The following is a 451,371-nucleotide window of genomic DNA, read 5'->3' as shown; positions in this document are numbered from 1 at the left end:
CCTGGGCGCATTTTAACGAGGGCTGTGCGCTGTAACCGCAGTGGAGACGTTGTACAGTCAGATTGTAAAGGCCCCCCTCTCACTGCCCCTCCTGCAGGCTGCACTTCTGTGCTTCCCCTCCTCCCGGGCTGCCTGTTAAATCAGGCCTCGGAGCTGACAGAGCTCTGAGAGGAGCTGCCTTCCTCCAGAGCTGCTCGCTTGGACTTGCACAAGTGTATTAAAATCGCCTGCGTTTGTCACACTCTCTCCTGTTTTGCATTGCATACTCTTTTGTATTGGTTGCTAACTGAGGTCAAGTCACCTTTTCAGGTATTTCTGCGCTGCTGATGAAAAGTGCCGCCTTGTAGAGTTCTGTTCTGGTAGGGGACTTAAATAGTAGGGGCGTATGTGTGTGTGTGTGCGACCACATATGGTAGGCTGATTAATAGCCCCCTAAAGCCATCCTTGTCCTAATTTCTGGACACCTGTGAATATGTTACTTTATGTGGTAAAATGGACTTTACAGATATGATTAGGTTAAGGATTTTGAGATGAGTGCGATGGACAGAAGGTGTCCCCTGAAAATTCATATATTGAAATCCTAGCCCCCAAGTTGATGGTGTTAGGAGCTGGGGCCTTTGGGAAGTGATTAGGTCAGGAGGGCGGAGCCCTCGTGAGTGGGATTAGTGTCCCTATAAAGGAGGGCTGAGAGAGAGCCCTCACCCCTTCTGCCATGTGAGGACACAGAGAGAAGACGGCAGTTCATGAGCTAAGAAGTGGGCTGTCACAAGACACTGAGTCTGCCAGCATCGTGATCTTGGATGTCTAACCCCCAGAACCGTGAGAAATCAATTTCTTTTGCTTATAAACCACCCAGTAGGTGGCGTTTTGTTATAGCAGCCCAAATGGACTAAAACAGGGAGATTATCCAGGTGAGCCCATTGTAATCACAAGGGTCCTTGTAGGAGGGAGGCAGGAGATCAGAGTCAGAGTAGGAGATGTGACGATGGAAGTAAGAGGTTGCAGTGACGCCAGGAGGGGGCCTGAGCCAAGGAGTGCAGGCAGCCTCTAGAAACAGGAAGACGCAAGGGAACAGATGTTCCCTGAAGCTTCCAGAAGGAACATCCGGCCCTGTGGAGATCCAATTTTGGATTTCTGACTTCCAGAACTGCAACAGGATAAATGGATCTTTTGAGCCGCTGTTGGTAGGGCAGCCATAGGGAGCGAATTCCCCTCCTCTCCCAGGAAGCTTTCCCAGGGAATGGCTGCTGGTGGCTGCAGGGGCAGCCTGGGATCTGGGCATTTGAGAGGCCTCGCTGCAGAGGGGGTGGGGGAGCATGAGCTCAGGGCTCATCATGGCACATTGACAGAGATTCAGGAGGCTGGACCCACTCTTGCAGTGAAGTACCGCTCTTTGTTTTATATTTTGTACGGTACCTACACTTTTCATCGCTCAAGGTATCTGACATTGTCGACTTCAACGAGTGCTGTGGGCAAAATGCCACAAAACACTGTTTTCCCTTAAAAACATGGTTGAAAGTATATATCCATTAGAGTTTGTGTAAACACTCCAGTGAACAAGGCAGGAACATGATCGGGACAACCATCCCATGTTCTGAGCATTTGTAACAGTCCAGGCTGGTGTCCATGATCTGCATTGCAGGCTGCAACCCCCGGGACCACACTGGTCACCCAAGGCAGCCACCTGGCCCATCAAGGCATTCCCACCTCTGGGTAGAGCCCCTCCCCCTATAGCCAGCCATAGCTCTGTCTCTCTGGAGACTGAGATGAAGAACCAGCATCCCCAGGACTCCTTTCCAAACACTCATGACGAAAGTCCTACTCCAGAACCTCGGGGACCGTGATGCTGCGGTGCCTCTTGGTGAAGAGGAGGAGCCGGCATTCAGAGTGGACCTGGGCCACTGCTGGCTCTGCTGGCGTCAGGAGCCCCAGCACAACCCCTTAGGAGGGCACTAAAAGTCCTAAAAGCCTTCCCATCTTTTGACCCAGTAATTCCATTCTAGGCATTGGCCCGAGGAAGTAATCCAAAAGCAGAAAAAGCCCTGGCACAAAAATATCCATTGTGTTAGGTATAATAGAACCTGGAAGCAACCTCTTGCTCAGTAGCAGGGGAATGGCTAACTAAATTACTGTTCATTTACTTACAGGAACATTACCCAGCAATTAAGCTTGATCATTATGCATATTTTGTAGAACCATGAACGCACTTATTAAATTAAGTGAAACAAACAACATTCAAATTGTGTAATTCAATGACTACAATTCTGAAAAAGACAAATATATGGGAGGAGACCAGAAGTAAATAAATAAAAATTGAGTATAACATTTGTGTCAGGCTGGTAGGATTTTGAGTGAATTTCCCTCTTTTTTTTAAACACCTTCATTTATGTGGTTTATATAGTGTCTTCATGGGAATACAAAGGTCTCTTTCTCGTTTTTTGTGGGTTTTTTTTTTTTTTTTTTGGTGAGGAAGAATGGCCCTGAGCTAACATCTCTTGCCAATCTTCTTTTTGCTTGAGAAAGATTGTTGCTCAGCTAACATCTGTGGCAGTCTTCCTCTATTTCGTATGTGGGACGCTGCCACAGCATGGCTTGATGAATGGTGCATAGGTCCACCTCCAGGATCTGAATCTGCGAACCCTGGGCTATGGAAGCAGAGCACATGAACTTAACCACTACACCACTGGGCCAGCCCTGCAAAGGTCTCCTTTACAAAACTGACCCTTAACTTGGATAAATAATTTTAATGCTGCTACTCGCTAGAGAAATAAATATGGAGATGCATAAGGCTTCCCTGGACAGATTATTTAAAAAACAGGCAATCCAAATCATGTTTCAAAAGCCTTTCTAAATTCCAAGAAGACAAACAAAATCATTTGGAACTAAATGGTGGCTATTGGAGATAATATCGTAGTTTAATAGAAAATCCATGTGCTATACATCCGGGACATTCAGAGCTGTTCAGTGAAATTCTGAACAGACATCTCTAGGAAAATACAGCCTGCTACACAGCAGTCCCCAGATATCCTACAGGGAAAAGCAGACACTACCTCCATCTGAAGGGCCTGGGGAACACCCCCCAGGAGCGTTGTTGCAGGTCACGATGAAGACAGAGGATGCAGAGGCCCCATGCAGTGAGATGAAGAAAGATTCAAAGATTTCCATCCTCACCATTATTTCCTAATATTGTTCTGGAAGTTCTGGCTAACTCAATAAGGCACGCACCAGAAATAGAAGATGGTTATTAGAAAGGATGAGGCAACAAGACCATTACATAATGAGACAATGCGATCAGCTCCCTAGAATATGCAAGAGGCAACTGAAAACTGCAACAGGGAATAAAAGAGATGAATAGAGAGACTTGACTAAAGGGAAAATCAACAAGTATATTTTCCATACCAACAACAACCCATTAGACATCATCAAGAAACTCTTTTCACAATAGACGGAAAAGAAACACATGTAAAATACTTAAATAACCTTAACAGCAAATAAGCATGATCTGGGAAAAGAAAACTACAAACTTTAGATCTCTCCAAATACGCATGTCTGGATCAGGACAGAGTGCAAAGACAGCATCTGCTGCTAGAAGCCCACGACCTGTGAAGGGACCAGCCAAGGACCTGAGCCCTAGAAAGGCCAGATGTCTCGGAGGGCCCTGGGATGTCAGGTGGGGAACAGGTTAAAATACACACACACACACACACACACACACACACACACAAACACACCCATCACTGCTGTATTGTTTTCAGCAACAACAGCCCGGAAGCCATGTAGGTCTCCACCCACAGGGCCCTGGGGAAAGACACAATGGGGTGTCAGCAAGTGACTCTGGGCTACTGCTCAGGAGAATGAACAGACGCACACCTCCTGGCATGGGAAAGTGTCCATTGTATATCATAGAATGGAAAAGTTAGTGGCAAGATAGCATGAATAGGAGAGTGGCGTTGGTGTAAAAATAGTCTGTAGATAGAGATCAGTTTACGAACTATTAGAAAATACTTAGAAGCATATTGTATTAGTTTGCTAGGGTTGCCAAAATAAAGCGCTATAAATGGAGTGGCTTAAAAAAAGAAATGTACTGTTTCTCAGCTCTGGAGGCTGGAAGCCCGAGATCAAGGTGTCGGCAGGGGTGGTTCCTTCAGAGGCTGGGGGAGAATCCATTCCAGGCCTCTCTCCTTGGCTGATAACATGGCTGTCTTCTTTCTGTGTCTCGAGGGACCTTCTCCTCATGTGTGCGTCTGCCTCCAAATGTGCCCCTTTTATAAGGACACCAATCCTACTGGATTAGGGCCACCCTAATGACCTCACTTTAACTTGATTATCTCTGTAAAGACCCTATCTCCAAATAAAGTCACATTATGAGATTCTGCGGGTTAGGACTTCAACATGAATTTGGAAAGGACACAATTCAACCCATAACACAGATACACCAATTGCGCACAGGTGCCCTGGGTGATGGGATGGCTGCGGGTGGAAACAGGGTCTTTTCACTTCATAGAACCCTGCACAGTTTTGATGGGGGGTGAGGGAAGAAGTCTAGAACCTTGTTCAAAACACTGCCCATCAAGTGCCGAGAGGAGGGTGGGAGCTGCACTGGGCAAAAGGGCCCCCGGGCTGGCCTCTCTCCCTCCTCTTCCAGACACAGAAGCCACGTGGGAGCCCTGGCTGTGAGTGGTGGGAGCTGCAACATCACTGGGCTGGAGGCCCCTGGGCCCCCAATAAGGTGGGGGAGTTGGCTGCACAGCAGCCCCTGGTCTCCTATGGGCATCTCAGACAGACCTCTGGAAGTGGTCTGGGATGCTAAGGGTCTGAGACCTGGGCAGTCCTGGGAGAGGCAGCCTTGCCCGCATCTCCTGCCACTTGGTATCTACTCACAGGGCCTTACCCTGACCATGGCCATCGAGCCGGATTCCACTCTGAACGGCCTCCTCCTGCACCGCCCTGCGCTAGTGAACCGTGGGAGGGGGGCGTGGGGACTGCAGAAGGCTAACTCGCTCGGAGGGGGAGGGCAGGCCCGCTGGGTAGGGCTCGGTCCACGACATTTCCTGACCTCTGCCCCCGGGGGAAGCCGCCCACCCCCAGTTCCACCGCACGTGGGTCGCCTCTCCAGGGGCACATGGAGGCGCCGGGCCAGGAGGGGTGTCTTTCTATCCGGCACCCGGGCTAGGTGCCTGCTCGCCAGGGCAGCCCGTAGGGGACACGGAGATGCGCCCGGTCCCAGGCCACCGCCTCTACCCGAGCGAGGCAGACGCGGGGCGATGCGGAAGGTGGGCGCAGGGTGGCGCCCTTTATCCGCGCTGCCTCCCGACGCCCCGATCGGGCCTTAGACCCGGCCTGGCTGCTAGGGTCCAGCCCTTCGGGAGCCTCCTGGCTCAGCGCGGCCCGGAGGGACTGCAGACGCCGTCCTCCCCTAGGGCACGGGAGGCGCGGTCACAGGGCTGCAGGGACCCGGGCTGTGCGCTTACTCCAGACTAAGGGACACTGGGGCCCGGGGCTACTGGGGGCTAGGGGACACGGGACGCAGGTTTCCGGGGGCGTGGTTACACGAGGCGCGGGACCCCAAAGCGTTCGGTCACTCGCGGCTCCGTGGGGACACCGCCCGGCCGCGGATCCCGCGAGGCCGCCTTCTCGGGCGCCCTCCAGACTGTGCGTGCAGGGGCCTCGTCCGGGGTCCACACAGGGGGTGGCCCTGGCGCCGCAGTTTTGCAAAGCCCCGCAGGTCAGGCCGCCTAGGTGGGAACCGCACTCGGGCAGTGGGCTGCGGGCCGTGGCTCCCAGGGTGCGCCCGCGCCTGTCCCGCGGGGCACACAGCTTCGCCCAGACCGCTGTCCCCGGATCCCCCGTCCCCGCCCTGGCCTGAGGGCTTTGACTGCGTCCCCGTGGCCCTGGCAGCTGACAGTGCCTGGCCTCCGAGGGAGCCTGAGGAGCTGGCTGCAGGGCAGCGCCAGCCGGCAGGGGGCATCTCAGAGGAGGCGTGGAGGGGCAAAGCCTCAAGTGCGAGATTGCAAAGGAGTTTAGATTCCAGATGGACTGTATGCACATCTAAATGTGAAAGTAAAGCAATAAGCTTTTAGAAGAACTCACAGAATACTTTCCTCAGAGGAGGCAAAGCTTCCTTAAAGAAAACACAAAAAGCATTAACCACAAAGAACAAAAAGAATACTTCAGACCACATTAAAATTTAGAATTTCTCTTCATCAAATGACACCATTAAGACAGTAAGAAAGACAAGCCATAGAGTGGAAGAAGATATTTGCAAAGCATACATCCCACAAAGGATTCACATGCAGAACCTATGAAGACTATAAATCAACAAGAAAAGGCAGAAATTCCCCTAGAAAAACCAGTCAAAGTCCTGGACAGGCTCTGCACCAACGGGATGATCCAAATGACAGGAAGCACACGAAACCTGCCGCTCCTCACTGGGCATCAGGGAAAGGCCAATAGAAACCACAGTGTGACATCTCTTCACACCCATCAGAATGGCTAAAATGAAAAGGGTGGGAAATACGAAGTGATACCAAGGATGTGGAGCAGCTGCGACTCTCATACACTGCAGATGGGAGTGAAGAGTGGGACATCGAAAACAGGTGGCATCTCCAGAGTTGAACAAATGCTCACCATACAACCCAGCAATTCCACTCTTAGGTGTATACACATACAGTCACCAAAAAAAAAAAAAAAAAAAAAGGTGCTTATCATTCCATCCTATGTTCTGGAAATCTATTCGTGTTGATATATAGAGACCCATAGTATTCATTTCATTTTCTTTTTTCAAAGATTTTATTTTTCTTTTTTCTCCCCAAAGCCCCCCCGAGACATAGTTGTATATTTTCAACTGTGGGTCCCTCTAGTTGTGGCATGTGGGACACCGCCTCAGCATGGCCTGACGAGCGGTGCTGTGTCCGCACCCAGGATCCGAACTGGTGAAACCCTGGACCGCCGAAGTGGAGCGTGCGAACTTAACCACCTCACCACGGGGCCAGCCCCTCATTTTATTTTATTGAGAAAGATTAGCCCTGAGCTAACTACTGCCAATCCTCCTCTTTTTGCTGAGGAAGACCAGCCCTGAGCTAACATCCATGCCCATCTTCCTCTACTTTATATGCGGGACGCCCACCACAGCATGGCTTTTGCCAAGCGGTGCCATGTCCACACCCGGCGCCATGTCCACACCCGGCATCCGAACCAGTGAACCCCGGGCTGCCAAGAAGTAGAACGTGCGCACTTAACCGCTGCGCCACTGGGCAGGACCCATAGTATTCATTTTAATAGGTGCATATGTTATTCCTTCGTAAGAATATTTCACAATTGTTTATCTAGTTTCCTATTGCGGGACATTTGGGTTGATTCCAGTTATTTGTCAATACAAACAGTGCTGCAGTGAACACTCTGGTAACAGCACCTGGAGCACAGGTAAGGAGTTTCTCCAAGGCCTGCCCCCCGATTTGAAATTTGCCCGCGGTGGAGTTGACACGTTTTCAGCTTTGCCAGAATTGCCAAATTGGTCTTCCAAGTGGTCTTACTCCTCAACATGCCTACGCGCAGCATATGAGAGCTTGCATTTTCCTCTAATCTCCTGGCATTGACAGACTTGGTGATTTTTGCAATGTGATGGGTGTGAAATGGTCTCTCACCGTGTTTTAATTTGTATTTCCCTGAATGGTGAGTTTGTGCATCTCTTCTCATGTCTGTTGGCCATTCAGAGTTTTCCTTCTGGGAATGGCCTCTTCATATCCTTTGCCCATTTTTCTATTGAGTTGTTTCTTCCTTGTTGATCTGTAGACGTTATTTATACATTCTGGAACAAATCCTGTGTCTAATACATAAGATATATTACACATGATGCAAAGTCTTCTCCTGGTCAGTGGCTTGTTAATGCTTTATTTATTTACTTATTTTTTTTGTCATACAGAGGTTTTCAATGTTGACATTGTCAAATTCATCAATCTTTTTTGTGATGAGTTGGGCTTTTTCACTAAGAACTCCTCTTCCTTGAGATCATAAAAGACATTCTCCTATATTTTTTCTAATAGTTTTACAAATGTTAGCATTTGAATATTTAATCCTTTAATTCAACTGGCGTTTACTTTGGGGTATGGTGGTAGGTAAGACTCTAATTGCAGTTTTTCTATACAGAAAACCAGTTTTATTCCAATGGCGTTTTACTGAGCTGTCAGTTCTTTCCCTACCGAAGTGTAATGTCATGTCAACCATATGTCAAGTTCCCAAATGCGTTTGTACCTGTCTCTGGACTCTAGCATGTCCCATTGAGCTATTTCTCTGTCCTTCCACCAATACCACCCTGTCCTCATTATTGTAGTTTTATAAGAGATCTTGATCACTGGTAGTAGAATCCCCTTTTGTCATCCTTTTTTTTTCCTTCCAGAAATGCCATAGCTGTTCTAAGATCTTTACTCTTCCAGATGAATTTTAGGATCAGTTTTTCTAGTTTGTTTTGTGTTTTTATTGGATTTGAATTGAATCACATACCTGATCTTGACTTAAGAAAATGGTTGAATTTTTTTCGGAAAAATGGTTTTCTACTCCAGGGTAGATCCAGGTTTTGGGGTCTAAGGCTTGATATACAGATGGAGGGCCCACTTTAAGAAGGACTGTACTCAATTATGTAAAGTTAGCATACAGAGAATACTCAAGGGGCCGGCCCCGTGGCGGAGTTGTTAAGTTTGCATGCTCTGCTTTGGTGGCCCAGGGTTTCACCAGTTCGAATCCTGGGCACAGACATTGCACCACTCAACAGGCCATGTTGAGGCGGCGTCCCACATGCCACAGCTAGAAGGACCCACAACTAAAAATATACAACTATGTACCAGGGAGCTTTGAGGAGAAAAAGGAAAAACAAATAAATAAAAAAATAAATAAAGAATACACAGAGATGAAAGTGAATATTTATTTACAGTGAGAAAATAAATAATAAATTCTACAAATATAACAAAACCCAGAAAAATATGATCACATAATAATATTTATATTTAATAGGTAATATCATATATGTAATATGATATAAAATAAAATTGCAAGTATATATAATATGTGACAACTTTTTCTATTTTTTTCATGTTTGTGGTATTTGCAATTTACTTTCTCATTCTAAATAATATTTACTTTCATCCCTAACTTTGTAGTCATAATTAAGGAGACTTCTTCTTAAAAAGGCCCTCTCAACTATATAACAGACCTCTCCAAAGGTTTCTGTAGCCATTGTGGCAGGCAGAATAGGGCCCCCCACCACCATCACCAAGATGTCCATATCCTGATCCCTGGAACATAGGACTATGTTACCTCACATGGCGAAAGGGACTCTGCGTATGTGATTAAGTGAAAGATTTTGAAATGAGGAGATTATCCTGTATTGTCTGGTGGGCCCTAAATGTAATCACATGGGTCCTTATAAGAAGGAGGCAGGAGAGTCAAAGTCAGACTGAGAGAGATGTGATGGTGGAAGCAGAGGTCAGAGGGAGAAAGAGAGAGTGATTTGAAGATGCTATGCTGCTGGTTTTGAAGATGGAGGAAGGGGCCACAAGCCAAGAGATACAGACGGCCTCTGGAAGCTGAAGAAGGCAAGGAGACTGACTTTCCCCTGAAGCTGCCAGAGGGAATGCAGCATTGCCCATGCGCACTTCGATTCTAGACCTCTGACCTCCAGAACTGTAAGAGAATAAGTGTGTGTTATTTTAAGACACCAGGCTTGTGGTCATCTGTTACAGCAGCACGAGCGGATGAATACAGCCTTGTGTCCGTGTGTACATCTGGCACGAGTTCTTACACAAGCAGGATCATGTGCTACATAAGCTCAGCAGCTTGCTTTTTTCGCGCTAACAACAGGTCCTTCAGGTCTTTTCTATGTGCACATGCCGAGCCACCTCGCTGCATTGAAGGCTGGCATGGGCAGTGATGCTCACAAACATTCCTCTGCAGCCCCACGTCCCAGCCTCCTGCAGGTAGGTGGGGCCATGTGCCTAGTTACGGCTAACGGGCAGTGGGCAGAAGTGACGTGGCTACCTCTGGTTTAGACAGAAGGGAGAGGGAGTTAGCAGTTCGGTTTAGTCTTCCTGGCCTAAGACTCACTCAGCCCCAGAGGGTCTCTCGGGGGAAGATATGCAGAGCAGAGGAGGACAGTGACGGACAACGTTAGTTGCCTCCGCCAACATCCGACCTTCTCTTCCTTCTGAATAATGAAACCTTGATTTCTAGCTGGCAAATTATTTGGTCTCCCTTGACTGTAGGCGTGGGCTTGTGTCTAAGTTCTGGGTGGGAGGGTGACTTAGATGGAAGGAGGCACCCTCTGTCCTCTCCCACTCAGGCTTTCCTAAGTGAATCAGAGAAGCGCTCATTTGAGAGTCCAGAAGATACTCTTTATCCATCACTTGGCTTAATTGAGGTGGTGGTGGGGAGGCCCCTTCCTTGTCAACATTCCAGTGGTTCCCCTGTACCAGAACCCTCCACCCACACCCACAGCCGCCTAAGCCCAGCCCGCCTAATACACAGCTGCCTTGCATACTGTTCTGTGCATGCTCAATTACTCCATAACATTAGCTGGTAGAGGGAGGAGGGTGGAGTTTCCAGGGGTTCAGAGGACTGGGCATGTGTATTGAAGGGCCCACAGTCACATGCAAACCCCGACACGCTCCTCTCTGGACCAGGCAGAGAATCCACACGCTATTCCCATTGTCCTGTCTTTGGTTCTGCTTTCCATGCATCCATGTGGTTCCGGTCAAGATTCTCTGGTAGCAGCATACAGTAACCCACTCAAAGTTGCTTTCAAACCTAGCGTCTCATAACTGGGGGCAGGTCGGGCAGCAAGGGTCAGGATTCTAGAAGGCCTTCAGGAATGGAAGTTTTGGGGGGCCTGTGTGGTCTCTCGCAGCCCTGCCTCTCTATCACTCCCTCCCTCTCCATGAGGCTCCCTCTGCCTGTGTGAAGCCTGGCATTGTCTCCCTGTTCCCATGACCATCCACACGACTGGTGGGCACTGGGTCCTGAGACAGAATGTGTCAGCCAGGAGCGGGCTTATCCATCCACCCAATTTATTAAGCTTGTACCATGTGCCAGACTCTGTGCTAGGCTTTACACCCATATTGATAAAAAGACAAGGTAGGCCCCTGCTCTCGATTAAAGCATTGGGGGCCAGGCAGCTTCCGTGCTTAGGATCCAGGCAGCCCTTGACGGGAATCACAGAGAACCAGAATGGGCTGCATAAAAAATTATTGGTTCAGAGGGGCCTCCTTACCCACCATTACATGATTAGATTGGAAAGCAAAAGTCAGCTGCTGTGGTTACCGAACCAACATGGTTTCCCTCCTGGCGAGTTAAATCAGACTCTCCACCAGAAGTAAGTTGTTTTGCAAGGTAAAGTATATTTGCGGCAAATAGGAGACCATGAGGAATCATTTCCAGAGTCATGGCGTCCCCGGACAAAGGGAAGCAGGGACATTTATTTGGGATGGGGAATGAATATGCAAAAGGGAGAAATGGGTATCCGCTTGCGCAGACTCGGTTGGAAAACATGCTTCCACATACTCTGCAGGTGATGGTAATAAGGCCTAAGCTCCTGCCAGAGAGATCTTAGCATTAAAAATAAGGCAAAGGTCATAGGTGTAGCTCTCATGGTGAGGCTTGGTCTGGTTCAGGGTGGTTGGTGGTTGCATCTCCTTAACATAACAAAGGGAAAAAGAACAATTTGGAAAAGCACTTAAAATATCCAGACCCACCCTTGAGTTCCTCGTGGGTAACTAGTCGGTGACCGTATGAAAATAACCTCTGAAGAATAGCCCACTTATAAAATGTGCATCCTTTGTGCCTTTTAAAAATAAATAGGGCAAGTGGCATGAGTGAAAATGGAGTAAGGAACATTAAAATTCCGTCCTTTCTAAAAAGCAGCAAAAAATTGGCCAAAACTGTCAGAGCCAACTTTTTGGACCTCTGGAAATTAACCAAAGACTTGTAGCAACTCAGGAAGTGCTTGTCAAAAGGAGCAGCTGGATCTCAGGAAGAAGAGAAAGAACTCGTGGGTGTCAGCTTACTCCGGCCGGCTGTATCCCCTGCTCCCCAGCCTAGCAGTAGTCTGAATACACAAACAGACAATGGCCAGAACACATATAAAAAGAGAACTCTGACCCCAAACCTGTAGCAGCCAACCCAGGACACTAACCCCTTGTTGACTATACACAACTCAGGGAGCCAGCCTGCTGTCTACTAGTCAGATTTGTTGGGAGGCAGATTGCTATCTCTAGTAACAATCCAGGAAGCTAACCAATTCCTTCTGTAACAGTCTGCCCCAAATGGCCAGGACTGGATTAATAACTGACAGCTTCCCTAATTTTTGTGCCCATTTCCAGTTTAGGACCGACCAGAGAAAGCCAAACATACTAACCAGTCACAGGGGATGCCCTCTTCTAGGTTGCCCACCCACGGCTTCCCCAGGTCCCTAGGCTCCCATCAGGGCACACCGGATCCCCCTCTGTCCGCCACACAGCTCTCCCCTCCTCTGCCTGCCTGCGAGTCTTTGCCAAAACTCAAGTGATGGTGGCCAGTTCCCTTGCTGTAGCCAGCTCTGAATAGACAGCCTTTGCTCTTCTCATTTGGTTGGTCTTTGCTATTTCCACAAAAATAACAGCCCGATCCAGGCAGGAAGAAGAGCAGACCTCGTTCACAAAGAACTGTTATTATTTAATCTGTCTGGTAAACTCCTTGAAGGACCAGCTAAGGCTTCTCTTTATTTCATCTGACTTGGAACTCACCCAGAGCTGAAGCCAGTATGTAGGGGAAAGTCACTATGTTTGCGGAAAATGTCTACATGCAAATGTTTTAGCTGTTGCTGCCTAAGACAACAGGTAACAGTTTGGACAAGCAATACAGTAACCAAAATGCTTTCTTCCTTTTATTGGCGAATGGTATTAGAAACCAACCTCTGGGTACTAAGTATGCTCACTGCTACTGGGCTGTTGTTTCTTTCCGGCCCTCTTAACTGACAGGAGAATAACATCTGTGTTTACACCTTGTCACATATCTAAACTGTAACATGTATCTGTTACTATTTCTATATGTAGCCATTTGTATCTCTATTAAACGAAGCCTGAGTCCATGCTGACATCTAGTCTATCACCACATGGATAATTCTAGGTTCCTCTTCTTGCTTATATATAAACGCCCATTCCAACAGTGACAAATGTGGCTTCCACTATCTGCCACCCATTTACCTGATTGTTCTATTCCACTATCTGCGTATGGCAGTCAGAACTGTTAGCTCGTATCCCCGGCAAACAGCTTCATCAACTGGAGCTCAGTGCTTATGTGCAGTTCCTTTGGCCTTTGGTCTTACTGAGGCCGCTAGTTTCCAAAGTTGCTTAGGTCAGCACCTTGTCCTCCACTCCATTCAGTGAGGTGGCTTCATGAGTTTGTAATAGAGTTAGATTTTCTTGTCACAGTCTGCGTTTCTTCCTGCGATCCCACAGCCTCTTCAATGGTAACATCTATGGGAAAGCTGTGGACTTTGGGATAGTAACCTGTGTCCTGCAATCTTGCTGTAAACCGTTCCTTGTTCCAGGAGTCTTTTTGTCAATTCTTTGGGGTTTTTTATATAGACAATCATATTTTAAAGACATATACCTTTATATTGTAAGATAAAATTATATAAGTATATATTATATATGTTGTAGTATTACAGTATATAATGCAATATAATATTATATTCACATAATATAATTTTGTTATATATTTTATAATTATAATATTATATATATGTGTGTGTGTATATATCTCAAGGCAAAGATCTTAGCTATTTACCCATATTATTACCATTTCTGGTGTTCTTCATTCCTTTGTGTAGATCCACTTGTCCAACTGGTATAATTTTTAATCTTCCTTTCATTTCTTATAGCACGGGTGTGCTGATGATGAATTATTTCCATTTTTGTATATCTGAAAACATGTTTATTTTGCCTTCATTTTGAAGATATTTTCTCTGGGTACAAAATTCTAGGTTGACAGTGTTTTCTTTCTGTATTTTAAAGATGTTGCTCCACAGTCTTCTCATTTGCATTGTTTCTTTTTTTCTTTTTTTTAAGGTATGCTTTTTTTTTGTGAGAAAGATTGTCCCTAAGCTAACATCTGATGCCAATCTTCCTCTTTTTCTTTTTCTTTTCTCCCCAAAGCCCCAGTACATAGTTGTATATCCTGGTTGTAGGTCCTTCTACTTCTTCCGTGTGGGATGCCATCACAGCACGGCTTGATGAGTGGTGTGTAGGTCTGCGCCTAGGATTTGAACCCGTGAAACCTGGGCCGTTGAAGTGGAGTGTGAAGACTTAACTGCTACGCCACTGGGCCAGCGCCATTGTTTCTGTTGAGAAATTTGCCTTCGTCCCTATCTTTGTTTCTCTGTATGTAGCATGTCTTCTTTTCTCTGGCTGCTTTTAAGATTTTCTTTTTATCACTTGTTTCTTATAACTGGAATTTGTAGAGATGCATGGATCTGTGGGTTTATAATCAAATTTGGAAACATTTTGGCCATTATTTCTTCAGGTATTTTTTCTGTCCTCTAGTCTCTCTGCTGGGAGTCCAGTTACGCATATATTAGGTTGCTTAAAGTTGTCTCACAGCTCACTGATGTTCATTTAAAAAAAAATTCTCTTTTCTCTCTGTTTCATTTTGAATAGTTTCTCTTATGTCTTCAAGTTCACTAATCTTTTATTCTGCAATGTCAAATTTGCCATCAGTCCCATCCAGTATATTTCTCACCTCCCACACTGTAATTTACATCTTTAGAAGTTTGATTTGCATCTTTTAAAATATCTTCTATGTCGTTACTTCCCTTTTTGAACATATGGGATCAGTTATCCATCAGTCTGTGTTCACTCAGGATATAGAAAATGCACAGTGATTTAAACAGGGAAGTTTGGTATAAAGGATTATTAGAATCTGATAAAAGAGTCATTATAAAATATAATAAAGCTCTGTATGGTACCCTGGGACTGCGGGAGAGGGCCTGATGGAGGACAAACTTGGAAAGGGGACCCCTCCCCAAAGCTGGGCTTTGGTCCTCGTTGGAGAAGTTGTAGGTGCAGCCCACTGGATGGCAGAGAAGTCTGCTGGTTTATCCTGGCTGGAGTTGCTCTGCGGTCACTGGGGTAGCAGGCAGCCATCCTCCAGAGGTCGGGCTGGGAATGGACCATCAGCTACCAATGCCCGGGCACACAGGCATGCAGAGGGAGTGGGGCCTGGTGGCAGTCCTCCAGGCTGCAGGTGCATTCAGGTGAGCCGCAGTCAGTGGCCAGGTGAGCGGATGAGCGGAAGGAATCCAGGTGCTGGTGCAGGCAGGAGGCCTGGAGCATGTGGTGTCTGTGTCAGAGGGACCACAGGAAAGTTATCACCAGTCAGGCTGCAAGGCTGTTGAGGGTCCATGTGTGCTGGGCATGTGCTGGGGGCAGAGTGCCACCACATGTCCTCACACTCCCCCCACTGACCCAACATTCCCACTGGCAACAGGACGCAGTAAGAGAGCCCTTCCTCTCAGATGTCCTTCCAGCACCCTCTACTGCAGAAGCTTAATGCTGTTCTCGCTGCGCGGGGGGAGGGCTTAGAGGAACACACTCCATGACCACAGAGCTCGTATTCAAGGGGGAATTTGGAGCCGAGAGGTGATAAACTGATTACTGGCATCAGTTCTCCTCACTTTCTAAAGATTCTTGTCTACTAATTCTGACATCTGCATCCACTCCCCATCAGTTTCCATTGATTGGCTTTTGTCCTCATTTGGGGTCATATTTTCCTATTTCTTTGCACACTGGCTAATTTTCGCTTGGATGCCCAACATTGTGAGTTTTACCTTGTCCACTGGTGCCTATTCTTCACTCCTGTAAATATCCTTGAGCTTTGTTCCAGGATGCAGTGACGTCACTCGGTAACAGTTTGATTCTTTTGGGTCTTGCTTTTAAGATTTGTTAGGTTCTGGGGCTGGCCCCGTTGCTGAGTGGTTATGTTCATGCACTCTGCTTCAGTGGCCCAGGGTTTTGTCAGTTCGGATCCTGGGCATGCACATGGCACCACTCATCAAACCACGCTGAGGTGGCATCCCACATAGCAGAGCCAGAAGGGTCTACACCTAGAATATACAGCTATGTACTGGTGCTTTGAGGAGGAGAAGAAGAAGAAGGAAAAAAAACCAAAAACAGAAGATTGGCAACAGATCTTAGCTCAGGTGCCAATCTTTCACAAAAAAAGATTTGTTAGGTTGGACCAGAGCAGTGCTTAGTTTAGGACTAATTATTTCTACTACTGAGCAAACCCCCCTGCGGACTGGACCCCATGTCCCATGAGTCATAAAGTTTTCCCGTTTGGCTGGTAGAAACAGGAACTATTCCCAGGTGAGCTCCAGGCACTGCTCCCTCCATCCTTTTGGCTGTTTCACCCTCAGGTAGTTTCCTTACACACATGTGCAGAGCAGTGCTTTGCTGAACGCTCCGGAGATGTCCGAAGCTCTCTCTGTGCAGCCCTCGCGTCTCCAGGTCTCTGTTCTTACAACTCCAGATGGCTGGGTCTGCCTGGACCCTCAGCTCTGTCTCTTCAACTCAAGGGGTCCAGCAGCCTCTCTCCTGTGCTGCAGCCTGGAAACTCTCTCCAGGCAGAGCTGGGGCGATCGTAGAGCTCGCCTCCTTGTTACCCACCTGCCGGATGGTGTGTCGTCTGGTGTGCAGTGTCTTGAAAACTATTGCTTCGTGAATTTTGTCTGGGTTTATTTATTGTTGTTCCAGGCAGCCATGTAAATCTGGTCCCTGTTACTACATCTCCTGAGATGCCCAACAAACATCCAAATGGAAATGTTGAGAAGACAGACATGCACCTGTGGAGTTCGAGGCAGAAGTCCAGGATGGAGGAATAAATATGGGAGTCTACAACGAATAGATGGTACTCAGATCCATGAGAGCAGCTGAGATCGCCGTGGAGTGAGTGTGGACTGAGAAGAGCACCAAGGACTCAGCCCTGGGTCACTTCACAGTGTCGACGGTGGTGAGATGAGGAGGGTCAAGTGAGATGATGTGAGAATCGACCGCGGGGTTTGGGAACAGGGAGGCCGCTGGCCTCCTCGCAGGGACTACTTCAGCAGAGTGGTGGGAATGACAGCCTGCCTGGCGTGGCTTCAAGAGAAAGCAGGAGGAAAGATGTTGGAGAGATCCAGTTTAGAGAACGCTTCCAAGGAATTTTGCTCTGCAGGAGAGTGGATGGAGAAATGGGGTGACCGAGGGAGACATGGGGGTGTCAAAAGAGGGTTCTTTCAAAGGTGGGAGGTTTTGGAGTTTATTTGTCGGCTCTCAGAAATCATCCCGTTAGAGAGGAAACATTGATGATGCCAGAGAGAGAGGATCATTGCTTACGGGATGTCCTTGACGTGAGGGTGGAGCTTTAAATAGGAGCACGGCCAGCTCATCCACACTGATGGGGCAAGGCAGGCCACGTGGCACATGCAGATGCACACGTGTGGGCACGTGGAAGCTCCATTCTGTTTGTCAGTGACACAGGCAGCCAGCCATCAGCCGAGAAGGAGGAGGAGGAGGCGTTGGACATTGAGAAGAAAAAAGGTGTGGAATAATCAGTCCTGTGTGAGGTGACGTGGGGAGCACGGAGAGGAGTGGGACTGAAGAGTTCCAGAGCACCCGAGAGCAGGCTGGTCCCCTGAGCGGGCCCTGGGCTGCACAAAGGGTCCTCCTCGGCATCACGGGTTTCGTAGGTTGGACATGTGATGAGACAGGCTCTTTTGAGCACACACTCATTTCCTCTAAGGCCAGGGCTCAAGGAATTGAGTCCTCTGGCTCCTCACCATCCTGAAAATGAACCCAGGCCTCCAGGGCGGGGCTTCCAGCAGCTCCCCGGCCGCTGCCAAGTGCCTCAGAGAGCGTAGAGGTCCTTGCTCCTTGCTCTGTCAGAGTTCCCTGAGGGACCCTTCCCTTTCTTCCTCAAAAGTAGGAGAGGAACCAAATGGACAGAGACCAAGGACTGGGGGGGTCAGAGCCAGGGGGAGGGAATCTGCCGGGGAGGGGACATGGTGGCGGCCAGCAGCGTCTCTGCCTCCCCGGGTCAAAGGTGACCACACAAAAGCCATGTAAAGACAGGACTCCATCTGAGCAAATTTAGAATGGAAATTTTGCTTGGAAAATTGAGGGCCAGGTTTGGTGTGCTTTTTTTTTTTTTTTTACTGAGCCTGTTTCCATTTGGCATCGCACATGTCAAAGAAAATGTTAAAGGTGGCAGAATATCATGGTAGAAGGGAATGCAGATCAGGCACCATAAATCCAAGAAACTACTGGATCCCCCCATGTAATGACAGGCTCTGTGTAGGAGCAAGTTCCTGTGGCTGAGAAGATGCACCATGAGAGTGAACCCAGGCACTGTAGAGTGTAGAGAAATCAGAGGGGGCCACACGCCCCCCGGGGGGTCAGTGTCCCCCAGGCTTCCGTGCCAGGCAGACCTCGCCATCCCAGCTCGGCCTTCAGTTCACCAGGGTCTAACCCTCTCCAAGCCACCGTTTTTCATCTGTAAGTTGGGAATTATAATAGTACCCGCCTTAGAGGATTGTTGGGAGAAGCAAGTGGGGGTGAAATATGCAAAACGTGGCAAGCGCTCAATGAATAGATGGCGTTGTCATTATGGATTATAAGAACTAACCATGGGGCCGGCCCTGAGTGGTGAATTTGCTTGCTCCGCTTCGGCGGCCCAGGGTTTCGCAGGTCTGGATCCTGGGCGTGGACATGGCACCACTCATCAAGCCATGCTGAGGCAGTGTCCCACATACCACAACCAGAAGGACCCACAACTAGAATATACAGCTATGTACTGGGGGGTTTTGGGGAGAAGAAGAAGAAGAAGAAGAAGAAAGATTGGCAACCGATGTTAGTTCAGGTGCCAATCTTTAAAAAAAAAAAGAACTAACCATGACATAAGATAAATGGTTGCCATTCTGAAATTCTGCACCTCCTACATTTATTATTAATTGGAAAGCAGTCTTGGGCTGTGCCAAAGACGTCTTGGAATTAATTTGACTGTTTGGGTTGTTCCCATAATACGTAATTGAGACATTGCAACTGAGATGTATTGTGGGGGTGGGCTGTCCCCACCCATGTGACAGCTGTGACAATCATTGCTCTAGAAGGATCAGGATTCTTATTTGAGGCTCCAGCTGACTTTGATGCTCCGTTTCTAGAGACCCACCAGCAGTGTGAGAAAATAATCTCCCAGAAGCTGTGAGTTTTGGACTGCCTTGGGTAAAAACAGTTAAAAGTTCCAGTGAAAATATTTCAGGCTTTCTGGATGTGTTTGAGGAACAGAAAAGTCGAGGAATGGCTGGGAGAGGGTGTAGTGTAAAGTAAACTCAGCTGCACAGACATATGGTCCGCTGGCGGGACTGGAGTCAGACCAGATATTAATCCTCAGTGACGCAATGCTCTGAAAAAGCTTCTCATCCACAGATGTGATTCAGGGCTGGCATGGACAGTTGTGCAGGTGTGCACTGCACAACCCAGGGCCACCATTAATATCATCCATAATGGCATATGGCAAAAAAACTTTGGCGAGGGGGCAGCCTTTTGGCCTTGCCATGTCAAATGCCTTTTGCCTTTCTGGGCCAGCCACTGTGAATCTGAGAACCTGCCAGAGCACATGCCCTGCAAGGTTTCCCTGATCCTGGTGGTGTGGCACCCCACAACTCTTCCCCAAGGGCCCTGCCCACAGCAGCTCCAAAATCTCCTCATAGAGGGCTGTGGCAGACAGACCCTAGGGTGGCTCCCAAGTTTATCCCTTGTAATACATAATCCCCTCCCTTTGAGTGTAGGTGGGACCTGTTACTTGCTTATAACCCATAAAATATGGCAAAGGTGATGAGATGTCACTCCCATGACTACACGATGTATCTGTATAAAGCTCCATCTACTAGCACACACTAGAGATCCTCCTTGCTGGCTTGAAGGAGTGAGGAGCATGTTGCGGAAGTTCACCCAGCAAGGAACTACCAGCGAGGGACAGCTAGTTCAACCAGAAAGGAGCCCAGCGAGGACCTGAGGGCGCCTCCAGTTGACAACCAGCAAAATGCAGTGCTCAGTCCTCAGTGGAAAGAGGATGGATTCTGCCAACAACCTGAATGAGCCTGGAAGCAGGTCCATCCCCAGGTGGGTCTCCAGATGAGAGTGCAGCCCGGCCAACCCCTGGATTGCAGCCTTGCGAGACCCGGCTGTCTCAGAGGACCCAGCGAGGCCACGTCTGGACTTCTGTGTTGTTTTAAACTGCTGAGTTTGGGGTATTTGCTGCACGGAGATAGATAACCAATACAGAGGGTCTTGGGAGCACAGTTCAATTGTAAGGGGAAAATTGGGGAGAGAAATAGGGAAGAGATTTGTTTTCAGGGGGTGGATGTGCTATTTTGTGTCCAGCTATGTGTTTATTTGGGGTGACTTGGGGGTGCTGATGGAATTATGATAGGTAAAGTCCTGATGGGTCACCCTGGGACTCAGCCACTAGACCCAGGAGCCTGGAGGAGGAGGAGGCAGGGCTGGAACCTGGCTTGTGGAAGAGGATATTTGCTTGGAACATTCTAGTATAATTTGTTGTTGTTGTTAATGCCATCGAGTCAATCTGACTCCTCAAAACCCTGTGTACAGCAGTGTGGAACCCTGCCTCATTTTTTTTGCTCCATCCTCTCACCTTCCAGTGCGGTATCAGACAGGGCTCTGCTGCTATTCATAGGGTTTTCCTGGCCAATTTTTTCGGAAGTGGGTGGCCAGGTCCTTCTTAGTCTGTCTTAGTCTGGAAGCTCTGCTGAAACCTGTCTGCCATGGGTGACCCTGCTGGTGTTTGAAATCCTGGTGGCACAGCTTTCGAATGCCAGCAACACACAGCTGCTCAGTATGACATCTGACAGGTGTGCCCTGACGGGGACATGAACCCAGGCCCACGGGGGGAGAGCACCAGATCCCAACCACTAGACCACCAGGGCTGGCTGTCCTCTGTGTACCTAAGTATAAATTAAAGTTTGGAGAACTATATGCCAAAACGTATGTTAAAAATTACCTGAATGGTAAGAATTCAGTTTTGCAAAAATTTTGTGACCTTGATTTTCTTCAGTGACAGAAGTTATTTTTAAATAGCATTTGGCATGGCAATAAGAAACAGGGGGAGACTGCTAACACATCAAAGGTCTAACAATAGGGGATTGGCTGATGAAGCTGTAGCTCCCTGAGTTAGCAATTACAATGAATCAATTCAATAAATACTTTTTGAGTACCTTCCACGTGCAGGGCACTGTTCTAAGCCCTAGGACGTTCTTTGGCTATTCTGCGCTATACACGTGAAGACTTTTTCCGTGAAAGAGAAGGAGAGTGGGAGGAGAGAGAAGTAAGGACAGACGCTGGCGGGGCAGGTGGCTGGCGCCCTAGCGAGAGCAGACGGGGGTCCCTCCGCAGCCGCTGACTCGCGTGCGCCCCTAGCGGACGGCCGAGCGCCCGGTGCCGGGTTTCTTCCCTTGTCCGCCAGCCCCGCCCCTCCGCGCAGCCCTGCCTGAGCTGCACCCCAGGTTTCTTTCCAGAGCCCCTTGCCCTCCAGCGAGCCAAGTCGGGACCCAGCCGGTGGCAGCCAAGTGTCCCCCAGGCCGACGAGGGGACAGGAAAGGCGCCCCAGGCAAAGGGAGCAGCCTGGGTGGGTTCCTGTCCCGCCTTTTCCCTGACCCATAAAATCATTTCTAGCTGTGCGGACCTTGTGCTGGGCCAGGACTTGAAAACTAGAAAGCAGTTATCTTTCTAAAATCACAAGGAAGGAGACTCTGAACTAAGAAAGGCCCCCTTCCAGACATAGCGACAGGAATTCACCGTTCTACGGGTACCCGTTTTGGAAATCCTCTTTTCTTTTTAATCGAAAATTTGGGGATTGAGAAGAAAGAAGGGCAAAAGGGGATGGTTCTTGCAGTTTCTTCTCCCAGCTGTCCTTGAACCTGATTGGCCGTGGAGAACGCACCTCCTGGGGCTGCAGCAGCCTGGACCGGGGTTCCCCCGAGTTGGTCTCCATCCCATGGTTTCCCAAAGAGGCCCGTCATGAGGCTGCTGTCTTGGGGCAGAGGAGGCCCAGGAGGGCTTGGGCTGGGGGGTCACACGTCCTTCCGAGGGAAGGCCCCTTGGACTTATGACCTGCGCAGTTGCAAACACCCTGAATGCACACACAGCTGGAGGCCGCCGCCTCACCCTCCTTGGAGCCCCAGTTCCTGACTGTTCTCCACTCTCCTGCACCGCGGGAGGCAGCACAGGTGAGTGAGAGAACTGGGGGTCTGGGAGTTCTTCAAACCCTGCCTCCAGCACCCACACTCGGGGACGCCTGGGCATGTACTCTTGCCTCGCTGTGCCTCAGTCTCCATATCCACAAAATGGACACGACCTCCCAGGCTGATGACGGCCAGGAGAGCAGAGCTAAGTCAAGTCAGGCTCCCTTAGTAGGGGCTCGCTCGATATACTTGGTTCTTTCTTGGCTTCCCCCCCAGGCCTGGCCCACTGCAGGTGGCTGGCTGGCATCTCTTGCCCTCGGGAAACGGGCCCAGGCTGCCCTCCCTCCCCCTCCCTTCCCACTGCGCCCAGCAGGCTGATTCTGTGGGCATCTCTCTTCAACACTCCCTAACAATCTTCCTCTTTTCCCTGCTCTCCTGATGGATGACCCGGTTAACGCAAGAAAAATATGTTTCTCTTTTTCTACCTCTTTCCTTAGCCTTCATTTCTGGACCAAAAAAGGAAGAAAAAAAGAAAAACTATCGTGCGGGGAACACGGGTATCAGGGAAGAGAAGAACTGCCCATTTTTCCCAAAACCAGACAAAGGGAAAGTCTGTGCTAGCGGCTGCCCATGCCCTTGAAGGCGCCAGCTCCAGGGCCCTCTTAGGAACTGCCACCCAGATCTCCCCCCACACCTGCAGCCTTGCCCTCTGCCATGAAGAATGTGCCATGCATCTTAAGGCAGATTTTTTTTCAATCTTGTGATGTTTCTGCTGCCTTCCCACAATGCTGTCTTCGACTGATTTTCACGGTGAATTACAACCCTTTATTTTGGTTACAGCTTAGATTGGCTGCTGTGGGCCAGCTGGAAAAGCCCACTGCCGCCTGAGTGGCAGCTCGAGGGCTGGGGGAGGTGGGCTCTTAGAGCTGCCTTGTGCTCCCCTCCAATTCATGTGCTGAAGTCCTAACCCCAGTTCCTCAGAATGTGACTGATTTTGGAGACAGGGTCTTTAAAGAGGTGATTAAGGTGAAATGAGGTCATGGAGGTGGCCTTAATTCCATATGACTGGTGTTATTAGAACAGGAGATGAGGACCCAGACACACAGAGAGCAATGACCCTGTAAGGACACATGGAGAAGATGGCCATTAGTAAGTTAAGGAGAGAGGACTCAGAAGGAACCAGTCCTAATGGCACCTTCATCTTTGACTTCCAGCTTCTAGAATTATGAGAAAATAAATTTCTGGGGCTGGCCTGGTGGCACAGTGGTTAAGTTCTCACGTTCTGCTTTGGTGGCCTGGGGTTCGCCAATTTGGAATCCCAGGTGCAGACATGGCACCACTTGGCAAAAGCCATGCTGTGGTAGGTGTCCCACATGTAAAGTAGAGGAGGATGGGCATGCATGTTAGCTCAGGGCCAGTCTTCCTCAGCAAAAGGAGGAGGATTGGCAGCAGAGGTTAGCTCAGGGCTAATCTTCCTCAAAAAAAAAAAAAAAAAAAAGAAGAATAAGAAAATAAATTTCTGTTGTTCAAGCCCCCCAGTCTGTGGGACTTTCTTATGGCAGCCCGAGCTGACGAATGTGGCTCTGCTCCGCGCTGACGGGGATGGGCCCTGGGAGTGGGAGAGAGTTATTGTGATCGTCATGGTTCTCCTCTCTTCGACTCACCTCCCGCCCTCGGTGCCATGGAGCTGGGACCACACTGAGAAACAGATGCCCAAGCACATGCATTCGTGCATCCTTGAAGCCAACAGGGTCCCAGATGCTTCGTGAAAATGCATCATCCTGGCCAAACTAAAGAGCATTTATGATGTGTCGGGCACAGTGCTGAGGGCTTGCTTCACAACTGCCTAGAGTACCTACGGCCACCCCTTTACAGGTGAGGAGTGGAGCAGCTCGCCCCCCTCATTTTCAATGGGCAGAGCTAGGATGCGTTTCCATCCCAGGCAGTTTGGTGCCATAGGCTATAGGCTAAAGCTTGTTTTTCTTTTTTAATGTGGTACTGTTTCTTGTAAGGAGAGGGTGCTGGGGTGAGAGTCTGAGTGACCTCCTCGTGTGACCTTGGGCAGTCTTGGGCAGGCGCTGGGGTGTAGGTGCCATCAGGATGGAAAGCAGTTACCGAGTGCCATTACCGCTGACCTCCCGGTGCCCCTGCCTGTCTCCCGCCCCGGAAGACAGTCAGGGAACAGACTGCCCCCACCTCCCGGGAGCATGTCTGTTGGGAACGGGACTCAGTTGAGGGGAGGGCACCTGGACGGCCCTCCCCAGCCCAGGGATGGCGGCTGGGGTGGGGTTAGGAGGGAGGGATGACTTCGAGGGCGTATAGCAAACTGTTCTTCAAGCTGCCCTCGGTCCGGTTGCTCCCTGTGGCACATTTACGTAACCCGAGCAAAGATGGGCAACCTCATGGCCCATCTCCGCACAGTCCCATGAATAAGAAGCCAAAGTCAGAGCCAAGTTCACCTCCAAAAATGGCCTTGAAAAGTACTGTAGATCTTTCCCAAATTTGTTCTACGAGGAACCAAGGGGCAGCTGTGTTCACAAAAGAGAAAAGTGTCTAAACACCTCTTTCTTGTCACTCTCTCAAAGCCCCAGCCCCCTGCGTGTTCTCCTCCCACATCCCACCTCCACCCCGCCTCCGAACATGTGGATCCCCTGGCAGGCAGCCTGCTCTCTGGAGCTCAGACACCACCCTTGGGATGGGGCCGACGACAGACACGAGGCCATCCTTTCCAGGCACATAAAATTGTCAGAGAGACGAAGAAGCTGTTTAAAGTCACACAGCTGGAGAGGGATTCAGTGAGACCCCAGCAAGCTTGAGTCTAGCACTGGGACTCCTAACAAGGGCACTGAATGGCCTTCCGTTACCGGGAAGTGACGTTCCAGCAATTGTGATATGACGGCTAGATCCAAACTGTGGTGTGCTGTTACTGTTTCCATGAGTCACATTATATGATCATCTCCAAGTTTGATATGGCCTGTGGAATGTGTTTACACACTCACACACACCCTTACACTCACACACATACACACACTCATCCCCCCAAGTTAAGATCATCTCACTTTCCTATTTTGTAATCTGCTTTTTCCAATTAACTCTATACTGTGAGGAAAATTTCCCCGGTACTTAATTTTAGGAAACTTTTCCCCCGTCACCTGGATTTCATCTAATCTAATCTGACTGGTTTCCTCTAACGTGGGCACTGAAGATGTTTCCACTCGTTTGCTCGGATAAATAACTCTGGCTGAAACTCATCCCACACATCTCTAACTATACCCTTAGGGTAAATTCCTATGGGGGGGGCACAACTGGGAATAAACATTTTAAGACTTTTGGTACCTATTTCTAGCTTGTCCTCCATGAAGACCATACTGATTTTCGTTTGTGATGAACGAGAGGAAATTTCGTTTCCAGGGGACTCAGGATTTTCTCCAGAAGGAATGCCACATTCCGGGTCTCGGTCTTACTCAACATTCTGCTGGGTCCCAGTTCGCGCAGTTCCAGGCTGCTGCATCCTCCCGGGCTGTGTCTCCCCCAGGAATGTGCTTTCTGTGAAGATTCTCTCAATTCAGAGCTGCTTCTTGGCTTGCAGGAAGCCCTGGTTCAGAGCACTGTTGCCCCGGGGAGCTCATTAATAGGAGCAACTTTGGGAACAATCCATACTTGGCCGACTCGCTCCCAAGTCCTTTTCCCTTGTATTTTTGGTTCTTTGACTTCTAACCGATTTTTTTTCTATGGATTTCCATAGCAAAGCTTTGGAGAAGGGGCCATTTCTCTAGCTCCAGACACTCATAAAGCTGGTCAATCTTGTTTTTCAAATTACAACTGTCATCAGCTTCCCCAGCCAGCTTGGCGGAAATCTCAGCCTCTCTCCGTGGGCCTCCGGGTCCCTGGACTGTCCCAGAGGCCGAAGGATGGCTGCTCCCCTCCAGCCCCAGGGTCCCGCCTGCTCAGCAGGGCATTCTCAGTGGAAAACAGGGAGGGCGATTGTTTGTGAGGGGTTTGCAATCCACCACTGCCCATCCTTTACTTCCCAGGGAGCCCCAGGGAAAGACTCAGGAGGACAGGCCCTGCAGCTCCCGCCCTCTCCCCGACGGCACCGCACAGTGCAGGCCTGAGGGGTTCCACAGCCCCTAAGCTGATCCCAGCCTGCACTGGCTGCGCTGGCCCCAGTGCCCCTGGCATCGTTCCGTGTGACCCTGGCAGGTGCTCATTCTGCAACAGCATGGAGTCAGATGCCTACTGCCTCTCTGGCTCCCTGCCTGCACCTCCTCAGAGGACAGACCTCTCAGAATAGTGATTCCAAAAACAGTTCTCAAGGCATCTTAGAGACTCATTTTCCTTTAAAAGTCGACTGTCTACTTGATAACCCTCAGTGAGATCAGCGGGGAGAGGCCCCCGCAGCCCAGGGATGCAGGATGGAAGCGGCTGAGAGTGGCTGATGCCCAGGCTGAGGACCAGGGCCTTCCTGTTGTTTTCAGCACCTGGTTTGTGGTAACTTGTGGAAGGCAGCCCAGGAAACCAAGATGAGAGTCATTTGTTTTTATTTAAATGTTTGTTTATAATAAAGTCTCAATCATACTAAGAACACCAAAATTCGGCTTTGATTTTTAAATTTTTATTAAGCACCTTCCTTGCTGGCCTTTAGTTCTTTGCCCTCAGCCCCGTGACATGCAAATTCTTGACCACGAACCCAGACTGGACGGAAAGCACCCCGGTCAGGGCAGAGCTTTGCCTCCGCTGTCCCAGCTGAGACTGGCCTCGCCCGCTGCCCAGAGTGACCTGACGAGGAACAGGGACGCCTGAATGCCCTCTGGGTCCTCCCAAACCTTCACAGCAGAACTGTATCACTCAAAGGAAATTTCCAGACCAGGTGCACATACACGCAAATCTACTCACAAACATACATTCCAAAGGCAAGTCTAAATGTTTAAAAATTATTCAAATAGAGAAGATGTGCAAAACCTAAATGCCCATGGACAGGGGAAGGGATAACCCACGGCTGGGCTACCCGTACAGTGGAATAGTCTTCAGCCTTAAAAAAGAAGGAAATCTTGCAATATGCGACAACATGGATGAATCTTGAGGACATTATACTCAACAAAAAAAAAATACTTAAATATCATCGATCGCTCTTTTCTCTCCCATTAGCATGGATAATTTTAAAGTAGTACCATTGTTCAGTGTTTGCGCCATCTGTAAGGCATTTTAATAATCACAGCTACTTTGGAGCGCACAGCGTGTGCCTGGCTCTGAGCTCTGCTGGATGGTTCCTGAGAGGATGGTTCCGTGAGGACGTGCTTTGCAGACCTCTGACCTCGGGGAGTAGAGCTGTTCCAGGGCCCCAGCTGCTGGCTCTGAAACCCATCGTGGCTTTGTCACAAGGGCTGCTCTCCCCTGCTCTCCAGTCAGCTGGCTTTGGCGCAGGGACACCCATGGCTTTGCTGAACCTTCTTAGAGCACACGTTGGCCTAGGACCTTCACTACCAGGCTTCCCTCCCCATCTTCTGGATGAGGAGCTGGAGGCACAGAGTGGTGGGGCTGGTGGGGAGGACAGTGAGGAAGATGGGCCCTGAGCTAACATCTGTGCCCATCTTCCTCTATTTTTATATGTGGGACGCCGCCACAGCATGGCTTGATGAGAGGTGCTAGGTCCACGCCCAGGATCCAAACCAGCGAACCCTGGGCTGCCAAAGTGGAGTGTATGAACTTTACCACTATGCCATCAGGCCAGCCCCTTCCATCAGGTTTTATCACAATTATTTCTTCACAGGCTGTGATGACAGGAAACACACTTTTGAAGGTTTTAAAATAGGCACACAGTTGTTTTTCCAGAATGCCCAACATTCTGAACTTGGTGAAATCATTCAGATTAGGTCTTTTAGATGAGAGTGCTCTGAAAACACATTCTTCCGCATAAAACTATCCTCTGACTTGCAGGGACCAGTTCCCCTCGGTCTGTGGTCTGTTTCCTTTTAACGTGACAAGGGGCATGAGGGGCTACATGCTGAGATGTGAAAAACGAGGGGCCTGCTGTCCTGCAAAAGGGTACTTCTGTCAATCAAAACTGGAGAATCTTATTAACCTGTGGTCAGGGGGACAGCAGAAGTGAGCAGCCACTTAGCAAAGACGGGAGGTGGGAGGGGACGCGTTTCCACCAAGTGTGGCCCACCCCACCTTGGCCACAGCAATGCTGAAGCGTGGTTAATCCACAATAAGGTGACCCAAACCCGGAGGGACAACTCCTATTTGAATGTTACTGTGTTTGCACACACACGTACCACAGACACACATCACAGATACGCGCACCACACACACACACACACCACACACCGCAGGCCAGCCAAGCACGTGGGAAGACGAGGGCCTTGTCCTTGAAGAGGCCACAGCTCTACACCTGGTTCTTGAAGGAGTCCTTGCTCAGCCCTGGGTGAGGCTCTGGGCCCTGCAGACCCGCGTGGGGCCCTGACCACCTGTGGGGGCCCCGGGGATGATGGGGCTGCCCTGGGAGTCTGGGGCCCAGGTCCCTGCCACAGTGGGTGGTCTCGGGCAGCAGGGCTCAGTGAAACTTCCTCCGGAGCAGCCCGGGAGGAGCAGGGCCCAAAGGTCCGTGAGGCCGGTGCCTCCAGCAAAGGCATGTGTGTGAATTCCAGGAGTAATTTTCCGCGAGGTCAGGCCGGCTGTCCTCTCACCTGTGGGCCTGTCACCCTTGCTCTCGGATAACGTCCTCTAGCCCACAGTACCTGCTCCCTGCCACCTCCTGCCCCTGAAACCTCACTTGTCCCCGAGACCCATAGACACCCACGTCCTCAGCCAGAAGCTCTTCCTGCACCTGTTTCTTTCTAGAACCTCAACCTAACCCCTGTACTTACCTGCTTCCTTGGGAGAAGGGGTGCGAATGGAGACAAGCCCCTGCTTCCTGCCAGCTTTCACGTGAAGGCAGAGGAAGCAGGCACCCAGCATGGCAGCCTGGCCAGCCCCTCCCCGAGGTCCTGAGCTGTGGACACCGGGATTCCTGTGGTTTTCGCAGGCGATCACCCGCCGTTAGCATGTTAGCATGCTCTGGGTCCTTCCACAAGGCACGGCCACACTGTAGCTGGGGGTTCCATGGTTCAGCATAGAAGTTCGAGAAGCCGCATCAGGGGAACTGCTCGTGTCTCTTTAGGGCGGTGATGCCTCTGCAGACTGGGGGCCTGCCCGTGACGGCGCACCCTTGCAGGGACGGCAGGAGGAGGCTGCGGGAGCCCCACTCCTGTCTCACCAGGGGAGGCTGCCCGGGGTCTCGCCTGCTCAGCCTGGCGGGGTGGTGGGTGACCCCACGGGGCTGTGATCTGCTAATGCTGACTAGTCCAGAAGGTAATGGCGTGGGGCCTCTGGCCTGCAGGGCAGAGGGAGAAGCTGATGCTCAGTGGTCCTGAGAAGGGGCAGGTGCTGGGCCAGGAGGCCCTGGAGGGTGGAGCAGGCTGGGGGCTGCAGGGACCTCAGAGGAGACATCTGAACCCAGAGAACATCTTGGAGGGACAATGCAGGAACTCCCTTTGGGGCGTCCAGAACCTTCTGGAAGCCCAGCGATAAGCAAGGGCTTGGGAAGAATCGTGAATGGGGGAGCAACAGCAGCCTGGAGGGGTACACTGATATGCAGAGGAAATAGCCAGCAAAACCCAGGGGGACAGAATGGAGGTGGGTGCCTGACCCTGAGCGCTGTCGAGGCATCTTCTGGGAAGGGCCTCAGTAAAAACCGAGCAAACCTGGGCTTGTCATGTCTGTGAACCACTGTCCCCTGAGCCAGTGGTTCTAAACACTGTGGAGGGGTGGGGTGGGGGCCTCAGAATCCCCCGGGAGCACCTTCAGTGCACACACGGTGCCTCACCACCTCGGGGGCCCTTGCCACCATCATCCCCCATCCAAGGTCCCTGTGATGGCAGCTCCTGTCAGAGAAAGACGGATCTGAAGGGGTCAGTGTTACACCACCCTTCTGCTCCCAAGGATCCAGACCCAGCAATGACGACACTTCCCAAATCCAGGACATCTTTTTAATCACAATCTACTTATCCACAGTCTGGCCAGAGGGTAGAACAAAGCTGAGGGTCGTTTATCAACACATTGGGAGACAGAGCTCGGACCCTGCCCCAGAAATAATGGCGCTTATCCCCCTGCTCCCTCCTGGCCCCTGGGGTCCCCTTTCTAGGGTTGCTTCCAGCTCCTGCCATGGGTCTTCCAGGTTAACGCCCGCGCCACCATCACTCCACAATCCTGTTAGCTCTTCTCGGGCAGAAGAAGAGGGATTTGGGGCCTGGTCTGATGTGAGGCCCAGGATGCTGTCACGGGGCCAGGCCCATGGCTCCCCCCCCCGACCCTCCCTGCCTGCCCTGCAGCCTCGGTGCATGGGCAGCCCCGAGGCCACCCGCTTACACGATGCCCTCGGGGCACTTGCTCCTCCAGACCACCAGCACCGTCACAAGCAGGGTCACCAGGATGGGCACCACGATGAAGGGGCAGAGGACGCTGCTGGGCGGGTCCCGCACGGCCCTGCCGGAGACGGAGCAGTTTCTGAAGTAGCGCTGGTGGATCGCTACGAAGAGCTTGTCCACCACCGCATTGGGCCAGAAGCAGAACACTTTTTTCGCCACGTGGCTGGTGCACTCTGTGAGCTCCCTGTAGCTCCTGCAGACAGAAAAGCAGGTCGTCAGTCCCTGGGTGGGCAGTGCCCCCTCCCCCACCCCGGCAGAATCCGAGCTGGGGGCTCTCCACTGCATTCCCCACTGTGATGAGCGCCTCCCAGAAGCCCAGGCCCTGGGGCTGCGACTGACCCTGGCTCTAGGAGACGAAATTCCTGGATGGCTCCCGTGGGGGCTCCCCAGATGTCCTGCATGTGCCCAGACCCCAGAAGGCAAGCTGGAGGTAAGGAACATCCCCGGCTGCTTCCGAGATTCCAGGGGCTGGGACACCACTCCAAGGATGGACTAGAAGGTAGACCAGCCGGCCGTCTTCAGCCTGGGGCAACAAGCCTTGGGAGTGGGCAAGCCAATAGCCTCTGGAGCCCCTTGCTGTCCCCATCACCCCACGCATGCCCCCTCAGCCTGGAAGCTCCCCGAGGTGTCCACAGGACTTGCTGTGAGGCCCCCACCCAAGCCCCCAACTTCCCACCCTCCTGGGGTTTCCTAGCAGGACCATCAGCTGCCATCGTTCCCAGTCACATCTTTATTTTGCTTATTGAGGGTAAGCACCACGAGGACATGGATTTTGTCTGTTTCGTTTGTCTGTAATCCCAGCACCTAGAAGAATACTTGGCACATGGCAAGCACCAGCAAATTGTTTTTCCTTGTTTTTTTAATTGTGGTAAAATATAAATAACATAAAATGTACCGTTTTAACGATTTTTAAGGGTACAGTTCAGTGGCGTTAAATCCATTCACATTGTTGTGCAGCCATCACCACTAACCATCCCCGTAACTTTTTCATCTTCCCAAACCCAAACTCTGTCCCCATTAAACACTCCCCCCCCCCCCCGTTCCTCCCTCCTCCCTGCCCCTGGCACCCGCCATCCTACACTCTGTCTCTATGAATCTGACCTCTCTACAAGTGGGATCATGGGCTATTTGTCCTTTTGTGTCTGGCTTTTATTTCACTCGGCGTGATGTCTTCTAGGTTCATCCGTGTTGTAGCATGTGTCAGAATTTCCTTCCTTTTGAAGGCTGAATACTATTCTGTTGTTCGTACACACTTCATTTCGTTTATCCATTCATCGATGGACACTTGGGTTCTTCCACATTTTAGCGATGGTGACCAATGCTGCTGCTAGGGACATGGCTGTGCAGATATCTGTCCGAGTCTCTGCTTTCAATTCTTTTGGGTAGACACCCAGCAGCAGAATTGCTGGATTGTATGGTAATTCTATGTGTAAATTTTTGAGCAAATTATTTTTTAACAAATGAAGATTCAACATTGGGGGAAATTAAAATATATTTTCGAGAAGGTGAGTCACTTCTGCTTCTGATTAGGATGGAGAAAGCTGCAGAGTGTTGCTCTCACATGAACAGCAAAAAAAGCTGAAGAAACTACAAAATCATACATTTTCTTGAGTCCGTCAGAGAGCCGAGATTGAGAGACAACAAAGTGACATGAGTTTCAAGGAGGAGCAGCACAGGGACTGTCTCACATGGGGCGGAGCATGGGAACAAGACGCACCACCATACCAGAGGCGAGAAGAACTCAGCTAAATAATAACAAACTGTCACAGGCCAAGTGTGGGCTGGAGGGTCCATCTGGAATTGCTGGGGCCCCCAATGCACTGGCAGCTCCCTGACTTGCCACTCTTTCCCATGAGGCTCCAGCAGGCACTCGTGAGAAAGACCATGGGCAGGCAGGGGATCAGGCAGGAAACACCACACATTTCCCAAGTCCTTCTTGAGTAAGAAGCAACAGCCTTGGGCCCCTGGAGGATGAGCAGTGGCTGCAGCTGAACAGGCCTGAAGCATCTCCCACTTTCCCAGACCCTTTCTCCTGAGAAGCAAAGCCTTAAACTGCTGAGGGCAGGACAGCACAGCCTGTCAGCCCCAGGGCACAAGATAGACACACTATGGCTTGGAGAAGGATGGTTAAAAGACTCTTTTCCCTGGGGAGAGCAGCAGGAAATTATCCTGGGCCTAGGATTCTGCACAATACCAAACAGAGGTCTCCTGCCAATGAGGGAGGGCAGGAATCTCCCACCCAAGACCCCACAGCTACAGGGCAGAGTTTGGCTGCCACAGGGTGGAGGAACAGGAATGCTGAGGCCAAGGGCATGGGGCCTGTCTAAGCTGAGGCTGGACCAGGACACAGGGAACTCCTCCCCATGTCCCCAATATGAACCTGGCCTAGAATAACAAGCAATGGCAGTCCACTGCTGGGAGAAGGTGGAGAAAGACCCACTCTGTGGCACAGGTGTGCACGGTGGCTCACCACACTGGGGAACACTCTCTAGCTCCCACCCTGAGCACAAGGCAATGGCAGCCCATTGCTGGAGCCACTGGAGGCCTGTGGTGCTCTGAAGGTAATCACAGCAACAACAAATCCCCAACCCAGTTCGGCTTCTGACAAGATTGACTCAGATTCCACATTAACGGACAGAAGACAGAAGAGGCTTACCCACTTCCGGATGGAAATATGATTACCTCTGTCTCTTCTGTTCTACACCTGCATGTTCAGCATTTAATTAAAAAATTATGAATCTTCCATTCAAAAGCAACAACAACAAGAAATTAAAAAAAAAAAAAATCAAGATTGTCAAGAGATAAAGCAATCAACAGAATCAGACTCAGAGATGACCCAGAGGTTGTAATTATCGCACAGGGACTTGAAAAAGATCAATATGATAATGGGACCAGGTGAGAAGGTAGACAATACGCACAAACAGATAGAGAATGCCAACAGAGAGATGGAAAGTGTAAGAAAGTCAAAGAGAAATGCTAGAAATTTTTTTTAAAAAACCCCACAGTATTAGAGAGAATTCCTTTGACGGGTCAGCTGACTTGACATCTGAGGGAAGAATTAGTGAACTTGAAGACAGGTCAGTAGAAATTACCCAAATTGAAACACAAAGAGAAAAAACACACAGCATCCAAGAGCTGTGGCACATTAATAAACTATCAATGATATCAACTCCAACTTGTAATTTGAGTTTTAGAAGAAAGAGAGAGGATGGAGCAGAAGAAATATCTGAAGACATAACGGCTGAGAATTTTCCAAAAATAAGGAGACATCAAATCACAAATCTAAGAAGGCCAGAGAATCCCAAAGAGGACCAAAACCAAAGCAATAGCAACAACAAACAACCAACCACATAGACACATCAAAATTAAACTTCTGAAACCCAAGATTAGAAAAAAAAAAATCCCTGAAACAAAATCTTGGAGTCATTCATAGAAAAAAGACACCTGCAGAGGAATGACGAGTTACAGCAGACTTCTTACCTGAGACCATGTGAGCCAGAAGACAATGGGGTGACAGTCTTGGTGGGTGTGATGGAGGAACGCCTGTCTGGCCAGAATCCTACGCCCATCAAAAATAGCTTTCAAATATGAGGTTAAAATAAAGACCTTTTCAGAAAAAAAAGAAGCTGGAGAATGCATTGCCAGCAGACGTGTGCAACAAGAAATATTAAAATTCTTCAGTCAAAAGAACATAGCAGAAAGAATTTTGGACCCACACAAAGAAATGAAGAGCTCCATAAAGAGTAAAAATGAAGACAGGGAAAGATTAGGGCTTCTCCAGCACCCAACACCCCTCCACCCCAGCCCCATCGTATGGTCTCAAAACCACCAGCTCAGGGTTCTTTCTGACCTAGCTGCCCTCTGGATCATTACCGAGGGTGCACAAGGCCTCCTGGAGTCCATGTGAGTGGGCCAAGTGCATGAGGCACAAGGAGGGAGGGAGGGGGCTGAGGCAGCAGAGAGTGTGTGGGACCTGTGCCCTCTCAGGTGCCCGGATTTCCTAAGTGAATGAGGACTCATGTTTCAAGGAGAAAACAGAATGGAAAAGGCCACAGGCGGTCATGACAAGCTGGGCCTCATTGTGAGGAAAAATGCATCCATGTCTATCATGTGCTTGGCACCTGATAAGTGCTAAAGATGTCAAGTATTGTTAAACACCAAAGTCCAGACTTTTGAGCTAGTTATTGATCAGCTACAGGGCTACATGTTGCAAACACTGGTTTGAATGATTGTCTTCTCCCCTGTCTCAGGCCCCACAAACCCAAGGGTTGTTGCTGGTGTTCTGTAGACCCAGTGAAGACAGTTGATCCTAAATGCCGTCCACCATCCTCTGTGCCTGAGGAGTGGAGCTGGGATGTCCTTAGAAGGAGGTGTTGCCATCTCTGGGCTGGCTAACCATGGGATGGGTGGATGGGAAGGAGCCCAGGATTCAGGGAACTGTGACACCGAAGGAGACCCCACCCTGAGGCCACACTGAGGCTGAGCCCATAGCGGGCTATTCTGGGATCAGGCACGCTCTCCTTGAAATGTTATCCTTCCAGTCTGCAAAGCCACCCCCGTCTAAAAATATTTCAAATGTGCAGTCGGCTGCCCGCTTCATCCTGTTTATTTATACAGAAGTGACAGCTGAAACTTTCAATAAATACTTTGAGCTCTCTCAGCAGGGATGTGATAACAGAATTCCCCTCAGAGAACAGACATTCTTTGTTCCAAAGAGCACAGTACTGACGGAAGGGCCCAAAATAATCACGAAAAAATATTCTTGCTTTAACCCCCTATTTTCAGTTCTCATGTAACGGAATAATTATCCTTTTTTGGCTAGGGTGTTCTATTCTGGTGAACTTTGCTTGGAACGCTCTGAACAGCATAGTGGGAATTTCAATATGTCTGAGCCCCAAGTCAAGGCTCCTGTCACCATGATTCACGGTTGTTTGTCTGTTGACAGGAAGGCGCCCACTGATGCCGCAGCCGAGTTGTCTCTTCTGGGGACACCTGTGGTTGCTGCTGTCCTCCAGTTAGCCCGGACTGGCCCGGATGTGGAATATCTGAGCCAGGGCCCTGGCATCCTACAGAACTGGGTTCAAACCCCAGCTCCTCTTATCCTGAGTGATCCCGGGGACCTCACCTCACTTATCCAAGCCTTGGTCTCCTTATATTCAAATGAAGAGCCAGGTATCCACCTGACAGGGTTACTGGGAGATCAAGTTGAATGAGGTCAAGGGCCTGACATACAGCAGGGGCCCAATAAGTGGACACCTCACCCCCCCTCCCCGACAACTGGTGTGCGGGTCCTAATGTATACATTTCTTGTTCTATTAACTCAAGCAAAAGTTGACCAGGTGATGTCTAAGCCCTCAAAAGTCTGAGGAGGAGCCACTGTTGGATTTTGGTTGGCTTTCTCTGCACCGGTATTTGGCTCCATCTACCTGGGAGACAATTCACAACCTAGTGGCTTCCCAGCTTTCAATACTTGCTGGGCACAGGAGAGGCGGCACCACCCGGCGTCCTGGCAGTCAGTGCAGGAGAAGGTGGAGGTGACCCATCCAAGGGTGGTTTGAGGAGCCTGTCAAAGTACCAGACTGATAGGGGCGTTCAGATAGATGGGGAGGAGTGTGGGTGGGTGCAAGTCACAGAGAAGGCTACCCATGATGCTTTTGGCGAAATAGTTCTTCTGGAAATACAAATGAATAAGAAGCATCTGAAAAAAACGTTTGCCCTTACCGTTAAAGAAAAAAAAGCAAACATTCAAACAAAACCCATTTTTAAAACGAGAATACTCCATGCTGGTGAGGGTAGAGTGAAATGGGCAGGGGCTCATTTCATTACTAATAGAAGATAAACTGGTAAAATTGTTCTGAAAAGCAATTTGGCAATATGTATCAATAACCTCAAAATCATGGATGCACTGTGGCCCAGTAATTCTATTTCTGGGACTTATCCTAAGTTAATAATGTAAAATGTAGACAAAAGTAACGTAAGAAGATGTTCATTGCAAATTTATAATTATGAAAAACAGGGAAAAATAGGACAGTGATGAAAGAAACTGCTTATCAGAGCCTCTGTTGGGGAGCTATTAAAATGATACATAGGAAGAAATTTTTAAGATGTAGGAAAATATTTATGTTGCAATGTTGAACAAAAGAAGAAGAGTGTGAGCCCAAATGATAGAAGCAAGGTGGTTTCAGCATAAAACGGTCCAAGCAGGAGGGGAACGCACCAGACTGTTAAGACGGCTTTTCACCACCAGAGGGCAGTGATAGGAAGGACTTTCATTCCCTTAGCTCTGCTTTTTTGAGGCTTTTCCAAGTTTTCTACAGCGAGCATACATTATTTTTATAATTATATTTTTTAAAAGCTTATTTGTGAGAAAAGCCTGTAGGAAACTGGACGTCTATGTCACCGCGTTTGCAGCCACCGGCGCTCATTTCTTCCTCTCTGTGACGGGAGGGGGCCTTCTGTCCGGGGGACGCTTATGTGCTTGCTATTCTAACGATCCCGAGCAGGTGGGAGGAGTGTTGGGGGCGGCGGCAGACCGCTCTTGGCCAGGGGCCCACGCCCAGGGTTCACAGAGCGGCCCTGGCCCCAGCCCTGCCTCCCCTGACCCGAGGAGCCCTGTCCCCGGGGACGCTGCCCCTCTTTGAGCGCGCTGCCAGCACGCCACATTTCTGCCTCTCCTTAACTTAACTTCTGCCCAGAGCTGGGCGGGGGAAATCCTGCCCCAGGGGCGGGGCAGTGTCCCCCACCACCGGGACGCCCCCCTTGCGCTGGCACTCTGCTTCCCCGCATAGCAGGTTCTCCCCTGGCCATGCCAGGCATGGCAAGGACCTCTGGGACCCCCCTCCCAGGACCTGGGGGGCACTTGGCTGGCAGCCCTGCTCCAGGTGGCAATGCCGGGGGCTGGGACCCTCCAACAGATGTCACGCAGGAGTGCAGTGGCACACCTGGAAGGCGGGCAGGGCCTGGGACGTCCAGCCACCCCCCTCCCCCGTTCCTGATGCCCCCAGGGCCCGGGCGGGCCGGCCGGCGGCTTCCCTCCACCCCACCGCTCTCGCTCTCGGCTGGAGCTGGGCTGGGTCGGTCTCTCAGGTCTCTATTGCTTGGTGCGTAGAACGCACATCACCGTGGTCCTCGCATGGATGCTGGGGGCTTGGATACCCGGTTCCCAAGGGGCGCCGGGACCCGGGGGCAGGAGGGCCCTATGGGTCGGTGGGCGCAGGGGTGGGCTCCGAGGGCAGAACCCCACTTTGCGTCCTCTGCTGCCAGCTCCAGCCAGCCCCTCGGCTCCTACTCGTGACCCATGACCTCCTTATTGGAAGGGCGAGGCCACCAGATGGCGCCCCCTCCCCGGAGACCTTCCCTCCCTGGTCTCCTGCCTTCGGGTCCCCGTTTCCTCCGCGCCCCACCTCGGCCCTCGCAGCCAGCCCCCCAGGACCTCCCTGCAGGCTCCCGAGCCTTCTCTCTCCCTCGGCAGCCTGGTGCGACCTCGCCCGCCGCTGGAGGGGCCCTGCACCCTGCAGCGCTCCTTCCCCCCTAGACCAGCGACTGCAACGTGACACCTGTGACACGTCCGCTTCCATCGGAAGCTTGGTCCTGTCCACATCCGGCTGCCAACACACCTGACTCCCAGTGCCCCACCCCAGTCCCATCCCCCACGCCGGGGAAGCCTTGCGCAATCCCTGAGTTGTCACGGATTCCTCCCATTTCCGGGGGTTCCCCTCCCCTCCTGCAGCCATGTCACTGTGACCAGGAATAGGCAGAAGTGACCGGTCTCTGTGGGTTATAGCAACTCACATTTCTAATACCAGCTCCCACTCATCTGTACTGAAAATGGGCCAGGGGCCTTGGCACCTCTGCACCCTTTCTCCTTTCCCCACCCAGCTTAGTCAGGGGCGGCCATCCAACCTCTCCCCTGCTTTCCTCTCCTCTGCACGGTGGGTCCAGCCCATCATTGGCTTTCCTGGCCACAGCTCTGCCTTTCCCCTAGCCCAGTGTCCACATCTTTGCACCCTTGCAATGCTCCCTTGTTCTGGATTCAAAAGTCCTCACAAGGCCCTCACTCTCAACCATATCCCCTCCCTCTCACTGGCCACATTCTAACCGTACTGGCCTATGTTTCTGCCTCAGGACTTCTGCACATGCTGCTCTTTCTACTTGGAAGGCTCTTAACCCCATCTTCACAAGGCCAACCTCTGCTCATCCCTCAAACATCACTTCGGCCTCATTTGGCTCCCCAGTAAAGCAGGGTTTTCCTTCATAGATGTGTCTCTCTGTGCACCTGTACTGTAATCCATCAGATTATTCACTCACTGTTGGTTTCAACAACTAGATTGCAAACACCATGAGGGCAGGGACAGTGTAAGAAGAAAAGAAAATCCCACTTGCCCTGTTCACAGCGGTCACCTTGAAGGCAAAGTGAAACAAAAGCGGGGGCGGGACAGAAACAGGAGGAGAGCAGGGAAGGTCGTCTTAGCAGACACAGCACACAGCCCAGTGCAAAGGCAGTCAGTGGGCAAAGAGGGCCATGCCACCCTGAGAAGGTGCGAGGAGAGCTCCATGGCGCAGAGAGCCTACAGCTGTGAGCAACATGACAGAATCCACAACACCTTCACGTGGGAGACCTGAACACACCTCTCCAGGTTAAGTAGCGAAAAACTGGGATAAAAATGAAAAATAAAGTTAATAAACCTGATTCGGTGACCATATGACCAAGTTTCTAGTCTACAGAGAATCAACGATCCTCTTAAACGTCCCTGGGTCCTATTTAGGCAGCAGAGAAAAACGCGACAAAATTTTAAGTCAACATTCTTTGACTACAATATTAAAAACTAGAAGTTAATAAGAAAAGCATAAATTTTTTAAAAACTGAATCTCTAGAAATGGAAGTTCACTCATAATTTTGGGATTAAATAAGAATTTAAAAATTCAATTATAGGCTATTAAGAAATCAGTAATGGCAATACTACCTGTAAAATTTAACGGAATAGAGCCAAAACAGAATTCTGAGAAAAATCCACCATTGTAAATTATCTTATTACTAAACAAAAAGAAATGAAAATAAATGAACGAAGTATCCCAATCAAGACATTTTTAAAAAGAACAACAAAATAAATCTCTTCAAGGGGCAAATAATTTAAATCCATTAATACTTATTAAAAGCTAATATTTACTGATACTTTTAAAAACAGGAATACGAATAAGTAAATTCAATAGCTAATTCTTTAGAAAAATAGCAACAATGGAATGACGCATTCCTGGATAGTCTAACCTAGGAAAAAAGCAGAGAAAACACAGGTATACAAAACCACAGACAGGAGAAGATTAGAAAAAGTATGAGATTAACATGCAAAAAAGTACGTTAAAAATTGGAGAATCCTCGACGGATTGGGATGGTTTTTGGGAAACTATAAACTATCAAATATTGATCTAAAAAGTAGAAAATCTGAGAAGAAAACCAGAAAATGTTATTAAAAAATTCCTTTCACCAAAGCTGCTAGACCCAGGCAGTTCTTTCAAATTCTTAAGATCATAGAAAAAGATGTCAAGCTTCCCACTTCTTTTTAAAAAGCTAACAAAACCTGGATCCCAACCCCGTAAGACGGCAAGCCCACGCGCCTCGGAGCTCGCACGCACACAGCCACAGACGTCCTTTACTTTCGCTTATAAACAGACACAGACGCAAAACACCAGCCAGTTTAAGCCAGCCGTACAGAACGCTGGAAAACGGGTTTCTGTCAGGAATGCTTTCAACCTGTCCTTATAAAATCACACTCCAATATGTCAAAGGAAAACAACCTAAGATCATTTCAGTACATGCTGAGAAGGCATTTGATAAAATTCAACATTTGTTTCTGATTTTAAAAAACCTCAATCTTGTAAACCCCTCAGAGGTTCTTTTCTTAATGTGATAAAAATCTCTCAGATCCATAGCAAACATCGCATTTATCCTCGGAACCCTAGAGGCATTTCCGTCGCAGGCAGGAATCCGTTGGCTGGACCTTCAGGTGGTCAGCTCCGCCTTCTCCCCTGTGGTTTCCGCTGTTGGTGTCGGGGTTCCCACCAAGGCTTCATAAATAGTCACAGTGGAAGCTTTCCAAAGCAGGGAGGGGGTGGCCACTCACCGGGCTACTTCCTCTGGTGACAGAAAGCTGTGCCGTGGCCTGGCCCGGCCTGCGTGAGGCTCCGAGTGAGCGCACCAGGCCAGCTCATCTCTCCAAAGGGCCCCCGACCACCCAGGAGGGGCCGAGCGGCCTGCACTGCGATAACCAAGCGCACGGGGTTCGCTTTTCCCACAGACCACAGGCCCACGCGCCCGTGAGCCAGGGCGGCTGCCTCCTTGCCTGGAGGCAGCGCAGGACAAGGCGTCTGTCGTTGTCCTTGACGCTATGGGGAACGTATAAGGAAGTCTTGTGAATTGTTTGATTAAAAACACATCAGTTCAGTATGCTGCTGTCAGCCTGGGAATGGGTGCGGGGTCGGGGGGACCTGAGTGAGCTGTGTGCCTGGATCTCACTCCATGTGGCTCCTTGCACCCCTGGGACTTGCAGCGGGAGTGGCGGGAACATGGACGCTGCACAATGAAACCCTCTGTAATCATGGGGGTCAGACAGATCCAATCAAACTGGGACAGTCAGCTGGGACCGAGCGGTGGGAGTTGCTGTGCATTTTTGCTGGCCCAGGGCGGACCCACCGGAGAGTGTCGATGGGGTAAGGTGAGCACTGTGTGCAAATGCACACTTTCAGATGAATTTTTCCAAGTTTCCCACTACGCTTTATCTCTTTAAGTGGTAGAACAGGGACTTCTGACTTCTCGGCAAACCCATTTTCCCAGGGAGCACAGGGGACTGCCAGCTCCATCCCCGTCCAAGAAATGAGAGCATTGTGCACGCTCTATGAGGATTCCACTAACAAATAACCCAGACAACACAACCGGCTTCATGGAAACCTCACTGACTGGCCGAGGCCAATTCCATCTCAGTCTTCCTCACCAGCTCCCCGGCTAAGCTGTACCTTCCTGGCCACTGGGCTCTTACTTAGCTAGGTGGGCGAACGCCCTTCTCTTAGGAAATAAAGACTATGAATAAAGCAGACAACAAAGACCCTTGGGAGGGTTCCAGCTAAGAAGAGGAAGTGAGCCGATTTTTTTCACTGCTGGGTAGGAGGCAACGCTGGCATGCCATCCGGGAGATGCATCGGCTGATAACTAGCAGAAGTGAGGGGTCAGGGGAGACCCAGGAACCCCGCCACCCTTGGACTGTGGGAAACAGACACGGGACACATCCTCTGCGGCCCCATTCCCGCCATTCCTCCCCCTCCCCAACCCGCTGGGTCTTTGGCTTTGAACTTCTCCCCTCGTGTCTCTCTTGTTCTGGCCCAAAGCCAGCCCAGCTTTCCTATCCCCCGAGACACTCTACAAAGGAAAATTGTAAGATAGGGTTCTGGGGTCAATCAAGCTTGGGAGACGCTGCACAGAGGGGCATTCCCCGCTCACACAGCACAGACAAGGCCCTGGGCGGGGGCTCAGTGCTCCCAAAGGCCCTTCCCCCACATCCTCACTCCCTCTGGAACCCGGCCATCCACCCCCCACCCAACAGTGTCCTGCAGACACGGGGAGACTTGGCTTCCCGAGTCTTATGCCATCTCCTTTCACGTCCTCGTCTCCATCTGCCTCTCAGGAGCACCTAGGAAGGACCTGCCCTGTGGCCCCTCGCGCAGGGATGGATTTCAGGGTTCCTCTTCTGGAGAGAAGCAGCTTCTCCCACCCCGGCTTGTACAGTAGGGGGTGGCGAGGCCCATGGCTCTCCTCTTGAAACCCTCCCAGCCTGCTGCCCCCAGCCCCTGGCCTGCGGGCATCTGCTTCCTCCAACTCAGTCCTCGGGCCTGGCACTTTTGGATATGTCCCCCTGCTGCCTCCTCTGGGCCTGCCAGTGCTCCCACTTAGTACCCGCCCCATCCCTCTTCACCCTCTTGTGGCTGTCCATTTGCTGTCTGTCTTCCTCCCTGGACTGTGACCTTGGGGAGGGGAGGGCATGCCCCCTTGGTTCCCTGCTACCCCCGGCCCCTGTGCAGACACACAGGGCTCAGTGCACCATCGTGAATGAATGACCAGGGTGACATGCCTGCCACCCAGGGCCCACCAGAGGGTGCCACTTGGAGCCCTTGTTCCCCAAGCCTGGGGCCAGGAGGGCGGGTGGTGGAGGTCACGGCTCCTTCTAGCCAGGGCTGACCTGGAGCCCCTGGGGACAGAGAGCCCTGGGGATATCAGGGGGTCCTGCCTAGATACGGGATCTGCGGTGGGGAGTCCCAAGGCCCCCTGTACACACCCTGCTCAGAAGCACAGGTGCCCAGTCTGTACATTCAGAGCTATAAGTGTCCACCGCCGGCCCCTACAACCTGCCTCTCGGACCCCATAATGGGGAGGCACACTTTGGTGGCGGAGAGGGGGACGCCCTGAGCAGATGCTTCAGCTCTGCACCCAGACCGGTTGGGCCCACCTGGAAGCAACATGCAGAGGCCACCTGAAGGCTGGGCTGCGCACGGGGCCGTGCAGGGCCCTGTGTGGAATGCGGAAGGGCACCCCTTCCTCCAGGTAGGGTGTGCAGCTCAGCCAGCAGGGCACAAGCTGGATTTCAGCCTCCACCTCAGCCAGCTGCCCTGGGAGAACACAGCCTGCCAAGCTGCTGTGTGTCCTTCGGCAAAAGACTCAGGGTCTGTGAGCTGCGGTATCTCCATCTGGGAAGACTGGCCCCAGGGCTGAGATGGAAACCAAGGAGCCAATGCATACGAGGGGATGGTCCCTACTCCCCCATCCCCACAGGGGAAGGCCCGACTAAGGTGACTGCTATCAAGTGAGGGGACACTTGTGTTTACCGTGTTTCCAGAAGATCTGAACAGAGTTTAGTGGACCATACAGAGCTTTGCCACCACACTGACCAGCTCCTTGCCAGCCCCCAGGCTTCCTTGGCTGGGCCCAGCCTGCAGAGAAATACCCACGATGGAGGAGCAGGAAGGCCTGGGAGGGGGTCAGGGGGCTGGGGGCACCGCACTGGGAGATCGGACTCTAGGGACCCAAGGCTGCAGAGATGCAGCGGGAGGCTGGCACCCCGACGGGGTGGACAGAGCTCACCACCCACCTCTCCAGCCACCTGGCTGCAGTTGGGGCTGGGCAGTCTGTCCATAAGCAGTTCGCTCCTGCTGGGAGCATGCGATGCTGGGAGCTGGGGACAGGTCAGGTCCAGTCTGGGTGCCCCTGGGTGATGGACACCCGGTAACTAAGAGGGCCACCTGGGAGCCATTCGGGGAGCTGTGGGCATGCAGAACAGGGACCTTCTTAGGCTGAGGTAGATGCCAACATGCCCCCCTTGCAGCCAGCTGTGGCCTCTGGGGGCAACACTGCATACCCCCATGACGGTTAATGGCCTGGCCCTCTGCTGTTCAAGGGGCAAGACACAATAACACCTAATTACACAGTAGGGTTACTCCTCACAACAGCTCAAGGGTCGGGGTCCTATCCTCTCCCTACAGACGACGGAGCTAGGGAGGTGACCGTGCCAGTGATCCGAGGTGGCAGTGAGGTAGGTGGCCCAGGGGTCTGACTTGGGGTCTGCTTGGCTCCTCCACATAGGTCGCTGCTTCCCCTGCTCCCCCCAGAAGCCCCTCTCGGGGAGGGGGTGTCCTGGACACCACGTGCCCCTCCTGCCTCCTCCGCCTCCCTCCACTGCTCCTGTTTTATTGGATCCGCTCCGAGTGGGAGGCAATCTGGGCAGCTCCGCCCAAGGAGGAAGCGAGGTTCCTAAGTCCGTTCCTGGCTCCATGTGCAGCCCTGTCTGGTGCCAGACACAGACCCTGGAGCTGCTCAGCCGGGCTCTCCGTGGAGGGGGCCCACCGGGCGGGCAGGGACAGTGTCTCCTCTGAGAACAGGCCTGCGCAGAAACCAGGCTCCTGGGCTCCACAGCTCACGGAGACGAAGCCGCGGTTTCAAAGTTCAGCGGGCATCTTCCCAGGGCCCAGCGGGTTGGGGGTGTCTGCACCGGAGGTGATCCCAGCTCCTGGGGGGCTGAGAACTCAGGGAAACGTGGCTGATCCTGGAACCGTGTCCACTGTGGCCTCGCTGCAACCCCCAGGAGGATCTCCTGGGACCCCCGTGCTGACACCCAGGTCTAGGGAGGCAAAGTTGCCGGCTGGCCACACCCAGCCTGGCCGGGCCCCAGGACTCCCACCCTGGCAGGGACACGGGTGCGCACACGTGCTTGAGTCCCAGGATTAGGCATGACAGCCGGGGCGCTATATTTGGACACTAACACCCTGGGGACGTTATCCCTGTGAAGCAACGCTCGCGGCTGGAAGGAAGGGCTTTTCCCTCTCATCCACCCTCGGTCCCACTGTCAGGCCTGCCAACTTGCTGCCTTCGTCCAGGTGGCCCCCTCCATCTGCGTCCCTCTTGCTCCAGTCCTACCCGGTTTGGAGCTCAGGGCACCACTGAGTGTGGGAGGAAGGGGAGGGTGTGGAACATTCTATTCCATGGAACACTGCGGGTGGGGCTTTGAGCACTGAGCTTCCCGGCTTTCACCTTTAAAATGGGTGCAGTGGTTCCTGGCTCACAGCAAGGGGGTATGAGTCCCCACGCGCAATAGGAGGCAGTCACAGCAAGGCTGAGAAGGCCCCTCCGAGGTGACCACTACCCTTCCTATGGGCACCCGCCATCACTGACCGCACAGCTGTGGGCGAGCCGCCGCCGTGGACTGAGAGCCCAGCCAGGGCAGGCACCATTTCTCCATCTCCCCGGAACCCGGCCCCGAGTGCGTACAGCTGAGGGAAGGAACAAGTGCTCGGCTTCTTGTCTCCCTCCCAACTCGATGGAGCCCCGAGACCTGCCAGGAGGTGAGACACAGACGTGGAACCTATGCCAGCACAGCCTGGCACAGGAAGAGCCGTCAGGATATGCTAGAAGGGGCCCCTCGTGCACTGTCGGATGTGCAGGTAGCTGGCTACAGAGAGAAGACCCTTCCTGGGCCTGCTTCATTGAATGAGCCCAGCCAGGGAGCCCAGCACACCACCCCGAGGTCGGGACCCGGATTAGGAGCTGCCAAGGGGCCTGAAGTGACAACCAGGAAACCGAGGCAGACACTCTGCTGGTGTCCACTGTTCCCGCAGGAAGCCTGCCCTCAGGCCTGGTGACAGGGCCATTCCCGGAGGGGCGACTCCCTCCCTGGGATGGGCAGGAGTGACTCAAGGTTAAAGCCTGGGTCTGTCTCCAGGTGTGCAGAAGGCAGGGAGGCCCGCCCCAGCTCTGGCTTGGCTCTCTACGCTGTGTAGGATGGTCTTGGCAGGATGGAGGAGTAGGGTCTGGAGCTTCCTGCCGGCCCAGGTTCAGGCCCCTCCTCTGCCCTCCCCATCAGTTTCTTGGTCCATAAAGACACTCCCCAGGCAGCCTGGTGTGTAGTGGCATCAGGGTGGGCCATGCTGGCATGGTGGGCAGCCTGAATCCCCCAGGGTCCCGTGAAGGTGACCTCTGGGCAGGGTGGCACTATCCCAGGTCAGCTCACTATGCCACCAGGAGAGGGGACAGTGGCTGTGGCTTCTCTGTGCCCTGATAGCTTCTTGTTCTGTCCTCACCCTGGGCAGAAGGCCTCACCCACTGGCATAGTGGTCTTGTGCCAGGTTCCCAAGGGGTGGCCCTGACAGCCGGTGGAGGGTTGGAGCTGGGGGCCGATCCCCACCTACTGATGGGGCTCCCCCCGCCGGGAGTGTGATAGCCTCCTCAGCAGCTGGACCATCAGCCCAGCGCCTGCTAAGTCCTCAGCAAACAGCTGCTGAGCCTATTAAATATCTGGTTCTGGACCTCTTCATGGGACCAAGGTGCCCTCATCTAACTTTTTAAAGGAGAAGGAACATTGCCAAGATGCAGGCAGGAGAAGGCCACCCCTGGCCCCAGGCCTGATGACACTTTGTCTCTCCTTCCTGCGAACACGTTCCCATCAGGAGGTGAGGCCACCGCCACCCCCAGCAAGGGAAAAGCTTCCAGGCAGCCACGGGGGCTTCGCCGGGATCAAAACCATCCTGGGACACCAGCCTGGACCATGGAGCAGCCCCAGTGCATCAGGAGGATGAGGACACAGAGAAATAAGTGTTGCAGGGGCTCTGAAGAGCCTCAGACCCTCCTGGCTTCCGGGAGGGCTCTCCCATCCCCTCCCCAACCTGCCCCTGGGCCAACTGGAAAGGAGTCTCTCCCTGGTGTTAACTGTCAGCCCACATCCCCAGTGGTGCTGGCTGCCCAGGGTCTGAGAATGTGTGTCTTGAGAGCTGCACAAAGGGCCCCCCACAGGCAGACCCCACGCAGTCATAGGGGCTCCGGGCCACATCCTGCCTGCCCCGTGCCTTTGCTGTCCCTTCCTGGTCCCCTGGTTCTCGTAACCTGCAAGTAACCACGACGGAAAGAGGGAGGTCATACTGAAAAAACAAATCAAAACCACTTCTGCCTTCTCTGATGACATAACACAAACCCAGAGACAAGGGAACAGCAGCCATGTAAACTTCGGAAAATGCGGTTGCTCACCGTAGATCCATTACCCTGCCAAGCTGTCGCTCAGGCACAAAGGCAGCCAAGATCTCCTTAGAAATTTCTGAATTCTGAGAATGTATGAATCACACGGCTTATTTCTAGGATCCACTTCAAACTGTCGCCTGGATTGAAAAGATCCATGTAAAAGGGGATGATGATGTTAAAAATAATAAGACACTCTTGAGCGAACAGCCTATTTGCAAAGATAAGTAACCGAGAGACCTCTCAGACCAAGGGTTATGACTGATAGAAGTCAGAACAGGGCAGTGTAAAAATGAAACCAAAACAGAGGCCAGAAAGGAAGAAGTATGTTTTAGAACATTAATTGAAATCAATGAGGAAATGGAGGGAGGGGGAGAGAGGGAGGAAAGGATGGAAGAAGGGAGGGAAGGAGGAGGCCGGAGAGAGAGAGAGAGAGACTGCTGTTCCTGCGTCGAGGGGAGGGCGAAGTCCGTGGTTTGACCATGTAAGAAAATCAATACAGGAATAAGAACAACTGTGTTTCACATTTCACGGCTGGCTTAGTGAGAAGCAGCTTGCCAATATTTCAGCCTCATTTTAAAGAGAAAAGATAACACATCACGTTTCAACAATGGGGAGAAAAGAAAAAAAAAGCAGCGTAGAAAGATGAAAATCAAGACAAGAAATAGAGTGCCTGAAAATAGAGCAAAAAAGGACAAATACGATGTGATGTAATTTCCTTGGTTACAAGGCTCGTCTCTCTCCAGATGAAAAGATAAAATCCAGCAATAAGCTGTTTGCAAGAGAGAGAGTTAAAACAGAATTATATCAGAAGACTAAAAAGAATTATGAGTAGACTTCAAGTCGTTGAAATACTGGGATTTCAATGTTCATGTGAGGCGAAGAGCAATTTAAAGCAAAAACTATTCAATGAGTTAACGAGAGATACAATGATATTTCGTGGTTGATAACAGCAGCAAAGTAACATGGAATTCAAATGCTATAAAAACAGAGCAAACTATATACATAAGAACCTGCTAGAAAAATAAGATAGAAACAATAACAATACGATCAGAATTGAAGAATCTAATACTCCCTTATTAAGTACACAAAAAATTCAGAAACACAGAAAGGAGCTCAATAGCACAACAATGCAGACTAAATGGTTGTTTTGGTGGGAATTAAGGAGAATAAATGGAACAAGCTTCATTTCCAAGAATTCATGGTATGTTCACAGAAGGGCATCATATATTAGATCACAAAGAAAATATCAGCAAAAACACTGCAAAAGCAGACATTATTCACTCTATGTCCTCTCACCGCAGCAACAGAAGGGGAGACTAAGAATCAAAGGGAAATAAAACAGGAGAATTAACGTTTCCTTTCCTGACGAAAAACTGAAGAAGAAAAGCAAGAAGGCAGTAACTGTCTATAAGAAGATACAACGAAAAAATAGACATGTCGAAATCTCCAGAAAGTGGTGAAGAAGGTCCTTAGGGAGAAATAGCACAGCTTTAAATGCCTTTATTGTGATAAAAAAAAAAAAGGTGAGAAACGATGAACTAAGCATCTAAATTGTATCTTCGGAAAGAAGCAAATATTTTTTAAAACAGGAAAAAAGAGGGAAAAGTGACTGATAAAAGTTAAAGCCAAAAATTTTAAAAAGGCATTACTATGTAAAGCCTAGTATATTCTCTAAAGACTATAAAAATGGGCATGATTAATGAAAAAGCGGCCTCATTTCCCTTTGATGAATCTAAAAGAAAAAAGGAGGAGAAAAACATACAGGTAAAACAAAACTTGGATAGAATATTAAACATCTAAAGGAATACAATGCATCCTTATGTTTTAGTGATAAATCTGAAGGATATAGACCAAATACACGTAACCGAACTACAAACATTAAACAAGAAATAGAAAGCCAAAATGAATCAATAGTGGAGGAAAAAACTGGAGAAAGAAATCTCCCAGACCATCTAGATCTGATGGTTTTGGTGATGAATTCATTCAAACTTCTTAAGAACAAATAATTCTTAAGTCACATAAATTATTTCCCACCCTTGACTCCAACATCATCGAGTGCATGTATTCTGTTAGGCGAATGTGACTCTAATCCTAAAACCTGATTAAGGAAACTCATACAGAGGAAAATCAGGAACTGTCAGTGAAGCAAATCCTATTAAACCCATTTTCCTGGGGAGGAAAGAGAGTTTAAGTAGTGATGGACTCAGCAGGCTTCAGGCCTGGGTGGGTCCCTCTCAGAGCCCCATGCCTGGGCTCTCCCTCAACCGTCCATGACGGTTTCTGTACTAATTGCTACAAGGCAGAACCCAACAGCCCTGCCCAAGATTGACTGATTGACGATCGGCCATCTCAATTAGAATCTCAATATGACTTTTTATGGAATTTGACAAAAATGATTCTTAGGTTCTCTAGGAAAAATAGGCAGAAAATACACGAAAGAAAGCAAAATATAGTGTGAAATATAATGAAAATAAACACACTAAGAAGGAGGAAGTCTTCTACGTCACGGAAAATATTATAAAGCTGTGGTCATTTAAATAGTATAGTATGGCCCCAAAACCTAAGTAAAAATTAGTTGAAATAGGCTCTAATGCATACAAGAATGTATTATGTGTTAAATTAAGCATAACCAAACAATGAAGGTAGGAAATAGTATTTAACAAATTATATAAGGATAATTGAGGTAGGAAGGACATAAATTTTAATTTGTGTCTCAGAGTAACTACCCACTGTGTTAAGAAGATAAATGTTATTTCCAAACACAGGACAACTAAATAGAAACAGAACATAATATTGTGGCCATATGATTCTCTTGCAATTGCGACAATTGGATTTGTGGAACAGATAAGAGTATGCCAAAATCACAGACCTCTGAGGCGTGACTTGGGGCATGTGTGTTAACTAAGCCTAATTAACTAAAACATGGAAAACAGACATCACCAAAATAAACACAAATGAGATATGAAGAGAAAATATTTAGAACAAAATGACAGATTGCTAATCTCTACCATGTTCAAGAGTTTGTAAAAGAAGGTTAAAAATCCCCCCAATGACTCAAAAGATAAGTAGCAAATCGTATGGTCAGATAATTTGCGCTTGAGAAAAAACAAGTTGCCAACAACTATAGGAGAACAGCTTCCAAACAGCCAAAGAGGGCGAATGAGAAAAAAAAGAGGAAATCTCATTGAAACTTGCAAAAATAAAATCTTTACAAACTCAATACTCGGGAACCCATGAGGACATAAATATTTTTGTACATTGCTGGTACAATAAATTAGCGAAATTCTTTAAAAGGGTGATTGGGCAAAACCTATCCAGATTCATAGAATGTTCATGGCACATGAGGCCATAAGCCCACTTGCAAGAATTCTCAACAAAGAAATTAGTCAAAGAAACAAGTAAGGCTATATGCACAAAAGTGCTTACAGCCAGCCCCGGGGGCCTAGTGGTTAAGTTTGGCGAGCTCCACTTTGGTGGCCTGGGTTTGCTTCCCAGGCTCGGAACCACACCACTCATCTGTCAGTAGCCATGCTGTGGCTTAACTGTATTAATTTCCTATTAAAAAAAAACCATTGCTTATAAACAGCATCATTTATAATAGCGAAAACCTGGGCACAGCTCCACATAAGCAGGACTGGGAAAATCAGGACACGTTAATTTGGCCTTCCTGCCTTTGAGCTTGGCTGCCTCCACCCTGCTCTGGCCGTGAGGGTAAACTCACCGTCTCTTGCTCCTCAAGAGGAGTGTATTTTTAAGAAAGTGGGTTCTCCATTTTTTAACTGAGACAAGCAGCTGGGAGAAGAGGGAACGGAGACCTAAGACGTGCCCGTCTCAGAGTGTGTCCCACAGGGCACCCTGTGCATAAGTCTCCGGGCTTAAGTCCCCTAAGGTACTTGGGGGGAAAGGTGTCCTAAAAATATGCATGGGGAGGTGGGCTGCTGTGCTCTGCCAGAGCCCCCCTAGGTCCCCACAGTGGACCGAGTGTCCCTGGCCCCGTGTATCCCCAGGAAATGCTCACCAACTGAATGCCTGATGGATGGATGGATCCTGGGAGATCATATAACTGGGCTTTCGGGAGCTATTGGGGCAGGATGAGTCCTGGGGTGAATGTCAGCATCAGGAAGGGACATCTGCTATGATCCTCCACCTGGGAGCCCCTACCACACACCAGCCACAACACGCCAGGGCACAGCTTCATCATTGTCACCATCTTTCCCACCATGCACGGCCTGCCTCCTCCAGTGTGGACAGCCCCTGGAGCTGCGTGGGACGAGGCTTGGTGAAGCTCTGTGTGAGCAAGCCTGGCTTGCCTCCCTGGACAGCAAACTCCCATCTGCACAGCTTGGATGGTTCTGGGGTTTTCTGGGCCATGGAGAAGGCGGGGTCATAGCAGTGTGTCCAAGGGGGAGGCGGGGGAGGGAGGTGTGGTGGAGCGAGCCTCTATCACCAGGATGAATTCCACCTGCCTGCTCTTCTGCTCAGCCAGGATCTGCTCAGTGTCACTCCACTTCTGACCTTTTACATTCTGACACACAGGCCTGATTTCATCACCAAAACTGAGGACATTGCGAAACAGGACATCAGTTTTTCACTTGATGGAAAAAGATGTCATAGCAGGCTCGGCACCACGGCCCAGCACTCAGTTTCTGCCATGTCTGAGGAAGCATCTGTTCCCTCTCCGGGGGCCAGAAAGATGTGGGCACTGGAGTGAACAGGAAGCTGAGACGATGCAGCGGCCCCTGGGTGTGGAAAGTGAAGGCCAGGAGAGCTTCCCCAGGCTTCCCCCGACCACAAGGGATCCTCAGCCAGCGGCCTCTGCGGCCACATTTCTCTGGAAGCTTTCCGAGACAGGAAATAGGGTTCCTCACTCCCTTCCTCCAAGCCCCACAGCCCAAGAAGCGGGCATCAACAGACCCTCTGGGGACCAGCATCAGAACTGCCATGGAGCAGGCACACCGAGTCCAGGTGACCCTCGGCTGAAGTGCTGTGCTGCCCATGATGGCCTCCCACACCCCAACTGAAGACAACTCCTCTGGCTGGTGGGACACAGCAAGACAGGTACCTTCTGGTGGGGTGATGATGTAGCTGGGATGGGGTGGGGCTGTGAGCCACGATCTGAGGACCTCTGATTGTCCCTATGACTCCTCTTCTCCTGCATCTGCCCACTGCAGGGCTGGCTCTGGGTACACGGTGGAGGAAAGTGGATTTCCAGACCTTTCCCTCCCATCCCCTCCTCTTCTGTGAGCACAGATCTGGGTGCCCAGAGCCCAGGAAGCACCTTCATTCCTTTGCCAGCATGTCCTGCCCCACGTCACTCATCCCATCCCCAGCCCTTGATCTGCTCCCCCATGTGGCTGAGCTCCTGAGCCAGGGCAGAGGGGCCTGGATGGCCTTTGCCTTGCTGCCCTCATGGCAACCCCTGCTCACAGATGGCCCCCGTTGTTGGTGCTGTGGGGTTGTGGTGGTGCATGCAGTACACTTCTCCCCCGGGAGCAGCCGGCATTCCCACAGCCTCTCTGACACACCAGCTAGGTGGGGGTGTCAGGAAGCTGCCTTTGAGAGGGTGGGGGAAAAGGGTACCCCTTTTCTCTGCCCATCAGCAACGCCTGAGTCCCATGATGCCTCCCTGGCACAGCCTAGGCCTAACAAACAACAGGGGTGGCTGCCGAGAGCTCTGGGCCCAGCTCAGTCTTCCTGCCTCTGCTGACAACCAGCAAGAGAAGCATCTCGGGCCCCTCCACAGACACACACCCAGAAGACTCGAGTGGAAGGTGAAAGGAGGCCGCAGACAGGAAGGCTCTGGAAGGACGAGATGTCCTCACCACCCCCACACACACCCACCCTCACCCCAGCTACTGAAAGGCTGTGCCTGCATCTTCCCCGCAGGGCTGGAGCCCCCGAGCTGAGGTCTGGGCCAGGGAGCAGGAGTGATGTCCTCGGTGGAACCAGCCTGGCTTCACAGGCCACCTGGATGGTTTTCCTGGCACGGCCCCTCCTGGAAGGCCCCGAGGGATCAAGGGTTGGCCACCTGATTTCTGTGCACTTGGGCTTGAGGGTGTGAGGGTGGGCTCTGAGATATTTGAAGGATTCCCCCAACCAGGGCGGGCAGAGGGGTGTGGGAGTGGGCATCTGTGCCAGTCCTCCAGACAAGAAGGCAGCCCAAGCACTCGTGGGTAGGGGCAACTCCCAGGGCAGATGCCTCACTGAGCAAACCCACGTGGGTACTGGAGCTGGCTCTGAAAGCACAGGTGGGCGGGACTCCCATGCAACGTATCTCAGCCGGGCAGGGGGCCTCCATGTGCATGGTCCATCCTGAGACCTGGGCGAGATGGGCTGAGCACAGCAGGAACCCCAGGCAGGATGCCACCCATGGCCCCAGAGAGACCTCTGTAGTTAAGAAGGATGCCTCCTCTCAGTTCCTGTTGGAATTCAAAACAAAAGCAGCTGTTGCAACCTGCTGCTGAGTTCTGAAGAATTTCCTGACTTGACTCTTCTAAGGGGACACACAAGGGCAGCTCTTTGTTCCTCCAGCAGAGGGGAATTGCAGTCGGCCAGGGAAAGAGCCCGCAGGGCCTCAACGCGCCAGCCTGAGTCAGCAGACATGGGGACTGGAGCTTTGGGCCTGGGGCTCAGGACTGAAGTCTGCACCATGGCAGGCACTCTGGACATTTCTTCTGTGTCCTTCACTTAACATGTTGGGCTGTGCCCCCTCCCGGGGCAGGAGACCCCTCCTCCTAATTGGGATGTTCCTCGGGCCAGGCTGGAGGGCTCTTCATGGCCCTGCAGGGGGTCAGCATGGCAGAGAGGGATCCCCAGGGAGGCAGGCCATGGGGACCTGGGACCCTCAGACCCAGGACTGTGTAACTGAAGCTGCTGTGAGCCGAGACGGACATGGGCAGCATTTACAAATCTGGAAGTTTTGGGGCAGGGAGGAGGGGTGCCTTGTCTGATCCGAAGGTAAGGCTGGGGGTCTCTTGGGGGCCGCTGGACTCTGATGACTGGGCCCAGGGTGACGCCTCAGAGCCTGCAGGGAGGGGGACAGCAGAGGTGACTCCTGATCTCCTAAATCTACCCAGCATTTCTTGTCTTGGGGAGAAAACCCAATAATTGGTCACTTTAAACCAACCATTTTCTAATTGAGTTCCGCATGTTCCAGATTCTTCTTGTTTGTTCTGTTCTTTCTCCCCTTTCCCAAGACCCACAAAGGTCTCTGGAAATGAGAGTTTCTAATGACACATTTTCCCATGTCCTCTATAGCTCCCCAAATTAGATTATATTCCCATTTAGTACTAAATTATGTTAAATTTCCACTAGCAAAACAAGGCTGCGGTTTAATGAGCTGGCCCCTGGGACACGGTGGACTTGGCCCGGTTCACAGAGGGAACCCACCCTGCAGGGACCTGGGGCAGGGACGGCTCAGACACCTGCCAGATCTGAGGCACCCCAAGTGTTCTCAAAGGAGAAAGGGCTCAGGAGTAACCCCGAGCCATTCTCCCAGCAGAGGAGCGGGGGGTCCCCGTCCAGGACTGTGAAACGCACAACCACGCTGGGCAGCTACAGCGTCGGGGTCAACTCTAACTATTACAAGCCTTGAAATGCAAAACCAAAGCAGGCCCACAGTCCCACGGCAGGTCGCTCAAGAATGTCCACTGTTCTCTTGTTGCAACCAGGCCTGAATGCATTTGTCAGTCCTTTGCTTTCGCTTGAGAAATTTCTGCCTGTGAGCAACGATGCACAGTGCTGCTGAGAAGCAATCACTTTGGAAATAACCCGACGCTTCCATCCAATGCCCTAAGTGGAGCAGGGCTCGCGCAGGCCCTCCTCTCTGCTGGTTTGATGTGGGAGGTAGAACTGGGAGCCTGGGAACCAGAGAGCCAGCGGCACCAGCAGACCCCTAGGTGCCCGCGTCTCCCCATCTATTCCTGAGTATGCGTCTGATGGAAGGCTGGCTGGCTCACGTGTGTCCGTGTCATTTAGTGGGAAGGTGAGTCTCCTCTGATGTGCAGCTGTTTTAAACTGGAGTCTTCTCTGATTTCAGAGGAGAGTCCAGAGGCTTCCCTCGGCCATGTGTCCCAGCCTCTGGGACAGCCATGACCTCAGGCAGCAGGCACTGGGCAGCTCTGGCTGCAGATGCTCTGGCCTTCAGAGCATCCCGCTCTCAGCCTCAGCCTGGTCTTGGACGCCAGACCCCAAGAACTGCTAAGTTCTGCTTGCTGGGCTGCTGTCTTCACCCTACTGACAAGCCTTAGCTGCACTTGGCTTGGGGAGGCGTCTTTCCCAGCGCCTGTGCCCTTTGTCACATACCTGCCTCGCTCTCAGTCCTCCAGCCCCAGCCAGGAGAATTCCCTGAGCCAGCTGGCTCCCTGGCTCTCTGTCTGTCCATCCTCCACCTTGGGGGCCTGCTCCCCCTGGGACACTGTGCTCTGTCATGGTGACAGCCCTCCCGCCTACACACGCCTGGCTGCTCCATCCCTCACTGTGCCTATCCTTCTCACTGGGTCCCTCCTCTCTTCTCCTTTCACCTAGTCATTTAGACCAGCCTGTTCACCCCAAGACCCCCCGTACCCCCAGACCTTCTTTGCTGCAGGAGACTCTGGAAAGTCCACCCTAGGCTTGAGAACCAAGTTGGGATCTCAATGCAAATAGACCTCACCAGGCCCATTGGACGCTGGCAGGGGCTGAGATGGCCACTAAAAGCCAGCATCCACCTCCCAGAGAGCCATGTTATATAAAGACAGGGCATCCCCACACCTCCCCTGTGAATCAGGAGGGAGCCATCTCGGGCCCTTGAGGAGCGCCAGGAGCTGGGATTTTGGACTCACACAGGCCTTCCTAGCTGCGACCCTGGGCAGATAAAGTGGGGGTTACAACAGTTCTCCTGCCTCCTGAGATGGCTCCTTACTTAAATGATTACTTAAGTGAAATGTTACGTGCTTAGCACAAAGCCCAGCACACAGTAAGTGCTCAATAAATGCTAGCTATAATAAACTCTTCTTGGAACAAGGTCAGTGATCATTGGGTGAACATTCCGTAGGTGGTGGGGACCCACTAATGGTGTCAGAGGAGACGTTAACGTTGTAGATGCAGGTACTACGAGGAAGGTTTGAAAAAGGGATGATTTATAAAGGTATGGGCCAAGTGCATAGGGACACTCAGCACAGGCCAAAGGTGGCATCTCAAATCACTAGGGCGAAGATGGGCTCGTTAATAGAGAGGACAACTGGACAGCTCACCTGGGAAAAGGTGACGTTTGCTTCCCAGCTCACATCTCACTCCAGAATAAACTCCAGATGGACGGGGATTCAGATGTGGCCACGGAAACCATACCAGCTCGAGAAGAAGACATGGGTGGATTCCTCCTGAACCTTGGTGTAGAGAAAGCCTCTCCAACTACGACTCAAATCCAGAGGGGATAACAGATGGACGCATGTGGCTACAGGCAAAATAATTATACGGCAGCAAAAACACCGAAAACAAAGCCAGCAGACAACTGACAAACGGGGGGAAAATATCTAACATACATCACAGGCAAGGGCCTAATGTCTCCTCCAACGTATAAAGAACTCTTAAAAAAGGATCAGAAACCTGATAGAAGATGGAAAAGTCACAAGCAAACGGTTCTCCAAAAAGATGTAAGAATGGCTCTTAGACAAAAGATGTCAGATTCACTCATAACTAGGGAAATGCGCGTGAACACACCACTGGGACACCTTTCTCCTTTATCAGACGGGGAGAATTCCAACGTCCGACCACACGGTCTGTGGGCGAGGCTGGGGGGACATGGGGCTCCCCGACGCCCTACTGGCGGGGATGCAGGCGGGTGCCCTTCTGGAGGGAGACTGGCAGTGCTTCACAAAACGACCTGTGCTCTGACCTTGACCTGGCAGTCCCACTTCCATCCACCCCAGAGATACAGCTGCAACAACGCAAAATGCATACGCACAAGGTCATCCATCTAACTCTATCTGAAATTGGAAAATACTGGAAAAACCCAAGTGCCTTCATAGGAAAGTGGTCAAAAAACCATGCAGAGTGGAGTATTCGCAGCTGGGAAGATGGAGGAGGAAGCTGTTGACGCCCTGGGAGGGACTGATTTCCAGGATATACTGTGAACTGGAAAAAAAGGGAAAACAAAGTACAAAAAGAATATCTGCAGCATCCTGCCCTTCATGTAAGAAAGACGAGGAGATGAGAAAGAGAATACACACAGCTGCTCATTTGTGCAAAAGAAATACAAGAAGGAAAATCCAGAAACCAATGAGATTGGTTACCCACGGGGGGAGGGCGGGCATGGGGTGAAAAGAATGGGAGAAGTGGGAAGGGGTGGCGGGGATGAGGGAGTGTAGCTCTGACTTTCAGGATCACACTGTGATGGTCAGCTGTCCGCGTCCATCTGCCAGGCTAGAGTCCTCAGGTATTCAACCAAACGCGAATCTGGGTGTTGCTGTGGGTGTTTTGGAGACGTGGTTCCCATCCACACTCCACTGGCTTTAAGTAAAGGAGATGAAGCTTGATAATGTGGGCGGGGCCTCATCCTGCCAGTTGAAAGGTCTTAAGAGCAAGTTCAGAAATCCTGCCTGGAGGCTGTAGCATATGGCTTCTGCCCAGGAGTCTCCAGCCTGCCCTACAGATTTGGACTTGCCAGATCCCACCAGTGCGTAAGCCAATTCTGTGAAATAAATATCATTATATGTAGCATTTCCGGAGGTCAAAGTCAAAGAGGAATTCACCCACAATTTCTTCTGGCGTTTGCATGGTCTCACGGGTTATGTCTAAATCCCTGGTGTGAATATATATGTGTGTGTGCACACAGTCATGCACTGCATAACGACATTTTGGTCAATGATGGACCGCATTTACGATGGTGGTCCCATGAGATTAGTACCCTGTAGCCTAGGTGTGTAGTATGCCACACCATCTAGGTTTAAGTACATCGTGATGTTCACACAATGACAAAATCGCCTAGAGATGCATTTCTCAGAAGGTATCCCCGTTGTTAAGCGACACACGACTGTACATACATCTTGCCTTCTAAACATCACTGTTTAATAAAAGGAACCAGGTCTCCTTGGAGAAATGGCCGATTCCAGGCCTGGGCCAAAAATGTACAAGATGAGCATGGAACATCTCGTGGCACCAGAAAGTAGGAAAGTGCTCAAAGAAGGATGCGGGCAGGTCAAAAAGACACAAAAGCCAGTTGAAGGCACTCTAATGGCCAAAGCTGGGACAATTTAAGGCCCCTTGTGACTACATTGGACCCACCCAGATCATCTGGGAACATCTCTCCATCTCAAGGTCACCTAGTTAGCAACCTTGGTTTCATCTGCAATTCACTTCCCCTCTGCCCGCTATGTAACACATACCCAGGTTCCAGGATCAGGACGTGGCCATCTCTAGGGGCCCAGATTCTGCTGGCCCCAGACTCTGGGGGGCTGGCAGGCCTAGCTGACTTGCTGAGATGCCGTTATGATGAGGACTTTTGCTTCTTGCTCCCTCAATTATCTCGACTTTCTTTTTAAATAAAAGAAATTTCCTAGCAACCTCAGTCCCCGCCCCCTGCTTTCTATTTCCAGCCGTGTCACCAGGCAGCCCTGATGACTCAAACCCTCTGTGGCCCCCCCCCCCCCGAGTGGTAACTACTCCTGTGCGCGCTCTGGGCACAGTCGGAAGCCAGCTGTGGTGACTGCCACTCCTAGTGACATGTCACCACTGCTTCTTTCAGAACGCTGCTGCGTTACCCTGCCGTCTCCTGCGAGGCCACCGGTTTGGGATCCTCTACACAAACCCACAATCGCTTACACAGAGCAGGTGGGGAGAGTGTTTATCTCCAGGGAGCCCCGCCGTGTCTTCCCTGGATCCGAATAACATGAAATCTTTAATTTTAAACACAAATCACTCAGCTGAGGGACAAGGCCAATGAGCCTGGAGAACAGGCTGTGCTGATTGCTAACAACCTGCCCACGCTCGAGTTCTTGCTCAGGATTAATTTCTCAGCCTGGAAGATGAGACCCTGCAGGCTGAGCAGCGGCAGAGAAGGACGAGGGTCAGGAGGCCGCCTCTCCCCTTTCCCGCCCCGGGCCCTGGAGGGAGCACCCACTCGGGCTGGACTCCAGGAGAGGGAAGCGAGCAGTACTGACGTGCCCAGCTCCTGTGTGTGGTAAACTGAGGCGCAGGTCTTTGTGGGAGGGACGTTGTAGCCCCCGTGGTGGCCGTACACCCTGTGGACCATGTGTACTTGGCAGGGTCAGCCGCCAGCCTGTGATCTCAGCATTTTTGGGGTATTTCCCATTCTCTTTACATGCCCACTGGAGCCCCCAGACGCCCCGGTGCACTGAAGCAGAAACACAGACTAGAGGATGGATGGCATGTGTTCGGACCCCTGTTCCAGAAGCCCGAGGCACCCGGGCCCTGGTGGGCAGAACCCTCAACCCCACCCAGGGGTGCCTGGGGCCTGAGAGGCTGAGGGAGGCAGCGGATGAGCCCCTGGTGGGAAGAAGGGCATTTTGGCAGAAGGACTGAGTCACGAAGGGGAAGGGGCTCAGGGCCAGCTATTCTCCATGGGGCACCCCTCCAGTGACAGCCTGGCCCATGGTTCCAGGAAGCTCTGGGCCCAGAACAGAGTGGGAGTGGGAAGGACAGCCTTGGCTTGACTACAGGGACTGAGGGAATAAGCAGGAGATCGCTGCAAGCTGGGGCTCCTGTCACAGAGACACGGCCACCCAGAGCCCACTGGGCACTAGGCTGTGCTGTCGTCTGTCCCCCAGACACCTGCACTTGGATGGGCCACAGGCATCTCAGACTGGACACGGCCCAGAGGGAATACTCCCTCTCCTGCCCCCACAGGGCCCCCCGAGGTACCAGGCCCCACTGGCCACCTTGGCCCCAGGTCATCGCAGACACCGCCTCCTCCCACCCCTTCGCTGTCCACACACATCTGTCACTGGCACCCTCCTTTGTCCTCAGTCTGTCCCCTGCCATGGCCACATCCTGTCGCCATGTACTGCAGTGAAGAACCCCTCACTGTGGCCTCCAGTGGAATCCTCTTACCAGGCCCTGTGGCCCCAAGCCCCCCACAGCTACATCCCTCCCATCAGGGGACACTTGGGACTCACCCGATGGTCTTGCCCCAGTCACACCACAGCGTCTTCCCGATGGCCTCCATGTCCACCTTGAACTGGGCGAGGCAGGACTCCTGGAGGAGGGTGCTGTAGTCCGCGTCCTGGCAGGCGGTGGCCAGGAAGAGGTGATGCACTGCAATGACAGGGCCCAGGGACTGTCACCCTCTGGCCTCGCGGGGGTCCCTGCCCGCCCTCCCCTGCTCAACCTACAGGGTGAGGGCTCCCGTCCCAGGGCCCTTGCGGAGGCCCACGTCCACTGGTCTGAATAGTTACCAGTTATCAACCAAGCTGACAAACCGTTCCATGGAATGTGTTCTACCCTCCCACCTTGATAAATAGACGAGATCAAAGATGATTGGTCAGGCAGTGCATCGCACAAATCAAAATTCACTCATTTACCCCGAGCCCACGACTGCATCTGGTGGAGGCTGGGCAGGGGTAGCTTCCCCCCAGGGCCCCCCACCCACTAGGCCTCCTCTTCCTCTTGAGGCTGAACGTCCACTTTCTCCGCCTCTCTAACGGGAGGCTGCGGGGTGAGGGTGCTCCTTCGCATTTGCTGTCCAGGGTCTGGCTGATGGTCCACCTTCTGCCCCCCAGCACCTGCCCAGCACCCCCCTACCAGCACAGCCCTTCCAAATTCCTGGAAGGAGCCTGGAGCTGGGAAGCCTGGGCTGTCCTGGGAATTCCAGGACTCCTTGTTGGGCGTCACGGACACATGTGGACACCCTTGTGACCCTTACCGTCCTCAGGCCTGAGGAGCCCACAGGGCAGTGGGTAGAATGGACACCCAAGGAGAGACCAGCAGCCCTCGGGGCAGGGAGATTGGGTGGGGGGTTCTGGAGTCCCTGTCTCCAGAAAATGGCTAGAGAGGGGTGTGTACTCGAGAGGGCCGGCCCCTTGGCCCTGAGGACTCCTGCCCCTCTGCCTCTGTCTTCTGTAAAATGCAGAGGAACTGGGACTCCAGCCCCTATGACATGCGGGCGCTGCCTAAGGCTCTTCACATGCTCCGCTACCTTGGAGGTGGGTCCTATTGTGATCATCAACTTCCAGATGGGGAAACTGAGGATTCAGGGCTCAGACATGGCCTGAGGTCCCAGCACCAGAAGAGATGGAGGCTAGACTGAACTCGCCTCGCCTCCCTTGGCCCTGCACTCAGCCAGCTCCTGGGCCTGCGAGGCCCAGGACAGGGAGGGAAGCTGAGAAGAACAGCAGAGGGCAGACCTGAGGGAGGGGGCAAGTGAGAAAGGGCTGGGGGAGAGGGAGGTGTCACAGAGCAGGGTGATGACAGGGGGCCGTGAAGCACCATTTCAAAGTGCAACTCCAGGGTGCTTAATGACTAATTACTAGATATGTGGGTGAGTAGGTGGGTGGGTAGATAGATGGATAAATGGGTGGGTGGGCAGATGGATCAATGGATGGGTGGGTGTATGGAAGCATGGGTGAGTGGGTAAGTGGATGGCTGGCTGGATGGATAGACGGATGGGTAGGTGGCAGATGGCTGGCTGGATGGGTGGGCAGGATGAATGGGTGGGTGGATGGATGGTTGGGGAGATAGATGGATGGTGGGTGGGTGGATGATGGGTAGATGGATGGATGGATGGATGGGTAGATGGATAGATGGATGGATGGATGGATGGGTAGATGGATAGATGGACGGGTGGATGGGTAGATGGTTGGATGGATGGATGGACGGGTGGATGGGTAGATGGGTAGATGGATGGATGGACGGGTGGATGGGTAGATGGGTAGATGGATGGATGGACGGGTGGATGGGTAGATGGGTAGATGGATGGATGGACGGGTGGGTGGATGGATGGGTGGATGAATAGATAGGTGGGTGGACAGTTAGGGTGGTGGATGGGTGGGTGGATGAATGAATCCCACACACTGCACACCAGGGCTCTGACGTGGTTCTCTAGAATGGAGTGCTGATGGGATGCTGAAGCCCTGGATGGGGCAGAGGTAAGGACCGGCTCACAGAGCAAGGTATGTTGAATCAGGAGGGGAACAGGCAAAGACTAGCCTTGGTTACAGGTAACCAAGCTGACTGGCTGCCTTAAAGAAAAGTTAAAGACAGACACTGGGCACCTGGAGGCACCCATAGAGGGCCAGGAGTGTGGGTCGGGCACAGAGGCCACCCGCAGGAAGCCAAGAACATGGGCAGTGCGGCCCTAAAGTCACCCCCAGGTACGCTCTGCCTGTGCCCCTCCCTGGGTCCCAGGAGAGGGTGCTGGTATGAGGCTGCCCACCCCTGGCCAGGACCTGTGCTCCTGGAAGGTGGGCCAGGATGTCACGAAGCAGACAAGAGCTGTCCCCTCAAAGCAGTGGTAGCTCTCAGGAAGGGACAGGTGGCTGGTGACAAACGAGCAACCACACACTGTGCCCGCGCAAGTCAGAGACTCAGGGTTGGGGAGGACTGGTCAGAGGGCATCAAGAAGCCCAAGACATCTCACGAGTCCTCTCTGATATCCTGGGGGGGTCCGGGCAAGAGATACAATGTGGGAACCCCAAGTGGTGGCTGGCGGGCTTTCAGGGGACCATCCTGTTCCACATTCTTCTCGAGCATTTCTGTGAGGACCCTCAGGCCTCTGAATTCCACCAGAAGGTGAGACGGGCGTGGGCGGGCTAACTCATTCATTTCACTAATTTAGATGACAGATTCCAGGCTGCACACATCTTGACAGGGCAGGCCAAAGCCAGCAAAGTGACATTTCATAGCTATGGAAGTACAACCCTGTGTTTAGTTAAAAACAAAAAGCCAAACAAAACACACAACGAACCCCACGGGCAGGTGGAGTAGAGGTGAGGCCCAGCAGCAGGAGTTTGAAAAAAGCCTCGGACCCTGACCTGACTGCAGGCTGAGCTGCAGCCATCCTGTGCCCACCGCCCTGCAGGGTGCCCCATGGGCAGGGCCATCCACCAGGGCAGGGCATCCTGGACACTGGGTGAAGACAGCGAGGACTCCTGGGAGTTTTAGCTTGAGAAGCTGGGGAGTAATGGTGGGTGGGGGGCGGGCAGAGATGAAAGGCTGGCAAGTGGGAAAATGCCTCGGAGTTGCTCCAGAGGAGAGGAGCAAGCAAGGCTGTCTCTCCCTGGATGCCCTGGGAAGGAGCCTGCCCCTGTTGCAGTGTGGGGCCCCGGGAAGCCGCTGGTCCCTTATCTCCAGGCTGCACCTGCCTCTGGGAGAACTGAGGGGGCAGACATCCCTCTGGCTCTTGGGGGGGACTCTCAGGGGGCTGGGGAGCGAAACCCAGTCCCTGCTCCCAGGAACCCCTGTACCCATCTGAGTTCATGCCACTTCCCAAAAGCCCAGGTGTGTCCCCTGCAGGGTCCACCAGGGCATGGTGAGTGCACCCCGAGGACCGGCCATGGGCGACTCTATCATGCAGGCTTCGTCTGCCCACTGTCGGGCAGGCTTGGGGAAGGGGCTGCTCCCACACCTGCCGCATCAGGACGCCCCTAAGAAAGCCCACCTGCCACAGACAAGTGAAGCGCCAGGGACTCGGGGTGGCTCAGGAGGGCTCAGACGCCAGCCCATGGAAGGGATTCCAGCCACCCATCCAGCCTCATTCTGAGGGTCGTCCCTCCATTCATCCCCACCTCCCCCCCATTGCTCCAGCACCCATCCTGCCTTCCCATCCAGAATGCCTCAGCAAACCCCAGCCCCAATGCACCTGTCCTCCTCCAAGGCCACTGCCCACCCCTCTGCCCCCAGCCCACTTCCCCAGGGCCTCCTTTAGCGCAGGTAGGATGTTTCTTTCTTTCCTGGGAAGCGTTTGGGCTGCCCTGTCCTCTCACTCCTCTCTGACTCATGTGCATGTCCTCCCTGGCCCCCTGCCACAATGTACATCAATATTTGTCAAATGAACGAACAAGGGAACGAGACGGCGACTCCCAGCTTTATCAGCGGACATTCTGCCTGGGAGCGAAGCTAGGGTGCCTTGGACTGTCCCAGGTCAGGAAGCACGGTAGGCCCCCTCCTGTTCTGGAAGGGTTTGTTTTAGGGCAAACGAAGACAAATGTGCATCTCAGTTGGGGTTCCCGGCTGCATGCAATAGAAACCCACTTGGGCTGACGTGAGGGCTGGGGGAATCTGTTACAGGGACGCTGGGTGGCTCCCAAGGCCCCAGAGGGTCAAGGAAGCAGGGGCTGCCCAATCGTCCAGCAGAGCCAGATGCTGCCTCCTCTGGTGGGGGTCCCCAACGGGGGGAGTGCTGGTGCTGGGGGACAGAAGGAGTGCCACCGGCCCTTCCACCTGGCCAGACTGAGCTCTGAGGAGGAAGGCCGCAGTCCACAATTCCTCCTGTTACGGTGTCCCTCCCTGGTGTATTCGGGTCAGTCTCTTCCTACTGTCCTCTGGGCTACAGAAAGCAGCCACCTGCCCCCACTCTGCTGGCTTGGGCCCTCAGCGGCCAACTTGCCCTGCAGCATCAGAGATCACACTAGGGCACGGCCAGCTCTAGCTCCCACTGTCTGTACAAGCCCTGGCCTGGGCGGGCTGCAGGGCTTGCCCCTGGGCTGGCTCTGGGCTGCATCTCTCACCTCTCTCTGAGCCCCTTCTGCCTCCCAAAGGCGGGACCTGTGAGGCCAGGCCCCACTGACCCCCTGTTCCACGGGGACACAGCCCCCCACTGCCCTTTCTTTCCTGCCCTGGGGGAGCCCGGAGCCACGGCCGCTCTCTCTGCCGGTTCCTACAGCTGGGACGAGGCCGGGCAAGCTGTTCGGGCAGAACTGCAAACCAGCTTCATTTTTCAGGTACAGGAGAACCACACTGACCTTTTCCGTAAACGAGCCTGATGTGGTTTCTCTCACTGGAAAGAGAGGCAACTTTACAGTTTCAAAACTAAATGAAGTTGCCCAAAGTTTTAACACCAGCTGTTTGGGGCCAAACGGGTTCCATTTCGGTGTTGACTGCAAATTCACTCACTCACAGCTGTGTCGTTCAGAGGCCGTGCGCGGAGGCCGCGGGCAGACGGCACTCCCTCCTCGGCGTGTCAGGACAGGACCCTGCCTGGCCCTGGGCAGCATTTAGGAACTCCGTGTTCCTTCGGGGGGGTGGGGGTACTCAGAGAAACGGCCCCCGTTCTCCACAGCAGGAAAACACCGCTGAAATGAGGACATGTGGCAGCCACACGAAGGCAGAAAGGATCCCTCAGGCAAAGTGACGGGGACCAGACAGACCGCGCAGCTGAGCTCCCCAGGGGGACTCCCGGGCTCTGCCATCGGGGCCGCAGGGCAGCTGCCTTGAGACCCTTGGCATTGGGGTTTTCTAACTAAGTAGAGATGAGGGGCCTGGAGAGATGAGGGGCCCGGAGTGTGACCCTGAGGGTCTCATTTTACACCACCCTAGCTCTGTGCCTGCCCATCCTGCTGCTTCTTTCATGTTTGCAGAGAGAACCGTGGAGCCGGAGTGGTCCTCCCGGAGCTGCGGTGGGGGCGGCTGGGGTGATGGGTGTGGGATGAGCCGGGGAAAGGAGGGAGCTGGGGGCTAAAATTGGAGCCCCCCTGCGGTGCTGTGAGCTGGGGCAGGGGCAGCCCGAGAGCCTCCAGGGACCCCACGGCAGAGGAGGCCTCGGGGGCTTGGGTGGGCCTCTTCACCTTTCAGCTGCAGTTTATTGATCTGAGAAATGGGAACCTCCCGCGCCAGGTGGGCCAACAGGACTGGTTTCCAGCGGATGCATGCCCAGAAGTGATCCCACCTCAAAATGAGCAGCCCATCCCAGCAGGGCTTCCAATGCCAGCCACTCTTAGCAACTCACCGCACACTCGGGGCCTGGACCCCGGGGGCCGGCAGGGGCGATGGGGAGGGATGGGAGAGGCAGCAGGAGGGTGGTGACAGAGGGCTCAGGACACTTCTGGAGGTGATGGGTACATATGCTCACCGAGTCCACATGGGTGGACGTGTCAGAATCTTTCAAACTGTACACTTGAAATATATTCAGTTATTCCATGTCAATTTTATCTCAATAAAGCTGTTTAAAAATAATAAGTGGGGTAAGACAGCCCTGATGGCCTACTGGTTAAAGTTTGGTGCACTCCGTTTCAGCAGCCCGGGTTTGGTTCCTGGGCGTGGAACCACACCACTTGCGTATCAGTAACCCCGGTGTGTCAGCAGCTCATACAGAAGAACCAGAAGGACTTACAACTAGGATATACGACTATGTCCTGGGGCTTGAGGGAGGGGAAAAAAAAGAGGAAGATTGACAACAGATGTTAGCTCAGGGCCACTCTTTCCCAGCAAAAAAAAAAAAAAAAAAGTGGGAAGGAAACATCAAGAGTGGGTTATCTCTGAGGGGTGTGATTATGGATAATCTATTTTCTGCCTTCTGCTCTTCTACAGTTTCCATAGGTTAAAAAAAGGCCCATATAATTTATAAAATATTATCTCTGTATTCCGTCCAGATCTCCCAATTTTTCCCACCGGAAAAATCCCTGCTCTGCAGGTTCTTGCTGCAGCTGTGAATCATCTGCTCAGCCAGCCGGAGCCAGCAGAGTAAAAACCACCCACTTCCAGGACTCCCTCGGTTACAGCCACAGGGGAGCCAAATCCCCAAGAAGCTACATGCTGGGCCTGTCACGGAGTGCCCCAGAGAATGACGGAAACAGAACTTGGTTTGAACATGTTGCCCTCAGTCCTCCTCAGCCTATTCTGAAAAAAGAAAACAAGACCCAAAACAACGACAAGCTGAAAAAACAAACACTGTGTGTGTCCAAGTAGAAACTCCTACTCAACCCTCAAGGCCCAATGAACCATCACCTCCTCTGCCCTGCACAGCACACACCTCTCTCTGACTGTGGGTGTCGTGCTACATTGTAACTACAGGGAGGAACCCTTCATGTGGCAGACCCTGGGATCTCTGAGCCTGTGCTTTGTCCATACGCAGCGCCTGCTTTCAGCACCCGCTCCCACCACCCTCAAGTCTGGTTCTCCTGAACCGGGCCCTTGGGTCACCACTCCATCCTCGGCAGGCTGGAGGGCCCCGTGCCAGTCTCTGCGCGGCTGCTGTGGTCTGTTCCGGCATCCTGCACGTGGCTCCCTGGGTGGCTCCCTGGGCGTCTCCCGCTGCCGCGCTTCCCTCTGGCTCACACTGAATCATCTAGTGTGAAAGCCCCTTGGCTGCCCCGGAGCTTTTCCCTCTCTCTGTCTCTGTTCCATCTAAAGCCCCCTCTCTTCAGGAGGCCAGCTGGTCCCGCCCACCCCCAAGAAGCTCTCCATTGCTGGCAAGAGGAATTCCCACCCACCGCCACCTTGGGGCAGCCAGTCAAGGGCTGGGAGAGAACCAGAAAGTCCTCCCGGCCCGTGGGTCCTTTCGCGTCCCGAACAGCAGCTTGCACCAGCGCAGCCTTCACCAAGCAGATTCTGATCCTCCCGGTCAGCCTGCAGTTCCAGCCTACTGTCCCCTCGCTGTGACTCAGAGATGCTGCTCCCCTCCTCCCTGCCCCTCCTTGAAGTGCCTGCTCTGTGCTGGATGGGGGGACCTGGTCATGCGCCCCCGAATCCGTGAGAAAATGAGATGCAAAATCAGGTAAAAAGCTAAGTGATGCAGAATAACATCCAAAGGTGGAAAGCGGAGTCAGGCAACTGTGAGGCTATGAAAAGCCACAGTATCATCCCCGACAAAGCTAAACTCCACCTGAAGAGCAACGATGGCACCTCACACCCACCACGACGGCTACCCTCAGAAAACCAGAGACAATGTTGGGGAGGAAGTGGGGAAACTGGAACTCTCGTGCACTGTTGGTGGGGACATAAGACAGTGCAGCTGCCGTGGAAAACAGTATGGCGGGTCCTCAAAATATTAAACAGAATTACCATACGTTCCCGCAATTCCTCTGCTGGGTGCATATCGAAAAAATTGAGGAGCCAGCCCTGTGGACGAGTGGTTGAGTTCACACACTCCGCTTCAGCGGCCCAGGGTTTTGCTGGTTTGGATCCTGGGTGTGGTCATGGCACCGCTCATTAGGCCATGCTGAGGCAGCGTCCCACATGCCACAACCAGAGGGACCTACAACTAGAATATACAACTATGTACTGGGGGGCTTTGAGGAGAAGAAGAAAAAAAAAGAAGTTTGACAACAGATGTTAGCACAGGTGCCAATCTTAGGGGAAAAAAAATTGAAAGCAGGATCTCAAAGAGATATTTGTTACACACACATTCATAGCAGCATCGTTCACAGTAGCCAAAAGGTGGAAACAACCCAGGTGTCCATCAACAGAGGAATGGATAAACAAAATGTGGGATATCCATACAAGGGAATATTATTCAGCTTTAAAAAAGAGGGCAATCCTGTCATATGCCACAACACGGATGAACCTTGAGGACATTAAGCGAAATAAGGCAGTCACAAAAAGACAAATACTATATAATTCCACTTATATGTATCCAGAGGAGTCCAAATCACAGAGACAGGATGTAGAATGGCGGGGGCTGCGGGCTCGGGGAGGGGGAATGATGAGTTCGTGTTTAATGGGTAGAGTTTCGGTTTGGGACAATGAGAAAGTTCTGGAGATGGATGGTGCTGATGGTTGTACAGCAATGTGAACGTACTTAATGCCACAGAACTGTGTATTTAAAATAGTCAAGATGGTAAATTTTATGTTCTGTGTATTTTGTCACAATTAAAAATAAAAAAGCAATGGCTGGGACAAAGAAGGTTGGGCTACAAGAACTCACTGTGTGGATGTGACGGGCAGGGATTACATGTGTGGATTCCCTATTGTCGCTCCCGGCACAGAGACGACAGGAACTCCACCACAGAGAACCGACGGGTTCACAGAAGCAGAGTGGGGTTTTCACACAGGGCTCACAGCTCCTGACAGAGCTGGAGACTAAAATCAATGAGGCTACGGAGGACCCAGCAGCTTAATTTAATGTGACATCTAGAATCGACACACAAAAACTCCACACTCTTCTCACGGGTTTATGGGCCATTTACAAAAGGAAAATTTGGCAAGACCGAGAAGGAAGCCTTAACACACACTCAGTTGTGGTGATTCCTGACCTGCTCTGTGACCACGGCATAGAAAAGTAGCCGTGAGTGTTGGACATGAAACCAAGAAGCCTGAGCCTTTGGGATTTTTTTAAAACTTGCTTCCAGATAACTCATGTGTTAAAGAAGAAATAAAAACCACACACCCAGAAAATCTAGGAAATATCAACGGTGGTCACGAGGCAGAAAAAACTCAGGAGATGCGGCCAGGCTGCCAAGCAGAGGATTGACTGGGCAGGCTTCATTCCTCAACAAGAAAGAACAAAAACAAATGGATTAGGCTTTCAAGGAGAAAGAACTGGTTCTTTGATTGGAGAGGAGATGTGGGGGGAGACTAACCACAGAAATAAACCACTGTCCAGTCCTGATCAAGAAATAACATGAAAATACCAACTCACCAGAGAAAGGGCAGATGCCCAGAGATACAGAGAGGATTAGAAAAATAAGATAATTATCTATAGAATTATACGTTGGGTAAAATGGACAAGTTCACAGCAAGATATGGAACAACATCATTGCTATAAGAAATGCAAAACCCAAGGTGACTGACAGCCATGAAAGACACTGGAAAGGTCCTCAGTTCTCTCCAGTGCCCCAGAGGGCCCCCACTGGATGGTTCTGCAGAAAACGAAGACCCTGCAGCTCTTGGAGGAACTGATCACTCGCACCATCCCAACTGTCTTGGCCCAGACAGAAAGAAAGTTCACACACCTCTTTTGGGAAGAAAAATGCCCAATGCTGCTAATAAAACCCACCAAAGGAAGTGCAGAACAATCTTGCTTAGGAATAAAGGAGTGAAACGCAAAATAAACAGCAGTCAGCAGACTCCTGGGTCTCCATGGGCGCCTAGGGAGCCTCCATTCGTGGCAGGAACGCAGCAAGACTCACAGACCTCCTCTCTACTGAGTCACCAGCCACCAGCACCCACGGCCTGCCAGCCACGGAGGGGATGCACAACTCACAACTCGCACATGCGCCCACGGCCCGCCAGCCACGGAGGGGATGCACAACTCACAACTCGCACATGCGCCCACGGCCCGCCAGCCACGGAGGAGATGCACAACTCACAACTCGCACATACTGCCACAGGTGACACCAAATGAGTCTCCCTTAACATCATAAAAACTTCTTTTACACATGGCAAGAAGACTCACTCTCTCTCTCCCACCCCCAGCAAAAATAAAGTAGACCATTATCTTACACCAGACGCAAAAATTAATTCAAAATGGATTAAATACTTGAAGGTAAGACCTGAAACCATAAAACTTCTAGAAGAAAACATAGGCAATACGCTCTTCAACATCGGTCTTAGCAGCATCTTTTCAAATACCAAGTCTGACCAGGCAAGGGAAACAATAGAAAAAATAAACAAATGGGACTACATCAAACTAAAAAGCTTCTACACAGCAAAGGAAACAATCAACAAAACAAAAAGACAACCTAACAATTGGGAGAAGATATTTGCAAACCATATATCAGCTAAGGGGTTAATATCTAAAATATATAAAGAACTCATACATCTCAACAACAAAAAAACTAACAACCCAATTAAAAAATGGGCAAAAGATCTGAACAGCCATTTCTCCAAAGAAGATATACAGATGGCCAATAGACACATGAAAAGATGGTCAGGTTAAGTTTGCACGCTCCGCTTCGGTGGCCGGGGATTTCCCCAGTTTAGATCCTGGGTGCGGACATGGCACCGCTCATCAAGCCATGCTGAGGCGGCGTCCCACATGCCACAACTAGAAGAACCCACAACTAAAATATACAACTACCTACTGGGGGGACTGGGGGAGAAAAAGCAGAAAAAAAAAGATTGGCAACGGTCGTTAGCTCAGGTGCCAATCTAAAAAAAAAAAAGATGGTCAACATCACTAATTACTAGGGAAATGCAAATCAAAACTACAATGAGATATCACTTCACTCCAGTCAGAATGGCTATAATTAACAAGACAGGAAATAACAAGTGTTGGAGAGGATGTAGAGAGAAGGGAACCCTCGTACACTGCTGGTGGGAGTGCGAACTGGTCCAGCCACTATGAAGACAGTATGGAGATTCCTCAAAAAATTAAGAATAGAACTACCATTTGATCCAGGTATTTCACTGCTGGGTATTTATCCAAAGAACTTGAAAACATGAATGCTTAAAGATACACGCACATAGATCGCAGCATTATTCACAACAGCCAAGTCTTGGAAGCATCCTAGGTGCCCATGAAGGGACGAATGGATAAAGGAGACGTGGTACATATGCACAACGGAATACTACTCGGCCATAAGAAATGATGAAATCCGGCCATTTGCGACAACATGGATAGATCTTGAGGGTATTATGCTAAGTGAAATAAGTCAGAGGGAGAAAGCCAAATATCATATGATCTTACTCATAAGTAGAAGATAAAAACGACAACAACAAGCAAACACATTGACACAGAGATTAGACTAGTGTTACCAGAGGGTTCCAGAGGGGAAGTGGGGAGGGAAGAGGGCACATGTGTATGGTGATGCATTGTAATTAATCTTTGGGTGGTGAACATGATGTCATCTACATAGGAATCGAAATGTAATGAGGTGCATCTGAAATTTATATAGTATTATAAACCAGTGTTACCTGAATTAAAAAAAACAAGAACTTAAAAAGCTTCTTGCCCCCAGGAGCAGGCCTGAAGGCTTAAGGCATAGCTGCCCTCAGCTGGGAGCCAAGGGAGGCGGCTGCTGCCACTTCCCTGCTCAGCAGAGTCCCCTCCAACCTGGCTGAAACAGGGAACAAAATGAGGAGTCCAAACTGGGAGGCGGTGGGAAGACGCCCCTTCCTTACAGATGGTCTAACATCGACCTGAAAAAGCCACAGGGGAGAAGGGGAACAAAGCAAGAAGCAAGCACTGCTGGAGCCCGAGTACCGGAGACAGCGCATCCCAACACACACGAAAAAGGAGCCTCCTTACATTCCAGCAACGACGGGGCAGAAGATAAATGGGGGAAGTATCCTATTCATAGCAGCAGCCCCAAACCCCCGAGATTCCTAGAAACTGAACAAGGACTCTGCAGGGGGAATGGAACCCCCGCGGGAGGGGTGGAGGGACAGACTGCTCTTTCTTGGACAGGTGCTCTTGCTATTAATCCTCCCTGGTCAATCAATAAATCAGCGCAATTACCATGCAAATCCCAGTAGATATTTAGTGAGAAAATCAGGACACATTCCAGATGAATCAAAGATCTGCCTGTTTAAAACCGTGGCACGGCGGAGGAACCCCCAAGGGCACGCTCTCTGGCGGACCTCTTGGCATCCCTTCTCAGGGTGCGTTCACTGCCGCCTCTTCCACGCATGACCCCACTCATCTGCCTTCCCTCCTCACCACCCCACGAATGCTACCACTGTCAGAGTGCCCAGTGGCACCCAGCGGCCACGTCTCCGTCACTGTCTCTCTGGGGCCTTGGCCTCCCCTCCCAGCCTCTGTGGAGAGCCTGCGCCCCATCTCTATCCACGGCCATCCCTTCCATCTGAGGATCTCACACTGTCCCGACACTGACATCACCCCAAACGTCCCTCCCAGCTATACCTCTCCTCTGTGTCCCGGACTTGATTGGACACCTGCCTACCTGCCTTTGTCCCTGAGTGTCCAAGGGGACATCTAACCCAGTGTGGCTGCTGTGGATGGGCCTGCCAGATTTAGCAAACAGAATACAGGACGCCCTGTTAAATTTGAGTGTCAAACAATTTTTTTTAGTATAAGTATGTCACAAATATGGCATGGGACATGTTTACGCTAAAACAATTTGTCGTTTACCTAAAATTTGAAGTGTTTTATCTGGAAGCTGTGGAGCGCCGGCTCCCGGGACACGGCTCCGCCAGGGGCCTGGCTGGGCTTGCCTCCTCCTGCCCCCTCGCATCCTTCATCTCCACCCCTGGAACTCTCTGGAGTCTCTGCACTCCCTCCGTCTCACTCCGCTGCCCTCGCCCACACCCCCATCTCTCACCTGCTCTCCTGCCTCCACTCCATGCCTCCAGCCCCACTCTGTGCAGGAGCCCAGGGCTCTTTCAGACCAGACATTCCATCTCATGGCCCCGTTTAACATCCTCCAGGGTCCCCCTTTGCCTTTGAAATGAAATCTGACGTGCTTACCTTGGCCCAGAGGATCGGGTCCCCCTCCAGCACAAGCCTTGGCTCAAAGACTCCTTCCCCCCGATGCTTCAGTCACAAAGGTTTCCAGAAAGTTCCTTTGCCCAACTGTCCTTGTGCTCTTCCCAAACTCCTTGGGGCTCACTCAGGACCAGGGCCGCCACCTCCAGCTCTACTCCCACGGCTCATTTCCTTCCGTGTAAATAGCACCTTTTCTATATGTCGTTTACATGGAACAGGGATCCCCAGCCTGGGCACCCCGGACATTTTGTGCTGGACCATTCTTTGTGTGGGGGGCTGTCCTGGGCAGCCTCCAGCAGTAGGCTGCCTAGCAGCATCCTTGGCTTCTAGACCCCCTCTTCCAGTCACGATGCTATATGACGCACCTGTGTCATGTGACAGGTAGAAGTTATCAGGCAAAGTTTAGTGCTTTTCCCAATGCTCCCATATCTGTCCACCCACCCAGCTGGCAGCCATCTTTCCCCTCACAAATGGACCCACGGAATCTTCTAGAGGCAATAAGGCAAATGGTTGTTAGTGTCACCACTGCTGTTTGAGTGCCTATGCTTTCTAGACTTCTTCCCCCGTGATGTGGGGTTTTGCTGTGGGATACATGGACTGCTTTTCTTCCAGTGGACAACCGGCCAGATTACGTGACAGTATGGCAAGCATTACGACCCCTTCATTTGCTCAGGTGCCCTCCCAGGTGAAGTCTGGCTCAGGAGAGTCCTTCCTGGTGAGCCTCTCAGGTGGGGTATGGAGCCCTGGGGAGTGTGGGTGGCTGCACCCCAGCCCCTATGAGTGAGCCGGCCCAGCTCACTCTGCTTCCCTGCCCCCTTGGTTTCCAGCAAATTCATTTAACTCAGGAGCTGTTGACAGGAGGCACCCAGAGGTGGGCTGACCTGTAGTCCAAGCATGACACATACAGGGGGGCAATGCCAATGTGGTGTGACGAGAGCTCTGAGGGGGACGTGCAGGGGGCACAGCAGAGGGTCACACTCCAGTGGTGGTGGTTGGGGGTGACCAGGGAAGGCTTCCTGGAGGCCCGGCAGTCAGCTGGGAGAGGGGGGAGGTGCTGGCCCGCGGGGCCTGTGGGACTGGAGGGCAGAGAGCAGAGGGCAGAGTGGACATGGGCCAGGTGGGAGGGGAGGCCGGCTGGGGTTTCTTGTCTCTGGTCCCACAGACTCCACCATGGGAACTCCTCGCGGGAGGGAGGTAGTGACTGAAGAGGAAAATAAAGGCGACACTGTGAGGCCTAATGAGGAACAAAGTAAGAAAGGCTCGGCTGTGATGCTCAGGCCCACGGGTCCCCAGACCCCCTGCCGAGTCTGGGCGGGTGCGTCTCCGTGGACCCTGCTCCTACAAAGCTGCTTAGAATCCATGTTTTAAACGATGATTGAAGTGATGGCTTTCAATGTCAAAGAAAATACTGAAATAAAAGTCTGAGGGAAAAAAAATCTTTTCCCCAGACAACAATAACTTCATTATGTTAACATAAATAAGGTCTTGTTGAGGTTGGGAGCCCTCCTATGGCCATGGTGTTGACACAACCCTCCTCAGTAAGAACAAACGAGTTCTCTAGAAACATCACCAGCCCCAAGGTCATCCTGTCCTGGAGGCAGGGAGGGCTGGTGACGAGGACATCCCTCTAGGGGCTCTGTGTGTGTTAGCGGGGAATGGGAGCCCAAGGGCGCCTCTGGTATGGTGGGCTGGGGACAGGGCAGAGGTGATGCATGGCCTTGTCTCTCCATTTGTCAAGAAGAACCTGAAGTGCAGAGGCAGGCGGCCCAGGGCCCAGAGGAGGTGCTCAAGCCACAGCAGCACCCATCTCCCCTTCATCCCCTTCCCAGAGCCTGCACGTCTTCTCAGCTGTAGCATCTCCTCCTTCAGGAGGCCTTCCCTCAGTCCCCAGTGGAACAAGAGGCTCTTGTGCAGGGTTCCCATGGCCCCCAGGTGTGCCCTTCTCAGAGCCCACTGAGCATCTGCCACCCATCAGGCACCGTCCTGCAAGGGACACACTCAGCTTAAACGTGATGGGTTCACAGGGTTGAAAAGTCCACCCCACTGGCTGGATCCAGGGGCAGGAAAGGTGTCAGGAGAGCTCTGTCTGTCTGTCTGTGTTGTCATGGACAGACACTCCCCTCCCCTCGTGGCTCACAGGATGGGATCTGGCAGCCCAAAGCTCAGCTCCAGCCCAGAGGAAAGAGTTTCCCCCCACAGCTCCAGAAGAAAAAGGATCGCTCAGCCTGCGTCCTGTGCCCTCCCGGGGACAGTCCTCGTGGGCAGGCCTGGGTCAGTGCCTCTGAGGGGAGAGCCCACCATGCCAGGTGGATCTCAGGAAAGATGGGCTCGCGGCCAAAGAAGGGGCCCTGGGAGCCAAACCCGTGGGGTTCTACTCTCGGAGGCTCTGTATTTTCACTGAAATTTATACCACAAGTGGCATCCACACTACATACTCTGCCAGAAGCCAGTTTTAGCTAAGTAGAAGCTGTGGGATTGGCTCATTCTGGGGGAAATAAAATCAGGAGGAACAAACTTTTTCCAATTAGCTATTTCTCTTAAGTAAGAATTCTACCTAAACCATTTCCTTGAAGTGTCATTCACCCCCACTTCCAATGTGGATATAAACGTTTCTCAACAGCCCTGACCTGGGACTGACGATATGTACACTGACCGGCACATACTGACGGAAGGGAGACAAAAATCCAGAAATTTCTCCCAGCAGCTAAATATACAGAGTAAACAAACACACTGAGTTGATTAGCAAATAAGACTCCTTCAGATCTGGACTCCAGGATTAGAACAGCCTCCAGATTTAAAAAAAATGACAATCTGAAGTGGTCACTTATATTGCATTTCCCGTGATGTCCCAGTCGGTTCCAAACCGTTACACTTGTATTTAAAGAAAGTTCTCTGTTTCAATAAATATAGCAGCCTTGCAAGAAAACCCCCAACCCCCCCAGCATGATGCCAGGGAAGGCGCGTGCTTCCCAGGACAGATGACAGGTGAGTTCATGCAAGTCAGCCTCGGCACTCCTGGGCGAAGGTGGGCTCATAAAAACAGGAGCTCACAAGGCAGTCATCGTAGAATAACCCCGGGTCTGCTGGAAACCTCCTTCTTTTCTGATTGATGACAAACTTTTCACGGCTATATACAAAACTTTTAAAAGGCATGTGGTCGCATCAGAGTCTTCTCTAGACAGAAGACCATACATGAAGCCTGGAGCAGAAAGAAATCATATGAATAGCGAGATTTTAATAACTGCATGCAGGTCGAATAAGAAAAAGAGCTTGATTGTAAAGCTGTTGCAGATGACTTCTTGAACCTATGGCCTAGCATACTTAAAAAAAGAAAACAAGGAAATTCCACATTGCCGTTTTGGGTAGCAAAATCTTCACCACCAGGGAGATCTGGCTAATGCTGCAACTTGGGAAGAAAAGGCTTTTTGCTCTGTAATTCTACTAATTACTGCTGGGCTCCAATGACATTAATTTACTGATAACTTCATAAAGTTGTGTTTATTTTTCCAAGATACAACACTAGCCAGACCACTCAGAATCATGCCAAGATTACAGGACTTCGGACTTCTAGTAGAGGATGTATTGCTTTCCTGGTAAATAAGGAAGGTCTTTATATATGATCGTGACATAGCGTTTTGCTTACACAAGCTTTAGAGGGTGCAGCTTCTAGATACCAGGAAAGAGCCTTTATTTGTTTATTTATGGTAAAAAAAAAATGACATAACCCAGCTCTCTGTCTTGCTAAGAGAGAAATGTTCATTTCTTAGGAAACCAAAACAGTAAGTTCCATGTCAAGCCAAAGGGATCTAAACACAAAAGAAGAGAATAATATCATAAGATCTTGCTTTTCACATAACTTCAGCCAAAACCCTTAAGCGGCAAGATCAGTTTTCAGATTGTATTAGACTGAAGCAGATGCCAAGGGTTTATGCAGATCGACACTTGTTGGCGAGGTCTAGGAACAGGGAGACCTGGAACCGCACAGCTCCTGTGCAGCCCTCAGTACCCCCCAACCCCCCAGCGGCTGGGCCATCTCCAGGACAAGCCACATTGCCCCAAGCTTCTCCAGCTACAAAAACCGTGCGATGGTCACCCCATCACCATCAGCGCCAGCACCGAGGGGGACCTGTGCAGCAGCTGCTTCTGACCAACATCACCTGTTCTGGGGAAAGGCCACAAGTACCAGTGATAGCTGGGGGTCCTCCCAGGACCACCCGATTATTCCACTTCAGTGCCCTAGTGTCTATTAAAAGGTAACTAAACACACAAAGTGAATCCAATAGCTAAAGCGGTCTAGAAATGCTTCCTAGCATTTTATGAAACGTTGTGGAAAGGGAAGTAAAAACAATTTCTTGCCAACTTTTGCTCAGTGTTGTGCACGTTCCTGTCACCATGCGGTTTCAGTTTTAGGGTTTTATGAAAACACTGTGGACAGGGAAGTGAAGACAAGTTTTTCCTAAACTTTGCTAAGTCTTGTGCTCATTCCTGTGACCACTGGGTTTAGGTTTATAATCTCTCTCAAAACCGAAAGCCGAGCATGCTCTGCCACCTCACCAGCAGGCCCTCTTTGAATTTTTATTAGCCAGAAGTGCCAAGTCAACAGGCAAACAAGAAAAGCTGTGAGAATGTCCCAAAGAAGGACGGCTGGCCTCATGTTTGCAAAGGACATCCTAGGGAAGATTTATTTGCAAATAAGCAACTGCTGTGACAAGGAGTCAGATTTTCAGTTTTAACTTATTTCTAGATAAATGGGCCGTGGTTCTGATTCCCAAATACTCAGTCTGCAAGGCGCCGGCTCCCACTCTTGGCCATCACAGCTCCGAGCTCCAGGACACAGAGGTACCGGGAGGGGGGAGCCGGCGCGTCCTATTTTCCCTCCTGAAAACAAGTGAGTTCCCGGGTGCGCGGGAGACAGTTGCTCCTTGCCTTTCAAAACTCCCTGGCCCCCGCGATGTCCCCGAAGCCGCCCCTTTCCCCGGTCGGGGGCGCAGCCCTGCGCGGACCCCCGCGCGCGCGCCCGTGTCCCCTGCGCCTCGGGGCCTCCCGCCCAGCCAGGGCTGCGGCGCCCGCCGCTCCGACGACCCCGCCAGCTGGTCGCGGGCCCCGCGCGGGACAGGCGCCCGTCTCCCCTCGGGACCGCCCGGCGGGGAGTCGGGACCCCGGCCCTACTCACCCAGGAGCAGCCAGAGGCCGCGCCGCGGGAGGCCGCGCAGGTCCTGGGCCATGGCGCGCGCTGCCGAGCCGAGTCCGCCCGCGCCGAGGACTGAGCCCGCTGCGGCGCCGGGGGCGGGAGCTGGGGAGGCGGCGGCCGGCCCCCTGCGGCGCCCGGGGGCGGAGGGGGGCGCTGGGACCGCGCGGGAGGGCCGGCGGCAGGGAACCGGGCGGCCAGCACCTGCGGGCCGGGGCGCCGGGACGGGTGGAAGCGGCCGACAGCGACCCGACCCTCCCGCAAGTGGCCCGGACGGCGCGGAGCGAGCGCGGGCCGGGAAGGGCTGCACCGAGGGCGGGCGGCGCGGCGGCTCAGGGCCCTGCCGGCAGGACGCACTCTCGGGCGCCCGCACAGGCGCTGCGCTCCTGCAACGTTAGCCGAACGGACGGACAGTTTCAACTAGGGATGATGTCCCAGACCAGGCGCCTCGGCCTCGACCCGAGCGCCAGCCCCGCCTCTCCCCAGGTTCTGGCCGCTCCCGCCTGGGGTGGGAAGCAGGGTCTGTTCTGCAAAAGACAAAGACCACCTTCTGCATCTAGCTCTCCCTCAAGGTGCGGCCACTGGGGATACCGCGGGGACAAAACCAGCCGTGGCGCCGGGGAGACTCAGTAACGTAACGCAAAAAGGACCCACAGGTACAGTGAGAAACTGGAGTCAATGCCGAGGACCTGCAGGGTGGGGAACGGCTTGCCCGCAGGCAAAGGGGCAAGGCAGGCACGCACAGAAGTCCTAGGGGCCGGGGAAACAGGGCTCTCTGGGGGGACTGGGAGGTGCCCCTATGGACTTGCTGCCAGGATGGGTGGTGAGAGGCAGGGAGGCTGGCAGGAGGTTGCGAGGGGCTCAGATATAGTTCTAACCCGAACTTACACAGAAAGAGGACAGCTTAGACCTGCCTTGGGAGGTGGTCACTCCGGAGCCTGCGTGAAGAACTGAGGGAGGAAAGGATGAGAAGCTTGGGTGTATTCGTTTAGAGAGCGATTAGACAAGGGCTCCCTGAGGGGACACACGAGCCCCGGGGCAGAGCAGGCTTCCCCAGGCACAGGTCTGACGGGGAGACAAAGTCGGGAGGCACGAGTCCAGGGCAGCTGAGCTGTCCTCAGCCCTCAAAGCCCTACTGGGGCTGGATTTCACCCTGCGGTGGTTCCTTCTTGTAACGTCCTATTCCAAGAAGAACACTGAGCAACTGCGTAAATTTGTGCTCAGGCCCATGAACCAACCACTGCCCTCGAGAGGGCGAAGAACCACTACCCTGAGTGCAATGGTCACATCTCCTTTGTGGCTGAAAAGGACACTGCATAGTGCGCAATCTGTGGTCAACCCGTATGGACTGAATGAACATTTCTCTCTGCCAAATGAAAGGCAAGAGAGCCACCTGCTGTCAGTGTGGCGAACAGGAGGCAGCTGACAGCCAGGGGGCCATCCATCTACTTTCTGAACGCAGGCTGGGAGGATGGCACAGCTCTCTGTTAGCTCCTCTTTCTGAACCTTAGGAAGACCCCGCCTTGGGCGGCCTGGCCTCACACTTTGTTCCTTTGACAGTCATTTGAGCGCCTCCTATGGGCAAGACTGTGCTAGGTAAACAGTGCAGGTCCTGCCCTCCAGCTCGTGAATCTAGTGGGGCAAACTCCAAAGATCTCAGTGACAACATGAATGCCAGACAAAGGAACCACACACGGCGGGTGTGGGACCCCTGCCTCAGCTGTGGTGGAAGCAGTCTTGAGGGCTGCATGGGAGAGGAGTGCTCGAGGGGACTGCGGGCCAGAGCTAAGGGCCAGTGGCCAGGGACCATGCCACGTGGGAATGGCACAGTTGGGGGGCTGAGTGAGGCCCCAGCCGAGCCCTGGGACAGGTCCGCTGGGAGTCCTGTATGAGGCAGTCACCAGTGAGGGAGAAGAGCGTGTCTCTCTGTGCTCTCAGACTCGCCCTCCACTCGCAGACCAAGCCACTCTTTCCACTCTAGGCTGGTGCACCTCTCTGCATCTTCGAGTTGGGCCCTGTGTTCATCACCTGAAGGACTTGGGACTCCTGTGTGTTCAGCCCCAGGCTCAGGAGGAGCCAGTGTTTGCACCATTTCCTCTTTGAAGCTCAACTGCAGCAGAGGCGAGGCTGCGGCAGGGGAAGCCCTTGCCATTCCTCCTTTCCATTTTCTCACACAGCCCCTAAGAGACACATGTACCTACTAAGACAAAGTGTATTTCTCAAGTTCATGTGCTTTGGAAGTTCATAATTTGGGGGGAATGCCAAAGTGGGGGGTATACACTGGGTTTTCCCTCCTGATGGTTTTCAGCCCTGCACCTTGGGTCTGGGAGAGAGGCCCAGTAATTACTATGGGTCTCCCTTCCGCAAAAGGTGGGAAAGTGGGGCAGATCCTCAACACTTGCCCCTACGGCTATGACACATATCTCGAGTGGACAACCTCACCCTGGCTAGATTCTGCCCGCTGTATCTGTATTTCTAGCCAGCGATAGTAGCATGGAAGATCATTCCTCTCCCCAGACCCCTCCATCTAGATGGACATTAGGTTAAATGATGGATGAGGTGAGAAAATGGCAGATGCTTTACTGCACGCACAGCAGGGTTAAAGACACAATCTAGACAGGTCAACACTACTAAAAATTCAAACATAGGAAGACTTCTGCTTCCAGCCATGATGAAGTAACAGGACTGGATTTACCCTCCTCCCTTAAACTAAAAAACTGGACAAAACAGATGAAACAAGAGTTGTCACCCTGGACCACAGGCGGTGCAGGACAGGGAGCCCTGAGAGCAGGGAAGCAGGTGAGGTGAGCCTTCTGCCTGCAGCTTCCAGACCACAGCGTAGGTAGGGAACCAGAGGGCAGGGTCTCCCAGGGTCGAGGAGACAGAGCTGGGAGCCCAGAGCAGCCACAGCAGCCGGAGTTGGCAGGGCTGCAGAGAACTGGAGGAGGAGCTGCACAGAGAAGAGCTGCAGAGCGTCCCCGTGAGTCGCAGCACACTCACCAGGACACCAGCGGGGGCGGGGAGAAGAGCCACCAGAAAGGAGCAGGCTGGAGCAACCCCTAAGAGTTCACACAGGGCCAGGAATAGCTCCAGTTCCCACCACCTGTAGTGGAGAAACTTTGAGCTAAGCTGATGTCAGAGAGATCAGTAGAAGGGTGCTGCCTCTGGAGTTGGGAAAAGTTATGAAGGCTGCCCAACAAAGCGGAAAAGCGACAACTGACAAGATCAAATGATTTCCAAGTAACTACTACATCTCAGGACAAAAGACAACTAACACAACTTCAAGTGGCCTAATATATGTGTAATTGGAGTCCTGGCACACAGAAACATGTGAACGACTGTGTAAAAACTGTTCTATAACCTATAAAGAATATTATTAAACTCCAAGCATAGGAATCATGAAGAAAAAAAGACCAAGACAACTCATAATCAAATTGCTCAAAACCAGTAAGAAAGAGGAAATCTTAAAGGCTGCCAGAGAAAAAGATACATTATGTAGAGAGGAACAAAGATAAAGGTGACAGGAGTGTTCTCATGGAAACAACGCAAACCAGACAACGATGGAGCAACATCTTTAAGCACGGAAAGAAAAAACCAATCACATGTTCGGTAGACACTTTTTCAATAATTTGCTGATTCACAGGGGAAGATCTTGCTGGTGTCCTCACCACCAGGCTGGCAATTTAGAGGTTAAACTTGAGGCATGATGGCTGATGAATTAGAGGTTCCCAAGATACCATGTCTATAAGCAGTAGCAACTCGGGTCTGCAGTTTGTTTGCATAGGACAATTGTGGGATAAACACTGAACAGAAGCAGCAGTCCCTCAGGGGCACTCAGCTTCACGAGCTTCAGCTCAGTCCCCACGGGGCACTGCCATCCCAGCCCAAACACTCGGTACCTGGCAGTGGCTGAGGACAACAACAACCGGCTGCACATCTTCCTAGTTCCCAAAATGCCCTCTCCAAAGTCAAACAAAGACAAGAAGCAGAAAGTAAATTCTACATAAAACTATGCCGTCAGCATCACTTGGAGAATTTTATGACTGCAAATTAAGGGAGTCAAAGAGGAAAATCACCGGAGTCCAGCACGTGATCTCTCCCCTTCACCCCACCCGCAGCCAGCCCATCTGAGCGGTGAGCAAAGGAGGACTGGGAGAGACGGTGGGGCTGAAGACGGGGGCTGCGAGGCGGCCTAAGGGTGAGGTGGCACAGTACCAGAAGGGTTAAACCTTAACATCCTAGATATGGAAATAATTCTAAACCCTCCCAATGCTATGAAAATTAATGACAGTCGAGTCTATCCAGAGCTAGTGCACAACACCAGATGAGATGAGATGTCACACGTATGAACTGAAGACCCTCCCTGCTCTGTGAGACTCTGGCACAAGTGTCTAACACAACCACATGGAGGGGATCGAGGATAAAAGGCGTAACCTGCGTAAGTTTAGAAACTAATATTCCGACTGCACACTCTAAGGCTGAAGACGAGAAGAACCGGCCACCACTGCTGTCCTCTGGTTAGTAAATCCGTCTCTCTCCGGGGTATGGGTTACAATGCTGTGATGACCCTACGTGCACACGAGGATACAACAAACACATGGAGGTGTGTCTGAAGGCAGGGATTAACAGACACATATTTCCCAGCTCTGTCTGCTCCAGCTCCAACAACAATGAGCATATCTGCTGACCAGACCTTGGTTTCCAAATAGTACTTTCCAATAAAAGGAATCAGAGCTTGTTGGAGAAGTGCTTGATTCCAGGGCTGGGCAGGGAATCTACGAGATGAGGCTAAAATATCCTGTGGTGCCAGAAAATAAGTACTTGAAAAAGGATGGCAATTTTCAAAGATACAGAACCCAACCTGCACAAGCTCCTAATGGCTAACGCTGGAATAATGCAAGTGACAAAATAAGCAATGACAGTCTTGTTATTATAACTCACAGAACAAGATAAACATCAACGAGTCTATGCTGATATAAATAATTGAATACATAAACCAGGGGGAAGAGACAGCTTTTCCTAACAGGAAACTTCTAAGTAGTCATTGTAGAAGGAATGAAGAGATATACAAAATCATCATTAGAAAAACACCACAAGAAAAGCAGTTTCAGGCAAGATTTCTGATGGATGCTAAAACCAGTGAGCAAAAGTTTTAAGACAAACAGATACTGCATACTTATCCAAGATCTCCCTCAATTACAAGGGAAAAACAGTAAGTTTACATTACAGTGGTGAAACCCGGCAGAGGTCACGGTAACCAAGCGATGAAGGAGAACATCGCCTGTAAGGCATGTATGTGCCCCCCACACAGTGTACTGAGGGCACAGTGTACCGAGGGCACAGTGTACTGAGGGCACAGTGTACTGAGGACCCAGCACTTCTGTGGCGCTCATCCAAACCGCATATCGTCAACATAATCAGGAGAAAACAGCTGATACACTGAAATCAAAAGGTATTCTACAGAACAGCTAATCAGTACTCATCAAAAATGTCAAGGTCATGAAAGACAAGAAAATAGAAGCTGTCACAGACTGGAGAGGATGAAGAAAACAGTAACTAAATGCAGTGTGGGCACTGGACTGGATCCTAGAACACAAGAAGAACGCTGGGGGAAACTGGTGAAATCTGAGTAAGATCTGTGATTAGGAGGACTGCACCCATGTTAATTTCCTGGCTTTGATAATTTTGCTATGGTTACGTAAATTGTTAACATTAGGGGAAGCTGAATGTAGAGCATATATCAACTCTCTATTTTTGCAACTTTTCTGCAAGTCTAAAATTCTTGCTAAATAAAAAACAGCTGTATACCAAATAATCTGAACACTGCCGCCCGTGTGCCTATTTCCCAGAAGTTCTTAGTGAACACTGTAACCACTCCTAATTATTCAGGATAGTGTGTATGTGCGTGTGTGTGTGTGTACCAGAGAATCAGAGAGAGAGGGAGAGAGAAGGCAGAAGCCTCTTGATCCGGCTATACCTGAAGTCATTTCTGCAGCTGTCAATTATGTAAGTTAATGTTCCCTTTTTTGTGCTTTGGCTAGTTTGAGTTGTGCTTCTATTGTTTGTAATCAAGTGTCCCTAACATACTAATTTCTGGCCTACTTCATCCTAAGGAATATTGAGGCAGTTATAGACATTCACAGAAGAGAAAAACAAATCAAAACAGTAGAATGAAAGTAGAACAGCAGGACACTCCAACAAGTCCGGGCGCAGTCACTGCACAGAGACGCATCCCTGCACACTGCCTGACGACAGCGCTGGCAGCAGCTGCGAACCCTGACTGAACGCTCCCAGCTCCCAACAAGTCCTCAGGTAAATGCTTTATTTTACCCCATGCTTACGAGGGCAGGTCCTCCTCTTATCTCCATTTCACACACCAGACAATGGAGGCCCAGGGAGGTGATGGAACCTGTCCACGGCTAAACAAGCCAGCAAAGTTGGAGCAGGAATCTGAACCCAGAGAAGCTGGCTTCAGAGCATGCCTTCTTAAACAGTGCACTATGAGAGATGAACCCCAAGCTCAGGGCTCGCTCCTGGCAGTTAAAGCAAAGTCGTTTACAGCAATCGATGCCCATTATATAAATAATAATGACATTCCCTGATCTGTCAGGAGAATATTACTATCAACCTTAACGATCATGATATTATTAAGATGTAAGTTCTATGCAAACACTGGTAGCTGAGGGTTTATATAACACTCATGGCTCACGCAGAACTGTTTCTTCCCTAAGAGTCAGAATTCAGGCAAAGACATGCAAAACCTGTAAACAATCTTACATTGTTCCTGATACTTTTCTAGAGATAACAATTATAGCTTTGTAATTGCTGGTGTAACACATTACCACAAACTTGGTGGCTTAAGCAATACAAATTCATTACCTTATGCTTCTGGAAGGCAGGAGTCTGACACAGGTTCCACGAGGCTAAAATCAAGATGTTGGCGGGGCTGCATTCCTTCTGGTGGCACTAGGGGACAGTCTGTTTCCCTGCCTGTTCCAGCTTCCGGAGGCCACCTGCAGTCCTTAGCTTGGGCCCCTTCCTCCATCCTCAAGGCCAGCAGCAGCAGCAGGCGGAGTCCTCCCTGAAATGCCATTTCTCCGGTTCTCTCTTCTGCCCCCCAGATACTCCAGGATCATTGACTGACTCCAGCTCAGCTGATTTAGCAACCGTACTTGCTTCTGCAACCTTAATTCCCTTTGCCACGTGACCCACTCACAGGTTTGGGGCATGAGGACAGGACGGTTTGGAGGGCCATTATTCTGCCAATCCCAAGAGCTAACACTCATTAAACATTTTACTACGTGCCAGGAAGACACTTGATAATAAATATAATTATCAATAGTGAAAAAGCAGCAAAGTCAATCCATCCAAACACTGGTTGGATAACCATTTCTTTAAAAAGAAACTAACCTGTTGTGTTGAGCTTCTCAGTTATGCGTTCTCTCCTTTGACTAGAACTAACATGGGCACTGGCAGAGCCAATGGGAATTTTTAGTCTCACATTTTTTGTGACAGTCTCAGAGTTTTCACAACATTCTAGGTCTCTGGTTATTGCCAAACATAATCACCTGTATATCATAGTTGGTATAGCTAAAGTGCTCCTTAGTGTCTCAATAATACTGTATGAAAGAAAAATAATTTTGAGCAATAATGTATTATCTGAAACTTTGCTAGTTGAAGATATCTGGAAACTTGGAATAATTTGACTAGTACTTTAAGATTCTATAAGAATTTTATATAATTAACTAATGTCAAATTAGAGACTTTAGGGACTAAGATAAATACTGATTTTTCACTTGCAGTTCCAAAAGATTCATGAATTACTCCAGCTTGTATATTTACCTCGGGAAGCTTAATGACAGCAATGAATTTACTGGTCATGGCTGGAAGCCTTTTGATCTACAAGAGTTGCCTGATTTTTACCTTCAGTTTTTGGAGAGGACATCTTTATTTCAAAATAGTTGAAAGTTATCGTTTCAAATGATCCTTTCTATATTTTCCCCAAGGAATGCAGTAATTTCGTCTCTATGTATTCTAAAAGCGAATTCTACTTCATCAAATCCTTTTAGAAACAAAGGACCAGAAGTATGGTTCTTATTGCTGCTAGCATGTTGAAAATAATGTCTAGTCCATGTTTTAACTTTATTCAGTGCTAACTCTGACTGTAGCCTTTTAATATAAATAACCATATGATTTAGCATATAGGAAAAAATCTCCCTAATTCTAGGATTCTACTAACTCAATGTATGGCCGAAACCAATGATTCTCAAGTTTCATTTAATAGAGTTCTTTTAAATTATTTTTTTACATTCTGGAACCCAATTCCTGGTAGACATTTGGGATGGATCTGGTAATAATTGGAGACAAATTAATATGTAAAATAAAACCAAAAAGCCTATAAAAGAGGAAAATTCTGAAATCCAGCAGTTTGATGTGCAGCCTCACCATCTGTGTAGATTCCACATAAACACTGGTAAGTTAAGTTACACTTGGAAAATGCCCTCAAACCTGCAGAAAGTATTAAATTTACAGTGGAACTATAGATTCTGCCTTTATTAAATATAAATACATCAAATATAAATGTTAAATGGGTAACTTTTAATCAAGTGATACCAACCAAATATTGAATGCTCTAAACATTTTAAACATTTGAAGAAGAAAACGCATATTTAAATGTTCATCTTACTATTAGTAAAACTGCAACTTTAAACAGTATGTTACTTTTAAAAAGTAAGAAATTAAAGAAATTTATATGTTAGCAGATAAGGCATAAAATTGGGCTTTGCAAATTGTTCCTATTTACATGCTAACCCAATATAACAGAACTTATTACAAAACAAACTTAAGCAATATGGTGACCACTTAAATTTCAGCACTTTACCAAAGCATGCATGGGTTCCCTGTTCCTAGTGAAAACAAGGAAAATACATCTAAATGTTCTATAACGAAATCAGAAAAATGCATTAAATGTATCACAGCAGTAATTTAACTATCTTGAAAACTTCAAAATATACACGTCGCAAAATGTTGTGCATCTATGGATTCAGTCTATCTGTTATCCTACGGTTCAATATAAGACTCTTAAAGACAACTGAAAACTGAAACTAAGACAAGAACTTCAAGTAAATTACATTTTTCATGTATGGAAATCATTTAATGAACTCTGAAACAATAAGAAACCTTCTTTTGGTCAGTATTTTTAAAAACTAATTTAACAAAGACTTTTTAAAGGGACATGGCCATTTATTCTGATCCAAAATACATAGCTTGAAGTCTCTAAGTCACAAGTTTGAAATAGAAAGTTTATAAACATTACAATTATCTTTTAATTTTATATAGAGAAGATCTTAATATTGTAGAAACAATAGTTGCTGGATTTTAAAGGAGGACTATAAGGTACAATATTATAAACAGCTAGATCCATTTATTGAGCCTAATTACATCATCGTGCTATTACCACAATTTTTTCCTAAGTGCTGTAGAACATTCTCTGTAGGAGGGAACACACGTTCTCCAAGGAAATTCTGTAGGTCAAGAAAAGAAGGGAGAAATCAACAGTAAAGAGTGGTGATTATGCTGAATCCAATATTACAGAAAGGTATACAGTTAGTTATCACTATACTCTACTACTAAACCAATCATTGACACTAAACTCATTTATCACAAATGAGTATCATATATACTCATTTACCATTGAATTCTGTCCCTCGACTAGGCCTAACACTAAACTCTATGACTAGATCAATAGCAGAAATAGGCCACAGGGATTATATATACAGAAAACTATTCAGATTCTATTTTAACAGAGAAAACTGGATTGTCATAGTGGTAAAAACGTGGCAGCGTCTTGAACAGAAAATCACTGAAGTGAGATGTTCGAGTGACTTCATTCACTATGAGGGACCTCGGCTAGTGTCACAAAGGCAGACTCACAAACACTGATTTACTAATGAATATCTATGACACGAAAATTATTATTTTTAAGACAAACGGGACCGTGGGAAATAAATCTGAAAAGGAAATCCTAACACACATCCTTGAGGAAGTTCTGTATTCATGTGAAATGCCCTCACCAAAGCTGCCCTGGTTAAGTACGGCCCCTCCCCAGTTTTCCTCTGGCCCATTGCTCTGCTTTATCTTCATTGTTGAATTCGTCACTATTTGAAATTAGCTTGTTGATTTATTTCCTTCTCCTCTCTGGAATGCAGGCACCTTGAAGCAAGAATTTGATCTTTTCACTGCTGAGTTCTGAGCACCTAGAAGGTCACCTCTGTGGTTAGGGGGTGTGTGGGTATGTGAGAAGGGACACAGAGAAGCTTTCTGAGGTGCCAGAAACCTTATGTACCTTGACCTGGTATACAGACCTGGGCATAGTTACGTAAAAATTCACTAACCTGTATAGTTTGGTTTAGGAGGATGAAGAATGAGGAAAGCACTTAACTGATTATTTGGGAACTAACTTGGGGATTATCAGGATTAGGCTGAATAGATTACTGGGGGTAGAAACAAGATGACAGTTAGGAAGATGGCTAAGAAAGTAAACATAATGCAGTCTATTTAAATGAGTGGCTGCAAAGATGAAAAGAAAAAAAAGGAAGAAAGCAGGAAATGGTATTTAGAGCTGACAATCTGGGCGCTAGCTGTGCTCAGTGTCACTAGGTTGTTGCTACTTCTAAGTATTTTCAGTGGATAGAGCTAAAAATATGTATTTTTGAAGAACAGAATCATGAATTTATATTTCCAATTAAAATGTAATAGTACAGGATTCTGAAATTCAACTATTGACTTTTTACCTGTATCTTTTTTCTTGTACAACAAAGATCCTGGTTCCTAACATTAACATAATTATTCTCTCTATATAAAAGTTTCAAAATAATTATATTACTTTAGACAATTACATACAGTTATGATATTTTTAGAGCTCTAGTTGTTCTCAGAATATATATCTATAAGATGTATACTCAAATGCTATTTTAATATAGCTGAAATAATTCCTTTTAGCTCGTTACATGACCAATTCAATATACAACTGGTTTCATTAATTTTATATGTGCATATGTAAAGCACTGATGTTTCCAAAGTCTCAACTAAGAGACAAGTTTCCTTTCTATCCCTACCCCCACCCTCTGCACATAATCATTTTATCAGCTTCTCTTCCAGAGTTTCTTCTCACAAATATAAACAAACACACATGTATATTAATATTTTCTGCCTTCTTACCCAAAGACAGCAGATTATATATATTATCTCCTTTGCTTTAGTCACTTAACAATAGCTACTGAAGACTGCCCCATCAGTGTACAGATCTTTCTTATTCTCTTATGACGGCACAATAACTAATATGTAGATGTTTCCAATCTTTTGCAATTACAAACAATGCCACAAAAACAAACTTGTGCCTAAGTCATTTTGTATTTGCCAGTGTATCTAGACACAGACTGGTGAGGTGTGATTTCTGGGTCAAAGAGCAAATGCATATGCAATTTTTATAGACACTGATGAATTTCATTTGCATTGGTTGTACCAACAGCAATGTATTAGAATGCCTGTCAGCGTGATAGTGAGAATTTCTTTTCATGTGGATATCTAATTAATCCAGCATTTTTTATTTTTAAAAATACATTTTTAATTTTGTGTGTGTCCATCTTCCTCTATTTTGTGTGGGATGCTGACACAGCGTGGCTTGATGAGTGGTGTGCAGATCTGTGCCCAGGATCTGAGCCTGTGAACCCCGGGCCACCAAAGTGGAGCATGTGAACTTAACCACTGTGCCACTGGGTCGGCCCCTCAGCATCATTCAGTGAAAAGACTGTTCTATTCTCTGCTGCTTTGCAATGATACCTTTGTCCTAATCAAGTGAATAAAGACTCATAACATTGTTTCTGCATTCTCTTTTTGATTCTTTTGATCTATTTGTCTATCCTTGTGCCAATATCATACCATCTTCCTGTCACTTTACACGCATCTTAATTTGTGATAAAGTCAGTCTTTCTACCTTATTTTTATTAAAAAAAATCTTGGCTAGGGGCTGGCCCCATGGCCGAGTGGTTAAGTTCGCGCTCTCGCGCTGCAGGCGGCCCAGTGTTTCGTTGGTTCAAATCCTGGGTGCCAACATGGCACTGCTCATCAAACCACGCTGAGGCAGAGTCCCACATGCCACAACTAGAAGGATCCACAATGAAGAATATACAACCATGTACCGAGGAGCTTTGGAGAGAAAAAGGAAAAAAATAAAATCTTAAAAAAAAAAAGTCTTGGCTATTCTTGATCTTTTTTTTTTTTTTTTTTTTTTTAAAGATTTTATTTTTTTTCCTTTTTCTCCCCAAAGCCCCCCGGTACATAGTTGTGTATTCTTCGTTGTGGGTTCTTCTAGTTGTGGCATGTGGGACGCTGCCTCAGCGTGGTCTGATGAGCAGTGCCATGTCCGCGCCCAGAATTCGAACCACCGAAACACTGGGCCGCCTGCAGCGGAGCGCGCAAACTTAACCACTCGGCCACGGGGCCAGCCCCTATTCTTGATCTTTTATATTTCCACATAACTTTGAGAATCTGCTTGCCAAGTTCCATAGAAATATCCTGTTGGGATTTTCCTAAGACGGCACTGAGTGCTTGGATAGCACGGGGAAAAAACCTCTTTACACTATTGAGTCTTTAATCTACAGAGGCCATATCCCTCAAATTGAGAATTAGAATCCCTCATCATTTAGGATTTCTTTAATTTCTCTCCATGTTTTGTAGTTTTCAGATAGAGGTCTTAAATATCTTTTTTTAGACATACTCCTAAGTATTTGATATTTTTAATGCTACTAAAAATATCTTTAAAAAATAATTTTTCTAACATTATGGACAGCATGTAGAACAGTAATTGATTTTTGTGTACTGTCTTTGCTGATAAGCAACCATTTTAATTCTAATAGTTTATGTGTAGAATCCTCAGAATTTTCAATGTACAAAATTAGATTACCTAGGGATAATGAAGTTTGTATTTCTTATTTATTTTATTTTATATTTATTTCATTATTAATAGTGAACTAAATACAGAATGTTTATTTAATTTTATATCATTTTAAATTTAATATTCTTTTTATTTGAAAAGAAAATGAAATCTATAGCTTAAAATTTTTAAGTAACATTTAAATATAAAAGATATGACTGACTTACCTCTTATTGCTTCTTTTATTCGTAACTGGAAGCAGACCTTTTCAAAACAGATGAAGTCATTTCCACAATAGTATTAATAGATAAGCCATTCAGAAAACCTTTATGATTTATTCTTACTTCCTGAAGAGCATCTATAATATGGTCTCTATGCAAAAGGAAAACACACATGAGCATTTGTCCCTTCCAGAGTAATGCATTCCAAATATGGCTAAGTTACGGAATTGAACTTTTTCCACTTTTTACGTGTTTTTACATAGAAATTTTATAACCCCATTCCCCTGAGAACAGGAACAAGACAAGGATCCCCACCATCACTACTCTTATGCAACATAGTACTGGAGGTTTTGGCCAGAGCAATTAGGCAAGAGGAAGGAATAAAAGAAATCCAAATAGGGAGTGAAGAAGTGAAACTCTTGCTGTGTTCAGGCAACATGATCTTATATATAGAAAACCCTAAATAATCCATCGGAAAACTAATAGAAATAATTAACAACTACAGTAAAGTTGCAGGGTACAGAATCAACTTACAAAAATCAGTTGCTTTTCTATACTCCAATAACGAACTTACAGAAAGAGGACTCAAGAATACAATTCCGTTTGCAATCACAACTAAAAGAATAAAGTACCTAGGAATAAATTTAACCAAGGAGGTGAAGGACTTATATGATGAAAACTGTAAGACATTACTGAGAGAAATTGATAATGACATAGAGATGGAAAGAGATTCCTTGCTCATGGATTAGAAGAACAAACATAGTTAAAATGTCCATACTCCCCAAAGCAATCTACAGATTCAATGCAATCCCTATCAGAATCCCAGTGACACTCTTCAGCGAAATAGAGCAAAGAATCCTAAAATTCATTTGGGGAAACCAAAGACCCCGAATTGCTAAGGCAATCCTGAGAACAAAGAACAAAGCTGGAGGCATCACAATCCCTGACTGCAAAATGTACTACAAAGCCATAGTGACCAAACGACATGGTACTGTTACAAAAACACGCAGACAGATCAATGGAACAGAGCTGAAAGCCCAGAAATAAAACTGCACATCTACGGACAGTTAATCTTCAACAAAGGTGCCAAGAACATACAACAGAGAAAAGGCAGTCTCTTCAATAAATGGTGTCGGGAAAACTGGACAGCCGCATGCAAAAGAATGAAGGTGGACCACTATCTCACGCCGTACACAAAATAAACTCAAAACGGATCAAAGACTTGAAGATACGTCCTGAAACTATAAAACTCCTGGAAGATAATAAGATAATATCGGTAATACACTCTTTGACATAGAACCTTTTTAAAAAGGATCTTTTCAAATACCATGTCCTCTCAGACAAGTGAAACAAAAGAAAAAATAAACCAGTGGGAATTCATCAACTAAAGAGCTTCTATGAGGCAAAAGAAACTAGAATCAAAACAAAGAGACAACCCACCAATTGGGAGAAAATATTTGCAAATAATATATCTGACAAGGGGTTAATCTCCATAATATATATGGAACTCACACAACTGAACAATAAAAAAACAAACAACCCGATCAAAAAATGGGCAGAAATGAACAGACATTTTTTCCAAAGAAGATATACAGATGGCCAACAAACACATGGAAAGATGTTCAACATCACTGATCATCAGGGAAATGCAAATGAAAACTACACTAAGTACAACCTTACACCTGTTAAAATGGCTATAATCACTAAGACGAAAAATAACAAATGTTGGAGAGGGTGTGGAGAGAAGGGAACCCTCATACCCTGCTGGTGGGAATGCAAACTGGTGCAGCCATTATGGAAAACAGTATGGAGATTCCTCAAAAAACTAAAAATGGAACTACCATATGACCCAGCTATCTCACTACTGGGTATCTACCCAAACAATTTGAAATCAACAATCCAAAGTAACATATGCATCCCTATGTTCACTGCAGCACTATTCACAATAGCCAAGATATGGAAGCAACCCAAGTGCCCATTAACCAATAAAGATAAAGAAGATGTGGTATATATATATATACAATGGAATACTGCTCAGCCATAAAAAGACAAATTCATCCCACTTGCAATAACATGGAAGGACCTGGAGGGAATTATGCTAAGTGAAATAAGCCAGTCTGAGAAAGACACACCAGATGATTTCACTCCTATGTGGAATATAAATAAGTACATGGACAAAACAGTTCAGTGATTATCAGGGGAAGGGGGCTTGGGGGTGGGCACAGGGGGTGAAGGGGAGCACTTATGTGGTGACAGTCAAGAAATAATATACAACTGAAATCTCACATCGATGTAAACTAATATGAACTCAATAAAAAAAATTTACAACCAGTTGTAATCATTACCTGCTAATTTCTGGATGGAGTTCAGCCAGTCTCTTCATGATCTTGGTAAAGCTACTCAGGTTCAATGTATTTGGAGGTATGAATCGAATAGGTGTATCAGGTAATAATTTAGTAGATTCAACCTGTGTACAATTCTTCTTAACACCCTAAATAAGCATTTAAAAAATCTTCTTAAAATCAGTAACCGTTACATACAGACAATTCAGCTTATTCAATTAAAATAAATTTTAATATTACAAGTCGTAAAATCAAAATTCCTAAGAAATTTATTTTGATTGGGGATTATTTCTATCAAGTAGATTTACTTGAGCTGTGTTCAGGGCCATATATTAAAAGAATGACAAACATGTTTTCTTATCGTAGTGATAAACTACATGAGGCTATGTCTAAATCAGCCTTTCTCAACCGGGATTCCTCATCTTAACCACAGAACACAGAAAATGATGTTAACCCTTTTCTCAATTTCCCCAAGATAGGACACAACTTGTCCCAATCTAGACGCACAGGAGAGATGTCAGTAATTCATTACACACAATAAATCTGCTAGGCTTAGGGCAAGAAGACTTAATTAATTCTCTTGTCCAACCTGACAGAGAAAGGCTGGTCTACGTGGTAATTATAAATATTGCACATCTTATTTACTAAATATGTAATGAACACAAACTCTATGTCCAGACCTGTACCACATGCTGTGGGGGGAGGGGGAAACTAGTGATATCAAATAGAACCCCCCCACTTAGGGGTCTTATGATCCAAATGAAGAGACAAATTAAAATGATCAACTAACAGGGCAAATTACTGTGAGCGAGGCAAGGAGGCTATACGGTGTATGAAACCACTGTCAGGTCCGCCGAAGCGCAGCAAGGGAGCGCTGAGACTGCAGAGCCTAGACCAAGGGTCCAGCAGGTCTGCCACACCACAATATTACACGTTGTACTTATTTGCTTATTGCCTTTTCTCCTTCACTAGATTTAAACCCTACAAGAGCACAGATTTTTGTCTGTTTTGTTCCTTGCTGCTATCCCAGTGCCTAGAATAGTGTACACAGTTGGTAAGCAATAACTGTTTGTTGAATAAATAAAAGTTTGGGATACAATAGTTTCAGTGATAGTTGAAACCACAGAGAGGATGAGATTTCCAAGAAAGAGCCAAATTACTGGTAAACAACGATAATAGCTACTATTCATTGAGTACACTTGCTGTGCCAGGCACTGTCCTAAGAATTTTTCTGCAGTAAACTCCTTTAAACCTGACAACATTTGCAGGTGGGAAATGTTACTCCCACGGTAAGAATGGGAGCTCAGACAGAGCTTAGGTCCCTCGCCTATCACGGGGAGCAGGTGGCAGAGCACGTTAGGAATGTGCTGCTCTGAGTCTTCACTATTCTGCCTCTCATCGTAGCCAGTAAGTATTTTCTAAATGAATGAATAAATGTTGAGAATCTGAGAAAAAGAAAGGTGGCAGGAAATTGCTGTAAAGGTAGGAGCCCTCGAGAGTACAGTGTAACCAAGATGGTAACAGGGGCCTCCCTGTCCCCACATGCTAAGACAGCGTACTCCTACCCTAGCCCACGGCGCCCTGTTTACACCACATAACCTTCCCTCTGCCAACTCCATGGCCCCCTGTCCCCACTCACTGGACCAAGAGCGCTGTCACCTGAACTAACGAACGTCAGTATCACAGGTTAGGGGGTTGGCCCCATGGCGTAATGGTTAAGTTCAGCACACTCCACTTCAGTGGCCCTGACTTGGGGGTTTGGATCCTGGGTGCGGACCTATACCACTTGTCTGCCATGCTGTGGCGGTGACCCACATATAAAGTGGAGGAAGACTGGCACAGATGTTAATTCAGGGCTAATCTTCCTCAGCAAAAAATAAAATAAAATAAAATAAAAAAGAGGCTGGATCAGTCAGATTCCATGTCTAAAGAACGAGGAATTGGAACAGGGAGAAAATGAGTTAGTCAAATGATGACAAGAGCATGAACTGAAAAATACTGTAGTGTAAGAATTAAGCAAAATAAAGCCAAATGGAGGAAGAGAGAAATCATGAGCAGACAGACAAAGTCAGTGTGGAGAGAGAAGCAGAACAGAGCATACAGGGATGCAGAGGCAAGAAACCCCATGTACCCCATGAGAGAGGAGGGAAGGAGCCACAGTTGCTAAACTCCAGTTCATGCCTCCACGTAGCCCAAGTGTACTTGCTTCCTTCCTTCCTACTCTGGATTGACGTTAGGTACCAAAAACCCACCCTAAACATGAAGTGTCACTGAGCTGAAAGGGATAGAGTTTCAAGAAAGGGATGACCAGCTTCAAATAGGCCAAGTGGTCAAAAAGAAGGTAGATGGGGAAAGACCACAAAAAGTCACTAGTGACAACAGAAAGAGCAGTTTAAGTAAAGTTTTAGAGATTGAAGTCAGATTATTAGGAGGAAGAAGAAAACAAAGAAATCAAGAGATGGGATATAAACGACCTGTTTGGGAAGTTTGGCAGTAAAAACAGAGAACAAATAAGGATCATAACTTCAAAAGAATGAGAAGTCAAGTGAAAATCTTGTCAGGATTAGGAAGAGTTGTGAGACCATGAGTAGAGAGAAAGGTCTGCGAGTGATGGTGTCACTAACGGTGCAGAAGAGGGATGGGTAATTCCAGGAATTAGGAAAGGATGGGACAAAGGACGCAGGCAGAAGAGAACTCTTTATCTTATCCAACAAGTATGCATTCTTTCATCCATTTATTAAAAAAGGACTTTCTCTTATCTGTGGATTCAAAATAATCCCAGTAAAAATCCAAGTAGGATATTTTTGCAGATATTGACAAGCTGAATTATAAAATTTATACAGAAAGGCAAAGAGACTAGTATAGCCAAAACAATTTTGAAAAAGAATAAAGTTGGAGGACTTATTCTACCAGATTTCAAGACTTACTATAAAGCTACAACAATGAAGATAGTGTCGTATTGGTGGAAAGATAGACAAACAGATCAATGGAAGAGAATAGACAGTCTAGAAATAGACCCACACAAATAAAGTTGATTGATTTTTGATGAAGGTGCAAAAATTCAATGGAGATAGGACAGTCTTTTCAATAATGGTGCTGGAACAATTCCATATGCAAAATGAAACACCAACAACAAAAAAACTCACCTCAATTCATACCTCACACATTAGATAAAAATTAACTCAAAATCTCTATGACCGGGGCAGGCCGGGTGGTGCAGTGGTTAAGTTCGTGCACTCCGCTTCAGCAGCCTGAGGTTCGCAAATTCAGATCCCAGGCACAGACCTAGCACTGCTCATTAAGCCACGCTGTGGCAGCATCCCACATAAAGTAGAGGAAGATTGCCACAGATGTGAGCTCAGCAACAATTTTCCTCAAGCAAAAAGAAGATTGGCAACAGACGTTAGCTCAGGACCAATCTTCCTCACACACACACACAAAAGTAAAAAAGAAAAAGAAAAGAAAATCTTTGTGACCATGGGTTATGCAAAGATTTCTTTTTTTTGTTTTGGTGAGGAAGATTCACCCTGAGCTAACATCTGTTGCCAATCCTCTTCTTATTTTTGCTTGAGGAAAATTAACCTTGAACTAACATCCATGCCAATCGTCCTCTACTTTGTATGTGGGATGCCTCCACAGCATAGCTGATGAGTGGAGAAGGTCCATGCCCGGGATCTGAACCCACGAACATGGGCCGCCAAAGCAGAGCGCAGGGAACTTCAACCACTCAGCCATGGGGCTGACCCCACGCAAAGATATCTTAGATATGACACTAAAAGCACAAGTTAAAAAAAAACTGATAAATTGTACTTGATCAAAATAAAAACTCCTGCTCTGAGAAGGACACTACTACAAGAATGAAAAGACAAATTACAGGCTAGAAAAAAGTATTTGCAAATCACCTATCTATCTGATAAAAGGACTTATATTCAGAATACAGTTATCTACCACATAATGATGTTTTGCTCTACGATGGACTGCATAGACGACGCTGCTCCCATAAGATCAGCATCACATAGCCCACGTATGTAGCAGGCTCTACCATATAGGTTTGTGTAAGCACACTCTATGATGTGTGCACAACGATGAAATCACCTAACAACACGTTTCTCAGAACACATCTCTGTCATTAAGTGATGCGTGATACTATGAAAAACTCAAGTCTCAATAATAAAACAAACAACCCAATAAAAATGGTCAAAATATGAACAGAAATGAACTGCTGATACATGCCACAACATGGTTCAATCTCAAATGCATTAAGCTAAGTGAAAGAAACCAGACTAATAAGGCTGCATACTATTCCATTTATATGACATTCTGGAAAAGAGAACAGGAAACAGAGCAGAGCACAAGAGAATGTTTCCACAGGAATGATGGAACTGCTTTGTATCTTGACTGTGGTGGGGGTTACATGCCAATATGCATTTGTCTAAACTCAAGGACGCCAAAAAGAGTGAATTTTACTGTATGTAAATATTAAAAAATCTGTGGAATGCCTACAGGATGCCATACAGTGGAGAGATAAGAGTGAACAAGGCAACTTCATCACTTTCCACACGGTGCTTAAAATATCAAGGGGGTAAAATGAGAGCATAGATGATAAAATGACGACATTTTATGGTTTTAACAATTATGAGATAAGGTTAGCTGTGAAAAATAGAATGATGCAAGTGTAATTAGCTGCTTATAGAGTAGTGCTGTGCAAAAATAAAGAGACAAAAAGACTGCAAAGCTTCGGCAAAGAGGCCCGTTAAAGAGAAGTGAGTTCCTCCGCAGCCAGGTCTACAAAGATGTGCGTTTTCCTCCAGGAGCAACTGGAGTTGTACAAAAGCACGTTAAGGTGGACCCAAGGTTAAAAACGATTCTGATTAACGTTCTTATTCCCACTTCAGGATTGCTGATTCCAGAGTTATTTGTTACACCAAGCTACTTATTGCAACATGGCATACACAAAGACCATTTAAAGGATCAATCAAGAAAACTAACCTTTTGGTCAAAAGGGAAAAACTCACTGTCGTGCTCAGATCCCAACTGCCTTGGCCTAGTTCTGTGCAATCTAGAAATGCAGGAAGCTGAGGTGATTTCTTTGCTGGTGCTTTTCTCCAAATTATTCAAGCTAACTCTATTTCCATTTTGGGAGGACAGTGGTGATGTATATTCTCCAGGAGTTTTAACAAGCCGCACATTTACTGCTTTTCCATTTATTTCTACCCCATTCATTTCTTTCACAGCCATCTTTGCATCACTGTTTTTTTTAAAAGCAAGAGATGCATATCTAAAATATAAAAACAGAAAACCAACAGGTTCTTTGTTAACGACTTTAAATTGTCTCAAACTTCATTTTGTAATTAGTGGCTGAAAAATATCTTTCCTAAGAATAACTACTCTTAAAAATAAAAAGCTATTATACTTACCTTAGGATTAGGAAGAATATTTATCTAAGATAACTAAATAAAAAGCAAATCAAACATAGGACATAAAAGACAGTAAGCATTTCTTATGAATTATCTCCTAATTAACTTTATATTAAAACAATGTAGAGCATTTGCAAAGCTGACATACAACAGAGTCGCACAGATTAGCGGCCTTGGGACAAAGAGCTATCCATACTAAAAAATTAAAATTAATCCCTACATACAAACATAACCTCCAGGTGGATCAAAGGCTTAAACGTGAAAGGCAAAATTTAAAAACATTTAGCAGAATATATAAGAGAATATCCTCACGACTTTGTAGAGGAAAAAATATGTAGACCAAAAAAAGAGCTGGAAAAGCTAACCAGAATTTGAACCATATAATTGAGAAAGTTGGGCAAGAGCGAGCCTTCCGAAGGTGCCAGCCCTATCCTAGAAAGGGTATATGCATACCAAATCTGAAGAGCAGCTGTTTTCAAAGGAGGGGATTACAGATAAATTTTTATAACCTCCTTGTATTTTTGTACTTAATTGTATTTTCTAAATTTCCATACAGAATGTATAATACATCAAGTATTATACAAAAAAAACCCACAAAGTTTTTTTTTTAAAGGATTCGACAAGACACTAAAAGAGTTTTTACATCAAGTAATACTGTTAGGATTACAACACTACTTCAATATAATGAAATTTATTGGCAACATATCAATACATCAAATAAAAAAAGCATATGATCATAAGTGACTCCACTTAGGGCAAAATTAAACACTTACTTTTAATAAATTTCAACCCCAACTACAAATAAGATCCTTTCTTAATTGATAAAGATTTTCAAATCTGAAATAAACACTTATCATTTTTAGTGATAAAACAGTAAAGGCATTTCCATTAAGCTATCACCATTATTATTTGATACTTTTGAATGTTCTGACAATGTCACAAAACAGAAAGTAGCAACATATATATTGGAATGACTATTTGTAGATGACATAGCTATCTACCTAAAACATATGAAAGCATCCACCAAAGAGTTCTTAAAATAAAAAATAATAAAATTAAATACGATTTTCTGAGCCCTATTGCGTGCCAGACCTTATTCCTGCTGCTTTAATTAACTAATAATAGCTCCATGGCAATGCTGCGAAGGTGCTATTAGTACCCTCACGTCACAGAGGAAGAGCCCGAGCTGCAGAAAGGTTAAGTAACGTGTCCAGATTTATTCATCAAGTTACTGAGGGAGCTGGGAAGTGAACCCAGGCCGTCTAGCTGTTGAACACATTCTCTTAACTAAAGCACTCTACTGCCCCCATGAAACGGTATGAAACAAGATAAAGTGCACAAACCCAATAACTCTGCTCTACACCATTAACAGCAAGTTAAAAAGTCTAATGAAAGAAAGATCTGCTCGAGAACAGCACCGATGAATGACTGCAGCTATGTGTCGACGTGTGTCCCTCTCCCAGGCTGGAAAACTCCTGTGGGGATGGCCCTGCCTCTGTCCCCACCGTGGCTGACGTCCAGTACAGAAGCTCTGGCACAGAGCAGACACCCAGTAAATACAAATTTATTGAATTTGGGAAACATACCTGTAATTAGTAGAAGAATCATAAATTGATATTTCAGAGACTTGGTATTTCTGGAAATGAGACCTTAAATCAGCCTAAAAGGAGAGAAATAAAAGTTTATTAAAGGTAGAAAAAACAACAAAGAATCAAAATATGAACATTTAATAGATATGAAAATGAAGCTCAAAAATAGATCCTGGCATACCTCAGATACCGAAGGACAGAGACCACCAACGTGTATCAAATAACCCTTATCTCTTCGTAAGGGCTCACTATTCTTCATGTCTGCTTGTGGAGAAAAATAACGTACAACAGAAGATGACCATTTTTCTATCGATATTTTTAAGAGAAAATTGTTAAATATTTCATTCTTTCATTATCACAAAGTTTATTATAAAGTAATCAGCAAATATCAGCACTAGACTGAAGACCAAGAGTCTGGCGGATAGTTTTCATATTCCTGCACCTTAATCATATATCTTAAAAATAAAGAGGTTGGATTGGTTGTTGTTAGGTCTCTTGTAGCTCAAAAACAGATCGATAACTTCTAACCAGAGCAATCAATTACATCATAACTAAGCAAAGTGTCTTCCATTTATCTCTGGCTCTGAGAAGCGCTCCCTAAGACGCTGCTTCACGCAGGGTCCTAACCCCGCCAGTCCACGCTGGCTAGGGCTCTCCTCACACAATTCCCTTTGCTGGGGAAACGTCACACCAGAAAGCCTTTCAATCAGACAGATATCAGTAGCAGGTGTATAGCTGTGGCGATGGTAACGGCACGTAAGAAAAAAGTAGGGGATAAATATCTTGATTTAGATAGCACTATTTTGGAAACCACAAATATTAGGATTACAGATACATTTTTTTCTCGCTTCACTCTTTAAAAAATTGACCTCCAAATGGCTCATTTTCTCATTTTTTATATTTATAAAGAAAAATCACAAAGAGGAATAAAATATTCAGTTCTCCAAAAGAACACAGACGACAGTAAGCACTATTTTACACGTGAGCTGGGTTAGGATTTCTTAGCAAACTGTTAAGAACCAACCTAGTGTAAACTTCGGATCGCCTCTGTCTTGCTCTGCTTGATTTTCTTGTGTTCCTGAGAAGTCAGCTCCAGTCAGGTTCTCCTTGGCGTCAAACCAGTCTTCACTTACTTCTCGACAATTTTTGCAATCTGAGAAATTGAACACAAGTTGCTATGAGTCATGTATTATGTTAACCCTCTGAGAAATTATCTAAAAAGCTTCTCAGAACGAATCAGCATGATGACAATTACTAGTTTTGTATATAAATATAAAAATAAATATTAGCAAAATCAGAGAACCAAGCATAAAGATTCTGACAAGCAATTTTCAGCAGTTCCTGAAAAACAAGTACTTTTCCGTCTGAGTGGTCTGCCTCCCAGTTTTCCTTTAATTAACACTGATTCCTGGTTTACTCAAAGCCTTACATCTCTGATTTTTAAATTATACTCTATTGAAAGAGAGACGTGTTACTTTTATACAGAGACTAACAGTAAAAATCTTTACAAAGGGCTTTAAGCAGTGCCGCAGCTCTTTACTTCACTAAAAATGGAATCACTGCTTCAGAGCCAGGAGACACACTCCCCATCACCAAACAGGCAGACTATATGGATCTGGAATGAGGATAATCTCTTTTCATAGAGACAAAACAAATAAAACAAACCAAAATTACACACAATTTATAGAGAGAAGAACTGGACAGAAGAAAGAATTTTCAGATTGGAAAACAGGAATTTGAAGAATAAAATTCTGTATTATTATTTGGCATCATCAGATATATGAAGTAACTTTAAAGATGTCAGGGGCTGGCCCGGTGGCGCAGCGGTTAAGTTCGCACGTTCAGCTTCTCAGTGGCCCGGGGTTCGCCGGTTCGGATCCCAGGTGCAGACATGGCACTGCTTGACAAGCCATGCTGTGGTAGGCGTCCCACGTATGAAGTAGAGAAAGATGGGCATGGATGTTAGCTCAGGGCCAGGCTTCCTCAGCGAAAAGAGGAGGATTGGCAGTAGTTAGCTCAGGGCTAATCTTCCTCAAAATAAATAAATAAATAAAGATGTCAGTAGGTGTAATAAGAATGTACTTAACATTCATAATCAGAATGATGTCCTTCAGTCAATTAAAAATATTTATTTTCATTTAATGAGTGGGAACTAAGGATATTTAAACCACATTATTTGTTTTCTGGCAATGACACAGGACAATTCCTTTTTTTTTTTTGGTGAGAAACATTGTCCGTGAGCTAACATCTGTGCTAATCATCCTTTGTGTTTTTGTTTTCTTTTTTTTTTTGAGGAAGATTAGCCCTGAGCTAACTACTGCCAATCCTCCTCTTTTTGCTGAGGAAGACTGGTCCTGAGCTAACATCCATGCCCATCTTCCTCTACTTTATACGTGGGACACCTACCACAGCATGGCTCTTGCCAAGTGGTGCCATGTCTGCACCCGGCATCCAAACCAGCAAACCCTGGACCACCAAGAAGCAGAACATGCAAACCTAACTGCTGCACCACTGGGCCAGGCCATTTTTTTTTTTTTTTTTAAAAGATTGGCACCTGAACTAACATCTGTTGCCAATCTTCCTTTTTTTCTTTTCCTCTCCCCAAAACTACTCAGTACATAGTTGCATATTCTAGTTGTAGGGCCTTCTGGTTCTGCTATGTGGGACCCCATCTCAGTGTGGCTTAATGAATGGTACCAGGTCTGTGCCCAGGATCTGAACCAGTAAAACCCTGGGCCACCTAAGTGGAGCATGCAAACTTAACCACTCGGCCACGGGGCTGGCCCCCCTCCTCTATTTTTCGTATGTGGGACGCCACCACAGCATGGGTTGATGAGTAGTGCATAGGTCTGTGCCCGGGATCCAAACCTGCAAACCCTGGGCCACCAAAGCGGAGTGTGCAAACTTACCCACTATGCCACTGGGCCAGCTCCAACAGTACATTTTATACTGACCTTTATCGTCAAGTTTCAGGTGACTAAAGTCTACGTTTACATCACTGCTTTTTAAACCATCTTCTTTGGGTGATGTATCTTGTTTAGGATGACTATTGTCAGATAATAAAGACATCTGAAGATTAATAAAAACAACAACAATAATCAGGACCAATGGATAATGCACTCTGATGATGTGGTGGGCTCTCTACTGGCATTATTTAGACCCCACAACAATGAAGGCTATCAGAGCAAAATCATCATCAACCCGGATTTACAGGCAAGCAAACTGAATCTAAGCAACTTATTTTATGTCTGTCACACAGTTAATAAGAATGAGGACATGGACCCAGCCTGTGTATAGTGACTATATGATAACACTACCATTATTTAGCATACACATACTAGAAGTATTTGGGATGATTTCTGGAGGTATACATATTATAATTTCTCCTATTAACATTTAACAGTTATATATTTAATTTAACAGGTGCTTATGTATACCTTTTATTTATGGGAAGTAACATCTGTTTCCCACGTTACTCTTTGCACATAAATTTATTTAAAAAGGAGAGTCATTTAAAGAAAAGTACAGAGCAAATAACATAGGTACTATATGGCTATGGAAAATTGTGAAGATAGTATATAAGTAGCTGAAATTTAGATACACTACACTATACTGGCTTTCAAGCATAACCTGCTAATTTGATGAGATAGGGATTAAAATGCAATCCCAAATTAAAATAGATAGTGTTTTAGAACCAAAACTAAGACTATAAAAATTATGTTATAGCTGCATATTGTACTTTAAAAAATAATTTATTGTTCTCCCCAAATAAACAGGTTGTACCGTTGCTACAATTACAATGATGAAAAAAATCCCTCCAGAATATTATATATCATTAAATGGACAAGCTGTTTAAGCAAACTATGTAACAAATTTGAGGATATAAAAATACAGTTTTAGATCTGTTAATTCTTTGCGGATAATTGAGGTTTTTTTTAAAGAGCAGAACAATGGAATAAATAAGTTGCTAATTACTTTTAATCATTTATGTTAACAGAAAGGAACATAAATCAATCCAGCATTTCACTTTCAGCTTTGGATTGCATCTTATTATTTAAGACAACCCAAATAACATAACTTGGGGGTTAAGACCTAAGTCAGAAAGTAGAAATAAACTTTGGCTCTCCTACTCCATTGCCTCCCTTGATAATGGAATATAATCTATGTTTCTATATCAGTTCACAATTTGCAGGGTGCTGTTACATAGACCGTCACCTGAGAAGCATGTACTTGGGGGAACAGGAGAGATCAAGAAAACCTACGACCGGCATTTAAAAACTATTTTCATCTGTTCAGTAAAGGAGGAATTAAAACTTTGCCCCATCTAAAACGAATGGGCTATCACTTTACTCTATCTTTTGAGACAAAGATATAACATATTAGTTTTAACCACACTGGATCAACACGATGGTGGCCGTTAAGTCACAGTTTGCCTGAGACATTCAGGTTTACACACCTACTGTCATGGTAAATTATCAACATCACTACCTTTCATTCTCAAAAATCTCCTGATTTGATGATAAACTATATGGGCACCCTACTCAACATATGACAGCTGTTTGATCAGGACATTGTGTCCCTTCTAGTCAGTTACATCCCTCAAATGGTAGAACACAAAGCAAGCCAGTTGAGTGAAAAGTAGGACGTGAGAGCTTCTGGAAATTATAGTTTACTTTGCTTAAGCCATAAAATCAAAGATTTACACTAATGAACTACTTTTAAAAAATCTCACTTGAGGGAGTGTCTTTTTTAGGCTCGAAGAAACATCAACATCATGTGTACTTTGATTGTCTAATTCAGAATCTGCTCCTAAAAGACTAAACAGATAAAACATTTCATTAAAGAATTTATCAATGTTCTGAATAAGAAACAAAAACAGAAAACAAAGTTAATTGAATATGCAATTTTTAAGATCTAATGAATTCTAAATTAGATGAAACCATAACTTACACATGTGATTCTTCTGTCTTTAGCTGGAAAGAGAGATAAGGGAAGAAAAATCTTTTGTTTAAAATGCTTTCTGTCTAAATGAAGTAAAAAATTTATTCCTAAAACATAAATACATACCCTGGAAATAAAAGTAGAGAAGGTAGATAATAATTTTGATTCTAATGACAGTGGGGGCAGCTCTTCCAGTGGGACACCCTTGTTTAGTTTTTCTTTTAAACTCACGTATCTAACTTTTAACTCTCCCAGAACAGACAGCAGTGCTGATCCTAATTCCGTCTGAGTAGAATTGCTTGATAAATTCCTGTTCAAAAGTTAAGTTCACAAAACTAAATTATTTAGGCCCAAGTCATCCATTTAACACTAATACCATATTACATCCTTAGTTCTAACTACCAGATCTTTAAAATTTTTCTTTCAAATGTTTAGTCAAAGAAAATGAACCACAGAAGATGTATTTTTCTAGGGGCAATATGAGCAACCCTCACTATATAAGCCAGAGAGAATGTGGTAGAATGTCATACAAAACCTCTGACTTCAGCCATACTTGGACTTTATAAGAAATATCAAATCTACCTGTTCTCTGGACTCGTCATCCTACCACGCACTGTTGCCTCTGCATGAAATTCAAACGCACCGCTTCTCAAGAGCCCATCACCCCGAGGCCAGCCAACACGCCCAGTTACGTCTACCCCTCATTTTGCCCTTCACAAATGAAAATGAGAGAACTTTTCTAGAACAAATTTAAAGCTAGTGATAAATTTCTAAGAAGATACAGATTTAAAATTAACAATCACTATTTAATCCTTCCCTATTTTCCGTTACGAGTTTGTAAATATCTCTGCAGTGGCGGTGACACATTTGATAGTGAACATTTAAAAGGTGCAACTCTGCTTTGACGGCTCTCTGCATTATTTTCTGACAGCACTTTGATGGAAAATTCTTCTCCATTTCTTCAGGAAGTTGAGTTTCCCTTTAAAATAAAAGATTGCATTAGGTAAGATTTCAAATATTTTTCTGTGTTAATGGCGTGCCTCTAGAAACAGATTTTAAATTTCTTACATTTCTCTGTCAAGTTCAAGTCAATTTTTACTAAAGAAAGGCTGTAGGAACACACTACAGCTGCAGAAAACAAGGATGTCAAGAGCCAAGGCTAGATGTCCTCTTCCCAGAAGTCAAGGAAGCAAACAATTCTCAAATTCATATGTTCTTTTACCACAAAAGGATTCCAAAGTAAAGTACCGACTTTATTGATCCATAATCAACACATTTTCAACCTAAATCAAGCTTGCTTAATATTTTTTCCAGTTATAAGCATTCTGGATGGAAACTGTTCTTAAATGTGCTATCTTTTTAATAAACAATAGACATAATTTACGTTTTTCTTGGTAATTAAGGGTCATTATTGTAAGTCAATATTTTGCTGTGTTATTACATCAAACAGCCCCAAATCACCACATTTTTCGAATGATAATAGTCCCAGAAGTTCTCCCCTGGCTGCCAGTTGCTACTGCTAGCTGCTCTCAACACTTCTGCCTCTGGAAACCCACTTCCTACTCACTTTCCTGAGACTGGATACTGGGTCAAACACATTAGGAAACGAAGAACGAACGGAGGAAAAAGTAAACGACCTCAGAACATGAGAACTAAGTCGGCTTCTCAGAGGCTTCCCTTTTACTCCCCTCTCCCCCCCTCCTGGTTCTCCATTGGGTTCTGAATTATAAGGGTATCTAATAAATGCAAAGTAAATTACACAATGAATTCAAACCAAGATTGAAATACCCCAGTGAAAGTAGCTATTTACTTCTTCAAATATTTGACATTTTCCAAAGGTGCCATTTTGTTTTGGCCTACCAGGGATCAGATGAAAGAAAACGGAGTAATTAAATCCGTGTGGATTTGGGTTGGATAAATAAAGATGCCGTGAGTTTCTGAAGGAATTATTGACACTGAAAGCTCAGTAAGCAGAAAGCTTTAATATTTTGTTATCCTAATATTTATCTGTTTGAAGGCAAATGGCTGAAGCAGACGATCTCTTAAAAGTAGCTTTTAGCTATTATTCCATATGGTTAAGGACCCTACAAAAAAGCAAATTCCTGGGGCAGGTCCGATGGCATAGTGGTTAACTTGGGCAGTCCAGAGTTCGTGAGCTTAGGCGTGGACCTACACACTGCTCATCAAGCCATTGTGTGGCCATGACTCACATACAAAATAGAGGAAGATTGCCACAGATGGTCACTCAGGGACAATCTTCCTCAGCAAAAAGAGGAAGATTGGCAATGGGGCCAATCTTCCTCACCAAAAAAACCCACAGTAAATTACTATTTTCATTTTTTCCCCATTTGTATCTGCAAGCTTGTACATCTGACTTACCTCTCAGGATGTTTCTTTAAGTCTATGATATCAAATGTTTTTCTTAATTCCAGGGAATCCTGAAAATATGATTTAAAATCAGATTAGAAATATATGACAAACAATACACATTGTATCTGGAGATCCAAACTAGTAAAATGTAAAACCCAATTTCGAATTGACTTTGTGGCAAGAGCTGAAGGACAGAGCTGGTAACGCTCGATCCACCTCTTCCCTTCACCTGGCACTTCCTCATGAAAGCCTCAAGAACCGCTGCCAGAACTCAATGAACCAAAACACTTACATTAGCATACACTGTCTCTTTATAAAGTCAAACAAGATTTTCTTACTAATCATATTGGTTTTACCTTATTTAGGAAATTTCCATTAGGTTTTAAACTGTCAACCAAGAGAGATTTTCCCAATGGTCCTTTTGTCACTGCCATCCCCGTATCTTCATTATCTTGACTGTATGACCAGTCGGTATTACAAGCCACACTTCTTTGCTTCTCCCGTTGCCATTCACCAGGCCGTGTTTTATTCATCATTGTTATCTCTGTGTTGCTTGATGTAGACACTACAGAAGACCTTGCACTCGTCGCCCTGCTGGTGGTGAAGCAAGCCCTGAAATCGGTGCTAACGTCCACTGTCTGATTAACTGTCATCATGCAACTCGCTGCACCTGTCACCGACTCAGGACATGTTCCTTCCACATCGTGAAAGCATGTTTCATTCGTGGTACTGCCACTAGCACCTTGCAGGGAGCTACTGTCTTCTGTTGCATGGTTATTTCTGACTGCGATCCTGGGGAGAGGCACAGAACAACCTGAGGCTGCGTTAGGAGTGTTTTGTAGGCTTTTATAAAGTGAGTATCCAGAGGCAGAAATTACAGAATCATCAAAAACAGAGGCCCAGGAAGTTTGACAATCTTTCCAAGGTTGCAGTAATGTGTCTAAGGCTTTGTCCTGTGGTAATGTGCTAGGATTTTCAATGTGTTGTAACATTTTGTTCTCAACAATTGCATTTCCACAAAAATCTTTACTTTCAGTCATTTGAGATTTCATTTTGCCACCATAAATTTTAGTTTTTAATGCTTTCTGAGGGTTCAAGAAACCACTCTCCGACTGAGGTTCCCGGTTTTCAAGAGGACTCCTCCTTCGTGCAATTTCCTCAGATACTGTGCGGTACATTAAGCTGGTCTCTTCCTCCTGACACTTTCCATGCTTTGGTTTATGATATTCTCCTAACATAACAGAAGTCAGAAACTTGGAGACAGGAGGTGAATCTTCTTGTCCATAGACATCAACTGAATCTACAGAGATGCTAGAACTACTTTCTAACGTAACATGATTCTCTTCCAGACTGCTGGCACATTTCGCTTCACAACCTGGATTTCTCAACCTCACATCTCCGAGGTCGGACCTGTGTAACGTTTCTGCTTGGCCAGGAGATAAATGGTCACTCGCACATTCTCGTTCATCCGCACTGAGATACTCCTGCTGTGAATCTTCATCTGTACGGTATGTTTGCACATCTTCAGCAGTCTCTTTAGAATCATCATCTGAAATCGTGTAGATTCTTTCCAAGCCAATAATTTTATTACCTTGATATTCCAAGATATCAAAAAACACCTCCTCTCCTTTCTGAATTTCAGAATCTAATTCTGATTTTAAACGAATACGACATTCATTCTTCAGTTTTGACTCTGAATAATGTATAGAGTAGGTTTCATTCAAGAAAGCATAATCAGCACTGTCTTCAGACTCACTCGACTGAGAGTGAGTACTCTCTCTGTCAGAATCGGGACTTGCAGTACAAGATGGTGCCAATAAATCTATTTTGTCAAGATCGCTGATTTCTTTGTCATTAGCTCTTTGTTCTAGCACCAAGGAATCCCAGTTCTCATCAAGAATAGTCAAGTTGGCTTCATTATAACCCTTGGAAGATAGTAACAAATTTTCTCTCTTAGGATTAGAAGGCTCATCTGATTAAAAAAAAATAAAGGATAAAATGTTAACAGCAGCAACATTACAGAATCTAAACACTAGAAAAGACCTTAGATGTGATCTGGTCCAAGTTCTTCCCAATGTAGGAATACTTTTCACATTATCCATGACAAATATCCCTCATGGTTGCTGCTATGGAGTGAATTTTGTCCCCCTCAAAACCCATATGTTCAAGCCCTAACTCCCAATGTAATTAGATATGGGGCCTTTGGGAGGTAATCAGGGCTGGATGAGGTCATGAGGGTGGGGCCCTTAAGACGGGATTAAGGGCCTCAAGACGGGGTAAGTGACAGAGAGCTTGCTCTCTCTTTCTCTCTACTATGTGAGGATACTGCAAGAAGGCAGCCATTTATACGCCAGGAAGAGAGCCCTTAACAAAACCCAACTATGCTAGTACCCTGACTTGGACTTCCAGCCTCCAGAACTATGAAAAAATAAGTATCGGTTATTTAAGCTATGGTATTTTGTTATAGTAGCCCCAGCTGACTAAGATAGTAGCCAAGATTCTTCTTGAAGTCTTTCAACAGCAAGGAGTTTACTGTTTATAAGGCAGCCACTCCATGTGTAGTGTTTGAGTGCCTCCTATCCCAGCCTTAGGCATCAGAGAAACAAAGGAAAGAAGACATGGGTGCTGCACCCAAATACTTGTGGCTTTCCTAAGGGTCACAGATGAGAAAAGCACACATAAATGTGACACAGTTACAGAGTGCTGACAGAGTTGTGTTGATGAGCAGGCAAATGCTTGAGAAGAAAGGAGAAGTAGACTTCAGAGGAAGCTTTACATTTAAAAAATATTTTGAAACAACATAGATAGTTATCTTAGGCAAATCAAACAGCACGAACAAAGTTAGCCGTGTGAAAGAAGGTGGCATTTTCAGGAAATTGTAAACCAAGTTGTGGAGTGAAATAGTTCCATGTGAATGACAGAAGCTGTGAGCAGAAAGAGGCCTTCCAGGGTGAGCTAAGGAGTGTGGTTCTTACTCTAAGGCAACAGACGACGACTGAAAGCTCTTAAAAGGGCGGTCAAGGAACGAGGTCGAGTTCAGACGCCTCTGGCCCAGTGAGAACGCAGACAGACCAAGAGTGCAGGAGTGGAGTGGAGAGGAAGACATCAGTACAAAAGTTCCACAACTGACAAGACTTGGTGGTCAATGACGAGTGGTAGATGGAGAGGAAGAATAGTGGCTTTCAAATATTTTTTGACTAAGAACACATTTTATATCAAGATACAGTTCACATACATACATGTGTGCGTATAAGTGAAACAAAAATTTTACAAAACAGCAGCTACTCCAACTATGTCCAATGTATTTTGGTATTTTCTAGTCTATTTTATTTTATTTAAAAAAAAAGCTGATCACAATCAGCTGAACTGATTTCCTGACTCACCAATTGGCCACCACCTCCTTAAACATCGCTCTAAGATAATGCTAAGGTCTACACTGGGTAGCGCAGTTGAATGGGAATATTCAGAGCTGCAGAGAGACGGACTTCATGAAGAAGAGTTGATTTAGAAGATGAAGAAGAAAAGCAGCGGAGGAGGGAGAAAATAACGAGTTCAGTTCCAGGCAAGTGGAGTGGGAGGTTAGCGATAATACACTCAGATTCGAGCGTCTAATAAGCTGTTATAAATATGAGATTGCAGCTAAGGAGAGCAGTGTTCACTTCAATTACAAATTCATGGGTTGACTGTGTTTCTCTTAGAGATTTGTATAGGAGTTCATTATATATTCCAGATATTAATTCTTTGTTTTCTGTATTTATAAGTGACTTTTTCCTAGTTTGTTGCTTATCTTTTAACTTTTTTTTTAAACTGATGCCCATCATTCTGAAATTCATCACATCATGTTTTCTTTTTTTTCCAGGTATGCTTTTTGGTGAGGAAGATTGGCCCTGAGCTACAATCTGTTGCCAATCTTCCTCTCCGCCCCCACCCCCCCGCCAAAGTATAGTCGTATATCCTAGTTGTACAACCTTCTAGTTCTTCTGTGTGGGATGCTGCCACAGCACGGCTTGATGAGCAGTGCCTAGGTCCCTACCCAGGATCTGGACCAGCGAACCCCAGGCTGCTGAAGCGGAGCAGGCAAACTTAACCACCTGGCGACGAGGCTGGACCCTTAATTTTTTATAATATCTTGTCATACCACAGTTAAGATTATTTATTTAAATGGATCAGTCTTTTCTTATGACTGGGTTTTGTCTCTCTGGCCTTCCCTACCACATGATTATAAAGGTATTCTACTATAATGTATTCTAATTCTGTGTGTGCATGTGCGTAATACTTAGCCTTTGTACACTATGCAGAATTAATTTTTCTAACATGAGGTAGGAATCTAACAATTTTTTTCCAAAATGGATGGTCAATTGTCCTAATACCATTTGCTGAATAATCCAGTTTCCCTTCTGACTTGAAATAGCATTTTTTATCATATCCTAAATTCCTCTTAATAGTTAAAACCACATATATTCATAAGCACATAAAAGTTTAGTCATTTTGCTTTATATGCTCTTGTTATTTCTTATTTTCTACCACCACAGAAAACAAATCTCAGATTTGTGTTAAGACAAAACATATACAATTTGGGTAGCAGAGGTCAACCTGCCCACTTTCCACTTATTACCCCAAAGGCAAGTGTGCCTGTCAGCAGTCCTGAAAGCCCGGCTGGACAGAAACCCCTTTTCCAGTCCACCTCCTCTTCCCTATCTTTCATTTCCCTGAGACGTCCTGTGCAGGCTGCCCATTCTCACCAAAAATCACCTGAGTGAGTCTGCCAAGTTACAAACATGCTGACTCCTACAACCTTACGGGGAGGAGAACCTAAGGAGTAGCAGCACTGGAGGGGAAGTAGCTAGCCCAATTATGTTAGTGTCTCTCTCCACCCAGAAGAAAACCAACTGGCCTGGCCCTCACCTTCCTGCATGTATCGTCCATCATTGCGGTAGCCTGTACCAGAAGCTGTCTCCATCACTGCAGTGGTCTGCATCCTCAAAGATCTATATTCTACAAGAGGTATAAAGATTCAACTATTATTATACTCAGCATTATATTTAAAAAACTATCAGAAAAACAAGAATTTGACAAAGTGACAACTATACTCAAAGATTCTAATATAAGAAGGCTAATAAACAAAACTGATAAACATTTAAGTAACTTTTTTAAAAGCATGAATTGACAGCTACATAAAAGACTGTACTATTTAAACAGGCAAGACCTATTCTTTTAAAATTTCCAAGGAACATTTAAAAAAAAAAACGTATTAGGACAACAAAAAAGTCTTAACATAAAGAATAGAGTACTAAGGGCTACACTGTGACCCTATTTATGTCAAACCTGAATCAAAAATGTTTCCAAAACAAACTGCAGACATATTAAAAACCAATGACAGGGTGTATCTATACGATGGAATATCTTTCAGCAATAAAAAGGAACAATCTACTGACACATGTAACCTTGTGGATTAATCTCAAAAACATTATGCTGAATGAAAGAAGCCAGACGAGAGATCACATATTGTATGATTCCATTTAAATGAAATATACAGAAAAAGCAAATTTATAGAGACAGAAGGTACAGAAGTGGCTGCCTGGGGTGGGGGACGTGAAGAGGGGTTAACTGTAAACGGGCCTAAGGGATCTTACTGGAGGGATTAAAATGTCCTGAAACTGTTTTATGATGTGATGGTTGCACCACTTGACAAAGTTACTAAAATTACTGAATTGTACATTTGAAATGAGTAAAATATACCTCAATAAAGCTGGTTAAAAAAACTTACTGGCAATGGCTCTTTCACCCCAGTTGCTACATGAGGAAGCCCAAGTTAGTCGCTTGTAGGAAAACCAAGGCACCCTAAAGGACACATGAGTGACCCCAGAGGAGACCAGCAGAAGCAATGTCCAGCTAACCCACAACATCATCTTCAGTCTTCTGGCCCTAGTTATCCTCACTGTCCATAGCCCTAAAAACCTGGGCATCTTCAGTGGAATTCTGGTGACCAGGTATTACAAATGTTCCTGATGAGTTTGAAAAAAACCAAGAGATTTTTTTCTAATTCTTAATGAACTATTACAGTCAATGATCCTGAAGGAATCATCTAAATTCACTCACCCTGTTCTGCGATGAAAAGACATTACAAAGCAGAAGTCAGAGCTCACTCCCTAGAGATGGCCTGTCTAGTTCTGAATCCTGACTTAGACGCTCAGTAAACAGTGTGAACTTCGACAACTGAAAACAATTAATGACAATAGGAACATGGACTTTTAAAATCTATGGGACCTGGCCAAATTTATAACCAAAAGAAGTCATAGCTTTAGATGCTTATTATTAAGTAAAACTAAAATAAATGAATTAATAAGCAGCCAATTCAAGAATCTAGGAAAAAACTAGAGTCTTTAAATCAAAAAAGTTGAGAGTAAAATTAGTTAAAACAAAAGCAGAAATGACCAATTTAAAAAACAGTAAAAATGATAACTAAAACCAGAGCTAGTCTCTGAAAAAATGAGTTAAAGTAGATAAATATCAGACAAATCTCACTAAGAAAGACAGTACTGAAACAAAAGTTAGTAATGATAAAAGGAGAAGTTTAACAAGAGATAAAAAGCTACTTAAAAAATTTAGATTGCTATGTACACTTCTGATGGGTAATTTGAAAATTTAACCAAAATAGGCAATTTTCTAGGAAAATAGTTTAAAAAAAAACCCATATAGATAAAGCTGAACGGAGAACCAACCAAAGAAAAAATTGAAAAGGTCATCAAAGATCTACCCTATCAAGCCTACTAAATTCTTACTTGATCCATATAAGCAGAAAAATTATAGATCAAGTGAACAGAACTCTAGCCTGAATCATGGAGTCATGGCCCCTCAATCAATTCCCAGACTGGTGTTATACTAGTTTACAGACCCAGAACGCCTTGAATGAAGGGGAGGCTGAGTCCTCTTGAGGAAGGGCCCCAAATGCACTAATGGAAATTTATGTTAATCTTTTGTCTATCCTTCCCCCAAGGGACCCACAGCCTTTTACCAGGGTAACAGTACACTTGGGAAAAGGAAATAATCAGACCTTTCAGGGACTACTGCACAATGACTCTGAACTCTGAATGATTTTAGGAGACCTAAAACGTCACTGTGGCCCTCCAGTCAGCATAGGGGCTTATGGAGGTCAGGTGATCGATGGAATTTCAGCTCAGATCCATCTCACAGTGGGTCCAGTGGGTCCCTGAACCCATCCTGTGGTTATGCCCCCAGTTCCAGAATGCATAATTGGAAAGACATACTTAGCAGGTGGCAGAATCCACATTGGTCCCCTGACCTGGTGAGTAAGGGCTATTATGGTGGGAAAGGCCAAGCGGAAGCCATCAGAATTGCCTCTATATAGAAAAATGGTAAGTGAAAAGCAATATCACACCCCTGGAGGGAATGCAGAGATTGGTGCCACCACCAAGGACCTGAAAGATGCAGGGGTGGTGATTCCCACCACATCCCCATTCAGCTCACCTACTGGCTTGTGCAGAAGACAGATGGATCTGGGAGAATGACAGTGGATTATAATAAGTGTAACGAGGTGGTGACTCCAACTGCAGCTGCTCTATCAGGTGTGGTTTCACTGCTTGAGCAAATTAACACATCCCCTGGTACCTGGCAGGCAGCTTTTGATCTGGCAAACGCCCTTTTCTCCATACCTGTCCATAAGGCCCACCAGAGGCAGATGGCTTTCAGCTGGCAAGGTCAGCAATACACCTTCACTGTCCTACCTCGGGTATATCAACTCTCCAGTCCTACGTCATAATTTAGTTTGCAGGGATCTTGATCACCTTTTGCTTCCATAAGATATCACACTGGTCAATTACATCGATGACGTCACGCTGATTGGACCTAGAGTGAGAAGCAGCAACTACTCTAGACTTATTGGTAAGACATTTGTGTGTTAGAGGGTGGGAAATAAGTCCGACTAAAATTCAGGGTTCTTGTACCTCAGTGAAATTTCTAGGAGTCCATGGTGTGGAGCATGGTGAGACATCCCTTCTAAGGTAAAAAATAAGTTGTTGAATCTGGCCCTTCCTACAACCAAGAAAGAAGCACAAAGCCTAGTGGGCCTCTTTGGATTTTGGAGGCAACACACTCTTCATCTGGTTGTGTTACTTTGGCCCATTTAACCCAAAAAGCGATGGTTGAGAGCGGGGCCCAGAACAAGGGAAGGCTCTGCAGCAGGTCCAGGCTGCTATGCAAGCTGCTCTGCCACTTGGTCCACGTGACCCAGCAGATCCAAGCGTTTGAAGTGTCTGTGGCAGAAAGGGACGCTGTTTGGAGTCTTTGGCAGGCCCCTATAGGCAAATCGCAGTGCAGGCCTTTAGGATTCTGGCACAAAGCCCTGCCATTGTCTGAAGATAACTACTCTCCTTTTGAGAAACAGATCTTGGCCTGCTACTGGGCCTTAGCAGAGACTGAATGCTTGACCATGGACCACCAAGTTATCATGCAACCTGAGCTGCCCATTATGAACCGGATGTTATCTGACTCATAAAGCCATCAAGTTAGGCATGCACAACAACATTCCATCATCAAATGGATCTCGTATTTGGGCCCTGAAGGCACAAATAAGTTACATGAAGAAGTGGTCCCCGTTCCTGTTACTCTGCCTTCTCTCTCCCACACTGCACCTCTGGACTCATGGGGAGTTCCTTATGATCAGTTGACAGAGGAGGAGAAGTCTCGGGCCTGGTTTACAGATGGTTCTGTGTGATATGCAGGCACTATGTGAAAGTGGACAGCTGCAGCATTACCTGCCCCTCTCTGGGCCATCCCTGAAGGACAGTGGTGAAGAGAAATCCTCCAGTGGGCAGAACTTCGGGCAGTGCACCTGGTTGTTGACTTTGCTTGGAAGAAGAAATGGTCAGACGTGTGATTATACACCAGTTAATGGGCTGTAGCCAGTGTTTGGCTGGACGGTTAGGAACTTGGAAGGAATGGGATTGGAAAATTGGTAACAAAGAAATTTGGGCAAGGAGTATGTGGGTAGACCTCTCCAAATGGGCATAACATGTGAAAATATTTGTGTCCTAATGTGAACCTTCACCAAAAGCTGTCAGCAGAGGAGGATTTTAATAATCAAGTGGATAGGATGATCCATTCTGTCGATACCTATCAGCTTCTTCTTTCCCCAGCCACCCTGTCATCGCCCAATGGACTCCTGCACAAAGGTTCCATGGTGGCAGGTACGGAAGTTACGCATGCACTCAGCAGCATGGACTTCCACTCACCAAGGCCAGTCTGGCAAACTGCCAGCAGCAGAGACTAACGTTGAGTCCCCGATATGGCACCATTCCCCAGGGTGATCAGACAATTACCTGGTGGCAGGTTGATTACATTGTACCACTTCCATCATGGAAAGGGCAGTGTTTTTTCCTCAGTGGAATAGATTCTCACTCTGGATACAAATTTGCCTTCATTGCATGCAATGCTTCTGCCCAAGCCACTAGGGAATGCTTTATCCACTGTCATGGTATTCAGCACAGTGTTATTTCTGATGAAGGAACTCACTTCACAGCAAAAAAAGTGGGACAATGGGCCCATACTCAAGGAGTTCATTGTCTTACCATGTTCCCCACATCCTGAAGCAGTTGGTTTGATAGAACAGTAGATGGCCTTTCGAAGACTCAGTTACAATGCCAGCTAGGTGACAATACCTGCCAGGGCTGGGGCAAGGTTCTCCAGAAGGCTGCATATGCTCTAAATCAGCATCCAACATATAGAGCTGTTCCGAGAGCCAAACTTCATGGGTCCAGGAATCAAGGTGGAGAAATGGGAGTCACACCACTCAATATCACCCCCAGTAATCTACTAGCAAAATTTTTGCTTCCTGTTCCCACAATATTGTGCTCTGCTGGCCTCAAGGTCTTAGTTCCTGAGGGAGAAATGCTTCCACCAGGAGACATGACGCCACTGAACTAGAAGTTCAGACTGCCACATGGTCACTTTGGCTCCTCATGTCTCTGAATCAACAGGCAAAGAAGGGAATTACAGTGTCAGCTGGGGTTACTGATCCTGACTACCAAGGGGAAACTATACTACTACTCTGCAGTGGGGGTAAGAAAGAGCGTCTTTGGCATACAGGAGATTCCTTAGGGAGTCTTTCAGTATTACCATGCCCTGTGGTTTAGGCAAATGGGAAACTACAAAAACCCAATCCAGTCAGCACTACACTAACGGACCAGACCCTTCAGGAACAAAGGTCTGGGTCACTCCATCAGGTAAAGAGCCATTACCAGCCAAAGTGCTTACTGAAGGCAAAGGGAGTACACAATGGGCAGGAGAAGAAGGTAGTTATAAATATCACTGAAATGTAATGTAATAAATGTAATTAAATGTAATGGGAGATGTAAGAGACTTTTATATTGAAGACTACAAAACATCGATAAGAGAAATTGAAGAGAAACTAAATAAGCGGAGAGATATACTATGTTCATGAATTGAGACAATATTGTTAAGATCTGTTCTCTACAAATTAAGCTATAGATTCAACACAATTTCAATCAAAATTGCAGAGGAATTTTTGGTAGAAGTTGACAAGCTAATAGTAAATTTATATGGAAATGCAATGAACCTAAAATAGCCAAAACAATCTAGAACAAAGTTGGATGACATATATTTCAAGACTTATTATAAAGCTACGGTATTGGCAGTTTAGTATGTTAGACTAATAGATTAAGGAACAAATTCTGAGAGTCAGAAAGAGAGTCACTTGATTTTAGAGAAAGGCACTAATTCAACTCAACATGGAAAGGAAGGTCTAAGGCATATTCAACAAATGGTGCTGGCAGTAGATTTTTGCAACGAGGAAAAAAAATGCCCGGACCCCTACCTCACATAATACACAATAACAAACGTGAGATGGCTCATATTTCTGAATGTGAAAAACAAACTTATAAGTTTCTCAAAGAAAACAGGAGAATAAATTCATGACTTTGGGGTAGGCAAAGATTTCTTAAACAGAACACAAAAGGTGTTAATAAAAAAGTTGTTAATTTGAACTTCAGCAAAATTTTAAAACTTCTGGTCATCAAAAGGGTATTAAAAAATGAAAAGACATGCCAAACACTAGGAGAAAATATTCACAACTTATATATCCAACAGAGCACTCTTATCTACATTATGTAAAGAACTCACACATAGAATTCTTTTTTAAAGACAATCTAATCAAAAAGGAAGAAAACACTTGGACATTTGCTTCACATACACAGAACACAGGCACGTGAACTGCTCTTAAGTGTATGAGAAAGTGTTCAACATCACTAGTGGTCAGGGAGATGAACGCTTAAACTACCAAGACACCACTTCATGCTCACTAGAATGCCCCCCTTCCAAAAAAAAGACTGATAACACCAAATATTGGTGAGGATGTGGACAAACAGGAAGTCATACATTGCTAGAGAAAATACAGATTGTTTATTTTGGAAAACTGGCAGCTTCTAATGATGTTAAACATATACCTACCCTATTACCAAGAAATTACATTCCAGTTTCAGGAAAGAACTCCTTTCTCTAGAGAAACATTCTTTAGTATTTTATTCAATAATGATTGAACCTCTATTTGTTAAGTCATATACTAAGGGTTCAGGACATAGGAATGATCAAAGACACACAACAACTAAGCAATTTCCAAAAGTGGGGTAGGACGATGGGGAGGGAACACATACATCTTATTAGAGTACCTTTTCTCAAACTTGCCTGATATAAGGGTCACTTGGGACACTCCTTAAAAATACATTCTACAGCCCAATTTGGGGCTCAGCAACAAGAGCCTAGGAAATTTCTATAATTCAGAGCTTTGGGGAAAGACAAGGTGCTATGGGAAATATGAAAGGACCTAATCTAATCTAAGGGTTAGGGAAGGCCTTCCTAAAGAAGTGTCATTTAACCTGAGATATGAAAGATAAGCAAGTAGGAATTAGGTATACTATTGATTATTCTATCAATTTAGTATTGATTTTGACATAAAGGATATAATGTCATACACACAAAATTCATTTGGAGTTTTTATTTTATTTTCTTTGTGAGGAAGACTGTCCCTGAGCTAACGTTGGTGCCCATCTTCCTCTATTTTGTATATGGGATGCTGCCACAGCGTGGCTTGATGAGTGATGTGTAGGTCCATGCCTGGGATCTAAAACTGCAAACCCAGGCCGCCAAAATGGAGCGTGCAAACTTAACCACTACGCCACCGGCTGGCCCCTGCATTTGGAGTTTTTAAAACTGAGAGTTGTATTTAAAAAGCAAAATTCTAACTGAGTAAGAGAAACATAACCTATATCTACTTCGAGTTGCACAGATAATTAAGTAGACAATAATATAGCAGAGCTGCACTGAAAAAGGTAAGGGAAAGCTTATAAAAAAGTGACATCTAAATTAAATCATGATGCTCACATAGGGGCTAACCAGACTAAGGAGCAGGGAAGGAGAAAGAGCATCTTAAGTTAAGATGACAAATACGGGATGGCCACCAAGCAAGTGAAGGGTAAGGAGAGGAGACAGGGTACTAGACTTGTTGCATCTAAAGGTGAGCTCACTATCATTGGTGGCACACTCACTGAACAAGGTTCTAGGAGGAGGAATACTTTTCTGTCTTTTATATTATTTTACTTTTGGGTAGGAAGCAATGGAGCTGATGAGTTCATTTTTATATATAAGTTCTAAGTGCCTATAACACACACAAATTGAAATTGATACACAGATGTGCAGCTTAGACATTTTCTGGACTTGAAATACTCAACCTCCAATGTAATGTTTCATACTTTTTTTTTTTAGCTAATGACAGAAAAAATTTGGCCAAATACCAACAGCTCGATAGCCGGCTAGTGGTTGTTAACCTCTGTCGTTATGGACTTTCTGAAGATTAGATAATAGTCACAGACTCACTTCCCTGAGAAAATGCACATACACACACATATAATTTAAAGGATTTATGGACTTCTTTACCACATTGAAAAACTGTAAGTTAATAACTCCCAGCTTAAGTGATTTTATTTAAGGCAGTAAAGATCCTACCCTAGGAATACCAGGTAAATGTTTAAAATAAAGAGGAAGATGAAAAGAAAGCTAGTTTATCAAAATAATTGACATTAGAATACTCAATTCTATTGTGGCTTTCCTACTTTTTGGACTCAGTGGTTTTCCTACTTTTTGGACTCAGGAACTCTCCAGAGTCTTAGAAAACAGTGAGAACCCCAAGGAGCATTTGTTTATGTGGGTGATATCTATTAAGACCTATCATATTAGACTAAAATAGAAAATTTAGGGCCAGCCTAGTGGCACAGTGGTTGAGTTCGCATGTTCCACTTCGGCAGCCCAGGGTTCACCGGTTAGGATCCCAGGTGCGGACATGGCACCGTTTGGCACGCCATACTGTGGTAGGCGTCTCACATATAAAGTAGAGGAAGATGGGCACAGATGTTAGCTCTGGGCCAGTCTTCCTCAAAAAAAAAGAAAAAAGAAAACAAAATTTAAAAATATTTATTAATTTATTCATAAATAATAATAAACCCATTACCTAAGTAACATTTTAAATTTAAAACGTATATTTTCAAAAAAATTAGTAAGAAGAACATTCGTAATTTGCAAATCTCTTTAATATCTGTCTTAGTAAGCTGGATTCTCACTCTTATCTGATTCTGCATTCAAACCTGCATTCAATGTGTTGCAAGCTTCGTTCTTAAATATGAACAGACGCTCAAGGTCCAAGACTTTGGCAAGAGGAAAAATTTTAGTGTAACAAAAACACTTGCAAATCATATATCTGATAAGGGTCTATTACTCAGAATATACAAAGAACTCTTACAATTCAACAACAAAAAGACAAACAACCCAATTTTAAAAATGAGCAAAGGGGGGCCGGCCCTGTGGCAGAGGGGTTAATGTTCTGTGCTCTCCACTTGTGTGGCCCAGGTTCACAGGTTCAGATCTCCTGTGCGGACCTACTCCACTCATTGGCCATGCTGTGGCAGCGTCCCACATACAAAATAGAGGAAGACTGGCACAGATGCTAGCTTAGGGACAATCTTCCTCAGAAAAAAACAAAGAGCAAAGGACTTGAACAACCATTTCTCCAAAGAAGATATGCAAATGGCCGATAAACACATGAAAAGACTCTTAATATGGCCTTATTCATTAGGGAAATGAAATCAATACCACAATGAGATACCACTTTACACCCACTAGGATGGCTATAAAAAACAAAAAACAAACAGAAACAGAAAATGCGTTGGCAAGGATATGGAGAAATCGGAACCCTCATACACTGCTGGTGGGAATGTAAAATGGTGCAGCCTGGCAGTTCCCCACAAATTTAGAAAATGACCACGTGATCCAGCAATTCCACTCTTAGGTATATACCCATCGTTATTCCGTCCTCCCAGTTTTCAGTTACCAAACGATTCCCTCCTGGGTTTTCGATCCCAGAACCAAGCCAGAAACCACAGAACTCTCCCTCCACACCTCCCTCATCCCCACCAGGTCTCGTCCATTTTAACCCCCGAGTCATCTTGATCAGAGAGCACTGACTCCCACACGGATCAGGCAGTAACTTCCTAGCTGGGCAGAATCATCTTCCCGAAATGCAAATATCAGTTCACCCCAGCGCTTAAAACTCAGCAACACTGTCCTTATTCTCTGGATAAAGATCAAAACCTTAGGACGCCCTATAAGACCCCCCAAGGGCCCGGACTCTGCGTTACCCTTGGCACCACGCGTCTTCCGGATCAAACGAGCCGGGCCACGTGCGTTCTCGCTGCCTGCCGCCCTCCCCGCCCCCAACCACCTCGAACTTCTTCCAGACCTTCAGATCTCACCCTTAATACCCGTTTTTAGGGAAACCTCCCCGGCCCTTCGCACTAGATCTGGAACCTCTGTCGGTCTGGAAACCAGCCCACACTTCCGCCACCCGTCACGCGTGTTTGGGTCAGTGATTAACGTCCATTGTCCATTTGTCGCTCTAGGCTGTCCCGGCTGCCTGGATCCCATGCCCGCCCGCGGTGGAGGCCCCATAAACACCTGTCACAACGACAAACACGAGTGACGTCCACTTTGCACCGGACGAGCTTTGGGGGTGCAAGTCCGCCTCAGCCCCGGTGACCCGAACGTAAAGGCGCCAAATTGGGGGGGTTCTGGAACCCCAAGGCGACCTGACGGATGCGCAAGCCCCGGGGCCACGGCAGCCCTCCCCACCCCAACCCCACAGCCTCCACCCCGGACTCGCCGGCCGAACCCTCGCGGGCCTCCTCCACCCACGCGGCCCTCCGGACGGCCCTCGCCACCGGGACTCACCACAGCCAGGCTTCGCTGCCGCGTCCCCTCAAGCCCTGGCCTGCGCCCCGCCGGCCCGCAGCCACGCCCGTCGCACCTTGGAGCCGCACTGTCACCGCCGCCACCACGCGCGACGCTCCGGATGCGGCCGCCGCCTCTGAGCCAGCAGCGCTCCGCGTGCAGCCGCGGGGCCTGTCGGGTAACGGCCACCCGCGGCCCGCCCCCTTCCTGGCGGGGCGCTCCCATTGGTCGGCGCCAACAGGGGCGACGCCGTGATTGGCCCGGCTTGCGGGCGCGAAAGCGGGAACGAGGTCGCTGGCTGTGGTTTGCACCCGCCGGGGGCGGGAGAGGAGCTCCGGGCTGGGGCGGGGTGCGCAGCGCCGTCCCGGGGAGCCTTTCCCAACGGCGCGGCCATGCACAGCCAGCGGAGGAAAAGGTGGGTGGCGCTGCCCCTGCGGGCAGAGGCCAGAGTGCCCCCTGGTCTGGGCGCAGCGGCCGGACAACCATGCCTGGCCATCCTGCGCAGGCCGTTTCCACCCCCAAGTGTCCCCTCTTCGTGGCTGCCACCACGTGTCCTCCTTGGGACAGTCCTTTAACATAGCGTTAGCAGGGCCGAGGCTTGGGGGAGAGGGTGAGGCATTTATTTGCTCCGGGTGCAAAATTTAAGGGAGTCCCCAAAAACTCAGTCAAGATAAATCATATTTCATGCAGTCGTTTAAGAGCATCAAAAGTAACGAAAAATCCAAAATGAACAAAATATCTCAATCAGTACTCCGCATTTTCCCTTTTGCCTCAGCTCTGTTATGGCTCCACTAGGCACTGTTATCCTGTCTTTAAAATCTTGATTTTTTTGCATTAATTTTGACTTTTTAAAAAGCATTTTGTTAAAATTGTTGTTGTTTAAAATCGTCTAAGATTGCACTAAAATCTTAGTTTTTTGTCACCGCCTCCTGACATCCCACCAGCCCTGAGGCAGTGGGATCCTCACTTCTCCTGGTCAGGGTTCACTCTGTGTGTGCGTGTGTGTACCTTCTCTGCCCGGCCTTGTCTGGACTTAAATTGATTTGGGGTTTATGTTGTTTCGATGTGAAGTTTTACCTTTTTGTGAAATCTGTCGATCTCTTTGTGATTTATCACCGTGATTTTACCCCATTCCGAGTTTAGAATAATGGTATTTACACACTAATTTTTACTTGCATTTTATGATCAGACTTTTTACACTTAATTTATTGCTTCTAACTTTTAAATATTTTCACATTATTAAAGTTACATGTGTTTCATGTAGAAAGTGCAGAAAAACGTAAAGAAGAAAATAGAAATCCCCTATAATCCTGCTTCTCGCAGAGCCTCCCTTTGCATATTTTGGGGGAGCTGCATAGACAGAGATATACTTGAGATGTTGTCCCCGGTGGTCTTTGATGCCCTTAGGCGTTGTTTACCTCTCTGTTCAGGAATTGTGAACATTTTTTATTCCGCAAACTCCTGCTGAGGTCCTGCTGTGCATCAGGCAGGCGATGGAGTACAAAGCTGAAAGCAGCTCCTCTCCGGGAACGTACAGTCCAGCGGATGCTTGGGGAGTTAATGAACGTCCTCATTAGGGGCTGAAATGTGCGGAATCGACTGAGGTTGGCAGGAGTGGGGCACAGTTGTAGAGCCGCCCGGAGGGCGTGGAAGCCATACCCTGGGAATCCTCGGGGAACGCAGCGGGAGGACATGGCAGAGCATAGGGGCGGGCCCCCCTTGTGAGGGAGGCTGCCCGTCGCCTCCCAGGGACCTGTCTGTCCTTGCGTGTCTGGTGTTTTCGCTGTAAACATCTTTCTTGCATGCATTTTCGCTGTGTGACTAATTGGCCGTAAGGCACTTTTGCCGTAAAAGATTAAAAAAAGTTACGTGTGCAGTATTGCCACGAACTACATACACACATTTTAAATGTATTAGAAATGTATTTTCCAACCAAGTCTTTTTAATTTTGTGATTCACTTTTTCATGTTTCCTATGTCCTTTTAAATTAATATCCCTCTTCAATTTTTTTATTATTTTATCTCTTATGGCAAAATTGCCTTATGGCTAATTAGTTGTGCAGCAAAAATGTTTATAGTAAAGATGTCTACAGCAAAGGCACTTGCAGCAAAATTACCTAGAACCCTGTCCTTATACCTTTGTAAATATCTGTAACACCTTACTCACTGCCCCCCACACTTTTATCAAAATTATCTAAACTAGTTGTAATGTTTTTTTTAACTTCCAGATGACTGTTAGAAAAATTTTTGTGAGATTACCCCCCAAAAAACTCAAAGTGACTTTCGTAAGAAATTATTAAATCTATAAATTCAGAAGAAAGTTACACCTTTATGATGTTTATTCTTACTTTACCTGTGTGTGGTTTTTCATGTCTTACATCTCTTAGCAGAATGTATAGATTCCCTAACACAGTCTTCTATTTCTTAGGGTTATTACTATTGTTTTGGTTTCAGAGGGAGTTTCTTCACTATTATGAATGAGATTCCCCCATAATATGATCTAAATCTAACTAGTCAGTGTTGATATACAGGAAAGCTATTGATTTCTGTACATTGATAACATCCTAATATTTTAAGGAACTTATACTCTCATTAAATTCTATAGTTTTGCAATTGAGGACAAATAATACTTATTACGCCTCTTTTCCAATATTTATAGCTTATTACTATTCCGTGTTTTATTGTACTGTCTAAACAGTACTAACTAGGCATCTTTGTTTTCTTCTTGATTTAAACGAAAATGCTTCTATTTGCTGTTTTACTATAGAATGTGATGTTACCTGTTTGAGATAGTATTTTTAATGATCTTTAGGAGCTATCCTTCTATTCCTCAGTCTGAGTTTTATCCTTAGGAAATCTTCTTGGGTCCCAATGAGAGGATCAAATGGTTTTTCTTAATTGACCTATTAATAGCTTCTCTAATAGGAAGCAATCTACATACCCTACATTATTGTGTTGAATTAGTCTTTCACTATGTTGTAGAATCTGACTTTTTGATTTTATTTGTGATTTTCCATCTGTGTTGATAAATAAGATAGAGCTGCAGCAGACGGTGGACTATGGAAACTGTATTCTGCGCTCTGCCCCGGTTCTCATAAACACTTTGATGAGTTTGGTCAAAAACATCTGGAAGGCTGTGATCAAAGTCAGTAACACAACAAGTATATTATTCTCATTTACAGAAATTGAGAATCAGTCCTGTTAGTCTCCTTTTGAAAATGGGGAAAATTAACTATCTTCATAAATTTGGATAACCAGCCCCTGGGAGAGTAGACTGTAGGGCTCTGAAAGAAAGGAAAATGGTGGAACAAGGAAATTTTGATGAAGAAGAGGATGAGGAGAGAGTAGTTCAATGAATTAAACTGTGGTTTTGCTAATGGGCTTGTAATGTGGTGACCACACCTGAAGACCCATAGTCGAGCCTTGAACACCCAAATCTGCAACTCCCAGAAGCTTCTATGGTGGGAGAAGAATGGAATCTCACTCTCTGGACTGTGAAGGGTCAAGATATTGAAGAGCGTAGTGGGGAGGGATGCTGGGGTGCATCTGGAGGCAGGTTTGGGAGCAGGGGACTCAGGCTAGGAACCCACATGCTGTGCCTCGCCTTGTGGCTAGAACAGTATTTCCTAAATTATGCTCTAAAGAGCCCTGATGCCAGAAGGCTCTATGAAAAAACAGAGTCCACAATCAAAGAGTTTGGGAAAACGGCACCTAGTCCTTTTCTCTCTTAAGAAATCCCAATGACATTCACATGTAAATGCTTCTCAACAAGCAAACCCAGTGACTGTTTAGCTAAGTGTTACCAAAGAATATTTGTTTATAGAATTCTTCTTGCTCAGAGTCCTTACTAACCTTCCTAGGAATTAGTGGTTCATGAAAACACACTCTGGGAGTCATAGTAATAGCGGTGGTTACAATAATGAAGAAGCAACACGAGCCACCGTTTCTTGAGTGCTATACAGCAGACACTGTGAGAAGCATCACGCCGCCGGTGCTGGACTAGACAGAGCTGCCCCCTGACCTCACAGCAGAGCAGAGTGCGCATGAGGAGAGCCAGAATCATGTTGCTCTGGTTCTAAAACAGGGCCCTCCATTCCATAGTTGTGTCCCTTTAGGCAAGTTGCCTAATTTTTCTCTGCCTCAGTTTCCTTACCTATTAAATGGAGGTGGTAAAGGAACCCACCTCCATGGGTTATTGCAAAGATTAAATATAATTATAGATGTGGAGGAGGTAGTGGCATAATTATGTTTTTTAAAAAAGTTCAGTCTAATGGATCGGAGGAGTGAAGAAGACTGGAACAGAGGAGACCGGGGAAGCGTAGGTTGCCAGTGATGATGGGCTGGCCCAGAGGGATAGCGATGGTGATGGGGAAAAGGATGGACTTCTGAGATCTTTCATAAGTAGAATTGATAGAGCCATGTGCTTGAGATGAGTGTAGAGGGGGGTGAGGAAGAGGAAAGGGTCAACAATAACACCTGGGCTTCTGACCGGGTTGGCCCCACTAAGCATGGTTTTAAGATAATGTGGTTGAGGGGCTGGCCCCATGGTGCAGTGGTTAAGTGCGCACGTTCTTCAGCGGCCCAGGGTTCACTGGTTCGGATCCCGGGTGCGGACATGGCACCGCTTGGCAAGCCATGCTGTGGTAGGCGTCCCACACATAAAGTAGAGGAAGATGGGCATGGATGTTAGCTCAAGGCCAGTCTTCCTCAGCAAAAAGAGGAGAATTGGTAGCAGATGTTAGCTCAGGGCTAATCTTCCTCAAAAGAAAAAAAAAAACCCACACTTAGTAAAATCATGGTGGGTGAATAACGATTGCTCTTAGTAGCTACAAAATTCCAGGCTGGCTGAGGCAGGCTGAGAATATCCAAGTAGGAAGATCCAAGCAGGCCAGAGCAGTGAAGCAGAGGCGGCCTTGCCCTTGGGCCGCATGCCCGTAGTTGGGGGTGACCACACGGGAGAAGCTCAAGCTGCGGAAAGTTTCAGGGCACCCGAATTGGGAGTAGGGCTATGATTTGTTCAGAGCCGCAGAGAGCCAGACATGGGTGCTGTCTGCAGAAGGCAGAGCTCAGTGGGCCTCCGCAAGTGCCCATGGTGGCAGAGGTGGGACAGAGGCTAGTGGAGAGGAATAAACACAAACCCAAAGAACACTCCTCCTTCATTCTCCTGGCTGCCCACATCTAAATCCGGGCGAGGAACCTCTGGGGATTTAGAGAATGTTAAGATAAAACTTTGACCCAAGTCTGTGGTGTTCTTGTTATTATGCCACCCAAAGGGACAGGCAATTGCATAGGGAGACAAACCCAGCCACGGGCAGTGCCACTCCACTCAGGACGAGCAGAGCCTGCTTAGTATTCATTGTGCTTGAGGACCGGGTAGGAGCCATCTGGCAAGTGGTGATGGGGGCTATATATTCCAGCAGAGAGGTGAAAGGAGCAAGCGAGGGGAGGTGGGGACCGGCCATGCACAGAGATACACACCAGTTTGTGGACAGGAAGTGGCACCTAGGGGTGTGGCAGCAAGTGTGGGGCTGGGGCTTGGGACAACTGTCTAGTCGCTGAGAGCCTGGGAGCTGGGTGGGGATGGAGTCCTGGAGGCTCCTGGGCACAGGGCAGAGCTCCCAACCACTGAGCTGGGCTCCTCTAAGTCCCCAAGTATCCTCCATGCCAGAGGGGATCAGGTGTTCCCGACCTGTGGCTGCAGGTGTAGGGAGCCAGGCAGGTCAGTAGACAGCAGCTCTGTCACCTTCAGAAACCCAGATAGGCACATGCACATATGTGCCTCCTCCCATCTGGGCCACTTGGAGAAACACACCCAATGCTTGTGCCCAAGTTTGAAAATTTGAAACTGGCCGGCTCCACCCGGCACTTCTCTACCCCATGTTCCGCACTGCCTTCTGTGGCTGAGCGTGTGGTCTTTCTCTTCCTTAGGAACACAGCCTCCTTAAGGTGGGCATTCATCTTATATTTCCCGAGAGCTCAATGCTGCACAAAGCAGAAATCTGCATTTACTAAATAATAACATAAATTTAAAAACATATGAACAGTAACTTTCAATCCTTTAGCTTACATTTTGGATCATTAAACTAGGAAATCTAAAACACAATGGAGAATAATATCTCCTTGCAATTCTGAACTGCATTTGATTTTTGTTACCTATTTATATTACCCATTTAAGATGTCTTTTGAGTGGGTTGCTCTGTGTCCTAAATGCTATTTCATTTGTAAAATTAAAAACAATTAGTGGGAAACATACAGTAGGAATGCTGGTCCAGGTTGAAGTTTCAACCACCACCTCTTTTATTCTTCCAATCTTCTGATTCAGGTTAGAGCAGTGGTTCTCAATGGGGTAGGGTGGAAGCTTTTGCACCCCCCCCCCCCCCACCAACTCACCCCCATGGACATTTGACAATGTCTGGAGACATTTTTGGTTGTCATGACTCAGGGTGGGGTCTACTGGCATCTACGGGTAAAGGCCTGGTACGCCGCTCAGTGACACACAGGACAGCCACCTAGCTACCCAGAAGGAGGGGCCCAGGATGTCGGTAGCGTGAGGTTGAGCAATGCTGGGTTACAGGGATGAAAAACACCCAAAACAAATTCTAATAGCTACATCCACAGGAAAGGTTTATTCTATGAAATAAATTTAAAAATCGTGTTTCATCTTCCTCTGATTCCTACGTGCGTGTAACATGGATTTGCTGTGTCTATAAGGATTAGCGTGAGAGGTAGGACTAAGGGTTTGGTTTATTCAGAGCCACCTATTTGGGAAACAGCATCTTCCCAGGGCTGGAAGACAAGCGTGAATCGTCTTTGCAGCCTCCACCCACCAGCTCTGACACTCGGGGGCCAGTTAACTTCCCTGGGCTCCGGTTTTCTCATCTATAACCTCATAGAATTTTCAAGAAAATTAAATGAGTGAAAATACATAAAAGCACCTAATTGCCAGGCATGTCTAAGTGCCATATAAGCGTTTGCCATTCGTAATATTATTTAAGAGCTATACGTACGGATGTTTTACTTGTTAAACATGCTTGTATTAAGATGTCTTGGAAGAAACCTTAAGGATAAGACAAGGAAGCGAACATCTCTCCTTGGCCGGCTTGCCCAGTGTGGTCAGAAGGTGGTGCTGGGTCCTTCAGCTGTTCTTTAGTCCTCCTTGTTCACATGGCGCCCGTGATGTGCAACTTGGGTCACCTAGTGGTGTCCACGCTCCAGCAAAGTTTGCTCCGGGTCCTGGCCCATGTTTCCTGCCTGCTGGTGTCAGCCCCCGTCTGCCCCCCACAGTGGGCGGTGGCCCCAAGCCCTCCAATGAGGTCCCTTCCTTGGGCACTCTCCCCAGCTCCAGGACATTCTTTACAGTTCTCTTTCATCCTTTCTTAGCAGCTAATCCCGTTACAGGTTAATTGTCCTCTGTATTACGTTTTCCCTGTTCAAATCACGGGGTGGTTTCTGTTTTCAGACTGGACCCTGACTGATACATGGCATTCTTGAAAGAACTCGGAACACAATGCTCACTAAGTAGAATCTTTTGAAACCAATCCTCCTACAGCTCTTAGGTAAATATACAAACCACACTGCTGTGGAGAGTTGGAGCTTTTATGGGCTCAATACAGAGTGGGTTTCTGTATAAAAACACGGGTCTTGAATATGCAACAGCTATTGTGGGTCTGTGGGCACTGGCGTGTGGTTAGTGGTGGATGATTCTGTCTGTGGAGTACTCAAGAAGATCTGAACCACAAACTGTTCCCGGCACGAGGAGACGTGAACTACCTAAGGAAACGTTGCCTTGCGTATCCTGGATCCCGACAGTGCCGGGGGATGAACCCTTGTGACCTGTAGCATTATGTTGGGAGCACTTTCTTAATTATATACATGCAACTCAAGTCCCCTAAACGAGCATTCCCCAAGTGCCAGCATGAGGTATAGTCTTGGATGATACTGTCTTGCTTTGCACTTGCTAATATTCTGAACAGCTGGCCTGCTTAACCAGCCTTAATAGAGACACAACATATACAAGGAGTAACTAAAAGTCAGCAAGAAGCCAAACTTTTTAAAAACATTTTTTTTTAGGAAGATTAGCCCTGAGCTAACATCTGACAGCAAGCCTCTTCTTTTTGCTAAGGAAGACTGGCCCTGAGCTAACATCCGTGCCCATCTTCTTCTACTTTCTATGTGGGATGCCTGCCACAGCATGGCTTGACAAGTGGTGTGTAGGTCTGCACCCAGGATCTGAACCAGTGAACTGGGCTACTGAAGTGGAACATGCAAACTTAACTGCTGTGCCACTGGGCTGGCCCTAAATTTTTTCTACTTTTGTCCTTGAAGATCTCATAGTTGTCTCTGCTCTGGTCTGTAACTTCTCCAGTTTACTTTTTATTCTAAGAGTGCTGATTCTTCTAAGTACACTGTTCTTATCCACTGTAAATGCACCTTTTTTTTAAACAAGGAGAGAAAAATGAATTGATTTGATATGTTTAAAAAATAAAAAGATAACCCAAAAGATACAGAGCAATTAATATGAAGTCAGTTAAATAAAGACCTTCTTTCTCAGTGGGAAAAAAAAATAAAAACCACATTGCTAAAGTCTTTTAACATTTCATTTTTTTAATTTTTCTAATAGTACATTCTTTAAAAGAAGTTAACAACTTCAATTCCAAATATAAGGATTAAATAATGCAAATGAAAAGCTGTCATTTTCAGTGAAGCTGTTGCCTAATTATCCTGGAAAAAAAGTATTCTTATGATTGAACTGATGCAAAAATCCCTTAGAAAAGCTTCATTTGTTGCCTGGAAAGAGTCTTCTTAAGGTCACTTTTACTTCCAGACCATCCTCTTGTTTCTAGTGAGAGAGTTTTGCTTGGTAATGGCTTGTGGTTCCACAGTGTTTTGTGTGTGAAAAGCATGGACTAAGAGATACTACTGAAGTCGCTCAAATTGTAGATTCTGCCAGGAAAGGAAGTCCCAACGCTGTAACATTTCCCCTTAATTTTCAGCAAGACACATGAAAAGAAAACTCAAGTCCCACTTTAATCTTTACTTTGATCACCATTTTAAATGGCATTAAGAGGCTGCTGTGCCATTGGAGACAGGGCTCCCACGGGCCCAGTGTGCTTATTAAATCACCTGCAGGTTTGGAGAGATGGCCCCAGCCTGGGGTCGGGGTCTGCAGACAGAGGCATCTGGTGGCTGCTGGGGCTCCCATGGTTGAGCCAGCTCGGGAGCACGAGGGAGCCGAGTGCTCACTGGGATGTTCTCGCAGAAGCAGGGGAAGCAGCAGCTTCCAGAACAGGAACAGAGAAAAGCCTAGGAAACAATGCTCCCCATTCACCAGTCGGGTTCCCGCTCAGAGCTGGTGTTCACTGCTGGGACATAAGCGCACTCCGGTTTGCTTTCATTTTTTCCAGACGCTTCACTAAGTGGCCGTTGCTTACTTCAAGCTCTTCTGTTTTGTCCAGTGCAGAGCGAAGCTGGAAACAAAGAGGAAAGGCAGCTTTGAGGAAGTTGTTCCCTCCAAACGTCACAGGATCGCCAAGATTCCAACCTTACTGAAAATTGCAATTAGAACCTGGACCCCCACTGAGATCCTAAGAATACACCCATATCTGTGTGTGTATACAGATAGTGCTTAATTTAAAAAGTAACCCAAGGTGGGAGATTCCAGCCTCATGAGTAACAAGGGAACCTTCCTCTTCTGAAACAACTAGACCCTGGACATGGTGCAATCTTGGGGATCCTGATGGTCCCAAAAGGTAAGTGAGGCAAGCAAAGAAAGAAACAAAAGCTGAGCAGGGAACAGCTGCAGGAGGTGGTCCCCATAGCCCTGGGAAGCTGGGAGCAAGGTTTCTGCAGCCAGAAACCAAAGCAGGAATGCCTGAGGCCAAGATGGTCACACCTGGGGGCCAGGGCCACAGAGCCTGGGAGTCAGGGCTGAAGCCACATCAGCAGGGAGCTGCCTGGACCAGCAGGCAGTCAGGCAGAGCACAGGTGCCCGAAGGTAGGGATACAACAGCCAGGTGAGTGTGGAGACATGCATCACTAGAAGAGAGTCTGCAGCTCTGCTTCCAATCCAAAACCCTCAAGGAGGGTGGTTGGGGTCCTGGGACCAGGTGAACGCCCCTGCCCTGCTTCTCCCCAGCAGAGGCCGAAGCAAATGCAAACCCTCTTTGCAAGAAATTTCCCCAAATCAGGCCTGGAGTATTCCTACAAATTCAAATCAAGCATAACCTTGCAAAACACTGAACACATGAAACCATTTAAGTCAAGGGAAGCAATAAACCACAGAATTAGACCCGAATATGTTTCAGTTTTCAGATGTGGAAAATAGAACAGCAGTGTATGAAATCTTTAAAGAAATAGGGATACAATTAACAGAGAGGCATGCAGGACCACACAACAAGAAACTACCAGGAACGAATAGACTTTAAAAAAAAAAAAGGAGGTGAACTGGAAGATCTGTGCAAAAACTGTACATTATGCAACTGAGAGAGGTAAGAAGATGGGAAATAGAAAAGACAGGTGGTTAGGAAATGTGGAGGCTGCCCGGAGAAGGTCTGACACCCTCTGATTAGAGTCCCAGAGGGAAAGTGGAGAGACTGAGAAGAGGACTTACTCAAGGAGATCATGGCTGAAAATTTTCCAAAACTGATTTAGAAAAAAGACTTCCCAGATCCAAGAAACACAACACATCCCAAGCAGAATAAATAGCAAGAGAGCCACATATAACACAGTGGAGTGAAACTGTATAGAAACAGAGAGAAAGAGAACTTGAGAGAAGCTAGAGAGGAAAATAAGATCCCCAACAAAGGGCCCATAGTCAGAGGGACAGACTTCATGGGGGAAGCCAGAAGATGGAGGCAGAATTGCTACAATCACCAAGAGGAACGACCAACAGGGATTGTGCCCTAAGCTCTTAAGTGGCCAAACTAGGATGTCCTCCGTGGTCTGAGCACGGCCCTTCAGGGTGGTTGGGATGATCTCACAATGAACAATCCAGGGCGGATCTCCTGGTGGTAAATCCTCCCTCTTCTCTCCCAGCTAGAATATCATTACCCGTTCTTCTCCTAGAAATAGCCTAGAACGTTTACCTCTCTTTGGAGTTTCCTTTTTTCAGCCTTAAGTTCATCTTCTATTTTTTCTGCATTTTCAGCAGCCGATTTATAACGGGATACCTGACTCTCTAACCTTATTACCTAAAAGGAAGGGAAAACCATACGTATAAACGGATAGGCCTGTTTTCTTTCTCCAATGGCTTTATCATATTTGAGACCAAAGGGTATGATTTAGTAAAATGGGAGACTACACCATGCAAATAATGATAACCTAGCATTTTTGACTAGTATACAGGGGCCAGCCAAGCAGCTATTTGTTCAATATTTTTGAGCAATGCGATACTGATACCTAGTGGAGACTTATTTCCTCTCGGACCCTAGTTCCCATGGTGCTGATGCCCTTGCTGCCACCTCTCCCCTCTGTGGGACTATTCTGCTGGCAAGGAGGTAGGTCAAAGCAGAGCGATGCTGGTAAGGCAAATGTCCCACCAGGACCTCAGCTCCAGTCTAATCTCTCCCCGGGTCGGTGGGACAGGGAGAGGGAGCAGGAGAGGGAGGGGGAGAGGCAAGGAACTCACAGAGAGGAGTGAAAGGAGGAGGCTTTGGGATGGCATCCACAGCCAGGGCCTGCAGTCATGGACAGGAGCAGCCAAGGCCTGCCCGAGACTGTCACTCTGCCGCAATCAACGGCACGCTTCATAACTCATCACTTTCTAGTTGTGCGGTTCTCATTTTTTATTTTGTAAAAATTCCAAAAAGTCCCAGCCATGTTTACCCACAGCTGAAGGGGAAAGTACCTGTTTTATCTCTCCCTTTGATTAGGACACAATTTGCCCCGAATTTGCCTCGCATGCTAGAGGCACAAGCACCCCAAATTTAGGAACCAGAGAGAGCCAACCTGGCAAGAAGAGAGAGAGGGAAAATGCAGGCAAGAGGGACATCCTTAGACAAACTATTTTTAATTAACTAAACTATTATTTTTAAGAAACAAAATTTTTAAAAACTGCCTAGCCACATTAGCTACTTTCTACAACGAACCATTGTTTATAAAGGATTAGTATCGATGATAACAGCCCAAATCCTAATAATGACCTTTCCTTCCGTATTTTCTCTCTTTGTAGGACACACACTGAGGACCTTTCTGGTTCTAAAAAAATCTCTGCTGCTTTTTATCCTCAGCCTTACAGGGGTGAGTTCTAGCAAAGAAAACTTCAGTTAATCATCAGTTCAGCTACCCATTGTTGTTTACAAGTGTGCACGTACATTTTGTTCTAATGCAGTTATCTCTTGCTCAGATTTTGCAAGTTTAAATTTGAGGTCGCTGATCTGTCTGTTGGCATCCCCTAAAGGTTGAAAGAGAAGGAAAATTTGTTAAGCTTGTGGGCTTTTAAAATGTTAAAACAATAGTTCCTGGGAACCAAGCCCTTACTTTGTAATCCTCTCGGAAATCTGTACGTCCTGGCCTGTCGACCCACAACTCACCCAGGCTAGCATAGGAGAAGGCGCTCTCTCCCCATGGACCCAGGCTGGCAAAGCACCCAGGGGAGAGAGTGCCTATGAGCAGAGAAGACAAAGAAGTGGTGGGGTTAGGGGAAAGGGAGGAGAGAGACTGGGCATAATTTTATTTCCCTAAACCTTTTTCTAGTTTTCTAGCATATAAAAATACCTTCCAATTTTCCCATACAATCAGCAGATCAAAAGATGGCTATATCCAGCATAGCAGATGTGGTTTCTCGCAGGGCGTCATGTGGTGGTACCTTGGTGCCCATTCTGTGGCACCCGTTCTCTTTCTTAGGCTCAGACAGAAACACCCTTGCTCTGCCCACCTGCCCATCCTTGTTCTATACCACAAAGAAACCTCTTTGCGCTTTTGTACTCAAGGGCTTTTGGGGGGACATGGGGAACACTGGGCATTCTTTGCCACGATTGGTTTCCTCCTCCCGCACAAGTACAATAAAAACAGCACATGGGAAGGAGTTTACTTATGCACAAAGATTGACATTTACTCTGTAGATCCATCACATGCATATCTGTTCCGTTTTCTAAGACACCATCTTCGGGGCGCAGATGGTCCAGCTTGTCATTCTTCTGCCTCTCTTCCAGCTGCCTTTTGAGTTTCTTAATCTGGAAACACCCACCAACAAAGTATGTTAATTTCTCTGTTCTAAATGAGTTTGAAAAGCTGAGCTTAGAGCCCATCAGAAAGGGAGCAGCGTGTAAAGGATAAAACCAAGCTCCTGTCATTACAATGGGATGTTGCTTGCAATTATTTCGCGTGTCTCTAGAGTGCCAGAGACAGGGGTTACATAATAAACCACAAGAAAAATGTTGTAGAAGGTTACAATCTACTCTACAATCCACCAGGAAGATAGGGAGCCTCTCTCCTTTAACAAAGAAACCCACCCAAGTAAATGACAAACCTTCCCACCATTAGTACTTACTCTTCTCTGAAAGTAACAGTATAATGGACAAAAATGGAATTATATTTACCATATCAGGCATGAATTATTTTGTAAGTCTGGCTGAAAAGTTATCGCTAAGGTTGAAATTCCTCTTGTATTCAGGAGGAGATTGTGCATAAAATAGTTTGAATGTTTAAGAGTTAGCAAGTCAGTGTGTTATGAACCTTGCTTTCTTTACTAAGGAGCCAGGAAGGGCCATTTGGAGCCTTCCAGACACAAAAGGACTGTAATGGGGTTCCCAGCAGAGCCCTGTGCTCCCTCAGAGAACCCGATCAAGTCCAGGTTTGCCAGTGCAGGGAGCTGGCCTTGACGCAGCTTTCCTCTCTCCATGGGAGAGAGACACGTGTAGTTGGAACTGCAGTCAACAGCCACGACTGTAGAATTTTTTGGTGTATAACGGGGAGTCTCCCAGCCCTTTTCCTGTTAACCTTCAATCTCTGTGGACTCGTTGGAAGTCCCGACACACACTGAGACAAGCAGAGCAGGCCCCCAAGCACATACAACCATTGGTGCATGCTGCTTTAAGAAAATAAGCACAGAATTGCCATGGATACTGTTTGTAAAAGGTCGCAGGAACTTCAAAAGAATCCTCCCACCACAATTTGGTACCTTCCCCCATTTTGAGAGAAATCTTCAATGGAATTGTAAAAAGTAAGGCAAATACCTTTGATTAGGACTTGTGAGGGAAAATGGGAAGAATTGATTTCCCTTCCAAAGTGACTGTGGAATGATTTAATAACAGCCCTGCATGCAAGAAAGACCAAATAGGACAACTGTTTAGTATTTCTTGAGGTAGAAAAGTGTGAGGGACCACAGTTGAAACGACTTTGATCAGCTAAAACGAAGAAATTATCTTCCGGAAACGGGTGCTGATCACTGAGAGATTACAAAGCTGACTTTGACAGGCCAGTAGAAGCAAGAGGAGTGATGTCTGGAATGACTCCAACTTCCTTGCCTCTCAATGGTTAATCCAGGCCTTCTACATAAATATTTAAGTAGCAAATCATGGAGAGTGTAGCAAATTCAGTTCCATGGCCTTGAGTCTTTGAGACATCCTCTCCAAACGTCATGTGACTTCTGATTTTCTACTTCGATAAAAATATTAAGAGTGCCAGTTGGCTTGATAGTCCTTTACAGGCATGATGTGTTAGGGGTGTCTCGATGAAGCAAGAAGTAAGGAAGGGAAAGTTCATGGTTTCTGGTGCCCAGTTAGGGAACTCATAAAAGTAATAAAAAGATTGTTACCTGTTCCAATAAGCATTCCCGTTCATCAACAAGCTTTTTCAACCTAATATCTAAAGAAATCAGAAAGATACAGGTTGAGGTGAATCCGTGGACCGCACCTTTCAGCAAATTGCTTAAGTGAAGGATGAGCATTCAGGTTAGTGAATCTGAAGATGGAGGTATTATACACGTACCACAGTGAATGAGGCCACACACAGGACTGGGGAGGAACTCAGCCAATGGAGGTTGAGTTGCGTCAACCTCCACAACATGCTTGTCTCGTCAGGGGCAGCATCCGGCTGCATGCAACAGGCTAATCTTCTACTTTGGGTTAGCATGCAAGAGTTCTAGGGCCAAACCACACTGCAACACAAGATCTCACAGGCTTCATGGTTTAACATCATTAGCAAGGTACAGACACGCTGAGCATCATGATTAAATATCACCAGTATTTGCACTAGCCTTGACTTTCCAAGTTCACATGCCAGAAGTATTTCTCTTTCTCATTTCTCTCCTAGACTCACCAGTGTCAGAGTTTTGACTATATTTTTACAAATCATAAGTCTGCTAACAACACATCGCTAACTCACTTATCAAGAGTGGTTATTCGTTCGAGGAAGAATACGGTCAATAGCTTACTTAGGTTTCTGTCATTCCTCCCACCCCAGATATATAAGTTTGCACCCCTTCGCTCTGAAAGGGTGTTGACTAATAACAATCTTCAGAGTACAGAGAGGGGTTAGAGGTTTGGGCAAAACTCGACACCAGTTTTAAGGCAAAACCAGGATGACGTGATGGTGACAGAGATGCTAATGTGTACTGTGCCCCCTCTCTGTTGCAGCCCTGTCCTAGCAGCTTGTGCCATCACCCACAAAGCCCCATGGGTGGCACTGTGACTACATTCCTCTTCTACAGATAAGGACCCGAGGCCCAGCATGATTAAGTAGCTACATCCCTAACCACTGCACTCCACTCTTTTTCCAGATCTAAACTCAGACCTCTGAGTTGGACCCGGACTCCTGGCCCGAGGCTCTCATTCCTGAGGGGACAGTGCTCTCACACTGCCCAGGTTTTGATTCGCCATGGGAAACGGAAATAATTCATATAAAACGCACCTTTGTTTTCCTTTAAAAAAATCATCTCTCCCCATTCTAATCCAGGTTACACGGTTTCTCTAATTGTTTTTCCAAACACCCTAAATTGTTATTTTGAAAAGCACAATAACAAAATAAATGAAACCAGAAAATGTTAAGCATAATATAAATTTATGATATTTATGAGTTACATTTTAATTTACATACAAATTGCTTCTGACAGATGCTTTACTCTTTCTCTTCCATAAACCCACCCAACACTGAAACAAAACTTTTTTGTAGTTATAAACCCAGCTCTTTTATTCAATATGGCTTTTCACTTTATTTTATATATTTTATATTCCTATATACAAAAACGACAGGCATCATAAGAAACATCGAGTTTCCCAGAAAGTGAACTTGAAGCTCATATATCTATTGCACAATTTTATCATATACTTTTTCTATTAAAAGACTTCAAATAGTCTAGATAGCAAGTAAAAAAAAAAAATGTTAAAAAGTAATAATAGGGCTAGCCAAAAAAAAATAAGGGTAATCTGACCTTTAGTCTTAGGTGAGAACAAGAAAAATCAAGAGAGAAGTGGAACTTTTAAGGAAGGTAAATTTTAAAGCAGAATTGGAGAAGAAAGTTAAAACTGAATAGTTTTAAGAAAATGGAAAAAAGAGGGGCGAGCCCCATGGCCGAGTGGTTGAGTTCACACGCTCCGCTTCGGCAGCCCAGGGTTTCTCTGGTTTGGATCCGGGGTGCGGACCTAGCACCACTCATCAGGCCATGCTGAGAGCGCGTCCCACACAGCACAACCAGAAGGACCTCCAACTAGAATATACAACTATGTACTGGGGGGTTTAGGGAGAAGAAGAAGAAGAAAAAAAAAGATTGGCAACAGATGCTAACTCAGGTGCCAATGGAAAAAAGAAAGAAGCAAATTTATTTGATATGAAGAAAATGAGTACTCCTTTTTTATAGCTTTAAAAATCAAGTCTAACTTGTCGAGTGAATAGTGATACATCATTGATATACTTATTAAAATACTTAACAAGAGCATCACAAACTCCCATATTTCCTAAGCAGCACTGCTCTTCATTGGTCTATAACACTCAATTTATAAATAGACAAACTATTCATTTAAAGACCATAGTTGCAGTTTTTACAAAGAAGGCCTCAAAGAAAATGAAGCCACAATGTCTCAAATTTAGAATTTTCCTTTATACTGGGAAGTTAAAATGAGTCAGTGACTAAAGTTATTTTAGTAATATTGTTAAAGAATTACATTGTTTAAAATCTGGTTTTTCTATATTAAATTCCAACAAATTTTCTGGTCTGCATTTTAGAGAGAGTGAGGCGAGCAGAAAGAGGTAAGGCCTTACAGACCGTCCCTGGGGCAGCACTGGAAAGAAGCATGGGAATTCTCTGAGCTCCTGGTCTCCTCGGTCTGCACGTTGTCACCGGGATGACAGCAAGGTCAGCCACCAGCATCAGCCACAGTCATTAAGCACATCTTTTTAGTGCTTTACCTGGGTCTGATCCTCGCCACAACTCTAAAAGGCAGGTTCTAACCCCATTTTTTTCAGAGAGCAAAATGAGGTGCAGTGAGGGTAAGTAGCTTGCTCATAATAACAAACTATCAAGAGTATAATTTTCCTCCTGTGAGTTAATGTCAGCCATCATGGGCCTCCGGTCTCTTCTCCCTATTGCAGAGCAAAGTCACCATCCCCCGCGTATTGGCAAAGACAAAGAGGGGGACACTGAGGTCTCTCACTAAGTACAGTTCTTTACTCCCTCCTCTAAGTAAGTTCGATTATAATTCACGTGGACAGTTTCGACCCTCGCTGGGACCAGCCTCCCATCACAGGATAGCAGCTCCTTCCTGCAAAAGGTAGAACAGGGACGGGTTGCTAAAGGCGATTCTTTTTCTCCAATTACACGGCCCAAGAGGTCTGTACAGATGGGAACTCTTTCCCGACATCAGCCGCCGCCGGCTTCAGTTCAGCTGAACAGCTGAAGCCATTCAATCTCGAAAACTCTGTGAGTCTTTGATGTGAGAGGGGCAGTGGATAGGGTGTAAGGGCAAGAGCGAAAGGGGTTTTCTTCTGAAAGACGAAGTTTTCTCTCTCTATGACCATAACGCTGAATAAGTACATATTCTGAACGCAACACACACACAAACACTCCTTCCTCTCCTCTTGGAGCCTGGACACTTAGAACGAATCTTACTGTTGTTTCGATGGCCGTGGTGGCATGCTGTACAAGGAGACTATTAACAGAAGACAGCAAACCCAAACTGTAAATCCACAAAAGGAGCATTCCAGGCTCCTAGTGACAGTGGAAACTTAAATATTCAGGTCATTAGGTTTTCCGTTAAATGGAAATACTAAACATTATAGCAAGTGGTCAACGCATCTCATTCTTAAAATCTCTTTCAAACACTTAACTGCTTCCTAACCTTTATATGTTTATCAAATAACATCATTCAAAATTCTAACTTTCCCTATTTTCTACATACATGCATTATTATACTTCATTATACTTTTGAAGGAAGATTTACGTTTTACATACAGTAAGCATGTTCTGGTTTGTGGCTGAAAACCATCCCAGCTTTTTGATTTAAGGTGTCAGTAGTCAGTGTTTCTCTCTGTTCTATATTATGGTGAAACCTCAGTGGTCCAGGTGCCTCTGGGGATGTGGCTGACAGGTAATCTTTCAATTGTTTTCTGAGTCTGAATCTTTTGACATTGAACCTTCCAAATTGCCTTATACACTTCCATGCCTTCTTAAACTGAATATGCCTACGGCAACCATTTCTTGATAATTTAAGGCCCTTCATGTGAGCAACAATTACTGTGCTGAGCTGTAATGTCATTTTGCCCTTGGAGCAGAGTAATTGTTCCCAATGAAGGCGCTTAGATTATCAAGGAATGGTTTGGCTCTTCAGAATCCTCATTTTCTTCTACATTTTTTGCTCACTTCCTGATTCTCAGCTGTCCACTCCCACTACAAGCTGAGCCCTGTCTGCTTGTTCCCTAGTACAGTGCCTTCCATATACAAAGTGATCAAAAATGTTTATTAATTACACAAATGAGTGAATAATTGAGATTCTGGATGGCTGACTTGAGGGATGAGAAGTAGACCATAATGTCCTAAAATGTGCTGTTGAATAACATGGGAAAGGAAAGAACTTAAAATGGTTTGATGATTTCACCATTTAGTGAGTTTGGTTGCTGAATCACTTCCCCAGAGGCCTTTAGAAGTAGGAAAGAGGGCTGTTTCCCCATGTGCATTCCAGTGTGAATGCAGCTTTGCTAAAGTTAGAGACGTCAACTAAAACCTGTGCAAGTCCTCTGCAGCCCTTGAATTTGAATCTCTAGCAAGCCTCATATTTCTCTATTTATAGGGCAAGAATGGAGAGGATTTGTCAGTCTCATTATCCTCTATTTTAGGACACTTACACAGAAATAGTCATGTTTATTTGCCATTTTCATTATACTCTCCAAAACCCTCTAAGTATTGGCATGTGGAACAGAGCAACAGCATGGAGATCCTTCTTAATGGGCTCCTCATGAGAACCACCGATCACAGGAGATGCTGTGAGGGAAGATGTTCTCAATTCTTCCAAGGGTGGTCCAACACTAGCCTGGGTCTAGACGCCGGGAGAGAAGTTCACTCATTACTGGCAAAGGGCATAAGGTGTGAGTCCTTCTCAGAACCCCAAATGGGAATGAGCAACCCAGAAGCAGGCAGCACTTTAAAGATGATATTAGGTATAGCAGTAGCCACAGTCAGAATTCAACTGGCCCAAAGAGTGGAATCACAGGCTGTGAAATTACAAAATGTTTTTATTTCAATTACATAATAACACTTATTATGTTTGCCTCAAATTTTATTGAGGTTTTGGTCTTTTTTGCACTCAATGATATCTTGTAACAGTAATATGAATTCATGTACTCTCATAAATTGTCAACAGCATTCATAACGTACATTTCCTTGTCATTTTAGTCTTTGACAATTATTTTTTTGATTTAACTTCACAATTACTTTTTAATTGCTTCTTTATATAAAGAATATATATTTCCTTCAGAAAGATCAAAACAAGAATTTTCCGATAAGAATATATGGAGAAACAACAAACAAAAATATTTATACCAAAATACCCAAAGGGAGTCAACTATTTAAAATATCCTGTTACAGTCTAATTAGCCGTTTGCATAAGAACATGAACCTTTTGAATTGCTCTTCTGAACAAGGAGTAGACAAATAAAGAAATCATTTTAAGGTTAAAAAAATGAATTTTAGGTATGATTCTCCCCACCCAAATACTCCAGTGGGAAATGCCATTTCAATGTATGTCTCTTCCAGGAAAAAATTAAAATCTTTGTATAAAATGACTTTGGTGCATAACCACCATGAAGTGAAGTCAAAATCTACAAAATAAGTTGAGGAACTGTCAACAATGAGATCCAAAAATATTGGTTTAAGACAGAATACTTCCATGAGGTAAAGGCACGTAAGACCTCGCTAATATGATTCATTATTGTCCTAAGGTGCAAATCTTATCACTCAGCACCCTATATGCTAGTTGGTCATTTATCTCCTTTTAAAATAAAATACCATACGAGTTATAAAGTACATATCAAAATCAAATATGAAAGTACATAAATTTGACTGAGACAAATTAAATTATGCTCATCATGTGGAAATAGAATGCTATTTGGTCATTTTAAGTAGATGCGACGTATTTGCTCAGGAACATCCGCATTCATATCAGTTAAAGGCAAAGGCTAAATATTTTTCTTTGATTTCAGGCAGGAATCTAAACAGTGTACATTATTGTTTGATACTACTGGAATGCTCTCGATTAGAACTTACACTGATAACAAATGTGTCTTCCTAATCTGGGTGATAACTTACTGATGAAATATAAATCTACAAGTAACAGGCTATAACTTAAAGTAGGTATCTAATTCGGTGGTTGATTGTCATATGGTGCATCTATATCCATCTAGAACATTTTCTGCATCTCACCAGTGGAGATAACAGACAAGGGTCTTTACAGTTGGACTTACTGTGCAGGCTTGGCCCCTCTCTAGAACTTTGCCTTACAAGCAAGCCTCAACTTATGACAAGGAGCAGTCTTCTTTGCTTTTGCCCTTCTCATTTCTGCCTCTTATCTCTTCTCCGATTTCTGAATCTGGCAACTCTCCTGCCAGTGCCAACTCATCGTTTTCTAGACTATTGCTATCTGAAATCTTCCCGACTATCTGACTTGGATATTCTGACATTACATGCCCCTCTGTACTTTCTGTTTGAGAGGCATCATTAATGTCATTTGAGGGACTTTCATTTTCGAGCAGGGCGCTGTCGGACGCTTCTTCCTTCTCTGGTTCTGGAGGATGGCTTTGAGTGGCGCCATCTGCTTTAGCATCATCTTTTATAACACTTTCATCTAATTCTTTATCACTAGTGTCTGGTGATTGAATTGTATCATCTTCAAAATTTAATGTGTCTCCATCAGCTATTACTTTCCCTGCTTTAGTGTTTACATCGTAATCTTCTTGGTTAAGGTTTCCATCCGACTCAATTTTAGGATTTTCTGGACAATCCACATTTTCACTGTTTCCTGCTACAGTTTTCTGTTCTGGATTTTTACTGACCTCATTTTGTGCTTCTACAACTGGTTTTTCGTCAGTAAATTTGACCTGCTCTTCTTCCTTAACTTCACGTAAATCTGGATTCTGAAATGTTAACTCTTTCTTAACGTCTTTAAGGGTTTCTACAGGGGCTGGTGATTTTTTCTTCTTATTTTTCTTTTTCTTGTTCTTTGTCTTCTTCTGTGATGAATCCAATGCTTCCCCCTGTTGGTCACTCTTTTCTTCATCGGCTTCTTTCATATCTAGGGGTTCTCTTTCGGCATCTACCATACGTGGACCTGTTGCTTGCTGAGCACTGTCTTCGGCTGCTGGAGAAGACGGGATGGTTTGGACTTCCATCTGGATTGGTTTCTCACCCCTCAATTCCCTTCCGTCATCTTCTTCTTCATTGTTCTCCCCACCTACTTCTGCGTACTGACTTGGGATTTCCTTGGGCTCAGCCACTTCCTGGTTGGTGAGTTCTTTCTCTAAATCATGCCCTGTGCTTGGGTCCAACTCTTTGGGGGCATCTACCACACATTTTTCATCATGACTCTCGGTGTCATTGCTGTCCCTTGGAGGACTCGAGGCTACTGTGCCCACTCGCTCCTCAAATCCAGTTAGCCCTGCCTCTATCACACCCTCTGTGGGGCTCCCATTCTGCTCCCCAGTGTCTGTACCGCTCACCCTTTCAACTTCAGATATTTGCAAAGGAGCAGATTCCTGAGATGGTTTTACGCTAACATCTCCCAAGTTGGTTTTAAAGTCTTCTTGTTTTTCTTCTTCCTGTTTTTCTGCAGATTCTTTACTTTGGTTTTCGATATCCAAGGTATTACAGCCATCCTGCCCAATCACAGGCCCTGGGATTTCACTATCTAAATCACTCCAACATTTGGACTCCTCAACGGATGCTTCCGTCCTATCATCTGGCCTGTTTAGGACCTCGTTTGACTCTACCTGCTCTGTATTTTCAAGGAAGGAAGCATTCTCTAGAATTTGGCTTTGAACCTGTTCCTCATCGGTAGCATTTGCTAACGTTCCTAGGGAGGGGGCACTGTCTTCAGAGGGTTTCTGGTCCTCAGCATTTTCACCAGGATGTAACACCTCTGTGTCCACATAATCCTTTATTGGGTCCTCTTTGTGCTGTTCTTGCTCAGTATTCTGCAAGATTTCTCTTTTCCCCACATTCTCCACAATTTCATTTTTCACCTCCACTTCATTGGCTCTTCCTAAAAGACCATTGAGAAAATTGAAGGGACCCCATGATGTGGTGACCAGTTAACATATAATTACAATGTAAACACATGTCCTCACTCCCACCCGACCCCATTCCTAAAGACAGAGAGAGTCATCAAAGAATCACACGGAACAGAAGCCTTTCTCAGTTCTGTGCGGCAAAGCAGCCACTGCATTAGCAAACGTTTGATCAGCGGAGGCCGCCGCCACCATCGCAAAGGCAAGAGCGGCTGCTGGTGCCATTTTGTGTGAAATGATTTTCAAAGGTGAAGTTAAGTTTTAACAAATAGAAAGAGCTCTGGACCAGGCAGCCAAACAATCAAAAATGATGGGTTTAAGAAGGACTTGAGGTTCCTGTTCCCCATTCTCATTTCCCAACGCATATCTCGACAACTCATACTTTTTCAGTCGTCAAGCTGCACTGCGTATCACCCAGCCCCAAAAGGTGCTTTCAAGTAATTGTTTAAAGGAACATCCAGTTCATCTTAAGAAACTTAGCCTCAAGGTCAACCTCAAGGATGATACTTCTGAAATAGCTCATCTAAGGAAAAAAGAAACTTACTCTCCACCACCTAATCAGTCTTCCTGAGAAAACAGCCTGTGCCCTAAAGACCTGGGCTCCATTCCCTAAGGTAATGTGGAGAGTTCCAGCAGGAGGCACATGCTTAAGATCAAGATGACCACCTAATTAATAATAAGTTATTCATCAGTTAAAGAATTATGAATTAAAGAACATGTTACTGCTTTGGAATGAACAGTCATATTTTAGATTCTCCAAACAAAAAAGTCAAAGCTTGATAGTTCTAGAACTCAATGGTCTCCATAGTGGGGTGCACTTACCCCAGGGAAAATGGAGAAACTAGCAGCATGTCTATTTAAAGCTAACTTTACTTCACCTTTTAAAAATTTTATTAGTGCATATGTTTTATAATGTACATTTTATAGTAACGAGATAGTATATGTATGTAAATTAAAAATAAACATATATATTGAGAAGTTACCACAATCCTTTACAGATAAGGATATGTGATCCAAAACATTAGGAGACCACTTACAAAATGATATTTCTGGTTCTTTAAGCATTCATTTCACAACAGTTACTGAAGATTTAGAAAATGTATATTTGAACAAAAGCAGCACGATCAAATTCTTAGCTGCCCAGGTAGCTAATATAAAGGTATGGTGGAAATTCGTTTATCTTCTTTCAGCAACTTTTACACAATTAAAAGACCTGTCTTCCTTTAATGGTCATAAAGATAGGGAAGCGCCTCCCTAGGAAGCAAGTCCTGAGAAGCTAGGGCCTACAGGTTTCCACATTTGCATAAATAAAAAGAAATAAAAAGAAAGTTTCCAAATGGACATCAAAGTCATGGGCCCTGACCGTATTCCAGCCTCACTGTGAAGAGCTGGAAGATGACTGGAACCAGGGGCAAGTGAGCTCTTATTCGCAGGCTGCAACTTCAGGCTGCACAACACATTCTGAAGGTTTATCCCAAAGCCAAATATTATGACAAATATTAATGAGTGAATCTTTTCAGATATTTGCAAATTGCGCCAAAGACTCCTACAATCTTTTGGATTTTCCAATTTATATTCTTTCAGAAGCAAAAGTTTGACATACAAAGGAACATCCCCCTGTCAAAAGGACAGGCACAGACTCTCCTTGGTAAGGAACACCCTCCACCCGCACCACGCTCCCCACCCACGGCTACCTGCCAAGACATACTCTGTCACAGGCCCCAATCTGCTGTCCACAGACACCTCATACCCTCAAAACTCTTAACGGTGTGTAGGATGTGCAATGTTGGCTTGTAAACATGGTCAACTAACCTACTTTACAGCCCCTGTCATTCTGATCTTTTTTGACAATTCTGTAATGGAATAAGTTAAAAAGCCGTACGTGGCACATATCTGAGCAAAACTAAACAGCACTGTCGAAACTGTCACTTAATTTGAGACTATTTTCCTTGCATTCACAGTCTCACTTAGTAGCTTTGAGAAGCAAAAGAAACGTGTTCTTAAGCCATCGGTGGTGAGCACTGAACAGAGATGCAGGCCAGACAACACACATGGGTGATCACATCGTTTGGGAAGGAGATTCCCATGAAGTGACAGAACAAATGGCATGCTGTGTGATTGTTAATTGATCAGTGATGAGTACTCCAATTCTAATAATGCATGGAAGGTGACCCAGTGCTGACTGGAAGACGGAAAGAGGAAAACAAGACTGGAAGAGGAAAACAAGGACTTACCTAGGGTCCCATCCCCTGTCGCCTTGAGGGCGTTCAACTCTTCTTTTGTCATCTTGGTGGGACCTTGGGCTCCAACATTATTGAGAGTGTCTGAAGTCTCTCCATTGGTAGCTATTTCTGAATTTAGGATTATTCCATGTTTCTGGGAATAAAAACAGGCTCATCGTAATACTCACTGAGTGATATCAGGTTAGACTCTATTTTATTAATAATAATAATAATAATAATAATAATAATAATAGCAATAAAAAAACTATTTCTCCTGAAGTAGAGGAAAATCCTACAGAGTCAAAGAAGTGTCAGGCACCACACTGGTCAGTATTCCATCAAAACACACAAATCTAAGATGACTTCCTCCATGGGTTACTTCTTTCTTACATGTTCCAATCCATGTCTTAATGTACTGGTGACAAGACGCTTTCAACAGGCATCCTTTCTAACTGGAGGTAATGGCCTGTGGGCTGCCCCAAAGTGGAACATCAAGTAAATCACTGTAAAGTGACCTTTACTTTTCAAACCCTGGTTGTATTCTTTAAAAAGAGAGACCCATATAGAGAAAGAAGTATGTATGTGTCCTGAAAGGAATGAAGGAAACTTATGTTACAGAAGGAATAAAGAAGTGGCTAGAATGTTTGGCATATTCAAAAGAAATATAATTCACACTCACTACATAGTGAAACATTTTAAAACAGCTACATTTCACGACTCCAGGATCCCTACCTTATCATCGGTCACTCACTCACTGCCCCCGGCCGCTCACAGGTCTTTCTCTTGTGCTTGGAGACTTCTCCAATGCTGGATGCACGGCCTCAGTGAGGAGCAGCTTTAGGAACCTGAGCCCTAAGCCTGTTCCCTCTGGTTTACTGCTCTGGCCTTGACCCCTGAACAGAAGAGGTGGCCGAACTTGATATGTTTCCATTCACAATGCAGGAATTTGCCATGGCCATACCCTCTCTCAACACTGCCTCCTACAGTGCTGACAGCCTACCCACAGCTCTGGCTCCCACTGCTGCCCGTTGGTTTTTTTTTTTTACTCAGTGTCCAGCAAGCAGCTGAACATCCCTTGACATGGCCCAGACAGGACATGGAACTTTCCTACAATCCAGTGGATCTCAAAGTCTAATTACTATGAGCCTCACCCATGTTCAGCCAGAGAAGTCCTTAAATTTGAGCAATGTCCTAGAGAATTTATTAATGAATATGAGAAAAAATTTAAACAGTATATCAAAAAATTCTTGGAAATCAGAGTTGATTTCAAGGTCAGATATGCTTGTAAAGATCTAAAGGCGATGGGCATATACCCCATTGAATCTATATTTACTTCATATGTCCCATTGGTGTCAGTTAACCTAAGATTCGAATTTATTGACAGAACTAAAATCAGTGACGTAAAATTAATTAACGCGAGCATACACACATATCCATTCTTGGGAATCCCAGAATTTGCTGTTGTCAACTGGATTTTATTTTTAAACTATATTTTGGCTTCCTACCTTGAATTCCTCTTTCAGCGTGACTATTTCTTCTCTAAGATCATCTCGTTCACTCCTTATGGAATCAAAGAACTCTTTCTGCCTCTCTAATGCCTGAGTGTGTGGCAGAGCAAAGAGAGAGAGGAGATTCGCACGGGTAAGCAGGTGACTTAAGAAGCAGGAATAAGGAGGACCTTCTACACATAAAACACAGACAGGCTTAAGGCATTAGATAGAATCTGCTTAAAGATACAAACAAAATGCAAGTAACAAGCTTTTCACTAAGTTTATGCCAGCCAAGAAACATGACTCTTCATGCTCCCTGCAAGACGGTCACATTTTGAAGGCACCGGAGGCCACGTGGCTTGCATCATTTTCTAGCTTAGTTGGTGGTTTCACAGCACTGTGTTAAAAAAGTAACAGAAGCGACACGCCCACTGAGATGTGGGATAAATAAAGAATAAGAGGAAATGCTTGAGAACCCCCAAGTGACAACTATTTTAGCAATTTAGACTACTTTTCTATATTGATTCTCAGTGTTTGTTGTCACAGATAAACATAAAGTGGTCCTAAAGCACACACGCACACGCTCACAAAATCCTAAATAAGTGTGGATGAGCATATCAACGTGAAAACAAGGTGCAGCTTCGAGATGTAAATGGACAATGATGGGCAAGAACATCTGGAGATCTTTATCAGAGCCATGCAGTACAAGTCACAATGTCTTGGAAGCCACTGGTCATTACGGAGCATAGCAGTTCCTTTACGTGGGTTCCTTTCTTCCTCCTCCTCACCCCTAAATACAGGTGGGCTGCCTCTTCCTGTGGAGGGAGAGGGTCTGAGGCCTCCCCTGGGAGATTTCAAGGTGGGGATACGGGGGACATAGCACCCGCCACTTTGTAGCTTCCTCAAACCTCTTTGAGAAGAAGACTAAGGCAACACCAGGCAGGAATTCCAAGAGGTTTGGGTCTCCACACACCACACCCACCCCAGTACCTCCCTTCCTCACTCCTCATATCTCAGTGTGCCGCCGGCCCACTCACAGCGGGCAGAGAGCCCGTCAATGCTGACAAAATGCGAATCTGCACATTGAAAGTCAACTTCCAATTCAGAGTTAATATTCACTTGGGTAAGTGGGCGTCTTCACAGTGTGATTAGTTTTGTGTCACATGGGGGTTGCATGCATGCTCACACAAGCGTTTCTGCAAATTCAAGATGCTGAAAGCACTCAATCCGCTAAGCAGACTGCCCGTTTGAACAGATTTTCAAAGACTTGGAAGGCCTACCCCTATCTTTTTGTCTTTCCACTCTATTGTTTCCTGAAGATCAGAAATCTCCCTGATATAACTTGCCTGTTTCTGCTGTAGCTGTCGGATTTCCTGAAGAATAGGAACAGATAGAAAGCAAGCAGATAAAGGGTTAAACAGGAAGAAACTCTAGATAGTCTGGGAGCTCTGACAGTCAGTGAGCCAACAAACACATGTGCGGGAACCAGCACGACTGCATCTCCTTGATCCTGAGTCCTCTCTTGGCGTGTTAGGACTCTTTCCTTGTCCTTCCTCCCCAGCTTCAAGAAACGTTCGAAGAAAACTTGCTTGAGTGAAATTCTTACTTGGAGGTACTAACGTTCTGATTAAGTTAAAAAGTTTAAAAATCAACCCTGAATTAGTTTCCTATTGCCACTGCAACTAATTACCACAAATTCAGTGGCCTAAAACAACACAAATTCTCCTCTCACAGTTCTGGAGCTTAGAAGTCCAGTCTTAGGCACTAAGATCAAGGTGTAGGCAGGCCTGTGTTCCCTTCGGGAAGCTGTGGGGGAGAATCTATTTCCTTCCCTTTTTTAGCTTCTAGAGGCCGCCCACATTCCTCGGCTTATGGCCCCTTCCTCCATGGCCTCTGCTTCCGTGGTCACATCTACTTCTGCCTTTGACTTTCCTGCTTCCCTCTTATAAGGACCTTTGTGATCACAATGGGCCCACTCGGATAATCTAGGATGATTCCCCATCACAAGGTCCTTAATCACATCTGCAAAGTCCCTTCTGCTGTGTAAGGTAACACAGTCACAGGTTCTGGGATCAGGACAGGGGCGTCTTCAGTGGCTATTATTCTGTCTACCACATCTCCCTAAACAAACACAAAAGCATCAATGAATGAGGATCTTCACTAACGGAAGGGACTGTTTTCTTAAGCGAGGCATGGAGAATTAGCCTAAATTCTCAATTTTCAAGAAAACTGGTGACTTCAGTAAGGAACCAACCAAATGCTCCTAAATCACAAAAGACAAAGAAAAAGAGGAAAAAGCAATCTACCTCCAGCATTTCTTCTCTTTGTTTCAGGGCCTCTTTCACTTCAGCAAACTGAAATTGCAGTATACTGTGGGCATGCTTCTCCCTTTCAAATTCCTATAAAAGGAAAAGAGTACTAAGGTTGTAGCAGAATCACATTTTTCTGTCATTCTTGTAACTGTTCCCATGATTTACATTTGCCTTGTAACAAATTACCTTTTACCATATCATTACAATTTTCAAGGCCTTTTTAACAGCACAAACCCATTTCTCTGGACTTTCTAGAAGATGCCCCTATGATTTACTATAAATTTAACCCGAGGAGTTGATACAACCAACAAGTGTTTCTTGATTTCTCTCTAAGCAAGCAAGGAAGGGTCCCTCTCCAGGATGCCTGGGGTAGTAAAGAGGGCTGTCTGTTCTCAGGGTCTGAAGGAGGCAGCTTTGCGAAGGATTTATCCTTTGGGATGACAAGGGGGATAAATATGGTCTCCTTTGGCAAGCTTATTTCATGAACAGTGGATGGCCAACTCTATACTCCAGGGACAACACAGAAAAGGTGGGGGAAGTAAAGCACTTGCCAACACAAAGCTGCTCCCCTAGGCCGTCCCTCCCCTCTGTGAGACTCACTCCAGCCACCCATCACCACAGCTCTTCTGGTCTCCCGCTCAGCTCTGTCCCAGCAGCGCAGTCCCTAATGATGGTTTGGTACCCAACTAACTGCCAGCAGTGTAGGAGACAGCAAGGTACACCTTCCCTAGATCCGTTAGCTGACTTATTTTAGAAGAGATTTGACCTTAGCTCCTCACCCTAGCATCCACCGTCTGCTCACCCACTTTCTGAAGTTTGGGGGTGACTGGTATTCTCCTAGCTGTGACAAGGACCTCCCTGTTGGGTTTTGCTTGGCCCATGGCCCCAGCTTGGGACAACATTCCAGCATCATTTAACCTCTCTGGAATTAGATTTGGAGGTCCTTGGTCTACTTACTGATGCCCAAATGAGGACATTCTAGGAGTATGTAGAATGCATTACAGCGCCCTCCCACCCAAGCGCAGTTCAGGATATGCTCTCTGCTCCTATATCCCAACAGGACATCGGGTCTCATGAAAACCTTCTCCTTTGTTTCAGAGTTCAGCTATCAGGAACTTCATGGATAAAATTCTTTAGCTTCTCACTTAATTCTACAGCAGTCAAAGAAGGAGGCTTTTGAGTGTTCATGGTACCTTGGTTTTAACCCTCGGGATTTAGAGGATAGAGCCAGTTTGTTTGTTTTTTTAAAGATAATGACACTCACAAATTAAATTTTCTATTTATCTCAGCAACTCTGAAAAGTTGGACAATACTCTAGGGTTTGGTAAACCAACTAATTCCTAAAACTATGAAAACCAAGTACTCCTTGCTCTGGATCTCACAATGAAGATCTAAGCCCAGGGTTCACCTAATCAGGCTACTGTCATTCATTTCAACGCACGCTCATGCTTTTTGCTGATACCATAACTTAACACATTAATTCCAGTGCTTCTTAACGAAAGCCCAAATATGACTCTCCCCCCTCTGAGCTTCATGAAGGTGTTTAATTCTTAAATGGAGTAATTGTGTCTTCTCCCAAGAAGCATAAAATAAATGAATATACGTTTCTTAAAATCTTTGATATGTGCAATTGACTGTTTCTTTATGGTATTAAGAGATAGGAAAATAAAAATCAGGAAATGTAGATTAACGGGAAAATCTTGGAGCATGCAATCCTGCCTTCTTTAAGCACGCCAGCTCTTTCGCAGGCATGTGTTTTCAGGGTCATGACTTGACTTTACATGCAAAACATAAATGTTCTCCGAAAAACAGTCTCTAGTTTATGTATGGAAATTGTGCATATCAATATTTCAAGTCCCTCAGCAAAGAGCATGGGGTTCTTATTTTCAGATGTTTCAGCTTCCTGGACAAGTGGAGAACCATTGTTTAAAAAAAAACCCATTATATGCATATACATATACACACACACACACACACCCCCCATCTTCATCATATATGTATATACCATATACCAAATATATCTATTTACATACAGTCATGTGCTGTATAACAACATTTTGGTCAATGATGGACCACACATACAACAGTGGCCCCATAAGATTAGTACCATATAGCCCAGGTAGGTAGCAGGCTATACCATGTAGGTGTGTGTAAGTGCACTCCGTGATTTCCACACAAGGATGAAATCACCTAATGACACATTTCTCAGAACGTGACCCCATCGTTATGCAGTGCACGACTATATATGCTAACATTCTCATGTATACTATTTATATATGTCCTACCATTCTTATATATACCATTTACCTGTATATTCTACCATTCTTTCTCATCCTAAAGCTTACTTTGTTTTTCTCTTCATACTGTCGCCTAGATTCAGCCAGCTGTTCTTCGAGCTCCAGCATCATATCTTTCAGGGTGTCAACCTGGTACATGAAGTTTGTCTTCTCGTTGTCTAGCTGAGCATTAGACACCATGGCCTTCTTATACTTCTCTTCCACTTCCGCTAGCGAGTCCTGCAGGAACAAGGTCAGAATTTTGAAACAGTAGGAAGAAAACAAAAACAAAGATTAGCTTGGTACTCTTAAACAGACAAAATTCAGCCCTAAATTTAGACTTTATTTCTTAGAGCAAATGAATGAGAACTGGAAACAGACAGCAATTTCAAATGCAGAGAAATATCCCCTTTTCGATTTGATCAAATTCTCATCCCTCAGAAAATTAGTTAATAACTGTGTCTGGGGATGAAAACGATTCATGTGGTCACCAGGACAAGGGAGACACACGGACGGAAAGGGTTCTGTCACAGAGGCCGTGGAGTCCTCGCCGCATGATTCAGTGGCCCACTGGAGTGGGCTGGGCTGTTCAACAAGTTTCTGAAGTAGTCACTCAAGATATGTGGCCAGACCTGGGAAAGTGCCAGCGCGTGGTGGCTCAAAGAACAGAAACGCCTGCCACAAGCCGCCGACTACCCCCATCTGGGCTTATGAACCAGGAAAGGATGAAGTGGAATTTCAGATTTACGACTCATAGGGCAACCCAACAAGGTACACAGGCCTCACTGGGTAGGTCCTGGGAAGACAAAGGTCATTCCTCTGAAAGGACAGCTGGGGGAAAGAGGCCTGCAAAATAAACACGACCCTCTGGGGCACACAGCCTCGCAGGCCAGGCAACAGAGCACAGTAGCATTTAGATCCCAAAATAGACATCAGGGGCGGGCGTCTCCAGGAGAACAGAGAGCAGAATCCTGGGGGTAAACTACTCCCAGCTAAAGAAACCACCCCACTGCTTGGTTAGGTGTGGCAGGTGTCATGGGGAGGCTTCACAGAGACCAGTGCTGGTCTCGCCCACACCTGCAAACAGGGTAACAACGTTAGGTGGAACCAGTGATTCCTGGGCTGTTCACTGGCTCCCTTTTCACATGAGTTGAAGGCCAGAGTCATAAGTCCCCCCTCCCTTTTTTTTAAAGATTGGTGCCTGAGCTAACATCTGTTGCCAATCTTCTTTTTTTTTCCTTCTTCTTCTCCCCCGCAAAGCCCCCCAGTACGTAGTTGTATATTCTAGTTGTGAGTGCCTCTGGTTGTGCTATGTGGGACCACGCCTCAGCATGGCCTGATGAGTGGTGCCGTGTCTGCACTCAGGATCCGAACCAGTGAAACCCTGGGCCACTGAAGCAGAGCATGCGAACTCAACCACTCTGCCATGGGGCCGGCCCCAATTTTCCCCCTTTTTAAAGAGAGGTGACAAATACGAAAGTGATTAAGTAGTCATGTTAGAACAAAAATATCCCCTATTTAGTGCCCCTGTGACACTGAGCTCAGACCACTGTTCAGGTACTTTCCGGAGAGCTGAAAAGGAAGTACCAGCTTTACCATCTATTGCTAGATCCACAATCTGCCATAAGCTGCCTAATGAAGACAGAGAACACAGTCTCTGACTATTCACCTTACCTTCAAGGAATGTGACAACTAAATTTCCTGGCTGGCACAACGCGGTAATTCCACATTCTAAAAGTAGCGTGTAGTTACTCAAATAAATCCGAGACGAAGCACATTCAGACGTTGCTTCAACTAGTAAAATTTTACAGGATGCAAATAGTTTGGATGTTTCAAAAGCATAGCAATAAGGACTGCCTTATTGGTAGGCGTCAGATATTTTGAGAAGCAAATTAAGCGTGGCATCGTTTGTACGTAACTACTACGGAAAGTGAAGAAAACGAAAAATCCTTCTGCAAGTGGATGGTAAGCTTCTGTGTGAAATGGGAAACTGGTTTTCAGCCGGGGGAGGGATGGCAAGTACAAGACGTGCACCAGGAAATATGTTAGTATCTTTTCTATGGAGGAATTAAAGTTTTCAAGTCTTGGTTCAAAAGCTGTGTTTGGGAAAACGATGCACACACACCACACACGCCGATGCTAGTTAGTGTTCCTGCCATTGTGAGTTCTTCTACAGGCTGGAGCCTCTTTTGAGTAAGCATGCAGTTTTAAGCTCTTCTTTTGGAATTTTTAAAGTTAAGTTGGGTTAATATCACAAACCCACACTTCTGCAAACTGGTACCTTCATCTCTTTCAATCCCTGCATGTATTTGCCTTCTACATCCTGAATCTGGTCCTTTAACTCATTCAGTTCCTGGGAGAAACGGCAAAAAAGGCAAATGACATCAAGGGAGGAAAACCTGACCGAGACCACAAAGAAAGGGAGGCGAGGCTCTCAATCGTTTCTAATTCTGGGTAGTTCCCCTAATTTGGGTAGTCCGAGCAGAAATTTTCCTTTTCTTTTTTTAAGTGTTAAAAGAAATTAAAATAAATTTCAATATTACAAAGATTAAACTTTAGGCGTATCTCGTGATATTTTCACACAATTTTAATAAAATGCAGGTGCACCTCCTATGATATTTTTGCACAATTTTATAAAACAAGGCCAAAGAGCTTCCGAAAATGGGACAAGTTCTTTGACTCCTATTTAATAGATCGTCCAAGCTCTGTGAGTTCCAACTCTGTGCAAGATGCAGAGGATACTAAAGATGAAATCAGCCAAGAGTTGTCCCTGCGTTTACGGGGCTCCAGGTCTCTGCTTTGCCTGTCTTGTTCACCACCACATTCCTGGTGCCTGGTGCCTGGCGTGAGCTAGACTCTTAGTAAATGCTCGTCGAACAAATGATGGCGCTCACAACCTAAGAGCAGAGATGAACTTTGACTGCAGCAAACTCTGCTTCGATGTAGTAAAGGAATAAACAAAGAGCGGCCAAAAAATTGTTCTTCTAAAGCACAGGAGTCAGAAGGCACCCTCAAGGGAACCCAGTCCAACCCCCGGCTCACGCTTACATCCCTTCTCTGACCCCCCTGGCAAATGGTCATCCAGCTGTCCAGACACCACTGGCAGCCGGTTCCCCTCTTAACCAGTTTTATTTACTAGAAAGCTCTTCCCTAGAGGAAGCCAGATCTGATCTTCAAGTTCCTCCCTCTGGCCTTGGCTCTGCTCTCCAGGACACAAATTCTAGGAACTGAACTTCCCTTCGCATCGATGCAACGTGCCCGGTGACTTTTAACAAACTCTACTGCATTTCTCTCTCACACGCAGAGAGTGCTCCCAAGCGCCCGGCCCCACGCTGAGTGTTAAGGATGTAACAGAGAATAAAGCCTACGTTCCAGTAGGAGAAGAACTAAAACACAATGATGGTTTATCTACTAAAGGCACCTTCTGCATACCACAAATAGAGAGGAACGGTGCATTCTAGGCAGAGAGCAGGGAGCTCCCAGGGTAAGGTGGTGGGAAAATACTCAGTGTCATTGGGAGCAGAGAGTAATCCGGGGTCCAACAGTTTCCAAAAAATCTAGACTGAATGCCTATGCACGCTGGATGTGCAGAGGGCTGGCACCTCGTGTGGCATGGCATGGCGAGGCTCTCATCAAGGTGTGCCTGCAGAGTGAGGGAGCGCAGAGGGCGCATGGGCGCAGAGGTCTGCCCTGCTGGGGTGGGGCAGTCAGGGATGGCTTCCTGCAGGAGACCATAACTGAGTTGGGTATTGGTGTTATTAGAACATCACATGCGTGGGAGGTAGGAGAGATTGGGACCAAGAAGAAAGATCTGGAATTTTACAAATTAAATCTTGTTTTACTTGAAGATTGATTTTCCTAAAGCTTCCTCTAAGTCGTAAGTGAGTCTTACCTTGATTTCCCTAATGGATGCCTCCGTGTCTATGGAGATGGAAGTGTCCCCACTTCCCCGCCGGGAGGAAGTCCCACCCAGGGAGGCCAGTGTGGCTGCAGACAGGCTGGGCAGGCTACGAGACCCCTAGAATGTTGGAAAGATCAAAAGAGATTTCAGACAAAACCCAAAGTACTTGTAAGTCTACGATTATGGTGCCTTTACTTGAATTCAGTTTCCAAATTAGAAAATTTTCAGTGGGCTTACAGAAAGCAGTAAAGAGAGGCTCACCTTGAGGGGCCTCATGGATGCTTGGGAACTTGTCTGGATCAACCTTAAGCTCCATGTCAAGCCCATCATAAATTCCTTCACTGCTGCAGTACGTAACAAACTGAGAGTGACTCCTGGGGACCCCCCGAAGGATGTGACGCCTGCTGGTGGGCCACACACTAGTCCTGTTCACTCACTGGTGAACATTTTTTTTAAAGATCAAGCAACATATTTTCTTGTCAGTTTCATCCATACATTTTGGGACCCTTGTGGTTTATAAATGACACAATATAAAGCCTTAGAAAAATTTCTTACCTTCTCGGTGAAATCCTTTTCTCCTCTCTCTTCAACCTGGAGAGGAAAATGGACAAATGTTAAATACTTAAAAGCATTAAATGGATAATCTGGATTTAGGGGGTAGACAATAATAAAATAAAACTTTGTCTTCCTTTGTAATTTAAGAACTACTTTGCCAAGGAGAATCTCTGATATGTTCTGCCAGGCAGTGCAGACACAGAAACAGCCGCGGGTAGCTCAGGGTGCCAGGCTGAACTTTGCTGGTTTTTCAACTTTTACAGTTTCCATGGGAACACGATGACATCTAAACAAAGCACACACTGATCACAGAAAGATCCATAATGAGGGATTTGTCAATGAATCAAACTCGAATAGGTTTACTTTAGAGATTTTTACAGTTCTTTGTGTAGGTCTCAGTGTGGGAGCGGACGACAAGCCCCAAATTTGTTTACCCACTGCAATTACTAGGATTAGAGAGTGAGACTATGCTCAGCCTTCTGGAGGCTGCAAAATGCAACCACAGAGAGTTTTAATTTCGACTGTCACTCAACTTGTTCTCCAGAGCAAGAGAAAGCAGCGGAGCCGATGACAACTTCTCCCATTTCTCCCGAGTAACTGAGTCAATGTGAAAATTCTGGTCGAAACATCTTGGGAGAGATGCCCAGACATCCTGGGAGCTGGTCGGCAGGGGAAGATACAAAAGAATTTGCCAGGTGGAAAGTGGGACCCCAAGAATTTGGCTTTTCACATCTTTCCTATTAGGACGTGCCTCTGAGATGCCCTCCTCTCCTGCCCTCAGGTAGGAGCCTCGAGGGGACCCACAGCAGTATGTGGAGCCCCAAGAGGGTGCATAAGTGTTGACTCCAAGGGAGATTCCTGCACTGTGAGGGTGTCTCGGGTCAACAGGCCACGGCTGGCATTGGTTATACTTCTTTCTTCGCTCAGCATCCAACAAATGCCAACTTTCTTTTTCTTTTTTTTTCTTTTTCCTTTTTTTTGGCACATTGAGAGCTCCCTTCCACAAGCCCACTGGGAAGGTCACAGAGGATGAGCAAACCTTGTGCTCAGCTGTGTCTCCAAACTCTCTGGGGGAAGCTGACGACTCCATCACGTGTCCAGTCCTACTGCCTGTAGCTCAGAAGTTCTTAGATTTGATCACCAGGGAGCCCACTGCAGATGCACGTGATTAGTACAGATCCCATCTTTGACTCAGCAGACCTAATCGGGGACCTGGGACTCTGCAGTTCCCCTTCTGTGCTTATGCCACAGACGGTCCCGACTGCAGGTTGGGGAATCCTGATGGAGCTGCGTCCCAGGCCACGGCAGAGCGGCTCGCGAATGTGTTAACTGCCCACAGTGACGTCAGCGCATGGGACAGCACCACGGTGCAGGTGCTAAGCACCTGGTCAGGACACCGTAAAGGCAGTGATCTCCTGTAAAGATGACCATTTCCTGTCTTGGGCCCACAGTGGGCCCAAGAAAAAATTAAGTTCTCAAGGAAAGTTTTGGCCAATCTACGCTTAACTATCGTTTCCAATCTCTGTTTTCCCCTATGAGGGTAAATGCCGCTTTGTCAATTTTCTGAATTACAAGGGACTCCTGACTTTGTCAGCCTTCCTGAAATGTGTACTTGGAGCCCCTTGGAAGTGACACAGCAGCAGGATGGTGTTGAGGTCCCCCTGGCTCCCACTAGATGGCAGCCTGAGTGGAGCTGAGTGGGGCAGGCCCAGAGCTCCATGGCCAGGCAGCCGCACCCACTTTAGTAAAGCACCCCTGACATCCCCTAAACAAAGGAAAAGATAAGTAAAACAGACAGGGTGTTTAATTTTGACATAAAGAACAGCACTTTGTCTCCGAAAATAAGATACAAAGAAACTGAGTAGACGAAAGGATTTTTAAACACTGTCGCGGCTGCTGCACGGGGTAGACAGGGAGCAGAGCGAGACGCAGGGGTGCCGTCGGCTGCCCGTGCTCCAAGTCGCTCCAGCCCACACTAGCATGGGAGCTGGGACAAGCCACATGACCTCTGTGAACATCGGTCTCTTCATCTGTGAAAGGTCCACAGCCCCACATATCTTGCAGCCTATTAGCTTTATTACTCTCAGTTTCTGAGCAATAGTCAACATTTTGGGTCAATGTGAAAACTTCATACTATGAAATATGTCCACCAGTATTTCGTGGCCACAAGTGAATGTATACAAAGACATCTTTTAAAATCGACTGGAAATAGCCCCTTCTAAAAAATTTCTGTGAAACTGTAAATGACGGCAGCTCTTCCTTTCAAAAGCAGATGCTTAAAGTAGCCCATGAAATATTTTATTAATTCCAACCTTCTAACGTCGTGTCAAAATGAATTTACTACGTAGCCTCGCTTAAACATAATGTCAGGTAAGGTTTAAAATTCCAGGTTTTCCATATCACCATCTGGCTTGCCCACCTTCCTGGGGAAGAATACAGTATGGGGGTACTAAGATACCCTAGCAGAAGGACCAGGGACAAAGAAAGGTTTTCCTCATGGTGTCCCCAACCTCCAGGCAGGAAATCCCAGCTCCCAGATGAGAAAGGGGATCACAGACGCAATGCCATCGCATGGTCCCTTTCAAGAAACAAACTGACAGGAGCGAACATTGCTCAGGGAACACCCATTTTAAGGGGAATTTCCCTTCACATATAAACAGCAGCGGAGTCTACCAGTAGAGTGGAAATTTTTGGTTTTAAATCCAATAATACTGACGTTATCCTGAATGACTTGCCCTTGAACTCTTGCATTCATAACTCAAGACCCGTTTTTCCATCTGGCCCCTTTTCATATCCCATAAACACGAGTCTCTACAGTCTTTTGTTTTTCTAGCTCAAATGGGCCAGACGTACCAATTCATTGCTCATGTTTGTCTGAATACACTCAGGGAACGTGAGCCCGGGCTCCACGGAGGACATTCCTGATGGATGTTTCAGAATGAGGCAGCTTTACTGGACTCCCAGCGGGGTTCTGAGGCCTCACCAGGTGGGGCCCACTGCTTGGGCGTGCTTCAGGCCTGGATTTCAAACCTCCCAGTTCCAATTTTCTGGAAGCTTCCTGCGTCTCCCCCTTGGAGCCCATCCTGCTGAGTTTTATATTGCATGTATGTGTGCCTGCTTGATGAGTGTCTGTCTCCCCGAGTCTGTGCGTCCATGAGGGCTGGCACAGGTCTGTTCGCTCACCGCTGTAGCCTTATGCCTAGAACATTCTAGGTATTCAATAAACACTGGCTGAATGAACCAACCACAACTTCCTCGAGGAGAAGATCCTGGACATGTTGGAGAAGAAAATACAGTTCATCTGTAGAATGGGAAAAATGAGGAGGACGTGGAACAGTACATGTCCTTCTGAGATGGGGCAGCATCCTCTCCTCTTTGCCACGATGCTGGGAGGACCAAGGGCCGGGGCAAACTTCATGTCTTTGGATGCTGAGACAACTTTATTTTCTTAAAGTGGGACAAGCTATCATTTCCTTCATTCTGGTTACTTTGCTCTTTAATAGTCTCCCCTCCCGCCACTCCTGGGACATTAGCCTTCCTTCTATACCAAGAGCCTTCCAGGGCTGCCCCTTCCCAGGAGACCCCTGACCCCGTCCTCACTCATACTGCCCCCTGGATCTGTATTCCTGATGGAGCAGCAGACCACAGGGCACTTCCCAGAGCCACAGTGCACTGTAGCAACGCCTCATCCCCCCAGGACTCCCCCTCAGCGAGGAGACACAAGCTAACAATGCCTGACCTTTTCGTTGGTTTTGTTTTTTAAGGGTGTCATTACCCCCTCTTTCCAGGGGAGCCCAAGAAGTCTGCGTGCCTGGCCAGATGTCCCCAGCCAGGAATGAGAGGCCAGGCTGGGAGGGTCACTTGTCCCATTGCCTGGGCCCCACTGCTCCCTCCTTCCCTCTATTTTCTGCTCCCCAGAAAACAGAAATGGTGCAGATTCCATGTAGGAGACCGCGAGTTTTGGAAATCCCGGAACAGAGGGCCAGCTTGGGTCTGTCTTCTCGACTCTCTGCAGATACAGAGATGCTGACTGTGTTCCGTCCTTGAGAGGACCAACAGCCAATGTGACTGAGTCCCCTGGGGAACTGCCCTGCACGTTCCAGAGATGTCTCTGTGGTTCTAAGGACCACACACTGAGGTATCCTCAGCTTCGAGGTCCCCAACCCGTGTGAGGTGACTGGAAGGGGTGGGAGGACGACCCACCCCACACAGTCTGCAGGATGCTGACCTTCGCTCACCAAATGTGCCAACCGCACAACAATCAATCGACCTTTGAAAATGAGCAGGTGACTCAGGGAAGAAAAAAGATTAAACAGATTATCTGATTAGAATGAACTGAAAAACCAGCTCAATCCAGTCCTTGTCAGTCTTGCGTCCTCAGAAATCTTCAGTCCACCTTCCACTCGGAACTTAGAGTGAAACAACCTGCAACATAGTTATAAGTCTCCTCAGCTATACAGTCAGAGAACCAAAAAGAGAGCGAGCTTTACTAAGAACTGGAAGGGCCCCAGAGCTCCTCCACCCATTGCTTTTTTCCCACGATGGCACCTGGCAGGAAAGTGGCAGCCCCTGCCCCAGCTCCCGAGGACAAGGGGCCCAGACAGTTATAAAGAGACCACCCACCTCTCGTCACCAGGCCCCAGGGAGTCACGGTCAATACTCGCCTCTCTGTTTATGATCATCTACTAAAACCATTTCATGTGAGTAAATATTTTACACATTTAGAAAGTGTATGACAAAGAAATTTGTAGCTGATTTTAATCTCTTCTTTCAAAGTAACTAGACTGAGCCCTGTGACTTTGTAACTTCATCATCACACTGGAATAAACCACGGATGTCAAATAATCAGGGGATTGAAATCCCATGATCCACCTGGGCCCCACCAGGCAGAGGTACCCAGGGGGTTTAGGATTCTTAGAAAGTAAAGCCAGACCTGCCTTCTGTCAACTGTGAATACTTTTATTTTTTTCCAAAAAGTGAGCGTGAGAGAGTATTACGCATAAGGAGCAGTGACTCTCCATTAGACTTATCGTGGAAAATTTTGATTCCTAATAGTCGTCAGGTTCCACAGAGATTGGCTTATGTATACACTGCTACCACAGAGCATGACATACTCGGAAAGAGACGAACTTAAAGGAAGGCACGCCCTTGTGGGCCAGCCAGGTTTGCTGACCTCAGTGAGCAGGAATTCCTCAGTTCACCGATAATGCCCGCCAGTCACTTACGTAATAGCCGTAGGAAGACACCTGCCAGATTTTAAGAACTGAAGTGACGTGATATTGAACAGGGGAAGAGCTTACTATGCCTGCTTGATTGGTTCTGGGCAGAGCGACAAGCATCTGGGGTTTTTGGGGTGTCTGCCACCACACGTTTCACGCACACACTTGAGCTTGTGGAGGATGTGGCTTCTCCTATTCCCCTCACCGCTGGTCTCCAAGGGGGCGGGGGGCTCAAATGGCTGTGAGGGTGGGCGGGCGCACTGAATGTGTAAAGGTGGTGTCTGCGGCTTCCAGAGAGGGGGTTAGTCTTCATTTCCCCAGAGAAACAGGCTCTCTCGTTCTAACACCCCACCTTTGGATCTCTCTTTTGTTTTCTCCCTCTCAATGAGAAACGAAGGAGAAATGACGACATGGTGGAGAGGAACATTTCTCTACTACCAGGAAAACCCCCGTGCAAGCCCAGTGATGAAGGGCTCTGGCCTTGGCCTTGGAGTCAGGCAAAGCAGGGCGTGGGAGGACGGAGGCCGCCTGACCCAGCCATACGGGCTCATTTCCAGGTATCCCTCTCTTCCCTGGAAGAAGCCTTATCTGCATTTGGTATGAAAACGCACAGCTTTAAAAGACTGTATCTAATTTACAAAACAAAGAAATCATCAGCATGCAACTAGGTGCATCTGTGTGGGCGAGAGATTTCAGCTCCACAGACTTCTCCGATTACCAGGGGCTCCTCCTAAATTTTGGACATCAACGTGACTGACTGTGGTGATGTGCAAGTAAGAACCACATTCAAGCTTTTCTGCGACTAGAGCAGAGAAAAGAGGTCAGCTTTGCCCATCTTTGCTTCCTTCGACCCAGGGATTATGGAGGAGGGCGCCACTGGCCTTTGGTGTGGAGGTCCTCCGTGGCGCAGGGCTGGCATGCACACGGCATAGCACACAGCCCCTGGCTCCTGCCCACTGAACGCCCCTTTTCCTGATCACTGCGCCAGCCCCCCCATTCCCAAATGTCCCCCAGGCAGAACTGCCCTGCTAAACCCTTATAAACATTGTATAGTAGCCCCATATAAAGCATCAGGTGAGGAGAAACTGTCTAAAATTCCAAAGATCCCAGGAAAAATACCTAATAATGACACTTAAAGGATGGGGACTGGTAACAGGGCCCCTTATTTTCTGAAGCCAACTTGGGTCATTTCATGCTGAGTGACAAAGAGGAGTGCAGTTTTGTAGTTTCACAGATACCGAACAATTTTAGAATCAATGGGATAGTGAGGGAGGAGCAGAGCTGGGAATGCCATGGCACGGACAGGACCACATTTTATTCTAGAAACTGTCTAGGTCCAACACCAGGACCACATGTTATAAACAAAATGTTAAAAGTCAATCCTTCAAATTTTTAAATCATAAAAAAGATACATCAATGCACATGGCTACACCCCCCACCCCCACTGTCCAAGGCTTTCCTCCTCCAGGAAGACCCCCATCTCCAAGCACAGTGAACAATTTCTTACATGGTCCTTTAGATACTAGCCATGCAATAGCAACATTCTAAATTTGGAAGCATTTTTCCCAATTCTGTCTTTACTTAGACCTGAAATGAATGTGGGCAAAGACTTCCTACTTTATTCCATGTTGAGGCTTTTGAGGTGGAGGGATCCTTTCACGGGACAGAGAAGCAAAGCAGATGAGGGGAGAAGGAGGAAGGAATGAAGCAGAATGGGAGGAAGAGCAGGAGGCGCACTCACCACTGGGCTGGCCCGTGCCGAGCTGGCTCTGGAGGAGGCGCGGGAGCTGGAGTTGAGGTGGCCGCTGTGCTCCGAGGGCTGCCCACACAGCCCGCCGCCGGGACACGCAGAGAGAAACAAAGGAACAGGGTCAGCAGAGACGCAAGGAGAACAGAGGCCACCGGGCAAGTGCCCCAGTTAGTGGTGGAGGTTAGCCACACGCGATGCACGATGCAGAAAGGAAAGAGAGGTTAGTGTGGAGAGCAGACTTCCCTCGGAGAAGAGGGCTGTGTCTTTCACAGCTTCAAATAAATGCCCACTAAGATAAAAATTAATCATAATATCAAGAGAACACAGAATTCTTGGTTAGCAAGAAGAAAGTAACACAAAGCATCCGTTCAACTGGGGTGTGGAGTCACGCCTAGTTCATGCACAGAAAACCACCCAGCGATGTGGAAATGACCGTTTTCGAGAACGTGAGCTGCAGTCCAGCAGAAACTGAAGATCGGACAGGGGCTTGGCTTTTGGACAATAGAAAAGTTTGTTCCCCTACTATCTCTCCAAGTAAAAACAAGATAAGATTTAGAGTTAACACAAAATCAGGCATGGCTTTTTTTTAAGGACCACATTACCTTCTATCTGGTTGCCTGGATGTATGTATGTGTCCATCCATCTATCTAAACTTTCTGTCTTCCCATAAAGGAAAACACTAGCAACGAATTTATCCAGTAGCTACGCCCTCTTCACCCTGACTTGTACTCGCATTTGTTCTAGCCTTAGATACCTTCTCATGTTTTGTTAAAAAAAATCTCATTTTCCTCTTGAGCTAGGCAGGGTGGGCGGGGAGGCAGGATTCGAACCCTGGTTAGGATCACAGGCATCGAGCATTCTGCGCCATGGCCTGAGGAGGATCTTGTGCACAGCCCTGCGGCAAGCCCCTGCCGACACCCCACAGCACGCCAGGGCACTGTTCTCTCCACTGCCCGTCCAGCCCCACTGGGAGACTGCAGGCCTTACAGGAGCAAATTAGAGGAGCCACAGAACTCCAGGGTTGCCTGGGATCTCAGCTTAAATACCATCTCCTAGTTCACCTGTCTTTCCAACAGAATGTAATTCCCCTGAGGGCAGGATCTGTGTCTGTTTTTTTCCCTGCTGACACCCCCAGAGAAGGCCTGGCACACAGTGTGCACTCAAGAAATACTTGTTGAATGAATAATTGCAAGTTTAGTAGCTTTGGTCAAGATGAGCAAGTTCCCCAGACACATCCTACCTATACTCATTCCCCTGTTCAATAAACATGGTGTACTTACACTTAGTTGCAAGATGTTTCAGATGCACAGGTAATATGGCTGTACGTCCACCATATGTACGATGTTGTCACATACGACACATCCAAGAAACCTACCAGTTATCACTAGCTCCACCTTTTAGCTTTGTTCAAAATAAAGGAAAACACTTAATGTCAGCACTTTAAGGCAAATGAATTTCTCCTTTGGGTTTACTGATACAAGACAGGAAAACTTCATCTTGTAAACAAATCCTACGGTATTCTACGTCATTCACGTCCTGGTTTATGGTTCAGAGATATGTCGGATGGTTGTTAATAGAGCTTATTTCTGACCAAGCTTGCCCCACTCCCTAGTCAGAAACTGCTCTCAAATCATCTGACTTCACTTGATCATTCAGAAAAGGTTTAAAGTCTGTATCACGTGGTCCACGTGCCACCTGTGGAGTTGCTGATGTTTGGGAGTCTGCGTGGCTAACGTGGGGCTGATGTAAGTTAGAAAGATCTGCGTTGGAGTTCAGGCGCCATCTCTTCTTGGCCACGAGACCTTGGAAAAGCTACTTAGTCATCTGTGATATGGAAGGAAGGACACCAACCACACAGAGGGGCTGAGGGTTATGCAAGAGAATGCACATTGGGTTTTTCTCCCTTGCTTTCACTTTCTGCTAGAAACAACTTTCATGGCTCCTGGATCAGAAGCACTGGTGTTGATGACCGCTTCCCGGCATGTCAAAACAACTAAGGTCACTTCACACACAGCCACATGTCCTTCCAACAACACGCACACAGCTTAATAAGGGCAAGGAAGGTACAAAGTAGAAAGATTTTCAAGCGAAAGGGTTATACTTTAAAAAACTACTCATTTAATCTCATGTAAGCATTTAATTGTAATTAAGTCATTTAATTGTAAACACAGACTGTGTCTGATGCTAACTTCTTGGGAGAATGGAGATGGGGACAATTCTTCCCAAGTGGGATCAGGACTGTCCCCTGCAGGCTTGGGGTCAGCCTGGAGGCTGCAGCACTCCCAGCTCAGACAGGAGGGGGACCCTGAGCTGCAGCCTCCTCAAAACGGCTGTGTGTTTGTCAGTGGCCACAACGACTAACCGGACACAGAGCCTGGGGAGGCTCTCCCCGAGCCACATTCCTGAGCGTGGGGAACCCGGTATCCACCTGGAGAGTGATCGAGAGGCTGGAGGAGGGAGATGAGGAAAGGAGGGGGGGCTTGGTGAACCTCCCCTCCCACTCAGCCTGCTGACTGGCCACCCACAGCCAAGCTGACGCCCACATCTCTCTTCCCCGGGATTTTACCCCAGTTCCTCCAATTTAATTCAACAAATGCACAGTGAGCTCCTTCTGGATGGGAGTGCACTGTTAGGTGCAGAAAAAATTTCTTTTTCTTCTCTTTTATTTCTTCTGCATGGCTTGATACCAGAGACATGTGGCCCTATTTTAGGCATTTGTGCTTCCAGGCCAAGAAGTTTCATTTCCTTAACTCAGCTGAAGCCATCCTCCCAGGTGATTCCCATGGGAGGCTGAAAGCACAGAAATAGCTGCGACACAAAAGAGCAATCGGCAATGCCAGGGACTGGCTTCCGCAGGCCAAGAATCAGCCTTTCTAAAAAAATCAGCCGAGGAGACACACCTCCTGTCCGACATTAGAAGTTCTACTTTAGTCACCAGAAAACTACCTAGTGCTTGGGAAAAGTCTCAATCTCTCCAGAAATTAGTACGCTGTCTCTTTTCTGATAAAAGAAAATCATTTAGTTGCATTTTATCCATCATATATAGATGAGAGCTATTGCACCCATCAGGCATGGTTTATGAGTTTTTTAATGGCCTACAAAAACATATAAGAACTGGGAAAAATACTTAATATAGTGGTCCTTATGCAATATAAAATTAATAAATGTTTAACTAGATAGCAACAGAAATGAATACTATGTCACTTATTAGATTTAATATTCATAAAAATTACATTCTAGAGGCAGGCCATGTGGGTGTGGTGGTGAAGTTCAGTGACCTCCACTTTGGTGGCCCAGGTTCATGGGTTTGGATCCCGGGCAGGGACCTACACCACTCGTCAGCCATGCTGTGGTGGCAACCCACATATAAAGTAGAGGAATATTGGCACAGATGTTAGCTCAGGGGTAATCTTCCTCAGCTCAAAAGAAAAAAAAATTACATTCTACAGGAAACTGCAGACTGGGTAACTCTGTAAAAAGCACTTCCAAGTATTTCTTAGTAAACCATGCTATTTCACATGGGGCTTGGGTGCATTTTTACAGGATTGTGGAGGAGCCTTTGGATACAGAAGCATCTTCACTGAGAAGTGCTGATTAGGGCTGATGAGCAGTTCCAACTGGTCCTCAAGATAGGCAATTAGCTTCCCCACTTCCACAGACTGGTCCATTTTTCTATTCTGTTTACCTCATTCATTCATTCATTCATTCACTCAGTTTTTTCATTCAACAAGTATTTCTTGGGCCACTACTATACCTTTATTGCCATAGAAGAGTCTATCATTTCAAAGCCTTTGAAAAGGTGGAAAGACAACAAAATACAAAAAGGAAATGACATAAGTGTGATATTTGGAGTCTTTAAATTTGCTCATTTCCCCGATGATTCAGAGGTGAAAATAATCTGCGGCCTGTCGAATTCCCTTTTTCCTCTCTTTATTATTTTAAGACCATGTCACTACTCGTTCATACTGTCAGCACGTCACAGGGAAAAAGCCAATGAAACTGCATCAAGGTTAGTCGTCGCCCTTTGACCTCCGTGTACATTGATGAGAGAGGACACTAAACTAACAACCAAAGCTTCCTGATTGACAGAATCTATGACCCTTATTACAATGGAAAATGGAAATGAGACCATATTTCCTCCCTATCACTCTGGTCAGTTATCTCCCAGGGCTGGAACTATGCGCAGCGAGCACATGCAGTCATGCAGCAGACGTGAGAACCCTCAGAAAGCGCCTTACAGCGTAGGAGCCACAGGCACTGCCCCGCCGAGCCCCGCCGAGGCTGCTCTCGTCCAATACAGACGCCTGCGACAGAAACAGACTGTCAGGATGGGGCGCCCTTCCTCTCTCCATGAGCACCCGGAAGACACTAAAACATGAGCTAAGGAAGACTGACACATGCCAGGAACAAGGCCTGAAAAACATCAGGATGGACGACGTGCAGGAAAGGTTCAAGACCCCCCTTCACGGGCGAAGGGCTGTGGAGCAGAACAGGGCGGTGCAAAAATCGGGGGGAGAGAGGTTTCAGTTGCTGTCACTCGGCATGCAATGTAATCTCCAATAGATCCTTTAAGTGTATGACTCTGAACAAGATTCCTTGCCAACTAACAACTTGTCAATCCAGATTTCAAACAAGCAGATAATGCACATATCTTGAATTTTGTCATGGCATCCTCATACTTGATTTTTAGAACATTACTCTAATAGCAAAAGTGACTTTGGAATAAAATAGGAAGATAATTATAGTCCAATATTTCATAATTCTTTAAAAATTGCTAACTAGAAAAGAGAAATATTTGCTTAACTTGAAAACTCTATGTAATTAGTCACGGATGGTCAACAAGAGTCTATAACACGGTGGATGGTGGTGTCAAACTTTGCCCAGCTCAAAGGAACTTTAATTTTCCCTGTTTCCCCCTGAGGACCCAGCTGGCTCGCTCAGCCAGTTATGCATCTAATTCATGTGTGCAATCGGATGGAAATTCAGAAACATTAACAATACAGTATAGCTACTTTGAATAAGTTTCCTGCACGGCATAAGTACCTTGTATTTAAAACTGGAAATTTCCAAAGTGACATAGTACACTGGATTAATACCTGTTAAGGTTACCAAAGCAATAAAAAGCCATCATTCTTTCTGCCAAGAGATTAAGGAAATGTTGCCATGTTCCGTTTCTGCCTAATGATCCTATGCAAACACGTGTCTTCTTCAGCTCTTGTCAGCTGTCGGGATAAATAAAACCCAGATCTGGCCAAAGGGTGAGAGACACCATGGCACGCGTAAGCTCCACGTAAAAGGGTAATTCACTCCCAGCAGGGCTGCAAACAGGTACCGCCACGTTCCCAGAGCAGGTGCGCGGCTGGAGGAGTGCGCATGCGCGGGTGGGGCGGGAGCCGTGGCGTGCGGGGGCGGAGGGAAAGTGCAGGAAGCCGGGAGAAAAGAACAGGACGTCGGTGGGGTGAGGGGGGATGGGGTGCAGGGGCACACGCACGCACCCGGTAACTCCCCGCCGGCCGGGCAGCACTGTACACATAGGAGGGCTGGAGGAAGAAAGCAAATAGCAGGTTTTAAAAGCCTTGAAAAAACAGCAACAAGGTAACAGTAACAAGGTAATCATGATTTCAGTTATCATGACAGCCAAATGACTGCACAACAGTTAGAAGAAAAAAAGTCGAGGTAGGCATGGGTGTTTCTAGTAAATCTGACAGATGCAAATCCAAATTTACAAGAAAGATGAGAGGGTTTTTAACTTTAAAATAGCAAACTTCCTAAGCATCTTTGAAATACGACTATTTTCTAGTCATGCCTTTTCAGGCATTCCTGGAAGAAAGGCCTGGGGAGTGAGAGAGAATGGTGACAAGGTGAACACCACTAAGAAAAGCAGCGAAACCCAGTGCTCAGCATCCAGGGTTAACAACACTCGGGGTGTTAATACACACATTTCCACACACAAAGAGGGCGGCTCATGAGTGTGTTTATTTCTATCAAGGCATCCCCCTGACAGTCTTCAGGATACAGACGAAGCTGGAAGACTGCTCCTGTGGGCCAGGGCGGGCACTTCCCTGTAACAGGGGAATCCACACCCAAATCAGTGCCCGTGTTGGGATGTGCTGGAACACCAAGGCCGCTCTCCGGTGTGGCCGGAGACTGAGCTCCAGAACACTGTCATGACTCATTCACAGGAGAGGCCACGGAAAGCCCACAGCACAGGGCCACCGGGCCAGTCGGAGACTGTGCGTGACCAGGGGTGAATCACTCAGCAACACGGGGAGATGACAATTCAACCTCCACGATATGATCTGGACTTGGAGCTCTGACACCGATCTCCCTGTATGAGAATAGGACTCGTATGCTGACAGCTAAAAGGCCAAGCAGTTCGGGCCGGACCGCAGGCCGACCTTGTAAAAACAGGATACAGAGGGGAGAGCAAGCCAAGGAAACGACGTCGTTCTCCCCGCTTCTCAAAGACGGAGGAGTCAGATTCTGCACAAAAGCCTTCCAAATTGCTTCCTGGACACATTTACAAGAGAAAAACGTGTTTTTAAAAAATAAATGAAACCCCAAATGGGGAACAATTGCTGGAAAAGGAGGAGAGACCCAAGAGACCAATTTTTGGACTCGCGCTTTCAAAAACATGCATTTAATAGAGCCCCCCTTGTCCTAAATTTCTTTTGTCTAGATAAGGGCCTAAATTATTTTTGATAATGTTTTAAAAGGTGGAGAAGAGTCTTAGCAAGTTGGTCAAGCCAGTGGAAACACCTGCTGAGCTTTGCTCCCTGGATTTCATATAGGAGAGGTTGAAATATCCACATACGTGTAATCAGTGATTAAGGTGATAAACAGAAGGGAAGAGAAGGAGGGAAAAGAGATGTGAAGAGGACAGACCCGGTTTCCATTCTGGGCAGACAAGGGTTTGGGAGCAAGGCCACCACTCGGAAGCCCGAGGCTGGAGCAGGAGAGTCTCTGTAATCAGAGAGAATGAGCAGAGGGGGTGGAGACTCACAGCTTCATTCCGTCCCAGAAGCACAGCGGGCCCGAAATTCACACAAAACTACCTTTTACAGCAGAACTGGTTAAGGGCGTGCACTTGCGGGGGAGGGAGAATGGAGAATGATCGGAACGGAAGAAAGACAGTCCAATTAATTGACAAAATTATGGCAGGGAACCAAATCAGGACTTTTGAGTCTACACACGGGCAAAAATAGATCTCCTTAATTTTAATCGACAGGAAGCCCATAGGTGTGATTTGAAGGTCTTTGCCAATTCGAGTTCTAGTTTTGAAAGTCTGGTGGGAAAAACTCAAAACCAAGAATTTGCAGAGATATCAACCTCTGTTTCATGTAATAAAATGTTTCAGTGGAGGTGGTCTCTGACTTGGCCTCCTTGGTCAGCGACGTATTTACATGATGCATATGCATTCAGGATTCATTTCATAGCAGACACAATAAACTCAGTGGTATAATTCTGAGACCAAAGGTCTATACAACATTTCTGGGGAATGCTACTGTATAAATTAATAGTTTCCCCAGTAAAATGTTTTACAAAGATTACAGGGTCCTACCCATCACACAAGAACAGGACAGTCCTTAGAGATGAAGGAGTTCCATTCAAGCAACTTGATGGCACCTTAAGATGGTCCGCCTTTCCCTCAAGGTCCCATAACCTGTGCCGATCATTCCTATGCCGTGAACAAGCTACCCCCAAATGACCCGAGGGGCAGGCAAGTGGAGTTCTGGGGTGGACGGGGAGAAACTTTCTAATCTTTAACACAAATATTGAAACTTGTTCCAGGGGTTGAGAGAGCACCCTGTGTAGAAGCCACTTTATCAACCCTGTCTGGGACACAGAAAGCACAAAGGGAGCCATGTGAGAGAAAACTCCCACAGCCACTGTGGACCCTGTGCCACCAAGGCCAGGGTTTGCTTGTGACAAACCTAGAGACTGGGGAAGTTATTTAGAAGAGTCTTCAATACTACCTACTACCTTGAGACCTTTCCATTATTAGATGTAAATGAAATTTAAAAAGTTGATGTGTTGCACAGCAACAGACATGACACCTACAGAGCACAATCATTACCAGGGAGATTCTGAGGGTGGGTGTCAGGCAGCCCAACGGTGGGGACACATGGCCTCAGTGAAGATCTGATATTTTATGTTTTGAATGGGTCAGCTCTGATTTTGAGTTTAACACTTTGCATGTGGGTTATTTCTCTTAAATGAATTTGAGTCAAATATATGCTGAACTTGGGTGAATAATTCATATCCATGTAGTATTAGATATCAAGATCACCATATTCTACCTTAGAGCATGTATCTCAGCTTATAAAGTAGGGAGGAAGTAAAGTGCCCTGAATGACAGACCTTTTTGCAATAGCAAGATTTTCCCTTGAATTAAGAAAACACCCACAATGCACAAAAATTCAAGGTGTTAAAACCCACCAATACTTTGGTGCTTACAGACGATCTTATATTCAGTCAAAACTCACCTGCTAGGGGCAGGAAAGGATGGAGTGTTTATTACTACTGGGGGGCTGGGATGGAGTGTTTATTACTTGGAAAGTGGGCTACCGGGCTGGAGACAGTGATGGAGCTGCTGGCAGTGGAGCCCTCCTGGGGCAGGATGGGAGAGTGGGAGGGGGATGAGGCGCGGCAGGTGAGGAAGAAGAAGGGACCAGGAGTTGGACTGCTGTGGCTCTACCTGGTTAGTGTCTATTTACTCCTTTTTCTTTTTTTCCTATTTATTCTGTAAGGTTCAGTGCACATCTTTTGTGATGACACTTCCTGGCAAGATTAGCTTCTCCCTAATGTCCTATTTACAGTGCACTAGTGGATCTGGTAGGTGGGTCTTCTGTTCTAGAAGTGAATACTTCCAGAGTGCCTATCTCACCGGCTTATCTCTGTGATCTTCCTACCTAAACGACTTCCCTAATGTTTGCTGAGTGAATATGAACCTTATCCAGGACAAACAAGCCTCACCTATCAGGGCTCTTAAATCACTTAGAAATAGCTGCCTATCAAAATTGACGCATGTTCTTAAAGGATGGGAAGGAACTCATTCCCAGTCTAGTCCATCCCTGAGAAGTTGCCACAAAGTTTGCATCTACCCTACAAAGGACTTCTGCTTTCAGAAGTCCCAAGGAAAGCATTTCAAGGCTTTCTTATTTTTTTTTCTTTTTGATCAATTCTAACTACAAAATAGCAATATAAATACTCCCTTTCATTGTACCCAGCTGAATACCACAATTCATATTCAAACATTTGAATATAAATTCAAATACTAGACTGTGGGTTAAGTCAATTAAATAGATGATGTTAATTACTGCTGAAAAATGGACTTTCACATCTATCCAAATGAAAATTCGTGAACTAGACATTAAAAGAGAAAAGAGAACTGAATCCACACAAACAAGATTGCATGCTACAAAACCTGCAGTTTCTGAAGACAGGGTGTGAAAGATTTAAATGGAAACCAACCAACTTCTCCTCTCTGGATGATGACAAAGTGGAGATTCTGCCGTCACCGCTGTAGCTGGAATTCTGAGCACCAAAGAAGACACCGTAAGTGATGTGCACTTCTTTACTATCCCCAAAGCACCACCTGTCCCGGTCAAAAGGCAGATATAAAATTTCACAACCAAACCAACATTAGTACTCAGGAACGCCAATGGAGCTCAAGAATCGAGACGCTCTGCTACAGTAGCAGCAATTCTTAACAGCTAGAGGCTCTCAGCTCTGTTTCACATTTCAGTGTTTCTGTCTGCGTGATGTCATGTGGTTTAACTGTTACTGTTTCTCAGTTTCGCATCTCTAAAATTATTTGAAACTACTCACTCCATCTCATGATGGACCCTCTATAACCTCCTAGTCTGGACTTTCAGTATTAATACCTTCTTAGCTAACTGAAGTTCTGTTGATTGCAAAATTTTCAATCTGTCGTCAGGCCAGCACACCTGAGGGCTCCAGCTCAGCCCTGAAGCTCCAGGGAGGCGAGGGGAGCCTGACAGAGCTGCCGTCCATTCCAGCTAAGAAGCGTTATCCACAGAATGCAATGTCCGGCAGCCGTCTTTATGGTGTCCTAATATATACTTTATAAAGATCAGAGCCAACCGAGAATCTGGGTGGGGAGGGAGTGTGTGTGAACATTTCTCATGAAGACATAAGATGGTGATCAAAATGATCGAGCCATCCTCGCCTCTGAATACTCTCTGTCCCCTTAGAAAGGAAACAGTTCCAAACCCTTATCATCAGCCTGGTCATTTTATTCCTTCCCATCCAGTCTTTTCTCCAAGCTCACCCTCATACTGTCCCTGGAGTTTTCAGCTCTGGGGTCTTCCTATACAAGATGCTGCGTTATGTAGGTTACTGGGTTCTTCACTCATTGTGTGTCCTGATTCTTTATTACATCAATTGTATATCCAGTTTCACACTCTGAGGAACAGTCTTCTCAGCAGGTTCTTTCGTATTTGATTTCTAGAGGAGCTACTTAAATCTTAACTAAATTGTAAGGCACACTTCTGCTTTAACCTAAAAATCTAAGATTAAAATATGTGGCTACATGTATAACACAGAGCTTGATGTCACCATGTACTGTCACAAACATGTTGGAAACTCCATGTGTGGGATATTCTAGAGAAGAATGCAATGTTGGGTAGAAGGGAGACTAAAGAACGTCTGAAGTAACTTCCAAGTTTAAACTGTGATTCTTTGTGATCACTTATGGTGAAACGACACATTTATGGTAAAAAGCTGCAAACTAGTCAATCAAACCCCGACAAGCAGTCTGGGGCCATCAGACACTTTTGCCCTATTGTGCCAGCACTAAATAGTCTGCGGGAATGCTGAGCACAGGAAGCAAAAGTGTCAGCATCCCACGAGGACAGAATGGCATGCTGCTTGCTTCTGTCCCCGGAGCGCCGAATTACCTTAAAGAAAAACATAACAGAACTGGAGACAGTCCAAAGGATGTGAATGTGAAAAGCAACATAAATAGGAAGGCACAGCCTTTAAAGTGGGAGGAGTTTTTAGTCCGAGATGAGAAAAGCTTACACAAAATAGAAGTGTATGCGATCCTTAATAGGGACAAGAGGGTAAAAAGCGGATCAGCCAGTTTCAGAAAGCTCAGGTGGGGATGGGGTACCCTTTGAAGCCTGAAAATATAATTTAAGTGTATATATGATGTATCTCGATATAATTAAGATAAATTAAAAGAAATACTATTTTACACACCCAGTAAAATTTATTACTACAGGGAAAAAAATGAAACAAATGTAAGAACAGGAAGCTTTGGGGAAATTTGTAACAGATCTGCTGAAGGTCATGAAATTTAATTAAAATGTGTCCGGTTGAATCTCTGAGATCTCCAAAGACCTCCTCGATAAAGCCATGGCCTTCTCCTACCTCTGCCTCTCCTGCTGGGGGTCCCTTTCCTCTCCCGTCTCACTAGGGAGATGACTCTGCTCCTCGTCTGCCCCCCACCCCCGAACTGGGAGCATTCCAAGCATCAACATTCAGGAAAACACAGGCTCTAGTACACGTGTCTTTAAAATGACAAATGAGAGATGTGGAAGACCATGATAATGTCGAATTTAAGCATACTTAAAAGCTGAGTATATTTAATATACATGTTGTACACATACAGCTAGGGCTGTACAATAACGAAAGAGCTAATCTTTAATTCTCGATCCTTTTAACCTCAGAGATTCTTATATCCATCTCGCACACTAACACTTAGAATGTTGGGAGACTAACACTCCAAGAATGTTTACTTGTTGAAAACACTAGCTTTCCTTCTACCATGCACTAGAAAAAAAAAAAGAGACCCACTATAATGCAGCAAACAGTAAAGAAGCTACATTTAGCAATATTTTTTAAAAAAGCTTTGTAGCAACCTGTTTGAATTCTGCGCCGTGCAAATTTTTTCTATACTAACCCTGCCAGATCTTCTATTCAGGGACTGTGATCCATATAATTCTCCATCATAACCATTTGTCTGTGTCAATGAAGAAAAGAAGAAAAACTGACATTAGTGTACAAATGAAGACACAGGTACAGATCACCAAGGAGGAATTGGCTGGGTGTAAACCGAGCTTTCCTAGTGGAGCAGGTGAACGATAAGCCCAGGACAGCACAAATCCCAGCATGCCCCCAGATGCTTCTGATCTGCTCCACCACATCTCAGGAGCAGTCAGCACAGGCAGGTGACTCAAATCAGTCCTCCCAGTGTTACTCATGACTACACGGCACTCTAGGACTTAAGGCAATGCCAGGTCCCCGTGGAGCGAAGCCTGTGGGCCTGGGAGCAGTTGTTCCCTTGGCAGCTTCCTCGCTTCCGGTTTTTTGGTAGTTGTGCGGAAATCCTAGCTTTCCTGAAGCCTGAATGCGAGGCAACGGGTAATGACTCAGCCTGAGTCAATTCGTTTCCAGCTCTTGGTCCAGGGTGAGTACTTGACAATTATGGCCCATTATGAAGCTGGATTCAGAAGATTCAGAAATAGCCTCTATGCAATCTACAATTAAATGCAAAAGTTCATCCCGGAAAAAAACGTTCATCATGGGGGTAGATCCTCTATATTAGTTTTTCATTCATCCAGTCTTCCTACTTTATTTTTCAAAATGAAATATGAGGACATGATTTCATAATTTGTCTCCAGAGAAAACAGAATGAGTGAGTTCGGCGTGTCTCCCTTCTCTTCTCTACTCCCAGCCCGAGCTTCCTTAAGCCAAAGCTCGGCCTTTCTAGAACTGCTCTCTTTCCTCTGTAAGGAGATTTCTGCTGATTCAAGATAAGAGCTGTCAAGCAATGGAGAAACAACCAGCTCTTGTGATAGAAAATGGAGGGGCAGTCCATACAGCGGGTGAAAATGGAAAGAGCTGCCAGGAGATGGTGGACAAGAGTCCAGATTCCAAATAGAAGCTCTGTCATGTCACCTTCAGCAAGTTGTTTAATCCACTGGAACCTCCACTTCCTCAGCTGTGAATATGTGCATAGTAATATCTACTTTATTATACATATTACATGTAATATGTATAATAAAGGGGGGGAGGGTTGGGAGAGCGAATGCACTCTCTCATTTATCATCGTTGCTCTTCTGGCCTTCCATGAAAACGCAGGAAAAACTCTTCCTTCGAAGGCTCTCTGGAACATCCACAACAACCCTCTTCTGTTGTAATGCAAGTCTGTCGTAAGGAATATATTCCTAAAACATGCTCCCAAGTCGACAGGGTCTTGTTGATAACCTCTCTACAGTGACAGGACTTTAGCCTTCCTAAAGAACACCCCCAACTTCCTCCTCGTGGGCGGTGGTTAGGTGGTGATTTGGATGGATGGAGCTGTTCTTATGTGGCACAATGCGATAAGGAGAGTTGAAAATTAACTGTAACAACATTAGAATAAAAAGTCCACAGACAGAATATCTTCATCTTAACTCAGGTCTCTGAGGTTCAACTAGCTTTGCTGTACAGAATTTTTTTCCAGTACTCCTTACTGTGCAGACCACCACATCATGGTCACCTGGTGTGACCATGGGCCCCAACCTAGGAAATCAGAATACCTAGGGGCCAAGAAATATGCATTTTAATAAATTCTCCAGATGAACCTTACATACAGTAACATTGAGAAGCACCTGCTAAAAGAGAACAAAATAAAGAAGACATTCACAAACTCGCATCTCCTAAAAGAGGGTAAATAAGAGACAAGAATAAACGCTCTATCAAAACCAATTACTCTAATGGTAACTTGCGATTAGTCAGAATGCCAGCAACTTCCACGCAGGGCTGTTAGAGCAGCAATGAACTTCACATGTGACCAGGCAAAAGTCAATTGTTAACATTTTATTAATAACGTTAGATTATTTTTCTACTGAGTCAAAAGACAGGTCACCTTCAAGGGCATTAGAGAGGGGAAACCAAGTAAGAGGCAAAATCGTAACTCTCAAGTGCAATACTTAATGCTCTCAATTTAGTTTTAAAACAGAATGAAAACTGAAAATCAAAACGAAATCCAGAAAATGTTCCTGACTATTGTGAACACATACATTCATTCATTCCACTAGGGACTGGCCCTGAGATATAATTTACTTTGAGTTTAAAACAAAAAGGCTAAAAATCTAGAAGCATGCTGCCAATACATGGAATTACTTAAAGAATGGAAAAGCTGCTGGAATTAGAGTCATACAAATGCTCTCATCCACCAGTGTCCGTGTGGAAGTGCTCCAGGAGATCCTGTGAGGAGCACTTTCTGAATCTAATTACATGTCCTTGTACTCCCCACTGTCCACAGTAGGTCTACTTCTCGCCAGTGGCTCAGCCTGAGACTGGGCTGGAATGCCGTCTCCTTTGCTCCATCCTCTCTGTTAAGTGCAGAACGGCAGCCCCACCAGGAGGCTCAGAGTCAAGTGTGCTACACAGCTGTATGGCACTGTTATCATCTTAAAGGTAAAACTACATTTTGAAAACAGGATTTGATGGGGCCCGCCCGGTGGCTCAGTGGTTAAGTTCGCACGTTCCGCTTCTCAGCGGCCCAGGGTTCGCTGGTTCAGATCCTGGGTGTGGACATGGCACTGCTTGGCAAAAGCCGTGCTGTGGTAGGCGTCCCATGTATAAAGCAGAGGAAGATGGGCATGGATGTTAGCTCAGGGCTAGTCTTCCTCAGTAAAAAGAGGAGGATTGGCAGTAGTTAGCTCAGGGCTAATCTTCCTCAAAAAAAAAAAAAAAATTATAGAAACAGGATTTGCTAAATAATTTCGAAACACGATGGAATGAATGAAACACCAGATGCTTTCAGAGAAAGTCCTAAAAGTGAAGCAGTGTAGAACATGTTGTAAGAACGTCAGCACTGAATCACTTTGATGCTGACTGTCCTTTCTGGTGAGACAACATTTTTCTTCTTGGAAGTGTAGTTTACGCTTACAGGGTTTCAGAAAGCCTAGATGGATGTAAGAAGGGAAATTCCAAATTCAAACCTAAAGCCTTCGTTTTTGTTACTAGAACTGGGGTCTTTCTCAAAGAGCACAGATTGGACATTTAGCTTGAATGGATACATACTGGAAAATTATGAATTTTTCATTTTTAGATAAAATGACTTTAAATTTAATTTTTTAAAGAAAATGCAGAGGCATTGGGAATTCTGGATCTGATTTGAGTTCCCTGAAAGCAAGACATTATCTTTCTCCATCTTGGTGTCCGCAGCTGCTAGCACAGTGCGTGGCAAATGGCTGGAGCTCCAAGACCACCTGGTGAGCGAGGGAACTCATGGGTTCCAGAGCCCGACCACCAGGATCAGAGCTGCCCCAGGAGGCTCTGCACGTGCCCCTGTCCCCCCGGTAAACTGATGATGGTATATGTGTCTTCTCAGACCACAATGGACTTGGACAAACACCCACGATTAGTGGAAACACCACAGGTTATTATCTGTCACACAACACTGTTAGGACCACACGGCAAAGTCTGTCCGACCATCTCACCCAGGCGTAGGGACCCCCACACTCCAAGTCAGGCTGCGACTGTCAGTCAGGATGGAAGAGGAAAACATCAGAAAAGAGAACTGCCAAAAATCAATCAAAGAGCTCAGTAAAACGTGACAAAACGTAAAACAAAAAACAGGCAATCTTGAAAATCTTCACAGAATTGCATTTTTTTCATGCCTAGGATCTCGCGTACTTACAAAAGGAATTCCACGGGAGGGCTGGCCGCTGAAAAACCCAATAACATTAAATAAAACCTCTATGGCAAAGGCTGCCCTGACCCATGGACTCCGAAGCAGTCTGAGAAATCTTATTTCCTCCTCTACACAATCCATTCTATTTACGTTAGGCAAAAGGTGAACAGATACATCACTGTCAGTTTTGACAAGGAAAATTAAAAGCTTATATCCAACTCTAGATTTTCTGAAAAGAATATCCATATGAACGCTGGAAAAGTAAAACTGCACCCTTTCAAAAGGGTTTACCATCATTGTCAGTTGAATGAAGGTCTTGTGTTTTGGAAAAGTCAAGCAATAAAAGATAGGATCCTATATTAGGACTTTGCAAACTAAAGATTTCAGAATATTGAAATATATAAAAATGGCACGAATCCATCCCCTATCATAGAGAAGGGGTGAGATGAGAGCCTTTCAGCAGAGCAGAGGGTCCCCATGCTGCTCCACTGCCTGGCCCAACCAGGAGAGGCAGGAGCTTCTAGGTCCTCAAGGGTTGGGGGTCCCGGGCTGGTGCTGTTACAAAGAACGTGGCCCCGAGTAGCCCTCTTAACTGCTCCGAACTTGTTCTGCGCCTATAAAAGTTATGAGGTTTGACTCTTATCTCCAGGATCCAAGTTTCAAGGTCTGTGGTTTTTAGAGAGAGTTATTTCTTTAGATCAAGTACGTCATGGAACAGAGCACCAACCACGTGGCTAAAAATGACAATCCCACGCATGGTCGATTTTCCACTTTCTCCCTCTCTCCTATCTAACATCCTAATTGGAGACTTCTTCCATCAAATTTTATGCCTTAAAACAAATATGCTTGATATGTTGGCAAAGAATGGTGTCCAGCAAGGACGTTTAACTCACTTCTGGTTAAAATCATTGAAAATGAACTGAATGCTATAAATACCCTAACCCTCGCTCATATTGCAATACTTTTGAACTCTTTGGGTTCAAGAAACCTTCTGAGCATCTTCAGGAAGTGACAAATTCTTTTCCCCAAAAAAGGCAAGTACACACAAAATCCGCATACATTTTCAGGAGGATCATAGATCTGAAAGTGATATTTTGATAGATTTGGATTCTGTCTTCAGTTTCTCTCCTATTCTCTCTTGAGCGCGTATTAATCAAGGTTTGCTCTCACCATTTCCATCAAAAGTTTCTTTGTCAAGGTCACGATGTCCTTCACGACGCTAAGGCCCATGGTCAGTCCTCAGTCCTACACACAGTGACCACACCCCTCCTCCCTGAGACAGCATCGCCTTCACTTGGTTTCACGGACGCAAGCTTCCCTTGGGCCTGCTCAACAGCTGTCACCTCTGTGCCTTGTTCACGCAGCCTGCACACTGAGTTTTGCATTTCTAATGTTTTGGTTACATAAATCTTACTTCCTCTAGCTGAATCATGTCAGAGGGTCTATGAGGAAGCTACAACAGTATGGCTAAAGAGAAAGCTTCAAGTCGCAAGGAAGCTCTCTAACTGACTTGACATTTGAAACATAACTTTCTGGCAAAACACTGTGGATCTGCTTTTGGCACTGCAAGGACAATGACAATGACTGCTTTATAGCACAATAACAATGTATCACCTTCATGGTTTATTGGTATAAACAGCCAAATTAAATGCACATTTAGTGTGTAAATAAGAAGTCTATCGTGATATTATGATTTAACTGTCATGCTGATTAAAAACAAGCCTTCTGCTCTATACAGTAAAATGGAGTGGCTGCTTTGAGACATTATTACAAGTAGTGAGATGTAATTTTAACTTTGCGGTAAACTAAACTGACAGGCTCAGATTAATTTACTGACTTAAAGCACTAAGCAATAGTATAAAACACAGTTTCTCTACTTCACTTCCCACAGCATGCAATTTCTTCAAGTACAATTACGAAGAGTTTTGGAATGTTTAGGGAAAAATACGTATTTGTGTTTATCAAGCATCAAGCTGTCAGTGATGAAGAGATGGCATTACAGTTGGCGAAAGGAAAGGCTCCTGAAGATGAGAGACTGGGTCTTATGGAGTCAATCGGCTCCAAGTTTCCAGCAGGCAATCTGCAGCAGCTTTCAAGGACCTATGCAAAAACATCACTGAATAATAATTAACCAAAATTGAAGTCTGATCCGGCAGCACGTATGCAAATAGGTGTGAGGACTTAAGGACAGAAGGAGCCGTCACACTGCCTGCATCACACTACCACTGCAGGGACCACTTATCAGGCTGTGGCAGCTGTGTGAGGTGAACAACGAGATCAAAAAGTATGACTTCCACTCCTGGGAGAAAGACACAACAAAAGTGCCTGTGCTCATTAATCACCTCTCTACAACAACAGAGAGACATCCCACGACCGATTAGATTTTAAATAAGCATCTTGTGAATTAGATATTGACTATAAGATGACAAAGATAATGAACAAGACATTTGAATGCAGGGATGAAAAAGCAAAGAACTTCGACAATAAAATGGACCATGCAAACTCAATCATTCTGGTTACTGACCCTCAGGCTTCCACGACTACCCACTGACATGCGTTCATCTTCATCAGAAGCCTAGTAAAAGAAAGGATGAAAACAACCATGAAGTGATAAGACACATAAAGAAACCAATGCCCAGCTCTCAGAGGGATGTGGCTGATACGACACCACAGTAGTGGGGAGCATCAGGCACCTCCGAGGGTCTCAGTGGACCTGAGCCGAGGTCTTCCCCAAATGGGCTTTGTTTGTGCACCTCTGCTTACAGAGGACTGTTTCTCAATAATAAGGCTTTAAATTAATTGCATTAAAGTGGTGCTACCTACTTGGCCGGTAATCTACAAATTCCTAGTCTCAATGCATATTACTCTGTAAATTATTCGTGGGTATTCGACAGCAAAAAAGCACTCAAACTGTCATGAATATATTAACAGTTAGAAATTTCTCAAGCACTCTCCCCTCACCAAGGTTAGGTCAAAATGCTAAAAGCTGAGTTCACAGGCTTTGTTTAGCTAATAATATCAGTATTAGTTAATTTCTTTCATAAACAACAAGATATACATAGATGTCATTCAGATATAGATATAATTTATGTATTTCAGCCACTAAAGCTACAAATGAGACTCCAATCAAAATGCCTTGGTAATGAATGAACACAGTACTAACCGACGTGTTCCTTCTGGATCTACGCGAGTAGCGCTCACTGTCTTCCTACCGAAGCAACAGAGGGAACAGTATAAAAAGGTTAGAAACAGACACAGGAGAAGCCTTACATAGTCTAGCTGTGATGCAATACAGTATTTCTGGTATAAATGTCAAATAAATATTTGCTTTGCTTTCATTAAAAGGCTTCAATTAAACCACTGGGGGAAATGTTTTCTTCTGGGGGGAAGGACACTGAAGCACACAAATAATTGGCATATTTCATTTTGGCTTTAAAGTACGTGTTGGGGAAGAAGTTGGGTCTTCATTTTTTTCTAACCTCTATAAGGTGGTCCCTTTATGTCAATCTACTTTTTTTCTTAGAATCAGAATCACCTTACTCTAGTCTCTTTGGGAGTCAGAAGATAAATCATTCCCATAAAAAGCCAGTAAGGCTGTTGCCCTATCTACTATATTTTGGGCATTCTAAGACACACACAGTTTTTCACATTTGACATCTCTGAAGTTGCGGTATATCTTATAATCAAAGTTGCTCACATTATAATTAGCAGCATTTTTTTCTTTCTTAGTGGTAGATAAAATAATGACACATCTTTTAACTGTGTCTTAAGACTTGATCAAAATACATCTGCCTGGGCCATAAGCCTAAAATGATGGTTTACACGTAATAAAGCCTGACGTTTACCATTTTTTTCCAGTATAGAAGTGTGTGCTCTTTATATTTCAAGAACTATTCTCTTTCATATTGTACACAGGTATGTGAGGTGTGAAGAGGTAATTTTACATTTTCTTAAATTATTTTATGTAGAAGGGACATTTAATACGACATTTCCATACTGGCCAAGCTCTCAAATGCTAAAAGGACGTGATGATATCCAAGACGCCAGTCAATAAGGTGTCAAGGCCAGAAAGAGGTGGAATGAACTCAGGTGGACGAATTAATGAGAGAAAGAGCGAAGCCATGTTCTCTCGGGACCAGTGGGGAGAAAGCCAAATGCTCCCCCTTCTAGATCCTCTCAATGTGGGGCATCATTTCCTCCCTAGAGGGTCATAAGGTCACAGGTATCACGAGGGGCGAGCCAGCCCTCAATTGACTTAAGAGGACAGAGGAGTTGTTCTAGGAAACGAGTGGAGAACATAAAGGAATTTCTCACCAAAGAACAGGGGTTTCAGTGGGCAGGGCAGACAAGGTGAGGAGGGGACCACAGCAAAGGCGGACAGAGCCAGCAGCTGCTGAACAGACCAGACAGCAATGCCTGGCTAGGACTGTTTCTGACCAGGCTTCATACGGGATGTAGATAATCAGGCCAGATGCAGAAGTCCCCGGAAGAAAATCTCTCAGTATTAAATTAGGATGCAACAGGAATCGATCAACGTAATTAAACTGTATAAGAATCCAATTATAAACCATTTAAGTTTCTTAAAATAGTATTCCAGGCCTACCATCCACTGCTCGATGTCACCCCATTTTGTATCCAGCCCGTAATATTTCTATAGACGGAAGGGAAAGAAAATTAGGCAAGAAGTGAAACGGTAGGTAACTGCATAAGGAGCTGTTCCGACATGCATTTCTAAATTGCTACCCAAGCCACATGGTTAGCGGAACATGCTGAGGCCAAGCAGCTAATAACAGCTCCGGGCTCTGCAGAGGCAGCCGCCGCCAAAGCAGCCTGTAAGAGACCCTCCCTGCCCCACTCCCTCCCAGACAAGCAAAAGGAGCCCAGGAAAGAGCATTCCTGGGGCGAGGGTCGGGGTGGGGGGGGACCTCGGTAGAGACCAGGAATTGCACCTAGCCCAGCAGCATTGCAAGCCTGTCAGGGAAGCTGTGCATGCCTTCAGAGCAAATGCACCAAGGCAATAAGACACAGCTTAAGAGAAGCAAAAGCTGAGAGCCATTCCTGTGCCGCTACAATAGGAATGTGAAAACCTAGAGGCCAGGGGGAGCGACTGGATTTCTGCTACACTTGCTCCAGCTATCTGATAGCTGTGCTAAATTTAGGTCCATGAGAATCTATGTACTTGGCATGTCTTTGTAGCATGCCACAGAGGGAAAGAGGACCGAGTAGCCTGCAGAAGAGGTCCTTGCACAGGGGGAAAAAAACTGATGTTCCCCAGTTATGTGTGGCGTTTCTTTAGCTAACGCCTGCACGCTTTCACCTCGCTTGTCGAAATGACAATGGTCCAAGTTGGAATTGGAAAGGCAGATTCAGAATGGCTATTCCTGTTATTTTAGTAATTCCAAAGTTGGGTGGGAACCCAGGTATAGTCTCAAATAGTGGAGTTCTGCTTGTTTTTTCTCCCTTTCCCTCAATTTCCAATAAGAAAAGCAAGCAACAAGCAAGCAAACCTCCGTATCATATAACACAGATGTGATTCTCCCCTTTGCACATTAAAATCTTACAATCAGAGGGAAAAAACTTTGTGTGAAAAGTACAAGACAATTTGTGAGATGGTTTTAAACGCCCAAAACACGCGGCTGCTACGTTCAGTTTAGTTTCAGTTTATTCTGGAGGGTGGACAGGTTTGAAATTATCCGGCTCTCCGACGGTCTTGCCTCTTTCTCTTAGAGATGGCAGTAAGTAGAAAATTAGAAGAGGAAAAATTAGGAAGAATTTAACAACGTTAAAAAATTTAGCCAATGCAGAACTGAAATACCAAAAGTATGCGAGTCAGATCTTTTTCTGGAAGTTACTTTCCTCAGAATATAAACTGAGAAAAGAAAGAAAAGCCGCATTTCCGCAAGTCACAGTTTTAACTTCAATTTATGTGAAATGCAACAGCTTAAAGCTATTTTGCATTCAATTAATGTTAGCCCCACTCTGTCAAATTTCAGATTTTTCACCTGTAAAATGTGATGCCATCAACTCTCCTTTATCTCATGGCTTAATTTCAAAGGTAGAAAGAAAATATGTTTTAGAAAAGGAAGGGAGCCTAAATAAACTCACGCAAAAATTTAAATTCCAAAAGAAGTCTATTTTTCTATTTTTCTATTTTTTTTCAGTTTCTCTATTTTTCTTTTTGCCAATTCTATATACCAAGTACTGCACACGATTGCTCTTTTCGTGAGATCAGTATTGAAAATCTTCCATCTAGTTCACGGGTGGCCTTACTAATAGCCGCTGTAACTCGAGCTACATTTTCATGTCATCTATGGAGGAGCGCACCCCGAGAAACAGTAGGTGCAGTTTACTGGTAGTTCTGATGTTAGCTAGCAGGCCAGCACAGCAAACTCCAGAAGCATACAATGGTTGAGATGTAAACTACTATGATTAGCGGGTGAGTCATGCAGAGGGAAGTGAGAGCCAGAAGAATGCAAAGGTGCTCCACTTTCAGAAATAGCTTCGATTCCACAGAAGAGAAACCATTACGCAAAACAGCCCAGGGGCTGGGAGGGAGCATTTACCACCTCCTTTTCCTTTTCACAAATCTTAGCGACTAGAAAAGCCTTCCCTTTCTTGGACCCATCTTTGTTATAAAAATGTGTATCAATGTTTTCCCAGTGAGGGCTTCCTCAGCTCCCTCTAGTTTTACTTTGTATACAAATCAGCATTCTGACAAAGTTCTGACAATGTGTCCCTGGTGAGCTAGCAAAAAGACAAGACTAGTGATGTAGGACTAGAAACAAAAGAACCGAAGTGGAAATTCCCAGACAGAGTCCCCTGTCTGGGTTTTGGACAGTTACATCCTCCTGCATCACAGCGAGGGTTCCCAGCCTCGTCAGCCCTGCCTTCCGCCTGTGAAATTCTGACCCAGCCTCTACAAGCATGGGTCGGATCCAGCTTCAACATATGTTTCGATACTTGGACCCTCCAAAAACTAACAAAGTACAAACAGATTCTGGTACCTACTTCACTGATTTCTTTACACTCTTGGGGATAGCAGTTGTACGGAGTGAGCGCCGGCAGGAAGGAAAGGCAATTTGGAATGGTCGCCAGTAAAGGAATCCAATGATAGAATTTTAAATTTACAGAGACTGTTTAAAGGCCCTGCATGTTTTAATCTCTGAAACGGTCACCTTATTTTGATTTTCTTAGCTGCTCTAAAAGAAAAATATAGTTTTTCTTTATCTATAAACGAAATAGATTTATAAAAAGCAACTAGGGCAGATGTCATAAGTCATAAACTGAATTCATTTATGGGAAAGACCATTGTGTACACATTCTATAAATTCTCAGGGAACTCGCTCACTCCTTCCTACATTACTTTTGAATCAGGAGACACTGACTTGGCTGTTTTTCTCTTTATTTGCTGTGGCCGGCCTGCTCAATGTATTTATTTCTAAACCTCAGCTGCTTCTACATAATAACTAGGAAACAGAGATGCATGTTAACCGAATATGAGGGACACAGCACAGGTCTACTTTAAGCTATTAGATTTTGCTGTTCTATCATCATTCTCTTTTCTACTCAGATATTTAAATAATATGCAATAATCTCTTAATGAATGGTAATTTGCATTGATATTTTAAAGGTTTTCTAAGAAAATTATATGGAAGGACAATATTTCTCTTTAAATATCTGATTTCAAAAGGTTTCCCAAATTCTGAAATGTGATTTTATTTTGTCTTAGAGTTCATTTTTTTCTCAAAGAAACAATTTTCTAATTTCTTGAGAAAAATGGAGATGGGAAAGCATTTAATACTTGGTAATGTGTCTGCCGGACAGCCGCTTTTTGTGGGAGGAGAAGTAGGGAAGGAAGCATTCTTGTGCAAGCCAATTCATAAACAAAGCAGTAAAAGCAGCAGTAAGAACTTCGCTGTCACGAGAGGCGTTATTTCTGAAAGGTGACCAGGTCTTGGCAAGGGAAAAACAGTACATGCAAATTAGAAAACAAAGACGGAAGTGCCTACCTTTTGAACCTGATAGATCTAGAGAGAAGGGCAAAAGAAACAGAGAAAGAAATATAAAATCCAATTACAGAAGTAGAAACATCAGAAAGAAAGGTTCTGTAAGCACCTTGAAATATGCATAAAAGCCATATTGGAAAAAAAAAACAACACTGGTAAAATATGAATTAAAAAAATTTTTTTGAAGTCTCATTGAAATAGTAATTTTATAACTGATTTTACATTCTATTTTAGATATATTGGTAAAACATGGGCATACCCACATGAATCTCTATAAAAATCCTGCTGCTTTCTAACGCAGAGTTTTGTACACCTTCTACCATTAATGGGAAAGAGATCTTCATCCTCAATTTAAAATTTCTTTTCACAGTGATAAAAGTTAAACAAAAAAGTACAGAAATTTAATTGGAAAGTCAACTGGTCAAATTCACAAACAGTGAAGAAAGAGGCTTCCACGTTCTGATTCATGCAGATACGAACAGAATACCAGTAAAATTCCAGCTAAACAGAGTAATCACTAAAATGTAACTGAAACATTTTTTTTTAAGATTTTATTTTTCCTTTTTTCTCCTCAAAGCCCCCCGGTACATAGTTGTGTATTTTTAGTTGTGAGTCCTTCTAGTTGTGGCATGTGGGACACCGCCTCAGCAGGGCTTGATAAACAGTGCCATGTCCGCGCCCAGGATTCGAACTGGCGAGACCCTGAGCCGCTGAAGTGGAGCGCGTGAACTTATCCACTCGGCCATGGGGCCGGCCCCTGAAATATTTTTTTAAAAAGCTTATGATCACACACTGACATATCAGTTTGCTTCACAGGTTCTCCTAATTTTGCAGTGATCGCTAGGTAAGATTATCTACTCCATTCATTCATTCATTCAACAAAACATTGACCGACTCAGGCATTGTTCAAGATGCTGCCAAAACTATAAGATTGGAAACTTGGTGTTTCTAGCCTTATATGAGTGAGCACAGGTGACTGTAGTCAACATTATCACTATATTAAAACAGGACCTCCAGCAAAAATGTTTATCAAGTCAGTAGCTACAAAAGAGATGCACCCTGGTCATCGTATCACCTGATCATCGTATCACCATTTTTTCCCCCATTAGTGCAGGTTCTCATGCGAAGCAAAAGGCCCACTTGGATTTCCCAAAGAATATCTACATATTCATCTTCCCTAATAAATCCATCAAAAAGGAGCTCATGATCATTTTAAACGGCTCCAAAAGCACAGCTAACGTTGTCAGTCCTCCTCATCTGCACAGATGAAGAGAACCGCTATGGAGAGTGCAACGGGCTGTCACAGAGGGCTGGGGCTGGCTGGGCAGTCTGGAAAGATCCGCAGCCAGTTCACGGGCCCCCATGTCCTCAGGGTCTGCTGGGGCTTGATGACAGGCCCATATTCCTCAAACACTGGTGTCTCTTTGCTCACCTCTCCTCCCTCTGCACTCTCCATGCTGGCCTTGGAGGATCCCAAGCACCAGTGTGGCTTCAACCACAATCTGCTTCTGAAACCCTCCAGATGGTGTCACCAGCTTCCTGCTCTCCCGAGCCCCCAAGGATGGTCACTGCTCTCCAGACATCCACAGGCTCCGTCCACCTTCAGCCCATCTGACCTCCTTCTCAAGGAAACCCTCGGCCCTGCTCAGAAACACCTGTGTAGAGGTGGGACGGCTTGCCAAGAGATGCAAACAGGGATCACGTTTCTCAATTATTACACCAAAATATCAACCCTCCTGGTTAAACACTGGTCTTCCAAAGCAGATTCATTTCCACTTAATCAACAACTTAAAATGCCAGTGCCCCAGGCTATCAGATTGTATAACCTCAAATTGTGTTACCAGTTCTAATAATAGTCAGGTCCAGAGATGTGATATGCAAAGGAGAGGCTCAGAGAGGTGCTGTCTGTACACCTCCCTAGATCCTTAAAGCGTGTCCCAAACCTGCAGTTCGGACCGTGTTAGCCTGTCTCACTCATCTCTCTAGATGTATACACAAATGCTCCTGCACACACACGTGCACAGATGTGTACACTCCCCCACCCCTGGACTTGGGTCAAATGAAGAAACAGCTGGATGAACATCAGTTATGGCTTCCGTGTTCTCTGCAAAAGTCTGGCTAACAAAATGGCCTATTTTGTGTTTATTATACTGTGCCTCGAATTCAGCACCAATAAAAAAAACTTGTTTTTCAAGATATGCTTCCAGTTGTAAAGTGATTGGGATCATGTGGATTATTCTGTTTCCCCCTTGGCTGTGTGTGTCAGCATGCTCACAGCCAACTGCAGTCCCTGGTTAACATACTGACTGTGCCCTTTGTGTGTGTTTGTTTTTGTTCTTGACTTTGTATTTGATTTTGAGGCAGAGGCTGTCGTAGGAAGAATGCAAGCTTTGCAGTGTTTTTAGATCTAGATTTGAACCTTGGCTCCGCCATTTTCTTAGCTTTGGGGAAAACGGTCTCATCTCTCTAAGGTCATTTTCCACACCTGTAAATAAAACTCAGAGTAATAAAATATACACCTACTTTGTTTAAAAACTTTTGAATCCCTTTTCTGAAGAAGCAGACATAAACTTTAAATAGACAGTAATGCTCTCATGTTTCAAAGACCCTAAGTTTATGATGGCAAAATTGTCGTTTGTGTAAGTCAGTGCTGCTGGTCGAACCAGATCAACATAAACTGCAGGGCAGAGCCAGAGTGTCTCCCTCCACACTTCACCCCTCCTCGGTCTGGCTGTCATCTCCCAAGGATGGCTTCCTGCCCATCCTGCCTTCTCCCACTTGTGGCTCCTTCCTTCAGTGTCCCCACTTGCTGTGTCATCAGAGTTAGCTTCTCTGCTTTCTCCCTAAGACACACCAGGTTGTCACTCCACATCCTGATAATTCACAGCATGGGTGCTGGTCACCAGGCATGTGACCTGACCCCAAGGGAGAGTCTGAGATCAGTAGAGAAGACAGCTTCCCTGTGTCACTGCCTGTCGGAGGAGTGTGAGCACAGACGGACGAATGACCCACACGGGATAAATTAGAAAGGTGACGGGTACCTCAGGTACTTCCTCACGAGCGAAGCCAAGCGCTCCTCCTGGTCTTCTCACAGCTTAAACCCCACTCGACGGGGAGACTTTGCCCCCACGTCTGAACGCGCCTCTGCTGTGTAGCCGAAGGCTGAGGGGACCCAAATTCCCACACTATTTTCATGAAGACATTTCATGGAACTTGAATAGGACAGAACATTTGATGCCTGTGAACCACTTAAATGCCTTTATAGTAAACGTGAAACATACTGTTAGAATGAAGAATTTCAAAATTCTAACGCCATCTACTAACCAGACGGCACTTGGGTGTGTGACTGAGAGAGGCAACTGTGGCATTTTTAATCAGATTTCCCAGGTTTTAATTGGATTTTCTCTGCAGATCCTGAGCTCCTTGGCAGGCCCTGACCACCTGAGGTCAGGCCGTGCCACACAAGAGCTGGGCTCTGCCAGCGCACAGGCCCGGGTTCAAATCTCGGCTCTACCACCCAGCTGCCTCTCGACCAGATGGGTTCTCTAACTCTTCGGGGCCCCCCTGTCCTGTATGTCCAGGGGGGGCTTCCAGGACCTCAAAGGGCTACTGTGAGGGGCGGTTGGGACCCTCCACACATCTTACTACCCCCTGCCGCGACACCCACCCCCATTTTACAATACCAAAACTAAACGGCCAAACTTAAAGTTTCCCATCTTTGGGTACCAAATGCATTTTTGCTGCCTGAAATATTGCAAGTGAAATGCAGTTCAGCAACAGATTACTCTTGGGCTGTAGAATGAAAATGGAACAGAAGAGGACTTCCTTTGACTCAAAGGGAGAAGGGCATGCTTGCCTTTTAAAGGAGATCATTCAAATAGATGGTTTCTTGGCTTAATTCTTCCTAGCGTTTCTTTTCTTTTCTTTTCTTTTGAGGAAGATTAGCCCTGAGCTAACTATTGCCAATCCTCTTCTTTTTGCTGAGGAAGACTGGCCTTGAGCTAACATCCATGCCCATCTTCCTCTACTTTATACGTGGGACGCCTACCACAGCATGGCTTTTTGCCAAGCACTGCCATGTCCGCACCCGGGATCCAAACTGGCCAAACCCGGGCCACGGAAGTGGAACGTGGGAACTTAACCACTGCACCACCGGGCGGCCCCTTAGCTTTTATTTTCTAAATCAAGAACTTTTGCAAAGAACTTTGTGGGTGATAAGCTGCTTATATTATCATCTAAATATTTAAATCAATTCTATCCATAATTAAGGATAGAACATATTTTATCTAAATGTATACTTTGGAAGATAGAAAAGCTTGTAAAGACTATATAACTCATTTTCAACTTGATTTTGTAGAAATTTTACATTTGTATTTGTGGTGAAAGTGACTTTCTCTTAGACTTGAGAAATATGATAAAACGATTACTCATACCACCATGAAAATCAAAGGTGGGGCCCCTTAAAGATTCACTGTCATCTTTTTCCTGAGCCTGTTGGTTCAGCTCCCATGGCAGAGCTGAGAGAACAGCCACAGGCCACCAGAAATTCTTACTAACAGGGGAGGAGGGGGGCGTGGTGTTGACATTCAATCAACTGTGGCAAAACCTGGCAGAGCAGCAAAATATTTGGGAAAATTCTTCTTACAACTCTTTTATGACCTTAATATAAAAAAGCCTGGAGGACTGCTGGAGAACCAGGCAAGCCGATTAGAACCAATGAGCCACTAAGAGGGTGGGCGGCTCCTGGCGCTGGAGAATGAAGCAACCAAGTGCCACAAACTGTGACGCATCCCGAGAAATCATGGCCCACTGCCCACTGCGTGACGACCTTAACATCCCACTGCCACACTGGCTTCTAAAGCAGAGCGGAGGGGGCCAGCGGTGTCCTGCACACAGTGGGCTTGCAAGTATCTACTGAAAGAACAATATTCTAAAGAGACATTGACACCAGGCAGTTTGAAAAAGCAATTTGTCATTTAAAATACCTATTGTTAAAAACCAGTTCAGGCTAAAAGAAGTATTCCATTAGGCGGCCTCCAACCATTACTATTTATACCAGCATCTGAGTGCACAGAAGCTGCTTGGTGTCAGGATGGCTCCTAAAGCATGGGGGACATTGTCTCAGACAGGTATGTGACAAAGTTCTACAAAACAAGATCTATTCCTTTTCTCCACCTCCCACTCTAAGTACTTCTGTCTGGAGACTTTCCTGAATGTGCGTCTTTGAATCATCTTCAATAATCACTCCTGGCCAGGGATATGCTGAGGTTTATGGCCGGTGTTAATCAGGTTCCCATCCCCATTAGAGCCGAACCTCGCCCGTAACCAACATAATGGGGAGGGAGGCACTTCATGTTAACCCTCAGGCCTTACCCCAAGTTCCAGTTCAATTGTACAGTGCAAATAATTAAAATGAAAATTCAGGAGTCTATTTCCAATTTTAAATCAATAAATCCAATTCTAGGGGGGGAAGGCACTGAGAAAATGCTAAATCCGTGCTTCTCTGAGTAAATTAGGAGGAAAAAAGCACAGAAAATTACTGAATTAAAAGGACTAAATTAATTCTAGAGGCAAATACCATAAAAACGAAACTTACTTACAACTGTATTTGTATTTCCAACAATGAGGGAGAAGCGGTGAGGGACTTCCAAATATTTGTTTAGTCTCTATTTACATGTAAACACACGACAAGTGACACCTAAAATATGGTGGGAGCGTGGCAGCTGCTCATGTGCTCGAGCCACTTCCCAAAGACTGCTGGAGCACGGTGTGGCCTTTCTCTCAGGAACAACGTCCCCTCCTGTCCCCATCACCATCATCAGGACTGCGGTATGACTTTCCTAACCAACGTCCTGGGTTTGAGTTTCTAGTAATCTCCAGCCCATTCTTCAAACCATGCCAAAAAGTGTCCTCCCCCAGTTCAAATCTGGCCATGCCCCTCCCCCTCTCAGACATTTCCATGCCGAGTGACAAACTCTGCAGGCAGGAAATGACAATGAGTGTCTCCGGCTGGTGGCCAGAGGCCACCCCCTACAGGGAATGCAGTGGAATCTGCAATGGTTTTAAGAGAAATTGGAAACCCAGAGTTTTAGCTGAAATCTCACAAGTTTTAAAACATTGGCTCGACTTTTAAAACGTGGCCATGTGACCCAAACAAGACCCTGGGTATGAAAATCAGCCCTGGGGTGGGGGATGCAGCTGGCTACATCTCTGCAACACACTAAATTCAGATCTTCTGAATGAGAACAGCCCTTCGGTGGGGTCTGGTGCGGACGCTCCCTCAGGGCACGGCCCACAGGAGAACAGAGAATCGAGACCCACTGCATTTGCCATGTAGACTTCAAGGTCATGGAAAAGCTCACAGCTCTAACAGCAAGTTCAGGAGCCCTCATGCTGTCCACGTGACTTCTGGCTCCAGCTCAAGACGATGAAAATAAGTAGCAAACAGCATTAACAGGTGTGTAAACACAGCACTATCCATTTTCCCAGGGGGGCAATCTCTTCTCTGGCTATTTCACCCGCGGCGTGTATTCTGGTCTCTGTGTCACATTCAGACTTTAGGCATCATGAAAGCTGTTAAAAACCATAAAGCCGCAGGGGAAATATTTTTAAACAAAATAATCTGGTTAGTTTTAGAGCATCATAACCTGTTCTTCTGTCATGTTTTAATTCAGAGGATCAGGATTCTTGCTCGACAGTTAGACCTCGAAGTTGAGCCAGCACATCTCGGCTCCTTTGAGCCAGAAAGCTGGGCTGGGAAGATGTGTGCAGCGAGCGGCTGTGTGCAGGGGGTTCACCTCGGGACCCCACAGGTGGAGTCTGGAACAGGCACGCCTGATATGCGTGCTATGCGCACTCCCTGGCCTGACCTTGAACAAGAGTCCCGGGCATGAGTGTGTTCCGGTGCCGAGCAACGTCAAGCGGACAGGTGCCCTGCATGTGCACACTCCACCTAAAATAAAACCGTCTGTGAAAAGGACCGACGGGGAAGTCTGAGCGTTACCTCCTTCTGCTGCCGCTCCAGCTCCTTCATTCGGATCTCTCGAGCCTCGGCCCGGGCCGCACGCTTCGCCGCCAGCCTGGCCTCCGCCTGAAACAGACCCGGAAATTTTATTAGGAGGCAGACCAGCAGCTCCTGTCAAGGACACAGTCAACAGCGATGCTGTTGCAAGACAATCCTGTTCAGAATTTAATAAAGACACAGCAAGGCATCACAGACTCACAAGAGTTAAAAGGGTCATCAGGAATGACACTGGGAATAGTCAGAGTAATAATGATTGCTCCTGTTTATCAGTCCCCTACTAAATGCCAAGTGCGCACTATTCTACAGGTTTTTAATATATTATGCCATGTACTCCTTGCAACAGCCCTATTAGGGTGATACTGTTACCATCTCCAGTTTATAGATAAGGGAGCTAAGACACAGAGAGGGTAAGTAACTTGCCCAAGGTCACACAGCCAGTCAGTGGCAGGGCTGGGCAATCTGCCTTCCTCTGGAGCTACAACAGACTAATGCATGGAGCAAGAGCATTAGAGCTGGACACGACTGCAGGTCAATGGTTCAAACGCTCCCTTTACAGAGCAGGAAGTGGAGACCCCTAGAGGCTGTCAGATCCGTCTGAGGGCGGGGCTGCGGTCTGACCCTGCTTTCCAGAATTCCTGTCCAGTCACGTCTCACTACAGCCTGCTGCCTCAGCTTCCCCTCCAACAGTGTGGGGAAGCCCATCTTTTCTCAAGACATGGTGGAACGGTGCCAGCTGTCAGAAGAGTTACATTAAAAAAAAACTGGGGACCAGCCCCATGGTGTAATGGTTGTTTGCATGCTCTGCTTCAGCGGCCTGGGGTTCGTGGGTTCAGATCCTGGGTGTGGACCTGCACACTGCTCATCAAGCCATGCTGTGGTGGCATCCCAGGTACAAAATAGAGGAAGATTGGCAGAGATGTTAGCTCAGTCACAATCTTCCTCACCAAACAACAACAACAAATTTGCCTCCATTTCACCATCCGACAACCTGTAGCTGCTTAGCTATATTCTACTTCAGAACATTTAAAAAGCCTGATCAGGGCCAACCAATGCCGTCCAACCTGGCACTTGAACACTGATCCACATTTTACAAACCTCAGATTTTCACTGTTCCAGGCAGACCACAGCACAGGGAGGTCAATGGTGCAGTGTACCCAGACTCAGGTCTTCTGGGTCCAACAAATCCCACCTTCTTTCCACTTAATGTTTTGGGGGAATATACTTGTAATTCTTCCAACAACAGTTCTGTAGACACGGTTTTCAGACTGCTCCCTAATCATCTTAAAACAGAGCCATCGGAGATGGCCAGACTGCTTGTGGAGTGGTCGTAGGGCCAGTAGTGAGGTGGCCAAGTGTCCCGTCGTCCAGCTTCTCCCCAAGGGTGGGCACCCTGCCCCGTAGCCTCAGGTCTAGACGGTGGGTCCTGGCATCAAGGACGTCCACCTCCCCCCTCATGACTGTATTGCACTGAATTACAAAATCATCATCTTTCTCAATTCTAATCTAAGTTGAAAAGCGACCAGAGCTGCTCTGTCAGAGGTTGGCTGGCTGGTGTCCTCACGAGGAATTTATTCTATAACTTGGCTGGTTCACGTGGTTCCTTCATCCACCCAAGCCCAGGTCTCTCAGATCAAGGGTATCAAAAATCACAAGTGAATCAGGACTTTGAGACCTCATTACCACTTTCAACATTCTAAACCATGTTACACTGTGAAGGGCCCCTCAGGGTCTATAAAAAGATCTGGCAGAGCTGGAGGGGAGGGCGGGAGGGGCTGGGAGAAGGTTCATTAAACTGACACCCGCCCACACTGAGTTCCTACAGCCCCGACCGGCCAGCAAGAGGACGGCGTTCCCAGCGAGCGCAGCCTGACTCCAGGCCCTTCCTGGGGGCGGCATGGGCTCCATGCCTGCTGGCCTCGTGTCCAAGATCAGGCAGCTGAAACCCATCAGCCTGGAGGGGGGGACAGGAAGAGGGGTTGGGAAAAGAGAAGGGAGGGCGCAGAGGAGGAAGAAGGGGAGGAGAGGAGGAGAATGTAAGGAGGAGGAAAGGGGTTGGAAGAAGGAAGGGGCTTCGAGAGGGGCAGACGGGGGAAGAGTGTGGCAGGAGGAATTCTAGGGTGGTCCCCAAGGTCCCGCCCCTGGTGTACATGATTCCCATAATCCCTTCCCCTGGTGTGTGGGCAGAACTGTGAGTGGAATGGATGTCACTCCCATGCTTGGGTTACATTATAGGGCAAAGAGAAATGCACAAATAATTAAGGTCACTCATCAGTTGACTTAGAATTAATCAAAAGATAGATTATTCTGGGTGGGCCTGACCTAATCAGGCGAGCCCTGTAAAAGAGAGTCTAGAAGTCCGAGAGACTCCGCTGGCCTTGAAAAAGCAAGCAGCCATGTGTGAGAGGGCCTGTGATGGGCCACAGGACAAGGAACGTGGGCAGCCTCTAAGAGCTGAGACCTGGCTGATGGCCCACAGGAAAATGGGACCGCAGTCCTCCAACAGCAAGGAGCTGAATTCTGCCCATAACTGTGTGACCTTGGAAGAGGACCTTGAGCTCTGGAAAGCACAAAGCTGGGCTGACACCTTGACTGCAGCCTCGTGAGACCCTGAGCAGAGGACCCACCTAGGCTGTGGCCTGACTCTGAGCCACAGAAACTAAGATGACAGATGGATGCTGTTTGAAGCTGCTAAGTTTGTGGATACTTGTTATGCAGCAACAGATAATTAAGATATAAGGAGGTGAGGTCTGAGGGCTTCCTGCTCTCACAGTGTGAATGTCTCTGTGACCAGAGGGGAGTCACCCCCTGCCCAGCCTGCCCATCAAGCCCCCACCCTACTGTGGTCCAGCTCTGCTTGGGATTGGAGCAAAGATCCTGGAAGAGACCACCTATGTGAGCGGGTAGTCCTTGCCACCTGGGAGGGCCTCCCCACCAGATGGGCAGGCCTCCAAAATAACGTCCCATCAGACCCCCTACTCTTGGGGGCCTCCCTCCCCCCAGGAAAGTGCTCCTGTCACAGCCGACCCTCCCCTCTGCTCCTCTCATCCAGCGCAGTACATCTGTCCTGTCCTTGAGTACAATGGCACCAACAGACTAAAAACCAATCAGCCCCGATTTGAGGGACCTGGGCTTGGGTTGATAAACGAACCACACAATCGAACCAAGTTATGGAATAAATTCCTTACGAGGAGACCAGGCAGCCAACCTCGAAGACAGATCAACTGTGGACAATCTCCACCTTAGATTAGAATTTAGGAAGGAGATAAATTTGCAATTCAATGCAATTCCAAATCCGGACAATGGCCACCTCTGAGGCACCTACATGGCTTAGGATGCTCTGGTGACTGACACGAGGAAAGCAAGATGCTCCTGAAACAGGAAGTGATCCCCATCAGGCCTGCTTCTGGGAATCTGGCTAACTGAGCACCAACGGATGTCTGGGCAACGTTAAATTGGTACAGAACCTGCGCACAGCCAACTCTGTGGGCACAAAATACTATCAGCAGATGCCTGACAACACAATTCATCCTCAAACCCTGACACTTGCCAAGAACACGCAACACAGAGCATAACAGATACCCATCACTCAAATGCCCACCATGGAGTCACCAGAGAAAACACCAGAGAGGTCAAGTCATCAAATGAACAAAAATTACAAAACAGCTACGGTCGCCGTGGTGATAGACAAACATGAGTTCATCTCCCCCCAGCATCACGCGGGAGGCCCAGCCCTGCCCGCCCGTTCCTGTCTAGGCGGTGGTCCCAGGGGTCTGGCGCCTCAGGCCGGTCTTCTGTGCAGCAGGACAAATCCATCACGACAGACGCTTCTGTAAAATAGAAACTCCCGTGCTTGGGGTTGGAGCCACATCAGTGTTGGAGAATTTCCAGTCGCTGACTTTCGCTCTCTGAATTTCGCTGTAGGGCACGGCAGCTTACTGGCCATCACAAGCCCAGGCCACCAGCCTGGGGCCACACTAGACAGCCGGGGAAGGACTTTCAAGGTGTGGTTTGGGTCCCCAGTCCCAGGGGCTGCAGACAGAGCAATCGGTGACCGTGGACCAGTGACCAATGCTACAGAGGGGTAAGTAAAATGTGCTGGGAGCTGCTCAGAGGAGGAGTTAACCCGATCCGGATGTCAAGGGGCTTCCCGGAGGACACGCGCCTTAAGTCAAACCCTCAAGAGCCACGAGGAGAGAACTGGGGCAGGGTGTGTGGCGGCAAGGGGCATGTGACCCAGCGGCGAAGTCCCCAGGCCTGGGGAGCAGGCCCGAGCTCTCAGCCCTGTGTCTGGAACCTTCTCTCGAAGGAAGGCAGCACCACTGAAGGGTTTGAAGAAGGAACACGGTGGGGGCTGACTTCGCTTTAGAAATGCCACCTGGCTGAAATGTGGGAGCAGGTGTAGGGGTGGGGAGGGTGGTATGAAACCCAGGAAGTGAGCAGAGGCTGCTTCTGGGCAAGCGAGCGTATGAACATGAACGGGAGGCGCTGGCAGAACTGAACACAAAGGATGAAGCAGAGCAGTGAGGCCAGAGGACTACAGGGAGCTCAGGAGCCCAAGGTCCCAGAGGCCCAGGTGGTCCCAGAAGCCAGAGAACTTGGCGAAGAACCCCTCCCACCTGGTCACCACCCAGGTGCTCGTGAACGCAGGATGGTACCCAAAATTGAACACACCCACGAGTGCTGCTTATGGACGCCTGTCTACCCCCAAGGCCTGGGTGGGCTTCAGAGTTGGGGCATGCCTCCCCATTAATCCTCTCAAGCTCCCAATCTCAAGGTCAAATGGAAGGGATGGAGAGAAGTAAACGGATTTATGGAATTTAGGATACAAAGCATACACTGCACAGGGCTTGAAAAAGAGGTTTAGAAAACAAGACTGTGCACCCCTCTGTCAGTTCATCATCCTTGGCTCCGGTTGGAGGTCGTTGGATCCTTCGTTAATTGACTCAGCACCAAGCTTGTCCACTGGGATCTCGGGCACTGGGTTCACACCGCAGCGGCTCCGATCCCTACGGCTTGTTGGTGCGGCCTCACCGGGTCCCGGGCAGCTCCCTCCCCTTCCCTCAGGAGCCAGCAGGGAAAGGCAAGGGCAAACCCTCAGCCTAGCTCAGCTCATCCCCTCAACGGGTTCCAGAACGGGCAGAGCTCTGGACCTGAATTCTTCCTCCTCTGTCCAATACCATCTTTGCTGAGATCCATACTAAAATACTGAAGGATGAAATGACGTGATCTCGCTTAGATTTGCCTGAAAATAACCTGGATCAAGGAGCCGGTGGGGTCTAAGAGGATGTCAGCTGATAGCTGTTGGGGCCACTGGTGGGACGTGGGGCTCTCACGGTGTGCCCCCTACCCCCCCAGCAGCATCACCTGGGACCTGTTCGAGATGCAGAGTCTCAGGCCCCACCCAGAACCACTGAGTGAGAAACTTTGGGGTGGACCGGGCCATCTGGGCTTCAACACGCCCGCTAGGGGTGCTGGTGCTCACGCAAGTTGGGGGACCTCTGCTTTCTGTTATCCCATCCACGTTTGGGTTGTTTGACATTTTTCATAATAAATAGCAAAAATTTTTAAAGGAAGGAAGGAAGAGGTGGGGGTGGGGAGGCAGAGCCAGAGAGACAGACAGAGAGAGACAGAGAGGGAGGAAGGAAATGAGGGAGCCCCAAACCCATGCTCACTGCTGCCAGAAGATGGCTGTGGTTCTGCTGCTAAAACCCGCCGCAGGGCTGCCCTCCAGCCCATCCAGGGCCCTCCCTGTACCCCTGCTGCCACCCCTGGTTCCCAGTGCCGCCCTCTGGGTCAGGGAGGAGGGGAGGAAGGCGCTGACCTAGCCAGGCCTCTCTGACGAGATCCAGGCTCCCTGGCTTTTCTCAGGAACGCCCAGAATGCTGGTGGGGAATGCCAGAGTTCCAGCTCCCCTGACAGGGGACACAGCCTCACCCTCCCCCACAAGGACCCCACCGTCCTGGCCTGGAATCCCAGGGAGGTGTACAGACATGGGGTTTTAAAGCAAGGCACCCTTCGACGGTGGAGAAGGTTGGGAAGAGAAGACTCCATTTATGACTAAGTTGGTTCACAATAATTCTAAAAAGCTGAACCCCAGACTCCAAAGTCCCACTTGTACATTTTATTTTACCCTAGATCAACATGACAGCACTCTGATACTGAGCTGATACATATGGAGATGAGAGATACTAAAAGTACACTAAGAAGCACAAGTCTGACTCCCGGGGCCTCCTAAACAAATGATTAAAAACAGCCAGGGACCCCTACAGTGTTGCAGAGGCCAGGGGACAGAGGGCCACAGCCAGGGGCCTGGCCACAGGGCACACAGGCTGGCTGGGGCAACAGACAGCCAAAGTGATGCTTCTCCCACTGAAAGGTCCTCTTTGAAGGCACAGACCCGGCCAGGCTGGAGAGCTGTGTGCAGAAGTCGTGGGCAACAGCAGGAGTGACTTCAGTGACAGGTCTCTGCCTGTGCCAAGAGCTTCGTGGGCTCTGGTTTTAGATGGGACCACAGAGCAGAGGCAGTTCCACCAGAGCAGGACACAAGAGCAGCGGGATCAACAGTCAGATACGGCCCCGTTCTACCACGGACCTGCATAGGCCTCCTGCTCGGAGCACCAGAAATTCCAGGCTGTAGCCAGACAGACATCCAAAGATAAGGGCTGGAACTGAGGGACAGCCAACTTGGGCTGATGGTTGAGGCCAGGCAGAGCTAGAAAGAGAATTCATTCACTGGGACAGGAGAAAGCCCTTGGTGGAGGCTCACAGAGCTGAGAGCCCTCGGGGCATGCTCTGCCCTGGCTCCATCGTTACCTGACGTCCTGCCTACGTCCTGCCTACCTGCCTACGTCCTGCCTATGGTTGGGGGTTTTGTGAGCAGCAGGAGACACTGCCGGAGGGTGGGGCAGCCACACACCATCCCCAGTACCCTGCACCCCAATTCCAGTGATGTCCAGGGGCTGGAAGAGCAATAATTCTATCTGTATCCTGTTTAACTACTTGAGGTTCCCAGGTGATGCTCTTCAAAGAACAGAAACTGACACTGGAGGAACAGAAGTCCTGCCTGCCTGGAAGGGACAGAAGGTGCCACAGGAGGCAGACCGATCGCTTTCTAAAAGCCCCACACTACCTCAGGGAATCCTGGCTGGCTGTCCATTTCCTGGGCTTCGAAGCTTTGCTGCAAAGAGAGGCGCAGAACAAGACAAATTCTTAGTCTGCTTTTAAACTCTGCAGTTACACCCAGGGGGTCCAGAATTCTACATGGAAGCCGGAAGGGGTTTATGAGCCACAACTCCAGGGCGATTCTTAGGAAATGGGACTGAGACCCCTTTGTCAAGTCATTCATCTGGGCTGAGAAAGCCCTGTGGTCTGGAGAAGCACCAGAATGACAGCTCAGGCGGGTGTGGACATTCTAGAAGAGTTGCGTGGGAAGATACTGTCACCACACATTAAGAATGACGTCTGTGTCAAGGGGGAGAGGACTGGGCTGTGGACATGTGTGAGGGACCCCAGTGACTGCCACCTCCCTGTCTGCTCCCATCCATGTAAAGTGGAAATGATGCCACACGGGGCTGTTCAGAGAGACAAGCAATTTGTCGGCTGTGCAGCATTCCACAAACAGGAGGAAGTTTTAGCATGAATTACACGCCTTCATTTTGGCCTCCAGGTGTTAGAATCAAGCAGAATTGAAAAACTGGTAGCATTTGTTTTTCAGGACACGTGATATGTTTTAACTATAGTTTATAACTTTTGGGGAAAAGCTTAGGCACATATTTAAAGTTCACTCATGTGAATGTAATAGGAATACTAGGCAGCTGAAGCCTGAAGGGGTGACAAAGAACCAGTTTTGTTTAGAAACAAGCAGGGGCCTCTGTCCTGCCTGATAAGTCCCCGAATGATGAAGGAATGCAGCTCCTGACGGGGCAGGCTTGGAATCTCGGATTCACTGGAGGACACACACACAGGCCCGTGTGAAAGGGCCTTATGATACACTGCACGTTTCCAGTCTGGAGTAGACGGTGGTCGGTGCAGAGGACGACGAGGCCGTGACACAGCGTCTCCTTCCCATCTTGCTTTTGCTACAGGAAGTGGCAACGGCCACCAACTTTTGTTTTCTATGTAAACCTCCAACCCCTCATATGCAGTACATTCTAAAAATAGTTTGCTATTCAAAGCAACCAAGTGGAATGAGCGAGGCATTCTCCTGCAGCGGCACGAACAGGCCCACGCCACCTCTGCACCCTGCATCCGGAGCCCCCGGGTCCCTCGGCTGCCACATGCATTTTAGTCCAGTCTCAAAAGAAATGCTCATCTTCCCAAAAACCTTGCTTGTGCAATTACAGTAAGTTCCTCCAACGAGCGGCCTACTCTGTGGCCACGCCTGTAATTATGAATGCCATGGAGGGGAAGACGCCTTGGAGTGACAGTTGTCAATGGGGGGAGTGCCAATTCTCTAGAGAGCATTTTGGGAATGCTGGCAGGGGGGTTGGGATGTCACAGTGATCGCAGTGGGGACTAATGGCCTTTAGGAGGCTGTGCGTGGCATACCAACCACCCTGCATTCAGACAGGCCTGCATAATGAAGAACTTTCCCATTGACTTTTCAGGCAGATAGAAAAACCACTTGATAACTTTCAGATCTATAAACTTATAAACAAACTCAAAATACGTTTTGCGCAGTTTTAACGTACACTCAATATGCCAGGAATGCAAACGGCGTGGAAATTGAGGGAAAATTATACTTGGGTTTGTTCAAAACTTTCCCAAAAGTTAGTGACCATTTTAAATGTCACATCACTGACAGCAACATAATGAGTGATGTCTGGGTCCCAGGACAACACCGCTGCATCAGCCTATGTCTGCAGCTGTCATGCTGGGCCCAGGTCTGCGCACGCATCTGACCTCTGTATCTGTCTTCTGCAACACTGAGACTTGGGCATTTCTAGACCGAAACTGATATTCTGTTACTGCAACTTACCTTCATTTTATTTCCTTCTAATGGTACAGTTAAAACATTATATTGACTTGAAATTACGTGTGCTGGTAGATTTTACCACCCATGAATTTCATCTCAGGTTAGTAACGAGGATGGAGGATGTTAAACTCTTGTTATAAAAAAGGGACGTTGGGTCTGAAGGGCCTTGAACCAAAGCTTTAAAACTTCGGAGTGGAACAGGTGGGTTGAACCTCCCCACGGCACAGCCACAGACTCAGGGCACAGGTCTGGAGGGGGCGGGGGGCAAGTGCTTAAGCCACAAAATAAACAAGACGCACCTTATCATTTTACTTGAAGATTTGGAGGACACAAAAGTAAACACTAAAGTCTAGCTGGTATTTAAAACATCAAGTTTCCATCAAAATCAACTCTGATGAGTTATGGAGTAGACTGTAAAATTACTGTGGAATTTTAGGATAAAACGACAGCCTTCAAAGAAGCCTGTACACCTTGCAAAGATGCTCGCGGCTGGACCCGTGGGCCCCGAGGAGCTGGCCCCCTATCTTCTCCTCTTGGGGGACCTAAAAGAATAGCCCAAGAGGCAATGGGTACCAACTCTGCCTAGACTGTCCACAGAGCTCTCTTTCCCCGTTTTACTACTGGAAATCTCCTGACTTTGCTTTTCAGAACGATAAACCTCTTAAAAGTGCCCCACATACCAATACGAATAATAAACATATCAATCAGGAAGCAAATTACTCATGTTACTTTATGGAGAGCAACGACTAACAACCTTTACCTATTCAAACTGCACACCACAAACTTCGGCTTAGCAACCACACACACTGATGCTCATAAATAAAGATGCTGCACAGTATCCTCTATGCAAATACATTTCTCCTCTGGCTGTTAACCCATTTCTAATTTCTGTCTGAGACGAGTGAATGTTCCCACTGCCTTCAAGAGCTCCAATGTGGTGGAATTACAAAGAAGAGCATGACGGCCACAAATAAGCATGTGTGTGACTACAGGTGAGAACGGCTGGCCTCACCTGTGCAGCTCTTCAGGTGACAGGTCCCTCCAGCCAACGCATCTGGGCTCCACTCCCTTCACCTTACCAGCTCCATGCAGGGTCTTCCCTGAAAACCCCACACCCTTAAGATGTCACAAAATGCTGAAATTGTTCCTTCTCAGAATAAGGCAGGACACTCCAGCTGCACCAGGGCATCCCTGTATTAGGCAGCACACAACTAGTGACACCTTTTCCTATATTCCTCCTAGAACCAGCTAGGCAGGAAACTGAAGCCAGCACTTCTATCCTCAGCGAGCTTGTCTGTTTGGATGGGGTGGGGCAGGAGCTACACAAAACAGAAAAAGACGTACATCCCAGTAGATCCTGGTGCACGCTGACACATGAAACAGATAAAAAGTTCACATGGTACAAAACCCAGAAAAACAGAAACGGCTGCAGCTCTTTCATTTCTACTATTCTCTTCCTTATTTAGAAAAATAAAGTCCAGTGAATGTTCTTTGGTCTGAAAACTACCAGAAATAGAAAGGAAATGTTCAAGAAAATGAAGACTTCTCAGTATGTATTCGGGGAGCAAGGACTTGTGTCCTAAGAGGCTGCCTTAGGAACAAGAAATCCTTTAGCCCTGATCCTGGGGTTGTGAGGCCCGGGCTGCGAAGAGGAGCTGGCAGCAGGTGACCGTCCGCCAGACTCTGTCGGAAGCAATGTGCACAGTGGTGACAGTCAGCAGCACCAGCTCCGAGGCTGTTGGCCTGGGTCTGAACTGGCCCCGGTGCCTGTGGGCTGTGTGGACTTGGGAAAGTCCCCTGGCCTTTCTGAGCCTCAGCTTCCTCTTCATCTGTAAGGCAGAGATTACCAAACTACCTCTTGGGGTTATGACAAGCGTTAGGGAAAGACTTCTGCAGAAAACGCAGGGCTGACAGCAGGCGCTGGAAATGTTACCTGCTGTTACTACTCACACAGCATCGTCTCTAACAGCTGCAGACCCAGCAGTGTGGATTCAGCACAGATTAAGTCTAAAAGCCCCAAGGGAAGGCAAGTGCGCTGAGGCACCAATGAGGAGAAAGTGCACTGGGGCAATTTCAGAGGAGAGAGGTGGAGGCTGGGGTGACAGCCCACACCCGAAGCCCACGCACGCCTTATTTCTCTTCTGCAGGGAAAATCACACACCCACCTGCCACAGATAAAAGGGGCTGAGGATCCAACAACGTTGGTTTGATAAGCTCCATCACACAGACATATAGATGAAACGTTTGGGTTAAAATTTAAAGTAAACCCTCACTATAGTTTAAATTACTTAAATTGTTACTTTTCTACTACAAAGTAGTTGCATTCAGAGTCAAGGCAAAACTACTTACGAATGGGCTTTAAAGTTGTCAAGTTACAGTGAAGGAGAAAACCTCTTGGAACTCTGGCCCTCCCTCAAATGAATGAATGAGTCTCAGAATACACAGTTGTGTTGTTGGGGGTGTGTGTGTGTGTGTGTGTGTGTGTGTGTTTGTGTGTGTGTGTGTGTGTGTGTGGTTTGTTTTGGAGTCTGGCTGGGGGGAGGGGATTTCAGCAGCGGTCTGCAATCAAACAGATGGCAACTTTGAATTATTAAATCTTGGATGTAGTCAACATTACGCTTTGTTTAACTTCGGAGAAAGAAGTTAATTGACTTAATTTTATCTAGATAGTCTGAATAACGAAAGTTCTAGGCAACCCATCCCATGAAAATAAGCTTCTTTATTTAAAAACAAACAAACAAACTAGAATTTGGGTGGCCCAGAGTAAAAACAGGAAGGTCATAAAAATTCCTCTTCTCCCTCCCCCATGTCTAACATATAGTGAAATGTAACAGGCTTATGTCAATAGCAGGTTAGTAATTCGAACCTCATGGCCTCTGGGGCTCCAAGATCAAGACTCTTAAATTTGAACAGATATTTTGGAAACACTGGCATATGAGTAACTAGTCATAAACAATTCCTTCGCTGAGTCACACAGTCCGATTTTTCCGGGATAAGAAATGCCTCCTGAACATTGCCTTTTGAGGAGCAAACACATTATACCAACACCTCGCCTCCTAATTCTGCAGAAACTAGATAAGAACCTCATCTGAATCAGGTGATACTCCAATCGACTTTGCCTGAAAACAGTTTTACAACTATAAATAACACGATTTCCTGTGCTCAGTGTAATGGCAGTTAGACAGCAGGGTTTTAAAAAAAATTTGTAAGGACGCTTCCGCTATGCGATATTAGTTCAGGCTAAACAGAAACTAACTCGCAAAGAAAAAGGGAAATTTGGTCTCCATCTTTGCCCTATTGGGAACTTTTAATACAATGAAAAAGACCTCATTTACTGTTTTTATATCTTAACTACCCGGGGAAATGATCCATTGAAAACAAACCATATGATTCCAGTGCTCAGCATCTCAGACTGAGGCCAGAAGGAACAGCCACTTTAGACGGACTGCTCCCACCACACTGTCAACGCTCCTGCTTGCCAAGACCTGGGGACCTTGGCACGGGTCCCGACAATGAGGTGGGTGTCCACATTCTACCCTGACAGCCTCTCTCAGGATGGGACTGGTCGTTTGTAAGTGCTGATCAGTATGCGGAAACGGACTAGAGGTGACACAACCCGTCACAAACACGGGGAAGTTACAAAAGTTAAAGAAACATGTGGTTTCTGCACTGTTCTCTCATATGGCTCCAGGGCGGGTGCTGACCCTGTGTAAGGTTGTATAAGGAGCCAGGAGTCCTGCTCAGATCGTGCTTTTTCCTTTGCTAGGTGAGGTGGAGCTTGGTGAATCAGCCCCATCCTGCCAAACCCTGTGGCCCTAGCCCTCCTTCTCCCCCGGAGACCCCTGTTCCCAGGACACAGAGCCATTAATGCAGAACACAAACTGGCACAAACCAGTTTGAAATGCCCACCAGTCTCCAGCTAGAACACTGTATGGCTCTGGGTGGCTGCTGGGTGACTGCCTTCTAAGGCACCCCCACCTGTGCCCGCCCTACTGGTCACTCAGCATGTTTCCTTTTCAACGAACCGTTAACCTCATAAAACAGGGACCCAGTTTTACTTCTGTTCCTCATGTCCCACTCTAAAAAAGTTTTTGCTACTATTTACTAAAAAAAAAAAAACCCAAAAAACTCCTGCAGGTTCACAGTTTCTTATCAGAAACCCCTGGGACTAAACGTCTTTCAGAGTTCGACATTTTCAGATTTTAGAAGGCTGATAAGATGCAAGCACTATATACCGTGTAACAACCCAGAGTAACAGCTCTTAACCAAGTACATCAACACAGAAATTAACAGAGTACCTTGCAGAGAAATGTTATGACTATTCATGCTAGAAGGGATAAAGACTGAAAAGAGCCACCCACCAGCCAGGGCAGGTCTCACTGCCAGATGAATTCTGCAACAAACTTACAAAATAACAGCTGTTCGGAGTTTACTGGATCCTGGAAGTAGGGGTAAGGGATGGTGGGCCTGCAATCTCTGAGCACCTTCTCAATCAGAACGCCTTCCGGACTCTCCTCTCTTCTATTTCCAGCAGCATCTCAACCAGACTCAATCCACCAGTTAAGTTAGGGTTAAGGAGACATTGTGGTCGGGGCCTTATCGCGCCAAGTGTTAATTCTACTCATTCCTCTGATGGTCCGTGCCTCTTTTCCTCACATCCTTGTGCCTCTTTTCCTCACATCCTTGTTCTCCACGGTCACTCTTTTCTTCCTCAAGGACTCCCTGCCCAGCAGTTCCCTCTCCTGAGCTCGAATCCTGCCTGGGATCCACATCACCCTGTTCTTGCCATCTATGGTTACCTAGGCCGCTCCTCGGGAACACCAGCTTCTCTCATTCCCAGCCTCCCTTCTTCCCAGGGCCCTTCCCTCATGCTGATTCAAAGATCTCTCTGTAGGTTCCCTGGGCCCCTAGAAACCAACTAGGCGAAGGGATAGAAACCAGCTCCAAAGGTCTGGCCCACTTTACGTGAGGTCATCAAAGAAGCAAACTAAAATGGACATTAAAAAAACCACCTGACAGCCCTCAGCAACGAGGAACTCTCAAGTGTGCGTTCATCAGAATCTATTTCTATACCCCTCTCTGGTTTACCAAGAAGCTCCCCCAAGGTCAGGGCAATCTTACTCATCCTGAATCTTCCATAACCATCCAGTAGATGATTAATTCCTAGCTGGTGAAGGCATGATTATGCTGGGTTCACACTTTCATCAGGGTACCTACAGAGACCGCATAAAACGGAAATCCAGGGTTTCTCTCTCTCTGTAGCACTAACTTCCTAACGTGCTTCTTTTCCAAACTACACCCTTTCACTTCTAGATATTTCCACTCACATCAACCACAAGCTGCACGAAAATGGGTTATATTACAAATCTTCTCCACTTCACCCCTGCCCAATTTTAACGCCAAATCACCCCCACATCCGTGGTCCCAATCCTGGTTATTGACCTGAACAACTGCGAAATTCCACGGATGGAGGATCCTGTCCAGACCCGGAGACCCCAGAAGACCAGCCCAAGTGGATTTGGGGACCGGGGTCCTTTAGGGAGCTGGAGAAATCGGGTTCAGCCCCACTGGTCCTAAGGTCCAGGGCAGGATGAGCGCTCCAAACCACCCCAAACACTGCTGGCGCCAGCCTCAGGGCGAGGGCACCCGCTCTGGACACCAGTTTCTAGGTGCTGTATTTTGTAAAGTACCAAACTAGCAGGTCTCAGTGAAACCAGACCACTCGCGGGTCTCAGACCCTGGCTCGATCCACGGCCGACTCACCAGCTGGGCAGAGCCAGACAAAAGACCGTCACTAGAGGCAGAGGGAAGCGACCAGGTTCGTCCTGGGGAGGGGCGTCGTCCAGTGAAAAGTGCCTTCCAGCGCGCAAGAGGGGAGAGCGCACACCAGCAGCGCACGGAACAGAGAGCAGGGCCCGCTCCCACCCGCACATCCTCGCGCCGCGACGTTCACTGAAGGGGGTCCCCTGCCAGGCGCCCACCCACACCTCACCAGGCACAGACGACTGTGGCGGTAGGTGCCCACTGCCCTTGGCTTTAAAACATCAACAAAAACCAAACTTTCCAGGGAGAACCGAAAGTTTCGCAAATGTGTTTTCCTCTTACCAGTCGCTGAGCTTCTGGGCTCAGGCAGTCTATTTCCTTGTTCTGCGTGGCCGCAGGGTTGGTCATCCTGCCGGCTCCGAGTCCACCTTCTCACACACCAGGAAAGACACTCGGTCAACGCCGGCTCCTCGGATCCGCGGCGGACGAGCGCTCAGCGCAGCCGCATCCCCAGCGCCGCGGGGTTACTGTCGGCGGAGCCAGACCCGCGCGGCGGAACGGGAACTCGCCCTTCCCGAGGCAGGGCGCGCCTCCGCGGTTCCCGGGCTCGGGCGCGGCCGCAGGGGCGGGGCGCAGGTGGCCGGGGCCGGCCCGCCAGGGCAGAGGCACCCGGGATTGAGGAGCCGGGCTGGCCCCGCGCCCCGCCCCCGAGGGTCCCGCCCCGCCCCCCGCTCCCCGCCCGCCCTCCACCCGTGGGGTCCCGCCGCGTCCCCCGCGCGCCCCCCATAGCCCCGCTCCCCGCGCGCGCCCCTCCCCGCCCCCCAGCTGCGCGGTTATCAGTCACTACGCACCCCCCTCCGGCTCCCACCGGAAAGGCGGTGGGGAGAAAATACCCCGCCGGCCCCGCCCTGGCCGGCCGCCCGCGGTGGGGAACGACGGCGAGTTGAGAGACCGTGGGAAGAGGGGCTAGAAGGGTGGAGCCCCAGGCGGGCAGGGGTCCGCTGGGGGCGGGGCCTGGGTGGGGGAGGTGCTGCGGAAGAATAGTCGGCCGGGGGAGGGGCCTCTGAGGGTCTGCGCGGGGGCGGGGTCCTCCGGGGCGGGGCCTGCGCGGTGCTGGGCGGGGCGGACGGCCTGGCCCGGCACCGCCCTCTGCCCCCAGCGCAGTCCGCGCCCTGCTCCCGCGGGCTCCCGCCCGGCGATGTCCTCCAACCTCAGGCCAACTGAGCTCGGGCCGCGGCGACCTCCGCCCGCGCACAGCAGCACCTGCCGGCCACCCCGAGAAGGGGCGGGCTCCCAGGACGACCAGGCTGCGCGGCCCGCGCTGGGGAGAACGAGCATCCGAGGGCCGGGCGCGTCCCCCGCGGGCCTCCCCCTCTGCAAGCCGGGCGCAGCAAAGAACCAGGGTGCCGGCGGTTCGGCGTGGGTCAGGGGTCTCAGAGCCGGGGGGCTGCACCGTCCGGGGGCCGGCCGGGAGGACGTGCGAGGCAGGGGCCGAGCCGAGGTCCCCGCCGGGCGCCGCGTGGGGTCGGCGCGGAGAGTCGTGCTCGCGGAGAGCACACGCCTCCTCCAGCAGCGGGACACGCGGCGCTCTTTCCTTAAAAGTCCCACGGGCAAGGCAACGAGACGTTTCCTGACCTCGCCAGGCCGGGACGGAAGCGACGGGAAGGAAGCGACGCGCATTTTCATCAGAACGTCAATCTGTCCTGGGCAAGCCGGGTGCCTGCGGCGCCTGGAACCTTCCTGCGCCCCCTCCTCTTATCCTGTGTCGAGGCTGCCCGGGCCCCCTCCTGCCCAGGCCCCCTCCTGCCCAGGCCCTGGAGACACATTTTTGCAGGCCCTTCTCAGAAAGACCACCTCCCCGCCTCAAAACGGGAACCTCCCACAGAGTTCCTTGGCCTCTTTCCTTGCTAAGGGTTCCCGAGTCTTGGGAGACCAGAGATTCACATTTAAATGTTAACAATCCCCAGTTTCTCACTCTCTGCCCCCGTAACCTAATTCTCGGTAACATGTGAGCGCATGGCCTGTGTGCGCTCACCTTCCACCTTCCGGGCACCCGGGGCCCCTGAGGAGGGGGCTCGGGAAGGAAGGGGTTGTCCCGAGGGCGGGTGGCAGAGAAGAGGTTCCGAGGGGCAGGAAGACCTGACCCAGGAGAGGATGGAAGCGACGGAGGAGAGAGGCTGAGTAAAGCCTGGAGTGGCCGCTGTGGGAGAAAGTCAGCGGGTTTCAACTTTAAGGTGAGCACAGCGCCGAGTTTGATGGACAGCCGCGTTAGCGTCGCAAAAATAACTTTCAAAGAGATTGAGATGCCTACCGTGGAATAACTTGATTTTTTGCTATAATACATTTGTTAGTGTATGACAATTCTTGATTCTATAAAGTTAAGTGATTTGGAGAAAATGACTTTAAACTGTTGTACACGAACACGTATGGGACTTGAGGAATTGATCATGGAAAGCAATTATAATTTTAGTAGTAGTAACAACTTCACAGGTGAGAAGGATCGCCAATTAGTAAAACAGCCTTCTTCAAGACATCAGTTTGAATATTCCCATCTAGATAGGCAAATTCTAGAGCTACCTGCCTCCCCAAACCCTGGGACCACACACCCCAGAGCAGGGTAGGGAACAGGCTTCGTTTGGCGTGTGCCTGTCACAGGGCAATGCTTGAAGACATCTGCATTCTCCCCACCCCCCAGGCCACCATCCAATCAGCTAGTTATCAGCTTCAGGAAAACCACCTAGAGAGGACGTGGAGTAAGTGGGCTCTAGAATTCAGCCACCGGGTTCAATTTCTGGCTCTGCCACTTACTGTGGGATCGTGAGCAAGTTAGCTGCTGTGTCTGGGTCTCATCTGAAACAAGCCCATGATAAGGATGGTGCCCACGGGGCAGAGGAGGGCCAGAGGCACTAACACGCAGGCCCCGCTGAGCACAGGGGGCTGAACTGCCTTGCTAGGCAGATGAAAATGCACGCCGCCCCTGTCTTGCTGCCTCTCAGCCCACTCTCTTCCCTCTGCTGCCGGAGAGCCCCCACCCAGGGCGCCCAGGCCTTCCTGTCCTCCTCCACAGCAGGAAGGAAGCTGGGTAACATCGGGTTAAAATGGCCAAGCCGGGGGGGATGACCCAGAGAGACTGGGGGCAGCCCCAGGAAAGAGAATAAACCCACAGACCCCCACCACAGCTGTGGGAGGGGCCGGCTGCAGAAGTCGTGGGTGGCAGGATGCTGTCATGGAGTGAGAAGCAACTAGCTAATCTTAGTCCCAGGAAGAAACTAACAAGACCAGCAATAAAATAATAATAGTAAGTGAGTGCACCAGAGGTTTCTTATCCCACTAAGTAGCAGCATATTAGAGAAAACTGAGGTTCTGACATCCCAGACGGCAGGCTGCTACATTCTGGCGTGTGCTTCCCCTGGCCTGTTCTGCTAGGTGGCTGAGCCTCAGACCCCTCCCAGCTGTGGGGCGGATGTCAAAGTCTGTATTGTAAGTGGAGTGCTGAATTCACACTTCTCGGTGGTGTTGTTTAGCTCCTGAGCCCTCAAGAATAAAGTGTGAAGGGTCTAGTTGCCTTCTGTTCATTAAATAGCTCTCTAAGGAAAAGGGCCCCTCATGGACAACCCGTCCAAGGCAGGCCTTGTTTGTTTGTTTGTTTGTTTGTTTTTAACTCATAGCAAGGCCGCTTATGAGGATGATTAATGAATGACAGGAACCTACAGACTTGGCACTAGGAACGTCCACTAAGAAGTCAGATGAAGGGCTGTGGCTGTGAAAAGTGACCTTTTGTAGAGTGGGAAACGTGGAGGCCCACCAGGTTTCCATGCCAGCTCTCAAGGCCGCTTGGCAGAGTAATAGAAACCCTTTACCTTGACAGAGACAAAACTAAAACCACTAAGAGTATCAGCCGAGAAGAAATCAGACAGGAAGCCCCAGGCTTCCATCCTCAGGAAGGTTAGGGAAGAAACCCAGGGCGCCTTCGAATGGTCTGAGCCACGTGGAAGGGTGGCCATGCATCTGGACTGCACCAGCGTGCGCTCAGGGTCTTCATGCAAAGAGTGTGAGGTCAGTGACACAGGTTCAGTTTTCCCCTTCTATTGCTCAGGATGGACTTCTAACAGGTTGCCTCTGAAATTCTGGCCCTTTCCAGGCTGCCGGGCAGTTAATGACCTGCAAACACACAGTCACTATTTAAGCCCAGGCATTCTGCACTGAGAAGGCACTTGGAGATTGGTGGAAGCTCTGACTGTCTCGCGCATTCCTAAAAGCCACCGCGCGTGTGGTCCTCTGTGCCCTCTTGACAAAAATGAAATGCCCGAAATCTGAAAAGCCATTCTCTGATGTAAAATAAGATTGTATTCAGGAACTTAATTTCTCAAGGGACTCCCGAGAAAAGCAGAAAAAGGTCTAATTTTGTTCTAGGAACATGAGAGTCATAGCTAACCAAGCAAATGCCAGAATGGATAACCAATTTGGGGCCACACCTAGACTCAGTTTACTGGTCGCCATGGCGCCGGTCTGTTGCTAGGGTCACCAGCTTCGCCTCCTGCTGTGGTTTGGTTCTAAGTGTTAGAGCTGCGGAGACAAACCCAGAGACCGCAGCACAGAGCAGGGGCCGGACGGGCGAGAGCAGTGGCTCTGGGATAACTGGCATGAAACCATTCTTCTCAATCACAGCTGTAACATCTGTTTTCCATGAACACGAATCACTAGCCACATTGCTGATAGGAAAATCAACATGTCTAGATTACTTCTACAAACCATGAGCTTTTATTTATGTTACTGCCTTATATGGATCCTTTTGACTAATATGGAAAAACACTTCCTATTATAAAGGTGGTTCATGAAGTGATTATCCAGATTTACACAGCACTTTTCAGTTTACAAAAGTACTTTATGCACACCCTGAGGCCCACAAAAGTTGTATAACTTGTCCAGACACACGGTGGAAGAGCCAGGCTTTTTACCCAAGTCCCCACTACAAGTCTGAGCTCTTAGCATCCAGTGTACTGCCTGACAGCCACCCAGGGGTCCTCACTGGGAACAGGCATTCAACAGACAGGCTCTGGGAATGTCCTTAGCTGTTTCCTGGACTTAGCCTAGACCAGTAACAACATCCCCCACTCCAGGGGTGCTGGCAAAGCAGTGCAAGCACCCAGGTCAATGCCGTAGCTGGCTCTCTCAGTAAGACCTGGGGCATTGGTAGGAGCATCAAATGGGGGAGCCAGACCTACTCTGCTGTCTGCAGAGAAAGCTATCCCCACAGTCAGCTGGCCTAGCTCTGGCCCACAGTGAACTTGGCCCACGGGTCAGGATCCTGACTGCCTCCGGTGGACAGAAGCATCTAGGAGAGAGAATGGCTGGAAAGCAACAGTGAGCAGTTATGAGCTCCTGTTTACTAAGCTCTCACCCTGTGCTGGGGGGTCGTACTTCATTCCCATATCTGCCTATCACCCAGTACTCACTCTCCCCTCCCCTCCCCTCAGACTCTGAGCAGGCTCTTTCATAATGGGAGCATGTTCTCACCTCGGAACACAGTGGGCACACTCCTAATAAAATGAGGACTTTGACAGGTTATCATTAACTCGCAGTGATCTTAAGTATTTTATATTTTTGTAGCAATTGGGAATAGAAACTCTCTTTTAAAAATGGTGTGTCCTTAGGAATTTTTTGTTTTGTTTTTGCATATAACTACCTAGTACCCAGTGACTCAAAGTGATTCATGATCCACACTTCTTTTTTATCTAATAGATTAAAAAAAAATCCCTTTGGATTTTCTCTGGAAGGTGACGAGTTTGAGTTTTGGTTGGGCTGAGTTTTAAGCGAGGGCAGAAAGCCTTGGTGGAGGTGTCCAACAGCAGTAGGCAGCAGAAGGGTCAATTGGTTCAAGGTGATGATAAAGTTGGTGGCATGCATCTAAAAGAGGCTGGAGGAAGGAATCTTAGGACTCCTACATGTAATGAATAAGAGGTCGGGAAAGAACAAGCCAAGACAGACAACATGTGGTTAGAGAAACAGAAAGTAGAGGCGTCTCCTGGAAGCCATCATTCTCGAAAGTTCCCAGAAGGCCGGTGTGAATGTGGGTCTTAAACGAGGCAGATGGAGTGAAGAGAACAGAGTCGAGAAAGCCTTTACTTTGCAACTAGAAAAACATTGGTTATTGCATGCTGTGTTAAAATAATACAATTAAACATTTTCGACAATTTGTTCATGTAGAAGAAATGGTAGGTTGCAGCCTGGGAGGAAGGCAGGGTCAGGGCAGAGTTTTGGGTGGAGGGAAGATTTGCTCATTTGTCCCCCTGTTTTTAAGTATGGGAGAGACTTGAGCCAGTTCAGAGGGTGAAAGGTGGGAGTCAAAGGGGAGTGAGAAAAAATGGAGTAGGATGGGGAAGAGAGACAGACCAATGACTAGGGGACAAGATGAGCAGGGGGGCCGGTCGGGGTGGGGTGGGGAGCATATGGGCTTTCAAAATTTGGCCTGATTCTGGGCTAAATGGGTATGAGAAAACCAAAGTGGCCAGGAGAGGGCAGATAACATGAAGCACAGTCCAGGAGCAGGGACCGTGGACCACGGCGCTTAGGGAGGATGGAGAACAGGAGGAACAGAAATTCAAGGACCTGCCCCAGAGCTGCCTCTGGCCCAGCCAGGAGGATGCTGTGATCAGTCCCTGAGCACAGAGCCCTTCCACAGAGCTCCAGAAAACCCAGCAATGCCGGCGCAGGGTAAAATCTGACCCACATTTAAAATCATTTCTAATTTATTTTACTCTGGAATTAAGTCCCTCTCCAGAAATGTCCAGGAATAAGTCCATAGCAATCCTGAAAAAAAAAATGTATCCATTTTCCAATCCATTCCCCAAAACTGGTGATTGTAAGGCCAGACCAGGGATCTGAGAGGTCACAGAACAGCTCCCACACATCGTAACCAAGGAAATGGCCACAAACACTGCCGATGAAGCATCTCTCAGGAAAACCACTTCTGTTTTTCATGAACACAACGCACTGCAAATATCAACCGATTATTTTCTTAAAACATTGAGACCAAAACAACTAAAATCCATTGTGTATTTCTCAGCCATATAGGAATAAATTCTGAAAAATCCCCTGAAGTCAATTCTAATGCAAAGAAAAAAAAGTCTCTACATGCTTTCAGAATAGTCCCTTTAAAATGCTTTTGTTCGGAATAGATAGTGACACGGGAAAATAAGCTTTACTCAGCAATTGATTTCACTAGCGGGCAGAACATCCCCCTGATAAGAAATAAATAAAATGCTTCAATGTATACTTAGGAATAGAAAATGATTAAAAATAAACCAAAGCAGTATTTTTTCCAGATACCCACCCATTTATTTGGCTTTGGCCTCAGTAATCCTGCCTACGAGTTTAACATTCTAGCAAAGATAGAATATTCCTAACAGTCAGAGCCAGGAAACAAATCTGGACCCTGTTAGCTGAAATCCAGAAAAATCTATCAGGCTACCCATGTGATTGACAGATGACATTCACAGAAAGGAAGTGTGGGGGACACAGGACTTTATAAATGGAATTTAAATAGTACTCATATCAAACAGGGAAATTTCAGGGCACTTATGAATTCAAAGGTTTAAAAAGCAGGCACTTCTGCGAAACAGTGTGAGTTGAAGACGAGCTGACTTAAGGAAAAGACAAAAACATCAGAAGTGAGCAACCTTCCAACCTAAGGGACAGACATTCAGGATGCTCAAACAGCATCCCTAAGATAATCTAAGAAAAAGAATTTCCTGAAAGGAACAGAAGCCCTGTAACCCCCGTCAGCACGGCCCGAAACCCTAAGGGATGAGGCTTCGCCTCTGCTCTGTGGCCCCGAAACAGAGTTCAAAGAAAAGCCGTCAACTCCTAGACTCCAGAGCAGTGCCGGATTACAAGCAACCTCTTTATCACCAATTTGTATGCACTGGTTATCTTTACAAAAGATTTTCACATAGGATAGAAAAGGCTTACCTTCGAAGAATGAAGATTTTAGATGAACTTCAAGGGCAGTTTAAGGAAGAGCCAAGAACAGCAGTGGGAGAGACATGTTTGGCACAAGAGTGGAAATTCTGGAATAACTGGAGATGAAATAGCCACTCCTGACCACGTCATCTCCGAGTACCAGCAAAGAGGTCAATTAAAGGCACCTTTATACCTGACGCCTCACGGGGCAGCTTCAACCTGCCTTTGATTAATGGGAGGGTGTGGCATCTGAAGACCACTGGACGTTCTCCAATGCTGCTCTGACAAGGGGCTTGATTTCAGCTGCTCAGATGATACTCAAGGCCCGTCCTCTTATCCTCACGTCAGTGGACACATCCATCCGTATGAAATGTGGGATTAGACTCTATGGGGAAACTGTAATATAAATACAGAGCAGGGTTTCTTAACCTCAGCACTACTGACATTTTGGGTCAAATAATTCTTTGTCTGGCGGCTGTCCTGTGCATCAAAGGATGCTTAAGAGCATCTCTGGTCTCTACACACTTAGATGCCAGGAGCACTCTCTACCTTAGTTGTGACAACCCAAAATGTCTCCAGACATTGCCAAATGTCCCCTGGGAGGCAACATGGCCCCAGGGTTGAGAACCTCTGATCTGGAGGGACTTGTACCTTCATCCAAGGCGCCCACATCGTAGAAGCACATTCACTTATCAACTTACACCGAGAAGCCACGCCCCAGCATAGCTAAACACGCACAGAAGTAATGGTCAAGACAGAAATATTTCAACACATCCTCTAACATCGGTGGCCCTCTTTCCTCATCAAGAACTCCAAAGCGGGGCTAGTTATCGTTGTCAGGAAGAGCAAAAAAACTCAGCACTGCACACCATGTGGGGGCCACAGGGCGGGGGTTCAAGGCTGAGATTTCAGAGGTAGCGTGGTCACGCCAAAACCGAAGGTGTGATCTCGAAAGTGGGCTGGAAGAAACAACACTGCAAGTGAGACGGTCAAAGAGCTGAGGTTTGCGTCTCGGCACCTCTGGGAAGGCCCCGTGCAAAAAGAGTCAGTGCTGGAGAGTGAGGGCTGCTGGCATCGCAGCCTCCTGCACAGTCTGCACAGAGTGCCGGGGATCCTGCAGAAAGCCCTCAGATGTCCAGCGCAGAGGCGTGGGAGAAAACCTGGTTGGAATCCCTGCTCTGCTGCTTATTAGTTCATAGTTTCCAACGACCCCTGTGCCCTCTTCCAGCTTCCTGTGTAAGATGGGAGACTGGACGGCAGACAGCAGCAGGACCCCAGCCTGTCACGAAGTGTCATTGCCGAGAACTGACAGCACAGTCTGTCTGTTCTTCTAAAGTCCACACATTACTTTTCCTGCAAGATAAGGGACTCCAGAATTACAGTTCTCGTACAGATTTCAAGAAGCCACAGGTAGAATCTCAATGTCACTTAACCGGCCTGGCCTGGAGTTAAAGCTTTAATCAGCATTTTGGGCTGCTCCAGGAGCTTTGGCCCTCTTTCCGGCAGCTGCCCCCCTTCAAGCCCTGAATTTTGGCATTGCTTCATTGCTATTCCCAAAGCCAGGCTTTTGGTATTCTTGCTTCTTAGACAAGTATCTTATGACCACCACTAGGTAAAAATGCACGCATATAGACAAAGACTGGAAGGAAACACAATAAACAAAACAGTTGCTCTATTTAAGTGACGGAATCATGGGAATTTTATTGCTTTTCAGAATACTTTTAGGTAAGGTTAGAAGGCTGGGTTTTTTTTTGTTTGTTTGTTTTAAACAATACTCAGGTTAAGAAATTTGAACTTTACTCAGGAAGCAGTGAAGGACTCACTGGAAGTATTTGACTAACGAGGTAAGATTTTGTTTGAACAAAGAACTTGTCGGCTACAAAAAAAAAAAAGTTGAAAATCACCTTCAATACTCTTCCAAAAACTTCTTGGCTGGTCTCACTATTTATTTTTCCAGATTAATTTTAGAGTCCACTTGTTAAACTTTAAACCAACCTTGTCCCCTAAGCTGGGGTTTTATTTGAATTGCATTCTATTGATAAGTTATTTAGGGATGGATGAATATATTTCAACATTGAGTCTTCTCATTCAGAAACCAAGTCTCTCTCTGTCCATTTTTAAATCTGAGATGTCCTTCAGTACATTGTTATAGTTGTCTTCATACAGGTCCTGCATATTTCTTTATTCCTAAATGCTATTTGGAATGAGATCTTATCTTTTTTTCTGTTATTAAAAAAGTCATTATTGTGGGATATGAGAATGTGATGGGTTTTGTTTCTATTATTACAAATGATTTCAGTTTTAGATTGATTTTTCAGATTAGACATATACATAATCTGCAAGTAGTTACAGATTTCATCCATCAGTAGTTACATTGCTGATTTCTTTATCCTGTCTGAACATCAGAACTCCCATCGTCAATGTTACAGCAGCTCTGGTATACCCGGCTGTTCTTAAATTGGATGCTCTATAATTAGGGAGACAAGAAAGGTGGCAACTTTGTGCATTAGTGCTTGCACTGTAATAACACAGGACAGGACTCACAGGAGGCTTGTTACAATTTAAATAGCATTAAAATTGCCTACAAAGTAAACAGAGACTCTGTTCTCAGTCACCTGGTAGGGCATCTGAAGGGAAACAAATTACAAGTCTCAGAACAAGACAGTCTTGTAAAGGCTACGATCCAATCTGACCAATAAAAGATAAATGGACAAAGCGACTTGGAGAAGAAATAGTCCTGAAGTCAGTGAAAAGTTAATTACTATTGTTAGTGTTAGAATACAATTGTCTTCTGCAGGGAGAGGCACCGTGCAGGCAGGATGCTGAGCTCAGATTTTAGGGCCAACATGGCTGGACTGAAGCCTAAAACTTGCTGTTGGCCTTGAGCAAGTTGCATAAGCTCTCTCTGTGCCTCGGTTTCCTCATCTATAAAATAGGAGTAATAATGGTACCTAGTTCATGGGGTTTATAAGGATTAAATGAGTTATTATTCTTAATCAGTATTTGAATAATGAAATGCTAACTGTAAGTATAGAGGAGATTTTGGTCTATATAATGCACAATGTTACAAAATTGTTCAAGGAGCATTTAATCGAAATCTGATGTATCCAGTCACCGTTTGCAAAGGGATGTGGGAGTTAACTTTTGTCCCAGATTACTGGCCTCTCCCTATCTGCCTTCCTGCCCCCCACAGTGGGCTTCTATCTCAGCCTCTATGTCTGCCGCTCAGAACAGCACAGCCTGCACTGGATATCCTCCTGCAGGGGAATATATAAGTTTGTGAAACCCATAGAACCGAAATATCTTTTTTTGTAACTTATTTTTTTATTGATGTCATAATAGTTTATAACATTGTGAAATTTAAGTTGTACATTATTATTTGCCAGTCACCATATATATGTGTTCCTTTACCCCTTATGTCCACCCCCCCAGCCCCCTTTCCCTCTGGTAACCACTAATCTGTTATCTTTGTCCTTGTATTTGTTTATCTTTCACATATGAGTGAAATCTTATGGTGTTTGTCTTTCTCCATCTGGCTTATCTCACTTATCTCGCCCATAATACCCTCAAGGTCCATCCATGTTGTTGCAAATGGGACGATTTTGTCTTTTTTATGGCTGAGTAGTATTCCATTGTATATGTACACTACATCTTCTTTATCCAATCATCAGTTGATGGGCACTTGGGTTGCTTCCACGTCTTGGCTATTGTGAATAATGCTGCAGTGAACATAGGGGTGCATAAGTCTCTTTCAATTGTTGATTTCAAGTTCTTTGGATAAATACCCAGTAGTGGTAAAGCTGGGTTGTATGGTATTTTGATTTTTAGTTTTTTGAGGAATCTCCATACTGTTTTCTGTAGTGGCTGCACCAGTTTGCATTCCCACCAGCAGTGTATGAGGGTTCCCTTCTCTCCACACCCTCTCCAACATTTGTTGTTTTTTGTCTTGGTAATTATAGCCATTCTGACAGGTGTAAGGTGATATCTCATTGTAGTTTTGATTTGCGTTTCCGTGATGATTAGTGATGTTGAGCATCTTTTCATGTGCCTGTTGGCCATCCATATATCTTCTTTGGAAAAACATCTGTTCATATCTTCTGCCCATTTTTTTCAGTCAGGTTGTTTGTATTTTTGTTGTTGAGTTGTATGGGTTCTTTATATATTTTGTAGAACCGAAATATCAACTGGAATTCTAAGTCATGAGGCTCTTTTCTATCACAAGAGGACTGAATTTTGTGACAGTTACTCCCTCTCAGGCAGCCAGACACTTCCTAGTTGAGACTTATGATCTAGATGGCTGGACTTGAACTTCTTGAGCCGGATAAGGAGACATGACTGCATCTCCAAAGAACGGCATTAGGCAATAGAAGCCATGAACTTCTCTTTTTTGGTGAAGAGACTTTCCTATGGCATAGATTTTTGAAAAAGAAGAAATTATCTGCCCACAGAGAGGCAACTAAGAGTATTAAAAAGGCAAAAATACGCACAGTTTTCAGCTCTAATATTCTATGATTATTTAAAAGCTATGTCCTATGTTTAGAATAGAATATAATTGAACCATCTCTATCTTTTAGCATCCTTATCTCAGGAAGAAGGCAAAGGGATGTAAGCAGTGAGGAACAGGAGAAATCTGAGAGAAACAGGCAGGCTTGGGCGGGGTGGTCGAACCCCAACAGCTGCCTCCTGGTGGCCACAGGTGAGCAATTTCACAGAGCCTGGGCGGGAGGTTTCATGTTGGCTTAATAATATCAGATAACATAATGATAAAAAGGGACTTTAGCACCCATTTAATCATATGTTAGTCCACGTTAAAATTTCTAATTCATATTTAATACAAAATCCAATTTACTCTTTTACAAGTGGAAGCAACCCAAGTGTCCACTGGTAGATGAATGGATAAACACAAGGTGGTATATCCATACAATGGAATATTATTGGGCCTTTCTTTTAATTCTGATACATGCTACAACATGGGCAAAACCTTGAAAACATTATGCAAAGTAAAATGAGCCAGACACAAAGGACAAATATTGTATGATCCCAGTCACAGGAGATGCCTAGAATTGTCAAATTCACAGAGACAGAAAGTAGAAAAGTGGTTGCCAGGGGCTGGGGGAGAGGAATGGGGAGTTAGTGTTTAATGGGGACAGAGTTTCAATTTGAGAAGATGGAAAGAGCTATGAAGATGGATGGTGGTGTTGGTTGCACAATACTGTGAATGTACTTAATGCCACTGAATTACACACTTAGAAATCATTAGGATGGCAGATTTTCTGTTACATGTATTTTACCATGATTTTTTTTAAATGGTAATTTTTTAAAAATCCAAATTTACTCTTTTGTTTATGCAATACCACAGAACGAGAAAGAGGAAAGTCAGGGCAGAGTTTTCCCCAGAAAACAGAAGTCAGACCGTGTGAGTTCCAGCAGTCTCTACATGAAATTGGCCACACAAAAGATTAGGAAATCTGCGTGGAAAGGAATCTTCAGAGAATGCGACCAGGGCACATCTCTGTTTTAAAACCATCTTCCTACCACAAGCTTGTCTCTACATTCAAAATTCATGGAAATGGAAAGACTGAAGTCATCATGTCCCTACATGAATTTTCGGATATCATCAGAAAAATAAGAACAATGAGGACTGGCAAGATGGCATCCTATGTTGATGGGTGCTAATTTAATTTAAAAAAATGAGGAAAGGAGGGCAGGCAGGCATCAGGCAAATACTGCTTACACTGAGTATGTACATTTAAGCCATTTTACCGTGACCTTGTATTGGAAAAGGAAGAGACAATAGTAAAAATTTATGTTAAATGCAGAGGGACAAAGTAGAATGGTGGGCACCAGGGGTTGGGGGAGGGGAGGCTGGGGAGCTAGTGTTCAGTGGGGACAGACTTTCAGTTTAGGAAAATGGAAAAGTTCTGGAGATGGATGGTGGTGATGGTTGCACAACAACGTGAGTGTGCTTAATGCCACTCAACTGGACACCTACAAATGGTTACACCATAAATTTTATGTTATGCATGTTTTACCACAATAAAAAAATAATGTATGTTAAAAGCTTTATATCATAAGAAAATAGCCAAGTCAATCTTGGGATATCTACCTTACGGCATCCTGTCCAGCTATAAAAATGGTGTTTATGATAAGTTTGTAATGGAATGCAAAATGCTTATGACAGTGTTGAGTGCACACACGTGGGTACATACAACCCCCAATAATGTCTATGCAAAAATAAACAACAACAAAGACCCTGAGGAAATACATCAAAATAGAGCCACGTTTGTCTTTAGGTTATCATGAGGATACAGATAACTTTTTGTTTCCTTCTGGTTTTCTGACATTGTCTCTATGAGCATGTATTATTTTTAAAGGGGGGAGCATAACTCAAAGTTCATTTTCCTCCATAACTTTATTTAAAAGGAAAGGAAGGAAGAACAGAAAGAAAAACCTCTGTGTTTTGTGTTCCCAGCTGCTTTTAAACCTAACCCAGGAAAGTGCGATTCATTAGGCTGGCTGCCCCTCTGTGCACTGCATGCCCTAGGCAGGCTGGGGAAGCTGGTGGCCATGCTCAGAATAATATTTTTAAGTGCTTAAAACAAAGTATACACGGTTACAAAGGAACTGGGTTCTTCTGAAATACATTATCAAAATATATTTTTAAATCGTGATACAGTGTACCAACCAGAGTCCAGTCAGGAGAAAAGAAAGTACACCAGTTATGTTAATGGAACTAATTTAACACAGGGACCCAACGAGTAGGTGCTGGATGGCTGAGAAGGCAAAGGAGGATCAAGTAACACAGAGGTAATAATTTTGGGAACAGCGAGGGCTGGGGGAGCAAAGGGCTGGGTTATTGCACCCCAAAGGCTCTGGCGGGGGGTGAGACCTCTGAGCAGGGGGCTTCAGAATCTCTGACAGGGCTCCACGACGGTGGTTTCTGAGAGAGAGCGTGAAAACACCAGAAACGGAACCAGCTGCGGCTGCCGGGGTGAGGAGCAGTTGCTGGGTGATGCTCGCAGAAACAGGAAGCCCACAGGGAGCAGCGGGTTCTGTCTCCTTCTTCCGGCCCCAGGGGCTCCCTCTAGCGCCCGTCAGCAGAGCCGAGGGGAGATGAGGTGTGCAGAGCCCCAAGGGAGGACTCCGAGCCGAGCGGCAACAGCTTAATAACCAGCCCGTGTCTGGCTTCCTTACGATGCATCAAAGGGCAGGAGCTGACATCTCCCTAATATCGACATAGTGATGTGCATTGTCCCCAGCTGTCTGCAGCCACTATAAGGTGACCCGAAAATAGCTGGGATTTCTATTGGTGACAAAGTCACATACTTCTAACAGTACTGAAGTTTTTGGCCTACATTCATAATTGGAGGTAATGCTTCTCTTTTTTCCTATCTAGTTTCAGGGATCTCTTGAAATCTAACCAAGGCCCTTGGGGGATTTGTGGACCAAAGGTTAAGAATCCTTCTGAGTCTGTCAAGATGTCAACTACAGTTCTTCGTTTTCCTTAAGTTTTGCTTTAAAAAGTCACATGATTGATCATTGACAACAGGGTTTTTTTTATGCTTTGAAAGAGAAAATAATACTCATGCAAATTCATGCTTTTGTGCATCTCATTTAAATGATACTATCCAACCCTCTTGCAAATAATAAATAGTAAGTTTTGCATTTTACTGATTATATTATACCTACTTCTGAAAGCCACAGAAAATAAGGGAAGAGAATACACAACTGCGCTTACATCCTCGCCTCACACTCATGGGGGGTATCATAGGATTCCTGGGTGGTCTCAGCGCTCTCTCCCATAATGCCTCTTGCTCCCTGGGCTCTATTGGGTCCACCACTTTGACCATGCCCCGCTGTCCCTGAGCACCAGATCTACATTTCTAATCCCGACTTCTCCAAGCTTCAGCCCACCCACCAGCTGGACATCTCTACCTGGATCTCCCAAAGGCATCTCAAACTGGACAAATCTGAAATGGAACCCCTGTTGCCCCCTGGAGGCTTTCTCCCGCATCTCCTCTCCCGTGGGGGCACTGCCAACCAGCGCCTCCTAAGGCTTTATTTAACGTCTCTGTGCCCCAGTTCGCTCATTTGTAAAGGAGAGGCAATAACAGTAACAACCTTACAGAGTTGTTGTGTAGACTGAATGAGACAATCCTTGCAGGTGCGCAGCACAGAGCCTTGATATCAGTCAACGCCCGCACACGCCCAGCTGTGGGCACTCAGACAACCTTCTCCCCCACTTCCCACTTGAGTTCATCAAGTCCTCTTCCTCTCTTAATATACTTCATGCCTCCCATCGCCACTGCCTTATATCAGGGCGCAGTGCGTGTCCTCAGAATTATCCCAAACCGTCTCCTCCCATTCTGCTACCAGTGCGATCTCATTAATTCAGTCATTCATTCAATCAACAAACATGGATTGAGGGCCTAGCACGTGTCAGATACCAGCCAACTGCTGATAGAACAATAACCAAGGGGGCAGTCGGACTGTCCAGAGGGAAGACTGATGTTAAGTAATTGCACAAATAAGTAATTAGTTGTAATTGTGATCAGGGCCATGACATTAAATAGAAGTAACCCCACACCATGCCAGGTGGGGAATGCAGACAGAAAACACAGCTCTGTGTCTTCCGAGGAAATGAGATGTGAGTACGAGGGGGTGGGGGGGGAAGGTAAGCCCTCTTTATGAAACCTTTGAAAGGCCTCCCTTTGAGAGTGGGGTACAGTCCAAACGCGTCTAGGGGTCTACAAGCTGCTCGACATGTGGCCCCAGCACTCTGCTTTCCCTTTCATCTCACAGACCGGCGACGTGATAGTCTGTTACGCCCCCTGGTGGTGACTTCGAACCTTTGAGAGTGAATCCCCACGTTTCTTTTTCTCACTAAAACGATGTATAAAAATTTAACAGTGTTTCTAACAGAAGAGGGCCCAACCCTCGGCTGAAGAACTTCATTAACAAGCTAATCTATGTCCGAGTTTTATTTAATACAGAAACAAGATCCCTCATGTATGTCTCCTAGACGGAATACACATGCATCGATAGGTCTACTCTTGAGCCAAAAGGTCTGAACACTTCCACCGCATCGTAAAGAATTTCATCGCGCTCTATGAAAAACTGAAGAATTGCACCCATTTATTAAAGACGCTGAAAGCCAGTATTTTGGGGCTTATCTACAGCAATACTTGAAAGTACAAGAATCTCATGGAGAGATTTTGTTCACAGCTTCAAGCTAAGGGAAATATTTTAAAATACACATCATCCATTTTTAGATATGTGTAAGATCTCATTTCAATATATGACAAGGTAGTCATTCTCTTAGAATAACCAGAATAATAAACTGAATTTAAAACAAACTTAAACTTAGGTCAATATTGTGTTAAGGGCGAGATAAAATCTGTGTTCTTTGCAGGAAATCCTCTGCTTTCCATTTTGGACAAGTGATACGGTCATGAAGGATACCTAAGAATTTTTTAATCTTTATACTCAATTTTTAATTTTTCAAATATTAAATTCTCATCAAATAGAAAAGTCTAACTCTCTTGTGTAAGAACCACGTTTTCCATCTCCTTTGTAAGAAGCTTTACATGGTCGACTGTATTTAAAAAGTCACTAACAAAACCAGAAATCAAGGCTGTGACCCTCCCTCTGTAAAAAGGGTCCATGAGTGACCACAGGTCCTGAGACTAAGACGGCGTCCTGTGTGCTTCCATAGAATTCTAGAAACTATGAGGGCTTACTGCAATATCATTCGTATCATTTAGTGAGAGATGTAGAAATCAAAATGAGGAAAAGAAACTCTTGACCTAGTGAAGAGTAAAAAAAACATTAAGAAATATGCTGCCGGACCGGTCGGTTACGTCACTTAAATGTAATTTATTTACTTAGAGAGGTCGTCTAAGATATTTTAAAAGGAAAACACGCACACGCACGCATGCACACACGCATGCACGCACACATGTTAAGCCAGGACACTAGACTAAGGAGCTGTGGTGGGCCCCAGCCCCTGGCCAGCTTCTCTCAAGGGGGACACGAGCAAGGAGCTGGTGCACAGCTCAGAGAAGCCCCTGAGCCCTCGCCCTCGGCCTCTGCCCCACTCCTGCCCTGCCCCACCCACCTCTTCCTATCGCATTTCTCTTTAGCCGTTGCTAGAACACAAAAGACTCAAAACAAATTTTGTCATTGTAATGGTTCACCTCTGCTTGGAAAGTGTCTGACTGAAGTGTCCAACAGCACCTGTGAGCCAGCCAGAGAGAATCTATCCCGTGCCGCCCTGGGTTTCTGACGTGTGATGAACAAATTAGCTTTTGTGGGACCGTGGGCTGTGCCTGGATTTGTTTGCATAGGTTGAGATTGAGAGCCTTAACTGACTTGAAAAGCCTCTGGCTCTCAGAGTGGCACCTCTGAGGCAGCTTAGAACCACCCACGACCGCTGGCAGGATACCTGTGCAGTGCAGGTTGCCACACGGGTCCACAGCTGACATGCAAGCTGATGCAAGTTCACTGCTCATCACTGGAAAAGGGAAGGACTGGTGTTGCAGCAACAACCACCACCTGACCGGAAGGGGTTCCCTAAGTTCATCCCTAGCTCCTTTTTGGATGTAACAGACTGGCTGTCCCTCTGTCTGAAGATGCTGTAGGTCCCTTCAGATAAAACAAGAGGGTTGGAGCGGACCCTTCAAAGGTGAGGACTTGGGCGCCCCCCACAGCCATGAGGAGCACCCCCACCGTGTGCTGTGCTCACCATCTCTGCTGGACTCTCAAGAGAAACATTTCCACGTGAGGTGAATGACAAAGACAAGAGCTGACGCTGTGTGCCAGACGGCTTCTGAATACCTGACATGCTTCATTTTGTTTATTTCTCCCAACAGCCCTATCAACAGGAAAGATCACAGTTTCTGAGTGAGGACAAGGAAACTGAGGCACAGACAGGGGAAGCCACTGGCCAAGGTCCCGCACCTAGCGTGCAGTGGAGCCAGCCCTGAGCCCAGGCTGCGGGATCGCATGAACGTTGTCCCAGAGCCCTCCCAGACATTCACTGATTCTGACTGTGCAGACGCGCTGTTGGAGCTCATGTGTTTTATCTCACTTAAGCCTCGACAGCCTTGCAAGGTCGGTATTATTATTCCCATGGCACCACTGTGTAAACTGAGGCTTGTGGTTGAGTAATACACTCAAGTTGACGTAGGATTTAGACCCACAGGTCAGCTGTGCTGGACTCTCTGTCGTCCTGACTCTAGCCTACCCCATGCCCGGCCTCCATCGGACAAATGCTTTTCCCTCCTTTCTTAAAACCACAGCTGGAAGGGGCCCCCAAACATGATCTGGCCTGGTCACAGCTCCCAGCAGGAGACCTCATCATTCCAGTCTTAACGAGTGACCTGTCCAGGCCATACGGCCAAGCAGACATGCCGAGGTGTCAGGGGGAAGACTTCCCAGAACAGAGTGACCTCCATTTCAAACAATACCACTCTCCGCCCAGCCAGCTGTGTTAAAATGGCAGCAAATAGCGTTACTGGGGACATTGCAGACTTTTTCCTCTCTGTGAAAAACCCAATTTACAAATCATCCCGAGAGAATGCGTTACTTTTTCTCTTTTACAATTATAACCATCTACCGCCATTTGTCAGATGTCCAAGGACACAGGAAAACCTACTCCTCCCAGCTGGTTTTCGTTAAATGATTTGCTGTCTAATACTCAGATCTGTCCAGACTCTCCTGATTTTCTGCCAGAAGTTGACTCAAGCTGGCTCTCGAGGCAGTGATGTGCGATGCTTTGTGTCCGGTGCACACATCGAACACATGGGCGGGAATTAAGAAGACCTGGTGGGCTTCTGTTCATCAGCGACTGTTTCCTAGGAAACAGTGGGATGGAACAGCCAGTCCGTGTTTAACGAGACCATGTTATTTTTAAAGAGAGGAGTGTGTTTATGCTTTCACTCAAGGTGGAGTCATCATTTTGGTCCTAATGAAATCCAGCTTTCAGCTCCCAGTCATCTACTCCACATACGGTGATGGCTTCCACATCTTATAAGATAAAGCCCCGTGGAGAATCTATTTTAGTTCTCGAGTACCTGGTTCGGCAAATTTCTTTTAGGCAATGAGGAAGATGTTCAACTCTTTAATCTCAACTGAGAAAAAATATTTGCAACAGCTATGAAATGGGTTAATAAGTAATCTACAAATCACCAAAAAAAGAAATACTGACGCTCCAAGACGTGTTTTGACAATTAGAAAAAGAACTTCAAAAAACTAAGCATCGAAGAGCTACTAGTTTTTAGCTATCAAATTTAGAAAGGCTAAGAACAATGACAGTACTTAATCCTGTGGTGGGAAAACCACTGTCAGACAACACAGAGGCGGGCGTAAGCTGATACAACGTTTCAGGAAAGCAGTTTGGCAACAAGCATCAGGGTCCTCACACGTTTATACTTTTTAAATTGATATGTGCACTTCTAATATTCTAATTTAAGGAAATAATTTGAAGCATAAGAAATTATTTACTCAAAGCTATTCACTGCAATGTTATTCATAACTGTAAACAAATAAAGACAAAAACCTATAAACAACAACCCAACAATAGGAAACCAGAGACAGCCTCAATGCTATATCCTGTGGCCATTAAAATGGTCTTCAGGGGCCGGCCCGACAGCCGAGTGGCCCGATGGCTGAATGGTTAAGTCTGTGAACTCCGGTTCGGCGGCCCAGGGTTTTGCAGGTTTGGATCCAGGGTGCGGACATGGCACTGCTCATCAGGCCATGCTGAGGCGGCGTCCCACATAATAGAGCCAGAAGGACTTACAACTAGAGTATACAACTACGTACTGGCGGGCTTTGGGGAGAAGAAGAAGAAAAGAAAAGAAAAAAAGATTGGCAACAGATGTTAGCTCAGGTGCCAATCTTTAAAAAAAAACAACTGTTCTTCAGACCATTTGATACAAATGTCGTGCTTCTTTCTTTCCTTAAAAAGAGAATTAAAAAAATGCAGTATTTCCAAATATACAATTGAGACTATGTTCCCAAACGTCCCTAGATTAAAGAATGGAGGGGAATAAAACTAAATGTTAGCAGGTCTTATGCTTGGTCACAGTATGGGGCATAGTTTTTACTTTCTATTATTGCCTGAATTTTCCTTATTATTTTCTACAATAAACATGCATTACAGTTAATATAATAAACATTTCCATTCCTCAACAATAATTACCTTTGTTGGTAATTTCTTCATTTATTCAACAAAAAAAAAATTGTTGCAAGCCAAACTTCAGGATAAACGCTGCATGGATAATATGGTCCTACTCAGCCCGGGGAAGTTATGGAGGGCTTCCTGGAGGAAGGGGAAACTGAGTCTGGAAGGATGGAAAGTGATGGTTGGAGTGCAAGATGCCATGGGAGCGAGACAGGAGATGGTGGGGGGAGGTTGGTGCTAAGAGGCTTCTGGTGCAATCATAAAAGTTTTAAATTTATCCTGGAAGCTACCGAGAATCATTAAGGATGATAAAGAGGGAATCGTGGCATGAGGTTTGGGTTTCCTGGGATCCCTGGGACACCAAGATGAAGACAGATTTGAGGTGGGGTCAGTCTGGGAAGCAGACAGAATAGGAGGCTATGGAGGTGTGCGTGAGGTGTATGAGGTGAGGTGACCGGCCTCAGGCAAGCTGTGGGAGGAAATTAGGGATGGTTCTGGCTCAGGCAGCTCTGAGGAGCTGGGACATGAGACACAGGAGGGGCCCGGGCTGGTTGAGAGATGAAGATGCTCAGTGTTGGGGGGTCAGGGGACATCAAGTCAGCAGGCAGCGTTCAAAGGAGGAGTCAGGGCAGGACATGGAGAAGTTGTGGGGAGTTAAAGCCATGCGTGTGGCTGCAAGTGCACAGAGAACGGCCTGTAACACGACAAAGGAAAAAGACCGAGAGCAAAAAGCATCATGTATGGAGCAAAGAGCGGGAACAGAGGCCGGGGAGACGGGGAACCGGGGAGGCGGTGTCAGGAAGCCGAGTGGGGGCACTGGCCAGTCCGTGTCAGGAACACGGCTTCCACTCAGCATCTGCTTAGGTCCTTTCATTTCGGTGTCCTAAATGGGTACCGTGGACACCACACAACAGATCCTGTTGGATGAATGAATGAAAACGTGCTCCAAGTTTGATGTCAAGAAGACATCTTCTCTTCCCTCGGTGTGGCCTCGGCTGCACGATCCAGGGCTTGCTTGTGCCCCTTGGCCCCCCCAGCCCATCCCTCCCCTCCCCAGCCTCTCCCACCCCTCAAGGGCTCCCCTACCTTCAGGAAGAGATAAAAATCCCAGTGCCCCAGAAGAGGGGCAAGAAGAGTAGAATACCGATCAGTAGGGACCACCTAATAACTTTAAAAGAAATCCAGAAACAGTAATAATGGCTACGCATAGCTCTCACTGCTTCACTGCATTTGTCCGTGTCCCATTTACGGACAACCGATGTGCTCCATTTAGGGGAACGGAGCCCCACTCCAGAGCTTGCCGCCTACCTGGATTGTCTTATTTAATTCCTACAACAAAGCCATGAATTAGAGCCATTTTTCAAGCCAGGACATTGAGGCACAAAAGGCAAAAATAATCTCCCCAAGTCGTGTGGCTGGCCGGGGGTGCGGCCGGGACCTGGGGCACCTCCACGGGGAAGGCTGCGGGCTCCTGGGCCTTTGGAACCAAAGATACTCGGGGGGAGGGGTCACTGGAGCAGGATGGAAGGTGCCATGGAAACTCCTAGCATTTACCATCCAGGGACTGTCAGAGGTGGTCCTGCGAATCCAGCGGCAAGGAAGAACCTTCCCCAAGGGATGTTTGTGCGGCCTGCAGTTTGAGCTCCTCCTGCAATAGAGAATGCCCCTCCATGTGTGCTGCAGGGGCTTCTGTCTGCTCCCCGAGCCGACTCAGCCAGGCTCGAGGATGTCTAATAATCGCCTCAAAGCACACAACATCGTTTTGATGTAGCGTCCAGTTTTAACACTAATCAACCTGGTAAAGAGCATATATTTGTTTTATTTTTGTAGTACCTTTTGGCAGCTTGATGGCATGACACGAGTTACTCAGAATAAATCCCCAATTTTAAATATTGTGCTGATGATAAATAAGGCATCAAAGGAAGATATTTTGGCTTGTAGCTGCCTCTGGGAACCCACCCATTCTCATGTGAAGAATGGATTCCAACCCCAGCTCTCTAATAAAGACCCGTGAGAAAAGTCAAGCTCCCTATGTTTTGCAGATTACAGACTACCTCATTTATACACACTTTGTCCAAAATTTTTCAGGCTCTTAAATTAAAATTATTTTAAAATATAAAAACATCAGGAGAACAATTCACTGCCGTAAATAAGAAAATTAGCATTTCTTTCTTTTTTTTCCAAGCTGAATTACTATTGTATTTTGCCTTACCATTTATATGAAACCCTTAGATTTTAGTTTTGTTAACTTCAAAAACCATAAGTAGTTTATTCCATAATAAAAAAATGCCCCATTAATTAAGACAATAAAGAGCTTATTTAAATGCTTCGTGAATAATTAAAATTGTAAGTAATCTTTAAGATATGTGAGAAACTTGAAAATCTTTCAGAGTCGGCACAGTGCAACGGGCCAATGACGAGCCTGAAGTCATTTATTAGCTTCCAGAGAAAACTCTACACTCAATTTTATGAATGGAAATTCTTGGCTGTCATGAAATTCTGCCGTGTAATGGGAAACTAAATTAAGGCGGCATGAAAATCAGTATGCTCCAAAAGTCTTCACAAATGCTCATATCCTTTGAACCTAGCGACATTTCCCGAGACAACCAGAGATGCCTGCAAAGAGGATTAAGCACGGATGTTCTTCCCCACATCACTTTTAGCAGAGGAAATAGGAGCTTAAGTAACTTGTGGTAAATATAAGATAGAATACTATGCAGGCATTGGGTAGGAAAAGGACATTTAGAATGATTATTTTAAAAATGACATTTGCTCAAAATTTTAAAATTCAGACAGAAAAGTTCAGAGAAGACAGTGAAAAGGCACTTCCAGAGACCAGACCCTCACACCTTCAAAACCAAGCCCATTAAATTTTTGAGCAGCATTACTTTCCAGAAAGTTCCTTTTTATGTAGAATAAAGCCCTGCCTCCTTGGAGCTTTTGCCCTTATATGGACTACAACTAGTTTCTTCCAAAGGTGGTTTTCACGCGCCTGAACACACTGCCTCATCCCCGGACCCCTGCCCTCGGCACGCCTGCTCCTACAAGAGCGTCCACTAGTGGAGGGACGCCCGAGCCTGGCGTCCGGTGTGCATGGTGTCCAACGCCGGCTCCACCACTTTCCAGCCTGTGGCCTCCCAGTCTCTCTGTGCTTTTCCCCCTGACCACACCTACTTCATAGCACCGTTGGGAAGATGAAAGTAGAAGGCCCGGGATGTAACAAGTTCTCAGTTAACTCCAGGCAGGGTTTTTAACAAGGCTTTTAGCTCCTGGAACAGCCTTCTTGCCTTGAAGTGATCCTGGCTGGGATGGTGGGTCTACGGATGCCATGGGAGATGCTGTTCAAAGCAGCAAACCAAGGTGAGGACCAAGGTGCTTTCAGAGCTTGGTGAGGACCACTTGCAGCGAACACTGTACCCGGACCTGGAAATCAGCAGCGGAATGGAGAACGGACAGGCAGCCATCAGCTCGAGCCTCGGGCAGGCCCGACAGCAGGCACAGGTGCGAAGGGAGGCACGCTGGAGGGAAAGCCACGGGTCTCTGCCACAAACCCAACCCCCGATCTTGGGCCCCTCGGTCTCCATCTGGCCCACTGCAGTTCCTGTGCACCGTGGTGCTCCTTCCACCTCACGACTTCCCTGAAGCTGCTCAGGCTGAGGCCCCCAGGGACCTCCTGGCTGCAAGGCTCCAGCGACATTCTTTCACTTGTATCCCTCTGGGTCTTTCCGCGGCGTGAGACACTGCCCTTTTCCGCCCTGGTCTGGGTGACTCTCCTCTGCTCCACGCTCCTGATGTGCACCGGGTAAATCTTCTGCTCACCTTCTTCGTCCATCCGAGGCCCCCGGCGCTCCACCCTCAGCACCCTGCTCTCCCCATCTCCTTAGGAGATCTCATGGACCCACATGGCTTGGACCATCCTTGAACACGGATGACTCCCCTCTCTCCCCTCTGGTCCAGGCCAACATATCTGGATGCTTACTAGACCTTTCCGTCTGGGCACTCCTCAGCCAGCTCAGACACAACACTTCCAGAATGGAACTTAATTCTTCTCTGTTCCCCACTCCACCCTGCCGACCCACTGGCTCCCCAGTCTCGATAAATGGTACCATGACACTGCACCAACCTCCCGCAAGCATCGTCCTTGGAAGCCTGGATGTCAGGCTGTACTCCTCTTTCCCTCCTTGTCCCACACAACAGCCACAATCTTTATCAGTTATTTTGAAAAGCCCCAAATGCTAGTCATTTTAGTTAAGCCAGTTCCAGTTGTTAACGCTAACCAATGCACTTAGATTCAGAGAAAATAGGTTTCACTATAAATAGCCGGATTGAGGATGGGCAGCAAACTGTCCTAGTTATAAGGTATTATTAATGGATTTTGCTGCAGAACAAACAGGTATTTCAGGTCAGTTTACGGCATATCGTTACACATCTTCAAGTCTCGAGAGAAAGGAAAAAAAAAATACCTTTAGTAGTTGGACCTGAAAAAAATGGCTTTCCTTATCTTGTCTAAGGGCACATGGCGCACACCACACATTTTAAGCCTGAAGGACAAAATTATACATGTGACCCTTAAGAACACTACTGGGTTGAGTATTGTCCTCCGAAAATTCATGTCCACCCAGAACCTGTGAATACGACCTTATTTGGAAATGGGCTCTTTACAGATGCAATCAAGCTAAGATGAGGTCATAGTGGATTAGGGTGGGCCCTCATCCAATGACTGGGGTTCTAATAAGAAGAGAGAAATGTGGACACAGAGACAGAGACACAGACACACGGGGAGAACGCTGTGGGAGGATGGAGGCAGAGATGGGAGGCACGTGTCTACAAGCCAAGAAACGCCAAAGGTTTTGGGCCACCACCAGCTGCTGGAGAGAGGAAAGGAACAGATGCTTCCTCAGAGACTCCAGGAGGAACCAACCCTGCTGACATCTTGATTTTGGACTTCCGGCTTCCGGAACAGTGAGAGAATAAATTTATGTTGTTTCATGCCACCCAGTTTGTGGTAATTTGTTATGGCAGCCTCAGGACATTGATACATACACACTGTCATATGTCACCTTGGGCATACACAGCCTTTGGCCAAGTTTTACATTTTGCCTGAGAATCTTGGCGACACCTATTCTGGGAACTTTTAGGTACTTGGGTCAGAAGGGCCTTTGCCATGCAGCTGGGGCACACAACTGCAGATGGTGGCCCCAGAAAACAGAAAAATGTGGCCCTCTTTCTTTCTGGAGCTGTCCCCACGCAGACACACTGAATTTGTGCTCACCTCCGTGTGCCGCACCTGGGACACCACCTTCCTCCTGGAATGGACTCGTGAACTTAGACGGCTCCATAATGACAATAGCTTCACTTTAAAATTCCATCACAGGGTCGAGGTATCTTCATCACTCTTCTGCTTCTGCCCAAGAGGATCAACAGTGAGGACAAAGACAGTCCCCCGGATGAGAATAGAGATGCCCATAAAGCAACATGCCCTGGGCAGGGACGGCAGGTGGATCAGGGGCTGAGATCAAGACAGAGGGGTAAGAAAGACTGAGCGCCAGCCATGTCCCACATCGAACTCAGGTCTCGCAGGAGAGAGGGAATGCTGGGGAGGGCAGCCCAGCCAGCCTCAGGGCTTTGGGGAACAAACGCTTTTGCTGCCTGGGAGTGCCAGGGAACCTGTCCTCTGAGGAGTGGAGGGGTGGAGACGTCTGGGCAGGCTCACGTGAGGTCCCATCTCCATGATGAGTCGGCCCGTTGTGTCCCCCAGAACTAGCAGCAGCCAGGGAAAGTCAACCCTCCATCAGACAGGAGAATCATGGGGGCCCAAGGACAACCTGGCCACTGGAGCGGCTTCTGTCCAGGGCCCCCAAGGCCCCTGCAGACGGCCCCATATACTTCGCTTTTGGTTCACAGCCCTGATGAGGCCCCAGCTGCAGCAAGGCCCCCCTGCAGCCCAGCCCAGGAAGCCGGGGGAGAGGGCCAAGCAGGTCCTCGGGCCCAGGGACCGCCTGCCTTCCAAGCAAGGCTGGCTCAGCTGTCACGTTTCCATAAGAAGTGTTGTGGGAGGGAGGGTCCAGCATCCGTTCTCCTTCTGATGCTCTTGTTGGGGGGGTTCTGTAGGTCTTTCTCCTCTCTGCAGGAGAGGTTTGCACAATCGTGCCTAGGTTCCCTGAGAGTGCCTGTACAAATGCCCCCGCAGGCAGCCGCCCCATGCCCTGCCACTCGTGGGAGAGGCAAAGGTTAACCAGAGCACTGTGATCCATGGGGATGCTTGGAGCCAGCCCTCGGGCCTCAGAAGTGATGGAGGTTTGAGGGTTTCCGGAACCTGAATGCATCCCTCTTCCTCGGCTCCCCACCCCCACCCTCCACCTACTCCCACCCACGACTTTCTTCGAGGACTTCGTGCTTTTCTGGATCACGAGGGTGCTCCATCCAGGCCGTGCAAGCCCGAGCTGGCTTGTCCAGGCCGCAGGACTCTTCCAGATGCAGCTCCAGCCCGCTCCGCTGCATAGGCCCTCCCCATCACGCAGGCAGGCGTCTCCTGCATCCTCAACACTTGGAACAGACATTGCTCACGCAGTCACCGCAGCAACGAGCTGCTCTGTCACGGCCAGTCTCCCTTCACTGCCCTGATGCTCGACTCAGAGCTTGATCCCGGCCAGGCTCCCCCACTGGAGTTCACGGTCGAATGGCAGCAGGTGCCCTGGGCTTCTTGCTCCTTCCCAGGTCTAGTGCACTGTCTTACCGTCTGGAGGACCTACTGGACTGACTTGTGAATGACCGGAGCTTGCCCAGAGCTCAGTGAGCAAAATCAGCAGACCTGCTCCTCAGTGCTCACAGGGCGGCAATGCACGGCCCTAATTCTATGGAGGCATTGCTCCAGAGGGGCTGCTGGGTCTGTTTTCCTAAAGAAGACTGACTCCCCTTGATACCAGGATGCCAGGGCAGTGCCTGGGCTGGGGTGCAGTGGGGAGCGTCCAACCCTACAGCCAGGAGCTGGAGTCTGGCTTGGAGGAAGATGGGGGGGTGGTCTCTCTTGGGAGTGGCCTTGCTTTCTCTTGCCTATTCTTCTCTTACATTGTTGGTTTTAATGTCTTCTTAGAGTTCTTTTTATACCAGGAGAATTGGCCTTTGTGATACAAGCTGCAAATATTTTCTCTGTTGGCTGACTGTCTTTTGACCTTTGTAATGCTGGCTTTTGCCATAATGAATACGTCCATGTTTATGTAAGAGAAATGTAAAGATCTTTTCTTTTTTAACTTCTCAGTTTTGTGTCTTACTTGGAAAGGCTTCCCAATATTATTTTTAAAAATCCTCTCATTATTTCTTCTTGTAATTGGATGGTTTCTTTTTTTTATATTTAAACTTTTGATTTTCTTGTCATTTATTTTGATGTAAGTTGTCAAGCATTAACTGACTTGATTTTATTCCATAGGGTTTGCCATCTGTCCCCACACTATTATTTAATACTTTATCTTTTCCCATTGGTTTGAAATGCTCTGCCACTGGTTTGAAATGGTTTCCCATACATAAAACTTCCTTTTTTTTTATTTGGATGTATTTCTGGATTTTTTATTTTGTACTATAGATCTGTCTGCTCCTGAGATGTGGTAGTACCATACTGTTTTATTCATACAGATTTACAATGTGTTTACTATCTTAAGGCTAATCCCGCCCTTATTAATATTACTTTTTTTGGAATTTCCTGGTTACTATTGCTTGTTAATTTTTCCATATAAATTTTCGAATCAGGTGCTCTAGTACCAAAAGAAATCCTTTTGCTATTTGTACTGGGCCTTGCATTGTGTAGATTAACCTAGTGGGGAGGCTTCGTGTTTTTACAACGTTAAGTTGTCTTCTCCAAGAACATGATACGTTTTTCTCGCTGTTGAAATCTTCGGTGTCTCTAAGCAGTGTTTTAAAGATTCCTTCCTATAAACTGTACTCGTGTTAACCTCTTTCCCTGGTATTTTATGTATCACTTTGCAGCTATTAGAAATGGGGCCTTTCCTTCCATCTATCTTCTAATTGGTTATTGCACAAATATATGGAGGCTACTGACTTTTGCCCCCTACTTTATGCCCCGCCGCCTGCCTGAGTTCTGGCATTGTCTGTAATAGTTTTCCCGTGCTTCCGTTGGCTACAGCTCTTCCATGCTTGTCTTAATCTCAGTCCTACAGTTCACTGGGTGCAAAGCTCACTACTAGTCCTCTGGTGTAGTTTTTCACTTATCTCTTGGTTCAACACCAGGGCTCCTGATTTAATTCCCGTGGGGCGCGGCCGGGGCACAGGGATTTCTAGACGATCTGCAGGCGATTCCACGGAGCAACGCTACACGGAAGACACTGTCCGCAACAGTTTATTCAAGGCGGGCTTACGGGAGTGACGCTTCTGAATTCTCGCATTTTTAAGATGGAATTTCATTACCTTACATATCCTTTCAGAGAAATTCTATGCATATATAAACAAATAGAACTCTTTTTCTCCTTCACGTTCGAATGACAGTTTGGGGTATGCGGTTCTTGGTCACATTTCCTTTCCTCAGCTCTGTTGGCATTGCTCCAACTGTCTTTGACTTTGAATGTTGCCATGGAGACGTCCGAGGCTGGCGAGAACATTTTCCCCCTTAGAAGTGACTTGATCTTTTTTGCTTTAACTTCCCAAGGAAATCTTTATTATGGCTGTCTAGACACTTTACTAGACTATGTCTCAGGATTGACTGATGACTATGTTTTCTGGGGCACAGTGGAGATTTAAATCTTCTTTTCTTTCTGGAATGTTTTATTAATTTATGTTTCGATACACAGTCCTCCCTTGGTATCCTCGGGGCATTGGTTCCAGGAACCCCCTTGGATGCCAAAGTCCGAGGACGCTCAAGTCCCTGATATGTATAAAATGGCGTAGTACCGTGAATACAGTCAGCCCTCTGTATCCACGGGTTCCACATCTGCAGATTCAACTGAGGATCTCAACTATATCCATTGTGTTCCATTTATTGTGGTTTCCTTCGTTGGAGACTCCAATTTTGCATATGTTGGATCTCCTTGGCCTGTCTTATTAATCACAACAGCATCTAGAAATGCTTAAAAAGTACAAGTATGGGGTCAGGCCTGGTGGCCTAGTGGTTAACTTCAGTGTGCTCCACATCAGCGGCCTGGGTTTGGTTCCTGGACATGGACCTATACCACTCTGTTAGTGGTCATGCTGTGCTGGTGGCTCACATACTAAAAAATAGAGGAAGATTGACATGGATGTTAGCTCAGGGCGAGGCTTCCTCAGCAAAAAAAAAATAAATAAATAAAGTACAAGTATGTACAGACGCAAGGCATATTTATTTTTATTCTTTGGGCTTACTTCTTCAAAGTGAAATGCATGCTCTTCTACTCATGTTTTTCCTCCTTTTTTAAGCTTCTATTTTTATTTGTACTGTACAAGGAATTAATTTTTATTGTGGGAGTGCATGTATAATGTATGAATAAGTAACCACACGTGTCAGATGGATCTGAAATCTGCTGCTCTGTCCCAGAGAATGCTTGGTGTGCGTACAGGAGCACAGGGCACCATGGCCTTGAGAGTCCAAGGCCCACAGCCAGGAACCACTGCTTTCAAAATCTAGCCAAAGTCTTGCATATATAGATGCTCGATACAGATTAGTTGATTTATTGACCCCAGAAGGTATTTTAATAGATATAATAAACCATATACTTCAACTTGGCCAAGAAGGGGCACAAATGCAACTTGAGTAGATCTATTCAACCATCTTGAAATCCAGGCCTCATCCCTGCCCAGTGGACTAGCTATTACCTTTTCTTTAATTTTTCTTACTCTAACCCTTAATCGCATAAGAAAGAAGCCTAAAATTCAAATAACCAAAAAGGAGTTATATAGGTAGCACTGATTTGCTTGGGCAATTTTTGTTTCGATTTGGATTTATTTAGTTTTTTAATACATAATACAAATTGCCACCAAAAATCAACCTTTTTTTTTTTTCATTTAAAAGGCTTCATATGTAATTCCTACCAGGTAGGTCTCCCTTTCCCACCACTTCGCCAACCCAGACACACAAATTGCAGATCCAGGGAGTCGAGGTCAAAACTGAAATGAAAGAAAATATCAACAACCTCAATAAAAAAACCCAATCGTTTATTGCAGGAATAAGTCTCAGACTGAGAACCAATAACTTACATTTCAGAAAATAAGAAGAGACCAGAAAGAGATGTCTACCCTCTTTGTGGAATGACAGTCTTTTCCCACAATCTAATGAGAAAAAGTAGTCTTTCTCTTCTTTTGTCTTTTATTATTTCAATCGAAGGTTTGGAGATTTTTCGATATAAAAAGATACAAAGATACCTTTGGATATTTTTTCTTTTGTTCACATGATTGGATTTCTATCAACACTGACCTGCTGTGTTTTTTTCTGCAGCAAATACACAGAACTGTTTTTGGTTAAATCATATCACAGAGTTAAGAAGATGCACCAGACATAAGCAATCACAACACAGGGGAGCATACCAGCTTCCAGCGATGTGGTAGATACAGCCAACTTGCGCCATGTGCTTTCTCATTCGAAGGTGGCGGATTTGTAGCTAACACAGGAATTAGCAGGAATGTCCTTTAGCACTCAACAATGTAAGATTCTAGAATCATCTATGTTGCCACCAGGAATTCAGTTTCCTAGAAAAACCGTGAACATTCGTCTTCCTTTCAAACACAAAAATCTTCTCCATTAAAATGGGAGTGATGCTGAGGTGGCCTGGAGAGTCTTCTCAGAGGAAAAACAAACTAAAACCAATGTAACCTCTTGCTATGCAATTGTGATTTCAAAAAATTATTTTTGATTGCTATGCCCTGGAATAGTAGTTCCTAAATCGATCTGTGCACAAGATGCCCAAGCCCTACCCCAGTCTTGTCTGCAGCTTGGAGCCCCCCCGCCCCCCCGCAGAGCAGCCCTCCGAGACGGGGGGGGGGGGGGGGGGAAGCATCTCAAAGCCACCACGTGCTACTCTTCAATTCAGTGACTCACACTATAAAATAATAACTAACATTTAAAAATGCTTATGTGCCAGACACACTTGACATTTAAAAAACACTGAAAACCAACTAAATACCTAGGAAACGTTGAAATCATGTGGATAACAACTCAATCCACTATTCGGGCCAACACAGTTTGATCTAAACTAACTTCCTTCTAGATTCAGATTTTCCTTCCATCATGAGTCACAGTCATTCATCAATTCCCTAAAAATGTCAGGTTGCTTTTATTACGAATGTGTGAATTATCTGCTCACTGAACAGACAGGCCTTGTGGAAGCTAAAGAACCACGGAATTGTAAGAACTTCCTCACTGAAGCATTTAAATAATAAGAAGGGGGCATCGGGCCTGAGGTAATGAACTCAGCCCTGCCCCTGCAAGCGATCAGGAGACGTGGGCGCAAGACAGAGCCCCGACATGAATTCGTTGCATAACCTTGGGCAAGTCATGGGGCCCTCCGAGCCTCGTTTTTCAAATAAAGGAAATGGAATAGAGATAAAAAATCTCTTAAACCCCTTCCAGCTCTACATTATTATGATCATTCGATTTAACGCCATTAATCCAGGAGAGCATTTAGCAACTGACCCTGTTTGATCTGAGCAGACAGCTCAGTGATGCTCTTTCACATGTACCTTTTATAGACTCAGACCCCTGGTGGGAACAGCTGCTCTCCATCCAGTCACCAAGTGGCCTGAATGCCTCCCCACTAATAAACACCACCGGGTCGGCACACCCTCTTGCATCCACGGGCCGAGTGACAGAATGGAAAAAAGGATGAGGCGATGAATGGCTCCAAAACAAAAAGCCGGACTCAGAGCTATTTGCAGACAGACAGTGTCTCAGGAAAGCTTGAGCCCTCCGGCCGGCAGGCCTGTGGTGCTGAGCTCTGATCTGCTGAGCCAGCTGCTGCTTCTCGGGCAGATGCTGTGGCCGGGCGGAAATGGGAGCACTGAGCCTGTCCGAGGGACAGGTGGGGCGTGGAGAAGCCAGGACTCATCCTCCAAATCTCCTTGAGGGCTGCCCATTCCAACGACCAGCAAATGGGGCTGGCAGTGGAGCAAGCCTATCGTTGGGGGAGTTGCTTTGATGGCCCCCAACTTCAGGGAAGTCTTAATCCAGGGGATGCAGAACTAGAGAGGAGACTCACTGGGCCACTTAGGGAGTCACCGCTGATGAGGTCACCACGTCCAGATTAGAACGCATTCCAGTTCTAAAACCGCGAAGGGATCGAACAGACGGTGCAGATACAGAGGCGCAGCTCACTCCTGTGACCACGCTCCTCCTTCCCTGTGAAATGGGACAGCGGACAGGGCACCTCCGTATAAGGGACAAGCAGGGACTACAGGGAAGCACGAACATTTGTGTGTCTCTGTGTGTTTTAACAGCTTTACCGAGGTGTAATTACTCTATGAAATTCATCTGCTTTCAGCGTACAATTCAAGTCAAGGATGTTTAGTAAATTTACAGAGCGGAGCAGCCATCAGCACCATCTAATTTTAGAACATTTCCATCACCCCAATGGTATCCGTTGTATATAATCTGTTTGGTATGGCCTGTTCTGGCCTGGCCTCAAAGTTACACTGTATCAAGAGTGCACTGGATGTTTTGCTGTCTCCAAGGTCACTGTGGAGAAGCAGCCAAAAGCAAACGCTTCCTCTCCTTAACTTTATAACTTTTTTTTTTTTTGAGAAAGATTAGCCCTGAGCTAACATCTGCCGCCAATCCTCCTCTTTTTGCTGAGGAAGACTGGCCCTGAGCTACCATCTGTGCCCATCTTCCTCTACTTTATATGTGGGATGCTTACCACAGCATGGCTTGACAAGTGGTGCCATGTCTGCACCTGGGATCCGAACTGGCGAACGCCGGGCCACCGAAGCAGAATGTGCGCACTTAACCGCTGAATCACCAGGCTGGCCCCCAACTTTATAACATTTTTTCTATACAGCTAAACTCATTCACAGAATGACTGCCCCATTTTCTCTTTTTTAAACTTCTTTCTGGTCCCCACATTCCCATCCCTCCCTCCTCTCTGGCACATATCTCCTATTACCCACTTGCCTCATTAGCCAACCTTACCTCAATTTCCCTCTCTCCCCCCACCATTGATTTTGTGGTAAAATATGCATAACATAAAACGTACCATTTTAACCATTTTTAGGTGTACAGTCGTGGCATTAAGTACATTCACGTTGTTGTGCAGCCATCACCAACGGTCCATCTCCGGAACTTTTTCATCTTCCCAAACTGAAACTCTGTCCCCATTAAACACTACCTCTCCATTCTTCCCTTCTCCTGGCAACCGCCATTCTACGTTCTGCCTCTGATTCTGTCTACTCTAGGGAGCTCATGTGAGTGGGATCATATGGTATTTGTCTTCTTGGCTTATTTCACTTAGCATAATATCTTCAAGATTTATTCATGTTGTGGCATGTGACAGGATTTCCTCCTTTTTAAAGGCTGAATAATATTCCATTGTGTGGATATTCCACATTTTCTTTATCCATTCATCTGTCTATGGGCACTTGGGTTGTTTCCACCTTTCGGCTATTGGCAATAACACTGCTGTGAATACGGGTGTACAAATATCTGTTCTGGATCCTGATTTCAGTTCTTTTGGGTATAGGCCCATAAGCGGAATTGCTGGATCATACGGTACTCTATGTTTAACCTTTTGGGGAGTCCCCTTCTCTCTGGAACCCACTCCAATCCAGTGTACGCTCCCACTATGCCACTGAACCAGCTCTCATGAAGGAGACTTCCGAATCCAATGGCCACCTCTCAGCCCCAACCGTCTCTGGCCCACGGGTCTTACCTGACACAGGTGATCCCTTCCTTCTTTAAGTACTTTCCTCAGTGGGCATCTGGGACAGCCCTCAGCCTGCCCTCCTCGTTCCTCACCTTTGTGACCTCTCAACACTGCCCTTGTTCCCTTGGTGACCTGATCTAGTCTCGTGCCATCAATACATTGGCAACTCCCAAATTTGTATCCCCAGCCCAGATCCCGCTCTCGAATTCCAGACTCATATTCAACCACGTCTTTTACTTCTCCCCTTGGCAGTCTGATAGGAATTTCAGATGTCACGTGTGCGAAACTCAACTCCCGACTCCCTGATTTTCCCAGTCTTCCCCATCTCAGAAAGTGGGAGCTCCATTTCTTTCTCGACGGACAAGTTTACAATGGACGGATCTGTTGTCACCACCTGCACCCACTGATCACCAAAAGCGGGCCCACGCCCGAGGACCTCCCGATGCGACACAGTAGGACGCACACAGCACCGCCTCCGAGGGAAAGGTGCGCCAGAATCTGGAGAAGCCACTTGAGTTGGGCTGCCCCATGCACACCAGACACACATGGCGGCTGAGCAGGTGAACAACCAAGAGAAGAGCTGCCAGCGCAAGATCCACCCTGGACTTCAAAGCTTAGTGGGATAAAAAGAATGTAAAGTAGCTCACTAATAGTTTCTATAGGGATTACATGTTGAAATGATATTATTTCAGCTATATTGGGCAACATCAAATATATTATGAAAATGAGTTTCACCTATTTCTTTTTACTTTTTTTTAATGTGGCTAAAGTAACATTACGGATGTGACTCACGTTACGTTTCTATTGGACAGCACCCGTTCGAGAGCTAACTTTCATTCACAGGAGGTACAGAAGAGAGAGGAACAGGCCAAATGACACGAGAAGGAAGCAACAGCTAAATCTGGACGGTAGGACAGGCCAGTGGTGGCGTGACCTGGCTTCCAGAATAACACGGTGGGCAGCGAGGGCTCCACGGATTAAAAAAGACTCAGGAGGCAGAATCCCAACCATCACGTGTGGACTTGTGTGGATCCTGTTCCAAAGAAAGCAATGGGAAAATGTTATTTTTGAGATTATTAGGAAAATTTTATTATGTTTGGGTATTAGATGATACCAACGAGTTAATGTCAATTTTGCCAAGTATGAGAGCGTTGTGGTTATATAGGAAAATGTTCCTTTGCAAAGTCATGCGTGCTGAAGTGTGTAAGAGTGAAGTGACGTAGCATCTGGAATTTGCTTACAGTGAGCAAAGGGAAAAAGAGAGCTGGATGACACAAGTATGCAAAATCTTGTCAATCTAGGTGATGGATGTACGGGTGTTCATTGTGTCAGTCTCCCTCATTTGGGTATGTTTGAAATGTTTTATATAAAATTCATTTTTAAAAACCTCCAACTTAAAGAGTCTGATAAACACTGCAGAAATTAACTTTCCTGTACACCTTGGGGACTATGAATTAGCTTCTGAATTCCCCTAATCAGAAGTCCACACTTTGAAGTGACCCGTGAGCATTTCAGAGGAGCATGTGGGGGACAGGGAGCAGAGATGTCAAGAGAGGCAACTGGGTTTTTCCCCTAAAACCGACATTTACTCAACTCCCAGACTAGCTTGTGTCAAACCTCAACATCTACTCTTCTGGTCGCTCAGGGCAAAACCCCTGGGTCATCTTCGGTGTCTCTCTCCTACCCCATATCTGACCTGTCAGCAAACCCTGTGGGCCCTACGTGCAGAAGGCATGTGGAATCTGACCACTGCTCACCAGCCCCACTGCTCCATTCTGGTCCAGCGACCATCATCTTTTCCTCCAGGTCACTCACCTGCATCCAGTCTGGTCCCCTGCTTCTGTCCTCACCCTCTCCAGTCTGCTTCTCATGCAGAGCCAGCCTCATTCAGGCAGTTGATGGCCATTCATACAGGAGTTAAGTCTGAAGGGTGTGCTCTGTGGCTGTGCAGTGCACAACCTGCACAGCCATCCTTGGCAGTCCTGCACATGGCACCATGAAGAATACTCTTAAAACACAGGCCAGAGAAGGCCAGCCTTCCATGAGAGCTGTCCAACAGCCTGCTCATCTCACTGGGAGGAAAAGCTCAAGGCTTATGGTGGCCTTAAGGCCCCAAAGATCTAGCCTCCAACTCTCTCTTTCCTTGGGTTCACTCTGCTCAGCCACACAGCCTCCCTGTTCAGGCCTGCTTCCATCCTGCAGCCTTTGCACCTGCTGTTCCCTCTGCCTGGAACATCACCCTATCAGGCAGCCCTGCCCTGACTTTCCCTCCTCTCACCTCTCCCTCTGCTTTTCTGCTCAGCACTTTTCAACACCTGGCATGTCACAGAGCTGCCTGTTCACGAGTTTATCTTTAGGGTGACAGGGGGCAGGGACTTTGTCTTGAGCACTGCTGTGTCCTGGCACAGAGGACACGAGCCGTACAAATCCCAAGGGATGGATGAATATTTGAAAGGCAGGTTGTCAAGATAAGGACCACATCCTATCTTCCTCTGGCCCCAGCACACTAGTGCCCGAGGGGGCTAATCAGAGATTCATTTGTTGACTCAGAGAATGAATGAATGAATGAATGAATGAAGAGGTAAATGAACAAAAAGACAGCCCAGGGTGGATGAGGCCCGAGTGATGCTGGCCCCCGTGGCTGTTCTGAAGGAGCGAGAGAGGAGGCAATGATCAGAGGAATAAAATGGACACTTAAGAATGTCAAGGCCCTTCGCAGTCTGCATCGACAGCAACCTGAAACACACCAGCTTCTTTTTAGAAAATAAAATCTAAAAATACACTGAGAATGCCCTCAGGTTGACCCATAATTGCATCTACATAACCATGTTCTTAGCTGATGAGAGCTAATTAAATTGTGCTCATTCTGTGCGGGGAGAGGGACCTGCTCTGGGGCCAGACTGCACGCTGCCAGCTCTGAGCTAAGCGGCAGGTGCTCCCAGCCCGCAGCCCCAACTCTCCCTCCTGCTCCCACAGAAGCCACGGGGCCCCGCAGTCGCAACGCTGACCACGGAAGAGAAGCAAGGAACAGAGGCCGCCTCTCAGTTTTCAGTCACAGCCACTTTGAGAACTCCCCTTGGGGCATCGAGAACAGGGTAACTGACACTTCTCACTGTAATAGCATAATAGCCAGGAGGGAGAAAGAGAAAAATCCTGAAAAGATGCGAGTCTTTTGGGAATTTGAGAAAACGAGGTAAGAGGTAATAAACCGCTTAATTTCAGTTCCTTCCTGCAGAACCCTGCCATCACTTCCTGCTCTGAGGGAACCCTCTCCAGATAATGATGCATGCTCCTGTTCCTCCCAGGTCTACACTGCTGAGGCTGCAATGAACACTCCGGACCCTTGAAAACAACATAGCTTGGACATGTTGCCATGTGATTTCAGAAGAAAACAATCCCTAAAATGGGGAAAGAGGAGCATGACGGTGTCCGAGGAGTCAGCAGGTGCTGGGAAGACGTGGCGGGCAGCCATAGCCATTTCTAGTCTCCCGCATTCTTAAAACCCCGGTGCTGCATGGGACATCCGGGGAGAGGGTCGAGGCTCAAGGCTGGCCTCCAGCCACAGCTGGTCGAGAAGCACTAAGTCATTCAAATATAACTTGAACACGGGGACAAAATGAGGGTAATACTGGAACCCAAATAAAGAAAGCAGAACAGAGCAGAAGGACCAGTGTGTTTACGCACTGTCTCCATTTGAGGTTTCCATCCTGCTGTAGTCAGAAGCAGCACTCAGCAATTCAGGATATCAAAGAAAGGAATAAGTTCTTCCCCCAGGTTCTGGAAAAATCAACAAGAAGATGTGGCTCCTACTTCAAGAACAGTCTGGAATGCAGTCTCGCCAGCAGCCCCAACTTCTCGTGAAAATACTCATGAAGGCTTAAAAAAGGCAAAACCAGATCCCATCTCAGCCAAGACGCAACCGAAGGCCAGGATCTGGGAGGGCCCCGGCTCCCTAAAGCTGGCTGAGGGCACTAAAAGCCAGTCCTGCTGCTTCCCCTCCTGGTGCATCCTGGTGCTGCCGAAGGAACCAGAATGTGCTCGGAACCAGGGCCGCCATGCCTGGCCGTGCAGCGCCTAGGCCCTGGGACCAACGGGGTGAAACCCAGCGCCTGCTCCCCACCGCAGCCACACACCCTGGGGGGCTGCCCCATCTAAAGGAAAGGGCCCCTTCTCCTGTCCCAGCCCTACGCCTGTGGGGGGGGGTGTCTTCCTGTCTTTTCTGCTTTTGCACAAAGGCCCCCACATTGGCCACAGGAGGCAGTCCAGCACCTGCCATCTGTGCCCGGAGCCATGTGCCACTTCAGGGCAGATGTGTTAAGAGCCAGTGAGCAAGTCGCTGTGGTCTCTGCCCACTGCTGTGACGACAGTGGGAGCCCTTGAGCAGGGAGTCACTACTGGCCAGCGTCCCTGTGAGATGACAGTGAGCCGAGGCCCCTCAGACCTGTGATGGGCATCTACTGCGGGCCAGAGGGGAACTTTGCCTTTTTAGACCTCGGAGACTGGGGACATTTGTTACCACATCACAACCCGACCTGTGCTGATGACACAAGGGTTTCAAATATTAACACGAAAGCAAAGAGACCTCAAAGTGAAAAAAGTCAAACGTGGAGAAGGAGTCCTAGCTCGGTAGGTTTACAATAAAGCTATGATTGTCAGGAACCGTTACGAACTGGGCATTTCATTAAACGTATACAGCAACGCTACTGGAAATGAAGGAAAAACCAACCGATCAAGAAGGCAAGTCATTTCTCCTTTCCATGACTGTTTCTTCACTGTTGATACGGGAACGACAGTATCTATCTGTCTTCGTCTGCTCGGCTGCTATAACAAGATGCTGCAGACTGGGCATAAACGACTTATACAACAGTTCTGAGGGACAGAAGTCCAAGATCCAGGTGCCAGCAAGTGTGGTTTACGATGAGGGTTCTCCTCCTGGCTTTCGATGGCCGCCATCTTGCTGTGTGCTCACATGGCTTTTTCTTTGCGTGCACATGGGGAGGGAGGGCCCTCTGGTGTCTCTTCTTATGAGGACACCAATCCTTCTGGGTCAGGGTCTCACTTTTATGACCTCATTTAACCTTAGTTTCTTCCTTAGAGACCCTCTCTCCAAATACAACCACACTGGATGATAAGTTTTCAACACGTGAATTCTGGGGGGGGACACCGACGTTCAGCCCGTACACTACCTTACAGCATCACCGTGAAGATTTAACGAGTTAACCAAAGGGCAATAACCACCCAGTAAATGTTAACTGCCGCCGCCACTCCCTCTGCTGCTGTTATCCTGATCTCGTCATCAAGCATGGCCACGATGCATAATCAATCCAGGGAAAAGAAAAAACAGTCACGGAATCCCAGGAGTGAAGATCCGTAATTCCGAAGACTCCCCAGAATCCGGGGCACACTGCCTCGTGGCGACTTAGTGCTGACCTCTTCTAGGGAAAGGTTTATAATTCTCTGCAATTTAGACATTTCATCTTCAATGGTCTGGTCTGCATTTTCTTTGATCTTTCTCACATTCTATCCCTCACTGTTATTGAAGACAATTTCTAAGAGACAGATACTGTATTTTCCCTTTTTTCCTTTAGATTTTTCCCTCAAGTCTTTCCTCACTTTAGCAGTAGAAAGCAGGAAACAAAATTAGCAAAAAATTATTCGGCTGAAGAGCAGTTGCTTAGGTCTGCCTCGGAAAGCAAGCTCTGACTAACTCAAGGGGACGGTTGCTGCTGCTGACTTCTTATCCACGGCCCGTACCAAAAAGCATGTCCAAGCCAAACTCGTGCTTTTAAAAATTGAGATCTCATCTCAAACGGAGGCGATAAATGACTCAATTTGAAAAGGGACGACGAGTTAAGACGAAGAAAGTCACTATTCTTTCTATTCATCATTTAAGACCATCATTCAAATAATGATCCACTATTTGGCTTCTCCTCACCCCCTCCAAAAAAAGAAGAAGTCAACAGAATTATCTTCCCAAGCGTATCTCCTTTCCGCTGGGGAGCACGGCCTCTCCTGGCTGCACCACGGAGAAAGCCAGAGGATGGAGATGCTGCTTAGAGCGTGTCTCTTTGTGCTGTGGCTCCGGTGGGAAGGTGAAGCAGGAGGATTGGGTGTGGGCTTAGGAAGGCGTTGGAGCGTTCACGTCCCCAGCAGTGAGCAGAAAACTCCAGAGTATTAGGGGGACCCAGAGACCCAGCTCGTGTCCCCATAGTGAGGAGAAAGAGCAAAGGCCATGACGCTGGGCCAAGAAGAGGCCACTATCGGTGCCACAATATACACAAGGGCTTCCCAATCCTTGCACTCAAGTTCACTGGTTACACCAAATAACTCACATTTGTTATTCACGCTTAAAACAGAATTACTTATCCACTGAGGAACTTTAGGTTGGCATAGGATATTTGCACAGCCTTAAAGCAATGGTTTTGACCTAAGACCACACATTCTTTGATACCCTTCCTTCCAGGCTGTGGAACAGAAAAGTCCCCTCCCATGACGTGGCCTGGACTGAGTGACTTGCTTCCAGAGGACAGAATACAGAAAGAGAGAAATCGGAGGTTTACAGTGGACAAACCTGGCAGACCCCCTCTCAGGCCAGAGGTCAAGGTCAACAGCATCAGTGATAAATCATGTTGACATCATGTGCCCCCGATGTCATTTGAACAGAAGGGCACTTCACCTCTGTGAATTCTTCCCCCATATCCATAACCTCAGTCTAACCAGACAAATCCAAATGGAGGACCATTCTACAGAATACATGGCTGACACTCCTCAAAAATGCCCAGGTCATGAAAGACAAGGAAAGACCGAGAAACCATCCCAGATTGGAGTAGACACAGGCAACATCAGGACAAAACGCAATGTGGGATCCTGGAATGGATCCTAGAACAGAAACAAGGCATTAGTCGAAAGACTGGGGAATCTGTGTAAAGTCTGTAGTTTAGCTAACCAAAAAACAAAATTGTTTGGAACAGGTTATGTCTTCTCTTAATGATCCACCTAGCTAAGCTGACGGTTTCACAAGGCACATCTCCAACACTGTATCATGTTTATTTCCATCTGCACGCCCTCTAACCTGCTCTAACACGCCATCACCAGCACCATTCTCCTCCCAATGATTCCAGTTACTCCTGGTGTGCTCATGGCTTTTTGGAACCAGGGTTAAGGTCAGGCAAAGACAGCTATTTATTGCACCTGGCGGGGTATATGAGTACACCTAAATTCCTCCAGTCCAAACCCTGCTCCCCAACAGGGAGGCTGCACAGACAGTGTTCTACCCGAGTTACTTCAGCCCCTGGTAGAGTGCCATCAACCTTCGCAAAGCTTTCCTGGACATAATAAATGCCTTTTTAGGGAACGCGAGCTCATTGCACTGGCAGCGTGTGGTGCAACCGGATCGCCCACAGGCTGCCCAATGAAGTCAAAGTCCCATCAGTAGGATTGTTCAAAGATTTTTTCCAAGTGCATACATCTCAAAAAAAGTCAATGGAGAAACACAAGGGAGAAAAAGTCATAAAAACGAAGAGTTGGAAAGAGGAAAGAGTTGTAAGAGTGGCTGGGAAGGAATTGAGAGTTTCCTGTTTATTTCTCCTTCTATTCTATGACATGAAGCGGGACAAAGCTGCTAACCAAGCTGGCCCAGGTGAGGTGGAAGCAAACGGTACATTTCAGAGAATCAACACCTTGCCAAATTAGTTCCTGCAGGCAACAGGTTTCTGGTAAATCTTCATTTACACATAAGTGACCACTGAAAATCTTTTAAAATCTTGTTCTTGTTTCAAAAGAATCTGAACTTTCAAATGTTACTGTGAAGTAGGGCTAATTCCATTCGTTCGTTCATTCATCCATCCATCCATCCATCCATCCATTAATCCTTTCATTTGTTCACGCACTCCCTCCCTCCCTGAACGTCTGCTGTGCCAGGAGACTGACCCTCGGGGCTGGAGGCCACAGCCAGGCTCTTACTGGGGACAGAGGGAAGCCTGTGAGAAGGGGCAGCTCCTCCACCACCAGTCTCACTCAGCCTGGAGGTTATGACAACATTCATACTTGCTACTGCAGCCGGCCATTCACTCCTCGGGCATTTGAGCAGGAGAAATGTGTCCTACTCTAACCAGGGATTTCAGTGTAAATGCCATTCTTCACCTCTATGGTCAGATTCACTAACAGCATCAATGGATCCAAGGCATGGCTTCTCAACCTTTGGTGTGCATCATAGTCCCCTGGCGGGGTCTTACAGCACTTCTCTCTTTCCTGTGTTCTGCAGACCGCACACAGGATCAGACTGTAGGAAACCTGAGGCACAAAGAGATGACAGTGAAGCCTGGAGGAGACTGGGGAGGCCTCTTGCTGGCCCCCAAGGTCGCCCCTTACAAGCCTGGGCCAGTGAGGATCTGTGGTCATCATGGTGATGGCGGCTCCAGTCCATTTCTTCCCCACCTCCACGTGGACCTGAAAGGACCTGGGTCCTCAAAGGCCGGAGAAGAACCACGTGTGGACAACTTCTGGGCCATGGCTCCTGCACCGTCCCACCACACCTCTACCTCCCACCTTTCCCGAGGGACACACGGGGCTTCCTCCTCCAATTTTAGAGGAAAGTAGCATCACCGTCAAAAAGACAGAGAGAGAGCCCTGCATGAGGAAAATGCATGACTACTGGGGCCATGAGCATACCGCCCCAAGTTCAGAAGGAGCTACGAACCAGCCCGGAACATCTAGGTGTTAAGAATTTATCTTAAACTTTTCTGACAATAATACCACCGCCATCTTACATTTGCAAAGCCCTTTAGGGTTTGTGTGCATTATCTCAAATGTTTTCTCATCTGGGCCTCACGTGAACTCTGTGAGACAGGTGGGTGGGTATTATCCCTCTTTCCAGCTAGGGAGGCCAAAGCTGAGTAGGCCTTGCCCCTGGGTAAATTCCCCCCCAACCACACCCTCCCAGTAAGGCAGCCTGGAGCCTGGAGTAGAGCCTGGAGCTGGAGCTTGGAGTCTGGAGCCAGAACCTGGAGCCCAGACCTAGAGCCAGAACCTGGAGCTGGAGCCTGGAGCCAGAATCTGGAGCCTGGTGCCTGGATCCAGAACCTGGAGCCTGGAGCTAGAGCCAGAACCTAGAACTGGAGCTTAGAGCCTGGAGCCTGGAGCCAGAACCTGGAGCTGAAGCCTGGAGACTAGGATGGGAGCCAGGCCTCTCTCAGTCTAGATCTCTTTTAATGTGGGCAACAGGCAGGTGGCCACTGTACACATGTGGTCTGTGGCCAGAACTATCCCCTACTTGGTTTTAGAGGGTGCATGTGAGATCTCGATGCTCTGATGAACGGTGGAGCTCCCCAGCCTAAGCATCCTGTTTGTACCCCATCCTCCAGTCCTCACAAGCAAGCATTATCACCTCCACTTTAGGGTGGGAACACCGAGGCTCAGAGAGGCCATGTGGCTTGTCTGAGGTGGCCACGCCAAAAAATGGTGACACTGGGCCTCAGACCCAGGTCTTCCGACTCAGGGTCTCTGTGTGGCACTTAATTCCTAGGTTTCCTATATTTTCTTAAGGGTGTGCAAAACATCTCTGATCGCAAGAATTAGGAGGGAATTTTATTTCACTGGTCTCACAATTTCCCACAATGCCATCCACTGGACTAAAAGTTTCATATCATGCCAAGAGAAACCCAAAGCAACTAACGCAGACCCGGCCTTGGTGGCAGAGTTCAGTGTGACACGTGGGGACCACTGTGGTTTCTGGGTGGGGCTGGCCTCTTGCTGATCAATTCTGATGAAGTTATCAATATGAGGACAGAACAATTTCATCACTTGATCTATTCTGAAAACTGATGAGGGTGTCAGGATTTCGAATTTTTCAATGAAACCCACTCTACATAATTCATGCATGAATTTAGACAAAGGCAGTCTAAACTACTTGGAAGAAAAATACCAAATTCAAAGGTTTTCATATTAATAGGAAGATATTAGTCACCACCAAACTGCAGAGGGATTCCCATTGATGCTTCAACCTGCATTCATTCGACAGGCGGTTCTTGGTGACTCCTGTCTGCCAGGTACGGGAGTCCCCTAGTGACAGGGCCAGGCACAGCCTGCAGAGGACACATGATCCTTTAGGGAGAAGAGAGCCGATGAAGGAAATAGCGACCCAGCTGACAAGTGTGACGAGAGGAGCTGGGGACACTTGGGAAGATGCACATCTCAGACCTGGGGTGGAGACAGGCAGGGAGTGAGCTTCCCACAGGAAGTGACCTGCAGGAGGAGAGAGAGAGGCCAGGTGAGGCTGGAGGGAAGCAGGCACTCACGGGGGAGGCCCAGACCTTGGCAAGTGATGGGCATCATCTCAAGACTCCTCCCAATCATTACGTCTTCATTCTTCAAATGAGGAATTGAAGCTTCAAGACAGTGAAGGACCATGTCCCAGATCCTGTTAGTGGTAGAGCTGGGCCCACCCTTCATGTCTACTGAAGAAATGAATTATCCATCAGTAAACACGGAAAGGGCCTAAGAAAAGCAGCATGGCCGCACCTAAAACGATGCAGATGACGTCCTCTAAAGGGCCAGGCACATCCTTATTTGACATGATTAAAAATTTTAAAAAGTTGGATACAAAACTGTATAAACAAACAGAATTAATTTTAACTATACAATACATAGAGAGAGCCAGCTCTGGTGGTCTAGTGGTTAAGATTTTTTTGTGTGTGTTCCATTTATTTTTTATTATTTATATTTTTTAGGAAGACTAGCCCTGAGCTAACATCTGCCACCAATTCTCCTCACTTTTTGCTGAGGAAGACTGGCCCTGAGCTAACATCCGTGCCCATCTTCCTCTACTTTATACGTGGGACACCTGCCACAGCATGGCTTGATGAGCAGTGTGTAGGTTCTTACTTGGGATCCGAACCAGCAAACCGTGGGCCACCTAAGCAGAGCGTGCGAACTTAACCACTGTGCCACCGGGCAGGCCCCTAGGGGTTAAGATTCGGTGCTCTCACTCCCACGGCCTGGGTTCATTCCCAGTCAGAGAACCACATCACCCATCTGTCGGTCGTCACACTGTGGCAGCTGTGTGTTGCTGTGATGCTGAAAGCTATGCCACTGGGACTTCAAATACCAGCAGGGCCCCCCATGGTGGACAGGTTTCAGCAGAGCTTCCAGACTAGATAGAATAGGAAGAAGGACCTGGCCACCCACTTCCTAAAAAATTGGCCAGGAAAACCTTATGAACAGCAGAAGAGCATTGTCTGATACAGCAGCAGAAGGTGACAGGATGGTGCAAAAAGGCCAGGAAGGGTCTGTCCACAGGGTCGCTAGGAGACGGAATCGACTTGACAGCATTAACAACAAATACAACATGTGGTGTATATTGTACATTATGCTTTTTAACCTGTTACACTATCTATATTAAATCATATTTAAAAACCAAGCAATTGGACAGCACAGAGTACAACCTGCTAAACTACAAGGCAATCCTCCCACTATATCCTGTATTCAGTATAATTTATTAACTGCCATGTTCTATTCAGGGAAAGTTGGAAAAGATGTTTAGGAAAGAAAATACAGTCTTGTGCCACACAACGTTTAGTCACTGATGCACCACACAGACGACAGTGGTCCCACGAGACTAGTACCGTGTAGCAGGCTGTACCACCTAGGTTTGTGTAAGTGCACTCTCTGATGTTCACACAACGATGAAATCACTTAACGATGCATTTCTCAGAACATGTCCCAGTCGTTAAGCGACTAATGACTGTATGTTAAAACTGACATGATTCACAAAAACGAAAATCCAAGTAAAAAGATTTATTAAACCAAAAGGAACTCTAAAGCTGAATTTTCAATTAAGGAGAGGGATATTGTGTGTGTGCATTTTTCTTTGCAAATTGTGCATAAAAACAGAAGCCAGACATCTAAACCATGGAGGAGAATATGGCAGAACACAGAACATTAACACGGTCCATAGTTACTTGCGGTGTCCTCTCTGCAGGCTGAGGGTGACTCGCATGCCTTCGGGCCCAGGAATCAGGGAAGAGAGGCCCAGGGCGGAGTAAGGGGGTAGCCATGGGGACCCAGCGATTCCACATTCTCTCCCTGGGAACAGGATGATGGAGCGATGGGGGCTGCGCATCACTTTCAAAGAGCTGGTGAACCGTAAGGAAAGGAACCTGTCCTGCTGAGTGCAGCCAAGACTCGGGAACACAGCAGAGACCCCGCCCAGGACCACTGTCTGGTGATCTATTGGACGAGTTCAGCAATGAATGACAAAAGCAACGAGCCTTCTACGAGATACGGGGACCATTTTACTCCTATGGAAATGTGCTTTCACTGGTCTTTTTGTTGTCCAACACCCAGGCCCCTTCTGATGTGGGGTACCTCCCTAGGGATCTGGAGTATTAATGGGCCTCCAGCACCTCCGCCACTGGTGAGGCTGAAGGTGGGGGTCTTCCGGCAGCACACCAGAGAGTGACCAGGTGATGCAGGCAGGTGCGCTCGCAGAACGTCCGGCCACAGAGGCTCCTGGCTCATACTGAACAATGCGGTGGCTTGAGCTCCCTGCCTTTGGGGGCCTTCAAGTGGGACAGAAGCATCAGCCTGGACCTGGCCTCTGATTGGCCTGATGCTTCTCCCAGGTGATGGACGCCCCTATGGAAATGCCATCTTCAGGGTCGCCGGAGGATGGAGGGGTGGTAGGTGGAAGCGTCTAGTTCCACATCCAGGCAGCGCCCAGCAGCATCTTCTCCCTCCTCAGTCTCTTGCCAACTCCCCGTGTGAAGCCGGAGGGCAGTGTGCATACTTGACGCCCACTGGCTTGGAATGCCAACCCTGTGGCCACTCGACTTGTGGGCAGTGCCGGCTCTCAGCAGCTCTCACAGCAGTGGCACATGAACACCACCAGCCAGCCCTGCTATTCCTGGAGCACGCCTCAGCAGTCTGGCCTGGGCTTCTTCCTGGACAGAAAGACAAGCCTCTGTTGCACCCAGCACAGACGGCTTTCCTGCCTCACTGCTCTGCGGCCCAACTGAGTCAGACCCCACACTGACCAGGCTTGCCTCCAGCACACTCAGGATCAGCGGGAAAAGGGTGTCTTCCAGGGGCAGAAAGGAGCCACTCTGCCCTGCAGGATGTCACTCAAAAGGCCACTTCTCACCAGCCCCACCTTCACGCCAACCTATCTTCCATAGAGGCAGTAAGATGTCACTGTTGTACCTGTAATTCAAGGTCCGTTCCATCATCGCCACTATGTCCCCCACCTGCCATCAACTCAAGCATGCCCCTGGAACACTACAAGGTGCAACCAAATTTGCAGCCGATAGCCCAACTTCCTGAGTCAGCTACTCCCAACACTGCTCCACCTCAGCTTTCCAGGGTATGCAGGCCCCTCCAAATTTCCAGGAGGTTTAAATGGAGAAACTCCAAGGAGAATGTGGTTTGGCCAGCTCGTGCTTTCTGCCCTCCTGGAGTGCAGCCATATGCACTGATAAGAGCTGAGAGGAAAGGATCCAGATTTCTGTAGCTAAGGCGAGCGGTTCAGAGCCCAAGGTACCAACCTGGCACAAGGGCCGTTTTGCCCCAGGGGGCATTTGTCAATGTCTGGAGACATTTTTGGTTGTTGCTCCTAGGTAGAAGCCAAGAATGCTGTTAAATGTCCTACAATGGACAAGATGGCTCCCACATCAGAGAATTATCCAGTCCAATGTCAATAGTGCCGAGGCTGAAAAACCTGACATAAAAGTAAGAGGAAAAAGTTGAGAAACCAAAATGAAGAGTTGGGACACGGTGTGGCCACCACCTCATTGCAACTCGTGCGGCCAATTCACTCCAGAGCTGGCTCCAGACACAGGTTAAAAATAGGCAGGTAATTTAGTCGCTTCTGAGAGGTCAGATAAGCCCAAAGATAAACAGTGCAGGACAAGGCCTGGGTGAAGTGGCCCATTATCTCTAGTAAGCTAACCAACAGCGTGACACCAAGGCTTGGCCACCTGACAACGAAGCAGCTCGAAAAATCTGATGGCATCTTACCGCTGATTCTTAAATTCAAGACCAAGAAGCAAAAATAGCCGTACAAACAGAGGGTCCTGTCCATCTCAGTGCTCAATTGTACACACGCTCTGAACTCGAGGAAGGCCCTCAGGGTTCCGACCCTAAAGATGCTCATGCATTGAAAGCAGCAGCGTCAGGGCCGTCACTCTGAGTTCATTTGACCAGACCCAAGCGCTGTCTGTGTCCCCCTCACGCACAGAAGATTGTCGTTCCTGTGTTTTCTCAGATCTTTCCTACAGATCGCTCTCTTTTCTCTTTACCCTCTGCCCCCATCTCAGCCCTCACCTTAGGAGGGAGCGTTTCACCCGGCCACTGGGTCCATGATTCCTGGGCACATCCTGGCCGGTCGAGCGGCACTGTTGTGTCTTTCTAGAGATGAAGACAGTCACCAGAAGGCAGAAAACTGCTTCAGCACCCACCAGACACCAGGCAGCCTGCTCTGCATTTCCCGGGCACAGCTCACTACTACAACCATACAGTTCCTCTTCCACAGACAAAGGAAAGGATGGATACGTTAAATCGCCTGTGGTCACACAACTTAAAAAGGCTGACCTGCTCCTTCCGCTACCCCGCACGTTCTTCCCATGTTCTGGCCTGCAGCCAGTCCTGTCCACCTGCGTCATCATTTCACTCTTCTACGCCCAGTCTTGAGTGACATACAGCCCACGGGACTCAGTGCCTATTCTGCATTATAGCACATACTTCTATGACAGCATATTTCAACGCAGAATAAATCACTGCTCTAAAGCTTTTCTGTCCAATATGGTAGCCACCAGTCATAGGCAGCTGTTCAAATTTAAATGAATTAAAATTAAATAATATTTAAAAGGCACTTCCTCAGTTGCTCTAGCCACATTTCAAGTGCTCAGTGGCTACACAGGCTAGTGGCTACCATAACACATGGCACAGAGATAGAGTATTTACATCGCAGATATAAAGATATATTGGGGGTCATTTAAAACAATCTCTTAGGGCATCCAGAGTGGAATCATATTATTTGTTCAATCAACATGGAAATTCCATCCCTTTGAGTGTCAACCTGGAGAACTCCAGAACTCCACATCTTCCATATGCCCAAGGGATGTCATAAAAGAAGGTAAAAAATAAAAGAAATCAAGGATAAGGGTGGAAAAAATTGATAAACTTACGTGATGAAGGTTAAAAGCATAATGAGCAACTTTGGACCTCCTGGCTTTTTCATGTTTAAATATTATCATGACCACTATGTGATTTTTCATTCACTCCCCCAAGCCAAGAAGCGGGTGGAAACATTGCAATATGATCCGCCAGCATGGGCCCCGAATGGTTCTGGCTCTGACATACTTGCTGATCTGAGAATTTACCCCTTGCCAAGACCATATCACATTCTGCCGACCTAAACTCTCCAGGTATTTTATATTTGTTTTATGGAAAATATATCTCAGATCTTAGAGAACTTTCCAAACAAATAAATGAATTATCCTTGATGCCTGAAGCTATGAAAATCTTATTTTTTTTTTATAACTCTCTTCATTTGCTCATCTAATTTGACATTTATTCCACTCACAGTAAAAGAAAATCATAACGACCAGTTCTCTTGTTTGGGCTGAATGGGCATGAGAGGTTAACTATTCTTCCTTGGTAAAAGTCTCAGATTAATTTTCAACTTTCTTCTCAATCCCTACGCCCTCCTTAATCAAAAATAAGACTCCATCTACAGGCACCAAATTAGAGAAGTTTGGCTTGTCAGCATTAAGCAATATTTCCTCCCAGTGCTGACACTGTGGTCAAGGGCACTAGCCTTGAAGATGGGGGACTGGAGTTCAGATCCAGACTGTGTGCCTGTGCCCCAAGGAATTACTTAACGTCTGGGGCTCACACTTCAGCCTCCCCATTGCACGCCAGGTAGTCTCCTGGTCTCATCTTAAGGCATCTCCCCTCCTGGCTTCTGCTCAGATTGTTCTCACAGCTTTTAGCACCTCATTCTCACATCTGAACGGATGGCCAAGGATCACCACACATGTGGGAAAAGGTCCAAGATGAAAGGTGGAAGCCAAAACAGACAAAAGACAAAAAACCCCAGACCATCATGCAGGGAACAAAAGAAAAGTTCAGGAAAAAACCAAAAGCGAAAATGAATATCTTCAGAATGATAAGAAAAGGTATTGCGTTAGCCAATCAAGAGAGGATGCTATAGGGGCCGGCCCCGTGGCCGAGTGGTTAAGTTCTGTGCTCCTCTTTGGCGGTCCAGGGTTTTGCTAGTTCGGATCCTGGGTGTGGACCTAGCACCACTCATCAAGTCACTCTGAGGTGGCATCCCACATCGCAGAGCCAGAAGGACCTACAATTAGAATATGCAACTATGTACTGGGGGGCTTTTGGGAGAAGAAGAAAAAAAAAGAAGAAGATTGGCAACAGATGTTAGCTCAGGGCCAATCTTTAAAAGAAAACAGAAAGATGAACAACCGAAAAAACTGAACAATTAACTATAGAACAGATAAGTTTAGTAGAAGGAGTGGAAGATGAAGTTGAGTAATCTCCCATTAAGCATCACCAAGAAACAAAAAGCCAGAAAATAAGAAGGAAAAGGAAGTTATTCTCCACAACAGGAGTTCTGGTAAAAGAAGAGAGAAAGTGGTGGGATGGAAAAAATTCGAGACAATCTCCCAGAATTTTAGGATACAAATTTCCAGATGGAATGAACCCAGTGAATGCTCAATAAATGGAAAAAAAACAAACTCCAAAACACTGAGAATCAAGAGAAGATCCTAAAAGCTTCCGGAGAATAAAGCAGATATCATACAGGATACTGCAAATATACGAAGCATCAAAATTCTCAAAGCAAACTTGAAAGCTAGAATAAAATGGAAAAAAAAATACCTTAAAAATTGAGGTAGAAAATAGTTTTTAATTTTACTTTTTTTGACATTTATTAGTTTATTTTATTGAATAGATAATACAGTAAGATGGTTCAAACATCAAAAGAGTATGAAAAATTATACTCGACAAATCTGCTTCCATTTATATCCCACAGCCCTTGTACTGTGCATTCTGCCAGTGGTACTTTATACAAATGCAGGCAAATTACAGCCTTTCTCCCATAACAGGCAGTATGCTGTTTTCACTCTGGGCATGTTGCTTTTGTCACTTAACAATACATGCTGGAAATAATTTGAAAGAATACATGGAAATTTCTGTCATTCTTTGGAAAATTATTTTTAACCTAGAACTCTGTACTCAGCCAAACTATCAATCAAGTATGAGGACAGAACAAAGACATTTTCAGACATGCAAAATTCAAGACAAGTTCCCAGAATTTTAGGATACAAATTGCGAGATTGAGTGAAAAGGCATTCTCTGTCAGAAAGCTACTGAAGGATGTGTTCCAGCAAAATGAGATATTAGTCCAAGAAAGAAGACAACAGAGAATTCAGCAAATAGGGATCCAGCAACAATAACAATAGAAAAGAGACAAAAGGAATTCTCAGCATGGTGGCACAGGAAATGACAGCTGTAATAAATCCTGAGAGCCCCCAGGGCAGACTGGCTCTAGGGGACAGAGGCCTCAAGGGGGCAGCTCTCCAGGGGGCAATAAAACAGAATTAAGAGATTATCTGATTTGTTTAATCATATAGAAAATAGTATTGTGAAAATAGTACTGTTGTAAAGTTTGTAAAGGATTAGCTATGATAGATATGTAGACAGATGAGCAGTTGGGAAAAAAAGGAAATAATTATCTCCAGAAAAAGCAGAAAGTTGTGCAAGCAAAGAAATAAATAGTAGAGGACATTCCTCGGCTCTTCAGCTACATCATCACCACTAGCACTTCCTCTGTGTCAGTCATCGTTCTGAGGTCTTTTCATGCAATATCTCACTTACCCTCAGAAGCTCCCTGTGAGAACTGTCCTCTCAGGAATTTCCCATCTTACGTATGGGGAAACTGAGGCACAAAGTCGCTAAGGAACTTGTCCTAGGTTGTGGAATAAGCAGCAGGATCAGGATTTGAAGCCAGGAAATCTGACTCTCACATACACACCTTCTACCAGTCTGTTGTTCCAACAGCGACGGTCTAACCTGAAACTATAATGTAACTGTGGCGTGAAGACGAGCACGAAGAAAAGGGGGTGAGGGCCCAGGCTGGACCCACAGATACCAAGTCCTCGTCCTCTGAACCAGGAAGCCAACAGATAGCATCCCAAACTGAAAAATCAATAAATAGTGCACACGTGCATCACTTATAAACATGGAGATACTTCTCCAGATTGTTGAGAGTCTTGTAAGGCCATTAACAACTTGCCTTTTAATGAGTGACATGAGAAGCCACTGGAGAGTTTTAATCAGCGAAGTGACATGATCTGACATATTTTAAAAGGATCACCCAGCTGCCATGTGGAGAATGGCCCGAGAATATGGGACAAGGGTAAAAACATATTTAGTTTAATTAAACAAAAATTAATTTTTAAAACATGAAAGAATGAAAAAGGGAGAAAAGAGACATAAGCAGGCAGTGAATATGCGACTCTCCCATGAAATGTTATGCCTGATGGCTCAGAGGTCAGCTGGGGACAGTAGTCCCAGAGATGGGAATAAGTCTGCTTGACTGCAGGACACTGCCTGGAATAGGGCCTTGGATGGGGCCAAGAAACGGATCCAGGAAACCGCCTGGACGATGAACTAACAGCTCTTAGTTACTAGATGACCTTAGGTGAGTCACTTAGCATCTCTGAGCCGGTCTCTCTCTGTCCAACAGATATTCTAAACTTTTCTGATGGGAGATAGTTAGTCTAACTATGGAGTGAAGCTTCCGGGAGGACCTGGCATCCTGCAGACCTTAAAAGCAACCTCAGCCCCCACCTCTCCCCTTTCCTCTTCTGTACCCTGACAAGGCTCTCGGGTGACAGGCTCAACCAGAATCCGAGTTCTCTGATTTCCATCCTAATGTGAAACCTCTTCATGTCGTCCACATACAGATCACAGCCCTAACCAGGAAACCAAGGAATCACTAAGGATTCAGCCAGAAAAGGGAGTGGGAGACAGCTGGCTCTCTGATAGAAATAGCTGTGGGGTGGGGCCCACAAGCCATCAGAGACCAAGGAGACCGTCCACAGCTGAGTTTCTGCTTCCCTCTCCAACCAGAACCATCTTGTCCAGAGTCATGGAGACAGCCCAAGGTCAAGGTCACGGTGCTTACAATTCCCGAGACAGCTCAGACTTCATGATAAAAACCTGCCTGGAACACTTGTCTTGTCACATTCCTAATGCTCGATGATGAAACACCAAGACATGTGTGTCTGTCTTAGGAAGACCGCCAGGGAATGGCCCCGTTACCCCGCGGTGGGTGTGTTAGGATTTGGGGCAGGACAGCTCTTCCTTCTGAACGGTCTGCACACTGCCCCGTGCTTAATGCCCCTCACTTCTTCCCATCCCCTGGAAGGAGGGGGCATGTCACTGCCCTCAGACACAAACCACTGGCAACACTGGGTGACACATCCAGTCCGTGTCCAGTTGGTTCTTACCTGCTGGCCGGCCGCAGAAAAGCAAATTCATTGGGAAAACAGGCACGAAGGTGAGGGTTAAATGAAGTGAAAAAGAGCACGTGCACCCAACCCCCAGCATGGCCCTCGAATGGCCTTGAGGATGAGGAGAAAAGGGAACAAGGTCCCTCAAGACAGGCTGATCTGTGAGGGCTATTAGGGAAGGGCAGAAGGGAAATAGCAAATGAAAGGGGGCCTTAAGATGGGAATGTCCCATACTTAGGGGACTACCCAGAAAGAGGGACGGGAGCTGTCCTAAGTTGGGGTCCCGCAAAGCAGAGCCTAGGCAGAGGTCTGGATGCGAGTGATATACAAAGGGAGCACTGCCAGCAGAAGGGGTGGGGGAGCGGCAGGGGGAAGGCAAGGAGGTGGGCTCAGCTGTTGCATGTGCACTGCACCACAGCGCTGCTTCCACCTTGAGGCAAGGCCAGTGTCGGGGGCAGGGGGTGCTTTTTGTATCCTCACATCCCTCCGTCAAGAACTGCAAGCTGCCCTACAAAGTGACTCCTATGTGGCCGTGCGTGCTTCTCTAGCAGAGGGGGCCGCCATGAGCCCAGAACAGTCAGCACTCGATGGTCAGGGAGTCAACTCCCACCAATAGGGGGGATCTGGGTGGGTATCACTGGCGCCCCCATGGGGATCATGTGCCCAGAGGAGCAGCGTCCCAGTGGGACCATCCTGGAGAAAAGGCCATGAAATAGCCATCGGGGAGGGCTGCAAGTGACAAGGGAATCTGACCAGCACCTGCAGCCATAGAGGGGATGACAAGCTCACGGCCACTGGTAGGGGCCCTGCAAGTTCATTTCCAATGTGGCGTGCACGTGGGACTTTGTGTGGGGAAAGGCATTCTCCGTTGGAGAGGAGTAGTTGGACCTGCTTCGGGCGCTGTGAGAGCCACATCACTGCACTCAGTGGCAGAACGCTGAATGAGAGATTTGGGATGCTACCAAAAATCAGCAGCAGAATGTTAAACGCGGTAGGAGAGAAAACTGTCTGTGCTTTCAAAACACCTCTCCTGGGGACGTGAGAGACATGACTCCTGCCGACAGTGGGATGAGCTTCCCCAAGTGCCGACTGGACCTCTTCCCTGACAACGTCTTGCCTGGATGCCACCTCTGACAAGATAGTGAGATTGTAACAAGCGACTGGTGCTAATGCATCTACAGCGCTTCAAAGTTACAACTCCATTTACTGTAAGCTCAAGTCATAATGTAACTGCAGGGATTTCAATGTATTATTTCTACTGTTGACGTCACTGCTTCTTGCTCCCACCCAGGAACACCCAAACCTCTCCGCAAGGGGAGCAGGGCCCTGGACCCCTGCTCGTCCCCCGCTGTAGGCTCCCTGGCCTGGGATTGGGCCTCATCATTCCACCTAGAATTCTCCACTTATCCTCTGGAGTGCACATTCCAGGATGCCTGACCCGAGGCCACCAGACTCCCTCCCCTTTCTTCACTGCTCCTGTTTTCATTCAGGCCTCCCCATCACCCTAAGCGCTTGGGGGCGGCCAACTCCCCCCATTTCTAGGATAAGCCTGATGGCTCATGGGATAGGACCCCCTCTCCCCACCCTGCCACAGGGACTGGTGTCGGCTGCTGAGTCAACCACCCTGCTCGCAGAGCTCGGCTCAGGAGCAGCCAGGGGGACGTGTGGAAGTTTGTCGGGGAAGACGCTTCTAGCTTGCAGGAGAGAGCTACTGGAAGAGGATGGGTGTGGGCTCACGAGGGGCACCCTGGGAACACAGCAGCCAGTCTGGCAGAAGCGAGCCAGCCTGAGGATGAGGCCACCTACGGAGGACGCTGTGGAGAAAAGGGGCTAGCACACTGGCGAGGCTGGCCAGGAATCCCTCGTCCAGCCAATGTATTTCCCCTTGTGGAGGCCAGTCCGGGTCAGGGTTTCTATCCCTTCAAGAATAATTCAAAATGCCACTTCCTCCAGGAAGCTGCCTCTGATTGCCATTCCTAGTCCCATCAATAAGTCGTAACTCTCTCATTTGCAAACCTCCAGGGTACAATATCCATGCCCTTTTAATATCAGATCTCTTCCTGTCTTCTATTATTCTTACTGATCTGCAGGTCACACCCGTTTCTGACCCAACTCCTGGAGAGCAGATCCTTTTCAGGTCCATCCCTGAAACACAGGGGTTTGGAGAGCATGGCAGGTATCTGCTGAGTCAATGGGCAAATAAGAAAGTCCTGAACTGAAGACAGTTTCGTGAATTTTTATAAGAACTTTCAGGAACTTGACAGTGAATAGATATTTGCCATTTGAACAGAGATCCTAATTTTCACAGTCCGGAAATAGAATTCAATTTGCAGTAAAACATAAAAAGAGGCACCTCTCCCTCCAGCAGTGTAGACAGGTGCCACTCAGCACTTGTAACGACCAAATCTAGGGCTGGCGTGACTGGGAGGACGTGTGTGGGGGTGGCTCTGTGTACCATTCTCACTTTCTTTCATCTTGACAGCCAAGGGGAATTTCTTTCTTCCAAATTTAGAGATGAGAAAACAGAGGCTCCGAGGGGGTGAGTAACTCACGTCCCTGGGACGGCACAGTCATTGAGGAGCTGTGTCCAGTTTCACCGTCCAGGTCTGACTCTCAAGTCTGAATTTGTCACCGCCAACTGCATCTCCCTGGCTGGGAGGCAGGACCGTGGGTTCCCGGGTGCTCAGGACCTCAAGGCTGTCAACCCAGGGAGCATCTCCAGGCTTTCCTTTCAATCTGTTTTTGTAAAGCCCAGCAGATACCAGGTAGACTTTGGGAACTCTCCTTCTTTTCCTTCCTTTGTCTGTAACCATGGACGGAAAGACAAGGTCCCCGGATCACCAGCACCCACTGGCCTCCCAGACACACTCAGTTGCTCTTATGGTCAAATACACACATGAATGACCGTCTTCACAGGGGTGGGAATGATATTCAAGCTTCTCCATTTAGCAAATGTCTACATTCAGCCAAATGTACTTTAAGTGCCTTGTACTTCTTTTGTTTATTAATTAATGCAACAGACACTTGGGAGCATCTACTATGTGCCTGGCTCTGTGTTGATCTCTGGGGAGACAAAAGTGAGTAAGACACTGCCTGCCTGAGTGTCACCTTCCACAGGGGGACAGACAGGTGAACAAGTAATGCCATAGGCAGCAAGAGGCAGAGAAGCAGAGTGGAGCAGGGAGAATTCTGTGGGGGGTGACGCCAGAGGTCTCACACAGGACACAAATCCACAGCGGGCTTTAAGGGATGAATAGGAGTTTTCCTGGAAAGCCCTTGTCTTTCTCATACAAAGAAAAACAAATCTTTACTCATTCAATATTCAACCAATACTGATTGACAGCCATGTGTCCATAAAAGCAAAATGGGGTATTTACAAGTAAAAACACCTAAGAACTGGTTCTAGAGCAGGACCTCAATAAACAGCTGACTAATGCAACCAGACACCACAGCCTAAATCACCTGGAAGTTTTTCCACGCGAGAATGAAGGTCTGTGGACGAACTCTCCATTGCACGCCACCACCAGGAAGGGAGTGTGTGAGCAGGGTGGCACTGCGTCTGCACATGCATTCTTTCCAGTTAGCACACACGGTCCCCGGTTCAAAAGGTACAAAAGGGTCTATCGGGGAAAATCAAGCTTCCTTTGTCCACCCCGGGCCCAAGGAATCGGCTCCCCTTCCCAAGTCAGCTGCTGTTACCCATCTGCTGTGCATCTTTCAAGATGTCACCGGTTTGTTCAAGCTGAAGGTTGAATCCTTGTGGGAGAAAAATCCTTGTCCAGATACGCACCCGGCGCTCCCTTAATTTGCTGCACTCAAAGTTCACGCCAGCCGTTCTAATCAACTCTGCCCGGGAAACTTTGATGAAACCCTCTCCGCGCGCCTGGACTCGTTTTCAGGCTTGGCCCAGAAACAAGATTTACAGTGACCCCGAGTGCATGCCCGAGCTGCACCTTGAGTGACAATCGACGACAAATGGTCACCCACGCGAGCCGGGCCATTTCGCCAGGGCCATGTGGCCTCTGGGGACGGTCCCCGGGCCTCCAGGGTCGGGCCTACACCACCCTCACGATGCGGCACAACAAAAGGGCGCTCGCCCCCCACCCGGCCCGGCCTGGAGCCACCTGGCGCCCGGGGGCGGCGCCCCAACTCCCTCGCCTAGGGGGCAGCGGCCAAAGGAAGCCGGGGCTTGGGGGAGGGTCAGTGTCGCCGGCCCGTCCCCGGGGCTGGAGCACCGGCGCCAGGCCCGCCAAGACCCCCGCCGGGCCCGCGCCCCGGCGGACGGACGGACGGACAGACGGACAGAGCGCCGCCCGCCAGCGGCCCCGCGCCCGGCCCGCCCCCCACATAACGGGCCGCCGGCGCTCACCTCGCGCGCGATCTGGTTGAGCGCATCGTCCTCCGCAGTCAGGCGCTCCCGGGTGGGGAGCCGCTTGCGCCCCGAGCCCTGGGTGCCCATGGCCGCCCGCCGCCGCCGCCGCTCGCGCCCCTCTCGGCCCGGCCCGGCCCGCTCCGCCCCTCCCTCCGCCGCGACGTCATGGCGTCAGCGGGCGCGGGCCGGGGACGCGGGGGGGACAGGGGCTGGGGCCCGGGGACACGCCGCGGTGGGGCACAGGGACACCAGGGCGCCGGGGACCCGCGGGGACGCCAGGAGTCGGGGACTTGGGGGGCACAGAGACGCCGGGGGGACCATGAGCATGGAGACCGCAGGAGATTTGGGATGGCTGGGGGGTCGGGAGCGCGGGGATGCGGGGAGGATGGGGATGGGGGCGCGGCTGGAGACAGGGGGCGAGGGACGGCGGAGGGTTCAGAGGCGCCGAGAGGCCCAGGGCGGGAGATGCCTGGGTCGGCGGAGGCCGGGGGGGCACTGGAGGCTGAACCCCGCTGGTAACCTGAACCGGCTACCCCAGGGCGATGGGTACCGGTGGAGCCCGGAGGGCACTGGAGGCTGGACCCCGCTGGTAACCTGGACCGGCTACCCCAGGGCGATGGGTACCGGTGGAGCCCAGACCTCCGCGGGGGCCGCGGGAAGGCCCTCAGGGATTGGGTTGCAGAGATGGGTTTACGTGGAGGGCTGGCTGCAAGGACGTGATTCAGACCCGTGCCCCCACCCAGTTGGGGTGGAGGAGTCACAGATAGGGGGGACATCTAGGCTCTGGGGTCAAGCCGATGGGCATTCAGATGCGGCTGGGTGACCGCTGAAGCGTGTGACCTTGGTCAGCCTCCTGAGCCTTACAGCACGTCCAGAATCATCGTGTTGGTGTAGGCATTTCCTTCTTCACATGCATGTTCTCTGTGACTTGTCACTTCACTCCTGTGTCCCCAGTTTCTAGGAAATGGCCTGACACATTGGCTGCTCTCCATAAATAGTCATTGAAAAAGAAATGAATTTACCTGAGCTTTGCCTTCCACACTCTGAAGGTGGATTTAAAAATAAATTGGAGAATCAGATAAGGTTTACAAAGCTGTTGCCTTCTTGTCCAGGGCGATGACTCCCAGAGACTGTTAGCTGTCGATATTAGAGAAGAGGAAAGTCAGTGGCAGAAGCTCTGGGTCCAAAAGTTATTGGTGCGTTTGGTGCATGGGAAAAGAGGCCTTTAACGTGGCTGGGGAAGAATGGGAGGGAGGGGCTGTACTGAAGTCACCTGTGATTTTTTTCCCTAGAGAGGAGGACAGTTGACATTTTGGTATATTTTTTTAAAAAAATTTTTTTAAAGATTGGCACCTGGGGTAACAACTGTTGCCGATCTCTTTTTTTTTTTTTTCCCTGCTTTATCTCCCCAAACCCCCCCTGCACACAGTTGCATATCCTAGTTGCAGGTCCTTCTAGTTGTGGGTCATTTGGTATATTTCTAACCAAGTTGATGTGACCAGGTTGGTTTGGTTCGTAGGTAGTAATCTGGAAGCTGGATGGAGGAGGAAACAGCCAGGGGACCCTGCGGTGGCAGGGAAAAGTTGGAGGTTTGTTGCAAGGAAAAGACAGTGAGGGGAGTGACACAGGAGAGAGGATCTGGTGCCATTGCTCAGGACACCCGAGAAGATTTCAGTGGGGTGGGTGGACAGGGCAGGCGTATTAAGCCTCTGACCTTCTTCCTGACTGTGTTCTCAGAGTTTGCGTACACCTGGCACACTGTAGGCACTGAGGAACTCTCTGTTGATTGAATCTCCTACGCCATATTACACCACTTAGGACTCCATACGCCTCAGGTGACATAATCCTGATTGGAGGAAACCCTCTCTTGCTCTGCCCTCAGCCTTGCTGGAGGTGGCTTACCACTCCCCTAGCCCATGCTGCATTGTGATGACTCTGTGTCTTTGCTCAGGCTGGTTCCCATCATTTGACTCCTTCATCCACCCACATCTGCTACCTGGCAGGTGCTGTGCTGGAGGCTGGCATAACTGTAAAGGACACAGACGCAGACACTGCTCTCTTAGAACTTACTTGAGATGCGTGGAACTCCTCATCCACAGCCACGTCCAAGCTCCAACATCTTTCTGGAAGAAGGCATCCGAGCTTCTCCAGGCTGCCCCTTTTGTCCTCACTGTTCTTCATCAGAATTTTGAACTACTTTTTATTCTAGCACTTAACTTTTTCCATGATGATCTGTTGACGTGAGGAGGGCAGAAACGGACCGTGTCTTGCTCATCTTTCACCCTCACTGGGAATTGAATGTGCCGCTGCTCCAATCATAATGACGGCGTATGGCTGAATGGGGGAATGAGTCCAGTTCCTGACCCTCCTCCTCACTGTCCCAGCTGGGTTTTGTCCAGAGACGGAGACTTACCACCTCAAGGGCTGGCCAGAGGTGTTTCTGAATAGATCCAGTCCCTAGACAGTGTTGTCCAACACTGGGGTGAATTCCATCTCATGTCTCTCCCCCATCATCTGCCATCTCCTGGGAAAGAGCCACTTCTCAGAAATCATCAGAGCCAAAATTGCCGGTCCTCAGATGGGTCCATGATGTCATGACCTCCCGGTGCTCCCTCCTGCTCTGGCAATGTGCTTTCAGACTGGCTGCTTCTCACTGTAGAATCAGTTCTTGCCTTTAAATGAAATACTATTACCTGCTTTGTTAGGGTGGGGGCAGTCCACACAAAGAGATATTTCAGGGCTTGACACACAGGCAATTGATAAATGGCCCCTCCAGCTCTTGTCCCCAAAGGCTTGGGTCTGGAATGAATGGTGGGCAGCAGCTCCTGTTGGGGCATGGGGGAGAGAGGCAGGGACATTAGGCAGTGTTGTGGGTCTCCTCTGTTCTTGGGGTGCTCCTTGGAGGGAGATAGAAACCTACAAGACTCCATCCATCAGGCTGAACTTGGGGTCACCAAGAAACTGTGGCTTTCTTTCCACCCTGGACCCTTGGCGGCTCCTGCAGGGTAGTCCATGAGCCTGTTTCTACCTAGAAGACTGTGCTTCTCCATGATTACCCCTAGCATGACCTAACCCCCTCCCGCATAGCCCTTTTCCTGTTCCAGATAATTATACCACCCGTGAGGGGTTATTTCAGAGCAGGAGATAGAGAAAATGCATCACAGGTCTGATGTTCAGGGTGAGGGAATCAACACTTTCATCTCCAAGCCTGGTACCAAAGCCCCTCACAAAGATTCAGATGCCACCCTCAGGAAGGGTCCAGGAGGAAGTGGAGGCAGCCAGGACAACCTTGAGCAAGGGCACCACACATTGGGCTGCATGTGCAATTTCCATCCCCAGCACAGTTCCCCTTTGTTGGGGACCTCATTAGGGAAGCCTGTGGGCTGGCTGGGGAAAGAAGTTAATGAGCATCACTGGAGGAGGCATCCAGTCCGCAGGGTGACTCAGACCTTCTCTGACGGGGCCCTCTGAAGGGTGGTCACATGGGCTATGAGAGTGACTCATTGAGAAAGCCTTCTGCCTGGTTCTGCCCCAAATGTCCCTCATTCGTCTTCCAGCCTTGCTCTTCCAATGAACAGAGGGTGGGAAGCACTAACTCGGATTACAGCTGGAGAAAAGCTGGGGGGAATTACAGCCCCTCACAGGGCTGGCTCCAAAGACAGTGGGTAGAACGCAGAACGGAAATCATGCCCAGAAGAGGGACTGGCTGAGGTCAGGATCTGTACCAAGCTGGGGAGATTAATGGTTTGTCTCCAATTGCCTGGGGAGTTTGTCAGGTTCCTCTTTCAGTAGCTCATACACAGTACATCTAAAGTAGAAAGTTGGACTGATCCCCCGCCGCAACCTAGTTTTGCCATTCAAAATACTTCTTTTCTCCCAGGACACCACCATTTCCAATTACTTTTTCGTGTCTCTTAGAGTTAAAACTTTGGAGTCGTCTTAGACTCATCTCTCTCCTCTAAGCCTAAATTTATCTTTTCCTTCAACTCTGTCTGAGCATTTCTATCACCCTCCTGCATGTTTGCTGACACCACAATGGTCTATACTTGGTTCACCTTAAGACATCTGTGCATTACTTGCAGTAAATTGCCTCTGGACTTGGGGGTCTCCAGAGTGGGGTGCATGGGACAATCCATTGGGGTGCACAAAGAACCTACTAGAACTTCCATGAATATGCATTTTAAAGTAAAAATAAGAATGTTATAAAACAAATATTAATATTAGATATATAATCTCACTTTAAGTGGTCACATGTCATGTGACAATGTTACACAAGGTATTCCCAGGGGCCAGTAGTGGCATTCTCTCCCTTTAGAACATTTTCAGAATATTTTGATGTATTTGCACAAACAAGGTTAAATGGATTTATAGATTACATAATCTAGTTTAACTAAAACTCCAAGAGCAGACAAACGATTTCAAAGAATTCAAAAGATTCTTGAAAAGATAATTCCCCCAAACCACCAAACAAGAAAATGAGAGATGTGTTTCTTACTTCAAAGAGAAGCTCTTCACTGGCTTCAATAAAAGGTTGTTAGATATGGTAAGAACAGTTAGCAATCATCAAAACAATTTGAAACACGAATTTACATTTCCTATCATTAGTGATTAACCTCATTTTAAGTGGATATTGTGCCTTGATAGATTAACTGATGATGATAGCTTATGAACATAATTTATACATAAATAAATATATAAATATTTGGAGGGTATTTAAAAATATTTAGTGATTGAGTCCATGATAAAAAAAAAAAGTCTGGATTCTAGACCAGTGATTCTTAAATTTAGGGGGATTGTGAAGTTCTTTGAGAATCTGATGAAAGCAGGATTCCTCTTCCAGGAAAAAAAAAGAGAGACATACAAACAGGAAATTTGAGTACAATTTTAAAGGGTGATGCTTTGAAATTCATCCATGGGCCATTTGATTCCCATTCTATACTGTCCCCATTCAAGTCTTTCTACCTACCAAAGCCAGAATAATCTTCCAAAATATACTTTCATCAAGTCACACACTGCAAACTTCAGGACGCCTCCATAGCGGTGATTGTAGCGGTTCTGGAGAGCAATAGGTGTGAAATGTGTCACTGGTAATTCATGATTAGCGAGACTTAAAATGCTGAAGTCTGTGAAATTATATGCTATAAGTGTTATCACCATAATAATTTCATCCTCCTTCAGTGCTACTCAGTGGCAAGAATTTTGCACAAGCAAGGTGCCTTGGTAGGAGGATGTCATACTCAGGATAATTACATGCCGTATGTGTCTCCAGGGAGAAAAGCTAAGGGTGGCTGTCCTCCTGCACACAGTGCCAGCTCCATGGCCAACCCCTTCAAGCGGCTCTCTCAGGAGAGCATTCCTGAGATCCGGGGCCAAGATTGCCTTTTCATCCCCAGGAGAGCCTTGTTCAGGGTCCTGGACCCATGGTTGCTTAGAAAATGTTTGTAGCTTGACTGAATAAAGAGCCCTTTCCTAAGATGCTCTACATAATAGGATGTGGAGACTGATTTTCTTTTTATTCGCAGAAGAGAAGTGCTGCAAATACTTATTGACTAGCAATGGAATCCATTTTCTCCTTGCATGAGATTTAGTAACTATTAATTCAATTGGTTTTAAAAACAAGTGTCAGAGAACTTTTAGCTTCTAGCAATGGAGATGAAGCTTATATCAAACTAAGCTTCCTGCCAATAACAACTACAAACCTCAAACAAAATATGAAAAATAGCCATTTGCAGGCACTGGAGAATAATCAAAGGCAGATACAGACTGGAGTGGATACAACCTTTGAAGTAAGGGAAGTAAAAGTGGTGATGTCTACTTCCCCAGAGGACATTCTCCAGTCTTCAAGGCACACTAGGACTAGGACTCAAGACTTATGGGACCAAGGGGTTAGATGTTAGGGTCTGGGGCTGCAAGTACAGCTGGAAATTTAGTGAGGAAATCCCACAAAAGGAGGATGCATAGAGCACTGAGCCTTAGGATCTGCATACTAACTTATCCAGTATCCATGGCTGAGTCCTGAATGATGTATATGTGGGGTGAGACTCCAAGAAACCAAGAGCTGGAAGCCTGAAAGAGTGGAGTAGAGATTTCAGTAGCTGCATAGTGCTGGGGAGATAAAGTTAGGAATTCAAGTCCAACCAAGTTAGAGGAGCTTGGCAAACACCTTGAGTCTTTCACTGAAAACCCACAAGGACCAAGCCTTAACAGTAAGATCACATTTGAGGACTAAAGGCATTGATGAGAAAATCAAAGTAGACACACCATATCAAAGCCTAGAACCAGGTCTCAACAAATCAAGGTGATATGCAGGATCAAAGTAATTTAACTCTCTGCTAGAACCAAATTTAACACTCTCCAAAAGAAGATAATAGAATCGAGTCTCTGAAATGTATTGCCCATGATGTCCAGTATACAATAAAGAATTACTAGACATAAGAAGAATCAAGAAAATGAGACTCATAGTCAAGAGGAAAAATAATCAACTGGAAGATTCCCAGGTGACCCCAATGTTGAAATTAGCAGACGAAAAGTATAAAATAAACTGTGAGAATGAGGGAAGTAACAGATGAAGAAATAGGGAATTTCAGGAGAGATTTGAGAAGTCTAAAAAATGAACTAAATGGAAACTGTAGAACAGAAAAGTACAATATTTGCAATTAAAAATTCATTGATAGTATTAACAGCAGATTGGATAATGTAGAAGAAAAGATCAGTGAACTTGAGGAATGGTCAATAAAATTACCCAAATGAAGGGGAGGGAGGAAAAACATTAAAATAAAAAAACAAAGATTCCAGGGATTCAGGCTACCACAGTGGTCCACTGATTTTTGACAAGGCACCAAGATAATTCAATGGAGAAAGGAAAGTCATTTTTTATAGTATATGGAGCTGGAACAAGTGGATATCTATAGAGAAAATAAAGTTTGATCTTTACCTCATACCATTAACAATAATTAAATCCTAATAGATTTTAGACTTAAAAGTGAAAACTGTAAAATTTCTAGAAGACCATGCAGGAGACTATCTTTGAGACCTTGGAGCAGGCAAGGTGCTCAACACCCTTATTATGAGGGATATGCAAAACAAAACTAAGATAAGATACCACGTCACACCCATTGGAATGTTTACAATTGGGGAGACTGACAAGACCAAATGTGGGCGAGGATGTTGACCCAGTGGAACGCTCCTCCACTGCTGGTGGGAGTGTAAAATTGTGCAGCCACTGTGGAATGCTGTTGGGAGTTTCTTAAAAGCATAACCTATCTTGTGATCCAGTCACTCAACTCCTAGGTATTTACCCAGGAGAAATGAGAACGTATCTATAAAAAGACATATACAAGAATGTTCATAATAGCCCAAAGCTAAAAGCAACCCAATGTCATCAACAGGTGAGTAGATAAGCAAAGTGCAATTCTAGATGTAATACTATGAGGCAATAAAAACAAACCCTTTAGACAGGCAACAGCTCAGATGAATCTCCAAAACCTTATGTTGAGTGAAGGAAGCCAGGCACGAAAACATGTATACCAAATGATTCCATCTATGTGAAAATCTAGAACAGTCAACACTAAGCTATGGTGATAGAAATCAGAATAGTGGTTGCCTTTGAAGGTGAGCAGGTTGATTACAAAGTGGCATAAGGAAACTTTTTGGGGGTGATGGAAATGTTCCATATCTTCAGTGAGTTGGGTGCTACTTGGACCAACCATCCCAGTTTATCCAAGGGGCTTCCTGAGATGTGGGACTTTCAGTTTTAAAACAGGGATAGTCCCAGGAAAACTGGAACCAGTCGGTAACCTACATTACTTGCATGTACACATTTGTTAAAACTCAAATAATTTTTGTATGCACATCTACATGCATGTATAAGTGCGTACACACTTAAAATGTGTGTATCCTATCACGTGCAAATTATACTTCAATAAAAAAAAGAGTATTGGGGCCAGTCAGGTGGTGTAGTGGTTAAGTTCGTGCACTCTGCTTCTGTGGCCAAGGGTTCACGGGTTTGGATCCTGGGCGCAGACCTACACACCGCTCATCAAGCCGTGCTGTGGTGGCATCCCACATACAAAATAGAGGAATACTGACACAGATGTTAGCTCAGCAACAATCTTCCTCAAGCAAAAAGAGGAAGATTGGCAACAGATGTTAGCTCAGGGCCAACCTTCTTCACCAAAAAAAAGAAAAAAAGAGTATTAAAAAAAATGACGGTGGGAAAACAACCAAACCAATGTAAACATAAGCAAGCAATGGAAGAGCGCATTTGCCCTTTAGGCATCAAATTAAACTCATGGCTTTAATGTAACGACTTTTGAAAGGACCATAACTTAAGAGGCTGCCTAACACATCACTTACTACACTTCACTTCCTCCGGGATGTGGAGATGCTGGATAAACAGATGCTCTGACGGGATATTTGGTGTTCAGCATATTTGACACCCATCTGCTGGGAGAGTTTAGGAGGTTGGAGTAGTTCCATCTATTTCCCTCTACCGTTTGCTGTGCGCGCTCAGATACCCACGGCGCGCTGTTTTCCTGCAGAAGGGCCACGGGGAACTTCGGGACGTGAAGATAAGCAGGAGATTCGCCCACAGTCCAGGCCGGCTCATTGTGCCTGTTGTGAAAGGCATCATGAAGCTGACTTCTTTTATTCTTTGTGCCACTTAATCACATTTCCTGTGGTCCTTTCTCCCTGTATGCTTTTCTACACCCGTGGTCCTTGAGCATCGCTAACCTGGAGGGCAGAGCCGGGGTCTTCCGGGCTCTGATTGGGTTTGCCCTGTTCTCCATCCGGTACCATGCGCACGGGTGATCTTAAGTCATAGGCTGGTTCCTTTGCGGTCTTTAGCAGTTCACACACATCCGTACATCCGGTGAGGCACTTTGCATAGGAAGTCACTGTGCATCTCCACTCCTGACATGTACCAGTCGGCCAAGGCAGCCACCCCTTGAGGAATCACTGTATTTAAGAGCGAAACACCATCCTTATCAATCACTCAACCCCAATCCTCCAAAGCAGAAATTGAGCGCAGCTGTCTCAGATCTTTTTCATTATTATGGGAAGATGCTTGCCGCATTTTTGGCAGTGGCTTTTGAAAGCACTCTGTGTTCTCAATTTGCCAGTTTTTAAATAGCACACACATTTCACCAAGTTTTTATTCTGCTGAATAATGCTCTGAAGACTTTCTCGTAAGAACACCCCTGGGACCTTCTCTATGTTAAGACGGCACCGAGCAATTGAAAACATTCTGCAGGCGCCTGAGCTCTGCCTAGTTTAACTCTCAGCCATAGCAGCGCTCCAGGGATCTGGGCCAAGACTGAGCACTGGGTGCCAGCATGCAACCTATTTTAGGAGCATAATAGAAAAGTAATTTGCCACTCACTCTTTTGCATCCTGTGCTCAAGTTGAATTCTTTATATCCGCATCCCCAGACAAAGAATGGTTTATAAAATTTGCTACAAGCAGTTTAGAAAACTCAGCTTGGCACTCAAGCAGAACAAAGATTATATGGTTTTTTTCCCTAGGAAACATTTTCTTCCTCAGAGTAAAATGTAGTCACAAGGCAAGATAGGATCGTTGGAACCATCAAAGGAAATAACAGCCCTGTGAAGTGCCGGGCAGAGTCCAGCACACTGTAAATGCACCACAGGGCACCTGCTGTATGCAGTGTGTGGCAGAGGAGAGACGAGGATGAGCGAGACCCACTTCCTGTCTTCAGTGGGTCTCAAGGCGGCAAAGGGAGTGATGAGTCAAGGACATAACCGCTCCGCTCCAGTGGAGCATCTTGCTGGGAAAATCAGGAAGGAACACTTACTTTCTGCATGGAAATGATTTATTCCCACAGGAAGAAGCTGTAGCAGAGGAGAGCCCAGGCAGGGAAGCCAGGAACCACAGCCTGACCTTTATATGGGCCTCTGGGCCCACAATTCCAATTCCTTAAGGGCCAGGTGTTAAAGTGGGAAGGGTATTGGAACATTTTGGCACCCCAAAATAGCCCTTTTGGCATGAGGATTATTGGGAGAAACAGCAAACACAGGAAAAGCTCAGAAAACAGAGCAGAAGTTGCCCTTTTGTAAGCGAAATTTACCTGTATAAAGGATGTCTCCGTATGAAGGGTATCTCCTTTCTGTACCAGGATGAGAAGAGGCTTGCAAGTCACAGGAACTCTTACAGTGCAGAAGGCACCACTTAAGTCTGTGGAACAGCCTTACCCTTGTTCACCGAGCTTTTCCTGGGAACCTCCCATCACTGGCTCCCCCACCTTTCTGTCTTTTGCCTTTAGCTGAAGATGGTATTTAAGCTGGTGGCTTAGACCACCTGGGGAGTTACTCAGTTTTCCCTGGGTCTCCCAGGTAGACAGGAGGTAGGCGTTAATAAACTTCTGTTTGCTTTTCTCTTGTTGCTCTATTATTACAGGGGTCTCAGCTAAGAACTCGGAGGGGTAGAGGGAAAATTATTTTTTCTCCCCTACAACCGTCTCTGTCCTCTCCAGGAATCCCAGTCCTGTCACTCTAAGGAGGGGACTCAGGATCCTTGCTCAGTGCCAGACATTAGCTCTTGACCAAAGCCGCTGGCTGTCCTGGTGGGGACAAGAATAAGACACTGCCCCCAAGGAGAAGGAGGGCCTCTGGCCTTGGGGAGGAGAGAGGGGGTGGGATGGGCCAGGGAAGATCCCAGGAAAGAGGGACGGGCCTCCAGAACAAGCCCAGATAAGGGACAAAGACCTGTCAGTGCCCGGCTGAGAGAGGAGAACAAAGAAGAGAACATCCTGGCCGCACATCCCTGGGTATGCTTGCGTGCACACTCGTGTGTGCATGCTCCTGTGTGTGTGCATGTGCGTGTGTAGGGCCCATCATTAACTTTCTGCTTCCCAATCTTGGGCAAGACCTTGCTTTTGTCTTTCTCAGTGTTTGACGAATGGATTGTGGGGAAAACCATCAAAATGCAGTATACTCAAATTATCTCAGTTCCTAAAGGAAAAGTGTCTTTCATTCATTCATTCATTCCTTCACAGAGCCTTTTAATTCTGTGCTTCAGGTGGGGAGCCTGACTTTTTTGTTTTTGTTTTTTCATTTACCCACCACTCCTCTGGGAACAAGGGCAAGCGGCGTCCTCCTTTGGCAGAGTCCATGGTTAAGCGGTCTTGTCGGGCATACATGGAAGACCTGTTTCTCCCTCTCGATTATAGCATTTCTTGTGCTTATTACGGCTTCCACAGCTGCCGTCCTGGCATAAAGAATCTTCTGCTGGGGAATCTTACCCAAGCCTCTGCTCCCGGTTCTTCCTCCCGGGAAGGCATCTTCCACATCCTGTGTGTTCTGGGCGGGATAACCGACAACTCAGGCCACAGTCCTTAGGGAGAAGAATCCTTCACAGCAAACCTGGAGAGGAAGGGAAACAAATGGAAGGAGATGAGATATCTGCCTTCACTTGCCTGACTTTGAAATCAGCATTTCTTCCAGTGCGTCCCCTGCATTTCTGGGTGTGGGGTGTGGGCGCCGAGTGCTTCTCATGGTTCTAACTCCCAGGGTCTTACCCGTGTACTGTCATTGCAACATTTATTGTATCTCCAGTGTGAATAATTTAATGTTTATATTTTTATTTAACTTGATTATACGATTATTTAACTTTGTGAAGTTTTCTTTGGCCTGCTCAATACACGGTAAGCTCCCTGAGGGCATTTCTACATGGCCCCATGGATTTCTGGCAAGTTTCTGCGGGCATGAGAAGGTTTTTGATAAATACTTAAGGAGGGATAGGTAAATTTTGAGATCTATTGTGCGAGACAAATGAGGTGCCCTCTCCATGCTGTGTTGGTCAGACTGCTCCTGGGAGTTTAGTCTAGTTCTGGGAGTAAATTTAAGTGGGACACCGACAACGTGTCCAGAAGGGCAGCTGCAGGGGTTAGGTGACGTGAGGAAGCTGAGCAGAGTGGACCATTAGGCTTATGGGGGCCGGGTGGCACACATGGGTGCAGGTCACCAATGCAGTGGGAGGAAGGACTCTCTCAGCGTTAGCCCCTAAGGGATGAATGGGACACCTGGGCAGGCACAGAGAGCCTGGGGAAGGGACAGCTGTCAGAGAGAGCCTGGAGGAGGGGATGATATCTGGTCAGGAGATTTCCCCTTTCGTGCATTTCCTGACCACTAGTTCCAGGGCATCTAACAGGTGGTTCATGAAAATCCGTCTAGGCTCCAGTAGATTTGGGAAATGCTGGTTTAAACAGAGTGGAACAGGTTGCACCACTGCGGACTTCTTGGGGTCTTCCATATGCAAATGTGCATTGACTCTCCAAGAAGGGGTTGCCGGGAATGGTCATCCCCAGTGCATCTGGCCCTAGAATCCTTGTCCTGGAAACACATCACACAGGTCTAGAATTCACAGAGCCTGGTTAGGAGATAACAAAATGCAGGGTCTGCCTGACAAGACGTTGGCGAAGGGTCCTTCCAGTGGTAAGAGTGACTCAGCCACTGAACTGCGTGCCCCACTTGGAGGTTCCTGTGGCTGTCTTAGTCTGTTTAGGCTGCTATAACAGAATACTATAGACTGGGGGGTTTATAAACAACGGAAACATTTCTCACAGTTTGGGGGCTGGGAAGTCCAAGGTTAAGGCACTGGCAGATTTGGTGTCTGGTGGAAGCCCACTTCCTGGTTCACAGATGGCATCTTGCTGTGTCCTGACATGGCGGAGGGGGCGGCAGAGCTCTCTGGGGTCTCCTTTATAAGGGCACTAATCCCATTCATGAGGCTCCACCATTATGACCTATTCACCCCAAAGGCCCCACCTCCTGATACCATCACCTTGGGGGTTAGGTTTCAACATGTGAATTTTGCAGGAACACAAACATTCAGTCTACAACAGCGGCTTTCTGAGCAGCCACAGGCATCTTCCCTCTCCCGAATTAGAATGCATTTTAGGTACATTTGCTCTGATAAGTTGAAACAATGTAAGACCAGATCGGTTGTGGTGTTCTGGAGTTTGTAAGCCATGCATGGCCGTTTAATGATACTTAGTAAAGTAACAGCCATCCCTCTGCAAGGTAGCTGGCCTGCTCCTGAGGACTCCTTTCTGCTCAGAGTTTCTTCCTTCCCCCGACCCCCATCCACCTCCTCCAGCTTCTCAACAGTTGACGGGCCATGGTGACGGTACGTGAATTAGGGATGGAGGTGGAGTGACTGACAGCCAGGCAGGGCTAGTCCCTTGTCAATAAGAGACCTGTGGGCTGCTGTGAGCACAGAGCAGCAGACAAGAGATGCAGAGATGCAGAGAGGACCTCCTGGGGGGTGACAGCTCTTCACTGACTGGTTCTAGGCCCGCTGCCCTTGGCTTTCACGAGCAACCTCAGTCGATGTCTAATAAAATCCTTTTTACTCCAGTTAGCTTGACTTGGTTTTGGTAACTTGCAGCCAAAAGAATGTTTTCAAAATACGCTGTTGATTGTGGCCACTCCGGGCTCTGTGCTTGGTCTCGTGCACACTGCTCTTCTAGTACTCATGACCTCCCGTGGCATAGGCCCAGCTTTATTCATCTTTTACAGATGGAGGAACTGAGGCTCAGGGAGGTCAGTGACCTGCCCCGGGTCACACAAAAAACAAAGGGCAGAGCGAGCTCCAAACCCAAGTCTGTCAGACACCAAGGCCATCCCCCGAGCCTCTCTCTGTCCTTGCCTACCTGCACTTGCCTCTCTGCAGTCAGGGAGGGTGAGGCAGGGGTCAGGTGGGTCCTAGATCGGCATCTACAGGGAGCAGGTGTAAGGGGTTCCACTGCTAGGGTGCGAGGTGAGAGCCCCATTGCTCCAAGGGGTCACCCAGACCGTATCCTATTGGCAGAGGGGGTGGAGGGAGCTGGGAGGCAGCGAGGAGCCTGCACAGTGGGTGGGTGGGGAGATGATCCCCAGGAGAGGGCCCCCCTGGTGCCTGGTGCTTCCCTCACCCTTGGGGCTTTGTGGCACCAGCTCAGCCCTCTCCTTCCCCGGCTGCAGCTTCCCTAGCCCCTGCCCAGCCAGCAGGGGCAAAGCCCCACAGTGTCTGTTCTTCAGCTGTAAGGAGGGGTGGTTGTTTCACTGTCGGGGGATTCTGGCCACACAGCAGATCTCATGGGAGCTGGACTGAAGCGAGTCAGCACCTGCTTCCGCTCTGGGGACCAAACGATAATCCGCCACCTCTCTAGAGTGGCATTGCTGTCACAACTCCACTGTCCTTTTGCTCCTTCTTTCTGTCTGCCTTCTTGGTTTCTGCTCTTGTGGCCAAATGCTTAACCAGAGAATGTAATTGTCCTAGTTAGTCATTTGGAACAAACAAGTGGCATAGCGAGAGTGCATTTGTGTTACAACCACTGTCTCTGTTGGGTAAACTTTGTGCACAGCGCCCGTCAGCTGGGGCCTGGGGGGTGGGGGGAGTCTAACTGGGGCCAGCATCATCAGCCTGTGACCTGTGCTGTCACGTGGGGCCGTGCTCAGAGGACGCCGGGCTTGGTCTGATGTTCTGTGTTGGCCTATTATCCTCCCAAAGGGCGCGGATTTGGTTAAGTTCTGTATTAGTTTCTTGGAGCTGATGTAACAAATGACCGCAGAACGGGTGGTTTGAAACGACAGAAATTTATCATCTCACAGTTGTGGAGGCCTGGAAATCAAGGTGTCGGCAGCGCTGGCTCCTTCTGGCAGCACTGAGGGAGAATCTGTTCTGTGCCCCTCTCCAGCTTCTGGTGGTTGCGGGCAACCCTTGGCGTTCCTTGGACACGAATTTTGGGGAACCCTCTTCAACCCAGTACAAGCGCCTAGAGTCTAAAGGCATGCTCTTGGTTCAGGAACCCCCAGAGGCCCAAGCCTGGGGCAAACGCCCAATCTGCTTTTCATGCGGGAGACAGCTCTACACAAAAGCACGTTGGCTGGCTGTCTCATGAATATTATGACCCAAGGTGTTATGGGTTGAATTGTGTCCCTTCCAGAATTCGTATTTTGGAGTCCTAAGCCCCAGTGTCTCAGCATGTGACCGTATTTGGAGACAGGGTCTTTACAGAGGTAATCAAGTTAGAGTGAGCTTGTTACGGTGGGTCCTAATCCAATGTGACAGGTTAGGGTTAGGGTGAGGGCTAGGGCTAGGGTTAGGGTTAGGCCTAGGGTTAGGGTTAAGGTTAGGGCTAGGGCTAGGGTTAGGGTTAGTCTTAGGCTGAGGGCGAGCGTGTCTGTGAGGGTGAGGGTAAGGGTTAGTGTTAGGTTTCGACTTCGGGTTAGGGCTGGGGTTTTGGTTAGGGTGAGGGTGCTGTTCTGGGTTTCGGTTATGGTTAGGGGCCTTTGTAGGTTTAGTGTTAGGGCTTATGAAAAGACGAAGTAGGGACACAGACACACCCTCTCAGTGAGAACTCCCTGTTAATTTGGAAGCAGAGGTGGAACTGATGCTCTATGAACCAAACAATGCCAAAGATTGCAGCAAACCTCCAGAAGCAGGAGAGTGGCCTCCCCCAGATTCTCCTTCACAGCCTCGGAAGGAACCAGCCCTGCTGACACCTGGATCTTGGACTTGCAGCCTCCAGAACAGTGAGGCAACAAATTTGCCTTCTTGAAGCCACCTAGTCCCTGGTGTTTGTTTCAGCAGCACTGGTAAACTAATACACAAGGGTTGGGAGGGGGAAAGCCCTCTTTCTCCACTGTTTATGGGAGAGGGCTTTTCCACGTGCCTGGATCTTCCTTTGGTCCTGCCTGGCTCCCTCTGAACCGTGAACATCTTGGTTGAGTCCCCTCCCCTCTCCCCTACACTTACCCTGGGGAGAACGCGAGCACAGCAGCCTGCGGCCTCTTCCTTTGGTTGCTCCACCCAAGGCTCTCAGGAGTGGAAGGTGGCCCCTCCAAGGAGCCTCCAGGTTTGGGAGGGTGGGGGGTGGTTGCTGGAGTGGGTCTCTTCCAGAGCCTCTTTCTTAGGGAGGTCAATCAAGGAATCGCAACAAAGGCTGAGGAACCATGAAAAAGGAAAAGGAAGGGAAACCTAACAGCCTGGGCTCAGATGCCCCTCAGATTTAAGTATCTCGGGTCTCTGATGTTTATTTGAACCGAGCTGAATTCCGGCCAGCTCCCCCCACCTTCCTGTGCTCTCGGCTTTGAGTTTGCACAAGGGCTCCTTGTGTGTGCCATGGCGGACTGGGCACAAGGGTGAGTCACTGTACTGTCAGATGAAGTATAGCTAGAAGCCACCGCTGAACTAAAGGACTGAGTCATTTCCTCGAATCTCCCCTCTGGGTTCTAGGTGCTTTCGGAGTGTGAGACCACAGCTGAGTCAAAGGCTGCATTGTTCTCTAGCTCGTTGATACATAGTTGCAGCTTGCCCTTGAGCACGTTCACATGTAGTGGCAGTTTGCCCCCCAGAAAACTCTGCTGCTGGACTTTCTCAGTAGCAGTTTCTGGAAGTGTCTCTGCTCCTTTGCCAAACGGTGGGTATTGAGATTCTTTGCTGATCTGATCTCTGTGTTGTTGAATCAGCATCTGTATACACTGGTGAGGTCAGAGATTTTTGCTTGTGCTTACTGCACATTTATGGTTCATTTTTAGTGAATTGCCTGGTTGTGAGCTTTGTTCATTTTTCAAGGATGGGTCAGCATTTTTGTAGATGAAAGATTTTTTGAGGGGGGAAGGTTAGCCCTGGGCTAACATCCACTGCCAATCCTCCTCTTTTTTTGCTAAGGAAGACTGGCCCTGAGCTAACATCCGTGCCCGTCTTCCTCTACTTTATATGTGGGACGACTGCCATAGCATGGCTTGATAAGTGGTGCATAGGTCTGCAACCAGGATCTGAACAAGTGAACCTCGAGCCACTGAAGTGGAGCCTGCGAACTTAACCACTGTGCCACCTGGCCGGCCCCTATAGATGAAAGATTTTAAAGCAACATCTATAATGCAGTTATTTCCTCCGGGTTTTGTGTGTATTGTGGTTTTGCGTGTGCAGTTTTTATTGTTAGACAGGTGGACTTAGTTTGCAGGTAGGCATTATTTCCCTTTATGGTTTGGCTTCTGCATTTGAGTGTTTTGTGTAGTGGTTAAGAAAGATGTGGATTTGAATCCTGGTTCAACAGCTGCATAACGTTGGGGGATGCGCTTAATGTCTTGGAGCCCCAAATTTTCTCACTGATAAAATGGGGACATCCATATCTACCTGCCCCTGGTTGTTGTGAAGACCCATCGTTGTGATTTATATAAACACTGAGCACGGTGCCTAGGAAGCACTTAGTAAACAATATCTTTCCTATTCCCTTATTTTAAGTCAACAAGTGTAGTTGCAGCTCATCAGCTACCCTTTAGGTACCTTGAGAAATAGAAGAAAATTTCAAGACCCAGGTCCTGTCCTTGAAGGAAAGAAAAGAGGAAAACTAACTTGTCAGGGAGCTTGCTCTGGAGCGAGGTGACCAGCGATGCTGGAAGGAAGTATTAGAGTAGGTTGTTGGAGGAATTAATCAGATGAAGGTCCCAAGAACCATTAAGACGTTGCCCAAGTAAATGATGCAGCAGAGGTGGGGGCCCAGGTCTGTCTGATCCCAAACCCTGTGCATCTCTAGTTGCATTCTGTTGCTGATGATTTTGGAGAGAAAAGGCACACTTTGGTATGTGACTGCTCTTTCTTAGCTTGAATACTGCAGTTCCCGAGGGCTTTTATGCCAGTAGGGGACAGTGGCGTGCAGCTGCATGTCAGCCAAGTCTAATCCAAGGAAGCTGGGGGATGAGAGCTCCCCAGATGGAGAGTGACCCGGAGGAGAGATCCTGGGGGTAGTTGGCCAAGGTCAAGCTGGTCAAGATAGGTGGTCAAGGCCAGTGACAACAGCCAAGGCTAGGAGGACCAGGAGTGTACTATGCGTAAGGCAGGTTAGCCCAGTAGATTTGGGAATAGGCTTTGGGACCAGGTCAGAGGACAGTGGTCAGGCCTCAGGTCGTGCAAGGTCTGTGAGTGCCAGACCCAGGACTCCAGCAACAATGAGCTTTGGAAAGACTGAAGTTCTTCTGAAACATTACTGCTTAAATGATGATGACGCATGCCAGACTATTTTCCTTTATTGTCGTTAATTTTCACAATAACCTTAAAAACTAAGTAATAATATCTTCTCTTTAACAAAGGGGAAACTGAGGTTGAGAGATGAGATCGCCTGACCAAGGTCATGGCCAGGAAGTGTTGGACCTTGGGTTCAACCTGTCTGACCTCTGACCCAGGCTCTTTATCCTGGAGCTGGCTGCCTCTTTGCAGGGTCAGAGGGTAGATGAGAAATAATCCCCAAGGGATGAAAGATAAGCAGATGGCCTGGCTGGATTGGGGAGGGAAAAGGGAGAGCAAATCTCCATTCCTGAAAAACGTGCTTTTACCATCGGAACTTTTCAACCTTTCTGGGGACTTGGAGTGAACTGAAGCCAGAGTAAGGGAAGAGGACCTTTGGCATGTGACTCCCTTCCAAACACTGGCGGTAGAGGAGGTGGAGAGAAGTGGACGGCTTTGGGAAATCTGCCAAGGAACAATGGGGAGGACGTGGCGGTGGGTTGAGTGCAGGCATTGGGGACGAGGATGACTCCCAGTATTCTGACCTGGGTCGTTGGGTGAGTCTTTTTCTGGAAGGAGGAAGCTTGGGGGATGAGCACATCTGGGCAGGAAGAGCCAGCGTGTGGTTTGTAGCATGTTGAATCTGAAGCCTCGATGGGACGACTTAGTGGAGACGTCAAGTGGCCTGGCTGATCGTGCAGGGTCCATGTTATTGCTGCTCCATCTGCTTGTCCGTGCCCCTGACGAGCTGTTCCCATCCCTGCTCATGCTGGGGGGTGACCATAGCCTCCAGTCCTGCCATCTCTGTCCCTTCTGCTGCTGCCTCTTGCAGGGTGAGCTCCAGTTGGGGGGGTGGGGGGGATAACCCACTGCTCTGTGCTCACTGTCCTCCCATAGATGGATGAAGGTGAGTCAGAGCGGAAAGGGACCAGTGTTGGATGTTAGGGAACCATCCTGGAGTAAGCAGTCAGCCCTGTAACCATGGGAGATGAGATGGAGGGTTCTAGCTGCCTGTCCATCAGGGTGAGGAATTGTCCCCAGAGCTGCAGCTGTTGCTAGAGCGCGGATCAGTCTGCAACTCAGAGGCTAGTCCTGATTTCCAACATGGGAGTGAACACAAACCCGTCACTTATTTCAGAAGACTTACGGATCAGAGAGTAAAATGTACCGTGTAGGAGCCTGTGTATGGGGGCAACCCCCTACTTATAAATAGATGTTGAACCTATACCAACCCCAGGGCCCCACATGGCCCGAGCGTGGCTTGGTTTTACCTTTAAAGAAACACAACCCAACAGCTAAAGGTAATTTAAAAAGTGATTCGTTGCTGTCGTAGGTTGTGCTCAAAGCATTTATTTATAAGTGGTGAACTTCAAAGTTAAAGCATGTTATCCCGCTAGACCAGAAGTGAGGTCTAGGTTCTCAGGCCAGGCTCCAACAGGCCATGCTGTGTAGATAGATTGTTATCGGTTTTATCAGGCATCTTAATGAAATGGTAACTCACACTGAGTTAAATTCAGTCGGGTTAGGCGCAGTGTCAACTGCATGATGTTTAGTCTCTGATCTGGGAACATATCCAGCTCCTTCATTTATGGGATCTCCCTGTCTCTCCAACCACACTGTGCACCAACAGCTTCTTCTTGGCTGCGAGGGGCCTGGTGCACTTGGGGGGGGGGGGCGTGGTTTGCTTTGGGAGGGTGGACCCAGCACAGAGGCCGCTGGGGCCCTGGAAGTGGGCTTGGGGCTACTTGGGCAGGGAATTCTGAGGTCTCAGGGTCTGGGAGTGTGATCTAGAAATGGGAGGTGGGCTGTGAACTCCTCACCCATGAGAGGGACATGGCGGGAAGCTGGCCAGCAGAGCGCCCTCTGGGGTGTGGCTCACAGGATGGGGCTGCGGATGAAATCAGACCCCCCCAAGTCAAAGCTTAGCATGGAGCCTGGCACACAGTAGGTACTCAATAAAAGGTAGCTACTTTGCTTTTGCTATATTTCTAGTCTTGATGGAATTGGTTGAGACCTCTCCACCCTCACATTCTGGGCACCCCTTGCAGACTCCACCCTCGCTGACAGTGTCCCCAAGTGCCCCCACAGCATGCTGATCCAGGCCCCCACAGGGTACTCATACTGCTTCTGGGGCTCAGAATGCCCTGTTCGTCTTGGCTGTTGGGCAAGTTTCTTGTCCATCTGTCTGTCTGTCCGCGGGCCAACATTTCCTCCTGGGAGGAGCCTCGCTGACCCTCCCCTTCCATCTGGCCACGTGAGCTGCCTCTTCTGTACGTGTCCTCTGCCCTGTTAGGACCTGCACGGCCCTGGGCCGGCCCCCGGCGCCTCGGCAGGACTTTGCTCCCCCGTGACCTGCCCAGCCTGGCGGGTTTCCATGCACCAAACGGATTGTTGAGCTGAGGAATTTAGCTCAGTGTTCAGAAACCCCTGCTGGAATTTTCCATTGAGATAAGCAAGGGTGAAGGTTTCGAGGGCTGGCGACCATCCTGCTTATCTCAAAGGCCTTAGGAGATAAGAACATTCTGGAAGATCTACACCTCAGATAACCATCATGCTCTGAGTTTGCTCCTTAACGACCACTCTGTAAGGAAGCCCCTCTTCGCCACAGATCCCCAGGGCGAGGTCACCAGCCACGTCTACCACAAAGGAGATGCATTAACAATCTGAGCCACACTGGGGGTCTCTTCACACAGGGCCAGGGGCCGTGGGTCTGGGCGGGCAGTTGACCATGTCTGCTACAAGCCCTGATAACTGCTTTGAAAATCTCAGAGCTGTTTATGCAGCAGTCGGGGAGGTGTTCACCAAGCGACCCCAGGAGGCAGATGAGAGGAAAGTTGCAAAAGGCCGGTGTCGGTGGAAAGGAACCCACGGGAACGAGTTGCCTCAGGGAGCAGAGTCCTCCGTCACTATGGACATTTGAGCGGAAGCTGAAGAATCAGTTGGCAGGGGTGTTGCAGAGATTCTGCAGACCCTGGGTGGGTGTTCAGACCTGATAATCCCCAGGGGCCCTTCTGGTTCCAAAATTCAGTAATTTTGCTTTTCTTTCCAAAGGGGAACCTGTGCACATCAGTGTGCATGTCTGGATGTGCAGCCTGATGGAGTGGCGTGGCGGAAATTCTCCCTGTTAATGCTAATACAGGAAAGTTGATAAAATGCCAAGAGAGAAAGTTAAAAGTTGGTACACCTACATAAAAATAACACTAATTATGGTCACCTAAGTAAATTGCTTACGTAATGTTTTTGCCTAATTTCCACCACAAGCAATGATGATCCTGGTGTGCCTCTTCCCACGTCTCAGTGGGGTTGTGGTCCCAATGTCTGTGTTCTAAGACTCCATCCTCCCACCAGGAGGGTGGTTTGTGCCTGAGCCCTGACTCCACACATCCGCAGGGTATTCATCTTCTGATTTAAATGTGAGGGCGCCAGGGCCCCCCTCATGGTACGTGGCTCTTGGTGGTAGGTGGTATCACAGAGGCCAGAGGTGAAGGGAGGTTTGGGGCCACCTGGCCCAACCCACTTACCTTGGAGGTGAGGGAGCAGATGTCTGGAAGGGGAATGACTTGCCGAGGTCCCTGTGGGAGGATCCTGCAGGTTGCAGGGAAAAGACCCACCCAGATTACGGGCTGTGCTGTGCAACCCCAGGACCAGAGAAGTGATCAGCCCCCAGGCACTGCTGAGTGTCTGAGTTCCAGCCTCTCAGGGTGCCCCTGGGGTTGACGAGGTGGGAAGGGGTCAGGCTGTTTGGGGTGGTTCCTCGCCATCCGCCAGCGGGGTGCTGATAGGCAATTTCCCTTTGTATCACCTGGGTGGGGCGTGCTCTCCCTGTGCGTGCCTCAGCTCAGGCACTAGGGTAGGCAGAATTCTAGATGGCCTCCAAGATTCCCATCCCCTGTTGTCCACACCCTGTATAATTCCTCCCCTTGAATGTGCCCAGGGCTGTGGATACGATGGACGATGGACGTCACTCCTGAGATTGGGTTACTTTATATGGCAAAGGCAGAAGGGGTTTCTGCAGATGTAACTAAGGTCCCGCATCAGTTGATTACGAGATAATGAAAAGGGGGATGGTGTCTGGTGGGCCTGACTTAATCAGGCGAGCCCAGGAAAAGAGAGTCCAGAAATCAGGGCTCTGCTGCTGGCTTTGGAAAAGCAAGTAGCCATGTGTGAGAGGCTCTGTGAGGGGACCACATGACAAGGAACTGCAGGTGGCCTCTAAGAGCTGAGAGTGGACCTGGCTGACAGCCAGCAGGAAACAGAACCTCAGTCCTACAAAAACAAGGAGCTGAATTCTGCCAAAATCACATGAGCTTGGAGTACATGTCAGTCTCCAGAAAGGATGGAGCCTGGCTGACACCTTGACTTCAGCCTGTGAGACCCTGAGAGCAGAGGACCCAGTAAGTTATACCCACACTCCTGACCCACAGAGACTGAGACGATAAATGTGTGTTGTTGTAAGTCTCTGTGTTTGTGGACTTTTGTCACACACAGGTGGATACCTACACAAGCCCTGAGCCCCTGTCCACTCAGGGGTTGCTGGAGGTGCTGTGTTGGTCCCCCTCAGGGGCTGTGGCAGGAGCGCTGTAAACTTGGGGCTCTTTCCTCTGAGCTCCTGGAGCAGCATGCCCTCACCCTGCAGTCCTGAGGGTTCTGGGGCCACAAGTCCCAGAATTCTTAATGTAGTTTTATTTCATATTAATTATCTAGACCTTCTGCAGGAGCCCTCTTCCACTGGGAAATTGAGGGGAGTGGGGTGTGGATCCTAAACTTCAGTCCGTCCCTGTGAACTTGCTGTCCTGCAGTGATGGACAGGACTCAGGGAAGTGTCCTGGCTTTCAGACGCCTTCGTTTTCCTGCTCCTGCTCCTCTCTGAGATGGATGCTGGAGACCTGGGTGGGGAGTGTGGCTGGTGACCTCATGGCACTGTGAGGAGGGGATGTTTGAGACTGGCTTCCCCTTTGGAGTATCCAGAAGAGCTCACACTGAAGAGCCCAGTAGGGACCTGGCACAGATGTCCCCTCCAACGTAAGACCCTAATAACCCTCAGTGTGTGTGGAAACCACAGGGATGACTGAGCTTGTCTCCCAGCTGCCTGCGGGGACGGGAGCCCCCACTGAAGTCAAGGTGAGTTATGAGAACATAAAGAAGGCTAGCTTCTTGTGCACTGACTCTGCGGACTGACGTTCATGGCCCATGAATTTCTACCTTCCTCAGCAACCGGCCAACGCCCCTCCCCAGCATGCTTGGAGACTCCAAAAATCTTATCTTGAAGAGGCTATTTCGTCGCCACTGAGCCAGGAAATTCCTTGACCAGAGTTGCGTGAGGAATCAGGGAGGCCCAGGAGGAAGTCCGCTCCCCTCAGTCCTGCACCCGGACCCTCCCACACCCGAGGAAGCGAGGAGGCACACAATCGGGTTGGAGGGTGACAAAGCTGGGAGAGAGCCTTAGAGAAACACAGCCCCTAGACCCCAGGTGGCATCCAGCCAGGATCCAGTCATCTGACCCTGGACCAGCCCAGCCCAGCCTGTGCCTGGGGCAGATGCAGGGCCCCGCGAGAGCTGGCTCCCAGCTGCCCCTGGAAGGAATGCATTCATTTGACAGAAATACTTCCTTCTCTTCTGGGCTGTTAGTTTCAAGGGCAGCAAAGATCCATAGAGCTCCCAGGAAGGAGCAAGGGAAATCTTTGGCATTGAAATGAGACCTGTGACAAAGCTGAGAAACCCAGCGGGAGCTGTGGGACAGCAACCACTGGACAGGAGTGCACTTCCGGCCGGGCGCCCAGGTGCTCCTGGAGCACCGCTTAACAGTCCTTCCTGCCCTGCCCCAGGGGACCACGTGACCACCGTGCACCATGCACCTTGCCCTGAGACCTGGTGGGAGGAGGTTTGACCTGGGGGCGGAGGGCTGGGCACCGTCTTGGCCAGGGGCTGCTGCTTCTTACCTGTTTTCTCCACCTGTCCCGACTGCCGTGGCCACCGCCCCAGCCTGTCTGTGGAGGGAAGCAAAGTTTTCCCAGGCCAGAAGGAGGGAGAAAGGAGACAGGGAGCTGCCCTGCGGGACCCAGAATGCCCAGCAGTCAGGATCCCTGGAAGTGAGCAGGCCTGGGGAACACGTGAGTCCTTGCTTAAACTTCCGTGCACTTTGCAGAGTGTGTGTGTGTGCATGTGTGTTTGTGTCTGTGTGTATCTGCATGTGTCTGTGTGTGTTTGTGTGTTTGTGTCTGTGTGTATTTTTTGTGAGTGTCTGTGTGTGTCTTTGTGTGTTTGCACGAGTGTCTGTGTGTGTGCCCTCATGCACACAAAAGGGCACAGTGAGAGGCCAGGAGTTTGTTCTATGTGGCCCGAGGTGGCCTTGTTTGGATCCTGATTTCTTGCTAGGTAGGTCAGGCTCCCAGAGGGAGATTCCTATTTAAATAGTGGCCTTCGGGAAAATTCCAGTTAAAAGCCTTATACATGAACCGCTGGTAATGAAGCATCATTTGGGGAGTCACTTTGAGGGACGCATTTCAAAGGGATCAAGATGCTCCGTTCATGCAGGCTGACATTTGAGCAAACAGCTGCGCAGTATCTCGGTGCTCCCTACACCCGGGCGAGGGACATCAGGACAATGGACTCAGCAAACCGACCCTTCCCTGGAAACTCCCCTCCTTACAAAAAAAAAGGCTAGTTTGGATTTGCAATCGTTTTTCCCTTTGGTGACAGGGAGATGAGCTTGTGAGAAATGGAGAAGCCCCAAATCACGATGCGTGGAGAGGGTCTCCAGAACCCTCAGCACGAATACCGCGTCCCTGAGAACACCTTTGTGTTCAGAAAGACTTCAGACAACCCCATCTTGATCGAAGTCTAGAGGCGGCTCAGGTGTCACGTTTTCAATTTGCTCTCTGAACAGAAGGCGCCAAGCTCTGATTATCGACAGCTTACAACGTGTAATCATGCAAAAAGTTATACACGAAAATGCTTCCTGCAGTCTGACTTATTACAGAAAGAAGATGAAAGCCAAGCAAAAAGCCAGCAACAGCAAAATGATTCAGCAAGTTGCCATAGTTGTAGGAACGTTACATGGTTGTTAAACATATATGTGTTGAATGTGTATATAGCATATATAGTGATGTGGAAAACTGCCTTTGATATAATGTGAAGATTTTTTTTTTAAAGGTAGCATACGTAGTTTTATGTTAAAACTATGGTTGGTTTGTTTTTAAGATTCATAAAAAAAAAAAAAAAAACTAGAAGAAAGTAGGCAAAGTACCTGCCCTGGTTGTAGTAAGGGTGTCGGCTTATGGATAATTTGAGTTTTTTCATATGGACAATGACGTGTTTACATTTATGGTAGAATAATATCTTTAAACAAAGAGATGTATCATTGTCAAAGGAATAAGATGCTGGTTTGTGTTGTCACAGTAATGACACATTCATTCGTATTCCACCTATTTTTTTAATTCAGACATGTTTTGGGCTAAAGATTTTCTTGACTTAAGAGTTTTATTAATCTGGGTGAATAAATGGCAAAGAAAACTTGAAGGGATGTCTCCAAATACTTGCCAAAGCATTGCTGTAGGTGTGTGAGAACTTTCTTTCTTTGTAAGATTACGGCACAGATCAATGGAATAATTCTTCTAAGCACGTGCCTTCAGTACTTCCAGCGAGAAACAAGGTATTAGCTTGGGGTGGCACAGAAAGCTCGGAAATTGCATTCTTAAAAGTGTTCCTTTTTTCTGGCTTAATTGAGATATAGTTGACATATAGCATTGTGTAAGTTTAAAGTGTATCACATGTTGATTTGATACATTTATATGTTGCAAAATGATTGCCACCATAGTGTTAGCTAACGCCTCCGTCCTGTCATATAATTACCATTTCTTTTTTGTGGTGAGAACATTTAAGATCTACTGTCTAGGCAATTTTCAAGCATCCAATACAGTATTATTTCCTAGAATCACCATGCTGTGCATTAGATCTCCAGAACTTGCTCATCTGTTATCACTGGAAATCTGTACCCCTTGACCAATATCTCCTCATTTTCCCCACCCCACACACCCTGGAAACCATCACTGTATTCTGTTTCTCTGAGTTCGGCAAAAAAAAAAAAAAAAAAAAAAAAGCGTAATTTATAAGTTAGAGCTTATGTTGTTTTGATCAATGAGTCCAGGCCGGCGGCTGCCAGGACAGGCTTATTGTACCGCTGTTCTTAATGTGGGAGTTCGTCATGCCGCTCTCTGTAAGTGGCTGAAATCATGCTCGCCCCCACTGGATCCAGTGTGAACATGAAGGCAGCCTGCTCTGGCTTTGAATTCTGTGTCTTTGTTTTAGAAAAGATTTTGGGCCTCTCTGTGAGAGGGGGATGACACCAGGGCCCTGGAGGCTCCTTGCTCAGCTTCCACAGAAGGCTCTGTGCAGCCCAAGAGTGCAGGGGTCCAGGAGCATCCCACTCTGCTCCTCTGTGAAGGTGGCCAGCCCCTTAGGCTCGGTCAGTCCCACCCCCGCAGCCTCATCTGAGTTCCTGTGCAGGGTGGCCTTAAAGAATGTAACTTACAGCTTTTCTCGGCCACTCGGGGCTGAGCGGCCAGTTCGAAGGCGCTCTCAGTGCCTGCTGGAGGCCCTTCTGTTCTTTCTTTACTCAGTTACTCAGATTCACTGCTGCCTGGGGTTTGACTGGCTGTGCAAACCACATGGTGGAAACAGCATGTCTGCCCAGTCATGCCTTCTTGCTAAGCTCTTCCCATGTGTGTTCATGAGATATTGATATTGATGAGCAACTACTGTGTGCTCAATGAGTACTCTCCTTGCTCTTGTGAGAGGTTACAGCCCAGCAAGAGAGATCAGTCATTAAAAAATAATGCTACGAATTAAGGGAGAGTCAACAACCGAGATAACGTCAACCAAGAAGAGGAACAGGGAGCTGTGGGCCCCATGATGGCAGAGACTTTTGTCTGTTTTATCAGCTGCTATTTATGGGGACTGGACACGTGATCAGGGGTATGGGCGGCAGCTGCGAGACCAGACAGGCGGCTGAGGAGGGAGAGAGATCCGCATCAACCTCAACAGAGGGAAGCGAGCCGATCTGGCAGCTTCACCAGAAGGGAAAGCCCGTGGTTTATTTGACGATGGAGCTGACGGGCCGTCTCTGGAAATAGCCGCACTTTGCGACACCATCTTTTTATTATCCTTTCTGAGGCTTCCTTCAGAACTCTGGGCTCTGATTTGCCACTTGGCCGGCAGAGTTGAATGGCTAGGCTGTAAATTCTAATCCTGGAGGGCCAGCTGGCTTTTCCTGTGCTTTCCCGTTTGTCCATGTTGTTTATTTTACTATGCCTTCGAGCTCAGTTTTCTGCCAGCGGGTCAGAAATCTGTGGAGGAATTGCTTTGAGTTCTTGCATGGGTAGACAGGTTCTGGAGAGGAGAGTGGTCCCTCTAGGACCCTCACCTGGGTGCCGGGTCTGTGAACTGAGAAGGCCTGGGCTGCTGTCTGGAGCGTGTTGCTCCTAGAGCCACCCCCCAACCCCCAACCCGACCCAGCTGACTCTCAGGGAGATCCTGCTCTCTCTCAAGTCACTCATGTCCTGCCGCAGGCTCCAAGAAATTGTCCTCTGTTGGGGCAAATATTTGAAAACACTGATTTTTTTTTTTTGTGAGAAAGATTGGCCCTGAGCTAATGTCTACTGCCAATCTTCCTCTTTTTGCTTCAGGAAGACTGTCTCTGAATTAACATCTGTACTGGTCTTCCTCTATTTTATGTTGGATGCCGCCATGACTTGATGAGGTGTGTGGGTCTGTGCCCGGGATCCGAACCCTTGAACCCTTGGCTGCTGAAGCAAAGCATGTGAACTTAACTACTTAACTCCTACACCACCGGGCTGGCCCCTGAAACACTGATTTTTGGTGGGTCATTTGCCCTTCCTCTGTGTTTCCACAGTACCCCGTGTTTCACTTCATTCGTTCATCCCTCAGGTATTTATTAAGCACCTACTATGTGAGAGGCGCTTTTCCCAGCCCTGAAGAAAACAGATAAAATCACAGCAGCGTTGGTTCTCAGCCTTGGCAGATCATGAAATAACCTGAGCAGCTTTAAAAAAACATGGGTGGAAAATTTAAAACTTTGTCTTCCTATTCCTTCTCTGCAACACGTCCACTGCCACCACTAAGCGTCATAGTTGATGGCAAAACTCGAGGGTCTCCGGTATAAGACGGGGCTCCAGACACACTTTCCAACAACCACCAGCTCTGCTGAGTTGCACCCCTTTTCCCCAAGGAGTGGAAGAGCCCGGGAGCCCTTCTCTGCCAGACCTTGTCGCTCTCCAGTCACTTTCTGTTTGGAACAGTCTCGTTGGTGTCTAGTCCTCAGTCCTGTTTGTTTGGAGACTTTGATCCCAAACTTGCTTCTTTTCCTCTTGTGCCCACAGGGCAGACCAGAGCTGGCTGCGGCTGCTCTTCCAAATCCATTCGCTTCCTCCCTTCCCACCCAACCCTTGAGGGGCCACCCTCTCGAGGAGGGAGAGGAGACTCTGCTCATAGGACTGGCTTTCCCCGTGGTGGGTTTGGATATTTTTTAGGGGAAGTTTCTCTCTCTAGAAGCAGTCTAGATAATAAACTAACGCAAAGTGAAAACCTTAGGATGCCACTGTTTTGCAGCCCCCTAATGAAATAGTCAAGCAAGGAGTGGTCTTCAATGACCACTAACATCGCAAAGAGCCCACTGGACAGTATTCAGCTCCTGGGGAAATGCACACCACGTTCACGAAGCACACTTGCTGAAAGATAGCCTGTGTCTGAGCAGATTCCTGTGCTGAGCCACCAGGCTATAGAAAATGCAAAGTTCACAGGAACATATTCAGTGACAACACATGGATGCAATCAACAAAATCTACTTGCCCAAACTGCAGGACGATCTGACTTCTTTGAGAAATAAATTGCAAAGAAAAAAAGAATATATGTATATATATTGGGATTTGCAGATGAAACAATAGGGTGTCTGGGATTTGCTTCAAAGTAACCTTTGATGGGGGTAGGGTTTGGGGGTGTGGGTTTCTGTCTTGTGGGGAAAGAATGTTGGCCACAGCAGATTATTGTGGAAATGGATGACGGATGCATGAGGTCCATCGGAATGACCTCCATTCTCTCTGTTGTGGTATGTGCCTGAAATTGTCTATAATGAAAAAATATGCAGGGTTTGCCCAAATTTGTTTTGATCACAGAGCTATTTTTCTCCAGGGCTTATCACTGTGGGTTTTGAGACTTTAGATACAATGAGAAGGGGTAAAATGTTTTGAGATCCTTGAAACACCAAGTTTTTTTAGATAGTTGTTTCTGGAACATCAACCTTTTTTTGGTATTTTGTTTGAAACACTGACTTTAATCCATAAACCAAAACCTGAGAGAGCATTTTATCTGCCAGGTGCTTCAGATACTTTGTGGAATAAGTAATAGATTTTTAAACAGTGAGAATTAGTGGAATGAGGACAATAAGCCAATGTGACAAGTAGCACGCAATCATTATTTGTCAGAGTGTGCAGCGTTAATTATGCTGTGGCCCCTGCTGGGCACCATTGACACACTTTCCAAGCCTACACAGCATCATTCCTCACAACAGCCCTACCATGCAGCTATTGTTCACCCCGCTCTAGAGATGAGAAGATGGGGTGCAGAGTGGAGCGGGGTGTCAACCCAGGCATCTCGGACTTGGTGCTCTGTTCCGCTCAAGGCTGTACTGCATTGGACCAGGGAAACAGCGTCCTTGGTGGTGACTTGCTAAGATTCTTTGGCATCAGACATTCAACCTCCTTCAAATGCTGTCTCTTTGCAGGGCATGGCACAGGTGGCTGGGGCCTCCTGCCCTCGGGCTGCTCCGGGCCAGCCCTTTGTGTTCAAGCTGGTCCTCCTGGGAAGTGGCTCTGTGGGCAAGTCCAGCTTGGCTCTCCGGTATGTGAAGAATGACTTCAGGAGTACCCTGCCTACCGTGGGATGTAAGTGATGGCACAGGGTGCCCTTTGTCAATCTCCAAGCTGAGAAGCTGGGGCTGTGGACCATGTGTGGGGCACATGGGGACGAGGCCGCTTGGGAATTTCCCAGCTCTCCTGGAGCATCAGGCTGCGCCCAGCAGGTGCAGTGAGGGGTTTCTGTCCATCTGCATCAGGCAAACATGCAGAACCCGGCACGGTCAGGTTTCAGCTCAGCCGGAGTCCTCAGGGGTGCTGATTCAGGGTCAGGGTCGCTGGCCCCAGAAGGGTTGGGTGTGTGAGGGATTATGCCCATGGGAGGGCAAGCCCCTAAGGCCCCCCAGGCTCTGCCACTCAGCCACTTAGACCAGCTGCATCTCACCCTGCCCGGTCGCCCTCCTGCTGACACCACTTTCCTGGATTGTTTATCTAAGAGCAGCTCCCTTTCTGCCTGGCCTCAGTTTACCAGCCTGGTAGGGGTTGAGGGGGGCAGAGGAAGGGGTGGTGGTGGGAGGGGCAGACCCGCTCACTGCGCTTCTTAAAGGGGCTGACACGGCATGGCTCTCAGAGGTCTTCGGAGCATCTGCTGGGCTGTCAGCCTCCACATCCTGCCTGGGGGTGAAAATCCCGTTTCCCACCTGAAATACAGAAACCTAAGCCATTTTTATGCCAATCCTTCTGGGAGGCAACCGGCATGGTGGAAAGACACCTCACTTGGAGTCAGAGCTTCTGTTTCAAATTTGGACTCTGCTACTGATAAGCCTTTAGTTTCCCTGAGTCCACTCATTCATTCACTCACTCACTCATTCATTCTTTCACTCATTCATTCATTTACTCACGCATTCATTTATTCACTCATTCACTCACTCACTCACTCATTCATTCATTCATTCACTCACTCATTCATTCTTTCACTCATTCATTCATTCGCTCACTCATTTAGCAAGCGTCTGCTGGGCATGGCCTCTGTCCTAGGCCTGTGTCAGGTGTAGAGGATTCTAAACAAGCTAAACAGACACATCAGACATAGAAACAACACAAAATGCTACTTGGGATCCTCGATCTTCTCAGGAAGATGGTTCCTAAGAACCCCGAGGGATACAGGGGGCCGAGGGGATCTGTCAGGGTCAGGCCCCCAGAACTGGTGGCGGGAGAGGCAGAAGGAGGGGTGAGGGGCTGGCTCCAGGACGGGAACTCAGGGAGAGCTAGTGAAGACTAAGGATTCAGTCTGGCTGAGAGGGGCACAGTGTAACCTTCTCCATCCTCAGGAAGATCGACACCACTCACCCACACTATCGGACTGGGCTTAAAAAACCAAAACAGAAGGGGCCGCTCTCTGCTTTGGTGGCCCGGGTTTTGCGGGTTCAGATCCCAGGTGTGGACCTACACCACTCGTCAGCCGTGCTGTGGGGGCGTCCCACATACAACATGGAGGAAGACTGACACAGATGTTAGCTTGGGGAGAATCCTGCTCAAGCCGAAACAAAAACGAAAGCAAAAGAAAAACGCAGCAAAGTCCTGAGTCTGGCCTCAGGGGGCTTCAGTTGAGAGCAGAGACCACAGAAGGGGGCCTGGCCAGGCTGGGGTATCGAGGGCTGTGCACTGGGTATGTACCCGGCTGACTGGGATCCAAGATGATGGAGAGAGATGGCAGGTACCAGACCAGGCGGCTCGGTCAGGGTTGGTCTTACAACAAGATGTGGGAGGAGAAGCTATGGCTCACAGGGCCCTGCCTGTTTCTGCCTGTTTAGTGGGAACACAGCCACTCCCGGCATTTGCATATCCTCATCGGCTGCTTTCTCTCTGTAAGTGGTCACCACAGTCATGGTATGTCCCTTGAAGACTGAAATATTTGCTATAGGGCCCTTTACCAAAAAAGTCTGGGATTCTTGTTCTAACTGAGTCTGTGAGAGAGAGCCGGCACCCAAGAGGTGGTGGGCAGCCACCAGTGGGCTCCTGGGAGAGGAGAGGCCAGAGAGGGTGATGTGGAGACTCATTTAGCTCAGCCTAATCGACCTGCACGTCCGCACGTGCTGGGCCCACCTTGGGGGCGGGAGGGGGCCCAGATGCCCAGCGCCATGCTGAGCCGGGGGGACAGTGCTGGCGTTGTGTATTCACAGAGCAGGGGAAAGGGAAGCTCAGACAAGTTTGCTCGCTTTCCCGAGCAAGAAGCCTGCGGGCTTAGCTCTTCCCAGTTGCTGCAGCTCATGGAAGGCGGGGGGCAAGTCCCCGCCACCCCCGCCCGCTGGGTCCTTCCATTCCAGCAAGTCAGGGGCCAGGCGTCCCCTCCCCAGGCTGCCCAAGTTGCCGGCACTCTCTTCAGGGGCTGCATGGGGGTCAAGAGGATGGACAGACCTGGGCCCAAGTTGGATGGGGGGGTCTTTGCTGGGGGAGCAGGTCTGGGTGTGCCCTCTCCTCTCCTGGTCCTCTGCCCTCCTGGGCCCCCTCCCCCAGGCCCAGGCTTATCATCTCTCCAAACCTGCTCCACAGGCTGGCTCTGCCTCTGCCCTGGGGCTGGTGCCTTTTCCCCTCTCTGGTGGCTGGGACTGGGAAGGGAGGGTATGGTGGCAAAGGCAACCGATTACATTAGATGTGGCCCCAGCCCTCAGGCTGAGGGCAGCAATTCTTCTTTGTTCCATCAGCCACAGCCCTTGCGGCCAGCACTGATGTACCCAGTGCCTACTGTGTGTGCCGGCAACTGTGCTGAGCGTTGGGGACGCAGAGGGGATGAGCCCTCCTCTGCTTCTAGGAGCTGAATCCCCTGTGGGAGGGACGGCCTCCGCCGCTTACATCCCAGGGTCTACACCCCACGCTTACCTGGGACATGATTACAACCTTTGGAGTGGGTATTTTTAGCATCATTACAGAAATAAGTAAAAAAATAATATTACTTATTTCACTTATTATAAAGTCGACACAAAATAACCAATAGCCAGTCTATAGATAAGAGAAATACGTGGAGTTTACTATGAGCCAGAGTGAGGATTATAACCTGGGAAGGACTTAGAAAGCGTTCTGGAGAAGCATGGGTTTCAGTGCAGTCTTATATCTTTTTAGAACAAAGAACATACATTAAACACACTCAGGACACATTTTCGTCAAAGTTTCAACAAGGTGTTTAGTTGCAAATTTAGGTCAACTTGACCATGATGTCAGGCAAGGGAGTAATCTGGGTGTTACCAATAGGATGTGGGAGGGAAAGCATGCCTTCTTACCTTGAGAGGGTGACTCCTTACTTTAGTGGTTAAGCAGGTGTACAGCGTATGTTTGATAGGCCATAAGTTCAAGCCAAATCAGTTTTGAGCCCGAATAGCTACCCATATACCTTACTATGTGAAAATCTCTTGTCAATGACATGATATTTATTAGTATTACGTTATTTTATTAATTATTTTTCTATTGCAATTATTATGTTTTTTATAAAAGTGGATATTTCCGCTTTTCTGATGAGGAAATGGAACATGATCATTCCTTTAATTTATGTGAAGGCAGTCTGTGTTGTCCAAAACCCCTCTGAAGGCAGACACTTCTGTTTCTTTGTTTCGCGCACGCCCTTGGCTTTATCAAGAGAACACGCTCTTGTTCACTGTGGGGGTGAGCGGGGGAGCAAGGCCTCCGCGTGGGATGGGGGTATGCACCTCCTCCTCGTGGGGGAGCTGGGAAACAGAGGCCTGCAGGAAACTCTCAGTAAATATGAGCCAACGAATGGAGGACAGAGGCCACGGGCAAGTGGCTTCTTCTCTCATCTCGATGTTTTTATCTCTGAAATGGGATGGGACCACCTTCCTACGGTGGGCCCTCCTGGAAGACTGACTTGAGGGCATCTTGAGCTGTGCATTACTGCAGGGGAGGAAGACATTTCCTCTACCCTCTGGGTCCTTCTGGCTGGGCTACACATTTAACTGACATGAGACAGAATAACAGGAGAAAATTAAACAAAGCTTTGTAACATGTATACATGGGAGACACTCAGGAAAGCTGAGTAACTTGCCAAAATGGCAGAGGTTCTCATCTTAAATATCATCTTCAGCTAAAGACAAAGGAGGACATTGGGGGCGGGGAGTCAGTTATGGGAGATGACCAGAAAAAGCACAGTAAACAAGAGTCAGGTTATCATGCAGATTTAAGTCCTTGCCTTCCACATTGATAAGAGTTTCTAGAGACAAGGTCATCTCCCTCTTCCTGGTACAGAGAGGGTGATATCTTTATAGATGGAGATTTCCCCTACAAATGTAAATGTCTCTTACTAAGGGTAACTTCTACTTGGTTTTCAGAGCTTCTCTCCTGCCTGCAGTTTCTTTAAAGTAACCAGCCCAAAATAATCCTCAAGCCAAAGAGGCACATCTTGGGGTGGCGTGTGACAATTTAACGTCGTCACAGTCCTTGTGTGTTGCTCCCCTTCTGCCAACAACCGCCCCACACACCTGAGGGCTGGGGTAGGATGGGGCCTGGTATGTCCATGTGGTGCCACCTCGGGGCAGGCCAGATTCAAGATACTCCAGCCTTCAGGAGGACGATAGATCCCTGGGCTCCCTCCAGAGGGTCTGGATCTGTTGGTGAGCGTGTGGGGTGGCCCCGCAGTGGAGAGTTACATTAGCACTGGGCACGGACCCGGACAGTGTTCCAGCCATCCCCAGGCAAGACCCCGTCCATGTGGAGGAAGCCGGATCTGGAGCCCTAACTGTGACAGACGGACTCACGAACCAGAAGCAGAGCCAGAGTGAGCATCCCAGGTGGGCACAGCCTCCTGGGGGCTTGGCCTGCTGGGAGGAGACCAGAAAAACCCTGCAACTCCCACCACTCCCAGCCACCATGGCTTCCAGTCCTGCCACAGGAGGGGACCTGGCAGGGTAGGTGGGCAGCTCCAAAGAGTGACCACTGTGGGCAGGGGACTTGGACCACCAAGAGCTCCTGAAGGCCCCTGGGCTCCCACAGACCCCACATCCTTGAATCCCAACTGGCTACAAGACAGGACTTCTGGCCCATTTCCCTGTGCCCGCACTTTGTTGGTGACATCTTTTGGAGGGACAGTGACATCTAGTGCTCATGTGCATATTTACTAGCAGAAGCCAAAACGAATCCTGGACCCACTGGGCCTGGCGTGGGAAGGAAAAGGCACTGTCACAGTCAGCCTGGCCACATCTCACGTCCCTTCGAAACTGAACTTTGCTGAGGCCCCAAGAAGAAGTTATCCGTTTCGTATTCCCTTCAACCAGCGATCGGCTTATAACTTTTACAGAAAAGACGAATCCTACAAAGAGGGCCTAAATGAGCAGAATCAGCAGTTTCTCTAACTTAAAAGGTAAAAAAGCAAAACCACTTTTATCATGTTAACCTTGAGTAGAGACACTTTTTAATTTGGGGCAATAAAACAGAAGCTGGAGAGCAGCCCCAGTTAATTCTTACGTCATTCATTGCCCACTAGGGGTTTATTCAGCTCTCCAAGTGGGAAGCACTCCAGCTGCCAGAAGCCCCCGGAGAGAGAACAGAGCTGAGCTCTCCGTAGTTCAGAGGCTGGAACGAGGGCAGGAAGTGTCCCCCCGTCACTGGGGCACCTGTGCTGAGGTCTGCGATGGGATCAGGAAAGGAAGGAGGCCTGCTTTGTGTCGTGATGGGGGCCACTCTATAAAATGGAGGCCAGGTGGTCCCAGTTCAGACGATAGTCCGATAAAATTGTGCCCATGTGTTATCTCCAACAGCGTATTCTAGAAATGTGAAAAATTCCTGGTTCTTGGCCTGATCCGGCCCCCACACCCCACCTTGTTGCCAATATGATTTCAGGCAAAATCTCCAAGTCTGTCTGGATTTCTTGGAAGTTTGGTTTTTGACCGATTTTTGGCATTAGCTGGGAAGATGTCAAAACATGGTCTGTGGCGTCCTGAAGAAGGAAGATAACAAATGTGGGCTCTTTTTCCGGGTTGGAGCCAAGGAGTCCATGGGGCCGGGGGTGGAAGATTGCTTCGGAGACCCTTCCAGGGCCACCTGAGGGTCTCGTGTTTCTCTCTGAGAAGGACAAGTTTCTGCCATCTGTAAATATGCGGTCACTCGCGTCTCGTCAGTGCTTGAGCTGAGAACCCTGCACTCCTTGGACATTTGGGGGGATTTTACATCCATTTAAAGTCAACCACCAGCCACCATTTTCAAAGTGGAAAAGGAAAACATCAGAAGCTAAGATTGCTAAATGGAGGAGGCAAACCTGAGTTTTACGTCCATGTGTCACCTGGCAGTGACAATTTCTAGGATCCAGCCGAGACCAAACTCAGAAACGTGACTCGACAGGATGGAAAACAGACAGAGGATGTGGACAACAGGTTGATGTTCCTGGACGGTGAGTCAGGAGAGCAGAGAGAGGGCGGCAGAGGGACAGAAGCCTCATGTCCCAGACTCCGTGCTTCCTCTTTTCTAATGGGTTTGACAACCGCCCCGGGAAGAGAGCACCACTGGCTCCGGGTAAAGAGGAGGAAACTGAGATGTAGCAGGTTTAAGCAAGCGGACAAAGTTCACGCAGCTGATGGACCTTTGTCCAACACCCGTGCACGGCCTTCAAACTCACGTCATCGTCAGTCCTGATGCAGCACCTGTTACGTGAAGTGGCTTATGTTCCATCCTGACAGTGGCCCCATGTGAGCCAGGAGCCATCAGTCCTCCTGTTGAGATAAAGACTGCAGCTTTGTGTGACCGAGTGTCAGAGTCTGTTCCAGCCGCCGTGACAAAACACCACTGACTGGATGCCTTGAACAACAGAGACTTATTCTCACCATTCTGAGGCTGGAAGTGCAAAACCAAGATGCTGGCAAGGGAGGTTTCCCTCTGAGGCTTCTTCTCTTGGCTTGTGGGTAGCTGCCATCACGCTGTGTACTCACCTGTCTTCTTCTTTGTGCTTGCAAAGAGAGGGGGCGGGGGGGGGGGGGTAGGTGAGAGAGACAGAGACACAGACAGAGAAAGAGAGAGAGAGAAAGAGGAAGTCTGTGTCTTTTCTTATAAGGGCACTGACCTCATCTTGAAGACCCCACCCTCGACCTCATCTACTCTAATCATCTCCCAAAGGCCTCACCTCCTCATACCACCACTTTGGGGGTTAGGATCTCAACGTACGAGTTTTGGGGGGAAGTTGACCTGACTTCAAGTTCATGGACATGTAGGAAAATGCAGATGTGCAGGCGGAGAACCCCAGTGGGGCCTTCTGTTTAGGAGCCATCCCAGCCTAGATTCTCATGAGAGAGAATCATGGTCTTGCCTGCTCTGTGCTAAAAACGGCAGCCCAGCCCCATCCCTTCTTCTCCCACTGTAGTGGGTTGAATCGTGTCCCCCAGAAGATGTATCTGCATCCTAACGCCAGGGCCTGTGAATGTAGGCTGATTTGGAAATAGGGTCTTTAGAGGTGTAATTAGTTAAGGATATTGAGATGAGGTCATCCTGGATTTTGAGTGGGCCCCGAATCCGACCACTGGTGTCCTTATAAGAACAGGAGAGAATGCAGAGACACAGAGGGGAAGGCCACATGAAGACAGAGGCAGAGATGGCAGTGATGCGTCTAGAAGCCCAGGAACATCCACGGGTGTTCCGCTGGACAGGAAGCCACCACCTTCCAGGGAGGTCTTTTCTCAGCCTCCCTGACCATGGGCGACAGGAAGCCTGTGGCTGGCGGTCCCTCTGAGCAGTTGGCTGAGCCCGGGGCTCGTGCTGGCCCAGGCTGAGCGGTGGACAAAGGCCCCAGCCTCTGGGTGAAGCTCTGTCCGGCTCTGTTTCAGGTGCGTTCTTCACAAAGGTGGTGGATCTGGGTGCTGCGTCTCTGAAGTTGGAGATCTGGGACACGGCCGGCCAGGAGAAATACCACAGCGTCTGCCACCTCTACTTCAGGGGAGCCAATGCTGCGCTTTTGGTGTATGACATCACCAGGAAGGTGAGGCTTGCCGCGGGCATGTCCCCACCCTCCTCCGCAAGCCGTCTGCCCTGCGTCCTCCCAGGCGCAGGGACGCTGTCATCTGAAGGTGTCAGGGGACTGGTCTGTGCTGGTGCTTATGGTAAACCCCCAACAAGCAGTAGAGAACACTGCAGTGAAAGTTGGTCACTTCCTCCAGGAAGCCCTCCCTGACAACCCCTCCTTCTCCTGCATGGTGGGGTTTGGGTTCCTCTGTGGTCCTCCCAGAACATCCCACACAGAGTACCACTATCAGTTGCTCACGATTCCTTGAGTGCGGCTGAGTTGGTGAGAGGGTGTCACAGACAAGGGGCAGACGTGGCCCCTGGCTGCACGTCCCTACACAGAGCATCATCCAGGCAGATGGTAAACACAAGTGAGCAGATACTTGGAGCAGGAGAAGGGAAGGGTGGGGTTCTGTGGGAGTTGATGGGAGGGGTACCAAACCCAGCTGGGGGTACATTGTGGAAGGGCTTCCTACAGGAAGGTTCTGGCTAAGACATGGGGGAAAAGCAGGGATTAGCACTATTAGGGCAGGGGGGCAGGTCAGCAGGAGGAGAAGAGAGTTCTGGTAGGAAAGCAGAGCGTGGTGGAATTAGGGAGGGTGGGTGAAATGTGCGCAGCCACTGCGGCACTGAAAGCAGACCAGCCTGGTGAGCTTTGCTGCAGGGAGGGGAGAAGGGCCACGGGGGGCCGGGTAGGAGCCCCCGATACCTGGTCTGCAGGGTGCTGCAGCTAGGGGCATGGTTTGGGGTGATAGCCACTCCCCCAAACTCTCCTGCACAGAGGGATCCTTGAGGGCATCCAGGAGTGGAGGTCTGACTGGAGCATCCCACAGCCTCTGCCTCCCGGGCCCTGTCAGTGGGAAAAGAGGTGCCACGAGGCCCAGGCCACCCGAAGCAGGAAAAAGATCCGGCTGCGCCTCCTCAGGGGAGCAGAGCAGCCTGTGGGGGTCTGTCGTATGGTCAATGGGGTCTTGAGACATTTTACACAGTGTGGCATTGACACCTGCTCTTTCTTCCCTCTGGGAGAGCTGGTGAGACCGCCCAAGTGTTTTGTCTGGCCTGATGTTTTTTTCTTTCTTAGGATTCCTTCGACATGGTTCAGCAGTGGCTGAAGGACCTGGAGAAGGAGTTCCACCCAGGAGAGATTGTGGTGATGCTGGTCGGCAACAAGACGGACCTCGGCGAGGAGCGGGAGGTGACGTTTGAGGTAGGACTGGAGACTGGTCATGTGTCCCCCCAGAGGAGAAGGGAGTGACCCCAAAACACACACATCCACTTGCACGCACACCCATGCACACACACCACACAGATGAACACATCACACCCACCCATACACATATGCACACACACACAGCCACATACCCACACATCTGCGTGTATGCATGCACACCCACACAACCTGCCTACATATGTGTGTGCATGCATGCACCACACACATACTCATGCTCACACACACCCATACCCATACACACACAGTCACACACCCACACACGTGTGTACATGCACCCCCCACACACACGCATTGACAGACACTCCCACGCACTTCCCATGTTAGTTTCCCTTTTGGCCAAAGATTTCTGGTTGTTCCTGGAAGGGTCGGACCCGGAGATGGTCGCTGTCCAGGGTGGGGAGAGCTGTGAGCAGCAGGCAGGCTGCCCTCCTGCGAGCTGGCCGAGGGGGGACCAGCCTGGTGTCACGCAGGGAATGGGCAGGTGCCCTGGCCAGGTCCCGGGGGTCACGAGGAAACCAGGATCCCTCCATCCCACTTCAAGAAATGTGAGTTTTTGGATCTTTTTCTTTGTGTTCAGTGAATTATTGAAGAAGGGGCAAAAGAATAAATCCAAATTTCTATGCTAGGAACTGAGCAAGGGATTAAAAAATGAAAAAAGTTGCAGTTCTGTAAAATGACCAATGGAAGACTAAGTGCAATGGAGAGATGTGTGCACAGTCTGTGCAATCCCAGAGATCTAGTGGGGTGTGTGTGTGTAGGAGTGTGTGCATAGGAAGTGTGCGTGTATAGATGGTGTTTACATGTGTATAGGAGGGTGTGCAGATGTGTGAGTGTGTGTAGAGGAGGTGTGTGTGTAAGAGAGTGTAGGAGGTGTGTGTATAAGAGAGTGTAGGAGGTGTGTGTATAAGAGAGTGTGTATGTAGGAGGTGTGTGTGTGTGTGTAGGGGTGTGTGTATAAGAGTGTGTAGGAGGTGTGTGTGTGTGTAGGAGGTGTGTGTGTAGGAGGTGTGTGTGTAAGAGAGTGTAGGAGGTGTGTGTGTGTGTGTGTATAAGAGTGTGTAGGAGGTGTGTGTGTGTGTGTAGGAGGTGTGTGTATAAGAGAGTGTGTAAGAGGTGTGTGTGTGTGGGAGGTGTGTGTATAAGAGAGTGTGTAGGAGGTATGTGTGTGTGTGTAGGAGGTGTGTGTGTAGGAGGTGTGTGTGTGTGTGTAGAGGAGGTGTGTGTATAAGAGTGTGTAGGAGGTGTGTGTGTGTGTAGAGGAGGTGTGTGTATAAGAGAGTGTAGGAGGTGTGTGTGTGTGTGTAGAGGAGGTGTGTGTATAAGAGAGTGTGTATGTAGGAGGTATGTGTGTCTGTGTGTGTATAGGTGATATGTGTGTGTGTGGGGGGTGTGTGCCTAGGAGGGTGTGTAAGGGTGTGTGTGTGTGTGTAGGTGTATGTATATGGGAGTGTGTGTGTGTATATTGGAGGTGTGTGTATAGGAGAGTGTGTGTTTATAGGTGTGTGTGTAGGGGTGGTGTTTGTGTGTGTATGGGAGGGTGTGTAGGAGTGTGTGTATATAGGTGGTGTGTGTGTAAGGGGTGTGTGTGTGTGTGTAGGGGTGTGTGTGTGTGTGTAGGGGTGTGTGTGTGTGTAGGGTGTGTGTGGAGAAGGTGTGTGTATAAGAGTGTGTAGAAGGTGTGCATGCGTAGGAGGTGTGTGTGTGTAGGAGGTGTGTGTATAAGAGTGTGTAGGAGGTGTGTGTGTAGGAGGGGTGTGTGTGTGTAGGAGGTGTGTGTATAAGAGTGTGTAGGAGGTGTGTGTGTAGGAGGGGTGTGTGTGTGTGGGAGGTGTGTGTATAAGAGAGTGTAGGAGGTGTCTGTGTCTGTGTGTGTATAGGTGATATGTGTGTGTGTGTGTGGGGTGTGTGCCTAGGAGGGTGTGTAAGGGTGTGTGTGTGTGTGTAGGTGTATGTATATGGGAGTGTGTGTGTGTATATTGGAGGTGTGTGTATAAGAGAGTGTGTGTTTATAGGTGTGTGTGTAGGGGTGGTGTTTGTGTGTGTATGGGAGGGTGTGTAGGAGTGTGTGTATATAGGTGGTGTGTGTGTAAGGGGTGTGTGTGTGTGTAGGGTGTGTGTGTGTAGGGTGTGTGTGGAGAAGGTGTGTGTATAAGAGTGTGTAGAAGGTGTGCATGCGTAGGAGGTGTGTGTATAAGAGAGTGTAGGAGGTGTGTGTGTGTAGGAGGTGTGTGTATAAGAGAGTGTGTAAGAGGTGTGTGTGTGTGCGGGAGGTGTGTGTATAAGAGTGTGTAGGAGGTGTGTGTGTGTGTGTAGGAGGTGTGTGTATAAGAGTGTGTAGGAGGTGTGTGTGTGTTTGTATAGGGGTGTGTGTATAAGAGAGTGTGTAAGAGGTGTGTGTGTGTGCGGGAGGTGTGTGTATAAGAGAGTGTAGGAGGTGTGTGTGTGTGTGTAGGAGGTGTGTGTATAAGAGTGTGTAGGAGGGTGTGTGTAGGAGGTGTGTGTGTGTAGGAGGTGTGTGTGTGTAGGAGGTGTGTGTGTGCGTAGGAGGTGTGTGTATAAGAGAGTGTAGGAGGTGTGTGTGTGGGGGGGAGGTGTGTGTATAAGAGTGTGTAGGAGGTGTGTGTGTGTGTAGGAGGTGTGTGGGTGGATTTAGGAAAGACTTTAGGAGGGGACAAAGGAAGGAAGGGCAGGAGAGGGACAGGCAGGTGGGCTGCAGGGCGGGCTCCCGGGAGGAGGGGGAGAAGGCCGTGTGAGAGGCTTTGGGCTCAGAGGCAGAGATCCTGGCATGTGGGGTTACGGAAAGGGGGGCTCTGGAGGCAACAGCCGTCCCTGGAGGGTTTGGGGAGCTGGGGGTGGGAGTGATGGGTGATCTAGAACGAGCACTGGAGGCAAGGTAAGGGTGAGCAGGGAGACAGGGGCCTGGGCAGGCTGCCCAGCTCAGGGGGCACGAGGGGCCTTGGGCAGCGGCAACCCCTGCCTCTGCTGTCCCGGCACCCCGCCCTGGGCCGAGCCTGCCTGCCTGCAGAAGTGACACCCTGTGGCTTGGACCACATGGAAGGCCACCCTGGGGTCTGAGCTGTAGACCCCGTGGGCCCCAGGCCACCACCCTGGCCTCTTCATCCTGCGCTCCCACTCAGCACGGCCAGGGCCTGGGTGGTCAGGGGGACAACGTGCTGCCGCCACCAGCATCCCAGCCCCAGGGAGAATCGCACAGGGGGTCTTGGCTGGGGAAGAGGTGAGGCTGACCTGCAGCCAGGCATTTCTCAAATTAATTTTTGGCACTTCTTTTTAAAATAATTTCAGAATTACAGGAAATATTGCAAAAACAGTACAAAAAGTTCCCGTATGCCCTTCTCCCCGCTTTCCCAAGTGTTACCCTCTTATGTAAGCACAGGACAAGGATCAAAGCAGGAAACGAACACTCACTGGCCATCAAGAGAGATCCCTCAAGCCAGCTCCGATGACCTTTTATGTCCTTTCTACCCGCCCCCGTCATTCTTTGAGCTCTTCCTTCCTCGCTGGCTCACCAAGCTGGTCCAGGCTCATCTTGTACTTTTCTCTGCCCCCGCCCTGGAATCAGTCATTTTCTCAAGGAGCCCTGATTCCCGTTATTGGGGAATGAATCTACAAGCCCAGATCTGAGCGCTGGATATGCTCATTCCACAGAAGGGAGGTGACCATGAGCCCCGTCCTGGGGGACCTCAAGGAGACAAACTGGTAGGGGGAGGACTGAGGGCCTGCAGTTTAGGGAGTAGAGGCCCATGGGACCTGAGAACTTTTAAAGTGACCCCACCTGGAATCCCCAAGCTAGTGGGGCAAAGGGCATATTTGGGTTTCATTCACGTGACTCAGATATATGCTACTTGAAGTCTCCAGGTCTCTGAGCTGTACCAGGTCCCTTTGTCTTTCAAAATACAAATAGTAATGTCCACATCTCACAGAGGACGGGAAGCCCAGGGGCTCCCCTGGGGACTTGCAGGTCCTTGGGTCTCCCAGCCCCCTTTACTCCATATCCAGCATCGCCTAATTCCCCGTCTCACTCAACTTTGCCTCTGTGGCTGTCGTCATCTCTCCTTCTTAGGCCAACCCAACAGGCCACCAGCTACTTGATTCCACCAGCAACTCAGCAGCAAAATTGTATAGACCAAACAGTGTTTCTCTACCTGGAGGGGTGCCCTGGGGTGACATTGTAGCCCAGCCCAGCAAACAAAATAGAAAATGAGACCACTCTGTGTTGGCCCTTTCCTCCACTTGACCTTCTCCCTGGGGCCCCAGCCTCCCCAGACTCTGGGTTCTCTCCCCTTTTTTGCTGCCAACGTCCTCCCTGGCCTGCCCTTCCCCCACCCTCCCACCCTGCCCACCCACCTCCCTGTGTCTCCCTCCTACAGAGCAGCTCAGCTCTCCGTCTCCCACCCAAAGCTGCCACCTTGCAGCCCTGCCCCCGAGGTGCCACCCGTGCCAGGTCTGCAGCTCTCAGCGCTCTTTGGCAGTTTGTCCTTCCCTGGAAGTGTCCAATTCTTCAGCAGGTCTCCCTTCCCGCTCAGGAACCAGGAGGGACCTCCATGCGGGTTTTCCCTTCGCTCCTCTGAGTTAGGTCACACCCTGCCTGTGGGTGGATGCTGCATCCCCAGTTGTCGGTTGGTCTGTCTTCAATAGCATCTTCCCTGCCTGCCACCTTTAAGACGAGGGCCATGTAAGCAGCTGCAGAAAAGTGTCGGGTGGGGACGTCCCAGGGACACACCAGGGGCTGATGCAAGAGGAAGAGCTGACGCAGGGCCCAGGTGGAGGGCGCCTCCCCCAGGGGAGAGAGGGACCCACTTCCTTGGGGGGGATGCAGAAGACAGAGAAGTGGGATGAAGATTTCAGAGGAACTTGGGGGGAGGGCAGAGGGAACCCAGGGAGGCAGCATCAGTGTGGGTCCTTGAGGTGTGCTGGGGAGCCCACGGTGGAGCCATCATTGGAAATGGCGGCCAGTGGGAGGAGGCGGGGGTTTGCAGACTAGGTGAGCACGGAGCCGTGGCCGAGGGCTGCCGCAGGTCGCTGGGTGTGGGGATGGGAGGAGCAGTGGGGGATGGGAAGTAGGGGAGAGGGGAGTGTGGAAGCTCAATGGGAGGAGCGGGGCTTGGTGGGTGGGCGAGGGGGGAGGGGACACCTTTTGTTGAGGCCGTGGGCGTGGCCAGGTGTCATGCAGGATGGGAGCATCGCTCCTCCTTCTTGGGGAGTCTGGGAGGCTCAGGGGAGCTGCCTGCAGGGGAGGCCCCCAGGTCCTCATTCACCCCTGAGTCGTGGGCGCCACCTTGGCTTTTCTGTGGCTCCTTCTCCCCTTCGCCTCACATGGCAGCCCTGGTGTTTTCACACTCACCCTTGCTCTGTGACAGCCGTCACTCCACGAAGGCCTCACCTGTGTGGGAAGGGAGGAGACCCCAGGGAGGGTCCTGGTGGATGCCCCTAGGGGCCTCTCCGACCCTTCCCTCCAGGTTTCCTCGGCTCTGGCTTGGTTTCTTTGCTCGAGTGGCAGAGCCCACAGTTGCCTGAGACTCATGGGGGAGGGAGCCAAGGACACTGGCCTTCTCAGACTCCTCTGGGAGAGGAGGCCCCTTGAGGCGGAGCTGGGCTCCAGAAGAGCCCCTTCCAGCCAGCACTCCCTGTCCACCCCCTCCTCCCTGGTCCTGGAGGCCAAGAAGCAGAAGTTGAGGACCTAGGTTCTCCACAGGCTGCGGCTGTTTCTCGAGTCTTACTGTCAGCAAACAGCTGGTCAATTAGGTCTCCACAAAGCTGGAAACAAAACAGCACCCCCAAAGCTCAAATGGGAGCGTGAGGCACGAGTGGCTACTGGACACTTGAAGAGAAAGAAAAAAACGAAGGCGCCGCAGTGTTCTTAGGAAACTTTGCAAATCACGTGGGATTTCGTGGCTGTTTCCTTCAGGAGGGGAAGGAGTTTGCAGAGAGCAAGAGGCTGCTGTTCATGGAAACATCGGCCAGGCTGAACCACCAGGTGACCGAGGTCTTCAGCGCAGTCGGTGAGTGACAGGCCCCCAGGGGAGCCGGGGTGGGGGCCCACCACTGGACCTTCTCCATCGGGTCTTCTTTTCCGGGTCCTGGGACCCAACAGAACGTCTCTAGGGGCTGGAGGGGGGACAGGGGAGTCAAGGGCCTGTGTTTCACGGCTCTGGGTAAATTTTTGGCAATCGGGTCCCTGGGACTGCCTGGTGTGTGCTGGGCAGTGGGGGGACTTCCCTCCGCAAACGACCCTCCTTCTGTGATCACAGCCCGAGAGCTGCTGCAGAGAGAAGAGAGGAAGGAGGGCCAGACCCAGCGGAGAGATGCTCGGCTGGCTCTGAACGAGAGGCCCGCGGGACAGGCCAAGTGCTGTGCGCGCTAGGAGCAGCCACTGCAGGAGGGGCTGTGGGCAGGACGCCCCCAGGTCCAGCCCCGGCTGGTCCTCAGGGTGGGCCGCTGCCTGCTCCGTGTTGACGGTGGCACTAATTTTCATTCACCCTTGATGCTGCCTTGTTCCTGAGTCCTAGAGGTGACCTGAAGCGGGTATCCCGGAGAGCAGCCACTTCCCAAAGCTGACAGGAGTCATTCAGGAGAGGATCCCGTGCCACACGGCTCCCAGAGGATGTCAGCCCCGTCTCCCCAGACACCCACATACCGATTGATTCCTGGATACTCGGGCCACGTGGGCCTGCCGCTGCCTGGATTGCTGTCCCCTCAGCTGCCTGGCCATCAGTTACAGAGGAATGAAATGGGTTAGAAGGGAGACAAGGAGCAGAAAGATACTTGGATCACTGTCGTGGATCACTGTGGTGGCTGGACAGTCACCTTACACCTGCTGTTGGGCAGGGGCTGCCTGGTGGCCGGGCCCACCTGCTCCTGGGAGGTGGGAGAGGAGGGAGCAGGCCCAGATGGAGGCAGCAGTGTCTGGAAGAAATGGAGCAGCCGTGGGGGGCTGGGTCCATCTCCTCCGGATCTCAGTGAGTGGCCCCCAGGAATGACAGCATCTGCCAACGAGCAGCCAGGGGCCCTCTTCTGGCTGTAAATTTGATGACCCGATGCTTGTGCCCAGTGAGCGTGAGGATTCAGACTTTTGACCTGAGGTATAAGTGGTACTCTCTATGCGTTTTTCTCCAAAAGTTAAACCGCTTTCTGTAATCTGGTCTTTGGTGAGTTGGCAAGGTGGGGTTTGTTATGGCGCATATTCTAGGGGGACTCATGGTGAGTAAGTCAGGATGTAGGCCCATGTGGCAGGCTGTGACTACACTGGGCATGGGCCATCTCTCTGCTGGTGACACGTCATGTATTCACCTCATTGCTGTGGCCTTTACAGAGGCCCAGATGGTCACTCTGGAAGGTGAGCCCTAGTGGCAAGGTGAAGGTATTTCAAAGGCTATTTTTGGGGGGTTAGTGTTGATTTTCATCCTTGCTTCTGGGACTCTGATAAGCAGATCTGAAATTTTAAATCATAAGACACTTTTATCCATCTGAAAAGGGCGGCTCCAGGACATTGACTATAAGGATGGACAGAAGGACAAATGCATAGCATCCTTTTCCCTTGACTCTGAACTTCCTGACAGACCAAAAGGGTGCTCCAGCGTTCCGAGGGGCTCCTTCCGTCTTCTCCTCCAGGCTTGCTCTCTGCTTTTGTTCAACCTACATGGGAACATCATCCCAGCCCCTGGGCCTGGAACTTGGGTGCAGCTCAGCCGACGAGGAGCCCTGGCAGCGTATGGACCAGGGCATGGACACCAGGCATTGGCCAGGATCCATCTCAGTGAGGTCACGTCAGCATGGCCTGTCCCCACCCAAGGTCACAGCTCCCCTCGAGGAGGCCTCCCCTTCCAGGATCTGGCCGTGGCTCCCTCCCTCGTGTCAGTCCTGGGGCTGCCATGCTCTAACCACACCTTGGCAGGCGTTATCCTCGCTGGGGGGAGTTGGGTCCCTGGCAGATCCAGCTTCTGTTCCGGGAAGATGGAAACAGCCCATGTGTCCCACGGATCCAGACTTTCCTGATGCTTCTCTTGAAAGAAACTTCTCCTGTGATCTTTCTAAACAAAAGCAGATTTCACAAGCCTCTTCCCTGTGATGATCTTCGAGAAAAGCTAAAGGATAAATAAAAATAGCTGCCGAGACAGCCTGCTCCCTTGATGTCACTCACACTTTTTCTTAGACAATGTCGTAGGTGAAACCTGGCAGCTTGTGGCTGCGTGTGTTGCACTTTCTGAATGCAGTGAAGTTGGACGGTTTTCCATATGATTATTCCCTCGTAGATGAAGTATGTGAGGTGTGAGTCCCTGGTGTGCCAGGCTGCATCCTCAGGGCTGCGGACCCCTCTGCACCAACCAGGAGAGATGGACCCACCTTGGAGGCGGCGGGAGGCCCAGGCTGCTCTGGCCACTAGATGGCGCTCCAGCCTCGTGTAAGGCAAACCCAGCACTCCCAGGTCCTGCAAATGTTAGTTCTGCAAAAGGCAAGGCTTTCAGAGGTATTTCTGATGAGTGGGTGGATGAAATAGGAAGTGGGAAATAACGATGATGTTCGCAGGATGTCTGTATCTCTTTGCCTATTTCCCTCCTGTCTTGTCAAGCTGGTATCACTGTGCTAGAATTTATTATTAAACCATATCCTCGGATGCATTCCAAGGCATCCTTTCACGGCGCCCCAGACTGGACGGGGTGCGATGTGGTCCCGCAGCCAGGGTTCCCTATTGCCCGGGATGTGATGGCCCCTTCCCCTCTTCTCCTCTCCCACGAAGCAGGTGAGGCTCAACCCTGCATTGGAATCACCTGGGAGCTTCTGCAAGCACCATCTCCGCGCCCAGAGAGGGTCTGATTAAATCTGTCTGCAGTCCGGCTCGGGCCCTGGGAGTTTTGAGCCCCCCTAGGTGAACCTAATATTCAGGCCAGGCGGAGAACCGCCGAGGGCAGAGGTTCTGTCTGTCCTTCTGAGGGATGCCCCGTGCATGGTACAGTGTCTTGGCCATGCCAGGTGCTCACCCAAGCAAGAGGATACAATTTTTTTCCCCCCAGAGATCTAAAATGGCAGGCTTTTGTAGAAACAGCCCCCACCATAACCGACAGATGTTTATGGAAGGCTATCTCTGTGACAGAGCTTCACCCCCCTTATCTCAGCCCCTTCCGGGAACATGTGGTGGGGGGGTGGGGGCAGGGGGCGTGGAGCACGCAGAGAGATGAGCGATGGGCTGGCAGGCACGTGGCAGATACTCTTCAGGATAAAGGGTTCCTGGACTGCGCTGGCCCCGGGTCCTGGGGGAGGCCAGTCTGGGAGCCCACAGTCCTGCCCACTGCCTGGGAAGCTGCTCTGGCCCTTCTCAGCCTGAATGTGGACTTGAGTCCTATCCTGAGCTGGGGTGTGTGTGTGTGTGTGCTTGTGTGTGTGCACATAGTGGAGGCAGGAGGCACGGAGCCATTGATAAGCGGCATCTCAGGGTAACCCTGCTGACCTGCCTGTGACTGAGAGCTTTCCCATTCTTCTGTTTCAGTTGAACGTGTTCCCTCCGGCTCCCCTGGAAGAGACCCCTTTGCCCAGAGGGGCTGACTCAGAGACCCATTCTTCTTTTAAAATTTGTTCCCTTCTTGGGGCTTCCACTGGCCAAATTTAAAACAATTTGAGTATCCAAAATTATTTGTAAGATGTTAGACAAAAAGAAAATAAAAGAGGAAAGAAAAAGAAAGGAGAGAAATATCTCCTTTGGAAGAATCCGGCTAATAAATGCAGAATTAGAGAATCAGCGTTGCGTGACAATGCAACAATGTAACATTCGCTCCTGTAACAATCTGCTCAGTAACCATCGCTCCCAGCAAGGCTCTTCAGTGGGGGCTTACACCACTGGTTGAGAGCTCTTTCGGAATCAGGCTCTTGCCTCGGGGCTGGGGCATCTGCAGATGGCATGGTTAAAACCCCTCACAATGGAGAGATCCTCCTCAACCACGTGGTCAGATGCGGTGTCTGTCAGAGAGAGACTGGGGGACCCACTACCAGATATGATGTCCTAGGAGGGACACAGCGTTTGTGTGCACAGTGAGCAACCGAATCCAGTGAAGGCCCCAGATCTACCCCTCAGGTTACAGGAAATACGAGGACAGAACAGGTGATCGCACCATGGGGCAACAATCGACAAATCGCATGTGTGGATCATTCTAAAAGATAACGTGGCTGAGTGGTTAAGTTCGAGGCTTGCGGGCTCCACTTCGGGGGCCCAGGGATTTCGCCAGTTTGGATCCTGGTTATGGACCCAGCACCGCTCATCAAGCCATGCTGGGGTGGCATCCCACATAGCACAACTAGAAGGAATTTCAACTAGAATATACAACTAGGTACTGGGGGGCTCTTGGGAGAAGAAGAAAAAAAAGAAGAAGATTGGCAACAGATGTTAGCTCAGGGCCAATCTTTAAAAAAAAAAAGACAACATGTCTGGGATTTCGTAAAAGTCAGTGTTGCCACAAAATAAGATCAGGGACCAAAGAGAAAGAATTAACTGCAGCTGTGAATTTAGATTGGCGCCTGGTTTAAAAAAAAAGGCACAACTGAGACTTTCTTGCTGTATTGAGGATTTTTGAATATGGACTAAAAACTAGATGATGTGAGGGAATTATTACAGTTTTTAGGCATGATGATGATTTTGTGGGTATGTAGGAGACTGTCCTGATTTTGTTGGTGAGTATTTGGGTTGTTTCCAGCTTTTTGGCTATTGTGAATTGTGAGGCTATGAACATTCCTGTGCAAGTCTTTGTCTGAACTCCCGTTCTCGGTGCTGTGGGCTACACACCCAGGAGTGGGTGGACCATATAGTTGCTTGATGTTTACCTTTTTGAAAAACCGCCAAACTCCTTTCCTGGCCTGTGGGCTCTTCCAGGCCTGGCCTGGCACCTGCCTGGCCTTGGAGCAGGCCTGGCCCCTCTCCTGTTCCCACAGGCTCATTCCACCCCGGGGAGGTGCTGACAGTGGCAAGGGCTCTCTCCTGGGAGGAGACTGGCCCTCTACCCTCCCCTGACCTCCTTGTGGCTGGGGAGGTGGGGGAGCCCTGTGTGCACCTCATCTGGGTGGTCTGGGTGGGCTCTGCCTACCCTCACTGGCCGGTGAGCTGCGGACGCTCCTTCCTTGGGGTCCTTTGGGCCCGCTCTGGGTCCTGGCCACCAGGCCTCCTGAGCGTGGTTGGACAGCAGGAGTCCTGCGCTCACAGTGGGCTTCTGAGACCCTGCAAGCAGGGTGCAGGCAGAGGCCCTAGCTTCGAATCTGGATATCACTGGTTAAACCTGTGCCCCCCGCGCTGGACTGAGAGAGGGCCTTGGGGAAGCGGGTTTACACCCCACGCTGGCCGGTGAGCAGGTGCTGCGCCCACCCGAGCTCAGAAACTTTATGTCCCAGGGTGTTCAGATGAGGAAACTGAGGCTCAGAAAAGTAAGGGCTGGGCTCAGTTGCCCCGTTAGTGGTGGTGTGTCCCCTGACACCACAGCAATTACACCTGAGGCAGGACACAGAGACATTCCCATGCAGTTAGAATCAGGGGCGAGAGGGACGTGATGTGGGGTGGAAGCCCTCCAGATTCAGGTCTTCTTGCTGTGGATTGGAGACAAACAACCCACGGTTCTTTTTCTCTCCTAGAACCAACAAGGGAGGCAGAAGGACTGGGGCTGAGAGAGGGGCTGGTCAGACCGAGGGGCAGTGCTGCCCTCCTCTGGGGGCTTCCCGCAGGACACAGGGTGATGCGCAGCATCCCTGGCCTCGTTCAGTGTGCAACCTGGGTGACCATTCAAGACAGCTTGGGTGGAGGGCGCTACAGGCTGCAGGTGACCAGGGACGGTCCCAGTTCCCTTACTCAGTGCTACGTAAGTCACGGCAAGTCATGGATCCCGTGGGCTGCTGGGCTCTGAGTGTCCTTCCAAGCTCACATCCCACGAGGGCAAAGCACCTCCTGCTTTGTCACCACACAGACGCATCTAAACAAGACCAGCTGCTTTTATTAGGATGGAAGGGAAAGTAGCCCGTGGAGGAGAGAGTGGATGGAGGGGGGAAGGATGCTGGAGTTTTCTTCCATGAGCTGGGCTGTCACTCATCCTGGGAGGACTCAGCGCCTCCTTCCAAGAGGAGGCAGACCTGCCGGTGCCTGAGGCTTGGCTGCAGCCCCAGGGCTGCTCCCCTCCTGCCGAAGCGGCCCACTGGTCGGATTCTGCGGCCCATGTACCAGGCAGGATCGATGTCAGGGGCTGGAAAGGAAAGAGCAAGAACAGTGTATAGATATGCCCTCCCTGGCGTGTGCGCCGTGTGCTCCCGCAGGCTGCAGGGTCCAGCACACACGCTCAACTCACTGCTTCCCCATCACCCAGGCCGTGCTGGGACCCACCTGCAAAGCAGGGGACATACAGAGGGTTTGATGGGGCCATCTGTGGGTGATGGGCTGGCTTTGGGAAACAGGAATTCGAACTCACTCCAGGACCAACTCGCCCCACCCTCCCCACCCTGGTTCCCGTGGGGAAAGCCAGTTCGTTCTGCCAGGCCGCCCTGGTGGAGAGAAGTGAACCCTTCACCTGTGTGCTGGGCAGGGGCACTGGGGAGCAGGTGACAGGGCCACTCAGGGGAGAGGCCTGGTGAACAGGAGGCCAACCACCCAGAGCTGGGGCACTTAGCGAGACGGTGGCCCAGGTTTGGAGGAGGTCACGTTCCACCCATGGCACCTGGGACTGGAGGGGCGGAGGAGGGAGAGGGAGGCTGATGTCCGGGGTCTGGACACTCACTGCGGATCTCCATGGAGTGCTGGTGGGCTCGGCTCGCAGCCCCCTGAAGGGCCAGGCCCAGCAGCAGCAGGCACAGGAGCCAGGCTCGTGTTGCCTTCATCCCCCTGGCTCCTTGCGGATGCCCTGCTGGAGGTGGGGTTCCACACGGAGGGCGCGGCCTGGGGCAGAGGGGCAGGAGCAACGTGAAGCCCACGTGAGGGTGTGTACTCACAAAGCTGGGAGCCTTGGAGAATGCGAACACTGTGTGGGAGTGTATGTGCACGTGTGCATGAGTGTGAGCATCACACGTGAGTATATGTGTGTATGTGTGTGCACTGTGTACGAGAGGGTATATGTGTGCATGCGTGTGTGTGTGCACCTGTGTGCATGAGAGAGCGTGTGTGTATGTATGACAGTGTGTGAGTGTACGAGATGTGTGGGTACGTGTATGTGCACTTGTGTACGTTGAGTGTGTGTGCATGTGGTTACATGCTTGTGCATGTGCATTGTGTGTTTGTGTGCATGTGTATGTGTGTGTGCATGCAGCCACACTCCAGTGTGCATTCCTGTGCTCTGTGTTGGGGTGGAAATGAGCAAGGAAGTAAAAAGCTAGGTTTTTGCAGGATCCCCCGGCCTCCCTGGGACCCCGTGCTCTCCTCCATGTGGCGAGAATTAAATGAGGCGACCGTGTACAGCTCAGCCTCTGGTGGGCTCAGACATCAGAAGGGACCTGGGAGGCATATGAGCTATGGATGTAGAGAGGTGGGCTGTCTTGGAACAGCCTCAGGCTGCCTGGCTGTCTATGTTAGGGAACCAGGAGGTGTGGGAGGCCTCTATACTGCTGTGTGTGCTGCACACCCAGACAGGAAGGGCAGAGACGAGCAGGTTTGAGGGGAGCTGGCCCTGAGGAGCCCAGGGTTGCTGCAGAGGTGAAGGGGGTGCCTTGCCAGGGAGCTGGGGGTGCCGAAACCCCCATGGGCTGGGACCCTGGTGCAGGGTTCTTTCCCTCACTCTGCCCAGGGCCTGCTGATTTCCAGTTTCATCCTGCCCCCATGCCCGCACTGGAGGACATCAGCTGACAGCCAGGCATTGTAGACGGGTCAGCATTCTCCAACCTTACCAAGAGCACTCGCTCTCCCTATGACCCCCAGATCTGATCTGCCGGGTCTTCAAGATAAACCTGGAACATGTGGGACCTGCTCTCACACAGCAGGACAACCTCACTACAGATGGTGTGGGGAGAGGGGGCTGTGGGCAACAGAGGTACCCAGGACATCCACTTTTCACCTGGCCAGAGTGAGGTGCTAATGTGCCCAAACAGCATCCATCTGGCAGAGCCGGCAACTCCTCCCGCAGGCGCCCCCACCTCATGGGGCTGGCTGCCCCCGCAAGTGCCCTGACCTGTGGCACTTCAGGAGCCCTCTCTGGGTTTCAGGGTTTCAGGGAGGACCACTCTGCCTACCTTGACTTTCCAGCCTGTCTCTGAGCCCCACGGAAAGTGCTCTCCATCTGAGGAGTTTAAAATGCCTACCCCTCTCCCTTCTGGGGACTTGTTGGGGTGTCACACAAGGGGTGAGGTGGGGGACCCCGACTTGGAGGAAATGGAGGTGCCACCACGAAAGCAGAGTAATGAAGAGATGCATCCAAATGGGCAGAGACCCCTCGCTGGGCGGAGGGCGTCTTAGGAGAACGTTAGTGGCGCCTGGCTCCTGATCCCCAAGGACCTGCTGCCCCACGAGTTGGAGGTTTTTGCTGTCTGCCCGGTGGGATCCCTGGTCTGCATTCCCAGTGGAGTTGCAGAGTAGCCTTCGCCATGGACGTGCTTGAGCATCGGGGCCCTGGGCTGGCCGGGCACAAACCCTGGGGTGGCTGCCCCTGCCTGTCCTGCCCAGAGCTGGCCCTGGCTGCTGGAGAGCAGGCACGACCTTAGGAGAAGCCCGCCGCATGCCCCACGCCCCACGCCGAGAGAGAGAGAGAGAAGATTTACAGAGAAGGAGGGCAGAGGAACAGACTCCCGCGCCCTGCAGCGCCTGCCTCGAGGGCTACTCACCGCGATTCCCCACGAGGGTGGCGAGCACGCTGTGCAGTGGCCGCAGCGGTGACCCAGAAGGGAGCCAGCTCACCTCCTTTTATAGATGGAGGAGCAAGCAGCCCGCCTCCCGGATGCCCCCTCATCCCTCACCTCGCCCGCCTCCCTCGCAGGAGACAATCATTGTCTTTTTTCTCTTCTTTTTTTAAAAAACTCTCATCAGTGGCGTAATTTTTCCCTTGCTGGGTTATATAATTTCATTTGGACCGAGTGACTTTAAAACACATTAGCCTGCCTTCTTCACGCTGGCCTTTGGGAGGACTGCAAAGTCAGGCGCCACCGGTCCACGGAGCATGGAGCTGCCAGTGCCGAAAGGGGCCCCTGAGGCCGCTGCTCCCCACTCCTCCTGTAAATCGGGTTTCCAGTGGAAGGAAGTCACCCCAACTGTTCCATCTCTTCGTGATGCTTCTCAGACCCTGCTCCATCCTCCACCTGGCTTTCCATCGTTGCATCCTTTATGCAAACCACTTTCCACTTTTGTCCTGTTTCTACAACTTAAAAAATATTTTTTCTAGGCTTTGACAGTCTTCATAATTAATGTTCAAGATAAAAAAGTGTATTATCATAAAACAAATGCGTGTACTTTTACTATAAAATAAACAATAAACAAGTTTGTTTTATGATAAAAGCCATTTATACAATACATTTGGACAGAGTTTAGTGCATACAGAAAAGAAGGAAAAAAAGCATGTGTAATGCCAAAAAAGCCAATCATTTTTCACACGTGACATATTTGCTTCTAGTGGGTTCCCCATGTATTTTCTGGGTAGAGTCATCATATTTACACACTTTGAATCTCTTTCTTCTCATTTAACCGTCGTGGCCTCAAGCTGTTAAAAAATTTGTTTATTTGTGCCATTTTAACCAATTACACAATATTCTCCCATTTAACCCGGACCTAAGACTCTAAGTCATTCTGAATAATTAGGGGTTATATTCAAGTGCCTCTGAGCATAATCTTACAGAACCTGTCCTGGGAGAAGAGAGTTTGTGGGTTGCTCCCCACCGATGGGAGCAGAGGGGCAACTCGGCGTTTCATGTGCCTCCGTCAGACTTCTAGAAGCTTCGAGCAGTACCTCCCCTTCAGTGGATCGATCACACACGCTTCTCCCTTCTCCTGCAGCTGCCGGTTCCTGGTGATGAAGTTTCGTGGCCGAGGGCTCCCTGGGGGGAGGGGGGTGCTGATGAAGGGGGAGTGTAAGAGCATGGGGGATGGCGGCCGGGTGCCGGGCTCTCACTGGGCTGCAGGCGAGGGTCGCTGGGGAGCTTGCAACATTCCTAGTGCCTGGGGCCCCCTTGGGTGGGTGGATTCCATCAGGATTCCTGGGGGTAGCTCAGGGTCAGGGCTGGTCGAAAGCTCCCAGGTGGTCCTTACGAACAGTGGTGATGGTGATGGACATCTGCTGTCACGAGGTGTGCTCCTGTGTTGGAGGCGGGTCCTCTGGGCGGTCCTCAGGGATGTGTGCCTAGTACCACGGCTGCCTGGGGCAACAGAAACCATGGGACTGCGGGAGCTGGAGGCAGCCTCCTGGGACTCACTGTTGGAGCATGCGTGTGCTCACTTGCGTGTGTGCACATGTGCATGTGTGTGTGTGTGTGTGTGTGTGTAGGAGGGATAGCGAATCCCCCCCTTTCAGCAAAGTATCTTCAGCACAGCGTGGTGTTGGTGCCTTGCCACTTTGGGGGCCCAATGATGGGGGGATGTAGCAGTCAGGGTGGGAGGTGGCACAGGCATTGTGGAATCACTCATCCCCTCCACCCACCCAGTGTAGAAGCTGAGACCTCAGTGCTGCCAAGAGAAGGAAAATAATGCCCCCTCGCCCCTCCACCCCCAATAGCGTCTGGCAGCGCCCATTGGAGGATCGTGCTTAAAGATCACTTGGTTCCAGCCAGCCTGCTGAATGCCGAGCGCTGGGTATCAGACACCAAGCTCATGCAAATTCTATTCCACCTCTGGGGATGGGTTATTGGGCCTCCAGTAATACCGGTTCTTCCACACAGTGCTGCTGGGAAGCGAAAGTCCCTGGAACTCACTGAATTACGGCTTGATATAAAATTGCGGTGGAACTGCGACACTCTAACCTGTGGTGGGCTTGAGGCCTCATGAGTCCCGGGAGAGACAAGGTGGGAAACTGTGCTCTCCCCAGCAACCCGAGGGGAGCTGGGCGTCCTCGGAGATCTGGGTGCTGGACCGTAATCTGTCGGACGCTAGAATATCTGAGCAGAGCCACCTGTGCTGCCCACTCAAAGCTCGATTCTAACCATGAAGGATCTTTGAGGGATCTGTGCATCCAGCTCCTCATAAAGCTTTCTCTCTTTTCCCTGATGAAGACAGTTGGAGGATAAACCTTAGGAGAAATGTTTTAACTCCTGTCTCTGATATCCACCTGGAGGCATAATAAAACCATTGACTTATTTATTTTTTTCCCCAGATTAGCCCTAAGGTAACATCTGCTGCCAATCCTTTTCGTTTTTTTCCTTATCGCTTCTCTTGCTCTTTGGTTGGAACAGGTGTTCAGCTTGGTGTGTGCGAAAGTCGTTGGTCCCTGACCTGCCTGCATTCAGCGCCCAGTAAAGATGTCTCTGGAATGGCCATCTGCTGGAAAAAGGAACTCCAGGGAGCAGGCCTGGTCACTTAGTGGTTAAGTTCTCACGCTCTGCTTCAGCGACCCCGGAGTACATGGGTTCAGATCCCCCTTGCGGACCTATGCACTGCCCGTCAAGCCATGCTGTGCCAGCATCCCACATACAAAATAGAGAAAGATTGGCCCAGATGTTAGCTCTAGGGCAGTCTTCTTCACACACACGCAAAAGGAAAAGAATTCTTCAAATAATGGAATTTATAAATAATATTGGGAATGATAAGAAAAACTTCCCTCTGATGCCATGGGGAGCAAGAAACACAGCTGTCAGTGTGGGTTCCTGTGTCTCCTGAAGACGCAGGGGGTCCTGTCTCCCAGTGACAATCCCAGTTGGGATTCGAACCTTAGTTTTGGGTGAGAGATTGGAGAGCAACTCAGGGCGTGTCCTACTCAGCAAGGGCAGGAAACGCCTGTGGGGTCAGCCCTGGGGACGCAGGCTTGACTCTTGTCTCTGTTGCCTGTGTGATTCCAAAGGACGCGGCCCCCCCAACCCAGGGGAGTGCAGCCTCGGGGCTCTGTCTGTGAGCTCCCAGCATCACCCGTGGAAAAGCCAGTGGTGAGTGGGTGGTTTGACAGCGCTTTGAAATTATAACTGCTACAGCCACAGTGAGCATCCCTCACTCTGCCTGGTGAACACGGTCCTCCTCATGCCTTAGGCTGTCCATGGGCCATTGCCTCTCTGAGACGGTCACTCGTGCTCGAGACCCGGATGCTCTCTTGCTCCTCCTCTGGGACACTCATATCCCAATCATGGATTGCGTGGCTGTTATTTGTCAGCACGTCTGCCATCTCTTGGAAGATAGGGAGAGAGCTGGGCCACCACCAGATGCTTGAGCCTTATCTGTGTCTGGAACACAGCAGGCGCTTGGGGATGCCCATCCACATGGGCCCTGGGCAGAGGCCCCTCTGGTGGCCAGAACAGTCGGCGTGAGCAGGGGCCCAAGGGGTGCCCGGAACACGCCACCTAACCTTTCCCTTCCTCCCAGTCATTCTTGGTCCTTTGCATATAAATGTTTACATGTGTGAGCAGATACATCATTCAAATTCTAATTTTTATATTATCTTAGTTGTTTTTCCATTTCTTTGTTCAATAGCATCCACGAACATGGCAAAAAGCGTCGTCTGGTCCACTCCTGCCTAAACCCCTGTAGCTTATAACAGGAGCTGAAAAGACACGGACCCAGCTGCCCTGAGACACAGCCTGAGGGTCATCGTGAAGAATTCCTGAGGCCACGCCAAGGCTCGTGAGAAGCAAGCTGCAGTCAAGTAGCAATGTCCGCTCAGGAGAGGGCACGGGGAGTAGCATTGGCAGTTTACTGGACATACCTCATATGGCATAAAAAAATACTGTCTTTGGAATTCCTACAGCTCTGAATTTGAATTCTGGCTTCATGCATACTTGGATGGGCAAGTCATGTGACTTTTTGAAATTTCCATTTTTTCATGCGTAAGACAAGCTGAGGACGCCTACCTCGCAGGGCTGTCGTGTGAATTAGTGATAAGGATGCCTTTACTGGCTTGGGGTCCAAATATGGTCACTTCTCTAGTTTTTCCAATGAAACTCTTCTGTGCCCACCAGTCTGGATCATTCGGGAGGCTTCCCACATCCCAGAAAAACCAAGAGCCCTGGGGCTCGCTCAGTCTAAAACAGTCACTCCTGCTTCCCAGGGTCAGGTGGGAGGGAAGTGCACGGCCGTGGCTGCGGCCACTGGATGTCCCTGCTGAAAACCAGCAGTCTCATGGCTGCATGTCCATTGCTGGGGTGGTGCCCTGGCTGCTGCGGACCCCACAGTGCAGCTGCCTCATGCTCAGGCTCCCAAATGACTGCTCAGTGAGGTCACACGCACAGCTGCTGTTCCTGAAGCCTTTCCACTGTGTCCAGGCAGGCTGGGCCCTGGGCGTCCAGTCATGGCCCCTCACTGCACTGGCACCAGTCTGCGCCTCCCCCATTGCCCTCCCTCAACTGGCAGCACTGGAGGTTCATCTGCACAGAGTGGGTGCTCTGGCCTTGAGTGGGGCAGTGAGCGCCAAGTCTCCTGCTACTGGGCAAAGTCAGACAAGCAACCCGAGAGAGCTCTCCATGAAGGTGGGGGCCGGGAGGACAAGAGGCGGCATGACAGTGCCCCTGGGATTGGCCAGGAAGGGAGGCTCCCCTGGCACTCAGGAGGGAAGCGTGTGCCCGGGGCCAGGCTGCAGAGGGAATCCCGGGCTCTCTGCAGAGGCTGGAGGAGCAGGGCGTGCACCCGAGAGCAGGGGGTGCCCGTCATCCTTGCTCCATATTCTCTTTTAGAGTCTTGGATGGGGGGTTCCACTGATCGATTTCTGTTAACAAATGTAACAGATTTCCTAATTTAATTATAGTGAGTTGAATGTTGGCTCCCCAAATCCTACATCCATGTCCCAACTCCTGGAACCCGTGAATGGGACCTCATTTGGGAAAACGGTGTTTGCACATGTAACTAAGCTAAGGATCTGAAGAGGAGGAGATTCTCCTGGATAATCCAGACGGGTCCTAAGTCCAATGACGAGTGTCCTCATAAGAGAAAGGCAGAGGGACACTTGAGACAGACAAAGAGGCTAAGACGCAGAGAAGAGAAGGCCGTGAAGACGGGGCAGAGATGGGAGGGATGCAGCCAAGGAAGGCTGGGGACACCCGAAACCGGAAGAGGTGAAGGACAGATTCCCTCCTGGGGCTTCTGGAGGGAGTGCAGCCCTGCTGCCCGACACCTTGATTTTGGACTTCTGGCCTCCGACACTGTGAGACACCAAGTTTCTGTTGTTTTAAGTGGCCCACTTTGTAGTAATTTATTAGCGCAGCCAGGGTGGCCATTGGGGGCTTAGAGCTGCGCATGCCCTGTCCCAAGATATGACGAGTTCAGCTTTTGTCTAGATGGTGAGTTCATGATGTGCTGGCTCCTTTCACCAAACCAAACCCAGAGAAATCATGGAACAAAATCACGAATGATCCCAAAGTGCGAGGAGGCCTGTGGGGAGGCGGAGGGCTGCCCGGGATGGAATGCTTGGGGCCGTGGTGACGCTGGCCCGTGGGAGAGGCTGGCCGGGTGGCCTGGAGGAGACAAAGCAAAGGAACATTTTTAGTTCTTCTGTCACTCTGGCTGACCACTGCCTGGAGACAGTCCTCGCCAGCCCCTGATGCACAAGTCAGGGGCAAAGGCTGGGACCAGGGGCCAGCAAACTTTTTCCATAAAGGACCAGATAGCAAATATTCAACTCTGTAAATATTGGACTCCATGATATCCAATACAGTAAGTGTTCAATTCAACCACAGACAACAAGGAAATATGCGGGTGTGGCCAGATTTGCTGACGCTGGCTGGACCGCCAGGGAAGGCTACAGCAGGGGCTTTAGAGAAAACAGGTGGCTGAGCTGCTGTGGACATCTGGATGTCGTCCTTCAGACAGAAAGGATCCCAGGTGTGTGTGTGGGGGGGGTTGGGTGGGCAGCCTCCTCTCGAGGTCCCCAGGGTCTTGAAGGTGGAAGCGAAGGGGCTTGGCATGGTGTTTGTGGTGACCCTCCTACTGACTATCCATGGACAGTCAGAGCAGCCACTGATCCCAGGGGACACAAGTTCAGAAGTCACAAGGATGACGTCAAGAGAAAAACAATGCACTGGATCACATGTGACATGGGAAACAAAGGCACGGAACCAATGCAATAAGATACGGCTGCAAAATAAGCATGAAGATACTGAAAGGGATGAGAGAAGGGAGGAAGCACGTGAAACGAGATCTGGACATATGGAAAATAACCAAGTGGACAGGACATCTTCGGCATAAAAACGCATTTCACATGAGGAACACACCAGCTGACGAAATGGGAGAGTAGAGGCGTGGAAATGGGGGGGGGGCGTTCTGCACACATACATGGAGTGCAGAGGGGCCAGGGATAGGACTTAGGGGTGAAAGACAGGGGTAAAAAATGAGTCCAAGCCTTTGCCCGAACCCCTGGAAGGACGGGGCTGACGTTAGCGGGGTAACAGCGTTTGCGGGTTAGAGTCCAGTTGGACAGGGTTACTGTGGGAGGCTGGAGGAGGAGGCGCTGGTATGTGGTGTGGGACTCGGGGTGTCTGGGCTGCACTTCCAGCCCGTGGGTGCCTAAAGCCATAGGACTCGATGGGGACAGACAGGAGGTTCAACATCAAGGGGGCTGGGAGAGGCAGAGGAAACAGCGCAGGAGGCTGGGAAGGAGAATTCCTATCTTCAGCGTCCTGTCAAGTACCCACAAGATTAGTACAGATCACTGAGCCTCGCACACTGCTGGGCCCCTCTATAGTGCTGGTGAGTGAATGACTGACTGACTGACTGACTGAATGAATGAATGAGTGTGTGCTCTGACTGTAACTGGCACTGAGAGACAGCTCAGAGACCCCTGAGAAGGTGCATTCTGCAAGAGGAGCCAGTACATTCAGAAGTTGGAAGTTCTCTGTGCCCCAGTGAGTAGCGGAGCTAAATGGCCACCGAGGTTCTGGGACCCAAGGACAAGTTGTCCTATTATATTAACATTCAGGGACAGGCTCAGGGCCAGCCAGGACTGTCTCTTCAACTCTTAGGAACTCTGTTGACTTTAATATACTTTGTGAATAAGGAGAGGGGGTGCATAAAAAAAGAAATTGATCCCCTTTCATTTCCAGGAATCGTTGAATGGTTTTTTAGCACTGAATGAGGAGCTGCGTATTTTAACCAGCTTCTGTGCTCAGAAGGAGTATCAGATCCGTCTTCTCCACAAAGCCCAGCTCGACCTGAAGCCTTGTCATTGGGATCAACTCCGAGGCGGGTTTCTGAGACGCTGCATCTGCGCCTGGAGCGGCCATGCGCCAGCCCGTTGACGACCTGAGCTTCGTGGGGACTGTGAGGTTTCGGGCTCAACGCCAGTGGAAAGCTGCGGGTGTAGGGTCTACACAACTGTGGGATGGGGCTCTGCCAACAGTCAGGTCAGAAGAAAGCGTCATTATCAGAGGCCCTTGGGCATCATTTCTCCATCATCTTCTTTTGGTCACCATTTCAAGTGAACACAAACACCAAGAGATTTGAGAGAGAAAAGTTAAAGCTGACCCCAAAGTCCCTTTGGAAAGTATCAGAGGATTGGCAAAGGAGCTTCTGGTTCCAGGGGAGGCGGCCCCATACTCAGCATGGGCTGAAACATAATTGGAGGATGAAATGAAGGAGTCCCTGTGAAGGACACAGCCATGCTCAGTGAGGGGGAGATGCCATTACTGCTCCTGTGTTCAAAGGCAGCTCTGGAGGGTCCCGGGGGGCTGCCCTTGAAACTGGATGAGTCACGCAGACACCCAGAAATAACTCTGAATCCTAGACTGTCCCAGGTGGAGGAGAAGTTGGAGCTCATCTACGGAACTGATGGCAAGTGGCTGGCAATTATTGGCAATAATTGGTCCTGGCCCTCTGTCCTACTGGATCCACCGTAGTGAGAGGTACTGCCAAGTGGATCCCAGTCTTCCACCCGCCCATCTAGAGCTCCATCCACTGCCTTTCCCATCAGGTCCTCTGCACCTGCATCTGGGCATTGATCCACTGCTCACTTGCCACCATGTGTATGCTCTGCCCTTGACCACAGTGTAGTCTCTCCTGGTCTGTGAACCACAGGTGAACTCACAAACTGGTGTGTGCGTGGGGCGGGGGTTGCGGGGTCTATCCCTCCTTCATTTTTCAGCTGGTCATGAGTTCAGCCACTTGTCTGGATGCCCAATTTCCTTCTCCAATCACACCCGCACAGAAACACACACATCTACCCACGCTCCGATATACATAGTCAAGAATATAGAGACAGCAGGTACCATACTGAGTCATCCCTTTTCTGTTCCATTCATGAAAGCAACAGAAGAAAGCCAGCAGGGAAAGGGGTAAAAGTCCACATTGAAAAAGTTCTTCTGCGTGTCCTTCAAAAAGTTTAAACAATACCCTCCTAAAGGAAGGACCTATCGGCTTGGATGTTTCTCACGGATCAGAGCAGGCTGGCAGGAGAGGCCTTGGAAGTTGCCAGTGAACGTGGGGAGCAGCTGAAGGTCTGAGGACCGCTGTCATTTCGCAGCCAGGGCTCCATTACGGATGGGGATTCTCCTCGCTTCTCCACTGGACAGTTTGCAGTGGAAAGCGGAGGGCAGGTGGAGGGGTGCCATGGTCGTGGTGCAGGGAAAGAAAGGCCGGGGCTGCTCTGTCACGCTGTCCTGTTCTGACGAACGTCCCCCTTTAGGGCTGGTGGGTCATCACAGGTTTCTGTGAAGCATAAACACACATGCACACACAAGTGTGCATAGGTGGGTATGCACACAGATACACATACACACACACCGGCGTGCACAGAGGAACATACAAACACACAGGTGTGCACATGGGTAGACACGAACTTAGATGTATGGGTGTGCACACAGAAACACAAATGGGCACGTACAAACACAGACGAGTGCTCACAACGACACACACATACACAGGAGGCCACCCACACACATGTGGACGTGTTGGTCAGAAGGCACTGGTCAACCCCCTGGGGGGTTTTACTCAACCTCTCTCTGCCTCTGTTTCCCCAGCTATGAATTTGGGTCAGTGACACTGGCCCCCGTCAGCAGAGTCTGGATGGAAAGTATTGGACAATTTAAAGCTCTGAAACACAAGGAGGAATATTATGACCTGACAGCATTTATTTCCTCAAGTCCCCATTGGCAATTTCTTATTAATCGTCATCATTGGTCTGCTGTTGGAGATGGCCACACTCTGGCCACCGTCCAGATGGCCTCTTTCCGGGCTAAGGAGGGCCGTGTGGGGCGTCTCTGTCCCCCACCATTTCCCCTTACACATAGGTCCCCTCGTTTGTGGTGGCCTCACGATGGCTGTGTGGAATCCACGTGCCCCAGCTCCCTCTCTGTCACATGCAGCCATGAATGGTCTTATCCCTGTTTGTGTGCGTCTCTATTGTGAGATACTTTGATGTCCTTTTTAAAAATGGGGTTTATGGAAAGAATAAAGTGAACGCTCAGTCTTCCTGTACAGCCAATCCTCTGCTCAGACTCTCGTAACTGGTACGAAGGTGGCAGTGGCCAGGAGGCCAAGCGCTGGCGGGATGTGGGTGTGGGGAGCTGTGGGGTCAGGGGTGTTGGGACCTTGATCGTGGCCATGGAGCACCGAGTCATCATGCCCATCCCCAGAACATGGGAATGACTTGTGGTCCTTAGAGGTCAGCCTTTTTGAGCTGCCACCGCGCTGTGTTTTGCGAGGTGGCACTGCGTGGGAAAATCTGTTGCTTTCCACAGGCGCCTGTGCTGCTGGAAACACGAGGGTCTGTGGTGTCAGATGCACTTCTGCGGGGACCGAGGCCGCCACCATGCCTGGGGCAGCCTGATGCTTCCTGGGGTTTGGCAGGAGCCCAAGAAGCTCATTCTGCAGAGACCCCTCTCCTGTGGAGGACAGGGGACAGCCTTGACCCTGGCATCCACAGATGTGGTTTGGCTGGATCACCGTTATAGTGCTGGGTGGGCTGGTGGGAGAGCATCCTCACCGTCTCACAGACTGTCACACCTCTGAGGGTCCTCACTGTCTCACGGGCTGTCCCTCCCCCGAGCATCCTCACTGTCTCATGGACTGTCCCTCCCATCAGTGTCCTCACCATCTCATGGGCTGTCCCCCCCGGAGCATCCTCACTGTCTCCTGGACTGTCCCCCCCCGAGCATCCTCGTGTCTCATAGGCTGTCTGTCCCCTGAGCCTCCTCACTGTGTCATGGACTGTCCCCTCCCCGAGATCCACCCCCGGCTGAGCAGACACCCGTCATTGGTACACTCTGGTACCCTGAAGAAATGTTTTTGACTTTTGTTTACACCTTTGCCAAGTTCACTTTCTTACTTTCCCCAGTTTCTTGACTCTGAACCCTCACTAGCTATGTCCGTCTCATGGTCACGAGGTCTGAAGCCCCCTCGGGAAGGACACGCAGCTCACCGCGAAGCTGTGCCGGGTGGCGCCCCTCCTGCCGTTGGGGTTTCTCAGGGTCAGGGATCCGCGGTACACCGACTTCCGGTCCAAGGGGGCGTCGTCTTTGCCTATGGGGAGAGGGAAGGGGGTGCGTATTAATCCCGATCTTACCCCGAGCCAGTGTCTCCACCTCCTGAGAAATGTAAGAAGCAGCACAAAGGGCCGTCTCCCTTTCTGAGAAGTTTTCACAGCCTAGACTGTCTTTAACAAAGCATTTACGTTTTAGCAGTCGTGCAAATGAACAGGTCAGTCCGACTCTCTCTCCTCTGCTTTGGAGCGGCCGTTAAACTCCTGCCTCACTGCGGCCCCAGAGGCACTCCGATGGGCAAATCCAAAGCAACAGGAAATCCATCACTACTGTCGGTCGGTGTGGATCGGCTCCTTTCCTTTAGTTCCAGGACGTGACAACGGGCTGAGGGGTCTTTGGACTGTGACCGTCAGAATGGAGGGTCTCTCCTCAGGGCTTTGGATGTGAACTTGGGGCATCTGGCCTCAAATCCTAGTCAACTGTGTTCATGGTCAAGGTGAGCAAACTGCAAAGGGTAAGGCAGAAGCAGCCTTTTCTGTGCTTTGTGGATCTCAGGCCAGCCCTGCCTGACACACGGCGCCTGCTCCCGGGGCTGTGACACAGGGCACCTGCTCCAGGGGTGTGACACATAGCGCCTGCTCCTGAGGGTGTGCTGGAGCACATCTCCTTTCTTCCCAACTCTGCATTCAGTGACATCACAGGGGTGTCTTCAAACCAGCCATAGAGAAAGTTATTTGCACCACGGAAATTGGCAAATGCCACAAATCAGGGCTTTGTGGTTTTTTTTTTGAGAGCTGGCTGGCCAGCCTCCCGTCGTCTCTCGCTTCATTTTAGGCAGGGTATGTTCTGCCTGGCCTTGCTGTCTGTCCCTGCTCCAGGACCAACTCCGCTGAGGGAATTGCTAAACCAGGGATCACAACCACCGAGCAGTGAGGACACACGTGGCCCTTCCCTGCTTCCCTGCTTCACTGGAGGGGTGTGTGAGGACCTGCCCGCGTGGGGCTGACCTCTGGCAGACCCGGGGAGAGACTGCCTCGGCCCCCCTGAGGCTGGTCAGGGGGCAGGAGAGACAGGTGATGGGCTGGAGGTCTCGGCCGTGCTGTTTGGACCCTGAAATGCCCATGAGCTCAGGGGTCTGGCGGTGAAGTACTGGCCTCGGACTGGACAAAACCAGTCGGAGAGCAGCTGGAGGAGCCCACCCTTGCTCTCTTGCTGTAAACACGAGCCTCCTTGTGGACTTTAGCCACGAGACCTGCAGGAAACTCCCCTCTGGGGTCAGCATGTGGTACTCCACAAGTCCCCACTGCCCCTCAGCAGGAGGTCTCTCTGGCAAAGCCGCCCACCTAGTTGATGGCTCTGGACCAGGGATTCCCCTCAAAGGGCCTCGGGCACCAGCTCTGTCCCTGGACCGACCTGCACGTGTGCTGGGAGCTCTGGGGTGCGGAGAGGGCGCTGGCATGGAGGAGCGTGGAAACGGGGATGTGCAAAGACGAACCACGTGCCCAGAGGAGGGGGGGGTGACCTCCAGGGGGAGGCGTAGTGCTTGGCCTGGCAGGACTTTAAGAGGCAGAGGTGGGTGGGAAAGGGAGCGAGGTGCGTTCAGGACAGAAAGTGCGGCCCAGGCCAAGGTACAGAGGCCTGTGGTCGCCTGGAGCACTCTGAAATCAAAGTCTGCGCCAGAAATGCGTGTTGTCCGATGGGAAGGAAAGAGCACCCATGGGCAGGTGGACCAGGAGGCAGGTGGGCTCCGGTGTGTGGCAAACAGTGCAAGTCTATGCTAAGAAATCCCACTTGCTTCTTCAAGAAATTGGGAGCCAACGATTGTTTGTGAGCAGAGGAGGGATGTGAAGAGAGCTCCCTGTTGGGTCCCTGGCTGTGGTGGAGTTGGAATGAGGGGGTGATGAGGACAAAGCTCGGACGCAAGGATAACAGCAGACACCACGATGGCGTAAGGGCCTGAACTAGTTCAACGGTGGAGAGACTGACTCTGAACTGGGAATGCGGCCCCTTCCCTCTGGTGACCTGCGGCCGGCCTGCAAGGTGAGCAGTGGACCAGCACAAATGCCCCGACAGCCCGGCCTTGTGCTGTGGAGGTAGCCGGGCCTTACACCCTGTCCGTCTAGGACAAGGTTGATATCCTTGTCACCATCAAGGAAGGCTCGATCATGTTCTGTGCTTTGTGTAAGAAGGTTGGGAGCTGTGCACCGTATTTGGACAACTTACATGGAAAAATAGGGAAAATGCACCCCAAACCCCACCACTTTTGGGTGCCTACAGCAGCAAAGTCCTGTCATCTGGGACGCCGATTGCTGGAACGGTCCCTGAGGGTGGCTGGGGAGGCACCGGGAGTGAGGATGTCAGGGGCATAAGGTGCTGCATCCCACAGATTACACATGTAGAAATACAGAGCCCTGACTGGCCATTTGCACGCCCCTGAGCTCATCTCCCGGCCGTGCGGGTGAGGGAAGCAGCCGACTCTTACCTTGACTTTTGGGGGAATTACTGAACTTCTTCTTCAGCAGAAAGGGTACAGCCACGACCTGGAAGAGAGATGTCTCTGGGCTTCAGCACATGGTTGTAATTTTTAGGAACACTGGGAGCTGATTTGGGACTTCTCATTCTTCTAGATTCTAACTAATCAGGTCAACCATCTTCCATTCTTTGGCACTATCTGAACTTTAACAATATTAAAATGCGTGTTATCAATCAATTAAACACCAAATGCCAGAATACAAAAGAGAAGCTTAGCTTTCAGAGAACTGCCGACTTTGGGTGGTACAGCGGAGAGAGGACACATTTCAGCCCGGCAGACGTGGGTTCAAATCCTAACGCCACCCCCTCCTATCAGGACACGGAGGGTTTCCATATCCTCTCCGAACTCAGGCTCCTCATCTGGAAAATGGGCCAGAAGCCCCCTTACAGGGATGTTGGAAGATTAATTGTACCTAACACAATTTCCAGCTCCCCCCGGCCGTTGGTCCCCACGCCGTCCTTCCTTCTCCCTTTTCTATTAACTACTTCTCTACGCTGGGATCATTCATTCTCTTCTGCCTGGCTCCTTTTGTGGGCTGTACCTGGACGCCAGCTGCTGGGCCTCCCGGGACAAGTCAGGGAGCACCATGGCCTCAAGGAGAGGGTGGGAGGTCCGATCAGCAGACCCCTCTGTCACTTACGGTCTGTGCGATCTTGATCAGGCACACCTATCTCCCTGAGTCTCAGTTTGTCATCAGTGCAACAGGGTTAATATCAGTGCCTGTTTACCAGGTTTTATAAAAATCAAATGGAGGGGTGGGGGAAAAATACTGTTTTTAACTGTAAAGAGCTATCTAACATTGTTCTGATCAGCAAAAGTGGTGAGATGTTTGTTACGGCTCCTGGGGGACATCAGGAAGGATGTGGAGTAGAAGCCACTCATTCTGGGGCCCTGGGAACGGCACCAACAACCCCACCCCCAACCACGCCACCTTCACCCAGATCTCACTCCCTCCAGGCCGGCTCTTTCCCTGTGCCACCACAGCTGTTAGTGCTGCCACCATCTTCCTGATTGGCAGGCTGTGAAGGTTTCTGCCCACACCTCCCCACATTCCCGTGCCATTTTGTGCACATTAGCTCCAGATGCTTTCACAGCCACAGCCAGCACCTGAGTCTCCTAGCTGGAGGCCTGTCCCGAGGCCGCTGGAGCCTGCTGTGCCTGCACAGGGAAGAGTAGAAGAGCCTGGAAATGTATGTTGTTGGTGACTGCTGGGCGTGGAGGGGTAAATGCACCAGCTACCTGGCGCCTGAACAGGATGACTCCTCGGTGACACACTGTCTCCAGAGATCTGTGTCACCCTGAGCCAGTTACCCTGCACGGGGTTTGCTGAGGTCGGATGCTTGCCTGCCTCCCTCCCTCTCTGCCCACTTTCCCACTCTCCTGCTGGGTTTTCCTGAGTTTTCCCAGCAAACTCTTCGGCACCATCCGTCGTCTCAGTGTGCGCCTCGGAGGATCCCAACCTGCGGGACTCGCCAAGTTCCCACCTCTCCACGGACCTGTCGTGCTTCTGGAAAAGCTGTGCGCCTGCTACTCTTTGTCCAGCCTCTGGAGGTTGGATGGAACAACACGTACCTTGACCTCTTCCAATGGGTCTGCATTTGGATCCTTAGGACTCTGGCCAGTTTTCCCAACAAGCCGGGGAAGAAATATCTGGAGGACAAGGAGGAAGCCTGCATATTATTACTGCCTCGTTCGATCTCCAGCCACAGGATGCACCAGCAGCACATCAGGATGGACGTTCTCTTTAAATACTTGGTCAGGAATGCTGGGAAGGCATGTTAGCCCTCCCCAAACACCCCTCCAACGCTCTCCAGGGCTGCCATGCTTAGCAAATTGAACTCCAGAAAGCCCAGTTAGCTCCGAATTTCAGATAAATGACAAATAATCTTTTAGTGTAACTTCGTCCCAAATGTTGCACGAGATATTCTTAGACTAGGAAATTACTTGTCGCTAATCCGAAATTCAAATTTAACTGGGCGTCCTCTATTTTACCTGGCAACCCTATCTGGGAGTCCCCCTGGAGCATCTTTCATTTTTCTGCCCAATTTCCTTACACAGCTGATTTCATCTGCAGATCCCGACTTGAGTCAGGAGAGAAGGACGTTGGGCTCAGATCTCTGTGGTCGGGGCAGACCCCTTCCCATGACTTTCCCCAGCCATCTACTCTAGTCACACCCGTCTTAGCCACACATGGCTGCTTATCGAGCCTGCCAACATGAGGTGTTATCACTCAGGTTTCTTTTTTTTTTGCATGGAATGATTCACCCTGGGCTAATATATGCTGCCAATCTTCCTCCTTTTGTTTTTTCCTCCTCAAAGCCCCAGTGCCTGGTTGTGTATCCTAGTTGTGAGTTCCAGTTCTTCTATGTAGGCTGCCACCACAGCATGGCTACTGACAGACGGGTGGTGTGGTTCCACACCCGGGAAACAAACCCAGGCCACCAAAGGGGTGAGCGCCAAACTTTAACCACCAGGCCATCAGGTGGCTTCTTTTGGACTTTACTGTGTATGCATGTGTGCACGTGGGTGTGTTTCAAATTCTCACAGTAGGAGCAGAGGGTCCCCTCATAAAGTGCCTTTTTCAGTTAGAAACCACCACAAGTTCACTGATCGGCTTTTAGGAAACCAAGACTGCAGTTCCAGGAGAAAGGAGGCGGCCGGCCCAGGGCCCCTGGTTTCAGGCCCTCAGGGCAGCCTTGCGCTCCTGGCTGGGTCTCGGGGCACAACCTCCCCTGGTCTGTGGCCCCACCACTCACCGGGAGGTTGGACTTCCTCCGCGGCTTTCCCGAGGGCCTGACCGTGAGCCCTGCTGCCTGCAAGGCTGCGATCCTGGACTCAATATCCGAAACCTAGGGGAACAACAGATAGACAGGTGTCACCCGATGTGCCATCTCAAAGTCACAGGATGGAAAGAGCAGCTGCCCCGGTTCACCCATTTTCTTATGTTTTCCCTTAAGACTGGGGTCCCAACCAGACGTGCTTCCTGGGGGTCTCATTTTCATTCATCTTCCATGGCTGTCGGGGAGGGGGCTGGGTATGCCTTGAAGGTCACCCCCAGGCTGGAGGAGAGGGGGCTGTATTCATTTTCTGGAGGTGCATGGAAGTCTGGCTCCCATCAGGGATGGAAGAAGGGGTAGTGACTAGGAGAGAGTTGGAGGAGGAAGCTTGTGGAAACAAGCTAGGTCCCATCACCCTGCTCAGATCCCTCCAATGGCTCCCTGAATTCTCCAATGGCTCTTGGGGCTCTCTGGAATCTGCCCTCCTCTCAGACCTGCCTCCCACACTCTCCCCTGGACTTCTTCTGCTCCAGTTTCAGAGTTTCACTGCTGATTCCTGAACATGCCAAGTTCTGCACCACCCCAGGGCCTTTGCATGTGCTGCCTCCTCATAACGTCCCTTCCTGACCACCTTGTCTAAGCAGCCCACTCTGAACTCCCTCCTAGGTTACCCTCACTTCCTGTCTTCACAGCTCTCTTCATGAACTGAAATGATCTCCTTGGTCTTTGGTTTGCTGTCTATCTCCTCCCACTAAAAATGTAAGCTCCAGGAAGGTAGGGCTCAGGCTAAGACATCCACATCTATTGTGTCCTACATAAGGCCTGCCATATTCCAGGAGTTTGAAAATTGTTTGCCAGGCAAGACGGAATACATGAATGCAGAGTCTTCAGGCTGGCTCACTCCCTGGCACATGCATGGCTCTGGGCACAGGTCCCTCCCTCCTTGAGGATGGATGGGCACTTGCTGATGAGCTGAGGAACGAGAGCGGGCAGTGAGTGCTGGCCCTCCCGCAGTCTTAAGGGCAGACCGTGTCTTCTCTGTGGGCCCCCGGGGGGAGGGCGGAGCAGATTCCTCTCCTTGGCTGTCCCTGGGAGGCCCTGGCTCTGTCCTTTGACCCTGGTCCACTGTTAACACAGCCCTCACCGAAACTGAAGCCCTGAACCCAGGCTGGGGCTCATAAGGTGACCCTTGGCTCAGAGCCTATTCCCGGGCCCTCGGGCTTTCTAAACTCTAAACCTGTTTCTGGAGAAGCCCCTCCCCATGGGACAGCATCTTTCTCCAGTAGCTGAAAACTGTGTCTGCTCCTCACCAAGGCAAAGGGGAAAAGGGCAGGGGTGGGGATGGGGTGGGAACAGGCGACTCCCCCAGAGCCCCTAGGCTCCCACCCTGGAGCCAAGGGCATGGGCTGTCTGAGAGCCTTTCAGGGGACCGTCCACTGTTGCCAAACCTTCGGGGCCCACCACTGTCTATCCTGGGGAACCACCTGCTCCCTGGGGCGCCTGGGGCTACCTCACTCTCTGCCTGCTGGACCTCGGAGGCCGTCACGGCCACTCTGTCCTCCAGCTCTGACAGCTCCTCGTCCGTGGTCCTGCTGGGCTGCACGGGGTCCTGAGGGCCCCAGGGGGTTGTTTCCTGGCTGTACGTTTGTCCTGCAGCTGCGCACACCTGGGAAAGGGAAGCACGGAAGGTGACCGCCAGCAGGAGACGCGGCGCTCTCTCCAATGTGGGTCCCAGCCTCACGATGCTCTTTTCTCTGAACTCCTGGAGCTAGTCGGCTGGCTGGTCAGCCACCGTGTGGGTCTCGTTGAGGCCTGTCAGTGTCCACGGGGGTTGGCTGCCTGCCCCGGGGCGGGCTGGTGACCCAGTTACAAACCGCTGGCCAGGGCGACTGTTGATCCCCGGCCCTACCTCTGCCTGTGTCCTGCTGAGACTGCTCGGTGGCCTCACCTCTGTGGCCGCCCATGGGAGGTCCTCAGTGGATGTGCTCCCCTCCAGCTCTGCCCCTTCATCCTTGCCCTCCTCCTCCTCGGACGAGGTCCCCTGGTCACTGACGTGGCTGGTCAACTCCTCCAGCTTTCTCTTTAGGGTCACCTCTTCTATGTCGGCGTCTGTGGGCTCGCTGGCAGCTAGACCCTGAAATGAGTGGATCTGCCTTTAGCTGGGCATCTGCAAGCAGCGCACTCAGAGGCAGGACTCTGGGAGGCGTCCTGTCCCCGAGCACACCCGACGCTCCTGCTGGAGCTGCGGCCTCCATCCATTCTCCACATGAGCTTGCCCAAAGTGCCTGTGCTGGGGCCGGTCTCGGCCACAGAGAACCAGCTCTGCAGGCTGGGCCATCCTGGTGATCCTGACCACACCCGGGGCTCTCAAGATCCACCATTTTTGAACAAGACCTTGAGCTTTCCTTATTGGACATTCTTATAATGGGAGGACAATTCTTCCCTCTGCCTGTAAATCGGGTCCCCAAGCATTTCCTAGAGTTCTAGCACCTCTAAGGTGCCAAACCAGGACCACAGGCCCTGGACTGTTTGCATCTGGCCAGTTGGGTCTGACGGGGTGTTGACGGCTCAGGTCTCCGAGTTCTCTCCGCCCTATCCCGGTGTTGAGACTGAAGCACACCACGGCCCAGTGACCTCAGCCCCTCCTAGAAATGCTGCACCACCTGCGGTCTCTGGGGTGTGCCCTGAACTTGCATAATGACAATGGCATTCAGGGCCACCGCTCACCGTGTGTCCACGCACGCCAGGCACTGTGCCCATGGTCTCTCGCATGAATGAGCCTCATGTTGGCTTTGCACCAGGGCTGACGCTCCTAGACACTGGCTCGAAGCAGACTGAGAACCACCCACAGAAACAATGTATTTGTGACTTTTGGAAAACCGTAGACAAAGTTGTGAGAACACAGCGGTGATGTCCTCCATGACACAGCGGGAGACATGCTTCACCACAGATCCCTGCTCGAATCTAGAGCCATGAGATTTTGTCTCCCTGGGGGAACTTGTCCCCTGGTCTTAGACAAGGGTTAGATTAATTTAAAGTCTATTTATTGGCCTTGGTTAGTAACAAACTCAGAGCAAAAGTGAGAGCTCATCTCTGGCAAGTCTCCCAGGCCAGATGGGAGCTCTTTTCCAGTGTTGTATTCTTTCATCATAATTTTTGTAGGTGGTATCATAACTTCAGCTGGAGTTGGAGCATAAACAGGGGCTGGAAAGCAGGGAATGAACAGACAAGAAAACACCTGCTAGGGGCTAGGAGTCCCTCCTGTATTCCGGGCTGTTACCCTTATTCCTCGGGCTGGGGGCGCAGGCATGGAGCCCCTAATTCCTCCGCCCAGGGTCACTCATTAAGAAGCAGAGCAGGCATGCACTGTGGTCAGCTCCAGTGGCCATGCCCTTTCCACACTCCGGCCAGCAGTTCACTGGGCAGCTATGTCTGCTGTGGACACAAGCCTATGTGAAGGAATTTAGCGCATTGGCTCTAAGAACTGACCAGAACTTACGCGATAAAAACAGAAAAATTATCCCAATCGCCTTTTACAGCCAAAACAATGTTACAGTGGGTGATGAGATGAAAACATCCCCCAACACAGCTGAGGGCAGTTCCATCCTTGAAAGCTCACTCAGGCCCCAAATCCTGGCGTCACCTGCCTCCTCTCTCTCTCGTCCTGAATGCTCATTCCTGTTGGCTCTGCCTTGAAAAGGTCCACACATGCCAGCTCGCATTACGTCCGCTGCCCGGCATGGTTCACTCTCCACCTTCTGCATCCTGGACATCCCAACAGCCTCCTACTTGTCTTCCCTGTTTCCACAGCCTCTTCTCAGTATAAAAGGCAGAGCGATTCTCGACAGTCCGCCAGTAACAGCTCTCCTCACTCAGGCCTCCCCATCCCTCCCAGAGAAACAGGCAGAGCCCCAGCAGTGGCCTCAGAGGGGTCTGGTCTCCTCCCCTCCCGCCACCCCGCCTCCTGCCTGCCGGTCCCACCTCACTGTACAAGTGCACCCCCTCCGCCTGGGGCGCTCCATCCCAGCGCCGAGGGACCGCTCCTGCACCTCCCCAGCTCTGTGTGGGGATGCGCCTCTCAGTGAGGTACCCCTCACCCTGCCCCACTCATCCCCCGTCCTCGATTTTTTTTCTCTACCTTCCTCCACTTCTGGCCTACGATTGGGTGCTTACTGCCTGGAGACTGGGAGGCGAGCCCCCTGAGGCCATGTGTCCTGTCTGTGTCCTTCACTGCTGTCCTCCCAGCCCGGAAACCAGCGCCTGGCATGAGGAAGCACCTGGACGTCTGCTGGCTCCTCCCAGGTGACAGATCACGCGTCAACTTAATAACAGAGCGACCGAGACAGAGAGTCCACTCATTCGTCTGTTCATTCATTCACTCATTCGTTGCCTTTCAAGGCTTCCTCTGGCCCACAAGGCAGAGTTTAGAGTGGAGGTGAGGGCTCCACTAGGACTCCCCCACGAGAACGTGAAGCCCTCCTCATCACCCCTTTCTTTCACCCCGTTGATGCTGCAGCGCTGATGGAAGGAGAGGCTTCACCACCAGGAAGCTACTCACACCCATGGTCCCGTTGGACCAGCTTCCGTCCCCCTCGGCCCCCGAGTGCTCCTGGCAAGTGGATGGCAGTGTTCACCATCACTGAATTTTTTATGTGAATGAACCTAAGACAGACCCCCAGGCCTCACAGAAAGGAAGCCCAGGGCCCCGCTGGGGAGAGCTGATAAGGAAGCCACACATTTATCTGGGAAGCTCCTCTACGAGATCCCAATTTTCTGATGAGGCTCAGAAATTGAATCTCCTCAGAGGCCCTGACAGGCGGAGAGAATCATGGTGACGTTCAGTGGGCACGTTCTCTTGGGTATGATGGGAACAAAATTTTCTCCCAGAGCAAGTGGGACTGAGAAACTGCGGAGTCCCTGGGAGAAATGGGAGCCTGAGGGGTGGAGTGGAGACCAATGACTGTTGTTAGAAGCAGGTATTGTCTCTACCTTGTAAGTAAATAAATTCACGCGTGCAGACGCACGCACACATGTCCAACACGTATGTATGTATACAAACATATGATAACGTGTATGTGTGACAGCAACTGGCCAGCATGACAGGATACAGCCGGGGAGACCAAGCCATCCAGGGTTGAGCCCTAAAAGTCCTATGTCCTTGGAACCCCTTGATCCTGGGCAAACTGGGATGTTGATCACCGTGGTGATGCTGGAGGGGGAAGCCCACTACCCCATGGTGGAGAACCTTACTGTGCCCAAGGCTTCTTGGGGGTCCAGACCCTGCCTGGTCCTGGACGGGGCAGATGACCCCAGTCGGGATGTGCGGCAGAAACCTGCCCGGCTCTCTGAGCACCACACATGAAGCTTGAATTTACAATCTGGGAAACCTCCAGACATTCTTCCCTGCAAAGCCGGTGTGGGTGCCTCAACCCTCCTGACGAAGGGGCTTGGGAGCCCTTTCTCCCTGCCTGGCTGGGACCTGCCTGGCCCTGGGCATTACCTTGGCCTCGGGAGGCACGACTATGTTCTCCAGGTGGGTCAGCAGGCGTTCCACGGCTAACATGCGCTCATTCAGCTCAAAGATCTGCAGCAGAGGGAGAGAAACAGTGGGGGGAGGACGCAGCCCCCTCCCACCAGCAGGACCTGCACCCGCCACCTCAGAAGCTCCAAGTTCCCAAGCAGTGGAAGGAAAGGTAAGGCCACTGTCCATGACGTAACCTGGGAAGGGTGACCGTGAAGCCCACTTTCCATCACCAAGGGTCTGGAACACCAAGCAGAAGCTGGGAGAAGTACCAGAAGGGGGGGTTTGGGGGGTGGATGAATAAAGCGGGAGAGGTGACAAATTCAGCCAGACGAGGAAGCTGATCTGAAAGGCCTATGACGTGTCATTACTGTGGGGCAGCTATTGTCACTGCCATCGTGATCGGCACAGGAAGGCATGAATTAAGCCACGTTGATCAAACTAAAAGTCATTAGCTGGCGGGAGCCTTGGATCATTGTGGGCCAGGAAGCATGCCAGGTGACGACCGAAAGTCACTCAAGGTACAACTTCCTGCCCATCCCTTGAGTCACCAGACTCTTGAGTCACCAGAGTCTATCAGCTCCCAGACTGGGACATGAGAAAATCAATTCTTCAGTTTTCTTCCAAGCCCAGCAGATGCCTCTCTCCTGCCATTATGTCGTTTGCGGCTCACCTTGTTTTAAAAGGGAGATGGCACGTGCAGGGCGCTAAGATGCTCTTGCATTGTCTGGTAGATAATTAGTTTGATCTTCACAGTGCCAAGGGCCTTGAGTGGGCAAATCTGCCTGAAGAAGGACATAAACTGAGAAACGTCAACACGAGGGTTCGGGTGGGGAGTGGCTCTCGGCCCTCGCCTTGAGTGGCTGCTGGTAATTGAGGTCTGCTGTGGTCACACCCGGCGTCCACAGAGGCAGCGATCAATACCTCCAGGAAGAGAGGTCCCCAGACAGCGTTTGTGTCCCCGAGGGGCACCTTGTGCGTAGGACATGTGCCACTTCAGACTTGGAGACGAAGAGCCTGACCCGACCAGTGCTCTACACCGTCCTTGTGAAATGTCACCTCCAGAGTAAAAAGGAAAGAAAAACCTCCCACGATGGGAACCTGGGACATTCTCTTCTGGGGTAGGAGGAGGGGCAGGAACTGGGTGCAGCAAGAAGCCAAGGAGAGGCCAGCAGGCATGGGGCCGGGAGGTGAGCTAGGGGCTCAGTGCTGCTGTGTGGCTGCAGCAGGCTCTCTGCCTCCAAGGCAGCAGGGACCCGATAGATATTACATGACCCTGGTTTTCCACCCTTTCTTGAGAGCCGCTGGCCTCTTTCAGACACCTGCATGGAACACCTGCTTCTTAGGTGCTCATAAGCAGCCCTCACAAAGCTGGTTGTGCCCTTCCCCCTTCTCCCTAACGGGCCACCTGCTCTGGCAGCGGCGTCTGACCCGGTGTGAGCTCCGACGGACGGTCAGGATTACCACGTTAACTCAGACATGACCGACGTAAACTCGGTATGGAGTCCAGGTGCTCTCAATGCGTAGGCAACATAACCAAAACTTACAATTTGCAAACACAATGCAGACACAGGCCATGGGTTAAAATGAACGGCTGTCACTTGGCACCGGTGAGCCTCTTATGGGGAAACCAAGTCAGTGTCTGCAGCCTGAGAACAGCATGGATGGCCTTGCAGCAGCTCTTGGGAGTGGAGGTCTCACCCCCCCACCACGGGGGTCAGAGGTGCATGCCAGTGCTCGGCTCCCTGTCACCCTCCTCGATCTCAGACCCAAGGAAGCGTCCTTCGTACCGCATGCTGTGCTGTCTTGGGCCTTCTCTTGGCAGGAGCCATTCTTTACAGAAAGTCTTTCCCAAATATCCTCATCAGAAAGCCCTAACCATGAGTGGAAATGCAGAGAGGGGCCACAGTTAACAGGAGGGCCATCCAGATGCACCCCAATAAAACGTTACTCTGGAGAACTCTCGGCCCCCAGGGATGGCCGTGAGTCCTGGGCTCAGAAGCACTGCTCTGTGGGGTGGGTAGATGCATGGGTGCCTCCCGGACCCTGCAGTGGCCCCTTCATGGAGACCCTTTAGGATCTGCCCGGGGCTTTCCCTGACGCAGGGAGCACTGCTGCATTCGGAGGCTGCTCTTTACACCGCCCAGTTCCCTTTACATAAAGACGCAGGGGACCCGTTCCAGGTGAAATGTTCGTCTAAGTAAATAAATTTACTAGAAATAAATAAAGAAAGAGAATTCCAGAGACAAGACACAAAGATGAAATAGAGGTTCATTCAAAGAGGCATAAAGGAAGACACTGGTACCAGGAGAGCCCAATCCGGGGTACAGATTTTCCTGAAAGTTATCGAAGTTGCTAAATTGAAAACTTACTGAAAATAGACAATTTGATTCTCGTTTTTGTCCCACAGTCTTCTGACTGGGGAACTTGGAGCTCCTCTGCTTGCTGTGGTTCTGCCACCCGGGGAGGGCTCTATCCTGGGGTGGGCTCCAACCTGACCACACTGGGGAAGTCTCCATCCTGGGGAGGCTCCATCCTGACCACACTGGCTCTCCACCACTGTCCTCCAGCCCCCTTAGAGGTCAGGCCAGTCACTCCCTGGTCTGAATCAAAGGGCACTTCCTTGCATCAGCATCTTCCTCGCTAGGAGGGTAACTGACTTGTGCTTCTTTCAGAGATGGAGGTCGGGTGCAGGAGGAACTTCCAGCCCCAGGTCGTGGGATGCTTCTAGGTGACATTACAGGAAAGAGTCAGCTGTGCCTGAGGGCACTGACTCTGGAGAGGAGAGATGCCGAGTTTAAAAGCTGCATGTTTTGGCCCCACTGACAGTTTTGCCCAATTTTAGAACAAAAAATTTACTCTATTCCCCAAAAAGCCATGCAAAGAAAGACTCCTTCAAAGTGTTGTGCTCATTTTCGGCCGACGAGACTGAGGTTGGGAGGGCCCTAACATCTTGTGCGTGAGCGTGGACTGAGGAGAGGCCCACGCCCGCCTCCTTCCCCACCCGCGAAGGTCCAGCCCTTGCAGACAGTGTTAGAACAGATCCGCTGGCGCGCAGGCAGTGGGTGGCAGAGCGCTCCAGGAAGGCCCGGCCTGCTGGGAGGTGCTACATGTTGCTCGATGTCCCTGGGCAGCGCTGGTCTAGCGACTCCACAATTGAGCCCGAGGTCCTGGAAACAGTTGCTTGCAGAACCAGGCAACGCTCCTCCCAGGTCATCTCCGTACAGAGAGAGGGTAAGGGGTGCGGATGGCCCAAGACCCTTGCAGAAGAGCCCCTCCCAGCTCTGGCCCCCTCGCCTGCCCCTCTGGTCCCCTGCTCCTCGTGTCTGGGGCTTGAATGGCAACCACCACAACCACACGTGCACCATCCATCTGCCTTTCCTGAATGTGTTCAATGCTTGGTTAGTCTTTCCACCTGACAGCCCAGAACTCAGCCTATGGGTTCCCCAAAGGGAAGCTCCACAGATGCATCCTCCACCCAAATCTCCCAGGAGGTGGTCCCAGGAGGAGCTCTGGGCCATATGTCAGTGTGCAGACGAAGCTGGACCTGCATCAATCCTGGTTCCTGAAAATGTGCCAGAGACCAACCTTGGCACAGCCACGGTTCTGGATCCATCCAGAGCAGGGTCCACTCGCCCTCCTCCTGGTGTTGTACCTCCAGACTCATCAGCTATGAAACGGCCCCAACCCAGCGATTCCATCCACAGGCGTCAAGGTCCCATCAGACTTCCGTGAGACTGTGTTCACCGAGTGATCACGATGTTCTCGTCTAAAACATCACTGCCCTTCCCCCAGGAAAAGGCGCTTACGCAAATTTAAATCAATTGTGAACAGCATCACGGCTTAAATTCAATGAAGGGAACCTGTGGTACTCAAGGGAACCTTGTGATGCGTTATTTCATAAATCAGTGTTTACAGCGTGCATGATTCTCACTACCGTAACAGGCATTAAACATTCTAAGTTGAAATTTCTTAAAACCCATATAAAGCCGGATAAGGGTATAAAATAACTGATAGATTATTCCCTCTTTTGTAAAAGGCATAATACTTGACAGAGTATAAAATATCTATTTTCACCAAAAGGAATGAAGTATTGATTATAGGCTATAATATGGATAAGCCTCAAAAACATATACTGAGTGAAAGAAGCCAGATGCAAAAGGTCACATATGGTACGATTCCATTTATATGAAAAGTCCAGAATGGGCAAATCCACAGACGGAGGTGGTAGGTGGTTGCCAGGGGCTGGGGGGAGGTTGGGAGCAAATGCCTAATGAGTATGGTTTTCCTTTAGGGTGACAGAGATGTTTTGGAACCAGACAGATGTGATGGTTGCACAGCACTGTGAACGTACTCAATGTGACTGAACTGTTCACTTTAAAATGGTTAATTTTAGGTTATGTGAATTTTGCTTCCATAGAAAAATGTGCATTTTGATGACAGCTCCTATCTCCGTTAAGTAGGTGTGTGCAATCCCATAGTTTTAAAATATGGAAAGATTTAACTTTTCTTTTACGACCTGGTGTTAAGGTAAGAAGGTTCCACCCAAAGAAGCCACAAGGATGCATTCTTCCAGGCCCCCTTACCTGGCTCTCAGACGGAGTCCGGCCCCTGCGTGTGGACCTGTGGGAGGCCCCCCTGTGAGCTCGGACGCTCTCTTCATCGGAGGTGTCCACATCGGCCAGGTACTGGGATGGGAGCTGCCGATTCTCGGTGACGTTCGCCCCTTCGGAGGAAGAGCACGTTTGAATTATCGGAGTGAAACGCTGAAAGCCAACGGATGTGTTGTTTCCAATGAAAACAAAATGAGAGATCAAAGAAAATGAAGACGTGATTGTATTCCTCTGATGTTGTGGGGCTGTGATCCTTCATCAAAATAAGAATGGAGCCAAGTCCAGTCCCCACGCAGGGAGCTTCAGGAGACAGGGGCCCCAGCACCCCCTACGGGGCTTGAAGAGTTGACAGCCATGTTGGCAAAGCAAAGGGAATGTAATTATGCCACACAGAATCCCACATGCGTGGAGTGTGGCAAACGTGGGTCCCGGCAAGTTTCCATGAGTGGAGGTGACTTTTGGAAGTCTTTCCACATTGGTCACTCTGGGTTGTTTTCGTGCCAGACCAATGATGTACAGACTTTCCTGGGTACAGCTCATCAATGGTGTGGCCTGAAATGCTTGTTCTGGGGCTCCAATGGGGAGAAAACCCACTTAACCACGTCCTCACCAAGAGCTGCCCACCCACTGCTCCAGCTGGCCTGGGTGGCACCACACACAGCCACGTGGGGAGATGGGGGAAGGCGGAGCTCAGGGTTGATCATCACGCGGAAGGTACCACACAAGATCCCCCACCACAAAGTCACGTGTGCACAGGCCTTCTCTGTCCTGGATATGCAGGAGGCCGCATCGGCACGGTGAATTCTGTCAACAACCTGAAGGAGCCTTGGAGACAGCCCAAGCCCAGATGCGAGTCTGGCCCTGGTGCCCCTTTGTTTCCAGCCTGGGGGCCCCTGTGCTGAGGGCACAATTAAGCTGGGCCTGGACCCCTGTTGAGATAATAAACATGTGTTGCTCTAAGCCTCTAAGTTTGTGATAACTCATGACGCAGCAATAGTTACCAGATACAACCGCCTCACTTAACGTCTACAGCCACGTGATGAGTTAGGCGTCAACCCCTCTTTACCGTGAGGAAACTGAGGCACGGTGGTTAAGTGGTTTGTTTGATCAAGTAGCATACGGTATTTTGTGAAATCTCAGACCTTGCAGGTTGTACGACTCGCTATCGAGAAAGCGACAATGCTGCCAATCAAACTCCGACACACTCCTCTCTCACACGTTTGCTGTGAGATGCTCCCGGTTTAAAAGAGGAGGTGAAAAATGTCTCAGAACCAGTGCAAGAGGGCAGTTAGCTGGTCAGCAGAGCTAGACTTGAAACTCAGAACCGCTGTCTCCTGAGCGCCTTTTCTCAGCACAGTATGGTCTCTCTTGGCCTCTCCCTCCCTCCTGCTGCCCGGGTCACGTGCTCAGGTGACTAGGGTTCATGGGAGGAAATGAGTGTGTCCATGTCTGGATCCAACGACTTGGTCAATGCAGATTCATTTACTCCTTGTTTAGTGGGGAAGTAAAGCCCCATCTCCCTCCCAAAATGCCTCCAGGATCCTAATTGGCATGTGGATCATGAGATTATGGTCCCCCTAATATAATGAATAGGGAAAATGGAAAGCGGACCGATTTCCTGGCAGATGGTGTCTTAACCACATTTTTGAGGCAGCTGGCCCCACTCTGTGGCCACGTGGGAGCACATTAGTGGGAAGGCTAAGCTGCTGCCGTGACCTCACTTGCTCCTCCATCAGTAGGGTGCCTGAACTCCCGAACCTGGCGTGCACATTCCCACAGGGCACAGGAGAAGACAGCAATTGGAGGTTTCATTACGGAGCAAACTGTCTGACAACAAAAAAAGTGAGCAAATCTGGGTTCCCAGCAGTTACAGGCCTCCCGATTCACAGCTGGGAGCCGATGCTGGGCCACCTGCACCACTGGTCCCCAGGTTTGGAGCTGTCCTGTCCCCATCAGGATGGTTGGTCCAGTGACTGTGGGTCCTAGTAATTTCAGGGAAACTTGCGTGTCCCTACCCCACACCTAAAAGGTGGCCGTGAGCTGTGCAGCCAGTTCAGGCCTCAGTGCTCGTACTTCCCCAGGGAGAGCAGGTGTCAACAGCATTTGCCAGGACTGCACCACCGCGCAACCACATGGAAGGAAGGGGCTCCTGTCAATCAGCCAGTGTGTCTGCACAAACCAGGGTGGCGGGACAGGCTTTTCAGCGACCCCTGCCCCCATGCAGAGCCCCCCTGGAAGACCATGGCCAAGGGCACCTACCAGGCATGGCAGCGATTCCTAGGGCCTTCGTGTAGGACTCTCCAGGCAGGCAGAGCTCAGCGAGGGCATCCTGTCCGGCAAACGAGAGGCTGTCTGTCTGCTTGTCTGGACGGAGGTGGTACCCAGAGGCACTGGCGTCAGTCTCCTCCTGGACCACGGCCTCCTGGGAGGTGGCCTCATCTATGCAGGGCTCACCTGTGAGGACCTGAGCACACAGAGCCTGTCAGCCACAGGAGGTATTACTACGAGGGGGCAGCTCCTTGGCACGTGGGTCTTTCCAGCCCAAGTCTTGAGAGTTTCCAGGCGTCATTTGACTGATCGAACACTAGACACCCATCCGCCCTGGCCCCTTGCAACTCAGTTCTCTTTAATTTCAAAAATCATGCCGAAAGCATTTCTTGCCTATTCTGCATCGTCTCCATGGGAGGCTGGGGTTCCCCATACCCCAGCCACGCATTGCATAAGGAGCCTGAAAAGCTTCTGACAGCCTCGGGGCCTCAGATCCACCCAGAGACAAAGCCTTGAGGAAGTGAGTGGGGAAGTTATTTTTTTGGGGGGGAGTGCATTGTTCTAATCGTGTGCACCCTGACAATCCTTGGAGGCCAGAGAGGCGAGACTGGGTTGGGGTAGGGCTCCCTGGGGACCCCTTGGCTGCAACCCTGGCACCTCTCCTCCACCTTTCCTCTGTGGCAGAGGGTCCCATCTATTGTGCCTTTGTCCCCAAGGAAACGAGACACTGAGGGCTTCTGGACGCCACAAGCCCCAGCTCCTTTCTAGGTTGGCTGTGCTGGGAGCACTGGGGGCAAGAAGGAAGCAGTCCCCGGGCCCCAGAGGCCATCAGAAATGGAAACTGCAGGTGGCAGGCTTGCAGCTGGAGCAGGACCCATGGCCCCAAGACCTCTTGGGTTCTGGCTCCCTGCCCTGTCATTCCCTCCCCCCACAGGGGTCTGCAGATCAGCCTGGGCAGACCTAACTCTGCCCTAGCTCTGGCCCCAGGCGACACCCAGAGTTCAGTTGTCCTGCCAAAGGTGGTTGTTGCTCTGGGTCTTGTGCCCAAGCTGCCCTTTGCTACATGCCAGTGTCCATGTGTGCCAGGCATGGCCTCTCCTCCTGCAAGTGATCCTGTGAAGTGGGGATAGTCACCCCTTTTTCCAGACGAGAGGATGGAGCCTCTTAGAGGTTCCCCAGACCAAGGTCACACAGCTAAGGAGTAGAGCGACCACGTGGCCTGGCTCTCCTGCATGGCCTCTGTGGATGCTGTATGGCTGGCGGCCTCTTCCACTAGAAAGGCTATCCTAGTGTGGGCCATAAAGTGTATATGACCCCTACTAATAAGACAGAGGTCCAGGCACGTGGCAGGTCCTGTCTGGCTCCAGCATGGACACAGCTCCTCTGCTACGTCCTCCTGAGTCACGGGGCTTCTGCCTTACTTCTCTGACAAGCACCCACCCTGAAGACCCTGGGGTCCTGACTCATTTTGCCCAGGCTTGGTTCCTGCCCTGGGCCCCACTTCTCCAAGCTGCCAACCCAGCCTCTCCAGAGACTGGAGAGTGGGACGTTTCTTGGGAGGATGCGAAGTTTCTGTATCCTGTGCCCCCCACCCCAGCCACGGCCCTGTCCACTGTGCTTTATCGCTTGTTACGACCTCATGGCCATCAGACCGCTCCCCAGAGCACTGTCCCTTACCTGGGGCCTGAACACCCGTTGCTCAGGTCATCTCAGGACAGACAGAAATGGGGGCCCACTGACCTGCAGGCTGTCTGTGGCCGCTGGGACTGAGGACAGGTGTGGAGGGTGACTGAAAGACGGAGTGGAGTCGTCAGAGTCTGTCTCGAAGTCCAGGCCGTGAATGGGGAGGAGACGCTTTTTCTTATCAGGTGCAGACATGGGCAAGAGGAGGAGAGTCAGGTCAGCCTGACAGAGAGGACCAGATGCCCCTCACCCCTGGGCAGCGGGGTGGGCGCCTCTGTGGGCACATCCACCTCCTGCACTATAGACAAACCCGAAGGAGCCCCGAGCTGGCACTGAGGGGTGGCCCAGAGCCCATCCCATCTGTCACAAAATCTGCATCCCTGTCCCTCTGAGATGAGCAGAAGGAAACACACTCAGCCTCTGATGGGCATACGCCTGCTCACAAGTGCTGAGGACACAGGCCTGGCGGCTGCAGCCTTGGGGGCAGGCAGGTTTCTTGATGGGGAGGTGCTTCTCACCCTTGACCTTGAGAGGTGGGGCTTAGGTAAATGAGGGGACCCTCGATGGAGGGAGGCAGAGGTGGGCGAGAGCTCTCCAGAGCTCCATGCTCTTTAGATACAAGATTAGAGGTTAAGTTCTAAATCCCTCCCTCATTATAATGATTTTGATTCCTTAAAAGTATTGTGTAGGGAATGTTCCAGACACTGGGTAGTATTCTGTAAGCTCACTAAATGGCATGGATACAATTTTCTCACAAAAAGATGCTTTATGTTGCCCATCAAGCAGCAGGCAGACCTGGCCAGTGTTGAATCTCACAGTCCCATCGCTCTCCAAGTGTCTCAATCTAAACTCACCATCTCCTGCCTCACCTCTCCCCTCCAACCTGCTCCCCTTCCGTCATCCCACCCAGAAACCCTGGGGGTCCCCTTGCTTGTGTTTATCACCAAAAATACGTTAAAATAGAAACAAACACCAATAAAAATGTGGCTTATCACTGGCTACAAAGAAAAGCAAAAAAGTTTGCAGAGGTGAGCCTGAGGGGGATTACTCCCCTGAGAGATGTCAAGGCCACGTCCTCAGGACACCAGTGTCCACTGGGCTCCCTGCCTGCCCTCACGACCTGTGTGCCGCCGGGACTGATGGTCCATGCAGGCTTCTCTGCAGGCTGTGCCCGCTCCACAGCTTGCTTTGGGGTTGCTTATGGTGAGACCATACTCTGAGAGCACGCTCCTGTTTGGATCTCAGAGACCGTTTGGGCGTGGCGGGGGAGGCGGAGTCTTTGTGCCAGAGGAGTCATGGAGAGCACTGAGCTTTTCAGGAAGTCAGAGTATGAGGCTTCTCCAGCTGTGGGGAGCGCTGGGGGTGGCTGCGGGAAGACTTACTTTGCTGCCAAGGGGCTGGGCCTGGGCAGCTGTGTCCAGTTCTCCATCCTCATCCGTCTGCTCATTGCTGTCTCCGCTTCTCTCTCCAGGGCTTCGCGCAGGCCCACCTGCAACAGACGCCTGCATGACTCCACCCAGGGAGAGAAAGACTGGGGGCAAACTATCTGTCCATCCATCCACCCACCCAACCCTCCATCTACCCTCCCACTCATCTACGACCCATCCATCCTCCATCTATCTTCCATCTACCCATGCATCTGTCTATCCATCCATCCATCCATTTGTCCATTCTCCATCCACCTATTCATCCATCCACTCACCTACCACCCATCCATCCTCCATCCATCTACCCATCCATCTGTCTATCCATCCATCTATCCATTCATCCATTCTCCATCCACCCATTCATCCATCTATCCATCCATCTACTCACCTACCACCCATCCATCCTCCATCTATCCATCCACCCCACCCACTCATCCATCCATCCATCCACTGTGAAACATCCAGGCAAGGCCCTCTGCTGGCCTTTCAAAGACCTACCCAAGCATCAGTTAGAACTGGTCCAAATCATAGCAGAAAACTAGTACTCTGCATCAGTTTTAGCAGTGGCCACACCTGCAGCCATTCACCCTAGATTTACCAACTGTTTCCTGGGCAATCTGAAGACACTGGGGGTGTGGTGGGTGAAGGAGGCCCAGAGCGAAGTCATGTTTCCCCAAACAAACCACTTCACGGGCAGTCTCATTTCATCTGCTTATCAGCAGGCCTGGCCTCAGGCACAGATGGGAGGGAGGAGAGGCTCAGCCCCAGGGCCCCTTCTTTCCCTGAGCGCCCAGGCCTGTCTTTCCCCACACTCTTCTTGTCTTTCCTCCCATTCACAGTGGCCTGGTCTGTGTCCTGCTCCTTAAGGTCATGGCAGAGAGAGAGCCTGTAAACGAATTCTGGGGTTTTAGAGCTAGAAGCCCAGTGCATCAGCCTCCTTCCATCAGGGGCCACGAGGGGACCCCTGGCACTGCGGGAGCTCCTGTCCCCTGGGGCCGGTCCCAGCTCTTGCCGCCCATGCACCCCTCCCCCTGTCCCTTGCCCCTCACTCCCTGCATCTTCAGGTGGGGGGAGGTCTCGAGGGTGAACAAGCAGGACATTTATCGCATCTGAGGGTGCCCTGGAGGCTGACAGGGGAAACAGGACCACCTGCACCTCGCCAAGTTCCAGCTCCTGTCTCAGCTCCTGACCCACCGTGACCCTCTGCTCCGTGATGTGGGGCCAGGACCCTGCCAACCAACCCCGTTTCTGCTGGCCTGTTGCTCCCTCCAGGCTCTGCCCAGAGCAGGCGGGAGTGGGAGAAAGAGGAGAAGAACATGTGCCTTCCTGTGCTTCTCGCTTCCTGCTCCTGTCAGCACCCCCTCTCTCCGAGGGCCCCTCACCTTGACACCTGGTCCAGCCTCATCGTGCCCGCTCTCCACCCCCAGACATGAGCACCAGCCAGCTGGTGCCCCCTCTTCGTTGGACTCTGACAACAGACCTGGTAATTATTATTATTATTTTCTTTGGTGAGGAAGATCGGCTCTGAGCTAACATCTGTCGCCAATCTTCCTCTTTTTGCCTGAGGAAGAGTGTTGCTGAGCTAACATCTGAGCCTATCCTCTGCCATTTTGTATGTGGGTTGTGGCCGCAGCATGGCTTGCTGAGTGGTGCTAGGTCTGTGCCCGGATCTGGACCAGTGAACCTGGGTGGCAGAAGCAGAGCACGTGAACTAAACCAGTAGCCACGGGGTGGCCCCTTGGTAGTTATTTTTATTCTTTCTGGACATTGACGGTCTTGAGGAAACTCACACCAAACCAGTGGACAGAAGGCACTGAGATGTGAACTCTGTCTGCACCCGGGGAACCTGGAAAGGGGTTTCCAGAGGCCTGGGGGAGTGGGACTGTGTGTGTAGGGTGTCCTTGTCCCCACCATTGAATATGAACAGCGAAGGCCCCCAGGAGCTCTGTGACCCTTTCGGTCATCAGCTCTTTATGTCTCTCCCTCCACTTGGGACAAGGGTTTGAGCAGTATGAGCCCATCTATGAAGACCAAGTCATGCTTAAAAGAAGCCTGAAGGATTTCCCATGTTCCTGACAGGAACAGAGATTTCTTGACTACTGTTGAGAGGCAGTTGGAAACCAAAATGAAACCATTTGAGCCTGAACGACTTACTGTTGATGTCGGGCGAGCCGTGCGCTCTGTCAGGCAAACCTACAACCAGAGAAAAGGAGCTGAGAAGATCTTCCCGTCGGACACCTGTGCGCTTAGGCACTGGGCTCCTCGCCCCCCCAGACCCTCCCCCCCACCGCGCGTGCTTAGGGGAGGGGCTCCTCGCTTCCCTCTCTTCCCACCCCCCCGCCCCGCGCCCACTTAGGGATTCGGCTCCTTGCTCCCCCAAGGGCCCCCCAACGTGCTTAGGGACGGGGCTCCTTGATCCCACCCCCCCCCACCGAGGGCCCCCCACAGTGCCTGCCTATCCTGTTAGGAGGCCTTGGGAAAACACCCCCATTGCTCTGAAGGCTCACTCAGAAGACCCCCCGGTGGCCCCCTACCAGCTGCACATGGCCCTGGCTGTGGCAGGTTGCAAAACACTAACTTTAATCATTTCTTTCCTTTTCATTCTTTAATTTGAATACTTTCTTTTTAAAGGCACACCTCTCCCAGCTTTCGTGCTCCTTGCGCCCTTCCCCTCCTTGTGCACTGTGTGGTATTGACAGGCCCCCCCACAGGAAGAACGCAGCCCTTGGGCATCACCCTGGGGACCTGAGACTCTCCTCACCGAGCCCGGGCGGCAGCTGGGAGTCTGGGTTCCCGTGGCCCAACAGCGCCACCTCCTGGCCCTCGGTGGTGACAATTTTGAAATTGGCAGGTTCAGGGTGGTGGTGGTTCCAGCAGCAATGGGCCCTGCCTGGGCATCAGAATCCCCACCACCCTTTTTATATAACACGGATTCCTGGGCCACCGCGGTCTCTAGAGATCAGCATCTCCCAGGGCGAGGCCCAGGTCCTCGGAGGTTCTGATATGGCCTGCGGTTTCCCGCCATCAGCCGGGCTGCCTTGGGGTTGAGATTCTCAGAGGCTTCGCCATGCGGCTTTGCCAGAGCCCCCTGTGGTTCCCGCCCCTGAGCCCTGTGGAAGGGGCTGGACCAAGCTCCCTCTGCCATAGGAAGACCCTCGGTGGCTCCTGGCTGGTTCAGTGGACGTGGGATTTACTGATGGGCTCCAGCCCGAGACAAAGAAATCAGCCACAAAGAATCAGCCTGGGGAGGAGGTGGGAAGACCCCTCCCCCCCCACCAAGGACAGAGTGATGGTACCTCCCTGTCCCCGGGGCACTCCCATCACATCTGTTGTCTCAGCATGTTATCAGCAGGGCTACTTTTACTCGTAAAAATGTCCTGGTTTGATGACTGATCCTATGTTCTCCCTCCCAAGAAGGCCCACACCCTGTGTTCTGCGGTTCCAGGTGCTAAAAGCCATCACAGGGCAGGGTGCCCCTCGGCGGTCTCTGTCCTGCATTCAACAATGTGCTCAGATGCCTCAGAAACACCTGCACCATGGCCATCGGGAGCTCAAACGCTCTGGGGGTGGCCATGCCCAACTTCTGCTCCTGCCTATCAACCTGGGGCTGTAAGGGACACAAGACACAAACAAGGTGCCTCCCCAGAAGGCCTGGGGGAGATGCCTGGGCTGGGCACGGTGAGGGCATCCCCAGTACAAGAAGCAGAGCATCGGCTCTGGACGTGCAGGAGCTGTAGCCCGGGAGGCACTTGCCCCCATCCTCCAAATGGAGACACTCATGATACTGAGATCCCAGGCACCAGCCCAGCAAGGTGTCCCACCCAAAGCTTGGCCAGGCTTGATGGCAGAACCTGGGGCTCAAGTGGCAGGGACAAGGTGTGCCTTCCCCACAAACACTGCTCAATGATCTCCTATAAAGTTCAGGGGAAACTGGCAAACTCAGGCATTCTCCCATCCTTCCCCTGAAATGACCTCTGTCTAAATAGCACGAAGGTAGACAGTAAAGGTGAACTCATGTTTAGCATAAGACAACGGTCTGGATTTCAAGTTCATCACGAAATAAATAGTTGAATTCAAAATACTAAAACAAACGATTGAGTTACAATCAATTTCTCTAAGTCTTGAGGATGATCAGACTCATGGGAAATGTTTGTTGAAAAGAGAGTCTGGGCCCCAAATCCCACGCCCCGGGAGGAAGGGCCTGGAAAACGTGGGCTATTAATCAGAGTCTGGTTATTTGATGAGCCACCCAGTTTGAGACCCTTGGCTATGCGTTTTCAACCTGCTATGGAGCTCTGGAAAAAATACGATTTCAAAAAGTGGGGGTGTCAACCACACGCAGGACTTCCCAGGGGGCCAGGCCAGGCCAGGGGGTGTCTAGAAGTTCACACCTCACACGAAAAGCAGCCAACCTCATATGAAACGCCAGAAACAGGGACTGACAGACAGGTGCTCACACCACATTCCAAAGGAATCTGCTTGGTCCTGAAACATTAGCATGCCTGGGAACAAAAATAGCCCCCTGGACACTGGACAGAGAGGCCCTCGCCCTCCCGGCCGGCCGCGCCTTACCCTGCAGCCGCCCGCAGAGGGATCGGATCACCTTGGCGCTCCCGAACCGCTTGAAGCGGGCTCTCACGTGCCCGTAGTACCACTCTAGCGAGCCGATCTTCACGACTCTGCAGAGAGACGGAGCCCAGAGCTGGGGGCGGCCCTGCCACACACACCCACGTGCCCACCCTTCTTCAGCCAGCCCCACCAAAGGGACACACTGGGCCCCAAAACCAGCAGGGTCACTTGACCTCTGGGCCTGGCTCACCTGGCCAGGTGGCAGGGGTCGCAGAGCCAGCCCTGCTCCTCTGGATGGGCGTGGCTGCAGGCCTTGCAGATGAAGAGGTGGCAGTCCACACATTGCCTCTTGGGCATCACCAGGAGCCGGTAGGGCTGCAGGCAACGGGCACAGTGGGTCTCATTTAGGTGGGCGGTGTCCGAAAGCAGCTCCCTCTGGGAACTTTCCCTCTTAATCTTGCCCTTCAACCCCCTTAGGAAAAGATCAGAAACAAGAAATATGTTGGACACCTTGTTTTTTTTTTGAGGAAGATTAGCCCTGAGCTAACATCCACTACCAATCCCCTTCTTTTTGCTGAAGAAGACTGGCCCTGAGCTAACATCCCTATCCACGCCCATCTTCCTCTACTTTATATGTGCGATGCCTGCCACAGCATGGCTTGATAAGTGCGTACATCCAGGCCCAGCATCCAAACCAGTGAACCCCAGGCCACCGAAGCAGAGTGTGTGGACTTAACCACTGTGCCACCTGGTCAGCCTCTGGACATCTTGTTTTTACAGTTGGTTTTAAATGTGTGTGCGCACACACACAGGAACTCTCCCATATGCAGGAAACAGTGACCCAAAGTGGGGTAAAGACTCACAGGCAGCCCTTACTATTTGCAACGCCAATCCCACTCTCTCCCTAGGGGGAAGACCAATAAGTTGGGCTCAAACATGAGCAATTTGGGTAAGCTGGAGTTGAAATACTCTATTTCTTTTTTTTTTAAGGAAGATTAGACCTGAGCTAACATCTGCTGCCAATCCTCCTCTTTTTTTGCTGAGGAAGACTGGCCCTGAGCAAACATCCATGCCCATCTTCCTCCACTTTATATGTGGGATGCCTACCACAGCATGGCTTGACAAGTGGTGCCATATCTACACCCGGGATCCGAACCAGTGAACCCTGGGCTGCTGAAGTGGAACGTGTGCACTTAACCGCTGCGCCACTGGGCTGGCCCATGAAATACACTATTTTTATAGACATGAAATTGCATTTAAACATTTCTGTGACTACTGACAATTTTACATTTTCCAGTCTGCACGCCCACGACTTTGATTCATGGCCAAAGGACAACGAACCATGAAGGTTCAGAAACACAGAGTGGGGCAGTTACTGCCATTGCCTGCACAACCTCATGTAACTCAAAATCATGGAAAGAGGATGGACTGAGGTTCTGAAGCCCAAGTTCTTTCCCCAGCTCTGAGCCTGAACCCTGAGTTTTTCGGATGCAGAACTCAAAGCTCGGAGACTGTGCCAGGCTCTCTCTTTAGCTGGATGGCGTGGACCTGTAGACAACCTTCCCTGGATGGGGTGAAGTTGGTGGCTCTCAGAAGCCCAGCAGGAAGCAGGCGAGGTGGAGCCCTGGGTGTGCAGCCTGATTGGGCCACATGGTTATCTAGAGCCAATCTATTGCCCAGTCTAATTTTTTAAGAGGAGGTAAAAGAAGAAAGAAAAATCCAAGTGGTTCATGAGCTGGTCAGAGCAGCAGCAGAGGTCACAGAGAATGCAGAGGAAAGGCTCATTCAGAAGGTGGGCAAGGCAGAAGCTCCTTTCTGTGAGGCCCTGGCCAGCTACACCCATTCTGCCACACTGGCCTGAGTTAATGGCCCTGAGCTGAGGACAACACCTGGTAAGTGGAGGTCGGATTGGCGTCCCATTGAGAAAGCTGACGGATCACTGCACCCTCCCTAGAGGGGTCACACAGGGTCCTAAGGGCAAAACCAGATGATATTCCCTCAGTGAGCAGTTCTGGGTCTCCTCCAGCAGTGGAGCAGGTTGACCTGCTCCCCAGGTTTGTCCCGTGGAGAATGGCTGCAGTGGTGTGGCTTGGCGAGTGTCCAGAGCAGGAATGACCCAGAGCCCAGAAGTCCCAGGAAAACCACCGTTCCCCCAGACCACGGGGTTTTTGGTAGCAGAGCTTCCTGGTGAGCCCGCCAACTGCACTGATTGGAAAGCCCACCCCCAGATAAGGAACACGTTCCCTTTGTTTTGGGTTTCAGAGAATGTCTGCCAAACATAATATTTTTAGTTTTAGATGAGATCAAATTCATCCATTCTTAGTGACATAATTAGACAGACACTAGGAGCCATTGTCTTCTGAGAACTCTGCACCTGTGGTTTCTGATGGGGACACCCCAGAGCATGGTGGAGGCTGAGGACAATGGAGCGATTCCAAGCAGCTTTGGGAGACTGCTCTGGTTTACAGCAGCCTTGACTGCAGTTCACTGACTCCCCTCTCCCATCTATTGATTAAAACACTCTTGAAGACAGACACAAAAATAAGACTCCTGTCTCAGATTTGAAAACCAAGAAAGGATGGCCAAGTGGTGATAAGAATCTAGGGGAATATTGGCATCCATTGACTACAGTTTAGATAAAGCTGCATGGATGAGGTCAAGTCTTTGCTCCAAACAGAGGAGCACCAGGCACCTGGAGCCAGGTGGGAAGGCTCTGGTCTCCTCCATTTCCACTCTTGCTGTATCTGCATCAGCCAGAAGACCTAGAGGCCGCTCCTTCACTGGGCAGGGCCTTGTCCAGCCTCTCTCCCAGTGAGTGCTTCTTATTCTCTATCCAGGCAGAGCTGTACCCTCAGGGCCCAGCTCAGCAGGAAGAAAGATGAGGACGTGTGGAGGCACACTGCATCCCAGAATGTGAAGTCCTCTTAAATAAGAGCCCAGAAGAGTCCTGGGGTGGTGGCTGGAGAGTGACAAAATTCAGGTGCTGAATTTGGGGAAAGGATAATTATATTTTGCTTCAGATTCTTTAAAACATAACTTCTCTTCTTCATAGATGGAGAACGGGAAGGAAGGGAAAAGGAGACTCCGTGTTGCTCCAGCAGAGTAACACCACATGATGCCTGCCAGCCACAGGGCACATCAACCAAATGGGGAGGAAGTGAGTGGGGCCAGAGCAATGCACACGCCCTGCTTAGTGCAAACACTGGGTTGACCAGATGTCTGTCCACTACACATACATCAATAGGCAAAAGGTCATCATGCAGCTACAAGTTAAAGTCACCTTCAGGAATAAAAGGCCCCCTGAATGTGATTTACTACCAGAAACAGAAGAAGACTTGAAACAAGTCTGTTTGGTGTGCTAAGTGGGGCATAAGAGAGAGGGGCAAGAGACGAAGGCTGAGATGGAAGGACTCAGGCTATGTTCATTGACGTGGAGAAGAGCTGGCTAAAGTAAAGACGGAAAGAACTCAAAATCGACAACGAGGAGGGAAATGGGCAGAATTGCACTGCAGCATATTTAGTCCAATGATTTAGAATAGTGGTTCTCAACATGTGGTCCAGAGGTTCCTATGACCCTTGAAGAAAGTCCACAAGGTCAAAACGATTTTCATAATGATACTACGATGGTATTTGTCTTTTTTGCTTTTTGACACCTGCAGTGATGATGCAAAAGCAATGACGGCAAAACTACTAGGGCCTTAGCAGATCAAGGCAGAGGAACAAACTATACCAGTAGCCATTCTCTTTTTTGTCACAAAGGAAGAGTAAAGAAGAGGAGCTTGTCTTTGATGAAGTATGTCCTCGATTAAAGGTATGTCCTCGATTAAAGGTATGTCCTTGACGAAACAGGAAAAATTACTCACCTTATCCAACCTTGACCCCTGGGTACCTGCCTTCTTAATATTCTGTGAGCTGAAATGAGACGTGCACTGTGTATTGAAGGACCACAGATGTCCTGATGAAAGGAGCCAGGCAATTGCTTGAATTCCAATCCGAACTAGAAACTTTTTCCAGGAAACATCATTTTTACTTGAAAGAACAGCTGAGAGAGAAACTATTCTGCCTGGGGCATTTGCCCAACATTTTCTCAAAAGTGAACAAAGTGAGCCCGTCACTTCAGGAAGATAAGTGACAATATTTGTTGCCAATCACAAAACTCAAGCTTTCAAGCACAAAGAAGAACGTTGGAAAACTTACATCTGCCGCCACGAGCTTGACAGTTTCCATCACTTAAAGGTTTCTCATGAGATCAGTGAGGATGGTCATGAGTGTGATTTTGTTGGTTATATATAATGAAATGTGTCGACATTTGGGAAGTCTGCATACGGTGTTACAAAATCAGGCATGGATAAAAGGTCCACTCTAAGTGCAAGACAGGCCAATGGATTTTAATGGAACAAGGGAGGAAACGTTCACTGATACGGTTTCAGATTCCAAGAGTGTTGGGGAGAGCCCAGGACACCAGGGGTTGGTGGCTCATCCCTCCAGGGCCGGTGCGTGTGCTCTCTATCACTTGTGTTGGGCGTTGGGTGGATCTCTACAAATCTTAGACCAAGCCCTAGCAGGACGGTATGATGTGCTGAGAGGGCCAGGGGACGAGTGGGGTCTTGGGGTTGGTATCAAGAGGCCTCCGCATGTAGGGTAGATGGCTGGGATCAGGACCTCAGTGGCAGATGCCAGCCACTCCCAACGCCCGTCAGGAACATTTGCATATGAGCGATGGTCCGCATCCCAGAAGCAGACCCAACCCTCTGCTCTGCATCAGAGAACAGCAAGGAGCCAGTGGACAGTGTGTGCAGTCAAGACCCCACCAACTCTGGTCACAGTGAGCGCCATGAGCCCCTCTCCCATCACCCACTGCTGACCTGGATGGGTCACGCTGGAAGAGAAGACTAAGCCAAGAAAGGAGACCGTAAGCGAGCAGAGTCTGGGATAGGGACATCGACAAGCTTAAGCTTTCTTGCTGCTCAATGGGTGGAGACTCTTGAGTAAGATCAGAGAGGTAATCAATGAACTATTTTTCTTTGCACAGCTTGGGTGTGAGTGAGTTTGAACCCTGCCACAGTAGCACGATCACCACGGGAATAGGTGAAACCTCTCCCAACCAGGAAAAGGAAGGGAGCTGGATCTTCAGACTAGAAGGGGTTGCTGGATTGTGGGCCCCATGCACACAACTGACGGACACAACTGCTCAGCTACAAGGATGCAGTAATGTCCCTGCCAGCATGAGCAGACAGAGCAGGCTGCGTGGGCTGGAACACAAGCCTGGCATGCGGCTTGTTTGCAAGACCGAGAGCTAGAAGCAATGGGGCAGCTTCGTGTTGCTGCTGTAACACATTTGCACAAATTCAGCGGCTTAAAAACGACATCAACTTATTATACATGGTTCTGGAGGTCAGATGTCTGACACGGGTCTCTCAGGGCCGAAATCAAGGTGTCAGCAGAACTGTGATCGTTCCCGGAGGCTCTGGGGGAGAAACCTTGGTTCCCTGACCTTCTCCAGCTTCTTAGAGGGCACCTGTATTTGCTGGCTCACAGCCCCTCCCTCCATCTTCAGAGCCAGCAATGGCGGGCTGAGTCCTTTTCAGGCTGAATTACTGTGGCTCTCAGTTTCTCCTGCCCTCCCCTTCCTTCCACTTAGCAGGCCTCTGTGATCACATGGGCCCCACGTCCACGCCTTTTGATTAGCCAGCTGATAGTGTCATTGCATCTGCAACCTTAATCCCCCTTTGCCACATAATCTAACATCCTCATGGATTTGGGAGATCAGGATGTGAACATCTTTGGGAGTGTATTATTCTGCCAGAGTTCTGAGGGGAAAGTGTGTGAGTGGAGATCTCACTCCCAGCCGAGTAAAACAGAGATCCCGAATGTAAAATCCACACCCCATGCCATTCCTAGCAAAGCAACATGAGGATGTACTCCAGAGGACCGAAGAATGAATCCCAAGTAGGACTCTAAGAATGGGGTGCTGCAGCGCGAAAGAACTGGAGTCACAAAATGAAGAGACAAAATTATTAAAGTTATGACAACCAAACTAAACATAGCTGTCAGAGATAATTGCTGAATGCACTGATAATTGAAGAGCAATTACCTGGATCTAAGCCCTGATTATACAAATCAGGAATTATAGTGAGGGAAATAGAAACTTGCTAACGTTCTTTGAAGTCCTCTGAAGAGAATGACCGCAGGATGATAAACACGATAAAGAAGAAATATGTGGTGATGTATGAACGGCAGGCCCCTGGTGGAGATAGCCTCATAGGAATCTCGTGAGTGATCTTAGACCAGAGTTGATCTCCGGGTCCTGCCTTGGCAGCTGACTTCCTGGCTCAGCCCCTGGTTTTTCAGCCCTAAAGTTGTCCGTCTGCAGTGCCAGTGGTCCAGCTAGGGGTGACTTCAAATTCCCTATTATTATTAATTTTTAAAGCAAGCCATGTTTGCCCATGTCTCACGCTGGGAGATCTTTCACAGATTTTTCTCAGGAATTCTGGTCTGTTTGCGGAGACTGCAAATCCACACCACCACCTGTTTGTCTTTCTGGGGAAGGTTCGCAGGCCTAATATTTGATTTTCAGGCTGTGCCCTTTCAAACAGGGTGTTCTGTTTAGGTAAGCTTCAGTCCTCACCCAAGGGCGTGAGTCAGCCGCCTCCTGCTCCGCCTTCTCATTCTCCCGGGGTTTTAGGAATACCCAAGAATTTCCACCATAAACACACTGGGAGGCCATCTCAATCAACACAGGAAGCCATGGGCTAAAAGGACTTCAAATGAGCATAAGAGAAGACAATATGCAAATCAGCAATGATGCTGATTCTAGAATGCTGAGGCTCGATTCGATTCTTTTCCACGCCATACACAGGTCGCTCGGGTCCGGGATGGTGGGCGACCACAGAAGTTCTGGGCTCTTCCCCAGAGGGAGGGAGGTAAGAAGCTGGACTATTAACTGGATGTTCCTCCAAGAAGATTTACTTGGTGCGCCTTTGTATTTACGTGACATTAAAAAATAATGTGACTGTATTTTCTCTACTTAAGACCTTTTTAACACCCAAGTAAAACGAATTAATATAGAACACTGAGAAGATAAAGAGAAGTGAAAATACAAAACAGTAAAAAGAATCCCCCGACCACCTCCCACATATCCCCATGTTAACAACCACTGAATGATCTTCGTGGCTTGGAAGTCTGCCTCATACTCAGAGTCCTCACTCCTAAATGGGGACAATAATAGGAGCCACATTTTGAGGGTATCTGAGGATTAATGATGGAACACAGACAAAGCTCCAAGTGGTGTCACCTGTGTGCATTCAAAGATAGCTGTTGAACCTTTCTGTGGTCAGAACTGTGCTGGGTGCTGGTGACACAGTAGCAAACAAAAAGAGAGCCCTCGCTGGGCTTGGATACGGGCAGGGGACAGATACTAAACAAGTACATAACTCACATGATATCAGACGAGTGCTGAGGACTATGGAGGCAGATCAAGCAGGCTAAGCAAAAGAGGCAGTGTCAGGGGAGTGGTGGTCATTTTAGAAAAGGCAATCCGGGAAGGCTTCTCTGAGGAGGTGACATCTGAGCAGGCACGTGAGCCATGTGAAGAAGGGAGCAACGGGGAGACCTGGCGGAAAGGCGATTCCTGGGGGCCTTGGGGAATAAAGACAACAAGGCAGTGAGGGTGGAGGGAAATGAGCTCCTGTGGTGTCCAGCAGCAAGATGGCGAGGGGTGAACGGGGATGGCTGTATGGATGGTGAACAGTGGACGGATTTGAGATTTATTTTGATGGTGGAGACAACGGGGTTAGCTGATGTATGACACATGGAGTAAGGAGGGGAGACGACTGTGATTCCTGGGAACTTGACATCAGCAAGCAGGCCGCTTCCGAGATGGAGCCTGGGGGTGTTGGAGGTGGAGGAGGAATCCAGACTTCTGTTTTAGACAAGCTGGGTGAGAGATGCTGACCAGACCTCCTGTGAGGTGTGGAGCAGCCATCTGTGTACGTGCGTCAGAATTTCAGAGGGTAGTTCTCAGCTGAAGGCATAAATTTGGAACTTGTTGTCTAGACCAATATGGTAGCCACCAGCCACTGGGCACATGGGACGATTTAAGTTTAAGTTAACTAAAATTAAATAAAATGAAAAATTGGGTTCCCAAGTCGCCTTAGCCACATTTCAAATACTCAACAGCTATGGGGAGTGCGTGGCTGCCATATTGGAGAGCGCGCATATAGAACATTTCCATCATTCTGTTGGGCAGCGCTGGTCTAGAAGGCATTTAAAACCACGGTGCTGGTTGAGATCATTTGGGGAGGTGTGCGCACAGAGAAGAGGGCTGAGGCAGGGGCCCTGGACCCTCCAAATGCCAATATTGAAGGAGTCAGGAGGATCCAGCCAAGGAAACAGAGACGGGGCTGGACTCCAAGACATGAGTGTGTGAGTCACACGGAGAAAAGGCTCAAGGAATGCAGAGCCTCTGTTATTACCATTATTAGACTTTTCCATGTACTTTTTAAAAAGGGAAATGGGCTAAATCCATACATTTCCATAACCTGCTTTTCCCAGTGAATGTCTTGTGAACTGTTCATAAAAATTTATTGCATTATTTTTAATGCGTGCAGGGGAATCCATTGTTGAAGTCACAGTTAAATTTGGTATTTAACCAAAGCTTGTAATTTTGGACGTTCGAGTCTTTCTAGGATGACTTTGAGCAGAGGGCTTGCTTCAAAGGGTGAGCACACTTTTAAAGCTTTTGCTACACTGTGCCAGCTTGGCCTCTGGTAAAGGTTGAATTACTTTATCCCTCTCTTCAGCTGTGAATTTCCCTGCACCCTTTAACCAGGCTGAATATTGGGATTCTCATTCATCTTTGGAAATACGTGAAAAATTTTTCCTTTAGTTAGTTTGAATTTCTATTATTACTCTTTTAGTTATTTTTTTTTTTGTGTTTATTGGTTATGTGCATTTCTTACTTGGTGAATTTCCTGCTCATATCCTTTTCCTATTTAAACATTGGGATTTTCACGTTTTTCTAATTTGGAAAATATTTATTTTTCTGATTTTAAGGAGCTCTTTATATATCACGGATATGACTCTTCGCCATTTCTGTTAAGATTGTTTCTTCTAACTTTTTAAAAGCCAAAAATTTTCTCTTTAAATTCAGATGGACATATTTATTTAGTCAATACTTATCTATATTTTCTGTTGTGATTTCTTTCTGTGCTATCATATGTAGGCATTCCTATTCAAGATTATATACATATTTACCTATATTCTCTTCCAGTAATTTTCATAGTTTCATGTCTTACATTTTTAATATAACAATTAAAAATTTGAGGTCAGCTCCCTCCCCCCGCCATGGTCAATGGTCCCAACGCTTAGTTTTAACTATCCTTCCCTTTCCTACCGAGATGAAATGTTACCCTCATTGTACTAGAAATTGTTATATATACTTGCTGTATTTTAGGCCTGTCCGTGTTGTCTCATGGATCATCTACATCTGTGAAAGGACCACATTGTTTTAATTAACCAAGCATTAAAATATATCTTTTTATTATCTTATTGGACCAAGGTCCTCCTTATTCTTCTTAAACTGTTCACATCTTTGTTTTTCATACCATTTTCTCATGTTGCCCCGAATGCCTTGGGAATTTGACTGGGACTACAGCTCGCCAATTCCTCAGGAGCCAACATCTTTGCAGCGTGACGTTCTTCCCATCAAGACTGTATAGCATCACTTGCTACTTATTCACAGTTTTGGTATGTCACTCAGTAATATTTTGTACTGTTCTTCACATGGTTCTTGCACATTTCTTGCATGTATATTTCTAGGTACCTCATATTTTTATTATAAATAGGATTTTTCTATATATTTTCTAATCAGTTATTTTTGACGTCTAAAAAGGGGACATTGATTATCTTTTACATTCTTTTGTAATTAGCCAGACTACTAACCTCTCTTTTTCTTGCTTTTCCAGATAACTACCTTGGGTTTTCTTCATCTGCAGATAGTAGTCTTGGCTCTCTCTGTCCATAAGTAAACTCTTTATGTTGCTCGCTTCTCTAAGCACATTGGCTGTCACTTCTGGGACAACGATAAACTGATTGTGATAAGTGGTGACAATAGAAATCCATTTCTTGTTTCTAACATTATATATCATGATGACTATTTTGGGTTTGTTAAAATCATATTAAAAAGGTATTCTTTTATTTCGATTTTATTAATTAAAAAAATGATCAGAAATAGCATGCCTCCAAACACCCTTCTATAGTGTTGAGATAATCCTAAATTTGTCTCTTTAGCCAGTGCTGTCCAATCACGTTCTGTGATGGCAGACATGTTCTATATCTGCCTGTCCAGTATGGCAGCCACTACCACATGCATGGCTATTTGAAAACTTGAAATGTGGCTAATGAGACTGAGGAATTGAATTTTAAATAGTATCTAATTAATTTAAATAGCCACATGTGGCTGGTGGCTTCCATAATGGACAGAACATCTTCAGGTGTATTAGTATGGTGATCTAACTGGGCTGTATTTTTAGTTCTTTATCTTTGTCAATACAGAAGGTTTCAGGGTTAAGCTAACGAACGTTCTTTCCGGTATAAGCACTCTAAATGGCACAAGAATTCTTTGTTCTGTGGGCATCTGAAGACCTGTCTGTGAAAGCATCTGGCCCCAGACCCTGTGGGAAGACACATCTTTGGCAATTTGTTGCATTAACGGGCCAGAAGGAAAAGAAGGAGCCTTCAGAGTCACTGCAGAGGAAAGGCAGGAGGGTGTTGAAAAGGAACACCAAGGACAGACACGGTGCGGGGGCAGGGAGGAGAGCAGGGTCCCAGGTCAGGAAGAACAGGGCTGAGAGAGGCTACTGACCGGGCCCCTAGGAGGGGCTGCCAGAACAGTCCAGTGGAATGTGAGGTGGACATAAAAGGAGCAAGATGTGCCAGCATTCAGCAGGACGGGGTTAGGGACAGACAAAAGGCTTTCTGAGGATTTTTTGTTTTGTTTGTTTTTTGTTTTAATATGGTGATTGATTATATTGACATTCCAAGTTGGAGCCAGTAGAGAAAGAGGGAATAAGTGGGGCAGCGATCTGTTCCAGGAGTGGGGGGCAGAGAGGAAAGAGTCTAGAGCACAGGTGGAGGGCCCCGAGAAGGAAGGAAGGGTGGGCATGGACACGGACTACAGGTGGGGGGCCAGGGGAAGCAGGAAAGGGTGGGCATGGACACAGGTGAGGGACAGGACGGGAGGCAGGCTGTGGCTGGTGGCCTTGAGCTTCTCTGTGAGGAAGCGGGGAGCTCACCGCTGGGAGCGGCTGGTCAGGTCAGTGGTCGGGAAGGGAGTGAAGGCTTGGAAGAGCTACTGCAGGAACAGGAGCTCGGGAACTGGCGGAGAGGAAGGGGCGGGGCTGCAGGGCAGTGCTGTGGGCCAGGATAGACCGGAGACCCCCAGCCCACAAGGGCGCAGGACTAGCCTCCTCCAGCGAGGTCCTCGGAGGAGAGCAGGGAGGATGATCAGGCAGATCCAGCGTGGGGGCCAGAAGGGCAGCTGTGCTGAACGGCAGCCAGAGAGCATCTGGGGGAGGGGACATGGAGCCTAGAAAAGGGGCCTTCAGAGTCATCACAGGGCCATGGGACCTGGGGAAGGTCACGGACCAGGGGGATGCTAATGGACCGGGACCACAGTGAGGCCACAGGCTCTAGAGGTCCTGGTAAGGACAAAATGTAGATTAAGAAGGGAGTTTGGGAGCTGGAAGGATAGGAGACCAAGGGGAGAGTGTGGGATTTGATCAGAAGAGGAGAAGTTCTGAGGAAACTCAGCTGAGTGGGCACCTCGGTGAGCAAATGAGCACAGGCGGGACTGAGGGTCTCAGAGAGGTGGCTGGGGGCTGGGGGCCTTGCCCACCAGCTCAGTGTAGGAGTGGGCATGGGGGAGCTAGGGGCCTTGTACACCTTCTCACTGTGAACGTGGCGTGGCCTTGTGCAGACAAGTGTGGGCAAGAATGAGGGGCCTTTCCTGACACCCCCAACTCCCCATTGAGTGCCAGCTGGTTCTCCACCTGTGTGCTAAGGTGACAAGACCACAGGGAAGGGACCCACTGTCAAGCTCTGCAGAATGACTGACCTATTAAACCAAAGTGCTCAGCCGCCCCGGGCTGAGCTGACTCTGAGAAGATGCGCTCCTGAAGAGGGCAGTCCCCTCCCCTGGCCCTCCGCTCCAGGTCCTCCCTGGGGTGGCTTCACTTTGAAAACCACCCACCACCTCCATGCTGACCCCAGGGCTGCTCACATGTGGTCCTGACCACCGGCACGGACTCCCCGCTCCTCCGTGGGCACACAGTTTGGCTGATGTTATCCAAGAGAACTGAATCCCAAAGGAGAGGAAAGGAATTAAAGACAGCAGCAGCTGTAAGAGGCAGCTGCCTTCCTCAGCTGTCTTCTGGTCTCAGTAGCTGGTTTCTTGCACCACATGCTGGTATGACCTCTCAGGAGCCTCACCTGGCCTCCCTCCCACCTGGCTCCCTTCCCCCGTGGCTCCCTTCCAGGGCCATCATCATCCAACCCCCATGGGAGCCCTCGAGGTTGTTCCTGGCTTGCAGGACAGCGAAAGCCAATTCTGCTGGAGCATCAGTCGAAGTGGAGGAACCCCTCTGAGCAAAAGCTCCTTGTCCAGCACCCAGGGAAGGCTCCCAGCTCCACGCCTGCGCCAGACAGTGGACTGAGCACAAGGAGGGCCCTTCTCTCACACAGTATCTGCCACCTTCTAAGACTCAAAGTTCATCCACAGCAAGACACATGCCCTCATTATAGCCCCCTGCCAGGACTCTAGGAAGTGGGTATTAAGCCCAATCTACCCTAAAGCACCTTTCTGACGCCAACGTCGTTAACATCCTGATTCTGTACATCTCTGAGTTTTTGATTCCTCGGAGCACACCAATGGGAAGCCAGGAAAAACATCACGCCCTGTACAGTAAACACCCCGCTCCCACGTCCCTGGCGGCACATGCCAACTTCAGGGAGAGATTAACATCTGCCTGGGGCTGAATCAAAGGCAAGTGGCCCCTCTTCCTTCTCGGTGAATTTCCAAAACAGCCTGCAAGAAGAGGCCTTCGGATGCTCTCTCTAGGTCACACCTGCCACCCAGGAGCTGGAGCCCCAAGGAAATTCCTTCTCACCAGTTCAGGTGGAAGCCCTCTATGACGTGAATGCTGCAGCAACCCTGTTCCCTGGAATAAACACGCATTCTTTTGGGAATGCCTCATGAGGAGGCTCAAGACATTCGGACAGCAGGCTCCAGTCTCTGCCTTGCACAACTGGGATGGCCTCTGTCTTCCCCACGGGGGTTCTGAATGTCTTCAGCACTGGGATCAGCCCGGGTCAGGCCTGGCTTTAGTGTCCTGGGGACAGTCTACTGGTCATGCAGGGGTTGGGGAAACCAGTCTCACAGCCACAGGGCCTTCCATCCTCTGGAAGATCAGGGATCTGTGCCAGCTCATTTGTCATGCGCTTTGACAGAGGAGAAACCAAAGGTACACTGGTCTGACAGTGCGGGAGAAGGTGCTGGAGTCTTTGCCCAGGCCCTGCCCGCATACCCTCTGTAGCATTGATGCTCTTATTTGGGGAGAAATACTGAGCAGCAATGCATCTAAAACATATTTCTGTTAACTTTGTAAATCTTATAAGAAATACATTTTTTTGTCAGATTGTTTTCAAATTGGGATATTTGGTGCATTGGCTGTGCATTGGTGCATTTGGTGCACTGGCAAATTTGCTTCTGGAGAATCGACCTCAGGCCACACACTGTGTCCCCTTGATGCATACTCAGGATTGGAACGTTCTTTCCAAATAAGGAACGTGTTTCTTGGTTTCACAATTTTTTCCCCCATTAACTTTGTTTTATCGATGACCTTGGAGGTTTTTCGAGCTGGGCCATCCATTTGGCATCCCTTTGGAGTACGTCAAACACATCACAACTCAATTGAACAATTCCTGACCTGCTAGGGTTGTTATGGCCCCCACTGACGGGTCACTTGAGGACCAGCCTCTCCATGCAGCCTACTGCTCATGCACAGATTAGAGAATGGGGAACTGGGAGCATGTATGAGGACCCCAGGATGATCGTGGAGAAACCTGGGGACGTGCTGCAGAGAATGGGACACGGAGGCGGCAGGAAGTGGATGACAGCGTATGCTGAAATTGCTTAAATGTGTCATTTAACCAATTTCAGATTAACACTGATAAGAGATTAGGGAGGAGGTTTACTACTTTCAAACAGACTGCTGGCACTTCAGCCAACTTGCTCTGTAGAACCAATTTGGTGTCAAGAACACGGTCTCTATTCTAAGCTCATCTCAGCTGTGCCCTTTCTCAGTCTCAGCATCCCATCTGAGCAGAACCCAACCCTGCAGGCTCTGAACTCACAGTGCTCTTGGCGCCCACCCTCGGACCTTGAGGGGACATGCCTGGGCCCTCTGGCTCCCTGGGGGGTCATGGGGGACCCTGGGGAAAAGGCTTCTCACAGGCAGAAGCAGCTCTGTCTTTTGGTGCATATTTAACCAGTAGCACCATGAACAAGACACAACCATCAAGAAGGATAAGAAACCCCAAAAGCCTTCCATAGCCCCCCTGCTGTTTACACGACACTTTACCTCCAAATGCATCAACAGGTAGACCATGCTTGCACAGCGAGAACCCATCACAGTGATGCTCTTTGGGCTTCAGTGCTCTCGACTCAGCATCACTTCGATATGGACTTTCCACACCACCACCGCTCCCCGTGCTGACGTTTCCAGTGACGATATGATGCTCTATTGTATTAATGCTCCCCATACAACTTCCTTCCGTCTGAGAGGCACTGGGGGTATTTAATAGCCCCCTGAGCACACGGCCGGCCAGAGAAACACAGCAGAGCAGGCTGAGAAACACAGCAGAGCAGGCCAATCCCTCTGCTCACATCCCCCACCCCAGCCCCTTCTGAGCAGATGGCCTGGGCCACTTCTGAATGAGGAGGTTACCCTGACCGTGACCGTGACCACAGGCTTTGCACAGGAGAGGGGCCTCACAATCTGTACCCTTTCCCAACAGTACTTAGAGGTGACCTGGGCGTGTCTCCTCTTCGCAACGTGAAATGATTAAGGGCGTATGAAAATAACGGATGGCGGTTGTCCAAAGGGAGTCCCTCACAGGCAAGAAACACAGGATTTTCTGTGAAACCTACTTCTGCTAAGTCTGGATGGAAGGAGGGGCCGACCACCTCCAGGGTTCCTAGGGAAGAGAGAGCCTGCGTGGGATCGGCCCAGATCGCCCCTCCCTCTGCTCCCTGGACAGCTGGGTTCCCCTCCCTTCCAATTCATCTGGGTTTCTATATATACACAGAATGGGAAGATCCAAGCTGCCATTTAAAACAAAAGCCCACAACAGCAGGGCCACCTGGAGACATGATATGATCCATCCTCTGGGAAGAAGTTTCCCCCAAGAGGAGAGACCAGGCTGGCTTTGTTGCTGAGAGCACGTGGCCCTCCATCCTGGGCAGAGCCTGGAGGCCAAGGCCAGGCAGGGGGAGCTGCTCTGGGTCACGAAGTGAGAGAACACTGGCATTTTCATAGACAGAGTGGGAAAGACAGAGGGAGGGACCCCAGAACGTGGTGAAGTGGGGCCATCAGAGGTAGAGAGAGTGGGGAGATGTGCAGGGCGGGGGGACTGAGTCTCTGAGAGGAGACAGGGCAGGCAGCTCTGGTTGTCTGCCGCTGGCTGTGGCCCCTGCTCAGCACTTGGAAGTGGGTCAAGGGCTGCTGTGGGCTCCAGTCTTGGGGTTGCCTGCGGGTGAGTTAGAGCACGGCAATTGCCAAAGGCTAGTGGGGTGAAAACGGCTTCATGAGGAAAATCCAGGGGGTCACCTGTGTCCCAAGGCAGAATGGAGAGAGAGGGGTTGCAGAGAGAGGCAGAGGGAGCTGCAGGGGCACTGACCCAGACTCCCTCCCGCTAACAGCGGGGGCGCCTGGCTGGACTCTACTTATTTCACTTAAGGATTTGTCATGGACTCTGCTCCATGTTGGGACCCAGAGCCTCCTCATTGCTGCTCCTCCTCTGTCTCTTTGGGGCCCAGTCTTTCTCTATCTGCATTGCCTCTCGTCGTGATCTCCTCCAGTCCTATGGCTTTAAATACTGGGGTCAGCTGAATAATGCTCCCCTACCCCCAAATATGTCTACGCTTTCGTTCCCAGAATCTGTGAATATGTCACCTCACATGGCAAAAGGGACTTTGCAGATGTGATTAAGTTGAGAATCTTGAGATGGGAAGCAGTCCTGCATTATCTGAGTGGGCCCAGTGGGGTCACAAGTCCCCTGCTAAGGGAAGAAGGAGGGCAGGGGGTCAAAGAGAAAAGAAGTTGTGATGATGGAGCAGAGGCGAGAGAGAGAGATTGGAAGATGCTATGCTGATAATGGCATTGAAGATGGAGGAAGGGGCCAGGGCCCAAGGAATGGAGGCAGCCTCCAGAGGCTGGAAAGGGCAAGGGAACACCTCATCCCCTGGAGCCCCTAGAAGGAAGGCAGCCCCACTGACACCTAGTTTTAGGACTTATGACCTCCAGAGCTGTGAGAGAGAGATTTGTGTGTTTTAAGACACTAAATTTGTTGTAATTATAGCAGCCCTAGGAAGCTAATACAAATGTCATCTGTATGGTGAACACTCCCATGATCACATCTCTTTGGAGCTCAGCCCAGTGCGTGTGGAGTCCACTTGACGTCTACTAGGCAACTGAACTTCAACATGTCTGAACTGTTTCCTGGTTTCCCCCAAACCTGCTCTCCCCACACCTTCCCCAAGCAAGGTGATGACAGCTCCAAGCTCCCAGTTACTCAGGCCACCACTCTGGAGTCACCCTTGATGCCTCCCATACTCAAGACCCCACATCCAACCTGTGGGCGAGTTTGCCGGCTCTCCCTTCAGAGCTCATCCGACCACGTCTCAGCAGAAGTCAGGTCTTGTTATTCCCCAGCCCAAGGTTGGAGAGACTCAGAGAAAGGCCTGAGTTCTGTGAAGGTCCCCCAGGCCCCCAGGCCCTGCACCCGACTACGTCTCTGACGTCTTCTCGTGCTCTACCTGGAGCACCTTGTCAGGCATCTGCTTGGTACTTATCTCACTTCCTCCAGTCTTTGCTCAAAGGTCTCCTACTCAGTAGGCCTAGCAATCCACCAAAGACACCAAGGAAGGCTCATAAGGGAGCCCAGTGGATAAGGAACGCTCGTGGTTTGGGGGCAGGACTCTGCAAGGTAGATGGCGGAGTAAATAATGCCAGTGGGTCTTAGCTTAGTCCATGTGGACGGTGGTGCAAGCTGGCGCTGGGGCATTCCACGGTGAGGACGGGGTGCCAGCCAACACTATTGGGAATGAAGGTGGAAAGCCCGCCTTTATCCTAAAACCCCTGGATCCCAACCTTCTGGGTGTTTCAGAATGGCATCCGGCCTTTCCCTATTTATCACCTTTAGCTCTTTCATTCTCACAATGTTGTGGCCTAAGTACCACCTCACCTAGGAGATGATGTCACCCCAGAAGCTGGATCAAACTGAAATAAAACTACTCAGGGAGCACCTGCGTATCTGGTTGGAAAGTCAGATCCCCTTCTTTTAATTATGAGGAAACTGAGGGCAGAAAGTAGAACATTTCCCAGCACCTGGTGGTTTATCCCCCTAGAAAGCACCCCAAGGTGACAACCCTTCAGAGGACATGGGAGGACCCCAGGCCCACGGGCTGAGCCACACACTCACTCTAGTCTTTCCTCTTCCTTCCTTCTAAGGTCAAAGTCCCGTTGGACCACTTCCCAGACGTGCTTGGCCTCCTCGTCCGTGAGCTGGGAAAGATCCAGTTTTTTCCCCATCTCTGCTTCTCGTCAGGGTTGCACCTGGAATGTCACAGGATCACAGTTGTCAGCCCAGGAAGCCCTTGGATGTTGGCTCATCCACAAAGGAAGAGACAATACAGAAAGCATCGAATTCTGGGGCAATTTGTACCTGGGGTAAATGGGTTTCTTAAACAGTTTCTTAAACAAATGCATGTCTGGAAACTTATGTAGTTTAAATAAATGAACCCATGTGTATAATTCCCACATCTTAATTTTAAAAGGGATCTACTCCCCATTCTCTGGAACTCACACACTTAGCCATGGGGCCCCTTATTCTCCTTCCATTGTGAAATAAATGTCAGTGATGCCAGTATGCTCCTTTCCCCTCTGCTAGGGTCACGCTTTCTGTGGGACCCTCAGGGTGTGTTCCTGGAGAAATGCTCCATTGATTGGGCTTCTTGCCTTACAACTCCTGGGGGACAGAACAGCGCTGTTGCTACACCCACACATGGGCACCGAGGCTGGGCCGGGATTCTGCTGGGATGACGGGTTCCTCTGTGGGTAACTATCTTCTCTGAGGACTGAAATCTGAATTCTCAGGAGCATCAGAGAAGGGGGCCAGTCTGTCTATTCTCACTTGGAATTCTCCAAGCCAACCCAAAGACTCAATTTGGCTTCTGAATTCTGCGGAGCATCTCTCCTTCAGTGCTGCCAACCATTCGAAAGTGTCCACCGTGGAAATGTTAACAAAACTTGCTCTGTGCTAGAAAGGTACCTCGATTTTGTCACACAACAGGTTAATTACGGAAAGCGACACTTTCTGAGGAGCACTCAGATATCATCTAAAATGAAAATTCCCATAGAGATCTCATGATTGTCAACTAAAATGTTCCCTGGTTTGTGCCTTAAAATTGGTGAAAAATAACTTCTTAAATTTTTTGCGCTGACCCTTCAGCATTTCCGCCCTCGAGCACGGCGCAGACGGTGAACCATCACGAAGAGGTCATTCTGATGGGCCAGCATCATTCAGACTATTTTCATCTACAGTGGAATGTAGACTCTGGACAAGAAAACATTAAAACAAAACTGATTCTTGATGCTCCCCCTAGAGCACATCATTTTTGGTTTTTAAAAAATTAGAACAAAAAGTTATTTGATGGATGACTGGGGTTTATTTATTTATTTTTTTAACATTTTTGAAAAAAATATTGTATCATAAGAAGCGTGTTCATGGAAATTCTATTTTCAGAACAGATGAGAGCCGTGACCATCAGCTGAGTCGCTACCATTCTCTCTCCCCTCCTAAGGAGAAGTCACAATTCCAGCCTTGTTTCAAGAACCTTGTTGTGAGAGGTGAGGGAGAAAAGCCAAACAGAAGGAAAAAGTGTACGCTTCTTATCATGCAAGCTTCGCTCTCTTCGAGCGTGGTCAGGACTCATAAGTGGATGGATGAAAAAGTCACTGGAGGGTTAGAGCTGTCACCCTGGAGGCTGCTCGATTCACACACAGAGGACATCTGTGTCCCATCCCGTGGCCCCATTTTAAGGCTGTTTCTTCTCTTTGATGCTTCTTCCTAATAAGGATGGCAACTTGGTTTCCCAGCTCACATCGCAAAGACAATGGAGGCCCGGGAACGAGGTGCATGCTGGACCAGGGAGGGTCCAGGCACCTCTCACAAGGGTGGTGCCTGCCAGGACGGGGGTGGGATGGGAAGGAGGCCAGGCAGAAACATGCTGAGACATGAACGGAGAGGCCAGCATGCAGGGAGGGGGCAGCCCACACACCTCCACAGGAACCTCGCATCATGGCTTAGCACCATCTTGTAGGTTCCAATGACGACCCAGAGTGATTGAGGAAAGTGATACATGTTCACTCTGCTCTGTTTAGTAAAACCAGTAAAGATGAAATATAGACTTGAAAACACGCATCCCACATAGCTAAACCAAGGACACGCTATTGGTACTTCATGGGTTAGACGTTACCTGAAAAATTTTACGCTAGCGTATTTTTAGTTGCATCCCAACATCCGGGTGAGCAGGAGATGCAGGGAGAGGAGGGGAGGGATAGCGATTCCAAATTTCAGATACAGCCTGGTAGGGGGGCGTGCCACGCCACAGGGAGGTGATGCTTCGGGGAGGGGAGCGTGTTCCCGGGACAGCCAGGGATTGAGAACCAATGGTCCACGACGTGGGTCTTTGTCTACTGTGACCAAATATTCCCATTTAGTGCATTAATGAAATGCAGAGGCTTAAAGCTTTTTAAAAACTATCTTTAATCCAATGGAGAACATGTTTGACTTCAGCATTTAAAATGCACTGATCAAACGTCACTGGCATGTTGTGGATGTATTGCTAGCATCCTCTCTGGCTTGCCTCGGGCTGGTACACTGATGGGGGCACTTGGAGTGTGGTGAAGGGGCAGCCCCTCTGCCAGGCACAGCCACACCGTGGGGCCCGTGTGGATCCATGGAAGGGACAGCCTTTCAGCCACAGTCACCTCCTCTCTATCACTTCCTGTTTCGCTTCCTCACTGAGACCCCAATCTCCTGGGTGCCCCTCCACTCCCGACAGTCAAGGAGGAACATGGGAGCATAGGACATGCTGGATCCACCAAGGGTGTAGGGCCATTTTGGTGCCTGCCCTGGCCTGGGGGAACCTCCCAGGGTGGGTGTGTTGGGGAGGGCAGACTCCACCACACTCTGTCTGTTCCTGGCTTCATTTCACTGTAGATAACTCCTAGTCACAAGGTTCCTGAACAAAACACTTTCAATTTGAGCCCGTTCCACTGCTCAGATTTAATCACATTTTTAATCTTCGAGACTGTGAGCCTTCCGTGATCATTGAATAGTTAGGAGGGAGAAAAGAGAGGGTGATCCGGAGGTTAACGAGTTGCAAAGAGACAGTAGAACTGGTTTTTGTAAAATGGGCATCCTGGACGCAGACCAGTGAATTTCAGTGGTGTGGTGTCCTTGTCTGTCAAAGATTTGAGTTCATATTTTGGCTAAATTAAAGGGAAATCTGGGTGGTGGTTCATCCTACACGAAACTTGGCTTGATCACCTTTGGGGCCAGCTGTCCCCTGAGCCTGGGATATGAGTGATCGCCTGCCTGAGCAAATAAAACTGGCAGGCAGTTCCAAGTTCCTCATTAAATGCCCGCAAACAATGGCAGGCATACTCTCTGACTCAGAGTCAAGGCGTGTGGCCTGTTCTTGCTGACAAAGGCACAGGCACATTCTGGAGGGAAGGCGGAGGTGCCAACTTGGGGGCCCTCTGTGTTAACTCTTTCTGGCTTTCTCCCAGTGCTGCCCTCAGAGCTGGCCTGTGTGGTTACTTCTGTGGGCAGGGCCTTTCGCCCATTGATAGGAACCAAACCCGAGCCCTCGTCAGCTGCAAAATGAGCAGTTTCCACCCGAAAGCCCCCTCCCCCACGCAGGTGCACCTGGCACACCTGGGGTACAGCCGTGAAGCTCTGCGGCTTGCCCACCTCCCGAGGTTCTCTCTGCCCTCCCAGCTCTCTCATCGATATGCGGACATTGGTTCTGCATTTACAGCTGAAGCCTCAGCACAGGTCTCCACAGCGAGGACAGTCCCAGGGTGAGGCTGCAGGACCAGGATGGGGCTGGGAGGGAGCAGCTGGCTTCCCGTCCCACTTCAGGTCCCGGCCAACCCTCGGACAAGTTTCCTCTGCTCTGGGTCTCAGTCACACTTTCCCACATGTGCCACAGACAAGGGTTGGGCCCCATGACCTCTCTGGCCCTCCTCTGCCCTGCAAGATGCCAGGGGGTTAGAATTAAAGGTGTGGGGGATGGGTTGGGTGGGGGGACATATGGTGGGGTGTAGGGAGAGAGGTTGCTTCTGAAAAGAACAAGACAGTCGGCCCTAGAAGGCTGACCCGATCACATGAGCTGGGGCACACAGGAGCAGTTCCCACACTGCCATCCAAGGGTACCAAAGACATTTTTCCCACGAGCCTACAGAGCTCTGGAACCCCTCCACCCCCACTAGACCCAGTCAACTGGTTTTAGTTTTTCAGTCACTAACGCCTAAATCAGGAAGTCCACGGACTCCCCACCTGGGTGCTGCCATTGTCCCCACCCAAGTGTGCAACGTGGCTGCTCAGCTGCCCACGGTTGGCCAGCCTGGCCTCTCTCTGGGGCTTCACGGCCATGGGCAGGGGCAGTGCTGGCCTTTGGGGCTAGTGGGCTGGTGGCGGCCTCACCTCCCCCCATTATCATTCCAACGTCTCTGAAAGATATTCAAATAGGATTTAAGAAAACACTACACCCCGTAAAAAAAGAGAGAAAATGTAGAGGCCCCAACCCACCTGGAACTGAAGTGGGTTTGTCAATATTTGGCGAAGGTCTAAGCTTGTGAAACCTTGGGGATTTATAAGGAGAGTTCGCTCAAGTGGGGACCTGGGTCAGCGCCCAGTGTTCCATGCCCATCCTCGGACCCTTCCCACTTCCCTACAACAGGGTGGGAGGGCCAGGACGGGGGCTGTCCCGGAGCATAAGATGATTCCAATAAAGGTGGGGCTTTTGGACGCCCAGAAAAAGGCCAGGACTCTCCTTCTGCGCCAAGACATCATCCCAGTTCTGTACCCCAAGATGGGCACGGCAGCCCAGGAGGGAGTCCTTCCCCTAACAGACTTGGGTCCCTGGGTGTCCAGCCTGAGTGAGTCTCTCCCACGTCCGCAGCCTCGGCCTCACCTGCACGCAGTCTCACAATAGAGCTTCTGATAAAAATAGCTATTTTCCTCAAAATGGGCTTCCCGAGGACCCAGACCAGTCTGATCCAAGTACTCAGGCGAGGTCTGAGGTTTGGGGTCCAGAGGGCTGGGCGCGCCCCCCTAACCCGCCTGGACCGAGGCCTGGGGGTTCCTGGGGGCGTTTTCACACCAGTGGAGCTGCACACATCACCGCGGACGCTCCCTGAGCCTGGGTTCCCTGACGTGGGCACCACTGGGGCCCCGCCATTCCCACTTCTCCCCGCACTCACCGACTCCTCTCTGGGGGCGTGCCGGCCCTGGTCCGGACCCCTAGGCTGCAATCTCCCGTCCTGGGAGGGAAAGAAAAGCGACGAGGCAAGGCGTCGGGTCAGGGCGCACTGGGGCGAGGCAGGGCGCAGGGCGCACAGGAGCCAGGGAGGGCGCTGGGCGTAGGGCGCACGGCGGCTGGGGCTACAGACCTGCCTCGGCCGGGGAGCAACCCAGGGCAGCCCGCCCGGGTCACGTGGGCCGCGCCCCGCCCCGCCCAGCTCCGGGAGCACTAGGCACCTCCGGATTCCGCCCGGCGGAGGGAGGAGCGGGCACCCGGAGCGCCCGCGCAGGAGTCGACCCTGCAGAGGGGCGTCCCTCGCTTCTCGCCCTCAGCCAGCTTCGGGGAGAAAGTGGAGACGGGGAGGGGAGGGTTGAGCCCACACCTGGTAAGCCGCGCGAGTTTGCGGCGACTTTGCCGGGATGATGCAGACGCCCAGGTCCTGCCCTCAGCGCGATGGGACCCGCTTGCCTGAACGCACCCTGAGAGTGCGCGGTACCTCGTTTAATTCCCATCCCAAGCCTGCGGGGAGAACGCTATTTACTCTGGCTTTACAGAGGGGTAAACTGATGCTCAGAAAAAGAGCCTTACCCAAAGCCACCCATTAATAAGTGCGAATGCCAACTGGTAAGTGGGACTTTGGGCCCAGGGTTTCCTCGCGCAGATCCCACGCCCTCCCCGCCTTCCATCCTGCCTGGCATCAGGACGCGGCTGGCCTGGGAAGCCCACAGCACCAGTAGCCCCGCTGCGGGGAGGGCACCGAGGCCTTGTCCACCGAGAAGAGTCCTACAGGTCACACAGCCAGGGCTCTCAGCCGGGTCAAGACCCGCGCAGGCGGGGCGGGGGCGGATGCGAGAACACGGTGCCGGGGAAACCTCCTGGGAGCTGCGCCACTGCCGCGCTCTCCTCGCCCGGACTCACCTCTTCAAATCCAGCCGATCCCAACGCAGCCACTGGCTCCCGCCCACCGGGCCTGCTTGTCCTTCTGAATTCCCAGGGACATTAAGAAACTCACCATCTCCCCTCTCTCTTCCGAGCTCGGCGCCTCTGAGCAGTCTCCCCTTCTCCCTCTCACTTATTAAAAAACGATCAAACAGAAAGTACATTCTTTCCCCCAGAAACTGCTTTTGAAACTCAGTTTCCGTATCTGCAAAATGGGGGTAGGAATATAAAAAAATACGTAAATAACCCAGGCTAGTAAGTGAAGAGACAGTACTATCTCCATATTACGGAAGAGGAACTAAACCTTATAGGATCATTGTGATGTCACATTAGATAACTTGTAAGGAGCTTTCAACAGCCACACTACGCCACCCAGGGTAAAGCCTTTGGTAGCCTCGTGGGCCCACAGATGCCCTGTAGGTGAACTGGGTGTTTCAGGCCCCTGGGCCACATTGGGATAGCTGCTCTCACAAACACCATCAACTGCTGTGTGCAAACCCTGGAAATGCGTGCAAGTGACACAAATCACTTTCCACAACCCATATGATCTGGTTCTTATGATTTTCATTTCTTTAGCATATACTTTACAATTGCTTGTAAAATTAGTAAATCCCTTGAAAGTTGGTATCAGGGCCATAAATTCCTTAAGGGCAGAAGATTTTTTAAAAGTTTTTGTTTTGTTTTGTTTTTGGTGAGGAAGATTGACTCTGAGCTAACATCTGTGCCAGTCTTCCTCTGTTTTATGTGGGACGCTGCCACAGCATGGCTTGATGAGCAGTGGATTTGAACTCTTGAACCTCAAGCGCAAAGCACATGAACTTAACCACTATGCCACCGGGCCAGCCCCTTTAAAAGTTTTTTATGCTTTAGCGCTAATTTATTTCAACTAGCGTTTTTTAAAAAAATATATAAAACTGATATGGTGATACACGATAAAGATATATGGTAAAGAAGATAGAGTATAAAATGAAGAGTTAAATTCTCTCTTATTCCTACCCTAACTCCACTCCAAAGGTAATCATTATTAACGGTGTCTTGTGTATTCTTCCCAAATTATTGTGTGTGTGTGGTAAGCATGGGGGTCTCTGGATCCAGCTGCAAGAGTTGGATTCCCACCTGGGTGTATTATCCACTAGCTGTGTTATCCTGGGCATGTTACTTAGTGTCCCTCAGGCTCAATTCTCTCTTCCACATGGTGGGGATAGTAAGAGGATCTACGGAATAGGGTTGGTCTGAATTGATGTGTATATACAGCCCTTGGGTGAGACCTGCCACGTGGTGAGTGCCCAGTGAATATTAACTACTATTAGTATAGACCCCCATTCATTCTTTTCAAGGGCTGCAGAGCATCCACGCACGAGAGTACCATCGCTATTTTACCACTCTTCTATTGATGGACAGTTAACTTTTAATTTTTTGCTATTTCAAATATTTCTGCCATAAATATGTTGTAGATAATACTTAATTTCAATGGCATAAACGTATACCAATATATCTTATTGTAAGTATTAAACACACTTATACCAATATATCTGTAGAATAAAAATCCTAAAATAGCAATTGCTGAGTCAAAGGATGTATGCAATTTTTAAAAGAAAATTCTAGAATGAAAAAAATTTTAAATCGTTGAAACAATCTCAAAATTGCAGAGATTTGCAAGTACGGTACAAAGAACTCCTCCCTCCCATTTTTGAGGCAGCTGCTGACAGGATGCTTTAGTGTGTGTTTTATATCAACAAGGACAGTCCTGTACCAAACTGCCCAAGCGTCAAAATGGGTAAATGATACGTTGCTGACATCCGAACTTGGGAACCCTTTCAGATTTTGCCAGTTGCCTCAATAATATTCTTTATTGCAAAAGGATCCAGTTCAGAATATCTTGATGTCTTAATTCAGCTACTTAGGGGGACCTTGGAAAGGAGACAGTAGGAGGAGGGGAGAGGTAAGCAGTGGGGCTTGGTGGCCCCTGGCCAGGATCTGGGGTCTTGGTTGTTTCTCTTCACCTTGACATTCTTGGCTTGCCTGGGCCTTACCTTTGGGACCCTGGTCCCTCCTACCTCCCCATCTCCTCAGGGCTCCCGGGGTGGCCCTTGGTGGTACCCTCTGGTTCCCTAACTTTTTGTCCTTGCTCCTGTGACCGTCCCTCCTTGTTCGCTTGCTTGGGGCTGGCTTTCTCTTTCTCAAGACTATTTGGTTCAGTCCTGTCCCATACAGATGAGGAAACTGATGCCCAGAGAGGGGGTGGCATTTACCCAAGGTCACACAGAGTTGGAGGCAGCTTACCTCTCTAACAGTGCACCTCTCTCTCAGCCATCATGGACCTTTGAGAAGCCTGGTTGGTGGGTGGACACCAGAGGGCAGTAGAGAGCCCCTTCCCACCTCCTTGTCTTTACCAAGGCTGCCTGGAGACTCCTCCTTTGCTGAGATTTAGGGGCCTATGTGACAAGGAGGGAAGGATCACTGTCTTGATCATGCCAGCGGGAAGGGAAAGTCACCACGGAAGACAGGCCTCAGGGGGGTCTTTTAGTCTCACAGTTTGGGAGTCCCCCATCTCCACGGGTAGCTGGGCAGGCAAGTCCCACTGCCTGCTGGGCTTGGACCTACCTCATCTCTGCTCATCAAGAGGGGGTCCCAGGGGAGGGGAGATCCCTGGCCCACCAGGGAGCATCCTACAGGGTCTGGAAGTGCCAGCTTCCTCCTCCATGGCAGAGTCCAGGTTAGTGCAGACAGGCCTGCTGTCCCCTGTCCATCGCCCCTCCAGGGTCCTCTAGCTCACTGGCAGGCAGCAGTTAAAACCCATCCCTCATGCTCCCCTGTCTAAATCCTCTGGGCCAATTTGGCCTCTGGCCAACCACAGCATCTGGATTTTTGGGACGAACATCCAAGAAGTTGAGCACAGGCAAAATACTGCCCCCAGCCTAACCGTGTCCAGAAGACGATCTGTAAATTATGAGAAAATATGTTTTCATAGACGCTGAATGAATTTTCTTTTTCTTTCATGAATCTGGAAAATTGGGAAAAAAAATCCCATTTTGGGGAGCGTTCTCCTGGCTTTGTGATTGTTCCGATGGGCGGGGAATCATAGGTTATGTAAGACAGGCCGGGGAGCCTTGGAGGAGCTGTCACCTGACCCTGCTTCCTGCCAGCTCCTCAGCGCCCAGGGCCATGTGACTGTCCTGCAGACAGCGGAGGTCACACTAACCCTGGAGCTGAATTTCTCCTGGGGGGTCAGGACCTCTGTGAGCCATCTGTCTGCCCGTCTCCCAATCTCATCCCCCCGCCTCCCCTTGCTCTCCGAGCTCCAGCACTCCTTCTTTCCTTTTTTGAAACTTTTGATTGAGGTCACATTGGCTTATAACACTGTATAGATTTCAGGTGCACATCATTATATTTTGACTTCTGTATAGACTGCATCGTGTTCGCCACCCAAAGTCTAGTTGCCATCCATCACTGTATCTGGCACTTTTTCTAGATGGCGTCCCCTCCCTCACTTGTGCGAGTCCAACTCTATTTGGATCTCAGCTCAACTGTCCCTCTTCTCAGAAAAGCACCTCCCCACCGCCCTGCCCTCCCCCCCACCGGATCCCGCTATTTCCTGCGCGTTCTCCCAGAAGCATCCTCATGTTCATCTCCTGCATCTGTGTGACGGCCTCATGAACGCCTTTGACTACCCCCCCCCCCCCCCCGAGCTCAGGGAGCTCAGGGGCTGTGTGGTTCACTCTGATGCCCCTGCTGCCTTCCACGGTGCTTGGCACATAGTAGGCCTTCCATAATGATGGTTGAATACACACTGTTCAAGAATCATAATTATGTGTTTTGATGATGCCCTTGATTTTTAACTTGGACGGACAGGCATTTTCCAAACAGAGCTCTGCTCCCACTTCCTAGTCTTTCTGGGGAAGAAAGGTCCATTGGGAAGAGGGCTGGTAAGAAGGGGGACTCCAGGCTGGGCGAGGGAGAGCTTCATCGCCCCCATGGAGAGCTCTGCTGCTTCCGAGACCGTCATTCTGCTCTGGCTTTCACACACCATCGGCCCTTCCTGTGATTTGAGACACAGACCCCCAACTCAACTCAGCCTCCTCCTCACCTTGAGCTTGTCTGAGACCATCCTTGCTCTCTCTCCTGGGAAGAATGTGTCAGAGGGCCAGAAACAGGCCCGTCTACTCCAAGCTCATCACAATGTCGTTTGCTGTCCCAACCCCACGTTCAAGGGCTCAGAAATGTAAGATTCGCAAACTCTCTTCGGCAAGGTCCTTTCCCCTCCTCTGAGTGCAGAAGGAATTCGATCTTGATAAGTGCTTAGAAGGAGCTCTAATTAGCCAGAGAGGCCAGCCAAGAAGAGGGAGAAATCTCCTGAGGAATGAACCCCTTGACTTGAAAACCATCAGACCACTCAGACTTCCGGGGCTCTGGAAGCATTGGTTCATGTGAAGCATGGGCCAGGGGGCACTTGTCCTTCCCAAATTAGCTTAATTAGGAGCTTTTGCTAACAAGGATTCAGGAACTGAGAAGGAATGGTTCAAACCTAAGGGAAAGGATTCAGGCAATAAAGTTTTATGCTCTACTCTCAGAAGACCCACTTCTGGAAACCTCTGTCGTGTGTTTATGAAGGGGAGGAGCATGAAGAGAACTGGTCCTCACTGAAGACCTACTGTGTGCTGAGCAAGCACTGTCCGCGTGCCTGACTTATGATATCTATTGTGTTGAATGCCTGACCTATACATATCAATTGGGTTGGGTGCCTGATCTATACAATATCTCTTTTGTTGGGTGCCTGACCTACACAGTATCTATTGTGTTGGGTGCTTGACCTATACAGTATCTCTTTTGTTGGGTGCTTGACCTACACAGTATCTATTGTGTTGGGTGCCTGACCTATATAGTATCTATTGTGTTGGGTGCCTGACCTAGGCAGTATCTATTGTGTTGGGTGCTTGACCTATACAGTATCTATTATGTTGGGGGCCTGACCTATACAATATCAACTGCATTGGGTGCCTGACCTATATAGTATCTATTGTGTTGGGTGCCTGACCTAGGCAGTATCTGTTGTGTTGGGTGCCTGATCTATGCAGTATCCATTGTGTTGGGTGCCTGATCTAGGCAGTATCTATTGTGTTGGGTGCCTGATCTAGGCAGTATCTATTGTATTGGATGCCTGACCTAGGCAGTATCAACTGAGTTGTGCAGGTCAGGAAGTGGAGGCACTTGCCCAAGGTGACACAGGTAGAGAGGCGAGATCAGATTCAAATCCAGGTCTGAGTGTCTCAAAGCTGGGACTTTAATCATGCCCAGGGTCAGGCGCCTTAGCAGAGGGACCAGCTCAGTTGGCGCCAACACAGCAGAGGCAGAACAGCTGTGAAGAGAGAGCTAGAAACTCAAAACCAGAGTCCCCCTGGTGGTTACCTGCCAGGGTGAACAGCAGCCCAGTCAGCCCTGAGTGCATCCCACCCCACATGGGGGGGGGGTGGTGGTTGTCCCCCACCCCCACCTTCTCAAATCACAACAGTCAGATCAGGCATCGTGGTGACAATTCTTTCCACCCCTCCTTCATCCGATAATTCACAGAATGACCTAATTTCGGTTTCAACAGCATAAATTGGACTTCGTATTTCACATTAAACTCTTGTGCAGTGCTCCTGACTGTTGGCAGCGTGGCTAACGACCTTCCCCGTGGTGAAGCTTGTCACAAGATCTCTCGTCTGAGCTGCTGCCACCCTCTCCCTCTCAGGTCGGTCTGATGTCAGTACAGGGCTTGGAGGTCAGTGCCAACTGGAAACCGACCCAGAACCAGGAGGAAGATTCCTATAGTGCCTCACCCGGTCCTCTCCCCACCCCATGGCCAGACCCGAAAGCCCACTGCCAGAAGGAAACGTACCCACAGCCGCATCCTACCCCTCGTCCTCACCCTCATCCTTGTCCCACCCTTACACTTACCTCATCTTCACGTTAACTATCCAGTTCCCCACTCCCTTGCCACCACCTGACCCCAAATGCAGTTAAAATGTCCAGCCCCATCTCCCACGGCTTTCTGACCCCACAAACCCAAACGGACACTCTTGTTTCCTGGAGCACCACATATGCCTTCAATTTGGGGTGGAAACATTATGTCAAATGTTGCTTTTGTGCCTTTGATTTCTCTCCTCCACGTATCCAAAGTTAACTGGCTCAAACCCCACCTGCTCAGGAGGCTGGGCTAGGTCGCTGACTTTGAAATCAGCTTTGAAAATGTATTTTGGGGTTCTGAGGATGCTTGATTAGAATTTTCAGATGTTTAAAGTTATTTAAAAACTGCAATAAAGACCCAATCCGTGCTTGGGGACTGGAATGGCATTCAGCTTTCTCTCCTCAGGGCATGCGGTGGAAGCCAAGAGGCCACCATGGGAACCTTTAAAGAAATTTGCATCTCCTGCCACCTTAGGGCTGATGATCAGATCCAGAATATAATTGGAAGGGTGCCAGTCCACAGGAAATACGGGCTGCCCAGTTAAATTTGAATTTTAGATAAACAGTGAAGAGTGGTTTTGTTTTTTAGTATATGTATGTTCTAAATATTTGACAGGGCATACTTATTTATGCTGAAATACTGTTTGTTGCTTATTTGAAATTCATGTTTAACTGGGCATCTTGTATTGACGTTGGCAAACGCATGCCTGGAGCTACGAAGGGAACACCCTGAGGAGGTTTTCCATGCTGAAGTCAGGGCCTTGCGGGGGAAGTGGTGGAATCCTGTGACCTGGGATGGGGACATTTGGGCGGATGAGTCTAAGCTTGAACACCTAGAATCCTCATAACCTTCTGGGCACGGAGGAGTGGCTCTTCCCGCTTCCCAGAGGTGCTGGTGCCTGGTGCTGGGGTGGGTGTCTTACCATAGGGTGCTTGTTCTCCTCAAGGTCTGTCCTCATCTCTCCCCATTTCCTCTGGGCCAGTGGCTAGGGCCAGACCTCAGCAAAGCCCAAATGGGAAAATAAAGTTCCTGCTCTGGGACTAAATGGCACCTTCCATGACGTAACTGCAGGTCCTGGCTAGTACGTAACAGCAGGCAACAGGGGGAGAGTGTGGGAATAGAGCTTGGAGATGGTGAATTGAGTTCATTGACTTGGGAGAGCTCTCCATGTCTCAGGACTTGACCTTCCTGGCAAGGACACTTGGAGACTGTCCAGATGCACTCCTGAGAGGGCTCTGCAAAGCTTGGGCATGATGCAAATGCGATGTAGATGCTGCAGTTGCCTTGCTGGAGCACTGAGTGAGAGCTTGGAGGGCTTAGGAAAGTAGGAGGGTGAGAGTGGCTTTATATGTAGGATGGAAGACTCTGCCCCGAGGACACGTCCCTCACCAAGGCTCCCAACTGATGGGGGGGCGCCTGCGTCCTTGGGCAGCTCAATGCTGGCTGTGCTCTGAGTCAGGGTTGACAGTAGATTATGCCTTGGGACTGCACTCCCTAGGGTCAAAGGGGATGCTGGAGTTCTGAAATAGCAGAGTTCAGTGGAGGCGTTCAACTTTCAGGGGCAACGTGGACAAAACTGCCATCATGGCAGAAGATCTGGAAAGGCGACCAGGTCCCCTTTGTCCACAGAGGGATGGCTAATAGACATGGCATTCCTTGGGGCTTAGAAGACCAGCATCCAACCAGGGCATTGCTTGATTGATATATGCAGAAGAACTCAGGAACCTGTGACCAGGAGGCTGATAGCAGATGCTGTAATGAAATATCACAATTGCTCACCCAGTCTCCAGATCTTAAACCAGAGCCCATGGACCAAAGGAGGTATCGGGTCCTCTTGTGGACAGACCTTACATTGTCACTACAATATATACCAGAAATATCCCACATTCCTCCCCCAAAGGGGCCCATGGCTGTTTAGCAGAGAAACTGCATCCTGGGGAAAGGGAAATACTCCAGCTTTGGAGGGTGGTTAGATATGGGTTCTGAGCAGACACCCATCAGGGGAGCCACCACCCCATCATCAGAAAAGAGGATCCGAAGCAGTTAGCTTTTATACGGGAAGGAGAGCAGGACACATTTTATCTGCTGTCCCAGAGCTTTCTGAGCTCTGATTCCCGTCACAGTAAATCCTCAGGAACCCTGAGTGTGCTTGCTCAACATCTGATGAGATTTTCCTAATTAGAGCTGGTGCACTGGGAGTGACGAGGATCCTGGCTGCCCCAGGGAAGACATAAGTGCATCAGAAGCTGGAAGAAAATCCTACAAAGATTCAGGGGTGTGCAACTTAGGCAAAGTTTTTAGGGGGTCTAATGATCTAGAGGATGCTGGAATAGACCCTCTCAGGTAAAGGCAAGTGATGAACTTTGCAGGCCCTAGCACAGAGACAAGAGAGCCAGCACACACGAGACTCTGGATTTCGAAGGCCGTATATGACTCACTTGGGAATACTGCTCCAATCCACTTAGCAAGTGATTCGGAAGGCTGACAGGTTTGAGTGGGGCCCAGAGCATGGGGGAGTTCTGCAGGAGGCCCAGGCATCAATGCGAGCATCTCTGATTGGTCTGGGAGCTGGAGGGAAGAAGATGGGAAGACTGGAGACAGAGAGGCTCGCGTGTGGATCTTGGCAGTGGGTGCCACGTGTGAATCTTGGACCTCATGTCAATGCTCCCCAGAGGCCGTCTACTGCAGGAGGGATGCTGAACACATGGGTGTCCTGGGGGACATCCTCTGGAGGTCAGTCTCTGTCCTTGGTCACCTGGATGTTTACTTCATGGGTCCAACGGCATAGGTTCCCTCTCACCAAGGCTGATCTAGCTGCTTCTGTTGCTGAGTATCTGGCAGATGCTGAGTCCCTTATCTGGAGCCATCCCCTGAGAAGACCAACCAGCCCCTTGGAACTGGTGTGTCTTTTGGGGTATTTAGTGGGAGTTGGCGAGACATAGGTTGGAATGGATGATTAAAAAGGACTTAGGATTTTTGATTCTGGAATAAGATGCTAGACCCACTTTCCCTTGCTCCTCTATTCTAAAAACAATTAAGTACCCTGGGAATTATTCAACAGACAATGATAAAAGGACTCCGAAAGTTGGGTGGGAGAAGGTGGACTGGCCGGAAAACTCAGGCCTGGAGGAACGATGTTCTCTGGATTTTCTTTTTATCTCCCACATGTCCCTGGACTGGATGCCAGGGAGACCTGCAACCAGAACCAGCAACAGGCATAGAGTTAAGAAAAAAAAAACTAGAAAAGCCAACTTCCTCCGGCCCAAGGACTGGGGAGGGGGAACCCCAACAGAGACTAAGGGAAGAGCCCCACCCCCAGCAGATGTCTGATCCCTGTGCTGCAGCGACAGCACCAAGGCTCCAGGCCACCCCAGCCCCCTCCACACCTAGGCCCCAGGGCGGTCCCAATTGCCCCCAGCAGCAGCAAAGTCATTTGTCTCCCTACCCTCCACCCGGTGGCATAAGGAGACCCAGGCCCAGTGGCTTCTGGCCCCTCCCTGAGAAGCTCACTCAGTGATGGCAGGTGGCCCGGGGGAGTGTCTTCTGGCCCTGCAGACAGCACCAGCAAGGACTGAGTGGGAGCCTCAGCAGCAGTGGAAGAATGAAGCAGACCTGAAAGATATGACACGGGCTCAGACAACTGAAAATCGATGCCATCAAATGCCTCGACAATCAATTACAGTCATTGATTTATAAAACATTAATACTGAGAATCAGGAGGCCAGGATGCTACTCACCAGCTGTGTGATCCTGGAGAAGAATTTCAACCTTACCAAACCTCAATTTCTCTGTCTGAAAGGGGGAAAAAAAATGTTTCATCTGGCAGGTAAGGTGAGTCATACAACAGCACATGGGAACATGCTGTTGGTTGCCCGGCCAACCACTGTGTGTCTTCTCGTGTACTTGTAGGACTCACTTTCATGGAGAGAAGAAAAGCATCTGGCTAAGAATATGATGCTTCCCAGACTCCCTTGCCACTAGGATGAACCACACGACATACTTTCGGACAGTGAAGATGAGGGGGTAGAAGTTCCTGGGGAGAGCATCCCTTCCAGAACAAAACAGGCAACCTCACTGGGGGAAAGCCCTGTGTGTCTTGTTCTTCCCATTCTTCCTGCCTGGAACTTGGACGTGAGGTCTGGAGCCACGGCAGGTATTTGGCAACCAAGAGGAGACAGGCAAGAGGTCAGAACCCAATATGCTCAGGATGCCAGGGTAGAAGGATGAACCTGGTACCCTGATGGTATGGCTGAGCTGTGCCCTGGGCTGACAGTCACCTTCTGAACTCTTCGTTATGGTGGAAAATCAAACACCCATGTACTTAGGCCAGTGTCAGTTGGGTTTTCTGAGCTTGTAGCTGATGTGTTTATAACTGATTTAACGAAGAAGATGAGGAGGAGAGTGGGAGCAACAATTTATTCAGTGCCAGGTACTGTTCTAAGGGATTTCCACGTTCAGTCCCATTTAATCCTACAGCCACCCATGGGGTAGGTACCAGTACTGTGCCCATTTCAGAGAGGACTAAATAGAGGTGTGGGTGCTTGTCTAAGACACACAGTAAGTATGAAGTGGAGCAGGAACGCATAAACCCCGCCTGCCTGGGGCTGGCTCAATAAACGTTAGCGGTTAATATTTTCTTTCTTGTTATTACGGCTCCATTAGTGGATTTTTGTGGGTTTGTGTGGAAACCCTTTGGCCAGTGCTCATCACACTGGCACTTCCTCCTTCCCATCCTCTCCTTCTTTCTTGCCTCCTTCCTGCATCTTGACTGTGCATCTACCTTTTGGGGATACAGCAAGGGGTGAAGGTCTGAGGCATCCTCCAGGGCTGATCCTTGATATCCCAGGACTGACCAACGCCAGGTCCCTCGGGACAGCCTGTCCTGGATGTCGGCCTGGGAAAGAGCAGAGTGGGCCCTGTCTGGCAGACGCTGGCCCAGGCTCTTACCCTGCGCAGCCTCAGTTCCCCCACATTTAACCCGGTGACACATTCCTGTGCTCTGATGTCTGAGCTCAGACGGCATGGGGTGAGCCTTTGGGAAAGTGCCGTGAAATGCTAATGTCTCTGTGCATCTCGAATGACGAATGAGATTTGCATCTCACCCTCTCACTAGTCCTCCCTCTCTGACTCCCCCTAAATCTAGCCCTCTCCCCCATCCCCCATCTGGGCCTGGCTGGGGCCTCAAAGGCTTTCTGTTTGTGGCCAAAGAGCTTAACTCAGATGCATAATTAAAGGCAGGAATGTGGTTTCTGCTGGAGGGTGAGCCCCCCACAAGCATGCAGGCCCCCTCCCGCTGCAGTCCGTCCCCCGGGGTGGGGCTGATTGTGGCCCCTCAGGAGGAGCCAGGCTGCAGCAAAGAATCCCAGAATTCTGGCCCTCAGCTCTCCAACCCTTCTCTGTGGACCCTCAGGGGCCGCGGGACATTTACACCTCCTTGGAACGGGAGTGCCAGCTTCACACCCTTTTACTAGGGAACCCTCAGCAAAAATCCTACAATTATGGTGAATCTGAGGCGACTAGGACCCTTAAGGCCAGAACCCTGGGGATATTAGGTAACCCCGCCCTTATGTCCTTCCCCAGCCGTGTGATCAGAAGAAAACCAGACCAAGCCATAAAGAAGTTATGGAGATCCAGCCCTGGGTGTCTCCAGCCAAGAGTTTTTATCTACAGTAGTTACTTGAATGTTTTTTTTAAATATCAAGTTAAAAAACCCCTCATCTCTTAGTGCCCCTGCCTGGTTTGTTGGTGGCCCAAGGCCGCGGGTGCTGGGCCCCTGGGGAAGTCAGCTCACAGCAGGGACGTGCAGGCAGCTGCAGCCAGCACATGGTCTCACTTGATTTCCTGCTCCTGGAGTCCCTCTGGGGGGGTCCGTGGGCCTTCACAGGGTGGGGGTGGTGGGAATGCCGGGATTTCCATCCATCCCCACATACAGGGTCAGGATCCCTGGCCCGGTGTCCCTTGCAGCCCCAAGACCTCAAGGTCTGCAGAGGCCTCCAGGGACCCACCCACAGCCGCCTGGGGCTCTCCACCCAGGGCTGCCCCCTCTCCCCCACCACCTCCAACTGGCAGCTACTGCTTAAAGACTGGAGCTCCCAGCAACTCCCTTTCTGGCCTGAACCACCTGCGGAGGCCCTGCCCCCGGCCTCCCCTTGGGACAGATGGGAGGGGGCATCCGTTCCAGCCACAGCTGCAGGGCAGGGGGCTGTGGGTGGGTGGGCCGGGAGGGCTGAGTGGGCGAGGGGGCCAGGCAGTCTTTCTCACTCTCAGGAGGCAGATGGGTGGGACCTGGGTCTGCCTTTCCCAGGGAACAATGGGAAGCTGGCGGTCTCTGTTGGCGGTTTAGTCATGTCATGGGTTGTGTGGGTTCTGGCACAGGGCCGGCCGCTGGGGCTGTGGGAGCATGTGTCCTGTGTTCCAGGCAATCGAGTGAGGGCTCTGCAGAGAAGAGAGAAACTTTCTCATTGTGCATTTGCACTCAGCACCTACTGCCTGAGGGGGCTTCCCTGGTGGGAGGGTGTCCTCTCGTGACTGTCACTTGATGTAAGTATCCACAGCAGGGGGGCGCCTGGGCGGCTCTGGGACCTCTGCCCCATGCGCTGGGTTTTGTTCCATTTGGTCCCACCCGGCAGGACTTGGTAACCTAAGGGGTCCCAGCCCCAGAACAAAGCCCACACTCTTATCCTGGCCTCACGGGGACTCCGGGCTGTGTACCCCACAGGCTTCCCTGAGTGACTCCCGGCCAGCTAGAGTCTGGGTGGGAATCAGCTGGAAGGATTTTTGCCCAGAGACTCTGACAAAGGTGTGGGCAGAGTTAGGGGAGCCAACAAGGGAGGCTGACTTGCCCCAAGAGCTGACCACAGTGGAAGCCATTGCCCCCTTAGGCCTTAAGGGGCAGATGAGGGCGTGGATTCTAGAGCATGGAGCTGAAGAACTGAAGAGAGGCTGTGCCACCAGCACTGGGGGGCGTGGCAGAGCCAGCGCCACTGCAGGCAGGCAGGGAGGGAGGGGGGTGAGGACCAGGGCCTCTCTGCCTGCTCTCCAGGCCCCAGCTGATGCCCCACACTGGCTGAGCCCACAGGGAAGCCAGAGGCAGGGTCTCAGTTGATGCAGGCCGTAGAGTTCAGTGTCTGGGACCCAGAGCAGTGTGGACGGTCCGAGAGGGTCTCCAGGGGGGAAATTTAGGCCCTGCATGCTCAGACCCCGGCTTTGCCCTGCTATCCGTGGGTGCAGGGCCCCTTCTGCATCCCTCTGGCCATCCCTTTGGGCATTGGAGTGCAGCCGATGGCGGCCATGCAGTAGCTCCCCTCCGAGCCCGACGACCCTGCTGGCCTCTGGCTGTCCAGCCGCTCCCCTGGGGCTCCTGGGAGAGCTTCCTTCTCAGCCAGGGCGCACTCAGCCCCAGTTCTTTAAAGACAGGACGCCCACCCCTGTGCCCCCGCCGCCCCGCCCCGCAGCTGCGGGAGACCCCAGTGCAACCAGTTCGTTCCCGCTGCCCTTTGATGCCCTCTACTGGCCAGAGCGGGTTACTGCGGCTGGCTCCTGGGGAGACGCGGGGGACCCTGGGGACCAGGATCACGCTCACTCAGGAAGACCACGACAGGGGGCCCAGGCCTTAACGCCAGCCCCACAGCAGACCTCTGTCTGATAAACGTGTCCGTCCGCCCTGGAGCCCGCGGGGCGTCCACGCAGCCCTCTTCACCCCCACCGCGAGGAGCTTGGGTGGCTGTAAGGCTGCCATCTGATCGCCGTTAGTTTGGGAGGCACCTCTAATCACAGATGTCTCCCCAGCAGACCTAAGCGGCGTGCTGCAGCGCTTTAATGTTTATATCCTTTTGCTTAATGGCTTGCCACGTCTTTAGGTGTCTGGTTTCAACTTGCTGGTCTTTGGAATCTTATAGCGTCTACGCTCGATTTCGCAGGCCGGATGATTTCAGACGTCTGGATGCTCGAGTCAGCAGTGGGGCTGCCAACACCTCCCTCGCGTCAAATCCGGAATGGACGGTTGCCAGCCCGGGAAGCACTCCTCTCTCGGGAGCGTCCCAAGTCAGGCGGCAATAGCCCATCGGGTGTATCCGTGGGTCCCTGTGCACGACTCAGAGCACGGTGCCCGTAGGCCCACGGAGCCAGCTCTGTCCCCAGCCCCGCCCAGCTTCAGGCGCTGCCCTCACCCTCTCCAACTTTCAGACAAGGGTGCTGGGAAACTGAGCAGAGGCTTCCTTGTTGAGAGGGGTTTGTTCCTGAAGACTAGAAAAAGATGGTAGAATTCTGTGTTATGCATCTCCTTTTAGATCTTAAGAGAAGGTTTTCTAGTACTCGAACGTTTACTTGTTTAATTCAGTTTCTTTCCTTTGGTCCTATGAGTGTTGATCAAAGCTAAGGACTCCTTGTTTCTGGCTGTTCTGAAGATTTCCATCATTGTCTCAGGCGTACTGAGTCAAGGAGACATCACTAGTATGGATTTCCCTCCCCACTCTCCTCCTTCCTCCCTTCCCTCCTTCCTGCCTTCCTGCCCTCCCTCCTTCCTTCCCTCCCTCCCTCCCTCCCTTCCTTTCTTTCCATTTACTCCTCATATTCGTCTGCTTGGGCCGCCATAACAAAACACCACAGACTGGGCGGCTTAAACAACAAAAATGTATTTTCTCACCGTTTTCAAAGCTAGAAGTCCAAGATCAAGGTTCCCCTCAATTTGGTTTCTGGGGAGGACTTTCTTGCTGGCTTGTGGACGGCCGCCTTCTCACTGTGTCCTCACATGGCCTTTCCTTGGTGTGTGTGTGTGTGTGTGTGTGTAGAGAGAGAGATCTGTGGTCCCTCTCTCTTCTTATAAGGACGTCAAACCTGTCGGTTCAAGGCCCCACCCTAATGACTGCCTTAAACTTTATATACCTCCTTGTAAGACCCATCTCCAAATGCTGTCACACTGGGAGCTGGGGCTCAACATATGAATTTTGGGGGGGGACACATTCAGCCTACAACACTACTCATTTTTATAAGACAAGAATAAAACACGACATTCAAATAATTGCCCCTCTTCCCAACTCTCCAGGTGAAAATGTCAAAGCTGCAGTTGCTGTCAGCTGAGACAGGCAGTGTGGCACTTGAGAATCTGAATTGCTAGGGAGCGGCCGCTGTATGAGAATCTGGACTCTCAGTAAAGGCAATATGACACCAATGCAAAATGTAGGCCACGGGCAGCCAGCTCGGAGTCAGTTCTGGGCCCCTGTCTTGGTCTGTGTCCCCCAGAAGCAGGTCCTGAACATATTTAATGCAAATAATTTCTTTTCGGAGGCCACTCCAGGGAAGCACCTGTAAGGGAGTGGGGAAGTAAGGTGGGGAATTGAGGTTATCAAGACAGTTACTGCCATGGGGAATTGGAGCCCCTGCCAACTGGGAGATGGGGAGGTGAGGGACAACGTGCCTCAGAGTTATCCCGGCCTGGGTTAGGAAGCTGAGATGGTATCCACCAGCTCTCTGTCTATCACTGACTGTGGCTCCCACCCTCAGGAAAGATGCCTCAGGCACAGAGTCTTGGGGTTACCAATAAGTAGCCTCCGGAAATGGCACCACATAGAGACAAACGCAGTAATGACAGCAGCCCTCCTGTGCCCCTGGGGTTGGTCCAGCCCACTATTGGGCCTCTCCTGACTCTTCCTGCCCTGTGTGCCAGATCTCCAGTGCCCTGTGACTAGACCTCTACCCCCAACCCCACCCACCTGTGGGAGGTGGGACCCTTGCTGAGCCTTTCCCATCCCCCTCGGCTCTGCCCAAGGATTGGCCCCTGTCCCTTGTTCTCTAGCAGTGGCTGGGCTCAGGACCATCTATGCTGCTTTCTTGACTCTCACTTGTGTCCCAGAGCTGGCAGGATCTTCAAAGGATGTGAGGGAAGTCACACAGAAAGTCAGTTCAAATTATTTCGTTTTCTTGAAAAAGAGTGGGTTATGATGTTAAAGTCACTGTGTAGCTGCAGTAATCAAGACTGTATGGTGGTGGCCGAGGGATAGACACATAGGTCAAGGGAACAAAATGGAGAACCCAGAAATAGATCCACGCAAATATGCCCGACTGATATTTGACAAACATGCAAGCGAAGGGAGGATGGCCTTTTCAACAAGTGGTGTTGGAGCGACTGGACATCCGTGGGCAAAGAAACGAACCCTGACCTAAATCTCACACATTATACAAAGATCAACGGAAAACAGAGCACAGATTTAATGTAAGATGTAAAACCACTGAACTTTTAGGAGAAAAAAAACCATGGGAGAAAATATTTTAAGACCAAAGGCTAAGTGAAGAGTTTTTTGTCTGACTTGACACTGAAAGCACTGTCCATAAAAGAAAAAATGAATAAAGTGGACTGCATCGAAACTAACATCTCTTGCTCTGTGAAAGATTCTGTTAAGAGGATGGAAAGACAAGCTACCCACTGGGAGAACATATTTGCAAACCACATGTCCAACAGAGGATTAGCATCTAGTGTATATAAAGAACTCTTAAAACTCAACAGTGGGAAAAAAAAAAACCCCAAACAATCCAATTAGAAAATGGGCTAAAGGCATGAATGGACATTTCACCAAAGAGGATACACAGAGGGCAAATAAGCACATGAAAAGATGTTAGACATCATTGGTCATTAGGCAAATGCAAAGGAAAACCACAATGAGATATCATTATCCATCTGTAAGAAGGGCTAAAACAAAAAATAGCCATAACACCAAATGCTGGTGAGGATGAGGAGAAACTAGATCATTCACAGTTGCTGGTAGAAAAATAAGGTGCTGCAGCCCCTCTGGAAAAGAGGATGGCATTTTCCTACAAAAGTCGACATGCCCTTATCATTCCACCTGCAATTGTACCATTGGGCATTTATTCCAGAAATTTGAAAACTTATGTTCACATGAAAACCTGTGTCCAAATGCGATAGAAGCTTTATTTTATTAGCCCTAAACTGGGAATAACTCAATGTCCTTCAATGGGTGGAAGGGTAAACGGTGTTGCTTCTGTATCTTGAAATGCTTCTTAGCAATAAAGGGAACAAACCATTGGTACAGGCAGCAACTTGCATGGCTCTCAAGGGGATCGTGCTGCATGAAAAAAGTCAGTCTCAAAGGTCACACATAGCATGGTTCCATTTATATAGCATTCTGGAAGTAACATATCTATAGAGGCGCAGAACAGATTAGTGGTTGCCAGGGGCGAGGGAGCGGAGAGGGAGGGAGGTGTCTGTGCCTATAAAGTGTAGCACGAGGGGTGTAGTGACGGAGCTGTTCTGTATCTTTACTGTGGCAGTGGTCACGTGAATCTACACACGCGATAAAATTGCATAGAAATACACACACACGCACAGACACACACACACACACCAGTGCATATAAAACTGGTAAAATCTGAATAATGCTGAGTGAAGGAAGCCAGACAAAAAGTATGTGTAGAATATGGTTCCATTTACATGAAATCCGGAGTAGACAAATCTAATTTAGTTTAGGTAAGTTGCTGTCTGGAGCTGAGGGCCCCTTTTGGGGTGACAGAAAGTTCCATGTCTTCATTGACGCGTGGCTATAGGGTTGTATGCATTCATTGAAACTCATCGAAATGCATACTTAATGTACATAGATGGACACATTTATCAAAACCAGTTGAAATGTACATTTAAAACGAATACATTTCTCTGTATGTAAATGATATCTGATGAAAAAGAATAGGTTTTCCTGAATCTGAGCATCAGAATTTTGGTCCAGTGGCTAGAGCTGGTCACAGACGTCAATTTTAGTTTCCCATGTTCCAATCGACAGCTGGATGAGATTTATGTCTTAAAATATCTCTCTGCATTGTGCAGATAATTTGACTCATGCCAGCTGGGCCGTAACCATCCCATCCACTGGGACTCATGGGATTCATCATTTATTTAAAAGTGTCCGTGGAGAAGAGCCTTTGGCCCTGGGACTACATATTATCACTTTCTTGGGGTTAGGCCACCATTCTTGTTGGGTTTTCAACTCAAGCGGAGGTCCTTCAGGATGAAATCAAGATGTCATTGAGACAATTTTTACAAAAGAGTAGGTTGCTGTTGTGGATATGGTGGTGCACCACTTGGATCTCCCTTCAAGAAAGAACTTGCTGGAAAGTTGGAGGAGAGAGTTTGCTGGCAGCTTCTGGCTTCAGCACCTTTAGGATCCATTCTGATGTGTGGGCCAAGGCTGCTCCTTGTCTGCAGCTCCAGACAAGTGCTGGGCACTGTGGGGGATTAGAGCCTGTCCATTTCTACCCAGTGCAGGACCCTCTAAGGGCTGGCCCATGCGTTCTCAGCAGACCACCGCGACCTGGGGCTCTCTGCTCCTTCTCCCACTACCTAAGTCACGATCCGAGGCTTTCTCCTACACCTGCTCCCTCTCCTCCTTCTTTCACAGGCATTTTCCACAAGTATTTGCACATCTATCTCTGCCATGGCCTGTGCCTCTGGAAGACTGCAAGTCACATACTTGCTAACCTCTTGTTTCAGCCAGGGTCCAAACCAAGACCACAGAAGCCATGCTGGTGTTTTCAAATAAAGGACTCATGCAGGGAAGTGTTTCCACAGATGGTGGAAGGAAGTAAGAAGCTAAATACAGAATAATAAGGCCATTAAGACATCAGTGAGAGCAGGAAGTCACTCCCCCATCTAGGCCTTGAGGGACAATGGGAGGAGGAGGAGGAGGTTTTGCTGGAGCCCAGCATCTCAGGCCGCCTGGTGGATGCTGGAGTCATTTCAGGCCTGTCAGGTAGGAGCTGGGACCCCAGAGGGATGGACTGGTGGGTCTCTTGTAGTCAAGTTGGGGGCCACCTAAAACAGAGACAGAGAAGTTGAAGTACCCTGACTTCTCCCATGCCTGTCCCCCTCCACCAGTGGCTGTCGTTGTCTGAACCCACCCAGAAGCTAGAAGACAGTGGGGCCTGGGAATTATTTTCCCTTCAATACAGTGCAGAGGAAGGAAAAGGCTATGACTCTGAATGAAAACAGACAAATGACCAGGACACCTTCCAAAACCTCATGGCTGATAACTTACCAGAAACCCCATACGACTCCATGTAGATGGGTGGATGGAGGGATGGATAGATGGACTGATTTGGGATAAAGCAAATGCAGTGAAATATTAATGGCAGAATCTAGGTGGTGGAGATATGGGTATTCATTGTGAGAGTCTTTCAACTTTGCTGTATGTTTGAACATGTTCATAACAAAATATTGTCTAAAAAGATACTCTCTTTAAGTAAAATTTTCATCTTCTAGTAGGGAGAGGCAGGTAAATTTCTGGCACAACCATTTCCCCCTGGAACGTGGTTACACAGCCCTTTCTTTCTTCTTGCTGAGAAAACAATGAGGAGTGGTGTAACCCCCAGAGCCTGCAGCATTCGAGGTCTCTCTGCCACCTCAGTGGGGCCAGAGGTTGTATGCTCATGGGCAGGCTTCAGTCCATGCCATGCCATGTGTGGCTCTCCCACTGTTTTACAACTTTTGAGTTAGTTACTCTCATTTAAAAATCTGAAAGATTCTTATAAAAATCCTGAATGCCCAACTTTTCTCTGAAAGCAGAGGATCCGACAACAGTTGAATGAAGTTGAGCCAGTTGCATCGTGCCTTCTCTAGTTTGCCACGGCCTCCACTGCTCCCTATCGTACCATACCTGGCCCACTTTACTCACTCTGATTTCCTGCCTTGTCCCTGAAAACATCTGCTTCTAGGACCCTAGATTCGTTAGAACATTTCTCTTTATAATGAGCACTCTACAGCTATCCCTTTAAGGCCACATTCCTTACGCTGCATTAATCCACAAAGCCCCTTTGTGACTTGCCATATCCATGTGCCACCTCTATTTGCTTAAAATTTTTAAATGGATTCTTTTGAAGTAAAGGCCTGTTTTATACGTTTCCTAAGTAGTAATCCCCATAAAACCAACAGTTTGGTGTACTCAGCAGGTTTTTTCTATCACAAAAGAAAACACGCTTATCCCTAAAGTCTCAGAGATCATCTCTTGCGTTCTGATGGCACATGCGCCTCATCCCAGGCAACACTGATTTGATTATGCTAAGGCAGGTTGCCAGAGAGACTGACTCTCCCTCATTAACTTGGTCCTCTCTCTCCCCAGCAGTGCCTTTCCTGAGTTACACTTTAACCACCCGAGGCCGTTTATTCTCCGTGAGCCCAGGCTGCCTTTCATGGGAATCTGAAACTGAGAGAATGTGGAATGGCCTCCTTTCCAAGAGCTGCTTGGTTCTCACCCGTCTTGAGTCCTGCTTGTTCAGGGCCTCTTGGATGTCAGTATATCCCCAGTTTGCTTAAGTTCCCTCAAGTTCATCCTGAAGAACCTTAGCAGTTCAAACTGTAAGTCACCAGGGATGGGTGTGTGGTGTGAGGTAGGATCCTGACAGAGAGACAGACAGGGGCTAGGGAAAGGAGGGGTCCGCTTTGCCACACTCAGGATCTGTCAGTGTCATTGACTGACCATTAACGATTTCCCCTTTCAGTTAACCTAATAACTTGTAGAAATCGTCATGTTGTTCCATCATAGTTGGAAATGGGAATAACAACATCGGCAGCAAGAATACTACCCATGTTTACCGAGTGCTTACCGTGAGCCTGGCACACACGTGGTCTAATTTAATGGTCGGACAACGCCGGGAGGGAGCTACTATGACTTTGGCCCCTTTACAGATGAGGAAAGTGACATTCAGAGAGGTTAAGTAACATGACTAATGTCCCACAGCTGGTAAGTGATGGAGTCAGTGCTTGAATCCAGGTCCATTTGACACCCATGTCCACACTCTTGACCACGTGCTGTTTCCAGGCGTTTGATGCTGAGTCACTTCATGTCCTTTTGGTGAGTTAAGCCCAGTCCCTTCCACCTTCACTTATAGGTCAAGTGGCTTTGTTGTTCTTGGATTTCTCTCATTTCTCCACCTTTGTGCTAATGTGGCACCCTGAATTGGGCACGGTGTTGTGAAAAGACTACACAAATCAACTTGCCCGATGTGGTCAATTTGCCTCCCACAATGATACTGTGTGTTCTCCTGCTTAACTAGGTGGGAACCAGCAGGGTCACACAAGCAGCCTCCACCCTTGAGAGGAATGAATTCCTCTCTATTCCAGCCAACACCACAAAATACTCTGGAAAGAAGACCAGAGGTTGGTGTTCAGATGTTACTAAGCCCTCATCTGCTGTGGCTTATTAATGCCCATCGAGTCTCAGAGTTGGGAGGGCCTGTGCATGGTGTGGTCTACACACCCAGCCAGGAGCAAGCAAGAAGCAGGGCAGGCCACACAGTCCAACAGTAGAGGCTGTCCCAGTTTACACACCCACCTGCAATGAATGGGAGTCTCTGCTTGTGTCCGCCGACATGGGGTACCATCCTCTAAAGGAAATAGATGATGGAGCAGAGATGGTTAAGGCTAATGGAAAAGACAACCACCCCTCAACATTTCCAAGTCTCCCGTGTAGTAAAGTTGGGGGTCATAGGAGTAATTCTGGCCAATGAAATGTGAGTAGAAGCCATGTGTCACTTCTGAGCAGAGGCATTTAAAGTCACTATCCTTCCTCCAGCTCTCTCTTTCTCTTCTCCTCTGCCATGATGACTTTGGAGACCACAAATTGCAAATGATGTTAGCTACAAGATGGAGAAGAGCTGCTGACCTGCTGAGGACTACGGCTTGAATGAGTGTGGCAGCTAGTCTTCAAAGACAGCCCCAGTAAATCACACCTCCTACTATTCATACCTGTTTTGGTCTTTTTGGGGTGCTATAACAAAATATCATGGACTGGGTGGCTTATAAGCAGCACATAGTTATTTCTCACAGTTCTGGAGGCTGGGAAGTCCAAGATCAAGGCTCTGACAGATCCAGTGTTTGGTGAGAGATTCCTGGTTCATAGAAGGCTGTCTTTTCACTGTGTCCTCACATGGTAGAAGGAGCAAGGGAGCTCTATGGGGTCCCTTTTATAAGGGCACTAATCTCATCCATGACGGCTCCACCCTCATGACCTAATCACCTCTCAAAGGCCCCACGATCCAATACTATCATGTTGAGGGTTAGACATTCAGTCCAGAGCGACATCCTTGTATAATGTTGAATCTGGGCTGGACCTGTGACTCCCCAGATCCAACAGAATGTAGCAGAATTGATGCTGTGCCAGTTGTGGACCCAAGCCCTAAGAAGGCTTGGAAGCTGATGCTTTCCCACTTGGGGAGCCCTAAGATGCCACATAAGAAACTCTAGCTACCCTGCTGAACTTACCAAGTAGAGAGGCAGATGCCCTGGGACTACATGGAGAGAAAGGTGCTCAGCTATCTCAGGGTTCCAGCTGAGTCCAGCATTCTGGCCATCCCTCCTAAGGGGCCACACACACATCTGAGTGAATCTGAGTGAGCCATGTTGGAAGTTCCAGCCCAGTTGAGGCCCTGGATGACTGCATCCCCAGCCAACATCATATGGAGAAGAACTGCCCAGCTGAACACAGTCAAGCCCCAGAATCGTGAGTGATAATAGAACAGTTGCTGTTTTGAGCTACTAAATCTTGGAATGGTTTGCGCACAGCAATAGATAAACCAACGTAGTGAGAGAGGAGACACGTTGGCCACCATGACTTGGGGGTTTGTCTGTTGGAGCAGCTATTGTTGACTTCCCGACTGTAACAGATGGTAGTGCAATAGACCAGTCAAGAGATAGCAGGGCCTGAAGTCAGGCAAAGGCATAAAGACAGGGAGGGGATGCAGAAACAATGCCGCTCATCCTCATTACCTCATTGGTTACATGGGAAGAATGAGAAAAGTGACAGTCACTCTGATAGTTCAAGCCTTTGACTGAGAGGGTGGGCATGGTTCTCAGGATGGGGGAGAGAGACCCAGGAGGAGGAGCAGACCTGCTCGGGGAAGGAAACAAGAAAAAGAGGGCTTTCTGGTTTTGGATTGAAGGTGCTAATGGGACCTCAGTAGGAGAATAACCATCAGGCATAGTGAACTTGATTTTGCTGCTCAGATAAGAGACCAAGGCTGGAAATGAAAGCTGACCTCATGGGAGAATGATACCCAAGGGGAGGTAGAGAGAAAGGGAGAACCAGGCTGAGGGATACTCACAGGGATTGTCTCCACAGAAATGGTACCCAAGGGGCCAGCAGTCAGGGAAGGAGACTCAGGAAGAGCTGGCACAGAAGTGATTCCTCAGAGCTGGGGGTCAGAGAGTTTCAATTGCTGAGTGGGAGTCAATGTCATCAAAGCTTGTGGCAGTGCTCAGGGGCAGGGGGTCCTCAGAGGAGGGTGCCAGACTCAAGCCAGAGGGAATGGTGAGTGAAAAGAAGGCAGAATGCGTTTGATCTTCATATATTCATTCATCCTTCTGTCCATCGCTCTGTCTCTCCATCCATCCACTCATCCATCCACCTATCTACCCATCTACCGACCCACTTACCCACCCATCCATCCACCTACTTATCCATCCATCCATCCATCCATCCGTCTACACATCCATCTATCCACGTACTCATATTTGCATCTATCCACATCCATCCATCCATCCACCTACTCATCCATCCATCCATCCATCCAATCCTCGTTAGAGTCTACCCTGGGCCTGACACGGGGATCATGTTAGGGTAAAATAGACATGGTCCTGCCCTTTGTTGGAGACCCTTAGTGAACACTGTCAAACACCGAGATGCTCAGATTTTGTGAGCAGGTTCTTTCCTGCATGTGAAAGGTTACAGTGAAGATTACAACCACCATTTGTGAAGCTCTTGTTTGGGGTCAAGCCCTACAACTTGTTCTCTACTTGCTTTCTGCCACTTAATCCTCCCAACAACAACAACACGATAAGGAGGGAGGGTTCAGAGCGAGGCGGCCGAGGCTAAGAGAGATTACTGATCTTGTCAGAGCTTGAGGTGGTGCTGGGATGCACATCCAAGGCCAGTGACCACCCACCAAGTCTCGCTGCCCCCACTCATGTACCTGGGGACATGGAAACCTGTCACCCAGCCCTCCCCACCTCCACCCCTGCCAGGAGAGAGGGGTTTCCTTGTCCAGCTCTGGACTTCAGAATTTTATTTTCTTCCAGAAGCAACACTAGAGATGATGTTGAGGGGAACCGGAAAAGTGAAAACAGTAATGTACTTCCACACATCCTCAGAGGCAGAGACAGCTCCGGGTTACCTTTATGACCAATGAGCAGAGTCTCTATGGGAAAATACATCTCTGGCTCCAGCCAACTGACTTGGAAACGCAATTCTGGAACCCAGCCTGTGTCTAAATCAGGGACTGTCTGTAACTGGACAAATTGTTTATTTTGAACGTGGACCCGACTGGACTTTCCTTTCCTCACTCTGGTGCCTTCTCTTACTCCCTTTTTTCTTTTCTTTATGCTGTGCAAAGACCCCGGGCTTCCTGTTCTAGCTAATTGGCAAAAGTCACGTTGTCCCTTAGCAGCGTATACATTTCTGTAAATACCCCCAAGAGATTTACTTCATCACTACGGAAAATGTAATTCTGTTTTCCTGAGTGACGGGATGTGTTTATGCAGGGGCTCCAGTGGGCTCCAGGCCTGGCCAGATGGGTCCTGATGCACTCAATGTAACATGAGGAGCTGAGCTCTCAGGCCCTCCCTCAGCTACGTGACTCTCTGTCTTGACAGGCGTGCAGCTGTGTGACGTGCACACGCCGAGCTGTACATACAGGACACAGGTTCTGCTCCTTGGAAGCCTCAGGTGGCGTGTAAGATTGAGGGGGGCTCCCTGGAGTTGCGGTTTGGCCCTCCCAGGCCAATGTGAGCCACGCCTATTTTAGCAATGCCACTCACCCAGGTGGGCCAGGTTTCCCGCTAACCTGTCTCTGCATTCGGCACCTCTATTTCCTGTGTCGAATGGCTGGACGAGCTGGGGACTCTGCATTTTCCAGCTGATACTTCTGCACACGTGACTGTTAGCACGGCTGGTGATGGAGGGAAGGAAAATCAGTTATTTCAGAAACTGGTGGTATTTTGAGAATAACATTTGATGAATAGCTTCATGGGCTCCGCAAGCCAATGGGCTGGAGCAGGGATGGCAAATAGCAACACACTTACCGCATCCCCTATTTATTCTACCAGTGACAGACATGACTAAGCAATCAGGATGCTCTCTCTCTCCCTGGGCTTGGACACAGCCATGATCAATTAGCAATGCCTGTCTCTGAGGGCACGGGGAAGGAAGTACACTGATACTTGCTTTCTGGGCTGGAGGGTGTTGATGTGTAATTTAGTTATTGTATGGAATTTACCTATACCTCCTTTACTGACAACAGTTTGTTAGTATGTACAGAGCATCTTCATTTGGGATTCTTCAGAAGCAGCACCTGAGATGAGAATTGGACTGCAAGTCATCTCTCTGGGAGGTGGTCTGGGAGGAGCCGGTCGGGCAGTGGGACAGTGAGACAGGGTATGTGAATGCACAGGTTCCCACTGTGGGCCACCCAGCCTCTTGGGGACTGCTTCCAGAGTAGTCCCTCTCTAGTGGCCAGGAAATAGGGTATTAATTCTTCATCTCCAGCCGGGTTGTTGATGGAGGGCTGCTCAGGGGTCGTCAGCCTCCCAACACTTTTGTCCTGCCCCGTGTGGGGGGACAGTTCATGTTCTTGTGTCCAGAGAGAGCCCTCAGGCTGAAGCCACAGAGCTGGGGGTGGGCTGTGAGGGAGGGGCACAGATGGTGTGCTCCAGAAGAACAATGCTGACAGTGTCCTGTGGGCAGAGAGTGCCCGATCTGGATCGGAGGGTCTGGGTTCACACTCCTGCTTTGCCGGGCAACACTGGACACGCCACCCACTCCTCTGGCAGCTCTCCTTCCTGCCCTGTTAACTCGAGGGGTTTCTGCGAGAATCAAATGAGATAATGGCTGTGAAAATGCTTTGTAATGTGAAAGATCTCTGTAAAAGTCTGTGGGAAGATGATTTTGGGCTGCCTGCATCCCTTCCTGGTTGACTTGTCACCCATGGAAGTCCAGGGAACTGCTAATTATGATGCCCCACTTCCCACCTAGCCAAGCTGGGCCAACGAGTGTCCTGTCCTCCCGGCCACCATGCATGACTCAAGCAGGGCCAATCTGAGTTTCCCTTGGGATTGACATGTGGGCCTGGGAGATAGAAGACCTCAGGTCCCTAGCATAGGAGGCTGTAAGCCTGGGATTGCTGGTGGTCACTGTGCCAAGCAGAGCTGCAAGGTGGAGAGAGACCCCTGATGACCCTTGAGTCTTGGATCCAGTTGACACCAAAACCCATGCCATTCTTGAACTTTCCCATTAGGGGAGTCTTTGTGATTTAATCCATTGGAACCAGGGTTTCTGTGACTGGCAGCGGGAACCTCCCAACTCAGGATGGAGACATTTGCAAGTGACGATGACCTGGCTGGGTTTAATTTGAAGCCACTGAAGGATTTCAAAGTAGCCACTGCCCGACTGACCAGCGTCAGAAGTCAGGACAGGGAGGGGTCCTATGTTAGTTGTATTTGCCCGAGGTACAGTGTGTGGGGGGGTTGCTTTGCAAGGTGTCTGCTAGGACCCTCCCCCCCAGCCCAGTACCCAGTGGGGCTGGTATCTGTGAGCCCTGCCCCTGGACTCCCCCAGGGCCCCTGCTTGGCTCCTTGCCCTGCAGTGCCTCAGGGCTGCTCGGGATTGCTGGTCTCTGTGATTCATGCCCAGCCCTCGAGGAACTAGTAGGAATGAGTGACTTCATTGCAAACTGGTGACTTCATAGGCAACCTCTCCCAGGGGGCGCATTGACAGCTTCTTGGTAAAATCTGGAATTCTCGTACTTTTCCCTCAAATAGCCTGGGTTGGGGAGGACAGGGAACAAGCAGTCCTGAGGTCAAGGGTCTGGGCGTGGTGGGCTGGGCGCAACCTCTCTGATGCCTCGTCATTCATCCTAAAGTGCATTTAAAATTTGCTGTCTATTAATAATCTACTGCCATTTCACTTATAAAATATTGTTTTCAGTGACCTTAGTCTGCTCCCCCCATCTTTGAGTTCAGTAACACTCCAGGGTGATCGTCGAGGTTGAGCCTGTGATGTCTCACCCCGCCTTGTCCTGCTGGGGGACGAGGACCCTACTGCCACAAACAGGGCCACGTGAAAGGATTGAGAAGTTGGGGCGGGGCTGGGCTTCTCAGATCCCACAGATGTCTCCCTCCTCAGATGACCTGCTGCCTCCCCGACTCGCCAGTCCTGTACCTTTCCCTTCTCTTCCCGCAGCCTGATGTGTGTCCCTTCTTCTCTCAGAAAACACACTCCCCCCGGGGCAGCCTCAGGCACCAGCATCTCTCCGGGACCTTCCTGGTCTTCTAACCAATATGACCGTGCCTCCTGCACCACGTCCCCATAGCATTTGGGTTCTGACTTGAGCCCTACCTGAGTTCCCCTTGCCTGCAGAGGCGTTGCACCGTGGCCTTGCCGCCTTTGGGGCCGAAGGCTGTGTGATGATGCGGTCATCTCTGTCAGCAGCGCAGAGCGGTCCTCCTGACGCATGATAGGGACTCACTAAGTAGTGCCTGAGCTGACTCCCTGCAGGGCCACCTCCCTACCTCCACCTGGGGCCGGTTTTCCTTCGTGAGCACAAGATGAGGCAGTTTGAAAAGGCTCAGCAGCGCAGCAAGTGGGCTGTAGGGGACTGAATCTTCCTGAGTGACACCAGCGGGACCCGGGGCTGCTCGGGGAAGATGGAATCTGCCCCCACTCAGCACGTAAAGGAACAGGGAAGGGGTGGGGGTGGCGCGGTCACTGAGCGTCACAGAGATGTTTCTCAGCTGCTGTTCATTTGCAGGCTGGACCAAAGAGGAAATGGACCCCGGCTGCAGCGGGAGGGGTTCTGGGTTAAAAGTGAGGGAGCTGCGGCTGCTTCACAGACAGATGCTGGAAGGGGCTCTTTGGGGACCTAAGGATGTGGACTCCAGAGAGAGGGCTCAGGAGCTCCAGAGCCGGTTGACATCGGAGCTCACGGCAGGGAACCTGTGCCTGACAGTACACGGAAGTCACAGATGTCCCCTCCCTGTCCTCCTGACGTGCCTGTCACCAGACCAGCAGTAGGTCTTGCCTGGTGAAGGGGTGATGAGGCCAGGTCATGCTTGTTTGGTCCATCTAGGCTGGGCCCCTTAGGGTTACATAGGACTTGTGTGTGTCCCTGCAGAGCTGCTGTGTGTCCTTGCAGTGGCCGGCTGAGGCTGGATGGTGGCAGAAAAAGGGTTTCCAGACTGCTAAGGCTAACTTCAGCCCTAGGGGGCCCTGGGGACTTGGCCTTTTCTTCCATAGGCATGCTAAGGTGCACCCATCCCACTGGCCAGCGCTGAGCTGAGCGCGCCTCTTCTTACTCATTTAACACGCTCAACAGCTCCACGAGCTGATTATGAACATGAACACAACCACGCCCAACTGATTACTGACAAAGATGCAAAAGCCACGCAGTGGGGGGAAGGACTGTGTTTCCATCAAATGGCCCTGGAGCAAGTGGATGTCCGTGGACAGAAAATGAAACCTCAACCCATCCTCACACCTTCTACAAAATGCAACTCAAAACAGATCCCGGACTTCAATGTAAAACATAAAACCACGACCCTCTTAGAAAAGACAGAGGAGAAAATCTTCCAGACCTAGGACTGGGGGAAGAGTTCTTAGATTTGGGATCAGAAAGCATGAACCATAAAAGGAAAAATCATCAAATTGGACCTCGTCAAAATTAAAAACTTTTGCTCTGTGGAAGACCATGTGAAGAAGATGAAAAGACAAGATACAGACAGGGAGGAAAAGTCTGCAAAGGACAGACCTGACCAAGGACTGGGATTACAACAAATGAAGACGTCTCAGGGGGGAACAGCAGCAGAGCGATGGCCCCAGAGACGCGGTCTGTCGGGTGCTGCACTGTCCAGTAGAAGTTTCTGCAGTGAAGGAAACGTTTGTTGGCGCTGTCCAGTATGGTAGCCATAGCCACGTGAGCCTCCCCTCCCTGGCGACTGGGATGGGTCTAAGGGTGGATGCCTGACCCAGGGGCTTGGCCTGAGACCTGAGCCCGGCCGCCAGAGCTCACCCCACACGCCCAGGGACTTTTGAACTGGAGCTGAGAGAGATACTCTGTCCTACTTCTCAGTGACACTAAGACAGTGCGAGCCAGAGGCTGGGGGACACTGGCTGCAGCCGTGTGCAGCAGGTGCATTAGAGAGCCTGAGGCTGACGCATGGGGAGAAAGGCGGGGTCGGTCCTGCCTGCCTCCAGTGCACCCCGTGTGAATGCGTGGGAGTAGGGGGGCGGCCTGGCTGAGTGGACTAATGCTCCATGCTGAGTCCATCACCGTGCACAGTTGGGGAGGACGAAGGGCTAGCTTAGGGTGGGGAGGAATGTGTCCGGGCATTGAGGAGGTGCTCAGCCCCTGCTTGGTTTCAGCTCACTCTCTGACGTCAGCTTCATCACCCCTCTCAGAAATAAGAACGGGGCCTCCTGACAGGTCATTATGTCGGCCCCTGCCACCTCCTCTGTCTGTTCCCTGGTCAAGCTGATGCCTTTTCCAGGCCACGACACCTGCTTGAAGAGATGTTTTAGGCAGAAATGTGTTGACTACACGTGTGGTATGAAAACGGCCTGAGTGGGTTTCACTCTTGGATTTAAACAGGTAGACGTCATCCACTGGAGACCGGGACTTGGACGGTCGCTGTTGCTTCACAGCACCAGAACTGTCCACAGCTGTAACTCCTCATGGGCCTGGTCTGGGATGGTCCTGCCTCCCTGCCGCTGTCCTTGCGCTGGCTGGTTCCCCAACCCTGGGCAGTCACAGCGATCCCACTGGAACAGAGTCAGCTCTGTGCTTCCCCTGCCACGAGGCTTCTCCTCTCACTCAGTAATGGCTGGGCCTTCAAGGGCCCCTGAGTTCTGGCTCCCTTTCCTGACCCCTCCTTCTAGAACTTTCCATGTCATTATTCCAGTCAGGCCCCCTGGACTTCTCACAGTCCTTACGGTAGTCTGGCTCACCTTGGAGTGGAGCCTGCCCTCCCCTGTTTCCCAGGGCATCACCGAGCAGCGTCTGACATGGACAGTGTCCTCGATACATGGATATACGTGTGAGGGACAAGTGGTCAAACTGAGGGCTGTGCTCCTGATACCACAGGGCCGTTTTTGGCACGAGGAGAGTTGACTTGACTGGCATTGGAAAGGAGGCGGTGGGGGTTGTGCGCTCCTGGCCCGAGGGCTCTGAGGAGCCTCTGATGCCCTGACCAGTGATATTCCACACTGGCCGTGGCTGGTGTCCCTTATGGGACAAAGTGGCAGTGGCAGGGGAATCCACAGAAGTGATGGGCTTGGCCTCATCTGTAAACCAGCCACCCTGCTCCCCGCTTCCTTCCCAGCTGCCTTCTGCGAACACGAGCATTGTGAGCCTGACTCCCTGCTCCCAGGGGGCTGTTTCAGCTCAGCCTGTGCCAAACAGGAAGCACTCGGGTTTCCTGAAAATGCCTTTTTTTTTTTTTAATCTTTGACAAAAGTGCTAACTTAGAGGATGTGGATGTTGGAAAACTGGGATGAGACGTCAAGGATTGCATGGAAACCAGTGGCGTACAGGGTCTTTCTCTGGGATCACGTATGGCAGGGTCTGGCGTGTTCCTTAATTGAGGTCTAAACAGGAGGATGGAACCAACGTGCAAACGCCGTCCTGGAGGAGAGAGAAGGAGAGAGAGGGAGGGAGGAAGGGGGTGAAGGGAGGAGGGGGAGAGGGGGAGGCTTCGAGAGGGCGCTGTCCTGGCAGGTCAAGGCGGTGACCCGACCCTGCTCTCCCCGCTGGAACTCCGAGGGTCCCACAGATCAGACTTGCCCACATCCTGTCACGCTGGGAAGGGAGATAAGAAGGAACAGTTGAATAAATACAGCTTCCCACTCAAAAATTGGCCTCAGACATATCACGTTATTCCAATTTGTTTTTTAAGTACAAAGATAATCTCCCCATCTTGGCATTCCGAAGGGGAATTTTATTTTCCTTCTCTTCTGGGTGTTCTCTTCAAGCCTGGCAAAAGTCTGCTCAGTTCAGGGACAAGAAGGACCACATGAGCGCGGAACCTTCCAGATGTGGGGGTGGGGCCTGGCTGCCCTTCCTCCCCCTCATCCCATCTGGGCCTGGGCCTGGCCTGGCCTCCTTGTCACTGTGCCGCCCAGGCCTGGGTGGGCCCTAGGAGTGCTGCTGCACACTCACACCCCATGGGTCCAAGCCACCTCAATTCTGTGCCGGCCCATTGGCTTGCAATGGGATAGAATCAATATAACTCTGCATCCGGGCCTCCTGTACCTGCCCCCACCCCCATTTTCTCAAGCAGACCCTCCTGAGGGCAGGCTGGAAATAAAATACTGTAATGAAATGGCCCCTTTGCCAGCCCAGAGAATCTCCTGCCCACCCCCGTCTTGGGAATCCTTCCTGGAGGGATGTGAGCATCCTGAGTCTCTTGTCCAGCCCCTCCCTAAGGAGAGGACCCCCAGAGGTCACAGCCCTATGACTCCTTCTCCCTGAGGGACCTGGAAGAGTGCCCCGCTAGGAGCAGCTGGGGACCCTCTCTCCTGCAGGCAGAGTTCTCCCTGGGCCCATCCTGCCTGCCCGGCCATCCCGAGAGACCTGCTCTGTCCAGGTGGACCAAGGGCTTGTAGGCCTTGAAACCTCACTCAGCTTCATCACCTGCGCAGGCCGACGGCCAGGGGACGGTGAGGCTCAGATGCACAGGGAAAGCTGGATGACGGGAGGGAGAGCTGCCCCTTGAGAAGCTGAGGTGCAGGGGAGGACTGGGGACCCTACTCGTGCTGTGCCAGCCAGCCAGAGCTCCCCGAGGTGGGGGTTGGAGGAAGGGGGGTTTTGTGTCTGCTTACTGCCTGTCTCCCCGCTTGGATGCCACCTGGGGGTCAGGGATCTTCTCTGACTTGTTCACCTCTGTGTCCTCAGGGCTGAGAAATGCTCAAGACTCATCAAAAAATGAACGTCCCAGCGCCTGGAGTCACAAAGCCCGGCCACACTAAAAGAAAGACGTGTGGATTAAAGAAAAATCTCTTGGAACCTCCAGGCGTGGGCTGGAATTTGACACTGCCTCCTGCCATTCTAGACTCTAGTCTCTCTCTTGAACTTTTGGGCCTCCATTTGCTCATTGGGAAAATGGGGGAACAATTGGCGATGGGGCAGACATTGTTGAGGGCGTCCGTGGAGGGAATAAATGGGAACGCAGCCCAACGGCCTGGGTAAACGTGCTTATTTGCATTTCGCCCAGAAAGCTGTAGCAGGGCTGTGTCTTAGAGGGGCACACTGTCATACATCATCGTCCGGTCGCCCAGGGCTGCTGCCATTTCTTGGTGGAAAAGATGGTGAACGTGCACGCGCTGCTGAGGGAGCCAGGACATAGCTCTGAGGAGACACCTGGGAGAGGTCCACAAAGCCCACAAGCAAGCCAGGATGCACAAGGAGGAAGGGCGACGGCTGGCGGAGGCAGGCCAGGGTCCAGGCGAATCCAGGTCCAGGAGAACCTGCTCTGCCTCCCAATTTTTTTTTCTCCCCAAAGCCCCAGTATATAGTTGTATATCCTAGTTGTAGGTCATTCCAGTTCCTCTATGTGGGATACCACCACAGCATGGCTTGATGAATGAATGGTACTAGGTCCGTGCCCAGGATCTGAACCAGTGAACCCCAGGCCACTGAAGCAGAGTGTGCAAACTTAACTACTTGGCCATGGGGCTGGCCCAGCAATTTCTTTTTTCTTTTCCTTTTTTTTTTGCTTAGGAAGATTAGCCCTGAGCTAACATCTGTGTCAATCTTCCTGTGCTTTATATGTGGGTTGCTGCCATAATGTGGCTGATGAGTGGTGTAAGTCCATGCCCAGGATCCAAACCCTCGAACCCAGACCACCAAAGCAGAGCATGGGAATTTAACCACTATGCCACTGGGCCAGCCCTCTGCCTCCCATTTTGAAATGAAAAGTCATACAAATAACCGGTCATTCACTTCCAAGCATAACTTGCTCTCTTGCTTAGTAATCCGGGTTTTCCCCCAGGTCCCTTGCATTTTAAGCACTCTATGTCCCCTCTGGAATAATGAATATACTAAAGCGTCATGAAAAAAATCTTTGAACTTTGTTAGAGTTAGTAACATATGCATTTGGATTTTTTTTTCTTAGTTGAAAAAAATAAAGCCTGTTCTTGAAACCCATAATGAAATGCTGTCTTCAAATGAAGCACTCTCAGAGGCTACTTCTGATTATAGTGGGTTCAGGTTTTTCTAATTATTCTGCTCCAAATATTTATCTTTACATTTTGCCCTAATGTGAAGAGGGCTCTGTTTATTATGAGGCAAAACAGTATTATGTGTGGGGTTGAGCATTCCTCGATACCCGAGGGAATCGATGCACATTGATATTATGCTTTCATCTATACAAATTCTATATCGTTAGCCAAAAATAAGTCTGCGTGGCTTGACATCAAATCTCTTTTTCCTCTTCCTTGATGAAGAAATGCTTTTATTTGAAAAGCCTAAAAAAGGCATAAAAATAATACCACGTGTAGTTTTGCATATCACAAGCCCTCTGCTGAGAAGAATAAAATTGAGAGCATCCTGGCGCTACGGGTTACAATGGCTAAACTCACCACAAAGGCAGAAGGCGATTTTAGTTTTTAATACAAATAAATGATTTTTTGTGATGACAATCAAGAAAAAAATCCGAATATTTGTGACTCTAATTTGATGAGTTAAACTTCCAAAGTTTCAAAATCGCTGCTTCAATTAAAAGCTGAGATGTCCCTCCATGTATTCTTTCCTTCCGCTAATATTTGAGGACCTACGAAGCGTCTGGCCCGTGTGTCAGGGGCCGGAGATTGATACCACAGATGAAGGGGCTGACATCCTGGTGGAGGAGAAAGCTCCCGAACAAGGAGGCAAATTACTTCAAGAAGGTGCTTTCCGATAGTGATAAGTGCTCTGAGGTGAAGTGCTAGCAGTTGGGCTGGGGGCTCCCTGTTATGGGGGGTTCTCACTCACTAAGGGCACACTTCCCATGGGATGCTCCAAGGCAGCTACTGAGGGCGTGGGTCCTTCCGGCGAGCCATGGGACCCCCTCCAATAGGAGACTTTGGCATGAAGACTTCTGCTGGCCTGGCCAAAACTTCCTTGGAACTGCATTGGAGTCCCAGGCATTTCCTTCTCCTTCCCCTTTCACCGATGTCAGACCAGCATCTAGGTCTGCAGGCTCGTCCCACCGCTCCCTGCCCCCTCCCTTTGTCCTCCTGCACGGGCATCCCGCGGTGACTGTTTTGCACATCTAATCTCTTCTTGGCCTCAGCGTCCTGAAAGGGCGGCACCATCAGAGCTTGTTAGAATAAAATACGAGTGTCTTGTGGCAGGGACATAAAAACAATCCTCGGCTGCAGAACATCTGACTGTTCTCCCTTTCCAAAGTTTACTCATGGAGGTTGCTCAATGCTGCTCCCATGTTGCATCTTATTGTCAAACTGACACCTTAACAGAAACAAGTTCTGTTCTTTTCTCTCCCCTCTTTCCCCCTCTCTTCCAGCGGAGAACCCGGTCCTGGCTAAGCTTGCCTCACTCTGCTTCCTATTTGCTTCCACCTGGGTATTTTCTCTGCAGGCTGCCAGGCTCCCTACCCTTGCCCCTGAACACCTTTGCTCCATTCAGTTGCCTGTGCAACATTGTAACAACCAAGCCCAAAGGAACATCTGTGGAAATCCGAAGTGGAGAATCAAGGCTGGGCGTTGCTCAATATGTGGAAAAAATGCAGCGCTTTCTTCTCCAGAGAATGCCATCCACATGACGATTAGTCTATCAGCATTGCTGAGGCCCTGGGAGGACAGGGGCTGGGGTTGCTGCTGGGGATCTGCCCGTCCTGCCCCCTGAACTCTTCCCAGCTGTGAGTTACCCCACACAGACATCACCCCCTGAACTCTTCCCAGCTGTGAGTTACCCCACACAGACATCACGCCTTCACCTGTGTGAGGCTCCTCCATTTTGCCATGCCAGGGTAAGGGTGGCCGTGGTCCAGGGCCATGCAGGAGGCGGCAAGTGCAATGAGCAAGAGACTGGGTGCACAGGGAGCTTCTGGGAAATCTGGGGGCCAGCAGGAACTGCAGCAGCCCGGGGGGACCCTGGGTGAACCCCACCCAGTTCCCACCTAGCGACACCTACCCAAGCCATGAGGCTTTTGTATGTCCACCCACCACTCACTAGCTCTTTCGTTCATTGCTGCCAAGACAAGTCCTGAGAGAGGACACCCAGGGAGCACCCACAGCTCTCATTACTGCTGAGTGATGCTGAGGGTCTGCACTTAGCAGCCATTCGTGATTATACCAGTGCCCCAGACTGAAACGAGCCCCACTCAGGGAGGGAGGCTGCTGTGCAGAAACACCATCCTCGCCTGGCGAGGGTGGAGCCGCCCACTGCAGGGGGTCTGCGCCTCCCAGCACTGAAAAATCCTCTCCCTTCTAGGGGTCCACAGCCACTCCCATACCATAACACAGATTTTTCTCTGGGAAAAAGAAAAAGCCCAGTTGTTGGTGCTGGTGTGTGAAATGGAGACGTTGAGGAGGGTTAAGAAATTGATAGTCCAGAAACAAGTCCTAAGTGGTTTTATGAATCACTTTCATCCTGAATGCATTCATTATGGATCTGATGGCGCCACTCAAATGCTTGCCTGAGCCGTATTTTGTGGGATGGAATGAACTGTACACTGTATGATTACGCATATAATTAAATGCAAATTTGGGGCTTTGGAAAAGTACCAGGACGCAAGCTCTTTGAACGCCGAGGGTCTAATGCGCTTAACTTCTTATGTATGTGAATCTTCTCTCTGCCAGGACTGACCGTGGGTCCCTTGACCTGAGGGATTACTGTCTGCATCTCTTCATGCCCACATGCTGCCTGACTTGGTGCTGAGTATTTAGTAGGCGTTTAATAAATGTTTGTGATTAATTCAGAAGCTACATAAGCCTTGATGCTTGCTCTGCCCTCGTTGGTCCAATGGTGTGTCGGGAGAGACAAAACGTACCCCCCGAAGATGATCTAGGAGCACCTGGAAAACACCATGATAATCACTTGAAAGACACCATGTTTCCCCAAAGGATGACCTGTCCCCAGTCGTCAGATTTTCTTCCCACCCACTGGCCCTAGTTCCTCCCAACCCTTCTCCCCTGGAGCCCCTGGTTCCCCCAAGGCTGGTGCACATGTTGGGACGTGTGGGATGGAGACAGAGCCAAGTGCTGGTGTCCCTGGTCCCTTTGGTCTGTCCTCCCAGGCCCTGTCTCTGGGTGGGTATTGAGGTCTCCACTAGACACAGTCCCTTCTTCCGCTGGTGCAGCCCTGTCCTGTGGACACTGGTCAATTTGACCACACTACCACATCTGGCTGGAGACCTGGAGGAGTCAGAATGGTTCTACCATCTCTGGAGTCCCCAAGGTGCCCCAGCCAAGCTGCTTTTCTAGGAGAAGTGGGGTGATGCCTCTTCTTCGACTGTGGTACTTATGCTTCATCAATCAATGGCTGACTGGTGACCCACGGGGTGTGGTGAACAGGCCAGAGGCAGGAGGTAAGGCTTGAGGTGCGGGCGGCACAGAGGCAGGCGGGAGGAGAGCGAGGGGACCTGCGTGGAGAGAACGTGTCCTGGAACTGCAGAGGGAGCCAGGCTGAACGACTGTTTTAGGAGTTTCCTGGGAGTTCTGACTGCTCTGTTTTGAGCAATTCGGAGAGACACAGCAGTGAACGTTTCCGCTGCTTCCAGTGATGTCTGGACAGCTGAGGCATTTCTTTGGAGGCGACTGTGTGTGGAACGGGGCGCACGAGTCTCCTGATCTCGTTTCAGAGCCAGAAGGGAGACGACTGACTGCTCAGGGTGAAGCCAAGAGCAGGGTCAAGAGGAGGGAGGGAGGAAGCAACGAGAAGAGAGAAAAATTTGTAAGCGTCACCTCCGCAGCTTTAGAAATATAAATAATATGACTTGTTTATTTCCAGACCAAGATTTGAGATGACTTCTGATAACCGTGCTTGAAGCATGCTAGTTCAAGGCTTCCAGCTCCAGATGGTGGAAACCATGCGTCCTTGTCCCCTCTCCAGCCTGCAGCCCCATTGAAAGACAGTAAAGGGATTGCTAAAAGTTACAGCTCACAAAAATAAAGGAATAGGAGGGGACCCTTCAGAAGATGAGAGATTTCAACAAATTTGGAGGGTTGTGGAGGAGCCTTGTGTGGACCTTGCAGAGGGGCAGCACCGAGGTAGAGTGTCAGCCGTGTGGAGCCTAGAGCCGTCAGGGTGCCCAGTGTGGAGAAGGCTGTGGACCTGAAACGGGGTGGGTAAGTGGAAGTGCACCAGCCAAGTCTCCCCTCCCTGGAATACCTGGCGTTTAAACATTGCTCCTCTTCCCAGACCATCCTACCTCCTCCTGCGAATTCAACCAACCAACCAACCAAAGGTTCTGCTCTAAAGAAATTCAGTGAGTTGTTTTGGGAGGGCTGAAGCTGCCATGGCCTTGGCTGGATACCCCAGAACCAAGCCCTGGCAGTTTGACATTTATTGACCACTCCCCTGAACCTTGTTCCTGGGGTCCCGACTTACTGTTTGCTCCAGCCTGATCAAGTAAGGTGAGGTCCACCAGCGGTCAGCCCCTTCCCCAAGCAGATTCTATTGCCCTGCTCCAATGAATGAGCACACAACAAGGAACTGCCAGACATTTGAGAAAAGCTGGCAATGTGAAGGAGAAGAGCAAAGAAAGACGCCCAAAAATAAAATGCAGAAAAAAAGAGCATTCAGAGATGAATGTGGCAGCCATGGAGGCCATCCCCTCGGATCTCCCTCCCAGAAATTCTGCAGCTTGCTGTCAGCTCTGTTGGGGAGCCCTCAGGCTCTACCCTGCCTTCAAGCTGAGGCCATGTGCTTCACTGGCATCCCCCAGCCAAGGACTGAGAATGGCTGTGGTACAAGGCTTACAGTTTCTGGCCAGTGTGGGACTCCTCTAAAGGTGTTCTCTGCAGCAGAGCCTCCTGATGGCCTATGAGACACATGGCAGTCTTGGGCTTCTCCTGCCCAGTCCTCCTTCCTTCCTCATGTCTTTTCACAGGAGCCAGAGCTGCATCACTGTATGAATGCTCTTCCTGCCTCCTTCTGTCCCTTTTCCCCTTTATTTTTCACAGGTGTGATGCCCAATAAATCTCTTGCATGTCTGTATTTGCTTTTGCTTAGCAGAGGACCCAAGAAGTGAGTTTAGGGACTGGATTGCCCACAGCCTGGCTGGCAAGGAGGACCCCATCCCAAGTGGTATGTGGGCTGTGGGTAGTCCCTGGCACAAGATGGTGGCCCAGATGCCAACAATATTAATGGTGGTGACTTGGAACAATGTCCCAGTGAAGGGGATGCCTGACTAATGTGATTATACAGTCTATTGAAAATATGGAGGCAACAGTGCACTAGGAGGACCACAGAAATGACTGGTTGTTACTGCACTGCATTCGGTACTGCATGCAGTTCCCGAATATACCATTGGGATCGATGTATTTGGCAGTGGTGTAACCCCCGTGGTGGATCTTTGGAGTAAGAGCTATTGTAATGGGAAGACTGAGTGGAGACTTCAGAAACTCCTCCTCCCTTCTCCAGCCAAGACAGTGAATCAAAAACATCACGTTCTGGAAGGGTGGTGGCTTGGCACCATCAGTACCACCCTTGAAGATTTTAAGAATGCAAGGTTGGTGGTCCCTCTTGTATCTCTGTTTAGGACTCACCAAGTCATATAGCTGGGTGTGCCCAGGGCTGTCCATTCTAACATGGGATGGATCCTGAGCAGAACCAGGGGACACGAGTAAGATGCATTAGCAAATGGTCCAGACCCCCATGTCACTCACCACAGTAGGACCAGTGCCTCCCCCAGCTGGCATCTCATCTGCTATGAACTGCTGAAGCACGAGGAAGAAGCCAAGCTTTACAGATGAGTGAGCTTGGCATTAGAGGCAAGCTGGAAACGCTCCTGCTCCCTTTGGTTTCAATCGTCATAGGCTTTATTGCTGGCAACTCTCATTCACTTCTAACTCCGTCTTCACGCCTGCTTTGCAGATGACCCAACTGACACAATAAAAGAAGAAGACGAACAAAACAAAACAGCATGAACAAGAAAACGTAAAAAGAAATAAAATAAAAACTCAAACCCAAACCCAGATTCATCAGCGTCTCCAATGAATTTTTTTAAAAAAGATAATTCATTCACGAAACGTGAACAGAAGCTATGAGAACAGAATAGTCTCAGCAAGAAGGTCCTGTGAGGTTAAAATTACAGGAAAAAATTCAATACAAGTGTTACAAGTAGAAGAAATCTGTGAGAAAATAGTATAAAATATGAAGAAACAGAGATTACGAGAGAAAAGCCGCAGAGGATCAGCCCAAGAGCTCCGATGGCTGACCAGTAGTAGTTTCAGGAACTACTGTTGGGGACAGTGCCTTCTGCCCCCGATGGACTCCGCTGGTGTGACCTCCTGCTTCTCACTGCCTCTCTCCTCACTCTATTCCTGGGATGTGCAGTGACTTTCCTGATTGGTATATCTGGGAAGGTTTCTGGGCTGGACAGCTCCATCTTTCTTCTTCTGGGAGGGTGAATTGCCCACAGGGAACACATTTTCGGCTCTGTCTCAATGTCAGGAGGTCTATGGTGGTCCCACATCACTGTGATTGGGTGGGCAAGTTGGCCAAGTTCTGTAGCTGTCACATTCGGTTTCTGCCATGAGACACATCTTTCAGCTTGGCCTCCACCAGCAACACAGGAGACGTTGCTGACCTTCCTTCTGGCACTCCTGCATCTCATTTCCCAGTTTATTCCTAGTTCGTCCTCCTCTGGTTCAAGAAGTTAACAGGTAAGAACAGGTGCAATGGCGAAAAGACATTCTCAAATAGAAAAACGGGGAAAAAAGATGTGCCACAAAGAAAGGACTATCAGACTGGCAGCAGACTTCTCAGCAGCAGCATAGGATGCTGGAAGACAATGGAGCAAAGTCTTCAAAGTTCCACAGGAAAATGATTTTCATCCCAGGATTCTACACCCAGTTCAGTTACTGCTGAAGCATGAGGGAATCACAAAGGCATCGTCACGCATCGAAGACCTCAGGACGTTTACCTCCCACGCACCTTTCCCAGGGAAGTTATTGGAGGACAAACTCCCAAAGGAGGAGAGACTAAAGAAGGAGGCAGACCCGGATTCTAGGAGACAGTGCATTCAATCGCAAGGGAGTGTCGTCTTTGTGAAGGATGATGCCGGTGGAGAAGCAGCAGCCCTGGGCTCAGGCTGGAGGAAGAGGCTCTGAGAGGTCCATGAGAAAGGAGGAGATGGTAGGGGAGGGAACAATCGAGATTCTGGAGAGTCTCAAAGAGATAGTAAAGCAATTGGTAGAGCGTGGAAAGGACCCACATGCAGAATTTCTTTTCAATGGGATCATTGGCCTTCTAGAGGGAGCAGTGTAATCCTGGCACATTACTCAGCTGTGTAGTGAAATGTTTACATTTGTGTGTGGGTTTAACTTTTAGTTTAAACTTTTGGATACTTTTCTCAATGTGGAAACATCATCAAGTGTAAGTGTTACCAATTTTTTTTAACAATAAAATAAGAGTGATGATTCGTCACACAGCATGGGGAGGAGGGGGATGGAGAGAAGGAGCAGAGGAAGATGAGCACATCAGCATCCTCTCACACTCGGGGTTCAAGAGTCACCCCAAGGGTTAAGGGTGGTTGTCAGGCCCTTCAATCTGTTGACTCAAGTCCTTCAATGCTGGGATTTTTCTTGTGTTATTTCTTTCATAGTTTCCCTTCTTCATTTTGACACTCCTGGGATAGATCAATTCTTCAGTGGTCTTATCTTTGTTCCTTCATTATAAATTCCTTTTATTTTTGTTCTACTTTCTTGGATATTTTGTCAAATTTGTTTCCTATCACTTTTTAAAAAATTCTCAGCCTCATATTTTTAACTACCAAGTGGTCATTAGTATTGTGTTTAAAAAAATTTTTGTAGAGAGTATGCTTGCTTTAAGAATACATTATTTTATCCTGTTCTCTGAGGTTTCAAATCCAGTTTCTTTGAAGGTTTATTCTGCCCTCTTTATTGTTTGCTTTAACTCAGAGTTCTTTTTTTCCTACATTTATTGATTTCCTTTGGTCTTTGACTTTTATGTCAGGCATATATTTAAATTTGGGGGGCTGGCCAGGTGGTGTAGTGGTTAAGTTTGCGCTCTGCTTTGGCGGCCTGGGGTTCACCAGTTTGGATCCTGGGCACGGACCTACACACTGCTCATCAAGCCACGGTGTGGTGGCATCCCACACGGAAGAAGTAGAAGCACTTACAACTAGGATAGACAACTATGTACTCGGGGGCTTTGGGGAGGAAAAAAAGAGGAAGATTGGCAACAGATGTTAGCTCAGGGTGGATCTTCCTCACCAAAAAACAAGCATACTTTAAATCTCACAATGCTGGTGGGAGTTCCCTGTGTGGGGTGACTGTGGGCCCCACTACAGAGTGACCTGGAGGTAAGTAGCTTGTGCCTGCGGGACCCCTACTGTCAGTCTCTGCGGCTGACCTTCTAACCCCTCATGTGAGCTCATGTCCTCACTGGGTAAGGGGCCCATGAGACCCCTTCGAATGGCAGCTCCCTCTACTAGTTTCCCGTGGCTGCTCTAATAAATCGCCACAAACCTGGGGGCTTAAAACAACAGGAATTTATTTCCACACAGTTCTGGAGGCCGGAAGTCTGAAATCAAGCAGTCAGCAGGGCTCTGCTCCTTCCAGAGGCCCCAGGGCAGGGTTCTTCCTTGCCTCTTCCAGCTTCTGGTGGCTCCAGCTCTTCCTTGGTTTGTGGCTGCATCCCTCCGCTCTCTACCTCCGTTTTTCTCTCCTTCTCCCCGTGTCTTCTCTCTTGGATCTCTTAGAAGGGCACTGTTCACTGCCTTTAGGGCCCACCCAGGTCATCCAGGATGTTCTCATCTCAAAATCCTTAACTTAATTACATCTTAAATTACATTTAGAAAAGATCCTTTTCTAAATAAGGTCATATTTTGGGGTTCCAGGCGTAAGAGCATGAACGAATGTTTAGGGAGGCGCCATTCCACCCACTACATTTCCTAAAATCCTGACAGGTCCTCTTTTCCAACCCAAATCCCTATCGAATGAGTTCTCTGCAGAGTCTTGCAGAAGGAGACCAGGAACGCAGCCACCTGCTTGGATCTCCAGGGGGCCACTCGCTGTGCAACACTGAAAGGAGGGGTAATAAACTGTGCGAAGGGCAGGCGTCTCGTAATTATGATTCATTTAGCAGATGTTTATATTCCGCATGGCGCAGAGAGTACAGAGGCAGACCGGCTTCTCCTGGGGGTACATCTATGGCTTCCTTTAGATGATGCTGGTGCCTGCATCCTTCTCCAGGCTCAAAGACCCTGGGCTGGACCTTGACATTAGCCTTGCTCCCTCCAGGGCTGGCCCTCCTCGGGGGTTGACCAGTTGTCTGGCCATCAAGCAATGCTTTGATATCCCCGTGAACTACTCCTTAAACACCCAGCTCCTGGAGATGAAGCGTGAATTCATTGCCCTTCCAAGGTGGGCATTCCAACAGAGCAGAGCCTTGCTCTGGAGAAGGGGCCGGCGTGATAATTTTAGGCAGCGTGGCAAGTCAGAAAAGGTCATTTTAGGGAAGTAAGGACTCCTTAAATTATAGTAATAAAAATACACACGAACGCTTAAAAAGGATGATAAAAATAAAAGAGCAGAAACAGGATAAAGAAAGGCGGGGGGAAGTGTACCAGAAACACGGCATTATTCCTCAGAAGTGCTGACATTTTCTGTTTGGGGCCTGTTGCCTAGTGAAATTCCACAACTGGAGCGTCATTCCTGCTGCATCTAGGATTTCCAGAAACCTCATGAGAGCAAAGGCTTCTACTATTTTAATATATGGGTCAATGGAAAACAGTTGGAAATCTGGTAGTTGGTTCAAACTTTACTGGCCAGGCCCCTGTTTGAATAGAGACATTTATAATTTAGTTAATGCTTTATTAAATTATCCCGAGAGGCGGTTAGAAAATTTGTCAGGATTTTTTTGGGCGTGGGAGGAGTGGAGGAATCAGAAACGGGGAGCTGGGAGGGAGCTGGGAGACCGCTGGCCCACGCCCTCCCCTGCTGGTGAGGAGCCGAGGCCAGGGGCTCAGTGGCAGAACTGAGATCTGTCCTCAGGTCTTACGACTCCAGCCATCCCCTATCTGACACAGAGGTCCCGACTGGAGGCCTGGGGGACGTGTTTTCTTTCAAGGAAATTTGATCTAACATTTGAAAATTCAGATTTCACACAAAAAGTGTGAAAGCTTCTCTTGAAACACCAGAAGCTCTGGCTGCTCCGGGCTGGCATCCCTGCTGGACAGGAAGATGTTCTCTTTAGGCCCCACAGTTTCCACCTCACCTTAGCCACTAGGAACTGTAGAAGCGGGGTGGGAGAAGGTTCTGGGCGGGGGGGGGGGGGGGCCAGAGAGAGGGAGGCCAGCATCTAGGAACCCCAAACCTGTCTCTGGAAGATATGTTCATGCCTATATACATACATACACACACACATATACCTATATATAACTATATATGTGTGTGTGTATGAATATGTGTGTTAATCTCTATCTCTCTATCTCTCATCTATCTTGCCGTCTAGCCATCTATCTATTATCTATATTGCTATCTTTCTAGTTGTCTATATATCAACTCTCTCTTTCTATCACCTATCTAGCTGTTTGTCATCTATCTAGCTAGCTATCTAGCTGTCTAACCATCTATCTATCATCTGTCTAGTCATCTTTCCAGTTGTCTGTCTATCTGCCTATCTGTCTATCTATCTATCTATCTACTCTCTCTATCTATTTTATCTAGCTAGCTAGTTAGCTGTCTAGCCATCCATCTATCATCTATCTAGCTATCTTTCTAGTTGTCTGTCTATCTATCTATCTATCTATCTATCATCTATCTATCAGGCAGGTATAACTGATATAACTGGAGCTGTCCTGGGAGGCTGGGCTCTGACATATGGACCCCCTTAGGGGTGACAAAAGCAGAAGCTGATCTCTTTAACCTGCCTCCAACGTGCCACATAGAACCTACGAGGAAGGAAGGACATGGCCAGCTCCGTGCAGCTAGGCCTCAGCCTGAATCCTTCAGGCTTCCTGAAAGCTATAGATATTTCAGTCAGCATTCCTAGAGAGGAAACATGCCAGTAAAGACTGTTTAGAACTGGTTTCTGAGACACTACAGACTATATTTAATTAAATGATAAATTAATATAGTAACATAGAATAGTGTATATAATTATATAATAGAATATCACAATTGATCATTTATATCCTGAATTTTTTTCCTAAGGCAATCGAGATTCCTTACTATACACACGCACATCCCTTTATAGAAGGTAATTAAAATAAAAGAAAAGGAGAGATCAGCTGGAAAAAGTGTTACAAGCTCAAGAGAGATAAATATATTTTTGAAAATTAGTTATAGATGGAACGAATCACGTGGCTGCTTCTGAGAAAAAATTCTTGTCTTGAAGAGCCAGTCTGTAGGAAATGGTCTCAGTGGTACCTTTTTGCAGGTTGGCCCCGAGGATGCTGAGAACGTGGTAAAGAAGGCATTTCACGGGCCAGGCTAATGGAGTTGAAGGAGGCGGCTTTCTGCCCGTTCAATTCGAGGTGAAGACGGGCTTAGAGACGGGAGAGCCAGAGCCATCCCTCACTGCAGAAGGTGCCTCCGGGATCACGTGACCGCAGAAGGCTTGAAGAGTCAGCAGAGCGTATAGCTTCTCACGTAGATTCCTCTTATCAGTCTGGGATAGTGAAAGAGATTTTTAAAGACTGTACGTTTCATCACGTCACGCCACGATCATGGCAGCGTTCATGGAATAACAGATGTTAACGTTTCGCCGTCAACCTCGTTTGGTTTTGGTTCCATCCCTCTTTCTGATGCGTTTTGGCAAAATGACTTATAAAAACACATTCCTTCTCCTATAATAGGATTGTCAGGAGGATGGATTGTTCCTTAAAGGAAGAGGTGTGAGCTTCCCTGGAGGAAAGCACTCTACATCGCGGAGACCGTGATCACACGGAAATCTGAAATCACCAGAACTGCCCACGTGGAAAGGGATTTGTGAAGTCGGGAAGTTCTTTCTCTTCTGCTGATCTCTCTGACCAGGGGCAGGGGCAGCCCTGGTCTGAGGGCGCAGAAGAGCTCTCCCCGAATAAGAAGAGCTCCCCATCCCTTCCTCTCTTCTCTCTCCTTCCCTCCCTCTCTCCTCTAAGTCTGCTGTAGTATTTTTATTTAAATAACATCACGACAAGCCCATAGCATACTGTTCCAATCATTGTAGACATTACTAACTTAAAAAAGATGTATGACAAGAATAATCCAAGTTATAGACTCACTTTTTACAAAATCTTTTCCTGTTTTACTGTATTTTAAGCTCTGCTGGGGCTGGAGCCATGTTTGCTCTGTCGTGTCATCAGCTTCCAGCCTATGCTGGCAGATAGCAAATGCCCCGTATACACTTAAGGATTAGTGATGTATCGTTCTGATGCACCCCCGTGAAGCCTCCTCTCTAGGATCCCTTTTGGGAATGATCTCATCAGCTGTGTTCCCCGAGGACGCCAGCTCTCATCACTCCTTCCGGGGGCCTACGAAAGGAGGGAGTGCAGCATGCCAGCGGGACACCACCCTCCTTGGGATGTCAGTCCTGGGATCTTGGGGGGGAAAGCAGTTCCTGCCTTTGTCCAGCTCCTTCTCACCCAGCAAAGACAGCCTCGGAGGGTCCTAACAGGATGAGGGAGGGCACAGAGGGAAGCTTCTAGAAGACACTCTGAAGTCTTTGGAATCATTGTTAGGTTCTAATGGCCTGATAGAGACAACTTTTGAGGCCTGGTCCCATGTGTAGGGCATCATTTATTATCTTCTTGAGTGATGTGTGAAGGCAGAAGGCATGGGGATGGAGAGCCAGCAGGCCCGGGAGCATCCACAGGGGCTGTGAGAAGCTCCGAGTGTGGCCGGTGCCGCAGCATTGACCATTATGGGCATCATGAGCCACTTTGGCCAGTTCCAGCTTGTCACCCACTGCGACTGTCACCTCCCTTCATGTTCTAGCCACACAGAAACACTTGCACATCTCTGCACCCGCTGTGCAGTTCCAGGGCCCACCCCTCTGTTCTCACTGTCCCCTCTGCTTGGGATGCCCTTCTCCCCCACTGCCTCCCCATTTGGAAAACTCCTATACATCCTTCCACACCCAGTTCAGGCCTCTTCTCCTCCAGGAAGGCTTTCATGACGCCACCATCCTGGGTGCTTGTCAAGGATGCACGTCCACACAAGCGACTGAATCAGACACCCAAGGGTGGGGGGTGGTGTTGCAGGAGAGCCAGCATTTTTAATAAGCTGCCAGGTGATTTTTGCCATGCAGCCAGGTTTAGAATTTCTGCTCTGCTAAAAGGCCACGCCCATTGATATATTTATTTTTGGGGTAAGCTTCATCAGTTCTTCAAACTTTCTCCCTGGAGATGAACTTTCTAAATCAACCTCAGATACTGGGTAAGACACCCCAAATGAATATGCCCAGCATGAAAACCAGGTCCTTGGCTGGTTTGACTACGATGGTCTGTGGGAGGATGAATGGATGGGCCTCGGGCATCTGACATGTGGCTCAGAGAAGGCCACCCGCACACTGCAGAGTGAAAAACAACTGACATCTCAAACCTGGCTTTCTGTAGGCCAGGGCTTGTCCCAACCCCTCATGTGTGTTAAGGCACATACATGATCCACACAGCACCCGTATGGGCAAGTATTCCCATTATCTCTACTTGACAGAGGAGGAAATGGAGACTGGGACAGGTTAAGGACCTGGTCTCAGGGGACTTGGGGCAGTGGGATTTGATGCAGACATTCTGGCTCACACCTGTTTTAGGTCTGGCTCCCTGGGAGAAGAGCCTGAGATGATTCTCCTGCAAATGACTGATCAGGGGGTGCCCCAGGAGACACGTGTAAGGGAGGGAGGGCGGGAGGGAAGCGGGAGAGGACGGGACGAAGAGAAGCCGCAGTGGGTTCAGTGACATGCAGCTTTGCCGGCTCTCACGGTCGCTCCAGAGCATGCGTTGAACCTGTAGCACTTTGCACCTCTGCCTTCATCAGTTGTGGGCTTTGGGCCTCCCCTCGGGAGGGGGACACAACTTTCCGGCACTTCTGGGCAGGTGGCTCCCATTGATCAAGGACAATCTTGCAGAGAAAGCTGCAGGTGAGAGCTTTTATCAGCTGCACCAGCAGCCACTGGGCGATGGGATCCCCTGACTGGAAAAAGGGGTCCCAGGGGCTGGGTGGGGAGCCCACCAGTGTGGCTGTAACAGCCTGTATCCCTAAGCACTACACAGAAGTGTAACCCATCCTGACAGGTCTAAGGCTGGCCAGGGCAGTTCTTGAAAGGGCAGTGCTTCTGGAGTTTCTCCTGGGTTCCAGCATCTTGACGATGGCAGCCACCCATAGGTCTGATCACCAGGCATCTTGCTACAGCTATCTGGACAGGATCCTTTCCTTGGGAATTAGGTGACAGAAGGATGTCTTGAGAATATGCAAGTCCTTCCTGTGTGCTGAGAACCACATACATCTGTCTGGGTTTTGTATCTCTAGCCCCTAGTGGGTCCTGGCAGGTGAAAGCGCTGAGGGACGGCTTGGTTGTATGAATGAACGAAGGAGGGAAGGAGGCAATGATGCCACCCGCTTTGTTGCCACCAGGTTCCTGGCTATCCACTACAGGGAAGACCAAGGCTTCGATTCCACTCCTTCACAGGCTTGCAGCCCACCCACCACCTCTCCCAGAATTTGGCTGGCAGATTGGCTGTACGTGCTGTGCGTCGCTTCGAGTGTTCAGTGTGTTTCCTCAGGACGCAGCTGCTGCTGTGTGGAGGAGAAGCGACAGGGCAGTTCTGGCCTCCCCAGCCACTGCTCAGGGCTGGAGAGGTGAGCCGAGGAGAGGGTGCGGTGGGGGCCCACTGGCATCGTCACGGTTACTGTTTACAGCATCTTGGCCGTTGCAGCCAGTGGAAAAAGGACTTCATCGTTGCTTATAAACCATGAATCAGTGGCCGCCCTTGCTAACGGCTTCCTCGGTGAATATCCCATTCACTTTGACCCTGGAGGGAGGGCTGAGGTGGCAGCTGAAACGGGTGTGCCTGTGCCAGTCCCTGTGAATGGCTGCCTGCCTGGCAGTCGTCTGCTCCTCTCTGGATGCCTCATCGACCCCAACTCAGCGTTCAGCCCCTCCCGGTCTGGGGCTGCGGTGGGCGGGCAGGAGGTGAGCTGGCTCTCCCTTGCTTGCTTCCATCCTTACTCACTGCCAAGTCATCTTCCGGGGGTGCGTCCCCACCCACCTGCCAACGTCTCCCAGTCCTGGGTGGCCCACCTTCCTCCCTGCCTCTCCCAGCTCTATCCGCCGTCCTTCCCTGGGCTGTTCATCTTCCCCTGCAGGCCCGTTTGTCAGCAGGGTGCTGGCTGTGGCGAGGGGAAAGCCAACATCAGATGCACAGAAATGACAACACGGGAGTTGAGCACAAACCCACTGGCAGCCCCTTGGCAGGTGGGGTTCACCGTGTTGAATGCGAAGGATGGCTGTACAGAGGAAGTGATTGTCAAAGGTGTTCTGGGCAGAGAAGAAGGGAGAGGGCATTCCAAGCAGAGAGAATGGTACCAGTGGCTGTGAAATGCCAAGGCCCTTCCCCTGTTCGACCCGCCAGAACGTCCTGTGTCCTTCAGAACTCTCCCACTTTTACACCTTTCACCAACCCCGGTGACAACCCCGTGAGACCAGAAAGATGGGAGAATGATTTGATTCCCATTTTACCAGAGAGATAACTGGAGCTCGGATGGGGTCACTGGCTCAGAGTCCCATAGCTGGGCAGTGGGGAGCCGTGTCTACACTCCGAGCCCTCTCGTTCAAGCCACAGGTGGTGCCATCACCCTGTGCACCCCCGCTCACCTATTAACTGCTTGGTCAACACACAGGATCTGTGCTCTGTTCTGTTCCATTCTCCTCCTCCATTGCCCTCGGCTCTAAGTAACCACTTCTAAGTTCTTTTTGTTTCTATAGATTTGTGTATTCAGACATTGCATATCAATGGAATCATACAATATGTGGTCTTTTCTGATTGGCTTCTTTCACTTAGCATAGTATTTTTAAGGTTCATAAATGCTGTAGCATTTCGTTCATTTCTAACGCTGAATAAATATTCCATTGCATCTCCATGCCACATTTTATTTATTCACTCATCAGTTGGTAGACAATTGAGTTGTTTCCACTTTTGGGGTATTATGAATAATGCCACTATGAACATTTTGTGCAAGTTTTTGTGTGGATGTATGTTTCTATTTCTCTTTGGTGTAGACCCAGGAGTGGAATCGCTGGCTCATATGATACCTCTATGCATAACCTTTTGAGGAACTGCCAGACCGTTTTCCAAAGGATTCACCAAAATGGAGATTTTCCGTTCTCACTAGTAGTGTATGAGGGTTCCGCTTTCTCCACATTCTCACCAGTATCTCTTATCATCTAAGGTATCCTAGTGCATGAGAAGTGGTATCTCATTGTGGTTTTGATTTGCATTTCCCTGCTGGCTGACGCTGTTGAGCATCATTTCAGACACTTATTGGCCATTTGTTTATCTTCTTTGGAGAAATACTTGTTCAGATACTTGGCCCACTTTGAAAATATTGGATTGTCTTTTTTATTATTGAATTGTAAGAGTTCATTTTGTGTTCTAGATACAAATCCACTATCAGATATGTGATTTGAAAATATTTCCTCCCATTCTGTGGGATGTTTTTTTCACCTTCTTAAAGGTGCCTTTTGAAGCACAATAATTTTAAAATTTGATGAAGTCTTATTTATCTATTTTTTCTTTTGTTGCTGGTTTTGTTGGAGTCATATCTAAGAAACCATTACCTAATCCAAGATTGTGAAGATTTACACCTAGTTTTTTTCCAAGACTTTTTTTTTTAGCTCTTATATTTAGGTCTTTGATTCATTTTGAGTTAATTTTTGTATATGATAGATATGATGTGAGATAGGGGTCAATTTAATTCTTTTGGATGTGGATATCCAGTCGTCCCAACACCAATGATAGAAAAGACTGTCCTTTTCCCTTGGAATTGTTTTGGCATCTTTGTTGAAAATCAGCTGAATATAAATGTAGGAGTGTATTTCTGGACCCTGTTCTATTCCACCAATCTATATTTCCATCCTTATGCAAGTTCCATACCATCTTGATTTCTGGTGCTTTGTAGTAAGTTTTGAGATCAGGAAGAGTGAGTCCTCCAGCTTTGCACTACTTTTTCAAGATTATTTCAGCTCTTCTGGGTCCGTTGCAAATCTGTATGCATTTTGGAATCAGCTGCAGAAGTCAGCCAAGATTCTGATAGCGATTGCACTGAATCTGTAGGTCAGTTTGGGGGGTAGTGCCACCTTAACAATATTGTCTTCCAATCCTTGAACATGGGATGTCTACCCATTTACTTAATTCTTTTTTCTTTCAAGAATGTTTTGTAGTTTTCAGAGTATAAATTTTGCACTGCTTTTGTTAAATTTATTTCTAAGCATTTTATTCTTTTGATGCTATTGTTGATTGGGATTTTCTACTTAGATAATGTCATCTGTGAACAAAGTTTTATTTCTTCCATCTCAATCTATCTTTCATTTCCCTTTCTTGTCTTATTAGACTAGCTATGACTTCCAGTGTGATGTTGAATAAGAATGGTGAGAGAGGACATCCTTACATTGTTCTGATCTCAGTGGCAGTGTCCAGTTTCTCACCACTAATTGTGATGTTAGCAGTAGATTTTTTTGTAGTTTCCCTCTATTCTTAGTTTGCTGAGACTTTTTATCATAAGTGGATGTTGGATTCTGTTGCATATTTTCTCTGCATCAATTTATATGATCATATGATTTTTCTTCTTTGGTCTATCAATTTTCAAATGTTGAACAAGCTTGCATTTCTGAAATAAATTGCACTTGATTATAGTGTATAATTCTTTTTATGTGTCATTGGATTCAATCCACTAATATTTTGCTGGGGATTTTTGCATCTGTGTTCATGAGAGATATTGGTCTCTAGTTTACCTTTCTTGTAATGTCTAGTTTTGGTATTAGGGTCAAGCTGGCCTAATAGAATGAGTTCCAAAGTATTCCCTCTGCTTCTATATTCTGGAAAAGATTATGGAGAATTGGCATCATTTCTTCCTCAAATGTTTGGTAGCATTCACCAGTAAAACTACCTGGGACTGGTTCTTTCTTTTTTGGAAAGATGTTCACTATTGAATCCATTTCCTTAATAGATGCAGGCCTATCAGGTGACTTGTTCTTCCTTTTATCAGTTTCGGTAGTTTGTGTTTTTCAAGGAATTGGTCCATTTCATCTAAGGTATCAAATTGTGGACATGGAGTTGTTCACAGCATTCCTTCATTATTCTTTTAACATCCATAGGATCAGTACTGATGACACCTCTTTCACTTCTGATAGTGATAATTTGTGTATTCTCTCTCTCTCTTTCCTGGTTAGCTCAGCTATAAGTTTATCAATTTTATTGATCTTTTCAAAGATTCAGCTTTTGTTTTGATTTCCTGTATTGCTTTCTTTTTTCAATTTCATCAATTTCTGCTCTAATTTTTATTATTTGTTTTCTTTTGTACGTAAGGAGAAAATTAAGTTGCTCTTTCTCTAGTTTTCCAAAGTGGAAACAGATTATTAATTTTAGATTTTTCTTCTTTTCTAATACATGCATTTAGTGCTATAGATTTCCCTCTAAGTGCTGTTTTTCATTGCATCACACAAGTTTTTATAAATTTTATTTTCATTTAACTCAAAATATTTTAAATTTCTCTTGATACTTCTTTCATTCATCTGTTATTTAGAAGTGTGCTTAATCTCTAAATATTTGGAGATTTTGTAGCTATTTTTCTGTTATGTATTTACAGTTTAATTCTGCAGTTTGGATGATTTCTATTCTTTTAAATTCACTAAGGTGTGTTTTATGGCCCAATGTGTAGTCTATCTTTGTGAATATTCCATGTGAGTTTGAGAAAAATATTTATTCTGCTGTTGTTTGATGGAGCATTTTATAAATGTCAATTAGATCAAGTTTATTGATAATGATGTTCAGGTTACCTATATCTTTACTGATTATCTGTTTGACTGATTTATCAATTACTGAAAGAGGGAGGTTGAAGTCTCTAGCTACAGTAGAGGATTTGTCTATTTCTTCTTAGAGTTCTATCTGTTTTTCTTAATGTATTTTGATGTACTTGTTGTTAAGTGCATATATGTTAAGGATTGTTATCTCTTCTTGGAGAACTGACTCCTTCATCATTATGTAATGCTCTCTGTATTTCTGATAATTTTATTTCTTCAAAAGTCTTCTTTGTCTGAAATCAATGTAGCTACTCCAACTTTCTTTTGATAAATATTAGCACGGTATATCTTTCTCTATCCTATTATCATCAATCTATCTGAGTCTTTATATTTAAATGGGGGATCCTATAGAAAATCTATAGTTGGGTCTTTTTTTTAATCCACTCTGACAATCTTTATCTTTACTTGGTACACTTAGACTATTCCCATTTTAAGTGATATTCATATAGTTGGATTAATACCTACCATGTTTGTAGCTGTTTTCTATTTATTTCGCTTGTTCTTTGTTTCTTTCCCCCTCTCTTTTTATGCCTTCTCTGATTTTAATTGAGCATTTATATGATTGTATTTTCTTTCTTCCCTCAAGATGTCAATTATGCATCTTTTAAAAAAACTGAGTGGTTGTTCTAGAGTTTGCCACACACATTTACAAATCATCTGAGTCCACTTTCAAATAACACTATACTGTTTCACAGACAGTGCAGGTATCTTAGAACAGAGTATTCCCAATTCCTCCCACCTGTCTCTTATAATACTGCTGCCATTTATTTCACCTCCATATGCTATAACCAATGAACATATCGTTGCTATTATTACTTTGAGCAGCTATCTATTATATCCATTAAGAATAAGAAAAATAAGAGGTTTTGTTTTATCTTCATTTATTTCTTCTCTTATGCTCTTCCTTTCTTTATGTGGATCCAAATTTCTGAAATCTTGGCCTTCTTAAGCCCAAGGGATGAGCTCAGGCTGGCGCTGGGAGAGTGCTAAGAAAGTCAGGTGCTATGGAGACAGAGGAATGGGGAGCAAGGTGAAAAGTGAAGGAGTGGAGCAGTCCAAAGTGATGGACTCCAACGGGACCCTGGGGCCAAGCTTGCTTTCGTTGGGTGCCATCCTCTGGGGACACTGACAACCCCAAGAATCCAATGGACCTGTTTGGTAGCTTTTGCTAAAGTTCTCACCAAGTTTGGGACAAACTCATGCCTCTTTTGGGACTAATGGGAGAAGATAATTTTGACCCCAACCCCGAGCTTATTCTGCCTTTAATTTTTTGTACATCAAACTTGGGTTACATACATGTTCATTATCTTGGAGTCTTGTGACCCCAAACAATTTTCTTAAAAGCTGTATTGAAACTTCAAATGTTCTAATCTTAGATGTGAACCCAGGGCTGGAAAGCCAGAAAGGAAGGGCAAAGGAAACTTGTTTCTTCCCCATGAGGGTTGCAGGAATGTGACTCAGAGCCACTTAGGTGGTGTGGATGACACGAGGGAAAAAACATTTATGTGGAAGAAAAATCTCACTACAGTGTATCTTCCAATGAAGATTGAAATAGTGAAAAGCTTTCTACATTTTGAGGTTGGAAATAGGCAGAATAGAGAAAAACTCAATGTTCTTTTCAGGAAGTTTGTGGTTAAGGGCGAGAGAGTGTAGCAGCCCACAGGGAGAACTGCAGAAAAATGAGAAGGTCATCAAGAGGGACCCTGTGACTCACAGGGCTGGGGAGCTGGGAGGCTGAGTTCCGGTGCTGAATCTGATGCTTAATCTTCTTGTGGCCTGGCAAGTTATGATCTTTTCCTGTCTTGGTTTCCTCATCTGCAAAATGAAGAATCTGTACTAGATGTCCTCTCAGGAGGCCTTCAATTCTCAAATCCTCGAATTCGATGGATTGACACATTTTGACACAATGTGAGGTTCTCCTTTTTCTGTGGCATCAGTGATCTGAACAGACTCATGGGATTAGACTGAAGAGCAAGTTGAGAGCTAGCATTTGTCTCCTTTGCCAATCAACAGCATCCAATTAAATTATGAGAAGTGGTTTATGTTGGCGACACATTTGTTCGCATGCTAGGAATTGAGGAAGCTTGATTTGCTTCCAGCTCTCGTACTGAATTAATCTCGGCAGACATCATGATATTTTAAGAGCAAGGAGAAGCAAGGAGTGCTGAGAAAGAGTTATGAATGGAGGAAGAATGCAAGATGAGGGGCTGGGTTGTGGGACTCTGTCCGAGCCCATCTGACTCCCAGCATCCTTAAGGCTGAACTCTGGGTCCAGTTGATGTCTGTCTTCATCTTCCCACTTTGAGAAGACACTCAGGGTTCAAGCGTCTGGGTTCAAATCTCAGCTCTACCACTTATGAGATGGATGAACTTGGGCAAATGTCTTCACTGCTCCAAGCCCTTAGTTTCTGCATCTGTAGATGCCAATGATGACAGTGGTATCTCATGGGGTTGTCCTGAAGTTAGATGAGGCAAAGCATATGATGTGTTTGGCATTGGGACTGCACTCCATCCTTGTCATTGTCACTTGATGGGGACGGCAAAAGTCCTTACAGAGTGTTCAGAGGCCGTGGCAGATGAAGTTTCCTGACCTGAACCCCACCCTCCAGAGACCTGCCCTCCCCACAGACACTCAGAGAGCTGAGAACGTGCCGATGACCCAGGGAGACACCTGATGGCCAAGAAGGAGTTGGCATTATTGGGTGGTGAAAAAGACCAAAGTTAAAATCAAACGTCAACCAGAAACGAGAGCTGAAGCTCAGCCTACCTTGTGTCCTGCCCTTAACAAAGCAGAACCAGTAGGACTGTGTCTTTGCAGGAGCCCCCTAGCCATGCTGAGGGCCCAGTAGAAGCTTCTGGAACTGGGAGGGACAGCCACTTTGGGAGGAGGTGAGGGAGGGGCTTCAAGTCAAACGGAAGGCCAGGAAGGACCACTGAGACTAAGTGCTGCAGAACCTTTAACAGCCGAAGTGCACGTGTCTCTAGAACCAAGCAGGAGGGCAGGTGAGAGGTCTGGTCAGCACAACCTCACTGACATCTGGAAGTGCAGGTGTGGGCACCGGCATTGGAAAGTGTTGAGCTGTGAGCTGGTGGTTTTCAACCGCTATGTCCTAACTCCCTGGGAGATGAGCGATGTCCACGTCTGTGGAGTGGCCATGCCTGACAGAATGATTCCTTGACCTACCTGCTCTTCAGGACTCTTAAAAGCCATCCCAAATGTCCATCCTCAGGAGAAGTGTCAGCCAGTGAGATGCAACCCTGGCCTCACATCTCTGAAGGGTAATTCTGGGGCTCTGCTCCTCTCCTTTTCCACAGGGATGGTTGTGATATTTATATACTTTATTCTATTTCTGTACTGAACTTGTTTAAATTAATCAACAACTACAGAAGATTTGTTCATTATAACTTTTCTTGGTCACCATATATTTTTTTTAAATGACAAATTAAATTAAAAGAGGGCCTGAGCTATATTGTGATATGTCGATTCTCTGGAAAGATGCTATGAAATAGTGATGGGGATATCATGTGAGATACCAGGAAGAATCATTTCTTTTAGTAAATAAGTGATTTTAATAGACATTTTCAAAGAGCTCATGCAGAACCTGGGGTACAGATAAAAGTGAAGGGTTTGACCCCAAGGAACACAAAGCTGGACATATTTAAGAAACAGAGGGCACAGACAGATAAGACACTTATATCTTAGGGAACCATCTTCCATCCTGTTTGCAGTATGTAACCATTGCAGTTACTACGAACCTAGTCTCTTAGTCAGCTCTGTTGCAATAACAACTAATCCCCAGATCTCAGTGGCTTTCAACATTGAATGTTTATGTCTTTGTCACGTACATCAAAGTGGCAATGGGCTGGCTGTGGGAGCTCTGCTCCATGCATCCTGCAGTCTGGAGAAGCCTAACCTGGAGAAACAGCCTCTGCTTTGGACACACTGATTTGTAGCAGTCGAAGAAGTTAGAATGTTGCAGAAATCTGTGTTGCGTTTCTTATATAGCATGTCTTTTCACATTCCATTTGCTCAAGCAATGGTGAAGCCTGCCGGTGGGGTGGGAATTATAACCTGTGTGAAGGTAGGCGCTGTAAATCAATGGGAAATGGCGGGGGAGGGGAATGTGTGCCCTTCTGCTGGGGAAGAGAAACGAATTAGGAGGACAATAATATACTCTACCACATCCGACATGTTTTCCTCTCTTCCTTATAAACAAGGGAAAAGCAGAGAATGCTGGAACTTTCACAATGACTTGGCATGATGAGATGAGCGGATCTTTAGGTGGAATTCCTATATTTAATGAGTGCCTACTGCTTAATAAGTGTTTGTCAAGAGACTGACAAAATGTAGACATATTGAAATAATCATGTGTCACGTTTTTTAGTAGCTGTTTCACGTGTGTTTTCTCAGCTATCTTGAAACACAAAAGCTGCAGTGAATTTCATTGACAAAACAAGGTGTATTTGGGGAGCAGCTCTCAAAATTATCTTTTGACCTTCTTTTCTAAGTAGGAAAAATTCCTTGGAACACAGAAATGGCAGTTCATTTAGAATTAATGAAAACCAGATATTTACAGAGATGTTTAGAAGTGTTTGGAACCCTTCCCTAAATAAGCCCTCTGTCTTAGAATGATTAAAAACACTTTTTGAAGGCATAGCGGCATGGCATGGCTCAAACTTCGCAGTCCATGTAAATGTCAGGCACAGTTTGTAAACATCGTTGCACTCTCTGGCGAGCACCGTGCTGGACATGCAGAATCTCAGGCCACCCCTCAAACATCCGCTTCAGATAAACCAAGGGTGAAACTTACTTATCAGTTTGTGATAAGGTTGGAATTCATTTCAAGGCTGTTTTGCAAAGGCTATTTAGAAGGATATTGTAGATTTCAAGAAAGCGCATCGACATTTCTCTTTTTTAATGACGGAAATGTGTATATAAATTTATGCTTGGAATTTTTCAACTTTAAGCCAAAAAAATCCATTTCTCCAAATTGAAAGCTAGTGCTTTGAGACCTATAAACTTGATGTGGTTGTTAGGGACCCCTCTTTTAATATTCTACCCTTTAATCATCTTCAGAAATTTTGGAAACTAAATATTAAACCCAGAGCTAAGTCATGTGATTTTCTTCCTCATTTTGTTTTGCTTTCTCTTTAAAAAAGGGATGTATTTTTTTCATAAACAAAATCCCAGCACCCTCTGTCCCATCCTCCTTGAAACCATTTTAACTCTTTTCATTCTTTCTTCTGTTATTTGCCTCCATCTGTCTATGTGAAATGCTTCTGTTCTAAGCTTTCTCAGTTGCAAATATCTTCTGACTTCCTTCTCTGGAAAAGATTGAGCAGCTTTCTTATGTCCATCATTCTCCTCTTCCTATCCATAGTTGTGTTACATGTTGAGGTTAAATGATTCTTCTGTGTTTACATTATTATGAGAGTCACTAATGACCTCTTCTTTGGTTTGCTTGTCTGTGCATATTTCTTCCCCAAACTCCTTTCACTAATCATCAAACACAGTGCTCATCTCTCTGTTGTCTAAGTTCCTGGGGACCTCCCTTTTGGAACCCCCTTCCTCCTGTTCTGGTCCCAGCTGCACAAGTTGTGGTCCTCTATCACGTCCCTGGAAATGCTGTTTTCCTGCATCTTCTGTTGGATTCCTGTCTTCCAAAGCCCTTGCTTCCCTCTTTCTTAATTTTCTTTCCCAGTTTGGTGGAGCACATCCTTTAGTGGACTCCTGAGGAAAAGTACTAGGAAATTATTTTTTGATGTTGTATCTAATGATGTCTTTATTCTACCCTTAAATTTGATTAGTAGGTGGTTGGTTGTAGCACCCTAGGATCGTAGGATCCTAGCACCCTAGGAAGGCAATATATTTTTTTCCCCAGACTTTGGAAGGCATTGCTCCATTGTTTCCTGGTTTCTAGTATTGCTTTTGAGAATGTGTGATGGGTCTTCTGATTTCTAATCCTTTGTATAAACCCCCCAATCTTTTTTCTTTTTAACGTCTGGTAGGGTTTTAAGATCTTCTCTTTACTGTCAGTGTTTTGTGAAATGTCACAGCTGTGTGCCTTCTTCAGGCATTGTTTCACTGTTCAATCTGAAATTCATACCCTTCAGTTCTGGGATTTTTTTCATGTTATTTATCTGATAATTTCCTTCCTATTGCTTTCCGTTCTTTCATTCCAATACTTCTATTTCTCAGATGATGGACTTCCTGGATTGGCCTATCATTTTCTTGCCTTTCCTGTTGTATTTTCTCTCTCTTTGACTTTTTTTTATGCTTTCTGAGGGATTTCCTCTAGTTAATCTTCTATTGAAATTTTTAGTTTTGCTATGGTATTTTTTTCCAGATTTATTGGAGTATAACTGACAAATAAAAATTGTCTGTATTGAAGGTGTAATAGTTTGATATACGTGTACATTGTGAAATGATTACCACAATCAAGCTAATTAACTCTCCCATCACCTCATATAGTTATCTTTTGTGTGTGTATGGGGTGAGGTCACTTAAGATCTACTCTCTCAGCAAAATTTCAGTATACAATACTATTTTATTGACTTTTGTCACCACGTTGTACATTAGATGCCCAGAACTTATTCAACTTTTAACTGAGTTTGTGCCAGCATCTCCCCAACATCTTTGACCAACGTCTCCCCATTTCCCCCAACCCCCAACCCCTGGCAACCACCATTCTATTCTCTGCTCTTGTAAGTTCGACTTTTTTAGAATCCACATATAAGTGAGATTTGCTGTGACATTTTTAACATCTAAAAGACTTCTTATTTTTACAGTAAGTATTTACATTTTGCTTATTTACAGTATTTACTTATTTAATAAGTATTTACTTATTTACAGTAATTATTCTCATTTTAAAAATGGCATCCTTTTCTTGCTTCATGGATACAATATTTTTTCTTTGTTTTCTATGATATTCATTATTACTCCATAGAAAACTTTTCTCTGCTTCCTGCATTGTCTCTGTTTCCTCTAAGTTCCTTAATTAATTAACTAATAAATTAATTGCTGTTTGTTGCTTAAGTCTATTTCTTATTTGGGAGTTTTTCTAGAAGGCTTGACTAATTGTTCATATTTAAAGATGAGACATGAAAATCTAGTTGGAAGTTCTATGTTCTTGTTGAATAACGAGTTTCACAGTAGGGTGAAGACCTCCCCATTTTTCTGTGGGACCTCCTACAGATCAGCATCCGAAGATGTTTTCTTTTGGTCCCAGGAGTTTCTCCATTGAGAAACTTTCCAGCTTTCTGCTGGGAGAGTGTTGTGGGTTGAATTGTGTCTCCCAAAAGGGGAATATCCAAGCCCTAGTTCCCTGTACCTCTAAGTGGGACCTTATTTGGAAAGAAGATTGTTGCAGATGTAAATAGTTAAGGTGAGGTCACATAGGAGTAAGGAGGACCCCTAACCCTGTAAGACTGGCATCCTCATAAAAAGAAGAGAGAATGCCATGTGATGACAGAGACAGGGATTGGACCAAGGAATGCCTGGGTCCACCAGAAGCTGGAAGAAGGAAGGAAGGATCATCTCCTAGAAGGTTTGGAGGGTGTGTGGCCCTGCTGACACCTCGATGATGGACTTCCCCGCTCTAGAACTGGGAGAGAATACATTTCTGTTGCTTCAAACCTCCTGTTTGTGGCACTTGTTACAGCAGTTCTAGGAAGCCACTCCAGAGGGTTTGTGCCCGCTGCTGCCTGCTATGGAGGCTGAGGGGGTAAGGGGCTCTGAGGGGATGCGTCCTCTTCAGTACAGAGACTACCTAATCCCCCCAGGTCAACTTCCATTGATGGTTTAGGGTCTCACCTTTGCCCTATTCTGCGCCCCGTGTCCCCCAGCCTGGAGCATCTTTGGTTTCATTGCTCTTGAAACGAACCTCCCAATTGATCCCTCTTGGGGTGAGAAAGGATCAGCACGGGGCAAGGCTCTGGGGACCTGCATCCTCCTTATTCAGACTCACAGCTAATTCTTATGCTTTCATCCTAAGCTCACTCTTGAAAAATAACTGGAACCTCTATCATCACAAAAGATCTGTGTGCATATCAGATTCCTAGTTTTCAGGTCCCTCAGCCAAAGGCCACAGCTTCCAGGAATCCCTGAATTCTCCCAGATGGAAGTGAGGGCGCCCTCTTCTGGCTTCCCTAAGCATTACTCAGTGCTTCCCCCAGGCCTCTTCCTTCAGCCTGGAATATAGGATCCTGGAGGGAAGTCTCCCTGTCTGATTCATCTGGGCATCACCTCCGCTTCCTAGCACAGCCCTTTTCTGCACAATAGCCCCTCAGTACACATTTGCTGAATAAATGAAGGAATTGAGATGAAACTGAAGCTAAAATTAGTAGACATTGGACTTTACGCCTAAGAGAAAAATCAATTCTAAGGATAAAGTTCTTAAAGAAAGAACCAATCCACCCATTCTTCACAAATGGAAATTCACATTTCAAAATTAAAAAACAAAAATGAGCCAAAATTGGAACTTTGGTGTCGTCCGATGATTATAAAACCAAACATCTCTTTGCTAAAATTTTTGAATTTGCATCAACTACGAAAAATTTTTTGGCTCCTCTCACATTTGGGTTTGACATCGTCAAAATTAATGGACTGAGCATGGTTTCTAGCTCACAAAATTCTAGGAAGATGCTATATTTTTAACTGGGCAACTTTACACAAATTTTCCTAGAGCCAGTTCAGGGCTGGTGTATTACTTCTGCTCAATGTGAGCTTCTCATTCCCCCAGAGGGAGGGGGGAACGTATTCGCACCAAGCTGCTTATTCAAGATAGATAGAAAAGTCCCCTGGTTAGGCATTTCTTTGCAAGAATGTATATTGTTACAAGTTGTTTCTCAGGCACTTAAGTCAAAGACCAGGACTCAAATTCTTCCCCCATGTCTTGCTGGGTCGACGCGTCGAATGTCTGATCGCCACTGCAGACTTTTGAGTCCACGTGCCGCTCGGTGACAAAGGCTTCACTTCCTGTCTGTTTGATTAGAAAAATCAAGGAAAAGTCAAGGAAAACCCAGATGGGGCACATTTGTACTACAGCAGAAGTAGTCATGGAATTGCAGTGATTATAGCAAAGGCCTGACTGACCTGCTAGCCCAGGACTCACGTCAGAAAGTTGCCCTGTGAACAATTTTTATTAGTCCATTGGGCAGACTGCTTTGGTTGCCAGTGTCAGAAACCTAACTCTAATTAGTGTAATAAAGGAATAATTTTTGGCTCCCATAAACAAAAGGGAGAGTTGAGATGGGTAGGGTGGGACCACACTATGGGACAGGCTTGGTCTTAGGATGTCTGGAACCAGGGAGCTGTTGGTACTCCTTCTCCTTGTTTCCTCTGCTTCCATCTCTCTGGCCATCTTTCTCCCAGTGGCGGCAAATATGGCAGCTCCTGGGATCAAGTCACAGAGAGCCCGAAACGGCTGGTTCTAGGCACAAGCTAGCAAGCCTGGGAAGGGCTGTTTGGACCGCTTGTGTCACGTGCCCATCCCTGGATCAAGCAGTAGAGGGGCTGCTGGAAGGTTCTGCAGGAAGATGGCAGCTCCCTGTTGAAGGACATGATGAAAGTAGAGGAAAGGTATTTCCCAAGAGAATGAAAGTGCTGGACTAGACAAATGACCCAGTGGATGCCCGTCTGCTTCCGGCACTGTGCTTTCCTTCATTGCCCGCTATGCTTTAGTAATTGGAGGTGAAATATCATTTATCTTTAGACTCTCAGAAAATGCTGCAACAGCATTATTCGAACAGTGGGCTGGAGCAGAGGAAGGATTGCCTCAATGTGCATGCACCAAGTGCATAGGAGGCTGGGGGAAGGGGCAGCTAGTCCACCACATGTTTTCTGTTCTTGTTCCTGAGACTGGGTTGGGTGGGGCTGGGGCTAGAGGTCGAGAGTCAGAGCTTGCAGCCTGGGGCAGGGAAAGCAGTAGAGGCTAGAAATCAGGCAGAGCCAAACATCACGGATACAGTCCTGGCTCCCGGGAGGTCAATGCTGGACCTGTCTTGACGTTATGGTGCACAGCTACCGCTCATTCTGAGGGTGAGGAAGCTGAGCTGCAGAAAGCTTAGCTGACTTGCCCGAGACCAGCAGTTCGTTAGTGGCAGAGAAGGGCCTCGCTCCCAGACAGGCGGCTCACTTTCCACTAAGCCACTTGAGGAAGCTTAAAACAGGCGCAGGGACGGAATGAGGATTCCCAGCTGCCCTCCAGCTGTGGGGTCAGTGGAAACCTCAAATCCTCCTCGTTGGTTGGGCTCACGCTCCTTCTTTTCTTGAAATAGTTGAGTTACCTCTTGAGAGCATTTCACTTTAAGCTGACTTTGGGATCTCACAAACCCTCTCTCCAATAAGATGAAACTCCGGTCTCACAATCACAAGCAAATCTATGAACATCATCGTAGACGCAGAGGCTTGCTATGAGCGCGGAATGCAGCGAACCCTGCAGGCAAGCAGAAAAAGCTTGAAACTCTCCCCTCCACTCTTTTTAGAAATTTCATTTTTATCTTAAAGGTGGAAATGCCCACTGACTTTGTTTTCTTCCCTGCTCAGCGTTTCCTAAGCATCGGCAAGTGCAGGATTTGATGCACAGCGTTGTCTGTGGGAACTCAGGAATATTACACTTTATTGGCACATGCAGGGGCACTCAGGAAAATTTTGATGGAACGTGCTCTTCGACTGTGTGCCCTGACCTTAGAACCAGCCCTCCTCACTCTCACCCAAGGAAGATGCCACTATTTGCCCTGTTAGTTAATGTCTCTGTGGAAATTCACGGGCAGCTGATGTCGGTGAGCTTTTCCTGTTATCTTAGGTGTATCACCATCTTTCAAGATGCGGGCATAATTATGTGGAGCTGGATTTCTTCTTTACCCATAATGCTGTAGTCTTCACATCTGCTTGTTAGTTGCTGAATCTGTTGATGCCTGTTTTGGTGTTGAGCGGTATCCTTGGGGCTGAGAAGTTGGGGGTCTGCCTGTGATCCAGAAAAGGCCTTCAAAGTGTGAAAGTCAGTAGGGCACCTCCTGACTCATCAAGGAATTGTGAGCTCAGAGGGCTGAGACCCCAGGTCACACATCTTTGAACTGGGAACAAAAGTCTCAATAGTGGGCTTCTGGTTTCCATCAACTCTGTTGGTGCTACCAATGCTTATTATGGGATGCTGGTTGTTATGGCAATGGGGATGGGGGTGGTGGTAGGGAACTGATCTGGGGGAGGATTATTAAAGATGTAAAATGGAAAAAGACTGAGCTCATGTGGACTTCCAGAAGCTTACCCCTGTGAGCTGGTCGTGAATCATCCAATTGCCTATTCCCAAGGCGTCTGCCAGTAACATTTCTTAAGATTCCCACAAACTCAATGGGTCTCCATCTCAGCTGAGATGCTGCTTACAGTGGAAACGTGAGTCACTGAAATGGGTCACTGAGTTGTTCTGTCTACATTCTCTCCTCCAACGGTATGGACTTACTATGGCGAATTAAAAGGAAGAGATGGCATTCGAGGAGAAATCATTTCACGTTTCTTCTAAAAAGGAAGTGTCTTCTCCCACATGATATTATAGCATAGACGAGACGGTGCAATCCCTTGGAATGGTCCATCTCTGTGTAGGTTGACTCTCCGTGTGAGCTGGTTTAATGAAGATTGCAAATGGCAGACGGAATTTATCAGAGGAAACGCCAGGAGAGATGTACAAGAGCAACAATAGAGGCTGTCTTTTCAAGAGAAGGGACTCAAAGGCAGAGAGGCAGCCAGGTACAGAAAAATCTGAGTATGAACCAGCTAGAGACTAATTAAATGTAGTATTGAGCCTGCAATCCCATGTAGGCCTAGTATTATTTCTCTCTTTTTTTTTCTTTTTAAAATTAAGCGGAAAGTACAGAGTTCCCACATAACTTCTTCTCCCCACACAGTTTCCCCTATTATTTTTTTATACGCTTTTTTTTTTTTTTTTTTGGTGAGGAGGACTGGCTCTGAGCTAACGTCTGTTGCCAATCTTCTTTTTTTTTTCTCCCCAAAGCCCCAGTACACAGTTGTATATCCTAGTTGCAAGTCATTCCAGTTCTTCTGTGAGGGATGCTGCCACAGCATGCCTAGATAAGTGGTGTGTAGGTGCGTGCCCGGGATCTGAACCGACGAACCCCAGGCTGCTGAAGTGGAGCGCGTGAACTTAACCACTCAGCCACAGGGCTGGCCTCTGTTTCTTTCTCTGTCTGTCATATGAAACATATAAGCACCGGCTGTTAGAGCTGAAGGAAACCTTAGAGCTGATGTAATACGCCTGTATCAGTTAGGGTTCCATGCCGGAAAGAGAAACCGCTCTAGGTTTCACAATAGTGAGCAGAAAGGGCTTCATCATCGGGAACTGTTAGGGAGGGCAGGAGGAGTGGGCTGGAGGCTGGGCCTCCAGGAAGACCTCCCAGGACATCTTGCATGACCCTCCAGCCCTTTCTGGAAGGTGGGGAAACAGGGGGCTGCACTGGAGAGCCCAAATTTAGGAATATACGGCACAGCTGCGATCCAGGGCTCCTCAGCACTGCCTGGATGCTGGAATGTGGGGTCTGGCTGGTGCTACCCGCTTCCCGACTTCGCTCCAACTCCCGGAGCCAGCGATGGGGCTCTGGGATGCCGAGCCAGCTACTCCATCCCCTACTGCCCCTCGGCACCTGGGGAGCTGGAGTCGCTCTTAGGATTCTGCCTACCATGTACTCCCCAACATCACCAGAAGAGGCGGCTCCCGGCAGCCAAGAGCAATCCTCCAGAAAGGGTGCAGACGTGAGCCAATAGTGGCCGATGCCCACAGTGGCTGGGGGTGGGTGCCCCCAGCCCACGAATGGGTCTGGGAGAGGCTCCCCAGCACCTCCACACTGTGCTTGCCAGCAGAGAAAAGATGAGCCAAAGTAGCCGGAAAATGAATCAGTGCCTCATGTCCACCTTCTGTGTGTCCCAGCGGGGCCTCTAAGGGAAACCTAATCCCCACCCACGGCCCTAACCACAACGGAGCCTGGGAAATGGGGTCTGGAACTTTCTAACTTGTGCAGAAGGAAATGAAAAGAGGCGCCAGGTGGCCAGCTACTCAACATTTAGGGGGGAACTGAATTGAAAGATCCTGTGGCCCCTCAGGTTCCTCAGGTAGGCCAGGTCCAGACCCATGACACTCAAGGTTTAGGCCAGCACCGACGTTTGAGACGGTTTCCTCCTGGAACCACGTGGCAGAGAGGAACTGGACGTTTCGGTGAGAATCCCAAAGCCCAGTGATTAAGTGAGAAAATCATGGGAGCCAAAATGCTCGCTCTAGTGAGCAGAAGGGAGGATGTGGGAGGTTTGCCACCAACTGCCACCAGCTTCTAGAGGTTTCTGGAGACCCAGGCAGTGTCGGAGAAGGTCTAGCTCATCAATGCTTAGTTAGGGTTAAATATTATGGGGTATAGTTCCTGATTGAACAGGGTTTCTTGTTCCTTTAAATCTTGTTCTAAATGACGTATCAACTTTGTCGTCTAAATAATAGTAATCCCTAAGACCAAGGAAGGTATATTCTCAGCTATTTCGTAAGGAAATAGATGTATTTGTTCTGTGAAAGGGAGCACACAGTTCAGTTGCCCTCTGACAGCTGAGCTGCTTGGAACAGGAAGTTGTAATCAAAGGTTGCCTTGTTGGCAGTGGGTGACGTGCCTCCGAGAAATGGGTTTCCCCAGTGCTGACCTTGCAAACGCCAAACAATGAGGTGGCAGCAAATGTCCCAGCTCCGAGGGACCCAAGTCCCGGCCTGCCCTGTGGAGTGGGGACGCAGGCGGGAGAACCGGACCCCCCTGCATGGGAATGAATGTCTTCTCCCGTGCATACCACATGGGCAATGTGGTTCCTACTCAGAGCTTCTGCTCATCTCTTCTTCGTCTACAGGTGATGGGCAGGGAAGAGCCACAACCTGGGTCCCCATGCCTGTTCCCTAACCAGACATCCTGAAGGGGCAGAGAAGGGGTGGGTCCTCTTACGTACGAGGAAGGAGACCTTGGAGCAGCCGGAGGGGAGCCGGCATCGTCACTCGTGTACTGTCTCCCCTTCTTCCCTAAACTGGAAGGAAATAATCCACGGAAGGGGATGAATGATGTCTTTACTCTCCAAACTTGCCTTTGGAAGGATCTCCAAGTCAAAACTACCCTTCAGATGTCTCAATATTTTGTGTTAACCTACTTTTCATAGCGGCTATGTGACGGGAGAGCAGAGAGAAATTTGGGGGGGTTCCAAGGCCAGGGTTCCAATCTGAGCCCTGCCATTGACCCAAGTTTTCCTCATCTGTAAACTGGGAGCATAATCTCACCTAACAAAAAAACGAATATATTTATTTAAAAGGCCTTGGGCTGGTGATGTTCGTGGTCAAAGAGATAATGTATATCACAGTGCCGTGAAACGTGCAAAGCCGTGGAGAAACACAGCTTCCTTCTCAAGAATTTTCTTGAAACTCTGAGCAGATAACCATACTCATTCCCTTTGTATGTGTCCTAGAATGGGACCATTAGCCTCACAATCAGAATCATTATATGCAGAACCTAAAAAAAAAATATATATATATATATAATCTCTTTTTCTTGTCTTTACACCAGCAAACGGATCTTTGGCTAGCGGAAATTTGAGGCGATTTTAATGGCTGGTTTTTCTATTTGAAAGGGGAGGTTATTAGGAGAAGTCTCAATTCAGAAACCTCCAGAAGAAATGGAAGGGTGTGGAGAGGGTGGAGGGGGGGAGATCGCATTTCCTGTTTTCCTTTCAGATGGTGTTGGAAAACACTGCAGAAAACCATGGATACCCACGACAAAATTCCAAAATTCATTCTCTTTGCTGCTGGGGGCCCAGCCCTAAAGG

At 48.5% G+C, this 451,371-nt stretch overlaps 6 protein-coding genes and 5 long non-coding RNA genes across 73 annotated transcripts; 5 read left to right on the top strand and 6 right to left on the bottom strand.

Moving 5' to 3' along the window:
* Nucleotides 1-30,274: 30,274 nt before the first annotated feature.
* RAMP1 (receptor activity modifying protein 1) lies at nt 30,275-79,139 on the bottom strand. The gene is made up of 3 exons (XM_070618770.1): nt 78,697-79,139; nt 60,382-60,520; nt 30,275-30,919 (listed from the first exon to the last, which is right to left on the bottom strand). The coding sequence occupies exons 1-3, from the start codon at nt 78,746-78,748 to the stop codon at nt 30,664-30,666; spliced, it is 447 nt and encodes a 148-aa protein (XP_070474871.1). The 5' UTR covers nt 78,749-79,139; the 3' UTR covers nt 30,275-30,663.
* LOC139083294 (uncharacterized) lies at nt 78,143-114,291 on the top strand. Of its 2 annotated transcripts, XR_011539903.1 has the most exons (5): nt 84,579-84,717; nt 84,825-85,023; nt 109,088-109,378; nt 109,875-110,033; nt 112,385-114,291. It is a non-coding gene; the product is annotated as an uncharacterized lncRNA (long non-coding RNA). The 2 variants fall into 2 exon arrangements; XR_011539904.1 differs by lacking the exons at nt 84,579-84,717; nt 84,825-85,023 and adding an exon at nt 78,143-78,362.
* On the top strand, nt 79,228-80,934 carry LOC139083295 (uncharacterized). The gene is made up of 2 exons (XR_011539905.1): nt 79,228-79,367; nt 80,693-80,934. It is a non-coding gene; the product is annotated as an uncharacterized lncRNA (long non-coding RNA).
* RBM44 (RNA binding motif protein 44) lies at nt 87,250-124,010 on the bottom strand. Of its 2 annotated transcripts, none has more exons than XM_070618768.1 (16): nt 123,835-124,010; nt 113,431-113,520; nt 108,882-110,497; nt 108,535-108,593; nt 106,975-107,134; nt 106,282-106,467; nt 106,165-106,187; nt 105,947-106,031; nt 104,169-104,283; nt 102,239-102,367; nt 101,396-101,475; nt 101,212-101,285; nt 99,198-99,486; nt 94,212-94,357; nt 91,873-92,017; nt 87,250-88,235 (listed from the first exon to the last, which is right to left on the bottom strand). In XM_070618768.1, the coding sequence occupies exons 2-15, from the start codon at nt 113,501-113,503 to the stop codon at nt 91,888-91,890; spliced, it is 3,165 nt and encodes a 1,054-aa protein (XP_070474869.1). In that variant the 5' UTR covers nt 113,504-113,520; nt 123,835-124,010; the 3' UTR covers nt 87,250-88,235; nt 91,873-91,887. The 2 variants fall into 2 exon arrangements, with proteins under 2 accessions (XP_070474869.1, XP_070474870.1); XM_070618769.1 differs by having other exon boundaries at nt 106,387-106,467.
* An 8,409-nt stretch (nt 124,011-132,419) lies between these two features.
* LRRFIP1 (LRR binding FLII interacting protein 1) lies at nt 132,420-270,718 on the bottom strand. 50 transcript variants are annotated; one of them, XM_070618739.1, is made up of 26 exons: nt 270,563-270,718; nt 196,930-197,016; nt 189,930-189,947; nt 186,524-186,571; nt 185,084-185,128; nt 184,445-184,495; nt 181,727-181,765; nt 178,195-178,254; nt 175,740-175,802; nt 173,151-173,228; nt 171,761-171,805; nt 170,504-170,569; nt 166,257-166,334; nt 159,297-159,332; nt 158,733-158,858; nt 157,122-157,193; nt 154,910-155,080; nt 152,559-152,651; nt 151,533-151,625; nt 150,268-150,360; nt 148,775-148,916; nt 138,589-138,638; nt 136,888-137,005; nt 136,145-136,224; nt 134,918-135,022; nt 132,420-133,300 (listed from the first exon to the last, which is right to left on the bottom strand). In XM_070618739.1, exons 1-26 carry the CDS (start codon nt 270,650-270,652, stop codon nt 133,190-133,192), a joined length of 2,058 nt encoding a protein of 685 aa, XP_070474840.1. In that variant the 5' UTR covers nt 270,653-270,718; the 3' UTR covers nt 132,420-133,189. The 50 variants fall into 50 exon arrangements, with proteins under 50 accessions (XP_070474840.1, XP_070474848.1, XP_070474845.1 ...); XM_070618747.1 differs by lacking the exons at nt 173,151-173,228; nt 270,563-270,718 and adding exons at nt 212,030-212,115; nt 212,539-212,729; XM_070618744.1 differs by lacking the exons at nt 181,727-181,765; nt 270,563-270,718 and adding exons at nt 212,030-212,115; nt 212,539-212,729.
* On the top strand, nt 134,849-143,709 carry LOC139083296 (uncharacterized). The gene is made up of 3 exons (XR_011539906.1): nt 134,849-135,328; nt 136,003-136,070; nt 140,994-143,709. It is a non-coding gene; the product is annotated as an uncharacterized lncRNA (long non-coding RNA).
* On the top strand, nt 213,326-225,709 carry LOC103540435 (uncharacterized). Its single transcript, XR_542252.2, has 3 exons — nt 213,326-213,921; nt 224,224-224,345; nt 225,009-225,709. It is a non-coding gene; the product is annotated as an uncharacterized lncRNA (long non-coding RNA).
* A 10,521-nt stretch (nt 270,719-281,239) lies between the features above and the next one.
* Nucleotides 281,240-317,793, top strand: RAB17 (RAB17, member RAS oncogene family). 3 transcript variants are annotated; one of them, XM_070618710.1, is made up of 6 exons: nt 281,240-281,351; nt 300,372-300,531; nt 308,256-308,407; nt 309,512-309,637; nt 315,588-315,681; nt 315,931-317,793. In XM_070618710.1, the coding sequence occupies exons 2-6, from the start codon at nt 300,375-300,377 to the stop codon at nt 316,041-316,043; spliced, it is 642 nt and encodes a 213-aa protein (XP_070474811.1). In that variant the 5' UTR covers nt 281,240-281,351; nt 300,372-300,374; the 3' UTR covers nt 316,044-317,793. The 3 variants fall into 3 exon arrangements, with proteins under 3 accessions (XP_070474811.1, XP_070474813.1, XP_008505240.1); XM_070618712.1 differs by lacking the exon at nt 281,240-281,351 and adding an exon at nt 292,882-292,968; XM_008507018.2 differs by lacking the exon at nt 281,240-281,351 and adding an exon at nt 294,114-294,684.
* On the bottom strand, nt 281,565-283,283 carry LOC139083293 (uncharacterized). Its single transcript, XR_011539902.1, has 2 exons — nt 283,147-283,283; nt 281,565-281,946 (listed from the first exon to the last, which is right to left on the bottom strand). It is a non-coding gene; the product is annotated as an uncharacterized lncRNA (long non-coding RNA).
* A 3,831-nt stretch (nt 317,794-321,624) lies between the features above and the next one.
* Nucleotides 321,625-322,569, bottom strand: PRLH (prolactin releasing hormone). The gene is made up of 2 exons (XM_070618682.1): nt 322,417-322,569; nt 321,625-321,888 (listed from the first exon to the last, which is right to left on the bottom strand). Exons 1-2 carry the CDS (start codon nt 322,514-322,516, stop codon nt 321,731-321,733), a joined length of 258 nt encoding a protein of 85 aa, XP_070474783.1. The 5' UTR covers nt 322,517-322,569; the 3' UTR covers nt 321,625-321,730.
* A 10,366-nt stretch (nt 322,570-332,935) lies between these two features.
* Nucleotides 332,936-383,696, bottom strand: MLPH (melanophilin). 10 transcript variants are annotated; one of them, XM_008530223.2, is made up of 17 exons: nt 383,373-383,594; nt 378,301-378,434; nt 360,791-361,012; nt 360,544-360,650; nt 358,126-358,164; nt 355,927-356,033; nt 354,602-354,721; nt 352,853-353,057; nt 350,567-350,706; nt 345,960-346,043; nt 342,408-342,593; nt 341,970-342,125; nt 340,439-340,531; nt 339,255-339,332; nt 337,632-337,689; nt 335,089-335,189; nt 332,936-333,377 (listed from the first exon to the last, which is right to left on the bottom strand). In XM_008530223.2, exons 2-17 carry the CDS (start codon nt 378,408-378,410, stop codon nt 333,351-333,353), a joined length of 1,833 nt encoding a protein of 610 aa, XP_008528445.1. In that variant the 5' UTR covers nt 378,411-378,434; nt 383,373-383,594; the 3' UTR covers nt 332,936-333,350. The 10 variants fall into 10 exon arrangements, with proteins under 10 accessions (XP_008528445.1, XP_008528446.1, XP_070474775.1 ...); XM_008530224.2 differs by lacking the exon at nt 383,373-383,594 and adding an exon at nt 379,323-379,435; XM_070618674.1 differs by lacking the exon at nt 345,960-346,043 and having other exon boundaries at nt 383,373-383,696.
* Nucleotides 383,697-451,371: the final 67,675 nt, after the last annotated feature.

Source organism: Equus przewalskii, chromosome 5 (genome assembly GCF_037783145.1).
Source record: "Equus przewalskii isolate Varuska chromosome 5, EquPr2, whole genome shotgun sequence".
In the NCBI taxonomy this organism is placed as follows: domain Eukaryota; kingdom Metazoa; phylum Chordata; class Mammalia; order Perissodactyla; family Equidae; genus Equus; species Equus przewalskii.
This window is presented reverse-complemented; position numbering and strand designations above follow the sequence as displayed.

Excerpts from the sequence above, each read along its gene's own strand:
- RBM44 (XM_070618768.1), bottom strand. The coding sequence starts at position 113,503 with ATGCAGACCACTGCAGTGATGGAGACAGCTTCTGGTACAGGCTACCGC. Across the intron at positions 106,032-106,164 it reads AAGACAGAAGAATCACATGT|TCTTTTAGGAGCAGATTCTG; the intron begins GTAAGTTATGGT and ends TTATCTGTTTAG. Across the intron at positions 99,487-101,211 it reads GATTCTTCTACTAATTACAG|ATATGCATCTCTTGCTTTTA; the intron begins GTATGTTTCCCA and ends TTTATATTTTAG.
- LRRFIP1 (XM_070618713.1), bottom strand. The coding sequence starts at position 270,652 with ATGGGCACCCAGGGCTCGGGGCGCAAGCGGCTCCCCACCCGGGAGCGC. Across the intron at positions 173,229-175,739 it reads CATCCAGAGAGGAGAAGTTG|AGACTCTCCTGCTCCAGCCT; the intron begins GTTGGTTTCCAT and ends CTCTGATTACAG. Across the intron at positions 150,361-151,532 it reads GGAAAGACAAAAAGATAGGG|GCATTAGAGAGGCAGAAAGA; the intron begins GTAGGCCTTCCA and ends CCACACACTCAG.
- RAB17 (XM_008507018.2), top strand. The coding sequence starts at position 294,424 with ATGCACCTTGCCCTGAGACCTGGTGGGAGGAGGTTTGACCTGGGGGCG. Across the intron at positions 300,532-308,255 it reads TACCCTGCCTACCGTGGGAT|GTGCGTTCTTCACAAAGGTG; the intron begins GTAAGTGATGGC and ends GCTCTGTTTCAG. Across the intron at positions 308,408-309,511 it reads TGTATGACATCACCAGGAAG|GATTCCTTCGACATGGTTCA; the intron begins GTGAGGCTTGCC and ends TTTCTTTCTTAG.
- PRLH (XM_070618682.1), bottom strand. The coding sequence starts at position 322,516 with ATGAAGGCAACACGAGCCTGGCTCCTGTGCCTGCTGCTGCTGGGCCTG. Across the intron at positions 321,889-322,416 it reads GCACTCCATGGAGATCCGCA|CCCCTGACATCGATCCTGCC; the intron begins GTGAGTGTCCAG and ends TTTCCTTTCCAG.
- MLPH (XM_008530223.2), bottom strand. The coding sequence starts at position 378,410 with ATGGGGAAAAAACTGGATCTTTCCCAGCTCACGGACGAGGAGGCCAAG. Across the intron at positions 337,690-339,254 it reads ACCCATTGGAAGAGGTCAAG|GTCGTGGCTGTACCCTTTCT; the intron begins GTACGTGTTGTT and ends TCTCTCTTCCAG. Across the intron at positions 335,190-337,631 it reads TAATTCCCCCAAAAGTCAAG|GCAAAGACGACGCCCCCTTG; the intron begins GTAAGAGTCGGC and ends CTCTCCCCATAG.
- RAMP1 (XM_070618770.1), bottom strand. The coding sequence starts at position 78,748 with ATGGCCCAGGACCTGCGCGGCCTCCCGCGGCGCGGCCTCTGGCTGCTC. Across the intron at positions 60,521-78,696 it reads CGGCCTCTGGCTGCTCCTGG|TGCATCACCTCTTCCTGGCC; the intron begins GTGAGTAGGGCC and ends CTGTCATTGCAG. Across the intron at positions 30,920-60,381 it reads GACTGGGGCAAGACCATCGG|GAGCTACAGGGAGCTCACAG; the intron begins GTGAGTCCCAAG and ends TTCTGTCTGCAG.